At 43.8% G+C, this 576,716-nt stretch overlaps 5 protein-coding genes across 10 annotated transcripts; 3 read left to right on the top strand and 2 right to left on the bottom strand.

Annotated features, from left to right (window-relative positions):
- Positions 1-4,862: 4,862 nt before the first annotated feature.
- CFAP74 (cilia and flagella associated protein 74) lies at positions 4,863-139,490 on the bottom strand. Its single transcript, XM_043995435.1, has 40 exons — positions 139,462-139,490; positions 139,270-139,349; positions 125,836-125,961; positions 121,221-121,305; positions 119,421-119,564; positions 117,453-117,551; positions 116,378-116,482; positions 109,086-109,259; positions 102,620-102,730; positions 101,620-101,722; positions 100,120-100,277; positions 98,373-98,592; positions 96,386-96,538; positions 90,939-91,112; positions 89,047-89,165; positions 82,714-82,780; positions 81,607-81,696; positions 78,635-78,799; positions 66,896-67,040; positions 62,850-62,950; positions 60,568-60,690; positions 55,488-55,609; positions 46,051-46,179; positions 34,559-34,646; positions 32,073-32,246; positions 31,353-31,486; positions 29,922-30,198; positions 29,001-29,102; positions 22,945-23,078; positions 20,480-20,614; positions 19,235-19,344; positions 18,907-18,962; positions 17,771-17,890; positions 16,545-16,700; positions 12,827-12,956; positions 11,567-11,721; positions 9,931-10,066; positions 9,217-9,341; positions 7,383-7,517; positions 4,863-5,398 (listed from the first exon to the last, which is right to left on the bottom strand). Exons 3-40 carry the CDS (start codon positions 125,906-125,908, stop codon positions 5,276-5,278), a joined length of 4,950 nt encoding a protein of 1,649 aa, XP_043851370.1. The 5' UTR covers positions 125,909-125,961; positions 139,270-139,349; positions 139,462-139,490; the 3' UTR covers positions 4,863-5,275.
- Positions 139,491-150,941: 11,451 nt separating this feature from the next.
- GABRD (gamma-aminobutyric acid type A receptor subunit delta) lies at positions 150,942-191,901 on the top strand. Of its 3 annotated transcripts, XM_043997679.1 has the most exons (10): positions 150,942-151,543; positions 152,030-152,104; positions 169,813-169,925; positions 172,123-172,190; positions 173,232-173,452; positions 178,497-178,579; positions 181,384-181,521; positions 184,279-184,434; positions 185,355-185,566; positions 190,799-191,901. In XM_043997679.1, the coding sequence occupies exons 2-10, from the start codon at positions 152,037-152,039 to the stop codon at positions 191,096-191,098; spliced, it is 1,359 nt and encodes a 452-aa protein (XP_043853614.1). In that variant the 5' UTR covers positions 150,942-151,543; positions 152,030-152,036; the 3' UTR covers positions 191,099-191,901. The 3 variants fall into 3 exon arrangements, with proteins under 3 accessions (XP_043853614.1, XP_043853615.1, XP_043853613.1); XM_043997680.1 differs by lacking the exon at positions 152,030-152,104 and having other exon boundaries at positions 151,050-151,543; XM_043997678.1 differs by lacking the exon at positions 150,942-151,543 and having other exon boundaries at positions 151,813-152,104.
- Positions 191,902-251,983: 60,082 nt separating this feature from the next.
- Positions 251,984-501,653, top strand: PRKCZ (protein kinase C zeta). Of its 4 annotated transcripts, XM_043993093.1 has the most exons (18): positions 251,984-252,119; positions 277,761-277,882; positions 288,681-288,770; positions 294,338-294,388; positions 419,778-419,863; positions 447,904-448,035; positions 450,885-450,966; positions 451,683-451,735; positions 455,304-455,492; positions 458,937-459,034; positions 473,743-473,829; positions 475,327-475,462; positions 478,279-478,366; positions 479,313-479,432; positions 485,101-485,180; positions 486,417-486,506; positions 498,456-498,571; positions 499,411-501,653. In XM_043993093.1, the coding sequence occupies exons 1-18, from the start codon at positions 252,049-252,051 to the stop codon at positions 499,496-499,498; spliced, it is 1,779 nt and encodes a 592-aa protein (XP_043849028.1). In that variant the 5' UTR covers positions 251,984-252,048; the 3' UTR covers positions 499,499-501,653. The 4 variants fall into 4 exon arrangements, with proteins under 4 accessions (XP_043849028.1, XP_043849031.1, XP_043849030.1 ...); XM_043993096.1 differs by lacking the exons at positions 251,984-252,119; positions 277,761-277,882; positions 288,681-288,770; positions 294,338-294,388 and adding an exon at positions 307,917-308,219; XM_043993095.1 differs by lacking the exons at positions 251,984-252,119; positions 277,761-277,882; positions 288,681-288,770; positions 294,338-294,388 and adding an exon at positions 308,404-308,686.
- LOC122746958 (small EDRK-rich factor 2-like) lies at positions 344,813-345,133 on the top strand. Its single transcript, XM_043993097.1, has one exon. It carries the CDS (start codon positions 344,813-344,815, stop codon positions 344,990-344,992), a length of 180 nt encoding a protein of 59 aa, XP_043849032.1. The 3' UTR covers positions 344,993-345,133.
- Positions 501,654-502,499: 846 nt separating the features above from the next.
- FAAP20 (FA core complex associated protein 20) lies at positions 502,500-515,365 on the bottom strand. Its single transcript, XM_043996213.1, has 4 exons — positions 515,198-515,365; positions 512,271-512,415; positions 509,545-510,122; positions 502,500-503,438 (listed from the first exon to the last, which is right to left on the bottom strand). The coding sequence occupies exons 1-4, from the start codon at positions 515,320-515,322 to the stop codon at positions 503,366-503,368; spliced, it is 921 nt and encodes a 306-aa protein (XP_043852148.1). The 5' UTR covers positions 515,323-515,365; the 3' UTR covers positions 502,500-503,365.
- Between the last annotated feature and the right edge of the window lie 61,351 nt (positions 515,366-576,716).

The raw sequence follows: 576,716 nt of genomic DNA, 5'->3' as shown, positions 1-576,716 counted from the left end.
GTTCTTTCCCCGCCATGTGGGTGGTGGTGACCGGAAGACCTCTGCTTCCTCCCCAGACCCTAACATCCCTGCTTTACAGCTAACTAACGAGGGGGTGATAAAAGCCCAGTGAGGGAGGCCGGTCAAGGAGTGGCCCCATCTTTCAGATGAGAAGACTGAGGCTCACAGAGATGAAAAGAAGGTCAAAGGATTAAGAGCTGGAAGGGACCCTGCAGATTGGCTCGTCTGGCCCCATCATTTTAAAGGGGTTCTTTAAAATTGGCCGGCTCAACATCACACAGAGAGTAGCTGAGTAGAGATTTGAATTCAGGTCCTCTGATGCCAGATACAATTTCTATAAATGCTGATTTCCTCAAGGTCACTCAGCTGGTCATAGGGGATTTGGGGCAAGGGAGAGGACCCCGAGGCAGGGGAATGTCCCTGCTTACCTGGACTAAGGCTCAGTCTTAGTCACAGCTGACCCTGTGGCCCAAGCAGAAGTGGTGGGGAGATTCTCCGGGTTATTTTTTTGACCTTGATCTTGTCTCAGCAAAGCCCTGAGTAAGGGATTATAAAATCATCTCCTGCAGGATCAATATCAAGGTCAGAAGTCTCAGTTAATTAGGCAGAGTGGGTGGGGTTGGGGAAGGGGGAGTTTGGAGCAATATACAAAAGCCTTCATACCCCTGGGGGGGAGGGGGTGTCTGTTCTTTGAGACTGAAGATTGTTCATGCAATGTCATCTTTCTGTGGGGTCTTCCCCCAACTGGGAGAATTCTTTGACATTAGAGGCTTTTCTGTTGGTTTCTTCAGCATGGTATACAGTAAGCACTTAATAAATGTTATCCACTCTGAGGTACCACCTCACACCTATCAGAGTGGCTAATATAACAAAAAAAGAAAATGTTGGATGTTGGAGGGGATGTGGGGAAACTGGGACACTAATCCACTGTTGGTAGATTTGTGAACTGATCCAAACCATTCTGGTGAGCAATTTGGAACTATGCCCAAAGGGCTATAGAACTGTGCATATCCTTTGATCCAGCAATGCCACTGCTGGGTTTATGTCAAAGACATCCCCAAAAAGAAAAAAAAATCTACTTGTACAAAAATAGTTATATCAGCTGTTTTTGAGGTGGCTAAGAATTGAAAATCAAGCGGATGCCCATCAATTGGGAAATGGCTGAACAAGCTGTGGTATATGATGGTGATAGAATATTATTGTGCTATAAGAAATAACAAGCAGGATGATTTCAGAAAGGCCTGGAAAGACCTGTATGAACTGATATATAGTGAAGTGAGCAGAACCAAGAGAACATTGTGCACAGAGACAGCACTATTGTTTGATGAAGAATTGTGAATGACTTAACTACTCTCAGCAGTACAATGATCCAAGTCAATCCGAAAGGACTAAAGATGAAGCATTCTATCCACCTCCAAAGAAAGAATGGATATTGACTGAACACAGACTGAAGCAGGCTATTCCTCACTTTCTTTTTAAAAAATAATTAATTAATTAATTTTCTTTTTCTTTTTTCTCACTTTCTTTTCTTTTTTTATTCACATTTTCTTATACAAAATGTCTAATATGATAATGTTTTTCCATAATTGCACATATATAACCCATATCTGATTGCTTACTGCCTCGGGGCAGGGGGAAAGGGAGGGAAAGAGGGATAGAATTTGGAATTCAAAACTGTAAATAAAAATGCCCATTACAATCATGTTAAACATATTTCCACATTTAGTCATATTGTGAAAGAAAAATCAGAATAAAAAGGAAAAACCACGAGAAAGGAAGAACCCCCCCCCAAACAAAGGGAAAATACTATGCCCCTATCTACATTCAGATTCCATAGTTCTTTCATAGTTCTTTTTTTTTCTGTGTGTGTGTGAGGCAATTGGGGTTAAGTGACTTGCACAGTGTCAAACAGCTAGTAAGTGTCAAGTGTCTGAGGTCAGATTTGAACTCAGATCCTCGTGACTCTAGGACTGGTGCTCTGTCCACTGTGCCACCTAGCTGCCCCAGATTCCATAGTTCTTTCTCTGGATGTGGAGAGCATTTTTCATCATGAGTCTTATGGAATTGTCTTGAATCATTGCATTGCTGAGGTCTATCACAGTTGATCATTGCTTAATGTTGCTGTTACTGTGTACAATGTTCTCCTGGTTCTGCTCACTTCACTCAGCATCAGTTCATCTAAGTCTTTCCAGGTTTTTCTGAAATCTGCCTGCTCATCATTTCTTTTTTTTTGTGAGGCAAGTGGGGTTAAGTGACTTGCCTAGGGTCACACAGCTAGTAAGTGTTAAGTGTCTGAGGCTGGATTTGAACTCAGGTATTCCTGACTCCAGGGCTGGTGCTCTATCCACTGCGCCACCTAGCTGCCCCAGCTCATCATTTCTTATTGCACATTCATATACCACAACTCATTCGGCTATTCCCCAAATGATGGGCATTCCTTCCATTTCCAATTCTTTGCCACCACAAACAGAGCTGCTATAACTATTTTTGTACGTGTGTGTCCTTGCCCTTTTTTGCGATCTCTTTGGGATACAGACCTAGCAGTGGTATTGCTGGGTCAAAGGGTATGCACAGTTCTATAGCCCTTTGGGCATAGTTCCAAATTGTTCTCCATGCAGAACGCTTTTCACATTTTTTGTCCAAGGATGAGTGGAGAGCTAGCTCATCCCTTTCTGTATAAGGTGCCTCCCGATCTGAGTCTGCAGGCTGCAGAGTGGAACGACCTTCCATTGTATTGAACGAAGCCCCTTTTCCGTTTGTGGGTTTAAGTCTGAGGAGGTACAAGCAGCAGAGTGGAATGACCTTCCGTTGTATCGGACAAAGCCCCTCCCCTCGTTTGTGGGTTCACCACAACCCTAGTCCCCAGGACACTAGGGAGTGGCTGCTAGAGAGAAATGGGCTCAGGTCAGCACACTGGGGCTTCTGAAGGGGAGCCAGGACCAATTAGGGGTAAGTGATTCATTCCAATCTGATCCCATTCAACAATCATTTGTCAAGAGCCCCCAGTGGCAATCTGAAACTCTTAGGCATTGACGTTGTAGAGACAAAAATGAAGCAGCCCTGCCCTCAGGTAGCCAGATCCAATAATTGGGAGGAGATGGGGCTTCTTCACCCTAGAGGTTCTGGGGATCATTAAGGAAGACAGAGGAACGTCCCCAAGTCCCTGGGAACAGCTGCAGGCGCTGGGTGGATGACTGGGGGGAGGGGCAGGGGGAGCTGGGAGAGGCACACATTCCAAGCCAATCTAGCTGGGGGACTTTTCCTACCCAGTGGAAAATCAAACAGTTTCACAGCCAGGTATCTGTCCGGTGACGATGCTCTGGAACCTGGAGATAAGTGTTTGTGTGTTTTTCCTGGGTTGGGCCCTAGCTGTTGGCAATCTGATCTCCCTTTGCTCCCAGGTGGGGCTAGAACCTAGTCCAGGCAGCCCAGCCCAGTGTGGCTGCAGCCCTGGGGTGGAGCAAAGGAGGGGAGGGATGGGGTGGTGGTGGTGGTGGAGTGTTGCAAAGGAGGCTGCAGGGATGGCTGGTTAGGGCGGGGCTCAAGGTGCAGAGCCTGTCAGGGACTACACACAGGGCTCACACCAACATCACTGCATAGTTGAATCTGTCTTCCCGTATGCGCTAAGTGTTCTTTGCTTGTTGACTCCTTGAGGGCTGGGACCCTGTTGTTGCAGATTTGCGCATGCCCACGATAATAGCTAGCATTTAGATATCATTTTGTTATTGGCAAATAGCATTTTACAGGTAGGGGCTATTATTCCCATTCTATAGATGGAAAAACTGAGGCTCAGGGAAGTTAATAACTTTGGCATATAGTAGGCACTTAATGTTTACTGACAGACTTGCCGAGGCGCAGAGAGCTAAAAGCTGAGGCAGGACTCTCATTCAGGTTTTCCTGATCCCAATTCCAGCTCTCTCCACCTAGCTGCCTCTAGCGTTGTCAGTCAACTAGCATTTATTAAGCACCCTACTATCTCTCAGTTAGGTGGTGCAGTGGATAGAGTATCTGGCCTAGAGTCGGGCAAACCCGTGGTCAAATTTGACCTCAGACACTTATTATGGGACACCCCCGGCAAGTCACTTAATCCCATTTGCCTCAGTTTCCTCATCTGTAAAATGAACTGGAGAAGGAAATGGCAAACCACTCCACTATTTCTGCCAAGAAAACCCCAGTGGTTGTGAATGGCCTCCCAGAGGGAAGGCATGAAGATTAAGGAGGCAGGGATGAGGGAGAAAATTCCAGGCATGCTCTCCTGCTTGGAGTGGGGAGATGGACTTAGGAGTTTGAGGAACAATTGGCCAGGTTGTGAAGGGTTTTAAAAATCAGACCCTGGAGGTGAGAGAGAGCCATTGGAGCTTATAGAGTAGGGGGTGTGTGGTAGCCAGACTTGTGATTTAGATCAGTTTGACAGCTGAGTGGAGGTTGGATTTGAGGGCTTATTAAATGCTTATTGCTTGTCTGATAATGCCCGACACTCCATCTCTCGATATTCTCCCCTTGTTCAGTTACTTTTTAGTCATGTCTGACTCTTCGTGACCCCTCTTTTTTTGAGTTTTCTTGGCAAAGATAGTGGAGTGGTTTGCCATTTCCTTCTCCAGCTCATTTTACAGATGAGAAAACTGAGGCCAACAGGGTGAAGTGACTTGCCTGGGGTCACAAAGCTAGGAAGTATCTGAAGCCAGATTTGAATTTAGGTCTTCCTAACTCCAGGCCCAGAGTTCTATCCATTGAGTCACCTAGCTGCCTCATTTCTCCCCAAACCAAAACCACAACCAGACCTACTTCTCCACTCCCTGGGTCAGGCATGGCTGATTAGACAGAATGTTGAGGGAGAAATGAAGCCCAGTCAGAAAGTTGGATGCCACCTCAACGGCCAAGTCTGGGGAATGGGCACGCCTTCTCCTCAGCTGCCCAGAGCTCCAATACACATCAAGTCATCTGAGAATGTATGACTATTTTATTATATTGTTTTAATGGTGGTTCTGAGCTCCATAGCAAAGGCCCCTGAGGGAGGGTAATGGTGGGGCTGGGCTCAATTGCTTTTTCTGGATGGTGGCTCCTGATGTAGGTACCCCGATCTCTTGTTGGCGTCTGAAACCACATTTGTCCCAAGAACTTAGTGTGGGAGCAGCTCTCACAGGATGACTGTTTAAGTCTCCCAAGTGGCCGGTCCAGTGTTTCTTTGGGTACACTCCTGGCTGATGCGAGGTCCTCATCTCCCTTTGGATGCCGATGGCCTTGGGGGAATCATCAGGGCATCTCACCTACATTCTTATCTGAGTGAATCACCCAGAATCCACTCCGATACCACATGGGCAATGAAGACGAGCCTATAGGTCTCTTTCACATCTCCCCGAAGCACCAGGGAGGTGGTGACCACAAGCGGCTGATCGGGCTGCAATAAAGGCAGTAAGAAGTAGTAAGTTTGGACTTCTGCTCTGGGGACTGCAGCAGAGAGACCATAGGGCATTCTGTTAATAAGGGAACTCTTTTACAATTCTGAATTTAGATTAGGAGTGGTGGCAGAACAGAGGACAGGGAATGCTATGGAAAAACCTTCTTCAGCCCTACACATAAGCAGAGCCAAATTCTAGGTGGCTGTTTTTTTTTTTTTTTTTTTAGTGAGGCAATTGGGGTTAAGTGACTTGCCCAGAGCCACACAGCTAGTAAGTGTTAGGTGTCTGAGGCCAGATTTGAACTCAGGTCCTCCTGATTCCAGGGCCGGTGCTCCATCCACTATGCCACCTAGCTGCCACCCCCCCCTCCCCCGCGGCTGTTTTTTTAAACCTTTTTTAAGCCTAATCTTCCCCCTCTCCCTTTTCCTGCTCCCTCCCTCCCTCCCCTCCCTTCTCCTGCTCCCTCCCTCCCCCTCTTCCCCCAATGCTCTTCTCCAAAGGGACTTGGCTCCTGGCATGTTGGAATCAAAATCTGACCTCCACTTGTCCTGTGGGTTTCAGTTTAGGATATGAGAGCATTCCCAAACCAGGACAAATTACCCTGGATCTTTAATTAGGTCCTCATGGATTGGCTCAGGGTATGCCATCAGCTGGAATATGCTCAGGGAAGACAGATTTATTTGACTAGCACCTTCAAAGGCAGAATTAGGAAACTGGGTCTGATGCAAACACTGATCCTGTCCCTCCCACCCCCCCCCAACCCCCTCCCTCCCTGGACCCATACGTTGTTCAAAACTCATTTTAAATCACCTGGATTTATATGCTAATTCAGATACCTGGTTAGCTGTAAGCCTCTGTTCATCTGAGCCTCAGTTTCCTTATCTGAAAAAATGGGGTTTTAAATTCTTGAACAATCAACTTTTTGGGACAGCTGTGGAAAAAGTACTTTCTGAACCTTAAAGCTGTATAGGGGGGCACCTAGATGCTGCAGTGGATAGAGCACCGGCCCTGGAGTCAGGAGGACCTGAGTTCAATCCGGCCTCAGACACTTAACACTTACTAGCTGTGTGACCCTGGGCAAGTCACTTAACCCCAATTGCCTCACTAAAAACAAACAAACAAACAAAAAACAAAAAAACAAAAGCTGTATAGGAATGTGAATTGTTTGTTGTTGTTATCATTATTTAATCTCTCGGGTTCCCCACAGCACTGGCTCCCTTTCATTGCAGTGGATTCTAGTTCTAGAGCTAAAAAGAACCCCCAAGACCAGTGAGTCCTACCCTTTCATTTTACAGATTAGGAAATTGAGGCCCAGAGTCTGACAGGTGGCATGGGAAGGACTTGGCCTGTGGATTCCGACTCTTTCCTCACCACCTCACTCTCTAGGGGCTCTCCCTTTCAGTTGTCCAACCGGTGCTGTGTGGTTATGGGCTTCTTTTTCTTGGCTGGATCTGATCTAGTGAGTTCTTCTCCTGCCTGAGCCTGGATGCCAGGGCAGAGCAGTCTGGGCAGGGACCAGAGGCTCTCTAAACACTGCCTTTCATGATCAGCCCCTGGCATCAGCTCCCTGGACAATGACCACCCGATGCAGCCCGGCTCCCTGGGCCAGCTACTTGGGTCTTTTGTGTCTGAAAGGGGAGCTCTGCCTTACAGTCTGAATGAAGTTCAAATGGGGCAAAGGCACCTTTAGGTCTGGCCGGGTTCAGGCAAGGAACTCAGGTTCCCTCCAGCAGGCAGCAGGGAGAAGAAGGGGAAAGGAAAAAGGTCAGGGGGAGGAGAGGAGGAAGGGAAGAGAGGAATGGAGGGGAGGAGTGGAGAACAGAGGGAAAGGAAGGAGAGAAGAAAAGAGGAGGGACGGAAAGGGGAGAAGCCACCCTGACTGGCTCCTGGATAAATATAGAAAGGCCTTCTGGGCACAGCGTGTTTAGGAAGGAAAGCAGCCCAGCCCCAGTGGCAGGTTCAACAATGGCTCCAGCCGCATACATCAAAATCAGCGGTGGGCACCCAGGACACGTTGATGGTCTTGGTCTGGCCACGTTCCACAATTCCTCTGGAGGGCTCCACCGTGAAGCCTTTGTGCTGAAGAAGGTGAAGGTTGTCCAAGCTGAAGTCAATGCTCTGAGGAAGCAACAAGGACTCTTGTCCCCAGGGGAGCACTTTTGACTCCTCAGTGGTGCCCCCCCCCTCCCCCCCGTGGTGCTGGGATGCGGGCTCAGACCCCGGGCTTGGGCATTGGAGGGCAGATACGGTTTTCCTCACTTGGGTCCCACAGTCAGTGTAACCCCCTGGAGCCCCTGAGGACGAGTGTGCCCCCCTCCCTCCATCTGTCCTCTGCAGTCCCTTTCCCCTCCCAGGCCTTTATGTGCAGGGGTTTCTATGGGTGTGGCCCGCGTTGTTTGGTCAGTAATAATGAAGCACTGGCATCCCGCAAGGCCCAGGCTCTGGGGAGATTTGAAGGCCCAAAACCATGACACTTGCTGTCCTCTGACAGCTAATGCACAGGTCTATACAGTACAGAGTGAGGGCTCAACCAAGGGCTCTGGAAAAGTAGGTGGGGAGGGAGCACCAACATGGGGGAAGGAGTATTGACAGGGGAGGGAGCACTGCCATGGGGGAGAGAGTGGGGAGGGAGCACTGACACAGGGAGAGAGCATTGACACAGGAGGAGGGAGTACTAACAGGGGAGGGAGTGGGAAGGGATCATTGACACAGAGAGGAGGGAGCACTGCCACGGGGGAGGGAGTGGGGAGGGAACACTGACACAGAGGGGAAGGAGCACTGCCATGGGGGAGGGAGTGGGGAGGGAGTATTGACACAGGAGGAGGGAGCACTGAAAGGGGGAGGGAGCACTGACATGGAGGAAGGAGAGGGGAGGGAGCACTGACATGGGGGAGGGAGCACTAATATGGGGGAGGGAGTGGGGAGGAAGCATTGACATGGGGATAGAGCATTGACACAGGAGGAGGGAGCACTAACAGGAGAGGGAGTGGGAAGGGAACACTGACATAGGGGAAGGAGCACTGACATGGGGGAGGGAGTGGGGAGGGAGCATTGACACAGGAGGAGGGCGTGGGGAGGGAGCATTGACACAGGAGGAGGGAGCACTGACATGGAGGAGGGAGTACTGACATGGAGGAGGGAGTGGGGAGGGAGCACTAACGGGGGGGGGAAGAGCACTGCCATGGGGGAGGGAGCACTAATATGGGGGAGGGAGTAGAGAGGGAGCACTGACACGGTTGGGGGGGTAAGCACTGACATGGAAGGGAAGGAGTACTGACAGGGGGGAAGGAGCACTGCCATCTAAGAGGGTCATCTGGGAAGGTGTCCCAAAAGAGGTTGTACCTGAGCTGAGTGGAAGGAGAATGGGGTAATGAGGCCCAGGCCTGAGGACATAAGTCCTGCTCTGGGGGTACGGCCTATCTTCTTAGGGGATGAGGGACCAGAGCAAGGGCTGAGCAGCCTTCATGCTAAACTTTCCCATGGATGGGTGGGTGGGGTCTCCTTTGCCCAAAGCCTGTGGGCAGTTTGGGGGAACAATCTGCAGAACAGGGGCCCTTAGCTGGGTCTGTGAACCCTGATGGGGAAAAGGGGACATCTGCATTTTCACTCACCTAGAATGAGTATTTCCTCCAGTTATGAATGAAGGCAACACAACCTAAGGGACCTACAGGTGTCCATGGGGCAGGGGGGGGGGGCAGTCCGAGACACCCTAGAACTTACTTGGTGATGGCTCGTCCCTTCAGAAAATCTTCCTTCTGGAAAGGCCTGGTGGGGACAGGGGCCCTGGGAGCTGGCGGAGCTGGGCCACCCACATTACCTTTTTCAGAGTGGGCTGGGAGGTTCGGATGCACCCCACTTGCAGCTCCCGGGTGGCAGGGGTGGATGCTGAATCTAACTGGATGTACTCAAGTGTCAGGATGATTGACTTTATCTCTTCTGAGTCTAGATGGGGGTAGAAGGGCCTGGTCACCTGGTCTCTGCTTAAACCAGGTGGGTGTCTATTGGGAGGTAGCCTTGGGCAGGGAGGAAGGAGGATGGGTATAGTGGGGGGCAACTGAGCAAGATTCTGCCCCCGGCCCCTTTCTTTTCCCCTAGTCCAGGAAAGGGGCTGGGAAACCTTCCAACCTCTGGCAGGGGGAGGGGCACCAGGCACGGGCAGCTCTTTCAAAGAGAAGGAAACCTGAGGCCGGCTTGGTGGGTAGGAGTGTTTACCAGAGCACATTATTTCCTGCTACTGGCAGAGTGGGGGATGGGCCCTGGCTCCTATACTTCAGATGTGATCCTGAGCCCCAGGGCCTGGGGTAGGCTGGGCAGAAATGGGAGCAGAACAGGGAGGGAGGAGGAAGGTGGAGTCAAAGGAGTGAGATCTCTCTGGGTTCCCAGCTTCCCCCCTCCCCCTCCCCTGCTGCTGCTCTGAAAGAGATGGGAGGACCAGGCTCCAAAGGGCGCCAGCCTTCCCCTGGCCCGGGCCTGGGCTTGTCCATCCACTGTGCCCGGAGCTTCAGGCCTGGCCCGGGGCCCAGCCGCTCACCTTCCCATCGTTCATCCACGGTGGAAGACGCGATCACAGCCAGGGATTCCACAGTTACATCCAGAGGGTCCCCTCCTTCCACAAACATCATGTGCTCCCTTGCGGCCCCTTTCAAGAGGATCTGATGGGAGATTTTCTGGGACGAGACAGAGGGCAGTGGCCCCGTCACTGGGGTCCCCTCCCCAACCGTCCCACTTTCTCTACTCAAAGGGGTCATGGGTGTCAGTGAAAAGCAGTCACAGCTCACTTGGGCACCCCCTGGCGGGGCAGGGCTACTCCCCTGGGAAAGAGGCCTGAGCTTGGCCCAAGTTGGGGAGCAGATATTCATGGTCCTCACATTCTCCCGATGGGACCTATAGAAAAGCAATCTGGCCACTATGTGTGCCCCACAAAGAGAATCAGGCCTGGGGGATGGGGGTGTGGAAGGCAGGGTTGGGGGCAGTGCAGAGGATCAACAGGGAAACCCTCAGAAGCACCAGTGGGTGGTGGAGCAAAGCTCAACCAAGGGCGGTGGATCCAAGAGATAGGAAGAGGGGAGAGAGGAGGGGACCCAGGGAAATGATGCGTGTACAGAAAGGGCTGAATTCAGGGTGCTGCCAGCGGGTGATGAAGGCCCCTAAAGAAAAAGTTGTTCTCTTTTCATAAAGGCCCAGAAGGTGGCGCTGCTGCCCTGTGGTTTCTGGGGAGGTGGTGGGCCAGGGGAGGTTGGTTCCCTAGTGTGGCAAAGGGGGAGAGGAGGAGGGAGACTGGGATCTCACTCAAGGTCAAACAAGGGTGTCGGGGGCCCTCTGATCTGAGAGACCTCTTGGGAACTTGGGAAATCTCGTGCCTTTGCACCGCCCCAATCCCAATGCTTGGGCCCAAGCTCTTGGTGGATGGGACCCTTCAGAGCACAGGCAAGAAAAAAGTCCAAAGGCCTGCTCCCAAGAGTCCACACTGATGCCAGTTGAGCTCAACAAATAATAAGAGTACTTATTTAACACCTAGAGGTTTGCAAAGTGCATTGGGTCCTCATGGCCGCCCTGTAAAGTAGGGCCCCACTTTACAGCTAGGAAACTGAGGCTGAGAGAAATGACTTGTCTACAGCCACATAGCTCAAAGGCAGCTGAGATGGTATTTGGGGTCTTTCTGACCCCAGCTAAAGTGCCCTGTCCACGGCACTAATTAGTTGCAATTAGCCACATGATCTGACTGACCCAGGGACAATGCCCCTATGAAGGAACTTGCTTTACCACTTATCTGATCAAGCATGGAGCCCACGGACCCTGCTTTGGCCCGTGGTTTTCACATTCTTAGCTGCCCATGTGCCAGGCATGATGCTTGGCACTGCATCAGCCAAGGCCGAGCAGTTCCAGCTGGGTGCTAGCACCTTGGACACTCAACCTCAAGCAGGTCCTGGTGCCCTGGATAATTAAATCTGGTTCCCGGACCCTCTCCCAAACTCTTCCTTTAAAACCCAGAGAACCATCAGCCAAACCTTTGGCTCTCTATCTGTCTGTCTTTCCCCTTCCCTCCCTGGGTAAGTCAGGGTCTGCCCTGCCAGTGGGGGACACCTGCCCTTGCTGCAATTGGGAAATAGCAGAGCTGCCACTGAGGCTTCTGGGTGGGATGGATATTCTGGTAGAGGTCACTGTACTTTATTGAACAGCACCACTTTCATCATGTCGGAAAAGTACAGGCTCTCATGGTCCGGACTGAAGGTCAGGGTGAAGTCCTGAGTCTTCCCTGGCTCAATGACTCCATCTACCGGGGAGACGCTGAACACGCTGTGGCCATTGTAGTTCTGGGTGCCTGCAGGGACAGGGGCGGGGGGAATCACATCACGGTGCCCACACGCAAACCCAATCCAAGGGAATCCTTTCCCCTCCTTATTCTACCCCCAGATTATTATTATTTTCTTGCATCTGGGGATTTCTGCTCAGTTTATCAACCATGACGGATGGCTACCCATTTCCAGTTCAATGGAAGAAGATGACTGGAGAACTTTTTTTCCTCAGGGTTTACATCCGATTGATTCATTTTTCATAGCAGGGTGGAACAATTCCTGCCCAACTTCAAACTTCCCATCTCACAGGACCGTGACTTTAGAGCAAGAGGAGTCCTTAGAAGGTATCTAATCCAACCCCTTTCATTTTTCAGATGCAGCAACTGAGACCTGGAGAGATCACATGATTCACCCAAGGTCTTGCAACCAGATATCTACAGATCGAAAATCTAGCTGGGCCAGTTCCGTGCTGCAAGGTCATATTTATGCTAGAGAATAAAATACTGCAGCCTAAAACCCTGGGCTAGAGCTTTTCTTGGGAAGACCACTGCCAGCATCATTCATTCAAACACTTAGTGAACACCAAATGTTTGTGTAACTGCTTATAGGCTATATGCAAACAGGTCAAAAATTTTGTCCAACTACTCTATCTCCTCCTTCTTTGGTGATCTCATCTGCTCTTGTCATTTCTATGAAGAGGATTCCCAAAGTGTGTGTATGTAGGTATGTATGTACAAGAGCTTTCTAAAAGCTCTCAATCTGAACTGAGGTCCCCTAGATGCTAACGAAACAACTCCAGGATTCTTTCCACTAGATTAGACTAGCCTGCCTCAGAGCAGAGAGAGGAGTCCTAGAAATCAGACAGTCCAACTCTTCATTTTTCAGAAGAAGAAACAGTTGCCTAATGGGAAATGGCTTTGCTTAAGATTATATGGCCAGTTAGTGGCAGGGCCTGGACTGGGAGAGAAGTTTGCTGACTCCCTCTGATCTAAGGCTCACCACCACCACCCTCCTCCCTCCTGCCTCCCCAGTCAGGATTTCCAAATTGGTTTAAACTTTCCCTTTCTGGAAGGAACCAGCTCTTAAAGAGATAGGGAGCTCCTGGAGGATACTCCTTGAGTCAATATTTACCGATGATATTGGTCCTTCTTTCTGAGTTATTGACAAAACCTGGCAGCTGCAGCTGTTCCTTATTTCTCATCAGAGAGAGGCTCTCCAGAAAGATGGCATATTTGATGGGGAGCGTCGAGCTGTTCTGAAGCTTTAAGAAAGCAGAAATTAGACTCAATTCCTCCACATGCCTGGGGCACAGGGCAGGGCAGAAGCCCCCAGAAAACCCATTCATCATCTCTAAATGACTGTCAGGAACATTTGGGAGAATCCCTTTTCCTCCGGCTGGCCCAGTGGAGAAGCAGGAGGCTGGGGGGAGGGGGGCGGCCCACAGGGAGGATATCCAGGTGACACTTGTGAATGATTAAAACATTTTGAGGGTTTTATGACTTTATTTTTAGCAGAGTAAAGCTGCTGTGCTAGCCACATTCGATACCATGTATTCTAGGATAGATTATCGTCTAAAAATATTTCGGTGTTATTGCTTCTCCCACCATCCCTTCCCTATCAGCCACCAGTGTCTGAATTCTCCTTCCCTTCCATCAAAGCAACCAGATATCTACAGATCGAAAATCTAGCTGGGCTAATTCCGTGCTGCAAGGTCATATTTATGCTAGAGTTTAAAATACTGCAGCCTAAAAGGCTGGGCTAGAGCTTTTCTTGGGAAGACCACTGCCAGCATCATTCATTCAAACACTTAGTGAGCACCAAATGTTTGCGTAACATACTTACCCTTGAGGTGCTTATAGGCTATATGCAGAAACAGGTCAAAAATTTTGTCCAACTACTCTATCTCCTCCTTCTTTGGTGATCTCATCTGCTCTTGTCATTTCTATGAAGAGGATTCCCAAAGTGTGTGTATGTAGGTATGTATGTATATATGAATGTATGTATGAATGATGTCTCTAACTCTAACCTTTCTATCCATCTCTCTCTCTCTCTCTATCATCTATCTCCATCTCTTTCTGCTTCTCTGTTTGTCTATCTATGTATCTATCCCTATATTTACCTATATATCTCCCTATCTCTATCCATCTATCTGGGTATCTACCCTGAACTGCAGTCCTGAATCTCCAATGAGATTTAGCATTAAAAATGCTAGCATTGGGGCAGCTGGGTGGCAAGTGGATAAAGCACCGGCCCTGGATTCAGGAGGACCTGAGTTCAAATCCAGCCTCAGACACTTGACACTTACTGGCTGTGTGACCCTGGGCAAGTCACTTAACCCCAGTTGCCTCACCAAAAAAAAAAAAAAAAAAAAAGAATGTTAGCATTGCAAAGCCAACCCACCCGAAGTGGAATTCATCCTTTTCTCTATACTTGATTGACCTTACTCCAAGCCTCTCTTCTCCTGTTGCAGGCACTAAGTTTACAACAACAGAGTCAGCCTTGATGCTTCCTTTTTTCCCATATCTAGTTGCTGGTTGCTATATTCTATTGATGCTATCTCTACACCAAGTCTCAAACCCCTTCCCTTCTCCCCACTTACATGATTACCATCGTGGTCCAGAACCTTCTAAGTCCTTGCCTGGACTATTGGAATAGTCTCCTAACTGATTTCTGTTTCTAGTCAGTTCCCTTGACATTTCTTCCCCATGTTGTTTTTCTGTCATTTTTTCAGTTGTTTCTGATTCCTCGTGACCCCACATTTGGGATTTTCTTGGAAGAGATACTAGAGTGGTTTGTTGTTTCCTTCTCCAGCTCATTATACAGATAAGGAAACTGAGACAAATGGGGTCAAATGGCTTGCCCAGGGTCACACAGCTAGTAAGTGTCTGAGGCCAGATTTGAACTCGGGAAGATGAGTCTTCCTGACCTCAGGCCTGTTACTCTACCCATTGCATCATCTAGCTGCCCCATACATACAGTTGCCATGTCATTCCCATTCTCAAAAGTCATTTATGATTCCCTATTGCCTCTCGGATACAACGTAACCCTTCCCATGGTCCTGTTCACGTTCAATACTCCTATATTTCAGCCAAACTGCCTGACCTGCTGATTCCTGAATTTGGTTTTTTGCTTTGTTTTGTTTTGTTTTTGGTGGGACAATGGGGGTTAAGTGACTTGCCCAGGGTCACACAGCTAGTAAGTGTCAAGTGTCTGAGGCTGGCTTTGAACTCAGGCCCTTCTGAATCCAGGGCCGGTGCTTTATCCACTGCACCATCTAGCTGCCCCACTTCCTGAATTTGGAATTCCATCTCCTGTTTCTATGCATTCACCCAAACTTCCCTCCACCTTGGGAACACTTGCCCTCTCTCCTGTCCTCTGCCTGTGAGAATATTTAGCTTCCTTTCAATTTCAGCTTAGGGATGACCCTCAAAGGAAAGTCTTCCTGGATCTCCCAGTGGTCTTTCCTGCCTCAAATTACCTTGAGTTATATATATGTGTATGTGCATATGTGTGTACGTGTGTGTGTGTACGTGTGTACATGTGTGTGTGTGTGTGCCCTTGTGTGTGATTTTTCCCTCTTGAGGGCAAGAACTTTCCTTTTTGTCTTTGTATATTCAAATCTTTGGTGACTTGAGTTGTTTGTTGAATTGGATTGTTCATTTTAAGGATCACCAAGTACCCAAATTAAAGGGTACTAAAATAAATGATGCAGAGAAGGAAGAGATTCTTCTGGGGTTTCCTTTGCCTCCCCACTCCCCACCATGGAAAAAGCAAGATGGCGGAACCTGCCACTTAGAGGAAGTGAGAGTGACCAGCTACCTCCCTCTTCTGGAAAGCTAGAAGACTACCAGCTCTTAGCAATCATTCTGCCATGACCTTCTCCAGACCTACAAAGACTGTGATCTGACTTGATTATGCACTTTGAGGACCTCTGGGTCCAGCCAGCCACCCTGGTTCTGAACCCTTTGGCCTTCTATGCCTTGTCATGCTGCTTGGCCTGAAGGTTACCTCTCCTCTATGTGTTGTTTCCTCCAGTTAGAGTGGAAGCTCTTTGAGAGTAAGAACAATCTTTTTTTCTTCTTCTATTTGCATTGTATACATGAACAAATAGCAACATAAAAGAAAACTTAATAAATGATTTTTCATTTGTTTATCAGGGAAGGCTTCCTGGTAGAGGTAAGACAACTGGGTCTTGAAGGATGGAAAGGTAGAGAACAAGGAGTTGGCACTTCTAGGTGCCAATGAAAGATCTCAGATAGCAGAGGGCGGGTCTGTCTTCTTCCCCGAAGCTCCTCTCTCTAATACTTACACAGCACAAAACTCAGTGCTCCAGGACTGGCTTTTTACTATCTTGGCTACTCTCTGGTCATCTTAGATAGCTTTCTGTCTTTTTGCTCTAGAGCAGCGATTGGAGCACTGTTGGACATCTCATGTGAGGTCCATAACCTTTTTAAAAATATATATTCTGATCACTATAATACAATATGATTGGCCTCCTTTGAAATTCTATGTATTTTATGCATTTGAAAAGATTATTCCATGATGAGATCCATAAGTTTCACTAGACTGCCCAAGGGGTCCATGACCCTTTAAGAAACCATTAAAAACCCTGGGTTTAAAGTGTAAGTTCTTGGGACCACTAAAGACCTCTTTCTTTTTCTTTTTTGGATACAATAACCCCTACTACCTGGGCACAGGAATGGGTCCGAGTCCTGAGGATAGGCTCAGTAAACACTCGGATTTCTTGGCTGGCATCTTCTGAAGATTTTAGTAGATGAATTGGATTATGACTGGCCATAAGAGCCTTATGATTCAGAGGCAGTTCAAAGAAAGCCAACAGCTAACTTACTTTAAACGTTGATGTGGTGGTTTCTCCAACAATAACGTAACCCAGATTCAGGACGTTTCCTTCAATAGAACAGGTAATTGTGGATGCCACTCCTTTGCCCAGCATGCTCAAGGTGAGGGTCCCTTTCTTTGTGATGATTTCCAGGGTTTCTAAGAACTAAAAAAAGGGTGGAGGGGATATTAGTAGGCAGAGAAAGTATCTACACAGGGGCAGCTAGGTGGCGCAGTGGATAAAGCACCTGCCCTGGATTCAGGAGGACCTGAGTTCAAATTTGGCCTCAGACACTTGACACTTCCTAGCTGTATGACCCTGGCCAAGTCACTTAACCCCCACTGCCCTGCAAAGAAAAAAAAACAGCAGAAGGAAGGCATTGGCTTAGATAAGCACTAAGGTTACTCCCAATTTTAAATGTCTGAATCTTAGGTTTGAAATGAAAATAAATATTAAGAAACTTTTTTTTTTTTAAATAATGGCTTGTCTTGAATTCTTTTCAGTCATCGAATAATACAATGTCAGTGTTGGGAGCATGCTCTGGGCTCATTCTGTCCAACACTTTCATTGGACATGTAACAGGAATCTGGTAGATTGAGTCACAGTGCCCTGGCATAAAGGTCCATAGGGATGAGGTCAATTCAGTGATGAGCCAGCAAAATGAATTAATCCATCGCATATTGCTTAGGGGAAGGAAGAGGAGGAAAAGATGCCATACAGGTCAACAACGTTCCCACATCAGCCCCAACCCCACATCCTCGTCTCTAGGTACAGAAGTTTAGCAGAAATGACCTGTGGTCAGGATTATAAGAAGAGATTTTCCCATGAAAACCCAACCCAAGCTATGGACATGCCATGAAAGGAAACTCACGGCCTATTTCTTGTAGGCCCACAGATTTTTCCTGGTTCCTGGGATTTTGACAAAGCTTTACTTTCCTTGCTGGGCTGATCTATATGTCTCTCCTGGCAGCAGGAGCATGGGATTTTTATAGGCCAGGAGGGTACAAAATCAAAAGGGGGCTCATTAAGCATTTATTCTTTTCTCCCTGAAAAAGGCCCAGACTCCAATCTTCCAGCAAAATGGGGTTTCCCTCTTCCTCATACTCACCTTCCAAGAAAGGGGCATTATTGTCTGAGCTTTCTTTTTGCTTCTGAATGAGACAAGAGTACTGGAACTTGATCTGAATACAAACTAAAGGTCGGTGGGGATTTGTCCCTTGACCATAAGAGCTTACCATGTTACTCTCTCGGGGAGAGAATGATACAGCAATATCTTTGCTCTCTTTCGGTTGAAGGCCACGGCAAGGACATAGCAGGATGAAGGGGCCATAGGGATCTAGTATCGAGAACTCCAGCTGGGGAGAGACCAGTCAAGGAGATATCACGATGATGGTGGTGGTGGTGGTGATAGCAATGTGCATTCATATAGAGGTCTGAGGTTCATAAAGTACTTTATACATGTTATCTCATTTGATCCTCACCACAACCCTGGGAGGTAGGTGCTATTGTTACCCCTTTTTCAGATGAAGAAACTAAGGGGAAACATTTCTAAAGCACCTACTATGTGCCAGTCATTGTGCTAAGCCCTTTTGCAAGTATTCTCATTTGATCCTCACAACAACCCTGAAGGTAGGTGCTATTATTATCCTCATTTTACAGTTGAGAAAATTGAGGAAGATAGGGGCTAAGTGACTTGCCTAGGATCCCACAGTATCTGAGTAAGTATCTGAGCCTGGATTTGAATTTGGGTCTTCCTGGCTCCAGGTCCAGCTCTCTATCCACTGTACTGCCACCACCTAGTACTTTAGGGTCCTTAACCCAAGGATGAAACAGAGCAAATACCCGGACACATCCAATTTTTTTCTTTCTTTCTTTTTTTTGCAGGGCAATGAGGGTGAAGTGACTTGCCCAGGGTCACACAGCTAGTAAGTGTCAAGTGTCTGAGGCCAGATTTGAACTCAGGTTCTCCTGAATCCAGGTCTGGTGCTTTAACCACTGTGACACCTAGCTGCCCTTGACACCTCCAATTCAATTCTTAACAGGTCCACCCACTTCTTGTGGCTTAATGCCTTAGAAGGAAAAAAGGTCACAGCTAAGGAAAGGAAGATCACAGAAGAAGCCTAGATTCAGAGCAGGAAGCCAGTTGAGTGGTCAGCTCCTCCAACTGCCTTACTTGACAGAGAAGAAAACAGATACGGAGAAGCTAGGGGACTTCCCCAAAGTCTCACAGGTAGTTAAGTGGCAGAGGAAAGGTGTGAACCTAGTCCCCAAAAAGCCTGATATAAAATCCCTTTCTCAAACAGATAAATAAGGCAGTTCAGCTGCTGGACTGTGTTGGGAACACCCAAGCAAGAGTTCCGTAAAAGGATACATCCAGGTATTCTGGGCAGATGTTCTGTATTGTGATTCTTTTAATTCCTCTGTGCCCTGAAAAAAAACAACACCAAACAAACAAAAATCAAACTCTGTGGTCACGACCTGAGGTCTGGGGACTACAGGACCTTGGTGCCAAGTCAAGTCAACAAAAATGTATGAAGGCCCACTGTATGCCAGTCGGGAGTCATTAGCATAGCTTATCATGAAGAGGGAATATAAATCTATCAACGCAAAAGATCTGTTGGGAGGGCAGATTGGGGAGGGTGGGAAGAGGGAAAGGGGGGAGATCATAAGGAGGTGAGAGCGTCAGGGTCAGATCTTACCGACTGCAATGTCTCCAAAGTTGAACACTGTTTTTCCGTTGTCTGAAGCAACGATGATAGAGGGGGCCACCGTTGGACAGTATAATTCCAGGTACAGTGTGTTATAAGGACTAGGAAGTACAGAGAGAGAGACAGAGACAGACAGAGAGACAGGGTCAGAGACAGATATAGAAAGACATACAGAGACAGGGATAGAGACAGAGACAGAGAGAAACAGAGACAGACACACACAGAGACAAAGACAGAGACACACACAGACAGAGAGAGAAAGAGACAGAGAGGGGGAGAGAGAGAGAGAAAAGAATTTTACCCAGGAGGAGAAATAGCACACTTATGTTCAAGTTTTCTGTTAGGAATCAGGGTTAGACACTGGGAAATAGAGACAAGGCTTGGCAGTGTGTGCTTGGGATGGAAAGAAGATGATGATCAATGGGACAAAGTGTGGGTCATTGGGAGCAGAATTGGAGTCACTCATCCCTCACTTTTTTGGGGGGGGCAGGGCAATGAGGGTTAAGTGACTTGCCCAAGGTCACACAGCTAGTGAGTGTCAAGTGTCTGAGGCCGGATTTGAACTCGGGTCCTCCTGATTCCAGGGCTGGTGTTCTATCCACTGTGCCACCTAGCTGCCCTCCCCTCACTCCTATTACCAAGGCTAAATGCCATCCAAATCAAAGCTTCTTAAACTGTGGGTCACGATCCCATATCGTGTCACTGAATGTGAGGGTCACAAAACATTTGGCGATGGTAAAAGGTTATGTACACCTATTTTATATATCTGTATACCCGGGGTGGAGTAAAAATTTCTTGGGTGAAAAGGGGTCATGAATGGAAAAAGTTTAAGAAGCCTTCATCTAGATGGTCTCCTAGGTCCCCAGGGTGTTGGGCACCCTTAGATTTGACAGGCCCCTGAGGGAACACTGACTTGTCTCTAGAACCAATCTCTTTGAAGGTAGGATGCGAAAAGGAGGAGAAGCAGGATCCTAGCATTGAGAAGTAACAATCATATGGAGCCCAGAAGGACAGAATTTCTCATGCCCTATATGGATGGACAACTGGTCCTTCCCCCATTAGGTCTCTTGGCAATTAGCAGGGCAATGGTGACCACCTTTGGAGTAAGGGACCATACAAGAACAATTAGGAAGGATTTGGGGCAATTTCACATGATTTTTTCTAGCAGCCCCTCAGCCTTTCCTTGGCATCCCAGAACAACCAGGCACCCCATGCTGCCTGGGCAGGATCTCCTACCTGAAGTTCATCGGTTCCGTTTCTTTCTTGTCTTTAATGTCTCCACTGGCAATGACACATGGTATGACATATTTCTGAAACTGTTTTTGGAAATCCCTACACAAAGTGGCTTTTGCAATCAGGTATTCTTCGGAACTAGAACAAAACAATGCAGGCATTTAAGGTAGTCCACAGCAGTCCTGCAGAATATACCCTGTAATCGCTTGCATTCAGAAAGCCCCTGGCCCAGGGTGAGCAGCACTTGAGCTTGGGAAGGGATGGACACCTTTGTTTATCTTCAGTGCCTTGTGACAATAGAATGAATGTAGGCTGTGGTATCGCTTCGTTAATGCTCATTCCAGGAGTTCAGGGTTGTGTCAGAGGGGAAAAGGTAGGGAGAGGAGTGTGGGGGGGAAAGAGTCAGCCTAATACTTTCAGGGTGATATTCTAACCAACTCGACCACAAATTGTTTTGGGGAGGGGGGGACATCTACTAGTTTGTGATGACTATTTAGAAGATTGTCCAACTAGAGACAATAAATGGGGAGTCTTTAGAGACTTTTGGGCAGGTGGATGCCATGATTGGGCCTGAGGAAAATTTATTTTGGTAACTATGTAGAGCATGAATTGCATAGGGGAGAAACTGAAGACTGAAGACCAATTAGATTACTATGATAGTCCAGGTGGGAGATGGTGAGGGGATGAACCAGAGGGTTGGCTGAATCGAGAGAATGGGACCGACGAGAAAGATGTTGTGGAAGCAGAATTGAAAAGATTTGGGAACTGATTGGATATAGGAGGGTGAGGGAAAAGGGAAGAAAGAGTCAAGGATGACTTCAAGGTTACATGAAATGACCTCCTGGTATGATGAGATTACGCTTCAGTGACTATTCTTAAATTTGGATCCTCTTTGCTAAGTTGCCTTGGGATTGCTCCATCCTCCGTCTTTTCTTCTTGATCACTAACCAAGTGCTGACCAATCAATATGGAAGGGGTCAGAGAGGGAAAGAGAAGTAATGTGGCATCGAATTTTGGCTCCTGTGCTCCCTTTGGGCTCAAAGGCTCACATTGCCTTTTGGGGATCATATATGAAATATACGATCATTCATAAGAGGTTCATAAGCCAATAAACAGAATAATTTAATAATATAATAATAACAACAACAAAATAACAATCATCAGCTCAGTGCAGATGGTTCCTTGGTATATATATCCAGCTCTAGTGTTTCTCCTGAGCTTCAGGCTTCCATTACCAACTATTTCCTGGACATTTCAATATAATAGTTTTCAGCTATGGGAAGGGTACACCTTAACAACTGGGCAAGGGAAAAGTGAAAGTCATCAGTGACACATGAGTGTACGATGTCATTCATTCCTCAACTTTTTTTTTTCTTTTTTTGGTGAGGCAATTGGGGTTAAGTGACTTGCCCAAGGTCACACAGCTATTAAGTGTCAAGTGTCTGAGGCCAGATTTGAACTTGGGTCCTACTGACTCCAGGGCCGGTGCTCTACCAATGCACTACCTAGCTGCCCCGATGTCATTCATTCTTGGGGTGTGTGCCACTGATAAACTTCAGTAGATGTTGGGTATATGGAATCCAATCCTGGGTCAATATTACTGCTACGATATTCCTAGGTACATTTTTGTTGCCCTTTTCCCCCAAACATTCTTTCAGTTCCAGGGTCCCTCAGGTTCCTCAGCATTCTTTCTCCAGTGTAGAGTCCGCTTGGGCAGAAACCATGCTGATATTGGCTGGGGTGCTGGACGTGGAGTCAGGGATTTTTGGGTTCAAATCCTACCTCAGACACTTATTAGCTGGGTGACCCTGGGCAAGTCACTTAACATTTCCGACCTTCAGTTAAAATGAGGAGGCTGGACTCTATGATTTCCAAAATCTCTTCCATCTCTAAATCTTGTATCCTCTGAAGCTCTGAGGGCTCTTCTAACTAGAAATCCGGGGATACTATGAACTGAGAGCTTTCTTTTTTTTGTTTTTTGTTTTTTTGCTGGGCAATGGGGGTTAAGTGACTTGCCCAGGGTCACACAGCTAGTAAGTCAAGTGTCTGAGGCCGGATTTGAACTTGGGTACTCCGGCCACTGCGCCACCTAGCCGCCCCCGAACTGAGAGCTTTCTAAACAACCTTTGATAAAAGGCTATCTCTTTCAGAATGGGGAGATTGAAAAACTCTAGCATAATTAGTAGCATATTAATATAAAGGGTTCAATTTGCTTCCTCCACCGCTAAGTCTATGGGAACCGGTCTTTGGTATCCTAAATGACAAGGTTGCCCAGTACCCATGAGCCCTTGGATTGCTAACAGGCATCGATGCTCTTTTCTGGAGGGCCCAGCTGCAATGGGAGAGAAGGAACGGTTGGTTCATTTTTATATCTGTTGCCCTAGGACCTGGAGCAATGCCTTGCTCTAACATTTGTTGAATAAACATCTGTTGAATTAAATGGAAACGACGCCGTGGGGGGAACTTACTTTGTCTTTATTTTTTCCGATTTATGCCGTTCCTTCTTGTGGGGAGAGTGGGGTTTGAGCCACCTGACAGCTGCCTTGAGGGGAGCAGCCGACATAATAATTTTCCCTTTCTTCGGGGGTGCTTCCTTTTTAGGCTAGAGCAGATAAGACAATGAGAAAAAAGCCCATCTCTTCAGGCTGTATTCTGTTTACGGTCAGTCGGAAAGGGGCTGTGAGAGTGAAGGGGGAGGGACTAGGGGTTGGGGTGGGGAGGTTGGAAGCCATGTCAACCCTAAAGAGGAAGATAGAGCCAGTTAAACAGCATCTTGCCAGAGGGTCCCTCGAAAAATCTCTAAATCCAGCGCTGCTAAGTGGCACGGTGGACAGAGCATTGGCTCTTGAGTCAGGAGTTCAAATCCAGCCTCAGACCCTTGACACTTACTAGCTGTGTGACCCTGGGCACGTCACTGATTGCCTCAGAAAGAAAAAAAGTCCACCAAATCCAGATTCAAATGAGCAAATATTCTGACTCAGATGGGCCAGTCTCATTTCCAGGCTGACAAATTCAATGAACGATTAGTCTTTTTAATCACAAAGACATTAAATATTTATGCCTCAAAGTCTTATAGGTTGGGATCCTGTAGAATGCTTATTTGTTATGGTGCAGGTAGATGTCTAGGCTAGAAAAAAATGATAGGCAACAAGTCGTTGACTGTGACCCCATTTGGGAGTTTTCTTGGCAGAGATAAAGGGGTGGTTTGCCATTTCCTTTTCATTTTACAGATAAGGAAACTGAGGCCAACAGGATGAAGTGAATTGCCCAGCATCACACAGCCAGGTAACTGTCTGAGGCTGGATTTGAACTCAGGACTTCCGGACTCCAAGCGTGGCACTCTATCCACTAGGCTAAGTGGCTGCCTTCAATTAGCAATAAGAAAGAGCTCATAATCATTAGTGATGTATCCACAGTCTCACACTCCTGCCACTCCCTCCCCCCCCAAGTTGGTTTTTTGCTTGCTTACATTTCTAAGTCAATGGTTCTAAGGAACCACTCATTGCAATCACACATTAAAAAGTTGCCCAGGGGCAGCTAGGTGGCGCAGTGGATAGAGCACCGGCCCTGGATTCAGGGAGACATGAGTTCAAATCTGGCCTCAGACACTTAACACTTACTAGCTGTGTGACCCTGGGCAAGTCACTTAACCCCAATTGCCCTGAAAAAAAAAAAAAAGAACAAAACAACAACAACAAAAAAAGTTGCCCAGCACCAAGAAACACTTATATTGCTAATAAGCCCTGGAGCTCTTCTCTTTAAAATGACCCTTACCAGTAACCTAGATGCAATGGGAGAAAGTTGCCCAAGACAACCCTTGTTCATGAGAGTTACTCCTGCGATGCCTGTTATTTCTTGAACGAGGTACAAAGATGAATCACGCACAGCTGGCCTGGTTTCCAGCAGCTAAATCTGTGGCCCCTTTTTAGTATTGATTCCTCCAGGACATTCAAAATTAAGTGGGCTGAGGGCAGGCAGTGTGTGTAAAATACTTTCTAACCAGGGAAACTCTCGCTAAATTTACATTCCACTCACTTGAAATATGTGATTATTCACACAGGGTTTGCAAATGAATAAAGCAAACAGTAATGTGGATTCATCTCTAGACGATGATTTCCTGGATCCCTATGCTCAGCCCAAAGCTGTCTCTGAGCCACAGTCCCACGTCATCAATTGCCGATTGGACTTTTCTAATATTGGCTCCTCAAACTTGTGTCCAAAACAGAAATCATTATTTCCTCCTTCCTCTCCCCCTAATCTGTCTCTATTCTCTCATTTCCCCTTTCTACCAAGGGTACGACTGTTTTTCTTATTTTAGGCACCTAGGTTCCCAAATTTGGAGTGCTCCTTGATTCTTCTTCCCTCTCTCCAACCCCAAATTTCTTATTAATTCTGAAGTCTTGTCAATTTTGCCTCTTCCACATCTCTTGGATTTGTCCCCTTCCCTGCATTCACATGACCACCTCTCTAATTCAGTTTCTCATAATTTCTTGCCTGGACTATTACTTCTAAATTGCCTCCAAATTGGCCTCCCTGCCTCAAGTCCATCTCTGCACCAATCTGTTCTCCACAGTTGCCAAAATGATATTCTGTAATCATGGGTCTGACCATGTAACTTCCAGGCTCCCAAAGTTCTGGTGGCTCTCCATTGCCTCTAGGATCAAAAACTCTTCTGGAGGGTATTTTAAGCCCTTGAAAATTTGACTCAACTTTACCTTTCCAGGCTCATCATTGACTGCCTTTAGAAAGTGGAGCTTGGGGGCAGCTAGGTGGTGCAGTGGATAAAGCACCGGCCCTGGATTCAGGAGGACCTGAGTTCAAATCCAGCCTCAGACACTTGACACTTACTGGCTGTGTGACTCTGGTTAAGTCACTTAAGCCTCGTTGCTCCACAAAAAAATTTAAAAATAAAAATAAAGGTTAAACTAAAAAAATTCTTAGCCTGGTCTTCAGAGCTTTCCACAACCAACCAGGTACCTTTACAGCCTTATTATATTGAATACTATGTTGATGTCAACAAAACTGGACTACTGGTTATTCCGTGGCCTTGGCATGCAGTCTCCTTGCATTTCTGTGGGACATGCCTCATACCTGAAGTGCCTTCCCTCTATCCCTGGGCTTAAGAATCTCCCTCTTCCTTCAAGGCTCAGCTCAGATGTCCTCTTCTTCTGTGAAGCCTTCTGTCATTCCCTCAGATGAAAGTCATCTTCCCTTCCTCAAATTATCTTGGAGTACTTTGCATGGAGCTTTCCTTTGACCCCCTCACACCCCACCCTTCTCCCCTCCCCTCCCCTCTACTCCCCTCCCTCCCTCTCTCTCTCTCTCTCTCTCTCTCTCTCTCTCTCTCTCTCTCTCTCTCCTTCTCTCCCCCCCTCTCTCATATAGAAGGGGGTGTGTGTGTACAGATTCAGAGGGGGTCAGATAGCAGAGACTCTAAAAATCCTCCTAGAAATAGGGATGGAAAAAGAAGGGGAGACAGTGAGTGATGTTTGTTGTTGTTCAGTCATGTCTCACTTTTTGTGACCCTTTGGGTTTATCTATGGGGTTTTCTTGGCAAAGTGGTTCACCATTTCCTTCGGGGGGGGCTGAGGTTCCCAATTTTATAGATGAGCAACTGTGGCAAAGAGGGATTAAGGGACTTGCCTAGGGTCACACAGGAAGTGTCTGAGGCTGGATTAGAATTTGGGTATTCCCGATTCTAAACCCAGTGCTCTAGCCTCTGCACCACCACATTCAGGCAGTGGTCAGTTTTGCCTGTTTTATGTCACACACAATAAAACTACAAGGATCATCTACTGTACCTAAATCTATGGGTATCCAAGAAAGAAACCTGAGAGAGTGATTGAAGAAGACAAGGAATAGGGGCATATTAAAAATATCAGGGGGCAGCTAGGTGGCACAGTGGATAAAGCACCGGCTCTGGACTCAGGAAAACCTAAGTTCAAATCCAGCCTCAGACACTTGACACTTACTAGCTGTGTGACCCTGGGCAAGTCACTTAACCCCCATTGCGCCGAAAAAAGAAAAGAAAAGGAAAGAAAGAAAGAAAGAGAGAAAGAAAGAAAGAGAGAGAGAAAGAAAGAAAGAAAGAGAGAAAGAAAGAGAGAAAGAAAGAAAGAAAGAAAGAAAGAGAGAGAGAAAGAGAGAGAGAGAGAGAAAGAAAGAAAGAAAGAGAGAAAGAAAGAAAGAAAGAAAGAGAGAGAGAAAGAAAGAGAGAGAGAGAGAGAGAAAGAAAGAAAGAAAGAAAGAAAGAAAGAAAGAAAGAAAGAAAGAAAGGAAGAAAGAAAGAAAGAAAGAAAGGAAGAAAGGTGTGTTCAGCCTGTGAACCTTGCTGAGGATCTGGGTGCCCCTAGTGGGATATTGTAGTTGTTTTTTTTTTTTTTAACAGTGGTTACTCTAGACGGGCCCAGCAGCAGACTGGGAGAAACCGCTTTAGTGGAGTTCCCCCTGGTGGCTGATTGAGACATTACACTCCGAGTTCAAGTTTGCTTTGCTTTTCTTCCTTTTCTTTCCCTTCTTTCTTTCTCTTGAGCTTTTATTAAGCTCTTACTATGCGCTAGGCACCCTGCTAAGCACAGGGATACAAATATCAACAAAAAGAATAGTTCTTACCCTCAAGGAGCTAACAATTAGTCAGTCAATAAATATTCATTAAGCACCTACAAGAATAAGCAAAAGAGAATCTCTGCTCTGAAGGAACTCATAGATGTGCACAGACAAGTGATCACAGATGCAAGACCTGGACAAATATGGCATTGGAGAGAATTTCCTGTATGAAGATCCCACATTCAGAGAAATTGTCATGTATTATTCTGAACAACAACAGCAATAATGCTACATACTAGTATATATATAATATACTAGTATATTAGTGTGTATGCATATATATGTGTATGCATTGGCTCAATGTCACAATATGTAGAGTATTGGGTCTGGAGTCAGGAAGAATCATCTCCCTGAGATTAAATTTGGCCTCAGACACTAGTTGTATGATACTGGGCAAATCATTTAATCCTATTTGCTTCAGTCTCCTAACCTGTAAAATGAGCTGGAGAAGGAAATGGCAAACCACTCCAGTATCTCTGCCTAGAAAATGCCAAATGGGGTCATGAAGAGTTGGACACAACTGGAAAAAATGTGTGTATACATTTATATATATCTATATGTATATGTGTATATATATGTGTGTATGTATGTATATCTATATCTATATATCTCCTCACAACAATCCTGGGAGGTAGGTGCTATCATTAGATCCATTTTACAGATGAGAAAACACTCACCCAGGATCACATACCTAGTAATACCTGAGGTTGGATTTGAACTCAGGTCTTGTAGCCTACAAGCCTAGTTCACTCTCCACTGCTCCATGTACTGCCTCATTAAAGAAATTCCTTAAAGTAGGCCTAAATTATAGCCAGTGCTGGCTGCTAGATGGTTAGTTGTGAACAAAACCTTGTTCCTTTAAAAAAGATTTTTGGGGGGCAGCTAGGTGGTGCAGTGGATAGTGCACTGGCCCTGGAGTCAGGAGAATCTGAGTTCAAATCTGGCCTCAGACACTTAACACTTACTAGCTGTGTGACCCTGGGAAAGTCACTTAACCCTAATTGCCTCACCCAAAAACAAACAAACAAACAAAAAAGATTTTTGGAAACTATATTTTCCCACATTCCTCCCTTTCTCCCTTTTCTATATTGTTATTAACATATTGTTTGTTAGCATAGGGTATTATATTCTGTTATTTTTTACTGTTTCATCAAGGAAACACTCCGTGTTCCTCAAAGAAACAAAGGGGAAAACGTGGTAAAATAATGGAATTTGGCAGACTGATTGGAATGGGCCACACCTGACCTGTCCTGAGTGACGTATGCTGCTGATGTCAGCAGGAGAAACCACTCTCCGATTGAGTTTGAAGGACCTCCCCTTTTGGGGTAGGAAGGGTAAATGCTCACTGAGGGGAGCTCAGTCTCTTTCCAGTCAGTGAGCTGTGGGAGTGGGCGAGAGAGTGAGTTTTTCCTGGCAGTTTGTCCTGTGGGACCTGGCTGCATAGCTGTTTCCCATTGAAGCTACGGACCCCAGGTGGTGAATTAATAACCCCCAGGTGGTGAATTAATAAACGAGCCCTGCTCTTTGAATTAGCTGAGCGGGAAGTGAGTTTGGGGATTGTATAGGCTTTTGCTAGAGTTGGGGGGATTATCCATTTTTCTTTTTCCCTATTCCCTTGCTTTGACTTTATTAATTTCACCTTTCCCATTAATAAAACCTGACTCATTTGTGGAAAAGAGGCTGTTAAGCTCCTTTCTTATTGGCCTGGGAGAGATATCTAAAAAGGCAGTTCAGAAGGGAGGCAGCTTTGGACCTAGAGGTCCCTCATTATTTTCTGAACCCCAATATTACGGAGAGCCACCCAATTAACTCTCTGCATATTAAATTTGGCCCCCACATCAGCAATTGCAACTGGCCTCCCTCCCACTTTGTGCTATTTCATGTGGTTTCATGGTGTTTGTTTTTGGCGCTACCATACCGCTGTTTGTACTCCCAGCTTCCTGTTCCTCATTTTCACAACTTCTTTTTTGATTGTCGTCTCTGACAGCACTGGTTTGAAAATCACTTCAATCATGCATTTCTGGGAAAGAATACAGAAACAACAGGAGCCTGTGGTCAGAGGGCAGTCACAAGGAAGGTAAGGGTCTTTTTAAAAAAAAGCTTTTTTTTCTTCTTTAAAGTAAAAACATGAATGGAAATAAAAAAGAGCTCTGAGCCTCGAGAACATTTTAAATCCTTAACCCTTTTGAGAGATGGGATCATTCATCCAGCAAAATAGGATAAAAGTGGATAAAAATGCCTCTACTTCCCCCTCTGTCAGCATCTTGAGGATAATGATCACATTGATTCTGCATGATTATTATCAACCTAAGAAAACTGACTATAAAAAACAACAACAACCAAAAAACCCCTTTAAAACTAGGAAGTCTCAGAAGAATAGAAAACTAGGCATGGAGTCAGGAAGCCTGGGCTTGAGTCACTCTTCAGACATGAATAGTTATATGAGCTAGTTTAGTATTTCAGACTAAAGTTTAGCCTTTCAGAACGTCAATTTCCTCATCTGCAAAATGGGGAGATTAATGCTTTGTTGTCTACTCCCCAGGGTTGTAAGTAAAGGACTTTGCACATTGTAAAGCAAGACAGTTTGAGCTCTTTGAGGGCAGTGGTTTTGCTTGTCTTTGTATCTTTAGGACTTAACACAGCACCTGGCACACAGTAAGCATTTAATAAATGGTTGTCATTCTTTTTTCATTCATTCATTCATTCATTCATTCATTCATTCATTCCATTTATTCCTGTTCTCTTTTGAGATTTGGGGAGCAAATGGGTAAAAAACAAGTTGGTTCTTGTGCCCAAGCTAAAGAGCCTCCCTTTTTTCTTTTTTAGGGTTCACACTCACCTTTCCTGGCAGCACGGTTCCCACAGAGGGTATGATCATGATGGGGGCATTGTCTGGCAAAAGGAACTCAAAAGATGTGGGTCCCATGGGAGCAATTTCCCCAGAACCAAGGCGGGGGACTGCATGAGTCAGAGAATTCATGCTTGTGTGGGAATTGATCACATACAGGGTCACCGTTGACATGTCAAATAGAGCTGTGGCTGCAAACTTGACTCGGTAGTGAGAAAGCTCCAGAGGTGGGTAGACGCCAATTGCTTTGCACGACAGTGTGAATTCTCTGGAAGGCCAACAGTTAGAAATCAGGGTGCTTGAATGGCCCTTTCCAAGTCAGCTTTCCTCACTCAGGCCCCTAGGGTAGTCCCTCCCTCCTCACAGGACCCTGGAGAGCTCTCCTACTCTTCAGAGCTAGCTGTGGGCAAAGTGGCTAGAAAGAGAGAGCAGGAAGGTGTTCACACCTACAAATGGGAAGGGAGCCCAAAGAGCAAGGGAAGAAAGGAGGAGAAACATCACTTCATCTTGGTAGATGAAGACAGCAGTAATGAGGAACAAAGGTTATTGAATTTCTGAATTCTCACACTCGGTGCTCTCAGCCTGGCACACATGCCCCACATTGCTGGCACACCAGGGTCTCAGAACTTGAGCCCTAATGATTCTGGAGTAGAAGAGGCAAGTTGAGGCAAGAGCACCAAGTGACATCTGGGATACTCGTGAAGGAATAATAAGAGAGTGAGAAGGGCACCACCTCCTCTGCCCACTAGTTTCATTTTACCCACCCTTGTATTTGCTTTTTTAATTACTGTCTTTTCTATGGTTGTCTTGGCAGCTGGGATGGAGGGTTGACCACTTCTATGGTATCTCAACACAAGGGTTATTTAAAAGGTTCCCCCAGGTCAGAGGACATGATGGAAAGTCATTGACATTATGCTATTTCTCCTGTTGGAGGAGGGAAGATACCTTAGGGCAGCCCAATTTGACATGGCTGAATTGCTCATTCACTCCCACTGAGATTCAGCAAATCTGGGAAATTGTTTTTCCCTTATAAGCTTTACTGGACATCAGCACTCTGAAGGCCTACATGTTTTACCCACACATAAGATAGCTATCCCAATGGAACATGCTCATTTTATTGTTTGTTTGTTTGTTTTTTGTGGGGCAATGAGGGTTAAGTGACTTGCTCAGGGTCACACAGCTAGTAAGTGTCAAGTGTCCAAGGCAAGATTTGAACTCAGGTCCTCCTGAATCCAGGGCCGGTGCTTTATCCACTGTGCCACCTAGCTGCCCCCGTGCTCATTTTAAACAGTAGGGTGTGAGAACAGGGTGGCACCTCATGTACTGGCAATCAGACAGTCCCCCCCCTTTAGGGCTCCAGGGACATACTTGGGGGCCTTCCCACATTCTATGTTTCCACTAAGGGGATTCCCACCTTCTCACCTGTTAATTTCAGTAATGCAGAGCAGCTGGAAGTCATATTCTTTCGCTTTGCTGGGTTTAAAGATGACATGGAGGGGCAAAGTTTGCAAGGGCAGGATGACTCCAAATCCATCATTGGGCTGAATATCCACATACTTGAAAATGAGAAGGGATATTTAATAACTGAAAGGAATTGATCACATCAATATTATCCTTCCTCCTCCTTTCTCCCTTTTGCCTTTACCTCTTTCCATCCTCTTCCCAGGACCCACGTTGGACAGGGAATGGGGTAGGTGTGGTGGGAATATCTGTCATGCTGGGGGACCTTGGGGATGTAGTTAGTCAAACATCTTTATTTTCCAAAGGAGGAAATTGAGGGACAGAGAAATTAAGTGACTCTTCCAAGGTCACCTGGGCAGTTCAGTAGCAAACTGGGATTTGAACCAGATGGGATTCTGACTCCTTCTACTCCATCACATTCCCTTGGGGTTTTCCCTTAAAGTTGGCCCACCCTATACCAAGAAGTTGCAGCATCCTTGTTCTTGGCTGGTTATCGCACACTATTATTTTGCCACATGAACACATGTGAGAGGGCAGGGCTGGGTGTGGAGCACCTGCTTAACAAATATTGATTCAGCTTTTGGGAGTCACTGAGGGATGGTAGCTTTAGGTACAGAGAAACTCAGTACCCTGGGATATCTGAGCACTTAAGGTAGCAATGAGATTCCCACAGATAGGTACCTTTGGGATACTGATAAATCCAAACTCCTGAGGGAGGAGAGATTTATTAATGAGCGTAATTTTGGTATAAACAGCTTCGTAGATAGTGCAGTATCCAAAATCTACTTCTTTGGGTTCAATTTCCAAATCTGATGTTGTGACAACAGCATGAACGGTGAATATCACAGGCCTTTTCTGAAATGGAAGAAGGATACTTGGGAAAGGGAAAAACCAATTTGCTTCCATCAGGTGCTTTCTATCAATTTAACTCAAAGTCTTTTCATTGAGAACTATTTTGTTTTATGTATGTATATATATATATATGCATGTGTGTGTATATATGTACAAATGTGCATATGTATGTATGTATACAGATATAGATAGATAGATAAAAACAAGGACTGGCTAAGCCCCAGAACATAACCTCTGGTTGCACATTTGATGGAACTTGGGGCACATTCTTCTTCTTCCTTCCCAACTCTTGCTTGGTGGGAATGGAATAACATAGGGAATTATTAGAAGGGATCTGGGACTAGGGAGAGTTTGTTGTTTTTATTGAGTTGTTTCAGTTGTGTCCGACCCTTCTTGATTGCATTTTGGATTTTCTTGGCAAAGATAGTGGGATGGGGGCAGCTGGGTGGCTCAATGAATAGAGTGCCGGCCCTGGATTCAGGAGGACCTGAGTTCAAATCCGGCCTCAGACATGTAACACTTACTAGCTGTGTGACCCTGGGCAAGTCACTTAACTCCAATTGCCTCACCAAAAAAAAGATACTGGGATGATTTGCCATTTCCTTCTCCAGCTCATTTGACAGATGAGGAAACTGAGGCAAACAGGGTGAAGTGACTTGCTCAGGGTCACACAGCTAGGAAGTGTCTGAGGCTGGATTTTAACTCAGGTCTTCTTGACCCCAGGCCGGGCGCTCTATCCACTGCACCACCTGGCACTATGCACGCACACCATACCCAAGTCCAAAGGGAAGGTTCTGGGGACGAGGTCAAAGGCTTACACTGCAGCAGGGAGATTCAACTGAGAAGCTGTCTAGAGGAACCCATGAAGACATTCAAGAAAAATCCACTGGGAACTTGTCCCAAGGAAGATGAGGGGCGGTTTTATGTGAGTGCTGGAGGTGGGGAGTGCCAAGAAGTGTTAGGATGTCAGCTGGTCAAACCATATTTACATAGCCCCTACTATGCACTAAGCACTTTACAAAGATTATCTCATTTGATCCTCACAACAACCCTGGGAGATAGGGTGGGCTTTATCTCCATTTTACAAATAAGGAAACTGAGGCAGTCAGAGATGAAATGATTTGCCCAGGGTCACACAGCTAGTTAGGTATCTGAGGTCAGATTTGAACTTGGATCTTCCTGACTCCAGGCTCAGGGCTTTATCTACTGTGTTCCTAGATGCACTTATAGATGAGGAAACTGAGACCAAGAGAGTCACAAGAACTTGGTTCAAGCCATACTCCAAGCCCAAAGTAGAACTCAAGATCTCCTAACTCCTCAGGCCAACGTTCTCTCTATTGACATGCTGTTTCATGGTCTTAGGATTTGTTTTGTAAACACGTCCGCAGAAGTGCTTAATAAATATAGATAACTCTCTTCTTTGGTTACATGCCCTTGGAAATTAACCAGAGTTCTTTCTCTCTTTTTTTTTTTCAGTGGAAGACTTCAGTATTTATTGAAATGTTGTTTGTCCTTCATTTTGGAAAAGAACCAAGAACATCATGGGGTTACGACTCCCAGTTGAACCAGAAGTGAAGCAGAGATGTACAAAGTCATCAGTCTCACTCACTCTTCCAGAGTCATTCAAGCCCAGTGGCAAGATGAAAGTCAGGACGACTGGTGATGGCACAGAATGCAGTGGATAATTCTGGAGCCTTTGATGTCTGACCAAGCTCTAAGCGCTCCACAGGGCCTGCATTCATGATCATGGGAACAAATTGTTCTCATCCACCAGGGGAAGTCTTCACAAGCTCAGGGTAGACACCCCCTAACTCAACAGGTTTGAGGGCTGTTGGTTACCTTAAACCTGGTTTAGCCCGTCTGCCAAGGCTGTTTTTACCTGGGTGTGGCTGCTGCACGTGCTGCAGTTTCTCGGAACCACAGGTTAAGAGTTGAGTGTCAGGTGGACACCCAAGGTGGATGAGCAGTCCCAAAAGGGCTTGGCAGTCCTCATTCCAGAGGTGCTAGTCCTTCCTGAACACCCCATACACATCATTTACTGAAATAATAAATGGGAGAATGGCTACTCTTTTTTTTTGTTGTTGTTTTTGTTTGTTTTTTGCGGGGCAATGGGGATTAAGTGACTTGCCCAGGGTCACACAGCTAGTAAGTGTCAAGTGTCTGAGGCCAGATTTGAACTCAGGTCCTCCTGAATCCAGGGCTGGTGCTTTATCCACTGTGCCACCTAGCTGCCCTGAGAATGGCTACTCTTAACAGCTCTGATCAAAGAGCTACATAGAATTCAGCTAACATCATCGGTCGACTGTGTCACCAACCTGATCAGCGACTCTTATTGTCATGGGGGCCGCTAGGACTCTTGTATCTTTGTCAAAATATTCTCCTGCATCTTCTGGGAGGGAGTGTCTGAAAGGGGGAAAAAGAACTTGAATGAATCTTTTCTTTATGGTTATCAAAATGTTAGCAATATAGATATAGGGCTAGTGGTTATGAAATCACGGGTCATTAGAAACATGCCACAGTAGTTACATTATGAAAAAAAATCCTGCTTAGAACTATCCCACCCCCACCCCAGCCCATGATTCATTCATTGAGATCATTGCAGATCCAATTCTCATGAGATAAGACTATGGTTCAAGGAGGCTACCAGCCTAGAATCAGTTGTCCACAAAAGTTTTATTTAAATTGAATATTTCCAATCAATATCATAATTAAGGGGCAGCTAAGTAATGTAGTGGATAGATCACTGGGCCCAGAGTCTGGAAGACTGAATTCCAATTTGACTTCAGATGCTGTCATAAGAAATGACAAGCAGGATGATTTCAGAAAGGCCTGGAAAGACTTGTATGAACTGATATATAGTGAAGAGGGCAGAACCAAGAGGACATTGTGCACAGTGATAGCAAATATTATTTGATGAAGAACTGTGAATGACTTAACTATTCTCAAGAATACAATGATCCAAGACAATTCCAAAGGACTAATGATGAAACATACTATCCACCTCCAAAAAAAGAACTGATATTGATTGAACACAGACTGAAGCAGGCTACTTTTCACTTTCTTTTCTTTTTTTCTTCCGATTGCTTAATGCCTCAGGGAGGTGGGGAGGAGAGGGAGAGAAGGAGGGGTAAAATTTGGAACTCAAAACTTTAAATAGAGATATATATTATTTTAAAAAAATAAATATAATAAATTTTAAAATAATTTATTATTATTGTTTTTAAAATACAAAAGGAGGATTTTCTATTTCATCTTGGAGGTTATAGGGAGCCATGGGGTTTATTGAGCGGCAGAGGGGATCAGCATGGTCATGTCTGTGCTTCACTTTGACAGCTGATTGGAGAACGGATTGCAGTGGGCAGACCAATGAGAAGGCTCTTGGAATTGGTCCAGGAAACAGGAGATGAAGGCCTGCATCAGGGTAGTGGCTGAATGGATGGAGAGAAGGGGATGGATATGAGACCTGTTTGAGGGTAAAAATGACTGAATTTGACAACAGACGGGCTCGGGGGTGGGGGTGGGTGATTGACAGTGAAGGACTGAGGATGACACTGAGGGTGCAAGTTTGGGTGAGTGGGAGGATGGCTCTGCTCTCAACAGTAATGAGAAAATGGGGTTGAGGGGGAGGTTTGGGGAAAATAATGAGCTCTCTTATTGACATGTTGAGGTCGAGGCGCATCCAATGTCCCATAAGATGTTCAAGAGGCAATCCAATGAGAGTTCAGGAGAGATCTTAGGGATGGATATATAGATAGATGTGGGAGTCGTACACAGAAATGATTATTGAATATAGAGGAACTGATGAAATAATTAAGTGAGACAGTAGAGAGCAAGGATTCTTGAACTGGAGTCCACCCACAGATGCCCAAAGTGACTGCGGATCCATTTCAGGAAGTTTGTGAACTCAGATGGCAAGGGGAAGGAAGCATTTATAGAGTGCCTACTGTATGCCAGGCATTTGTTTTGCATGGGAAAAATGACATCTATATTTCCACTAATCTTTGGTCTCCTTGTAATCTTATATGCTTTATTTCATGCAATTTAAAAATATTATCCTGAAAGGAGGCTCCACAGGCTTCACCAGATTCTATGATACATGAAAAATTGAAGATTACTGGTATAAAGGAAGAGGATCCAAGATGGAGTTTTGGGGGACACTCACGGTTAGTGGGAGTAACATGGATGGATGAAGATGTAGCAAAAGAGACTGAGAAGGATTGGTCAGAGAGGTGGAAGGAGAACCAGGCAAGAATGGTGTCTGTGATAACCTGGAGAGGAGAAAGCACCCAGGAGGAAGTGGTGATCAGCCTTTGAAATGGCAGAGAGGTGAGGGACAAGGATTGAAAAAAGTCCATTAGATTTGGCGATTAGGAGATCACTGGGAATTTTGGAGAGAGAAGATTCAGTTGAATGATGAGGTCCGAAGCCAGATTGCTGAGGGATTAGAAGAGGAGGGACAGTGGAGGCACTGGTTGTAGGCAGCTTTCTTAAGGAGTTTAACCAAGAAGCAAAAGAGAGAAATTGGACAGTAGTTATTGGGGATCGTTTGGATCAAGAGAGCATTTTTTTAAGAATGGAAGAGATAAGGGTTTTTAATGATGGTGAACAAAAACACTTGTGGAATTTCACAGGATCAGGGATTTAGAACTGGAAAGGACATTGGAGGTCATGGAGTCCAAATGCCTCATTTTGCAGATAAAGAAACTGAGGCACAGAGAGGTCAAGTGACTTATCAAGGACCATGCAGCTAGTCAGTGTCTCAGGTGGGATTCAAACCTAGCTCTTCCTGCCCCCAAGTCCAGTGTCATATCCAGTATACCACACTGTCTCTTCTTTTCTTCTTCAACTGGGATCTCCCCAGTTCACTGACTGCAAATAAAATTAGTTGACATCTGTCAGAAGGAGCCAAGCCTGCAAAGCCAGAGGAAGGAACTGGTCCTCTCCATTCACACAATCTTTATATCAGCAAACACACATTCTTTTAAAATTTAAAAAAAATTTTGCAGGGCAATGAGGGTTAAGTGACTTGCCCAGGGTCACACAGCTAGTAAGTGTCAAGTGTCTGAGGCCGGATTTGAACTCAGGTCCTCCTGAATTCAGGGTCGGTGCTTTATCTTCTGCTCCCAACACACAATCTTATCATACTTTCATCCAATTCTCTTGTGATTCGTGACAAGTTAACCATATAAAGAAAAATAATATAGTGGTAAGTCACTTCAGAAAGGAAATGTAATCTTGAACAGCTGCTTGTAAATAAAATAATTAATTACATAATTCATATAATTTTCTTTTTTTTAAATAAAAGTATTGGATTACTCACAAGCCAGGCAGGCTGAGAAGAAGCCCAATCACCCCCTGGGCCAGGCTGTAGCATGAACAGTGTTTTCCTGGAAGCAGCGCTACACTTTAAGATGGAGTAAAAAGCCAAGAAATACTAAGCCAGGATGAGTAGGCAAAGAAAGCAGAAGACCATCTAAAACTTCTTTGGGGGAAAGGTAGACCACAATACAATCTCACAAAAAGAAGATAATAACAGGGTCAAAGCTCCAATATCCAAAGCTTCCAAGAAAAACATGAACTGGTCTCAGGCCATGGAAGCTCTCAAAAGGGACTTTGAAGAGAAAGTAGGAAAAATAGAACGAAGATGTAGAGAAAGAGAGGAAGGATTGGAAAGAGAAATGAGAGCGATGGAGGAGAGTCATGAGAAAAAAGTCAACAGTTTGAAAAGCCAAATGGAAAAGGAGATTAAAAAACTGTCTGATGAAAATAATTGCTTAAGAATTAGGATTGAACAAATGGAAGCTAATGACCTTATGAGAAACCAAGAAAAAGTAAAGCAAATCCAATTGAATGAAAAAATAGAGGGCAATGTGAAATAATATCTCCTTGGAAAAACAGCTGACCTGGAAAATAAATCTAGGAGAGATAATTTGAAAATCACTGGACTACCTGAAAACCATGACAAAAAACAAGAGCTTAGACACCATCCTCCAGGAGATTGTGAGGGAAAATTGCCCTGATATTCTAGAAGCAGAAACTAAAATAGAAATTGAAAGAATCTACTGATCACCTCCTGAAAGAGATCCCAAGAGGAAAACCTCCAGGAATATTATAGCCAAATTCCAGAACTCCCAGGTCAAGGAGAAAATATTGCAAGCAGCTAGAAAAATGGAATTAAAATACTGTGGAGCTCCAATAAGGATAAAGCAAGATCTAGCAGCTTCTATATTAAAGGACCAGAGGGCATGGAATATGATATTCCAGAGGGCAAAGGAACTGGGACTACAGCCAAAAATGACATACCCAGCAAAACTAAGTATCATCTTTCAGAGGAAAAAATGGAATTTCAATGAGAAAGAAGACTTTCAGGCATTTGCTATGAAAAGACCTGAACTGAATAGAAAATTTGACTTTCAAATACAAGACCCTGGAGAAGCATAAAAAGATAAACAGGAAAAAGACTACATGAGGGATATTAAAAGATCCAACTGTTTATTTTCCTACATGGGAAGATAATACTTCAAACTCATAAGAACTATCTCAGTAAGGAATTCACAGAGGACACAGGTCTGAACTGAATATGAAGGGATGATATCTGTAAAGCATTTATGTTTTGTTCTTTGTGGGGCAGACAGGGTGGGGTGTCTTATGTCTGGGGCAAGATTTGGGCTTGGGGCCTCCTGGGTCCAGGGCTGGTGCATTGTCCTCTGTGCCACCTAAATAACCTATGATGACATCTTTAAAATAGGGTTGAGGGGTAGGAGAAATAGACTGGGGGAGGGGGGAGGGGGGAGGGGAAAGGGGAGAGATGGTCTGGAGAGAGGTTGTTCACATGAAGGAAACAAGAAAAAAGCTTATGGGGGGCGGCTAGGTGGCGCAGTGGATAAAGCACCGGCCCTGGATCCAGGAGTTCCTGAGTTCAAATCTGGCCTCAGACACTTGACACTTACTAGCTGTGTGACCTTGGGCAAGTCACATAACCCCCACTGCCCTGCAAAAAAACCAAACCAAAACCAAAACAAAACAAAAAACCCCCAAAAAACAAACAAAAACCCAAAGAAAAAAGCTTATGGAGGGGAGGGGAAGAGGGGGAAGGAATTCGAGAGTGAGTGAACCTTAATATCATCAGAATTGGCTCAAAGAAGGACTAACATACATGCTCAAGTAGGTATAGTAATATATTTTTGCCCTGAGGGAGGAGAGGGAGATAAGGGGGGGGGGAGAGGGAAGGGGGGAAGGGCAGATTGGGGGAGAGAGCAGTAAAAAGCAAAACACTTTTGAGGAAGGTGAAGATGTTTGGTATAACTGCACAAGTATGACATATTGAATTACTTGATTTCATTGGGAGGGTTGAGGAGGGAGGGAGGAAGAAAATTTGGAACACAGAATTAGCTCAAAGACCTTTAACTCATAAGAGTGGGCTCATGGAGGGAATAACATTCACACCCAGTTGGGAGGAGTAATCTATTTAACCCTACAGGAAAGTATGAGGGGAAGAGGATAAGGAAGGAAGGGTGAAAAAAAGGGAGTGCAGAATAGGGGAGGGGACAGTCAGAAGTAAAACACTTTTGAGGAGGAATAGGTTAAAAGAAGATAGAAAATAGAGTAAATATCATGGGAAGGGAATAGGATGGAGGGAAATAGTTATGATCATCTTTGTCAAGTTTAAGGTACTTTATTCAGGTTATGATGAACAGGATACTATCAGAAAAACCTGGAAAGACCTACATGAACTGAAGCAGAGTGAAATGTATTGTATACAAAATAACAGCAATAGTGTAAGATGATCTGCTGGGAAGCATGTGGTTATTTTCAGCAAGGCAATGATCCAATATAACTCTGAAGGACTTATGAAAATGGCAACCCATCTACAGAGAAAAGTGATAGTATCTGAAAATAGATGGAAACACTTAAAAAAATTTTTTTTTCCTCTTTGACAATTCCTCAATCTGAAGTTTTGGATTTGTTTGTTTGTTTGTTTGTTTTTACTGTTTTCTCTCACAACCTAGCTAATGTGGGAATGTTTTCCATGACTACTCATGTATAACTTATTTTGAAATGCTTGAGTTCTAGTGGGTGGGGGGTGGAAATGGAGGAAGAAAAGAAGTTGGAACACAAATTTTTAAAAAACTGATGTTAAAATTTCTTTTTACATATATTTTGGAAAATAAAATTCTATTCAATAAAATAAAAGTATTTTTATTATTTTCCAGTTACATACAAGGCTGGTTTTCAACATTTGTTTTCATAGGATTTTTAGTTCCAAATTTTTTCTCCCACCCTCCCTTCCCTTCTTCTTCCCCAAGGCAGAAAGCAATCTGATATAGTTTATATATGTACAATCACATTAAACATATTTCTGCATTAGTCATATTGTGAAAGAAGAATCAGAGTACAAGGGAAAAATCTCAAAAAATAAGGAAAAAAAAACATCGGCCCCAAAGTAGAAACAGTAAATTCATATAATTTTCATTGTGTCTTAATTAAATCAAGTTTGCTGTTTGAAGGCATTCTACAAAGAATCCCTTCAGGGGCAGCTAGGTGGCGCAGTGGATAGAGCACCGGCCCTGGAGTCAGGAGTACCTGAGTTCAAATGCGGCCTCAGACACTTAACACTTACTAGCTGTGTGACCCTGGGCAAGTCACTTAACCCTAATTGCCTCACACACACACACACACACACACACAACAACAACAAAAGAAAACAAAAAAAACTAAAGAATCCCTTCATAAAAGGAAGATTCGCCTGACTTACCTATACATTTTCATAGGTTTTAAAGTGAGTCCCTTCTCCAAGTCTTTTGTCAGAGACTGCTCTTGCTGGGATGGGAAGCCTCAGCATCAAGTCAGGGAAACGGCCTTTGATTTGACAAGCCCCCAAAAGGGGGGCGGGATGTAGGAGTTGGGGAAAGACATTCAAAGACCAGAAATAAATAAACGTGTGTGCTGGCAACCAAGAATTTGTTCACTTGAGCCAGGGACTTGGGACTCTGTCCCCATGGTAGATTCCTCCAACTGTTATCTATCTCATATATGGACCATATATATGGCATGTGCTACATATATTTATATGTGTGTGCATATACATAAATGTGTTCATATATGCATATGCACACACATATATGTATATACTTGTATCCCAAGTAGAATGGAAACTCCCTGAGAGTAGGGACTGTTTTCTCTATCCTTAGTGTCTAGTACAATGTTTGGCACATTTTTTGTCATTCAATCATTTCAATTGCATACGACTTTTTTTTTTTTCTGCAGGGCAATGAAAGTTAAGAGACTTGCCCAGGGTCACACAGCTGGTGAGTGTCAAATATCTGAGGCTGGATTTGAACTCAGGTCCTCCTGAATCCAGGGCTATTACTTTATCCACTGTGCCACCTAGCTGCCCCTGCATATGACTCTTCATGACCCCATTTGGGGTTTTCTTGGCAGAGAAACTGTGGTGGTTTGCCATTTCCTTCTCCAGCTCATTTTACAGATGAAGAAACAGGTAAAAAATGTTAAGTGACTTGCCCAGGGTCACAGAGCTAGTAAGTATCTGAGGTCCCACTTGAACTCAGGTCTTTCTGACTTCCAGGCTTGGTTCTCTATCCACTGTGCCACCTAGCCTACTCTTGGCACACAGTTGAAATTTAGTAAATGGTTAGGGATTGATTTAATTAATCTAAAGACAATTGCCGACCCTGTTGTATAATCTGAGGTTTAAGGAGAGGTCGGCTTCCCTCAATGATTGTTCAGTGCTACAAAGGATCATGATGGAGGCGTTTGAAATCATCTGCTGGGCATTATTTTCCTCAAAGGCTGCTATCCACCGATCTAAATAGTTCTCCAAACCCCTCATGTCAGGTCCATGAATAAACCCTTCTCGGGGAGCCAGAAGATCCCAGCAAAGGATATTTATTAACCCAAATCCCAGACCACAACAAATGGGGGCTGGAAAAATGACTGATTTTTCTAAACTAACCATCTGGTTCAACTGAACCCGAGGAACCAGACAGAGACTTGTCACTCCAGCACTCTCAGAGAAAAGAGTAAATGAGGCTCTGGAGTTTAAAAAAAGGGGACAATTACAATTCTCAAATGAGAAATTTTGTTCCTCTAGGAGCCTAAGTTTGTTTTTCAGACACTTGAATACTTTTGATGATTTTTCTGGATTTAATGTCTGTAGAAATAGCAGTCCTGATCATTGAAGTTGCAGGTTTCCATCCACCAGTCCCCACTCCCACCTCTACCCCTTCCCTATCTGAGACCTAGGAATAAACCTATGACTGGCTTTCTCCTTTCAGATATGGAGATGAATATGGCTCGTGGTCAACTTTGACAAAGGCAGCTAGGTGGCACAGTGGATAGTTTTCTGGTCCTGGAATCAGGAACACCTGAATTCAAATTTGGCCTTAGATACTTACTAGCTATGTGACCCTGGGCAAGTCACTTAACCCTGTTTGCCTCAGTTTCCTCATCTGTAAAGTGAGCTGGAGAAGTACATGGCAAAAAAAATCCCAAACAGGGTCATGAGTCTGACACAACTGAAATAACTGAACAACAACAACTTTGTCAATGAGCAAACAAATGAAAAAGCATTTTTAAGTGTGTATTGTATATGCAAAACACTTTGTTAAATGCTGGAGAAACCAAAAGAAAAGTAAGTCCATCAACAGGATTGAGTGACCATAAGGGAACTCTGTTCTCTTTTCTTATTAAAAGGAAAAAAAAGTCATCATGATAAATGCTTAAACTTCCTGTGCCCATATAGGGTTGAAGTTAGAGTAAATGAGCAAAAAGACTGAATCATCTGTCCCTCCTTTTAGGTGTCTTTTGTTAACTATCAGCCCCTCTGAGTTAAAAACACACAAAGACAGCCCAACCAAGTAGGATCTATCCAAGTGGGTAGATCAATGGTGTCCTTTCTTACTGCAGACCAAATCAGTTCATTGTATGTAATGTAATGATATTTCAGAGAATTGTAGAGTGCTACCAGGGATCTCAGAGATAATTTGTTTTAGCCCCCTCATTTTGAAGTCTGGAAGAGGAAGTGAATCATTCAAGGTCAGTGGCCTTTCTTAGCACCATGCCTGGTACACAGTAGGCCTTTTAACAAATGCTTGTTGATCCACTGACTGACATGGATAGTGAATAGCTGAACTGGGGTGTGATCCTAGGTCCTCTGATTGCAAATCCAAGGATCTTTCTTCTAAGTGGGTGCCATTTTTCAAAGGCTTTTTGGCTCTGCTACCAGCAATCTCATTTATACATTTCCAGCTAATTCAACACAAGCGTTCACTTAAAATACTGATGTCCCTATTTATAACCCCCTAGAACTGAAAGCAACAGGAGTAAGTCTCCCCCACACCAATTTCCACAGTGATTTGACTCCCACTGCCTGATTTCTATGGAAGCTTGGAGCCAACTCTAGGGCCCTTTATAACTTACTGTATTCAGACAGTTCAGCTCCCTTTTCCCCTTGAATGAGATGTCTTTGAAAACCGGAACAGTTGCTATTCATTATTCCAGTGGAAATCATTCCCAAGAATAATGCTCAAAGTAAAATTCAGGATGGGGTTGTGACTTCAGTTAGGTGCCCCAGGTTTTCTATTGAAACTGAAATTCTGTCTGAGAGGCCTCTTTCATTTCCAAGAGCCCAGGGGCTCCCAACCTTTTCCTCTGACTTCCAGTGAACCTTCCCACAGCCCCTATTCAAGAAAGGATATAAAGTTTGGAGTTTACCATGGAGATGTATATAAGAAAGACAAAAGAGATTCATTAATTTCAACAGGGTAACATAGTGGTTTGCCAAATATTCCCTGTACCTCTTAACAAGCTTCTCCTACTCCATGGGAGTCAGTCAGTCAGTTAATAAGGATTTATTAAGTTGCTACTTTGTTCCAGGCACTCACTTTGCTAAGCACCGGGGATACAAAAAGAGGCAGAAGACCATTCCTGTCCTTGATGAGCTCATGATCTTATGGAGGTAGACGACATGCAAATGTTTATGTACAAACAGTATGTAGCAGGGATAAATAGGAAATAATCAATGGAGGGAAGGCACTTGAATTAAGAGGGACTTGGAGGGGCAGCTAGGTGGCTCAGTGGATAGAGCACTGGCCCTGGAGTCAGGAGGACCTCAGTTCAAATCTGGCCTCAGATACTTGACACTTACCAGCTGTGTGACCCTGGGCAAGTCACTTAACCCTCATTGCCTCTTTGGTTCTGCAGGAGAAATCCAGTCTAGCACTTAACTCGATACTTGTTGGATGTCTGTTGAGTGCAGAAGGACTCTGGGAATGGGGGTGGGGCAAGGCCAAAAAAACCAAACTACCACCCTTGCCTCTTTGGGGAATGGAGAGATGAAAAAAAGCGCATACACAGAGACTTATAGGCAAGCAGAAATTAAAAACACTGCAAGATAAATCAAGAGGTATTTCTCTTCTGAGGAAAGTGATCATTTATACTCTGCCAAGTACTTTTTCTTACATTAAAAAAGGTATTTCAGGGGGCAGTTAGGTGGTGCAGTGGATAGAGCACCGGCCCTGGAGTCAGGAGGACCTGAGTTCAAATCCGGTCTCAGACACTTAACACTTACTAGCTGTGTGATCCTGGGCAAGTCACTTAACCCCAACTATCTCACCAAAAAAAAAGAAAGAAAGAAAGAAAGAAAGAAAGAAAGAAAGAAAGAAAGAAAGAAAGAAAGAAAGAAAGAAAGAAAGAAAGAAAGAAAGGAAGAAAGAAAAAGAAAAGAAAGGGTACTTCATGACACCCAAAGGCTGGGAGTTGGTGACTGTCTGGGCAATGGTCCAGAGATAAGTAAGTGTTGGGAGAAGAGCTCAGCATCTCTCTGGTTGGTGTGTCTCCCTGAGCCAGTTGCAGAGTGCTCCCCCTTGAGGGTCTCATTGAAAGTCCCCGAGGGCAGAGGCTGTATCCCAAGCCCTAATACCCTGCCCATAAGATACTTAGCAGAAGGTTGTTGAATTGAGCTGGGCACAAGACTGCCCAGGATAATTCATTAACAATAATAATGACAGCTTACATTTACATAGCTTTTCTTTTTTTATTTTTTAGCTGCATTTCTTTCTTTTTTCCTTTCTGTGGGGCAATGAGGGTTAAGTGACTTGCCCAGGGTCACATGGCGAGTAAGTGTCAAGTATCTGAGACTGGATTTGAACTCAGGTCCTCCTGAATCCAGGGCTGGTGCTTTATCCACTACGCCATCAAGTTGCCCCAATTCACATAGCTTTTCTAGGCTTATAGAACTTTCTGTCATTTCAGTTGTGTCTGATTCTCTGAGACCCCATTTGGGGTTTTCTTGGCAGAGGTACTGAAGTGGTTTGCCATTTCCTTCTCCAGCTCATTTTACAGATGAGGAAACTGAGACAAATAGGGTTAAGTGACTTGCCCAGGGTCACACAGCCAGTAAGTGTGTGAGGCTGGATTTGAACACATGAAGATAAGACTTGTCTAAATGCAGTTGGAAAAGGCCTCCATGGCAGCAAGCAGAGCATATACAAAAGTGGCTCTCCCAGCTCACCTTTGTTTCAAAAGGAGGGGTTGGTAAGCTGCCCTACCAGTTTAGGACATTCACACAGAAGCTAGACCACTTAACCCCATGGGCCTTTCTGCACTGTGATTGGTGAGCCAAGAAGGAAAAAAGGGTCAAGAATGTCCTTGAAACATTCATTTAATAACAGCAAATATTGATTCTTGCAGCCCATTGACAAAAGTGGAATATTCCTGGTCTGAGAAACCACCACCGACAAGCCAGTGCCTCAGTCAAAAGAAGGACATTTGTATGAATGCTGCTTACCTGGGTAAGAACTTGAGCTGAACACTGTATGAAGACTGGGCCTGAATGTAACCAGTTTCTGGGAGAAGTTCGATGTGCTTTTGCAATTCTTTGCAGACTTCAAATTTCAGACGCAAGGCAGCTTTTGATCTGAAAAGAGATCCGCTGTGACTATTGACTCTTGGGTTTGGGACGTGAATTAGCAATTCCATCATTCTAAATCGTAATGAATGTTAGGGCATTTTCCTTCTTATGGGGGAGGGAAAAGTGTGTCTGACCTTAGAGATGTGATGGAGCAGGTTGTGTGTGTGTGTCTGTGTGTGTGTGTGTGTGTGTGTGTGTGTGTGTGTGTGTGTGAGAGACAGAGACAGAGACACACAGAGACAGAGAGAGAGAGAAAGAGAGACAGAGGGAAAGAGAGAGACAGAGAAAGAGAGACAGAGAGAAGAGAGACAGAGACAGACAGACAGACAGACAGAGATGGAGATCATTCTTCAATGATCTGGGAGAAGTAGACCAAGAAAGAAAGGGAGCTCTATGGGGTGGGACCCCTCCCCATAGGAACCCTTATACTCTGGGCTATAAATAACTTAAGGGATTTAAATACATCTTTGAGATTAGTAGTCAGTTATTTTTCAATGTACTTTTACTTTTCTCTTTTTCAATAAAACTTTTTTTTTCTGTAATGTATATTGAGTTTAATGGGGGGGGGTTGAGGCAATTGGGGTTAAATGACTTGCCCAGGGTCACACAGCTAGCAAGTGTAAAGTATCTGAATCTGGATTTGAATTCAGGTCCTCCTGAATCCAGGGCTGGTGCTCTATCCACTATGCCACCTAGCTGCCCCTTAATTTCTTTTTAAGTGGAGAGCTGGTCTCAGACTAAGTATACTGATGGGAGAGGGATTTCTCCAGCTTTTAGGGATGGGATTAGTACCTGAAGTAAGGGTAAAAATATTCTCTAGAAGTATACTTTGGTCATTTCTTTCATGAAACAATTGCTGTACTAAGTGTTCCCAAAAGCATTTCAATGTTTTAAGAAATAAATGTAGGGCACTAGCAACCAAACAGATGACAATTAACATGCCTGCTACATGCATAGCACCTATTATTTATCTATTATAAGGTCACCCTTCAAAATCTAGTTTCCTTAAGTTTTACCCTACTATAGTGCCCTTGAAATAAAATCATGAGACAAAAACAAAAATAGAGCAAAACAGTTCCAATCCATGTAATTTTCTGGGAAGAACAAAGCCCCTAGTTTGGCATTATCAGAACTCAAATTATATTATCAAGTAGTAATTATCACAATGATCTGGTATTGGATAAAAAAATAGAAAAGTTGTTTAGTAGAATAGATTGGACAAGCAAGACTCATAAGGAAATGCAGAGCAGCAGCCTAGGCTTTGATAACCTCTTAAGAACATAAAGTACTTGGGAAATAAACTTTTTATTCAACTACATCTGCTGCAAAAACCTGATAGGAGCCAGGAGGGAAAGAGACTTGGACCAGTAGCTTAAACTATATACATAATAAATTCCAAGTGGACAAAAGATAGTATCATAATATTAAAGATTGAGAGAATGGGGGTGGCTAGGTGGCACAGTGGATAAAGCAGTGGCCCTGGATTCAGGAGTACCTGAGTTCAAATCCGGCCTCAGACACTTGACACTTACTAGCTGTGTGACCCCAGGCAAGTCACTTAACCCCCATTGCCCCGCAAAAAACAAACAAAAAACAAACAAACAAAAAAAGATTGAGAGAATGAATTAGGGAAGAATTTTTAAAAGCTATTGTGATGTAGAAAATAGTATAAAAGACAAAAACCTGACAACTTTTATTTTGGAGAAATAAAAGGCATTTGTACAAATAAAAGAAATGTTGCTAGAATAAAAAGAAAAGAAATGGATGGGAAAAAATCTTTGGATTAAACTTCTTTGACAAAAGCTTGATGTCCAAAATCTTTTTTTTTTTTTTGGTTTTTGGTTTTGTTTTGTGGGGCAATGAGGGTTAAGTGACTTGCCCAGGGTCACACAGCTAGTAAGTGTCAACTGTCTGAGGTCAAATTTGAACTCAGGTCCTCCTGAATCCAGGGCTGGTGTTTTGTCCACTGTGCCACCTAGCCGCCCCCTTGATGTCCAAAATCTTAAGGAATTGATACAAATCTCTAAGAGCAATTTCCCAGTAGATAAATGGTCAAAGGATATGGAGAAATGTTTATAAGGGAAGAAGCATAAGCAATCAACAGCCATTTAAAACTCTTAAAATTGCCAAATATATCTGAAATATCAACTTTGGCATCAAAGTGGCAAAGATGGTAAAAGAAAAATGAAACTTTGGTGCATTGGTGCAATGTAGAAAACACACGACACTAATTCTTAACTGTTACAGCTGTGAATGGGTCCAACTGTTTTGGCAAATAATTTGGAATTATGCCAAAAAAAGATTACCAAAAATGTTTTTATCCTTGGATCCAGTGATCCTATTCTTAGGCTTATAATTTCTAAGGAGGTAACTGATAGCAAGAGAAAAACTTCTATCTATGAAAATATGCATAGCAGCAATGTTTATAATAGCAATAGAAAACATAACTAGCAGCTGGGGAATGGCTATACAAATCGTGGTATGCGAATATAATGAAATATGATGCTATCATAAGGAATAACAAAAGGAAAGAAATTCAAGAAAAATATGAAACCTGTGAAGTGATTTAAATAAAAGAAGAAAATGCAAAATTATTATAACTAAGAAAATGAAGACAATTCTAAATGACAACAGAGCTAAAATAAAGATGGAATGCACTGCCTTTTAAATCATACACGCTTTCTTTTCACAAATGGAAAACTGGTAGAGTGTTAGGTCATATGTTGTTGTTCAGTCATTTCAGTCATCTCTGACTCTCCCTGTTTTCTTGGCAGAGATACTAGACTGGTTCACCATTTCCTTGCTTATTTTACAGATTAGGAAATGGAGGCAAACAGGATTAAGTGACTTGCCCAGGGTCACACAGCTAGTAAATGTCCAAGGCTGGATTTGAACTCAGGATCATGAGTCTTCCTGACTCCAGGCCTGGCACTTTATGTACTACGGTGTCACCTAGATGGCCCTAGGTTATATGTTGTAATCACTCTTTTATATTATTTTATTTAAATCTTTTCAGGGATCATATAGTACAGGAGAGTCATTTGGAGGGACATTGGAAGCTTGTATGGAGGAAATGTGGCATAGTGGAAAGAGCTCTGGATCTGGATTTTTTGTTTTGTTTTGTTTTTGCAGGGCAATAAGGGTTAAGTGACTTGCCCAGGGTCACACAGCTAGTTAAGTGTCAAGTGTCTGAGGCTGGATTTGAACTCAGGTCCTCCTGAATCCAAGGCCAGTGCTTTATCCACTGCGCTATCTAGCTGCCCCTCTGGATCTGGATTTTAAGGCCACGGAATTCAAATCCCAACTGTGCCTCTTATTGTCTGGGTGACCTTTCCATGCCTTAGTTTCTTCCTTTGTAAAATCAGGGGGTAGGGTCTGACCCCACTTGAGATAACCTCTAAATTTCTTTCCAACCCTAACAAAATGTATTAACAAACTTGATTTTTAAAGGATGAATCCTCTTAGAAAGCCCATTGGGCATAAGACCACAAAAGAAAGATGTGATTAGGCCAGAGGTGGTTTACCTGTTGACCTCTACTTGGGTTGGGTGCTAAGCCTTGTGGCCAAGATGCTCAGTTACTCTCCAAGAGCAAAAATGCCCAGGTCTCCTTGGGGATTTCATATTCTCTCTGGGGGCTTTGCATGGATTACCAAGATAACCCCGTGCACTATCTTCCCAATAGTGATCTTGGACCGATTCGATAATCTAAAAACAGTTAACCTCCACCCCTCGGCAAACCTATAAAATTGATAATACACCCATGCTTAAGCCACATATGGGCTCATATAATATTTTGACTTGCTATTAGGATTTTGACCTCGTGTCATGATCTGGATTCTTTGATTGCAAATAATTCCTTTTGAAATCTACCATTCAAACATATCACCCAAGGCCCCTCTTCTTTTCTTTCTTTTGAACAGGTACTGAAATGAAAATATGGCTATGTGACAATATGGTATCTGAAGTCACTGTTTCCTGCAGTTATTAATTACAGCATGCTTTTAGGTTTATTTTTTTTTCTTTAAATCAGATTAAACTTGGCTTCCCAAAGAAAATGGAGTGGATTTAGCAATAATGTGAATTAATTAACTATCCAGTTTTGGAAAAAATGGTAAAAATGCCAATTTCTTAGTTTACTTCCTGGCTTATTCAGGAGAAACAGATTCCCCTGCCAGAGCAAAGACAGCCAGAATCACAGAAACTTAGCAGTTCAAAGGCATCGCAGAGGTCACTTGGCTTAACCTAGACCTGAATAGAATCAGCGGGTAAACTCCCTGAGGGCAGACACCTTCATTTTTGTCTTTGAATTTCCAGCCCAGTACCTGGCACTTTGGAAAGGCTTAATGTTTGTCCAATTTAATTTAATGGATTAGTAATTCTCTCCACAACATCCAGCCTTTGTTTGATCACTCACAGTCAGTCAATAAGGGTTTTTTTTTGAGGGGGGGGGCAATGAGGGTTAAGTGACTTGCCCAGGATAACAAAGCTAGTGTCAAGTGTCTGAGGCCAGATTTGAACTCAGGTCCTCCTGAATCCAGGGCCGGTACCTTATCCACTGTGCCACCTAGCTGCCCCCAATAAAGGTTTATGAAGTACAAGACACTGTGCTAAATGCTAGGAATTAAAAAAGCAAAAGATAGTCCCTTCCCTCAAGGAGTGACTGTGATGAGTGATCTGTTGCCTCTTGAGGGAACCCATTCTGTTTTGGATAGCTTCTAATTGTTATTAAGTTTTTCTTGACATCGAACTGAAATTCATTCTCTCTCCCATCCATTGTTCTTGGTCTCGCCCCCTGGGACCAAGGGTAAGAGGTATAATTCTTCTTCCAGGATGTGTCATAGCTGCTTCTGAACCTCCCCACCTCTCCATTCTTTGCGTCCTACTTCTAAACTTTCTCCAGGGTTAAAGCTCCTTAGTTGTGACAACTGATGCTCAGATAGCACAGTTTCAGCCCAGTGTCTTCCTCCTTGGGATTCAATGTGCTCATCAATGTCCTACCCCAGGCCACCATCTTGGAAGAGACAAATTCCTTCGCTGATTTTTGTGCATCCAATCACATTTCGCTGGTCCAAAGGAGTCAGATGTTTCTCTTAGGGATGAAACTTTACTCAACAGGCTGTTGAGTGGGCTTCTTTCTGGTCTTGGCTTTGCATGTTCACAGGTAAATGAGTGGAAAAAGGACCATGCCAACACCTTGGGTCCCCAAGGCCAGCTCCTGAGGCATTTTCCTCTCCTTGCATGGATATGCAGGCAGCACATCAGAATGGCCCATTCTTAACCAGAAACCATGGCACCCTGGGTGCTGGGATCTGGTTTCCTCTTTTAGACAAAGAGGATACACACTAAGGTATGTAGCATAAATGACAAAGAAGTTCTGTTCTGAGTAAAATGATTTTAAAGAATCCTACCTCTGGAACCAAAAGGGACCTCAGAAACCATCTAGTCCAGCTCCCTCATTGGTCAGATGAGAAAACTGAGGACGAGGCATATGAAGTGACTTGTCTAAAGTCATACAGGTAGGGGCAGCTAGGTGGCGCAGTGGATAAAGCACTGACCCTGGATTCAGGAGGATCTGAGTTCAAATCCAGACTCAGACACTTGACACTTACTAGCTGTGTGACCCTGGACAAGTCACTTAACCCTCATTGTCCTGCACAAAAACACAAAGTAAAGTCACATAGGTAGTGTCACTCATTTATGTCCGACTAAGAAATATAGCTGGGGCAGCTAGGTGATGCAGAGGATAGAGTGCCAGCCCTGGAGTCACGAGGACCTGAATTCGAATCCAGCCTCAGACACTTGACACTTACTAGCTGTGTGACCCTAGACAAGTCACTTAACCCTCATTGTCCTGCACAAAAACACAAAGTAAAGTCACATAGGTAGTGTCACTCATTTATGTCCGACTAAGAAATATAGCTAGGGCAGCTAGGTGATGCAGAGGATAGAGTGCCAGCCCTGGAATCATGAGGACCTGAATTCGAATCCAGCCTCAGACTCTTACTAGCTGTGTGACCTTGGGCAAGTGACATAACCTCGTTTGCCTAATTGCCTCAGTTTTCTCATCTGTAAAAATGAACTGCAGAAGGAAATGGCAAACCCCCCCCAGTATCTCTGCCCAAAAAAACCCCAAAACCCAAATGGGTCACAAAGAGTCAGACACAACTGAACAACAAGAAATACAAATGTGTGCTAGTCTCTAGTTTCTGAGTTTTTTGGGTCTGTGAGTAGCTTGGAACATTCCTATTCTAGAAAGAAAAGCATTCCATCACTGATCAAGAAATATTTATTAAGCACCTAGCCTATGAAGAGTAATATAGGAAAGAGAAAAATAGTTCCCCCCACCAAGTGAAGAATAGCTCCCCTTCCCCCCTTCTCAGTTCCCCTGCGCAGGAGGAAGGCTGCTGGAGGCTGTATCCAGAGAGATGGGAGCCTGTGTAATTATCGATATGAACTCATATTTTCCTCTGGAACAAAAATAAATACTGTGACTGCTAAAAACGCTCTGAGAATGCCAACTCCAATCCAATTTTAGCTCTTCAGCATTACCTTTCAGAGAAGACGGCATGGGGACATACTTTGGCTTGAAAAGAAACGCAACTTTTTCTTTTGGGCTTTTTTCAGATGATGCCCACCATGCCTTGTCTTTCTATAGAGCAGGCAGTAGCATTTTATAAGTACGCTTGCTAAGTTACTTATGTCACCCAATAGATCATAATGTACTTTATTTTTTTCCTCTATTATTTAAAAACCAGCTCCTTAATATGGGAAAAATGCACTCACCAATAGTGCAGCAATGGTGGCTTTGAAACTAGAAAAAAAATCTATTCATTTGAAATATAATATAACAAAATTTCCCATTCCAGTTGCATTGTCTGCTTCAAAGCAGTCATGTAAGGAGGCTCCAGATTTAAGAGAAATGGGGGAAGTAAGGTGACAGAGTGGATAAAGCACTGGCCCTGGATTCAGGAGGACCTAAGTTCTTCCTGATTCCAGGTCCAGCAGCTCTCTTGACATAGCTGGCTTATTAGAGTCATTAAGGAAGGAACATGCTTAGTAAATCTTAAAGCACTACATTCATTCAAGCTATTGTTGAAGTATTCGAGTATTGTTGAATTCTTTTTCTTTCTTTTTTTTTGGTGGGGCAATGAGGGTTAAGTGACTTGCCCAGGGTCACACAGCTAGGAAGTGTCAAGTGTCTGAGGCTGGATTTGAATTCAGGTCCTTCTGAATTCAGGGCCAGTGCTTTATCCACTGTGCCACCTAGCTGCCCCTGAATACTTTTTTTTCTAATGATTTGGCCACTATTTGAAAAAGTTTTGAATGGGAAATGTCTTCGGGGATAGTTTATGAGTCATCCAAAAAAAAAAAAAAAAAAGAAATCATGTTTCTTTCTAGTCAGTCACACCTCGGTTATTATACCAAAATAACAGTACTCAGGGGTGGCTAGGTGGCGCAGTGGATAGAGCACCGGCCCTGGAGTCAGGAGGACCTGAGTTCAAATCTGGCCTCAGACACTTAACACTTACTAGCTGTGTGACCCTGGGGAAGTCACTTAACCCCAATTGCCTCACTTAAAAAAAAATTAAAAAAAAATAACAGTACTCAACTCAATCAGCTACTTGGTCTGGAAAAATGTAGAGCTGTTGCCAAAGGTTAGATATGCCCTCAGAGGACCAAAGTATTCTACCTCTGAGGAGATGCAAAAGGAGGCGTGCCTGTGGACTCTGAAGCTAACAAGGAGACAAGAGACTCACAAATGGTTCTTGTGATATTAGTCTTGTAGGAAGAAGGATGCAATTGGATAAGGTGATAACATCCATTGCATGGAGAAATAGAATGTAAGCTCCCCCTTACATGGGGTAGCTAGGTAGTGCAGTGGAGTAAGGCAGACTCATCTTCCTGAGTTCAAATCTGGCCTCAGATACTTACTAGCTATGTGACCTTGGGCAAGTCACTTCACCCTGTTGGCCTCAGTTTTCTCATCTGTCAAATGAGCTGGAGAAGGAAAGGGCAAACCACTCTAGGATCTTTTCCAAAAACCCCAAATGGGGTTTTCAGCATCAGATATGACTGAACCAGTATCTTTGCTGAGAAACCTGCAAATGGAATCCTGGAGAGTCAGACATGACTGAAAAACAATTCAACAACAAAGCTACTTAGTAGGGGTGGCCTCCCTTTTGTATTTATGTTCCTAGTCCCTGGGACACAGTAGGCACTTAATAAATGTGTGTTGATTTGACTGTTGGATCGAAGAGCTCTGGTCTATCTCTTCTTCCTTCTCCTCCTCCTCTTCATTTTCCTAAAGTTGGGTGGCACATTTCCTTTTTTAAAAAATATAATAGTTACTTTTCCTTTAAAAAAAAATCTGATAGGTTTTGTTCACATATCATTTATATTTTCTGATGTTATCTCTCCTTCCTTCCTCTCCTACAGATCTATTCTTTTTTTTTTTTTTTTAGTGAGGTGACTGGGGTTAAGTGACTTGCCCAGGGTCACCCAGCTAGTAAGTGTTAAGTGTCTGAGGCCAGATTTGAACTCAGGTACTCCTGACTCCAGGGCCGGTGCTCCATCCACTGCGCCACCTAGCTGCCCCCCAGATCTATTCTTTATAACAAAGAATAAAAAAGGGGGAAAATAGTTCAGCAAATTAGTCATCATTGAGAAATTCTGACATTATATGCAGTGATCCACATCTCTCGCCCTCCCCCCCCTCCGCCCCCTGCAAAGAAACACCTTGTTTTTCTCATATTTCTTCTTTGGAGAGAACAATGATCATTGTTGTTTAGGCATTTTCAGTCATGTCCAACTTTTCTTGACCCCTTGTGGGGTTTTCTTGACAAAGATACTGAAGTGGCTTGCCTTTTCCTTCTCCAGCTCATTTTATAAATGAGGAAACTGAGATAAACAGGGTTAAGTGACTTACCCAGGGTCACACAGCTGGTAAGTGTCTGTGGCCAGATTTGAACTCCAGGAGATGAGTCTTCTTGATTACAAGCCCAGCATGCTATCCATTGTGCCACCTAGCTGCATTGAGTACATGCACACACACACACACACACACACACACACACACACACACACACACACACACACACTACTTGACAAATGTTTTTTGACTGCTGATTCCTGCTTCCTGAATCACAAGGCAGACAGCACAAAAACCTTACAATATAAACAATGGATTCGATGGATACAGAGCAAGTCTCATGTCCTCTGGCCTGGCTGCCTGGCTTCCTTCCAACCCTAGGCATGTGTTGGAAATGAATAACTAGGGAAGTGCATTCCACTCCATCCCTGGTGGCTGGCTCACCTGGTTTCAATGATGACAGAATCTTGATATAATCGATCGTACATACAGATCTTCAGGTCCACATTGGGTTTTGGAACCCAGACAGGCACAATAATAGCAAGTCCGACAGCTGTGAAATGTAACTAGGTTGGAAAGCACAAAATAGATATCATGAGTCAGTTCATCGATAACTTTATGAAGTCATCAGATAAGGGGAACCTCAGTGGAGCCTTCTCCCAAACCCCTCAGAGCTCCTCTTCAGTTCACCTTTTCCTTCAATAATCTTCTCAACATTGGGGTGAGCCTTGGAACAGAGATGGCCTGACTGATGATTGCAAGGTGAGTACCGCAAATGTACCTGATGTCTCTATAACCAGGCAGGCCCCAGGACTCCACCAAACCCTGAATTGACTATCAGGCTAATTACCTGACCTCTAGATGCCTCCAGCCCCACCTCTGACCCCCAATCTGCTTTCCACTTCTTGCTCAGGGATTGATAAGCAAATCCATGTTATTGCTATTTTTGAAGGGTGTAACCAATCTATTACCTTAAACTAAGTCACTGACTGCCTAGGCAAAAGTTCCCTTCCCTAGCCACCATTTCCCCTCCCTCAAACTAGTCAAATTTGGCCCATCTGTCCCAAAGTCCTATCTTACTGTACCTTACCTTTCCTTTGTGCCCTCTGGAATACTGGTTTTGTTATTAACAACTACCCTTCATATTAAACCTGTATCTTCCCACCAGAAATTACTTTCTAGCTATTTTGTATATAATTTTCTATATATACAATCAGGGCTTTTATCTTTGTATCCCCAATGCCTAGGGTGGGGTCTGGAGCATGGCAGATACTTAATGAATGTTCGTTGAACTGAATTGGTCAAAAATGTCTAAAGAATTTTTTTTTAAGCATCCACTATGTGCCAGGTCCTGTGTTAAGTTCTGGGGATACAAAAAGAGGCAAAAGACAGTCCCTGCGGGGGCAGCTAAGTGATACAATAGATGGAGCACCGGCCCTGGAGTCAGGAGGACCTGAGTTCAAATCCGGCCTCAGACACTTGACACTTACTAGCTGTGTGACCCTAGGCAAGTCACTTGGCCCCAACTGCCTCACCAAAAAACAAAAACAAAAAAACAAAAACAAAAACAAAAACAAGACAGTCCCTGCCCTCAAGGAGCTCACAGTCTAATGGGGGAGACAACATGCAAACAAATATATACAAAGCAAGCTAGATATAGGATAAATAGAAAATAATTAACAGAAGGAGAGCACTGGAATTAAGAAGGGTTAGGGAAGGCTTCCTGTAGAAGGTGGGGTTTTAATTTTTAAATATTTATTTATTTATTTATTGCGGGGCAATGAGGGTTAGGTTACTTGCCCAGGGTCACACAGCTAGTGTCAAGTGTCTGAGGCTGGATTTGAACTCAGGTCCTCCTGAATCCAAGGCCAGTGCTTTATCCACTGCACCACCTAGTTGCCCCCGAAGGTGGTTTTATTTTGTTTTCTGAGGCAATTGGGGTTAAATGACTTGCCCAGGGTCACACAGCTAGTAAATATTAAGTGTCTGAGGCCAGATTTGAACTCATGTCCTCCTGTATCCAGGGCTGGTGCTCTTTCCACTGCTCTACCTAGCTGCCCCGAAGGTGGGGTTTTAATTGGGACTTAAAGGAAACCAGAAAGGTCGGTAATTAGAGTGGAGGAAAGAGAACATTCAAGGCATGGGGAGATAGCTAGGGAAAATGCCTAAAGTTGAGAGATGGAGGGTCTTGCTCAAGGAACAGCCAGGAGGCTGGTGTCAGTGGATCGAAGAAGAGTATGTGATGAGGAGTAAAGTATAAAAAGAAAGTAAATGTGGGAGGAGGAGCTAGGTTATGAAAGGCTTTGAATATCAACTGGAGGATTTATTTATTTATTTATTTATAGTGAGGCAATTGGGGTTAAGTGACTTGCCCTGGGTCACACAGCTTGTAAGTGTTAACCAGATTTGAACTCAGGTACTCCTGACTCCAGGGCCGGTGCTCCATCCACTTCGCCATCTAGCTGCCCCAGGATTTTATTTTTAATTCTGCAGGTGATAGGGAGCTACTGGAGTTCATTGAGTAGGGGAGTGATATAGTCAGTACCATGTTTTAGGAAAATCACTTTAGTGTCTGAATGGAGGATAGACTGAAGGGGGGGGGGAGGGACTTGGGCCAGGCAGACACATGAGCAGTGTCAGAGGAAAGAAGAGGAAGGGAATTATTTAAGAATTGCTGCAAAGGTGAAACCAGACAGGTTTGGGCATCAGATTGGATATGGGAGAGTGAGAAAAAGGGAAGAAGAGAGGAAGACACTTAGGGGGACTGAGAGGATGGTGGTGTCCTCAGTAGTAAGAGCATTTACTAGGGAGAGTATTTATCAGCAAATAAAAACCTGAGACTTAAAAAATGTCCAAAGGAGGCAAACTTAGTCCTCCTTGGGAGCTTATCAGCTTTAAAGATCAGATCCAGCCATCGGACAAGAGCAAAGAAAAGTTCTGCCTTTGATCCACAATGGCTCCTATGGAAAGACCATGAAATGAGAGAGGATAGCACCACCATGTACTTTCCTGTAGCTGTTAGGCCACAGAATGAGGAAAGCTTTTGTTGTCATTGTGAACAAAACACACAATGGGGAGCTGAGTGCCTTCTGCATGTATGGAATGGTGCTATATTAAATAGCTGATCAGTCAACAAGCACTTATGGAGCACCTACATGTGCCAGGCATTATGCTAGTTGTTGGTGGAGGGTACAAAGATGAGCACCTACTGTGTGACAGATATTATACTAGTTGTTGGGGGTCCAAAGATGATCACCTACTATGTGCTGGAAATTATGCTAGTTGTTTGGGGGTACAAAGATGAGCACCTACTATGTGCCAGGCATTATGCTAGTTGTTGGGGGGGGTACAAAGATGAGCACCTACTATGTGCCAGGCATCATAGTAGTTGCTGAGGATACAAAGATATAGAATAGTCCTTAAGAGACAACTTGTACATATATACATTTGTGCAGAATAAATACAAAATAATTAAATACAAGATAGGTAGAGAAAGAGGGAGGGCACCAGTCATGTTTTTGAGGGGATATATGATGGTGGATCAGAAAGACTTTCTCTAAATGATGGTGTTTGAGCCATACCTTTAAGGAGAGGTGGGATTCTGTGAGGTTATGGGGGAGGGGGACAGAGCATTCTAGGAATGGGGAATGGCCAAGGCAAAGGCACACAGATGGGAGGTGGACTGTCATGTGTAAACAGTGTCAAGAAGGCCAGTTTGGCAACTGGACTGTAGAATACAGTAAGGGGGCTGATGTGTAATGAGCTGGAAAAGATAGGTTGGGACAAGGTTACAAATGGTTTTAAAGACTAAGCAGAGGGGGGCAGCTAGGTGACACAGTGGAAAAGCATCGGCTCTGGATTCAAGAGAACCTGAGTTCAAATCCAGCCTCAGACCCTTGACACTTACTAACTGTGTGACCCTGGGCAAGTCACTTAACCCCCATTGCCTCACCAAAAAAAAAGAAAGAAAGAAAAAAAAAGACTAAGCAGAAGACTTTGTAAGTTCATCTTTTGTTCTCAAGGAAATAGAGAGCCATTGGAGTTTATTGAGTATGGGAGTAAGTGGCATGGTCAGAGCTGCGCATAAGGAAAATCACTTTGTTTTTTGGTGAGGCAATTGGGGTTAAGTGACTTGCCCAGGGTCACACAGCTGGTGTCAAGTGTCTAAGGCCAGATTTGAATTCAGGTCCTCCTGAATCCAGGACCAGTGCTTTATCCACTGTGCCACATAGCTGCCCCAGGAAAATCACTTTGACAAGGGTGTGGAAGATGAAGGAGAAATTGGAGACTAATAAAGAGACTATTGCCAGAAAGAAAAAAAGAAAGAAGGAAAGAAGGAAAGAAAGAAAGAAAGAAAGAAAGAAAGAAAGAAAGAAAGAAAGAAAGAAAGAAAGAGAAAGAGACTATTGCAATGATCTAGCCAAGAGGTGATGAGGACTTGAACTGAGGTGGTAGCTTTAGGAGTAGAAAGAGTTGGTTGGGAGAAATATTGCAGAGATAGAAATTTGGCAACTGATTAGACACATGGGATGAGGGAGAATAAGGAATTTAGGAACATGATGAAGGAATGAACTTGGAAAACTAGAAGAATGGCAGGGCCCTCGGTGGAAATTGGGAAGTTTGGAAGAAGGGTGGATTTGCGGGGGAGAGATTCTCCAGTTTGAAATGTCCAGCAGGCATTTGATAATGTGAGACCAAAACCCAAGAAAGAAAGTGGGGAAAGATAGATTTGTGGGCTAGCCCTGCACAGAGATGATAATTAAGTCCATGGGAGCCCATGAGGGTGCCAAGAGAAAGTGTATAGAGAAAGAAGAGAAGACAGAAACACGGGCAGCACTAAATGACTAAATGGTGAAACCATCAGAAGAGACTGATAAGGAGCAGACACATAGGTACAGGGAAAACCAGGAGAATTATACCTGGGTATACAAAAATGAGCTTCGAAAACATTATTATATATATTTTTTGTTTGTTTTGTTTGGGCAATGAAGGTTAAGTGACTTGCCCAAGGTCACACAGCTAGTAAGTGTCAAGTGTCTTAAGCTGAATTTGAACTTAGGTCCTCCTGACTCCAGGGCCAGTATTTTATCCACTGCGCCACCTAGCTGCCCCCAGTGTTATGTATTTTAAAGAAAGCAACAACTTATAAATGGTTGGAAGAGCATTTGTTTTTCCATCTCCTACCATCTATGGATATTTGCTCCAAATAGAAACTTTGGAGAAGGGGGTAGTCATTACCTTGCTCTCTAAAAAGAAAAAAGATTCCTTTATTGCCTCCCCCCTTCTCCGGAGATGTACACTGGCAGGACACCATTGCCCATGTTTCCTCTGGCTACTCAGTCTTGTTGCCTTTGGTAACTATTTCATGAGGTTTCTGAGCACTCTGTGGCTCAGTTCCTTGACATTTATTTTTCTCACACACACCCCCCACTCCCTACCCCCACATCCTAGAGCTAGAATTGTCCATTCTGCAGGAAATAATTCCTTGTGTGTGAAGAACAAAAGAGGGAACTGGGGCACTTACAGGACTGCAATTAGAGTTCTTAAACGTGATTTGAAATTTGGCTTCTGAAGATCCCGGGATTATTGGAGTGAAGATTATGGGAATTTTGATGGAGCTGAAGGGTCCGATTTCATTGGTTGTTATCTAAGCAGAAAGAGAAGTCCAAGAGGAGTTGAGCAATTTTGGGAGAGGGGAGGGATTGTCTTTCTCTGGATCCCCAGTGGTTATTACATTGTCTGGAGAGCATGTTGTTGCTGCTCAGTTGGCTCTTTGGGGTTTTCTTGGCAGAGATACTGGAGTGATTTGCCATTTCCTCATTTTACAGATGAAGAAATAGAGTCAACAGGGTGAAGTGACTTGCCCAGGGTCATACAGCTAGTAAGTGTCTGAGGTCAAATTTGAACTCAGGTTCTCCTGATCCCAGGCTTGGCACTATTCAGTTGGCTATCTAGCTTCCTGCAGTGTAATAAGCACTTAATAAAGGCTTGTAGAATGACTGACTGAAAGTGAACTCCCAGTCTTCACACTGCACTGATAGCCATTTAAAAGCTGAGTGCTCTGAACATACAAGCAAAAAAGAATTCATTCCAGGGAAAATTTGTCCAGTGCCTTGGATCCAGTCCACTTTTTCTATGTGTCCTAGACCCTTGGGCTGTCTGACTAGTGAAGCTAAGGGGACCCTTCTTAGAATCATGTTTTAAAATGTTGTTTTGGTCATTTTTCACTCGGGTCAGAATCTCTGTGACCCCATTTGGGGTTTTCTTGGCAGAGACCCTGGAGTAGTTTACGTTTTCCAGTTCATTTTTTTGTAATACGCATTTTTATTTTAAAGTTTTGAGTTCCAACTTCTTTCTCCCTCTCCTCCCCCCTCTCTGAGGCAGTAAGTAGCCAGATATAGGTTATACATGTGCAATTATGTAAAGCATTAACATATTAGTCATTTTGTACAAGAAAACTCAAGTAAAAGAAAAAAAAGAAAGAAAGTGAGAAACAGCCTGCTTCAGTCTGTGTTCAATCAATATGAGTTCTTTCTTTGGAGGTAGTTAGTATGTTTCATCATTAGTCCTTTGGAATTGTCTTGGATCATTGTATTGCTAAGAATAGTTAAATCGTTCACAGTTCTTCATTGAACAATATTGCTATCCCTGTGCACAGTGTTCTCCTTCTATAGCTCATTTTACAGGTGAAGAGACTGAGGGAAACAGGGTGAAATGACTTGCCTAGGGTCACACAGCATCTGGGCCAGATTTGAACTCAGGAAGATGAGCTTTCTTGATTCCAGGTCTGGCACTCTATGCCCTATGGTGCCACCTAGTGGCCTGTATTTTTAATTACATAAAAGAAAATACAAAAGATTACAAAGGAAGGGGAAAGGAAAAGAATGCACATTTATTAAGGGCCTACTTTATGCCAGGCACTGTGCTAAGCACTTTGCAAACATTATCTCATTTGATGATCATGACAACCCTGGGAAGGAGGTGCTATTATTATTTACAGGAGGGGAATATTGAAGCTGACAGAGGTTAAGTGACTTGCCCAGGGGCACGCAGCTAATATGTGTCAGAGGCTGGATTCGAACTCAGGTTTTCCTGAAACCAATTTTATTTGTAATAAGGATCTGGACCTGTTGCAGATGAAAATACAATTATCAATATCAGGTTCAGATTCCTCTGATCCCTAGACTATGCAGACCATATAATTTCTTTGAAGTCTTCAAGGTCAAAGATGGCCAAGCCTGTACTATATGGATGCCTTTGGGCCACCGCAATAGAAAGAGCCCCCCAATATCCAGGAATCCAGGGCTATATCAGCACCAAAGGAGCTATGCTAGGATCAGGCTCACTGTAGGAATACTAGGAATCAAATGCTTTTTTTCTTGTTTAAAACTTGGCAAAAGTTGATGGAGCAGCTAGATGGCCCAGTGGATAGAGCACTGGACCTAGAGTCAGGGAGACCTGAGTTCAAATCCAGCCTTAGACACTTACTAGCTGTGTGATCCTGGGAAAGTCCCTTCACACTATTTGCCTCACTTTCCTCATCTGTAAAATGAGCCGGAGAAGGAAATGGCAAACAATTCATTCTAGTATCTTTGCCAAGAAAACACCAAATAGGGTCATGAAAAGACAGACGTGACTGAAATGACTAAACTATAATAACAAAGTTGTTAACAGTGAAGTGGTCTTGCATTAAAAGCTTGGGGGTGACAAAGGGCATATTGTCACTCCAGGTTCTCTGCTTTGGGTCTGACTGTTTGCAGGACAATATTAGACAGATGGGCTCCCAAAGTTTGGGGTTCTCTTTACCTCTCCCAGTTTGATTTCTGTTTGGTCTTCACCAGGATTAATTTCTACTCCTTCATAGGGGGGTTCTTCTATTGTAATGGTGGCATGTTCCGGGTATGGTTCTGTAAACAAAAGCAGAGGGACTGAGATCCTGGAAGGCAGAGACCCCAGCTTCTCCCCTTTCTTTTCAACAGCTTAATACAGTACGAGGCTGGACACCCAGTGGATAGGTATGCTTAAGGTAGACTCATTGTATTTGTTTTTGGGTTTTTTGCAGGACAATGAGGGTTAAGTGACTTGCCCAGGGTCACACAGCTAGTAAGTGTCAAATATTTGACGCTGGATTTGAACTCAGGTCCTCCTGAATCCAAGGCCGGTGCTTTATCCACCATACCATTTAACTGCCCCCTGACTCACTGTATTTGAAGGTAAATTTTAAAACATTCTCTTAAAATCCTAATGGATTAAAGGAGAAAGTCTGGTTCACTCTGTGGATGACTCCAGCTCCTGTCCTCAACAGAGAGGTCTCATCTACCTAGGCAGCAGTGGCTACATAACACAATTGTTGTCAAAGGAGAAAAGATTGAAGGCCCTCCCAAAGGGCCAGGAACATCCTGGCTGTTTCTCATAAAAATCTGAGGCAAAAATGATGAATGCTACTGAGTTTTGAGATGGAGCAGCAAATAAGCTAAAAACATCAGTTGTTACAGCAGAGAAGGCATAATGGGGAAATTTTGCACCAATTCCTATTTCATAACATTATGTTTTAATGTGACCAGGGCAGTGGTTCTCAGAGGATATGCTATAAGTCTCACTAGGTGTGTGTTTTTCATTCTATTTAAAGTCACACAATTGATTGAAAGGTATAGAGAATATAAGATCTCTCTGTGCTTGTCTCTCAATTATAAACAGTCATTAAATTCAGGGATGCAGACACTAGCTTGGAAATTCTTTTCCAACAAGGTGTCTTTGTCTCACATGCACATGTCAAAGTCAGATAGAATTCTGGGGTGCAGTCAAGATGGAGGAGTAGCAGGGAATAGTACAGTGAGCTCCCTTCCCCACTCTTCACCTGTCAAATTTCTCCAGATAGACCTAGAAAATGCACCAGAGCAAATCCAGAAGGGTAAATCCAAGAAAAAGTAATTTTTCCAGTCCAGGCTGGCATAGGGAGACACAGAGGTTTGTGAACACTGGGGAAGAGATGCAGGGCCCTGCACAGGGAAAGGTGGTCCCAGGCCCATCCTGGGACACCCCCAGATACATATTGTGGCAGGATGATGGGAACACATGCCAACTGGCAGCTTTGTTGCCCAATATCCAGTTTTAGGTCACAGATCCAGAGTGGACCAAGAAAGGAATATGTACCCAGGGGATAATAGGGCAGGGACTGGCAGAAAGTCCTGTGCAAAATACTAAGGAGTCAGTTCAGAAGAAAGGAGCAGAGATGTGGCTCAGAATCCCATAAGCAGAGCGGAGTCTTTGTTCTAGCCTCTAGCAGACTGAAGCCAGTAGAGGAATAACCAGGTTCAGGAATTATAGACCTGGGGAAGCCTGCAGTTCTGTCATTTTAAGTGAGCATAGCTTCCCTGCTACCTGATTGGGGCAGTCTAGTAACTAAACCCAGATCAGAACCTTGGAGAGCTGCAGAGGCTCAGAAATCAGATTTTGCCCTGCATTATCCCCCTTTGGGAACGATTGCAGGTCACCAGTCCGAGCTGTCTGTGAGGTCCTGAAATAGCACAGCTCTCAATAGCCCAAGAAATAAAAAGTAGGACAAGCCCAGACTTTTCCTCCAGAAGTGCATAGAGTCCAGCCCTAAGATCAGGTCCAAAGTCAGGAGGTAAGCTGGAAGGATGAAGAAAAAAAAAGAATCCATCTGAAAAAGTTATTATGATAAAAGGGATGCTTAAACCAGAAGAAGAGGATGGCTCTCAAACATCTATAAATAAAGCCTCAAAGAAAAACAAAGCTTAAGCACAAATTCAACTAGAATTTCTGGAAGAGATGAAATGAGTTAAAAATGTTTTAACAATGAAACAAGAGGACTTGAGAGAAAATTTGGAGAAGAAATGAGAGCTAAGAAAGAAAGAACTGGAAAGGAAATTAACAGCTTAGCACAAAAGGCACAAAACTCTGCCAAAGCAACAAACTCCCTGAAAATCAGAACAGACCAAATAGAAGCTATTGACTCTGTGAGATGATAGGAAATTTTTAAAAAGTCAAAATACTGGGAAAAATAGAAGAAAGTGTAAGATATCTCACAGCAAAAACAACTGGCATGGAAAAAAAAAGAATGGAGGAGAAAAAAAATCAGACTATCTAAACACAATAATCAAAATGAAAAGCCCAGACATCATATTTCAAGAAATTTTCAAAGAACTCCAATTAAGGAGGCACAAAAAATATTTACAGCTCTTTAGGAGGTAGCAAAGAGTGTGAATCAGAGGGGATTTTAAAAATGGAATGGGTGAACAAGTTATGGTATATGAATTTGATGGAGCATTATTGTCCTATAATAAATGATGAAGGAAGTCATTTCGATGGAAAGGCTTGTATGAACAGATGCAGAGTAAAGGCACAGAGCCAGTGGGGCATTTTATACAATGAAAATAATATGGCAAAGATAAAGAACTTGAAAAGACTTAGGGACACTGGTTATATTATGACCACCCATGATTCCAGAGGACTCAGGATGAAACATGCTACCCACCTCCTGATAGAAAAGGCAGAAGGAAACACATACTTTTTGGGACATAGTCAATATGGACTTTTTTTTTTGCTGGACTCTATATGTGTGTAAAGGAGCTTTGTTTTCTTTCATTCTCAGTTGGGGGTGGGTGGGAGGGAGAAAATATGGAATTTTGCAGATTGAAACAATACATAATTTAAAAAATAAAATCATATAGGGTTCCTTGAAATATTTAACAATGGCTACAGTTGGGTTGGATCCTTCTCTGCCTTCAATTTAACCAAATCCTGCTTCATCCAGGCTCTGTGGGAGGCTAAGTCAGGGTGAGATGAGAAATGAAGAGAGTGATCCAGGATGGGACTACCTGATAGAAAACTTGGTGGCTCTATAGATGGTGGCACTGACAGGAAATGACCTTTTTTTTTTTTTGGCCGGGCAATGAGGGTTAAGTGACTTGCCCAAGGTCACACAGCTAGTAAATGTCAAGTGTCTGAGGTTGGATTTGAACTCAGGTCCATTCTGAATCCAGGGCCAATTCTCTATCCACTGCGCCACCTAGCTGTCCCTGCCTATTAAATTAAATAATGCTACTTAAGCTATTAAAGCTTAAAAGGTGCCCCAAGACTTTTGGGACACCTAGCTGCCTCCAGGAAATGACTTCTTAAAATTCTTTGTGTCTTGGATCCCTTGGCAGTCTTAGGAAGCCTCTGAGCCTCCTTAGAATGTTTTTAAATGCATAAAATAATTACAAACGAAACCTTATATAGTGAGTCCTCAAAGTCTTAATGGAAGTTTGAGCTTTAATAGTATAAATAATATGCTGTTTTTGATTATTTATATGCTATTGGGTTTTTTTGGTTTTTTTTTTTTAGTGAGGCAATTGGGGTTAAGTGACTTGCCCAGGGTCACACAGCTAGTAAGTGTTAAGTGTCTCAGGCCGGATTTGAACTCAGGTACTCCTGACTCCAGGGCCAGTGCTCTATCCACTGCACCATCTAGCTGCCCCTATATGCTATTGTTTTAAAGATTATTTTATTTTTATTTTTTATTTTAGCAGGGCAATGGGGGTTAAGTGACTTGCCCAGGGTCACACAGCTAGTAAGTGTCTGAGGCCGGATTTGAACTCAGGTACTCCTGAATCCAGGGCCGGTGCTTTATCCACTGGGCCACCTAGCTGCCCCCCTAAAGATTATTTTTTAAACCATTAAAGCTTAGAATTCCACTAAGACTTTTGGGATACCCTCTATTGAAATACAATTATCAAAATATTTTTAAAAACAAGTTCATGGACCCTGGGTTAAGACTCTCTGGTCTGAGACCTCCTTAGCAGAGGACTTCACATCAATGCATACTCAATCCAAAACAGTGGTCTTACCTTCAGGGTGACCGGCTGAGGCTCTAGGGCTCATGACTGGAATGATGTCAAGGGAGGGAGGACAATAGACCTCACTCTGGGTATCCACGAGGTTGGGGGTGGTTTTCTCCTCTGTAACTTTATCATCCAGTGAATATAAAGTGCTCTAAAAGGCAGATTGATAAAAAAACAAAAACAACTTCACTTGATTTTCAAATATATAATTATATGCTGAACTGATCATAAATGCCCTCATTTGAATGTAAATGCCTGAGAATAGTCATTCTTTTCATTCTTTGTGTTTGTTATCAGCAGTATCTAACACTGCACAGGACACACAGTAGGCACTTAATGAATACCTGGGGACTAATTACTAGAACACTGTCCTTTTTAGGGGCTCAAGTTCAAGGTGCAGACTCATGACTGTGGAGCACCAAGCCAAGAAATAGGTATTGTTGGTCGGAAGTACTGCTTAGTCTGCGTACCTACTTATTTGCATGTTGTTTCTCCCATTAAAATGGGAGCTTCTTGAGGGAAAGAGATGATTTTGTCTTATATACTTAGTGCTTAGCACTGTGCCTTCTGCTAAGTGCCTAATAAATACTCGTTAACTGATTGACCAATAATGAAGTAATTACTGTTGGCTTGATGCCCTATAGAAGGCAGCATCAGGATGTCCACCAAGCAGACCCTTTCATCATCCATTATTTGGTGACCATTCTGTTCATATGGACTATTTGTTCTAGACCTGTGGTAGAATCTTCCAAGCTCATATTGGTCTGATCAGCCAGTCTCATACACTGTACTTCGACCCCAACATAGTGATGTCATTTTGGTCCTCTTTGAGAATGAAGGGCAACGACCAAATTTGTTGATTAGTCCCTTCATGAAGATTGATACTTGACTCCAGACATCCAAAGGGGTTTTCCAAACTCTTCAAGGCTATCTTTTCTAGTTTCTATCTTTTAAAAAAATATATACATTTTGGGGCAGCTAGGTGGCACAGTGGATAAAGCACCGGCCCTGGATTCAGGAATACCTGAGTTCAAATCTGGCCTCAGACACTTAACACTTACTAGCTGTGTGACCCTGGGCAAGTCACTTAACCCCAATTGCTCAGCCTATATCTATCTATCTATCTATCTATCTATCTATCTATCTATCTATCTATCCACACATACATATATACATTTTTATTTAAAGTTTTGAGTCTATCCCTCCTTTCCTTCCTTCCTTCCTTCCTTTATTCCTTCCTCCCTCCCCAAAGCTGTAAGCAATCAGATATAGGTTATATATGTACGATTATGGAAAACATTACCATATTAATCATTTTGTGCAAGAAAACTCAAATAAATGGAAAAAATGAAAGAAATCAAGTGGGAAAATAGCATGATTCAGTCTGTGTTCAATCAATATCAGTTCTTTTATGCTTCATCATAAGTCCTTTGGGATTGTCTTGAATCACTGTATTGCTGAGAATAGCTAGGTTATTCACAGTTCTTCATCAAATGATATTGCTGTCACTGTACACAATGTTCTTCTGGTTTTGCTCACTTCACTACACATTAGTTCATATTAGTCTTTCCAGGCCTTAGCACAATAATATTCCATTACAATCATATACCACAGCTTGTTCAGCCATCTATTCCTTTGATTTCCAATTCGTAGCCACCACAAAAAGAGCTGCTATAACTATTTTTGTACAAATAGGTCTTTTTCTCTTTTGGGGGGGATGTCTTTGAGATATGAACCTAGCAGTGGTATTGCTGGATCAAAGGGTATGCAGTTTTATAGCCCTTTGGGCATAGTTCCAAATTGCTCTCCAGAATGGTTGGATCAATTCACAACTCTACCAACAGTGCCTTAGTGTTCCAATTTCTCCATATCTTCTCCAAAATTTTTTATTTTCCTTTTTTGTCATCTTAGCCAATCTGATAGGTGTGAGGTGGTACCACAGAGTTGTTTTCATTTGCATTTCTCTAATCAATGGTGATTTAGAACTTTTCATATGGCAATAGATAGCTTTGATTTCTTCATCTGAAAACTGCCTGCTCATATCCTTTGACCATTTCTCAATTGGGGAATGATTTGTATTCTTATATATTTAATTCATTTCTCTATATATTTTAGAAATGAGGTGTTTTTTAAAATGAGGTCTTGATCAGAAACACTGGCTATAAAAATAGTTTCCCAGCTTTCTGCTTTCCTTCTAATCTTGGCTGCATTGCTTCTGTTTGTACAAATCCCTTTTAATTTAATGTAATCAAAATGATCCATTTTGCATTTCCTAATATTCTCTATCTCCTTTTTGGCCAAATTATTTTCTTCTCCATAGATCTGAGAGGTAAACTATGCCTTCTTCTCTTAATTTGCATATGGTATAACCCTTTATGTCTAAATCATGTACCCATTTTGATCTTATTTTGGTATACAGTGTAAGATGTTGGTCTATGCCTAGTTTCTACCATATTACCTCCCAGTTTTCCCAGCAGTTTTTGTCAAATGGGGAGTTCTTATCCCAGAAGTTGGAGTCTTTGGGTTTATCAAACAGTCAGTTGCTATAGTCATTTACACATAGTTTAGCACTATGATAGAATATCATATTCTATCATATCATACTCATATCATATTCTATCACCATCATATACCACAACTTGTTTAGCTATTCCCCACCAAAAAAGAGTTGCTAGAAATAGTTTTGTACAAACCGATCCTTTTCCTTTTCCCTTTTTATCTCTTTGGGATACAGACCTAGCCTAGGTATAGCTGGGTCAAAGGGCATACACATTGTTCTAGCTTCTTTGGCACAGGTCCAAGTTGCTCTCCAGAAGGTGATCCTGGAGGCTTCATCTCTCCACTGTGTGGGAATGTCATAGTTTCTTTCTTTCTTTTTTTCTTTTTTTTTTGGGGGGGGTGAGGCAACTGGGGTTAAGTGATTTGCCCAGGGTCACACAGCTAATAAGTGTTAAGTGTTTGAGGCCAGATTTGAACTCAGGTCCTCCTGAGTCCAGGGCCGGTGCTCTATCCACTGCACCACCTAGCTGCCCTGTATAGTAGTTTCTTACTACTCATGTCTGCTAAGCACCTATGTAGTACCAGGTATATAAGCAAGTACCCTGTACTGCCAAGAGCCTCAGTTAGCAGTGGGTGGTGGAGAGAGTTGTGTACTGTTCTGTCCAGCTCCCTTCCTCTGGAGGACATTGCTAGAGACCTGAACTTTTCTGGAAAGAGTGAACTTGGACCTTGCAGCACCAGTTAACTAGCAGCAAACTGAGGGTGAAGAGTGATTTGAGACCATGGAACTCAGCCAAACCAAGCAGCTTCTGCTGAAGACTGTGGAATCGGCTCAACGGTTTGACACCATCCTTGCCAGAGAGACAGGCCACCAAGAAGTTTTCCAGGCTGAGAGTAAGGCCTTCCCCACCCAAATCGAACAACTTACCATTCAACTGATTTTCCTGAGCCCAGGGAATCACAGCATGGAGGCAGAAGACCTGTTGTGGACAAAAGTCTATCTGGATGGGCGGGAAACCTGTCCCACTATCTGAGTGAGTTCCTCTGCAGAGAAGCCAACCAAAAGGTACCACTACAAAGCTCTGACCCTGAATCCTGAGATGGGCTTGCCCTTCATCCATCTGGCAAGCCTGCCTGGTGCCAAGTATTCCCATGTTGAGGCCACCTATTTTTATCAATACTGTATCTACTCCTAAGTACCCCATGTGGGAGTCTCCTTGGGTCTTGACAAATCCATGTCAAGATTGAGAAACTCTACTTGACAGGGACAGGGAAACCAAGTGCCGAGGAGGGGAAACGCCGTGAAGACACGAAAAGACTGCTGGTGAGCTTCCTGTATCTTCAGAGCCTCCGGAAGCCAAGTGGCAGGAAGCAGTCGAGGCTGGAGAGACTGTGCCAGGTGGTTCTGGAGGACGTTCAGCTTTGTCTCTCCTATCTGCCGATGGACACCCAAAGCTTCGACCGAGGACTGGGAGGGGAGCAGAAGCAGGGCTCCCTCTTGCCAAATCAAGTCATCTTTCAGATGATCGTCCTCTGCCTCTTGACCGTGCACAGCTTAAAGACGGCCAACCCGGGACTGCGCAAGACGGCCAGCAGCTTCACCCTGGTTTTCTTCTCCCACATCGTTCGCCCGGTGAGCCGGGGCATCCAGGCAGCACCGAAGAACAAGCCCAGCTCGCCGCCCCGCCTTTTGGCCCTGCCGCTTCTTGTGAGGAGAGCGACCCAAAGGAAGTAGCCTCTGACTCTTACAAAGACTTAGATGACAGTGACGACTGGGGGCGGGGGCGTGGGGGACAGCTTGGGCGAACTCTTCTCAGAAAGCAAAGAAAGAGGAGAGAAGACCCACTGAGGAAGAGGAGGCTTCCGGCAGCCGGACCCATCCCAAACTGCAAGAGAGGCTGGACACTGTCTCTGGAGAAGGGCTGCTCCCAACTCTCAGTCATCGTGCAGTGGCGCGGCACTGATCCGGCCCTCACACGCCTGAGCGTGCTCACCTGCCCAGGCCTCTGGTGCGACCAGCTAGTGTTGCAGAACCTGGTGCCCACGGAAGAGGAACTGATGCTTCCTGCCCTTGGCTTGGGGCCTCGACTCTGGGAACTGCTGCCACGCTTTGAGCGAGCAGACCCTCCCATCTCCATGTCTCTGCCCGGAGGATGCCATTCTGCACACCCTCGTACCCCTCCGGGCTGCCCACAGTCGCTTAGAATTGAACTTCTCCAGGGAAGAGGTCGCTCTTCGCGCCTGCCTCCTGCGCACGTTTGGCCACTTTGCCTCCCAGCTGCCTCATCCTGTTTTACTCCGCACTGGGCTTCTTCATCAAGAAAACCCAGCAGGGTGAGACTCCTTCCCAGCAGACTCAGGAACAAAGGGCACAAAGCTGCATCGTCAAGCAAGACGTAGGGCAGCAGCTGCTGCAGAAGGAATTGGAAGGAATGGAGAGAGACCTCCAGCTGCTCCGCGTTCGGGCAGCACTCTCCCCTTATCTTATCATCGACACTCTGGCCCTTTGCTAATACCTTTCTCTCATAAGGGAGATGGCCCAGAGTGGGAGGTTCATTGTCCTTGTCCCTAGGATGGTGATTGATGAGTTGGAGAGAAGGAAGGGGGAAGCCCCTGCCCGAAGTGCCCTGAACTTCTTAGAAGAGCAGTTGAAGAAGACGAACCGGCACTTCAGGTGCCAGGCAGAAGTGGGCCCAAGTTTATGAGACCAATGACAAGACAAGAAGATGCTCCTGCCGGGAACCTCTGTGGGATTGTCTTCAGTTATGAAGATGTGCTACACGTTGCTGGGAAGGAAGCTGAAGATGTCAGAGGAATGGTGACTGTCCTCACTGCCCTCACTGTGGGCGGATCCCAGAGCATTCTCATATCCCCTGAAATTGGCTTTTTTGGCTGCTCACAAAGCAGGGCTAGATATTAACCCTATTAGTCTTTACTTTCTGTAGTCAGTGGAAGGCACTTGGCTGAAATAGACATCCCTTTTTCCCCTTTAGATGTTAAGATTTCATTCAACTGAAATTCTAATACCGCCCCCCAAAGACCCAAGAAAAATAATTTTTTTTGTTTTGTTCTGTTTTGGGGAGGGGGCAATGAGAGTTAAGTGACTTGCCCAGGGTCACACAGCTAGCGTCAAGTGTCTGAGGCCTTCCTGAATCGAGGGCCGGTGCTTTATCCACTGTGCCACCTAGCTGCCCCCTAAATAATGTTTTTTTAAATGAGTATGCTTCATTCTACATTTAGATTTCCTCAGTCCTTTCTCTGGAGGGGGACAGCATCTTTTGTCATGAGTCCTTCAGGATTGTCTTAGATCACTGTCTTGCTGAGAATAGCCAAGTCATTCACAGGTGATTCTTGCATAATATTATTGCTGTTTACTGTGTATCATATTTTCCTAGTTCTGCTCATTTCACTCCGCCTCAGTTCACATAAGTCTTTCTGGATTTTTCTGAAATCATCCTTTTGTCATTTCTTATAGCATTATGGTATTCTTTTTTTAATCTAATAGTATTTTTGCCCATTACATGTAAAGAGAGTTTTCAACATTCACTTTTACAAGATTTTGATTTCTGAATTTTTCTCCCTCGTGCCTTTCCTTCCCCCCTCCCCAAGAAGGCAAGCAACCTGATATAGGCTATCTATGTACAATCACATTAAACATATTTCCACATTAGTCATGTTGTGACAGAAAACTCAGAACAAAAGGGGAAAACCTCAAAAATGAAAAAACCCAACAACAATGAAAAGTAAAAATAGTATGGTTCAATCCGCATTCAGATTCCACAGTTCTTTTTCTGCACGTGGAGAACATTTTCCATACTGAGTCTTTTGGAATTGTCTTGGGATCATTGTATTGCTGAGAAGAGCTAAGTCTATCTATCACAATTGCATCACACAACATTGCTCTTCCTGTGTACAGTGTTCTCCTAGTTCTGCTCACTGCACTCAGCATCAGTCCACTTAAGTCTTTCTGGGTTTTTCTGAGCCTGCTCATCATTTCTTATAGCACAATAATATTCCATTACATTCATATACCACAATTCGTTCATCCATTCCCCAACTGAGGGGCATCTCCTCAATTTCTAATTCTTTGCTACCACAAAGAGAGCTGCCATAAATATTTTTGTATGTGTGGGTTCTTTTCCCTTTTTTTATGATCTATTTGGGATATAGACCCAAACACAGTAGTACTGCAGGGTCAAAGGGTAGTACTCCTTTTTTTTGCCTATTTTACAAATAATTTATATAGTATTAGAATTAATTATTCTTTAAATGCTTGGTAGAATTCATGTGTGAATCTATCTGGGCCTGGGGATTTTTTTCTTAGGGAGCTCATTGATGCTTATTCAATTTCTTTTTCTAATTTAGGGTTATTTAAACATTTACTCTTCTATTAATCTGGGCAATTTATATTTTTGTAAACATTTATCCATTTCACTTAGGTTGTCAGATTTATTAGCAGATGATTGGGCAAAATAGCTCCTAATAATTGTTTTAATTTCATCTTCATTGGTGGTGCATTCACTCTTTTTATTTTTAATACTAAATTTGGTTTTCTCTCTTTTTTTTTTTTGGTGGGGCAATGGGGGTTAAGTGACTTGCCCAGGGTCACACAGCTAGCAAGTGTCAAGTGTCTGAAGCCAGATTTGAACTCAGGTACTCCTGAATCCAGGGCTGGTGCTTTATCCACTGCGCCATCTAGCTGCCCCTGGTTTTCTCTTTTTAATATCAAATTAACCAATGGTTATTCTTTTTTCCTCCATAAAACTAGCTTCTAATTTTATTAATTTATTTTTAAATTCAATTTTATTAATTTCACTTTTGATTTTCAGGATTTCCATTTTGGTGTTTAATTGGTGATTTTAAATTTGTTCTTTTTCTAGTCTGTTTATTTGCATGCCCAATTCATTGATCTGCTCTTTCACTGTTTTATTAATGTATTTAGAGATAACTTTCCCCCTAAGTATTGCTTTGTTTGCATCTCACAAATTTTATTATGTTGCCTCATTGTTGTCATTCTCTTTTGTGAAAGTATTTTCTTCTATCATTTGTTCTTTGCCTTATTCTTTTTTTTTTTGGTGAGGCAATTGGGGTTAAGCGACTTGCCCAGGGTCACACAGCTAGTAAGTGTTAAGTGTCTGAGGCCAGATTTGAACTCAGGTACTCCTGACTCCAGGGCTGGTGCTCTATCCACTGCACCACCTAGCTGCCCTCTGCCTTATTCATTTTTAGGAGTAGATTATTTAATTTCCAATTAATTTTTAACCTATGTTTCCATAACCCTTTATTGAATATAAATTTTTATTGCATTAAGTTCTAAAAAGGATGCATTTAATATTTCTGTTTTTCTGCATTTGTTTGTAGGGTTTTTTTTCCCCTAACACCTGGTCAATTTTTATGAAAGTGTCATGTACAGTTGAGAAAAAGTATATTCCTTTTTATTCTCATTTAATTTTTTCCAGAGGTCTATCATATCTTACTTTTCTAAGATTCTATTCGCCTCGACTTCTTTCTTATTTATTTTATGGTTAGACTTATCTACTTCTGGGGGCAGCTAGGTGGCATAGAGGATAAAATATTGGCCCTGGATTCAGGAGTACCCGAGTTCAAATCCGGCCTCAGACACTTGACACTAGCTGTGTGACCCCGGGTGAGTCACTTAATCCTCATTGCTCCACCAAAAAAAAAAAAGTAGATTTTCATAAAAAGGCAAATAACTAAAAGGGGATATATAATAGCTTCTACCCCTACCCAAACTCTGCCTGTAAACATTCTAAATGGAATATCCAAGTGGGTCTGAATTAAGCAGACTTTAAACTATCCTGGAGGATGAAATTTGTGAGAAATGACCCATATACCCAAACTCCAGTCAAGCCAATCAAAAAACATTTAAAAGTAGTGTCCAACCTGTGGTAGAGCCTTCCAAGCTCTAGTGGTCTGCTCAGCCACAGTCTGCTACACTGTACCTTGACCCCAGCGTAGTGTGGTCATTTTGGTCCTCTTGAGAATGAAGGACAAGAACCATTAAGTGCCAACTATGTGCCAGGGATTGTGATAAACTCTGGGGATACAAAAAAGGGCAAAAGACAGTCCTGCCCTCAAGGAGTTTACAATCTAATGAAGAAGACAAGATACAAACAACCATCAAAGAACCAAAAAAAAGTAAATTGCAGATAATTAACCTAGGGAAGTCATCAGATTTGGAAAGAATCAGGAAAGACTTTCTGTGGAAAGTGGGATTTTAGCTGAGACTGCAAGAAAGCCAGGCAATCCAGGAGGCAGAGATGAGCAGGGAGAGAATTCCAGGCACGGGGGCCAATCAGGGAAAACACTCACAGCTGGGAGATAGAGGATCCTGTGTGAGAACCCACTGTTGCTGAATTGAAGAATGTGTATATATAGGGGGTATAAAGTATAAGGAGACTGGAAAGTTAGAAGGGGCAGATTGAACGCCAAACAGAAGATTTTTATATTTGATTCTGGAGGTGATAGGGAGCCACTGGAGTTTCCTGAGTAGGGAGTGGGTAGGGTGACATGGTTATGCCTGCTCTTTAGGAGTATCACTTTGGTGGCTGAATTGAGGGTGGACCAAAGTGGGGAGACCCTCCAGCCCCCTGGCAGGTTATTGCAACAGTCCAAGTGTGAGGACCTACATCAGGGTGGTGGCAATGTCAAAGTAGAAAAGAGGGCATATATGAGAGATGTTATGAAGGTAAAATTAACAAGACTTGGCAACAGACTGGGGTGAGAGAGGGTGAAGAGTTGAGGATGACACCTAGATTGTAAGCTTGGATGAATGAGAAAAGAGAGGTGCCATTGACAGTTATAAGGAAGTTAGTAAAAGGAGAGGGATTGAAGGAAAAGGTAATGAGTTCAGTTTTGGACATGCTGACATTAAGAGGTGTGAGAGGGGCAGCTAGGTGGCACAGTGGATAGAGCACCGGCCCTGGAGTCAGGAGGACCTGAGTTCAAATACAGCCTCAGACACTTAACACTTACTAGCTGTGTGACCCTGGGCAAGTCACTTAACCTCAATTGCCTCACTAAAAAAAAAAAAAAGAGGTGTGAGAATTGGAGTGGTGTCCCCTGCTGGAGAGATACTGTAGGAAAGTTCCACGATGAGGTGGTGTCTGAGGACAAGCCAGGTGGCTTTAACATCAGGAACTTGTCAATCAAAGTTGCCAGCCAATTAGTTTGGGGTTGTGTGGGTGGGTGGCCCTGTTTCTGGTTTTGTGGGAGGCTTCAGGAGGAAGCCTGGGAGGAGAGGTCTCTTTTTCACCAGGACCTCATGTGGAGTAGAGCAGAGATGCTGGCTCCCTTAGATAGATGGATGAAGGCATCTTGGCCTCTTTCTCCTCACCAAATTCTTATGCTCCTTAATAAATACTTAAAAGTCTAAACTCTTGCTAAAGCTCATAATTTATGGCGACCAGTCATTAGATTTTTAGGCAGTCTAGCTAGAATTTTAGTCCATTACAGATAGAGATATTACAGCTGGCGACCCAGATGGGACATCCAGTTCAAGATGTCCAATAGGCAGTTGGAGATGGGAGACCAGAGGTTAGGAGAGAGGTTAAAGCTGGATAAGTAGATTTGAGAATCATCAGCATTGAAACAATAATTGAGTCGGTGGGAGCTCATTGAGATCACCAAGTGAAATAGTATAGAGGAAGAAGAGCAGAGAACTGAGGCCAGAGCCCTCTTGGGACCCCTACAGTTAGAAGGTATAATCTGGATGAAGATTTAGCAAAGGAGACTGAGAAAGAGTGGCTTCATAGGTAGGAGGAGAACCAGGAGAGAGTATGAAGGAGGAGGTGATCTACAATATCAAAGGCTTCAGACAATCCAAGGAGGATGAGGACTGAGAAAAGGTCTTTCAGGTTTGGAGATGAAGAGATGGAAGGTAGGCTTGGGGAGATCAGTTTGAGGTTGGAAATCAAATTGTAGAAAGTAAGAGTAGAGGCACTTACTGAAGACAGCATTTGAAGGTTAGCTACAAAAGGCAGGAGAGATCTAGGACAATAGTTAGTGGGGATAGTAAGATAAAATGATGGGGTTTTTTTTCAGGAGGAGAGAGACACGGGCATGTTTGTAGGCAAAAGGGAAGAGGCTAATAGAGATTGAAGTTAAGTGAGAGAATGGGGATAACGGAGGGGGGTAATCTGGAAAAGATGGGGTGGATGGAATGGGATCAATTGTGCTTATAGAGGGGTCTTGGCTACCTCTTTGTGTGAGACAGGGATAAAGGAGAATTTAATGGTAGAAGACATCTAAGAGATGTGAGATGAGGAGGAGGAGAGAAGAGGAAGCTCTCAGCAAATAGCCTCATTTTTTTTTTTTTACAGTGAAATATGAGGCCAAGTTTTCAGCTGAGAGGGTTGAGGGATGGGAGGCAGTTGAGAGGTTTGATAAGAGAAGAGAAAGCTTGGAACAGCTGCTGTGTTGAGTGGGATAGTGAATTTACTAGGGAGGTATAAAAGTATTGCTTTGCTCCAGTGAGGACCCAGTTGAGATTATTTAACATAAATTTGTTAGTGGCTTAAGGCAGTACTTCAAAGAGAAAGTCATCAAGAAATGAAATGGTGTTGGGGGGGGCAGCTAGGTGGCACAGTGGATAAAGCACTGGCCCTGGATTCAGGAAGATTTGAGTTCAAATCAGGCCTCAGATAGTTGACACGTACTAGCTGTGTGACCCTGGGCAAGTCACTTAACCCTCATTGCCTTGCCCCCCCCCCAAAAAAAAGAAAGAAAAAAGAAATGAAATGGTTGTAGGTCCCATAAGAAAAGTGAGGAGAAAGAGTTTTTGAGAGGCCTTTTCATGAGATATCTCCTTGATTCAGGAAGAATGAAAACTTTAGACTGGTGAAAAGGGCATTAGAATGGCCAGGGAGAAAAACCATCTAGTCTTTGGTTAAAGTCTCCACTGATATTTTCTAAGTATTTGTTATGAAAAGGAATTGGAACATTGGTTATATCCATGAAGTTCAGGTGAATCTCTTGGACAAAATCACAGGAGATAGTTGGGGACCAATACTTTCTTTGAGGGCACCAAATTCGATGGTTACAGGGATGAATAGGTGTTAAAATGATTATTACAACTGGCCCATGGTGGATTGTGCCTTCACCTACACCCTCAAGTTTAGGAGTAAAAGGACAGGTTATTTGTATAATTTCCTCCTTCTCAAATGAACCAACCCATTTGGAACATTTTCTAAGCCCATCAGAGGTAAAGAAGTCAGACATACTCACATCTGTTACATTGGGGGATTTCACTGCCATATCACATTTCTCGATGTTTGTGTGAACCTGAAATTTGGTACCCAGGGCTCCATGGTTTTCCAGGGTGATGGTCCGTGAAACAATCTCTCCTACCACATATGTGCCAAAGTCAATGAGCTCTTTATCCAGGGACAGCTGCAAGGAGATGAACTATAATTACCCCTATCCCAGATAATCAGTAACATCAATTAAATAAACACCTACCATTTCAAGCAGAAAAACTTACACACTTATTAACATGTCCAAGAAAATGTCTAAGGATGACACAAATTATTGCCTTTGGAGTTTAAAGCCAAATTCTTGGACAACAGTTTTGTCCCAGGTCGCAACTTGGATATTGGCCTTGTATCAACACTATATGAAAATGACGTTGGTAGAACCTTATTTGACTGACTCCTTCCTCCCCATTGGAGAGGTTCCATTTACAGGAATTTCAGCAGAAAGTCAATCAAGTCTTCCTTCCAGCCTAGCACCCACTCATTGCCTGCAAGACCCATTAAGAGGCTTTCTCATGCAGGCTAATCTTGAATGTCTCAGGAAGGGTGGTCCTTCTACTCCACAATATTCCTTTTTTTTCCCCTTACAGTTTCTCTCCAGCCTCCTTGCAGACAGTGTTGAATTCTTCAAGCTTCTTAGTCTGGATTTCTCATAGGTGTATTCCAGCCTATGCCTCTCCCTTTCATCCCCTCAGTTCCAACTGAAGTCATTGCTTTCTGTCCTGAGCATTTAGATCTTTCATGAACCTTTTAATAACTCAGTCTTACTTTCGTAGGAGACTTTCCTCAATATCCTTAACCCTTTCCTCCATTTATTGTATACATACACACATTGTATATACACCTGTTTTGGCCCTGCTTGGAACTCCTGTTTCTGCTCCAGTCCCTTTTGATTACCAGCAGTGAAGTGGAGGGGCCACATGCCTGAGAGGGTATCTTTGTTCTTTCCACTTTTTCTTCAGTTATGACCACAGGCAGGACCAATAAAAATGTGTAGGAAGCCTTATGGACAAGTCTTACTTTCTTTCTTCATCCTACATCCCCGCACCCAAACTCCCAGACTTTCAGGTGGCTATCCAGGCCTGATTTGGAGATCAAGATTTGTGCTATAGCACAAGAGAACTTGGGGAAATGGGACAGGGTGGATTTCTAGAAAAGAGGCAAATGGAAAATGCTTCTTTAGCAGAACCACAGTTCTTCCAATCATTCATGGAGATTGAAAGACAAAGGACACTTTTCTTTGAGAAGAACATGCTCTCCCCTTGATGGGCTTAGAAGATCTTCCAAATGGATTGGTCTATTTAGGGAAGAAATGATGCAAATAATATGTCCTTTTACTCCTAAACTTGAGACCATAAGTGAAAGCACAATGGGCCATTCTAATAGTCATTTTTTAAACTTCTGTTCATTCCTATAACAACCAGATTTGGTACCCCAAAGGAAATGTTGCTCCTTAGCCATTTTCTGTGACTTTGACCAAGAAATTCACCTCAACTCAATGGATGTAACAAATGTTCCAATTCTTCTACATAACAAATGCCTAGCTGGTGCATTTAAGAACTCTTCTAGATTACAAAGTATTCTGTGAAATGAAAAATGTGCCAGCAGCTCCAACGGGCTGGAAAACTACTGGACTTGGGAGAACAAAGAATTGAACATTCACTCTTCTTTATGGTCTGTTGGTATATGGCACTCAAAGGCTAAACTGGAGACAATACATTGATTTTACTGGAAATTTTCTCCAGATCCCAGTCATGAATTTCCAGATATATTTAAGTCTTTCTTTCCTCATATAGCTTGAATGCATATAAATGTGTGCATATATGTATGTATGTGCATATGTATGAATGCATACACACAAATATTCCCATTTAAAAATAGCAATATATCTTCAGTTGGGAGAAATTACATTGAGATCGAGGTCCTGCTAACATGTTATTGTGATAATAACACTCAGCAAAAAGGGATTGTTTGATCCTCCTGGGCCCCTGTGGACTGCTACAAGCACTGCAGTCTGGGCATCATTGGCCACTGGGGTGACATGTGCAAAAAGATGGGGCCTAAAGAGACTGATTAGGCCCTTCCTGTCCAGGGCTATTTGTTCAATGCAGAAAGAAAACTGGAGAACTCAGCTTTCCTTACAATATCTTTTTCTTTTTCTCCCAAATCTAGGAGGGGGGAGGAAGAGGGTAATCCAGAAAATAGCTTCATTTCTTCACTATTCTTTATCAACACAGAGGAAGGAATAGATTCCTTATAAATTGGCATGGAGTGGGGGCAGCTAGGTGGCGAAGTGGATAAAGCACTGACCCTGGATTCAGGAGTACCTGAGTTCAAATCCAGCCTCAGACACTTGACACTTACTAGCTGTGTGACCCTGGGCAAGTCACTTAACCCCAATTGCCTCACCAAAAACCAAAACAAAACCAAACAAATTTGGGCTGAATCTGTGATTTCAGAACTCCCTTCAGGAAGGGAGGTGGGCACCCACTCTTCAACTTAAATGTTTAGAGAGTTGTTCGAAAGCACCCTGAGGTTAAATGAGGCAGCTGAGATGTATCAGAAGTGGGGATTGAATGCAGGTGTTCCTGACTGGGGCCTGCTTCCTTCCACTACTCCCTGCTGCCTCTCAGTTTGATGGGTGGTCATCAATACCAATAAGGAATTTACACCAATATCTAATCCACAAATGCCCATCAAGGGGAGGCCTCCAACAGTTGTAAATCACAGGCAGAATGAGATTGTGGGGGAAAGGGGTCCTCTAGGGAATAAGCTCTGGGTTTAGAAGATGAGGAGGCTCTGTGGCCAGACAGCTTGGGGGATTTGGACAAGGCCCTTAGAGACTCTTCTCTCTTGGACCAGACATTTGTTTGTCTCAGCTCCATGAACATTTCTCAGCTGAGAAGACCTTAGGGAAAAATAGATTCCGTAAGTTCTTTTACTTACAACACATTTCTTTGTTGTACATTTCAGTGGGATCGAAAATGAACCTGTCTGAGCCAGAAATGTGATGTTGCCTTCCAGATCTTCATTTATCTTTAAAACAAAACAAATACAAACATTATGAACCTTCTTCCCTCTCTCCTTTCCTCCTTCCCTTTTCTTTCCTTTCTTCCTTCCTTTTTTCTTTCCTTCTTCCCTTTCCTCCCTCCTTCTTTCTCTTTATTGCCTTCCTCCCTCCCTTCCTTCCCTCCATCCTTCCTTTCCTTCCTCCTTCCTCCCCTCATCCCTCCCTCCCTCCCTTCCTTTTCCTCCTTTCTTCCCTCTTTCCTTTTTCCTTCCTTCCTTCTTCCATTCCTCCTTTCTTTCCTTCCTTCCTTCCCTCCCTTCCTTTTCCTCCTTCTTTCCCTCTTTCCTTTTTCCTTCCTTCCTTCTTCCATTCCTCCTTCCTTTCCTTCCTTCCTTCCCCCATTCCTTCCTTCTTTCTTTCCCTCCCTTCTTTCCTCTTTCCTTTCTTCCCCTCCTTCCTCTCTTCGGGCCTCAGTTTCCTCATCTGTAAAAGGAGGGGGTTGGATTAAAAAAACCTCTGAATCCCCTTTCAACTCTGGATTTATGACCTTGAGATTCCTATTCAGCAGCAAAGCACCCGCTGAGGGGGCCAACACTCAGCCCCGCTACATGAGCCTGAGACCGCCTTCCCCAGAAGGATGTCTCCCAGAATCACTCACTCACCACTAAGGGGCATGGGTCCATCACAACTGAACCTTTGCAAGCTTTTCAAGAACCTTAGTGGATTGTTCATTCCCACATTCTCCCACACCTGCTATTGTGACCCTCCAAGAAGATGGGGGAGTCTCTGATCATGGGGCGCTGACCCAGAAGGCCACGCAGAGCTAACTTAGATATCTTCCCTCTCCCTAAACCAGGTAGAACTCCTGGGGCTCATGTCCTTGCCTGGGTTTCCCTTCCTCTTCACCCATCACTGACAATGCCAATGAGTAGATATGGTTTCATTGTTTATGGCAGGAATCGGGAAACACTAGGAGGAGTGACTTCAGCAGGCTTAGTCTACCCCTGTTGCTTCCATGGGGTCCTTGGATCAAAAACACTTACCATTGGCTTAAAGGTGATGAGCACCTCACATGAAATTCCAGCTGACATTGGCCCCGGAGGATCAAAGCTGTAGGCACGATAGTAGGGAGCTTAATTAGACTGATAAGGAAACAGACTTACCCTTTTAGGGCTTTGGGTCAGAAGTAAGCCAGCGGCCAACGTTCATTGCTGGGACCAAAAGGGGCTTTGGGGAGGAAATAGATGAACCTGTCAGTGCTGAACACAATTTGTTGTTCAGTCGTTTTTCAGTTGGGTCCGACTCTGTGACCCCCTTTAGGGTTTTCTTGGCTAGAGTGGTTTGCCATTTCCTTCCCCAGCTCATTTGACAGATGAGGAAACTGAGGCAAATGGGGTAAAGTGACTCGCTTAGGGTCACACAGCTAGTAAGTATCTGAGGCCAGATTTGAACTCATGAAGAAGAATTTTCCTGACTCTAGGCACTATATCATCTCACTGCTCCAATGCTGACCACAATAGGGCCTTCTTAATAATAATAACATTTATAGCACCTACTGTGTGACAGGTTTTGTGCTAATTGCTTTATAAATATTATTTCATTTGATCTTCACAACAATCCTGGAAGGCAGGTGCTACTATTACCCTCATTTTACAAATGAGGAAACAGAGGCAAGTGATTTTTTTGGGGGTGAGGTAATTGGGGTTAAGTGACTTGCCCAGGGTCACACAGCTAGTAAGTGTCAATTGTCTGAGGCCGGATTTGAACTCAGGTACTCCTGACTCCAGAGCTGGTGCTCTATCCACTGCGCCACCTAGCTGTCCTGGCAAGTGATTTTAATTAAGTGATTTAAGTGATGTGCCCAGGATCACATAGACAGCAAATGTCTGAGGCCAGATTTGAACTCATTTCTTCCTAATTCCAGGCCAGATGTGCTCTGTCTACTTGGCTACATGAAGGGAAAGCCCCCCCCCCCAAGAAAGGGCACATGAACTAAATGGAGAAGCCCAAGGGAGGTAGGGAAAAGGGTAACTTGATGAGGGCCTCACCCTGGCACCAGGCCTGATACCATCGTCCTTATGAGGCAGGGTTGGGGGTAGGTGGGGGGAGTGGAGTCAGGACTGACACCTCCGAAGCAGGACTGGGCAGGGGCAGGGATGTTTCCAGGGTTAGGGAGTGGCATGAGGTGGCTAGATCTTGGGTCCCTGCTTCATGGCATTTCTACTCAGCTTGGAGCCACGGCAGCTCAGATTAGACTCTAACAGGGAGGGAGTCCTATTCAAGTAGTTTCACCTCAGAAATGAACTATTTCTAGCCTGCAATGTTCTGATGTGGAGTAAGAGGGGGTGTTTCAGGGCAGGACCAGGGTATAAAGCAGGTATCTGATAGAAGGAAAAAGCATAGCTATGAAGGATACAGTCTTTTGTTCAGAGAAAGGCTAGGTCAGAAAAAAACACCCATTTTTAAAAAAACAATAACACAGGGGGCAGCTAGGTGGCTCAGTGGATAAAGCACTGGCCCTGGATTCAGGAGGACTTGAGTTCAAGTCCAGCCTCAGACACTTGACACTTAATAGCTGTGTGACCTTGAGCAAGTCACTTAACCCTCATTGCCCTGGAAAAAACCCAACAACAACAACAACAAAAACAATAACATAGGTGAACTGGGCAAGAGGCCTTTTGCCCAGAGCCATTATATATCTAATACTTCCCGTTGTTCTACCCTTTCTCTAGGGAAACAGAAACAATCCAACAGAATACCCCCATAAGATGAGTTTTGGGGAGACCTTGAATAATTCCTTGGCTCACACTCCTTGGTGACTGTGGGGCTTGGTGAGGCAGGAGTTATGGGTGGGCATTTCTGATTCTTTCCCTCCTGGTTCCTAGTTGGCACCAGGAAAAGACAAGTCACCATGTTTAAAATAAAAATGATCGCAGAATTAGGCATAGAAATTAAGAACACAATGAATCATCTTCCTGGGTTCCCTGGTTTGCTGACACTATGGAGACACATTCAGAGTTTTGGCTTCTTGAGGCTCCCCTATCCATCATCATAGGCTCCTGTTTACAATTGTTCTTCAGTCTCAGGGCCAGCAGGGGATTGTTTTTTTGGAACAAAACCATCCCCAGCTCCAAGGTCCTTGCCAGCCTGCTTGCTGCTGCATACCCATTTAAGTTCAAGCCATTTTGTATGAAAACTCGGGCCCAACTAGCCAAAGACCTCTCCAGGAGAATGGGTAATGGGCATATTGACATGGCCAAAGCAACCTGTCATCTGGGCCACTGGGTCACTCAGGGTGTCCTATTTGGCCATCTATACACTACTACTTCTGCTGCTACTACTACTACTACTAGCTGACTTACATAGCACTCATAATAGTTAACATTTATTTATCATATACTAGGGACTTTACAATTATTATCTCATTGGATCCTCAAAATTATCTCTATTTTACAGATGAGAAAACTGAGGCATACAGAGGTTAAGAGACTTAACTAGGGTCACACAGTTGATATCTGAGCCCAGATTTGAACCCAGGTCTTCCTGACACTAGGCTCAGTGCTTAATCCACTGCACCTAGCCATTGGGATCTTGTAGATTCAGACAACTATCTAATTAATTAAAGGATATTCTGTTACAGTCAGAGGACTAGGGTTCAAATCCTACCCTTTCTACCTGTGTGATTTGGGGCAAGTCATGTGGCCTCTCTGGGGCCTCAGTTTCCTCATTTGTAAAATGAGGGGGGGTCTGACTGGGTAACCTTTCCAAGCTCTATATCTATGACTCTGTGACCAAGACAAAATCCATTCACATTCCCTAAGCAGCCGACCAAACGATGTATGACCTCACATCACTCATCTTGCATTTTAAGCAATTTTTAAACTTGCCAATTCACTATGGAAGGCTGAGGCCAGATGTATTTCATTTCTTCTTCTTCTTCTTCTTCTTCTTCTTCTTCTTCTTCTTCTTCTTCTTCTTCTTCTTCTTCTTCTTCGGGCAATGAGGGTTAAGTGACTTGCCCAAGGTCACACAGCTAGTAAGTGTCTGAGGTCAGATTTGAACTCAGGTCCTCCTGAATCCAAGGCCAGTGCTCTATCCACTGCGCCACCTAGCTGCCCCACAATGTATTCATTCTTAACTAGATTCCATTCCAACCAAACAAATCAATGGGTGTCTGTGAAGTTCACAGACTTCCTAAGAAATGGTTGGTAAAGTGTTGCTGATGGTGGCTGGTGGTTATTCTCCACCACCTTGACATATAGCTCTGCCCCAATATTCTCTTAGGTCCAACAAGCTTTGACTGGGTTCTCGAGAGACTTCCTCCCTTTGGTGAGTTTGGTAACCTGATTGGGGCAGAGGGGTGGGAATGGGGAATAAAACAGGTACATTGGGATCAGGACTTGAGGGTCCACAGCAATGATTTGGTCACATACTCCCTCCCTCCCTCAGAGGACTGCAGAGGAAGGACAGAGCCCACTGACCTTGTCCTAGCATTTCCAGGCTCATTTATATGCTTGGAGAATAACAGCAGCATTCTCAAGTACAAAGGACAGGGCTCTAAATAGGACTTGGAATGTGAAGGGAAATTCACTGGCACAGAAGCTGCCAAGGAGGGAGCTGTAGACAATGGGTAGAAGCTGGCTCCATGTGCAATTGTTTAGCTTCCAACAGGCTGTGGTTGGGGCTGGCAGAGGATCAGCGCCATTGCCTCCTAGTGGATGGAGCAGCCAATGTTTCAGAGCACATCTCGGCTTAGCAAAGTGGCAGATGGCATCAGGCTGGGAGACAGAATCTTTGAAGGATGGAATCAGAGAATGGAAGACATGGTTTATTGACTTCAGTGGACAGCCTAGAATGTTCACTCCCTGAGATCAAACTGGGGTCTTCTGACTAGCCCAGTGAAAGGCTTTCGATAAGCGCCTCTGTCTACTTGGGATGGACCGATCTGATCTCTAAAGTCTAAGTTGGATCTTAGGATCTTGTCACCAAAAATGGCCACTCTTACGGATTTGTCAATAATCTGTTGCCTTAATCAGCGATGACTTTAGGTAGAAATATGATACCAGCCTTCTTACCCTCAATTGGGAGCCTCTCTCTTCCTGTGGCCTTTCCCATCTCTGACACCCAAGCTCTTCATGATGCCCAGGCATGTCCTTGTACTGTCAGCTCCCCCATGGAAAACCCTCGCTGAGCAGTATGTTAGACATTTAGTAAAAGGGATATAGACATAGGTGAACCACCATGTGGGTGCACCCCCAAAGAGAACACAGTCATGTAGGAGCAGGAGGGAGCACAGAACATTTCCAGAAAGTTCAAAGACTCAAAGCACAAGGTGATAAGGATCCTAAAAGAAAGAACTATAGGAGTTCATCCCCTTCCAACATCTAAACTGACTTGAACTGTGTCCCCTCAGCATCTGGGGAGCTAATGTAGCACACTTGAAGGTGTGCTAAGGTATAAGGTAAGAGGAAGTGGTAATGGCTTCCTCCCAGATTATATTTTTTAATGGGGAGATTCAGTGGCTGAAGCCAGAGGAGGAACTGATGTTAGTATTTCAGACATTGTGGCAGATCATCCAGCCAACAGTGCCAGCTGAAGGTTGCATCATTGCCATCACCACCATGTCCCCACCATCACCACAGTCACAACCACTACCACCATCCCTCAACAACAACAACAATAACAACAATGCTACCATCATCATTTACATAGTGCTTTAAAGTTTGTAAAGTGATTTCCATATATTAACCCATTTGACCCGCACAACAATCCTGGGGGGTGAGTGCTAACATATATATTGTTTGTTTGTTTGTTTGTTTTTGGTGAGGCAATGGGGGTTAAGTGACTTGCCCAGGGTCACACAGCTAGTAAGTGTTAAGTGTCTGAGGCTGGATTTGAACTCAGGTACTCCTGACTCCAGGGCCAGTGCTCTATCCACTGCGCCATCTAGCTGCCCTATATTGGTTTTTGAAAAAAAAATTCCACTTAATAGTATTTTATTTTTTCTGATCACATGTAAAGATAGTTTTCAACATTCACTTTGATAAGATTTTGAGTTCCAAATTTTTCTCCTTTCCTCCCTTCCCTCCCATCTCCCCAAGACAGCAAGTAATCTGATATAGGTTATACATTGCAATCATATTAAATATGTTCCTATATTAGTCCTGTTGTGAAAAAAGAATCAGAAAAAACCGTGAGAAAGGAAAAAAAGTGAAAATAGTATGCCTCGCTTTGCGTTCCGACTCCTTAGTTCTTTCTCTGGATATGGAGAGCATTTTGCATCATGAGACTTTTGGAATTGTCTTGGATCATTATATTGCTGAGGAGAGCTAAATCTATCATACTTGATCATTGCACGATTTTGTTGTTGCTGTGTACATGAGTGCTAACCTATAACACCTCATGGTTTCTGTTGAAGGAGACTAGGGATTAATCTCTGCCAGCTAGGTGGTGCAGTGGAGCACTGTACATCAAATCAAGCAGATCTGAATTCAAATTCTGCTTCACATACTTACTAGCTGTGTGACTCGGCAAATCACTTAACCTCTCTTAGCCTCAATTTCCTGAGGGGGTTGGATTCAGTGGCCTTCCAGTTCTATCATTACTATTATTAGTCTTAATAGTCTTAATACCATTATTATTATTTCTATTACTATGTTACTCCTATGATTGCTAGGGATGAGGCAAAAGTAATGTTGGACAGACTGGGTTGCTCAGCAATGTAAGTATAATGTGAGACAGTATAGTGAGACAGTATAGACGGGTATGATGCAAGAAGCTTGTAAGGCACCATTAGAGACTAAAGTCAAGCAGTCTGGGGCAACAACATTCCCTGGAGATAAAAGGCCCTGGTCTCTTCCCATGCTCCCATGCTAGTATCCTCCTATGGGGAAACCTTTGCTGGGAAGAGTAGATGGGCATAAGAGAGAGTCACATTCCTTCAGGAGCTCAAGATTAACCAAGGACCCCAGACAGTTGTTATGAGAAACTATATATACTTTAGTTTAAAAAAATAAAATATTTAGGGGCAGCTAGGTGGTGCAGTGGATAGAGCAACGGCCCTGGATTCAGGAGGACCTGAGTTCAAGTATGGCCTCAGACACTTAACCCTGGGCAAGTCACTTAACCCCAATTGCCTCACCAAAATAAAATAAAATAAAATAAAATATTTCTGGGACACTGTGATTTCCTTTGGGCTTGATTCAAAGTTATTAAATGCCTAATGGTGGAGGTCAATGCATGTTAAGTTGACTTAGTGAATTTTAGTTGAATTAAAAAAACTGGGAGAACGCTGGATTTCCAGGTCTATGAGACACGTGGTTAAGTCCCCAAATTTAGGTTTTCAGAATCAATCCTTCTTAGCTCCAAGTACTTACTGGATAGTAATGAAATCCTTGAGATGATCCTCGACTCCCACCAGCTTGCAGTAGTTAATAGTGTAAGACGCGTTGATTAAGGTCATCTTTTTTTTATACGTTTTACCAACATGAAAGTTCTAGAAATATCAAAGAGTAAGACATGCTTCAAAAGAGAGTTGGCATCAGCTTCATAGATTCGTCATGGAAGAAATTAAGCAATCTATGTTTAAGAAGCTCAGATACATACAAAGTAACATCTTCCTTTCATTAGCCATGTTTGTTTGAGATTCATACGGTTAATACACTGGAGAGCTCTGTTCAGCTACACTAATAACAAGCCTCTCAACAATTTATGCTATAAAGAATCACCAAGGGGCAGCTAGGTGGCGCAGTGGATGGAGCACTGGCCCTGGAGTCAGGAGGACCTGAGTTCAAATCCAGCCTCAGACACTAAACACTTACTAGCTGTGTGACCCTGGGCAAGTCATTTAACCCCAATTGCCTCACTAAAAAAAAAAAATCACCAAACCAATTTCTTTTTAAAAATTCAATTTTATTTTATTATTTGCTCTGAATTCTATTCCTTCCACCTCCTTCCCTTCCCCCCTCCCCCAAACAATTTCAATTTAACAAGTATCAGTCAAGCAATGACTATATCCAAGGCATTATGCTAGGCACCAAGAACAGAAAGCTGAAACAAGATGATTCCCCCATCCTTTAAAGTGTTCATTTTCACTTATGTTATATAGGTTTATTTTTGTATATGTCTAATCTTATTATGAGATAAGTGATTTTACAAGGTCAAATAGGGAGGGGTGAGAGTTTGAAGGGAAGGGGTTCATTGGTAACTTGGCAGTAGGAGAGTGTTGGAGGTAGTGGCACCTAAAGTTAGTGTATTGGTTAAATTATTTCCAAGGGAATGTTGGGTTTTTTCCTACCTTGGAAGCAAAAAAATAAAAGGAAGAAGGAAGAAGAAAGAAAGAAAGAAACTAACAACTTAAGGTCAGAAACAAATGAAAAAAATTTGTTATGAAAAAAACAACAACAAAAAACCACATGTGAGCTTAGTTTGTGGACTGCTTGATCCAGAATTTCTAAGCAAAAACTCTCCTAACTAGCGGCTAATATCAGGTCCTCAGGTCAAATAATAACCCATCACAGGATGCAAGTATGTGTTTCCCCAATGGTATCAGAACCAATCCATCAAAAAGCATTAATTAAGCACCTTCTGCAAGTGTCAACCATCATTCTCTTAAGGACAGAGGATTTTTTAAAAAGGGCAAGATAATGTCTAATGTGCTATGCCCTTTATGGGGTATAGCATATACTGTCTTTCCTTTTATAATGTTAATTCCTAGTCATATGAACAGTTATCCTAGAAAAAAATCTATGCTTCTAGTCAGAGAAGCCAAATCAGTGAACTCCTCTTTCTCTCCTTCCCTTCTTGTTAAGATACAATGAGGGAGGCAGCTAGGTGGTGCAGTGGATAGAGCACCGGCCCTGGAGTCAGGAGGACCTGAGTTCAAATCCGGCCTCAGACACTTAACATTTACTAGCTGTGTGACCCTGGGCAAGTCACTTAACCCCAATTGCCACACACACACAAAAAAAAAGAGAGAGAGAGAATGAAAATTCAATTTTGGCTCTTATGAGAGATATAAAACTTTTTCTGGGGCACCATTTCTTTAATTGATCTTTATGGTTTATCTCTGACCCTTCTAAAATGATTTATTCCTTCAAAAAATCAGCACATTGCAAGATCTCATAAAGATGGGATCTAACTTGCTTTATTCATTTCTTCCTCTCATAGTCATCAGAGATCCAGACCAAAAGATAGAAGATGTTGGATGATCCAAGTAAGTAATTCTTAAAAAATGCTTTTATTTTTTAGGTCCCTTATGAAAACCCACCTTAAAATGAATGAGATCAGGCTTGCTATAGAAAGGGCAGCCCTTAAATTCACGCCCAGATACTACTTGTTTGTGGATGATCCCGCTCCGGAGTTTCTCCAGAGTATTTGCTAAGATGTCTTGTTCCATCTTCGTCCCACCCACAGGCTTGCGTTCCACCTCATCTTTTGGCACCTTGGAATTTAATAAAAAATTTAAAAGTATTAATAATAAATCTATGCCAGGATGTCTTCTCAAGAACAGGAAGCAGCTTTATAAAAGAATAAAGGGTCAGACAGACAATACGTTGACAAAGTACAAAGCAAAGCTTTGCCAGTTGCCAACGAATAGAGCAGACAAAGGACCTGGGCCTATAATATCTCTTTTTTTAGGGTTACGGAATTTCCGAATTGTCTAGTCAACCCAATATTTGAACCACAATTTCCTCATAACATACCTAACAACCTATCATTCCAAACTTTCCTTGATAGGAAGAGGTATCCAATTTGTTCCCAAGGCAGTTCAATTTTTTTTAATGATTATTGATTTATTTTCAACATTTCTTTTTTTAAAAAAATAGTTCCAGGGGGCAGCTAGGTGGCGCAGTGGATAGAGCACCAGCCCTGGATTCAGGAGTACCTGAGTTCAAATCCGGCCTCAGACACTTAACACTTACTAGCTGTGTGACCCTGGGCAAGTCACTTAACCCCAATTGCCTCACTAAAAAAAAAAAAAAATAATAATTCCAAATCCTTTCCCTCCTTCCCACTCTTCCCCTACTCTACCATTGAGAAGGTAGGCAATGTGATATTAATTATACACATGAAATCAATGCAAAACATTTCCCTATAAGGATGACTGCAATAGTTAGGATGCTTTTATGTCAAGTACATTTGCTTTGGGGTGTCTACCCTTTCATCCTTCCAGTCTCAGGGTCCAATGAGAACAAGTCTGATTCTCCCACATGATAGCCCTTCAAAAACTTGAGGATGGCTAACATATTTTGCCCCATCACTCCAGCCCCAAGTAACCTCATCTCTAGGCTAACCATTGACAGTTCCTTCACTCTATCCACATATGACATGAAGTGTATACAGGTTGCCCTCTGAATGATCTCCAGTTTATCACTGATTCATAGAATAAATGCAATAATCCCACTGTAGTCCTGCCATGACAGAATACAGTAGAGTTATTATGTCCTTGTTTATGGATGTTATCCCTGCCTTTCACAATACATCAGCATTTTGGCTGTTATATCATATAGATTAGGTAAGCAAGATTTAGAAGAAAAGCATATCATTGTCTAGACTTTGACGAACAGAAGCATTGGGTAAAGAATTCAACAAGAACTTTGGGGAAATTTTTTTCATGAGAAAAATGGGTTTAGACCAGCATCTTCTACTACAGGGCACAATAAATTCCAAACAGATAAAGGAACCGAAGATACTACATTGTTGAAAAATTAGAGGAGAATGGAGAGCCATAGCTCTTGCAACTGTGGATGTGAGATGAATTTATAACTAACATGACATAGAACATTATAAAACACAAAATAGATTACTTCAGATGCAAGGATAATAAACTTTTCTAAAATAATTACAGTTAGAATAAGAATAACAAATAATATGAAAAATTATCTGCATAAAACATCTCTGGTAAAAGTCTCACATCCAAAATCTATGGGAAATTGATACAAATCTGTGATTAAGAGCCATTCCATAATAGATGCATCATTAAAGGACATGAATAAAAGGTTCTGAAATGAAGAAAGGCAAGCTATCAAAAACCAGAAACTGAAATTGTTAATAATCAGAGAAATGCAAGTAACACCATAGGCTCACATCCATCAAACTGGTAAAGATGGTTAAAGATTGAAAAATTAAATGAGATGGCTTATTGCTGGTACGTTGTGAATTAGTCCAACCACTCTGGAAAACAATTTGGAATTTTGACATTCAATAAGCGTTAACTAAGTACCTGTTATGTACCAAGCACTGTACTAGGCATTAGGAACCATTAGGGAGCCAGGAGAAAAAAAAGTTTCTGACCTTAAAAAGCTTACATTCTTGGGTGGGGGGAGGGGGTAGGGGAGGGTGGGTCACATGTACACTGATTAGTAAATACAATCATTTTAATAACAACACAGCATTAAAACTTTTGGGATCTGCTGTATGCAAAGTAAACTGGGGAGGAGGTTGGTCAAAAAGGGACATGTGAAGGTTGAGGCATTGGAACTGAACCTTTAAGGGAAGTTAGGGACTCCAACAGGTGAAATTGAGTGATGGCAGACAAAGGAACAGAAGCAGTAGATGAAAGATTGTGTATGGAGAACAGCAAAAAAGACAATTTGTGATTTACTTGACATAAAGAGAACTTCCTAACAAATTGTAGCCATCCTAATATGGAAATATGTTTTGCATGATTTCACGTGTTTAATTAATATCACATTGCTTGATTGTGAAGGGTTCAAATGTCAGACAGCTAAGTCTGCATTTAACCTAGGGGCAAAAGAGAGCCACTGTGAGCTGGGGAGTGTCAGTGTTAACCTGTGCTTCAGGAATCTCACTTTGGTGACTGTTCAGATGATAGATTGGAAAGGCGAGAGGTTGGGGGGAAAAATAAGGCAAAAAGTGCATAGCCAAGAACAAAAGAAAACCTACAGCCAAGCAAAGAAAAGCTGGGCAACATTAAAAACAATGTGTAGTACTTGTCATGTGGGTTTTCTTGAAATGGAAATGTATTGTTTTCTATTAAATCCTCATATGTTCTGCTCTGTACATGGCAGTGGTTTTTTTTCTTTTCTCGTTTTGTATTATAGTTTAAAATAAATTTTTTCCCTCTTGAGCCATGATCCTTTATTTTTTGCAATTATGCAAAACATGACCATATTAGTCATTTTGTACAAGAAAACTCAAATAAAAGGAAAAAAATGAAAGAAAGTGAAAAATAGCTTGCTTAAGTCTGTGTTCCATCAATATCAGCTCTTTCTTTAGAGGTGGATAGTATGTTTCTGAATTTTTAAATTATTATTTAATTTTTTCCTTTTTTTGGATAGTATGTTTCATCAATAGTCCTTTGGGACTATCTTGGATCATTGTATTGTTGAGAATAGTCAAGTCATTCATCAAACAACATTGTTGTCTCTGTGCACAATATTCTCTTCGTTCTGCTTACTTTATTATACATCAGTTCATACAAGTCTTTCTAGGCCTTTCTGAAATAATCCTGCTTGTCATTTCTTATAGCACAATAATATTCCATTACAATCATACACCACAACTTGTTTATCCATTCCCCAGTTGGGAAATAAAGGCATTCCTTTGATTTCCAATTCTTAGCCACCACAAAAAAAGCTGCTAGAAATATTTTTGTACAAATAGGTCTTTTTCTCTTTTGGGGGATAAAATAAATTTTAAATTTTACCCAAAAAGGGTGGGGAGAGGGGCTAGATGCAGGGAGACAGATTAGAAGGCTTCTAGGTAAGAGGTGATGAGTACCTGAACTACAAATGGTGGTAAAGAGAAGAAATGTTATGTTGGTAGGAAGACTGGGCAATTGCTTCCCAATGAGGGATGAATGACAGGGAAAAACTGAGCCTAGCTCAAAGGTTGCAATTATATAGGTGAGTGGAAAGATAGTCCTGGTCTTGACAAAAATAGAGAAGTGAGGAAGAGGACTGGATTATAAGGGGAAGATAATGAGTACCATTTTGGCTAGACTGATTCTGGGATGCATACCAGATGTCCAGGCTGAGGTGTCTTGTAAATAGCTGGTGATGTAATGAAACTCAGTTGAGAAGAATGAGCATAAGGTATGTAGATTTCAGAGTCATTTACAAGAAATAGATTGGAGAGAAAGAAGGGACTAATGCCAAAAAATAAATCGAGTCAAGAAGCATTTATTAAGTGCCAGGCACTAAGTTAATTAAGTACTGGGGGTCCAAAGAAAGACAAAATACAGTGCCTGCTATCAAGCAGCTCACAGTCCAATGGAGGGTAGACAACATGTAAACGACTAAGTGCAAATAAAATATATACAGGATAAACTGGAATCAATCTTAGAGAAAAGGGAATGGGGATTAGGAAAGGCTTCTTGTAAGAGGTAGAATTTTAGATGGGATCTGAAAGAAGCTAGGGAAACCAGGAGATAGAGATGAGGAGGAAGAGAATTGCAGATATGGGGAAGAGCCTGTGAAAAATGCATAGAATTAGGGTCAAGATACCCTTTGACCCACTGATCCCACTGCTTGGTTTATATTCTTTTTCTTTTTTTTTTTATTTGGGGGGGCGGGCAATGAGAGTTAAGTGACTTGCTCAGGGTCACACAGCTAGTAAGTGTCAAGTGTCTGAGGCTGGATTTGAACTCAGGTCCTCCTGAATTCAGGACTGGTGCTTTATCCACTGCGCCACCTAGCTTCCTTGCTTGGTTTATATTCAAGGTGGCCACTAACAAGACTCCTCTGTATGACAATATTTGTAACCCAGGTTTCAAGCCTGGAGCATTTGCATAAGACTCTCCTCATTGGTGAAGAGAATGATGACTCAATGAAGCATGCCTGTGTGATGGGGAATGTTGTTCTGGGAGCTTTGGAGAGGAGACAGTCTTCTTTCCTCATTTGAGAAAGAACATATATGGTTCTAGGCTTTCTTTAGGGGATAGACATATAGAGTTAGAAAAGACTTTGGAAAAAGATGCAGAGGTCCCCCTTCAGAGGCTTTGGGGAATTTCCCTTTGGGTGAGATTAAAGTTTCTCTTTCTTGGGGCAGCTAGGTAGTGCAGTGGATAGAGCACCGGCCCTGGAGTCAGGAGTATCTGAGTTCAAATCTGGTCTCAGACACTTAACACTTACTAGCTGTGTGACCCTGGGCAAGTCACTTAACCCCAATTGCCTTACCAAAAAAAAAAAAAAAAAACCCCAAAAAAAACAAACATAGGAATTATATAACTACTTCCTTTGGAACTCTAAATAGAATCAATTAGAAATTGGAATCAATTAGAAATTTGGAACTCTAAATAGGATCAATCAAAAATCTAAATCTAAATAGAATCAATTAAAGGCCAGGCTACAGTTTGTAGAGTGTGGGAAGGGGGGGGGAGGGCACCCCCCTCAAAAATTGAAAATGCTAAAATCCACATGATGAGAGAGACCCAAGGCTGGTCACGTGGGGGAGAAGTTTAGGGGGCTGTCTCTCTCCAGCGGCTACACTGCATTCTGAATGGCTAGTTTTGGGCCCCAGTGTCTTGGTGAGCTGATTGCAACTGGGGAAGAAGGGAGGGGCCCGCCATGTTAAAGGATAAAAGGACTCAGGGGCCCACGTTTCACTGCCATTCCTCAAGGGAAAGGCCCATTCTCACAAGAATGTAAATAAAGACCTTTGATACTTCTCCAACACTGAGTCCCAGAAATTTTTAAATGGGGTTTCTCACATAGAGCTATGTAATTTAAACAAACAAGTTAAAGCTCTTACCTTGTAGGGCTTATACTTCTCAGTCCAGAGCCCCATAATTTCTGGCTCTGTTAGCGTTTCTTCTTCCTGGTTATTGATCAATTCAGCAAATTCAGCAGAGCCAACGCTCAAGGAACGATTGCGTTCAGGTTTGGGGGAATGTTTTTGACTGTCCTGTAATCAGAGATGGAGAACACCCAGCATAGCATGTGAAATGGGGGCTCAGAATTGTGAGAAAATAATTTCTAATAAAGGATTTATTGGAGGGACCCAAGAAGTGTGTGTGTGTGTGGGGGGGGGAAGAACCCCACTCCAGAAAGTTCAGATTTTGCCTGGGACAAATGCAAGGGAATAAAAGAAATGGAGATTGATTCTTTTGTCTAGCTCAGTGAACTGATGGGATCAAACCACACTCAGATAATGGAACTTGAGGGAGGGTCTTCTGCCTGATGTCATCTCATTTTCATTTAGACCACCCTCAAGTCATGTCAACCAATGGAATTGAATGATGCTAACCAATTAACCTTGATCAATAAAAATGACCTGCCTCTATCAAAAGAGGATAAAACCCTTGGCCACACCACGGTCACGGTCTTGGCTCTCTTGGCTGGTGCTTGGCTGGCATGCTCTTTGTCTGATGGCCTGAGACCATGAGAAGTTAGGGAGATACGTAGTTGATCCTTTACATATATATATATATATATATATATATATATATATATATATATATATATATATATATATTACTGCCAAAACTGGTGCAATAGCAATTAATTCATAAAACACAGTTTTAGCTCAATAATATTTTTTAAAAAAACAGAACTATTCAACTGCAATGTCTTCATTTGACACTGGAATGAGAAAATGTTTACTTTTTTAAAATGCACACGATTTTTTTTATTGATTTCTCACAATCCAATACTGCCAACCAGCATTCCTTCTATTTACACACCATTTTAAAAAAGGGATAAGAACTCATTGAGTATTTCAAAAATGGCATAATAACATTTTAATACAGCAAGCAGAAAGTTAAAATGTACGATGTACCAAGATTAATTACATAGAGAAGGGAATAAACATTTATATAGAGACTACTTTGCCAGGCACTGTGCTAAACATGAATATTATCTCATTTGATCTTCACGATAGCTTTGAGAGGTAGGTGCTGTTATTATCCCCATTTTGCAGTTAAAGAAACTGAGGCAGGCAGAGGTTGATTGGCCTAGGGTCACACATCTAGTAAGTGTCTGAGTCTGGATTTGAACGCAGGTCTTCCTGATTCTAGGTCCAGTCCTCTAACCACTGTACCTCCTAAATGCTTCATGAGTTTCCTTTTTTTTTTTTTTTTTGCTGTTACTTTCATGATTTCCTCTCCCTTACCACCTCTTAACCCTTTATAACCTTCTACTTCACTCTTCCTAAGTCCTTGAAGAATAATCTTGGGGAGCCCCTGAAGAGCAAGAAAGACACAAAGAACAAGGGAGGAAGGTTAGGGGTTGAAATGTTCTTAGCTTTCCCTGTGTTTGCTGCTGAGGGGATGGGGAAAGCTTCCTGCAGAAGGTGGGATTTTAGTTGGGACTTAAAGAGAACCAGGAGGCGGAGATGAGTAGGGAGAGCCTTCCAGGCATGGGGGACAGCCAGTGAAAATGCCCAATACCAGGAGATGGAGGGTCTTGTTCATGGAATAGCCACAAGGCCAAGGGATCAAAGAATACAGGGTATAAGAAGACTGGAAATGTAGGAGGGGCCTTAGGAAGCGTTTTGAATGTCAGACAGTGTGCTTTGTACTTGATCCTGGAGACAATGGGGAGTCAATGGAGTTGATTGAATAATTTTTTCTGATTTCATATTTCCAGCACCTAGCCCAGTGCTTGGTATAGCATGGACATTTAATAAATTCCAAGGGTTGATTTCTTGATACAGAGCAGAGACTTAGAGACTAGGGAGGAGTGTTTTTCCCCAGTCTTCATGGTATTTCCATTCCAATGACCAATGGCCCTCAGCTTACCACCACACTGGTGAGAACCGGAACTCGTCCTTCGCAGATGTCCACAAAATGGTCCCAAGTCCTTTCCTTCAGGCTTGGGAACTTCTTGGCTTTAATCATCCAGCGTTTTCCACTTTCTAGGTCCAACTGTCTTTGTTTCATTTTTTCATCATAAGCCTCTTCCTTCAGAAGTCGAGCCACAATTTCACATCTTCGAAATTTTTGCTCTTCTGCAAAGAGTCTATATTAAAAACAGTGAGACCAAAGCAAAAGCTTACGTAGCTCAGCGGTTCACAATCAACAAACAAGCATTTATTGAGCACCTACTACATACCAGTTTTTACCTTCCATAAAAACAGAAGATCTAGCTGTTGTCTCTTCTTTTACCCAGAGATTCCATAGGTGAAATATTTACTCTTCAGGAGGAAGAGGTTATATAAATTTAGGGCATTATTCTGCAGTCATGCACCATTAGGAGAGAAGCCAGGCTGTGAAAGGAGCCCACAGTGAAAACTTTCTGGGGGTTCCATGCCCGCATGAACCTGGGACACTCTCCCCCCTGCCCAAGACTGATGGATTCAGATACATTGTGGAACTACACAGGCTGATGTGAAGGTTTGTGTCCAAGAGACATCAGGGCCTCAGACTTTACTACACCGGGACAATAAACAAAATAGATCCCATCCCCATCTGTCCCCCATCCCCAAGTTATATTGGTTCTTCTGATGTCTCAACATAGGGCAGAAGTGGGCCTCTGATCTTGGAGGCTATGACAGCCAAGTCCCAACTCTTGCAGGTGCTACTCACCTGGAAAAATTAGGAGTGAGGCAGCTAACTGGTGTAGTGGCTAGAGCATCAGTTGTAGAGTCAGAAGGACCTGAGTTCAAATCCAACCTCAGACATTTATTAGCTGTGTGGCTCTGGACAAGTCACTTAATCTCAATTGCCCTCCCCAATAAAGAAGAAAGAAGGAAGGAAAGAAGGAAGGAAGGAAGGAAGGAAGGAAGGAAGGAAGGAAGGAAGGAAGGAAGGAAGGAAGGAAGGAAGGAAGGAAGGAAGGAAGAAGAAAAGGAAAGAAGGAAAGAAAGCAAGCAAGAAAGAAAGGATGAGTACTGGCCCTTCTGTCATTCAAGGACCTAGCCAGAAAGGTGGCCACTAGGTGGCAAATGACCTTTGGCCACAGCAACTCACAAAGTCCAAGTCCCGAGACAGAGAAGGGTTGTGATTTGCCCTGAGGTAGGGAATGCAGACTCATGGTGGCTACTGAAAGTAAGATGCAAATCTGAGGCTCCTCATTATGGAAGATTAGATGTCAAATTCCAGCCTCTGCCAAAGTAAACTCTAGCTGAGGGATAGGAAAGGAATTGTGTTCTTTTCTGTTCCTGAATGTAGCAGGTAGGAAGGACATGAGTGAGATGGAGGGTTAGGCAAACCATCCACCAACATTAAAAAGCCAAAGAGTCAGGGGCAGCTAGGTGGCACAGTGGATAGAGCACTGGCCCTGGAGTCAGGAGTACCTGAGTTCAAATCTGGCCTCAGGCCCTTGACACTTACTAGCTGTGTGACCCTGGGCAAGTCACTTAACCCCAATTGCCTCACTAAAAAAAATAATAAATTAAAAAATTTTTTAAAAGCCACAGAGTCCTGACTCATCTTATCAAGCCCAAATTCTCAACTAAAAGTGTTGAATTGTCATCCTTGGGAGCATTATGGTTGGCTCCACTATGTTACGCCATTATGTTCACTTTGTGGGAGGAAGGCTCCTTACTGTCTCCGGATGTCCAGTTCTATACTTCGCTTTTCCTGTAGAGTCTGCTTGACAGCGTCCCCTCCCTGGGCTGCTATGACCTCCTTCTCAGCTTCTTCCTTTTTCTTAATCAAACGAATCTTGGCTTGGTCCCAGGCTCTAAGTTTGTGGAGGGTTTCCTAAGAAACAGAGAAACACATATTGAACATGTACAAGTTTTGACAAAAAGGACACCCCGTACATCCTTGCTTGGGGCTGAACCTCCTGTTACTCAGACTCTTTGGTCTGGGTCTGTGAGTCCCTTCTTCACAGATCCTTTATATCCAGGCTCTGCTGGTCTTAAGTTTCCCCAGGCTCCTTGACCAGAATCTTAATGCCTTATGTCCTAGACTCTGAATCTGACATCTGTCTTCCTAGACTTAGTACAGCTGAACATTCCTCCCTGCTTCAGCAGATGTTTCAAGACTTGGTCTCTCCCTTCCCTGGACCCATGTGGTATCTATCTGCCTGCTCTTCCTTCCTTTAGCTGAGCTCTCTGAACTTGACCTTTGGGCCACTTGATTGTGTCTTTCAATAGTCTCTGTTATCAAGGTGATCTCCTGGTATTTCCTCATCAAACCTTCCTCATTTCCTGTTGCTACTCAAATCCAGCTGTGACACAGTGAAAAATTCAAGTATTTGCTTGATCTATAAGACTTTGCTTTTTTTTTTTTTAATCTGACTGATCAAATTTGCTGGTTTTATTGGTGTTATCTGGGGACAATAGGACGCTGTAAAGAATGGTGGTCTGGGGGGCAGCTAGGTGGCACAGTGGATAAAGCACTGGCCCTGGATTCAGGAGGACCTGAGTTCAAATTCGGCCTCAGACACTTGACACTTAATAGCTGTGTGACATTGGGCAAGTCACTTAACCCCCATTGCCCCACAAAAACAAAAAACAAACAAACAAACAAACAAACAAAAAGAATGGTGGTCTGACTTTCAGGATGTGACCTTGGTGTCTGGCATCCACAGTAAGAACTCAAGCTGAACTCAAGGCCATTAGGAACTTTTTCATATTTCCAAAGGATGCTGGTATTGGATCGTGACAAGCAAATTCTCAGTTATTAATCAGAACAATGGATTTCCAGACACAAGTCTAGAACAAAGTATTTCTAGACACAAACGTAGAACAAGGAATTTCTAGACATAGTGAAACAATTAAGTTGTATGATTTAGTGGACAGAAAGCCTGCCTAGAAGCTAGGAAGACTTGTGTGACCTTGGGTACTTCTCAGACGAATGATCGAAGAGAACCTGTGTTGGTAGAGGGGTTTTCCTCACTCGAGAATTCCCAATGGGATTACAGGTCCTATCATACCTAATGTCATCTAACTGATTGTTTTGACAATGTATCTTTGTGAGTCTAAGGCTATCTTGAGAAACCCTCATATCCTTGGTAGAGAACTCTTTTCCAGAAGAAAACCGTGTACTTTATAACTAGGAGAGGGAAGAACGCATATGCTGGTTGATGGCAGGGTACCCGATTTGTGGTGATGTGCTTCTTGAGGGTTATCACAGCATCCATTCTTTTCTTCATGTATTTTTGAGATTTCTTTTCCTCCTTGGCTTCTTTCTTGTGAACCCTATTAGAAATAAGCATTTTAAAGCAACCAGTGCAGTCATATAACATTAAGCATGGAAAAGGTCAAGGGGAGGAAGTGGGAAAGGGAAGGAGAGAGGAGACAATGATCAGTTTCATCAGGGCCATATTTTTTTTAAGGGTGCCAATGGGCGAAACACTTAGGGAAGCTTGAAAGTCTTCTTTCCTTCCTCACATTTTCCGAGAGCACTTTCTCTGGGTCCCTCTTTTGCCACTGTCACACCTGACCTTGTATTATATTTCTCTATTTCCGTGTTCCCCTCCCCCCTCCCAAGACTGTAAATTCCCTGGGAATAAGGATTGCGCCATTTCCTATCTTTGTATTAAAACTGATTACCATGGTACCTGGCACACAGTCAGCACTTAATGAATGTTTGTTATTTATGTCATCTTATATTGGGAAAAAATATTTGCTACATCTGTAGAGATTAGTTTAATTTATAATTCCATCTTCTGGTCATTAACTGAGAAAGTAGATCCAGGTCACAGAGAAGAATAATTAATAACTAACATTTTTGTAGCACCTCGAGGTTTGCAAAGTGCTCTCCAAAGATTACCTCACATGATCACATGAATCACAAAAATCCTGGGAGGTAGATGCTGTTATTACCCCCATTTTACAGTTGAGGAAACTGAGGTAGATAGAGGCAATGTGACTTGCCCAGTTAGTAAGCACCAGAGGCTGGATTTGAACTCTGGTCTCCTTGACTATGCACTGAGCCTCCCAGCTGTCTACTGCTGCTTGATAAGACTCAACACTTCCAATGCTGACAACAGAGTCTGCTCATTTCAACACGAAAGCTCGGGGACCTCATTTCTGGGTTTTCTAAGTAGAATCATGAGCGGAAAGGACCAAAGAAGGGAAAGACACAAGACATACTTTGCCAAGGTGGTTCTTAAGAACTTGATAGCTATCTTATGATTCTTCCTGGCCTCAGAGATCACTTTTTGATGGTGAAGTCTGTAGTTCTTTTCCCTTTCCATTGCTTTCCTGGTGAATAAGACCAAGACAAACACAGATCACTTGTAAAATTCCAGGTGACCAAATGTACAGGCATCTTCTCCCCCTCCCCACCTTTGTATCACTAGCTTCTAGCATTTGGTCTTCTTTACAGTGGTGCATAATAAATGTTTGCCAAATTGAATTTTAAGAAGCCTTCGCCAACCCCTTTTAATTCCAGTGCCTTCCCTCTGCTAATTATTTTCTACTTATCTTATGTATATTTTCTATTTATCCTGCCTTATATATATGTATATGTGTGTGTGTGTGTGTGTGTGTGCATACGCATAGTTCTTGTTGTTGTTTGACTTTCATTCTTAAAGAGACCATGATATCAGGGTGATGTCATGACTTGCAGTGAACTGGAATGAAGTGAGGGAGAGCTGTGCAAATTCACCAACCTCACTCCTCCAGAGCCATCAGTGTCCAGCGGTAAGATATATATCAGGATAACTGGAGATGACTCTGAATGTTTTAAGGCAATTGGGATTAAGTGACTTGCCCAGGGTCACATAGCTAATAAGTATCTGAGGTGAGATTTGAACTCAGGTCCTCCTGACTCCAAGGTCAATGCTTTATCCACTTTGCCACCTAGCCACCCATATAAATAAATGAATGTGTGTATGTATGTATATACATGTGTGTATGTGTATGTGTATGTGTATGTGTATGTGTATGTGTATGTGTATGTGTATATATATATATATATTGCTTGTCTCCCCTATTATATGTAAGCTCCTTGAGGGTAGGAACTATCTTTTGCCTCTTTTTATAACCCCAATGCTTAACACAATGCCTGTTTAATGAATGTTTGATCGATTGATTTGAAGGCCAATTGCTTTCTTATATTCTGTCTTCTATGGATTTTTAAGGACTAGAGCTGTGATTTATTTCATCATTATAGTGAACCCCCAAGTGTGGAAATGTCTTTCACCAATGTAGGTTGGTGAACTTTTCACGAGTTTTCATCTGAGAGAGTTGCCCCAGGGCACTGAGAAGAAGCAGCTAAGCTTCAAGGCAGGTCCTCTATGCATTATGCCAAGCCGGTTTTCAGGCATGGATGTAGAAAGCAAAAATCTCTGAGATGAGGCAGCCGTGCCTCTTTAACAGGTTCTATGTTCTATTTCCCACAGAAACGTATCATACCGTGAGAAGAGCTATAGACTTAGAAGAGACAACACACATACGTGATGTCATTACAAAGTTGGCCTTTCAAACGAGGATGTTCAAAATGTTTTCTGCTCATGTTATTTAAATAGTAAAATCTGCTTCAAGACAAATTTTGGCAGATTGTTTCTAAACAGTACATCTTCCTGCTTCCAGTATTACAAAAACTCATGCAATGTATCCACAAATACAAGGCTCCTTCCAAAAAAATCATTGTCCCAAGTAAAATAGCTGAGATTTTGGGGGGAGAAGAAATCAAACTTTGGCCATTTCTCCAACTTAGGTAGACCCGAATGACATATGAATAGAAAGGAGCTTGATTTAGCTGAGGGGCCAGAGGAATGACACCTCCTGACTTTCGCCCTTCCCCTTTCCCCCAAATGCTTATACTTCATTGTTCCAACCCTGGCTCCCACTTCTCAGCTTGCCCAAATAATGTCTGAAGCAGGAGAGAGGGAAGGGAACAACATTACCCTAAAGCTATTTTTCTCTTTCCTGCTCTTAATTCTCTGGGACCCTGGGCAATATTCTTGACTCCCATACCATCTCTCCTCCCTGACATTCTGGAAAATGTCCAAGCCTCTTGCCTCAAGTCTTTGGCTAATAGACACAAGGGTTTCTTTCTAAGGTCTAAGTAAAAAAACCAAAACAAAACCCAAAAACTACAGAGAGAATTTGTATTTGTTTTCAGTGCTTCCTATAGAAAAATTCCCTAGAAAACCACGAAAAAGAGATCAGTGGATAAATTACAAGAATGTATTCTGTGCCTTGGTAGACCAAGGATGGGAGCCACCACAGCCAGAAATGACAGGTAGTTCTAGTCACAAGGGAAACACACAGACTGATGATGCCTTCTTTGTTGAGTTCCCCATCTGTTAGCATTTATTTTATATTTACTTGTCAATGCATACATTGTTGCCTCTGCAGTGGAATGTAAACTCCATGAAGGCAGGGCCTCTCATAATGTTTATCCCGAATTACTAGAAGTGTGCTGGTGTTGTTTGCCCTTCATTCTCAAAAAGGACCATAACATCAGGATGATGTCGGGGCAGCTAGGTGGCACAGTGGATAAAACACCAGCCCTGGATTCAGGAGGACCTGAGTTCAAATCCCACCTCAGACAATTGCCATTTACTAGCTGTGTGACCCTGGGCAAGTCACTTAACCCTCATTGCTCTGCAAAAAAAAAAAAAAAAAACACAACAACAACCCAGCGGCTAGGTGGCGATAAAGCACTGGCCCTGGATTCAGGAGTACCTGAGTTCAAATTCAGCCTCAGACACTTACTAGCTGTGTGACCCTGAGCAAGTCACTTAACCCCGATTGCCACGCAAAAAACGAAAAACAACCCCCCCCGCCCAAAACCCCAAAAACATCAGGATGATGTCATGACTTGCAGTGGATTGGATTTAAGTAAGTGAGGAGTGTGCAAATTCCACAACCTCACTCCCTCTTCCAGAGTCATTTGGGTCCAGTTGCAAGATATAGATCAGGACAGCTGGAGATGGTCCCATATGTTTTAAGGCAATTGGGGTTAAGCGACTTGCCCAGGGTCACATAGCTAATAAGTAACATTTGAACTCGGGTCCTCTTGACTCCAGAGCCAGTGCTCTATCCACTGAGCCACCTAGCTGCCCTGATACATGTGTGAGGAATGAAATAAAAGAAAGGAGATGACAGGGAATTGGGTCATAATAAAAAATGTTGCTTCTGTGGGTTGAGGCTGGTAGGAAGCCTCAGTGCCCTGCCTCTCCAACTCCCGACCATGTTGAGCTCCAGTCTTTACCCTTTATTCCTCCCCCTACCCTCCGACTGCCCCTGCCAGAGCCCCCGCTTGAAGGGAGGGAGCCCAGGTTTCCTACTGTTTGGCAGAGGTTTCCAAGGGTGAAGAGGAAGGAGAGGATGGCAGGGGAAAGAAATGAGCTCCTGGCCTCCCATAGAATCAGTGTCACACGTTGTATTTAGGACCTAGAATAGTATCTGGACTGTATTTGGGAGCCCAGCTCTAGAACTGGAAGGCCCTTAAATCCAACCTTCTCCTTTCCAGAGAATGAAGCTGAGGCCAAAGAAGAACATGGGTGGAGAGCCGCGAGGGTCCAACTCCCTCATGATATAGATGAGGGAACTGAGGTTTAGTGGGATTAAGTGACTTGACTTGCCCAAAGCCACATAGGTTGTAAGTCACAGGGTCAGGATTTGAACCCAGGCCCTCTGACTTCCAAGCCCAAACTCTTTCCATTGTACCGTGCTTCCTTCCCATTCTTCCTAAATGACAAGGCTCAAAGAATAGCAATGGCTTATGTTTCGTTAGCTCTTGAAGGCTTACAAAGTATATTCCCAGGGGCGGCTAGGTGGGGCAGTGGATAGAGCACCAACCCTGGAGTCAGGAGGACCTGAGTTCAAATCTGGCCTCAGACACTTGACACTTACTAGCTGTGTGACCTTGGGCAAGTCACTTAACCCCAATTGCCTCACCAAAACAAACAAACAAACAAAGCATATTCCCTATAATCATTCAATTAAGTGACTTTCCATGTTCAAGCAGCTAATAACCCAAGACTCTCCTGACCTTAGTTTTTTCATTGTGTTTTAGGCTGTCTCTTGAATAAAGCATGAGGAAAAAGAAGTTCTAAGTGACAAATAACCTCCCTGACGTCCTTCATTGATGACACTGGCTTATTTTGGGGGGGGGGGCAATCAGGGTTAAGTGACTTGCCCAGGGTCACACAGCTAGTAAGTGTCATGTGTCTGAAGCTGGATTTGAACTCAGGTCCTCCTGAATCCAGGGCTGGTGCTTTATCCACTGCACCACCTAGCTGCCCCAACACTGGCTTCTGTTAAGTCCCAACTAAAATACTACCTTCTCTAGGAAGCTTTCCCTAACCCTTCTTAATTCCAGCGTCCTCCATTAGTTATTTCCTATTTACCCTATATATAGCTTGCTTTGCATATGTTTGTTTTCATATTGTCTCCCCCATTAGATTGTAAGCTCCTTGAGGGCAGGGACTTTTTGGTCTTTTTGTATCCCCAGTGCTTTGAGAGAAATTATTAGTAAATAACAAATTATTGGGGAACACTCTGACCTTGTCCAAAAATTTATGCCCCCTAGACCATCTAGGTAGTATTGTTGCCCCACCCAACCAGAGAATATATATATAAAAAAATTTTTTTGGTGGGGCAATTAGGGTTAAGTGACTTGCCCAGGGTCACACAGCTAGTAAGTGTCAAGTGTCTGAAGCTGGATTTGAACTCAGGTCCTCCTGACTCCAGGGCTGGTGCTCTAACCACTGCACCACCCAGCTGCCCCCACCAGAGAATCTTACAAAGAATTTAATTTCATGTGAAATCTGGACCACTGTGTTTAGTCAGCCAGGTCTGAGCAGAGGTGGATCCCCTTTTATCTAGGTTGCCCAACACATAAGTAGTCTGGATAAGAGATGTCTCTTTGTCCAAGACTGAGTGATCAAATTCATGTCTCCCACCCCTCATTAGAATAGGTCTACTTCTCATTATAATATTCATTCTTCTCATTAATTGTTAACCAGTCAGAGCTGATTGGCACCCTCAGGCATACCCACTCTTCCGAGGGCATATGGAGTCTTTGGTATTCTAGAATACCACTGACCCCTTTTATTAATTATCTGCTAGCATGATTAATTACCCAGAAACTGTCTCTCTGACTTTTTATATGCCACAGTGCCTTGCATATAGTAGGCACTTAATAAAAGTTTATTGAATGTTTGTTGAATGACTCAAAATAACCAGCTTCTCCATGCTGTCATAATAAATGAACATATTTTTTTTTTGGCAGGGAAATGGGGGGTTAAGTGACTTGCCCAGGGTCACACAGCTAGTAAGTGTCAAATGTCTGAAGCTGGATTTGAACTCAGGTCCTCCTGATTCCAGGGCCGGTGCTCTATCCACTGAACCACCCAGCTGCCCCCAAACCTATTATTTTTAACTGACTTTCAAAAACTGGGGAAAAAGTTATGGTTTAAAATGTTCACATACTATATTGTTGTACTGTGATAGACTTGACTCTTCTCAGCAATACAATGGTGCAAGAGAGTTCCAAAGGACTCATGATGGAAAATGCTCTTCAAATTCAGAAAAAAAGAACTGTGGAATCTAGATGCAGATTGAACCATACTATTTCTACTTTTTTTGTTTTTCTTTTTTGAGGTTTTTCCCTTTTGCTCTGATTCTTCTAGCACAGCATGACTAATGCAGAAATATGTTTGATGTGATTGTACATATATAACCCATATCAGATTGCTTGCTGTCTTGGGGAGGGGGGAGAGAAGGGAGGAAGGGAGAAAAATTTGAAACTAGAAATCTTATAAACACAAATGTTGCAAACTATCTCTACATGTAACTGGAAAATAATAAAATACTTTTATGGAAAAAAATAATAATATATTATTGTAAAAATAAAAAATGAGGAGCAGCTAGGTGGCGCAGTGGATAGAGCACTGGCCCTGGAGTCAGGAGTACCTGAGTTCAAATCCTGCCTCAGAGACTTAACACTTACTAGCTGTGTGACCCTGGGTAAGTCACTTAACCCCAATTGCCTCACTAAAAAATAAATAAATAAATAGATAGATAGATAGATAGATAAAAAATGAACAAAAGCCCAACTAACTAGTTGGTATCCATAAGGACAGTAAAACCTAGAGTTTTGAAATACAGAGAGTATTTCAAGCTCAAGGTTGCCACATATTGAGTAAACAGCATTTCTACTTGGTAGAGATTCTGCTTTATCAGGGTCCTTCATCTGTGCGTTTGCATGATTCTTTTGCTTGAAGGCAGGATCGCTGGCCCAGGCCTTCCCAGGTGGAATTTGCTATCCCTGTGCTTGATGTATGGGGGACAGCTTGTATGGGCCCTTCCTCCCTCCCCACATCCTCAGAGTGATGTGAGTTTGACCTGTAGCAGAGAAGGGAGTGACCTATGGTCACTCCCTAGTAATGACAAAGTTCTGTTACAAGTACAAAGTGCTTTCTTCATGTGCAAATCCTATAATTCCCTTTTGACAAATAGGGAAACTGAGGCTCAGAGGTGCCCAACATCACACAGCTGAGTCAGGACTCAAACCCAGGTCCCCTGAGGACGGGACTCTTTCTACCACACCACATTCCCTTCTCAGCAGAGGGAGAGAGCCATCCTTGGCTGCACTTACTGGAGTCGGAAGTTCTTATTTCGTTCAATCCTGACAGCCGCCATCTTTGCCTGAATAAGCCGCTCTTCCGCCTGCCCTTGGAGGAGTTGTGCTGATTTTGCTTCTTCTTCTTTAAGATTCTCCCGGAGAGTGCTGAATTTTCCCTCTTCGATTTCAATGTGCCACATGTTTTCCCTTTTAAATTAAAAAAGGAAAAAAGAAAAAGAAAGTGTATCATCTTCTGACTACAGGACCCGGCATCACCTTACCTGGCTACGTCTATTTCAAAATAATATTAACAATGGGAATAGATCATAGGTTCATTGATTTAGACCTGGAAGGGACTTGGGAGGTGATCAAGTGCAACTTCCCTACATTTTATTGATGTGGAAGCTGAGCTTCGAGTGAGGCAGAGTCGGGAATCCAAAGACTCCAGGATTCCCTGGGGGGGTCATTGGTCCAAAGTCCAGCTCCTCTACCACTTTATTTTTATTTATTTATTTTTTGTGGGACAATGAGGGTTAAGTGACTTGCCCAGGGTTACACAGCTAAGTGTCTGAGGCTGGATTTGAACTCAAGAAGATGAGTCCTCCTCACTCCAGGCCCAGCACTCCATACCCTGAACCACCTAGGTGCCCTAATTGACACACAGCAGGCACTTAATAAATGTTTATAAATTGAACTGAATTGATGGCAAAGTCTGAAGAGTCACAAACACAGACAGGAAGGATATGAATGAATTAATTATCCATGATTAATTAGGTCCTCAGTTTCATTTAACCAATTAATATCAATTAGCTTTTTTTTTTTTTTTTTGGTGGGGCAATGAGGGTTAAGTAACTTGCCCAGGAATTGGCTCAAAGACCTCAATCTCATTAGAATTGGCTCAAGGAGGGAATAACATACACACTCAATTGGGTGGAGTAATCCCTCTAACCCTGCGGGGAAAATAGGAGGGGAAGGGGATAAAGAGAGAGGGGCAAAAGAAGGGAGGGCAGATTGGGGGAGGGGACAGACAGAAGCAAATCCCTTTTGAAGAGGGATAGGGTGAAAGAAGATGGATAATAGAGTAAATATCATGGGGAAGGGAATAGAATGGAAGGGAAACCGTTAACAATAGTAATCATGAAAAAGAGAAAAGGGGGAAAATTTGTACAAAAAATATTTATAGCAACTCTTTGTGGTGGCTAAGAATTGGGAATCAAGGGAATGTCCATCAATTGAGGAATGACTGAAGAAGCTTTGGTGGTATATGATTGTGATGGAATGGTCTTGTGCTATAAGAAATGACAAACAGGATGATACCAGAAAAACCTGGAAAGACTCATATGAACTGATGTATAGTGAAGTGAGCAGAACTGAGAGGACATTGTGCATAGTGACAGCAGTATTGTTCAATGAGCAATTGTGAATGACTTAACTACTCTCAGCAATATAATGATCCAAGACAATCCCAAGGGACGAATGATGAAGCATACTATCCACCCCCATAGAAAAGTGGTTAAAAAAAGAGCACTTGTGGATTGTACATATATAACCTGGTTGATGTCTTGTGGAGGGGGGAGGAAAGAGAGGGAGGGAGAAAAATTCGGAACTCTAAATCTTATGAAAATGAATGTTGAAACCTACCCTTACATGTAACTGGAAAAATAAAATAAATGTTTGTTGCAAAGAAAAAAAAAGTGATTTGCCCAGGGTCACACAGCTAGTAAGTGTCAAGTGTCTGAGGTGGGATTTGAACTCAGGTCCTCCTGACTCCAGGGAGGGTGCTTTATCCACTGTGTCACCTAGCTGCCCCCTCCTCTACCACTTTAGAAGAGGGTCTCTAAGAGAGGAGAGGGCACAGACACCCATCTCCCTCTTTCAGTGAGGCTGGAGACAAGTAGCCACAAACTCAGTCTGGCAGGTCTCTGGGTGATGAGTAGACAGCCTGTCGCCAAACCTGCTCTTAAGATCTGTCAGGTTTGGTGACATCAGGCAGCACTTACACGTTATCATCACAGCCTGAGAAGGTCCCCTCAGGGAGGCAACAGGGTGGACAGAACTTTAGTGGGGATATAATAAGAACAATGAAAGTGGTATCTGCTACAATGGTTTGGTGCTTTAAAGGTTTCAAAAAAGCTTTGCATAAAATTCATGACTTGGGGAAAAATTAAAAAAAAAACAACACTAATGATTTGGCAAATGAAATCAGCTCAGACCCTTGAGAGTTAACTCTCTTGGGTTGGGTCTACTGACTCCTCTGGCCCCAGAGAAGAGTGAGGTTCCTAGGATAAGTGTGTGTGTGTGTGTGTGTGTGTGTGTGTGTGTGTGTGTGTAGAGGGGAAAGAGAAGTAATAAATCCCAAATAATAAACTAGAAAATGCCCTTCTCTGCACCACCCCTGCCCCAGTAAATACAATAATGGCCAGAAGAGGGAAATTGAAAGAATCCACTCCAAGATAATTCTTATTCTTATAGAACAAATTATTAAAGACCAGTCCAACATCCCCTTGGTTCTGGTGCTCCCCCCCCACCCCGCCCCCGCCATGCCCTGAACCCAACCACTGTGACCCTACAACCCCACACCCTGATTTTTTGTTTTGTTTTGTTTTTGCAGGGCAATGAGGGCTAAGTAACTTGCCCAGGGTCACACAGCTAGTAAGTGTCAAGTGTCTGAGGTCGGATTTGAACTCAGGTCCTCCTGAATCTAGGGCTGGTGCTTTAACCACTGCACCACCTAGCTGCCCCTCCCACATCCTGTTTTGCAGGAGGCACTGAATTTTGGCATAGACTCTTTGGCAGTAGGAGGGAGGGGACACTCTCAGGGTACATGGAAACCCTATGAACCAGATCAGCCTGGACATTTGAGAGGGATGAAAGAGGGAAGCAGCAGAGGAGTATGGAGCCCAGGGAGAAAGGGTTCAAAAAATACAGTGTTGGCTGCAATTATTAAATACTGTAGAAGAAGGAACAGTCAGCCAGAAGAAGGAATAAGGGCAAAGTAGAGAAGAGATCCAGTTGCAGAGGCTGCTTGGAGTCTCCCTTTCAGTAGTGTCTCCAGAGACCCTCTTCCAACCCTTTCATGATCAGGCTCCTGGGGATGGGGTCATATATCCATTGAGTGCCTAGTTATTCATTTTCCCATGGTCTTTGAAGCACATGAAATGAAATGCTTCTTACAGTAAGAGCTCTAGAAAACGGGGCTTGCTGGGAATACTGTGGCACTAATTATTTTTTTGCATTTGTGTCCCCGGAGTTTAGGATAGTACTTGTTATATAATAAGCACTAAATAGATCTTTTTTCATTCATTCATTTGTTCGTCCAGCCATGCATTTTTTAGCTCTACAATTTAGCTTCACTAACTCGGACTAAAGGTTTACAGACCAATTCCTGGCATTGCAAATAGCACCAGGCTCTGCAAGCAGCATGTTGCTGCAACTCCAATGTAAAGGGAAGTCTGGATGGACAGTTTGGAGGGAGACTTTTGTGTATGTGTATGTATGCATGTATAGATATGTATATGTGTGTGCATGTATGTGTCTGCATATGTGTAGGTATGCGTCTGTGTATGGGTTTTGTTTGGTTGGGTTTTTGGGGGGGGGGTTGTGAGGCAATCGGGGTTAAGTGACTTGCCCAGGGTCACACAGCCAGTAAGTGTTAAGTGTCTGAGGCCGGATTTGAACTCAGGTCCTCCTGACTCTAGGGCTGGTGCTCTATCCACTGCGCCATCTAGCTGCCCCTGTGTATGGGTTTTATGTGTACATGTGTGTTGTGTATGTGTGTGCATGTGTGTATGCATGTGCGTCCATGTGTATGTATGTGTGCTGTGTGCACACGCATGTGTGTGTATTAAGTGTTTGTGTCCATGTGTGTATTGTGTATTTATGTTTATTGTGCTGTGTCTGTGTATGAGTTGTGTGTATATACATATGTATTTTTGTGTATGTATATATGTATATGTGTGGTTGGTTTGTGTGTTGTTTGTCCTTCATTTTCAAAGAAGATCAATGATGTCATGAGATAATGTCTTGACTTGTGCATGACTCATTTAAGTGAGGCAGAGCAGCACACAGTCATCTACCTCAGTCTCCCTTCCAGAGCCATCCAGGTGCAGTGGCTCCAGGACAAAATTCAAGACACCTGGCGATGGTCCAGAATGCACTGCATGACCTTGGTGTCTTCCATGTCTGGCCGAGCTCCAAGCACTCCACAGGGCCTGCATCAGCCTCCTTCATGGCCAGTGGAACAAACTTCTCAGTCTTCACATACTTAGGGTGGATACCCTCCCAACTCACCAAGGGGACTGAAGCCCGTTAGTTATCCTCAAACTGGTTTAGCCTGTCTGCTGAGATGGTTTTACCAGGGTGTGGCAGACAGCATCTTGAAGCCATCAGTGAGAACTGGGCGACAAGTGGTCATCAGAGGTAGATGAGCAGCCTTGAAAAGGGCTTGGCAAACCAGAAGTGCTAGTCCTTCCTGAATACCCCATACACCCCGTGTGTGTATAGATGTATATGATATATACAGTCCAATATGGACCCATGATTTCACTGGCATGCGGAACTCCTGTATGAGGAAATTCCCTCCACTAATGCAGATTGGCACCCATTCTGCACTGACGGTCTCAGGGAGGTTAGGTGAGCAGGGGCCAGGATTACACAGCCAGTAAGTGTCAGGGGTAAGTGATGATCAGCTCTCTCTTCACCACCCCCCACACTTATGGCCTTTCACACACACACACACACACACACACACACACACACACACACATCTAGATAATATCTGTTCATGAACTGATTCTAGTCTAAAAATTTATTCATAAATTTGTTGTTTGGAATGTGAAGCACACTTTCCTGTTGGAATAATGTGATAAATGATGATTGGTTTTCCAGGTTAGTCCACAAAAGCCTATTTAACCAATAATGTAACTGAACCATGTTATCACAAATGTTAGCTTACATTATGGGTGGGAGCAATGGGGGTCGGGGAGCAGCTGGGTGGTGCAGTAGATAGAGCACTGGGTCTGATATTAGGAGACTCATCTTCCTGAGTTCAAATCTGGCCTCAGATACTTACTAGCTGTGTGACCCTGGGCAAGTCTTTTAACTCTGTTTGCCTCAGTTTCTCTATCTGTAAAATGAGTGGGAAAAGGAAATGACAAACCACTCCAGTATCTTTGCCAAGAAAACTCCAAATGGGGCCATGAAGAGTTGGACAGCACTAAAAAATGACTGAACAGCAATAGCAGTGGGGGTCGAGGACTGACAGAGTGTGTGTGTGTGTGTGTGTGTGCGCGCGCACGTGCGCGTGCGTGCAAATATGCTGGGATGGGGGTGTGTGATATAAAAGGAACTCTTCTCTACGGAAACTGTTGAAATAAATCTATTATATCTTTCCCATCTTCCCATCCTCCTTTATCTAAGCTGTCTTCCCCCCCCCCAAGAAGCTCATTAATCTAAAGCTGTAAGGGATCCTACAGACTGTGCCTGTTTTATTTGACAGAGAAGGAAACTGAGGCTCAGAATGGAAGCCCAAACTATCAGGGGTGGAATTTTGACTGCTCTCTATGGACCCTAGATCCAACACTTTTCTTAGCATTTCATTTACTTCTCCTACCAGTAGTCCCCTAGACACCCAATACCTTCCTTTCCTGTTGTTCAGTTGGTTTACAGTCATGTCCAACTCTTGGTGACTCCATTATAAGGTTTTCTTGGCAGAGAGACTATAGTGGTTTGCCATTTCCTTCTCCAGCTCATTTTATGGATGAAGAAACTGAGGCAAGCAGGGTGAAGTGACTTGCTCAGGGTCACACAGCAAGGATGTGTCTGAGGTCAGATTTGAACTCAGGAAAATGAGTCTTCCTGACTTCAGGCCCAGCGCTCTATCCACTATGGCGCCCCCCTAGTTGTCCATCCTCCCTGCTGTACTTCACCCAAGTCTGCCTTAAATGTTATACTGAAAAAAAAAAGGGCCATAAATGACTTTTCTTTTCTTTCTTTTTTTTTTTTTTTTTTTAGTGAGGCAATTGGGGCTAAGTGACTTGCCCAGGGTCTCACAGCTAGTAAGTGTTAAGTGTCTGAGGCCAGATTTGAACTCAGGTACTCCTGACTCCAGGGCCGGTGCTCTACCCACTGCGCCACCTAGCTGCCCCAAGACTTGACTTTTAAAACTCCTTATATTAGCCTGCTAGGGAGTTGGTTTGAGATAAAATAGACTTACAAAGAGTACACAATATTAGCAGAGGTCTTAAATAGCATTTTGTCTCCCACAAAGTATTCTCGGCACAATTTTTACAGTATTGGATTTTTAATCTGTCTTATCATTTGGGGGTAGGGGAGAAGATTGGAAGTTTTGTAAGCATCTCATTTGTTCTGCTATCATCTTCCTTCCATTTGTCTCCACTACCCCCTCCCCTGAGCCCAATATCTACTACTTCTTACTAAAACATCATTCAAGCACACACTGCTATTTGGCTGAGCCCACAAAGTAATATGATTTTATATCTTTTCCCTAAGTTCTCTTAAAGCAATGAACTCGAAACATTCCTGCTAGAAACGTGCTAAACATTTTATAGACCCATACACAGAAGAAAGCAAATCAATGTTAACACTTTGGAGGAAGAATAAGTAAAATGGGCAACATGAAAAACCCTTTTAATCTTTCCATTTGCTAGATACCTTGGAGTGTTCGGTTAGTTTTCTGTGAAGTTAGCTTTGTTGTCATTGTTCAGTTGTGTCTGGCCCCTAATTAGCATTTTCTTGGCCAAGACACTGGAGTGGTTTGCCATTCCCTTTTCCTGATCATTTTACAGATGAGGAAAACGGAAGCCAACAGGGTGAAGTGACTTGCCCAGGGTCACACAACTAGTAAGTGTCTGAGGCCAGATTTGAACACAGGAAGATGAATCTTCCTAACTCCAGGCCCAGTGCTCTGTGCACTATGGTGCTTCCTCACTGCCCTGTTAGTCAGTTAGCTAGCATTTCCATAGAGCCTTAAGGTTTGCAGAGCACTTTATGGATAGCATCTCATTTAATTCTCACAACAGTCCTTGGAATAAGTATATTATTGGCCTCACTTTACAGATGAAGAAACTGAAGCTCAGACAGGCTAAGGGACTTGATCAGGGCTTTACAAGTGTTTGGAGCAGGATTTGAACTTGGGTCTTCCTGACCCGAAGTCCAGTGCTCCTATTTACAAACTCTACATTTTTTTTTCACCTTCAAATGAATTAATAAGGGGCTTTAGCCCTTAGAGTATGCATCCCTGCTGACTAAGAGAAGGCTGCAATGAACCCCGAGCCTTTCTGCGTCCATCCCATTTCTGAACTTACTCGTTTTCTTTTAGAATCGAAGAAATCTTTGTCTCCAGGTCCTTTTCATGTTCCAGTTCGGTGCACAGACGTTGGTGCATTGCTTGCAGACAAAACACGGCTGCACTGAGATGGGCAAATCAAAGGAAGGAAGGAAGATGTTGGGAAGAGTGAATAGGAAAATCTCACAAGCTAAATGAAGAAACGATCCATGAGCCTTCGGGCTGAGAAGCATGTTTGAAACATTTCCCAATTTATGTGAAAGTAATGACTTTCTTTTTTTTCCTTTTTCTTTCTTTCTTTTTTTTTTTCTTTTTTGATGAGGCAATTGGGGTTAAGTGACTTGTTCAGGGTCACATAGCTAGTAAGTGTCAAGGGTCTGAGGCCGGATTTGAACTCAGGTCCTCCTGAATCCAGGGCCGGTGCTCTATCCACTGCACCACCTAGCTGCCCCGAAAGTAATGACTTTCAATGAGATCACCCAATTTCTAGGTCCCAGAAAATAGGCCGACTGGACTACGCCATCACTTATGCAAAGTCGTAGAACATCAGAAGTAGGAGGGGGTCTTTGTAAACATCTGATTCACCCCCTTCATTTGACAAAAGTGCCAATGGAGGCCCAGAGGGGGAAGTGACTTTCTCCCAATTGGATGGCATCAGTCCACTCTTTTCTCACCAAGATAAGTGGCCAAGTCAGAACCAGAAAACAGACCTCTTGGTCCTGGTTTGAGGCTTTTCCATGACTCTGAGCTGCCTTGCTAAATTCAAGTTCCCCATACATACAGCCACACTTGTTCTTTCTGTGGATAATTAGAAAAGTGGTATCCATTCCCATTACACCTCCTAGGAACTGTTATGTTCTCGCTATTTTGGGGGGTCCATGGTCTCATGGTAACTCCAAGGGTCCCCCAAAAGAACACACTGAGGGTTTTTTGTCCTAACAAAAATGACTAAGTCATTTGATGGATCAATACAGGTTTTATTTCTTCAGATGCTACTGTGCTTCTGCAGAAAGAGCAAGGCATCTGCTGCTTGGTGCACCCTCCTGGGAAAGTCATCCCTGGGAAAGGCAGGCAGATTGGGCAGCTCTACACACCTGTTGTGGGCCTCTTTCTCCATCTGTATTTCAGTTTCCACTTGGACTTTCTGTTTCTGAATCGACTCTATCCGCTGCTGGCACGCATCTAGATCCTGCCTGGAATGGAAGTTAAGGGTTAGCTCTATGTCTGATCTTCCTCTTCTTCTGCTGAAAGGAGACGCCCTTCGGGGAGTGGAGGAAGAGGCAGGGGACGGTGGCATTCCTACTTGCATCCAGGAAAGGAGGGGCAGGGCAGAAATGGTGGAGGATGGAGCTGCAATTGGGTGGTTTGGTTTGGTTTTGTTGTGTTTAACTTAGACCTGTGATTTTATTGGTGTCAGGAACTCTGATTGAGGAATCCCTTCCCCCTCCCCCTCCCCTTCCCCCTCCTCTTTTTTTGGGGGGGGCGGGGCAATGAGGGTTAAGTGACTTCCCCAGGGTCACACAGCTAGTCAAGTGTCTGAGGCCAGATTTGAACTCAGGTACTCCTGAATCCAGGGCTGGAGCTTTATCTACTGCACCACCTAGCTGCCCTCCTCTCCTTTCTGTATCATGGCTATTCCTAGCATTTAGCACAGTGGTAAATACATAATAGGTACTATGTAAATGCTCCTTCCTTCCTTCCTTTCTTCCTTCCTTCCTTTCTTCCTTCCTTCTTTCCTCCTTCCTTCTTTCTTTCTTCCCTCCTCTCTCTCTCCCTCCCTCCCTCCCTCCCTCCCTCCCTCCCTCCCTCCCTCCCTTCCTTCCTTCCTTCCTTCCTTCCTTCCTTCCTTCCTTCCTTCCTTCCTTCCTTCCTTCCTTCCTTCCTTCCTTCCTTCCTTCCATCCTTCCTTCCTTCCATCCTTCCTTCCCTTCATCACATGGCTATCCCTAAGCATTTAGCATAGTGGTAAACACATAATAGGAGCTAGATAAATGCTTCTTCCTTCCCTCCCTTCATCTCATGACTCCCCTGAGTGCTATGGACAAAGAGGATTCTGGGTCACACAGTTACAGGCAGAGAGAGAAAAGCTCTAACCAGTGAGAGCTGCCTGGCCCCAGCAGCTCTCTTTTCTGTGTCTTCTTGCTCCAGTGCATGCAGTGGTGTCCCTATGGGAAGCAGAGTGTGGGTACTGCCAAGCTAGAAAGAACAAGCTCGATTTTTCTAGTCGCTCCTTTTCACTTGCTGGTTTAGAAATAAAACTTTAATGCCTTCTTTGAGGTTTGTACGCTAGTATCACTTTCAAGTCATTTGCTTCATGATTCCCAGAAAAATATCAGAGAAGCAGCTCCACCAACATAGCCAATGGAAAGGCTGGTTTCTTCAGAGTCCTCCTAATCGCTGCTATACAAGGGATCTTTTTTTGTGTGTCTCCAGGCATGTATCCCTAGCAACGATCAGTATTCCGCATCCCTTTATACTACTCTTAATGGACTAATTAGGCCTTTTGAGTGTGACAAGGATGGAAAGGTTTAAATGAACTTAACTTTAGGCTATTGGGAAGGGGGCTGGAGGATAGCACTTACCTTCCTTCCCCCCATTTTTGAAGCTTCCTGATAACTGGGATTTCTTCCAGTTTGAGGAATGGATGAAGAAAAAGGTATATGGTGGGGGCGGGGAGGGGGGAGGAACGTGAGGGGAGAAGTAAGAAGGAACTATTTTATGGAACAAAAAAAGCAAGGTCTCTGAGAGAGAGAGAGAGAGAGAGAGAGAGAGAGATCAGATCTACTCTTCTATGAACTCCCATAATCACCCCTCAAAGACTTTCCTCACCTCTCAAAGGAACATGTCACAATAGAAGTTCATCATTCCCTGTGAGCTCATAATTGAGCCCCTGCTAGAGAGAACCTTGGCAGTACCCATAATCCCTTATCCCCCCATATTGGCTGTCCCCACTGGGACCCTGATGAACAATGACAAGTGGGGGGAAGCCCTCCGAAGCCCTCTTGGTGCTCAGACCAAATTCCAATCTCTTTCTGAAGTTTTCCTCCCTCAAAGATACTCACTTGGTTTTCATGACGAAAAATCTCTTTTCCTCCTGTATTCTATCCAGGTTGTTTATGTTTCTTCGCAGATGTAATGTGCGAACTCTGTCTTTGTAAGTGACTTTCTTCTTTCTGTTGGGTGGGATCCTCTTTTTCTTATATTTCCTTAAAATGAAAGAAAAATACCTTCAGTAATGGCTGATAGGTTGGACATGTTGATGATCCACATGACTGAGAAGGAAGTAAAATGATCCATCAGTTATTTGCTGCTTTATGTACCAGGAAGCAAATCGTCCCTGCTCTTGGCTTTCATTTCCTCAGTCATAAGAGGAGGAGGTGCCACTGGCTTCAATGGTACCTTCCAACTCTAAATACTATGAGCCAATGAATTCCATAGCCGGGTATGTTCTTTGGCTAAATCCCCATGGGTTAATTTATCATCAGGTACTTGAAGAAAGAGCAACACAGTATTTTTCAGTCCCCAACCACACTGTCTATGACCTTCTTCCATTATAACCCATTTCTACTTCTAGAATTCTAGGAAAAAGATCACATTGGAAAAGAACCTATGATATCAGATTTGATCACTAGAACAAATCACAAGTAAACTCTCCTCTTCCCCCAGGTTCATTTGTCACTTATGTGAGAAATGAGTATTTTTCTCTTGCGCTAAAAACTAATTATTGGGGGCAGCTAGGTGGCACAGTGGATAGAGCACCGGCCCTGAAGTCAGGAGTACCTGGGTTCAAATCCAGCCTCAGACACTTAACACTTATTAGCTGTGTGACCCTGGGCAAGTCACTTAACCCTAATTGCCTCACTAAAAACAAAACAAAACAAAAAAACAACTAATTATTGTATTGAGACCAAGGTGGTTTTTTCCCCCTTTTCTACCCAGCCAAGATGACTGAGATATAATCAAAGGCAGTAAAATAAATTATAAATTTGGGCTAATGGGTGGATTTCTGCTCATTGTGTTTACTCAGAAAGGTCTGGGGAAATGTGAATTGTCCCTTTTGTCAGACAGGTGATATGGAAATTGTTGTTTCTTTGACGAAGATGTGGGTGATCCAAGTCATGTACCCCAAAGACCCTCATTTCAATATAGTCCACCTCTGATAAAAATATTCATTCTCTCTTATTACTTGTTGAGCAGAGTTGATTTTCACCCTCAGGCACACCTCTTTTTCAAACGATTTTATAAATATTGAAGGTTCAACAGGTTCAGTCTCTCTGGAAACCATGAAGGGATAATGAGCCTATTTTGTTGATTTTTCTAGACATTGTCAATAAAACTGATTTTAATTTACCCAGAGATTCTCTCTTGGAACTTTTTAAAACAACATGCTTGTAATGTCAATTTTTAAAAAAACTGAACTCGGCTTCATAGATAATAATCAAACAGTAGTGGAAAAGGAATCGGGAAATGTGAGTGTTAGTCTTATGTCCCCCACAAATCTTGGCTAAGTCAATGAATCTTTCTAAATCTCAGTTTCTTCTTCTTCTTCTTCTTCTTCTTCTTCTTCTTCTTCTTCTTCTTCTTCTTCTTCTTCTTCTTCTTCTTCTTCTGGCAATGAGGGTTAAGTGAGTTGCCCAGGGCCACACAGCTAGTAAGTGTCTGAGGACAGATTCAAACTCAAGTCTTCTTGACTTGAGGCCCTGTGAGCCTATTCAATATGCCACCTCGCTGCCCAATGTATACATCCTCCCATTGAAAATTTAACAACTGGCTCCCAATGGACCAAGATGACTCCACCAAACATCTACTACCCTATAACAACATCGACAACGACAAGAGTAATTAAAAGCTAGGTCAATTACCATCCAAAGTCAAAGGGAGCATTCTCGTCAACCTTCTTGGAAATGACATCACCTCCCTTCTCGCCTTGTAATTCGCCAAATCCATCTGTTTTTAGAAATGAAAGTAACATTTTTACAGGGGACATTAAAATGTGAAACTCCAGTATCCAATTTTATTCAACAGACATATAGTAAGTGCCTACTATGTGCAGGGCTCTGGGCTAGAAGATGGGGACCCAAACAAAAAAAATCACATCATCCCTGCCTTCAAGGATCTTACAATCTACTGGTGGGGAGAGGATATGCCCACAAATAACTTTTTTTTTTTTTTGGTGAGGCAATTGGGGTTAGTGACTTGCCCAGGGTTACACAGCTAGTAAGTGTCAAGTGTCTGAGGCTGGATTTCAACTCAGGTCTTCCTGAATCCAGGGCCGGTACTCTATCCACTGTGCCACCTAGCTGCCCACACAAATAACTTTTTAAAAATTAGGACATGATTAAATACATAGGAGAGGCAAAAGAGAGTACCCTGCAAGATTAGAAGGAAGAGGGATCACTTCAGGTTGCACTGAAAAGGGGAGGCTCCATGGTGGAGGGGCCAATGAATTAATCCATCTCAGGAAGGAAAAGGTTTCAATAGATGGAGAAAGGAGGGGAGTCAGGTCCTGGCATAGGGGGAAGGGAGCATGTCAACATGGTGTGTTGGGGGAGGGGGGAGAGGGCTGACAGGTCAAAATGCTGAAAACCCATAGCAATGACATTTTAAAAGCCTCATTTCTGTATAAAATAAAAGTTCTTTGTCACTCAGCACAAACGAATGTCATTTTCTATTGGAATGGAAAGAGACAAATGCTCTCTACCATCATTATACAGCTGACATGGACTAATCAGATACAAGCACTGAGAATAAGTGGCTTATATGAGACAGGTCTGCCAATCCACTGATAATTTGGGCAGGTAGCACAAGAAAATCTTTTCCACTGCTGGCATTTATGGATAAATATTGTTTATCCACATAACTTGCAACATAAAAATACACCTGGATATTTTCACTAAATATTTCTGAGGAGAGGCAGCATAGTCTCTTCATGGATAGAGAGTGGATCAAAGGCTGGCCTTGGAGTCAGCCAGACCTGTGTTCAAATCCTCCCTCTCATGCATATTGGCAATGCACTAGGTAACTCTCTAAGGAAAAAGCAGAATTGTATTGATAGGCGTTGCCTTCTTCAGCTACCTTTTACTAGCATGACAGCAGCTAGGTGGCACCATAGTGCTTAGAGCACCAGGGCTGACGTCAGGAAGACTCATCTTTGTGAGTTCAAATCCAGCCTCAGATTTTTACTAGCTGTGTGACCTTGAGCAAATCACTTAACCTTGTTTGCCTCAGTTACTCATCTGTAAAATGAGCTGGAGAAGGAAATGGCAAATCACATCAGTATCTCTGCCCAAAACCGCCCCCCAAAACAAACAAACCCAAATGGGGTCATAGAGAGTTGGATATGATTGAAATTACTGAACAATAACAACAACCAACATGACAGAAAAAGGAAATAAATATGACTGTTTCCCATCTGGAATGCTGCTGCTGCTGCTCCTCCTCCTCCTCCTCCTCTTCTTCTTCTTCCCCTCCTGAGCTCCCTGGCTTCCTTTAAGTCCCAACTAAAATTCCATTTAAATTTATTTTTTTTTTTTACTGGAAGCCTTCCGCAACCTCTCTTAATTCCAGTGTCTCCCCTCCATTAATTATTTCCTCTTTATCCTGTATATTACTTGCTTTCTCTATATTTATTTGTATATTGTTTTCCCCATTTGATTATAAGCTCCTTGATGTCAGAGACTGTCTTTTGTCTCTTTTTGTATCCTCAGGCTTAGTACAGTGCCTGGTATATGGTCATTCCATGTTTCAGTCATATCTGACTCTTCTTGACCCCATTTGGGGTTTTCTTGGCAAAGATACTGGAATGGTTTGTCATTGCTTTCTCCAGCTCATTTTACAGATGGGGAAACTGAGGCAAACTTAGTTAAGTAACTTGCCCAGGATCACACAGCTAGAAAGTGTCTGAGGCTGGATTTGAACTCAGAAAGATGAGTCTTCTTCACTCCAGGCTCAGAGCTCTATCCACTGTAGAGGCATAATAACTGTTTATTGATTGATTGATTGATTACTGTGTCCTCCCTCCAAGTGATTCATTTGGTCACAGATTTAGAGCTTGAGGGGACTTTAGAAGTCTTCTGATCATATCCCCTTGAAGAAACAGAGGTATGGAGAGGTCGTGACTTATTTAGGGTCTTACAGGTAGTGAGTTATTTAGGTGGGATTTGAACCTAGGTCTTTGTGACTCCAAGTCCAGTATTCTATCCACTATAACACACTGTTTCTCTTTCTATGTCTCATCATGGTATAGAAATGAGCCTGAGTATTCTGAAAGTTATACCAGTGAATGCTTGTTCTGGGTCAAGTGACAAGATAGTGACGCCTGACATCTACATTCCAGCCTAGCTAAATCATTAACCAGGGAGGTCACAGGGGAATGAGTTTTCTAGTCACAGTGGTTCTTAAACACTATCCAATAAGTTGTAAAAGGGTTATAAATTATGCTAGTAGAGAGGGGGTGCCCATGTCAACATTATCTACATTCAAAATATTGAAGTGTGAATGAGGCATTGTAACCTTGTGAGAAAAAAAAAAATATATATATATATATATATATATATATATATATATATATATATACTGGATCCAAGGACTTGGGTCCAAATTGGAACTTTTCTCCTTATTAACCCTGTGACCTTGGGCAAGTCACTTCTTCCTGGGGCCCAGTTTCATCTGCTGCTAAATGATGGGGTTGGACTAAATTACCTACAAGGTCCCCTCAAGCTACAAGATTCCGTGGCTCTCATCTTTGAGTGAGGGATCCCCAAAGAAGAGTTCTATAGAGATGTGGCATCTTTCTATGTCTACAAACAGGGTGGGGGGTGGGGCAGATAGATGGACAGCCCCAGGGTTAAGGTGGGTTCTGGGCTCACCATTTTGGGCATTCATGCAAAAAACAAACAAACAAAAAACAAAAGCCAACATTGACTGAGTGTCTACTATGGGCAATGATAGTCAGAAGGAGAAATGACCAGCTGTTAGGGTTAGAATGGCCCACACCCCACTTCCCAAAGACATATTCTCAAAAAACCCCTGGTCAGTAGTTAATCTGATCAATACAATGATTCAAAACAATTCTGATGGACTCATGATGGAAAACACTCTCAATCTCCAGAGAGAGAGCTGATGAACTCTAAGTACAGATTGAAGTATAATTTTCTCTTTTTTTTTCATGCTTTTTTTTTTTTGGCTACATGGCCAATATGGAAACACATTTTGCATGATTTCACATGTATAATTGATATCATACTGCTTCTCTTCTCAGTGGGTAGGGGAGAGCCTGGAGGGAGAGAGGGGATTTGGAACTCAGAATGTTTTTTAAATGTAAAAAAAAATAAATTAATAAGTTTTTAAAAGAAAGTCAAGTCAAAATGTTGACTTCAAACTATTAATGACACCTGCCTCCCATCTCTTAGAAGAGATCACTGATGGGCTATGGACATACTGAGAAACTTATCTTAAAAAACCTCTATGCCTTAGTTTCCTCATTTGGAAAATGAGGGAATTGGTCTCAATGGTGTTTAAGGTCCCTTCCAGCACGACAGATCTGGCTGGCCAATGTGTTGATTTGTTTTGCTCAAATAAGAAAGTTCTATGGAGGTGGGTGAGATGAAGGAGAGTCAGTAGGAAGTGATGATAATGTTTAAAAAAAGAAGCATCAGTAAGGCCTTTAAAAAAAATAGGACTATAGAGCCATAATTGGTTGGCCTCTGAGATCCTTTTCAATTCCCAATCTATGAACCTATAAATTACCTACTCATTTGAGGACCAAACTTTTACCTTAACCTGAATTATTCAGGCAATTCTCTCTGTCCCTTAGATAGCCTGTCCCAATTCGTGTTTGTGATGATTTCTAGAAACCAAATGGACTGACCAAAGTGTTGTCCTAAAAATGGGAGACCAAAGAAAGGGAAATCCTCTCCCCATTGCTACATTACCCATGGCTGCTGACATCCGGATCCAAGGGTGAATCTTCAAAGAGCTTACCTGGTACCCGAGTTAAAATTATCTTCCTAATTGTTAGCTAGGTAGCAAAATAGAAGAGTGCTGGACTTGGAGCATCAGTTTTCTCATCTGAGAAATGGGGATAATACTACTTACAGTCTCACAGGGTTGCTATGTAGCTCAATTCCGGGGCCACATCCTAAGAGAAGCTTTTACTGATTTTCACAGGGGGCAGCTAGATGACACAGTGGATAGAGTGCTGGACTTGGAGTCAGGAAGACCCGAGTTCGACCCTGGGCAAATTACTTAACCTCTCTGTGCCTCAGTTTCCTCATTGCAAAATGAGCGGGTCAGATTCAATGGCATCTAAGATCTCTACGACCCTATAATTTACTTTGAAAAACTGGAAAGAGATAGAAATATGGGTACAGGGTCCAAGTATTATTGGCTACATCTTCTCCAACAGTACACATTACACACTTATCGATATGCATGTTCCGTTTCAATTTATAATTAGTAAATCATTTCAGACTCCACCTCTCTTGAATTCTTCCAGATTTGAAATGGTTTCTGTTAAATCATCTTTGTTCTGAAAACGGAAATCAGCCATCTGTTCCTCTGGGAATAATCCAGTACCTTCTGTGTTGGTAAGGCAGAAATAAACTAGGAAAAGAAAAAGATGAATATTTAGTACATCTTCCTCACACCACATTTTCAGGAGAACTAATCAAATTGATTAAGAAGACCACATGCATAGGAAGAAGAGAGCCACAGCTGGGTAATCATTATACACATTGTAGATTGGGATTTTTTGTGGCATCTTGGAAGGGAAGAACCCTTTTTCTTTCATCAAGAAACTGATTGGAACTGATTCACCTGCTGTCCTGGAATTGGTAGTGGGTTATCATGATTTTTACAAATGATTAGACTATGTTAAGAAATGAGAAGATTGGGTAACAGTTCTTTAGAAAGAGACCTCACACCTCTGTTTCATTTAAAACAATGTCAAAATGTAATAGAAGTTCATTCTAATAAAAGAAAACAGCATTTAAAAATTCACCAGATTAAAAAAAGTTCTATTCATTTATCACTTGGTCTTAGTAAAAAATCTATTAAGTAATGAGCTTCATAGTAACTATTTATATTAAAAGCTTACAGGGGGCAGCTAGGTGGCGCAGTGGATAAAGCACCAGTCCTGGATTCAGGAGGACCTGAGTTCAAATCCAGCCTCAGACAGTTGACACTTACTAGCTGTGTGACCCTGGGCAAGTCACTTCACCCTCACTGCCCCACAAAAAAAAAAAAAAACCAACTTCACAAAAAAAAGCTTACATATCATGGTGGGATGATAGTGAGGCAGAGTATGGGGTGGGAGAGGCTGATACTTAATGTTGTCAAAGATGGTGGAGGAAAGGCAGTGAGCTCCTGAACTCATGACACAATCGCTCCAAAAAACATCCAAATAACACCATAGGAAAATGCCTGGAGCAGCAAAACTCACAGAAGAATGTGTTGAAATCATCTAACCAAGAACGGCTTGGAAGGTCAGAAGGAGGGAGCTGCTGTGCTGAGACAGGAGTGGAGCCCAACCCCACAGTCATCCTGACACAGATCCAGTCCCAGGAAGGCCTCACTAGAGAAGGAGACCCCCAGAGCCTCTGAATCAGCTGAAGCACCAGTGTCATCTGGAACTAAGCTCACAGTCTAGTGAGTGGGCTGAGCCCTGGGCAGGGGGAGACTACAGGGGCCTATGCTGGTGCTAAGGCAGAACTTGGATTTTACACCCCTGCTGAGAACCAGGAGGTAGGCTCCAGTAGCAGTGGCCTATGTGGGGGAGGGGCACAGGCTCATCAGAGCTAACAACCACAACACACAAAGCTGGTTAATTAGCAAGTTGGTCTGGGGTCATCTAGGACTAGGAAACAGGCGAGGTGAGAGAAGAACCTAATTCTCCTTCAATCATACCACCTGGGACTTCTTAAGCTTGGGATACTGCAGCCTGGAAACAGTGCCCCACTGTAAGGAGCTAAAAGTCAAGTAAAAGAAAGGCAAGATGAGCTGACAGAGAAAGGCGAGGACCATAGAAAGTTTCTTCAGTAAAAAGGAAGACCAAGGGGCACCCTCAGAGGAAGATGTCAACATCAGGACCCCTATATCTAAAGCTTCCAAGAAAAATATGAATTGGTCTCAGGCCATAGAGGTGCTCAAAAAGAACTTTGAAGATAAAGTTAGAGAGGTAGAGGAAAAAATGGAAAGAGAAATGAGGGTGATGCAGGAAATTCATGAGAAAAAAAGTCAACAGCTTGAAAAGTCAAATTGGCCAAATGGAAAAGGAGGTACCAAAGCTCTCTGATGAAAATAATCGCCTAAGAATTAGGATTGAACAAATGGAAGCCAGTGACTTTATGAGAAACCAAGACACAATAAAGCAAATCCAAATGAATAAAAAAATAGAGGGCAATGTGAAATATCTTCTGGGAAAAACTGCTGACCTGGAAAATAGGTCCAGGAGAAATAATTTGAAAATTATTGGTCTACCTGAAAACCATGATCAAGGAAAGAGCTTAGACACATCTTCCAAGATATTCTCAGGGAAAATTGCCCTGAAACTCTAGAAGCAGCAGCTAAAATAGAAGTTGAAAGAATCCACTGATCACCTCCAGAAAGAGATCCCAAAAGGAAAACTCCTAGGAATATTATAGCCAAATTCCAGAGCTCTCAGGTCAAGGAGAAAATATTGCAAGCTGCCAAAAAGAAAGAATTCAAGTACTGTGGAGCCCCAGTCAGGATAGCACAAGATCTAGCAGCTTCTACATACATTAAAGGACCGGAGGGCATGGAATATGATATTCCAGAGGGCAAAGGAAATGGGATTACAACCAAGAATCACCTACCCAGCAAAACTCAGCATAATCTTTCAGCGGATACTTAATGTTGTCCTCTGAGTCATAGATGAAAGATGTCCAATTCATCTTTGAGATAATACAAATTCCTGTAGAGTTCCATCCAAATTGAGTTTCTTTTCCCATTCTATGATGGGGTGATTGAATATTAATCTCCCAAGTTTGGGTATTTTTCCAAGACTTAAAAATTTTTTTTAAATAATAAACATTTTTATTTATAGTTTTGGGTTCCAATTTTTTACCCTCTTTCCCTCCCTCCCTTTTCCCCTCCCTGAGGCAGCAAACAGTCATATATGTCCAAGACTTTTCATGATCAATCCACTTGGTCCTGGGTTGTTCAGTATACAGGCTAGGTATAAATCAGGGCAGTCATACATAATCTTCAAACACAAGACCCAAGGGGAACATGATTGACAAATAGCTTGGGAAAATTGACTCTAATGTAGCAAGTAAGATTCAAGATCTATTCTTTACATTAACGTCCCAGATACAATTTCATAGCATGTTCTCTACCTACTTCATAGGGTTGTTGCAAGGGAGAGCCCTTTGTGAACCCTGAAACATTCTACAAATGTGAGTTATGACTATTATTGCTTATACTTTCTTTTTATCCAGCGCACCTATTTCCATTTCTTTGCTATTCCTTTTTTTTTTTTTTTTTTTTGCGGGGCAATGGGGGTTAAGTGACTTGCCCAGGGCCACACAGCTAGTAAGTGTTAAGTGTCTGAGGCTGGATTTGAACTCAGGTCCTCCTGAATCCAGGGCCAGCGCTTTAACCACTGCGCCATCTAGCTGCCCCTTTGCTATTCCTTTTGACAGCTACTTTAGTCTAGCATTAGCAGGCCTTCCATTTTATCTTGGAAGTGTTCATTTCCCGATCAATTTCCCAAGATTTCTATTACAACGGTTGTATTGTTCTTTCTAGTTCTCATGTATTTTTTTGTGAATAGCATAAATCAAACATAGCAAGGTTGATCACAACCTTGCTGTGATTTGAGGTGCACCTTAAAAACTATCCCCAATATAAAATTGTCCCCCATGCTCGTTTCATTCTAAGGAGGCTAAATTTAAGCCACTTGGCAGTCTTTTTGTTGCCCTTGGAAAAAAAAAAATCCCCTCTTAAAATCGTAATAACAATGACAGTAATAGGCATTTGTATAAAACTTTAAATTTTGCAAACTGTTTTAAAAGTCTTCTCACAACCCCATGAGATACTGTACTTCTTATTATCTCCATCTATAGATGAGGAAACTGTGACCCAAAGAATTTAAGTGTCTTGACCATGGTCACACACTAGTTGGAAATGTTAAAGCAACAAGAATTTATTAAGCACTTTTTTGTAGGATCAAAGACAAACACCTGTGTCTGTCATTTAAAGCACTTCACAAACAGATCAAACCTACCTTTCCACACTTATTACACATTACTCCTTCTCATGAACTCTCTGTTGTAGTGAAACAGGCCGACTCATGTAGTACTGTAGCATATCTAGGCTCTTTTTCCCCCCAAACCCTAGTCACACTGCTAGGCTGGTGTCCCCAGAATCAAATGACTACTTCTTTTTTGTCTCAGAATCTAGCACTGAGATATAGAAAGAGAAATTCCAATTTGGAACTATGACAAAGGGCTACAAAACCAGGCATATCTTTTTTTTTTTTTTTTTGGGCTGGGCAATGAGGGTTAAGTGACTTGCCCAGGGTCACACAGCTAGTAAGTGTCAAGTGTCTGAGGCCAAATTTGAACTCAGGTCCTCCTGAATCCAGGGCTGGTGCTTTATCCACTGTGCCACCTAGCTGCCCCAGGCATACCTTTTGATCCAGCGATACCACTACTAGGTTTGTATCCCAGAGATTAAAAAAAAAAGTAGAGGAGGGAATCTATTTATACAAAAGTACATATAGCAGCTCTTTTTGTATTGGCTAAGAACTGGAAATTGGGGAATGGCTGAACAAGTTTTGGTATATGATTGTAATGGAATATTATTGTACTTTAATAAATGATGAGCATGGGGCAGCTAGGTGGTGCAGTGGATAGAGCACCAGCCCTGGAGTCAGGAAGACCTGAGTTCAAATCCGGCCTCAGACACTTAACACTTACTAGCTGTGTGACTCTGGGGAAGTCACTTAACCCCAATTGCCTCACTATAAAAAAGGGGGGGGCAGCTAGGTGGTGCAGTGGATAGAGCACCAGCCCTGGATTCAGGAGTACCTGAGTTCAAATCCGACCTCAGACACTTAACACTTACCAGCTGTGTGACTCTGGGCAAGTCACTTAAACCCAATTGCCTCACTAAAAAAAAAAAATTAAAAATTAAATTAAAAAAAGAAAGAAATTATGAGCAGGGTTATTTCAGAAAAACCTGGAAAGACTTACATGAATTGATACAGAATGTAATGAGCAGAACCAGGAGAACTGTGTACACAGTAACAGTAATACTGTATGATGAACACTGAGTGATTTAGCTATTCTTAGCAATACAATGATCCAAGATGGTCCCAAAGGACTCACGATGAAAAATGCTATCTGCCTCCAGAGAAAGAACTGGTAGCATCTGAATGCAGACTGAAGCAGACTATTTTTCACTTTTTTGTTGTTGTTCCAGGTTTTCTTCCACAAAATGACTAATATGGAAATATTTTATGATTGCACATGCATAACCTATATCAAATTGCTTAGTGTCTCAGGGAGAGGATGGGGAAGGGAAGAAGGGATAGAATTAGGAACTCCCAAAACCCACGAATGTTAAAAAATGTTTTACGTATAATTGGGGAAAAAAGAAAATATTAAAAAATGTTGGGGGCAGCTAGGTGGTGTGGTGGATAAAGCACCAGCCCTGGATTCAGGAGGACCTGAGTTCAAATGCAGCCTCAGACACTTGACACTTACTAGCTGTGTGACCCTGAGCAAGTCACTTAACCCTCATTGCCCCCCACATGAAAAAAAATTGAAAAAAGAATCTAACACTGAAGGGTTGAAGTATTCTTCCCCTAGAGCTATCACTCATGAGCCCCCACCAGTGTCTTTCCTCCGTGATTATGATTTTATATCAATTAGTCAGCCAGACTTTATTCACTTTTAGAAGGGGGCAATTGGTAAGATGGTATAATGAGAACAGTTGGTGCAAAACATCCCACCAAAAGTCTGTTGCCACACTCTCTCCTAAGAATATACAGAGTCCAGGAGAAAATAGTCTCAAACCCAGAGAGCATATGTGGCAAAGGGTTATTGGTTGCTAAAAGTCCTTTTCTCCCTCTTGTGGGGTATTCACTCACACCCCTTAGGTACAGTGTAACTTTTCTGTTGGACTCATTGTAGGGTCATGAAACTGCTTTTCCTCGGTCCATCTAGCTTGTCCTTTGATCCCAATGCAGCTACTGCTGGAAGTCATTGTTCCAGAGATGCCAAAGGGACCCATGTTCTATATTGCCAAAGAAAAAGACCAATATGCTATCAACTGGCACAGATACATTAACTTTGATCAAAAGGTTTTCAATTTTTGAAATCACGATCGTCTGTTTTATCTTTTATAATTGCTTCTATCCCTTGTTAGGTTAAGAATATATCTACTTGAGCAGGAGGAGTTCAGAGAAACCTGGAGGGTCTTGCGTGGGCTGATGATGAGTGAGATGAGCAGAACCAGAACATTGTACACAGTATCATCAGCATTGAGTGTTGATCTACTGTGATGGACTATATTCTTCTCACCAATGCAATGGTACAGAAGAGTTCCAGGGAACTCATGATAGAAGAGGATCTCCAAATCCAAGAAAAAAAAAAAGAACTGTGGAGTATAGATGCTGAATGAACCATACTATTTCTTTTGTTTTTGGTGCTGTTGTTTTTTTCTATTTTGAGGTTTCTCATCAGTGCTCTGATTTTTCTCTTATAACAGGACTAATGCAGAAATAGGATTAATGTTATTATGTGTGTGTGTATATATATATATATATATATATATATATATATATATATAAACCTATATCAGATTACCTGCTGTCTAGGGGAGGGGGAAGGGAGGGGAGGGAGGGAGAAAAATCTGAAATTGGAAAGCTTGTATAAACAAAAGTTGAGAACTATCTTTACATGTAACAGGAAAAAAAATACTTTATTAATTAAAAAAAAGAATATATCTACTGGGGCAGCTAGGTGGCACAGTGGATAAAGCACTGGCCCTGGATTCAGAAGGACCTGAGTTCAAATCCGGCCTCAGACACTTAACACTTACTAGCTATGTGACCCTGGGCAAGTCACTTAACCCCAATTGCCTCACCAAAAAAAACAAAAACACAAAAAACAAAACAAAAAAGATGATGGCCATGTGAGCCGGAGAGATGGGGAAGGATTTGAGACAAGTAGAGGGAAAACTGGCAAGGCATCACACCTAAATAGCTACAAGGAAAGCAGGAGGGAGGAACAATCCTGACATTGGAAGCCTGGAAGGATGGATGGTGATGGCCAGGACAGAAAAAGGGAAATTGGGAAGGGGAAGGGAGAGAAGAAGCATTTGTTAATTGCCTACTATATGCCAAGCTAGGCAGCCAGGTGGCACTGGCAATAGAGGGCTGGGTTTGGAGCCAGGAAGCCCTGAGTTAAAATCCAGCCTCAGAAACTTACTCACTCTGTGACCTTGGGTGAGTCACTTAACTTCTGTTTGCCACTAGATAAGAAAATGGCAAAACCATTCCAGTATCTTTGCCAAGGAAGCCCCATGGACCTCTGTCAAAGAGTCAGACATAACTGAAATAACTGAAAAACAAATATGCCTGGCAATGTACTGCACCCTTTACAAATATCTCATCTGATCCTCAGAACAAGCCTGGGAGGTCTCGGGTGTCATTATTATTCCCATTTTTCTATTGAGGAAATTGAGGCAAACAATTGTTAAGTGACTTACCCAGGGACACACAGCTAGCAAGTGTCTTGAGGCTGGATTAGAATTCAAGTCTTCTTGACTCCAGTTCCAGTATATTCTCTACTGTGTCACCTGGATGCCTCTCGGTGTGATGGGATAGAAGGAATGTTCAGGGGAAAGATCCAGAGTTCTGTTTTGGACATGTGGAATTAGAGTTGCCTACCAGATACCCAGGTGATAAGTTTTATGTAGGCAGGGATCCCATCATGTGTATCTTTGCATGTTTTATATTTACTTATACACACACACACACACACACACACACACATGGTTTCTTCCAGAAGAACACCAGTTCCTAGTAGGCAGGCACCATCTTCTTTTTGTCTCTATGTTCCTAGCACCTAGCAGGATGCTTGATGAGCAATAGGCACTTAATGCTTGGAGTTGAATAGGTTTCTCTGAGGTCTCCATTGGGCAGGTGAGATGGCCATCCTTCTGGGAGTCATACTATGTAAGTGTTGTATGGCTCATTCATGAACAGTCATGCAAACCTCTTATTACTTGATGGTGATAAGGGAATGGACTAAGATCACAGAATTATAGGATCACGGATTTAAACTGAAAAGGGATTTGTACAAAGTTCATTTTACCGATGAGGAAACTGAGGCTCGGAAAGGTTGGATTATTACCATGAGGCATACCCTCAGTCAGTCAATAAATTTATTAAGCACCTAGTATGTGCACTAAGCAATGCCTCAAGGACCCCACAGTTTAATGGGGGAGATAATAAGCAAAGGAATATGTACCAACATGCTCTATACAGCCCGGCTTCTTAAACTGTGGGTCACGACCCTATATGGGAGCATGTAACTCAATGTGGCGATCTCAAAAAATTTGGCAACAGTAAAAGGTTTTATATACCTATATACTCCAGGGCCACATAAAAATTTCTCAGGCAAAAAGGGGTATAGGGAGTGGGAAAAGTTTAAGAAGCCCTGTTATACAGGATAAATAGAAAATAATGAAAAGAAAGAGGGCACTAGAATTAAGAGGGGCTAGGGAAGGCTTTCTGTGGAAGGTGGGACTTTATCTGAGTTTTTAACAAAAGTCAGAGAGATCAGTAGTCAGAGCAGAGGAGAGAGAGCATTCCAGGCATGGGGGTTATCCAAAGAGAATACCTGGAGCCCAGAGAGGGAATTTTTGCCTTGTTCATGGAACAATCAGAAGATGTAGCTTTTTTTTTTTTTTTGCATTTCCCAGAACTTAGTCATTGTGTGGCACACACACGGAACTTTTGTTGTTGTTGTTGTTGTTGTTGTTGTTTTGTTTTTGCAGGGCAATGAGGGTTAAGTGACACAGCTAGTAAGTGTCAAGCGTCTGAGTCTGGATTTGAACTCAGGTCCTCCTGAATCCAGGGCTGGTGCTTTATCCACTGCGCCACCTAGCTGCCCTACTAGGTACTTTTTTAAAAAGCACTAAACATTTTTATTTATAGTTTTGAGTTCCAATTTTTATCCCTCCTTCCCTCCCTCCCCCCCCCCCTTCCTGAGGTGGTAAGCAATTAGGTATGGGTTATAAATGTAAAATATTACCATATACAATAGGTATTTAATAAATGCTTATCATTTTGACTGATGATCTATTAAATGTTAGGAGTGGGATTTCTAGCAGGTTTTCCTGACCAAGCCTGGCACTCAAGCCCTTCTGCTTCATCATCCCTACCAGCTCAATCCACTCACCCTCCAAAGTTCCCTGTTGTTTCTGCTGAGAACCCTCCACTGCCCTTCGAGTCACTCAGGCTCACAATTTGTTCCATCCTTAACATTTTCCTTACCCTCAGAAAACCAGCCCCACCACTCCATCAAAGCTGTCTCTGAGGGGCAGCTAGGTGGTGCAGTGGATAGAGCACCGGCCCTGGATTCAGGAGGACCTTAGTTCAAATCCGGCCTCAGACACTTGACACTTACTAGCTGTGTGACCCTGGGCAAGTCAATTAACCCCAATTACCTCACTTAAAAAAAAAAAGCTGTCTCTGAGCCTTGTTGATTCTGAATTCTCAGGGCATCATGAATCCATCTTCTCTCCTTCCCACTGAGATCACCCCTATTCAGATTCAGGGTGGCATCACCTCTTGCCTGGACTATGGCAACAGATTCCTAAATAGACTCTTCGCTTCCAAGGTCTCCTCTCTCTAACCCATACTCCATGTATCTATCTGTTCTGGGGTCTGGTCTATGTGACTTCATTACTCCAAGAGATGTGCTAACTACTTGTATGACATTTTTGTATGGAACTTCCATGAATTTCTGAGTGACATGTTTTGTCACAGAAATCCAGAAGCTGCAGAGATTTAGGCATCTTGGGGGGAAGGCATTCTGTCTACATGTTTTGATTTATAAGGGACTGAATGAAATTTCTCTCTTAAAGAAGCCATTACACAAAGTGAAAATTTTTTTAAAAGAACCCTTATGGGGCAGCTAGGTGGCTCAGTGGATAGAGTGCTGGCCCTGGATTCAGGAGGACCTCAGTTCAAATCTGACCTCAGACATTTGACACTTACTAGCTGTGTGACCCTGGACAAGTCACTTAACCCTCATTGCCCAGGAAGGAAGGAAGGAAGGAAGGAAGGAAGGAAGGAAGGAAGGAAGGAAGGAAGGAAGGAAGGAAGGAAGGAAAGAAGGAAGGAAGGAAGGAAGAAAGGAAAAAAGGAAGAAAGAAAGAAAGAAAGAAAGAAAGAAAGAAAGAAAGAAAGGAAGAAAGAAAGAAAGGAAGAAAGAAAGAAAGAAAGAAAGAAAGAAAGAAAGAAAGAAAGAAAGAAAGAAAGAAAGAAGCCCTTCTTCTACCTTTATTGTTGTTTAGTTATTTCAGTCATGTCCATCTCTTTGTGATCCCATCTGGGGCTTGCTTGGGGAAGATACTGCAGTGGTTTGCCATTTCCTTCTTCAACTCATTTTACAAATGAGGAAACTGAGATGAATAGGGTAAAATGACTTGGCTAGGATCACACAGCTAGTACACAACTGAGACTGGATTTGAACTCAGGTCTTCCTAACTCCCTGGCCTAGTACTCTATCCACTGTGCCACCTAGCTGTCCTCTTCAACTATTGGTGGCACTGTCAATTCCTGACTTGTGAAATTTTCCTTCCTTGCTTGCTTTTTTGCTTGCTTCCTTCCTTCCTTCCTTCCTTCCTTCCTTCCTTCCTTCCTTCCTTCCTTCCTTCCTTCCTTCCTTCCTTCCTTCCTTCCTTCCCTTCCTTCCTTCCTCCATCCCTCCCTCCTTCCTTTCCTTCTTTTCTCCCTCCTATCCTCCCTCCCTCCTTCCTTTCCTTCCTTCTTTCTTTTTCTAAACTTGTTTTTCCTATTTTCTTTTTCCTACTTTTCCCCTCTTTATACCTTAGATCTCTTGGTCTCCCTTCCTTCTCCCACTTAAGCCTGCTTAAGTCCCTGGTACCTCGGGCTTAAAAGAGGCTACAGTTCTCTGGCCCATACCATGCTCAGAAATTCACTGAATGCAGTACCTGCAAGTGACTGTGCTAGTGTGTATGTGTGTGGGGAGGGGGGCAGGCATAAAGACAGAAAGGACACACATACATCCCCAGCCCAGCTCTCAAGAAATTGACCCTCTCCAGTCTGTTGCTTACTGTCTATGTAACAAACCACTGGATTTCATTAGGGGTTGGTCTAAATGATTTTAAAGTCCCTTACAGCTGGAAATCCTATTATACCGATGGCAGAAGGAAAAATATGCCCATAACCAGGATAGAAGAAAGAGCTGGATATATGAAAGGGACAAGTCCAGAAAACTGTTAGGAAAAATGTCAGGGGTGGCTTCATGTTATCTAAACTTGGTCTTAAAGGATGGGAGGGAGTGGGGGGATGTGGAAATGCAAGAATATAGTTGATTCCTTGTATACAAAAAGGCATGAGCGGGGAAGCTAGGTGGCACAGTGGATAGAGCACCGGCCCTGGATTCAGAAGGACCTTAGTTCAAATCCAGACTCGGACCCTTGACAATTACTACCTGTGTGACCCTGGGCAAGTCACTGGACCCCAATTGCCTCACCAAAAAAAAAAAAAGGTAAAAAGGCATGAGCAAGAATGGATAGAGGGGATGGCAAAAGATAGGTTGAAGGGGGTAGAGAGAGGAAGCCAATTTCTTCATAAGGGTTAATATGGAAAGGAAAGAATAATAACAGTTAACATTTATATGCTACCTACTATATGCCAGACTCTGCGCTAAGAGCTTTACAAAAATTATCCCATTTGATCCTCACAACAACTTTAGGAGGTAGGTGCTATTATTATCCACACTTTATAGTTGAGGAAACTGAGGCAGACAGAGATTAAGTGATTTGTCCAGGGTCATACACGTGTGACTAAGTGTCTAGGGCAGGATTTGAGCTCAGGTCTTCCAGATTCCAAGACCAATGCTCTATCCATTGAGTCATGTAGTGACTGTGGCTAAAAAGACGGATTTTGGAAGACTTTTGATGCCAGTATTAAGAGTTTATATTTTCGGGGTTAGGTAGGTGGCGCAGTGGATAGAACACTGGCCCTGGAGTCAGGAGTACCTGAGTTCAAATACAGCCTCAGACACTTAACACTTACTAGCTGTGTGACCCTGGGCAAGTCACTTAACCCCAATTGCCTCACTAAAAAAAAAAAAAAAGAGTTTATATTTTCAAAACAACAACAACAACAACAACAAAGAGTTTATACTTTATTTGGAGGGTCACTGAAGTTCTCTTGGAAGTGCTCTGCATTAGACCAGTGTGGTAGGAAAATCCCTAAGGGCAGCGATGTGATTGGAGAAATCTGGAAGTAGGAAGAACAATTGGGGTGGTAGCATGACAGGGCAGGGAGTGGGTCTTAAGGACTCAAACCAGATAAACTAAACCTGTGGTAGCAGGAATGGACAGAAGGGATTCCACAGAATTAATGGGACTTAGCGATTACTTGGAAGGGGAGAGTGGGGTAAGGAGAGAAGAAGAGTTCTCTGTGACCCCATTTGGGGGTTTTCTTGGCAAAGATATTGGAGTGGTTTGCCATATTTCCTTCTGCAGCTCTTTTTATAGATGAAGAAGCTGAGGCAGATAGAGTTAAGTGACTTGCCCAGGGTCACACAGCTAGTAAATTTTGAGGTTGGATTTGAACTCAGGATGATGAGTCTTTGTGAATTCAAGCCCAGTGCTCTATCCACTATGGCGCCACCTAACTGCCAGAAGGTTACTGGGGTCCTTTCTAACTCTAAGTTTCTCAAATTATGAGGACACTTAGGTGAGGCAGTGGATAGAGTGATGGGCCTGAAGTTTCAAAGACCTTACTTCAAATCCAGTCTCATGCTGACTAGCTGTGTGACCCTGGGCAAGTCACTTAACCCTCTTGGCCTCAGTTTCCTCATCTGTAAAATGAGTTGCAAAAAGGAAATGGCAAAGCACCAAGAAAACCCCAAATGGGATCATGAAGAGTTGGACATGACTGAACAGCAACAAGAAGAGCCCAATGTAAGAACTTGGTCTATGTTTGTTGATTGACTGAGTACCCTTCTGGGCTGAAGGAATCCAGGTTGAGCAGCCTGGTGTAATGGGGAAAGCCTTGTATCAGGAGTCACAGAATCACAGAATCTGAGGACTAGTGGAACTAATTGGGTTTAAATATTGCCACTGCTCTTTACTTCCTGTGGGATTGTTGCCAAATCACTCAACTTCTCTGGGCCTCTGTAAAGTGGGCTTACATTCAAGAGCTGTTATGAGGCTCAACTAATATCATGGATGTAAAGTGCTTTAAAAAAAAAAAAAGAAGTATGAGGGGGCAGCTAGATGGGGCAGTGGATAAAGCACCAGCCTGGATTCAGGAGGACCCGAGTTCAAATCCAGCCTCGGACACTTAACACTCACTAGCTGTGTGACCCTGGGCAAGTCACTTAACCCTCATTGCCCTAAAACAAAACAAAACGAAAACGAAAACGAAAACAAACAAAAAAACAGCACGAATCCCTCGGTGCCTCAGTTTCTCCATTGTCCCAGGGTTGTTGTGAAGCTTACCTGGCATGGTAGAGGTAGCACTCTCGTTTAACCTCTTGCGAAATGCCTCAGTTTCCCCATCATTAAAATCGAGAGGCTTGGCCTCAATGACTCTCTTACTCCCTCCCGGGTCTAGATTCTAGGATTCCAAGAGCGGCCCTTCAATCGTGGATCCACTACCTACAAACCTACCTGGCCCAGAGAAGTCAGCACCTGGGGATCCTTCCGAGAGGAGCTAGGCTGGAGGTCACGCGTGACACCTGTTTCCGTGACTGCAACCAAAGAAAGGACAGTTACACAGAAGTCCCTCCCGCGTCCACGGGAATGCCCACGGGAACGCCCTGGAGCCAGCCGCAGAGTCCCGAGAGGGCGCGAGACACTTACCTGGCCCACGCTCACAAGTTGCCTGCGGGCCCCAGTTTGTTGTAGGCGGAGCCATGACAACGGAAAACTCCACTAGCTACGGCGGGGGCGGGGGTAGGCGGGGAGAGGGGGAGAGGAGAACAGCCTCCCCTTTTTATGCCAATGGTACATTCCATCCAGGGTCCTGGGTCCTGCTGGGCGAGACTCTATGCTGCTAGGGTTGGAGGGGTCGATGGGGGGTGGGGGGGAGGGTGGGGTGGCGCTGTCAGGGATTGAGGCAAGAGTCAGTGAGCTACAACTCCCATTCCCTCGTTGCTAACCTCATTCCTGGCCTCATCCTTCTCCAGGTGAAAGAGGCATCCTGGGCGCTAGTGACTTCAATGTAATGTGCCTTTGACGTCATGGTGTCCGGTGTGACATAAAGTAATGTAGTAACATCCTGATGTGATGTCCCTGTGTGGAATTCATACGCTCTTTGCTAGAAAGGGCTCTCAGGGGCCAGCTAGTCTGAACCTTTCTTTTTATAGAGGAGGAAACTAGGACTCAGTGAGAGGTTAAGCGAGAATATTAGCTTCTTGAGGAGAGATCAGTTCATGCTTTGTACTTGTACCTCCAGTTATGTTTGGTGCTTCATAAATGTTTGCTGGCTAGTTGAACAATAATATAACTAGCCTAGTTTCCTCATCTGTAGAAGGAGGATCATGATAGCATTTACACTGCAGGGCTGTGAGGATCAAAAGGGGGCAGCATGTAAAATCTGTGCAAATCTGAAATCACTTTATAAACACATATCTATCTCTATCTCTAATATGATAGCTATTATTGCTATTTCTATAGCACTTTATATATATTATCTCACTTGATCCTCACAACAACCCTGCAATGTACTTGTTCCTATTATCACCATTTTACAGATGAGGAAATAAAATGACATGTTACATGACTTGTCCAAGGTCACACAGCAAGTAAATGAAAGGGTTGGAATTTAAGCCAGGTATTGTGACTCTAAACCCCATTCATTACCTTGAGGTTGCTCCAGCATGTTTCCATGTCCTGGTGCTGTGAGGGAATAATAACTGAGCCTTATGTTGTTGAATTATAGATTTAGAACAGGAAGGAACCTCAGAAATCATCTAGTTTTACCATCCAGTGTTACAGATGAGGAAATGGAGACCCAAAGAGACAGTATTTTTTAAATGAGCTTTATATACAGTCTCTCTCTCTCTCTCTCTCTCTCTCTCTCTCTCTCTCTCTCTCTCTCTCTCTCTCTCCCTCCCTCCCTCCCTCCCTCCCTCTCTCTTTTTTGGGGCAGTGAGGGTTAAGTGACTTGCCCAGGGTCACACAGCTAGTAAGTGTCAAGTGTCTGAGGCTGAATTTGAACTCAGGTCCTCCTGAATCCAGGGCTGGTGCTTTATCCACTGTGCCACCTAGCTGCCCCTGGGCAACTTTTTAATGTGTGATTGCAATGAGAGTAGTTCTGTAATAGAAGAGGAATAAGTTGAACAACCACATGTGTTTCTAAGTATATTCCTTATGATGAGTTTACTCTAAGTTTGTGCCTATACTTCTCACTGATACATGGTATATTTGTGAGATAGTGCAACCAGGTTTATAAGTGGGGAATGGATATTTTGTAGCTGTTATTCTCACTGTATGCCATCTTAATAAATGTCTTTACCTTGAATTGATTGTGTCTACTGGCTGACTATTGATGTGGGGTGCATCAGTGGGGCCCCCATAAGCTATATAGTATTAGAAAACCCATAGGAGTACCTTAAATCCCAAGATAAGAGCCACCCTCTAGGCAACCCAATCTGCCTACACAAATACAAATTGGGGAGGTAGCCCAGAAAGGGTGCTAAAACATCTATTTACTTAGCCCTAATCACTCTCTCAAGCTCCACACCCATTATCAGTCAATTAGCCAGACAGCAAGCCTTTATTAAGCACCTACTATGTGTCAGGCATGGTGCCAACTGCCTGACACATTGGACCTTTGCAACTGGATATTCTGTTAACATCTCAAACAACATGTTGAAAATAGGTCTCACCCCCTATACTTATTCCTTTCCCAAACGTCAATTTGTTTTGATTCAATAAGCAGTTGTTGAGTACCAGGAGATATGAAGACAAAATAAAACAGTCTCTGTCCTCAAAAGAGCTTCTATTCTCCTGGGGCAAGACAGCACAGACATAGACAAGTGTATTCAAAATATGCCCAGAATAAATGCAAAGGAATTTGAAAGGGACCTGAGTGAGCTGTGAAAGCACCTGAACTGTGCTTTGGAGGCAAGGAGGAATGTAGTCTAGAGGAAACAATGTGCAAGGCCAGTGGGGCTGGAATGTAGAGTGTGTATAAAGTGAACTTGGCATGGAAAGATAGGTCAGAGCCAGAATGAAAGGGGTTTTCAAAGTCAGCAGTCAGCACAGCATGCTGGATTTGGAATTAAAGGAATTTGATTCAAATCTTGGCTTTGCCCCCTTGTTACCTGGGTGACCTTGGGTATATCTCTAACCTCTCCTGGCCTCAGTTTCCTCAACTATAAAATGAAAGAGTTGGTCTAGATGGACTCTAAAGTCCCTTCTGACTCTAAATCCATGAACCTCTGAGTTTACATTTTATCCTACAGGCTACAAGGAGCCATTGAATCTTCTTGAGCAGAGGGACGCTTTGGTCAGATACATGCTATAGGGATTTCAGTTTCTGTTGAGGACTAGACCCTCCTTTTAGTTACCCAGGTTTACAGCCTCAGTCATCATCAACTCTTTACTCTCTCTCACCACCCAAAGCTAATCAATGGAAGACTCAACTTCCACAACGTATCTCATAACCAGCCCCTGTCTGTCCACTCACAATGCCTCCATACTAGTTCATACTCTCATCCCTCCTCACATACACTATTGCAAAAACCTCTCAAAAAGCCCCTGTGTTTCCAGTCTCCTCCCTCCTCCTCCCAGTTTACCAGCTACTCCAATGTCCAGTTAATCATCCTGGAGCACAAATCTGACTGTGACAGTGACTATGCCACTCCCTTCCTCACCAGATGTCAATGGCTCCCTATTGCCTTCAGGATGAAATGTAAATTTCTTACCTCACATTCAAAGTCCTTCACAGTCTTGGCTCTGGCTCTGGTCTATTTTTTTCTGATTTATTTCACATCACTCCCCTTCGCATACTCTATGTGGCTTACTTGCTGATTTAGAATCTTGTCTTTATACCCCTCCTACACCAGAGGCTGTCCTCCATTCCTCAAATCCCTCCCTCCTCATCCCAACCTCTTATAATCTCTGGCTTCCTTCAAGGCTTATCTCAGGTGCCACCTCCAATGGGAAGCCTTTCCTGATTCCCTCCAATTGTGAGTGCATCCTTCATCTTCAATCATGTCAATATTTTTTTTTTCCAGTCCACAAATTGACTTTCCCCAGGAGAATATAAACTCCTTATAGGCAGAAATCATTTCCCTTTTTTGTATCCCCAGGGCCTACTACATAGTGTCTGGCACATAGTAGACACAATAAATGCTTGTTGGATTGTATTGGATTCCCAATATAATGTATATTATTTAGAACCTTTTGTAGAACTCAATAAAAAAACCCCAACTATCTATTATTCATTCATTCATCCATTTGTTTGTTTATTAAATACATTTCCCACCTGGTTGCCTTTGTTTGGATATCTCCAGTATGTCCCCAGGAACTTCATTATCCTGCAAGGTTCCATCAGCCATGGTACTTGTACCTCTTCAGTACCCTCTGCTCCTGGGAACCCTCTGATTGGAAGGCAGAGAGAGGGGAGGTCCCCAAGCTTCCATTTAAGGGAAGTGACCAGGCCAACCATCTCTTTACTGCTTCCCCTGCCTCAGCGAAGGATCTGTCTCTTTTTCTGTATCTATATCCCCACTGTTTAGCATAGTGCCTAGTACATAGTGGGTGTTTAAAATGTTCATCCGTTGGGGCAGCTAGGTGGCGCAGTGGATGGAGCACTGGCCCTGGAGTCAGGAGTACCTGAGTTCAAATCCAGCCTCAGACACTTAACACTTACTAGCTGTGTGACCTTGGGCAAGTCACTTAACCCCAATTGCCTCACTAAAAAGAAAAAGAAAAAAAGAAAAAAAAGAAAAGAAAGAAAAGAAAATGTTCATTCGCTGCTACCTACTATGTATAAGGCATGCATAGTCTAGTCTATCTATTTGGACTAGTTCTCCAGAACAATAAAAATATGAGTTACTTCTCTACCCTCCTTAATTAGACCTTTCATTTCCTTGCTGTGGGGTACCCCCCTGCAGTGAGACAGATCGCATTCCTGCTTTCCTTTGTATGATGAGTGACTTTCATCTGTGCTTTGCCCCAAATCTTTGCTACAGGAGCTTACCAGAGAAGTAAGCTCTTCATGAGAAATTCTTATAAAATTATTCAGATGTTACGAGAATAGATGCTGACATTTCTAAAGGCTTTCAGGTTTACAAGAGTGGGGAGTGGACACTGAGCTGGCTTTGCAGTCAGAAAGACCTGGGTTTGAGTCCCGCCTTTGACACAAACTGACTGTGTGGCCCTGGGAAAGTCACTTAACCTTTTAGTGTTGTAGAGCAGGGGCTGATCTGCACTGAGGAGTTTTCTCTTCTGGGAATTCTCTCCTGCAGTGAAACCATGGGTCCAGATCCCAAAAATAAGGTTTCCAAAGCCTTTTATAGGCACCATCTCATTTGGTTAACAAATCTACTGCTTGATACTTTCCGCCAACTTTGTCTCTCTAGGGAAAAACCAGCTCTAGAGAATCAAGCATCTTGGACTAGGAATTCAATTCAACTCAGGGCTTACTAGGCGCTAATTTAGCTGAGGATGGGAGGACTAAAATCAGAACAGCCCCTGTCCTCAAAGAGCTTACATGTGAATGGGGAGCCCCCCTTCCTCCCTGATCTCCCCTTCTCCCTGTCTCTGTCTCTCTGTCTCTGTCTCTGTCCCTCTGTCTCTCTGTCTTTGTCTCTGTCTCTCTGTCTCTCTGTCTCTGTCTCTGTGTCTCTCTCTCTCTCTGTGTCTCTCTCTCTCTCTGTCTGTCTGTCTGTCTCTCTCATAGAATATATGCTTGCATTCTTTCTTCAGAATCCCAGAATGAGCATAATCTGGGCCCCTGGATCCAAGTTATTAACTCGGCTCAGTCCAGACAAATGGCTGTCTCTTTAGGGATGTTCAAATCTTAGGCAGCCAGTTTTCTAGCTGGTTTTGATTTTTTTTAATCCTGTCAGTTTAAATGAATGCTTCTTTGAAGTGGAATGTTTTTCCTTCCTTGATGGACAGCCCCTTTGTTATGAATGTTAATTCGTGTTTAACATTTTCTGGTATATAAAAGAATTCAAATTGTCTCTCTAAAAACATGGGAAAACTGGGAGTAAAATTCAGACCTCCACCATGTTAAACGGGAGTGATTAAGCATAGAGTGGTTTATTTAACTGTGTAGGGAAAGAGCAAGCCATTTTCTAGAAGGTAAACCTGCTAGGTTAGTTCTCAGGGATCCTTAGAACCCCCCAACAGAACTAAGTATGTCACTATACCAGCAGAAATGAAAACAATGGTAAAAGGCAGCCGGGCTCAGATTAATTGCAATGACCAATCTCAAACACACTTACTCTCTCTTAGAGGAGGAGGAAGGGGAAGGGGAGGAGGAGGAGGAGGTGCTTCAGGTGATGAGAAGTGCTTATGTGGTCAGACACCCGTCATTGTGTTGGTTGGCTGTGTTAAAGCATTCTGGGTTGTTTTTTTTTTTTTTACAAGAGATATGTCTGTAGTGGGAAATCCATTCCCATAGGAATTTGTTAAATACCTACTATGTGCCCAGTACTGTGGGAATACAGACATGCAAAAAAAAAAATCTCCATCAACTTATATTCTATGGGGAAACAATACAGAAGCAGATGAGTAAAACCAAATGTATAAAAAGTGAAAGCAAAGTCTTTGGGGGACAGGGCTCATAACTGAGAGGATCATTCAAGGCTAGCTTTCAGGAAGTCACATTCCCTTTGAAGAGAAATAGGAGGTCTAAGAAGCAAGGGGGTAAGGGGGCAAGGGAGGAAAGTATCAAGCAGAGGGGACAGCTGGCTCTGGACAAGCCCTGGACAAGGGGGAGTTGGAGATTAATATGGTGGGGAATTGCATCCTGAACATTTTGCACGGGTTTTGTTGTTGTTGTTTTTTAGAAAAGCACTCTATTTAAATGGGCATTTAGCTAGTGGAAATGGCCCTCCCTCCACCCCCAGACAGGTTTCCCTAGCTCACCGGATGGATTTCATCTAATAGATAGTTGCAGAGGGTTAATAATTGCATTCTGCCTATATGCAAAGGGGTTTACTTCCCCTACAATGTCAATCCCTCCCTGATTGGCACATCTGCTTAGGAACCCAACAAGACAGCCCAGTACTTAGTGGAGTCACATTTAGCTAAATACAATTTCCTTTCTGTGACCCAGCCAAGGGCTCACCCGGTGGTACTGGCCTCATGACTCACCACCACCTCTCCCCGTGGGGAGCAGGTTCTTGGAGGCTGATGCTGTGAATCCAGGCCAGATTGTCTCTCCAGGGTGGGCAGGTTTTTGTCTCTTTTTTCTCCCCTTCCCACAGAGCATACAACAGAGTGATTGTTCTGTAGAAATAATATCTAAATAATATCTAAATTTTTCTCCTTTTCAGATTTGAATATCTAGTAGTTATAGGAAGTCTTTCTACGTTCCCAAACGTCACTCCTAATTTGGCTGCCCCAGAGAGTGTGGAACCAGGGAGTTCCAGGGGCTAGGCAGGCAGTGCAGTACCTCTCTACCTTCCGTGGCCAAATATCTGTGTAGCCTGCCTAGCTCCATATGGTGAGAGCAATACCTCATTGCACTCAGCAGAGGAGGAAAGTGGTTGTTAGTTACAGTCAGGGTGTGAGCTCTATGGCTGTGCATTCTGAAAGGAGCGCCTGGGAGAAACTTGGGGAAATATCCTAACAACTTGAAAGAGAAGGGTCATGGGGAGAGGAATGATTTCTGATGTCTAGACAAGAACCTTCTCTGAATTGCACAATAGTGCCTGGATGGAGCACTGGATGGGGGGCTGGAGAGGGGAACACTGCTTTGGGTAAAGGCATTGGCATCCAAAAGCCATTTCCCCTCAGAATCTGAACATCTCATGTTCTCTGAGAGCCTTCTGGACTTGCTCTCCATTTTGATCAGGTTTTCATCAAGGCTGGGCAGAGAGAGTAGGGGTCTTCTGGCAAGTCTATGGCTATCCCTGGGTCTCAAGTAAATCAGAGACTAAGCAGAATTGTTTACACTTTGACTAAGGGGAAGGGGAGAAGGGGAGGGAAGGGAAGAGCATTTGTTAAGAACCTGCCCAGCAAAGAAAAAAAGGGGGGCAGTTAGATGGCACAGTGGATAGAGCACTGGCCCCGGAGTCAGGAGTGCCTGAGTTCGAATCCGGACTCAGACACTTGACACTTACTAGCTGTGTGACCCTGGGCAAGTCACTTAATCCCCATTGCCCCGCAAAAAATAAATAAATGAATGAATGAATGAATAAGAAAGCTCTCTAGAGCAGGGTTTCTTAAACTCTTTCCACTCGAGACCCCTTTTCGATGGAGAAATCTTTATGCGATCCTGGGTATATAGGTATATAAAATAGGTATTCATAACCTTTTACTGTTGCCAAATTTTTCATGACCTCCACATTCAGTTATGTGACTCCAGTATGTGTTATAGATATAGAGATATAGAGATTATAGATATAGAGATATAGAGATTGACTCCAGATTTTCCTCATTCTGAGGCCAGCTCTCTCCCTTTCTCTCCGGGACACCATTACTAATTACCAATAATAGCAGTTTGTTATTACAGGAAATCCTTGAATTAAGAACTTTTCAGATCTTTGAAGTTCAGAATGTCAAAGGTCATCTGATCTAGTCCCCTCCTTTTATGGATGAAGAAACTGATGCTTGTGACGTCTGACCTCCCCCAAGTCATATAGCTAGCTTGTATCAGAGCCCCTGGACTCTTGATTCCCAGTTCATGCCTTTCCTAAGATTACCAAAGGATTCCTAAGGATTCCCTAAGTTTCCCCTAAGATTCCTAAGTCCAGCACTCCAGCATTCCCAGAGGAAATAGCCCAAAACTTTGTGATTATGACCATCCTCAAGAAGTGATAACTTGAGGCTTGGTAACTCATTCATCACCAATGCCAGAACTAGGTTAAGGTACAGGCATCTTGACTTTCAGTCTGGGTCTCTTCCTGAAAGGTGCCCAAGCTTTTAGAGAGGTGGTTGGTTCAAAATAGAGACTAGGTAGTAAGGGAAGGGAGTTCTTCATGATTCCATTTCAAGCGAAGTGGCTACATCTTTGTTTCTCTCTGGGCTACCACGTTACCCACAGCATCCTTCTCACTCAAGAAATTAACTCTGTCCCCCATAGTCCCTTACTCTGATTGGTCAGTTCCTCCCAGAACCTCCATTTTTATAAAAAAGTGCCCAGGTCAACCATGTCTTCATTCCTCTCCAGACTCCATTCATAAGTATCAGACTTTCTTCATGGTCCCACCTGGGTCCCTTCCTTTCCCCCATTCCTAGGGGAATTTCAGTTTTCTTTTATGTCTTGCCTTCCCACATTAGAATGAAGATTCCTTGAGATCAAAGACTATCTTTGTTTCTCCTCTTATTTGTATTTTCAGCTCTTAGCACAGTACCTTGCACATGGCAAGTGCTTACTAAGACTAATTCAAGTATCTTTGGCATACTGAAGATTTTCACAGCCTCACTTTATTCAGAGGTGTGTAATTCTGTGTTTACATGCTAGACTTGGTGCCTGGGCCAACACAATGCCCAAATGAACCATGCTCTTACTCTCAACATGACTTGCAGAAAGCAAGGGATGTGGATCACAGAATCCTATTTGGAAGGGAACCTCAGTGTTCATTCAGTTTAAGCTGTGCCTGAACAAGAACCACATCATCTGCAACAAGTGGTCATCCGATCTCTTTGAGAGGACCTCCAATGAGAGAGGAGCCACTTCCCCAGGAGGCAGCCCTTCCATTCCATTTCCAGACAGCTTGGATTGTAAAGCAGTTTTTCCTGATTGGGAACTTAAAGCTGCCACTTTGCAACTAACATCTATGTCTCCTGAGTCATTAAAGGAAGCTTTGGCTCTGAATTTGTTTTGGATAACAGCTCATAAAATGTCAGAGAGGGAAGATCTCTAATCAGTAGCATTTATAATGTATCAGTTCTGGACCAGGCACTGTCAGATTCTGGGGGTGCAAAGACAAAAGGGAAGCAATTCTTGCTTCAAAGAGCTTTGGGGAAACAATATGTGTGTATGTGTATAGGATGTGTATGTCTGTACATGCAAACGTGTGTATATGTCTGCATGTAAGTACATTGTACATTGTATACTTGTGTGTATATATGTTTTGCATGTGTCTATATGTAAGTGTGTGTGTACATACACACATATACAGGCAGCTAAGTGGTGCAGTAGGTAGAGCACTGGATTTGGAATCAGGAATACCTGAGTTCAAATCCAGCCTTAGAAACTTCCTCGCCCTGTGACCTTGGACAAGTCACTTAACCTCTATTTGCCCCTGGAGAAGAAAATGACAAACTACTCCAGTATCTTTGCCAAGAAACCCTATGGGGGTCAGGTAGAGGCAGCCATAATTGAAATGACTGAACAACATATATATGTATATGTATACACACACACACACACACACACACACAGAAAATAAATACAAAATATTTTGTTAGGGGAGCATGGGAATGTGGAGGAAACAGGAAAGGTTCCCTGTAGAAAGATGGAGGCAAGGCACAGCTAGGTAGTGCAGTGGTTAAAGCACCAACCCTGGATTCAGAAGGACCTGAGTTCAAATACAGCCTCAGATACTTGACACTTGTTAGCTGTGTGATCCTGGGCAAGTCACTTAACTCTCATTGCCTCCTCCCCCCCCCAAAAAAAAAAAGAAAGAAAGAAAGAAAAGGGAAAAAAGAAAAGAAAGATGGAGGCGAGCTGAGTCTTGATGGAAAATAGAGCTACCAAGAGGTGGATGTCAGAAGGTAGGGCAATCCAAACATGAGGGACAGCCAGTGCAAAGGCATGGAGATGGGAGATGAGGTGCTGTGTGTGAAAAGGGCATATTTGACAGGACTGTGATAGAGTGTATGAAGGGGAATAAAGTATAACAAGGCTGGAGAGGTAGGTTGGAGGCAGATTATGAAGGATTTTAAATGAAAAGAATTTATGTTTAATAAAGTTGTTCACAGACTCACCTAGAGGTAGCAGGAAGACAGTGAAGTGGACTGATTGGTGGGAGTGGGGAAGATATAATGGGGTGCAATTTTTGCTTTAGGAAAATTACTTTGGCAGCTGTAGATGAATTGGAGATCAATTAGGAAGTCGTTGATAATCCAGGTAAGAGATATTGAGGGCCTGAAATAAGGTGGTGGCCATGTGAGTGGAGAGAAGGGGATGAATGTGAGAGAAGCTGGCAAAGTGGGTAGGGCAGGAGTTGGAAAATGTTCTGATGTGGTGAGTGGGTGATATTAGTGAGGGGGAGTCAAAGATGAGACCAAGCTTTTGAATCTGGATCACTAGCAGATACTTGACAGTAGTAAACAAGTTTGGGAAAGAGAAAGGTTTGGGAAGTGCCTTGTTTAGGACATAGAGATGCCTACAGGACATCCGCTTTGAAATGTCTAAAAGGAAGTGGGAGATGTTGGAGAGACTAGGGCTGGAAGTCACAGGCATGGAGATACTAATTAACCTGCCAGATTAATTTAATCTGCATAGAAAAGATAATCGACTGACTAAATTAATTTGCCCCCATCTTACGTCTTCCCTCAGGTTGTTTTTTTTTTTTAAACATCCTCTCAGGAAAACTCCCTTTCCTTGGTATGGATGAGCCCAGAAGGGTCTCCTTGGATTCCTGGAGACCCTGGCAGAAGAATTTAGGGAGAAGGTTTGTTGGACTATGGAAAGTATTGCATTTGGAGTCAGAGAACCTGAGCTGGAATCCTGGCTCTGTCATTTTCTACCGGAGAGATCTTGGGCAAATCACTTAACCTCTCTGGGTCTGTTTCCTTATGTGTAAAATGGGGGTTAGGATTAGATGACCTGTATAGTGGAAGGCCTACTGGCCTTTGGAGAAAATGACCCAAGTGGCTGTCCTTTCCAAGGGAATTAAAGAGTTGAAATGGAGGCACTTTATTTTCCGGGCTTCATCGGGGCTGGGGGGGTGTTAGTTGCTGTTTTCATCAAACCTCATTTTTAAACCTTTTCCCCTGTGATTGATTAGATAAAGAAGTGCGGATCGGCGATGCGAGCAGGGTCTCTGAGACTGTTGTTTCTTGGTTTCCAAGAGACTCATCCACCACCGCAGCCCGAGGGTGTAAAGACACTGCGTTAGGGCTACAGACGCTTTCCTTCCCTTTCGGACCCCTTGTCTGCAGGCAAGCCTCTCGTGGCAAATAACGAAAATCGGCTTTTTAAAAGATAAATGAACATTCGATGACATCAATGCCTAGTTCTAGCTAAACAAAACAATCTAGGATTGCGGGTGGAGCTGCGGATCTTTGTGTCTCTTCTCGGGAACACTAACGTCGGAAACGCTCTGAGCCTCTAAGTTTAAAGCAGGAAAGCTTCTATCTATGCTGCTTAGTCTGGGCACCTGCCTAGTGCTCAGCTCCCAGTCAGCTAGAAGCTAACGCATCTGCCCGGGGCCAGTGTCTCGGGAAGGTTCCGCTGCTTTCCCGCTTCTTGCCCACCTCCAGCCGCTAGCACAGAGAATGAAGGGGTCCAGTTGCTGGGGAACACCTCACCCCTCACTGGTTTCCCCCCTTCCACTCCTTTCCCCCTGAAGCCTAAGCTTGAAAGAGGCATTTTCCAATCTCCTACCCCCCTTCTCCAACACGCACACAACCCTTTCCGCGTCCAGGTGAGCTCAGTACCAGGCAAGCCCCACTGCCCAGGGTTCCCGAGGCTGCATTGGGGGCGTCGTCCCCACGTGCCAGCTCCGGCACAGAGGCGGGGCATGCCAGGCGAAGGGAGGACGTGAAAAGGGGAAGGAGAGAAAGGAGTTGGATCCGAAACCAGGTGAGTCTTAACCTACTGGGGGAGGCAGCCCCGGGGTCATTGATAGGGGTGAAGGGGACCTGGAAGCAGCTTGGGCCCGAGTCCTCGCGGGGGCGGGAAAGGGGTGAGGAGCTGAGCCTTTTCACACTTGTGTTCTGCTGGCTTGGACGAGATTCCCAGCGCGCCGGGTAAAATGAGAGTCTCAGGACTGCCAGAGCAGGGGACGAAAAACTGAGAAAAGCGTCGGGGGCGGGACGGGGCAGGGAGGGGCGGAGGAATGGGCAGGGCTGGTTGCGCCCTTGCCCTTGGAGCCAAGGAGACAGGCAAGTGGGGCAGCGCGGGGCGGGCATGGGGGCGGGCCCGCGAGCCCCAGCTCCCCTCCCTCCTTTCCTTCCCTCCTTGCCGCTGCTTTCCGCCTCCGGAGAGCTCACTTTCCTCGCAGCCATGGGCTCGGCTCACCTGCCGCCCCCGTGCCTCCCGCCCCTGCTCACAGCCGCCTAATTCCAGGAGCGAGATGGAGGCGCTCGCCTGGCTCCTGCCCCCGCTCGTCCTGCTGTGCGCCCAGCAGCACAGATGCACCAGGTAAGCGCGCCAGGCGCGGACTCCCTGTCGTCCCTCTCCCTCTCTGGGTACGGGGTGGGGGAGACTGATGCCTCCAAAAAAGTACCCGGAATTTCGAAAACCCAGAATGAAGATAGGAGCCGGGGAACGGACGGGGAGCTGGACAGCGGCTCTTCAACGAGTCCCACTTTGTTTCCTCACCTTGGGGTTAAGTAGCAAGGCGCCTCCGAAGGACCCGACCCCAACCTCCCAAGGCAGCCCCCAGGTACCGGCCCAGAGGTCCTCCCGAGGTGACTCAGAGCGTCGTCCCTCCCTACTTTCTCCAACCCTTCCTATCCCCGACGGCAATTTAGAATGCTTAGCAGGCTAGGTCCGTGTCTTGGCCCTGACAGGTCATCTAGGTGCGGTGACCTGGAGCTCCAGGCCAGAGGTGCACTTAGTGAGAGACAGCAGCTCCGTCTAGGGATGGGGAAGTCCAGTATCAGGAAAAGAAGAGACTACTTACACCCTCCCTTAAGGGTGCTGTCCACGACTCTCGGTTCTGAACCAGGGAGAGCTGAGGCAGCCTGGGCGACAGCTGGGAAGAGATATAGGGGGGCGGCCTTGTTTCTCTATAACAAGCGCATACTTCCAAAGGCCCACGTCTCTTCCCTAGCTTCTGGGTTGGTCCAACCGTGGGGGGCTGGGGCTGGGAACTTTCAAGCGTTCTCATCCCTTAGAAACTTACGGGCTCCTTGACCCCATCCCCATCTCTCTGCCTCCAGCAGGAGAAAATAGAGACATAAAGAAGATTCCCTGTCCACCAAGGACAGAACTAAAATAAATGAGCTTCCTTGCGGCAAAGAGGATTTGGGTTAGAGGCAAGGAAAAATTTTCTATCCTCTGTAAGGTTGTGATAGACTGAAGTGATGGAGAGACCAAGTGGACTTCCCCTTTCCAGAATTCTTTAAAAAGAGGACAATCTCTGGACTGCTCAAGGGAAGAGGAAATCATGGATGAGTGACTTCTTAGATGCCCCCCTTAGCAAGAAAAGGCATTTATCATGGAATTTGGATAAACTACTTCTCTACTGTGGTTTTCTCTGGGTTGGGTTAGAGAAGCACCTGTAAGTGTTAGAGAGCCCCCTTGTCTAGCTTTAGGACTGATTTGTGGGAGGCACAGGGGTAGAGAGAACAGCAGGCACCTCCAAAGTGGCAGCTTCCTGCCTCCACACTATTTGGGATGTCCATGGCTGGTCAACTGGGCATCCTGCTTTCCAAGCAGATTTTTTTTGGAAGAGTGGAGTACCCTGACCTCTACTCTGGAATCCTGAGCTACACCACTGAGTTACCCTGCCTCACATCTAAGCCACTGGACATAATGACTCTAAAACTGTGTCTTTTAAAGTTCAAATTCAAGAAACATTTATTAAAAACTATTATGTGAATAAGATATTGGTGAGAGTATTAGAGAAGGACAGTAGTACAGGGTTGGGGGAATGAGGAAACAGATGAAAAATGCCAGATCAAAAATGGGTCATCCTGCATTGGGGTTATTTTGATGGTCAATTCCTTTCTCTTCAAAGTGGATCTGATAGGCTGACATTTTATATAGTTTTAAAAAATTCCAAGTGACTAAAAAAGATAATTCTCTGCCTGTGTGTGGTCACAGCCAGTGTGAGAGAGACAGAGACTGAAGAGAGAGGAGAACACAGAGCTCCAGAGGCACAGAGGGCAAGCAAGGGGAGGTAGACACAGCCAGATGGAAAGACAGCATGGGGCAGTAGAAAGAGCATAGGACCGGGGGTCAGGGGTCCTGCAGATCTAGCTGTGTGACCTTGGGTAAGTCACTTCTCTCTGGACCGCAGTTCCACATCTATAAAATGAGGAAGTAGACTAGATAAGCTCTTAAGGTGCCATCTAAAATGAATAAATGATGTCACTGGTAACTACTGAAACCTATTGCTTAGAGCAGGGAAGAGGTTCTGAACTCTGGAGAGGCAGTGAGGCATGGTGCATAGAGCACCAAATGGAGCAGCAGGAAGACCTGTGCTTAAATTCGACATCAAATGTTTATTCATTGTGTAAACCCTGCCCCAGCCCACCTCACCCTGTCCCTTAATCTCCTGGAGTCACAGTTTCCTTGGGAATCCAATAACACAATGGTCCTAGGGTAGTTGTGAGGATCAAATGAAACAATATTTGTAAAGCACTTTAAAAACCTTAAAGTTCCATATAGGTAAGAGCTATTAATATTATTGTCATTCTGCTGCAGACCCTAATCCTGTTTGCTGAGTACAATATTTCTGTGCAGTCACTTCCTCCCCGTGCATCCAGAATCTTTCATCAGAAGATCTTGCTGCACTTTTACCCACACCAATTAACCTTTCCCTCCTCCTTCCTTCCCTCCTATTCCCATCATCTCAACTGAATTGAAAGATGCAGAGAACAGGGGCTTAGCCATAATTGTATGTACTGAGAGCCTAGGAAACTGCTGCCAGGGTGTCTGAGAAAGAAAAGTGAAGGGCCCCGCCCTAGGCATGTGGGAGAAGGTTCTAGCATCCCTTACTTCTAGTCCTATTAATAGGAGTCATGCTGGTCTCATCCCTGAGCTCAGGGGTGGGGGTGGGGGTCCTGACTGTACAACCCTCTGCTGAATTAGCACTTCATTCTCTGATTAAAAATCAGAGTATTCTTTCTACGTTTGCAAATCCACAGTTTTAAAGACAATTCTAGTCAGTGCATATGCAATTAGCTCCCAGGGACAGTATAGACAGGGCTCAGTCTTCCTCTCCGAGTTCTAGAATTCATGTCAATTCAACTCAATTTGCATTTAGTGAGCATTTTCTATGTCCTGGGCATGTGCTGGCCTCTCTACATGGTTTAATGCTTCATGGGCTTGCTAAGTGGATAGGATAGGAGGGGAAAGGGCGCCACTGCTCAGAGGTATTCATTTATTCAACAAGAAAGGAAGGAAATGAGTATTTATTAAGCACCTAAGGAGTAGCAAGTACTGTGCTTTACAAATGTGGTCTCATTTGATCCTCACGACATTCCTGGGAAATAATTGCTATTATTATCCCACTTCACAGTTGAGGAAGCTGAGGCACAGAGAGGTTAAGTGAATTGCCCAGGGTCATGTCTAGTAAGTGTCTGAGGCTGGATTTGAACTCAGGTCTTCCTGACTCCAGAACAGTGCTCTATTCACTGTACTATCAAGCTGCCTCTAGTTGTTAATAAATATGAGTTAAAGGGGGCAGCTAGGTGGCACAGTGGATAGAGCATCAGCCCTGGATTCAGGAGGAACTGAGTTCAAATCCGGCCTCAGACACTTAACACTAGCTGTGTGACCCTGGGCAAGTCACTTAACCCCAATTGCTTCACCAAAAAAGAAAAAGGATAAATATGAGTTAATAAATGAGCATTAAGTACCTAATGTATCCCAGGCACTGGAGATTTAGAAAGAAAATGTAGCAGTCTCCATTCTCAAGGAGTTTACATTCTGGTGGAATGGAGTGGTATAGAAGAATAGTTTATATACAGATAAGGACATACACCATCTTGTTGTTGCTGTTGTCCAGTCATGCCTGACTGTTCATGACCCCATTTGGAGTTTTCTTGGCAAAGATACCAGAGTGGTTTGCCATTTCCTTCTCCAGTTCATTTTTACAGATGGAGCAACTGAAGCCAAAAAAGGTTAAGTGACTTGCCCAGGATCACACAGCTAGTAAGTATCTGAGACCAGATTTGAACTCAGGAAAAGGAGTCTTCCTGATTCTAGATCTAGCATTTTATCCATTGTGCCACCTAGATGCCCTCCAAATACAAAATACACACAGCAAATGCGAGGGGCCTCAACAACCAGGGGCATTGCACACAGTAGCACCTGCCCTTGAAAATAACCTCTCCTGTTTTTTGCCTTGGTTAAAGACTAATTTGTGACCCTCCTCTCAGCTCTGCCCCTCTCAGTCTTCGCTCTGTGGAGGGATCCCTACTAAATGAGATTACCCCAGTGGTTTCACTTGTCCCCAATCCTTGGACTTATAGTCATTCAACAAGCATTATTTGTTAAGTACCCAGATGAAAGGCAGTGTGGCATAATGGATGGACGGCTTTAGAGGCAAGGAGATGTGAGTTCAAGTCTTATCTTTGACACATACCAGCTGTGAGAACAGGGGCCAATCATTTCATCTCTCAGGATGCTGAGCAATTTTCTAAGACTACAAGTTACAAAGAAGTTGTTGATCTGGATTAATGAAGAGAAGGAGTTTCCATGCAGTCAGTTTCATATGCTGATTAAGTCAAAAAAGCAAAAAGAAAACATACCAGAAACTAAACAAGGTAAACAATGAGCAAGGTCCTCAAGGGAAATCACGGCTCCATAGATAAGTAGAGCAGGGTTCACCCACCACACGTCATCCTTATTTAAACCATCTAGCATCCATGTGTGCATAGAATACGAGTACCAGGCCCAGAGTCAGGAAGAATCATCTCCTGCCTCACACTAGGTTCTGTTGGGTCTTTCCATCTTTCCAGATTCCACAGTTTCCCCAGTCTCTGCTGGCAAGACTACTATCAGACACAAAGCAGTCCTCAGTCACTAATGTATTTTATATAACAGTAGAATGAACAGTGGCAAAATTGACACAAGGGAAAAGGGGAACTACCATGTGTGCCTGTGTGTTGACTAGGGGCAACCAGACACTGAAGGAATGGGGACTTTCCTTTGTTAATTCCTTTTGATCACAGAGAAGGGAAATCCAGACTCTTGAGGAATGGGGCTATCATGGACAGCTGCCTTCTCCCTGGCTCAGAGCTCTGGGAGAAGCAATTTCTTTCTAATGACAACAAGGGTCATATCAGCCAACATGGTCCTTGAAGCTCAGCACTCATAGTGTCATCTTTTCTCAACTGCATCATTAGCCTCTTCTGTCAGAGTCTTTGAAGAGAGCTGAGCAGAGAAGCAGAAATTGGGTGCTAAGTGCTTGCCTCTGCAAAAGTCCATGTAGCCTCAAGATGGAGGTAATCCATCCTTCCACTGTTAGCTCACGGCTTCTTTTCTTCTATCAAGAATTCTTTGTGAAGTATCCTGGGTACTAACATACTTCACGATTCCATTAAAGCAGCTCCATCTCTGTGGTTATGTGGATGCTGGGCCAGATTCTGACACAGGATTACATAAATAAATATAAAATATATACAAAATCCACATCAAGTAATTTCTTTTTTTTTTGTGAGGCAATTGGGGTTAAGTGACTTGCCCGGGGTCACACAGATAGTAAGTGTTAAGTGTCTGAGGCCGGATTTGAACTGAGGTACTCCTGAATCCAGGGCCGGTGCTCTATCCACTGTGCCACCTAGCTGCCCCTCACATCAAGTAATTTCAAAGGAGAATATTTGCTGGAGGAAGAGAGAGAGGATCAGGGAAAATCTTGAGTAGGAGGCAGCATTTGAACCTTGAAGGAAGCTTGGAATTCCAAGAGGTGGAGGCAAGTATTCTAAGCATGTAGAACAATCTATGCATAGACAGGAAGAGAGGAGGAATGATATCTGACATTCACACAGCACTTTGCATATATAAAGTTATTTATTTATAACATATAACATATATAACAATGTATTTTTAAAATCTAATTTGAGCCTCACAACAATCCTGTGAAGTACGTATTATAGGTATTATTACCTTCATTTTACAGAAAAGAAAACTAAGGCTCAGACAGAGAGTTTGGATGACTTGCTCATGGTTACAGAGCTATTGTCAGAGACAGGAATTAACCCAGGTCTCCCTGACCCAAAGTCCAACAACAATATTCTCTATATCCATACATTTGTACCATACCACCTATCACATATGTCCCATTGGAGAACAATGACAATGAGAAACGTTATCGCTAACCAATGGTAATGAACCTACAGAAGAAGACACCAGTTTATGATGAATTTTCAATTATCTAAATTCCATTATTTCCAAAGGAAGATGTGATAAAGAAATGGATTATGTGTATGTTTACACACACACACACACACACACACACACACACACACACACACACATATATATATATTCCCATTTCTATGACTTGTTTGTCTGGACATTGGCAATATCCTTCCTTTTTATGTGTGAGGCAATTGGGGTTAAGTGACTTGCCCAGGGTCACACAGCTAGTAAGTGTTAAGTGTCTGAGGCCAGATTTGAATTCAGGTCCTCCTGACTCCAGGGTTGGTGCTCTAGCCACTGTGCCACCTAGCTGCCCTGCAATATCCTCCTAATAGGTCTTCCTGTTGGTCCCATTTCTCTTTTCTCCAATCTATGGACCACATAGTTGCTAACCAATCAAATCGATCAATCAATCAATAAGCTTTTATTAAGCTTACTACTAGGGCAGCTAGGTGGTACAGTGGATAAAACACTGGTCCTGGATTCAGGAGGATGTGAGGTCAAATCCAGCCTCAGACACTTGACACTTACTAGCTGTGTGACCTCATTGCCCTGCAAAAAAAAAATAATTAAAAAAAAAGCTTACTACTAAGGTTACAGGTAGTGAGGTAGGTGGCACAGTGGGTAGAGTCTCTGGCCTAAAGTTAGGAAGATTCATCTTCCTGTATCTGGCCTCAAACATTTACTAGCTGTGTGACCCTGGGCAAGTGACTTCACCTTGCTTGCCTCAGTTTCCCCATCTGTAAAATGAGCTGGAGAAGGAAATGGCAAACCACTCCAATATCCTTGCCAAGAAAATCCCAAATGGGATCACAAAAAGTCAGACAGGACTGAAATGATTCTACAACAAAAACAGCAGCAACAACAAATTGACCAGGAATTAGGGACACAAAGACAAAAAAGAAATAGTCCCTGCTCTCAAAGAGCTTCTATTCTGTTGGAAGGGACAAGTATATACACACAAATGTAGAAATAGATATAGACACAGATACAGATATAGATATAGATATATAGAAATATATCCCAGATTATCTTCCTAAGGCACAGGTTAGAGCATCTCATTCCCTTGCTCAAAAAACATTAGTGACATTCCATTGCCTATAAGACCAAACGCCAATTCCCCAGCCTGACATTTCAAGGCCTCCATGATCTGGCTCCCACTTCCCTTCCCAACCTTGTTTTACAGATTCTCCATACTCACCAGTCTCTTCAGTTCCTTGCACAGAATGCTTGCTGCCCAGCTCCCCTAGGCTTCCAACTTCCTAGAGAAGCTTTGCTCTCTGATTGTTTCTTTGTTAGCCTAATTTCTGATTGTCCAAAGAACTCTTGGTTTTCTTTACTTTGACAACTGGAACTTTAGGGCTGCTGACTTTGTGATAAAAAAACATACAAATATTCCTGGCAGTGTTTCTGTCAGCTTAGGTGTGTTATATGAAGGACCAGGAAGGGACCTCAGAGACATTTTGTCACCAAAGCAATAAATGTTAGTGTTGGAATTTGAACTCAAATATTTTGACTCCAGATCCAGGTCACATATTGTCCTCACAGACTGAGAGCTAGAAGGAACCTTGGAGGCCATATAGTGCAAATCCCTCACTGCACAGATAAGGAAACTGGGGCCCAGGAAGCAAAGTGACCCACTTAATGTCATGAAGCTAGCAAATGACCAAGACAGGATTTGAACCAAGGTCCCCTGACTCTGGAACCAAAGGACATTAGTTTTATTATTCAGATCATTCAGTTCCACCTGCTGCCTGCAGCTGGTTCAGTTCTTTGCACATAGTAGGTGCTTAATAAATGTTTGTTTCATTGAATTGAAGTAACTGGACAAGAGAGCTGTGTCCCATTGTGGTTTAGGGAATAGAGAGAAAACCTATTGTGTTCTTTCATGTACCAGGAAAACCCCTGGGAATTTCAAAGACTCAATTAAGCAAACATTTTTAGGCACCTATCACATGATAGGCACTGTGCTAGACCCTGGGAGTACAATATATAAAATGTGAAATCATGACCTTATTCTTCCGTGCACAAGACAGTCCACCTCCCAACTGTGGGAGGTTTTTTCTGGCTCTTATTCATCTCTGCTTCCCAGATTCCTGGACTTCCTTCAAGGTTCAGTTCAAATCTCAGCTTCTGTAGGAAGTCTTTTCTGATCTCCCCCTCCCTCTCCCATGCTAGGACCTTCTCTCTGCTGATTATCTCCAGTTAAGCCTATCTGTACATTGTTCATACATAGTTATTTGCATGTTGTTCCCCACCCCCACTAGATGGTAAGCTCCTTAAGTGTAGAGACTATTTTTGCCTTTCTTTGTTTCCCCAGTTCTTAGCATGGTGCCTGTCACATAGTAGGCATTTAATAAATTCTAGGTGACTTGACTTTCAAGGTGCTAACTTTATCCAGGGAGGATGAAGAGGGAGTGAACTCTACAGGCAGGGATAAGGGCTGGTGCAAATAAACAAAAGTGGAAAATGGCTAAGTCCAGTTTGGATTCCTTAGGGCAGGGGCTGCTACAGTTTTGTCCTTGCATCCTGAGCACCTAACACAGCACCTGGAACATGGTAGGAGATGCACTATGTGCTACTTGGATTGGATGGAATTTGTGAAAAGGACAATATGAAATAAGGCTGAAAGAGTCGGTGGGAGCCAAGCTGTGGCAGGCTAAGAATAATAGCTGATTTGGGGTAGGTGGATGGATGGATGGAGGGATGGATGAATGGATAAATGGGATGAATAGATTGGATGAATGGATGGTTGGATAGAGCTATCTCTCTATGGATGGAGGAATGGAAAGGATAGAGATAAGATGGATAGATAGATAGGATGAATAGATAAATAGGATGGATGGATAGATAGATAGATAATTAGAATAGATAGGTTGGAGGTATGATAGATATGGATAGATAGGTAGGATGGATGGATAGATAGATAGATCGATAGATGATAGATAGGGTAATTAGATGGATAGGAGAGAGAGGAAAAAGGAGAGAGAGAGGAGAAAGGAAGAGAGAAAAGGAGAGGAGAGAGGGAGAGACAGAGACAGAGAGACAGAGCCAGAGCTGTGGACTTGTGATTTCTAATTCAGGTTGATGTGTGCTTTATACTTTAGAGTTTTAGAGAGTGGTCTAGAGGACAAATGTAAGTGACTTGCCCAGGGTCACACAGCCAGTATGTATCACAGGTAGAACCTGAACTCAGGTCCTCCTGTCTTGCAGGTCAGCGTCCCCCCCCCCCTCTCTCCTTCCTTCTCTCCCTCTCTCTCTCCATTCAGACAGTCCTTTATATCTATTATCTTACCTAAGCCTCATAACAGTCCTGAAAGGTTAAGGGATTTGCCCAGGGTCAAAGGCTCAGTGAGCTAGAAGGGACCTCAGAGGCCATCAAGTCTAACTCCCTCACTTTAAATATCAGAAACCGAGATTCAGAAAAGTTAAGGGTTGCTCAAGGTCATACTACTAGTAAGTATCTGCGAGAGGATTCAAACTCAGGTCTTCTTAACTCCAAGTCCAGGACTTGACCCACTATGCCCCCTACTCTGTTTATATTTTATCTTAGAGGCACTAGGGAGCCATTGAAGGTTTCTGAGCAGGGGAGTGAGCCGGTCAGACCTGTGCTTTAGGAAGATGACTTGGCAGCTGTGTGGAGCATATATTGGATAGGGAGGAGACTGGCTATTGTAATAGCCTCAAGTGAGAGGGAATGAGAGACTCAATTGGGGTTGGTGCTGTCTTGTGTTCTGTAGTGGTCATAAAGGATGTCAGTGCAAGCTGCAGTAAAAATCCAGCACAGCCTACCAAGCTCCCAGGTTGGACCTTTCCCAGGGCAGTGGTGAGATAGCTTAGGTACCACATTGAACACTGGACTCTGGAGACAGAAAGAACTGAGTTCAAATCCTGCTTCACACACTTAGTTGTCTCATCTATAAAATGGGAATAACAATCGCCCCTCGATCACCTAGTTATCATAAGGATAAAATGAGGGGGGAAAGCGTCTATAGGGGGCAGCTAGGTGGTGCGGTGGATAAAGCACTAGCCCTGGATTCAGGAGGACCTGAGTTCTAATCCAGCTTCAGACACTTGACACTTACTAGCTGTGTGACCCTGGGCAAGTCACTTAGCCCTCATTGCTCTGAAAAAAAAAAAGCATCTATCAAGAGAGTCCTTTGTAAATGTATGTATGTAATGCCGGCTATTATTAGCTTTTCCTCACCCTCCCTACTTAGTGATGGAAATCTGATCAATTCAGACTTTCCTCAGCTCCTCCCTCCCTTTTTATTATTGCCTGGGAGTGGGGAATCATCCTCCTTTGACTGCCTCAGGTCCGTTACTAGAGATATCTCAGGGTAAAAATAAATTTTTGCTGAATGGAAAGGTTGAGGTTGTTGAAAGAGAATTAAGACAAAAAGAAAATATTTAAAAACCCACCAATGTCACAGCTTTATAACCAATCAATAAGCATTTATTGAGCTCCCAGGAACTTGGAACAAAAATACAATCCCTGACCTCAAGGAACTTAAGTTGCCCTGGAGGATAGGAAATATGCAAAGATAAATTAATGCAAGCTATATATTTTTTTAATTAAAAAAAAAATTTTTTTTAGTGAGGCAATGGGGGTTAAGTGACTTGCCCAGGGTCACACAGCTAGTAAGTGTCTGAGGCCGGATTTGAACTCAGATACTCCTGACTCCTGGGCCGGTGCTCTATCCACTGCAGCACCACCTACCTGCCCTCAAGCTATATTAAAAAAATTAGATACAAAGTGATGGAGAGAGGGAGGGGACAGGGAACAGCTGTGACATCCAAGGCTATCAGTGAGGGTCTCTTAAAGGAGATGGTGCTTGAGCTAGCCCTGAAGGAAACCATGGATTTGAATATTCTAGGCTTGGAGCAGAAGCCTGAGAAAAGACATAGTGAGACACTGAGGAGAATTGTTTGGACAGGATAAGAAAAAAGGATGGCTTGGCTGGAATGTGGAGAATCTGAGGATATTGACACAGGGTGTCCCAAAAGTCTTAGTGGGGCAGCTAAGTGGCGCAGTGGATAAAGCACTGGCCTTGGATTCAGGAGGACCTGAGTTCAAATCCAGCCTCAGACACTTGACACTTAACTAGCTGTGTGACCTTGGGCAAGTCGCTTAACCCTCATTGCCCTGCAAAAACAAAAACAAAAACAAAAAAACTCTTAGTGCAGTTTAGAGCTAATAGTTCAAAATAAACCGAATTATTATCTCAACTCTTATTTAAGCCAATAGCCCCAAAGTGCACTAAGACTTTTGGGACACCCTGTGTGTATTCAACTTGCAAAAGCTGGGCTGGAGTCGGACCAGGACAGATTTTAAATGATAAACAGAGGCTTTGGGGGTTTATCTTAGAGACCCTGGAGAAGCTCTTGAATGGTGGAGGGTTATGTAATTTAGACCTGTAATTTAGAGATATTATTTTGGTAGCTGGTACCAATGTGTTAGCAATTAGAAGGCTATTGCAATAGTCCAGGTGAGAGGCAGTGAGGGACTGAATTTGGGTGGTTGTGGTGGGAATTAGATGCCAAGGAGTGGGAGATAGGAAGGATGCCAAGGAGTTGGGATCAATAAGGCTTGGAAACTGATAGGACATGAGTGAGAGTGAAAAGCCCAAGATGATTCCTTTATTGGGAATTCAGGTGACCGGAAAGATGGTGATGCCCTTGACAGGAACAGGGAAGTTAGGAAAGAAATGATGAGTTTTATTTTGGACAAGTCAAATTTGAGATGTTTAAGGGAGAGCCTGGTGGAGATGTCTGATAGGGATCTGGAAATGTGCAACTAGTGTTCAGGGAAGAGATGAGAGTTTGGGGTGTCATTGATATAGAAATGATCCTTGAATCTATGGGAGTTGTTGAGAGGGAAAGAGAGGGAGGAAAACAGAGACAGAGGGAGAGCCCACAACATAGCCTTGGGGTACACTCAGGCAAAGGGAACAGGACCCAGATGGTAATGTTGTAAAGGACAGTGAAAAGGACTGGCCCTATGGGGTAGAAAAAGGCCCAACTGATATTCGATAAAATGCAATTACAATGCATTAGTCTGGTTGTATAATTTCTCTCATTGGCATTTACCAGCATGCGAGCAGGAGGAGAGAAGGAAGATGGTGGGTGGGATCCAGGACTGGGGGTTGACATACAGCAATATTTCATCCTAGTCAACACTCCCCTCCACCCTTTCCTAAGCCTTTTAAACCTGGATTTTTTCTCTGTTTCTTCCCCTACCCTGTTTCCTCACCATTGTTTCCAGTCTGGGAGCTGACATGATGACTTCATTCCATTTTCTGATTTCTTTTAGAAAGGAAACATAGTGTAATGGGTGGCAGCTGGATGGCTCAATAGGTAGAGCACCGAGCCTGGAGTCAGGAAGACCTGAGTTCAAATCCAGTCTCAGACACTTACCAGCTGTGTGTCCCTGGCAGGTCACTTCATTTCACTTAGCCTCCCTTTATTCATCCATGAAATAGGAATAGGAATACCACCCTGAAAAGGTTGTTGTGAGGGTCAGGTGAGAGAATGCATGTAATACATGTCATATATATTCTCTTTTTAAATTTTTATTATTTTTTTACTCTTTAAAATATTAAATATTTGTATTTAAAGTTTTGATTTCCAAATTCTATCCCTCCCTCCCCTCCCAGAGGCAGTAAGCAATCTGATATAGGTTACGTATTTTCTTTTTTGCACTCAGATCCTGATTCTCATATATCTCTACTCTATATCTCTAAGGGGTCCCCTGGGACAGGCCAATCCCACCAGGGTGAATCTAGAGTCTAGTCCCGTATCCAGGTCAAAAGAAACCAAAATCTTGAAAATCACATTCCTTCTGGAATTCATCTTTCACCATCAAGCCTCATTTCAGATCTTTCTGAGCTCTCTTGAAACCTCTGCCTTATCCTTAGAAAACCTGAGTTAAAGCAGATACCTTGAGGTGTGTGACATGCTATATGCATGCCGCTTGAGACTGTGGGTAGAACTGTCAGGAAGAGCTGAGTTCGAATCTCACCTCAGCTGCTTACTACCTTTGTAACCCGGAGCAAACTGCTCAGCTTTCCGGAGTCTATAAAATAAGGGGGATAATAATAGCACCTTCCTCACGGGGTGGTTGTGAAGATCAGATGAATACTTTGCAGACCTTAAAGGGATGTAGAAGTAGCCGCTTTTATTACAATTTAGTCCCTGTGGAGATTGATAAAACCCATCACTGAAAGGAATTTTCAAGGATAAAAGAGAATTTTTACCTATACGTTGAAACTAAGCCTCAAGGCACTTCTGTGTGCAGAGTTGCTCAAAGTATGCAGGATTTGGGGGGGATTTTAACAGAAAAAGAAAGAATTCTCCCCAAACTCTTTGATCTCCAGAGTTGTGTCATTCCTAGTATTTATTTTCTGCTCCATGGGGTTCATGGGGTTTGGCATCACATCCCATTAGCCTTCACCTGAGCTAGCCTTGTGTGTACATGGGGAAAATGACCTAGGGAGAGGGTGAGCATGAACCCACTTAGGCAAGGGAAAGGGGGCATGAGAGATGTGACTCTGAGCTAACCCCCTGCTTCTGGGCCGATCCACTTGTCTCTCTGGCTTCCTCTTCATCTCCTCTAATTAGCATACAGGCTCTCTACATGCCGCCTTGTCTGCTTGATCTGTCCCCCCCTCCACAGCTGTGCACAGCTGGAGTGGAAGGTTCAGGGTCCTTCCACTATCTTACATAAAAAGTGACGTCTGTGGGTGGAACACAAGCATTTTCCTCAGGCAGCATTTGTGGCCCCATGGGTTAACAAATGCTAGAGAGTCTGCCGTTTTAGAAATTATTTTCAATCCTTTCATTTCTGTGCTTACCAAGCTCCTGGTCTTGCCTTTGTTATTCTCAGTGTGCCTGGGGAAAATGATCCTGCACCACCGCAAAGGGATAGAGGTGGGCTTTGTGGGTACTCACTATTGAATACAGTTAGTAAGGACATGGAGAAAGGACTTCTCATTGCAGTGAGGAAAGCCATTTGATAAGTAATTGTGCATTCAGTTGGAAAAATACGTTAGGAGCAGATCATGGAGGACCTTAAATCCTCATCTGGTGTTTTGTAGGCATTGTGAGCTACTGAAGCTTCTTGAGTGAGGAAGTGACATAATCAAAGAAATGTTTTTCGAAGGCTAATCTGGCAGAGACAGGCAGGAGGGATTGGAGGGAATCACCATGCAGATTTTCCTATCTCCAATCTCTTCCATCCCTACTAACTTTCCTCATTTTATAGGTGAGGAAACTGAGGTCTAGGGAAGTTGTTACTTTTCCCTGGTCACATGGGTAGTAAGCATCAAGAGTGGGATTGGAACCCAGATCCTTTGGTACTTTGTACCACCTTCACATTGCTTTCCACCCCAAGGAAGATGAGAGAATTTCTAAATTCTAATTTCAACTCACCACAAATGGGCTGTCACTGCTTCCTAGATTTCCCATAAAATGAAAGGGCAGCAGACAGGAAGCTAAGAACCTGGATTCTAATCCTGCCTCAGTTACCACTGACTGATTGTGACTGACCTTGGGCTCCCAGGTGTTTCTCTGATTTTAAATAAGTTAATTGGTTTATCAATCTGGTGGTTTATGTATCCTGTAAGTGTGGTCAGTGAGGGTGGGGGGCAGCACAGCTTAAAGAAAGAATATGGGGGGCAGCTACATAGCACAGTGAATAAAGCACTGGCCCTGGACTCAGAAGGACCTGAGTTCAAATCCGGCCTCAGACACTTGACACTTACTATAGCTGTGTGACCCTGGGCAAGTCGCTTAACCCTCATTGCCCTGCAAAAAAAAAAGAAAGAAAGAAAGAAAGAATATGGAACTTAGGGGTCATGGGATCTGGGTTAGAATCCAATTTCTTCGCCTTACTTGTTGTGTGACCAGGGATGAGTCACTTAACCTCTATAAGTCTCAGTTTCCTCATCTGTAAAATGAAGGGGTTGGTCTAGGAGACCTTGTTGAGCACCCTGGGTATAAGTAAAATTTCTGATTCTGCAAAGGCAAGGACAAGCCTTTGGACCCATGGTGACCCTACCACAGAGCAGACACATAGCAATTCTAAGGTTAAGATGTCTAGGTAGCCCTGCTCTCTTTCTTTTGTTTGGTCATTTTTCAGTCACGTCGAACTCTTCATGACCCCACTTGGGGTTTTCTTGGCAAAGATACTGGAGTGCTTTGCCATCTCCTTCTCCAGCTCATTTTACAGATGAGGAAACTGAGGCAACCAGAGTTAAGTGACTTGCCCAGGGTCACATATCCAGTAAGTGTCTGAGGCTGGGTTTGAAGTCAGGTCTTCTTGACTCTAGGCTTGGTGCTTTCTCCACTGTGACCTTTAGTTGCCTCCCAAAGGTAGAAATGACAAAATTCTATGTTTATGCTCCTTTCTATGATCTGGGCTCAAATCTCTTCTCTGGTGCTTAACTGCTTGTGTGACCTTGGGCAAGTCATGTGACCTGTCTTCCTCAGTTTCCCCATCTGTCAAATAAGAGTAGTTGAATTACATGGCCCCTTTCAGCTTGCCCACTATGAATCACTGACCTTATGGTGCCACAGAGGCACAGGGTTGTGAGAAGAAGACTGGGAAGCAGAGCCTGATTTCCAGGATGTACTTTCAAGGTCATGGGCATGGCATGAGTCATTTGTGTGGTTGCTATTCTCCTTCAGAGGCCCATATGGGGTACTTCCTGTGGCCCTGTCAGGGAAGAGCCATGTCGTGCCTCGGATGGAGGAGTGGCCATGCAGTAAATGGGCATCCAGGGAGCTCTCCACCAAGGCTCTGCCCACAGGTGGTCTAGGGGCCAAGGACCAGATACTAGAGCTATATCACAGTGTCAGGGAGAAGTAGGGGACTGTAGGGGGAGCTCAGTGCCCAGGCAGAGGAAAGGCTAAAGGACCCTAGTCTACAGTGAGAGGTGGGGCAGGAGCCTCCTGCAGCCTCTGTTAGGCTAGCTGAGCATTTGGACCCACACCATCTGCCAACTCTTTTCCACCACAGTGCAGCGGGGTGGTTTCTCTAAGGTGGATCTCTAAGCCCTTATTCTAGTTTATCACAAATGATCATAGGATCTGGGTGTTTCCTGACTTCATGAAGCCTGTATTCTTCACAAGGCACTGGGTTCAGTGTCAGAAAGGCACTGGGCTTGAATCTTGCCACAGACACACTTTTTTTTTTCTTTTTCAGGGCAATGAGGGTTAAGTGACTTGCCCAGGGTCACACAGCTAGTAAGTGTCAAGCGTCTGAGGCCAGTTTGAACTCAGGTCCTCTTGACTCCAGGGCCAGTGCTTTATCCACTGCGCCACCTAGCTGTCCCCAACTGCACCACCTAGCTGCCCCCACGTAGACGCAGTTACAAAATGAGTAATTCTGAGCCTCAGTTTCCCTAATTGTAAAATAGAGATAATAATAGCACCTACTCCAGGGCTATTGTAAGGATCAAACAAGATAATAATTATAAGAGGATTAACACAGTACCAGGCACATAGTAAGTGCTATATAAATATTAGCTAAAAAACAAAATGAAGGGATGGCACTCTATAGCCCCTGAGCTGTCCTTGGTTGATGGAGGTAATTGGGCTTGATGATTTTGGAAAATCTTTCCTGCTTTGTCCCGGCGAGTCCTTGAATCTATGAAAAGAACCGGAATTTTTATTTTTATTTTTTTTTTTTTGCCTTGTACCTTCCAGCTGAGGAGACTGTGTTTCATTTGAGGACTATTTGGGGGAAAGGCAGCTGTAAAGATGCTGTCTCAGTCCCTCTGGCTTATTTGCCAATTTCCCAGTGCTTTCCTGACTGGGGGCGGGGATGGGGGAGACAACTGGGTATGTTTAGCTTGGGGAGGAAAAGACTCAGGGGGCATGTGATGGCATTGCTGCCCTGCAAGGTTTTGAAGAGCTGTCACATGGAAAGGGGATTAGGTTTGTTCAGCTCAACCCCAGGGGGAAGAACAAGTAACAATGAATGGAAGCTTCAGAGAGACAATTTTAGGCTTGTATTCGGGAAAGATTTCCTGAATTAGAATTTTGCTCAAGTAGAATGGGTTTACCTCCCCCACTCCCCACCCCTGAAGGTTTTTAAGACAAGTCTGGGTGACCTCTAGTCAAGAAAGCAATAGAGTGAATTTTTTTGATGGGGGGAAGCGGTGGTGGTTATGGTTGGATTGACTGACTGCTGGGATTTCAACTCTGAGATTTTGTGATTCTTTAAATGTTGTCAAGAGTGAATAATGAGGAAGGTAGACAATTGGGAACCACTACAAGTTCTTGAGTAAGTGAATACTTTGATAGAAGTGAGTTCTTTTATTAGAAATATTAATCTGGGGGCAGCTAGGTGACACAGTGAATAAAGCACTGGCCTTGAATTCAGGAGGACCTGAGTTCAAATCCAGCCTCAGACACTTGACACTAGCTGTGTGACCCTGGGAAAGTCACTTAACCCTCATTGCCCTGCAAAAAAAAAAAAAAAGAAAGAAAGAAATGTTAATCTTAGGGGCATCTAGGTGGCACAATGGATAGGGTACTGGCCCTGGAGTCAGGAGGACCTGAGTTCAAATCCAGTCTCAGACACTTGACACTTCCTAGCTGTGTGACCCTGGACAAGTCACTTTATCCTGATTACCTTGCCTAAAAAAAAAAAAAAGAAAAAGAAATATTAATCTTCCTATGTTGTGAAAGTATTCTCACCCTTTTCTAAGAAAGCAAACCCTACTCTGCCACCAACACCCCCCAATAGTATCTTCTGCAGTAACTTCCACCAATGAAGCATACTTTAACTTCTTTTTCTCTTTGTCCAGAGCAATGAATGACATTGGAGATTACATAGGTTCTAATGTTGAAATATCCTGGCTCCCCAATCTGGATGATTTGATGGAAGGCTATGCCCGGAATTTCAGACCTGGTATTGGAGGTAATACAGGGACATTTGGGGATGGGGCGGGGAAAGGGAAGGAAGGATTCTCTGTCCTGAGTCCAAGTAAATTCACACTGATTCCCTGTGGTTGACAATATGTGTCCCACAGCTTCCTGAGCTGGGCAGTGTCTAGTGTATTCCTCAGGGATTGAGGTCAGCTCTGAGTTCGGCCTATTCCCCAATTAATTATCCCCAGAAAGAGGATATCCCTGTGCTTCAGAACTCTGGGAAATGGACAGTTCCTTATATAGGTGGCTGGGGTACGCAGTCCCCCAGATTTCTTATTGGTTCCCCGTCTATCAGCTTTAGTTTGCCTCGCCTGTGCCACCCAGAGCCAAGAACTACAAATCACCAATGTAAGAAAAAATCAGTACAATGTGATGAAAAGAAATAAGGTCCTACCCTGCTAGGACCGTTCTATCACTAAACCAGCATACAACCCTGGGCAAGCCATTGCCCCTCTGTGGGCTTCATTTTTCTTCTCTATAAAATGACCAAATGTCCTCTAAGTCCCTCACAGTTCTAACATTACAGGATTCTTATCATGATCGTGCCTATCCTTATCTTACTGGAAAGATAAAGTGTGTAATGGATTGAAGTCTAGCCTAGGAGTCAAAAAGACCCAAGTTTCAATCCTGCCTTTGACAGTCTGGCTGTCTGCCCCCAGGCAAGTCACATCATTGCTCAATACCCCCCGGGGGCAACAGTCTAAGACTCTGAGTTATATGCCAATGGATGGTGGTGTAGAGAGTTTCCATACTAGGGAGATACCTACCTAGATGAAGTCAAAAGGTTTGGCCCACCCCCACCCCCAAAAAAATTGTTACTTGGGAATTGAGTGGAAGATTCCTAATTATGGTATGCCTCATCAAGGTGTTGGGAGGGATGGGGTATAGATAGAGCTGGAGTTAGGAAGACTTGAGTTCAGACCCAGCCTCAGACACTTAGCAGTTGTAAGATGCAGGGCAAGTCATTTAACCTCAGTTCATGTCAGTTTCCTCATCTGTAAAATGGGATTAATAATGGCACCTACCTCCCAGGCTTGTGGTGTGGATCAAATGAGATATTTGTAAAAGTGCTTTGCAAACTTTAAGGTGCTATATAAATGCTAGTTATTATTATTACTCTTGTTGTTGTTGTTGTACCAATATATCCAAAGAGAATTTATTAAATACCTATTGTGTGTAAAATACTCCGATGGGGACTAGACATACTAGGACAAAAATGGAATGACCCCTGATTTCAAGAAGCTTAAACTCTACCTGAGGCAAATAATATATACATATACAGGTACATACAAAATGGATACCAGATGGTGGGGAGGGGGGGGGGGAGTCACTAGCAGCTGGAGGAATCAACACATCATAAGATCACAGATTGAAAGTTGGGAGAGACCTGAGCAGTCATTGGCTCCAGCCCCCTCATTTCACCGATGAAGAAATGTTCTGAAATATAGGGATCTCCTTTCACAGGATGTTCTCTTATCGGGGACTAGCCCAAACCCAGAGCTGATCTCAGTCCCTGAGGAATGGATTAGACACTGCCCAGCTCAGGAAACAATGGGACAAGAAGGCTGAGGGTCTTTCTCAAGGTTATACGGAGTCAGGATTCAAATACAAGTCATCTGATCCCCGAGCCAGCACTCTTTCTAATGTGCTGACGTTAGCAATTACTGCTCTGCCTCTCCCCCTCCTGCCATGATATATGCAAGCTGCAGCAGGGCCTTCCAAGCTGGAGGGACTTCAAGTGCAGGTCCCGTAATGGACTGTGTGTCTTTGTACAAAGAACAGTCTGGCTAAGAGCAAAAGATTTATCAGCAGGTTGGCCAAAGGTGACAAGTTGTTGTTGTTTTGGGTCACATTAACTCATGAAAATGGGTTACAAAGGCAGAGAGATTTTGGGGATCTGTATTCATGAGAGGTGGGAGGGACTCTACATCACAACAAAATCCCAGATCCTTGAATATTGAAATACAAGTAATTACATGATTTCTATTGAATCCAAGGACTCTCTGTTGGCCAGAGACCAATGCTGGCTCCTGTCTCTGGTGCAGGATTCTTTGGAAACCTGTGTCCGCTTATCTAAACTCCCTGGTGAAGGGAACAGATGGGCTGGCTTTCCTGTCTCTGATGCAGTGGGGGATGGGGACTGCCCAGCACAAAGAACTTCTCCATTGCTTCTTCCCTTCTTTCAGGTCCTCCTGTGAATGTGGCACTAGCCCTCGAGGTCGCCAGCATTGACCACATATCAGAAGTTAACATGGTAACTCTACTCTGCTGCTGCTCCCTCTCAGTAGCCATCCCTAGACAGGCTATCCCTTTCCCCCTTGAATACCCTCATCATGCAGCAGACATTCAGGTGGCAAGGTGGGAGAAGCATAACTAACTAGAAATTCACCTGAAAAATATCTGGGGGTCTGAGTGGACTCCAAGTCCAACATGAGTCATGAGGGTAATAAAGCAACAGAGAAAAATTAATGTGTCTTAAACTGCATTGAGAGGAGTAGCATCTAGGACCAGAACTGATGATAGGATCATTAAACGTTGCCCCTGTCAGAGTATGCATGAAATATTATGCTCAGTTCTGGGTACTCCATTTGAAAGATATTGATGGGGACAGCTAGGTGGCGCAGTGAATAAAGCACCAGCTCTGGATTCAGGAGCACCTGAGTTCAAATCCGGCCTCAAACACTTGACACTAGCTGTGTGACCCTGGGCAAGTCACTTAACCCTCATTGTCCTGAAAACAAAACAAAACAAAACAAAAAAAGATATTGATGGGCTGTAGAATGTAACAGACTGGTGAAGGGTTTAGGGATCATGTCTTATGAGGATCAGAGGAAATGGGTATTTTTGGCCTGGTGAAGAAAAGCCATAAGGAAGATAGACATGAGAGCTGTCTTCAAGCATTTGAAGGGCTTGCATGTGAAGGGGATTAGCCTTACTCTGCTTGGCCTCTGAGGACAGAACCAGTATCAGTGGGTGGAAGGTAGAAAGAAACAAATTTGAACTCGATGTCAGGAAAATTTTTTCTGAGTTAGAGGCAGACAATAGTGGAATGAACTGCCTTGGTAAATAGTGGGTTCTCCATCACTCAAAGTCTTCAAGCAAAAGCTGGACGCATAATTGTCAGGGATGTTGGGAAGGGCATCCCTGTCCAGATGCTGGTTGGACTTAGTGGTCTCTGGGTTCTCTTCCAAATCTGAGATTCTGGGATTCTGGCCACAAAGCAAGTGAGGCTGTGTGTGTGTGTGGGGGGGATGATCCACTGCATCCGGTTTCTCTGTCCCTTCCCTCACTCCAGGAGTACACCATGACTGTGTTCTTGCATCAGAGCTGGCGAGATGGCCGATTGTCTTACAACCACACCAATGAAACCCTGGGTTTGGACAGCCGCTTTGTGGACAAGCTCTGGCTCCCAGATACCTTCATTGTCAATGCCAAGTCAGCCTGGTTCCATGATGTGACAGTGGAGAACAAACTCATTCGGCTGCAGCCCAATGGGGTGATTCTATACAGTATCCGGTAAGGACCCTGTCCCCACATTCTTGGCTCACATGGAGAACCGTGCTTCAGAATTCTAGCATCCAGGACAACTGGGGAAAACTTCCCTCTAATTAATTGGGTAATGATCCAATATGTCAAAATAATACAAGAAGAAATGAAGACAAAACCAATACAGTTCAATTAAGTTTAATTTTACAAGCACTTATTAAGCACCTGCTATATCCCAGGTGTTGAGGATATGAGACAAAAACAAAACAGTCTCTGCTCTCAAAGTGCTTACATGTGAATAGAAATTTTTTTTAAATACAAATTATTTCTGAAGGAGATCACCTGTCTAATACTAAGGGTGGTTTGTTTATGATAGAACAGGAATTTCAGAGGACACAATGGAATCGTTTGCTCAAGAAGGTCAGGGACACAGAAGGGGTGGGACTAACAAGGAGCAGGAAGCAGTGACCAGGGAATAGAGTGTTGGCCCAGATAGCCTCAGATTCTCAATCATGATGATTCTAAGTAGAGCCATCATGAAGTAAATGGTCATACCCTTCACAGAAGTAATAGTATCGTTGATTTGATTATCAATGTCTCAGCAAGAGGCTAAAAGCAAGAGTAAGGAAAGGAGGAAGAGGAATGTATGCATATGATAGGTCTGCCTGATGATCAAAACAGGAATTGGTAGAGCCTTGGGGTCTGGCTGGTTATGGAGGCGTTGGAGGGTCTTTGAGGTACTCACCCTCAAATTACCAGTCAGGTCAGATCTGCCATAGGACCATCTCCATTGTCAAGTAGATTATCCCCTTTGGTGTTGGATCTTCAGTTGATGGCATATTAAAGGACCCCCGGGCAGTAGTGCCAAACTCAAATAGAAATGAAATCACTAAACTATACATAAGGATCCCGTGGGGGCAGCATATTGGCAGCATATTAGAAAACCACATATTACTATTATAGATGTTCTGTCATATGTTTATTTATTTTTTAAAATGTTTCCCAATTACATTTTAATCTGGTTCTGGTCACACTGCAGAAGACTGCTGGCCTCATTGTAGCCTATGGGCATGTGTTTGCTGCCTCTGCCCTAGGATACCCTGAAGTCTTTATTGGAGAAGCAGCCAGCTGTGAAGGGTGTTTACCTGGGATGCAGCTTATGGGGAAAGGAAGTATAACATCTGCTTGTCTTTTATTTTAACTAATTATCCTTGCTAACTAAGTACTTAGCTCAGCTGTTTCTGTGCAGCTGAAGGGTCATGGGTGCTATCAAAATATAAATATAACAAAATTTAAAATTGGGAAATCTTTAAAAATCACTAAGGTTTTGTAGCCTCTGAATTTTAACACCCTGGAGAAGAGCCCCAGTGGCCCTGGTCTAGTTAGATTTGTACCTTTTACTGGTAGTGCTCTATGGCAGCATTCCTTTTCCTTCCTAATCTATGTTTGATCATTGAACCAGAATTTTCTTCCCAAAAGGGTCTTTTTCCTCCTCCTGGGAGAAAATTTTACTAGCACCAGGGGAAAATCCTAACACTGTATTCCTCTGCTACAACCCAGAGCTTGACTTTATCATCTCTGACCCACAATGATCTTCTGAAGCCAGGGAGATGAGCCAAGCCTTTAGCCCTATAAAGAAGCTGAGACTTCAGCTTTGTCTACTCAGCAATACATATGTGGATGAAAAAAAACCCTAGTCATTTGGTCTATTTAGAAAAAAAATCTAGAAATATGCTTGTTGTTATTTAGAGAATCAAAAGTGGTTTGAATTTTTTAAAGTTCAATTCAACATGTGATTATTGGGTGCCTACCATAGCCTAGACATTGTGGTTGGCACTGTAAATAAAAAGACAAAAATGAATATGGTCCCTACCTTTAAAGAGCTTACAATGGGGGATTGGAGTGGGGACACAATATGTACACAGATAAATAAAAACAAAATATACACTGAGTACAAAGTGATTCTAGGTAAACCATTCTTGTTACTAGTTTCCTAGATTTTTATATAGGGATAAAAAATTAAGTTTCACATTAAGTTATTGAGAATTCTACAGTATGAATTCACAATCTAAGAATTCTATTTTGTTTGCAAGTGAAATTTTTATCGCCAGCCCTCAGAGAGGTAGCCCTTGATCTGTGCTTTGAAGAAAGCTAGGAATTAGTTTTAAACATGTTAAAATTTATTTTATTAAATATTTCCCAATTATATTGAAAAATTTTGACATTCATTTTTTAAAATGTGAGTTCCAAAATCTCTCCCCCTCTCCCATCCCACCTCCACCCCTTGAGAAGACAAGCAATATGATATTGATTATACATGTGAAGTCATGCAAACATTTCCATAATAGGAGCTAAGAATTCTTCATTTTTTTTCTTTTTTTTTCTTTTTGGTGAGACAATTGGGGTTAAGTGACTTGCCCAAGGTCACACAGCTAGTAAGTGTCAAGTGTCTGAGGCTGGATTTGAACTCAGGTCCTCCTGACTCCAGGGCTAGTGCTCTATCCACTGCGCCACCTAGCTGCCCCTAGGAATTCTTGAAAAAGAACATATTTTGCTTTTCTATCACCTTTATTTCTTTCCCCCCATTTAATAATATTTTCTTTTTTCCCAATTACATGTAAAGATGGTTTTCAACATTAATTTGGGGGGGGGGCGGGATGAGGGTTAAGTAACTTGTCCAGGATCACACAGCTAGTAGGCGTCAAGTGTCTGAGTCCGGATTTGAACTCAGGTACTCCTGAATCCAGGGCCGGTGCTTTATCCACCGCACTATCTAGCTGCCCCCTCAACATTCATTTTTGTAAGTTTTTAAATTCCAAATTTTTCTCCCTTCCTCCCTTGCGCTCCCCCAGACAAGCAATCTGATATAGGTTATATATGTACAATCATATTAAACATATTTCCATATTAGTCATGTTGTATCACCTTTATTTCTGAATATATTCTCCCCCTTTCCTTCTCCTCCCCAGAGAACTCATCAAGTTATCACTTATAACAAAGAATGAAAAGGAAAAGGGAAAATCATTAGATCATAAGCTCTCTGAGGGCAGGGACTGTCTTTTGCTTCTTCTTGAATCCCCAGCACATAGCACAGTACCTGGCACATGGCAGGTGCTTCATAAATATTTATTGGATTGAATGATTATTGAAAAAGGAAAGCTCATCCAACCCCTCAACTGAGCCTGCCATTATATAGATCATTCCAAGCCCATTTCTCCCTACCTCTGCAAAGAAGGAAAAGGGGTTCATTTTTTTTTTTGCCTCCTCTCCAGGATTTTATGTAATTTTTTTTGTTCTTTCTTTTAATATTGTTGTAGTCATTGTATGTGTTGTTTTCTTGGTTCTATTTATTTCAATCAATCAACAAATAAACATTAAGCCCCTACTATGTGCCAGGCACTATGCTAGTCAATGGGGATGGACATATCTTTTAAATTTATTTTATTTTATTTTGTGGGGCAATAAGGGTTAAGTGACTTGCTCAAGTCCACACAGCTAATAAGTGTCAAATGTCTGAGGCTGGATCTGAACTCAGGTCCTCCTGAATCCAGGGCTGGTGCTCTATCCACTGCAGCGCCACCTAGCTGCCCCAGGATGGACATATAAAGAAAGAAACAATCCCTGCTCATAATGGGTTTACATTCTGATGGGGAAGACAAGTTAATAATGATGAAGATGTTGATGTTAGCATTTATATGGTACCTACTATGTGTTGGGCACTATGCTAAGCCCTTTATAATTATTATCTCATTTGAGCCTCACAATTGTGGGAAGTGGGTGCTATTATTATCTTCAAAACTGAGGCAAACAGAGGTCAAATGATTTTCCCAGGGTCACATAGCTAATAAATGTCTCAGTGTCAGATTTGCACTCTGATCTTAACCCCAGAACCAGCATTCTATCCATTGTATCAAGTAGTTGCATGAATGTTTTATGCATACAAACATTCATACATATATATGTGTGTGTGTATGTATGCAAACATACACATGTGTATATGTAAATATAGGGCAGATACATGGTGAAGTGTATATAGTGTTGGGCCTGGAGTCAGGAAGATGCATCTTCCTAAGTTTAAATCTGGCCTCAGACACTTACTAGCTCTGTGATCCTGGGCGAGTCATTTAACCCTGCTTGCCTCAGTTTCCTCATCTGTAAAATGAGCTGGAGGAGGAAATGGCAAATCACTCCAGTATCTTTGCCGAGAAACCCCCAAATGGGGCCATGAAGAGTCAGACACAACTGAAAAATGACACAACAACAAAATACAAACATAAATAAAGATGCTAAATATAAAATAGTTTGGGACAGAGGTATCCTTTAGCGGTTGAGGTAGGTGAGGAATGGCTTCACTCTTGTACCAGTTGATATGTCTTCTCATCCTTCTCTGGATTCTTCATATTCATCAGCATTCCTGTGTCGAGATAATGTTCTTGCATTCATGTACCACTATTTGATTGGCCATTCCTAATTTTATTTGTTTGGTTTTTTTTTTTTTTTTTGGTGAGGCAATTGGGGTTAAGTGACTTGCCCAGGGTCACACAGCTAGTAAGTGTTAAGTGTCTGAGGCCAGATTTGAACTCAGGTACTCCTGAATCCAGGATCAATGCTCTATCCACTGTGCCACCTAGCTGCCCCTGGCCATTCCTAATTAACGGACATTTGCTTTGTTTCACCTTTGTCCTTCCCACAATCCTTGGGGTACCATACTGAATAGCAGCCCTTCCCTCACTTGCTGATTTATGTTTAAAAGTTGAATCAGATGTTCTCTTCCTGAAAGGACCCATTTCCCCTTTCCCTCCTTGTTAATTGGTTGGCGGGATTTTTGGTTTTCATCCACATCTTTCTCATCCCCACAATTGCAGTCACCAGAGGGTCAGGTGAAGTACCCAGTCATTCAGCAAATCAATGACAGTCTGGTGATTAGCAACAAAGCCACTTAATGGGTTCTTCCTACCTCCTGAGCATGGTCTGCCTGATCTCTTCTGAGGAGGGTTGGAGGGTGAATGAAGGGATGTCTCATTCTCTATCTGTAACCCTCTTGTTCCTCTTGTGTTTCTTCTTCTGGGGGCAGAATCACCTCCACTGTGGCCTGTGACATGGACCTGTCCAAGTACCCCATGGATGAGCAGGAGTGTATGCTAGACCTCGAAAGCTGTAAGTCCCAGCTGAACAGCTTGGACCTCTTCTTCGGAGGGCAGGAAACTTCAGCCTATAACCTGTTTTTCCTTCCACACCTTCCTACAAATACAGACAGAACCATAACTAGCACTTTTGATTTGAGGGGATAAATTTCACCAAAAAGGGTTTGGAAATTAAATCATCATTCTCTTCCCCACAGGATCTTTTCCCTCCTCCTGGGAGAAAATTTTATTAACAGGGGCTTGATGACAGATTCTCCCTGCTCAGGCATGGACATGCCAGGGATGGAGTGGCTGATCTTTCAAAGAGCCCAGCCCATGCCTCTGCAAAGTCTCTGATAATCCCCAATCCTCCACCTCTTGGAAGATGACAGGGAAGAGTGGGAGGCGGGAGTAGGAGGATTAGGAGAGCATCTAATAGCAATGAGACTTTGGTGATTATGTCCCAGTTCTGGGTGAAGGAATAAGGTCATGGGACAGGTAACCATGGTGTAGTTGACTAATAGGTCAGAAGCCAACAATGGGAAGGAAATGTACTTCCTGAGATATAGGCATCCTGGTTTAAAGCCCCAGTCACGCTGTCCTAGTTATGGTTCTGAACTCCCATCCTGACCCTTCTTGCCCAGATGCCTGTGACAGATACAGGCCAAACTCAGGATGAAGAATTAAGGGCTATGATAATTTTTGGCTTTCCATAAGCTAGAGAGTACCTCTCAAAGGAGGATTTTTTATTCTGGGCAGGAAACACGGTCAGGGGAGCCCCCTTCTTTCTAGCTATAAGATCATAGATTTAGAACTGGAAGAACTGGATTTAACCTTCTCATTTTGCAGATGAGGACACTGAGGCACAGAGAGGTTAACACGCTTTGCCTAGGGTCACACAGCTAGTAAATGCCTTAGGTGGGATATTGAATCCAGATATTTCTACCTCCGAGTCCAGCATTCTCTCCACTATTTCATGCCGCCTCTCCACAGTCCTAATGATTGCGTCCTGGGGAAAGCAAAAAAAGCTATTCTAGGGGGCATGTGGGGACCCCATCTGTTGTTTGGGCTTTAGTTTTTGCCGGGACTGCTCCACTTAGCAGCTCGTTTGGGACAAATATAGTCAGAAGAATTCTGATACATTCCAGTTCAAATTTAACTGGCATTCATTAAGTAACTACTATGTGCTAGGTCCAGTGCTAGGTACTAGAGGTACAAAGATAAGACAAAAAAACCAGCTCTTACTTTCAAGGAGTTTCCTTCCTGCTTGTTGGGGGAGGGGTGGAACGGGGCAACAAAACAAGGGTTGAGACAAGCAAGTGCAAAGAACACGCAAAAAATGCAAAGTAATTTCAAGAGGGAGGGAACATTAACAACTGAAGAAATATGGAAAGGTCTTGTCTAGACCTTTGTGGCTCACAAGCTGTGTCTGAAGGGAGTCAGAGACTCTCCAAGGCATCTAATGCATTCCTAGTACAAGAACCGCTCTGGCCTGAGTGAGCCAGGATGCACAATGTATGTAGAATTGGCCTCAGAGTCAGGAGGACCTGGGTTCAAATTCTGACTCTCTCCCACATTGATTGTGGGACCCTAGGGCAAGTCAATTAATCTCTAAGACTATCAATTGAAGAGTAGGTGTTCAGGTGCTTTGGTAGAGTGACTTTCCTCACCAGGAATTCCCTAAACCAATGAGATCATGGTTGGACAACAATAATAACAACATATAAGAAGAAGAATGAGGAGGAGGACAAGGGGAGGAGGAGGAGGACAGGAGGAGAAGGAGAAGGAGAGCTTTAGAAAAACTAGAACTAAACCTCTCTAGATCCCAGTTTGCTCGTCTGTAAAACGTCAGCATCACAGGATGTTTGTAAGGATCCACTGAAATAATATGGGTAAGATACATCGTAACCCTTAAAGCCATATAGAAATGTGAATTCTTGACAAGATTGGATGAATCTTGAGTAGTCAGAGATCTGGAACTGAAAGGGATCTAAGAGGCCTTCAGATCCAACCCCCTTGTTTTCTAGATGAGGAAACTGAGCCATAGGAGTAGCTAATGACATGGCCAGGGTCACCCAGCTAAGTGTCTGAGGAGGGATTCGGAACCCGTTCTGACTCCAAGGCCAATGCCCTATCCATTCCAGTAATTAGACTCTCAAAGTGCTGACCTACATTCCCTAGAAGCCCAGTTCTTATCTTCTTCATAGCTTCTCCATTACTGGACAGTTCCCGGAACTTAATCTCACAGATTGACTCAGAGAGAACCATCCCCACTCCACCTTAGTGATGGAACTCCGTTGGAAATATTTACAGTTGAACCCAAGTTTGAAGGGAAGCTCTGGTGTCCTCCACCCTCATATACAAGGGCTCTTGTATCTGCTCTTGATTCTCTTGAATCTGCTCTGGGACTGGGGACTCCTTCCCAAGTTCCTAAAGAGTCTGCCTATCTTGGGAAACTTCCTTTGTTGTGCTTTTAGACCCTCAACATCAATCTAAGATGTTACCATAGGTCAAGAGCTAGTCGTAGGAACCTTGAAGTCTTCTGGTCCAACTCCCTTCTCATTGTACAGAGGTCTAGAGAAAGGAAATGATTTGCCCAAAGCCCAATAGGTTTTAAATGGGAAAAGTCAGAATTTGAACCCATGCCCTCTGGTAGCAAATCTAGAATTCTTTTCAGTGGTCCTTGCTTTCTCCTACCTTGTGAAGCATCTGTGATCTCAAACACCCAGAGAAAACCACCATCTGTAATGGGTCCTGGGCAGGAGAGACTGGGAGTGGCTGGGGAGCTGCCTTTAGAGCCTGACCTTCACTGTTCTATTGGTCTGGTTTCCTTTGCAGATGGTTACTCCTCAGAGGATATCGTGTACTACTGGTCAGAAAACCAGGAGCAAATTCATGGCTTAGACAAACTACAGCTGGCACAGTTCACCATCACCAACTACCAGTTCACCACTGAGCTAATGAACTTCAAATCTGGTAACAAGTCTTCCCTGGCTCAGACAACATTGGACATGGCCAATTTTATTTAAAAAAAAAACAACACACCACTAAAGCACTGGCCCTGGATTCAGGAGGACTTGAGTTCAAATCCGGCCTCTGACACTTAACACTCACTAGCTGTGTGACCTTGGGCAAGTCACTTAACCCTCATTGCCACACCAAAAAAAAAAAAAAACCCCAAAACAACAACACAAAAACACCAAGCTCATAGGAGTTGATAATAAAATCATAGTTGGGCTCCAGAAGGATGAAAATTAGTTATTTCTCTTGTATTTAGTATTTTTTGCTTCATCCAAGGGTCACCCTGGGTTTCATTGGAGCTAGAAGTACAGATGGGTCTTCCCAAGGCAAGTGTGTCCAATCACTCTGTCCTGGATGGACCCACTTTGCGGTGTTGTGTTCAGTTCTGGGCATCCAATTTTAGAAAGGATATTGATAAGTTGGGAGAGCATTCAGAGGCGGGTGACCAGGATGGTGAAAGGATTATAACAATCTAGATCTGGAACTCAAAGGGATCTCAGAGAGGCCAGCTAGTCCTACTCTGTCCTTTGACAGATAAGGAAACTGAGGCTTTGAAAGATGAAGTGAACCTCAATATCAGAAGAGAGAGTTGAACCTAGATCTTTTTTGGGGGGTGGGGCTGGGCAATGAGGGTTAAGTGACTTATCCAGGGTCACACAGCTAGTAAGTGTCAAGTGTCTGAAGTCATATTTGAACTCAGGTCCACTGTGCCACCTAGTTGTGCCAAACCTAGATCTTCTTGACTTCTGGGCCAGCATTTCTTGAGGTGATGCAGTAGAAGGATCAGTTGAGGAGCTGGAGAAGTTGAGCCTAGGGAGGAGGAAATTTAGGAGGGAACACAATATCCATCTGCCAGAATATGGAGGGCTGTCACTTGGAAAAATAGATGGACTTGTTCTGCTTGGTCCAGAACTTGGGGACAGAACTAAGGGGGATGGGGAAAAGATACAGAGAAATGGATTTAGGCTTGAATAAAGGAGAAACTTTCTAATAATTAGTGCTAGTCCATAATGCCATTAGGGCCCGTTCGATGGCATGGTGTATAGAGAACCTTAGTCCCAGAGTCAGGAAGACCAGAGTTCTATGGGCTCAGGCCATTTGACCCTGGGCAGGTCTCTTGACCTGTCTGCCTTAGTTTCTTCATCTGCAAAATGGGGGTAATAACAGCATCTACTTCCCCAAGGTTGTTGTGAGGATAAAATGAATTAATATTTTTAAAGCTGCAAATCTTAAAGCACATATTTAAGGTTAGGGTTATATAAATGATAGCTATCATTATTATTATCAGGAATGGACTTCCAAATGCTGTGTTTCCTCCCTCCTGGAGGCTAGAAGGATGCTCACTTGGTCAGGTGTGGCTGGATCCAGATGGCCATTGAGGCCCCATCCAATGATGGGATTCTCTGATTCTAAGAGTGGCTCTGCTTGTTCAGTCTCTGAGACCTAAGCAGTCAGAGCCAAGAAAGCCAACAGTTAGGGTTGAGAATTCCCAAAGAAAGATGGGACAGGGGGCAGCTTGGTGGTACAGTGGATAAAGCACTGGCCCTGGATTCAAGAGGACCTGAGTTCAAATCCAGCCTCAGATACTTTACACTTACTAGCTGTGTGACCCTGGGCAAGTCACTTAACCCTCATTGCCCCACCAAAAAAAAAAGAAAAAAGAAAAAGAAAGGAAGGAAGGAAGGAAGGAAGGAAGGAAGAAAGAAAGAAAGAAAGAGAGAAAGAAAGAAAGAAAGAAAGAAAGAAAGAAAGAAAGAAAGAGAGAGAGAAAGAAAGAAAGAAAGAAAGAAAGAAAGAAAGAAAGAAAGAAAGAAAGAAAGAAAGAAAGAAAGAAAGAAAGAAAGAAAGAAAGAAAGAAAGAAAGAAAAAGAAAGATGGGACTATACAAGGTTATAGATCCAAAGTAGGAAGGCTCTCTAGAGGTCCCAGGAACAAAAATTTAGAGGGGAAAGGGACCTTAGAGATAGCTGATACATGGTTTCATTTTCAAAGGAGGAAGCTGAAGCCAAGAGAATGGAAATGACTTGCCCACAGTCACACAGGCAGTTAAGTTCCATAGGCAAGATTTGAACCCAGGTTTTTGGAGTGCTCACCTCTCATCCCCTGACTCTTTCCATTGTCCCTCACTATTTCCTAGAACATGAGAGCTGCTGTTTTCCTGAGTCCTTTGAGAGCAATGAGACTTTCCTAGGCTTGGGTTGGAGATGTGGCGTGAAGGCTCAGAGTTATGGTGCTTTCTCTTTTCCAGCTATACAGTTTGAAAGAGGCACTATCTTGCAAACCAGAATGGGCTGAGGTTTGGCAGGGAGGAGAGAGGGCCAGAATCTGGGCTTTGTTCCTTTCTATGGCTGTCAGGAGCCCCTTCCTTGTGCGAGGTGCTTAGCTAGGTTTCCCTGAGCGCCATCCTCCTGTGAATGGGATACTGGGCAGAGATAAACAGCACTTACACTTTTTTTCTCCTTTTCCTTCTCCCTCTCCTTCTCCTTCTCCTCCTCCTCCTCCTCCTTCTTCTTTTTTGGCAATGAGGGTTAAGTGACTTGCCCAGGGTCACACAACTAGTGTCAAGTAGCTGAGGCTGGATTTGAACTCAGGTCCTCCTGAATCCAGGGCCGGTGCTTTATCCACCATGCCACCTAGCTGCTCCCAGCACTTACACAGCCCATCTACACTGAGAACCATAAGACAACAGGGGTTTATGTGTGTGTCTTACAGCAGGGCAGTTTCCCAGACTCAGTCTACACTTCAACCTGCGGAGGAACCGAGGTGTCTACATCATCCAGTCCTATATGCCTTCCATCCTTCTGGTTGCCATGTCCTGGGTCTCCTTCTGGATCAGTCAGTCTGCTGTGCCTGCCCGAGTGTCACTAGGTAAAGAGGGTGTGGGCTCAGGGAAGAGGCCAGGAATACAATGGCATGAGAAATGGAGGAGATAGAGGATCACAGACATTGAACTGGAATGGACCTTAAAGGCATCTGTTCCAATGCCCTCATTTTACCAATGAGGAAACTGAAGCAGATGGGTAATGTGACTGCCCAGGGTCACACAGCTGGTAAGTATCTGAGGAAAGATAGAAATCCCAGACTTCCTAACTCCAAGTCCAATGCTCTATCCATCATGCCATGTTGCCCCTAGGGAGGGAGGAAAGGAGGGATGGGTTCTCACAATGGCCATTCACAAGACTGAATTTCCAAGGGTGGCTGGGAAAGGTTTGGACCACTCCCTCTTTGTTATAGAAAAATGTGCAAGTCAACCCATAATTCACTGAGCAAACATCTGAGTACCCTGGGAGGGGGAGGAACAACAAGATGGGAAAGGATACTCATCTCAAAATGTTGGCATCAATGAATGGAGGTGATAGGGGCAGCTAGGTGGCGCAGTGGATAGAGCACCGGCCCTGAATTCAGGAGTTCCTGAGTTCAAATCCGGCCTCAGACACTTGACACTTACTAGTTGTGTGACCCTGGGCAAGTCACTTAACCCCCATTGCCCCGCAAAAAAAAAAAAAAAATGGAGGTGATAATAGCATGAGATATTTGTTAAGTATTTAGCACAGTACTTGGCACACAGTGGGTGTTAAATAAATGCTTGTTCCCTCCCTCCCTTCTTTCCTTTCTCCTTTCCTTCCTTATCTCCCTTCTTTCCTCCTTCCTTGAGGGGAGAGACTTTTTATTTTTTGTCTTTGTGTTTCCCAGTGATGACTGTGGTGCCTTGCACACAGAAGGCACTTAATAAATGCCTGTTGGATTTGATGATTGCCTGACTGGTTCCCTTGACTCTCCTCCCCTAGGTATCACCACAGTGTTGACAATGACCACGCTGATGGTCAGCGCCCGCTCTTCCCTCCCAAGGGCATCAGCCATCAAAGCACTAGATGTATACTTCTGGATCTGCTATGTGTTTGTGTTTGCTGCATTGGTGGAGTATGCCTTTGCCCACTTCAATGCAGATTATATGAAGAAACAAAAGGCCAAGCTGAAGGTCACCAAGCAGAGCAGTGAGGTGAGCATCCCAGGGAGCAGGATTCAGCAGCCCTCCCAGCAGGTGGTTCCCTTTTCTTGGCATCCAGGATCAGAGACAGACCCCTTCCTTCCTAGAGAACTGTCAGAGATGCTGCTCCATACCTTCCCTCCCACTGAGTGCAGCCTGACTCTCAGCTTAGTGCCAATTCTCAGCATAAGTGGCTGGGAGCTGGTTGTCTCTGTGCCAATGTGGGAGGAGAATGGCCATCCAGGATGCTTGTGATATAAGCTGTTGGTGGGCAGAAACTGAGCTTTTCCTTTTTATTGCTCACAGAAGAGCTTATCATTGGGACCCTTCCCGTAGTAGACAATGTACTAAATGCTTACTGAATTAAACCAAAAAAGGTAATAGGGAGGCACTGGGTGGGGAGGGGCAGTGAACAAGTTGACCTTTGAGTCAGGAAGATACAGGTTCAAGACCTGCCTCTGACACACACTGTTTGACTCTGGAGAAGTCATAGAGATAGAAAAAGAGATAGATGACGTATAAGATGGATAGACAGATGGATAAATGACACATAAGATGAATGGAAGGAAAAATGGATAGATGGACAGATAAATAGGTGATATGTAAAATGGATGGATGGGGGCAGCTAGGTGGTGCAGTGGATAGAGCACTGGTCCTGGATTCAGGAGGACCTGAGTTCAAATACAGCCTCAGACACCTAACACTTACTAGCTGTGTGACCCTGGGCAAGTCACTTAACCCCAATTGCCTCACCAAAAAACAAACAAACAAACAAACAAAATAAAATGGATGGATGGACAGAGACAGATAAATAGGTGGTATATAAGATGAATGGAAGGGTGGACAAACAGATATATAAATACATACATAGAAAAAATGTAAAAAAATAAACACATACATAGAGACTGAGATGATAGATAGAGATGATAAATATAGATAAATGGAGGGATGGATAAATTGATGGTATATAAGATGAATGGAAGGAAGGATGTATGAATGGATAGATGATATTTCAGATGTACAGAAGGATTAATGGATAGATAGATAGATGATATATAAGATGGATGGATAGATAGATAAGATAGATGGAAGGATGGACAGATGGATGGATATACAGACAGATACATAAATACACACATAGGGATAGAGATGATAGAAAGAGATGAGATGAGATAGATAGATAGATAGATAGATAGATAGACAGACAGACAGACAGACAGACAGACAGACAGATAGATAGATAGATAGATAGATAGATAGATAGATAGATAGATAGATAGATAGATGATAGATTGTGTTAGTAAGCACTTACTATGTTCCAGGTACTAGCCTAAGTACTGAGGATACAAATACAAGTAAACAAGACAGTCCCTCCCTCAAGGAGCTTAGATTCTTTTTTAAAAAATTGGGGGGGGCGGGGCAATGAGGGTTAAGTGACTTGCCCAGGGTCACACAGCTAGTGTCAAGTGTCTGAGGCTGGATTTGAACTCAGGTCCTCCTGAATCCAGGGCCAGTGCTTTATCCACTGTGCCACCTAGCTGCCCCAGGAGCTTAGATTCTAATGGGGGAAGACAACACAGAAAGGGGTTTGGAGGAGGTTTCTTAGGTGAACAATTAGGCAGAGGGGCTGGAAATGGTCCAAGTGATGGTAATTTACCCTCTCAGTGCCCCCAGACACTGCTCTAAGTGGTAGAGCAGGTGCTTATTATCTGCATTGATAAAAGGAGTTTGCTCACTAAGAAGCTGGTACAGAAATGAAGTCACAGGTCCAAACAAAAAATAAATAAATAAATAAACCTGGTCCTGTGGGCTTATCTCTAGCTTTATTGTGGCTGAATCCTTCCCTTCTTCTTGCAGATTCCTTATTTTAAAGAACTGGGCTTATTCTGCCTGCAAAAGACTCGGGGCTGGGGGGTGGTGGGAGGCAGAGAACATGGCAACTGCCTTAGAGTGTTTGAAGGGATGTCATGGGGAATGCAGATACAACTTGCTCTGTTTCCAGAGGACAAAACCAAGAATGATAGGTGGAAATCAAAGAGAGGCAGATTTATATTTGATGTCAGGAAAATTTCCTGTCACACAACAATTGAAAAGCACTTATTAAGCACCTGCTGTTTGCCAAACACTATGCTAAGTGTTGGGAAACAAAAAATGCAAACAACAGTCAGCAAGCCTTTATTAGGCACCTAATATATGCCAGGCACTGTGCCAGGCACTAGGATACAAAGAAAGGTAAAAGACGGTCCCTGCCCTCAAGGAGCTAACAATCGAATGGGGAAGACAACGTGTAAAGAGCTATACACAAGGGGCAGCTAGGTGGCTCAGTGGATAGAGCACTGGCCCTGGAGTCAGGAGTACCTGAGTTCAAATCTGGCCTCAGACACTTAACACTTACTAGCTGTGTGACCCTAGGCAAGTCACTTAACCCCAATTGCCTCACTAAAAAAAAAAAAAAAAGATTAAAAAGAGCCATACACATGAGCTATAGACAGGAGAAATTAGAAAGAATCCATAGAGGGAGAGCAGCTAGGTGGTGCAATGGATACAGTACTGGCCCTGGATTCAGGAGTTCAAATCCCATCTCAGACACTTGACACTTACTAGCTGTGTGGCCCTGGGCAAGTCACTTAACTCCAATTGCCTCACCCAAAAAAAAAAAAAAAAGATTCCATAGAGGGAAGGCACTAAGAGTCAGAAGGAAAAGGAAAGGCTTCTTATGGTAGGTGGGACATTGGCTGGGATTTGAAGGTAGCCAGGGAAGACTGGAGACAGAGTTAAGGAGTGAGAGCATTCCAGACTTTGGGGACAAACAGAGAAAATGCCCAGCACCAGGAGATGGAGGGTCTTCTTTGAGGAACAGTCAGGAGGCCAGAGTCACTGAATCACAGAGTACATGGAGGGCAGTAAGCTATAAAAAGACTGGAAGGTAGGAGGGGGCCAGTCTAAAAGGGGAATTAGAGAGTGTAGGATCATAAGACCACAATTTTAGAGCCAGGAAGCACCTTAGGGTTCATCTAATCATGACATCCTCAGAATTCAGATTCCAGATTCACCCCCACCTTTTATTTTATTTTGCCAATGATTAACCATTCTATCTCTGAGAAACCATGAAACAGAAAGCGAGACAAACTCTTCAAAAACATCGATCGGGAAACGAGCTCATGAAATAACATTTGTAAAGTGCTTGACATAGTGCCTGGCACTGAATAATTAATTAAATAATGGTTAATAATTAATTAGTTAGTTAATTTGTAATTAAGTGCTTAATAAATGCTTGTTCCCTTCCCTTCTTTTCTCCCTTAGTGAGAGAAATAAAAATGTCAAAACTTTAATTTTAAGAATTGGAAAACTGAGTCACAGAGACTGGGGCCCCAGGGACTTGACTTGCTCAAGGCCACACAGGTAGTAAGTGGCAGACCTGGGATTTAAACTCAGGTGCTCAGATCCAAATTCAATACTTGCTTTTCTTTGTTTGTTTGTTTGTTTGTGGAGCAATGAAAGTTAAGTGACTTGCCCAGGGTCACACAGCTAGTAAGTGTCAAGTGTCTGAGGCTGGATTTGAATTCAGGTCCTCCTGAATCCAGGGCTGGTGCTTTATCCACTGCAGCGCCACCTAGATGCCCCAAGTACTTGTTTTTCTACTAAGCCATACCCATTTTACTGAAGGGTTGTCTTCCATTAGTAAACTATAAGCTCCTTAAGGACAGGGACTGTCTATCTTTTTTTCAGCTTGTATTTCCATCCCCATCATTTTTTTTTAGCACAGTGACCAGGACACAGTAGGTGCTTTTTTCAGCTTGTATCAGCATTCCCATCATTTAACACAGTGACTGACACACAGTAGGCGCTTTCCCCAGCCATCATTTAGCATAGTGACTGGCACATAGGAGGTGCTTGATAAATGCTTCTTGACTTGATTAGGTGACACAGGGAGTGAGTAGCGGCAGGTTTCCCTTCACTGGAGGGAGGCTGAGGCTGGTGGACCCCTTGTCAGGAATATTGTCGAGTACTCTTTAGAACTAGATGAGACTCAATGGCCTTTGCAGTCCCTCCTAGCTTGGGGATTCTCTGACTTGAAGAGATGTTGAAGCCCTGTGTTCATCTACTGTCCTTCCAAAATCCAGCTTCACTGCTTAGTGCTTTCTTTATTCCAAGGCTTCGCACAGGGCCTGCCCCACAGTGGGCACTTGTGTACATCAGGGGCTAATTGTCTGAGTGATTAGGAAAAATCTCTTCGGGTCCTTAGTAACTGAGGGCTAAGTCTGCTATCTCTGCATTGAGGACAGAGAGGGTGGGGAGGAGGTGGCCCGTGCAGAGACCCTGTGAGGCCAGCATAGGTTCTCTTACCCACCCTCCCCAAGCTCTAGTTGACATTGTCCAGGAAGAGACAGTATAGGATAATGGCAAAGGCTGCTGGGATTTTAAGTCAAGAAGACTTGGGTTGGGGCAGCTTGGTGGTGCAGTGGATAGAGCACCGGCCCTGGAGTCAGGAGGACCTGAGTTCAAATCCAGCCTCAGACACTTAACACACACTTACTAGCTGTGTGACCCTGGGCAAGTCACTTAACCCCAATTGCCTCACTAAAAAAAAAAAAAGAAGACGACTTGGGTTCATACTGTTTCTACTTTTTTGCTGTTTTTTTTTCTTCTTTTTTAAGGTTTTCCCCTTGTATTCTGATTCTTCTTTCACAATATGAGTAATGCAGAAATATGTTCGATGTGATTGTACATACATAACCGATATCAGATTGCTTTCTGGCTTGGGGAAGGAGGAGGGAAGAGAGGGAGGGAGAAAAATTTGGAACTCAAAATCCTATGAAAACAAATGTTGAAAACTATCTTTACATGTAACTGGAAAATAACAAAATACTTTTATGATTTGAAAAAAAAGAAGGGGCAGCTAGGTGACGCAGTGGATAAAGCACTGGCCCTGGATTCAGGAGGACCTGAGTTCAAATCTGGCCTCAGACACTTGACACTTACTAGCTGTGTGACTCTGGGCAAATCACTTAACCCTTATTGCTGTACAAAAAAAAAAAAATGAATAAAAAAAAAACAAGACCTGGGTTCAAATCCTGATGGAGAAGGACCCAAAGAAAGACACTTAACCATGCCTCAGTTTCCCCCTCTGTAAAATAAGGGGCTTGTGAAAATAAAATTTTATTAAAAAATTTAATGAGGGGGTTAGACTCAGTGGCGGATGCCCTTCCAGCTCTCAGTGTGTGACCCTCTGATCCCTTGCAGATCAATGTGAAGAATGCCATTGTGCTGTTCTCCCTCTCTGCTGCGGGTATCAATCAGGAGCTGGCCATTTCCCATCGACAACACAAAATCGCCGGCAACCTCATGGGCTCCTATCGTTCAGTTGAAGTGGAGACAGGAGAGATGAAGAAGCAGGAGGGATCCACAGCTGCAAAAAAGGGAGGCTTGAGGTCATTTTTCAAGCCCATCGATGCTGACACCATAGATGTCTATGCCAGAGCTGTGTTCCCAGCAGCCTTTGCCGCTGTCAATGTTATCTACTGGGTGGCGTACACCATGTAAAAGCAGACACACACACACATACAATATATACATACAGACCCACATACAATATACACACACGCACACTTATGCACGCAAACACACACACACACACACACACACACACAACACAAATTCAAATCTTCTGGAGCTAGTGGGTGCAGCTTTTGTACACTCCAGCCCAGTTTGCACCTCACTGCTACGGAAGAGACACTAGACCTCTGGTCTGGTTTATACTTCTGACCTTTTAGTTTTTTAAGTGGAAGGGGAAGAAATCCCCAAAGTGGGAGGAGAAAACTTTTGAAACTTCTGGCTCAGCTCACTATTGACCAGGCAGATGAACATCTTTCTATTTCTGGAATCCTCAGTTTACTCCTCACACTGGTCCTGCAGAGCGAACTCCAAATGCTAAGCCACCCAGGATGATCAAATGGGATCATAGCAGCAGGAAATGTTTCTGGAAACCTGGAGGGTACTGTAAAGAGCATTAAACCCCCATTTTACAGAGGAAGAAACTGAGGCACAGAAAAGAGAAATCATTCCTCCCAACCACCTAGATGATTTTGCCAGTGCCACTCATTCCTTTCTGACTTTGGGTCTGACCTCCTGACTTCTGGGTGACTGAGCACCCTGTGGGAGGTTTGGGTTTTTAGATCCACAGGATGATTCTTTGGGGTTGTGCCTGGTAAGGGAGGGGGCCTGGGGGTTCTCACTGTGGTTATTGTGTATCTTGGATTAAATGTTTAAAAGAAAAAAAAACATACCCAACAATCTTTGCTGATCTCTGGCCCTTGGATGTAATAAAGGGTTTCTCCCAAAAGGGAGCTGCATTCTTCCATGATCGCTTACCTAGTCCCTGTGCCTGCAGGAGACTCCCGCACCCCTGAGGAGGAGGGCCTGGCATGTGATGCTTTTGAACATGACAAGGAATGAGGGGCGTTTGAATGGAATGAAAACTTGCCCCTTCCTGCCTCTTCCTGTTCTGTGACTCAGGCTTGACTTTATAAGGTCAGAGTAAAAAAAGATGAAATATTGGAGGGTTTCTTTTTTTCTATCCTTGGTCCTATTTATAACTTAAATAAAATCACTGATATCAGCAGGGAAGAGAATGCTGTGAGGCAAAATACATGATTCTCAACTCAACCCTCAGAGAAAACACAACCCAATTGTTGGTCATGTTCAAATGGTTGATTCCAGACTTTTTGTGGCCTACAACTTCAGAAAGGCATGGGCTGACACCAGCCCCAATATGTCCCCCCAAGGCAGGTAGTTCTACATATGAGCAGAGCTGAGGAGCTTTCTGATAGCTGATATTCATAATAAGACCTAATATTTATAGAGCACTTTATAAATATTATCTCATCACAACAATCCTTTCATTCGGTCAGTCAATAAACATTTATTAAGTACCTACTATATGTCAGGCTGTGGCTAGAGGTTGTGCTAAGCACTGGGGATACAAAAAGAGGCAAAAAGACAGTTCCTGCCCTCAAGGAGTTTCCAATTTAATGGGGGAGACAACATGCAAACAAAAATATACAATTATCAAGTTCTTTCAGTGGTGTTTAACTCTTCGTGAGCCCATTTGGGGTTTTCTTGGCAAGGTTACTGAAGCGGTTTGCCATTTTCTTCTCCAGCTCATTTTACAGATGAGGAACTGAGGCAGACAGAGTTAAGTGACTTGCTCAGGGTCACACAGCTAGTATATGTCTGAGGCCAGATTTGAACTCAAGAAAATGAATCTTTCTGACTTCAGACCCAGCTATATATAGGCTGAAGAGATCATTGAAAGAGCAAAAGCACTCGAATTAGGAGGGGGTGGGGAAGGCTTCCTGTAGAAGGTGGGATTTTAGTTGGGATTTAAAAGAAACCAGAGAAGTGAGTAATTGGAACAGAGGAGGAAGAGCATGATAGGTGCTATTAACCCCCTTTTTACATGTGAGGAAACTGAAGCAAACAAAGGTTAAGTGACTCGCCCAGGGTCACACAGCTGGTGTGAAGCTGAACTTGAACTCAGGTCTTCCTGACTCCAACCTAGTCCTCTCTCCACTATACCACTTAGCTGATCATAGGTCTGGAGTTATAAGAGACCTGACAGACTGATCATCTAATCCATCTGCCTCATTTTGCAGAGGAAACTGAAGCACGAAGAGACAAAGGAATCTTGTCCAAGGTCACAAAGGTGGAAGTGGCAAAATCAAGATTTAAACCCAGCTTCTCTGACATGTTACAGTGTTTCTGATCATAGTAACTGACATTTTTATTGAACCATAATGTATGTTAAGCTCACTCCCTTCAATTGTCTCATTTGCCTCTCTCAAGAACCCTGTGAGTAGATAAGTCCTTTTTTTTTTCTTTCTTTCTTTTTTTTGTAAGGCAATTGGGGTTAAGTGACTTGCCCAGGGTCACACAGCTAATAAGTGTGTAAAGTGTCTGAAGCCGGATTTGAACTCAGGTCCTCCTGAATCCAGGGCCGGTGCTCTATCCACTGCACCACCTAGCTGCCCAAGAGAAGTCCTAACAGATATCATGGTCCCCATTTCACAGATGAAGAAGAATCAGAGATGGGATTTGAGGATTAATTTTCCTGTCTCCAAGTCCACTGGTAAATTCCTCCTTGAGAGCTCCCATTTTACACATGAGGAAAGTGAATTTTAAATGGCTTGCCCAGGTCAGAGGGCTAGGAAGTGACAGAAGAGAGGAGGATGGTGTTGAAACTAGGGCTTCCTAACTCCCAGGTCAGCCTGGCCTTCAGAGCCTTCCTTTGCCTCTGCACAGTCCTGTTTCTCACTTAAAGGCAATTGGCTGTAGTCAATAGAATGCTGGGTTGGGAATGAGAAAGACCTGGGAACCAATCCTGCACGTTCTCTACATCCACAGGCAAATCATTAACCGTCTGGGAGCCTCACTTTCCTCATCTAGTAAATGGAGTTAATAATAGCTATTATTCCTGCCTCCCGGGGTTGCAGCAAGGCTCAAGTGAGAGAAGAGATTTAAACTGATCTATAAACGTTAAAGGGTTATATAAATGCCAGTGGATATTATTATTATTACGAGCTGTGTTATCTCTGAAGGTAAAAGCAGCAGATTCTCAGCAGGAAGGAAGAAGCTAAATTTGGGTCATCAAGACAGGAGAAGACCTGATTTTCTTTTTTTCTTGTTTTTTTTTAAATTTCTAAATTTTATTTTTTAATCATAAAGGTATTTTATTATTTTCCAGTTACATGTAAAGATCATTTTCAACATTTGTTTTGATAAGATTTTGAGTTCCAAATTTTTCTCCTTCCCTCCCTTCTTCCCCTCCCCAAGAGAGAAAGCAATCTGATATAGGTTATATATGTACAATGACTTTAAACATATTTCTGCATTAGTTGTGCTGTGAAAAAAGAATTAGAACAAAAGGAAAAAATCTCAAAAAATAAAAAAACAAAAAAAAATAGTTAATTTATATCTATACCCTCTATGCATGCTCCTTCTATCTGCTGAAATAGAGATACAGTTCTTCCCATATAGGGATGTAAACAGTTTAAACTTACTGAATAACTTTTTTCTTCCTGTTTACCCCTTTTTTTTTTTTTGGTGAGGCAATTGGGGTTAAGTGACTTACCCAGGGTCACACAGCTAGTAAGTGTTAAGTGTCTGAGGCTGGATTTGAATGTAGGTCCTCCTGAATCCAGGGCTGGTGCTCTATCCACTGTGCCACCTAGCTACCCCATCTTTACCTTTTCATAGTTTTTTTGAGTCCTGTATTTGAAGATCAAATTTTCTGTTCAGTTCTGGTATTTTCATCAGGAAACCTTGAAAGTCTACTATTTTATTGAATGTTCATCTTTTCCCCTGAAAGATAATGCTCAATTTTGTTGGGTAGTTGATTCTTGGATGCAATCCAAGCTCCTTTGCCTTCTAGAATATCATATTCCTAGCCTTCCAATCCTTTAATGTTAAAGCTGTCAGGTCCTGTGTAATTCTGACTGTGGCTCCATGATATTTAAATATTTTCTTTGGGCAGTTAGGTATCTCAGTGGATAGAGGACTGGTCCTGGAGTGAGGAAGACCAGAGTTCAGGTCCTGCCTCAGACACTTGACACTTACTAGCTGTGTGGCCCTGGGCAAGTCACTTAACCCCAATTGCCTCACACACACACACATACACACACACACACACACACACACACACACACACATACACAAATTGTTTCTTTCTAACTCCTTGCATTATTTTCTTCTTCAGTTTCAGAATTCTGGAATTTGGTTCCCCATTTGGCCAATTGTATTTTTTAATGAATTGTTTTCAGCCAATTTTTGTGCTTCCTTTTCCAAGCTATTGGGGCAGCTATATGGCGTAGTAAATAAAGCACCAGCCCTGGATTCAGGAGGACCTGAGTTCAAATCCAGCCTCAGACACTTGACACTTACTAGCTGTGTGACCCTGAGCAAGTCACTTAATCCTCATTGCCTCAAAAAAGAAATCAAATTCCTTTTCCAAGCTATTAACTCTTTTCATAATTTTCTTGTGTAATTCTTATTTCTCTCATTTTTCCTATTTTTCTTCTACCTCTCATTTGATTTTTTAAATCCTATTTGAGCTCTTCCAAGAAGACTTTTTGATCTTGAGACCAATTTTTCTTCCTCCTTGAGGCTTCACATGTAGGCATTTTGATAGTATTGTCCTCATTTGAATTTGCCTTTTGGTCTTCCCTATCACCATAGAAGCTCTCAATGGTAAGGGTCCTTTTCTGTTTCTTACTCATATTGTAGCCTATATTTTGACTTTTAAAGTTAAGGTCTGCTCCAGGGGCACAGGGGCCACTGTTGCAAGCTTCTTGTGCTGAGGGATAGGGGCCTATGCACTGACTTTCTGCCCTGAAGCCTCTGTGACTTGTGGATTCCTCACTGCCCTGGGCTTTCTCCCTATGCTAGGATGGCTTGGCCTAGTTTCAACTGTCCAGTGAGTGGTTCTCTAGTTGGAAGTTTGCCCTCTCAGCTGGGGCTGGCAGGTCTCACAACTGGCCTGCTGTGCCACCAGCCTGCTGAGCCAGGACCAAGGGGCCTCAGATGCTGCTCTGTGCTGTGCCCAGGAGCCTCCTGCTGACTTGCCCAGACACCCTCTGCCCTGCACTGAGCTGTGCTTTCCTTTTGCCCAAGTGAGACAGACCTTTCCTGAAGTCTTCTAAATTATCTCAAGTTGGAAGATTGTGTCTCTCTATCTTTTTGTAGGTTCTGTAGTTCCAGAATCCATTTAGAGGCTTGATTTAATGTTGTTTCTGAGGGAAACTCAGGAGAGTTCAGGCAACTTCCTGGCTAGCTAGGCACCACCTAGCTGCCCCCAAGTCACTTAATCTTGTTTTTGTTTTTGCTTTTTTTTTTTTTAGTGAGGCAATTGGGGTTAAGTGACTTGCCCAGGGTCACACAGCTAGTAAGTGTCAAGTGTCTGAGGCTGGATTTGAACTCAGGTACTCCTGACTCCAGGGCTGGTGCTCTATCCACCCAAGTCACTTAATCTTTTGGCTTCAGTTTCCTCACCTGTAAAATGAGCTGGAGAGGGGGCAGCTAGATGGCACGGTGGTTAAAGCACCCACCCTGGATTCAGGAGGACCTGAGTTCAAATCCAGCCTCAGACACTTGACACTTACTAGCTGTGTGACCCTGGGCAAGTCACTTAACCCCCATTGCCTGCAAAAAAAAAAAAAAAAGAGCTGGAGAAGGAAATGGCAAACCACTCCAGTATCTTCGCCAAGAAAACCTCAAACAGGGTCATGGAGAGTCAGATATGACTGAAAAATGACTGAACAAAAGAAAGAGAGCACAGCTGGCTACATGTCTACTAGATGACAACTGAAATATGATTGAACAACAACAACAAGCAAAGGGTGAGCCAAGGAGAGTGTCAGTGGTCACAGAACAGTGACTTAGGCCAGGGGAGGATTCTCCAGGAGAAGAATCTGGGAAGCAGGTTACTGGGAGGGCAGTGGAAATCGGAAGGGATAGGATGAATGATGATGTTCTCAAAGGGAACAAGCCATGCAAGGAATTGTGCAAAATGTCACTCCCTAGTACTGACAAATATCCCAAAGACCCTTGTGAGTTAGGAACAGGATAAAGTGGAAAATAGAGGGGCCCTGATAACTTCTCAGGGGTAGAGTATTGGCTCTGGAGCCAGGAAGACCTAGGTTTCAGTCCTGCCTTACAAGTCACACGCTGTTCAGTCATTTTTCCATCCTGTCAGACTCTTCATGACTCCATTTGGGGATTTCTTGGCAAAGAAACTGGAATGGTTTGCCATTTCCTTTTCCAGCTCATTTTACAGATGGGGAAACTGAGGCAAACAGGGTTAAATGACTTGCCCAGAGTCACATAGCTTGTGTACGTCTGAGGTCAGATTTGAACTCATGAAGATGAGTCTTCCTGACTCCAGGCCCAGTGCTGTATGTACTATGGAGCCACCTAGCTGCCTGTCACATACGCATGTTATATATTATAAACATACACACACATATAGCATATATGTGTATATGCATATGTATATTATAAGACCACAGGACCAGTCTCTATCTCTCTATCCATCCATTCCTATGTGTGTGTATGTGTGTATAATATACATTCAGTATACATGTGTACTGTCTGTCATATACACATATGTGTAAAATCATAGATCCAATCTCTATCTATATTTTACATATGTATACATGTAATACTTATACTTCTATCTATCTACCTACCTACCTACCTATCATCTGTCTACCTACCTACCTATCTATCCATCCATCCATCCATCCATCCATCCATCCATCCATCTATCTATCTATCTATCTATCTATCTATCTATCTATCTATCTATCTATCTATCTATCTATCTATCTATCTATCTACCTGTTATGGACCCAGAGCACCCCAGAAGTTCTCTGGGGTACATCAAAGAACCTTCTCCTTGAGAAACTAAACCAAAGGACAGACACACCTAAAGAGATAAGTGGAACCAGATCGTGACAGAGCTAGCTTCGGGACCACCACCCTTCATTCCAGTCTCCCTCACCCCTGGGGAGATAAGATTAGGTGTGGTTGCTGCCTTTGTGGCCTGAGGAGCAGAGAGATGGCTTGAGAGATGCACAGCCACCCCTCACCCAACTCCTCCAGTCACCACCAGTTGGGGATGGTCCTCCCTCAATAGGGGAACTTTCCACAGTCAGACAATCACCTTATTGGACCACCATTGGACCTCTATAAAAGTATCTGCCTCTCTCCTGCTTGAGGAGATTGGTATCTCAGAACCATGCTCTGTGCCATGCCTTCTCCCCATGAGAAGTCCAAGGATTTCTCTCTTGGTTTCTCTTCCCCAGCCTCTAAACAAACTACTATCTTATTTGTGTGTAAGAGGATATAATTCTTTAGAGAGGAATTCCTGAGGACCCCAAACCCCTACCCCTATCCCAAACCCCCTACCCCATTTCCCCCACAACTTCCTATCTATCTATCTATCTATCTATCTATCTATCTATCTATCTATCTATCTATCTATCTATCTATCTATCCATCCATCCATCCATCCATCCATCCATCTACCCAGCTAGCTAGCTAGCTACCTACCTACCTACCTATCTATCTTCCTATCTATTTATCTATCTGCTTATCTGTCACCCTATCTACCTACCTACCTATCATCTGTCTACCTATCTATCCATCTATCTACCTACCTATCTGCCTATTTGCCTATCTATCTACTTACCTACCTATCTATCTATCTGCCTATTTGCCTATCTGCCTATCTATTTATATATCTATCTATCTGTGAGGGAAAAATCCATCCTCTTCTCAATAATTCTCAGGAACTCAGCAACGAAGTGACAAAGGCTCTTTATTTTCTTCTCATGAGAAGGAGGTACCCTAGTGTGAAGCTAGTGGGTGCCCAGAAAGGCGGCTCACAGGCCCAGTTTTATACCCTAGTCCCTAATGTGAATGGACCCTCCCCTTTTTCATCACTGGTCCGATTACTCAAGGGTTACAATCTACACGCAAAAACTAGCTAATCAGAACATAGTATTCCCACCCCTCTTCCTTGTATGGGCATAACTCAGGAGTGGACCTTATACTTCCTTATATGGACACAACTCTGGAATGGACCTTATTGAGACCAGGGTTCCTTGAACCATGTGACCTTGCTAACCTGGGGAGGAGGGGATCTGAGACCTTTGTCCTACAAACTGGTCAGGAGGAGTATGACTGACTGTTATATCCACATTGAGAGGAGACAACTACCCATTTTCTCACACTATCATCTATCTATCTGCCTATCTATCTATCTATCTATCTATCTACCTACCTACCTATGTATCTATATTTCCTGCACATCCTCGGAGCTACTTCTCTCCCAGCTTGCACTACCAGGCTGACTCTCCCAGGGGAGGGCTTCCATTCTGTTTCTGTGCCATAAACCAGACACTGAGGCTGAGCAATGGGGAGAACTTAGATCTTTCCAATTGAGTGGCCTATTTCCATGGGCTCTTTTGGCAGCTGCTCATGGAAATGGTGAAGAATCGCCGACCAGAGATTCAGGGGCCATTAGCTAAAGAGGAAAGTGCTGTTCTTTTGAGGTTTACAGGGGCTTCCCCCAATTTCCGGCTGCCCACCAGGTCTCTGCGTTCAATGTTACTCCCTTTTATTATTGTGTTTTTTTCTAGATACATTTATTTGTGTATATACATTGTGTCCTCCCCTTCCCCAAAGAGAATGTAGGCTCCCCCAGGGTAAAAGCTGTGTCATTTGTGACTTAGTATCTGTCCTCAGTGGCGGGCTCATTGAATCAATGTTTGTTGCTGGATTGATCTCTAGAATCTGTTTTTAAAGGGGGAAACAAGATCCACCCAGGCTTGAATGAAAGCTCCCTCTGAAGCCTTTACTGTGCTAATAAACCTCAGAGTGGAAGCCAATTTTAAGTCAATGAGCCTTCCCTCAGGCAGAAAAACTTCCAGTCACCTCTTAATATGCTTGCTCAGTTTCCCAAAGCTGTAATCATTAGACTTAGAAGTGAAAGCTCTCTGATTAAAGAGGCTGTTGGGCTCCGATCGCCCAGCTCGGGGGAGTGCTTGGGCCAAGATGAATCAGAGATGAATTACGCTGAGGGACAGCAGCAAGGGAGCACCAGGGGCTATGGGGAAGGGATTTCATGATCACTGTACTTATATGAGGGACACTGTTGGTCCTAGCACATAGAAGCAGAGAGGGGGAAGGTGCCTTGGAGCTAATCAGAATGGGAAGCTGGCTCACAAAGCTCATATGATGGGGAATTTAAGTGAATTTTCAATAAAAAAACCCAAACCTTAATGAGTATCTAATAACAGGACCATCTAGCTGATGGGATTTCATGCTTGAATGAGCACAGTGATGTTCTCACTTTTGAAACAAGTATTTTATAAAATCTCCTCTGCCTGAAATGGTCTCCCTCCTCACCTCTGTCTCTTAAAATTTGAAGATGGAAGGGTCCTTAGAGGCCATCTCATCGAACCCTCTCATTTGACAGATCAAGAAACTGAGGCTTAGATAGCTTAAGATCTTGGTCCAAAGTCACACAGGTGGGCCAGCTAGGTGGCCCAGGGGCAGCTAGGTGGTGCATTGGATAGAGCACCAGCCCTGGAGTCAGGAGGACCCGAGTTCAAATCCAGCCTCAGACACTCAATATTTACTAGCTGTGTGACCCTGGACAAGTCACTTAACCCCCAATTCCCTCACCCCCCCCAAAAAAAAAAGAAAAGAAAAGAAAGGCAACATGGGTAGATCAAAGTCACACAGGTAGTAAGTGACAGTGGTAGGATTTGAATCCAGGTCTTCTTAGATCCCAGAGCCATAACATTCTCCACTGTGCCCCCTGTCTCTCAACCTTATTTTCTTTAGGGTTCTTAGTTTCTACAGCTCAAGGGTCCCCTATATTATAGGGGCAACAAGGTGGTGCAGTGGATAGAGCAATGACCCTGGAATCAGGATAACTTGAGTTCAAATCCAGCCTCAGGCATTAACTAGCTGTGTGACCCTGGGCAAGTCACTTAGCCTTATTGCCTCAAAAAACAAACAATAAAAAAAACCCCACAAGACCTTTCCTGTTCTCCCTCCCTTCCTATTTAGGCTCTTCCTTAACAAATTACTTTTCATTTTCTTTGTATACATCTGTTATGTACTCACCTATGTACATGTTGTTTGTCTCCAATAGAATGGAAACTTTTAGAGGGCAGAATCTGTCTTTATATCCCCTATACCTAACACAGTACCTGGAATATAGTAGCCACTTAATAGGCGTGGGTAGAATTGGATTGGACTGGATTGAATATGACAACCAAGGGCTTGGGTGAGCTCATCACTTTCCCCCAGGATCACAGAAAATCTAGGGTCTAGTAGGGTCTTTGGTATTCCTTCCCAAAGCACGTCCCAGCAATGTCTATCTGGGACTTCCATCCAGTGCCAGTCAGGGACATCCTCCCTGGGGTTTCCATTTCAAAAGGAGAGAAGAAATTTCTTGATTCACTTACTCTATCCACTGCACCACCTAGCTGCCTCAAGAAGACTGAAAGGGACTCAGTGCATGTTTACAACCCAGGGTGACATACTATGCATATGGTGACATGTGTACAGACACATACAGCTGACATACTGTAAACATTTGGCTGTTGTAAGGATCTCTTTCTAAAGTTATGCCCAGGCATTTTTGCACACAGGACAAGCACTAAAAACTGTCCCTGTGGCAAGAGACTATGAGTCTTTCGTGGGAGTGGGGGGTGGCAAGGTAAATGAGATGCTTCCTCTATGGAAAGAGGAAGTGTGTTACAGTGGGAAGAGCACTCTTGAGTCAAAAGACATGAGTTTAATCCCAACTGTGACACTGACTGCTTGACCTTGGGCAAATCACCTAACATTGTTGGTCTTGGGAGACTAATCGTTTTTTCGGTTTTTTTTGCTTTTGTTGTTGTCGTTGTTGTTTTGGGTGGGGGGCAATGCGGGTTAAGTGACTTGCCCAGGGTCTCACATCTAGTAAGTGTCAAGTGTCTGAGGTCAAATTTGAACTCAGGTCCTCCTGAATCCAGGGCCAATGCTTTATCCACTGCGCCACCTAGTTGCCCCCTGGGAGACTAATCATTAAGGAGGTTATTGCAATAGACATGGAGAGAGGTAAGAAGGGCTAATGATGAGAGGGTGGGGACCGTTTTGAGTGGAAAGAAATATGATGGAAATTGAAACAGCAGGGAAAGGGAAGGGGGAGAGAGAGAGAGAGAGAGAGAGAGAGAGAGAGAGAGAGAGAGAGAGAGAGAGAGAGAGAGAGAGAGAGAGGGAGGGAGGGAGGGAGAAGCAGGAGAAGAAAGAGAAGGAGAAGAAAAGAAGGAGGAGGGAGAAAGGAGGAGGAAAAGGAGGAGAGAAGAAAGAGAAACTGATAATAGTTGAGAGGTTGAGGGGATGGTGAATCTGATGAGGGAGAGGAGGGTATCGAGGATGTGAACCTGGGGGAATGGAAGGATGGAGATACCAACCACAGAAATAGAGGGATGGGTCTCTGGAGAAAGAGAATGAGCTGTTTTGGTCACACTGAGATTGAGTTGCCCGTGGGTCAGAAGAAAAAGCCTTGTATGTGCCAGAGAATTCATAGCTGTAGATTTTGTGGTAGAAAAAATCCCTGAAAACAAAGGGAGGAATAGGGCACACAGAGTGGGTGGAGGTTGGGGTGTCTGAGGTGAGATGCTGAACCCTGGGCTCCTGACTCCCACAGAAAGCATTCTTCTATTCACTGGAGCATACTGCCTCGCTAGGGAGCCAGCCCAGGCTCCTCTTCCTACTCAATCTGTAGCCCAGCTCCCCCACAGAACCGTGTATATTTAGGCTGGAGAAGAGAAGAGGAGACAAAGGAAGAACATGACAGCCGTCTTCAAATATTTAGAGGGCCCTATGTGCTCCCTAGTCTGAGGAATTCTCTGAGACTCTAAGTTGCAGAAGAGGTGAGACCCTACACTGACAAAGGGTTTCTGCACCTGAGAGTTCCCTGTATCAATGAAATAGTCTAATAGATTTAAAGCTGGAAGGCCATGGAATCCTACACCCTCATATCCAAATGGGGAAACTGAGGCTGAGAGAAATTGCACGGCTCTCCCATTGTCACAGATATTATAAACATGTGAGGCAGAGTTTGAACTCAGATCTTCCTGATTCCAAGCCCAGTAATATATCCACTGCACCATAGTAGTCAAGCAGGACATGCCCTGTAATAAGAACAACCAAAAGAAAAATCCCTATTGCACCACAGTAGCCAAGCAAGTCCAGTCCCCATCCCTATTCCTGTCCCTTCCCTAGCCCTAGCCCTACCCTTGTCTGTTTCCCTAGCCCTGCCCCTGTCTCTAGCCCTAGCCCTATTGTTATCCATACCCCTATCCCTATCCCTGTGCCTGTGAAACAGATCAGCATGGTTCTCCTTGGCCCCAGGGGGAAGAACCAGGGAACCAGTGGAGGGAGGTTACACAGAGGCCAGATCAAACAGGATATCAGGAGAAACTTTCTAGCCACCAGAGCTAGCTGGAAGAGGAAGGAGCTGCCTTGAGAGGGTGGTGAGCTCTGTCTGAGGTCTTCAAATAGAGGCTGGATAACCATGTGTTATGGATGTTACGAGGGGGCGGGGGTTTCTTATTCAGTCACAGGTGGTATGAGGTCATTTCTGGGCTTCTTTCCAGCTCTGAAATTCTGGGAGTCTGTAGCTGTCCATTAATTGGCAAATGGTTGAATAAATCGTGATGTAGAAATGTAATGTAACACCAGCCATGGCCCTAAAAGAAGCAACAAATCTGAGGAATTCAGAGACACATGGGCACACTCATATGAACTGATTTACAGCAAGGTAAACAGAACAAAAAGAAAAGTATACACAATGCCTACAACAGTACCAATTAAAAGGTAGTGGAATTCCAATGACCAGCCTTCATCTCAAGAGAAGAGACAATTAAACACACATCCTTTCCTTCAGTAGAAAGGTGGTGGACTTTGGGTGTGGAATACTTCAAGTTCTATCAGACACGGTTACTTGGTGCTGTCAGTTTTCTTTCTGATAATCTTGGTAAAGCATTTAGCACAACACCTGGCACATAGCAAGTACAATATGCATGCTAGTTATTATATTATTACTATTATTATGATTACTTTCTAGGATTGGTTCAATGGGGAAAATCAGGGAAAGGACAATGTTGTTAAAAACCAAAAGGCATTGGGGGCAGCTAGGTGGCACAGTGGATAAAGCACCGGCCCTGGATTCAGGAGGACCTGAGTTCAAATCCGACCTCAGACACTTGACACTTACTAGCTGTGTGACCTTGGGCAAGTCACTTAATCCTCATTGCCCTGCAAAAACAAACAAAAAACGAAACAAAACAAAACGGCATTAATAAAAATTTAAAAGGAAGCCTCTCAGATTGCCTGTCTGCCGTCAGACACTCCCCGCCATTGGCTTGTTCCTAAGCATCTCTCTAAGTCTCCCGGGGGCATATTGTCTGGCCAACCAGTGGCAGCCTTCCATCCTCCCACTCGCTCTCCCCTTTGTTTTTCCCCGATTGTTATTATCTGTTTTCTTAAAGTTTTGCTCCCTCCCGACTGCTGCCATGTCCCAGTGAGGGGTCTATTTAGAGAAGAGGTATGTCACCCACACAGCTTAGGATGAATGCTCTACCCCTAACCACAAGAACATGAGATTTTAAAAAATGTTCCTCTATCTGCAACCGGCAATCACTCAATCCAGCCCATGCAGTATGCTTATTTTCGCCTACATGTTTACATGGCTGGGGAAAACTAGTAATGTGTCTGTTCTTTAAACACTCAGATCTATTCCTGTAATTATGATGTGAGTGGAGTAAAGGTTGAACACTGATCAAAGTCTGCAGCTTGGGAGGAAACTGGTTTGGGGATTCATATCAGGGCTTCCTGTAACAAAAGTCATTGGAATTGGGCTATTTGGTCTGACCCTTATAAACTGGGCAGGAACCATAACCAAGGTGGAGGCCATTGGACCTTTGCCCCAGGGTGCTGAATTTAGAAGGCATTGACAGCATTCAGCAGAACTTTACAGCAAAGAAATAATGAATTATAACAACTAGTTGGCAATCAACAAGCATTCATTTAGCTGTCTCTCTCTCTCTCTTTTTTTTTTTGGCTGAGCAATGAAGGTTAAGTGACTTGCCCAGGGTCACACAGCTAGTAAGTGTCGTGTCTGAGGCTGGATTTGAACTCAGGTCCTCCTGAATCCAAGGCCAGTGCTTTCTCCACTACACCACCTAGCTGCCCCGTAAGCATTCATTTAGCAATGATACCAGGCACTATGCTAAGTGCTGGCAAGAATTATTCCTTAAAAAAGGAAGCTACCACATGACCCTCCTCTTCTACCTTGCCTTGTCTCACCCCCACTACCTTGCTATAACAGATGCCCAAGCAGCAACCTCATTAATGATCCCTCTCACTTAACCTCTGTCTGCCTCAGTGTCCTTAACTGTAAAGTAGGGATAATGATTGTACTTACCTCCTAAGGGTGGTTGTGAGGATTGCGTGAAATGATAGCTGTAGGTAGTAGGTGCTTAATGAATGTTGATTCCTTCCTTCCTCACTCCCTCTCAACTTGAGAGCATATTTTGTTCCCCTTTCCCTAGTCATAATTTGTGGCACTTATCCCAAGTGGAATGATTGCTGGTTATGGTTCCAGTCTGGGGTCCATCTATAGGGAATTGGAATTCTCTTCAGAGCAGTGGACAACAATACGTCTGGCACTTTTGCTAAGGACCCTCATTGACTTTAGAGCAGAGGGAATGGGGGATTGTCTGTAGCTCGCTTGGTATTAGGCACCCACTAAGCCCTTGGGGAAATACACTGTGGTCCTAATAAGGTCAGCACTAAACAAGTAGATCATTTATTCCAGATTCCCTTGTAAATAATCAAACAGCAAACAATTATTAAGCACCTCCAATGTGCCAGGCATCGTGTTAGGAGCTGAAGATTTAAAGACAACAAGAAAAGTAAGAAAAGAAAACAACAAACATTTCTGACCTCAAAGAGCTTATATTTTATTGGTTGCTTATGTCCCTCTCAAAAATGGGTCCCTAAAGTTACAGTAGAATCAAGATTTGTTCTGGATCAGAGCCCCCAACCAATGTTTTCCCATTAAGAGGCCATTTAACTTTCATTTAAGGAGTTTAATGTAACAAAGCAGTAAATAATGAGGCAAGGGTCTTTCCAGCAAATAAATGGGGGACACACTTTCCCACAGGCTCCCCTCCACTATTGGTGGGAGGAGAAAAGGGAGCTCAAGCAACTCTGGTAGGTGAAGCATGCTACTCCCCCACTGAGCTGCTGACGTAAGTTCTGATCCACTGATTTCATCTTCTGGGCTGCTTCCCATGCTGTACTGCCATCTGCTGGTTCTCCGCTGAGATGCTATTGCCATTGTTGGTTCTTTATTAAATTGTTCATTTTTCAGTAGTGTCCAACACTTCTTGACCCCATTTGGGGTTTTCTTGGCAAAGAGACTGGAGTAGTTTATGTTTCCTTCTCCAGCTCATTTTACAGATGAGGGAACTGAAGCAGACAGGGTAAAGTGACTTGCCCAGGGTCACACAACTAGTAGGTATCTGGGACCAGATTTGAATTCAGGAAGATGAGTCTTCCTCCAGGTCCTTACAATCCTCTCTTTGTAGATGGGGCCCAATGCCCCAGGCTAACTTAGTTCTTTTGTGATTCAGTTTTGAAGCACCCAGCCAGCAAAGTCTCTTAGAGGGGAAAGCTGTGTTTTGCTTTCCAGCTCAGTTAGGTATTTGAGTTGGGGTGAGTTAAGACCTTGTAACTTCCCTCATGCCCCATATGCTATATTGTGGTCAGGCAAAATTACCCTGAAGCTTCACTTTAGTAAGACTGAAGGAAGCAGAGTGGAGCCGCTATCCTTTGTCCTAGATTCCCCATATTCCTGCGGGCACATACGAACCACTCTCAAATCTAGCATTCTAGCAATATGGGTTAAGAAATACTTCACTTGGGAATCTCTCTGCATGTCTTTTGCAAATCATTTCACATATTATACAGTTTTCCAAATGGCCCCAACTTTGCTAGGAGACTAAATTCAGTTCAACACACGCTAAAACACCATGTGCTAGTATAATTGATATCCTCTTGCTTGCCTTCTCAGAACCGGGTTCTTGGATTCCAAATTCAGGTCTCTTCCACTCTACCATACTGTCTCCTGTGGCAGTGGCTGCTTTTACTGCTTGTCCCTGCACTCTTCTGATCTGGCTTTGCTGCTTGCCTACAGTCCCATCTGCTCCTTTGCCGGCACTGGGACACATTCTAAGAATAGCAGTTCTTTCTCATTGGACTCAAATTCCCTTTCACAGGTCCTGTGAAGCTTGAATGGCTGACCCCAGGATTTCCTTGATGTAAAGTCTTCTCTGAGGCTGAGGGTCAGGGTAGATCAACAAGTCCATGGGGGGGGGGTGTCTTAGGTACCTCTGCTTTCAAGAGACACCCATTTTCCTCTCTCCTTCCCTTTGAACCTTATCTTTCTCCCCCTCTTTCCTGTCTCCAGAGCCTCTGCCTGTCAGGTAGTTGGAAAGTGATAGGATCATAGATCTCTGAGCTTCAATTTTCTCAATCTGGGGGCAGCTAGGTGGTGCAGGGGATAGAGCACCGGCCCTGGAGTCAGGAGGACCTGAGTTCAAATCCGGCCTCAGACACTTAACACTTACTAGCTGACCCTGGGCAAGTCACTTAACCCCAATTGCCTCACTAAAAAAACAACAACAACAATTTTCTCAATCTGTAAAATTGAGATAATACTTGCCCTACGATAAGATCTAGTAGATAAGGTACTTGACCCAGAATCTGGAAGAACTGGGTTCAAACCCTGCCTCTGATTCTTTGTGATGAGACCTCAGTCAAGTCAATTAACCCTATAGTTATCATGGTGGGTATTTGCAAAACAAGGTGGTTGGACTAGATGACCTCTGTGGGACCTTTCAGCTGTGGATCTATGAACCTATAATCTCCTAGAGTCTTAGGTAACCCTCTAGAACTTATCTACTGAATCATGGAAGGGAAGGGAAGAAGCATTTATATAATACTGTGTGCCAGATACTGTAACTGTGCTAAGAACTAGAGATACAAATAAATGGAAAAACCAGTCCCTGTCCTCAAGGGCAATAGAGGAGACAAAACACAAATGGCTACATGTAAACAAGGTATAGACAAGGTAAATTGTAAATAATCAAGGAAAGGCACTGGAATAATTGGGGGGGGGGTTCTAAGAAAGGCTTCTTGTGGAAAGTGAAATTTTAGCTGGTACTTGAAGGAATCCAGGAAAGATAGGAGGTGGAGATGAAGAGGGAGGACATTTCAGGCATGGGACACAGCCAGAGAAAATGCATGGAGGCGGGAGATGAAGAGTCTTGTTTGTTCGTGATACAACAAGGAGGCTGGTATTACTGGGAGTACATGGAGGGAGGTGGGGGTGGAGGGCAAGAAGTAAGAAGATTTGGGGGCAGCTAGCTGGTTCAGTGGATAAAGCACTGGCCTTGAATTCAGGAGGACCTGAGTTCAAATCCTACTTCAGACACTTGACATTCACTAGCTGTGTGACCGTAGGCAAGTTACTTAACTCTCATTGCCCCCCTCCCGAATAAAAGAAGTAAGAAGATTAGAAAGGTTGGGGGGGCAGGTTACAAAGAGCTTTAAAAGCCCAACATTTATCTTTGATCCAAGAGGCTATAGGTAGCCATTAGAGTTTATTGATTAGGAAGGAAAGAAATATTTATTAAGCACCTACTATATACTGGACACTGTTCTAAGCACTCTATAAATATTTTTTCATCTGATCCTCGTAACAGCCTTGGGAGGTAAGTACAATTAGCTACCTAACCAGGCTCTGACCTACATGATCAAATCTGTGCTTCAGGAAGATCACTGCGCAAACCAGTGGAACATGGTCTGGATCGGGAAGAGATTTGTGGCAGGAAGTTTTGTTAAACCGATCTAGTAAGAACAATAGGTACAAAATATCCCTCTCAATAAAACAACTTAGGGCTTACACTGTCCCACTAGTACAGAGGAAAGTAGGGCTCCGGCTTAGAGAGCACATGTGACAAAGGGTTAACTGGATATCCTTTCCTCCTTTTGTGAAATCCTGGTGTTATTTCCTGTGGTTTAGCAAAGTTTTTAGGGGGTGAAGTGGATAGAGCCTTGGACTTGAAGCAAGGAAGACCTGAGTTCAAATATGAACTCAGACACACTTATGAGCTGAGTGAGTGGCAATAATAGCACCTGTCTCACAGGATTGTTGTGAAGATCAAACGAGAACATTAGAGCACTATACAAATGCTAGCTGTTGTTGTTGTTGTTGTTATTATTATTATTATTATTATTATTATTAAACTGACTTTTCTTAGGGCAGGCAATTTTTCTTCTTGTCCCAATGCAGATATTTTGAAGACACTGCTAGGAAATCCATGGGAAGTCCAAAGTTCTGAACTTTCTTTCTTCCTTCCTTCCTTTCTTTCTTTCTTTCGTTCTTTCTTTCTTTCTTTCTTTTTCAATTGGGTGACTTTATTTTTAGAACAGATAAAAAATAATCACAACCAAGACAATGATGAGATATATACATTATTAACTCGATTTTCATCCTTCAAAAACAGCTGCTTCTGAAATTTCAAAGTTTGTAAGGTCATCCTCAATGATTACCCCTTAAGGACTTGGTGTGAACAACCTCCAACACAGAGCTAGCTAAGCATAGGAATTCCAGGTCACACTGGCTGACTCACCCCAAACCCACAAGGCATGACTGAGTCTCTCCAGGCAACCTCCATACACTTCCTGTCATGTATCATTTCACTTCCTCCAATGGCTGGACATGTTTCAGACCTTCCCAGTTTCATTAGCTAGGTAGAACACTTGGTTTGATGCCCTTGCTGACTAATTCAATGGAAGTCTTCTCACCTGACAAAAGCGTTAAAGTTAGGATGCCAGTACAAGCAAAGAGGAAGACAGCCCATACCCTCAAGAAGCTTGCATTCTAATCAGGGAAGACACCACAAAAAAGGGGAGCTGAAAAGTTGGGGTGGGGAAAAGAAGGGGGCACCAGTATCAGCACATAGTTTTGAGAAGCCCAGAGCTGGAAAGGACTGGCCAGCCTAGGCTCCTCCCCAAAAAGGAGGCCATGTGAGGAACTCACCCATGGGAGAAAAGGCGTGACATGTTAGTTACTTTAAGTAGGATGGAAATAATTGATTGATTTATTGATTGATTCAGTTGACCCCCACCTTTACATATTAGAAACTTAACATTGGACATCAATACAAACACTACAGCTAGGTGGCACCATGGTGCAGAGAGTACTGGGCTGGGAATAGGGAAGACTCATCATCTTTTTGAATTCAAATGTGGCCTCGGAAACTTAGTAGCTGTGTTACCCTGGGCAAGTCACTTCACCCTGTTTGCCTCAGTTTCCTCATCTGTAAAATGAACTGGAGAAGCAAATGGCAAACCACTCCAGGATCTTTTTCCAAGAAAACCCCAAGTGAGGTCACAAATTGGACATGACTGGACAAGAGATCAACAATAACAGTATCATAAAGGACTGAGCTTTCCAACTACATGTATTCCTTTCGATGTCTAAAGCATCCTTATACTCTTTCAAACCTCCCCCGCCCCCAAGTCCTCACTAAGATCCTTTGTCCATTCATTCTCATCAACTTTTCCTTTAGTGATGATAATTCATATGTACTCATTTGTTTCATGTACACACATACACTTTTTATTTTCAAAAAGTCTCCCAAGATTTCATTACATTCCTCATACTCAGTGCAACGTATTCTACATTCATCACCCCGTTTGGCACCTGGCAACATCTCTGGGCACCATCGTTTCAGCTCCAAGCCTGGGAGCTTCTGGTAACGGTGCCTCCCTCATGTTAGGTTCCCCCCAGGGTGGCCTCACAGAGGAGGAAGGGGCAGCAAGGGGACGGGAGGGAGATGGCTGCTTCTCTGATCCGTCAGTGTTAACGTCAGCGGGAGGACGTGCCTGTGTGTGCTGGGGCACTCACAGAGTGGTCCAGATGGGTATGCTGGCGACCAGATCTTCCCTGGGTGACTGAAGGGGCTTTGTTAGCCAGGCAGGCAGTAGAGCTGAGAAGGGCCCATTGTTGGCAAAGTCTCTGGAAGCCAGCCTATTCTTCCCATTCCATGGTGGTAGTGAGTGGGTGGTGGTGGGTGGTGGTGAGGGCGAAGATTTAGAATAATAACAGCCATCATTTAGATAGTGCTTTGAGGTTTGTGAAGCTCTTTACAAACAGCATCTCATTGGATCCTCACAACAACCCCAGAGGTTGGTGCTCACACCCACATTTTACAGATGAGGGATCTGACTGAGGCCCAGAGAGACTTAGTGACTTACCCAGGGGGATCACAGCCAGTATCTGAGGCAGGATTCAAACTCAGGTCTTCCTGCCTCCATCTTAAACACTCTATCTGATGCCCACTTGATATTCACCACAGCCCTGTGAGATGGGTACTATTATTTTCCCCATTTCACAGGTGAAGAAACTGAGTGTTTGAGAAGTTAAGACACTTGCTTAGGGGCTGAAGACACTTGGTAAGTGGCTGAAGTAGGAGCTGAACTCAGACCTTCCTGACTCCAGGCTCAGGGCTCCATCCTTTATGTCAACCTGCCTTTTTAGGTTTTACTTTGTGCTTTTTATAAATTATCTAATTTGACCCACCCCTTAGCACAGTGCCTGGCACATAATACCTCCCTTAACAAATGCCTCTTTTCTTTTCTTTTTTTTTTTTTTTTTGTGGGGCAATGAGGGTTAAGTGACTTGCCCAGGGTTACACAGCTAGTCAAGTGCCTGAGGCCAGATTTGAACTCAGGTACTCCTGAATCCAGGGCCAGTGCTCTATCCACTGCACCACCTAGCTGCCCCAACAAATGCCTCTTGATTGATTGACTTTCACAACAACTCTGTGAAACGAGTGTTATGATTCCCATTTTACAAATGAGGAAATGAGAGTCAGAAAGGTTAAGTGACTCATCCAGGGTCACACAGCTAGCAGGTGCCTAAGATGGCATTTGAACCCACATGTTCCAGTTGCTGAGTCCAACTCACATCCTCTTTAACTAGTTCTCTCTCCTTGTAAAAACCTGCTAAACCTCTCAGGCCTGTCATGCTTTGGAGTCTAGGATCTCAGCCACTGGAGTATAAAAGAGGAACAGGAAAAGAAAAAAGAAAAAGAAAGAAATTGGAAGGAGATTGGCACCATTCACAGTTAAATCTGGTTTTGTCTATTTTAATAAGAGTAAAAAGAACATTAGTATTCAGCTCAACAGGCCGAACTGCAAGGATTGCCATGGTGATCTGTATTTAATACTCAGTATCATGGGGCTAATTCTTCCAAATTCTTGGCCATCACTATATGGTGGTGGTGTTCAAAAGACACAAAGGGCCCTAGGGAAGCCTGGCCCAGGGTAGGATTTCAATGATTGAGCCTTTCAGAGCCTCCTTCTACCATCAAGGCAGCACTATGCACATAGTAGGCTCTTCTAGACTCAGCACTAAGCACTAGATGTCTGTGCAATAAACTCCCAGAGTCCAGTAAGTTGCCTGGCTTGGGGCTTTGTGTTTATGGCACCCCCCCCGCCCCGCCTCCAACACTGGATGTTTAAGAAACCTGAGGATCAGCTGCCCCAAGATTCCCAGATACTGGGAATATAACAGAGGGATTCTGGCCCCAAGCCCTGGCCCCAAAGTGGTGGGAACTAGTGGTGTGAACTCTAGTTTAGAATCTCTTCCATTCCCACTCTTTGATTTCTTCTAAATCAGGTCCAGTATCCTTCCTCTCTTTGTGCTAGGAAGCAACAAAGAAGAGTTGAAAGTGTGCTTAGTTCCAAGGGAATTATAAGCAGAGAAAAGTCACTTTCCTACTTCCCTGTTTCATGTTGGTGTTGGGATTACTGATTTCTTTCCAGCAAGACCACTGTCCTATAAAGTAAGGCCCTGTGATGGTGGAAACTCACCAGTAAGGAAACCCAGAAGTCACTTGACCACAAAATGAGAAGGGAAATGTCTTGGGCACTGGATTGCACTAAGGCAGAGGTTTTCTTTCTTTTTTTTTTTTCTGGAGGCAATTGGGGTTAAGTGACTTGCCCAGGGTAACACAGCTAGGATGTGTCTGAGGTTGGATTTGAACTCAGGTCACAGGATCCACAGACCCCCTCCCAGGAGAGTCAGGAGGTCTATGAATTTGGATAAAACATTTTTTCCAACAAAATGTCAGGGGGCAGCTAGATGGTGCAATGGATAGAGCACCGGCCCTGAATTCAGGAGGATCTGAATTCAAATCCAGTCTCAGACACTTGACTTACTAGCTGTGTGACCCTGGGCAAGTCACTTAACCCTCATTGCCCCGCAAAAAAAAAAGAAAAAGAAAAGAAAAAATGAACAAAATGTCAATTTCCTTTATAATCCTGTGTATTTAATTTTATGCATTTAGAAACATGATTCTGAGAAGGGATCCTAGGCTTCACCAGATGACCAAAGGGCTCAGTTCAGAATATAAAAAAGGTGAAGAATCCCTGTGCTAAAAAAAGGAAAGGAAGAATGGGAGGGAAGGGCAGGGGAAAAAATGAAAAAGGGAGGAGAAACAGAGAAGATTGACAGGAAGAGAGAGAAGGAAGAAGGGGGAAGAGGGAGAGAGAGAGAATGAAGGAGGGCAGAAGGAGATGTGGTTCACACCCCGCAGCTCAGCAAATATAATCACAGAACATATTCATACATGATGAAGTTTTACATGGGTAAACAAGATGAATTTTTGACCAGTGATCCTTCTATGAGGTGGGAACCTCTTTGATTGAATAAAAAGTAGACCAGTATAGTTGGCTAACTAAATAAGAAATTTCAGTAGTTTATCAGAACAGTTGTTCATCAGTTTGAGATTTGGAGGTAGAAGTGGAGAAAAATTGTGTCCCTGGGAGGGAAGGCCATTGCTTTAGGAAGGGATAAGGGGACTTTTTTTTAGATTTTTTCTCCTTCCCACCCCCAATTGATTATGTAATAAGAGGCATTGGATTAGTAGGATCCAGATTACCTTGAGATAGATGGCTATGGAGTGACAGATACTCAAGTGAAAAGAAAGCTTTAGGGAGTGTGATCCCTTGTGGCAAAGGACCAAGGACACAAGAAAAGACTACTAGGATGAGGAGTTTTTATTTGCTTCTTTGCCACATGGGTTTCCTATTCATCTGTCTCAATTCTGTGGCCATTCTTCCCGTGGATTCTATGTGTAGTTGTGGGAGAGTACACCTTGGGCTTTTCATAGCAATGTTCTTAATTATTCTTACTATACTACCTCAAAAAATATCTTTGATAAAAGCTAATTAAATCTACTGACTGATTATTAATAGGAAGTACTCTGGTGGGGACTCTTGAGCTAAAGTGTTAGGAAACATGCAAAGGGTTTCCCTTAGAATCCCAAGAGTAGTCAGTTGCCTCTCTGGGTACCCAACTGGATGGCAGAAATGAAAGATCAAGGGAGTAGAGCAGAAGGAGTGTTACACTGGGATGTGCTGCCATCCCACTTCTGTCTCATTGAATTCTTAGCTTCCTTTGACATTAAACTGCTTGAAGTCCTACCTGCTACGCCTAGTTGTAGGTACACTTTTCCTCAAATCAGGTACTATTTTTTACCTTTTTGATCTCTGGTGCCTAGATCACAGTATGGAGTCAGTAAATGTCTGTTGAATCCAGTTTAAATCGATTCAATTCCAACTGATCTTCCCCAAACCAATGCAAAGTCATCTGGTTTTGCTATCTTTGCAGAATGTACCTGAAATATTTTCTAATGGTTCAGTCCTGATACCTTCTATTTCCCTCCCAGCAACCCATGCAATTAGTTTTTTGGAGAGAGGGAAAGGCAGAGAAAGAGACAGAGACAAAGACAAAGAGAGTGAGAGACAGAGACAGAGACAGACAGAAGAGAGACAATGAGAGAGAAAGAAAAAGAGAGGGGGAGAGAGACAGAGAGAGAAGAAGAAGAAGAAGAAGAAGAAGAAGAAGAAGAAGAAGAAGAAGAAGAAGAAGAAGAAGAAGAAGAAGGAGGAGAAGGAGAAGGAGAAGGAGGAGGAGGAGGAGGAGAAGGAGGAGGAGAAGAAGGAGGAGAAGGAGGAGAAGAAGGAGAAGAAGGAGAAGAAGAAGAAGAAGAAGAAGAAGAAGAAGAAGAAGAAGAAGAAGAAGAAGAAGAAGAAGAAGAAGAAGGGGAAAAGGGAGAGAGCTATGTATTTATTAAATGTCTGTTATGTTCTAGGCTCTGTGCTATGGAAAAAGGCAAAAATGAAAGGGAGTCTGTCATCAATGAGCTTATAGTCTACTGGATGGGGGTAAAAGGAGGGGACACATGTACATGGATAAGATGAAATGTACACAAACTAGTAAAAAGTAATTTATATTCCTTTTTCTTAAAGAGATATGAGCTGCAGCTTAGGTGTCTCACTGTAATGTTCAATAGAACTAAAGGGACCCACACACCCGTGCCAATGACCTGGGACCAAGCTAAGGAAACATCTGCTATCATTTGCTCATTTTTTCCTATTCCACACCCAGAGGTCCAAAGAACTCCTAGAAAATATTACAGGAGCTTCCGGAGGTGAGAGGAGGGCAAATGAGCATTCCCTACTGGAGCTATAGACTCTAAGGAAGCAGGAAGTCAATTCATGGGTTCCCTGATCAGGTGGAAGTTTGAAGGAATTTGACCTTTTACTGAATCCTGTTCCAGATGTGAGCAGATGCTTAGGGAATAGAGTTAGTTGTTTTATGTAACTTGGATGAGGTGACAGGGGCTTTGTGCCAAGGCAGCAGCAGAATTCAAAAGGTAGTAAAAACACTACAGATCCTCAGGAAGTAGAAACAACTGAGCTGAACAATTAGTTGTAATTTTTTGTTTGATAGTTTTCATATGACTACAGGTAGCTTTGATTTCTTCTTCTGAAACTGCCTGTTCATATCCTTTGACAATTTATCAATTAAGGAATGATTCATATTCTTATAAATTTGACTCAGTTTTCTATATATTTGGGAAATGAAGCCTTTGTCAGAGAAACTTGCTATAAAAATATTTCTCCCAGTTTCCCATTTCGTTTGTGCAAATCCTTTTAATTTAATATAATTAAAATTAACCATTTCTATCCAATAATGTTCTCTACCTCTTGTTTATTCATAAATGCTTCCCTCTTCCATAGATCTGACAGGGAAAGTACATCTAATTTGCTTATGGTATTATCCTTTATGTCTAAATCATGTACCCATTTTGACCTGATATTGGTATATGTTGTGAGATGTTGGTCTATACCTATTTTCTGCCAAACTGATTTCCAGTTTTCCCAGCAATTTTTGTCAAATAGTGAGTTCTTGTCGATATGGATCTTTGTGGAATAGATTAGGTACACAATACACAGTAGTAAATGACCACAGCAATCTAGTGTTTGATAAACATGAAGATACCCCAGGGAGTCTAAGGCACACAGGGAAGAAGAAATAGGGTTCATAGTTGAATTTGGATCTTTTAACTTCAAATCCAATAGTCTTTTCATTGCACCATACCTTATGGAAATGTCTTGATAAACTTGAAGTGCTATACAGACATTTTTTAAAACAAGTAATTATTAAGTACCACTGTGTGCCAGGCACTGAGCTAAGCGCTTTACAAATTTTTACTTCATTTTGTTCTGACAACAACCCTGAAAGGTAGGTACTATTATTGTCCTCATTTTGCAGATTAGGAAACCAAGGCACAGCTTAAGTGACTTGACCAGGGTCACACAGCTAGTAATTATCTGAGGTGGAATTTGATCTTGGGTCTTCTTGATTCCAAGGCTACTATGCAACCTAGCTGTATGCATGTGTGTGTTTATATATATATACACATGTGCATATATAGTTTAGTCACATAGCCAATATGTGTCAGAGATAGGACTTGAACCCAGGTCTCTCTGACCTTGAAGTCAGCCCTCTCTCTGTTCTGCTATGCTGCCTCTGCTCTTAGGAATTTGAAGTAAGCATCATCTTTATTGTCAGCTACCAATCTGGAATAATAATAACAACAACAATAACAATAGCTAACATTTATATAGAGCCTATGTGCCAGGCACTGTATTAAGTTCTTTACAATTATTATCTCATTTGATCCTTACAACAATCCTGGGAGGTAGATGCTATTATGATTCCAGTTTACAAATGAAGAAACTGAGGAAGATAATAGTAACTTGTCTGGGGTTACAAAACTAGTGAGTAACTGAGGACAGATTTGAACTCAAGTCTTTTTCACTTCAGATCTGGTGCTTTTTGTGGTCTGGCACCACCAATTGCCCCAAGGTCAAGGCTAATCTATGAATGCCAACCAGACATTATGAATTTATTAATCTGGAAATAAATTCAAGCATCTCATTACGAATGTCTTTTGGAAAGAGGCTAAAATGGTACTCATTATTTTCGAACTGTTTCCAACCATTCCACACAAGAGCTACATGAAGTCTCTGAAGTGGGACACTCCAGACAAATTCAGTCACCCCAGGAAGATCAGACTACATTAGGTACCTTCTACCAATGCTGAAGCCCAAGGGTCACCAGGCTCCACTGGGTGATTCCTCATTAGCCTGCTTCCGAGGTTGGCCAAATCGTTGGTCAAAAGCTAGCAGTAGCTCTTTGGTAAGCTCCAGAATAAGAAGCACACTTTGTGCTGTTGTTGTGGTTCTAAGTCAACCTGCAGCAAATGCAGGTATCCTGACAAATGCAAGAGAAAGTATAATTGGAGTGCAAAGGCTAAGCGACGCAACACCACTGGTACTGGTTGAATGAGGCACCTAAAAATTGTCTATCTTCGATTCAGGAATGGATTCCATGAAGGAACAACACCTAAACCCAAGAGAGCAGCTGTTTGCATCATCTAGTTCATCTTGAGGAGTCAACTGTTTGTTAAAATTAATGTCCTGCATCAAAAAAACAAAAGCAAAAAACTAGCAGTAGGGGCAGCTAGGTGACGCAGTAGATAATGCACCGGCCCTGGAATCAGGAGGACCTGAGTTCAAATCCAGCCTCAGACACTTAACACTTACTAGCTGTGTGACCCTGGGCAAGTCACTTAACCCCCATTGCCCTGCAAACAAAAACAAAAACAAAAACAAACTAGCAGTAAATGGGATCTTGCTCTTCCCAAGACTGAGTCTTGACTTGGCAAGAGAAAGTGTTATGCTTGCATGAGGATTTATCTGTCTCCATAAGTACTGATAAGGGAGTAGAGGTGATCTGGTGCCCAGAAAACAGTTGGTGCTCAATGCATGCTTATCGTCATTAAGAAACAACATGGGGCAAAAGAGAGAGTGTTGGATTTGGGGCTATACTAGGAGCCTCCCATTGTAGATTTAGAGGTGGGAGGGCCCTGAGAAGTGATTGTTATACCAGGTAAACTTTTTTTGGGGAGAGAGGTATTTTTTTTTGGCGAGGCAATTGGGGTTAAGTGACTTGCCCGGGGTCACACAGCTAGTAAGTGTTAAGTGTCTTGAGGCTGGATTTGAACTCAGGTCCTCCTGACTCCAGGGCCCGTGCTCTATCCGCTGTGCCACCTAGCTGCCCCAGAAGTGATTGTTAAAGCTGGTGACAGAGGGGTTTGGGAGGTGAGAAATTTTAGGACTAGCCCTGGGAGGGACTGTACACCACTGACTGTCAGGGCCTTGGAGCAGTGAATGAACATTATAGCCAGAAGAAACCTTAGTCACATAATATAAAATGTCACCATTGAAAGGGAGAGTGGAAGTCATCCAGTCCAACTCCTTCAGCTTGTTGACGAGGAAACAGGCCAAAAGAAATTAGTTGACTTTGTCCAAGTTCACATATATAAGTAGAGTCTAAGGCAAGATTTGAATCCAGGTCCTTTGACTTCTGAGCAGGGCTCATTCTCCTGTACACACTGCCTTCCTGAGTCTGAAACAGTGTGAATGACCCTGTGCCAGGCATGTTATAAAGGATTTCCGTGCACTGGAAAAAATAAAAAGGGAGATGTCTTCTCAAGATCCTCCCAATTCTGAGATTCTGGCTCATTTCTGACTTCTTCTCTTCCAAAGTCAAAGCACATAGGTTCAAATCTCAACTTAGTCACGTACTAACTTTGGGACCTTGGGCAAGTCATTTCCTCAGTTTCCTTATCTAGGGAAGAAAGAGGGAATATGAATTTATTAAGCACCTGCTATGTGCCAGGCATTGTGCTAAGCGCTTTACAAATATCTCATCGGGTTCTCACAACAACCCTGGAAGGTAGCTACTATCACAATCCTTATTTTACAGTTGAGGAAACTGAGGCAAAGGTTGATTTGCCCAGAGTTACACAGCCAATTAAGAGTCTGAGGCCAATTTAAAACTCGCATCTTCCTTGCTACAGGACCAGAGATCTCTCCACTGAGCAACCTTGCTGGGCTGGATATAAAACTATCTCTAAGGTTTCTTGCAGTTATAAATCGATGATTGTAGGACAATGATTCTTATCCCCCAAAACAGCTGTCGCTAGTGATGTCTTTGAAATGATAATATTATCAATGTCCTCATCTACCCCCGGAAGTCCTAGCCTAGTTCTGCGAAATCGCATCCAAAATTCAGGGATCGCTTCTATTACGGGTTCCCTCTGTATGCTCGGTGTGAACATTGTTCAGGCAGTGGATCCCAAATAGTTCTCTGTGACCATCTTGCCATCTACTGGACACAAGTGCGTAGAGCTCTACCAAGCTTGCCCTGCTCACCCTCGGCCCAACAGTCAGCCTTTGAAATCAGCTGTTGGGGGGCAGCTAGGTGGCGCAGCGGATAGAGCGCCGGCCCTGGAGTCAGGAGTGCCTGAGTTCAAATCCGACTTCAGACACTTAACACTTACTAGCTGTGTGACCCTGGGCAAGTCACTTAACCCCAATGGCCTCACTAAAAAAAAAAAAAAGAAAGAAAGAAAGAAAAGAAAGAAATCAGCTGTTGGGAGAGGAGAGGGGCACCAACAGCAGGACTCCAGGTGAAAAACAAGCTGAAAATCAATTATTTGTGGAAACAGTCTGACTTTCACCTTACCTGTCTAACTAATGTCAAAAATCTTTCCTCCCCCTTTCTCTTTTTCTTCCTTCCTTTTCCCCCTCCTTCCTTCCTCTTTCCCTCTCTCCCTTTCCTCTTTCCCCACTCTCTTCCTCCCTCCCTTCTTCCCTTCCTTTCTCTCTACCTCCCTTTCTTCCTTCCCTACTCTCCTCCTCCTTCTCTTCCTTCCTCCTTCTTTCCTCCCTTCCCTGCCTCCCTTCCTTTCCTCTTTCCCCACTCTCCTCCTCCCTTCTTTCTTTCCTCTCTCCCTTCATCCCTTCCCTCCCTTCCTTTCCTCCTTCTCCATTCTCTTCCTCCCTTCTTTCCTCCCTTCCTCTCTCCCTTCCCTTCTTTCTCCTTTCCTCTCTTCTTCCTTCCCTCCATCCCTTCTCTCCTTCCTTGCTCTCTTCCTCCTTTCCCTTCTTCCTCCTTCTGTCCTCCCCCCCCCTTTCCTCCTCCCTCCCTCTTCCTCCAACTTCCCTCCAGTCCTGCCAGCAGCTCCCTGGAATACATAATTCAGACCAGACTGTCCCTACTCTCATGGAGCTGATGGTCTTGTGGGTGGCTAAGATGCACACGCACGCGCACGCACGCACGCACGCACGCACGCATGCACACACACACACACAATCTCAGAGTTGGAAAGGACCTCAGAGTCCATCTAGTTCTAGTTCTCAGAGTCCACCTGCTCTTGGCTAAGTCTATGGCAGAATTATGGAAGTTCCTTGCCCTATCACCATGACTGTATCTCAACATTTTACAGTCTCAGCATTAATAGTTCCTGCAGAGCTCCCCTGTACTGACACAAACTGGAGCAGGAATCCTCTCACTGTCCTGCCAAAGAGCAGCAATGAGGGCAGGACCTCTAGGAATTTACCCAACATTGATAAATCTAGAGGTCATGTGTTGTCCTTAGGCAGTGAAGAGCCAGCTGAGCTGTCTTTTTAATCCCTGGCACATAGTAGGGACTTTAAAATGCTTATTGACTGATGGATTGAAAATGAGAAGAATGAGGGGCAGCTAGGTGGTACAGTGGATAGAGAACTGGCCCTGGAGTCAGGAGGACCTGAGTTCAAATCTGGCCTCAGACACTTAACACTTACTGGCTGTGTGACCCTAGGCAAGTCACTTAACCCCAATTGCCTCACACACACACACAAATGAGAAGAATGAGAGCCAATCTTATCTACCATATAGAGAGACAGCCTTTGAATCAGGGAAATCTGGGTTCAAGTCCCACCACAGACACCTACAGGCCTATGACCCTGGGACCCTTGACCTCTTATTGCATCAGGCACCTCTCAAAGATGGGGGTTCTTATCTCAACCTTCTCCCCCCACTCCCCCTCATCCTGGACCACTACAACAGTCTGGTGAAATCTAGGCATTCCTTCTCAGAATCATGTTGTCCATTTTTTTGTTATTGTTGCTTGTTTTTGTTTTTGGTTTTTTGGTTTTTGTGAGGCAATTGGGGTTAAGTGACTTGTCCAGGATCACACAGCTAGTAAGTGTTAAGTGTCTGAGGCCAGATTTGAACTCAGGTCCTCCTGACTCCAGGGCCAGTTCTCTATCCACTGCACCACCTAGCTGTTCCCCATTTTTTAAAAAAAATCATGTTTTTAAATACATAAAATAAAATATATAGGATTACAAAAGAAACCTATTCTGCTGAAATATAGTCTGTATAAAGGAAGAATGAGATCATGTGCTATCTCACAAGTCCAACAACCACCATCATTCTGCATAGTGATGAACATAAAAGATGATTTAGGGCAACAGCTACAATATGATATGAAAAGATCTGTGATTTCTGTTGGTGACAGTCACAGGGACTGTTGACCTTACTGTGGTCTGTAGCCTCTAAACTCCTAGTTGAAGGACATGCTAAATTTCTACTAGAGCTTAAGTGAAAGTGAAGATATCATTATATATTTTCCTCCATCAGAGTTCACAGACCCCCTAGAAATTGTCCAAAGGTCTCAGGTTCAGAACTGCTACCAGAAGGCTGCTGGTCAGAGAAGCCATGAAGACTTTCATTAGGAGAACGAAGGCTGGAGAGGTCTTTATTTACCTGGGCAATTACAGGCATGAGTCAAAAAAAAAGATAAAAGAAGCATTATTGTTTCTGACTCTCCATGACCCCATTTGGGGTTTGCTTGGTGGAAATACTGGAGTGGTTTGCCATTTCCTTCTCCAGTTCATTTTGCAGATGAGAAAACTGAGGCAAACAGAGTGAAGTGACTTGCCCAGGGTCACACAGCTAGTGTCAAGTGTCTGAGGCCAGATTTGAACTCAGATCCTCCTGATTCCAGGGCCAGTGCACTATCTACTTCCCCTGAGGCTGTATTTAAACTCAGGTCTTTCTGACTCCAGGTATTATGCTGTATCACCTCTACCACCTAGCTATCCCATAAAAGAAGCTACCAGAAAACAAGTTTCTTTCTCCTTCGGTGGTCAAACTCAGATGGATTTCTCCCCATCCAGGTGCCACTATGTTCCTGCCCCCGTCTCAGAACCTCCTCTGTGGCCCCTTAGAGGCATCCCAGGGTCTCTTTCCACAGGGTCTGTGTCCCAGGATGACTGTCTTTCCAACCTGGAGCTGGGTCCTGGAGGTCTCTCCTCTCATTCAGGGATCACCTGACCAGGTGAGTTACAAAAGTCCTTTGTTGAGAGGCAGGAGGATGGAAGTCTGAGGAGAAAGGAAGTCAGGAAAAGCAATTAGCGGGGCAGCTAGGTGGTGCAGTGGATAGAGCACTGGCCCTGGAGTCAGGAGGACCTGAGTTCAAATCCAGCCTCAGACACTTAACACTTACTAGCTGTGTGACCCTAAGCAAGTCACTTAACCCCAATTGCCTCACCAAAAAACAAAACAAAACAAAACAAAAAAACCCAAAAAACCAAATATTATCTGATTTGAGCTTCACAACAATGCTGGGAGGTAGTTGCTATTATTATCCTCATTTTTTTACAGATAAGGAAACTGAGGTTAAGTAACTTGCCCAGATTACACAGCTAATATCTAAGGACAGATTTGAACTCACGTCTTCCTGACTCCAACCACTGTTTCACCTAGCTGCTAAAAAAAAAAACCTTGGAGGGACAGCTAGGTGGCGCAGTAGATAAAGCACCAGCCCTAGATTCAGGGGGGACCTGAATTCAAATCCTGTCTCAGACACTAGACACTTACTAGCTGTGTGACCCTGGACAACTCACTTAACCCTCATTGTCCCACCAAAAAAGAAAAGAAAAGAAAAAGAAAAAACTTTGGAGATGATTTCCCTTTGGAGGCTGCAGGCACAGAAAACCGCTTGAATGGGAACATTGAGATAGACCAGCCTAGACATGGCCTATTGAGGGGGAAGAAAGTACCCCAATAGGATGTGGACCCTGGCAAATAACAGCACCAAACACTGAAAAGAAAGAGAAGGGGAGGCAGCTAGGTGGCGCAGTGGATGGAGCACCGGCCCTGGATTCAGGAGTACCTGAGTTCAAATCCGGCCTCAGACACTTGACACTTGCTAGCTGTGTGACCCTGGGCAAGTCACTTAACCCCCATTGCCCTGCAAAAAATAAATAAATATATAAATATATAAAAACCATTGAGTCCAGTCAATTAACAAGCATCTAGTATATGCTATGTGCTAGGCTCTGTGCTAAATGCTAGAAATATAGATGAAAGTGAAATAGTCCCTGCACTCATGGAGCTTACGTTCTAATGGGTGAGACGGCATGCACATATATGCTTTGCATATATATTATATTTGATATAATATTTATTACATATATAGTGTGCAAGGTAGTTTGGGAGGGAGGGCACAAGTAATGGGGGATTAGGAAAGGTTTCATGTAGAAGATTCTTGAGCTAAGTTTTGAAGGAATTCAGAGATTCTAAGAGGCAAAGGGATATGAGGAGACAGAGACAGAGACAAAGAGGCAGAGAGGAGACAGAGAGAAAGAAAGAGGAGAGAGACAGAGAGACACACATACATACAGAGAAAGAGAGGGAGAGGGAAAGGGAAAGAGAGAGAGAGAGAGAGAGAGAGAGAGAGAGAGAGAGAGAGAGAGAGAGAGAGAGAGAAGGACAGAGACAAAGATGGCATTCCAGACATGGAGTGATGGAGACATGGGGCAGCCAACTCAAAGGCATAGAGATGGGAAGATTGGGGGTGGGGGGACGGCCAGTGAAACCGGTTCCCAGGTGGAGGACAGTAATTGGTTAGATGACTGTAAAGATAGGAAGAAGCCGGGTTTGTTAGCTTTAAATGGCAAATAGAGGAGTTTATATGTGATTCTATTTATTGAGTAGGGTTTATATGTGACATAGTTAGACCTGTGCTTTAGGAAAATCCTTCTGGATGCTTTGTGGAGGATGAATTAGAACAAGGAGAGGTTTAACCAGAGGCTTGACAATGTGAGAAGTAATAAGGACCTCCACTAGGGTGGTAGCTATGTGTGAGTGGAGAGGATGTATCTATTAGAGAGATGCTAAAGAGACAAAAACAGTAATACTTGTCAACTGTATATGTTGGAGGAGTGCAATCGAAGAAGATATGCAGATTTGGAAGAGGAGACAATTTGGGGGCAGGGAGAGAGAATGAGTTCTGTTTTAGACGTGTTGAATTGGAGATGTTTGTGAGATATCCGATTCAAAATGTCCAGTAGTCAATTGGTGATGTGGGACTGGAGCTCAGGAGAGAGGCATGGGCTGGATATATAGATCTGAGAGTCACCTGTATAGAAGTAATAATTAAATCCACAGGAAATGATGAGGTCCTCAAGAAAGTGAGAGAATATAGAGAGGAAGGAGAAGAGGCCCAAGACGAAGCCTTGGGGGGGGGGGGAACACCCACATTTAGTGGGTATGACATAAGTGACAAATGACCAAAGGAGACCAAAGGAGCGGTGTGACAAGTAGGAGAATCAGGAGAAGTATTATGGGGGGCAGCTAAGTGGCACAGTGGATAAAGCACCGGCCCTGGATTCAGGAGGACCTGAGTTCAAATCCAGCCTCAGACACATGACACTTACTAGCTGTGTGACCTTGGGCAAGTCACTTAACCCTCATTGTTCTATCAAAAAAAAAAAAGTAGTATTATGAAAACACAGAGAAGAGAGAGTTCCTATTTTATAGATCAAGAACTGGAGGCCCAGGGAGCATAAGCCCAATGTCATGAGGTAGTAATTATCAGAGCTATTTACCTTTGTAAGATATGTGTGTGTGTCAGAATGTGGGGCTTGCCTAATATATGTAGACATGGTTTGTGGGTGGCACAACTACTCATGGCTATCTGAAGGTAGGTTCACCTTTTTGGAAAGTAGAATTACTATGCTTACATCTCTAGCAGATTATTTGGGAAGGGCAGGAGGGATCTAGGACTGAAAAGGTTGGGTGATGCTTCCTCCAGTCTCTAAAACGGTATCTTATTGTTGAGTTGTTTTTTAGTCATGTCTGACTCTCCGTGATTTGGGGTTTTCTTAGCAAAGATCCTGGAGTGGTTTGCCATTTCCTTCTCCAGTTCATTTTACAGATGGGAAAACTGAGGCAAACAGGGTGAAGTGACTTGCCCAGGGTCACACATCTAGTGTCCGAAGCCAGATTTAATCTCAGGAAGATGAGTCTTCCTGATGCCAGGTCCAGCACTCTATCCACTACACCACCTGGCTACCCATCTACCCACAATCCCTTAAATATCTCTAAGGGTCCAAGAGGTTCAGAATAAAAGTTAATCTTTCTAAAGGGGGAGGGAATCCCTTATTCTACACCTACCAGCTTAGCCCCTTCCCACCAAATGCTGGTTACACAAAAGACCATCATAGTAACTAGTAAGTCCCTTTATCCAAGCAAAACATTGAACAAAACCGGAAAAAATTCTGTATGTCAGAATATGCCAGAAAACATAATCTTAGCTCAAACCAAGAGAGAAAACCATCTCACCCATTTAGAAGACACTACATTGAGTATGTTAAAGGAAAAGCAACACTTCACTAGGGGCTCAGAACCTCTGCTTTTAAACTTAAATTAACTTTCTAAAGCATTTGTATTTAGGCTATAGTGGGCAGCATTGCTTCTCTGGGTGTGACAAGCTCCATTAGTCACTCCCTAACCTATTAATTACTTAGGAGAGTCTCTCAGTCTCGCCAGATATTATCTTGAAATGAGCTCCTGGTTCCCAGCCTCCCCCAGCCCAATGAAGGCTGTTTTAATCACCCTCTAATCCCCTCAGACAGGAAGTCAGTGCTTGAAGGTATCTTTCCTCTAAAGGAGAGGAGAAAGACAGAAAGAGAGAGGGAGAAAGGGAGAGACTCACTGAGAGAATCCCATTCTTAGAGCTGTCAGTTGCAGAGGTCAGGCTGGTGGCAGATAATAATAATAGCTAGCATTAATAAAGCACTTTAAAGTTTGAAAAGCCCTTTGCATATTTCATCCCCTCTGACCCTCACAAGCCTGGGAAATTGATGCTATCATTATCTCCCTTTTGGGGATGGGGATTCTGAGGAAGACGACTTTCTAAACTCTCAGAGAAGTGTCACCCTGTACCAGAAGGGTCTAGGAGAATGAAGCAATGGGCAATTACAATTGATCGTGCACCTACTATGTGCCAAGCACTGAGCTAGGCACTGGGGGTGCAACAAAAAGGAAACAAATACTCCTTCCCCTCAATGAGGTTATATTCTAATTAAATAGACAAGTATACACAAGATTTAAAGTACCCTTGGAAGGGAAAACACTGAGGTGACCAGGAAGAGTCTCCTGCAAAAGATGGCCAATAGAACTGTTTTTTCCAAAGGCGTTAAGGGACTAGAGGCTTCATAGTGTAAAGGACAGGATCTAGACTTTAGGAAGACCTTGGTTCAGGACCTGCCTTAGAGGCTTATTGTGGTTTGGCTATCATGAAATCACTTAATTTATCTAGGATTCAGTTTCTTCATTGAAATAAAGATAACTACCACCTACCTCATAGAGCTTTTGTGAGAACTGAAGGGGAACAATCAACTATTGGATGTTCAGGGAGGACCAGCACCTCTGGTTATGGTTTGCCAAGCCCTTTTGAGGGCTCTTCATCCACTTTTAGTATCCACCCTTCACCCAACTCCCACCTGTGGCTCTAAGAAGCTGTAGCATGTGCAGTGGACCCTGGTAAAAACCAATATGGCAGATGAGCTTAAACTAGGTGGAGGATAACTGACAGGCTTCAAACACATCCATGAGTTAGGGTGTGTCTACCCCGAGCTGTGGCAGAATGGTGTGATGGAGGAGGCTATAAAGGAGTTAACAGACAAACCTAAGATCTGAGCTCTAAAAGGGTTTAATAGATAATCTATGGGGGGGGGGCAGCTAGGTGGTGCAGTGGATAAAGCACTGGCCTTGGATTCAGGAGGACCTGAGTTCAAATCCAGCCTCAGACACTTGACACTTACTAGCTGTGTGACCCTGGGCAAGTCACTTAACCCTCATTGCCCTGCCCCCCCCCAAAAAAAAAGACCAACAAAAAAAATAGATAATCTATCAACTGTAGCAAAAAGGGGTTAACAGATAGACTAAGGCTTGACTCCTTATCAATAGTATCTAAAAGGGTTAAGAGAGAAACTATACAGTAAGCAAGAGGGTTTGTCCCTATCAGCTCTCACCATCAACAGAGACTGTAACTAGGGACCATTAACCATTAATAGCTATTAATATTCCTAGATGACAGGACACCTAGAAACCAGATCTTAAGTAAAGGGATATTATAAACACAGAGACCCTCTGGGTCTGACAAGTTTAAGCATATCTTTAGGAACATGCACAGAAAGGGCCAAATGTGTCCCTAGGTTCACCTTAGGATGGGTAAACCCCAAAAACACATCTCCAAGGAAAAAGGTATCTGCCTCAGGTTATTTTAGGACCCCAGGAAATCCAAATTAGGATAAGACCTTCCACGTACCTCCTTAAGGAGGAGATTAAGATAATGAGGAGATAACCTACTTTTTTCTCACCATAAATATAACCATTCTTCTTTTCCCTATTCAAGACGCTTATCTCCTAGGTGTCTCCCTGTGCCCTCACAGTATTTTAATAAAACTTGGGGAACTGAGTCACTGAGTTTTGTAATTCTTTGGGATACTTCACAATCAAGTTGTTCCAATGGCCACGAAAGCAGCTGAAGTAGGCACTGTGGAGAGCTTAGAGCTTGGTCAAACATGCAAGATGATGTGGTCATCTGCTGCATCCCTGCTCATCTCTGGTCATCATTGATTTTTTTTGTCTTGGACTAGACTTTGATGACTCTGGAAGAGAGATTGAGGCTGACGATTTTGTGCAGCTCTGTCTCACTTCAATTCAAATCAAGAATGAGTCAAGGGGCAGCTAGGTGGCACAGTAGATAAAGCACCGGCCCTGGATTCAGGAGGACCTGATTTCAAATCTGGCCTCAGACACTTGACACTTACTAGCTGCGTGACCCTGGGCAAGTCACTTAACCCTCATTGCCCAGCCAAAAAAAAAAGAATGAGTCAAGACAGAACCCCATGATTTCATTAGTTCTCCTGCAAAACAAAAGACAAATGACAATATTAAGCACCTGTGTGTGTTGGACACTGTGCTAGGTCTTGAGGAGAGAAAGATAAAAGTGAAACAGCCCTCAAGGTGATTACATTCTATGAAAAAAATATATCCCTAAAAATGTATATTCAAGGTACTTTGTGTGTGGTGGGGGGAGGAGGCTTGCCTTTTGGGGGGCTTGTTTTTCCTTTCTTTGTATCTTCAGTGTTGAACATAGTGCCTGGCACATAGTAAATGCTTAAACATTTGGCATCTAGGTGGCGCTGTGTATAGAGCAACTGTGTTTGGAGTCTGGAACACTCATCTTCATGAATTCAAATCTGGCCTCAGACACTTACCAGCTGTGTGACCCTGGGCAAGTCACTTGACCTTGTTTGTCTCAGTTTCCTCTTCTGTAAAATGAAAAAAACAACCAACAAAAATAAAGGCTTATTGACTGATTTGTTGATAATTAATCAACAAGGTGGGAGTGGGGTGGAGAGGCACTAGCAGATGAGTGGATCAAGAAAAGCCTCTTATAGGAGGTGATGTTTTCTAGAAGGATTCTAAGAAGCTGAGCTGAGGAGATAAAAGAGATGGAGTGTTATGTGCAAGGACCAGTAAGAAGACCAGTTTGACTGGACCTGTAGAGTGTCTGAAGGGGAGTAATTGATGTATGAAGTGGAAATGAACTCCCTCTGCCTAGTTTCTACTCCTCACATTAAAATGCCTCTCCCAAATGAAGCTCATCACCTCTAATCTCATCAGCATGCTGCTAACTCAAGCCTTTACTGATCCCATCTCCCTCATCCTCCTTTCCCCTCTGATTGGAGGGTGGAATACCAACCTCCCTCTGATGCCTGGACTTTGGGGCTCCCTCCACTCTGCAATTGCTGTTCTGCCTGGGTTCAACTCCTTGGAACAAGATACCCCCTATTCCCCACCCACTTGGGCTTTCCTGCCTCCTTTGTGTGTTATCTTTCCCCCATTAGATTGTAAGCTCATTGAGGGCAGGGCTTGTTTTTCTTTTTATTAATTATATCCCTAGCACTTAGCAAAGTGCCAGGCACAAAGTAGGTATTTAATAAACATCGGATTGAACATAAGGTATGCAAATGGCTTTTGTTTTTAAGAACAAGCCTCCCTGTCTTCTTCTGTCTGGAAGTGAAAAGGGCTACCCCTGATCCAGTCCCATTTTGATTAGTATGGGAATTATGACATGCTCCATTTCCAGTCTGGGTAGGTTCATCTCTTCTTAAGCAACTCAGTAGCCCCTCGTCCCCGGAGGGGTTCACCATGTTAATGCCAAAGTTGATAGGGACACCCAACGGGTTTAGCCCACCAAAGACACCCACCAAACTCAGCTTCTTTGGTGGCAGGAGTTACAGGCATGCCATGCCACCCCTGTTGGGGAAATATTTCAAATTTGTTCCTGCTATAACTCTGAAGTATGGGCAGCTAGGTGGGACAATGGATCGAGTCCTGAGACTGGAGTCAAGAAGACTCATCTTCCTGAGTTGAAATCATACCTCAGACACTTAGCAGCTTTGTGAACCCTGTTGGCCTCAGTTTCCTTATCTGTAAAATGAGCTGGAGAAGAAAATGGCAAGTCACTCTAGCATCTTTGGCAAGAAAACCCTAAATAGAGTCATAGAGAGTGGGACACAACTGTAACTTTGAAGTAAATATCCCTTTGTTAATTGATGTTAAATTCATGGTTGGGCAGCTAGGTGGCATAGTCCATAGAGCACTGAGCTTTGAATCAGGAAGGTACAGTCATGAGTTCAAATTTGGTCTTAGAAACTTACTAGCTGTGTGATCCTGGACAAGTCATTTAACCTAGTTCACCTCAGTTTCTTCATCTGTAAAATGAGCTGGAGAAGGAAATGGGAAACCACTCCAGTGTCTTTGCCAAGAAAACCCCAAATGGGGTCACAAAGAATCAGACACGACTGAAATGACTGAACAACAACAAATTCATGGTTAAATAGATCTGGAGTGCTAATCATTGGAGCCCAACATGGGGACAGTGGGGACACAGTGGTGGGGGCTTGAGCTGATGGCCGTAGAGAAGAGACAACCCCAATTTGTATACCCTAGGACCCTGAGGGACAGTTGTACAAGCCTGACCCAGGATAGGGCTATTTGCTACATATACATCATCTCATTTGATACACAGAACAATCCTATAAGGTGAGCATTAAAGCGATTAGTTCCATTTTAGAGATCAAGGAGCCGAAGCTCATAGAGGTTAAGGGACTTTCTCAGAGTCATATGACTAGTAAATCTCAGAGGTAAGAAGTGAAATCAGATCTCTCTTGAGTCTCTTCTTTCCCGCTGTACCATGCTGCCTCAAGAAGTGTTTCTACAATAAGCTATCACACCAAATTATCTCATGATAGATCACACAGAATCCCGGATATATTCACTCATCCTCCAAAACCAGTCTGCTTCTATCTCCTGACCTGATCCCATAGTAGACCCAGCTGCTAACTTAAATGGGAACAATTATTTTCTGGGCTGCAGAGAGCCTGACGGATTAGGAATCCAGATGTTACGGTTACAATAAACAGGCAGTGATTAGTGTCTGATGCATCCTGTTTGAGTTCAGGGCTTTTACTTTTACTTTTGAAAGAAAGTGTAAGGGGCAGCTAGGTGTCGAAGTGGATAAAGCACTGGCCCTGGATTCAGGAGGACCTGAGTTCAAATCTGGCTTCAGACACTTGACACTTGCTAGCTGTGTGACCCTGGACAAGTCACCTATTTAACAAGTCATTGACCTGCAAAAACCAAAAAAAGTGTAGGAGAAAGAACATTGGACCTTGAGTCAAAAGGTCTGGGTTTGAGTCTTGGTTTTGCTTTCTGACTATAAGGGTGCCTTTTGGCACTCACATTCTGTGATTCTGGGAATGATAGACTGAAATCAGCCAACCTGATGGCTTCATTTGAATGCCCTATATTGGGGCAGAGGCCCTCACAATATTCTTCAGGTGGTCCCTCACAGAATGTGAGAACTCAGATGGGCCTTTGAAATGATCTGATAGCTAAGAATAATCATAGTTGGCATTTAGATCAAGCATTAAGTTTTTTTTTTTTTAAGTGAGGCAATTGGAGTTAAGTGACTTGCTCAGGGTCACACAGCTAGTAAGTATTAAGTGTCTGAGGTCAGATTTGAACTCAGGTCCTCCTGACTCCAGGCTGGTGCTGTATCCACTGCACCACCTAGCTGCCCAAGCATTAAGTTTTGCGCAGTCCTTTACAAACATCATTCTTCCAACAACTCTGTAAAGCAGGTGCTGTTATTATCCTCAATTTAAGGATGATGAAATTGAGTTTGAGAAAGGTCAAATGACTTGCCCAAGGTCACACAGCTTGTAAGTACACAAGGCAGGATTGGATTCAAGTGCTTCTGACTCCAAGCTCTAACACATCTAGTCCAATCCAATTTAATTCAATTCAGTAAACATTTATTAAGTGTGAGGCAGTGTGCTAAATAGTGGGGATTAAAAAAAAAAGGCAAAAGACAGTCTCTGCCCTCATGGAGTTTACAATCTAATAAAGGAGACAACATGCAAAGAAATATATATATACACACACATATATGCATGTATGTATGTATATGTGTGTACATATGTATATGTGTGTATGTGTATATATATATATATAGAGAGAGAGAGAGAGAGAGAGAGAGAGAGAGAGAGAGGGAGAGCATAAATAGGAAATAATTAACAGAGAGAAGGGATGAAAAGGGGTTAAAGAAAGCTTCCTGTAGGAGGTGTTATTTTAGTTGGGAATTAGAGGAAGCTGCAGAAGTCAGTAGTCCCATTAGAGGAAAGAGAGTATTCCAGTCATGGGGGACAGCCAGAGAAAATGCCTAGGGCCCAGAGATGGAGGGTCTTGTTTGTAGAACAGCCAGGAGACCAGTTTCATTGGATTAAAGAGTATGTGGCCAGAAGCAAGGTGTAAGAAGACTAGAAAGGTTGGAGGAGGCTAGATTATGATAGATTTTAATGCCAAATAGAGTATTTTGTATTTGCTCTTAGAGGAAACAGGAAGCCATTAGAGTTTATTGGGTAGCGTGGGATACTATTTTATGGGAGGGAAACCTGAGTCTGAGAGAGAGGAAATGATTTTCTTCAAGATCACATTCTTATCAGCAAAGCCAGGACCTGAGCCCAGAATGAAGGTTCTTTCTGCACAGTGTCCCAGGAGGCTTACCTTCATTCAGTTCAGGCTGGAGAGGAATCACAGAGCCATCTCAACCTAAATCCCCTCCCAACAGCCTCAAGGAAGGTTCATCCAGCCTCTGCTTCAAGAGCTCAAGGCAGGAAAAACCCAGGGGATCCATTTCACTCTTAGACTGTCTTCAGTGACAGGAAGTTTTTTTTCCTGACAACCAGGAATCTACCTGTTTGCAATTCCCCCTTGCTCCTCTTCCTGTCCTCTGAGGCCAATCAAAACAAATCTAATCCCTCCTGTTGTTAGCTCCAGCCAGCAATTTGATGTCATCATCTAGAGCTCAGTCCCTAACTCTGTGACCCTGGCTGCAGAAAGGTCGATTCTTTTTCTTCTCCAGGACAATGCTTTTTACCCAACGGTGACTCAGCCCAAAAGGAATAGAGAAAGAGAGCATCACTTGACAGTTCTCCGAGGAGAAGACGAGTCACAGATGGGTAAAAAAAAAGACAAGGATTCTTTTCCCAAGATGTTCACAATCATAAGATTGAGAGCCAGAAGGGCCCTTAGAGGCCAGTGAGGCCAACAATTTCATTTTAAAGATGTACAAACTGAGGCCCAGAGAAGAGAAATGACTTGTCCAAGATGACACAGCTAGTAAGGGTCTGGTAAGGGATCCTAGTGCTCTTGGCTCCCAGTATGGCGCCCTATCCATTAGACCATGCTGCTTCTTAATCTTGTTTCTTCCCATGAGATAAGCCCAGCCCAAGCTGTTAAAAGAGCAATAACTAGCTTAGGATAGCATGAACTTTGTCCTAGGGTGCTGGAGTTTAAACCGGGCACTGATAATACTTGTAACCCTTCATTATCAAAGAATCAAGTGGGCTTAGCACTGTTAGCAAAAACAATTGGTTAAAATAGGGAGTTGCCAAATAAAGGGGGGGGCGGGCATTGCCACTCGTGTTCCAGGAGCCTTTCCCTGCCTCACCCTAGCTCCCGTCCAACAGTGAACTTGAAGTATCTGGGGGACTCATATTTTATTCACCCTACGAACAAAAATTTCTATTTATGGGTCTGGCAGTTATATATGCTTATCAAAGTGTATACCAGACAAGAGTGTTTAGATCCTGACCTCTGACCTCCTTAGCCCTGTGATCACAGCAAGAGAATTCTCCTGCCCCTTTACCCTAGTCATGGGGGTCATTGCCAGACATCTCCATTCAGAATACTTGCAGAGTGCTTTCCCCAGTGTTATTTTCTTTTAGGGACAACATGAGATGATAGGACACAGCTGGATGCTTGACTCTCACAGCATTTCTGCTGGCCAAATGCCCCAGCTAGGATTGCCTCTTGAAGGGTATGAGATCTCAATTTTACAGGTCCATCATGGCTAGGATAGGCCCAGCAGGTAACTTGGCTACTGAGCTGACTCCCAACTCATAACTCATTTGACCCTCACAGCAACCCTAGGAAGGAGGTGCTATTATAATCTCTATTTTATAGATTAAAGACACTGAGGCAGGCAGAGGTTGAGTGACTTGGCCAGGGTCTCCCAGTTAGTAAGTGTCTGAGGCTGGATTTGTGCTCAGGTTTTCCTGACTCCAGCTCAGCGCTCTGTCTACCTCACCACTGAGTTGCATCCTTCTCTGGGTGTCCCCTAGTTCCCACCTGGGAAGGGGAGGGCAGATAGAAGTTGTTAGCCTCCTGAATCATGACTCACAATGTTGCTCTGGAGTGACTGGGACCTTCAAAGTGTTCCTTCAATTCATAGGAATGGATTGAAAGCCAAGAAGACACCTTGGGGGGCAGCTAGGTAGCACAGTGGATAAAGCATCGGCCCTGGATTCGGGAGTACCTGAGTTCAAATCCGGCCTCAGACACTTGACACTTACTAGCTGTGTGACCCTGGGCAAGTCACTTAACCTAAATTGCCTTACCAAAAAAAAAAAATTAAAAAAAAAAGAAGACACCGTGGGCATCGTCTTGTTCAACCCTTCATTCTACATTTGGGGAAACTGAAGGCTAGAGAGGGGGAATGACTTAGGAAACTAGAGATATCATGGATTGAGAGCTGGGAAGAACTTTAAAGGTCACTCAGTCAAACCCCTCTCTCTCTCTCTTTTTTTTTTTTGTGCGGGGCAATGAGGGTAAAGTGACTTGCCCAGGGTCACACAGCTAGTAAGTGTCAAGTGTCTGAGGTCATATTTGAACTCAGGTCCTCCTGAATCCAGGGCCGGTACTTTATCCACTGCACCACCTAGCTGCCCTCAAACCCCTCTCATTTTATAGATTAGGAAAGTAAAGGGCAGAAAAGGGCAGTGACATGCTCCAGGTGAGGAAGATTGGAGTGGAGCTGGGATTTAAATCCGGGTCCTCCAATTTCCAACCTAGCATTCTACCTTTAGCAGCACACTGCCTCCTGCTGGTGCTTGAGGAAAACCAAAAGAGAACTGGGCTCCCACTGGCCTTCAGGCCACTTAGGAGTTAAAACAAGGCTTCCAAGGACTGTTCAGGAAACCTGCCCACCACAGGTAATATTGTTTCCCTGGGAGAAACCTTTGCATCACCAAAGGACTCAAGCAAACTGTCAGAAGGCTACTGGCTTCTCTTGTCCACGGCATGGGTGCTTCCTCCTTTCTCATAGATGCTTAGGGCTAGAAGGCACCCCTAAGGTTTAGCCATCTGGTTTTCAGACAGGAGAAAACTTGACAACTTCGGGAGGGAATTTATTCAAGGTAAAGAAACTAGTTAGTGGCTAGAACACAAGTCTCCTGATGTCCTGTTGAGGAAGAAAGACTCTTTCCAAGGTCCTACCTTTTCTTTCTTTTTCTTCTCCTCTCTCTTGCCCCTGGCAATATATTGTGGCTCAGGTTAGGGATGGGAAGAGAAGATAAGGTACCTAATTTAAAGGGCCTTGGTTCAATAGTCACCTTAGAAACTCCATAATTAAGCATTTATTAAGCATTTACTGTATGCAACAGAGCATTGCACCTGGACACTGGGAGAGACGATAATAATAGTATTTATCCAGCACTTTTGGAGAAGGAAATAGCAAATCCCCTGCAGTGTCTTTGTCAAGAGAACCCCAAATGGGGTCATGGAGAGCTGGACATGACTGAAATGACTCAACAACAACCTATGGCACTTTAAGGTTTGTAAAGCACTTCACATACATTATTTCACTGAGGGCAGGGGCTGTCTTTTGCCTCTTTTTGTATCACCAGCACTTGGCACAATGTCTGGCATATAGTTGGCATTTAATAAATGTTTATTGATTAATTTTTTTTGTTTGGTTTGGTTTTGCAGAGCAATGAGGGTTAAGTGACTTGCCCAGGGTCATACAGCTAGTAAGTGTCACGTGTCTGAGGTTGGATTTGAACTCATGTCCTCCTGACTCCAGGGCCAGTGCTTTATTCACTGTGCCACCTAGCTGCCCTGTGTTTATCAATTAATTAATTCATTGTATGATCGGATCCTCACAAGATCCAGGGATGTGCTGGTAAATATTTAACAACTGATTCTTTGGGGGCAGACAAAAAATCACACATACTCCTGACACACTTTAAAATTTAATCTTCAGGGCGGCTAGGTGGCACTGTGGATAGAGCACTGGCCCTGGAGTCAGGAGTACCTGAGTTCAAATCCGACCTCAGACACTTAACACTTACTAGCTGTGTGACCCTGGGCAAGTCACTTAACCCCAATTGCCTCACTAAAAAAAAAAGAAAAAAAATTTAATCTTCACTAGTAATATTTTCTCTATCACTTTCTTCAGTCTAGGCAAGCTACAACAATAATAAAAAATAAATAAAGGGTTTGCTGATTTCTGAGATGTAAATAATCACACTGAAAATTTAATGATTGTCCCCCTTGGCTGGCTCCAGCATACCCCTGACTATGAAGTATGTGCAATTATTATCCCCATTTAACAGAAGAAGAAACTGAAGTTCAGAGAAGGTGAAATAATTTCTTACACAGTGAGGAAGTTCCAGAGACAGGATCCAAACTGAGGTCCTATAGACTCCAAATCCCCAGGGTATACAATTCAGAGAAGTCACAGTTATTGCCCTCAGGGAGTTCAGAGTTTAGCTGGGGAAAGGAGCCACATAAAGTATCAGGGAATGTCATGGGAGTTTTGAAATAAAAACAAGAGAAATGTAAAAAGAACTGGTCTCTATGGGTTGGGGTATTCCTGAAAGGTTTCATGGAGGGAGAGGGTCTTTTGCTAAATCTTGAAGATAGAGATTATATGGGCAAAGAAGGGTGGGCATTGGAGACCAGGCATCTAGAAATTCATTAAACATCATCTTTAAGCCTTTTCCAAGATGCAGGAGGCCCTGGGAGAGGCACAAAGGTCAGTTAGCTAAAGCACAGTGTTTGTCCTTAGGATAATATCTGACATTTCTGTACAATTTAAAGGCTTGCCAAGGGCTTTATAATAATCTCACTTGATCCTCACAACAGTTTTAGGGGGGTAGCAACTACTGTTTCCCCTGTTTTACAAATGAGGAAACTGGGGGTAGTGTGGTTAAGAAGAGAGGACATAACTTTGTAGTCAGAGGGCTTGGGTTCAAATCCTGATTTCTGGGTCTCCTTGGAAAAGTTACTTCACTGCCATGGGCCTCAGTTTCTTCAACTACAAAATGAGGGGGTTGGACTAGCTAGCCTATGAGGTCCCTTCTAGATATAGGATCTTGTTTGTATTGCCTACCCTTTTGGAGTGTAAGCTCCTTGAGGGCAGGGACCATCTTAATTTTTGGTTTAGTAAATGCTTTTTCCTTTGTTCAGTGTATGAGTCTGAGAGAGAGGTATATTCCTCAAAGTCCAGGTCATATTTCTAGTAGGTGTCTGAGGGAGGATTTGAACCTAGGTCTACCCAACTCAGGCAGCTAGGTAGCTTAGTGGATAGAGCACTGGGCTTAAAGTCAGGAAGACCTGAATTCAAATTTGAACTCAAATACTTACTGTGTGATCCTGAGTGAGATCCCTGTTTGCCTCAGTTTACTCATCTGTAAAATGACCCAGAGAAGGAAATGGCAGCCCACTCCAGTGTCTCTGCCAAGAAAATCCCAAATGGAGTCACAAAGAGTTGGATACAACAGAAAAACAACTCAACAACAACAACTTTCTGACTCCAAGTTCACCATTATATCCTCATAACACAACACCTCATAAAGTTCATGTTCTAGTAGAAGGCTCAGACCCAAACAAAGCACATAATTTGGCAGAGCAACTGTAGTAGAGAAGTAGCTTCCTCTTTTAAAATCGGGGGGATTGCTCTACTCTAGATGACCCCCTGAGGTCCCTTCCAGGTGTGCTTCTAGGGCTTATGATCCTACTCTAAATTCAGAGAAAATTGCTCTGGGAGGTTGAGGGGTTCCTTGCTGCAGGCATTAGGAAAATCGAGCACCGTGCCCTCTGAGCTGGCGGCTCTGCTTACCATGTGTCTGTACCTCAGGGGTAGACACAACTGTTGTCCGGTGGTGTGACGGATTGGGATACTTCCTTTCTGTTAGATTTGCAGCTTGTACTGTTTGACTTTAATTTCAATTTAATTCATTCTGAACTTGATAAATTCCAACAGATACGAACATTTCCATATACAAAGAACAGAATAAGGAGATTGTAAATTTAACTGAAAATCTCTATCGAGTACGGCTTGGTATTTTTTAAAGTATATAATAAATTCAAGACGTTCGGCTCCAAAGCTGTACTAATAGTCTCTCTCTCTCTGAGTCTCTCTCTCAGCTTCCTTCTGTTCATTTAAAAATATTTCAGGCAGATAAGTGGCGCAGTGGATAGAGCACCGGCACTGGAGTCAGGAGGACCTGAGTTCAAATCCAGCCTCAGACACTTAACACTTACTAGCTGTGTGACCCTGGGCAAGTCACTTAACCCCAATTGCCTCACTAAAAAAACAAAACAACAAAAAAAATATTTCATTGATGGGGGCACACACACAAAACACCCTCCTTTGTAACAAATAAGCAGAGTTAAGCAAAACAAACCTATGAGGGGCAGCTAGGTGGCGCAGTGGATAGACCACCGACCCTGGAGTCAGGAGTACCTGAGTTCAAATCCGGCCTCAGACACTTAACACTTACTAGCTGTGTGACCCTGGGCAAGTCACTTAACCCCAATTGCCTCACTAAAAAAAACAAAAAAACAAACTATGTATTGGCCATATCTAAAATATATATCTCACTTTGCATCTCTAGTCTGTCACCCTTCTGTCATTGGTTGGGAAGCAGCTTTATTACCCATCTTCTGGAGTTGTGATTGGTCATTCCATTGATTATCTTAAAGTCTTTAAAATTGTGGGGGTTTTTTGTTTTGTTACAGTGTTGTAGTCATTGTACAAATTGTTTTCCAGGTTCTGCTCACTTCACTCTGCATCAGTTCATACAAGTGTTCCCAGGTTTCTCTGAATCTATACCTTTTGTCATGTTTTACAGTTGTAATCCATCTGATATTGGCATTGTCAGGTTGGGCCCTCAAAGGGGCTCTGCTACTACTCTTAGGGTTCTTGGGGGGTAGCCCTGAGTGTGACCATCCTCCTAACATTGTAGCTCATGAGCCCCTACCAGTGTGCTTCTCGTTACCAATCAGCTAACAGATTCAGTTATTTCTTAGCAAAGGTACTTACTCAAATAGCAAAAACAGTGGTTTTAAGCATCCCCCGCCCCAAATAAACTCTGGGACTTATCCTTTCACAAATACACATAGAGAAAGGGAGAGGTGGACACAAACCTAAAGTAAAATTGTAGTGAGGAACATTTGTGAAGAATACATATTTCCAGTGCAACATACAACTGTAGAACACGAGGACCTTGATTTCCTTTCTTTCCCTAGAAAGCACTCATGAAATTCATTCTGGGGTCTGGGGTATCAGTGGTAGACGAGTCAATCTACGATTTCACTGAGGGGCTCCTTGAAGGGCACAGCACTTCAGCTGGAGGCTTACTCCTTGAAGGTCTAGAATCTCTGCTGGACAAGTGGATCCACAGCTGGCTACCAAGACAGGACAGGTCACTCAGCCACTGGGCAGTTTGGTCTGCTGGACTCCCAGGGCTCACAGAGGATGGGAAGCTATAGTCTTTATTGCTTCCAGCCTCTGGTTCAGCTGAGTGCTTCAGTTCTCTTTTCATCTAGAGTATTATAATTACATATCTTTAGCCTACAGAATCTTCTTTTTTACCCTCTCAGAGTGTTTGTTCTGAGGTTTGTCACCTCCAGGCAATGTGGGAAAAAACTAGCCTCTCCTATTTCACAGTTCTTGCTGGTTCACAGTAAATTGCCTCAATGAGGGACTCTACTCTTATTTATGGAGATGAGACCTTGAAACTTTCCTTGTTCATCCCTTGCAGATGAGTCTGGGGGAAAAGCAATGGGACCAATCAGGGCTTTGGAGCAAGCCCATTGTCCTGGTTGGCTTTTCTGTATGCAATTGAGCTATTTCCATCTCAGACCTTTATATGTGAAAGGGCTTCAACTTTATGTTTCAGTGTCTGTTTTCCCCCCTTCTGACCTTTAGCTTAGGCCTTAAGTCTAAAGGGCCACATCTTTACACATTCACGGGCTATAATTCCTCAATTGATTTCCAATTCTCTGCTACAACAAAAAAAGGGCTTCTTTGAATCTTTTTGTACTTCTGTGTCCTTTTATCTCTTTGGGGGCCTACTAGAGGTTAGGCATAGCTGGGTCAAAGGGCATATATCATTTAGTGACCTTTTGGGGCATAGTTCCAAAATACTTTCAGAGTGCATGGACCAGTTCAGAACTCCACTAACAGTATTATATGCCTGTTTTCCCCCAGAACCTCCATCATTTGTCATCTCTCTCAAGAGGATAGGTATGAAGTAGGACCTCAGAGTTGTTTTAATTTGCATTTCTCTTATTGTTTGTGATTTGGAGCATTTTTCTATGGCTGTCGACAGCTTGATTCTTTTTTTTCTTTTGAGAATTGCCAGCTCATATCCTTTGACTATTGATCTACTGGAGAATGATTCTTGCTCTTACATATTTAAATAAGTTGCCTAAATATCTTGGATTTTGGACTTTTATAGGAGAAACTTACTGCCAAGATTTCCTCTCCGCCTCAGTTAATGATTTCCCTTCTAACTTTCAGGCCCCACCATCCTAACTGGGGGTTGCCTTAGTCAACCACTCCATCTAAGATCCGGTTCTACCACAATTCATTTTCCTCTCCATCTATCTTCTAGCTAGCTACCACTTCAATACCTTCTTCCCCTCCTCCCACCCTGCCTTTTACAGTCCTATAATTATAATCAAATCAACACTCTCACTGAGTGAAATAGTGTGTTGATTGATTCTTCTATAACTCTGATCTTCATCCCTGTAACTTTCCAAAGCAAAATGTCATTCCCTCATCACCACTCCCCTATATGCATTATCTCTGCCTCTTAGCATAAAGCTCTTTGAGAGCAGGGAATATTTTTAATTTTAATTTTTTTTATCCCTAACACTAAGCACAGTGATTACCACATAGTAAGCATTTAATAATTTTTTCATTCATTCATAAGTTTTTCAATTTTATATAATCAAAATCATCTTATCTGATCCTCTTTATCACTCCCTTATTTGGTATAGAATTCTTTTTTCATCCATAGTTATGGAAAGCATCTGTTCTTTTTTATTTTTTGAGTCAATCAGGGTTAAGTGACTTACCCAGGGTCACACAGCTAGCAAGTATCTGAGGCTGGATTTAAACTCAGACCCTTCTGATTCCAGGGCCTGTGTTCTATCCACTGAACCATCTAGCTGCCCCATCTCTTTCTCTTCTCATTTATTTATGTAATAGCAACATGGTCAATGGAAGTCCCATCCTCAGAGTATATAAAGCATACTCTGCCTGCTTCTAGCCCATATGGAAGAGGCTGGAGAGTCTACTTCCAGAAAAGTGATATACGTAATGGAAGGGTCCAGCTCTCTGATACAAAGCATGCCCATCTATTCTCACTGTCCCTTCACCATGTGAAAAAGAGGAGGAACCTTTGGATGGGCTGCTGAGCCAGAACTAAGAATGCATCCAAAAGTTATTAACTGGCCACAGTGTTATCTCTTATCTACCTGGCCATGTCTGAGTGAGGAGTAAGCCTCCAGGGGAGGGACAGAGAGGAGAGAGAGAGACAAGAGACAGAGAGAGAAACATTTTAGGTCTTTATCCTTCTCTCTGGCCTTCTGCTGTGTCCATTGGCACAGGGCCTTGCTTTTGCTTCCTTCTCTGTTATGTTTATTTTTTCCTGTTCCTAAAAGTATGAGTATTAGCCTAGTCTGTGACCTTGTGAGCTTTGAAAGGTCAAGAGATTGAGATACCAGAGATCTGGGAGTTGGAGCCCAGGGCAGAACTTGCAGTCCTCTAAGACCAGTCTATCAGCACAGTCCTCACAAGTGACCAAGATCTAGCTGGCAGTGAACTGACACCACAACCAAGATGTGTGAATCTGGACTTCACAACTCCAATTGCTTTAAACATTGGGGGCCATCTCCAGCTGACCTGATGTATATTTTACCACTGGACACAGATGACTCTGGAGGAGTGAGAGGCTGGTGACCTTGCACAACCCTCTCTCGCTTTAATTCAATTCACTGCAAGTCATGACATTACCCCATGTCAGGGTCCTCTTTGAAAATGCTGTTGTTGTTCTTGTTACATGTTAGTAAAAGTTAATTGATTAGATGAAATTGGGATGGTAATCACTGGCAGGTAACATTGGGGAGAACATACCAGAATCAGGGTTTATACTGATATTAGCATACTCCCAATCCCTTGGAGGTATTCTTAGGATCTGGGGGTGGGGTGACATGTAGCTGAGATCTTTGCTCTGGGGACCAGACTCATCATGGTGAATTTGAGTTGGGATAAGGATCCACTTAGCTGTGAAGGTCTACATTTATGATACGATCTTTTATATTTTGGTCATGTGTCCACTTGGAGTCTATTGTGATATTTGGTGTGAGATGTTTGTCTAAACCTCATTTTTTCCCAGCAGTTTTTTGTCAAATAGTGGATGCTTGCCTGAGAATTTGGATTCTCTGGGTTTATTGAACATTATGCTACCATTTTCCTTTGTTTCTGTATCTTGATTAGATAATCTGTGCCACTAATTACTTTTTCTATTTCAATACAAAATTGCTTTGATAATTAATGCTTTGTGGTATAGGATGAGATCCGGTACTACCAGGCCCCCTTTTCTTCTTTATTTCTTTTGCTACTTTTGACCTTTTGTTTCCCTAGATAAATGTTGTTATTATTATTTTTTTAGCTCTATAGAGAAATGCTTTGGTAGTTTGATTGGCATGAGACTGAATTAGTAAATTGATTTAGGTAGTATTGCCAATTTAATTATATTGATAGGGTTTCAGCTAGGAGCAATTATTTGGCATTTCTGTAGAGTGTTTTGTAGTTGAATTTTTATAACTCCCGTTTATATCTTGATTAGAGAACCCACAAGCATTTTAGATTTCCTTTAGTTATTTTGAATGAAATTTTCCTTTTTATCTCTTTCAGCTGGGTTCTATTAGTAATAAACAAAAATGTTGATGGTTTGCATAGATTTACTTTATATCTTGCTACTTTGCTAAATCTATTCTAATTAATTTTAGTTGAATCTCCTGGGTACTCTAAGTAGACCATCATATTATTTTCAAAAAGGCAATCATTTCGTCTTTTATTTGCCTATGCTTAGTCCTTAAATTTCTTTTTCTTCTGTTCTATTGCTGCAGCAAGCATTTCTGCAATTACATCAAATAAAACTGGCTATAATGGATATCTTTTCTTTACCTCTGATCTTATTAGAAAGTTCTCTAGGGTTCCTCCATTATATATAATTCTGACTCTTGGTTTTAGATCAACATTACTTATTATAATAAATAAGGAAAAGTACATTTCCTCCTATATTTTTTTTTTTTGAGGGGGTGAGGCAATTGGGGTTAAGTGACTTTCCCAGGGTCACACAGCTAGTAAGTGTCAAGTGCCTGAGGCTGGATTTGAATTCAGGTCTTCCTGACTCCAGGGTTGGTGCTCTATCCACTGCACCACCTAGCTGCCCCTCCTCCTATTTTTTAAAAACAGAAATGGCTGTTTTGTCAAAAGCTTTTTCTAGATCTACTGACACAATCAAGTGATTTTAAAAGGTTTTGTTATTAATATGGTCTATTATGTTTATAGTTTTCCTTATATTGAACCAACCCTGCATTCCTGGTATAAAGTCAGCCTGATCACAATGTATAATCTTTTTAATATGTTGTATAGCCTCTTGCTAATATTTTTTCATCAGGGATTTTCGTATATAGTTTTCTTTCTCTGCATTGTCTCTCCTTGGTTTTGATAGCAAGGCCATATTTATATCAAAGGATAGAATTTTCCCCTATCCTTCGACTTTTTTTTTCTGTTAATCTGAATATTTTCACATGCTCATAAATATTAATCTATTTATGTTTTGCTGGCATATAATTGGGAAAAATAATTTTACATAATGTCTTTTACCCGGAGCCTGGACTTTTATAATAGCCAATGGATTAGTACCTCAAGTCTCTTTCCCATTCCACTGTCAAATTAATCTTCCCAAGGCATAGATCTGATATGTCATCTTCCTATTCAATAAACTCTAGTAATTACCTGTCACCTTAGAGATCAGATGTAAAACCCTCTGTTTGGCATTCAAAGCTCTTTATTACCTGCCCCTCCCCACCCTTTCCAGTCTTCTTTAACATTATGCCCCACCCCCATATGCCCTATGATCCAGTGACACTGGGTCCCTGGCCTCACAGAAGACATTCCATATCTGATTCTAAAGTATTTTAACAGGCTGTCCCCTGTGCCTGAAATGTTCTCCTTATTTACCTGTACCTTCTGGCTTCCTTTGAGTCTCAGCTAAAACCCCATCTTCTATGATAAGCCTTTTTCCAATCACCCTTAATGTGATTGCCTTCCCTCTATTGATTATTTACAATTTATCCTATCTCTAGCTTGTATATCATTATTTACATGTTGCCTCTCACATTAGATTGTGAGCTCCTTGAGGGCAGGGACTGTCTTTTGTCTTTGTATCTCTGGTGCTTAGCATGTAGTAGGCACTTAATAAATGCTTATTATTGATTTCCTCTTCATTTGTTGAAAATGATTCTTTTTTCTTTTTGATATTGTCAATTTCACTTTTCCCTCTGTTTTAAAAAATAAGTTCAATGGGTTATTTATTAGGGTTTTTTTTTCCTCCTCTCCAGAAAACAACCCCTGGTTTTATTTGCCAATTTAATGAGCTTTTTATTTTGATTTCATTGATCTCCTTTGATTTTGTGTTCAGTTGGGATATTTTTTAAATTTGTTGCAGGTTTGTAGCTTTTAAAAATTCCCTTTGCTTTCTTTTTCCTCTTGGCTACTTTCCAGTTCCAGTGGCCTTATTTTGAAGCCAGGGTCAGTTGGATGGTTTGCTGTGTTTTGATGTTATCAGGGTTTAACACACACACACACACAAAATGAAATGGCCTTTTAAAATGACATAATTTCCAGAGGAAGTTGAAATGACATTCACATTAAATCTGGTATATCATCCCCCCCAACCCCACCCCCAAGCCCATTGCTTTGTTTTTGTACTAGGCTGTTAACCCCAGGAAGAGAGGTCTGCCTGTGGTTCTGGCTGGAGCCAAGGCCCTCTCTCCTGGGAGTCTTCTTCTCACTGAGGTATTTGCTAGGGTCTCTCCATCTGGTTGCCCTGCCCAGGTTACCTCTCTAGTAGTGGGTTAATAATAGGCAATGGGTATTACTTCTCCTATTTTGGGGGAGGAAGCATTGACCCCCAAAGTCTACTATAGGTCCACCATCCAGTTGGGTTCTTTGCTTCATATGAATGTCAGGGCTGGGAGGAAACTTAACAGAAATTGTTAGTTACAGTAAGAAGGACTTTAGACCAGATGATGCCAGAGCTGGTAGGACCTTAGAACACTGAATGTCAGAACTGGGAGAGGCCTTAGCTACTGAACATACATATAGGGCAGAAAGAAGGGGTGTGCTGGTAAATGTTTAACAATTAGCTCTCTGATTGGGGAGGAGGAAGATGTACTCAGGACATACTTGAAAGTTTAATCAGCTTTATTAAAATTTTCTTCATCACTTTCTTTTTGTTTGTTTGTTTTTTTTAATCAGGCAATTGGGGTTAAGTGACTTGCCCAGGATCACACAGCTAGTAAGTGTTAAGTGTCTGAGGCCGGATTTGAACTCAGGTCCTTCTGACTCCAGGGCCGGTGCTCTATCCACTGCGCCACCTAGCTGCCCCTCATCACTTTCTTTAATGCAGAGAATCAACAGAATCAAGCCCTGCTGGCCTTTGTCTAGAGCAAGACTTTTTTTTTTTTTTTGCAGGGCAATGGGGGTTAAGTGACTTGCCCAGGGTCACAGAGCTAGTAAGTGTCAAGTGTCTGAGGCCGGATTTGAATTGAGGTACTCCTGAATCCAGGGCTGGTGCTTTATCCACTGTGCCACCTAGCCGCCTGTAGAGCAGGACTTCTTAAACTGTGGGTCATGACCCCATATGGGGTCAGGTAATTAAATGTGGGGGTCACGAAAAATCTGGCAACAGTAAAAGGTGATATATACCTATTTTATATACCTATATACCCAGGGATGCATAAAAATTTGTTGGGCAAAAAGGGGTCACAAGTGGAAAAAGTTTAAGAAACTCTGGTCTAGAGGTAGCTAGGTGGCTCTGTGGATACAGGGCTGGACTTGGAGTCAGGAAGACCTGAGTTCAAATTTCTCCTCATACTTATTAGCTGTATGACCCTGGGCAAGTCACTTAACCTCTTTTCCTCAGTTTTCTCATCTGTAAAATGAATTGGAGAAGAAAATAGCAAATTACTCTAGTATCTTGGCCACAAAAATCCCATACAGGGTCACAAAGAGTCAGTCACACTTGAAATGGAGCTTGTTTTGGAGGTTCAAGACAGGGTTCAAATCCTGTCTCTGGTACCCACTAGTAGCAAGATAGCCTTTGAATTCCCTAGACCAGGAAGTCTTAAACTTTTTCCACTCCTTTTTTGTTTGTTTGTTTTGTTTTGTTTGTTTGCAGAGCAATGAGGGTTAAGTAACTTGCCCAGGGTCACACAGCTAGTAAGTGTCAATTGTCTGAGGCTAGCTTTGAACTCAGGTTCTCCTGAATCCAGGGTCGCTGCTTTATCCACTTTGCCACATAGCTGCCCCCCATAACTTTTTCTACTTGTGACCCCTTTTCACCCAAGACATTTTTACACGACCCTGGATATATAGGTATATAAAATAGGTATACAAATCATGCATTACTTCCAAATTTTTTTGCAACACCCACATTTAGTTCTTGGATCATCTTGACCCACAGTTTGCCCTAGACAACTTCCTGAGGTTTATCTACCGAGTCATAAGTGTGTGGTGATCTGTGTTGATGGAAGGGTTCACCTTGTGGCCTGATGAAAACACAGATCCTTCTGGTCTGAGAATGGAAACTCCTTGAGGGTTAGGGCTGTTAAGACACAAAAACAGACACACCTAATGTGGGATGTACACCCAGTAGGTGTTTAATCAATATTTACTGAACTGACTCAGTTGGATAAGTGCTTCTCATCTGAGAGGAAGGTCTTGTGAGTGGGAGGAAGATAATGAGACTTTCTCCAGGAAGGCGGGCCAGATATGAGAGTTCACAGGTTTTGAGAGTCTGGACAGATCACTATTAACCATTAGGATAGGAGTTAACTCAGTGCCTAGGAGTAGAGGAGGTAGAGGGGACATCATGGTGACCCCAGATTGGAACTGACATTTCCTGGGCAGCCAGGTGGCGAAATGGATAAAGCACTGGCCCTGGATTCAGGAAGACTTGAGTTCAAATTCGGCCTCAGTTGACACTTACTAACTGTGTGACTATGAGCAAGTCACTTAATCCGGATTGCCCTGCCAAAAAAAAGAAAAAATATAGAATTGACATTTCCTGCTGCAGTTTCAACCTTTTCAAAGTGCCATCCTTACATTGGTCCACCAGGCTCTCCCAGACACACCTGGTCAGATGTAGGCTAGAAACATCTGTGCCATTTTACAGAGAGGGAAACAACTTGTCCAAGGTCCTACAGCTAGGAAGGGTCAGAGCCTACTTTGAACCTAGGTCTTTTCTAACTCCACCTTCAGCACTTCTTTAGTGACAGTTCTTGCCTTTGAAGTTCAGAGGTACCCCAGATGCCAGTGTACAGTGGCTGGTAAAGAGGCAATGGGGCATATAAGTTAAAGAGCCAGTGTCAGGGTTAGGAAGATTTGGGGCCCACTTCCACCCCTGGCACCTGCTGACCGTGTAACCTTGGCCAAGTCAAGTCTCCTCAGTGCCCCCAGGCAATTCTCAAAGATTAAATGTGGCTGTGCCAGTCAGTCTGCTTCCTCATCAAAAACTTCCTACACTGATGAAATTACAGGTCTGGTCCCTTTCCCCCATCAACCACTTCCGTTGTTATTGTTACAGTTGTGTCCGACCCTTTGTCATCCCATTTTGGGTTTATTTGGCAAAGATACTGGAGTGGTTTGCCATTTCCTTCTCCAGATCATTTTTACAGATGAGGAAACTGAGGCAAATGGAGTTAAGTGAATTGCCCAAGGTCACACAGCTAGTGCCTGAGGCTGGATTTGAACTCATGTCCTCCTGACTCCACAGTCCATGGATCTATCCACTGGGCCCTCCCCCTAAAAAAACTCACAAAAAGCTGAGGCAGATGTATAGGTTTATTAAGTGCCTACTATGTGCCTGGGACTGTACTAAGATAATATAGGGCAATGGAGAGATCAAAGGATTAAGATCATAGCTCTCCTACAGATAAAAGCACTTTACTTATGTTATCTCCTTTGAGCCTCACTACAATCCTGGGCAGTGGGAGCTATCACTTTCATCTGCATTTTCCTGATGGGGAAATGGAGGCACAGAGAGGTTGAGCAGATTGCCCAAGATCACACAGCTAGTAAACCTCAAAGGTGAGATTTGAACTCAGATCCATTTAGAATTTAAATCCAGCCTTCTACTCTCCTAGCTGCCTTCAGAGTTGTACACTTCTTGAGGGAAGGGACTGTCTTTTGCTCCTTTTTGCAGGAGCAGGATACAAAATACTCTGGTATTCAAAGCCCTTCATCCTAGCCCCCTCCTACCTTTCCAGTCTGCTTACACCTTATCCCCTACCTGGTATTCTTCAGTCCAATGTCAGACTTCCTGGCCGTTCCTCCAAGGAGACACTCCATCTCTGGGCTTACGATTTCCTCAGGCTCTCGTCCATGCCTGGAACACTTTCCCTTCTCTGCTGGGACTAGTGACTTTTGTGGCTTCCTCTAAATCCCAACTAAAATCTCACCTCCAGGAAGCTTTCCCTATCCTTTTTTTTTCTTTTCCTTTTTTTCTTTTCAGGGAAATGAGGGTTAAGTGACTTGCCCAGGGTCACATAGCTAGTAAGTGTCAAGTGTCTGAGGCTGGATTTAAACTCAGGTCCTCCTGAATCTAGGGCCAGTGCTTTATCCACTGCGCTACCTAGCTGCCCCCCATAGTAGGTCCTTAATAAATGTTTATTGATTGACTGAAGGATCTTTGGAGTTTGCCTAGCAAAAGTGACCAGCTCAAGGTCATGCAGTTTGTGGAGTGGCAGAGCTGGTATTTGACCTTAGGTCCTCAAACTGCAAATTCAGCATTCTTGACATTCTCTGATATGACCCAGAACCACTCATGGGGCCAGAGACATTCCAGGCCGGAAGGGTCCTTCAACATCAGATGGAACCCCCTCATTTTATAGATGAGGAAACAGGCTCAGGAATGCCAAGTGGGCACCTAGGCAGTGGCAAGCTGAGATTCGAACCCAGCCCATTCCAGTTCCATCTCGAAGAGTCAGCACGAATTGTCCAGCATCGTATATCCAGGGAGCCAGGAGAATTTAGTCCCTTCCGCTGCCTCCCCTGGCCCTCCCAGTCCCACAGCAGACTCTCCCCTCACGCCCCTTCTACTCTTGGGTTCTTAGGTAGATTCCAGCCCTCCGGGCTCCCGCCAGCCCATTGGCTGCAGGTGTTCAACTTTTGCGCTGGGAGGAGGCAGAAGACCAGCCGCACTCAGGTAGCCAGTCCGACTTTCCGATTGGCTCCGAGCCTGCGGCATCGCCTTGAGGATTGGCTCCAGGTGGCCGCCCGGATGGGCTTCCTTATTGGTCGCCAGGTACTTTGCTCCCTCTCCGACTACGGCTCACGCCGCGCGTCTATTGGTCAGCCGTCCCGAACCCGGCCAATCCGGCATACTCGGACAATTCTAGAGAGGAGAGGGAGGGGTTCAGGCCCCTCCGAGCGAACTTCTCAGCCCCTCTGCTTTGGCCCCTCCTACATGGCGTGGGGCGAGCGCGCTCGCCCCCTACTCCTCCACTACCCCGTGCTTGCGGTCGCGCGCGCAGACCAGCCCCAGGCCAAGTTCTCAGCTCTTCCAGGGAGTAAAGTGGGGGCAAGGGGAGCAAAGTTCTCGGACAGGGCCGGAGGGGATGCCTAGGTTCTCGCTTCTACGGCGCCCGCCGTGGGTGAGAGGAGCCAGGGAGAAGGGGCGACAGTTTCAGTAAATGTGTGTCCTCCACTCCCCGCTAAGCCCACCCACACCCCAATGGCTTCCCCTCCTCCCTAATCCTGTACTCACTCGAGATGGCCCCACCCCATGCCCAGCCCTCTAGTTTCATCCTCCCGGAAGGTTTCCCATTTATCTAATGGATTACAAATCCCCTCCCCTCCTGGTCCTCCCCCACATGCCTGCCCCTCTACCCCAGTTTCGTACTCCCCCTGGATACTCCTTGTCCCAGGTCTTCCTCTTATCTAATGGATTCCAAACACCTCCCCCGATTTATTTTCCCCCACATACCTGCCTTCCACCCCCCCCCCCCCGGCCCCCTCCTCCCTGACCCAGGATCCTGCCCTGGGCCTCGGGAAATAGTACTAGATGTCTTTTGAGCACCTTTTAAACTTTAAATCCAAACCCATGACCCTTATTACCAGGCAAGTTCCACTCTGTTATTCAGCACCCCCCCCCCCCAATCCCCACGCAGTTTCCAGTTCTTTTAAAGATGCTTCTATCCTCACCCCAATCCCTAGCTACGACCTGCACCAGTTTCTGACCTTTAATCCATTCTTCTCTGTCCTAGCTCCCTTTTATTGTGGGGGGTTACCCCCTGGTCCCCAGCTGTTTTTACCACTGGAATCCCCCATTTCACATCCCTCTCTCTTTCAGGACCCCTCCCCCCCTTTCATTCGTCCTTTCTTGCATTTCCCCTAAGACGCATTTCTCCCTAATTCAAGGCCGCTAGTTCACTTGTACTTTTCAGCGAGAACTTTAGAGAGGAGAGCTCTTCCTCTGTGTCATTAAACTTTAGGATCACCATGGATGTCACACTATCCAGTCCCCCCCCCCCCACTTCCGCCCCTCCTCCCCCGCATTTCCCTCCAAAGCCGGGTGGGTAATCAATCCCGGTTCAGCTCCCTTCTTCCCCACTTAGATACTGATAGCCTGGAGAGTCTGGGGGCCTTCGCCAGAGGAAGCCGGGAGGTTGAGCCCCCGACCTGCCCCTCCCTCCTCCTGCTCCGGCCCCTCCCGCTCCCGCTCCTCCTCCAGTTTCTGCTCCTCCTCCTCCGGGAGACCAGCCTGCAGGTAGGATTCTGCTTCCTTCTTAGCTCCCGGGTTAGAAATGTGACCTGGGGGAGACTTTCTCACTGGCGACCCTGCACGTCCCTAGGCTCTCCGTGGCTCTGTCCCTGAGGCAGAAAGTTCCTAGTTTGGATATTAGGGAAGGGAGTCGGGGAAACTTTCGGGGGGGCGCCGTTTCCCCGCCCTCCTTACCCTCCCCCCTTCCCCCAGGTAGCTCCGGGCGCCCGGAGTCCTCGCACAGACAGCGCCCACTCCCGGGGGTTGCCCTCTCGGGGGCTGTGCCTCCGCCCGGGTGCTTCTGCTTCGTCGAGCGGGCCAGGCGGTGAAATGGAAAGAGCCCCGCGGATGCGTAGCCGGGTTCCGAGCCCCGATCGGAAGCGCTGAGTCCTGAAGCCTCTGGCGACGGCGGCTCGGGAGCCAGCCCCGCCGCTCCGCGCGCGCTCAGGACGCAGACTCCGCTGCTTGGGATTAATGCCATGCCGAGCAGGATGGGGTCCAAGACGAACGTGGGCCGGGAGATCATCCGCATCAAGGCACACTACAACGGGTAAGCCAGCGGCGGCCACTGCCCTCACCCCCTAGCCAGCATCCCTCCCCTCCCCTCCTGGCAAAGTTGGCGTCTGTTTACTAGGCAGCCATGGAAAGTTTGTCCCCTCTCCCAGGTCGGTGCTTTGGCAACAAACCGGGACAGGGGCGGGGGTGGCGGGGAGGGCGGAGAAGGGGGAGGTGGAACCGTCCGTGGGAGGGAAGCTGTCTTTTCTAAGTCTTCCTCTTGCGAGAATGACTGGGTCGACTTAGTGAACAGTAAACTGTAGCCATTACCGGAGTTAAACTTTTTCTTCTGCGTCTTAGAGTTACAAAATGCAACTCACGGCGGTGACTCATTAACAAAGCATTCGGGGGCCTGGGCTCGGTGGAAGAGCTCTAGTAGGCGAGGCAGAGCAAAGAGGGTCCGGACTTACCTGTGAAATGGGCCGATGATTTGGTAAGGACGATGGTCCTTACCAAACAGGTTGAACACCTGTTTCTCCCCCTTCAAAGACCGAGTAAAGAGCTAATCAAACCTTAAAGCTTGACCTGGGTGGGCCATTTAATCCGTGAGAAGCGGAGAAGAGTGTTGGAGACAGGAAGGTCCGAGTTCAAATCCCACCTCCGACACAGATTGGCTTCTTCGCCTTGATCCCAAGTCACGTGACCTCTCTCAACTCCAGGTAGCTATTAAATTGCCGAGAAGGGGCGATCTGGCACTGGTAATGAGGGAGGTTTTCTCACCTCGTTCTGATGAAGACACAAGTACGTTCGCTTATGCCGTATTTAATAACTGCACCATTGAGAGCAGGAGAAGAAAGGGCCCCATTCTCTAGCTTGATTTTGTTATTTTCCTTTTTCGGTTTGTCGAGACCTATAATCTCTCCCTCCTTCCCTCCTTCCCTCCCCCTCCCCCCTCTCCCCTTTCTCCCTTTCCCTCCCCTCCCCCTCTTCCTCCCTTTCTCCCACTTCCTACCCACCCTCGTGTGTGTATATGTGTGTACGATACACATCATCGACAACTCAAGTCTCTCCTGGAGGATCCGAGACGTTCTTAGACTTGCCCAAAGATCACACAGCTCGTATGTATCTGAGTCTGAATTTGAACCCAGGTCTGCCTGACTCGAGGCCATACACTCCACCAGAGCTTGCTTCTAGCAGCTAGCTTAGTATATAGCATTGTTGTATTGTTACCCAGCTTGTACCATTTTTGGAGCACCTTTAGGTCACTGAGGTTCGGGGTGATGGATCAGGAGTCAGAGGAACTAGGTTCAAGTTCTGACTTGGGCACTACATTTCTTGTATGATCTTGGGCAAGTCATTTCCTTGGGCCTGGGTTCCTGAAATTCTATTTCCTTCCTTTGTAAAATGATGGCGGTAGTTGAAATGATCTCTCCAGCTCCAAGTCCGGAGTCTACGATCCTGTGTAAGTTCCCAAGCTGGGTCTGTCACATGACCTAGTACATGACCTAGGACATGGTGGGCATTCAGACATTGCCAGGCCCCTTTCCTTTTCTGTGTCCTGCACCCCTTGGGACAGTATGGTGAATGAAGTCCACAGTCTCCTTTTCAGAAACATTTTTAAGATGCATAAAATAAAATCCAGAGGATTCCAAAGAAAACCAATTCTATTGAGATAGTTATCAAAATAAAAAACACTACCAGGTAAGTTCATGGCCCCCGAGTTAACAGCACCTACTTTTTTCCTTTGTATTCTCCGCTTCTTTAGTCCTTGTGACTTTGGCTAGCTAGTGCTTTAACAGAGCAGGGTTATAGGAAAGATTTTTTTTTTTAAAACACTTTAATCTATGAAGAGGAGAAAGATAAGAAATGCAATCCTTTCATTGCATGGAAATTGTGTGCAGGCCTGTAGCCTTCCTCTGGGTTAGAGTTCTCCCTCAAGCCTGACCAGGATTCCTTGTCATATTTTAGCCAGCAAATTTAGCCCTTCAATTGAATCCATCCTCTAGAAGCAGGACCCTTGGTTCAGTGGAAGAAGATTTTTTTTAAAAAAGCCTTTTATTTTCAGTCACTCTCTCTTTTTTTAAAAGTTGATCAAGAGCCCTCAGTTCCTCCCTGAAGTCTAGGAAACCAGCCCAGCCCAAGTAGCAATCTCCTGGAGACAACCTCTGGGCTGGCTGAGGAGGTTAAGAACTTGGAAATAGTATTCATATTTTGTGTTTGTTAAAATCTCAGCTTGGTATTTGGCCTGGGAAAAGACAGGAAAGCTTATTATCCTCTTAAGAAAAGGACACAGATCCTGAAGGCTCACATTTTGATAATTTCATTCTCCTTAAGAAATTTAACTAGGGGCAGCTAGATGGGGCAGTGGGTAGAGCACTGGCCCAGGATTCAGGAGGACCTGAGTTCAAATCCAGCCTCAGACACTTGACACTTTACGAGCTGTGTGACCCTGGGCAAGTCACTTAACCTCTTAGTGATCAAACTACTTCTATGATTTTGTTTCAGGGGAGGTGCTGATCTATTGTTGGGAGAGGGGCTCCCTAAATTAAGGAAATTGCAGAGCTGGGAAAAATAAAGCAAGTATGTGTACATGTTGACTGTCCCCTTAGGATGTCAGCTTCATGAGCCGACAACTGGTGTGTTTTTGACTTTGGAATCTCAGCACCTAGCACCTAGCACCTAGTAGGGCCTTCATCATTGGTGTGCTGGAGGCAGCTTGAACCTGTGAGCATTTGTATGTAGGAAATCAGCAAAGCTGATTGTTTTCTTGATCGCCCTGGCTAAAAGAAAGTGATGGAGAAAATGTTTATAATGACAAAGACACTAATAGCTAGCATTTATACATACGGCACTTGCTAAGTGCTGTACAATTATTACCTCATTTGATCCTCACAACAACCTTGGCAGGTACATGCTATTATTATCCCCATTTTACAGATGAGGAAACTGAGGCAAACAGGTTTAAGTGGCCTGCCTGTCTATATATCGATCCTGTATATGTCTTGTTTGTGTTTTTTGCCTGTTGTCCCCCTTGTTAGGACAATTTTTTGCCCTTTTTTTTTTATATACTCGGTGTCTGACACATAGCAGAGGTTTGATAATTGCCATTTGATTGATTTCACTAACTCCTTGGGAGCTGTGTTGTTGTTGTTGTTCCTCCTTCTCTTTTGAAGAGGACCAGTGACGTCACTGGCGATGTCTTGACTTCCGCAGGGGAATTGGACTTAAGTGAGGCAGAGTTGCTCTTCCTTTACTGCCTCATTTTCCGAGTCACCCAAGTCTGTACCACCTGGTTGATGCCTGGGCTGGAGGGCTGACCTTAAAGCCTGGGACACAGGTATTTCTCCAGCCCTTCCTCTCCCCACCTATTGTATGCCTTACCCTGGGGCGAGTTACTTAACTTCTTATCTCCCTAGGCAGCTCTTTTTTAAGATTATAAATTGAAGAGATGGTGCTGATCTTGCTTTGATAGAGAGAATTCCTTTCAACACTTGGGAGTTCCCGGACTCTACTGTTACATACACCTTTGTGAACTCTAATCCAATCCCTGTTCTGACACAAAATTGTGAAGTAAGCCCTCTGTTTTTTAAATAATAATAAACATTTTTTTTTTTGCAGGGCAATGGGGGTTAAGTGACTTGCCCAGGGTCACACAGCCAGTAAGTGTCAAGTGTCTGAGGCCGGATTTGAACTCAGGAACTCCTGAATCCAGGGCAGGTGCTTTATCCACTGTGCCACCTAGCCGCCCCAATAATAAACGTTTTTATGTAAAGTTTTGAGTTCCAAATTCTATCCCTCCTTCCCCTCTTCCCCTTTCCCTGAAGTGGTCAGCAATCAGATATAGGTTATACATGTGCAATTATGTAGAATATTGCCAATATTATTTTGTATAAGAAAACTTGAGTAAAAGGAAAAAAAAGAAAGTGAAAAATAGCCTGCTTCAGTCTGTTCCATCAACATCAGTTCTTTCTTTGGAGGTGGATAGTAGGCTTCATCAGTAGTCCTTTGGGATTGTCTTGGATCATTGTATTGCTGAGAAAGTCATTCACAGTTCTTCATCCAACAGTATTGCTGTCACCGTGCACAATGTTCTCCTGAGTCTGCTCACTTCACTATACATACAATCAGTTCATATAAGTTGAATCAAGCCTTCTGAACTTTGAGGCAGAAGGGACCTGAAATGGATCCAGCCTCATATCCCCAGTGAGTGAGCTAACTTCACTTAGGGCAGCAAAGTAGTTCATTGGATATAATTTGGGGCCCGGAGTCAGGAAGACCTGAGTTCAAATGTAGCCTCAGATACTTAGTAGCTGCGTGAGCTTGGGCAAGTAACTTAACCCTGTAACATCAGTATGTGTGTCCAGAAAATCCCAAAGGGGGTCATAAAGAGTTGGGGGCACGACTGAACAAAAAATGCCTGGCACCTGTACAAAGAAAAGCAAAAGAGTGTCTCTGCCCAGAAGAAGCTTCCAATCTAATGGGGGGAGACTGTGCAAACAACAGTGAACAAAGTATCTACAAGATAAAATGGAGGGTGATTAATGGAGAGAATAACAGATAATTCAGTGGTTTGCCATTTCCTTCTCTGGGTCATTTTACATATGAGGAACCAGGCTTACACAGCTAGGAAGTATTATGGGAAAATTGATGGGGATTTGGGGTAGGGGTTCTTAGGAATTCCTCTTTAAAGAATTCCTCTTTAAAGAATTACACCCTTAGGGGCGGCTAGGTGGCACAGTGGATAAAGCACTGGCCCTGGATTCAGGAGTTCCTGAGTTCAAATCCGGCCTCAGACACTTGACACTTACTAGCCGTGTGACCCTGGGCAAGTCACTTAACCCCATTGCCCCGTAAAAAAAAAAAAAAGAATTACACCCTGAGGCTAGATTTGCTTGTTTGTTTTTTTGCAGGGCAGTGGGGGTTAAGTGACTTGCCCAGGGTCACCTAGCTAGTAAGTGTCAAGTGTCAGATCCTCCTGACTCCTGGGCTGGTGCTTTATCCACTGTGCTACCTAGCTGCCCCCCTGAGGCTGGATTTGAACCTGGGTCTTACTGACTCCAGGCATGCCACCTAGCTGCACTAGTTACTTCCTATTTCCTGGTAAATGACATTCCACTTCCTGTCCCACATGCCAGGAATGCTCTCTCACTAGCTCATTTGACAGCTGAGGGAACTGAGGCAAACAGGGTGACTTGCCCAGCGTCACATAGCTAATAAGTGTCAAGTGTCTGAGTCCGGATTTGAACTACATCGTTTTTAATGATTAAAAAAGCAACAGTCCAACAACCAAGACTTCCTTTATGGAGAGTAAAAGAGGGGGCGGTTTTCTGGGTCCCTGCATACATTGCAGTGAAGATAAATGTCTCTCCCATCTGAGATAAAGCAGTTAGAGTCTGTGTGGAGACAATTCTGCCTGCCTGTTAATTATTCAGGTAGCTCCTAAATAATTTGTGTGCCTGCTGCAATTAGAGCTTGTTTTAAAAGTCATGTGATTCAATTCACCAGCCCCTTATATCTAATACCTACTTGGAGGTACTGGGCTAGGTGCTAAAAGTATGTCTGTTGTATTGGCCTTGAGCACAGAGGATGATGGGGCTCTCCATGTGGATGTGAGGGATTTCTCAATGCACAGATAAGCTCACCCCATGTTGGCATTTCCCTTCTCTTCCCTCCCTCCTATAGTCAGCCACACACACACACACACACCCAGTTTAGGGTATAATTAAATACTAGTTCATAGTGTTCTCTCTTTGAAATATGCTAGGCTTGTTTTTTGAGGGTAGGGAAGCTCTTGGACATCTAAATAAGAGCTCATTCAGTTTAGGAGCACAGATCTAGAGAGTTGGAAGGAACCCCCTAAACCATCTAGTCCAACCCTCACATTTTACAGATGAGGAAACTGAAGCTGTGGGAAGGAAAGTGACTTGCCCAAAGTCATACAATGTAGGTATAAGTGTGAGAGGTGAGATGGGCTTCGAATCTATATGCTCTGACTCACAATTCACTACTTCTTTCCATTGATATAGTTTCTTCCTTTTTGGGGCACATAGTAGGTGCTTATTGATCATTTGCCTATTCTGTTTATATTTCAATCCAACAAGCATTTATTAAGCACCTATCATGTATAAGGTAGAGAAGCACGTTGGTACAGAGTATTTGACCTGAGAGGACCTGGGTTCAGATCCTATCTCTGACACTATCTGTGTGGCCCCTCATTTGGCAGAAGAGAAAACCTCACTCAATTATCAGTGATCTTTTAAAAAAAAATTTTATTTATTTATTTATTTTAGTTTTCAACATTTGTTTAGATAAGATTTTCAATTTCCAATTTTTCTCCCTCCCTCCTCCCCTAGACAGCAGGTAATTTGATACAGGTTTTATATATATATATATGTATATATATGTATATATATATGTATATATATGTGTATATATAACATTAAACATATTTCTGCATTAGTCATGTGATAAGAGAAGAATCAGAGTAAGAAGGAAAAACCTCAAAAAAGAAAAGCAACAGCACCCAAAACAAAAGAAATAGTATGGTCTACTTAGCATCCATATTCCACAATTCCTTTTTTTTCCCTGGATTTGGAGAGCCTTTTCCATCATGAATCCTTTGGAACTTTCTTGTACCGTTGGATTGGTGAGAAGAATCTAGTCTATTACAGTTGATCAACACATAATATTGATGCTACTATGTATAATGTTCTTCTGATTCTGCTCATCTCACTCATCATCAGTTCATGCAAGTCCTTCCAGGTTTCTCTGAACTCTTCCTGCTCATCATTTCTTACAGCACAATAGAATTCCATTACATTCATATACCATAACTTGTTTAGCCATTCCCCAATTGATGGGCATCCCCTCAATTTCCAATTCCTTGCCACCACAAAGAGAGCTGCTATAAATATTTTTGTACACATGGGTCCTTTCCCCTTTTCTATGATGTCTTTGGATACATATCTAGTAGTGGTATTACTGTTTCAAAGGGTACGTGCAGTCCCATAGCCCTTTGAGCATAGTTCCAAATTGCTCTCCAGAATGGTTGGATCAGTTCACAGCTCCACCAACAATGCATTAATGTTTCAATTTTTCCACAGCTTCTCCAACATTTATTATTTTCCTTTTTTGTCATATTAGCCAATCTGATAGGTGTCAGGTGGTACCTCAAAGTTATTTTAATTTGCATCAGTGATCTTTTTTTTTTTTTTGTAAGGCAATTGGGGTTAAGTACACACATCTGAGGCCGGATTTGAACTTGGGTCCTCCTGAATCCAGGGCTGGTGCTCTATCCACTGTGCTACCTAGTTGCCCCCACATCAGTGATCTTTTAATGGCCAAATCCAGTGGTTTTTTCTGATGCTCATCCTTCTTAACTTCTCTGAAGCCTTTGACACTGTGGATCTCTCTTTTCTCCTTAATGTCTTCTAAGGTTTTTGGAGATGTCTTTCTTTCTTCCCTTCCTTTTCCCTTTTGTGGCTTTCCTTCTTCCTCTCTGACTGCTCCTTCTCAGTTTCCTTTGCTAGATCTTCATCCAGGTAGTGCTAACCTTTGGGGCAGAGGTTCTCTTCTCTTCCCTGTCTCTACTCCTTCATCTAATAATAGTCTACAAGGTCCTTTGCCCCTATGTATGATTTTCTGCTACTAGAGGTTCTGACACTTTTCACTGAGTTTCCAGATCTGTCTTTTGGTTGGGGGGGGGGTGGCTTAAATTTTGAGCCCCCCTCTCAGGGACAAAGGATCCCCATGTTACAATGCTGACCCCTAGAGCTTTAGCTAGCCCCACTTGTACTCCTTTTCTTCCTCCTTTCTCCTCTGCATATTAAGCTTGGATGTTCTCAGAGCAGGGGGATGGGGGAGGGACAGACTGACTGACTGATTGACTGACTGACTGACTGACTCCTGGGGTGAGATGAGATGCTGATATCAATTGACTTTGTCAAGAGGCTCAAAATATCATAGACCTGGCATTTGAAGCCCTTCCCCAAGCCTCCTGCTTTCCTTTGCATAGCCTGTCCCTGAAGATTAAAGAGATTTCCTCATCACCTCTCCCTTTAGCTTTCTTGAGGGCCATTCAGTGATGCCGGCCTCCTGGTTGCTCCTGGGACATGATACTCCCATCTCCTGACTCCAGACACGTCCTTCTTGCCTGGAATGCTCTCGATCTTGATCTCTGCCTCCTGGCTTCTCTGGCTTTCATCAAGTTCCCACCTTCTGCGGGACCTTGACTTGACTCAAGGGTGTCGCCTTCTACAGCAAAGCTTCACGGATTTCCAATCACATTCTTCCAAGATTAGTGATCGCAATGATTTTATACATATTTAGAATCATAAAATCATAGGTCTAGACCTAGAAGGGACTTGGGGTGGGGGGAGAGGGGGCCATCTCATCCAACCTCATTTTACATTTTATAGTCTAGAAAGATCCAGGGATTTGTCTCCAAGTGGTAAGTGGCCAACTATGTTCTCTGACTTCAAATTCAACAATCTTTCAAGTTGGCTTGAATGTTTATTGATACAATTTGATTGATACCTTTTTTTTTTCATGTCTGGAAATTCTTTCAGTATCCCTCATTCCTCTCCCACCTAAATAACATACTATTTTTTTCAAAAGAGGAAAAGAGACCAAAAAATAAGCAAAACCAATAAATATATGAAAAAAGTCTGATATGTGCAACGTACATACTCGTGGTACAGTCAATTTATTCTGCATTTGGTTTGTATATACATAGTTGTTTGCATGTTTTGTCTCCTACTGGATTGTGAACCCCTTGAGCAGGGACAATTTTTTTAAGCCTTTTTTTGGATCCTTAGTGCTTAGCACAGTGCCTACCTCATCATAGTAGTCACTTAATGAATGTTGATTGACTGACCTGACCCATGGACGACCTCCAACCCTGGCAAAGGAGTGAGGTGGAAATGTCTTTTCATATTTCTTTTTTGAGGCCAACATGCTTGTTCTTTGTAATTTTGCAACATCTACTTTGATTTTTTTTTTTCCTTTTTGGTGGGGCAGTGGGGGTTAAGTGACTTGCCCAAGGTCACAGAGCTAGTAAGTGTCAAGTGTCTGAGGCTGGATTTGAACTCAGGTACTCCTGACTCCAGGGCTGGTGCTCTATCCACTGCGCCACCTAGCTGCCCCAATTCCACTTATTCTAATAGAATTTTATTCAGTTGAATAATTTTTACAATTCTAACTTCATAAATCTTAAGTGTAGGAACCTTAGGCAAATTATCTCTTCTCTTTGTAACTTAGTCTCTCCATGTGTAAAATAAAGAGTTTGGCTTAGATGAGAGCTGTGGTTCCCTTCAGCTCTACCATTTCATGAAGCAGTTGGGAGGGTTCAGGGTGACAAATATATATTGAATGGGATCTAACTTTATTAATTTATCCTAAGATACATGTGCCTAATCTTAAAGCCCAACCCTTTGGCCCCTGAGCTGAGTTCAGATTTTAAGATATTTCTGCAAAGTTGGCTCTTCTCTCCAGGTCATTTCTTGGGAATTTCAAATGAGGGCGTTTCAAGGGCATTCCCAGACACTACATTCCACCCTCTAGGTTAAAAAGAGGTTGGCTGTTGTGAAATTAGATTCTCCTAATTACTAGTTTCAGTAACCACCCCCTTTCTCCACCCTGGGGAAGATTAGGGATCATAATTGTCAAGGGAATACAAAATAATATTTTTCCTTTAATCAATCAATCAGCAAGTCTATTAAGTCTATTTTATGTTTGGGGATTATTGCATGGATGAGTAAAATGACTGGTTTGTAATTGAACAGTGGGATGTAAGCTTGTCTTCTGTATACTTAATGAAAACATTCTTGGGAAAACTCCATTAGAAGACAATGAGAATAAGATATTACTAGTTACATACTTTAGCTTTTCTTCTTTCAGTCTATTGACTTTGTTTTACCATTTCTTGTTGCCTTCTAGAGTCATTGGCTTCTATTTGGTCTATTCTCATTTTATGTCTCGAGTATCAATACCTTTTTATGGTGAGGTTCTTTTTCTGTTTGTCCATTCTTCCAGCCTCCTTCCTAATTTCAGACTTGATTTTTTTTTTTTTTTTGCAGGGCAATGAGGGTTAAGTGACTTGCCCAGGGTAACACAGCTAGTAAGTGTCCAGTGTCTGAGGCTGGATTTGAACTCAGGTCCTCCTGAATCCAGGGCAGATGCTTTATCCACTAGACTTGATTTTAAGTCTGAGTTCTGTCATACTTCTGGAGGGAAAGCTGGTCCTGTTGCTGCTTTCTTGGTATTTAGTGTTGGTACTGTTCTATGATGTCAGGGGAAACTCAGGCTGGGGCTGTGAAAGTCTTAGGTGCTCCCAGAGTGGTCTGATTCAGGACAAAGTCTGATTGCTGCCTTCTTGGTCTGAGCTCTGCAAGTTCTTGACTGGAGTTTGGGTCTGAGCAGCAGGCCTGTGGACTTTGACTCATTTAGGGTTTCATTTAGATTGTTGCTAAACTCAGCTCCTATCAGCTGGCTAGAAAGCTCTGCTAGTTTACAGGCAAAGAAAGAACTTCAGTTTCTGGTCTGTGATTCCTACGTTTTGATAGTTTAAACCTTACTAGATGATTTGGGGTTCATGGACTTGATTTCTTAAGGGATCATGCCTTAACCCCAAATTACTCTGACTCTCCTAGATTGTCCAACAATAGATCCCAGCCCAAGCCATTCATTGTTTGGCCTCTTAATGGCTCTGAGTGAGTGTAAATAGTAACTGCTTCTGTTTTGGCCAGAGACTCTGAGGGCCTTCCCCTCCCAGACTCTTCCCTACTTCTCCCCTTTCCCTTCCCCCCTTTCCCCCTTCCATCCAAGACCTTAGCTTAAAAAGGTCAAGGTCCCCCATGCCTGGAATGCTCCTTCCTCCCTCCATTGCTGAAACTGCCTAGTTTCCTTCCCATCTAAGGTCCACTGTCTAGGAGTACCTGCCTCTCCTGATCTACCCTTCCTCTCCACCACTTGTGAAGAGTCTTCCTCCTCTCACCAAGGTAATTTTGTATATGTTGCAGGTGTATCACATCCCCCCAGAAGAATGAAAACTCCTTACCAAGAGGGCAGAGACTGTTTTTTGTCTTTGTAAATCTCACAGGAGGCATTTAGTACAAATATCTATCCTTCTCTTCAAGAGAACCCAGAAATGCTCTCTTCTGTATTTATTCTATGCACTTTATAAAACATTTCCCCTGCTAGAATGGAAGTTACTTGAGGGATAGGCTAGTTTCCTTTTTGTCTTTGCCAGTGTTTAACTCCTAGTAGATGATTAGTGAATGCTTTTGCCTGTTACATGAGGTGCTTCATAAATGCATATTGAGTCAGTCCACTGGAGAAAGGTCTCATGGTGAAAGCATTCTATTCTCTCCTTGCCACAATGAAGCAAATACCTACCTGTCCTTCAGCTTAGGACCTGGAATCAGGAAGGCCTGAGTTCAAATCCAGCCTCAGACACTTTACTAGCTGTGTGATCTTGGCCAAGTCACTTCACCTTGTTTGCCTCAGTTTCCTCATCTGTAAAATGAGCTGCAAAAGGAAATGGCAAACCACTCCAGTATCTGCCAAAAAAACAACCCAGATTCAGTTAGGCAGCACAGTGGATAAAGCACCAGCCCTGGATTCAGGAGGACCTGAGTTCAAATGTGGCCTCAGACACTTGACACTTACTGTGTGACCCTGAGCAAATCACTTAACCCTCATTGCCCCACAAAACAAAAACAACAACCCCCCCCCCCCCAAAACCAAATGGGGTCATGGAGAGTCAGATTGAAATGACTGAACAGCAACAGCAATGATGTGCCAGTTTCTGTGTTAGGCCCCTGGGGTTAATTTCTTTCCTGAGCACTGGCAATTTTTTTTCCTGTCGAGGGCACTGGCATTCTTCCAGTCAGTCAAGTTTAAAGCTTCAGTCACTCCCAACTCTTCTTTCTGTCATTCCTACATAGAATCAGTTGCCAAATCTTGTCTCTACAACATTTCTCTAATACACCTGAAAGTTTTCCCTTTGCTCTGCCTCGAACAGCTGCCACCCTCACTCACTTCTCATTCTGGACTCTTTGAATGGTTTCCTACCTGGTCTTCCTGCCTTCAGCCTCTCCTCTCTCCACATACCTGCCCAAAATAATCCTTTTCCGTTATACTTCTAATTTTGATGGATGTCTTTTGTTTGGAATATCTCCCTCTTGTTTCTGAAGCCTCTGCAACTCTGTTGCCCTTGGGATGAAACCCCATTGCTGGGCATTTAAAGCCCTGCCACAGTTTGGCTCCAGCCTTTTATCTGTCTGTCTGTCTCTGTCTGTCTGTCTGTCTATCTATTTTAGCTTCATTTCCCTTCAAGCATTTGATTTTCCAGGCAAAATTTCCCCATCCTAAGCATTCTATCTCTAGGCTCCATACCTTTGCCAAGGCTTTCCTGCTCCATGCCTGGAATTCTCTATTTCTTAGAATCCAAACCTACTATCTTCTGTTCAAGATGAGTTTCTTGATTTCCATCTGCCACCATTGGTTTGTATTTACTTCAGTTGACTTTACTTATCTGTTTACAGGATGGATCCACCCAATAAATCCAGATATTGTCAGCTCCTAGGCCACCACCCTGTTGACTTCCCCAGTGTCTAGCACTGGGCCCAGCTTACTTAATAAATGCATATTCCTTCCATTCCTGTGTCTGGCAGCCTTGACCTAAGGCTTCAAACAGGAAGTGGATGAGGAAAGGACTGGGGTGATGGCCAGTGAACTTTGGGGTTTGGTTGGGCTGTTTTTTTTCCCCCTGTCCCCACCAAGTTTATTCTTACTCATTCTTTCTCCCCTCCCCAAGACCAGCCTTGTATATCAGTGAGTTATAATTCATGGGGTACTTGTAAGTTCCTCTGTCTCAATTTGCCTGAAATTCCACTAGTTAGACACTAATTGGGGTTAACAACAAACACTGGGTGGTGGATTGGTGGCAGGGAGGATAGAGCTTTCAGTTGAGCTGGGTAGCCTGTGTGGAGTGGAGAGGCTTACAGGAGAGGCCTAGGTCAACACTGCCTTTATTTGCCTCACTTTCCTCATCTGTAAAATGGGGTTAATAACAGCAGTTACCTTGGACAGGGCTGGGCTGGGCTGTGAGGATCAAATGAGACCATGTGTACAGATTCTAAAGGATGATATAACTCTAGCTATGATTGCTTTGCCCAAATAGCCTTGACATAGTAGGGAAAGGGCTGGCCTCAAAAGTCTGACCTTGGGCAACTCAGTCATCTCAGGGTTTTCTGGGGAAAGCATTCCCCCCTACACTGCCAAACAAAAAGACAGTCTTTGCCCATAAGTCACTTAGATTCTAATTGGGGAAAAGACAACAACAAAAAGGTGGTGTGAGCAGCTAAGTGGTGAAGAGGGTGGGGCTTGGAAATTAAGAAGATTCCTGTTTGTGAGTTCTAATCCAGTATCAAACATTTACTAGCTGTGTGACCCTGGGCAAGTCACTTTACCCTGTTGGCCTCAATTTCCTCATCTGTCAAATGGTACAGAAGGAAATGGTAAACCACTCTAGGATCTTTGCCAAGAAAATCCCAAATGGGGCCATGAAGAATTGGACACGACTAAGACAACTGAACAACAACACACCTGAAAAATTATTTTTTTCTTTTTTCTCCCCCCCCCCCCTTTGTAGGGCAACGAGGGTTAAGTGACTTGCCCAGGATCACACAGCTAGTAAGTGTCAAGTGTCTGAGGCTGGATTTGAACTCGGGTCCTCCTGGATCCAGGGCCGGTGCTCTTTCCACTGCGCCACCTCGCTGCCCCCTAGGACCATCATAAAAAAAAATCCCCCTTGACCCTCAGGCATATTACAAGCACCCAAGCTTTCCCCACCCCATCCCACCCCAAAAGGGAACTTTCTAGTTTTCAGGTGTGCCCTTCTCCCCATCCCTCTTCTATAAAAAGCCTTGAGTTTCCCTCCCCTCCCCCCTTTTGAGGAAGTCCTTTTGAACTCCTCTTCCCTGGGAGGTTGGGTCTCTGATCTTCCTCTAGGTCACTTTATCACCAAATAAAAGACTATTTTAACTCTTAATTGCACTGTGTGCTGTGTTCGAGAGTGTAATTATTAAGAAATACCTGGGGGCAGCTAGGTGGCACAGTGGATAAAGCACTGGCCCTGGATTCAGGAGGACCTGACTTCAAATGTGGCCTCAGACACTTGACGCTTACTAGCTGTGTGACCTTGGGCAAGTCATTTAACCTCTGTCTACCTCAGTTTCCTCAACTATAAAATGGTCATATTAACAGAACCTTCTTCCTGGGGTTGTTGTGAAGATCAAATGAGATAAGGTTTGTGAAGTGCTAAAGCACAGTTGCCTGGGACACAGTTGGTGCTACATAATTGCTAGCTATTATCATTAAACAAGATACATACTTGATAAATGAAAGGCAATCTCATTGGGAAAGCATAGCTTTGAGGGAGATCAGGAAAGCTTCCTGAAGAAGGTGGAATTTTAGCCTGGGAAACCAAGTGGCAGAGATGAGGGGGGAGAACCTTTCAGGTATGGGGGTGGGGGGGGACAACCAATGCAGATTGCCTGGAGTCAGGAGATAGGAGGGTCCTGTCTGAGGACCAGCAAAGAGGCCAGTGTCACTGTATGGGAGAGTACCTGGTACTCTGAGGTCTAAGAAGACTGGAAAGAGAGAGGTGCCCGTCCAGGTTATGAAGGAAGGGCTTTTGACGTGGGATGGAATTTAGGGTCAAATTGCTAGTGAGTCGTCCCAAAAGAATTACAAGACTCAGTGACTCAGTTTCCCAAGTTTTATTGCAATACTGTGAGTGAACACAGGGAGAGAACCAGAAAAGTAGAAAGGTATCTCTCGAATTAGGAAAGAAAATATAGTTGTATTTATAGTATGGATAAATTGATTATCAGTCTCATTATAATAATCTCTACCTTAGGGAGGTACAGGGGTGGGTTTATCCTAATTTGGAGTTTCTGGGGTCCTAAGCCAACCCCCCCTCCCCCCAGGCATGTACTTTTTTCCGTGGAGGTGTGTTTTGGGGGTTTACAGGTCATAAGGTGAATCTGGGGACAAATTTAGCCTTTTCTGTGCATGTCACTTTTTTTTTTTTGGTTGGGCGATGAGGGTTAAGTGACTTGCCCAAGGTCACACAGCTAGTATTGTCAAGTATCTGAGGTCAGATTTGAACTCAGGTCCTCCTGACTCCAGGGCTGGTGCTCTATCCACTGCGCCACCTAGCTGCCCTCTGTGCATGTCACTTTTTGATTCCCATGGTTAGTTTCCAAATATCTTCATTTATCAGTTTGAATTTCTATATCCTGTCTTGTGTCTTTTTGACCAGCCTCTTTATGTTGTTATGAATGGTGATTAATGTGGGTAAGAGAACCTAGGCCCCGATTTGTTTCCCAAATCTTGTTATCCATTAACTGGGGTCTGAATCCCTCTTAGAGCTCAGATCTCAATTAGAGCTTGGGTCTTAGGTTTTTCTGTTAACCCCTTTTTTGCCTCCTACATCACTTTGAATGCCAAAGCAAGGACTTTATATTTGATGATGGAGGTAATAGGGAGCCACTGGAGTTAGTTGAAAGGGAAGAAGGGCGAGATAGGGTCAGACTTGGGTGGAGGATGGATGCTGTGGGGAGAGACCTGAGCCAGGTGGACCAAGCTGAAGGATGGGTGCTGGGCCTGTGATATCATTAGTATCGGCTGGGAGCGATGCCAACTTTTGTACTGCCTTTGAGGCTGAGTTGAGAATGTTTTTCACATTTTAAAATCTAGTTAAATAAAAGTGTTATTGTACTGCTCCTGGGCAGTACTAAGTCTGGCAGGCCTTAGATTTGGCCCTTAGGCCTTAGTTTCTGGTTTTGGGAAGGAAGGATACGGAAGCTTCCTCTTCCCCTGGTAGGTTGGTGCTTTCTCTGTAATTTATATAGTTTCAGAGAATTGCCTGGGGCCCTGAGAGTTTAGGTGATTTTCCCCAGGGTCTTAAACTATTATTGTCTCAGAAATTGGATTTGAATCCAGATCTTTCTGGCTCTAAGGCTGACTCTAACCCCCTTACTTAACACCTGTTCTTTGTAGGTAGTAGGTGCTTAATGGTTATGGAATTGAAAGGCTTTGGGGCCCATCATCCTGGGGTCCTTTCTCTTGGGAGCTCCATTTTCTGGCAGGGGTTCCCTTCTGGGGAAGGTGGCGGTGGGGAGAGAACTGCAGAATGCCCAACGGTAAACTTTCCTCTCTTTTTACAAGAGAGGGACAGGACGGCGCTTGGGCTGCAGGGAAGAAATGGGTGTGCCCCAAATGCCTACTGGCCCACTCTTTGAAGAAGCCCCTGGACAGTCTTTCAGTGGCCTTAGCACAGCTCTTTTCCAGTGCTAGGCACTGCCTGGGGAGTGTGTAATATCTCTCCCTAGCTCTAATTATCCCTTCCACATCTTGGGGGCTGGAGGCATGGTGCACTCACAGTCTGGAACATCCATGTAAAACTTTTTGACCTTCCTTTCGTACCAGAGAAGGCCTGAATTTTTTCTTTTTCTTTTATGGGGTGTTTAAAGTACCTTATTGTAAAATTTGGGTTAAGCATTGGGTCATAGGTTCTCATCTGCTTGCCTTTGCATGTCATCTGCAGCTTCTGTAAAACTCTCAAAATTCCCCTTTACTTTCTTATGTCGACCCTCGATATATTGAAACTATGATGGGGAAAGTAATATGTGGAAGGCATAACTGTATATATGTATGTGTATATACATATATACACACACACACACATATATATACACATATATACATATGTGTATATGTATATATATAAATACACACACACACACACACATATATATATATTTGACTTGAATAACAGCACCTTTATCAGAATTACAGATGACAGACCTGGTGCAGATGTGTCAACAGACTGATAATAACAGCTCATGTTTATAGAAAACTGACTCAGTGCTAGGCACTGTGCTGAAGTCTTCTCTATGGATTGATCCTCTACTAGGAGGTGATATTTTGTCTGTTACTGGATGAGGGCATCACTCAGTGCTTCATTTCTTTTTTTAAGGATTCTGGACTGGGTTTCAAATGTTCTGTCACTGCTAGAGGCATGAAGGTGTGTGTGTGTGTGTGTGTGTGTGTGTGTGGTGTTGTTAGGGGGATACATGAACAGGCAAGCTTTCTGTATCATAGCAACCAAAGTAGACCTCTGACCTTTGCCCAAAGATCTCTGGACAATTTATACCCTCAGGAGGCAGCTAATTTTCCTTTTGTACTGCGCTCTCTGTCAGGAGGGCCTCAGCCACTTACTAACTCTGTGACCCTGGACAAGTCACTTCACCCTGTCGGCCTCAGTTAAGTGGCAAACCACTCCAGCCAATTCCAAATGGGGTCACAGAAAGTTGGACACGACTGAACACTATTACTGTTAGGAGAGGCAACATGACAAGTTATAGGCTTGATCCCCTGAGTCAGGAGATTTTGGGTTCAGATTCTGGCTCTCACATATGTTGGTTGGGTGCCTGGAATGTTCTGCCCATTGAGTTCTCCTGCTTCCTTTAAGTCCCAACTAAAATACTACCCTCTACTGGAAACCTTCCCCAAACCCTCTTCATTACATTGCCTTCCTTTTAATTATTGCCTATTTGGCGCAGCTAGGAGATGCAGTGGATAGAGCACTGGCCTTGGAGTTAAGAGGACCTGAGTTCAAATCTCAGGCACTTGCGCTGGTTTACACAGCTTAATTCCAATTGCCTTAAAAAAATAATCCGGGGCCATCTCCAGTCATCCTGATGTATAGCTTGCCCCTGGACCCAGATGGCTCTGGAGGAGAGAGTGAAGTTGGTGACCTTGCACAGCCCTCCCTCTCACTTCAATCCAATTCACTGCAAGTCACCCCACTTGGTGGTCCTCTGGAGAATGAAGGACAAACAAGAACAAAAACAATGTCTCCTATTTATCCTGTAGGTAACCTGCTTTGAGTATATTTGTTTGCACTCTTGTCTTCCTCTATTAGGTTGTTCCCTCCTTGAGGGCAGGGCCTGCCCACTGCCTCTTTTTGTAGCCCTAGAACTTAGATGGTGCTTAATAAACACTGATTGAATGAATTTGTGATCCTTGGTGAGTTACTCCACCTGGAAGTGCCCCCAGCCACTCTCTAAGACTGTTAAAGGTGGGGGTTTCCCACCTACCTGGCTCCTTACCTTGAAGGAATTCCAGGTCTAAACAAAGAAACAAAACCTCTTTATCTGCTTACGTGATTTCATGCCTATTCTCCCCAAATTTAGCTCCAGCATTTCCATCTGTATTGACTGTCTAGGGCTGATAGGTGGGTGGAACAGTGAGTGGATAGGGTGCTGCACTTCAGACCCTTACTAGCTGTGTGATCCTGGGTGAGTCACTTACTCCTGTTTGCCTTAGTTTCCTCATTTGTAAAATGAGTTGGAGAAAGATGGCAAAGCACTCTAGTATACTTGCCCAGGCATGGGGGGAGGGAAGGACCAGTTCAAAGGCATGGAGGTGGGAAATGAATGTTATATGTGAACAATAGAGTAAAAGACTTGTTTGGCTAGAACAGTTCTAGAGGGTAGTAGTGTCTAGGGAACTGGAAAGAAGGTTGGGGCCAGATTGTGAGGGACTTTGAAAGTTAGACACTTAGAGAGCCCCTGGAATTTGCCAAGTGATGTAGTCAGATCATGGTTTTTAGGAAAATCACTTTAGCTTCTGTCCTAGAAATTGCCTTGCTTTCCCTCCCCTCCAAATCTCCTGGTGGCAGACTCGAAGTGCAAACACCCAGCACAGTGCCTTGCTTCATGAATGTTTCTGAAAGTTTTCTTGAACAAATGAATTCGAACCCAAAGCATGGCCCCCCACACGTAGCTCGTGACTCCTCTCCATCCCGCTCCACCTGGCTAGATCCTCTTCTCGCACCCCTGCCGTTCTGTGTCTTTTTTTATAGAAGCATTCCCACGCCTCTTCATCTTGTTACCACTAGATGGGTTCTTGAAAACTTTCCTCTTTCATACTTACCCACACAATCGAAAATTTAAGTAAAAGTTTTTATTATTTGGCACACAGAGGCCACTGCCAGGGAGGTACAGCTTTAGGGCATGTTCATTCGTCAGATAGCGCATACAGGTATGGCTGGGAGAAGAAGCCTAACTTCAATTCTTCAAACAAAGGAGAGTGAGAAGGGGGTGGGGGCAGAGACCTGAGACTGAAAAGTGACAGCAGTTTGAAAATGATGGTGTTGGCTATTTGGGTATATGAATAATAAAAATTCCACATTTCTAAACTGAGATTATTGTCACTGCCTGGTCCTAATCACATAGCAAACACGACTGGCTCCCAGCTAAACTCATGTTGTAAATTCAGAGCCCAGTTTTCTGGGTGGCTGCTTTATGATCTGTTTGACTAACCACTGCCTGGTTAATCAGCTACTTGGCTTCTCCAAGGAAAGAGTCATCTCGAACTGTGACCCCAACAAGCTGATCAACCGGTCATAGTGTCCCCTTCAGCGCCAGAGCATCCCTAACTGGACCCAGGCCCACCAGGCTGCTACTACAACCTCAACCCCTGCCAATCTCAAGTTTTCCTTCAAAGCACTACTTACTTACCACCTCCTCTTTTTTTTTTTTTTTAAATGAGGCAATTGGGGTTAAGTGACCTGCCCAGGGTCACACAGCTGGTAAGTGTTAAGTGTCTGAGTACTCAGATACTCCTGACTCCAGGGCCAGTGCTCTACCACTGCGCCACCTAGCTGCCCCATACCACCTCCTCTTAAAAGTCTTTCCTGACCTCACCCCTCTCTTTTTGGAAATCACTTGGTGTATAGTTTGTCTTTTCTTATCAACATACTTGTTATCACTTCCCCAAGAGGAAGGAGACTGTTTCCTCTTTGGTTTGGGGTCCCCAAGGCCTGGTAAGACTGCAGGGAGAAGACCAGGCTTCACACTTTAGCTGTGCTCTTTTGTTACCTTGGGCAAATCATTTCCTATCTCTGGGACTCAGTTTCACTGTTGGTGCAGCGAGGAGGGGTTGGTCTCCCTGACATCTCAAGGCTTCCTTCCAGCTAGAAGTCGCTGATATTATGATTCTCCTCCCAGACATTTAAGCAGATGCACTGACTCAGACTTAATCCCTTCTTGCTTCTATCCCTTTGCCCTTGATGTTCCTTTCTTTCTGGTTCATGGCCCATTAACCACCGGGTGGGGATTAGCTGACTTCTCGCCTTGGGTTTCCATTGACAGCTGGCTTCTCAATAAAGAAGACTGCTTATGTCTCTGAAATTCATTTGTGGAGCTGAGATGAAGGAGGATGCCTGATCACCTACACACCAATGACTTTACTCATCCTGTTTCCCCATGAACCCCTTTGGATCCTGAGCATGACTCATTGGTGCACACTGTGTTCCTTGATGCTGAGGAGTGAGTGCAGTGGGATGCTTAGACACTAGGGGGCCTGCCCAAGATGCTGTTTAATTTCTAATTGACACTTATTAGCTGTGTGACCCTGGGCAAGTCACTTAACCCTCATTGCCCTGCAAAATAAACAAACAAACAAATACATAAATAAATAAAAAAGCAGTTCTATAGTTTAAAAACAAACCAAAAAACATTCTACTTGGAATAAATGGATTGGGAGGATTTTGTCAGTACAGCTTCATTTAATAGGTTGAATACTGAACAGATAAGGAGGGGTCTGGATCCTGTTTTTGATTGGCTGCTTGTTAGACAAGTCATCATGAAAGCTTGGATTTAAAGCTAGAAGGGACCCAGTTCCTCACATCCTCTAGCTGCCCTCATTTTCATTATTTAGTTGTGTCCAACTCTTTGTAACATATTTGGAGTTTTCTTGGCAGAGATACTGAAATGGTTTGCTGTTTCCTTCTCTAGCTCATTTTATAGATGAAGACAGCAGGGTTAAGTGACTTGCCCAGGGTCATACAGCTAGTAAGTGTCTGAGGTCAGATTTGAACTCAGACCTTCCTGACTCCAGGCCTGGCGATGTGTCCACTGTGCCATCTAGCTGCTCCTTTTATTTTCATAGGATCATAGAATATGAAATTTGGAAGGAACCTTGGGGCCTAGCTAGTCCGTGATTCCTTCACCTTTTCGCGTCCCGGACCTTTGGGATGATTTTGTAAAAGGTTAGGCCCTTTTAAAAAAAAAAATCATGTTTGTAAATGCATAAAACAATGCATATGATTCCAATGGAAACCAATTAGATTGAAATACAGTTCTCAAGCCTGACTGTAGCCCAACCCATTCATTGACCAAAGAAATCTCCACTATAACCTACCCAGCAAGTGACTCCTCTTGAAGACCTTAAGTGGGGCATAAAACACTAGCTCATTGGGGCTGCCCTGTCTGCTTTAGGGCAGCTCTCCCCGTTAGGAGTTTTTTACAGATTCTCTGGCCAAATTTGCCTTTTTGCAGTTTTTGCTCCTGGCTCTGTCCTCTGGGGCCAAACAACTTTTATCTCTTTTTCACTGGACAGCCCTTCAAACCCTTTTTTTTTGCAAAAAGAAATAGAATCTTAGTTTTCTCCTCTATAAAATGGGATTAATGAGAGGCAGGATTGGGTGTGGGTTGTGGATAAAGAGCTAGACTAGGAACGAGACATTGATTAAACTCCTGCTATGCACAAAAAACTGGAGAAAAGTGAGACAATTCTCTAGGCACTCACATTCTTTTTTTTTTTTTTTTTTGGTGGGGCAATTGGGGTTAAGTGACTTGCCCAGGGTCACACAGCTAGTAAGTATCAAGTGTCTGAGGTCAGATTTGAACTCAGGTCCTCCTGAATCCAGGGCCAGTGCTCTTTCCACTGCGCTACCTAGCTGCCCCCAGGGAGCCATTTTTTGAGGATGGATTTGAACCGGATTTGAGTCTTTCTAATTCTGGGTTCAGCACTCTAGATAGGTCCCATGATCCTTAAGGTGAAGCAGCAAAACAGATTACACTGCCTCTTCTTCAGTGTCTTTTCCAGGAATGGAATCAGGTCAATTTCTGATATTGAAGCATTTGACAGTAGCAAGGACTTTGGTGGCCAGAATTTTGTAGATTCCAGCCCAGTTTATGACCCTTTCTGGCTAGGTGGCTCCAGTGCCAGTCCCTTCTCCCAGTGCCCTGGGGCAGGTGTCTGGGAACCTGTGGGAAGGGAGTTTCCTTCCTGGGACTAGGGAAGTGTAACAGATCCTAAACAAAACCAAGCCCTTTTCTCCCAGGGTTAACTTCTGGCTCCAGCACTATCCATCTTGTATAGGGCTGGTACTCTGTTATCTGGGACTTTAGAGTCCCCCAGATCTGTAGACTCCAAAAGTAGGGATGAAGAAGACTGGAATTGGCCTATGCCCCAAGGCTACAAATGAGTTCTTTATCTGTATCTGATAGTTTTTCAAAATTCAACTTTATTATTATTTTTCAATTATAAAAGAGAAAAAAAACCACAAACCTTTCCTCTCTCCTACCTCTCCCACCCACTTAAAAAAAAGAAATCATTGCCATGTGGTAAAAATGATCAAATTTTGGCCCTCACAGCCATCATTTCATGGTTGAGGGGAAAAAAAAACACATTTGAGCCTTGACCATATCCAAAAATATAGATCTCAGTCTGTTCCCTGTGTCCAACTGAGTGGCAGTTAGGTGGCTCACTGGATAGAGCACCAGTCTTGGAGTCAGGAAGTTCTGAAGTCAAATCAGACAACTTAATAGCCGGGTGATCCTAGGGAAGTCACTTAGCCTCTGTTTGCCTGTAAAACAAGCATAATAGTAGCACATGCCTCACAGGGTTATTGGAAGGATGAAATGAGACAATTCTTTGGTAAAATGCTTGATATAGTGTCTGGCATGTTGTTGTTTTTTAGACATGTCTAACCCTTTTTTTGTTTGTTTCTTTGTTTTCTTGGCAAAGATACTGGAAGTGGTTTGCCATTTTCTTCTTCAGCTTTTTTAACAGATGAGACAAACACGCTTAGGTGACTTGTCCAAGGTCACAACCAGAAAGTGGCTAATTTGAACTCAGGTCTTCCTGAGACCTTCTAGGCCTGGGTTTTTTGTTTTGTTTTGTTTTTTGGGTGAAGCAATGAGGGTTAAGTGACTTGCCCAGGGTCACACAGCTAGTAAGTGTCAAGTGTCTGAGGCTGGATTTGAACTCATGTCCTCCTGAATCCAAAGCTGGTACTTTATCCACTGTGTCATCTAACTGTTCCTGGGCCTGGCTTTCTTTCTCCTTTCTTTCTTTCTTTCTTTCTTTCTTTCTTTCTTTCTTTCTTTCTTTCTTTCTTTCTTTCTTTCTTTCTTTCTTTCTCTCTCTCTCTCTCTCTCTCTCTCTCTTTCTTCTCTCTTTCTCTCTCTCTCTTTCTCTCTGTCTGTCTGTCTCTCTCTTTCTTTCTTTCGTGAGGCTAAGCCTGGATTTCTATCTACTGTGCCACCTACCTTTCCTGGAACATAGCAGATGCTTAATAAATATTTCTTCCCTTCACTCTGTCAGAAGGTGGTGGCATATTTCATGATGAGATTCCTAGAATCATGGTTAGTCATTGAGATCTCTTGGTTGTCTGCTTTGTTGTCTTAAACAATGTTGTTATTGTATAAATCATTCTAAATTGTATAAATTTGTACATAAATTTATTGTAGAAATTGTGTATATATATATATATATATATATATTTGGGCCAGGCAATGAGGGTTAAGTGACTTGCCCAGGGTCACACAGCTAGTAAGTGTCACGTGTCTGAGGCTGGATTTGAATTCAGATCCTTCTGAATCCAGGGCCAGTGCTTTATCTACTGCGCCACCTAGCTGTCCTCTGAAATTGTATACATTTTATTGTAGAAATACTTTAAATAAATTTATACATTGTATAAATCATTGCATCAATACTGAGGCCACTGGGTGGTGCAGTGGATAGAGCATTGGTCCTGCAAGTCAGGAAGGCCTGAGTTCAAAACCAGCTTCACACTTTTATTGGCCACGTGACTCTGGGCAAGTAATTTACCCTGTGTTTGTCTCAGTTTCTTCAGCTAGAAGATGTAGATAGTAATAACAGAACCCACCTTTCAGATATGAGATAGTAATTGTAAAGCTCTGAGCACAGTGCCTGGCCCACAGTAAGCTCTATATAACTTACCTATTATTACTGTCTGTGAACAATTGTGTCCTGAACAGTTGTGTCCTGCTGGAGTGGGACCTTAGCTGGTGAGATAAGATTTGCAAAGTACGCAGTGCCTGGCATCTAGTAGGCACTATATCATTAATATTATCATTAGTTCACCTGATATTTCATTAGTTCATTTACATGTCTTTCCTGGTTTCTCTGAAACTGTCCCTGTTTTTTCATCACATTTCATTCATCATTTCTCATATCAGGATAGGATTCTGTCACATGTACGTAAGTATAATTTGTTTAGCCGTTCCTTCAATTGATGGGTATGCCTTTAGCTTCTACTACTTTGCCAGGTGGGTGTTTTCTTTCTTGGAGTTCCCCACCAGTCCCCTCCAATGGGTGCCCTTATGTGGTCTTGTTATTAATTTTTATTGCTGTCTTGGGTTTTTCTGTCCCCTTCATTTCCAATTTCCCTCTTGCTTTTCCTTAAAAGTGAGCCATGGGCAGCTAGGTGGCGCAGTACATAAAGCACCAGCCCTGGATTCCGGAGGACCCGAGTTCAAATCTGGCCTCAGACATTGGACGCTTAATTAGCTGTGTGACCCTGGGCAAGTCACTTAACCCTCATTGCCTTGCCAAAATAAAATAAAAGTGAGCCACACCTTGTGACAAAGAGTTATCCTTTGTGTCTGACAGTGAATGCAATACTCCCTACCTCATCTGTAAAATGAGGGGGTGGACCAGATGGTCTGAGATTCCTTCTAGCCCATGATTGGATCATCCAGTCATGATCCTATGAGGACTGAGAGGAAGGAGGCTTATTTTCTTCTCTTTTCCTAGGGCCAACCTTGGTCATCATAATTTACCTAATAAATTATTATTTCCATCCATGTCATTGTAGCTATTGGGTTTACTGTTTCCCTCTTACTTTCGCTATCTTGTTTGAACCTCACAACAATGCTACGAGGTGGCCTTCCTGCAAGCAATATGCCTGTTTTACAGATGAGGAAAGTGAGGCTCACCGAGTGAACTACGTGCCAGTGGTAACAGAGCTCAGAAGCATCTGATCTGTTGAATTTTTTTGGTAATCCTTTTTCATCCAACTTTAGGAAGCAAAGAGTTCAAGTCACCCAGTTAACAAGTACAGGAGATCCTAAGAAAGACTAAATTAGGCTTCCTGTCCTCTGGGAACTCCCAGTTTAGTGGCAAAAATTAGAACCCTGCAGCCCTCAAAGCCAGGTCTTTCCTGAGTCTAAGTCCAGCACTTGTTCCAATATACCTTAGCCTCTCTGAGCCTCAGTTTCCCCATCTGTAAAAATGAGTCTGATAAGAAATAGCACTACTACCCAGGGGTGTGGAGGGACAGGATCTCCTTAAATTTAAAAAATGTTTTGTTTCTTCTGGTAGCATTTATATGAGACATTAAATCTCTCCATAAAGGTGAGTGCCTAAACAACTGTTGTTATAATAAATACTTGTGCTGGGGGTTTATGCTTCACATCTTTAGATAGGTGGTATGCCTGGAAGGTATCCGTGATGCTCCATTTCAGGAGTAGGCTCAAGTGAAAAATAGTCTTTGGTTTAGAATCTCTCCTTTCCCTCTCTCTCCCAGGGACATGCTAATAACCAACCTGGATGCATCGACCACTTATGACGAACTTTGTGATGAAGTGAGAGAAATGTGTAGTCTACACCTGCAGCAGCCGATCACTCTCAAATGGATCGATGATGAAGGTTTGTTCTCCTCAGCTCTGCACTGATGCCTTGTTTCCTTAAGTGTCAAGTCTGTGGGACATAAAGCATTTTCAAAACCAACTGTTTCCTAGGATAGATAGGTAAAGAATTGTAGTTTGATAAATAGTAGCATTGCATGGCTTCAAATCCCAGTTCCTCTGCTGACTAGCTGTGTGACCTTGGACAAGTCACCTGTCTGGGTCTGATGAGAGCATTGGACTAAATGATTTCTTGAGGTCCTTTTCCTTTCAAGGAGCTTTTGACTTAATCAGCTCATAATTATGTAGTGCTTTAAGGTGTGTGAAGCTTGTAGTGGAGATGATACTACCACCATCACCATTACCACTACCATGAGTACAATCACTGTTACTATCACTCCCAGTACTATCACTGTTACCACTACTATCACCACCATCACCACCACCATTATCGCTACTACTATTGCCACCACCACCACCACCACCACCTCCACTTCCACCAGCATCTGGAGCTGTTCTATGGCTTTTAAGTTTGCAAAGCACTTAAACAAGATCCCATTTGATCCTCTCAATAGCCCTGGAAGAAGGTACTATTATAAGCCCCATGATGAGGAAACTGAGACCCAGGGAGGTCAGATGACTTGCCAAGGGTCAATATTAGAAACTGACAGGATTTTCTTAGTGGAACCAACGTTGAAGAAGTATTAATGTCTGCCTTGCTCCTTGCACCCTAAGGACCATGGGATTTTTTCATATGATTTATAGCTGAAACCTTCTATATGTATTATCTCCCATTAGAATGTGAGCTTCTCCAGGGCAGGGATTGTAACACTATTTGTATCTGCAGGATTTAGCACAGAGCTTTGCACATAGTGATTAATAAACCTTTCCTTCCTTCCTTCCTTCCTTCCTTCCTTCCTTCCTTCCTTCCTTCCTTCCTTCCTTCCTTCCTTCCTTCCTTCCTTCCTTCCTTCCATCCATCCATCCATCCAAGATCTTGGCTTAAAAAGGCCAAGGTCTCCCACTGCATCCTGGGCCATCTCCGTTGTCCCGACCTCTGTCTTGCCACTGGACTTTAAGGAGTCATTCACACAACTACTATGCTTTGAGGTAGAAATCTGAACTCAGGTTTTCGTGATTGAAAGTCCAGCACTCAGGAGCTGCTAGGTGGTGCAGTGGATAAAGCACTGACCTTGGATTCAGGAGGACCTGAGTTCAAATCCAGCCTCAGACACGTGACACTTAACTAGCTGTGTGACCCTGGGCAAGTCATTTAACCCTCATTGCCCTGCAAAAACAAAAACAGAAAGTCCAGCACTCTTATCTGCTTGGGCCAGCCAAGTGGCACAATGAATAAAGCACCAGACCCAAGTTCAATTCCTGTCCCAGTCATGAACTGTGTGACCCTGGCCAAGTCTCTTGCCTAGTAATCTTTAGCTGTCTTCAGAGAAGCATGGGGGTCTAGGACAGAATCTGGAGAAACAATCCTGCTTAGAGTTTAAAGCATGGACGCAAAAAAGAACGTGGACTTGCTTCTCTTGGCTCTCAGCTGGACTTAAGAGTCAGGAAGATCTGAATTCAAATCCAGCCTCACATACTGCCTAACGATATGACCGTGGGCAAATCTCTTAAGCTGTATATTGGCCTCAGTTTCCTCATTTGTAAAATGGGGATAATAACTAGCCCTGTCTTTCCAGGTTGTTGTGAGGATCAAATAAGATAATATATGCAAAGCGTTTTGCTATGTAAATGCTAGCAGGGGCAGGAGTCCTGGAGTCAGGAGGACCTGAGTTCAAATCCGGCCTCAGACACTTGACACTTACTAGCTGTGTTACCTTGGGTAAGTCACTTAACCCTAATTGCCTCACCAAAAAAAAAAATTATATAAATGCTAGCTATTGTTAGTTAGGATGATATAACGCTATTTCACTGAGGCATGGTATGCCCCGGGGTGGGGCTGCTGGGGGGGAGTCGGAGTGTCACAGTCACAATGGTCCTGGCTGATCACTTGTTAGTCATGTTGTAGAGGAGATTTTTGTTCTGGGAGGTGTTGGGGTCTGTGGCCCTTGGGGTTCCCCTCAGTTGTAGGATTTCGTGATGGTTAAATTACAATGTGGATTTGTTGAATTTACACGTAGAAATTTAGACACAGAGTCGGTCACAAAGATGGGAGCTCTTCAGCACAGCCTCTGTCCCACCAGAATCTTCTTGTAAAAGCCGAATTAATAAAAGAAGGTTGCCTGGTAACCCGGATCTGTGACATCCGTACAGGGGTGTGCAGCTTTTCGAGAAGCTGTGCTAGTGGGTGGTACTGCTCAGGGAGGCGTCAGGGTCTTCCCTTTGGCTGCTTGGGGCAGTGGCTCCTCCAGTCAGGACTGGGGATAATACCAAGTTCTTACTGTCTGGCCCTTTTCTTCCCAAGTCTGTATAGACCGCCCTCATTCTCCCATGCCCACCTACTCATCTGGCCGGTCACTTGTCTATCAGTCACGGAATCTCTGAATTCTGAGGGGTGTCTGCCATTCTACCCCTGCAGCATCCTCCCCTGGATGTCCTCCAGTGATGGGGAGTTCCCCATCAACTGGACCAGCCTATTCTACCTTGGACAGGCTTCCAAATCTCCAAATCTCTGAGCTGGAAGGGACTTCAGAAACAGTCTATGCCAATACGTACCTGAGCAAGAATCAGCTTACCTGACAGGTGGTGACCTCCAGGGAGAGAGCTCACCGCCTCCCAGAGTGGCCCCTTGCATTTAGAGGAAGTTTATCTACTTAGGAAGTTTTTCCTTACATGGAACCTCAAGCTCTCTCTCTCTCTCTCTCTCTCCTCCCCTCCCCTCCCTCCCTCCCTCCCTCCCTCCTTCCTCTCCACTCCTCTCCCCTCTTCCGCCTCCCCCTCTCCCTTCCTCCATGTCTTTCTCTTTTCTCTCTCTGTGTCTTTTCTGTCTCCATCTTTGTCTCTATCTCTCTCTCCCCCTCTCCCCTCTCTTCTTTCTCCTATCTCTTTTCTTTTCTCATAAATTTCATTTTTTCCCCCAATTACATGTAAAGATAGTTTTCAACATTCTTTTTTTTTTTTGGTGGGGCAATGAGGGTTAAGTGACTTGTTCAGGATTACACAGCTAGTAAGTGTCAAGTGTCTAAGGCTGGATTTGAACCTGAGTCCTCCTGAATCCAGGGCTGGTGCTTTCATCCACTGCAAGCCACCCCCCCCCCCCATCCCAAATTCCTTTTTTTAAAAAATTTAACTTTTTTTGGGGGGTGGGTTGAGGCAATTGGGGTTAAGCGACTTGCCCAGGATCACACAGCTAGTAAGTGTTAAGTGTCTGAGGCCGAATTTGAACTCAGGTACTCCTGAATCTAGGGCCGGTGCTCTAACCACTGTGCCACCTAACTGCCCCAACATTCATTTTAAATTTTATTTATTTATTTTTGGTGAGGCAATTGGGGTTAAGTGACTTGCCCAGGGTCACACAGCTAGTAAGTGTTAAGTGTCTGAGGCCGGATTTGAACTCAGCTACTCCTGACTCCAGGGCCAGTGCTCTATCCACTGCGCCACCTAGCTGCCCCGTGCCTTACACATGTGATCTGACTGGATCCTCATAACAATCCTGGAAAGGTAGATGCTATTATAAGGAAACTGAGGCAGGTAGTGGTTAAGTGACTTGCCCAGGGCCACACAGTTAGTGCTACTGTCTGGATTTGAATTTAGGTCTTCCTGAGTCCAGGGCCCAGCACTCTGCCAGCTAGGTAGCTGAAGAGACTTTAAATACTTGAAGGAACTCCAGACAATATGCTGTCCGGCTATATAACATTTCCATGGGTGTCTGCTTCTGTTATCTGACTCATAGCTCAGTGTAGCCTGGCCCTAAGGGCTTAGGGTAGAGTGATTGCTTTCAAACAGCCTCATCAGCACCCCTGCTCTGAGGCTGGGCTGCCTACCTGCGCTGCTAACCACAGTCATTTGTTTTGTATTGGTTTTTCTAAAGAACATCAATGGAGTTTTCTGACCTTGTTGCCAGATCCTGGTGTTGTCATCCCTTAGGGGCCTCGAACCCCCAAGGAAAGAGGGAATAATAATTATCATAACATGAGAGGGTGTGGTCTAATGGATAGAGAGCTGGTCCTGAAAGCTAGGAAGACCTGGGTTCAATCCCTGTGGCTGACACTGGCTGGGTGACCCTGGGCAAGTCATTTCACTTTTCTTGGGTTGCTGGATGTTAGTGTTGGTACAGGAAGTTATTGGGTACCCAAGATGAAGGAAGGGGGAAAAGGGAATAAGTATTTCTGTAGGACCTACTATGTGCCAGGTATTGTGCTTTACAGTGAGCTCATTTAATCCTCACAGCAAGCCTTCAAGGTAGGTAGGTACTGTTGTTATCTTCATTTTATAGTTGGGGAAACTGAGGCAGGCAAAGGGTAAGTTTCTTGCTCAGGGTCCCATAGATAGTGTGTTGAGGCCAGATTTATACTCTGGGACAGCTAGGTAGCACAGAGGGTCCTAAAGTCCTGGTCCTAAAGTCAAATCTGACCTCCGAAGTTTACTAGGTGTGTGACCTTGGGCAAGTCACTTAAGTCTGCCTCAGTTTCCTCATCTGTAAAATTAACTGGGGAAGGAACTGGAAAACTACTCCAGTATTCCTGCCAAGAAAACCCCAAAATGGGGTCACAGACAGTTGGGCATGACTAGAAAAAAGAGACTGAGCTTCCTTATTTCAGGCCCGGCTCTCTATCCACTACCATCTGCTGCTTCTGTGAGGGGCTGAGCTCTGGGGGCTTGAGGCTTTCTAGCTAACCCTCACCCCCTTCCAGAATAACAGCTTCCCTCTGTTCATGGCTCACTGATTGACACCAAGTGCTTTTCTCATGACAGCCTTGTCCCTTCCCTGCCCCCAGGGAGCGATCGCAGGTCGTATCAGACCTGTTATTGAGATGGAAGAAACTGAGGCGCAGAAAGTTGGTGCTAAGTGATCCCCTGGGCTCTGGTATTCATTACGCTTATGATGTGGAACAGGTCATTTCTCTCCTCTGGGCCTCTATCTCCTGGGAGGACTGTTTCAGCTCTAGAACTTCGATCTCAATGGGGTCTCTCCCCTTCTCATTTTGCAGATGAGGAAGGTAAATGTCCAGCGACTGAGCTGGATTTGAACCCAGGTCTCTTGTCAACCAGAATCTAATGCTTTTTCTAATATAATATACCACATTACCTGCCCATTGCTATTATTTACTATTTATAAGACAGTATAAGACCATGCCCATAGCTCCTCACCTCTACAAAGAAAGAAAAGAAAGGAGGTGTGGACCCAAAGAAGGGAAGGAATATTCTTAGGGAATTGGTTGGTTTTACCTAACTGTCATTTTCCTCTCCTTTCCCCCTTCCTCTCCCTCTCCCTCCCCCTCCCCCTCCCCCTTCTCCCTCCCCCTTCTCCCTCTCCCTCCCTCTCCTCCCTCTCACTTTCCCCCCTCCCCTTCCCCCTCCCTCTCCCTCCCTTTCCTCCCTCCCCAAGGTCATAGATTCAGCAATGGAGAAGGCCTTGGGTGTCACTGAGTTGACCTCTCTTTATAGAGGAGAAAATTGAGACTGGGAGAGGTTTAAGAAACTTGCCCAGTGTCACACAACTGGTAACTCTGCAAGGTGGAATTTGAACCCCTGTCTTCTTAATTTCCAGTCTAGCAATTTATGCTGGTAATCTGCCTCTAAAGGTGTTGGTAAAAATTTAAAATGCAGACTGTCGGTTAAGTACCTAACTTCTATCTGTTAGTCACTGCCAGCTATGTGGATGTAATCTTCTTGCCCTTCACATTCTGGAGAGCTTGCCTTCCATAGACCTCTGGGTGACACGCCCACCGTGTCCACAGTGACATTGCAGTGAGATGTTGGCTTGATAAGGAGAGGCAGCTTAGGTGCAAAGGAATGAACTGCTAGATTCATGCATTATCTTTATTTTATTTTATTTTTTGGTGACGCAGTTGGGGCTAAGTGACTTGCCCAGGGTCACACAGCTAGTGTCAAGTGTCTGAGGCTGGATTTGAACTCAGGTCCTCCTGATTTCAGGGCCAGTGCTCTATCTACTGCACCACCCAGCCACCCCCTTGTCGTGCATTATCTGTGTGACTTTGGATGAGTAACTTCCCCCTTCCCCCTACCCAGGCCTCAGTTTCTCTATCTGTAAAGTGAGTGATGTGGACTTGATGACCTCTCAGGACCCTTCTTGCTGCAGATCCCCTGGTGGATGGTCACTTTGGTCCAAGGCCAAGCAGTGACAGTTCTCAGGGGGTGTGTATATCCTGCCTTCTGTATTCCTCATGATAGGCGGGCCACATTTTCATTAAAGTGATGATGTTTTCCTTCCTGTCACAGTTGTGAGCGCTTGTCAGTTCTTGGCAGGAAGGCCTGGCTTGTTTTAACCCACCTCTTCCAGTATCAATTACAATGCCATTCACCCAGACCCAAAGAGAAATAACACGTATACAGAGCTTCCTAGGATCTCATTTTCAAACAAACCACTGGGGGAGGTTTTTCCTCCTGTTTGGATTGTTTCCGTTTTACAAATGAAATGACCAAGGCTCAGAAGGGATGTGATTTGGCCTATGGACACACAGCTCACAATTTTCAGAGGTGGCATTTGAAGCCTGCCTCTCCTGACCACCTTTGCCCTATCCCACACCAACCTGGGGCAAGGTCAGTGTGTCAAATGATGGTAGATGTTTTGGATACTAACAGAGTCAGGGAGGTGTGGGAGAACAGAGGGTGGAGAGCCCAGGTGTTCCACCTCAAAGCTGCCTCTTCCTTGTCAATTTTTTGGCCAGGAGAACTTGGCCTTCACCTGGTCTCTTTGACCTTCTAGGTATTAAGTGACTCTTAGAGGAGTGGCAAAGGAATGCACTTCGATGCTACTGAACCAGGTGAAAATGTAATTGGGAAATATGTTAAACCAATTTAACAAAATAAATAAAAATACAACAGAACATAGATGTTGTCAATATGTGGTTTTCTAAGTCAACTTGCAGCCTGCTGGGACTCTCATGTAGGGTTGAGTGTCCTTGTTTCTATTTTTTTTGGGGGGGGGGGCAGGGCAATGGGGGTTAAGTGACTTGCCCAGGGTCACACAGCTAGTAAGTGTCAAGTGAGGCCAGATTTGAACTCAGGTCCTCCTGAATCCAGGGCTGGTGCTTTATCCACTGCGCCACCTAGCCGCCCCCTATTGTTTCCATTTGATTTTGACCCCACTGGCCCAGAGCATCGGGCGGCAGTGACTTTCTTAGGGTCTCCCAGCCAATATGTGATAGAAGAGGGGCTAGAACCTACCATGCCAGGCTGCTCTTCACCTTGTCTTCATTTCGTATATATTTTTATATTGATTTAGGTCATCATAGGAGCTAGATTTAGAGCTAGAAGCTGGCCCGCTTATTTTGCAGAAGAGGAAACTGAGGCCCAGAGAGGGTAAGCAGGTTGCCCAAAGTCACACAGCATGATTTGGTACCCAGGTCTTCATCCACGGGAATGTAAGCTTCTCCAGGGCAGGGATCATTTTCTTTTGTTTTTCATTTGTATTCCCAGCACAGGGCTGGCTTTATAGTAGATGCTATAGTAGAATGCTTGTTGAAGAATGGATGGAGACTGGAAGATCCCTCATCAGGAGTGTTGTTGAAGGATTTTTGTTTGGGTCTTAGTTGACCCGGATGGCCTTTCAGGTCTCTTCTAGCTCCTAGAGTCTGCATTTCCATGACTGAGTTGATGACTGTGTGACCTTTGTCAAGTCATTTCTTGGGACTTTATTTTTTTTTAATCTCTAAGGTATGGGGCTTAGAGCTCGATACCTTCTAAACTCCCTTCTAGCCATAAAGTCAATGATTTCATGAACAGAGACTACCAACTTTTTTTTTTTTTTTTGATGAGGCAGTTGGGGTTAAGTGACTTGCCCAGGGTCACACAGCTAGTAAGTGTCAAGTGAGGCCAGATTTGAACTCAGGTCCTCCTGAATCCAGGGCCGGTGCTCTGTCCACTGCGCCACCTAGCTGCCCCTACCAGCTTTTTTTAATGTGTAAGGACTGCTGGGCATATCAGAGGTAGAAATGGGAAGAAAAGAGGAAGGGCATGTAAGATGGTGGTTGGGGTGGGGGGGGATTCGAGTTAAAGCTTGTTTAGAATTAAATTGAATTAAAAGGTTGTTTGAATGAAAGGTTTTGGTTGTTACCCTGCTTCCCTCTACCTCCTTCCCCTTTTTTTTTCTTTCCCTTTCTCTTCCTCCTCCCTTCCCCACTCTTTTTCCTTCTCTCCTCCCTTCATCCCTTCCTTCCCTCCCTCCCCTTCCTTCCTTCCTTTCTTCCTTCCTTCCCCCCTCCCTCCCCTCTTCTCCTCTCCCTCCCTTCCCCCCTCTTCTCCCCTCTCCTCTCCTCCCCCTTTCCTCCTTTTCCTTCCCCCTTCCTTCTCCTTCAGCTCCTTCTATCAACTGAGGTTGGCACTTTAGAGTTGTCTGGGGGCCCATCGCCAGCATGCCTTAGAGGAGGCAGCCCTTGAACTCAGGTCTTCTGGACTCCAGGGCCAGTTCTCTCCCCTGTTCCATTCTGTGACTCTCTAGATTGTTTCTTTTTTTTTTTTTTTAATATTTTTATTTATAGTTCTAGGTTCTAATTTTTTTTTCGTGAGGCGGTTGGAGTTAAGTGACTTGCCCAGGGTCACACAGCTAGTAAGTGTTAAGTGTCTGAGGCCAGATTTGAACTCAGGTAGGTCCTCCTGACTCCAGGGCCGGTGTTCTATCCACTGCACCACCTAGCTGCCTCTCTAGATTGTTTCTTGATCTCTGCCACAGTCTCACTGGGCTTGTAGACACTTCCTTTCCCTGGCTCTTGTCTGTCAATATTTGGTGTTCCTTCAGCTTATCAATATCCGCATTCTTACACTGTCTTCATCATGCATCTGCTGATCGCTCCAGTTCCATTCATTTGCAGCCAGGTGTGCTCTCTGGAGAGCATGCCTCTTTGGGGCTCCCTCTGCTGGTCTTAGCCAGAGTGGATCTGATTCAGATTTAAGACCAAAATAGTCTATTTTTCCAAGTTAATCTTCCCGTTCCTCAGCTAATCCCTGGAGGTAGAAGACACATTTTTGGTGTCCTTTTCACAGCTGTACCTGGAAAGTAAAGGATGTCAGTTCTATAAACAGTAGACCTAGCTATTTTAGCTCTGCCATTGGGCTTCATGGGATTGAGTGAGCTGGCTCAAGCTGCTTTCTGTTTTGGCCTATTTATTGCTGAGAGCAGTGTGGCTTAGTGGGTGGAGCACTGGTCTTGAGACAGGAGGGCCTGGTTTTGAAACAAGACTGAGATCTGGCTGTCTGAAACTAGACACAAAAATTTAAGCCCTTAGAGCCCCAGGCAACCCTGTGTGAGTGAGTTAGTTATAAATGACTCAGCCAGTCAATCTTGGGTAAGCTGGAGTCTCCTACCAGGACCAACATTGATCTAGAATCTATGAACCCTGACTACTACTCTCACCCAACTTTAAAAATGAATTCTTAGACCCCCCTCCCAAAAAACCCCGCCCCTATTTCTTAAACATCATTTTCATTTTCTCAAGGTTGGGTTGTTATAGGCTCATTGGATTGTGGAATTTAGAATGAGAAGACACCATGGCAGGGCAGGAACACTGAATTTTCAGTCATAGGACTCAGCTTCAATCCTTGCTCTTCCATTTCTCAGCTGTGTTGACCTTGGGCAGATGATTTCTCCTCTTTAGGCTTGTACCCTCAAGTGGAAAGTGGGCACCTGAGGTCCCTCCCAGCTCTGAAGCCTGGGCAACCCTTGAGGCTCCACTGACTCTTAAAATGAATTGAATATGGCTTTTCATTGTATCAGATGATGACTATGATGTGTCTAGAACTCAAGCCACCATTGTGCCTTTCCCTTGAAAATACCCTACCCATATGGAGTGGAGTGTTCAGTCCTGGGCTCTGTGTTTTAGGAAGGATATTGGTGAGCTGGGTGGCAGTCAGGAGAGTGGAGTGCCCCAGGATTGTAGGACCGTAGCTTTAGAGCTGAAAGGAACTTTAAAGGACATTGATTCCAACCCCATCATTTTATAGGCCAGGAAACTGAAGCCCAGAGAGGTTGGGTGACTTGGCCAAGATCATACAGTAAGTTTCTGATCCCCATTCTTCTGGCTGTCTATCTACTTCCTCACTCTGCCTTTTGTTTTACATAAGGGTCTACTGAAGGAAGTAGCGCTCTTCATCCCAAAGACTTAGGGGAGATATGAATATTTGAAGGATTGTCCTGTGAAATAGGGATTTGACTTGTTTTCTTTGATCCCCAGTAGGCAGAGCTAGGAACATTGGGTAGAAATCACCAAGAGACAGATAGAGGCTTGATGCCACTAACTTGGCAACTGCAAGAGCTGTCCATAAGTAGAATAGATTACTCCAAGAGGTGGGGAGTTTCCTCTTCTTGGAGGTCTTCAAGCAGAACCCGGAAGACCAAAGGTGGGTATGAGGTATCACTCACATAGGGGTTGGACTAGGTGGCTTCTGAAGTTCCATCCACCTCCGAGATTCTTGTATTGTGATCATCTCAAACAAGTTGGTGGTATGGTTGAACTGCCATAAAGAACTGCATCAGCTCAGTGAATAAAGCACCGGCCCTGGATTCAGGAGGACCTGAGTTCAAATCTGGCTTCAGACACTTGACACTTACTAGCTGTGTGACCCTGGGCAAGTCACTTAACCCCCATTGCACTGCAACCCCCCCCCCCCAAAAAAAAAAACCTGCATCAAATATACCACCAAATTTACGTGGTGTCTCTTGCTTTGTTTTTCCATCTCATTAGGTGACCCATGTACCATATCTTCTCAGATGGAACTGGAAGAAGCTTTTCGCTTGTACTGTCAACACAGAGATGAAGGACTCATCATTCATGGCAAGTAGTTGGGAATTAAGCTTCTAGACCTCTTTCACAGAGCGTTCTTTGGAGAGTGGTTTAACTGGGGCTCATCTCTTTGACTCAGAGCCAGTCCTTGGCTGCTGGAAATAGTTGTGTTGGTTCTAAATGCTGGGGAAGGTGGATGGTTTGTCCTTGACTCAGCTATCTTATCCCACCATTTACCCTTTCTAGTTATGCTTTCCAGCATGTCGAAACTAATGACCACTCTTGCCCTCAGTTGGCCCTTTTCACAATTTTTAGAGGATGGGAATATCTACAGATGCTTATCACAACATCATTTTGTAACTTCTTCTCAAAGTTGACAAATCTAAATTCAATCCAATCTAATTGTATTCTAGGTACTATGCAAGGTATGGGGTATACAGAGACAGAAATGAGATAGACCCTGCCCTCAAGGACCTTACATTGTCCAATGTTTAGATTTAGAAATCTAAACTACTATTAACTTTATCATTAACTATTAGAGACCTTTAGTATAAAGATATATTTTTTCCTTGGGGAAAGTTAAATTTTTTTCCCTTGACTTCATTGTTCTCATTTCCGCCCTTTTCAACCTCTCTAAATTTTTCACTTAATGATGAACACATTCTCACCTGGTCATACTCTCCACATCGCAGTGATTCAGAACCCCTGTAGTTCATCATCCAAACCCATTCCCCATCTTATTCAGTTGTTTCAGTCATGCTTGACTCTTCATGATCCCATCTGGAGTTTTCTTGGCAGAGATGCTGGGGTGCTTTGCCAGCTGGTTTCTCCAGCTTATTTTACAGATGAGGAACCTGAGGCAAATGGGGTTCACTTATTTTCTCAGGGTCATACAGCTAGTAAGTTCTGAATCCAGATTTAAATTCAAGTCTTCCTGACTTTAGGCCTGCTGCTCCATCCACTGTACCACCTAGCTGCCTCATCGACAACCACCAGATTGCTTATTCCCAACCTCCTTAATCCTCCCCCCCCCCCCCCAAAGTCCCAGTCAAATGCTACTCACCCCTCGACAGTTCTGCTCTGGAATGCTTGCTCCATAGGCAAAAAAACTTGCTTTCATGTTAAATCTTTTCCTTTCCAATTCCTTCCATTTTGTGATTCTCACTAAGACATGATGCCAGAGCCTCCTTGGCCACCTTCCTTGGCCAGCACTGGCTGCCCTTTCATTCCATTGAATTGGCTGGTCTTGGAGTACTCCTTGAACCACTTCCAGGTTCTCCTTCCACTACTGTCACTTGGTTACTTCTCCTTTGAGGTTCATGCAGTCCACTCTTATCACTCAGTCCAAATTCTGGTAGCTTTTGTCTACAGACCTCTGGCATGTTCCACTTCCTTCCTCAATGAGTTCAATACCTGGCTCAGTTTTTCTTCTTCCCTAACTCCTCCTCTCATACTAGCTCATTTCAACCTACATAGTGACACTCCCTTGAATACCCTTAAACTCTCAGTTCCTCAACCTACTCACTTTCCATGACCTTACTCCTCCACCCCCATCAGCCACACACCAAGAGGGTCATACACTTAATCTTACCATCAGCTAAAAATATACCACCTCTATATTCATGAACTTATCTGACTGTAATCTCTTGGCTTTCCACTTTTCCTTCTGCCTTTCCTTACCTAACCCTGCTCTTTGTCCACACTGTGACCCTTATTTCTTTCCAAATTCTTTTTTTTTTTTTTTTGGCGGGGCAGTGGGGGTTAAGTGACTTGCCCAGGGTCACACAGCTAGTAAGTGTCAAGTGTCTGAGGCCGGATTTGAACTCAGGTACTCCTGAATCCAGGGCTGGTGCTTTATCTACTGCGCCACCTAGCCGCCCCCTATTCATTCTTTTTTTTCCCCACCTTGACCCCTTGATGAACCAATTCAGCTCACCATCTTCCTCTTTTCTTGAGTCCCTAGCCCCTTTATCATATTGCCCATTGTGCCCTGCCATGCCTCAGCCTTGGATTACTCCCACCATCCACTGCCTTCGTTCCTATACACATGCTGCTAAATAAATGTAGAAAAAAATCATGCAGCCATTCTTTTTTTTTTTTTTTAAGTGAGGCAATTGGGGTTAAGTGACTTGCCTAGAGTCACACAGCTAGTAAGTGTTAAGTGTCTGAGGCCGGATTTGAACTCAGGTACTTCTGACTCCAGGGCCGGTGCTCTTTTCACTGCGCCACCTAGCTGCCCCCATCATGCAGCCATTTTTGCTGGATACATTACAGATTTATGTTCTATAACCCCTACTGGGCCCTCTCTGCAGCTAGGCAATCCTACTGTACCTCTCTTATCACTCATTATCCCACTCTTGAGTGGCTCTTCCAAACCTTTTCATCCCTTCTCAAATCTCCCAGCTAGGTGGCTCACTGGATAGAAGGCCAGGCGTGGAGTCAGGAAGGACTGAGTTCAAATCTGAATCCAGATACTACTTATAGCTTTGTGACCTTGCAAGTCATTTTACCCTGTTTGCCTCAGTTCCCTCATTTGTAAAATGAGCTGGAGAAGGAAATGGCAAGCCTTTGGCATCTTTGCCAAGAAAACCCCAAATGGGGCCATAAAAATACAAAAACAACTGAAATGAATGAACAAACAAACCTCCCAAGGCTTCCCCTCTCCCTACCCTCTCAGCTGAGAACCTTGCCTCATATTTTACTTAAAAAACGTAGCCATGAGCTCCCTTTTCTTCCCTTCTCATCCAAAATCACTCACATGCCTTCTTCCACTATTTCTTCCTTCATTCCTGTCTCCTTACCATGGCTAACCCCTCTACCTCCATTCCATCCTGTGTTCTCTAGGGGATTGCTCCTCTGTCGTCCCCACTTATTTTCAGTCTCTTCCTGTATATTCCATGCTCATCTGTTGCCTATCAACATGGCCAAGTCTTCCAAGTCCTGAAAAAACCTTACTTGATATGTCTATCACCACTATCATGCTATATCTGTCTTGCCTTTTTCGGCTAAACTCTTTGAGAAGACCCTCTACAATAGGTGCCTCCACTTCCTCTCTTTTTACTCTCTTCCTAGCTCTCGACAATCTGACTTCTGACCTCATTATTACATCCATGCTACTCTCTACAAAGTTACCAATGGTCTCTCTCTCTCTTTTTTGTTTTGTTTCATTTTTGGCAGGGCAATGGGGGTTAAGTGACTTGCCCAGGGTCACACAGCTAGTAAGTGTCAAGTGTCTGAGGTCGGATTTGAACTCAGATACTCCTGAATCCCGGGCCAGTGCTTTATCCACTGCGCCATCTAGCTGCCCCCCAATTGCCACATCTAATGACCTTTCCTCAATCCTCATTCCCCCTTGAACTTTGCAGCCATTGACACTGTTGATCACCATCTTCTTGCTACTCTTCTCTCTACATTTTCAGGTCATTCTTTTCTCCTGGTTTTCCTACCTATCAGACAGCTCCTTCTCAGTCTACTTTCATGGACCTTCATCCAAGTCACACCTGCTGACTGTGGGTATTCCACCAAAGTTCTGTCCTGGGTCCCTCTCTCTTTTTATACTGTTTCACTTGGCGATCTCATGAGTTCCCATGGATTCAATTATCTCTATGCTAGTGATTTACAAATATAATTTATCTAGCTCCTAACCCTCTGCTGACCTCTATTCTTATGTCTTCAACTGCTTTTGATGTCCAGTAGACATCCATCTTAACCCAACAAGTCCAAGACTGAACTCTCTCTTTCCTTCTACATCCTATTACCACCACCTCCCTTACTACTGTAGAGGGCAATGCCATTTTCCCAGTCCCTGAGGTTCACAGTCTGGGAGTCATTCTGGATTCTTCATTCCCCCCACCCATCTAAATCCAATCTATTGCTGAGGTCTGTTGATTTCACCTGCAGCATCTCTCGAATATGCCCCCCTTCTTTCCTCTGATACTGTCACCTCACTCTTGAACTGCTACGATAGGCTGCTGGTGGGTCTGGCTGCCGCAAATTTCTACCCTCTCTTAATTCATCCACAATCCAGCGCTGAAGTGAATGTTTTCCTAAAGCACAGACCTGAACACATCCCCCCACTGGGGCTTCCTGTCATCTCCTGTTTAGTGTTTTAAACCCCTTTGCTTTCAGCCTTTTTATGGCCCCTCCCACCTCCCCAGTGTATTCTGTGATACAGTGATACTGGCCTTCTGCCTGTTCCTCAGACAATACCCTCCATCTCTTGGTTTTTGGTTATTTTCTCTGGCTGCCTCCAAAGCCTGGGATGTTCTCCCTCCTTATTGTCCACCTCCCCACTTCCTCCCAAGTCCCAGCTAAAGTCCCATCTTCTATCGGAAGCAATTCACAATCCTGTTTCGTTCTCGTGCCTTCCTATTTTATCCCATATATAGCGTGTTTGTCCATATCTGTTTGTTTATTGTCTCCTCCCTATTAGATGGTGAGCTTTTCAAGGGCAGGAACTGTCTTTTGCTTTTCTTTGTACCCCCAGCACCTAGTATGACAGCCTGGCCCACAGTAGGCACTTAATAAATGCTTCTTAACTGACTGGCTGAATCATAGAGATGCCTAGACCTCTTTAGTCTACACCTCTCTCAGCTTTTCAGGTTCAGAGATGGGCTGTGGATTCTAGTGATGCAAATCACAGGGTTGTGGTGGTGGTGTTCAGGCTTATTCTTTCTATCAGTGGTTCTCAGCCTGTGTTCTGGAATTCTTTGGGCCTCACAAGCCATCTCTTTGGGTTTTTTTGTTTTTTAGTGAGGCAGTGGGGGTTAAGTGACTTGCCCAGGGTCACACAGCTAGTAAGTGTTAAGTGTCTGAGGCCGGATTTGAACTCAGGTCCTCCTGACTCCTGGGCCGGTGCTCTATCCACTGCGCCACCTAGCTGCCCCATGTGTGGCCTCTTTGAAGGGAAAGCATGGCATTGGCCAAGACATTGTGTATTTCGAACCTCTTGATCTTGCCATTCTCCTTTGGACTTCCGAAGTGGGAAAGAGAAGGCACAAGGATTTTTAACATCTCAAAAGTCCTGAATCTCCTACTTTTAAAAATTCTTTTTTTTCTATTGAGTGAGTAATCCATCCAATTTATGGGAAGATATGACAGAAGCTCCGGAGATGGGCAGGCATGGGTGGGTTGGAAGAGATCACAGATTCCTTGGGGAGGGGGGGTGTTATTTGAATAATCCATTTTAATAGTCTTATGTAAGCAAATGGCAGATTTACTCCAGATGATTGAGATGATTTCGAAAAAAGAACTTTTATCAAATGCTTTTTTAAGAAATGATTTTACCAACATTTTAAGGATTAATTCCAGAATCTCTGGATAGATTTTCAGATATTATATCCTGATCTTTTATAACCCAGTTGCTTGTTACTTCTCCCCTCCCTTAAATCTTGTCTCATTGGGTTGAGACCTTTAACCATGGAATTTAGGACACGTGTGTGCCTGCGTAAGATATACGCAGGTTATCCAGAATTTGACTTTAAAAGCATTTCTAGACTGACTGTCTCTCATCAGAATATTCTTTAGAAATACTTGAGCATTCAAATTGTATGCAGATTATTCCGAGGGAGGGCTCATCTCCTCAAGGCACTAACTCCTTTTTCTTTGTCTGTGTTCAGTTTTTCCCAGCATCCCGGAGAAGCCAGGAATGCCCTGCCCAGGAGAAGACAGTGAGTACTAGAAACTTGTTAGCATTTTGGTGGGGGACATGGAACTTTTCAAAGAGTTGAACTGAACAGCTTTAGAGGGATATGCTTTGTACCAAAGTTGTTGTAGCTGTCTCTGGGTAAACCTGGTCTAGTTAGAAAAATGTCAGGTGGCATGATGTTGTGGAAATAGAATTGGTTTGCACGGATGGTGTTCAAATTGCAACCCTGATGCTTTCTAGCTGTGTGGTGCTGGCCACTTACGTTCTCTGAGCCTCAGTTTCCTCCTCTAAAACACCAGGGTTAATACTCCCAACATTATCTCCCTCTGAGGAGTGTCATGAGGCTCAAATGAGATAATGTTTGTCAAATGCTTTGCCATCCTTAAAGCTCTATAGAAATGTCACCTCTTAATGTTCAGAAGGACTCTGTGACCTCTTAAAAAATGGAAAATTGAAGTCTCCAGACAGAGAGCGAATACAGATTGCATTTTCAGTACAGTTGCTTTTCTCCCTGGCACGCTTATTTTGGGTTTTGGGTCTTAGATTGGGATCCTCTGTTTCTTAGGATTGAATACCCATTTGGTTAGTCAGTGGCATGATGAACAGTCTCTGCCCTGTGTGGTCAGAAGGGCTGGCCAGCCATGGCTGGCATGACCTCCGCCTTCCTGGCTTCCTTTGCTCAACCCACCCCAGTTCAACGAGCTCTTCCACTTGGTTTGGTGTCACAATCACGTGTGGCCTCATGATTAGAAGAAAAAACAAAAACAAAGACTGAATGTTTTGTTAAAACCATAAGTTTCAACATTAGTACAACCAACCTAAACTTGCTTAGGACCTATGTCTGTTCATTTAAATCAATTTAATTTCATTAAGGTATCATCACTTCTTACTCTTTCCTACACATTCCCCATCAGAATTCTTTGCTTATCTATTCATTCTCATTTGCTTTTAGCCTTATAATATGGGTTAGGATGTGCTCTCTACATCGAAGTCGCTAGATGATGCAACGGTAGGAGAGCTATACCAGGAGTCAGGGGGGGTCTGAGTTCAAATTCAGCCTCAAACACTTAGCAACTTTGGATGAATATCTTTCTGCTTGGTTTTGTTTCCCCAGTGCTTAGCACAGAGCCTGGTACATAGTAAGGGCTTAATCTGTGCTTGTTGACTGACTGACTCAGGGCAAGTTACCTCTTTCTGCTTCAGTTTCTTCATCTGTAAAATGGAGATAATCATAGCATCCCCCTCCTGGGATTGGTGGGAGGATCCAGAGAGATAGTGTGAGTAAAGGGTTTCACAAATCTAAAATCATGATGACAATGGTGATGACGGTTCGGTCACTTTTGCTTGGCATTATTTCATAAAGATATTTCTAGGCATTACGGTGATCTATTATGTGAATTCCCCATGATCTATTCTACTATTTCCCTATGGGACATGTTAGTTTGCATTTTCCTTAACACTCCTGTGGACAGTTTTTTACAGATCACTCTTTATTTTCATTTAAAGTTTTGAGTTCCAAATTTTATCCCTCCCGCTGCCGAGGCTGTAAGCAGATATAGGTTATACATGTGCAGTTATGTAAAACATTACCGTATTAGTCATTTTGTATAAGAAAACTTGAACAAAAGAAAAAACAAAAGTGAAAAATAGCATGCTTCAGTCTGTGTTCAGTCAATATCAGTAATAGAAAAAGAACACACCCCTTTCTAGGTGTTTCTGGATGGCATTGCCCTGGTTTTATAGAGCCCTAGAAGGTTGGAAGCAGAATGTCCCCCCAAGTTAAAATGGGGAATGTCTTTGAGACTTTGCCATAGGATTGGTTCAAAGAACCAACAAAGAGAAGGCTCAGGTGTGTTGTTAGGTCTCCTTTATGAGATCTGTGGTCCCTCAAAAAGATATTGGTATAATACTCCACACTTAGAAAAACAAGTGAATGAAAAATGGTGTGTTGCTCAGATTCTGACATGCAGTTGAATGGGAAATCTGTTTGAGTTAGTTCAGCACTTTATAGCTGAATGAATGAATGAAAAAGCACTTCTTAAATGCTAACTGTGGGCCAGGCTCTGAGCCAACAAGCAAGAGGCAATCCCTAGCCTCAAGGAGCTTAGAATTCTTTTTTTTTTGGGGGGGGGGGTGAGGCAAATGGGGTTAAGTGACTTGCCCAAGGTCACACAGCTAGTAAGTGTTAAGTGTCTAAGGCCGGATTTGAACTCAGGTACTCCTGACTCCAGGGCTAGTGCTCTATCCACTGTGCCACCTAGCCGCCCCAAGCTTAGAATTCTAATGTTATTGGGTTTTTTTTGTTTTTTTTTTACGGGGCAGTGGGGTTAAGTGACTTGCCCAGGGTCACACAGCTAGTAAGTGTCAAGTGTCTGAGGCCGGATTTGAACTCAGGAACTCCTGAATCCAGGGCCGGTGCTTGATCCACTGCGCCACCTAGCCGCCCTCTAATGTTATTGTTGATTAGTTGTTTAGTCATGTCTAACTAAACCCCATTTAGGGTTGTACTGGCAAAGAAACTGGAATGTTTTGCCGATTCCTTCTGAGCTCATTTTCTAGATGAGGAAACTGAGGCAAACAAGGTTAAGGGATTTGGCCAGGGTCACAGAGCTAGTAAATGTCAGAGCCTGGATTTGAATTCAGGAAGAGTTCCTTCTATCCAGCACTCTGTCTACTGTACCACCAAGCTGACCTAGTAATTGGTAGTGGTGGTGTTCAGTTGTTTCTGATTCTTTGGGGTTTTCTTGGCAAAGATACATTCTAATGGGGAAATCAATGACACAAATCGGGGAGTGGTGGCCAGGAAGAAGTGCATTGCACAGGGAATGATGAAGGAATGAACGGTCATTTGAGTCAGGGCAGTTAACTTGACTTAGCCTTTGCCGGAGTTGATGTCCTTGATCTCATTGCTATTTCCTGGGCTAACTCTCTTCTTGTAAACCTGAACCAGGGGTCTTGTGGAGGGGGCTGTAGAGTTGTTCTATTCAGCCCCAGAGGCCACAACTTTGGAACAGTGGGTAAAAGTTATAGAGATTTAGCTTGATGTCAGGGAAGACTTAGTTATCTAAAAGTGGAAAGGGGCAGGTTAGCTGGTGCATAATTTGTAGAGTTCTGGGCCTAGAGTCAGGAAGACTCCTCTTCCTGAGTTCAAATCTGGCCTCTGACACTTACTGGCTGTGTAACCCTGGGCAAGTCACTTAACCCTGTTTGCCTCAGTTTCCTCTTCCAATTCAAATGAGTTGGAAAAGGAAATGGCAAACCTCCCTTAGTCTCTGCCAAGAAAACCCCAAATGGGGGTCACAAAGAATGGAACATGACTGAAAAATGACTGAACATGAAAAGTATAATAAGCTTCCTTTGGAGGTAGTGGGTCTTCCCTTCTTTGGAGGATTTCAAGCCAAGTCTAGATGACCATTTGTTTGGGTGTGTTGTGCTAGGGACTCTTTTTGGCTATAGGCTGGACTAGACCTGTACCCAATGAGTACCCAGTGAGCCTTCATTAGAACCAGGGTCACAGAAAAGACACTGGCCTACCTAACATTCCACACGAGAAAAACCAGATAGACAAAGAATATGTGTTCCCAGATTTGGATGTGAAGTTGAATGGAAATTCTGTTGTATTAGTTCATCAGTCTTTTGCATAGGCTCTATTGATGGACAAAACACTGGAACCATTATTGACTCAAGAGAAGCATGACAGGCTGGATCTTCTGCGGGAAATCAGGCAGTTCTTGAATGATCCCTTGCCATTTGATGTCACAAAAACTTATCTATTTATAAGTCCTGCATTCTCTTGGTGATGCTAAATTGCTGTGATTCATGGAACCTGATGATCTGAGAAGAAACAAAATTACAGGTGACTCAAAGGATAATGGTGGGTGTCATTGAATGCTTTGTGTTACCCACAGGGATATGCAAGAGAAGGGATCCAGGAGGCATTGTGAAGATAATGGGCAAATGGAGTTGAGTAGGAAAAAAATGTAGAGCTGTGAAAAACCATCAAGATCTAGAGATGTCCAGAGTGTTCAGGGTTGGGCTGGGTGGTTGGTCAACAGGCCCCCCCACCAGATGGGCAGTGCTGTTAGCTACCTGTATTGTCAGTGGCACCCCTGCTGCCCTGCTGCCATATTTCCATGGAAAAGCAGTGCAATGCTCTGGTTGATGGTCAGTTTGACTTTTCTCATCCAGTTTTAATGGGTGCCTCTGGGCTCTGATATCACTAATATTTTAATCTGTCCTACCCTCAAGCCCATGAAGCATTGAGTAGATGATATCACATTCCAGCTTTCAAGGCTATTTAGGGTCATAGGTCATGGGATCATAGCTTTAGAGCGCAGACTCAGAGACCTCCTCATTTTACAAATAAGGAAACTGAGGCTGAGGATGGGGAAATGTCCATAGGATAATCATGAGATCATAGATTTAAAGCTGGAAAGGACTCAAAGACCCTTTGATTCAACCTCCTCATTCCTTCACACAAAATAGAGGACCAGGGAAGTTCTCTGTCTTGCCCAGGGTCACACCGGTCATAATTTAGAACTAGAGGGGACCTCGTTTTACAGATGAGAAGATGGAGGCCCAGAGGGGTCATTCTAATAGAAAGTGTGAGATCCCAGATCTTCAGGATTCCGAGTCCAATACTCTCTTTACTATATAAGTCTATAAACACACAAAGTGTGTGTAGGTGTGTTAGAGGAAGGTGGAAAGGGTGAAGGATGCTTTAGGAAAACGTTCAAAAGGAATGGCTGCCAAAGGGCATTAGTACTGTATAATTTAAGATTCTAAATGTGGATTCTAATCTGTTCCCCCAGTTTTTTGGGGAAACTGACTAAAATCACTGATAAAACGAGTTTAGGTTTTTAAGGGTTTATTGGAAAATAGAAAGAAAAAGATTGAGAAACAGAATTCCAACAGCCTGGCATTCCTATCTTTCCTCAAATTTCCTGTGAAGTCCTCTGCCGCCACCACCACCACCACCACCAAGTCAGGAACCCAAAATTGCAAGAGCTCTCCGCGCAGGCTCCTCCCTCTCCTCCTTCCTGTCTCCTCCCAGAAAATAGGAGGCTCCTCAAGTTGATTGGCTGGTAGCCTTGATAGACAGCACCCATGAGCAAACGTCATTTCCTGACGCCAAGGAAAAGCCACAATGCCTCTGAGGCATTTCCTCATGGTGGAGCTTTCCCACAGCAAGTCTCCAGTAGGTGGCATCATTCCAATCATTACAGTACCATAATGGTGGGAGACGTTTCCATGTCAAGCAATGTTCAGTCCAGGTGTTGGGTTTGTGACCAATGAAAAATTCAAGACACATAATCTGTGGGTGATTAATTAGGGCTAGTGAATAATTAATAAAAAGATGGTCATTTGGCTTTCTCTTGTAAACCAAAGAAGAATCCTGGAGGTCTTTCAATGCCCATATGCCCTTGGAAGAGTGGGCGTTCCCACCAGGTAGCAGTCAACTATGATTGGTTAACAATTAATGAATGAGTATTATAATATTAGGTGGGCCTATTTCTAATTAAATGTCTTTAATTATATCTCTCGTACTCCCAGACCACCTCCAGCCTTCTGCAATCCAGATTAGGGCTTTTTAAACTTTTTCTGCTTGTGACCCCTTTTTGTCTGATACATTTTTATGCAAACCCAGGTATAGAGGTATATAAAATAGGTACACAAATCAAACATTTCCTGCCAGATTTTTCACCAAGGATACATTCCATTATACAGCCCCATTCAAGAAACCTTGATCTAGGCAGAGGTATATACGCCCGACCCAAGCCTGTCTGAGTAGAACACTGTGGGCTGGAATTTACCTAGATTAAATTCTCTTTGTAAGGTTTTTTAGTTGGGTAGGATGGCAGTTCCACCTAGATAAGATAGTTTAAATTTAAGTTTGGTAAATTTGGGTGCATGGTCAGTAATGTCCTTCAGTGACTGACTGTATAACCTACAGGGGTTTATCTCTGAATGAGAAAATAGAAAATAAAATCTTCCTCTCAATAATTGGTCATTAATATGAGAGAAATAATCATTTCTCTCAGACTGGGGGAAATGGTTCAGTGGAAAGAATAGTGTCCCGGAGTCAGTTCCTGGGTTCAAAACCCACCATGGATGCTTACTTTACCACTCATGAAGTGCTTCTGGGAGAGTCCATAATGTTCCATTTCCTTATCTGTAAGACAAGAGCTTGATTGGTTTGTTCTTTGCATCTCTAGCTTGGTGATAAATAGATAAATAGCTCACTAGGTCTGGGATCTGCATCCATGGAACTGTGGAAAGACCTGGACAAAAATTCCATAGGATGAGAAGGGTTAGGTGGGCTGTCAACTGCTCCAGGGGCAGGAAGACTCAGATGAATGATCCTCCCACCCCCAAGCTCTTAGCTGATTGTCAGAGAAAAGATCAAGGTGATAATTTTACTGCTCAACAATGACAAAGTGTAACTTGATGGTGGGGCATCCAGGTATCCAGGCATGGAAGTTGGGGGTTCAGCTACTGGAGAAGTAGGATTGGGTTTATCTCATTTGATCCTCACAACAACCCAGGGAGTTGGGTGCTATTATTATCCCTTTTTTTACAAATGAGGAAACTGAGGCAGACAGAGGTCAAATGACTTGCCCCAGAGTCACTCAGCTAGTAAGTGTCTGAAGCTGGATACTCAGATCTTCCTGAGTCCCGGCTAAGAGATCTATCCACTATACCACCTAACTACTTCATATTATTACTATATAATAATATGTATTAACTATGTAATTTTCTTTTTACCTTGTAAATACTTAGGCATTACTTTTAACTCATTGTTTGCAAATAACTCACAGGGAAAGGCATAATAGAAGTAAGCTCAATATTATATTTTTCTTATTATTGGCATATGAGCTTCTTGTGGTTAGGGGCTATTTGATTTTTGTCTACATCTCCATTGCCTAACACAGAGGTAGTATTCATTAGGTGCCTAATAATTACTTTCTGAAGATTTGATTGTCGGTGTATAGATGTGATTCCAGTATCTCCTTGAGGGGAGTGACTGTTTGATTTTGGTCTTATATCTCAGTGCTTGGCACATTGTTGGCATGTAGTACGTACTGTTTGCTGTGTTTATATTATATCATTCTAGTAGCTCCTTGAAGACAAGGGCTGTTTCATTTTTGTCATTGCATCTCTAGCACAGTGCTTTGCATGTGTGTTGTAGGAGATTAATAAATGCTTCTCGTGTGTGTGTGTTTTTTTTAATGCCCAGTGTGCCATTATGTAAACAATGGGAAAAAGAGCAGGTGTTTGGCTTTCCACCCGGGATTCGAACTCAGGTCCTCCTGACTCCAAGACTAGGGTTCTCTCCAGTGAGCCACTCAAATGCGAGTGATGGGCCTTAAGCCCATGTCTTTCTGAGTCAGAGCCCAGCACACTGTTTACTTTGAATTTCTTCCAGTCCTAAAATTCTATCACTTACGAGCCTGTAGTGTTAACCCCAAGTAGAGCTTCGTGGGAGGCTTCTCCTGCCCCTGTTCAGTTCTGTAAACACAAACTTTCTGCCATGAACAAGGACCAGTGATAGACTGGGAATCTGAGTATAGCACTTGGTACCACTGGTCTAGGGTTCTAGGAATAGGAAATGTGCCTTGAGCTAGGGAGAAAGGATGCAGCCAAAGATCTAGGAGAAAATACACAGGGAAGAGCCAAACTCTTATTTGAAAAAACTGTGGGTGAGGGGCAGCTAGGTGGCTCAGTGGATAGAGCACTGGCCCTGGAGTCAGGAGGACCCGAGTTCAAATCCGGCCTCAGACACTTGACACTTACTAGCTGTGTGACCCTGGGCAAGTCACTTAACCCCAATTGCCTCACTAAAAAAAACCAAAAAACAAAAAACTGTGGGTGAGAACAGAGAAGACTTCAAAAGAGAGAGGACCCCAGAGCTGGGCCGTGATGGGGATAGAAGGACCAACTCATTTCCCCCATGTTTTCTGTCCACACCCCACCTTCTCCACCTGCCTCGTTCACTAATTCATTTTCTTTTCTTTTCTTTTTTTTTGGTGAGGCGATTGGGGTTAAGTGACTTGCCCAGGGTCACACAGCTAGTGTCAAGTGTCTGAGGCAGAATTTGAACTCAGGTCTTCCTGAATCCAGGGCCAGTGCTTTATCCACTGTGCCACCTAGCTGCCCCAACTAATTCATTTTCAAAAGGAAGTTTAGGATGGGAGAGATAGGACATTGGTGGTAGCATGTGAAGACAGTATGGGAATGGCTTGGGGGGGCGGGTCTTTGGGATCCAGGTTCAAATACCACAATCTGTCACTTGATACTGGGTCTCAGTTCCCTCATCTGTAAGATGAGGGGGTTGAATTAGATTGCCTCTGAAGTCTTCTAGCTCTTAATCTGTGGTCTTGAGATTGGGGAAAGTGGGTCTCCTGCCTTCAAACCCAGCTGCCTTTCTCCTATTGAGTGAAATTCTCGGTCTCTGCGACCAAGCTTTCCCCTCTGTGCTCCTCCAACATAGACCCCTTCCCTCCAAACCCGATGGTCAGAGTCCGTTCTGAGCTCTCTGTCTACCAAAGGGCTAACTTGAGTTTGGGTACCATTGATGTTTTCTGTTTTGTGAGGGGGCCTGTCTTTGTATCTCGTAGCTGCATTTGGCCTCCCCAGACTCCATCCCCACCTCTCCCACCTCCCATTTTCTCATAGACCAACTTAGTTTACAGCCAAAATGTTGGGGCTAGCTAGTGTTCTTCTCCATGTGTCAAAGCAAGACCCTGGTTCAACATGGCTGGGCGTCCTAAATGAGACTTCAGTGAGATGGTGTTCAGAGAAGTGACGGAACCCAGTGTCATACTTTTGTTGTTGTTGTTGTCGTTTTGTCTGTGTTTTGTTGTTGGGTTTTTTTTACAGGGCAGTGGGTTTAAGTGACTTGCCCAAGGTCACACAACTAGTAAGTGCCAAGTGTCTGAGGCCAGATTTGAACTCAGGTCCTCCTGAATCCAGGCCTGGTGCTTTATCCACTGTGCCACCTAGATGCCCCCCCCCCCCCCCCCCCCCCCCCCGTCCAGTGTCATACTTAAATAAAGCTGGCAAATGGGAGGTATGGGGAGAGAGACAGAATGGGAAGAGAGACTGAGGTAGAGAAAGGGGAGACAGACAGAGAGAGGGGGGAGAGAGATGAAAAAAAAAAGAAGCCCTATGAATATTTTCATAACAATGGGGTTCTTTGGAATTCGAAAACGAACAATATACTTATTAGGATAAAATTGCTCCATTTTCAAATAAATATTTTCCTCTCTATTCCACAGTTAGTCACATCCATGATGTGATGTTCCATCTCCCTCCAAAGCCTTCTCCCCCTCTACCCCATCCCTTTTCTTGTGTTCTTACCCTATTAATTCTCAATCTGTGTTAACTTCCTCCTCTTTGATTCCTCTGTTCCTGGGTTATGTTTAATGACCAGAAGAAAATAAACATGGTGCTGCTATAAATTCATGTGTCCTTCCCTCTGCTGGACCACCACCTATTCTGCAATCCTTTGAGTCAAATCTTAGACTCCTGGGAGTTCCATCTTGTTCCCTATGGTGGCTATTGGCTGTTATCTCTTACTCCCCAAGCCTCTGATCACTCTTCACCAACCCACACATACCCTCCGTATTCCTCCTTTCTACAATGACTTTGACTTTTTACTTGACTTGAGAAAATCGAGGCTTCTCAACAGAAACATCCTTCCCAGCCCCCCTCCACACCCCAGAATTTCTGTGTCTTCATCCATTTCTCTTACCTTAGAACCAGCAGCAGCCCTCATTGTATTTCTTAGGGCGTACTCTCTCTTGACTGTGATCTCAGTTTTTAAAATATAAAATATCACACCATTCTCATCACCTCCTTCCCTTCCATTTCGAAGAAAGACATCTATCTCTTCTTTTCCTCAAGTTAACTTCTTGACGTTTTCTCTATCTCTTCTCTTTCCCTCTCATTGGTCATAGGCATTTTTGGCTTGTCTTGGTCCGGTCATCCTTGGTGGTTTCACTGTCTCATCTCTCTGGATTTCTCTTCCTGTTCATCTTTCATCTTTAATCTCTTCTTCAATGGATATTTTCCCTAATACTAGACTCATAGTCATTCCCTTCTTCAAACAATTCCCTCTTCTATTCCCTCCCCACCACAATTTCCCCCTCCCTTCCCTATATCTTGGAATTTGCTTAAACTACTGTGATAGGATTATAGGTTTAGAAGTGGGGTGGATTTTTGAGGCCATCCATACAGTACAACCCCTTTACTTTACACATGAGAAAACTGGGGCCAGGAGGGATTAAGCAATCTCAGGTTACACAGGTAAATGGTGGGGATTTGAACCCAGGTCCTCGGACTCCAGATTTCCTTCCAGTATTTCCTGTTGCACCACCCTGGCTTCATTCCTTGAATTCTATAGCATTTGACTCTCTTGATCACCCCTTCCTTCTCTCCTCATTTATATTCCATGACACTGCTCTTTTCCTTTTGTATGACATATTAGAGTCAGTCCTTGGTACCACAGTTTGGAAAGCATGTTGAAAATGTGGAGGATGTCCAGAGAAGCGTGACAAGGATGATAAAGGACAGTGTGAGTTATGTCAGTTGCAGGAACTGGGCATATTTGGGTTGAAGTGGAAAGGGATGGGCTACCAGGAGATATGGTGGCTTCTCCCTCCTTGGAGGGCTTCCAGCAGGGCCTGGAGGCCCATTCCTCAGTTGTGTTATCTTGAGCAGGTCAGGGTTGGACTAGATGCCCTCTGAGGTCCCTTGGAAGTTGGAGATTCTGGGGGTTTCCCAGTTGCCAATGGGTCATTTTCTTTAGGGACTTCTCTAAGTGATAAAAGCCACGTATTTGTGAAATATAAACCTTAGTTCATGGAATCACTGATAAAGCAGCCGTTCATTTATGGTATTTTTTTGCTAAACATTCTTGAAACACGGCTGTATTATCATGTGAATTACTTTCAGATTAGGGTAGCATATGTTATTCTTTGGTGTTTAGATGTACATACCATATTGTTTTGTGAAAAGTTTAAGTGTAGCATTCAGCTGGGTCTCAAATTATTTCCAAAGAGCAAAGTGAAAAACTTGTTTTCTCCTTAAAATAGGCTTCCAATAAAATTAGCAAGCTGCCATTGCAGCCGGAGTTTCCTCCAGTTTTGCAAAATCATGGCTATTTTGGAATGGACTGTGTTTGGCGCGGAGTTGGTTAAATTGATGTAAATTTGTTTAAAAAAAAATCGGATCCAACAGCAATTCATGTAACTAAGTTAAGATCCAATGTGGATCTGGTTGATCACATTTCTTTAGTTTTAGAAGGCGGTGAAACACATACATTTATTGGCCTCATACCCAAAATAGTAATCATAAGGTTTTTATTAATAGATGAATAAAAAGTAGGGGAAATAAAGATATGGCCTGGAGACAGGGGCTTGGAATAAATGAATTCTTAGTATCTTTCTCCCCCCTCCCCCCCAATTTTCTTTTTTCTTTCTTTTTTTTTGTGGGGCAATGGGGGTTAAGTGACTTGCCCAGGGTCACACAGCTAGTAAGTGTCAAGTGTCTGAGGCCGGATTTGAACTCAGGTACTCCTGAATCCAGGGCCGGTGCTTTATCCACTGCGCCACCTAGCCGCTCCCCCAATTTTCTTTTATTTTTAATTTTGCTTCAGTTTTGTCTTCTTTGTCAAATGAATTTAAATGAAATTCTCTCTTTTGAAACTAGTTGATAGAGAATCTTCTTTAGAACCAGGAAGACCTGTGTTCAAGTCCCACCAAACTGTATGCCCCATGGCAAGTCCCTTACAGTCCCAGTGTTCTAAGCAACACTCATAAGGTTATAAATTGCAGAGAAGGTGCCAACCCACATGGATAGAAGGAATTTCCTTAGTTTCTTACACTAAGTCCAGTCCTTAGCTAATAAAAGGGGAAAAAAAGTCTTAAAGTGGTGTCTTGGGCTTTCTCTTCATTGTGCCCCCTTCTTTCCCTCCTCCTTTTTTCTCCCAACTCTGGCTCATAATTGCAGAATTTGAAGAAAGTCCCTGAATGCTAGATGCATAAAGGAGTGTGTTTGTATCTGGAAGTTAATGTTTCTGTCTGGAGCTTATTGGTAAAATTTGAGAATAAGGGGCATGTATGTGTCTAATAGTAGAAACCTCAATAGATTGGGTCTCAGGTTTGTGAACTTAGAATGACCTTTCTCATCTTCTTTCTAGACTCCCCATGGGGCTCACCTTCTCTCTGGGCTTTTTGCTTTTCTCCATCATTTCTTTTTTTTTATTTTGTTTTTTCTTTTTTCCTTTTTGCAGGGCAGTGAGGGTAAAGTGACTTGCCCAGGGTCACACAGCTAGTAAGTGTCAAGTGTCTGAGGCCAGATTTGAACTCAGGTTCTCCTGAATCCAGGGCTAATGCTTCATCCACTATGCCACCTAGCTGCCCCCTCCATCATTTCTAAGAGGTAATATTGGTATAATGGAAAGAAAGCTTAGAATTCAAAGGCTGGGTTGGCTCCCTCTTCTGATACTTACTGGCTGAACTTCAGGAAGACCCTTGGATTTGCTTAACTCAATGTTTTTGTCTTTAAAATGGGTATAATTCTTCCATGCCCTCACCTCAGAAGGCCATCATGATTGTGTATGAAAGAGTGCTTGGTTCAGATCACAGATGGAGAGCTGACCAAAACCTTAGGGGGCCACCTAGTTCCACCCTCTCATTTTACTCATGAGGAAACAGGTCAAGAGGAGTGAATTGATTTGCCAGGGTCATCTGGAAATGTCTTTCTAAGTCCAAGTCCAGTGTTTCTTACCATACTGCCTCTAGACCAGAAGAGGGGTGTGTGTGTGTGTGTGTGTGTGTGTGTGTGTGTGTGTGTGTGTGTAGTGTTCTAGACTTCTTTTCAGCTCTAGTACTCTTACCTGTTGCTTGGCAGCATTTCTAGTTTAGCCCACTAGTTACTTGGCATTTTTTTGGGTTCTCATAGCCTTGATGAGTGGGTAGGATTGCAGGAGTATCTGTCCCCTAACGACATCCACTGTGTCCCACCTTGGAACCCTTCCTTCCCTTCTTGTGTTTGCTTCTTTTACACCCCCCCCCCCCACTGGCCCACACCCCATCCAGGACATGAACATGTCATAATAAGCCAAAGTTGTATTTTTTATGGTGCTCATTTATGCATCATTGCTATTTGGAGGGATGCTCCTTGACTTCAAGTATCCTTCCCCTTCCTTTCTTATCTTGCATAATGTGATGGCAGAGTAATATCATGTTGTGGCATCCTTGTGGCCCCTTCCCAAGGTTTGTTTTGGTGGCTACCTGGTCTCAGTTTCCTTCCCATCAGTCCGTGGTTTTCACCTTGTTTTTTATTTTCAAAATGTGTCCAAGATCCTGGGGTATCTCCTTTCCTTTTTGCCCTTTTTCAAAAAACAAACAAACAAAAAAACCCCAGCTCTTTCTGCCTCCTTCCCCCAAGTCAGGGCGACTGCAGAAATATTTGTTTTTCTGTGACATCAGCTCCTCGCCATCCATGCCGTGTTTTAGTTTGTGCCTCAGCCGCTTGCTACAGCCTCCCCAGGGAGTCAGTACCACCCGTGCCTGGATACATGAGGCAGAGATGTGAACGGGAGAGAGAGAGAGAGAGAGAGAGAGAGAGAGAACAGGATAACCAGTCTTCCATTAGCTATCTGCCTTTAACGTTCAAGCTGTTTCTGCCCATTAGCCTTGGTGTCTAGTGATTCCCCAATAACAACTGGGAAATACGGGAGAGGGGGGAAAATGTGCCCTTTTTTACCTACTGCACGGTAAAGTCAAAAGAGAGAGAGAAAGCCAGAGCGAAAATCTCATGCTGAGGAAGCCACCAAATAAAGGCCAGTGAGTAATGCATGTGTCTTCTGGGTATTCCATGCCTTCTGTGAGATTGCTGCTCACAGTTGTCTCCGCCAGTGGGGTGTGTGTGTGTGTGTGTGTGTGTGTGTGTTGTCGTCTGTATGCGGTGCAGGAGATCACCAAAATGCTGACTTCTATTATCATGTAGTTGCCTTGGGCCGCCGGTCCTCCTTTGCAAGCATAGATTGTTACAAATGCAGATAGCGGGGTTGTCTCCTGCCTGCCTGTATGTGGGGACGTGGCTGGAGCCCCTCAGAGTAATGTCGCCTGGAATGCAGTGAAGGAGCTGCCGGTTTGTTTATTTTTTTTTCCGGCAGGAAAGGGGGCCAGCATTTTTTCTTTCTTTTTTTTTTTTTTAAAAGACAAGCAAGGCACAGGAGGGACCATGCCCAGTGAGTGATGCTTCTGATAAGGGAGATTAATGAAGGAAATGTATCCAAAAAGGACTGACGGTATGTGATCTATAATTGAGGCCTGCTAAGTACAGTAAGCTTGCTTGCTTGAATTTTTGCATTTTTGTTTTTTGGTGTTTTTTTTTTTTTAAAACCTCTTAAGTGACCAAACCTCTCCTTCCCTTCCTCCCCAAATAAAACAAAACAAAACAAAACCAAACCCCAGGGATAATCTTGAGTCATTTGGTTGACCTAGTCACCGAATGGATGCTGCCAATTAGGTATTTCGTTGTGACAGGTGTGTTGTATAATTGTGATGGATCTCTAATATAGCGTGGAAAAGATCACACACGCGCATGCACACACACACATACCTCTCCTCTTAATCTGCATTGCTGTAGGCAGGCCAATCAATATCCTGCTTTAATGATAAAGGTTTGAGATGTTTGGTAGCTAGGACTCATAAATCCCAATGATGATGTTCAATATTGGGATGTTGCCACTATCAGCTGATTCCCTGGGAAGGGAGAGGACCCAGAAATCCAGGGGAGCTGGCCTTACCGGGAAGGGATTCGGAATTTGCAGAATGTTTTCCCTTTTGCAGAGGCTTCCCTGGATCCCTGACAGGGCTTTTCTGTCAAGGCTGTTTGTGGGCACTTTGCAGCCCCTACTGAACTGCGTTGGTCAAAGTTGTTTTAAGATAATGGGCTATTCCCCTTGTCCCCTTGGGTATTTCCCTCTTCGTTCTGGATTTCAGAAGCTGCTGTCTTGTCCCTATCTTTGGCTTGCAAGATGTTCCTAGTCTTAGTAGCTGTTTTTGACAAGGATGGTGTGTGTGTGTGTGTGTGTGTGTGTGTGAGAGAGAGAGAGAGGGGAAGAGGAGATGGGGGGAAATGCAGAGATGTTTGTGAATTTCATCTTCGGTCTCTTTTTTTTGGCGTGTGTGGGGGGGTGGGTCATCTATCACGCACAGTAATAAAATAACAATAACCACCCACCAGTAACTCTTGTTGGTGGGCTTGGTGTATATCATGTGGCCTGTAAATGCCGTGCTCACTTGTGAGGGCAGGATTTTCCCTTCATTTGTACTATATTGGCAACAGTGATTAGGTTATTCCGAGCACGTGAACGTGTCCCCTCCCCCAGCGGAGGCAGGAGCGAGCGAGCGAGATCACAGAGGCGGCTTGGAAGAGAGAGCTTGGATTGTGTTGGGGAATTGGTTTGCTGGGGAACCCTCAGAGGAGAAGGAAAGAAGGTTGGGGTTTATTGGTCGGCTGGACTGAATTGCAAGGGTGGGGGTGGCGGGGTGCAGAGAGACTGGGCTCTCCGAGGAGAGGAGGAGGAGGAAGGAAGTAGCTGTGTCATGGTTTCTCAAGAATGTCTGTCAAGTCTTTGCCTCTGTCTTTTCATGCCCCCCACGTGTTTGGAGTTCGTGTTTATGGGAATCCTGGACATATAGGTACCGATGGACAAGAAGGGTTTGGGCCTCCCGGGCAGGAATTCTGTGTTAGGTCTTTCCTTCATGAACCTGCTGCTGTCCCCTTCCCAAGACCGAGTGATGAGAAAATGAGAAATTGACGTGTGTTTGTATTCCGTGTGTTTGTATGTATGTATGAGATTATTAAATTATTTTTAAATTAAATTTTTTTCTTACTTTACCACATTTTTTTTTATCCCTCCCACCTCTTCCACTGGGGGAAAAAAGAGAAGGAATAAGAAAAACGTGTGTCTGTTTTCAAAACAACCAGGGGGCAGAGTGGCCCAGTCCTCCACTCATTTTCCCTTTCTCTGAAGGAGCCTGCAGTATTTGGTACTGGGCTCTTGGGATGGGAGCGTTCCAAGCGGATTTTTGTTTCCTGCCCAGTCCTGAATCTGCCTTCTTTGTAGAGTCCTAGCATGTGGGGCTTTAGTCAGCGATTTTCTTGGCATGTGCCCTTCCTTTGGTTCACTAATTTAGGACATGAGGTCAGCTACGTCAGGCAGCTGCCAGACAAGCTCCTGAATTCTCTCCTGGCTGAGGTCTACCTGGGCTCCATCATGCTCCCCCAGACCAGGGCTCCATCACCCGAGGCTGGCTCCTAATTCCAGGTGGGAGATTGGATGGTGAAGTTCATCTATATAATATAGCCATTCCATTAAAGAAATCATTCCATCCTCTCTGCAGCTCTGTCTCTTCATCTGGAAAATGGGAATAGTAATAATACGATACTACCGAGCATTGCTGTATGAATCAAGAGAGAATGTACACAAAATGTTTTCTAAATTTTAAAGCATTTTGTTTGTAACTGCATACATCTGCCATCATCCTCATCCTCATGCTCATGGAGAATTTGGAATGTCCTATAAGGTTATTCATCAATCTACATAAAGTTCCTTAAACAGTTAGCATCCTAAGGGAAAGGCCAGTAGATTAGCACTCATTTAATTTTATGTATTTAATTGTTTTCTATCTCCCACATCAAGCAGACTCTTTTCGGTGTTAGAATGTAAAGTGCTTGAGTATAGGAATTGAAGTGTTTTTGTTTCTCTCAGTCCTTGGCATATAAAAGGTAATTAGGTAGCACAGTAGGTAGAACATTTTGGTCCTGGAGTCAGGAAGACCTGAGTTCAAATCCAGCCTCATACACTTGTGACCCTGGGTGAGACCCTTTATCTCTACCTCAGTGTCCTCAACTGTGACTTGGGAATAATAATAATAGTTCTATAAATGCCAGCTATTAGGAATATCAGGTATTAGAAAGGGCTACATCTCTATCATTCCTCAGCTCTGTTGTTAAGTAGAACAAACTGCTTTGGGGGAGCACATTGGGCCTATGAGATCGGCCTATGCCCTTTGGAGAGTTGCTGTGAGGATCAAGTGAGATAATAATTGCTAAGTGCTTAGCACTGTGTCTAGCAGAGTAGGTGCTATAGAAATGTTAGCTGTTGGGGCAGCTAGGTGGCTCAGTGGATAGAGCACCGGCCCTGGATTCAGGAGTACCTGAGTTCAAATCCAGCCTCAGACACTTAACACTTACTAGCTGTGTGACCATGGGCAAGTCACTTAACCCCAATTGCCTCACTTAAAAAAAAAAAAGAAAAAGAAAAAAAAGAAATGTTAGCTGTTATTATTATAACAGGAGCAAGAGCTTAATAAATGATCAGTTGAACTGAATATCACTTACTTGGATTACAGTATTACTTGGATAAATACTGACTGATAGTAGGCTTCTGGAGAGCAGGACCTGTCTCATTTTTGTATTTGTTGTCCTCAGTACCTAGGACAGTGTCTAGCACATAGTAGGTAGTGGTGAATACATTGGAGGCTTCCAACTCTCCCAGTAGGGGCTTGGAGGTCAAAAAGTTTTTTCCTCCTTTTCCTGTTTGTTGAGTTTGAACTAATTTAAGGCAGTTGGCTCATTCCATTTGTTTTCTTGGAAATGAAGCTCAGATTCAGTAGCTTTTTACAGATCTGTGAGACCCAGAAATGAAGTGACAGATGCTTTATGGCCAGGATGGGAATGCTTGGATCCCAATCATTGTCTATTTCTTGAGTGTCAATTATGTGCCCAGACCTATGCTGGGATCCTGGGGAACAAAGGGGACAGACTTTTTCCTCCTCCTGGGCCTTCGGGTTCTTTATATTATTGAAACAATTGTTGAGCAGTAGAAGCCAGCAGAATGTAAGCTTCTACAGGGCAGGGGCTGTGTGGGTTGGTTTTCCTCCTTTAGTCCACAGTCTGGCAAGTAAGCCCGTCATAAATACTTGATGCTTTGATTGGTTGATTGTTGGTACAGGCCAAATAGTTTAAATATTTAGGTGACTTGGACTGCTAGGGCTTACGTGGTATTTTCTTCAGATCCTATTGTAGAGAAACTCCCATTCATGTATTCTAGACAGTTGTGAGTACATTTGAGGAAGTGACTAAGTTTATTGGTGATGATTCTCCCCAAATCATCTGAATATAATAAACCCAATGGCTAGTATTGGATTTCACTTGCTCCCAGAGTTAAGGAGATATTTCATAGAGGAATAAAACCACTTTCTATAATAGACTAATAGGATCACAGGGTTGGTGGGGATCTCAAAGAGTGAGTCCCAGTCCCTTTTCTTCCACAAGCATTTATGAAAAGCCTCAAGGCATGGCGCAGTGGAGAGAACCGGTTATGGATGAGTACTAGTGGAGAGAGAACCCATGGACTTTGCTGGCCACTGGAAGACCTAGCTCACACTACAGTTTGCAAAGAAAGCTCTTCCCTTTTAATACCTTGGTTTGATAGTAAATAAATGTTGAGGGATTGGGCTGGGCTTGATGCTAATCCCCATTCATCTGCCTGGTAAATATGCATGAGTTTAGGAAGCCAGGTCAGCAGTTTGGGGGTCTGGGCACCATCACTTAGAGAGATGAGCTCAAACTAGGTGGCTTAAACACGGCCATCCTCTCATCCAGGATTTATGAAACACTCAACGTGTGCTTAGCCCATGGAAAGTTTCAAAATCATTGACTAGAACCCAGCAGGAAGGGTAAAGATAGCTTGCAGGGGTTAATTTGCATTTCAGTGTCAACAATGACTTTTCAATGAGTGAAACTCAGACTAGGTCTTTTTAAAAGAAATATACAGATTTTGTCCTTACTTCCGTCAGCAAGTATAGGTATAAATGAACTAGAACATAGGGACAGAAAAGAAAAATGAGCAGGCAAGCTGAGAACAACCAGCCGGCCAAGAACCAGACTGTAAATGGCTGTGTTTGTGTCTGTCTGTACACATTTTACATAATGGGCAAAGAAGGGCAGCCGGGCAGGGACCATGCAGTCAAGACAATCTAGGTTCAAGTTCTACTTTGGATAAACTTGGCTAGCAGTAGGGCTTGTGGTAGGCTTCTTGAGAGCAGGACCTGTCTCATTTTTGTTTGTTATTCTCAGTACCTAGGACAGTGCCTAGTACATGATAGGTACTCCTAGTACATGATAGGTATTGTTGTTTATGTTAAACACTGAACGTTTCCTTAAATGACCAGGCTGTATATTCATGGATTTGATGCTACTAATGATCTGTGATCAGCTTAACCTATTGTATCTCAGAACTCCTGAGCTCAAGAGGTCCCTGTAGCTGGGATGACAGGCATGGACCACCATGCTCACCAGGAAGTGACTATTAAACTGAAATATTTAATAGATTTTGTGACCAGGAATGAATCACTTAATCTCTCAGTGCCACAGGCAATTGTCCATGAATCTTTAAGTTCCCCATTGGTGGAAAGCATTTCCATACTGGGAATTCCCCATCTTAGAGATAAAATCAGGGGATCATCACTCTTGAGGTGAAGACAGCCTACTGGTCATTTAGTTCAACCCCCTCATTTATAGATGAGATCCAAGAGAAGTATAGCTACTTGTTCCAATGCCACGCTTGAGGATTTGAACCCAAGGTCATTTGACTTCAAATCCAGCACTTTACCTACTAAACCATGTTGCCTCATCAACATCCCCCCACCCCTCCCCTAAAAACCCAGCCCCAAAGAACATTGGATTATGGAATGGGAAGGGATCCTAGGGGCTGCCATTCAAATTGGCTCCCAGAGACCATACCCTGGAGAAACTGAGCTGTTCAGCACTGAGCTCTGCTAGCTGCAGCCTCCTCCTCCCAGCCCTGCAGCTCTGCCCTCAGGATCCTCTTCTACCTGAGAACTCTAATTAGACCAACACTATCCTTGCCTCAGTGGATTGCCTGGTTGGCTCACATCTGTCCTTATGATTTCCCAGAGATTTGGTCTTATATTTATTGTATTATAATTGTATTCTCTCCTCCAGGGCAATTATTACCTTGTTTTGTATTTTTATTACCTGTGTTGAACACTGCTAAACAAATCTTTTTTCTTTAATTCATCCCCCCCCCCCTTTTTTTTCATTTACCCATCTAATCCAGTGGCTCCCAAGTACAGGAAATTTTGGGGGAAAAAATTTCTTTTCTTTTTTTTTGCAGGGCAATGAGGGTTAAGTGACTTGCCCAGGGTCACACAGCTAGTGTCAAGTGTCTGAGACTGGATTTGAACTCAGGTACTCCTGAGTCCAAGGCCAGTGCTTTATCCACTGTGCCACCTAGCTGCTCCCGAAAAAAATTTCTTTTGATAACTTCATAATTTGTTCCCTTTGTATGTAATCTGATGTATTTTATGCATTAAATGCATTACCTTGAGAAGGGGTTCACAGGCTTCCCCAGGTGGCCAAAGGAATCCATGACACATGAACCCCAGATCTAGCCCAACCTTTTGTTTTTGTTTTTTTGTTGTTTTTGTTTGTTTGTTCTTTGTTGGGGTTTTTTTTGTGTGTGGGGGGGGCAGTTGGGGTGAAGTGACTTGCCCAGGGTCACACAGCTAGTAAGTGTCAAGTGTCTAAGGCTGGATTTGAACTCAGGTCCTCCTGAATCCAGGGCCGGTGCTCTAGCCAACCTTTTCTTTCTTTTCTTTTTTTAGTGAGGCAATTGGGGTTAAGTAACTTGCCCAGGGTCACACAGCTAGTCAGTATTAAGTGTCTGAGGCCGGATTTGAACTCAGGTAGTCCTGAATCCAGGGCTGGTGCTCTATCCACTGCGCCACCTAGCCGCCCCTCAACGTTTTCTTTTTAAAGAGGAGGAAACTGAGATCCAGAGAGGTCAAGTGAATTATCACAATCATAGTGGTAGAAAATAACAGGTCTGGGATTAGAATCTTGTTCCTTCTTTCACAGAATCCAAGTTGGAAGGGATCACGCAGTCCAACCTGATCTTTGCTTGTCTGTCACAATGCCCATATCCTCATGCTTTGCCAGGAGCTTTTCTTGTGTACTGGGCTACTTGGTCATTTTAAGGAGGCTCATTTTTGTCGGAAGGCTGTGTGTTTGCCTATGTCATCATATTCCTACCATTGATGCTTTTTCTTTTCCAATGCTTTAATTGTTCTTTCCTTCTTTCCCTTGTTCCCTCCCACTTACTCCCTCTTTGGAACAATTTCCTCACTTTGGAACAACAAAAGATTATAGTTAAGCCAAACAGATTAAGCTATGATGTGCCTCATTCCACTTTAGGAGTCCACCTCTCTGCCAAGAGAGAGCGCTTGGTACTTAATAGACACTCTGTAAACGCTTATTCCTTTCCCCTTCTCTTCCCCCGATCTTCTGGAGTCATGGCTTATCATTATGCTGACTGAAGTTCTGATGTCTTTTGGTTTTTTTGCCTTGCATTGTGGCACTCATTCATTGTAAAGGCTGCTCTCCTTCACCTTGCATCAGTTCATAGAAGTCTTCCTGTGCTTCTCAAATCTTCACATCCATTATTTTTTACTGTTTTTGTCAGCACCCAGTACAGTGAGTGCATCCCACATAGCAGGGCCTTCATCCATGCTTGTTGACAGATCTAGAAATGTAAGTTAACATATTAATTTGTGCATCCCAAGGGCCTATCAAAGCCAGGGTAGGAGGAATATCAGAGCTTGCTCTTGCTCCCCTAAGGCCGTGTTAGCTCACCCTGCACTTGAGGGTCTTGACATTCCCCCAGGTCAGGTGAATGTTAGACCCTGGGAATCTGGAGTGGAGCCTTCTGGCAGTCCCATGCACACAGCAGCTTCTTGTCTGGCATTCATGGAGGGCATGTGCAAATGGCCACTTGGTTCTCCTGATATGAAGAATGATTTGGATGCTCTAAAAAATCTGTTAGCTTTGGTTACTTATTAAGCTTTTAAAGAAAGATTGTGTGTGCCCATGACTTGTTTCTGAGGCAGAGGAGAGCGGTGGGTTTGTTTGTTTGCTTTTCTTACATGTTCTGATAATTCTGGTTTGGGAAAGCATGCACTCACTCAATTTTGAGTTTTTTCCCCCCTAATCTTTTCTCCCAATCTTTTTTTTTGGGGGGGGAGCAATGAGGGTTAAGTGACTTGCCCAGGGTCACACAGCTAGTAAGTGTCAAGTGTCTGAGGTCGGATTTGAACTCAGGTCCTCCTGAATCCAGGGCCGGTGCTCTATCCACTGCGCTACCTAGCTGTATTCCCCTACCCCCCACCCCCAATCTTTTTAAAGCCCTCTTCAGGGCTTAAGATATGTTTCACAGAATATCAGAGTTGGAAGGAACTTCATTGCAACCAAAACCTGGGTTCAAATCCTGCTTTAGATATATATCTACTGGCACTGTGACCGGACAAGTTACTTTCCCAAACTGAGCCTTAATTTCCCCTTCTTTGCACTGCGTGTGTATTGTGATGTGTTTGGTGTAAGAGGTGGTGGTTTATTCCTTTCAGTCTTGTCTGACTGTAACCCCGTCTGGGGTTCTCTTGGCAAATATACTAGAATGGTTTGCCTTTTCCTTCTCCAGTTCATTTTACAGATGAAAAAAGTGAGGCAAACAGGATTTGTGACTTGTCCAGGGTCACACAGTAAAAGGATCTGGGTTCCAATTCTACCTCTGATACCGTGAAGTGGCAAAACCCTTTCCCTGCTTAACTCTATGATTTTATCCAGTTCTAGAGTTACTATCCTTGGTCCTACCTCAGAGCGGTTGGGGGGGGGGGCGGGGCAGGGAAGGCCATATGCAATATTCTGCAAATATGAAGGCATCATGTAGACATGAGCAGCTTCTAGGTGGTGTAGTGTATAGGATGCTGGACCCAGAGACAGGAAGACCTAAGTTTCAATTCAGCCCATGTCTACCTCAGTTTTCTCCACTCTAAAATGGGAATCATAAATAGCACCTACTTCCCAGGGTTGTTGTGAAGACTTTTATCAATTAGAACTGTCCAAAAGTAGAATGGGATATTCCAAATGGTAGTGGATTCCTCAGCACTTGAATGAATGCCTTCGAGCAGATTATAGATGGCCAGTTATTGATATGATCTAGTGCCAGAATTCTTGTCCTAGGATTTATGAATTAGAAAAAAAAACCAGGAAAATTGTGTTGCTTCATTATTGACTTTCTTTATACCTATTTTATTTTATGTATTTTTGAGACATTATTCTGAGAAGGGGTCCAGAGGCTTCAACAGATAAGGACCTCTGATTCTAGAGGGTATTTTTTTTTTATTTTAATTTTTTAAATTTTTTGGTGAGACAATTGGGGTTAAGTGACTTGCCCAGGGTCACACAGCTAGTGTCAAGTGTCTGAGGTCAGATTTGAACTCAGGTCCTCCTAACTCCAGGGCTGGTGCTCTATCCACTGAGCCACCTAGCTGCCCCCTAGAGGGTATTTTTGTTCTTGTATTGGTTGGACTAAATCACCTTTTAAGGCCTCTTTTAGTAGGCAATTCTGTGGTTGCTGTCCAGGGTCCTGCCTAAAATGCCCAAGTCCAGAACTGAATAGTATACTGGAGATGGAATCTGAGAAAGGCCAAGGATGGTGGAATTGTTGAATCCCCGGTCCTAGGATCTTCCTGGAACAAAGTCCACATCAGTTTTTTAGCTGCTATAACACTCTTTGAACTCATTTCGAACATGAAGCTCACAAAAACCTCTAGATCTTTTTCAGACCAACTACTGTTTGGCCATGCCTCCCCCATCTTTTATTTGTGAAGTGGATTTTTTTTAACTCAAGGGTAAGACATTTACCCCTCTTGAGTTTTTCTTTATTAAACTGAGCCCAGCATTTTATTTTTAATTTTTTATTATTATTATCATTTTTTGTCACAGGACAATGAGGGTTAAGTGACTTGCCCAGGGTCACACAGCTACTAAGTGTCAAGTGTCTGAGGCCAGATTTGCACTCAGGTCCTCCTGAATCCAGGGCCAGTGCTTTATCAACTGCACTGCCTAGCTGCCCCTGAGCCCAGCATTTTAGCCAGTTGAGATCTTTGTGGATCCTGTCATGCAGTCTTTTAACTAGCCTTACTAGCTTTGTGTCATCTTCAAATTTGGTCAACTTGTCATTTGTGCCTTTATTTAAATACTGGATACAAATGTTAAAATTATCCCAGGGCCTAATGTGATTCCTGGTGCTGCTGAAGACCACTAGTGAGAAAGGACCCATAACTTCCTACAGCAAGCCCTTTTGACTTTTGGTAGAACTCATTTTAGGGAATTTTCCCATTGATATCCAGCCTTAATGTCTCTCTCTGCAAGTTCTACCCATTACTCTTAGCTCTACTCATGGGGGCCAAGGAGAACAAGATTAATCTCTCTGCCATGTGATAGTCCTTGAAATACTTGAAGATAGCTCTCATGTCCCCCTAAGTATTGCCTTCCCTAGACTTAACAGGCCAAACACTCCTAGTTCATTTAGTGGATACTCATATGCCATATCTTGCTGTTTCTGCCTCTTCCATCTCTCTCTTCTGATTCCTAATTGGTATCCTTGCCTCAAATTCTTCTCCCCCCTAGGGGTGTGATAAGAGTGATTTTCTTAAACTCACCTGAGGAAGTGCCTACAGTATTAAGCTATAGGTTGTTTTTTCACAAACTATTTTGCCAGCAATTATCTTTTTTTGGTGAAGCAGTTGGGGTTAAGTGACTTGCCCAGGGTCACACAGCTAGTAAGTATTGAGTGTCTGAGGCTGGATTTGAACTCAGGTCCTCCTGAATCCAGGGCCAGTACTCTATCTACTGCGCCACCTAGCTGTCCCACCAGCAATCATATATTACTCCCCTTCCTTAAACATAATGGTTCAGCCTAACTAGCCTTCTCTCTGTCACATTTGGTACTCTATCTCCCACCTTCACACCTTTGTACTGGTTGTGCCCAATGCCAGGAACATACTCCCTCCTCAATTACATGTTGTTCAATCCCTCTCTTTTTACAAGACACAGTGCAAGTGTAGAATGGGGCCTTTCTTGATATCCTTAGCTGCTAGTGCCCTCCTCTGCCTCTCTTGTTCTCTTTGCACAGTGTCCCAAAAGTCTCAGTGCCATTTTAAGCTTGAAACACTTTAGACTCCCCTAAGACTTTTGGGACACACCCTTTATTTCTATGTCCTTATATATGTGCACATTATTTCCCTAGTAGACCATAACCTCCCTTGAGGGTAGGAACTGGTATCCCCAGAGCCTAGTACAGTTCACTTAGTAGGCATTTAATGAGTGCTAATTGATTGACATGGCAGGCTCTCAAGGCCCCTCACCATCTCAGTTCATTTCCTTTGTAGTGTTTTCCCACTTATTGGTGTCTAGAATTTAACCCAGGACTCTGGATATGGTCTAGCCAGGGCGAGGGACAGCAGGACTTTCACCTGGAAGAGCTGTCTATGCCTCTCTCAATAAAACCAAAAGATTACATTAGCTCTCTTGACTGCTATATCATACTGTTGATTCCTTTTCAACTTGCAGTCTACTAAGACCCCCAGACCTTCAGAGTTGATTAGATACCACAGACAATTAGTATTGGCATGTAGGAAAAGAGATGATGGTTGGTAAATTCAGAAGACTCAAGTCCCTGTTCAGATTAACTGTCTTAACTAGGTGAGTCACTTTCCTCCCCATTTGTTTCTTGGTTCCCTCATCTGTAAAAAGTACTTTCACCACCAATAGTGGGAAGAGTATTTACTTTGTAAGCCTTCAAGTGCAATCTAATTGGGAGCTATTTGTATGTTTTGTCATTTTGGTAAATAATAACTAGTTCCTACAGAGGGGAAAGTGGTTTATCAGCTACTAAAGCAGAATCATTTTCCAGAATCAAGTGTGTGATTTAGTTTAGCTTTTTATTTTTGAAGATTAAATTAGCTTGGTTACAATTTATGACCTTAACACCTTTTAAATGAATCTATCATTTAAAAAACCACCTATTAGACTGAGAAAGTAATCGACTTTCGAGCTGCTCTAAGCCAATACTCTGCTTAGTTCACTTTTTTTCATTCCCAAATCTAATATCAATTTGTCAATCCATGCATTTGAAACAGTTTTTGCCTCCTGTGGTCCGGGTTGAAAAGAATACACTGGAACATCCTGGTCTAGGATTTCAATACCAAGCAATAAGAGCCAGAAACTTCTGAGGACCTGAATCCAGGGATATTTGAGGTCAGTACAGAAGAAAGATGGGAGCAGGTCCTGAGGAGAGCTACTGAGATGCTGAGCAGTCTGGTGGGCATGCCCTTTGAAGACCATGCCTGGCATAAAATGGGCACTTGATAAATGCCTGATTGTCTGCTGAATTGAGGGATCTAGGCCTAGATGTTTAGACTGGAGGAGAGACTTAGGAAGGCCCCAAGGTAACTGTCTTCAAGGATTTAAAGGGTTCTTCTCCATCTGAAAGAGGGAATGTTCTTCATCCTCCGAGGGTAAATATGGGGCACAGGTTACAGAATTGGGGGAGGAGGGCTCTACTAATTGGCTTATTTATCAAGACATTTATTATGTGCCAGCTGTCTGCCAGGAACCTGTCCTGTTTTAGGCACTGACAATATAAAAACAAAACAACTACATAAAAGGATGTTGCATTTAAGGTAATTACTTTTTTCTGGTGTGGGGAATAGGGAAACACACAAACACACAGAGTTAAGTAAATAGAAAGTAATGGCAGTGAATATAGCACTGGCCCTGGAATCAGGAGGACTTGAGTTCAAATCCAGCCCCAGACATGTACTAACTGTGTGACCCTGGGCAAGTCACTTAACCCTGATTGCCTTTTAAAAAAAAGTAGTTGGGGATGGGTGAAGGTGGGTTAAAAACTTGGAGACATCTGGAAAGGCCTTGGGTATGCAGTGAGTTTGAAATGAGCTTCAAAGGGAGTTAGAGATTTTTTTTTTTAATTGAGGCAATTGGGGTTAAGTGACTTGCCCAGGGTCACACAGCTAGTAAGTGTTAAGTGTCTGGGGCTGGATTTGAACTCAGGTACTCCTGACTCCAGGGCCGGTGCTCTATCCCCTGCAACACCTAGCAGCCCCAGGGAGTTAGAGATTTTAAGAAAGGAAGGTGAGCGAGGAATGTATTCCTGGATTGGGAAACAGTCTCTGTAAAAGTGTGGCAGTAGGAGATAGAATGTAGTGTGTGAAAAAAGAGCAAGCAGGCCAGTTGGCTGAAATAATATACAAAATGGGGAGTGCAGTGAGCCTTGAATAGACATAGGCTAGAAGCAGTGTGAATCAGTCAGTCAACTGACAAGCATTTATTAAGCACCTACTATGTGCCAGATTTTCTACTTACTAGGAACTGCAAAGGACTGTCAATGTCAACCAGAGGCGGTCGTTTTATCCTAGAGGCAATAGGACAAAATTACAACTTCTTGAAGAGGGGAGTGATGGGTGGATGGATCAGAAAGTGGGAGAGATGGCCATCCCTGGAGGTTCTTTAGTTAGAGCTGCGTGACCATTTGTGAAGGGTCTTATAGACATGATGGCATTTACTTTTTGTTATTATTATTATTTTTGCTATATATAAAAATCCCCCCCCCCCCAATATTTTGTCTTGTATCACTTTTTTTTTTTTTTGGTGAGGCAATTGGGGTTAAGTGACTTGCCCAGGGTCACACAGCTAGTGTCAAGTGTCTGAGGTCAGATTTGAACTCAGGTCCTCCCTAATCCAGGGCCGGTGCTCCATCCACTGTGCCACCTAGCTGCCCCTGACCATGTTTTTTTTTTTTTTAATCTGTGGATAAACCATGGTGAAACCAAAGATCCCTTTGTTTTAGTCTAGCTTGTACTTCTTTCAGACTGTACTGTTCTGATAGAGGGGATGCCTCAGTAGCACCAAGCCTTTAATAGAGAATTCCCCAGACAGGAGAAATAGGCATGTGACTATGTGACTCTGCTCTCTGTGAAAGCTCCTGTGTCCCCATGGACTTGCTCTTGAGACTGGGAACCAGACCTTCCTTCTTTCATCAAAGAAAGTGTCTTTTCCTTTTCCTTTGGAACTGCTTCTGATTCTTTACCTTGACCAATGAGAGAAGAGAAGCAAGCAGATTCTTAGGGACCTCAATGTTATTGTTGAGAGTGGGTCTGGACTTAGGGGCAGATACCTGGGTCCTAATCTGCCTTGACCATATACTGGTTCTGTGACAGTTGATAAGTCACTTGTCCCTTCAGTATCCCTGGACAACTCTAAAATAATTGTAGAAGTTGGCGGTCAACACCGGTGGAGGGACTTTGCACACTGGGAATTTTTTGTGTGACTGAAGCCACAGATCTAGCCTCTGTTTCCCCCCACTCCTTTAATCTCCTACCGAATGTCCATCCTTAGTAATTTTACTCTTTGTGGGTCATCATAGTCCTTTCAGACTGAACAAGCAGACTCGATCATCCTACCAAATTGGACACCCTTATATCTGTAATAATAACAGGCACTAGGATTGCGACACCAAAGGTTTTATTTTTTTCTTCTTGTTTTTAAATTCTCTTTCCTACACTGCTGTCAGAGTGGTGTGCCCTATTATAGACTCACTTGGAATAATAAGGTTGGTTATGTAAGGCACATTCTTTGCAAACTTTGAAGGACAAACTTGAGTCTCTTCTTGCTTGCGGTCACATGCTATAGTTCTTTTCTTTTCTCTGTACTTCTGTCCTTAAGAGTTCTTGTCTCTGTCAACTAATTTTTAAAAAAAGTTTCATTGATAGCTTTTGTTTTTATATCATTTGTTTCCCAATATACACCTCCTCCTCTCCTAACCAGTGAGCCTTCCTTTCTTTTGCGGGTCAACGAGGGTTAAGTGACTTGCCCAGGGTCACACAGCTAGTGAGCCTTCTCTTATAACAAAAATATTGATAAATAACAAGTTGAGTGAAATCAGCAAGACAGACCACATCTGGCAGCATATGTACCATTCCACATCTGTAAGGTTCCTTTTCCTCCCCAACAAAAGGAGGTACGTTTTCTTTTTAAATTTCTATCATTATATTCTACTTATGTTCAATTTCAAACGATGTCTTTTGGTTTTATATTGCTGTTATCTGGAAACATCCCTCCCCTACAAATGACTCCTTCTAATAAAGAATTTTAACAAGAAGGGGGGAAAAGCAGATCAGCAATACTAAACAACAAGCCAACCATACTCCATGTGGGGGCCCCCCCCCCCATACTCTTCTGCAAAAAAGGGAGACAGCAGTGCCATTTTTCATCTCTTCTCTGGGACCAAACATGGGCATTCCATTGTAAGGGCCCGGGGTCAGTTTCCTTTCTGTTGTGGTGGTTTGCTTTCTTTTCTACTTCCTTCTCTCTGCAGCCATTCACTTGGTAGCTCACAGATAGTTAGGAGCAGAGGGGTGGCCTCTTCAGAGGGTCTCCTAAGAGAAGACTCCTTGTTTTATGGATGGGAAAATTGAGCTCCAGAGAGGCAGAGGGGTCACACAGACTCAGGCCTGCCAATGCATCAATTTTAGCTCTCCAGGTTCTTTCTTTCCTTCCTTCTCTCTCTCTCTCTCTCTGCAATGAGGGTTAAGTGACTTGCCCAGGGTCACACAGCTAGTAAGTGTTAAGTGTCTGAGACCGGATTTGAACTCAGGTACTCCTGACTCGAGGGCCGGTGCTCTATCCACTACGCCACCTAGCTGCCCCTCTCCAGCTCATTTTTTTTTTTTTGGTTTTTTTTTTTTTTAGTGAGGCAGTTGGGGTTAAGTGACTTGCCCAGGGTCACACAGCTAGTAAGTGTCAAGTGTCTGAGGCCGGATTTGAACTCAGGTCCTCCTGACTCCAGGGCCGGTGCTCTATCCAATGTGCCACCTAGCTGCCCCTGACATTTCTATAGTACAATATGGTTTGTAAAGAACTTTGTATCCATGATCTCATTTGAAACCCACCAAGGTGCTGTTAATAACATAGAAGTTTTATGTGTGTGTATGTGTGTGTGTATATATGTATGTATATATGTATGTGTATGTATATATATACATACACACATTGTAGATATATAAGAGATACATATGTAGATACAAGGTATAGATATATAAGTATATGTATATATGGCCATATATGTATGTCTGTATTTTATATATTTAATTTTTCTGGTGTGTTCCTATAAACCCAAACAGCTTGAATTAAATGCCTTTTTGGTTTGTGAGAGCCTTGATTGATCCTCATTGGAACTATGGCTGTCAGTCTTAAAGCGATCCGTGATTTAGGCTCAAGAGTCCATAGATTTCAAGCTGGAAGGGACCATAGAGGTTTTCTAGCTCGACTTCCTTTACAGATGAGGAAACAGGCCTTTGTGTGATTTGCCTAAGGGTCACAGCTACTGTTGTCCGAAGTGGGTTTTGAACCAGGTCTTCCCGCCTCCAAGTCTAGCATTGTGCTCAATGTTGCCAGTTCTGGGGAATTCCTTGTTCTTCCTCCATGAAAAGGGGAGAAAATTTCATAAAAATGTTTCCCCTTGCCAAAATGTCTCTGTTACGATTTGGTTTTAGGAGGAGGAAAAACCGGCTTTCGCGTCATCCGTGGTTTTCTCTGTGGGATGACTTCTTTTATTTCTTTTTTATTGATAACCTATTTTGAGTATCATTCCCTTGGGTCTTGTTATTCCCTTGGGCGACAGGACACTTCCAGGGTTTTAGCCTAAATGGGATGAGACCAATAATAATGAATGTACTTGTGAAGGCCCAGTTAAGTGGTCCTTCAAATGAATGTCAGGGAATGACATGACCTGGCCCTTGAAGGAGCTGACCCTGTTTGCATTCAGTTCTGGACACTGTATTTTAACAAAGCCATTGATAAATCAGAGACAGTCCAAGCTGGGCAGCCAGGATTGTGAAGGGTTCCAAAGGCCATTCCATATGAGGAACATTGAAAAAACTGGATATTCAGCCTAGCGAAGAGAAGGCCGAGGTGGGATAAGATGGGGGAGACATTGAAAGGATGCTGTGGACGCAGAGGGGAGAGCTAAAAGCAGTGGGTGGAAGCTGCAAAGAGACTGATTCATAAGGAACAGCGTCATCTTTCTTTTTTCATATTTGTGCTCCCAGCACTTAGCGCAGTGCTTGGCATATTTGTTGTTCAGTCGTGTCTGACTCTTGGTGACCCCATGGACCATAGTACAGCAATACTGTTTATGGGCTTTTTTGGGTAAAGATACTGGAGTAATTTGCCATCTCCTTCACTTAGTGGATTAAGGCAAACAGAGGTTGTGACTTGCCCATGGTCACATAGCTGGTAAGTGTCTGAGGTCCGATTTGAACTCAGGTCTTCCTGACTCCAGGCCCAGTGCTCCAGCCACTGAAACAGCTAGCTAGCTGCCCAGGTGTTTGGCACATAGTAAGCCTTTCCTGAATGTTTATATCATTGTCCTCATCATAGATAACCTTTATATAGCCCTTTAAAGTTTATAGAGTGCTTTAAATATGTAATCCAATTTTGTCCTCAGCAACCTTGGAAGTAAATGCTTTTTTTGGGCGGGGCAATGAGGTTTAAGTGACTTGCCCAGGGTCAGACAGCTAGTAAGTGTCAAGTGTCTGAGGCTGGATTTGAATTCAGGTCCTCTTGAATCCAGGACTGGTGTTTTATCCACTGTACCCCCAGCTGTCTCATGAACGCTTCTTTAAATCTTTATTTTATGTATGAGGAAACTGTGGCAGGTAGAGCTTTAGTGACTTGCCCGGGGTCGCACAGTTGGTAAATGTGTGAGCCTGAATTTGAACACAGGTCTTCCTGACTCCAGGTCCAGTGCTCTATGTACTTTCTCCATCCTGTCCCCACCCAGGTCCCTTAGAGCTTATAAAAGTCCCATAAGAACTGTCTAAAATCAGGATATGTCCTTTTGGGAGGGTCCCTCTCCCTGGAGATCATGAAGTGTGTAGGTAGGAATGGGTTAGCCTACATGGTTGGGAGTTCTCTTCCAATTTAGAACACTATAGGATCCATTTGTATGAGCTACCAAGTGAGGAAAAGATCCAGTCCAAGGCAGTGGGGCTGCCCCAGTGCTTTCTTCTTCTTGTTAAGTAAAGATTGACTCTGCCAGCTGACTTCGATCCCTAAATGGGGACAGAAGTTTGATGGCAGGCTAGCCTTCCTTGCTCTCAGGGGCATCCTAGAGTGGAATGGGCTGCAAGTTCCCTTTCTTGCAGGTCTGCAAGCAGAGATTGGATTATGGTGGGGATTATTTAGAGGGGGGATGGTCTGGACTCGGTGGTCAATGAAGTCCTCTTAACATTCAACATTCTGTGCTCATCTGGTTCAAGGCTTCCTTGGAAGACAGTGATTTTCATCCTACCTTGGGTTTATAAGCCTGCTCTGAGTATCTACTTGTTGGTGATAGAGTTAGGGTGTTAATGACAGCCAGCATTTATAGTGTTTTAAGGTTTGCAAAGCATTTTACATCCATAATTCATTTATTTCCCGCACTAATCCTGTGAGGCAGGTGCCGTGATCTGTTTTAGAGATAAGGAAATTGGGCCTTGGCAGAGGTCACAGAGCTGAGAAATGACCGAGGCAAGATTTAAACTCAGTTTTCCTGACTCCCAAGTTCAGCCAGCTATTCAGAGAACATTGAGTTGGACCCATTTATTTGACAGGTAAAGAAATGGAGCTAAACAGAGGTTAGTTGACTCTTCCAGGATCACATAGATTGCAAATGGTAGAGCTTGGATTTGAACCTATGTCTTCTTACTCCAACTCAAGCACCTTGGAAGGAAGGAAACAAGAATTTGTTAGGCGCCTACTATGTGCCAGGCACTGTTAAGTACTTTACAAATGCTATTATCATCTTATTTGATCCAGGAGGTAGGAACTGTGAACTTGGAAAATGGAATTTTAATTTTCAGTGATTTTTAATATCTTAAGTGAGAGGCAAATGTGATGTTATATAAAGAGCCATAAAGGTGGGCACGGTGGTATGTGTATACCGGTAATCCCGGCTTCTAGGCGATGTTGAAGCTGGTGGATTGCTTGAGCGACTTAGGAGTTCTAAGTTCCAGGAGGACTAAAGCCCATTGGGTATCATGCACCAAATCTAACACCAGTATGGCGATTTTACTTGTAAATATTGCCTGGATACCAGTAGAGTCTGTGGACTGTCTTACAATCATAGCCTTCTAGAGATGGAAGGACCTTAGAAGTCACTGAGTCTAATCCCCATTATATTAGTTATTGTCCTTCATCCTTGAAGAGGACCCAAAGTGACATCAGTACCTGGGGTCAAGGGACATTGTGTCTAGCTGTGCCTGCTCAGACCAATAAGACTCTACCACAGGTTAGGCACAACTGAGGCCCAGAAATTTGCTCCAAAGACTTAGGGAGTGGCCATGTCAGGTTCTCTGACCCAGTGTTCTTTCTCCTTTACTGTCTTTTACTTATCTATGCCTTGCTCTTCCTGCCCTAGGACTAGAAGAAGGTCTTGCTTCTTTACCAGGCTGACATCATCTCTTGTTGGTAATGTGTGGCAGCCTGCTCACACCTACCTGGGGTCTCTCCATTATCATTCTATTGACTTGAAACTTAATTTACTTGAAGATGATTTGGCTTCCATGACTCACAGCTAGACGGCATTCTAATACAAATTATTTTTTAAAATATTATTTATTTTATTTTTTCCAATTACATGTAAAGATAGTTTTCAACATTTCTTTCTTTCTTTTTTTTTTTGAGCTGGGCAGTGAGGGTTAAGTGACTTGCCCAGGGTCACACAGCTAGTGTCAAGTGTCTGAGGCCAGATTTGAACTCAGGTCCTCCTGAATCCAAGGCCAGTATTTTACAACTTTTTGTAAGGTTTTGAGTTCCGAATGTTCCTCCTTCCCTCACTCCTCTCGAAGCCAGCAAGCAATCTGCTATAGGTTATACATCACAGTCATGTCTAACAGAAATTATTAATTACCATAACATTGTAGAATCATTGAAGACACCTCAGAAGCCATCTAACCCATCATCCTCAGTTTACAGGTGAGGAAACTGAGGCTCAGAGAGTTGCCCATGGTCCCTCAGGTAGTAAGCATCAGAGGCAAGATTTGAACTCAGGTCCTGACTCCAAAGCTATTGTGTTAGATTCCTCTCTGTGCTCCCATGTGCCTTCTACCAGTGAGAGCACTGGAAAATAGGGAGTTTCTTTTCACTAGGAGTATTCAGGGAAGGGCTGGATTCTCAGCTGTCAGAGACATTATGGGGAAGGCGGGGTCTGAGTTGGACCAGATGGCCTGTGAGCTTCTGTGAGTCTGCCCTCCCGGGTTTGATTAATATCCATTTGTGTGAAATTGACAAGGAGCAGGCACTGGAGAGAGTGATCTAGCCACAGGAAAGGAGCATGCTGCGCCCCCTTGTGAGCTCCTGTGGCACTGTCTCCTACAGCTCTTGATAATGATGATGGTAATAATAATACAGATAATATAGTCGAGACATAACAACTTATATTTATACAGGGCTTTACATTTTAAGTGGCATTCTGATGTAGGAGAGAGGAGATACGGCTTCCGCAGATCTAAGCCCCACATTTATTGACTACTAGAGGAGTGACCGTGAATAAGTCACTTAGTCTCTTAGGGCTCTTGGTAGCTCTCCTAGCCTTCTTGTATTGATCAAAGAAGCTTCCTGCTAGCTTGAAAAGAAGTTTTTAAAAATCCCCATATCCTAAGGGATGTTAAAGGGATGAGATTTTATGTGTCTTTTGGTAAGGTGAGCTGTGCATATGTAAATAACCATTTTGCTTCATTCCCTAACCTTTTTGCTGTTGTCATAATAATAACAACAACAATAACAATAACAGAGCCAGTCCATAAAATTGTTTCCCAGTTTCCTCAACCCCCTAATCCTTTACCATCACTCACATGAAAAGCCTTTTTAAAGGAGTTGAAGGGTAACTGGGCACCCCTCGAAGTGGTAGGCATATGTTTGGGGAGAGGGCATGGAGAAAGTAGTTTACACCTGGGGAAAAGAGCATCCAGACAGAGCTGTTTATCTCTTCCTGCCTGCATGGCTTAAGTAATTCTCTGTTGCCGGCAGACATTTTTTCCCTCTTTTGCCTGATCGTGGTGGGCCAACCTTTCTCCCAGCTAGATCATTAGCTGCTGTGTCAGCACCTGAGCCCCCTGGGTGCAGCTCAGGTTACTTGAAGAGCGTATGTGCGCACGCATGTGTGTCCGTGCCCATGTGTGCATTAGAGTTACTGGTAGGGTCCATCGAGCAGACAGCCTCATTTTCTGGGGATTGATGCCAGCTTCCCAGGGAGACCTGTGCAATTCTAGGAGTCATCACTGGACTGGGGTTTGATTTAAAATAACCTCAGAAAGCACTGCCAAAGAGGGATTTAAGTTTGGGTGGTGGGGGGGTTTGGCACCGGACGAATCTGAGGTGCTATGATGTTTGTGGACTGCTTTTCTACCTTTGAGGTCACTGGAATCCAGTCCAGTAGGGTGGAGTTCATTGGATCCACCCCCATCTTTTAATAATGACTAGTGCTGGGGCAGCTAGGTGGCACAGTGGAAAGAGCACCGGTCCTGGAGTCAGGAGTACCTGAGTTCAAATCCGGCCTCAGACACTTAACACTTACTAGCTGTGTGACCCTGGGCAAGTCACTTAACCCCAATTGCCTCACTAAAAAAAAAAAAAATGACTAGTGCTTTAACGTCATGACTGTCCTTCCAGCGAGGAGTCCAAGTAGAATAATTGATTTATAGCTGACAGGGACCTTTTAGAGGTCATCCAGTGCAGATCAGGAAGCTGAGGCCCAGAGAGATTTGTCCACTGATGGTACAGGTGGTAAGTCACAGAGGCAAAGTTTGAATCCAGTTCTCTGACACCAGATCCACATTGTTGTTGTTTAGTTGTTTTTCAGTTGTCAGACTCTTCACGACCCACTTTGGGGTTTCTTGGCAAAGATACTGGAGCAGTTTGCCATTTCCTTCTTCAGTTCATTTTACAGATGAGGAAACTGAGGCAAATAGAGTAAAGTGACTTGCCCAGGGTCACACAGCTAGTAAGCGTCTGAGACTTGGATTTGAATTCACAAAGGTGGGTCTTCTCGACTCCAGGATCAGCACTCTATCCGCTTCGACACCTAGCTGCCAAATTCACATTTTCAGTTCAGTTAACATTTATAAATTTGTTATCATTGTGTGCATAGAGCTGGGAATAGGCTATGGACAGAATGTGGAGGTCCTGGAATCAGGAGGACTTGAGTTCAAATCCAATATCAGACATTTATTAACTGTGAGATGCTGGCAGGGTTGTTGTGAGGCTCAAATGGGATAATATTCGTAAAGCACTGAGCTCAGTGCTTGGTACATATTGGTGCTTAATAACTGCCCATCCCCTTTTCCACCTTCCCTCAACAGTAATAGGATAGTTCAACAAAGGGGAGGGTTTTGTGGGAAACTGTCAATGATAGTGAATAAACTTTTATTAGGTACCTACTATGTGTCAGGCACTGTGCTAAGCACATATATATATGAATATAAGATAGTAAGCTCCTTGAGGGCAGGGACTCTATCTATCTATCTATCTATCTATCTATCTATCTATCTGTCTGTCTGTCTGTCTGTCTGTCTGTCTGTCTGTCTGTCTGTCTGTCTGTCTATCTGTCTATCTATCTATCTATCCATCTATCTTCGGTGGGGCAATGAGGGCTAAGTGACTTGTCCAGGGTCACACAGCTAGTAAGTGTCAAGTGTCTGAAGCTAGATTTGAACTCAGGTCCTCCTAAATCCAGGACCTGTGTTTTATCCACTGTGCCACCTAGCTGTTCCTGAGCTTACAATCTAATGGGAAAGACAACATACAGAAGAAAACCAGAAAGGAGAGAGGGGAGAGGCATAATGGAGAAATCAAAGAAATTCAAAACAAATGCAGGGAAAGGTAATGACTTCTGTCTTGGACTTGTTGAGTCTGCGATATCTTTGGGAAATTCATTTTAAAATATTCAAAGGGGCTGGAGGCCAGGAGATAGTGTAGGGCCAGATATATAGTTGTAGGAATCATCTGCCTACACCTCATAAGTGTAGGGTGAGAAGATTGCCCAGGATCTAATCTTGAGTAGCAGACACACTTAGGGAGCATGATGCGGCTGAAGGTCAGGGAAAGGAGACAGCATGTGTAAGGACAGGTAGGTGGACCAAGAATGATCGCCTGTGCTGGACAGACCTCAAGAACAATGAGGATTGAGAAGAGCTCATTGTTCATCATTAAGACAACCCTTAGGAACTCTAAAGAGTAGTTTCTGTTGAATAATGAGTCAGAAGCCAAATTGCAGAGGGTTTAGAATAAAATTATATGGAAGAAAGTGGAGTTACTAAGTGTAGTTAGCTTTTTCAAATTTAACTATTGATTACCTTTGTGATCTTGGGCAAATCCCTTCTTTCTCCTCTCTGCGGCTTGATCTCTTATAGATTAGACTAAATCACCAGATCATAGGATCATTTATTTAGAGCTGGAAGGAAGCTTAGAAAGTGATTTTCTCCTTTTACAGATGAAGAAATTGAGGTTTGAATAGGTTAAATGACTAATCCAGGGTTACACAGTTAACATCTGAGGCAGCATTTGAACCCATGTCTTTCCATTTCGAAATCCAGTATCTGTCTAGGTTTCACCCAATGATGGTTCCCTACCTGTCTCACATGTGTGTGCTTTGTTCAGAAGGGCTCATTGGACCATCAGCCCCTTAAAGGTCAGGATCCATGTTTTCTCCTCTAGAGAAAGTTAACCAAATAGACACCAGATAAGTGATTGTTGCACTGAATTGCTTGGCTCTCTAGACAACAGCCTTGAGATTGATTAAGAAATAGATTGCTAGGGACAGCTAGGTGGCGCAGTGGATAGAGCACCGGCCCTGGAGTCAGAAGTACCTGAGTTCAAATCTGGTCTCAGACACTTAACACTTACTAGCTGTGTGACCCTGGGCAAGTCACTTAACCCCAATTGCCTCACTAAAAAAAAAAAAAAGAAAGAAATAGATTGCTGTTGTCAGTTGAACACCCACTCAAACTTGCCTCCTGAAGCCTCAGCAAGCGAATCAGAGGAGTTAGAAATACTTACATCCTGCCTCAGGTGGATGCTGGTAGTTGTAAATGACTGTTTTCTTATATGGTGTGAGATGCCAGTCTTAACGTAATTGCTGCCAGCCAGTTTCTCGGTTTTCCCAGCAGTCTTTGTCAAACAGTTTAGAGATTTTAGATGTAGAGAAGGGGCCTTAGAGGTCATTTCACAGATGAATAAACTTGAGGAACAGGGAGGTTAAGCCACTTGTCACACAGCTAGTAATGTGTCTGAAGTAGGTTGTGAATCCTTGACTTACAGCAACTCATCAATTGGCACTAGCTCCCAAATATCGAGCCCTCACTCTAGTCTTTTGGGTTTAATGAACAGTAAGGTTCAATTACTTACTTCTGGGTCTGGCGTCCCTAAACAATTCCTCTAATCATCTGTTGGTGTCCTTGGCATTGTACCCTGCTGCCTTCCTAACGCTTCCTAGCTTCGCCGACCCTCAGTTTCCTCATCTGTAAAAGAGGGGCAGTGATATCCCCTTCACTTCTCAGGATTGTTGTGAGGAAAGCAAACTTTAAAATGGTTACATAAATGTGGTGAGTCGTTCTCGCCACAGGCGGCATCTCCATTTAATAGACAAGGAAATTCATCTCAGACACTTAAAGGGTAGGATTTGAACTCCTGACCCCCAAGTCTTGTATTCTTTATGCTCTTCCACATTGCCAGAAATCAGAAAGTCAGTGAAAGTAATGTCTTCTCTCTTGTAAAACTTTTTATGATAGCCCTTATTTCTGAACATGTTTCTCCCGTTCAAGCCATCCCTTGTAACAAAGATTAGGAAAGCTGAATGGGGGTAGGTCTCACAGTATATGCAGCATGACACCCCCCTAGTCCCCTACCTTTGTGAGGAAAGGAAGGTGGTGCATAGTCTCATTCCTCCAGACCATTAAGTATTTTTTGTTCTTCTCTCCTGTCATCCTGCCATATCTTCTTTTAGCATTGGATTTGCCGGAGAGAGAAGCCATCCTTGGATTACATACTTAGACCAGGCACTTAATGTGGCTCATGTCTCTGGATTTCATGAACCCCTGGGTGTGTGTTAATAGCTGTTCTGCTCCAGGGGGAATGAAGAGAAAGCTGAGTGGAAGGAGGCTGACTGAATTGCCGGTAATTGATGGAGCCGGGGATTGGATCTGATGCCTCTCCTCCAATGTTTTCATCCCGGAGGCAGTAATTTGGGAGACTGTGCCCTGAAACTCAGTCTGTAGCATGGGGGAACGTAAATATTTGTGGGTGATTAAAGATGGGTTTTATTTCTGGTCGTTGCCCGAATTACTGACTGTATTTCCTTCCCCGTGTGGAGCATAATATTTACTCTCGATAAAGAGCCGTGTGCAGAGTTGACAGATTATGACAATGGTACAGTGTTCTGCGTGGAAAGCCGAGTGACCTCGTTAGCTAAATTTAGCTGATTGCCTCGGACTCCGAGTTTCCGTGGTTTCCCTTGCAGAAGGTGCTCACTGTCTCTTCTGTGAAGATGGGATGTGCAACCTTCAAGATGTCCTCTGACATAACGCCATTCGATTTAATAAACATTTATTAAGTGCCTTCTGTGTGCCAGGCACTGCATATAATCATAAATATGACAACCAGTTACCACTCGGGTCTTCCAGAGGAGGGAAGCATTTATTAAGCACCTACTATATGCCAAGTACTGTGTACAGTGCCGGGGAGACAAAAAGACAAAAGTCTGTCCCTGTCCCCGTCTAGAGTGGGAGACTGACATATAAATCACTATGTACAAATGAGATACATAAATGATAGATTAGGGATAATGAAGAGAGGGTGGCATTAGGATCAAGGGGAATGGGGATGCATTTGCTGAAGAAGGTGGATTTTGGCTGGGAGCTCTGACATCAGAGCACAGGTGTGGATCTGGTGTCTGAGAACCTTAGGATGGGTAGGCAGATGGGTGACCTCTGTGACCTCAGCCAGTCTCTCCCTCTCTCTGGGACTCCATTTCCTCATCTCTAGAAGATGGGGTTTGAAGGCCTACAAGGCCCATCCCTTCCAACTTGAAAGCCTGTAGGTTTTGCTGAGCCTGAAGTAAGAATAAGGAATCTGATGGTTGACTATTGGTCCATCCAGGGCACCCTTTTTAAGGTTGGAAAGATGTGTCACCAGATGGCGGACCCACACAGATTATTGTTTAAGCCACAGCATTTCATAAATCTGCCTGTGGAGGCCTGAAGGGACCGTAGAGTCAAATCATTGACTTAGAGCCAGGAAGGAGATCCAGGGCCAGCTCCTTTTACTGATGAGAAAGGGAAGGACTGGAGAGGGGAATGATTTTTCCAAGGTCATGCAGGCATTTGGAGTTCAAAAGGACCTTAGTCTAATCGTTTTTTTTTAGGGGCAGTGAGGGTTAAGTGACTTGCCCAGGATCACACAGCTAGTCAGTGTCAAGTGTCTGAGGCTAGATTTGAACTCAGGTCCTCCTGAATCCAAGGCCAGTGCTTTATCCACTGCGCCACCTAGCTGCCCCAGTCCAGTCTAATCTAATCCTTGTCTAATCTAGTTCAATCCTCACCCCCCAATCCCATTTTACACATGAGGAAATTGAGGCCCACAGTCACGCGATCCTGCAAGTAGTTAGAAGCAGAGTTATGGGGGGAAAAAAAAAGGTAGAAGCAGAGTTATGATTTGAAAACTGTCTTTTTCAGAGGGCACCTTATAATCACTGAGCCCAAATCCCTCATTGTACTGATAAGGAAACTGAGGTTGAGAGGTTGAGCCATTCTCCCACAGGGCTTCTTTCCCCTAGCCCACATTGCCTAATACGACTCTTAGCAGAGAGCTCTCACCATGAAATGAAGCAGCTGCTAATCCAACCTTAGCAGAATTTCCAATTGAAAGAGTTTTATGCCTTGGTGTTTGTTTGTTTTTTGCTTTTTGACCTTCCTGATTGTATTCTACTCTGGCTGATGTTAAATAGAGCTTGTCTCTGCACCCTTGAACCAGGAAGGGGTGTAATGATCCATAAACTGGTGTGGGGAAATGAAGGGGGTGGTGGTAATATTTATATCAGAGAAGACACCAAGCTGGTCTCCTGCGGAATGGTGATGGTGCCACAGCATCCGGGTGCTGAAGAAAGTTGAGGGGGCCTTAGAACAGAACATATTGGAGCACGCGGGATGGGGAGCTTCAAAATATAGCCAGTCAGCTCAGAATGTGGGCTCCTGGATGGGGCCTGGTATCACCTTGTATTACTTGGTTTTGACACAGTAGGCATTCAGAGGAGAGTTGTCAGGTGAATTAATGAAGAACAAAAGAGATTATTCAGAAGAGCTTGTCTTAATAGCATTTGTATCTGAGAAATGAGGTTCAGTATGTCTGTTTGACTATGACTCTTCTGGGAGAAAAACACTCACCAGAATAACGTTTGCTTGTGTTATGCCCTGACCCTGACAGTGGGTGCCCCACTGCTCGACCCCTGCTCAGAACTGTGGCCCCTGTGCCTGGTTGATGGTGAGGGGCCAGTCTTGGAGCCCTGGCTCTCCTGGGTCATTGTGCTGCCTTGAGGGAATCACTCTGTTTCACAGACCTGGTGGGATCTTTGCTGTTTCACTCACCCTCCTTGGGAGAACTGAGTCCTGCTTCCTAGGCGCAGCCAAGAGCAGAGCCAGTAGACTAATTTAATGAAATGATCTATAGTGGCAGGAATCTCTGATTCTTCCTTCCAGGTGAGCAGGCCCACTCTGGAAGTTCCATTAGAGACTAGGAGGTTGCAGGATGAATACTGAATCAGAACCTACACAATTTTATCTGGTAAAGGGGGATTTTAACCAGCTTCTGATGGCCTACGAGGAAATCCCATGTCCGTCTCCAGGGAGGTTTCTGCTAAGAACTAATGATGGTGGCCTAGAATTGGAACCTATTTTCCTGTAGGAGAGGGGCTGGGTGGAGTCAGAGTTCAAAATCTGCCTCTGATACTAAATAAGTTACCTTAAACTACTTCTATTCCTTCTCCCTGAAAAGGAGATAACAACAGTAGCTACCTCACAGGATTATTGGGAGGCGCAAATGAGATTATCTGTGCTTTCATCATTATCTATATGGCCATATTGCCTCATATAGTCATAATATATGTGTGTATACACAAATGTAAACAAACACACATATACATAAACACGTATGTGTATGTCCATATATGTAGTACTGTTCAGTCATTTCAGTTGTGTTCGACTATTCCATGACCCCATTTGGGGTTTTCTAGCCAAAGATACTGGAATAGTTTGTCATTTCCTTTTTCAGTTCATTTCACAGATGAGGAAATTGAAGCCCACTGGGTGAAGTGACTTGCTCAGGGTCACACAGCTAGGAAGTATCTGGGACTGGATTTGAACTCAGGTGTTTCTGACTCCAGGTCCAGAGTTCTATGCATTATGGCGCCACCCAGCTGCCGTGTGTGTGTGTGTGTGTGTGTGTGTGTGTGTGTGTGTGTGTGTGTGTGTGTAGATATAAATACAGATATGGATATAGATATAGTAGATAGAGTTATGTATATAGTTATATATCTTGATGATGATGACGACGAGGACGACAGGGTTAGAACCGGTCTTCCCCTGAACTCTCTTGGCCATAGCTTCACCTGGACTTGATTCTTCTTTTGCCCATGAGCTTGCTTATCTTCCTCTTTCTTTTTTATCAGTCTTTCTTTTCTCATATCATCTGCTTTCTCAATATATCCTTCTTCCCTGTTCCTCTCAGAAAGCCATCCTTTATAAGAAATAATAAAAAGAGAGGGAAAAGACCAGTTGGGCAATGTTAACTGATTATGTTATGCGGTATGCCACACCTATATGCTCCCTCCTTTGCAAAGGAGGGAGCCAACCAGTTGCATTTTCACTTTTTCTAGATCCAGGCTTGTTTGTGATAATTCAATTCTGGACAGGAACAACCACTTAAAAACCAGCTTTCCAGCAATTAAGGGAATGGACAAAATGCCACAAACTTCACCTTATTTAAAAGGGTTTGTTAAGTTTGGAACATAATGATAACAGAAGTATTCTGTCTGTGGCCATGTCTCCTTCGTAGCCCATGAGACAGAGTTTAAAAAAAAAGCATCAGATTTTGGACCAGAAGACCTCAGCCACAAGTCCCAACCTGACTACCTAATTAGCATATTTGATCTGGCGCCTGTCAATTATTATTAAGGGGGGGGGGCTCTGGATCCAAGATTTCATTTGTGTAGGAAGCTCCATGGTGAGGCACCTCCCCGGTACAGATGAGCATGGGCTCTGAATAGCATCTTCTAGCAGACTGAGAAATTAAGAGGCAGCTAGGTGGTGGTGCAGTGGCTGAGTTCAAATCTGTTGCCTGGCCTTTTCTGCTTGCCTTGGTTTTCTCATCTGTACAAATGGGGATGATAATAATAGCACTTTCTGGAGTTTTCATTAGGTTAATGAAATCATATTTGCAAATTATTTGCTTTACAAATATAGCCGAAAAGTGCTATGTAAGTTATTGTCACCCACATCCGATGAGGATGTGACTTGCTCCAGGGTCACACAGCCAGTAAGTATTATCGTTTGTGTTCAGACTGACTCTGAGGCTAGTTCTTTATATCCCACACCACGCTGTTGCTCATGTCAAATCCTCACTGTTATTTTCATCATAATGACCCATAAAAAACTTAAGAAAACCTTTCTTTTGAGGGGGGAGGCAATTGGAGTTAAGTGACTTGTGATACAGCTAGTCTGAGTCTGGATTTGAATTCAGGTCCTCCTGACTCCAGGGCCTGTACTCTATCCACTATCTGTCCCAAGAAAACCATTTTCAATAGATGTCAGCATTCTAAATACTCATCATCTCCAAGCTGCTTTTGAATCCAGTCTCCAAAGTAGAAGAAACTAAAAACATGTGGGAGTCTATGCTGTGCTCATTTCCTGTCTCCTAATAGGTAATAATTAAAGCTAGCACTTCAGTAGGTCTTTACAGTTTGCAAAGCCTTTTCTTTTTTTTTTTTGGCGGGGCAATGGGGGTTAAGTGACTTGCCCAGGGTCACACAGCTAGTAAGTGTCAAGTGTCTGAGGCCGGATTTGAACTCAGGTACTCCTGAATCCAGGGCCGGTGCTTTATCTACTGCACCACATTAGCTGCCCCCGCAAAGCCTTTTCTTTACAACCATTATTATCATATTTTACAATCTATTGCCCCCTTTTACAAATGGGGAAACTAAGGCTGAGTTGAAGTGACCAGCCCAGGATCACCCAGCTAAGTAAGTTTTGAGGCTGGCTTCTCTATTGACAGGTAAATGCGTTATATACCAATATAATATTAGCAGTAGCAGGTAGCATAGCACTTTATGATATAGTATAATAGAACCCTTGAGCAGTCGCAGAATGGCTTTTATTTTGTCTTTCCTTTTATCCGCACTAGAACCTTGAGATACAGGTGTGATTATTAGCAGCTCCCATTTTACAGATGAGGAGCCTGAGGTGAAATGACTTTGGCAAAATTTGAACTCGGGTCTTCCTGACTCCATCCCAGCCCTCTCTCTGCTGGGACATATAGCTGCCTATTTAGGTTCATGTTGTTTTCCCTGATAGAATATAAGGTTTGGGGAAGTTTCATTCTTTGTATTAGAATGCCTAATTTGTAGGTCTATTCCTCTCTGAGTTCCACTGATGAAGATGAAGGAAATGGTGTGAGGGCGTGCATAGACATTGGTGTTTTAAGGTTTGCAAAGTGCTTAGAGACTTTATCTCACTTGATTCTCCCTGTAGGTGGCATTTTTTTATCCCCATTTTCCAGGTGAGGAAACTGAGGCACAAGAGGTGAAGTGACTTGCCCAGGGCCATTTAGAGTTTGGTTTCAACATCGGTCCACTCTTGCAGGCCTCCTCTGATAAGTGTTTCTTCATGGATGGGAACCCAGGTCTTCTAGCCTCTAAAGTCATTACCCTGTCACCTTCCATCACTGCTCCCTAGCTGATAAAGTGCATGCTGAAATTGGTTCAAAACCTGCACCTCATGCTTTTTACCTGCATGGCCTTGGCAAATCATTAACCTTCCTGGCCCTCAGTTTCCTCCTTTGTATGGAGGGGGAAAGGAAGGAAGGGAATAAGCATCTATTAAATACCTACTATGTGCCAGTCACTGTGCTAAGCTTTTTACACATAGCACCTCATTTGTGCTGCACAGCAACTTAGGAGGTAGGTGTTGCTATTAGCCTCGTTTTAAGGACAGAGAGGAAATGATTTGCCCAGGGTCACCTAGCTAGTCTGTAGCTGAGTCTGGATTCGAACCCAGACCTTCTTTTTTTTTTTTTTAAATTTAATTTTTTTTTTTAGTGAGGCAATTGGGGTTAAGTGACTTGCCCAGGGTCACACAGCTAGTAAGTGTTAAGTGTCTGAGGCCGGATTTGAACTCAGGTACTCCTGAATCCAGGGCCAGTGCTCTATCCACTGCGCCACCTAGCTGCCCCGAACCCAGACCTTCTTGACTTGCTCTATCCACCCAGCTGCCTGCTCGGCAAAATAAGGGGGGTTGTATTTGATGACCTCTCCCCCCACAAGTTCTTTCCCAGCTCAAAAATCTCTGACCCTCTCTGCTTTAGTGATTCTCCTAGAATGTAGTATTGATGTCTTGCTTTGAGCTTGTTTAGTGCTGAAGTGTTGGAATAGTCTAGGCTTCCCATTGGTAGAGTAGGAGGGGAACGGAGTTTGTCTTTTAGTGGAGTCTCATGTGATCTTACATTAGCAGGCTTGATTTACTGGGGCCTGGGGACTACTGTTATTCACCTTTTGGGGAATGCATTAACTTTTCCAATTCTCTAGGGTGTCATTTACTCAGTCATCAAGCTAAGTAGGACCGGAACACATGCTTCTGTCTTTGAAGAGAGGCCTTTCTTCCCTTCCATTCCCTCCCTATCTGCCACACTTCTGTTGTGTTGGAAGGCAAATAGAAATAATTGGCCAGAATGGAATAATAAAAATATTTCTCCTTAATCGCTTTTTCTCTTCTGGGTTCTGGCCTTTAGAAAGCTGCCGTCCAACCCCCACTGCCCTCTGGCATGAATTTCCTCTTGGAATTCATTTAGGCCTTTTAAATAAACCCCTTCCCACCCTTTTCCTAGGGCCCCCCACCCAACCTCCCCACTTCTTAATGTGAGATTAATCTCTGATGTGAATACCAATTAAGTTGTTGGAGTGGGGCCTCTTCCTCCATATACAAGGATGGCTTTGGGTTCACATTGTGCCTGGGGACTCAGAACAAAGAGAAAATTCAGTCCAGTTTGAAGAAGGGGGAAAGTCAAACTCTGGGCTGACATGCTGCTCTGCCTTTGGTGGGGGGATGGCAAATACGATGTTGTGTCTTTCACACTAATGGAAAAACTGACATCCCCAGCATGGCTCCCTCCCTTACTCTGTGTGCTTCCCTGTGAGGGGTGGCAGGGACAGGCATCATAAAGTGACTTATTTACATAGCCTCTTGGACTTTGAAAAATGCAGACAATTAGTCAGTAGCCATCCTCCTCCTCCTGGCTCAATGAGACAATATTATTCTTGGAGGAAGCAAGTGTCATTCTCTGATGTTTTGTCCGTCCACATTTGGGAAAAATGCCTTTTAAATTTGTTTTTAATAATCTTCGAATTAAGGGATGCTTTTTGATTTGGAAGCTTTTGTGACCTCTGTACGGTTCACTTGTTTGGATCCCTAAAGGGGAAGAAAGAGAATTAAGATCATCATTTTTGTAGTTGAACTCTAGCGTAGGAGCCGTCTCAGGGAGAAGAGAGGAATCGGTCAAAACATTGATGACAAAGTTGACCAAAATTTTTCATGAAAGTTTATGGTGTGATATGGAAATCTCAGCATTGTGCATTTTTTGTTTTGTTTAAATTTTGCTTCTACATGGGTTTATTTAGTCAGTCAGTAAACATTAAGTACCGACTGTGTGCACTGGGAATATAAATACAAATAAAATGATGGTCCTTGCCCTCAAGGAGCTTAGAATCTAATGACTTTTATTTGGACATTCTAGTTATTCCCAGATATATAATGTATCCCATCTCAGCCAACATATACAGCATTGAGTGCCTATAGTCAGTCCCCCACCTTTTTCCTGAAAGTAGGGAGGAGCTTTTTATTTTTCTTCTCTGGTCAGAGAATGGTAGTGACCTTGTGGAGGGTTTAGCTAGCTTCCTTTCAGAATTCTCATTCTGAAAAATGGTGCAGTTGTAGGCTTTTGTTTTACATGGTATTCATTTCTCAGAATGACCTTCCTGCTCAGACAACCCACCTGGTAACAAAAACTAAAAAAACCAAACCAACAAACACATGGTCAGCCTGTATGACAAAGAACGCGCCATCCCAGTAGCCGGCCGCCTCTGCAAGGAGAGGAGGAGGGAGGGCTGTTGTTTCATCTCTTCTCAGGGCCAGGCTTGGTCATTACGATTACACTCCATTGAGTTTTATTTTATTGTTATTGCAGATCTTTTTCTATCTACAGTACTCTGTCTTAGATCATATTACCCTTTCCATGTTTCTCTGAATCTCTCATTTATTATTTCATACAATGGAGTAGTAGAAGTAATTAATAGTAGTAATAATAGCTAACATATAGCACCTACTATGTGCCAGGCCCTATAAAATATGATTTCATTTGATCCTCATGACAACCCTGGGGACTAGGTGCTACTATTATTCCCATTTTACAGATAAGGAAACTGAGGCAAAAACCGGGTAAGTGACTTGCCCAGGGATACACAGGTAGTGAGTGTCTGAGACTGGATTTGAACTCAGATATTTCTGACTCTTGGCCCAGCACTCTGTGCCTCCATCTAGCTGTTCTTGGATGTACCACAATTTGTTTACCTATTTCCTAGCTGTTGAGCTCACTTTATTTCCAGGTTTTTATTAACAACAACAGCAACAAAAGCTACTATGAATATTTTGTTTTATGTAGGACCTTTCTGTCTTTGAGATCAAAGGTATGAGGAGTTTAGTCACTTTTTTTTTTACACAAGAGTCCCAGCTTTTAAAATAAATGTTTTAGATAATGACCAGGGATAGGGATAGGTCCTTACCGGTGAGGAAACTCCATCCACTAATGCAAGTTAGCATCTTTTTTGCACCTCAGAACCCTAGAGAATTCTCAGAGGTGTGAGAGAGTAGTGTATGAGCCGGCTGGAGTCTGGTGTGTTCATAAGATAATAATTGATCTGGTGCTTGAAGGGACCCCAGAAGGCACCTTGGTCAACCTCTTCATTCTGATTGGAGAAACCAAGGCTCTGTTTGATAAAGGACTTGCCCAGGGTCACACATTAGGTGTCAGAGGCAGAATTTGGAACTCTCTGTCTGCCTGACCCCCCACTTGGGGTACTTTAACTGCCTTGCCCAATCCCCTTGGCATTGGGGGCCTCACCTGGGCAGTCTTCCGCTCACTGACCCTAGGAGGTTCCAAGGCTGGCAGCCTGTTCATTTCCCTTGGAATGTGGGAGATGTGGAGAATGCATTGGAGAAGTTGAGCTAATAATGAGGTCACCGCCCGCCTCCCTGGGACTGAGATAGCGGCTCCAGCAGGGCTGGGAAGGCTCACACCGCATAGTTTTGCACCAGGCTTGTAGATTAGAAAGGTTGGGTTTTGAATGTTTAAAATTCCCAGTGTTGGCAAAGGGTTCCCTGCCTTTTCCCTTCTTGTTATCTCTGATGCCAGCCTGAGCTTTCATCTTGGGTTGGGAAAGGCAACATGATATAGAGTATAGAGTAAGGAACCCTGGCCCCGTCATCCGGGAAAAGCCCTGAATTTGAATCCAGCACTGTGGGACCCAGGCAAGTTTCCTCACTTATAAAATAGTGGCATCTGCCTCACACTGTTGTTTTGAGGATCAGATGAAATCATGTACTTGTTCTCTGTTCTCCAGAGGTAGATAATTTATCCTGGGAGGCAACAGGAACAATATTATCCCAAGAGAAAGGAGATGAAAAATAGCAGATGCCGAGTACTGAGTTGAGCGTTACCGTCAGAGTAGGTGCAGCTTGGGCAGTGCCCCGACTGACTTCATCACTGTGGAACGTCTTACTCCTTATAGCCCAGCTGTCCAGATAACTGAAGTTAGTCACCATTTAAAGAAATGCCAGGAGTGTTAGAAAAGGAGGAAAAAAATCTTTGCCAAGGATGTTAAGCTAGAAAATGCCCAGAAGAGGGCAACCAGGGATGATGAAGGAAGGGCCTTGGTTTCACATCATACAGGATTGGTTAAAGGAATTAGACATGAGTTCAAATCTGTCCTCAGACACTTCCTAGCTGTGTGACCCTGGACAAGTCACTTCACCCTGTTTGCCTCAGTTTCTGCGTTTATAAAACGAGCTGGAGAAGGAAATGGCAAAGTGCTCCAGTATCTCTGCCAAGAAAACCCCAAATGGGGTCACAGAGAGTCAGACATGACTGAAATGACCGAATAACAACAAAGTTGAATGCCTGCGTTTGACAGATAAGGAAACTGATGCCAGAAAGTCTTGGTTACTTGCTCAGAATTACCCAGGGAGTAAGTGACAGAGCTGGGATTTGAACCCAGGTCTTTTGATTCTAGATTTTTCGCTTGGACCCAGAGGGTGGAAGAACTAGGAGGCCTCTGGGCAGAAGTGGTAACCCACTGGGCCCAAATTTGAATCCTGTGTGATTCAGGTTATTTTTTCAGCCTCAGTCTCCTCACTTGTAAAACAACAGGGTCCATTTCCAGGTTTCTGATTTTCTGCAAGCAGTAGAACCCAATTTAAGGCCTGTGCAAAGGGGGGTAAGGCCTCCTCTCTGCTGGTGGTGGACTCCCCTTCACTGGGAGTCTGCTTGAGCAGGGGCTGGATGACCCCTTGTCTCGTGTGTGTGTGTGTGTGTGTGTGTGTGTGTGTGTGTGTGTGTGAGTGTGAGTGTGTGTGTGAGGGGGGGGCAGGGCGGCACTCGAGAGTGAGCGATGAAGAGGCATTCTAGGCAGGCATCCAAAAATATTCAGGGCAAAGTAATCCAGTTGGTAGGAGGGAGACCTTAGATCTTAGACCATGAGGCTGGGGGGGGGGTGAGTTATGGAGGGGTTCCTGGCACCTGCTAGGAGGTTAATATTTATTGAATTGAGGGGGCAGATAAGGGAGGAGCCCACCTGCGGGCCACTCCCCCCTCCCCCAGCTGATGGCGTCTTCATTTCCCTACTTATTCTTTCTAACCAGAAAGCCAGGCACATCTATAAATATCTACTTGAAGAAATTTTTTTATCTTAAAGGAACTGGACATAATAGGAGTTTATATTTTCTCATGGAAACTCTTCATTAAAATGCTTTTGCTTTTTGATGATTATTAAGTTCATGTTTTAAAAAAAGAAATTTACTTAAAAGTCCATGGTAGGACGCCACCAAGTCAGGCCGGAGCTGCTGCCGTCTCCATGACCCACGGTAATCAGCGTGAGCTTGCCCACCAGAAGAACATGAAAAAGCAAAGCAACTCAGGCAAGGGAAAACGCCGGGATGACGGGCTCTCTGCCGCTGCCCGAAAGCAGAGGGACTCGGAGATCATGCAACAGAAGCAGAAAAAGGCCAATGAGAAGAAGGAAGAGCCCAAGTAACTCTATGGCTCATGCCCATCTCTCTTGCCGGTCGACCGTGTGCCTGGAGCCAGTCCCGTCACGCTCTCGCCTCCTCCTGTAGCGCTCACAGGTCCCAGAACTGATGGCATTCCCTTCGCCCTGTGTCTGCAGTGGGTTCCCTCTGTGCATCCTTTGCCCCAGGCAGCCTTGCTCTCCTCCAGGGCATTCCTGGGGGTGAGGGGGGCTACCCTCTCCCAGTGTTTTTTATTCCTATGGGGCTTACCCCAGAGTATTAAAAGTAGCTTTGTAATTCCAAAAAAAAAAAAAAAAAAGTCCATGGTATAGGCAAAATAAATCCAAGGTGATTTTCCAAGGGGGTGGTGCTGGGGGAGGCATTAGCAGTTTGGGGGATCGGGAAAGTTCAGGAAGAACTGACTCTTGGCTCTAAACTATATACTACCTCTATTCTTATCTGATAATGTCTTTATTCTTGTTTTTTTTTTTGTTTTTTTTAGTGAGGCAATTGGGGTTAAGTGACTTGCCCAGAGTCACACAGCTAGTAAGTGTTAAGTGTCTGAGGCTGGACTTGAACTCAGGTACTCCTGACTCCAGGGCCGGTGCTCTATCCACTGCGCCACCTAGCTGCCCCTGCCTTTATTCTTTTACAACATTGATTCTCTTTTTATAAACCTTTGTAACTTGTTCTTTTTTTTTTTTTTTTCCTCTTGGCGGGGCAGTGAGGGTTAAGTGACTTGTCCAGGGTCACACAGCTAGTGTCAAGTGTCTGAGGCCAGATTTGAACTCAGGTCCTTCTGAATCCAAGGCTGGTGCTTTATCCACTGTGCCACCTAGCTGCCCCCTCTGAACTGACTCTTGAAGGAAATCAGGGATTTGATGGGGTTGGAGGTAAGGGCAGGTAGTACATTCCAGGCATGGGACAGGAGACTTGAGAGATGGAGTGTGAAGAACATGCAGCAAAGTCAGTTTTGTTTGGATCATAGAGTGTGTGTGCTTGTTGAACTGAATGGAATTGATAGGTAGTCTGGGGCAGATAAGGAAGGGCTTTAAAGGAGGTATTTGTGTTTTACCCTGGAGGCAATCGGAAGCTATTGAAGCTTCCTGATCTGGGGAATGATGGTCAGTATTGGGCTTTAGGAATATCACTTTGGATGGGGGGGGGGGGGCGGCAATGGGGGTAAGTGACTTGCCCAAAGTCACAGAGCTAGGAAGTGTCAAGTGGCTGAGGCCAAATTTGAACTCAGATCCTCCTGATTCAAGAGCTGGTGCTCTATCCATTGTGCCATCTAGCTGTCCCCAGGAATATCACTTTGGACTGGAGAGATGAGAGGTTGGAAAAAGAGACACTAATTAGGAGGCTTTTTCTTTTTGTGTTTGGTTTTTTTTGTTTGTTTGTTTTGTTTTTTGTGTGGGGCAATGGGGGTTAAGTGACTTGCCCAGGGTCACACAGCTAGTAAGTGTCAAGTGTCTGAGGCTGGATTTGAACTCGGGTCCTCCTGACTCCAGGGCTGGTGCTTTATCCACTGCGCCACCTAGCTGCCCCTGGAGGCTTTTTCAATCACACTATTGATGAGGATGATAACTAGCATTTCTAGAACACTTAACTTGTTGCCACGGACCGTACCTCTTTCAGAGGGTCTAGAACCAGAAGGGATCTTCATCTAATTCAGCCCCTTCTTGTTAAACTTTGGAGGAAGCTGAGAGAAAGGAGAGAACAATTTCAGTTGAATGATGAAATATGCAGGCTGATAAACTGTGAGGGAAATTCTCCCCGTCCTTTCCATCCCAGGGATTATCATACTCATTTTTCTGATGAAGAAAGAGAGATCTAATGCCACTGGTTGCAGTTACACAGTAGCAAGTGCTGGGTATGAGAACTTTCTAAACCAGACTGCCCTTAACCTTCCCCTTTGAATGCCTTTGGTCGTCGCCAAGAGCATCAGTTATTGCATTCTGCTGCTCCCTTTTGGGTTATTGAGGCTTTGCTGATTTTGTTGTCTTTCCTGTCACCTTGCTTGCTCTCCCTTCAAGCTGTCATCTCTCAGAAGAGCTTGCTTTAGCTTCTCCTCTCTAATGCTTCTTATTTGCTCTCCAAAGTTTATTTAAATAGCCTGGCTTAATTTTACCCACAATTCTCCTTGGCCCTCTTTTGCTCTGGCTATCTCCTTCAGATGAGTACATCACTTAGGAGCACACTCTTGGCTAGTCTTGGGACTGCAGGTGCAGAGCTGGAAGGGACCCTGGTGGTCTTCTAGCTTGGTCCCCTTCTTTTGCAGAAAAGGAAACTGAGGTCCAGGTACTTGCCCAAGATCACATAGGGAGAACATAATGGGACTGGAATTCAAACTCCCAAATCCAAATTCCACCCTCCTCTTACCACTGTGACATCCTGCCTGTCTCTGATTCAACAGCTCCAAGTTGTTTAACCAGATCCTCTGGTATCCAGTCGCCTCATTATCTTGATCACCCTTGGGATACAGGTTGTCCAAGCCCCTCTAAAAGGTGGAGCTTCAGATTCAGCTTTGTTTTGAGGTCACACAGCTAGTAAATGTCACGTGTCTGAGGTTAAATTTGAACTCAGGTCCTTCTGACTCTAGGGCTGGTACTCTATTCACTGAGCCACCTAGTGGGCCCCCAGATTCAGCTTTAAGAAAAATCAGGGGTGCAGCTAGGTGGCACAGTGGATAAAACACTGGCCCTGGATTCAGGAGGACCTGAGTTCAAATCCAGACTCAGACACTTAACACTTATTAGCCGTGTGACCCTGGGCAAGTCACAACCCTCATTGCCCCACAAAAAATAATTTTAAAAATCAGTCCTGAGATTTCTATCAAATAATCAATAAGCACTTTTTTTTTTTTTGCGGGGCAATGGGGGTTAAGTGACTTGCCCAGGGTCACACAGCTAGTAAGTGTTAAGTGTCTGAGGCTGGATTTGAACTCAGATACTCCTGAATCCAGGGCCAGCGCTTTAACCACTGCGCCATCTAGCTGCCCCCCAATAAGCACTTTTTAAGGACCTACTGTGTGCAAGGCACCGTGCTGAGGGCTGAATTTCATTGTTCTAAGGAATTTCCAGTGAGAAACTCCATTTACCCACCAGAGATTTATACCCACTTTGCACTGGAGTGACCTGTGGGGCCACCGCGCTCAAGTGACTTGCCCAGGGTCACACAGCAAGTGCGTATCAGAGGCAGGGCACAAGCCCAGGTCTTCTTGCATCCAAAGTCATTTCTCCTGCCACGCTTTGATTGATGTTGCTTGGAAATAGTGCTGCAGATAGGGTCAGGTCCAGTGGGACCCTCGCCTCCTTCATTTCAGTCGGCTGCTGCACTTGGATTAATGCAGGCTCAGAACAAAGTAGCTTCGTTCACCTGCTGACTCATTTAGCTGGCCATCCACGAGGATACCCACATGGATTTTTTTTTCTTTACATGAATTGCTTTCTAGCTCCCCCAAATCCCATATTTGTGCAGGTGTTGTTTGCCCCTAAGGTAAGCAATGTCTACCCGATTCACTGTTCCAAAGCCAAATTAGGAAATAGCTGAGGAGAGCAGGGTCCCTGCAATATTCTAGCTTAGTGTGTCCTATGCAGGAGGTGCTGGGGCATGGGAGACATCTGGGTCACTTTCTGTAAGTCTGCCTTTTGTTGCTGTTCAGTTGCTCCTGACTTTTCATGATGACCCCATTTGGGGTTTTCTTGGCAGAGATACTGATGTGGTTTGCCATTTTCCCCTTTTCCAGCTCATTTTACAGATGAGGAAACTGAGGCAACAAGGTTCCAGTGACTTGGCCAGGGTCACACGGTGTCTGAGACTGGATTTTAATTTGGGTCTTCTGACTCCAGGCCTGGAGCCCTATCCTCTATCTCATTGCGTTTGGAGTTATTACAGTATTGAATCTCCCTGAATTCTCTCCAGTTCTCATTCCTCTGAAGAAGAGCAGCCAATGGCGGTGTAATGGATAGAGCTTTGGACACAAGTTCAAATGTGACCTCAGATAACTTACTAGCCGTGTCACCTCTGCTGTCTCAGTTTCCTTAATTATGAAAGGGAGAATAATAAGAGCACCTACTTCTCAGTGTTATTGTGGGGATCAAATAGATAATATTTGTAAAATAAACGCATAGCCCAGTGGTTGTCATGTAGGAATATTTATATAGCACCTACTATCTTCTTCTTCTTCTCCTTTTTTTTTTTTTTTTGGTGGGGTAATGAAGGTTAAGTGACTTGCCTAGGGTCACATTGCCAGTAAGTGTCAAGTGTCTGAGGCCGGATTTGAACTCAGGTCCTCCTGAATCAAGGGCCAGTGCTTTATCCACTGTGCCACCTAGCTGTCTTCTAAGAGGATCATGATACCACCTGCAGGAGGCAACCCTCTGAAACAAGTGTAGCTTCTTAACACGTAGAATACAATAATTTAAAGGAACCTCAGCTATCAGCTAATCTTGCCCCCTTCTTATCCAAATGGACTAGTCTAAGAAAGGCAAATGGTGTTTCTAAAGAACATCAAGGTTTGCAGAGCTCTTTACAAACATAAATTGGTTCATTTGACCTTCGCACAATACTTTGTTTAAGATGCAATTTCCCCCATTTTCCAGATGAGAATACTAATGTTTAGATACTTTCAGTGACTTGCCCAGGGTCACACATAGGTTCATACCTCAGCTTTCCTGACTATCAGTTATTCCACAGCCCTTGCTAAACTGCACTGTACACTAGGAGGTTGGCATACAAAGACAAAAATGGAACTGGTCTGAGGAACTTCCTCTCTCTCAAACCAGAAACCACATTTTTATCAGGTTTAAATTTTTAAAAGTACTTTTCTCATGAGCCACCCTCTGATAATAAGCAGTACAAAGATTTGAAGAAGAGGGAAACTGAGGCTCACGGGAGTCAGTATAAAAAACTGTTAGCAAGTAACAGAAGTGGGATTCCAGACCCAGTTCTCCTGGTTTCAAAACCTTCCAGGGACTGTAAGGAACCTTTGACGTCATCTCTTCTAAAGGCCAGCCTTCATTTCACAGAAGAAGAGACCGAACCCCTGGTGGTGACTATTTCATGGAGAGCTTGGGATTTGAATCCAAGTTTCCAGCTGTCGGTCCCATGCCCTGTCCCCTTTGCCGTGCTGTATGTACCAAAGAACCCCAGCAGCCACCCACTATTGGATCCATGTACCCCAGGGAAGGGGTGGAGGTTGATCTTGGGTATGTAACATTAGGAGAAAAGAAATTGCTCAAAAGTGCTGTTAAATTTCATTCTGTTTTCTTTTGCCTTTCCTTGTTTCTGCCCACACCTACATTAAAAAGCAGAATTAATCTGGGGGCAAGATTGTTGTTTGTCAGCCTCGCTAGGTAGATTTAAAAAAAAAAGCTGCGTGGGTTGAACTGTTCTCAGCCTTCACCAAACCAGGCCTTATTGTTTTCTTTGGCATCATAGGATGTCACAGGAGTAAGCTTGTCATCAGAGGCACAATTCCTCTGCACTGATCCCCATGGAAACCTCAGAAAAAGAGTCAAAATGAGGGGCAGCACTTACCCAGATTGCTTTAGCCCACAGGCTCTCGGACACAGGCTTCCTGTAGTACATGGCTCTTGATGACTGGGAGGGTGTGTGTGTGTGTGTGTGTGTGTGTGTTTTATTTCCCCTTTGGCATTCGCTTGGCCGATGCCAAGTGGATACCCCACCAAGACAAGAACATGGCTTTTTCTTTTATGTATGGCATTGGTACTGAGTATCTTAGCAAATTTGAGTCTTTTCAGACATGTTCATGTCCTTTGTGTCAGAACCTGAAGGGAATACCAGAATTTCAGAGGTAGAAGGGACTTCAGCAGTACCTTGAGTTGGACCCTTGCCCTAAAATGAAACCCCCTTATGGCATCCCTTATAAATGCTCAGCCTTTGCTTGAAGACTGCTAGTAGGGGTGGGTGGATAGTGGGGGAACCGACCCTGCTTTGGGAAAGTTCTCATGGTTAGGAAACTCTTCCTGTTTTTTTCATTTGGGTTTGGCTCTCCTGGGGTCATTGTTGTTCTTTGTCCTTCCATCTCAAAGAGGACCATGACATCAGGGTGACGTCATGACTTGCACTAAATTGTGAGAGAGGACTGTGTGAGGTCACCAACCTCATTCTCTCTTCTCTCTCTCTGCCCCCTCCAGAGCCATTTGGGTCTAGTGGCAAGACATATATATCAGAATGACTGGAGATGGCCCTGGGTGTTTAAGGCAATTCGGGTTGTGACTTTCCCAGGGTCACACAGGTAGTAGGTGTCTGAGGTCAGATTGGAACTCAGGTCCTCCCAACTTCAGGGCCTGTGCTCTATTGCACCACATCACTGCCCCCCCCTTTCTTTTCTTTCTTTCTTTTTATTTTGGGGGGCAGGGCAGTGAGGGTTAAGTGACTTGCCCAGGGTCACACCGCTAGTAAGTGTCAAGTGTCTGAGGCCGGATTTGAACTCAGGTCCTCCTGAAATGAGGGCCAGTGCTTTATCTACTGTGCCACCTAGCTGCCCCAACTGCCTCTTTTTTCTCTGGGATCAAGCACAGTGAATGTGCTAGACGGTCAGATATCAGAAGCTAAGCTATCTCCTTTGAGCCTTCTCTTCTTCATGGTAAGCATCTCCCCATTCCTTCAGCTTATCCTCATCTGAGGTTATTATTCAGTGACTCCCAGGGCCCCCTGGGCACTGTTCACTTTATCAATGTCATTCTTAAACCATAGGCTCAGAATTAGAGACAGACTCTCAGAGTTCTAAGGGAATTCATCAGCCCCCACTGAGGGGCAATGACGCATGGGGGAAAGCTCACTGGATTTGAAGACAGACTTCATTGTTTCAAATTCCAGCTCTCCTAACCCTGAGTAGGCTGTCACTTGTCCTAAGTCACACAGGTCTTTACCCCAGGTCTCACCATCTACCGTACCCACCATGTCCCTTGGAAATAGTACTCCAGGTATGTGTTCTCTAGGGCATAACTCCAAGGCTGGCTCTCTCCTGACCCTGCCGTTTTGCCTCCAGAGTAGGATCCAGTTAGCAAGATCAGCAAGCAACCAAATGGTTGACAGGAGCAGACAGTGAGTGAGTGAGTTAGTCAGTGAACAAGCATTTATGAAGCCCTTACTTAAATTCCAAGCACAGAGCCTAGGAAGTGAGGCCCCACCCTCAGAGAGCTCAGTCTGATGCGGGAGACAGACTCTCCAGCGTGTTCCCATCAATAACCTTATGCAGGTGTCTCAGAGCCCCTATTTTTCCACATCATCCAGGAAGGTGCTGCCCTCTCCCTCCCTCCCCACCCCATTTGCCCTTTATTGAGGGCATCTTTCATGCTTCACACACCAGGTGAAACTACTCCTAGTTACAATCCTTGTTGTCCCATGTGCTTTAATTTGGCAATGCTCCTCTTCATTTGGGGCAACCAGAAGCTTGCTTATTCTGTCAGAAACTGGGCTTTGCTTTAGCAGTTTTCATTTGTTACAACCTGGGGCTGGGGGTGGTGAACATCGGGCTGTGACTATGGCACCAAAACCAAAAGGATTCTATAAGGAAATAGGATCCTGGCCCTTTGAACAGCATCATTCCCAGATGTTGTGGGACAGAACAGGGATATTGATGACCTGCGGCCCTTCTGTTGAAGGCGGCTCAACCCAGATCCTTAAGCTATAACCTTCTGAGGAGGTAGGAGGTTGTATTAGCAAAGGGCCCTCCCTCCCATTCTGCTGTTGGAACTCCCAGCTGCTGCCCACCCTTCTCCATGTCTCTGCTTCATCGATTTGACTTGACCTAGTATCTTTCTTCCTGAAATGAATTTTTACACACCCCTCTCTCCTTATCTCCCGTCTTCCCTTTCTCCCCCCACTTCCCCCCAGCATTTTTCCAGAGGGAAGCTGTCTCTCTCTTAGGCACATGGGGGAGAAATAACACAAAAATCCAAATCTGATCCAGGGTCAAGGGCTACAGGAGGTAGCCTGTGGGATCAGGTACAGAATGTGTCAGTTCCTGAAGACAATTGTCCAAGGTAGAATTTTTACTTTTAAAGTTAGGACACTGATTTTGATCTCCCCAAGCCCTAAGATTAGATGGGGGTCAGAATTAAGGACTGGGCTTTACCAGAGTTATTTAAACAAAGCAACAGCAACCAAACCAAACTTGAGTGGCATATGAATGCTAGTGGACTGCAGGTATTGACCCCAGAGAGACCTAGTTGGCTCCTGACATAAACTGGATGGGTAACCTCAGGCAAATGACTTAATTTCAACGTGCCCCAAGTAACTGGGTTTTTTTGTGTCATAGAGGGAGCAGGGGAAAGGAATACACATTTATTTACCGCTTACTGTATGCCAGGAACTATGCGCTGTGCAGAGCATTTTTTTTTCCAGGTGAGGCAATTGGGGTTAAGTGACTTGCCCAGGGTCACACAGCTAATAAGTGTCAAGTATCTGAGGCTGAATTTGAATTCAGGTCTTCCTGAATCCAGGGTCTGTGCTTTATCCACTGCGCCACCTAGCTGCCCCCTGTGCAGAGCATTTTACAATATTTTCTCATGTGATCCTCACAACAGTCCTGGGGGGCAGGGGGGGTGGGGGGGAAGCTATGGTTATTCCCATTTTCCAGTTTGAGGAAATAGAGGCAAGAATAGTTAACATTTTGTATAGTTCTTTGTATGTGCTGGGCACTGGGCAATATCTCATTTGATCCTCTCAACAACCCTGTAAGATAGGTACTGTTATTCCCAGTCCTATCTTACAAATGAGGAACCTGAGGGCAAATAAAAAATAATATTGAAATATTTCTGTAACTCTTCCTGCGTGCCAGGCACTGTGTTATGTGCTTTACAATTATTATTTCATTTGATCCTCATGACAACCCTAAGTGGTAGGTCTATTATTATCCCTATTTGACAGATGAGGAAACTGAGGCAGACAGCAGTGAAGTGACTTGCCCAAGGCCACACAGCTATCAAAGGTGGGTCTTCCTAACTCTTTGCACTGCCTTGATGCACCTCTTTTGCAGACTGGTGAAGCCTCTAGATGGACCCTTTCTCAGAACCATCTTTTTAAATGTAGGAGAGAAAGCAATAAGATAACAATGGAAATCGATTATATTGAAATAGTGATGAAACTCTTTTTAGAAATTTAGTTCACAGAACCGAGGTTAAGTTAGAACCCAGGTTAGGAAGGCTTGTGGGTCCCCACTGGCAGAGGGAGGTTTCCACTTTGGGAATGAAAGCACAGATCCGGCTTTCCTGTCTCCACCCGTCCAAAATGCTTTCAATTACTGGTATTCATTTTATAATCCCCACTAATGTGAATATAATCCTCCCTGAGGGCAGGGACCATTTTGTTTTTCTCTGTGTATTTTCTATAGTTAAAGGGGCTTAGGGTGCCCAGTAGGAAGCAGTTGCTGAATTCTCACTCCTCTCAGTTAAATGGCAACAGCTGGATACCTTGATTTTTTTTTTTTAATTTTTTAATTTTTTTAGTGAGGCAATTGGGGTTAAGTGACTTGCCTAGGGTCACACAGCTAGTAAGTAAGTATCAAGTGTCTGAGTCCGGATTTGAGGTATATATGGTCTTAGTCCACTGATTACAGGGTATTGTTAGTTTATTTTTTATTTTTATTTTTTTGGTGAGGCAATTGGGGTTAAGTGACTTGCCCAGGGTCACACAGCTGGTAAGTGTTAAATGTTTGAGGCTGGATTTGAACTCAGGTACTCCTGACTCCAGGGCCGGTGCTCTTTCCACTGCGCCATCTAGCTGCCCCATGAATACCTTGATTTTTGATGGGTCCATTAGTTAGGAAGGTCCTTTTATCTATTGAGATCTGGAGCTGTTTATGACATTTGAAATAAAATACAGACCCAACTTTGGAATACTGACATGCCCAGGAGTGCTTTACCCTGCGTTTTATTCCCTTTAGTGAACTGGTGGGCAGAACGTTAACGAGGGCACAGTGGTGGCATGTTGTTGCTGCTGCTCAGTTGTTGTTGACTCTTCATGCCTCCATTTGTGGTTTTCTTGGTAAAGATACTGACTGGAATGATTTGCTGTTTTACAGAAGAGGAAACTGAGGCAAACGGGGTGAAGCGACTTGCCCAGAGTTACACAACCAGTACATGAACTGAGGAGGTTGGACTTGATGGCTCCCCAGATCCCTCATCTCTCTCTCTGAATCAATCATCTCAACACAGTTTATTTTTGAGCATTAGATTGAATTTCTAAGGGAAGGAAGAAATTCAAATGAGTAATTTTTTCGGGTGGTAACCCCAAATCTGCATCTGGATATTAGTCCTAGTGTAATAAAGTTGGGTTCATGTTTTTAAAAATATATATATTCCCAGCCTTGTAAAATCTGTGGGGGGGGGGGTAGGAGTGATTGAGTCTTAACTTTTCTTTCCATTCCAGTCTTGACCTTTTCACCTCCAGAGCTCAGTCTTTTGGATTAACTTTCCTGGAGGGGATTCAGATTGGATCATGAGAGCGCAGAGTTGGAACTAGAAAGGGGGCACCTAGACATCATCTAGGCATCCAGCTGTGCTTATTTTAGAGATAAAGAAATGGCAGCCTGAACAGTTGAAACTACCTGCCTGAGATCATGTAGCTAGCAGGTGACCTGAGTCAAGATTTGAACCCTGGTCCTCATCCCATATACTTTACACAGCAAAGTCTCTTAATTTAGTAATTTTTTTTTAATGCTGAACTTAACTATTCAACATCTAAAGATTAATGGAACAAGTAGATTGTCTATAAAATTGTGAAATTTCTTTGTGACACATGAGGCAACATGTTATGAGTCAGGATGTCCTGATTTCAAATTCTGCCTGAGATACTTGATCGCTGAGTAACTTCAGTCAAGTCATCCCTCTTTTCTCGGCCTCAATTTCCTCATCTGTAAAATGAAGGGGCTGAACCTCATCACTTCTAAGGTGACTTTGAGCTCTGAATCCCTGATCCTTGGGAGATTTACATATAAGTGTTCTGGGCTTTCTTCTTTCAAATGATTCATAGATACACTTGTCAACTTCTTCTTCCTCTTCCACTCATCACCTCTTCAAAAAGCCCTTTAATATCATCAAACAAAACAAATTTCCACATTAGCTATGTTTGAAAATGTAATGCTCATCTTGCCTTTAACCTCTCTTCCAAGGGGTAAGAGGATTGCTTTATTCTTGGACTCAGACTTCTGGAGCCATTGCAATAACCATATTTCTTACTTTTCCCCCCGTTTGGTTTCCTTGCCAATGATGCAGTTCTTGCATAAAATGTTCTCCTGGTTCTGATCACCTCACTCTGCATCAGTTCATACAGGTCTTCTGAAGCTTTCCCCATCATCATTTCTCATAGCATAATAATAGTATTCCAATATATTCACATATTGTGATTTGTTTAGCCATTTTCCATTTGTTGGGCACCCAGTTTGTTTTAGAATCTACTATAAATGAAAGTGCTGCAATAAATATTTTTCTATGGGTAGGGTTTTTTTTTTGTGTGTTTTTAGCTCTGTCTTCTTTGTCAACTAATGTTATCTCTAGGTCAAAGGGTTTAGTGGCTTTTGGTTGGGGTATTGTTTCAAATTGGATTTCAGATGAAAGCAATCCATAGTTCCACCAACATGACATTAGAACCTATCCTTCCATATCCCCGCCAGCAATTGTCATTACTCTTTTTAATCCATCAGTTATTTGCTTAACTGACATATGTGTCAGGCACTATGCTAGGTACTGAATATAGAAATATAGTGGAACGATCCTGATTTTCAAAGGGTTTATATTCCAGAGGGGAGATAACGTGGGTGTACACAGGATGTCCATAATGTTGTACTGTAGATTTAAGCTTTAATAGATTAATATTTAAGTTAAACTTTTATAGAGATGCCCTATATAAATATATGGAGAATGATTTTTGTTGTTCATCTTTGCTAATCCATTGGGTGTGTTTATAGCCCCTCAGGGTGGTTTTAATCTTCAGTTCTCTTGCTAGAGAGTTGGAGCATTTTCCATCATGATTATCGATTGCTTGCATTTCTCTTCGACACCTGTCTATTCATATCTGTTGACCATTTATCATTTAGAGAAGGGCACTTGTCATGCCATCATTCCCCATGTATCTTGGCTTCCAGACCATCAGCAGAGACAGCTGCTACAGAGATCCCCCCTCCAACTTCTCCATTTTCCTTCCTAACCACCTTATAAAGTCTTATGAATTATTCCTCTTGCAACTTAAGTGTGAGTTCATAAAAGGAGATCAACCAAGGTTTGTTCAATTGAATTGAGCTGAGTTGAATATCACAGCTGAAGAACAAGTGAAAATTCAAATTCTGTATTTAAAAAAACCCACTCAGCCATCCTTTTCCCTGGGAGCCACATTTCCCACTGTAGGAGAAGGGGGAAAGATGAACTTAAGTACATAGAGAACCGTGGTATGCAGACATAGTTCAGTCGAAGGCCTTCAAGCCAGTGCCGGATGACCACATTTTGGGGGGGGGCAATGAGGGTTAAGTGACTTGCCCAGGGTCACACAGCTAGTAAGTGTCTGAGGCTGGATTTGAACTCAGGTCCTCCTGAATCCAGGGCCTGTGTTTTATCCACTGCGCCACCTAGCTTCCCCTTTGCCCTCCAATTTAAAAATAATATGCTGGGGCAGCTAGATGGCGCAGTGGATAGAGCACCGGCCCTGGAGTCAGGAGGACCTGAGTTCAAATCCAGTCTCAGTCACTTAACACTTACTAGCTGTGTGACCCTGGGCAAGTCACTTAGCCCCAGTTGCCTCACTTTAAAAAAAAAAATATGCTGAGGGAAACCCCTCCCTACCAAACAAACCAATTAGAAGTGTGCTGCTCTGTTCTGTCTCTTGGATTCCTCAAGAATAAGGACGTGTAGGGCTTTAAGTCTAGGTTCAGTCGATAAGCCTATATTTCAAAGGTTTCATTGTGTGACACAAAAGTAGGTGAGGGAGGATGGTGGTCATGTAGTCAAAAGAAATTTGTTAAGCACCTACTATGTGTCAGGCATTGTATTAACATGGTTCAGAACCCTGGGTTGTGATTTTCCTAGCGTGCTGCTCATATACCCAATGTTTCTGGGAGGGTTGGGAGATCTGATACAACTAACCTTTATTATGCACTGACTGTATGACAGGCTCTGTGCTAGGGGTTGACAATGTCAGAGGGGGGGAAAAAAGAAATGGATTATGCCCTTTAAGGGGCAGCTAGTTTGAGTAGTGGATATTGGAGTCTGGAAGACTCATCTTCATGAGTTCAAATTCAGTCTCAGACCCTGGGCTAGTCACTTTGCCCTGTTTGTCTCAGCTTCCTCATTTGTAAAATGAGCTGGAGAAGGAAGTGGAAAGCCACTCCATTATCTCTGGCAAAGGGAGTCACACAACTAAATAATCACCGACAACATCATTATTAGCTTTTAATATGGATTGGGCTTCAGTGAGGAGGTCCATGGAAAGTACTGCATGTAAAGGGACCCTAAAGTCTTCTGGGCAGCTAAGTGGTGCAGTGGATAGAGCCCTGATCCTGAAGTTGGGAGGACCTGAGTTCAATCTCACCTCAGATACTTATTAGCTGTGTGACCCTGGGCAAGTCACTTAACCCCAAATGCCTTAAATATCCAGGGCCATCTCCAGTCCTCCTGATACATATCTTGCCTCTGCACCCATATGGCTTTGATGGGGAGAGTGAGGTTGGTGACCTTGCACAGCCCCATTTCACTTAAATTCAATTCATTGCAAGTCATGACATTGCCCCAGTGGGATGGTCCTCTTAGAGAATGGTCAACAAACAATCTTCTAGTTCAACCCATATTTTATGGAATTGGATTCTGGATTCTGGAGTTGTAATGTGACACTTGAACCCAGACCTTCTGAGTTTAAATCCAGCACTCTGGGTACCTCCTTGTAGCAAGGACATTCCTAAGCTGGAGAGCTTCCAGAGAAGGGTAGCTGGGATGGTCAAAGGCTCCAACCAACATCATGCCCTAGAAAGGAGAAGAGAAGATTGAGGGGAGGCCATGACCGGGGTCCTTAAGGACTGAAGGCTTTTAGGGAGAAGAAGGATCATCTTCCCCAGCAGGCAGAATCAGGAGCACTGGGGGAGGAGGGTACGAGCTAGAGAGAAGCAGATTGATTGAGGCATGTCAGGAAAAACTTCCTGCGGGTCAGAGCTGTCCAAGGTAGGAGAGGCCTGCTTCCCAAGGTGTGGGTTTCCTCACTTCTCAGTATTGGTCTTTAAGGCAAAATTGGATGACCCTATCTCATGTGTGTCCTAGAGGAAGGATTCCTGTTCAGGGCACTGGATGGGAGATTCTGTGAAATACAGAGTATAACGTGTGGTAGGGCAATAGCAAATGGAATTGGTAGCTTTTAGCTGCTGATTAAGCTATAGGCCTAAAATTTCCATTTTCCTTTCTTGTATTTACTGTTCGAAGCCCATTATTTATGTTGACCTACTTCTAGAAATGGAAAGCGTTTAGACTTTGGGCAATCTTTCTTCCCCTCCTCCCTCCGCCAAGCCCTGATAGATCTGGGCCTCTTACAATGCATTAGTCTGGGAGCCAGAATCTAGGCAGAGTGTGTGGAGTGTGCACTGGTGGGGAGGGGTGTAGGAGAAAAGAACCCAGCCCCTGAGCCATAGCAGCTCTGATTCTGACCCTCAACCCTGGGCAAGTTATTGAACCTGTTTTACCTCTAACCTGGAAAGAGTGGGCTGAATGGATCCCATTCAACCCCACCCCATGTTAAAGGGGCCATTTTGTACAGCATGTGACTTGAAGTTGAAACCTTAGTTTGAGTCTCATCTTGGAAACTTCCTAGCTGTATGACTCTCCAGGCCTGGGTTTTCTCTTCTCTAAAATATGGGGATTAAATCAGTCTGGATTTGTGATCTTAAAGTTTTACCATCTTCAGCTATTCTTGTTCATCTTATTCACTAAAGACTTCCTAGAAGATCTGCCAAAGGAATCCTCCCAGTTTACCACAGTCCTTATTATTTTGGTGAGGCAATTGGGGTTAAGTGGGGTTAAGGTCCTCTTGAATCCAGGACCAGTGCTTTTTCCACTGCGCCACCTAGCTGCCCCTTATTTTATTTTTTAATTGTAATTTTCTTATTCTCCAGTTACATATAAATATAGTTTTCAACATTTAGGGGTTTTTTTGTTTGTTTTTGTTTGTTTTTTTGCAGAGCAATGAGGGTTAAGTGACTTGCCCAGGGTCACACAGCTAGTAAGTGTCAAGTGTCTGAGGCCGAATTTGAACTCAGGTACTCCTGAATCCAGGGCTGGTGCTTTACCACTGCGCCATCTAGCTGCCCCCTTCAACATTTGTTTTTTATAAGATTTCTAGTTCCAAATTTTTCTCCCTCCCTTCCCTCTTCCCCTCTGATATATGTTATACATGTATAATCACATTAAACATATTTCTACATTAGTTTTGTTATGAAAGAAAAATCAGAACAAAAGGGGAAAACCTCAAAAAAGAAAGAAAAACACAACAAAAAAGTGGAAACACTATGATTCCATCTGCACCCAGATTCCACAGTTCTTTTTTCTGGATGTGGAGAGCATTTTCCATCATGAGTCCTTTGGAATTATCTTGGACCATTGTATTGCTGAGAAGAGTTAAGTCTGTCACAGTTGATCATCACACAATCTTGTTGATAGTATGTACAATGTATTCCTGGTTTTGCTCATTTCACTCAGCATCAGTCCACTTAAGTCTTTCCAGGTTTTTCTGAAGTCAGCCTGCTTATTTTTCTTTTAGTGACTTGCCCAGGGTCACACAGCTAGTAAGTGTCAGGTGTCTGAAGCCGGATTTGAACTCATGTCCTCCTGAATCCAGAGCTGGTGCTTTATCCACTGAGCCACCTATCTGCCCTGCTGTGAACTTTTTTTTTTCCCTAGTGAGGCAATTGGGGTTAAGTGACTTGCCCAGGGTCACACAGCTAGTAAATGTTAAGTGTCTGAGACCAGATTTGAACTCAGGTACTCCTGACTCCAGGGCTGGTGCTCTATCCCCTGCGCCACCTAGCTGCCCGCTGTGAACTTTTAAAAAAACATTTTGTTAGCTATTTCCATATGATTAATTTTTTTTGCAATCCTGTGCATTCTACACCATTCCCCTGGGCAGGAGTTGGTTCCTTCTTGTTGTTCTTCATATCCCCAGTGTTTAGCATATAGCAAGCACTTAATAACTTAATAAACACTTGTTTGACTGGGATCCCCAGCACCTCTGTTATAGAATGCCTGGGTCATAGCTTATTGAATTGAATTTGAAATTGAGTGAATTTGGTTGGAGTGGATACAAAAGTAGATCCATTGCAACCCCAGCAGTGAGTAGTAAGTGCTGTCTGTAAGGAAGCATTTTGGTGCTGGGAATACAAAACCCAGAGTTACTGCCCGTGACCTTGTATATACATACTATTTAAGGAGAACAGAGAGAATGAATAACCAGGGAAATTCAGGGGGAAAATCTAAGTGATTGCTTATCATTTTCTTCACAGGAAATTTAGTAAATAACATCTGCTCCCGTAATACTCCCAGACTCTGTGTTCCTTAAGAGCAGGACAATGGCTTCGTCACATTCTGTCTTTCCTCCCGATTCCTCCCTGTTTGTAGCGGCTCCTCAGTGTTGGCTACATGAGATCACCAAGTCTATTTATCATGTAACATTGAAACAAACCTGAGACCCAAATTTGATCCTTCTTACCCAAGTGGATGCTGCTTCCTTTAATCATGGCACCCCAGTATTTACACCTGGAAGGGACCTTATTGAGCAAGCATTTATTAGGCACTTCCTGTGTAATGAGTCCTGGGAATACAAATAGAAGCAGAAAGACAGTTACTGCTTTCAGGAAGCTTAAATTAGAATACCTAAGTAAGTTAGAATACCTAAAGTGAAGCTGAAAGGGACTGGAGAGAGAGAGAGAGAGAGAGAGAGAGAGAGAGAGAGAGAGAGAGAGAGAGAGAGAGAGAGAGAGAGAGAGAGAGAGAGAGAGAGAGAGAGAGGAAAGTACCTGCTAGTAATCATGGTAGAGAAAGAATAGAGAGTCAGGGTACAGCCTGAAGAGGAATAAAGACATGGCTCTCCTGGGCTTCTTCTTTAAAATGAAGTCAGCCAGGGCAGCTAGGTGGCACAGTGGATAAAGCACCAGCCCTGGATTCAGGAGGACCTGAGTTCAAATCTGGCCTCAGACACTTGACACTTACTAGCTGTGTGACCCTGGGCAAGTCACTTAACCCTCATCTTCTCTCCACCTCCTCTCTCTCCCCCCCAATGAAGTCAGCTAATCAGAGGGAGAGGCAGTAGGGTACTTTTAGTGTGAGAAGGAGTCCAGGGGAGGGATGAGGCAAAAAGATTTCTGGGGGTATGGCAGAGAAAACTTGGGCATAGTAGGCAGTGTCAGCAGGACTGAGGAAGGTGATAAGCCTAATATCCAAAGGGTCAGGATTTAAACCCAGACCCTTTGCTTGCAAATGCGCAGTATTCTTTCTCCTTTCATGGTACACTAGCATGCTGTGCTGGATTAACAACCATCCTAATAATTGACATTTATAAAGTGTTAGAATGGAGAGAGGGCTGACCTCAAAACCAGAAGGCTAGAGTTCAAGAACAGCTTCTGCTACATACTGGTTGTGTTCAACTAAGTTTAAAAGAAAGTACCAGCCTGCAGGGGGAGAGGAAGTTCTCACCAGGTGTTCCCTGTACTAATGAAACCACAGCTCCGCTCCTCCTCCCTTTTTTAAATTCAGTAATATGTTTTGTATACTTTATTTTACAATTGCTGTGATGTGGATCATACAGGTATCTGTGTCCTCATTTTGCAGATGAGAAAATCGACAATCAGATGAAGTCACTAAATGTAGGATTTTAGCCTGAGAGCTAGAAGTGACCCGAGAATTCATCTAATCCAGCCCCTTTCCTTGATAGGGAAACTGAGACACAGAGGAGATGAAATGACTTGCCCAAAGTCACACCAGGTAGTAAGGTGGAATTTGAATTGTAAATGCAGCAGCACTGTATGTACCACACCGTACTGACATTTATATTGGTTTCTAAGTTTTTAAACACTGGCAAGAAAAACAAAAACAAAACCAAACACTTGGCCTGCATCCTATTTCCTATCTAAAATAATTCTGAAGCATAAGCCTTGGAGAGATACTTATCAATTGCCCAGTCCATCTCAGCAGAAGGTTTTTCTATAATCAAGTTCTTCTTGCAAGGTTGGAGCTCTCTGGAGTGGCGTGCACATGTTTGTAGTTTAAGTAATGCTGGGTATAATTAATAGTAATATTAGTAATAATAGTTATGTGACCCTGAATCTCAACTTCCTCATCTGTGAAATGGGTATCATGATAGTTAACCTACTTCACAGGATTGTTGTGAGAAGCAAATATAAAACTAGCTATTGTTTATATATTGCACTATAGGATTCCCAATGTGTTTCACATATATTATCTCGTTTGACATGTCATAAGACGCAAGAGCACTCTGTAGGGAAGCCATCTAAATAGGTCAAGTTATTGGTGAAGTTTGCAGTGCCACTAGAAGTTACACCAAAAGAAATTTCAGACCATCATCACTATCAATGATGTTTACATAGGGCACTAAGGTTTGAAGCACTTTACATTTATTTTCTCATTTGAGCCATTCCATATCACACTTATTCAACATTTTATTGTTGCTGAAATTGGGCCTGCCTATTGTTAGTTACATAGCCCTCAGAAGTGGGATTTGAACCCAGGTCTTTCTGATCTTGGAGTCAGTCCTCTATCCACTGTGCCATTCTACTAGGAAAGGTACTTTGTGTTTGGAAGAAGCCATCCTTGCCCACTTCATCATAAACGAAGGACCTGATCTTAGTTCTGTCTCATCCTATATCCCTCCATGGGGAAAAAAGCAAGATTTGCTTTGAGGGAACCTGGTTCAAATCCTGTCTCTGCTTCTTACTCTACCTGTGTAACTTGAGACTAATAAGCTCACCTCTCTTGGCCTTGGGTTCTTCATCTATAAAATGAATGGGTTGAAGGAGATGGCATTAAACCCCCTTCTAAATCCATGATCCTTTTAGGTATGTCTCCCCTCGTCACCTTTGAGCTGCCATTGACCCCATCCTGAATATTAGCTTCATGCAGATGAAGGCTAATGACCATCCTTTTCTTACTCTTTTTTTTTTTTTTTCCTCTCTCCTGGTTCCTCCCTCCCCTTCTGCGAATCTTAGAATCATTGCCATAGCTTTGACAAGTGGCTATCCCACTGCTCTTGGCACGTGTGATGTGCCAGTCATCTCTCTCATCTTCCATGTACCCTTCATTTCCCCAGTGTAGGAAATTGGTCCCTGTCATGCATCTGTAATGGATGGCTCTTCTCTGTTGCTCCCTGCCCCTAAAGGCAGCAAGGAAATTGCCTCAACTGCTGGAATCTAAGGGAGGTGCATACCCAGGGAACCAAGACATTGTTTTCCCCTTCTAGGATGAGGTCTTCCCTAAGGTCTCTCCCCTTTTATGAGCCATGTAGATCCTGGTATAACATCTACTCTTTCAAGGACATAACCCAACCTGCCTGGTTCCAGGGTAAGTTCACAGAATCTTAAAATGGCAAAGGAGCTTTGAAGTCATCTAGTCCAACCTACTCATTTTACATATGGGGAAACTGAGGCATAGCGACTTGCCAAAGTTCACATCATGAGCCGAGGTCCACTTAGATGTCATTTGAAGGGTTTGCAGACACTGGAATTTGTGGGTTTTAGCATGGAGAAGGGAAGCCTCAGTGTGGAGAGTCATAACTTTCCCCCCCAGTTTTTGAGGAGCAGCCTTTTGGGAGACAGATTGGACTTAGTGGGTCTGGCCTCAGAGAGCAGAACCAGCAGCGATGGAGGGGATATTGGAAAGAAGCTGTATTCTGGCCTGAATGCTGGAGAATCTTCCTGCCACTAAAGGCTGTCCAAGAGTAGATTAGAATCTATAGTAACTCCTGGCAGTGGCTGCAGGTGTTAACAAAAGGGACTCTTGCTCAGGTACAGGTTGGACCCAATGGACTTATGGCCTCTGGGGTCCTTCCAGTGGAAAGATTCTGGTGACCAATTCATGTATTTTATGATTTAGTCTTTTTTTTTTTTTAAGTGAGGCAATTGGGGTTAAGTGACTTGCCCAGGGTCACACAGCTAGTAAGTGTCAAGTGTCTGAGGCCGGATTTGAACTCAGGTACTCCTGACTCCAGGGCCGGTGCTCTATCCACTGCGCCACCTAGCTGCCCCTGATTTATTCTTAAGGATAAAATATTACAAATAGGCAGAGTCACTTAAATTCAGCAAACCTTTATTAAGTTCCAGGCATTGTGCTTGATAATGGGCATCAAAGAGACAGGAAGGAATCCTGGCATCCAGGTGCCTCCTGGGGGGGGGGGGGAGAACGGAACAGGCATACCAATGAGCATTCACAAAGTGTATCTTTGTATATAATAATAAACAGATACAAATAGCAATACTTAACAATAAACAGTAATCAGAGTAATACAAAGTTATCTCAGGAGTGAGGAAGAAGTGGGGGGACAGAGAGGGAAACAGACGAGGCAAGGTAAAGGAAGAGAGGTAGAGGGGGAGGAGGGGGAATGGAGGAGGAGGAGGAAGAAGGGCGAAACAGAGAGGGGGAAAGTTATTAAATGGAGGACATCAGGAAAGATGCTCATGTAGAATGTGATATGCGAGCTGTTCTTTGAATGACATGAGGAAAGCTAAGGTGACAGTGGAGACTATTCTAGGGTCGGGACACCACTTAGTCTAAGCTAGGGGCTGCTGGGATGTCATACGTGGGGAACGACATAAGTGAGCCAGTTCGGATGGAAGGGGGGGGGTGCCCTTTCTAATCATGGGTTCATAGAGAGTTTCCTCTGAGGCTGCCTGGCCCAACTCCCTCATTTTACAGATGAGTAAACTGAGGCTCAGGAGCTTGTCCAAGGTCACACAGGCAGCCCGTAGTAGTTAGGATTTCAGTTGGAGTGAGTGTTATGAACCAAGAATGGAAAGGTAGTGGGGGGTGGTGGTGATGACCAGTAGCCACTGAGTTCTAAAGGGTCATTTAACCATGATGGCTGATTTCTTTACCTCATTCCCTAACACTTTAACCCCCGGGTCTGATGCATCATTGAAGCCCCCATGTCCTTGAGGGAAGGAACAACACCCTTTCTGATTGGTCTCCAGGCCCCAGTCCTGGGATTCTGCATCTTTCAGGCAGCCCCCTCACACCCTGCTCTGGTTCCCATGGCTACCAGTCTTCCTCCGATCTCTCATCTTGGCCTCCAGCCAAGGTAATTGCCTTATAACCAACTTGCTTCTCCCTCACTTTTTGGCCCCAGCCTTTCAGTCTTTTCCCTTTGTTGACATCTGTTTTGCCTCCATTTCCTCTTTGTTCACCCCCCCCCCCCCCAAGCATTCACTTAGCTGCACTGCTGTTGCTTACCCCTCCCCCCATCAACAAGGAACCTTTGTAAGTACCCTTGTCTCTATATAAATACACAGAAACTCAGGTGTGCATCAGTAAAAGAGGGTGTATGTAATTAAGAGAAAACTATTAATTGCCAAACATCCAGGGTTACAAAAGCAAAGAATGTAAAAGTTGCAACCAAAAAAAAAAAAGTATGATCCTAGACATGACCTTTCTGTGCCTCAGTTTGTCTCAGGTGAGATGAGGGAGGCAGTGGAGAGAGGGCTAGGTTTTTAAATCAGGAGCAGCTGAGATCAAATCCAGGTTATGTCAGTCAAATAAATTAATATCTGGAAGTAATCTAATTCTGAGTGAGTGAATGAATGAATGAAGAAAGCATTTATGAAGTGTCTACTATGTATTTGTATTTGGCAGGTCCAGTGCCCTATGCCTATGGGCTCATCTTGACTCTTAATGTGTGAAATGGTCTCTGGGTCCCAGAAGTCTTTTTGTAAAGATTTAGTGTGTTTATCAGAGAATATTTGGAATCTCTGAAGCATTTTCTTTCTTTCTTTCTATCTGTCTGTCTGTCTGTCTATCTACATACCTACCCACATATCCATCTATCCATTTATTTACAGCAGGGGAATAAGCTGTTAGGAATATCAATCTGTCAACTTTGGGCAGAATATAACAGGAAAAAGACTGGAAGCAGAGAGACCGATTAGGCCAGGAGCTAGTAACCTGGTTTTTTTGTTTTTGTTTTTGTTTTGTTTTTTTAGTGAGGCAATTGGGGTTAAGTGACTTGCCCAAGGTCACACAGCTAGTAAGTGTTAAGTTTCTGAGGCCGGATTTGAACTCAGGTACTCCTGACTCCAGGGCCTGTGCTCTATCTACTGCGCCGCCTACCTGCCCCTCTTTATTAATATTTTGATAACTATTTCAATGTAGTTGGTTTCCTCTTTAATTCTATGCATTTGATTTTAGGCATTCAAAAAAGTGATTCAAAAAGGAACCCCAGGATTTAGCAGGCTTCCAACTTGGTTTATGCCTAAAAAACAGGTTAAGCCTCCCTGAGTTAGATGGTTTTCCATTATTTTGACCACACACATCCAATTTGGATTTTGTGACCGATTCAATATCTATTCCACCTCTTTCAAAGAATTGAAAAATAGTTGAAAGTTAAAATAATTTCTTTGAATTGTGGAAGATTGGCGTAATGGATAGAATGCTGATCTTAGAACCTGGGAGACTCGGGTTCAAGGCCTACTTCTGAGAAATAGTGGCTGTGTGTCCTTGAACAAGTAACTTAACCTCCCTGAGCTGTAGGTGGCTTTCAAGGAATAAGTGGCAAGGAAGATATCCTGTATTTGTAGAGGGATTTTCCTAAATTGTGCCTTCCCTTTACCAATGAAATTACAGGTGCATTTAGCTCAGTAATTCTAGCCTCAGTAGGACTTTGGGTTGATTATACATTTAGATTGCTCATGGGAGCTGTTTGTATTTATATTCCTGAGAGTCTAGTGAAAAGAGCAGTAATCTCAGCTGGAAGACCAGATATCCTATCTTGAATACTTACTACCTGGTCATTTTTCTATTGTGTTTGACTCTTTGTAACCCCATGTGGGGTTTTCCTGGAAAATGGTTCGTGGAGTGGCAAATATGGTTACATGACTTGTCCAGCATCACACAACTAGGAAGTGTATGAAGCCAGACTTGAATTCAGGATTCCTGGCACAACGCTCTATCCACTTTGCCACCCTCCTACCCTGGTCCTCCGTTTGCTCATTTGTAAAATGAGAAGGTGAGCTTTGAAGATCTCTTCCAGCTTTTGATTCTGTGACTAGAAATCACCTAATTTCTTTGAACCTCAGTTTCTTTATCTGTGAAGCCGGTAATACTCCTCACTCCTCCAGTTTGTTCTAAGGCCCCTGGTCCGTGTATGCCTTACTGGGAGGGCCACAGGATTGTGTACATGCCATAGGCATGTGTACAAGCCGCCAGTTGTTTGTCACATTTTTATTGTCTTGGCCACACTCTCCCCTTAGGCCTATTAGATTTCATTCCCAGCCCTCTGTCCATGTTAAAGTTTCTTGTTTTGCTGTTAAAGACCCAAGGGGACTCAGGGAGAAACCTGAATAATGCCTTTGAACAGGAAGACGTCGAGATGTCCTCCACAGCTGATGGATTGACTTGGCAGCCCGTGTGCGCCGGCATTTTCCTGGTGCCATTTATGGAAATACATGGTTTGATTACCTTCGTCTTGTAGCCCACGGTGTTAGCAGAGGGTATGAGTCAGAGGCAGGAAAGACAAAAAGCATGACTCAAATCCTATAACATGTGCAGCAATGCCAGGAGTGAAAATGATTTTTCTTTTTCGTAGGTTTTAGAATTTAAATAGGCCTTCAAGCTGGGCCGCACAGTTTTGATGGGCTTTCAGAGGGGGAGAAGGGCCAAACTTAATGCATGTTCATTTCAGTCAGGTGGGAAAATGGTTGTCAGGAGTTTAATTTGCTGCGACGATGCGTATGGGTGATCGTTTTCTCATCAGGATGGAGAAAAGTCCTTAGTCCTAATAAAAGCTTGCATTGTACTTTATGCTTTACAAAGATCATCTTGTTGGATCCTCTCAGTAATCCTGGGTGGGAGGTGCTATGTGTACTTACCCTGTATTACAAATGAAGAAACTGAGCAATAAAGAGTTTAAATGTCTTTGCCCAGCAGAACCATAGCTAGAATCTTTTGGGCCCAGGGCAGGGTTTCACAAAAAGCCACACTGTATCCTGAAATGAACTTTAAAATATATATATATATATTTTTTTTTTCCACAATTCTCTGTAAAGACAATTTTTAACATTCATGTTAACATATTTTTGCGTTCCAAATTCTCTCTCTCCCCATCCTGCTCCTTGAGAGCTAAGCAATTTGATATAGGTTATACATGTGCAATCATGCAAAACATATTTCCATATTAGTCATGTTGTAAAAGAAGAAACAGCCAAAAAAAAAAATCTACCCCAAACCCCAATGAGAGTGAAAAATAGTATGCTTTGATCTGCATCAAATGAACTTTTAAAAACTCGTTAAATTTGGAGGTGGTTGGGAGGAAAGAGGCATAAGGACAGTGGTTCTATCAATAAAATTTCTAGTGAGGCCACCGTGTTGTCGCTGTGGGAAACGGGAGCTCAGCTGCATTCCAAAAACCAGGAGTGGAAGGAGGAAGCTACCATCTGGTACATTTAAAATATTTTTGAAAAAAATCAATTAAAGTTGTATCGATGTCTTTTATTTTTATATCATCTATTTCCCCCAATGTATCTTCCTCTCCCTGAAAGCTCTCTTTTATAAGAACGAATTTAAAAGAAAAAAAGTTCAGCAATAAAATGAAGGCTTTTTTTTTTTTCCTATGTTGGAAATAGTCATAAATATCTTACTCTCCAATCTGGAAGAGGCATCAGAAGTCGTCTCATCCATTTCACATTTAAACATGGGACAATATCCCTGACAAGGGAGAATCTCAGCTCCCTCTAGAACGCCTCTGGCCAGCTAGGCAGCTCATTTAGAAGTCTTTGTTTCCATATCCTTCCCTTAAGTGGTATCCACTGCTCCCAGTTCTGCCTACTAGGGCCAGTAGGGCAAGTCCATTCTCTCTTGACTTGATTAAGTCTTCCTCTCCGGCCCTCTTTTCTCTCAGTCCTCTCTTATACAAGCTAAGCCTTCTTGGACTCTTCAGCTGATTCTCGTAAGACATATTTCCTAGACCCTTCACCCATTCTGGTTTCCCCTCCTCTGAAGCTCCTGAGGAGCATCCCTAAACTGTAACACCCAGGATTAAGCACAGTACTCTGGATGCGGTCTGAGCAGGACAGAGTACTCTGGGGCGAGTCTCCTCCTCGTTCTTTTTTAAATAATTTAAATATAAATTTAAATTTTATTTTTTATATTTTATGTTTTTATTTTTAATTTAAAAAATATTTTACTTTTTGATTGTATTTCTCTCTTTCTTTAATTTTAGTGAGGCAGTTGGGGTTAAGTGACTTGCTCAGGGTCACACAGCTAGTAAGAGTCAGGTGTCTGAGGCTGCATTTGAACTCAGGTCCTCCTGACTCCAGGGCCAGTGCTCTATCTACCTAGATGCCCCTGTACCTCTCTCTCTCTTTTTTTTTTTTTTAAAGTGAGGTAGTTGGGGGGCAGCTAGGTGGCACAGTGGATAGAGCACTGGCCCTGGAATCAGGAGGACCTGAGTTCAAATCTGGACTCAGACACTTAACACTTACCAGCTGTGTGACCCTGATTGTACCTCTCTTAATGAAGCCTATATCTCTATTAGGTTTTTTAATGAACATGTAGCACTCACTATTCATCTAGTCACACAATCTCAAGAGCTGGAAGGACTCTTTGGAAGAGGTCATTTTGTCTAACCTGTACCTAACCAAGAATCTGGTGGATACCGCACTAAGAGATTTTGAAGTCAGGAAGACCTGACTGTGAATTCCAACTCAACATGGAATTGTGAACCTAGGGAAGTCATTTAACTTTACAAACCATAATTTTTCTCATCTACAAAATTGGGATAATGAGACTAGGACTTAACTCTCTGGATAGCTATGAAGACCAAATGAGATGATGTTTGAAGCTGTCATCATCTTTACCTGGCCTTTTTTTGGGGGGTGGGGGGGAGAAGAACTTCAGTTGACCACTATTGAGCTTGTAGTTCATTCAGACCCTCCAGATCTTTTTCAGTGGATCACTCTCCAGTCGAACCTTTTCTGTCTTGAATGCAAGAAGTTGATGTTTTGATCCCATGCATAAAGACTTTAATAAGATGAAATTAAATAGGGAAAGATGCTGATTGGCTGAATATTATGGTCCAAAGAGCATCTTTTGGTTCTGTCATCTTGCATGTTAACTATCCCTCCCAACTTTGTGTTGTATTGTTAAGTAACCTTTGTTTTATGTTTTATTCTGCGGTTAAACAAATGCCCTAGTGTCTTATATTTTCTCATTTTTGTCATGTGAGATACTTATAATCCTTGTCAGCTGGGTGGTGCAGTAGATAGAGTCCTGGACCTGGACTTAAGAAGACCTAAGTTCAAATCTAACTCTAGACACTTACTAGCAGTGTGACCCTGGACAAGTCAACTAAACCTTCTCTGCCTTAGTTTTCTCATCTGTAAAATTAAGATATCAACAGGATCAAACGAAAGATGGAATTTATAAAATGCTTAGAAACCTTAAAATGCTATGGAAATGTTGGACTTTTGAAAGCGGATACTACTTTTCTTCACCTTTTAAAGAATGAAACTTTATTGATATCTCTCATTTTTGCTGCATTGATTTTTATCATGGTTTTAATGTCCTCAGTGCCATGCCTATAGTAGTGTTTGGATTTAAGTGAACATTTGTTCATCCATTCATAAAACACTGGTGGGGGGGAGGGTTGTGACTTCTTTGTCCAAGGCACTAGGGTTACACAAATCTTGTGTTCAAGGTTATAATCCAATGGGAAAAGAACACATGGGTCCACCAATTACTTTGTTGGATATGGAATGAAACATGTACCGGTAAGGTCCACCCACGTGGTTAGAAGACATTTGGAAGGTGTGAGATATGGTCAGGGCAGCCTTCCAGTAGGAGATGGAATGAATTTTTTTCTTGATGGAGAGCAGGAACTTTGTGGAGAGTGGGGGGAAGTGTGAGCCACGGCAGTGAGATGAGAGAACAGTTCTCAGCATTTACATTATGTCCTGAGATAAACAAGAGGTGAGTAGTCCAGATGAACCTTTCTGTCTTAAGCCCAGAAGCAGGGGCCCATAAGTCTCAAAGGCCAGACTAGATTCTTTTTCAGTTCTTATCTCCCCTTTAAGATCATTCTTCATTTAGCTGTAGGGACATTCAAACTGGATTTGTCTTAGCTTTGACTCCCACTTCTCTGGAAAGATCTCGTTAATGTCCTCTTCTGCCCTTTTATTTTTTTTGCAGGGCAATGAGGATTACGTGATTTGCTCAGGTTCACACAGCTAGTAGGTGTCAAGTGTTGGAGGCAGGATTTGAACTCAGGTCCTCCTGAATCCAGGGCCCATGCTTCATCCACTGCGCAACCTAGCTGCCCCTCTGCCCTTTATTCTTATGTTACTTGTCATTATGGCTTGCATTGGCTCCCCCAATTACAGGGTGAGTTCCTTCTAGAGCAAGCACTGTCTAGCCTTTTCTACTTGTATCTAAAGCAATTACTATTGTGCTTGAAATAGAGCGAGGGTTTAATAAATTCTTTTAATTAATTCATTATGATCAATTTCCCTGATGTTTGGTTATCTTTCCACTGTATCACATTTCTTATGACAGCAGATTTCTGAGTCAGCAAATCCTGTCTCTGCCACTCATGACTTCCTTGACCATGGTCAAATCACATCTCATTTCTGGGCTTCATTTCCTCCTCTGTACAATGATGGGGTTGGTTTAGATACTTCCTGATTTCCCATTCATGATCCTATGCTCAACTCTCAGATCCCTTCTTTCTCCCAATAATGTCCTTGGTTAGTATATTTGTTTTTCTTTCTTGAATGTTTGTAGTCTGGAGTATTTGAAAAACAATTTTTTTCAGGACTGTTTTCTTTATAGGAATGCTTCAAATACCTCTTTTAAAAATTAAACATCACCCCCCCCCAATTAAACATCCATCTTTTTTCATCTGTATTTAGTCTCGTGTTTCTGGGGTAGGTCACGTTGGGTTGCATCATGATCTCCTTTGGTTTTGGGGACATATTCAGTTGCCTCCTCTTGTTCCTGGTGATTGCAGAATAGTCTTGTGTTAGTAGAATTTCCTTTCCTTTTTCTTTGAAAGTCTTTCTCCTAGGGGCCGCTAGATGGCGCAGTGGATAGAGCACCGGCCTTGGAGTCAGGAGGACCTGAGTTCAAATCCGGTCTCAGACACTTAACACTTACTAGCTGTGTGACCCTGGGCAAGTCACTTAACCCCAATTGCCTCACTAAAAAAAAAAAAAGAAAGAAAGAAAGAAAGAAAGTCTTTCTCCTAGCCACTTGCAGAATTTGTGTTTGTCATTGAAACTGTTCAGTTTTAACTATTATACATGTTGGAGTGTTCAGCACAGGGTTTTCTTTTTTTCTTTTTTTTTCTTTTTTTTTCTTTTTTTTTCTTTTTTTTTCTTTTCCATGGAGATGATCTTTGCCTTCCCTCAATTGGCTTTTCAAAGATGTTTGGATTCATTTAACTGATCTGGAGGCCACAGTCCCTTCTGTTATCAATCTCTTGTTGATTTGTCTGCTTATGCTTGAAGTCTTGGAGTTTTTGCCCTCCTGAGAGCTTCATTCACTTTGTACTTATTTCCTTAACGACCCCTAATGCTCACCTTCTAAATGCTCAGCACTTTCCGTTTTCTCTCTTCTCATATTGAGGACTAGAAGGCATTACAATGAACTACTCCCAAAGACTCCTTTTCTAGAGGGCCCACACTTTTCTAGCTTACTTTCCACTTCTTGTTTTTTCCATGAACCTGGGTGGTAGTGGTAGTGATGGTCATGGCGATGGCAATGGTGAACTTCCCACCCCCTTTCAGTTTCCTCTTGTGTATTGTCTTCTTCTATTAGATTGTAAGCTCCTTGAGAAGAGGAACTGTTTTTCTTATTGCAAGATGCCTGACACATAGTGGGCCCTTGATAAATGTTTATTGATGGACTGAACTTGATGGGTACCTACCAGGGTAGTTACCCTGGGGGCTAGAACTCAAAGCTGTCTGCAGCCCCCTCCCACCATGAGTAATTCACATTTCACTGTCCCAGCTGGGTGCTGGGGCCTTTGGTTCACGTGAGGTGATCCAGACTCACTTTAGCATCCTGCCCCAATTCCCTCCCTTGCTGTTGCTATCACAAGTGCATTCCCACCTGGAGCAAGTGTCTGCCTTTTAGTTTTCTGTGGTAATGGGAGGAGAAGGGGCTCAAAGCTGAGTACTGTGGCAAGCCCTCAGTTTGCCTGTGTAGCCCCTTCCCCAGTGTTGTGGGTGGCGGGGAGGAGGTGCCTGCTGAAGGAGCACATTAGACATTAGGGATTATAATTAGCCTTTTTCGTTATAAGTTCATTTGGTGTTTTTATCCTCACTAGGGCTCTTGGTGCCTTAGACCATGACATCAGCTGAAATTGCTTTCTCTCTTTCACATAATTCCTATTTTGGAGAGGTTTAAGAGGTCCCGGGCAGGGATTGGAGAAAATCTTTCTCTTCTTTCTTGCTGGTCTTGTGATCCCAAAGCCTATGAGTTGCTAGACATGCTACCTTCCTGCTGCCATTTTCTAAATGAAGGAGGAAAGCTAGCCAAGACCTAGTGATGGATGCAAATCTTCGGCTGAGACTACTGAACATTGGTGTTTGAGCTGGGTGGGATAATGGTGCTATGATGGTGATAACTGACATTTTGGTAGGGACTTAGAGGTTGTAAAACAATTCAGATCAACTACCATTCTGTGAGGTAGGTGCATTCATCCTGTTTTACATATGAGGAAACTGAGGCTCAAGGAGTGATAGAACTACAGAGTAATGATAATATTAATAATATTTATGTAACACAATCATCACAATATGTAATTGTTAATATTACTAAAATCAATTTATTATAAATTTTAATATAAATTATTATGAATTAAATAATAATATAAGTAAAATGAGTGAAAAAACATCGAGCATTTATTTACTATTTGTAAAGCCTTTTGCTGAGGCACTAAATAGAAGAGGACCCTTAAGGAGCTTATTACTCTGAGAATCCACACTTGTAGGAGAATTTCAGCTGCAGGGGTGAATGAGAAGTTCTGGGGGGTATCCTCAGGGTAATAGCAGTGGGCCAGTCGAAGAGCCAAGGGCCCCTTCAGGCGCATCAGCCAGAGCCGGGGCATGGCCTGGGGTCTGGAGTGGAGGATGGCAAGCATCAAATGATTTCCCTCCTACTAGAATGATTGTGGTTGCTGACTGACTGTGTTCATCCCAATGTTGGGAGCAGGGCAACTAGGTGGCGCAGTGGATAAAGCACTGGCCTTGGATTCAGGGGGACCTGAGTTCAAATCCAGCCTCAGCCACTTGACACTTAACTAGCTGTGTGACCCTAGGCAAGTCACTTAACCCTCATTGCCCTGCAAAAACAAACAAAAAACCAAATATTGGGAGTAGGCAAATTCCCTGAATAAGAAAGGGCACGGACCTCCTTTGGGAAGAATCAGAGAATTAAGAGAACTGGAAGGGGTCTCAGCAATCTTCTAGTCCAGCCGGTCCTGGAATTCTCTCCTGTTCTGAGTTTTCAGAGATGACTGACTGGTGGCCCAGCCATCACACCCCCTATGTAGGCTCCTTGAATTCATTTAGGGCATTTGGCTCCTGACTTACTCTCCCTGATGTTTGGGGCTAGCCATACCTATTAGCCATTTTTTTTTTTCTAAATTTTTTTAAAGTGAGGCAATGGGGGTTAAATGACTTGCCCAGGGTCACACAGCTAGTAAGTGTTAAGTGTCTGAGGCCAGATTTGAACTCAGGTACTCCTGACTCCAGGGCCGGTGCTCTATCCACTGCGCCACCTAGCTGCCCCGAGCTATTAGCCATTTTTGGGCTGATCTCTCCAGGCCAGCAGTCATCCTCCATGAGAGCAAACACAGAAACAAAAAGTTGGGGCCTCGCTCTGCTATCAGCTTTCAATCCCATGGAACACCAGTGTATCCTTTCTTTTCTTGAATCTCTTCTTCTGCTCATTATTACCCTACTGGGTTCACTTATTACAACCCAAATGGCCTTACTGCTTTTTCTCACAGGTGATACTCTGTCACGCATCTCTACCACTTTGTACACTGGAGTGGATTCCTTTCTCCCTTCAGACTTTTCTTCAAAATTCATCTCTTATGGCATCTTCTCCACAAGGCCTTTCCCAGTCTATTCTCTTCTTTGCTACTGGGGCCACTTCCATAAATAAGCATGAGTTTCTAGGGGCATTAGATAGAGCGCAGAACCTGGAGTCAGGAAAACTTGAATTCAAATCCAGCCTCCAACACTTACTAGCTGTGTGACCCTGGGCAAGTCACTTAACCAAGTTTGCTTCAGTTTCCTCATCTGTAAAATGAGCTGGAGAAGAGAAAATGTTAAAGCACTTCAGTGTATTTGCCAAGAAAACTCCAAACGGGGTCACAGGGAGTCACATACAACTGAACAACAGCTGATGTGTTTGGTTTTTCTTGAAAATTCTTTGAAGGCAGCTACAGTTTCATCTGTATATTCTTAGCATGAAGCACAGTGAATTTTATATAGTAGGTGTTTAATAATTGCTTGTTGAGTGGGTGGATTATCTGTGTCCCTAGTATGTCATTCAAGTAGAATATAGGCTCTTTAAGGCCAAATGCTTTATATTTGTATTTCTAGTACCTAGGACAGTTCTTTATTAAAATAAATGCTTATCGATTAATGAATGTTCATGGCATTGATTGAATAAGTTAAACAAACAAACAAACAAACATTTTGTTGGGGATTCTAAAAGTGGAAGAAAGCTTCTCTCCTTCCTGGACCAGATGGCTTGGGATGATCAAGTGCCTCTAATTTTTCCTTCCCAAATATTGGCTCTCTGCTGTCTCCATTACACAGGCTTTATGTCTCTGTTTGGCAGTCGTTGCTCATTGGGCAGTCACTGAATGGCTATCCTTGCTAATTAATCTCTTCCCCTATCTCCAGCCATAGAGAAAAATGGAAAAGGGGATAGTCAGTTCCCTTTTTGGCCTTTTTTCTTATTTTTTTCTTGGGTTGGCTTTGAAATACCTTATCCCAGTTATCTAGCAGTTTTCTCAACATTATTATGGGCAAAAATCCTACAAACATTTATTAAGCACCAGGAATTGTACTGGGTTTGGGGACAAAAAAAGGGTGAAATAGCGCCTCCTCTGAGGTAACTTAGTAAGAAGAAGTAATAGGTTCCCACATAATTTAAAAAAACAAACATGAAAGGAAGGGGAGGGTATTTAGGACAGGAGAATTGGGGAGGGGTGGGCATCAGGAAATACTTGTGGGAGGGGGGTGTCTGGCATCCAAGATGACTTCTAATAATAACAATCATAATAGCTAACATTTATATAACACTTTGCAAGTCTTATCTCATTTGATCATCCCAATAACCCTAAGAGGTAGGTCCTATTATCCCCATTTTATAGATGAGGAAGGTAAGTGAATTGCCCAGGCTCACAAAGCTAGAGGATAGAGTCCTCACAGTCTGAGGATAGAGTTAAACTCTAAATTATTATAGGTATGGTGCTCTAGAGATCTTGAAAAGCAGAGATGAGGTACCTGTGGTGGTCTTGTACAAATGTCCTGAAGTATGGCGGATGACCGGAAAGTAGAGCTCTTGAAGGGAGAAAATAGCTTGTATATTTAGGGAGCTTTTATTTAGCACCTGCTGTGTCCTAAGCATTGTATTGAGCACTGGGAATACAATGATTTTTTTTCTTTGGTGGGGGGGTGAGGCAGTTGGGGTTAAGTGACTTGCCCAGGGTCACACAGCTAGTAAGTGTTAAGTGTCTGAGGCCAGATTTGAACTCAGGTCCTCCTGAATCCAGGGCCGGTGTTCTATCCACTGTGCCACCTAGCTGCCCCTGAATACAATGATTTTTTTTTAAAGCCTTTTACTTTTTATTTGAGTGGGAAATGAATATGTATGCAGAATGAGTACAAAGAATAGACAATTTTGGTGGGGAGAGGGGAGAGCTCTAGTTCTTGGTTCCTACCCAGAAAGACCCCTGGTAAGTGGTGCCACTTGAAATGAGCCTCCAGGCAGTTGAGGATTCTAAAGGGAAGAGGTGAGGAGGGATTATGAGATTAGCCTTGGCTTTAAATAGCCCTGCTTTACAAATCTAAATAGATTATTTCCTTCTGAAGCTCTCTGGGATGCTGCATTTCATTTTAGGAGTCTTGACACCCTAAAATAAATCTTTGCTGTGTTTACAATTCACCTTTGTTCAACCCTGGATATTCTAGAATTGTAATTAATTGTAGATTTCTTTCTCTCCCCTGGGGAATGAAGATGGGGGAGAAGAGGAGGGCTGTTCTGTTAAATACCCAACCACCCACTAATGAACTTTGGCTGCTTCTAGTTGTTTGCTTTATGATAGGTTCAATTCTAGAAGTCACAATCAACTACCAGAAACTAAGACCTTGTTTTAATCTGTCATCCGGGCCCTTAATATTTCTCTTGTTTGTGATCTGCCACTGTGACATATATCGATGTATTAATGTGAGCTACTTCCATATGGTGCCATTTAATGAATCCATTAGCTGCTCCAGAAAATGATTTGTTTCAGTCTTCCTCCTGGTTAAAAGCCAACTTGTGACCTAGACCGTCCTTCACAGATGCCCTCAGGTAATTCATTTGAGGAGGACAACTGGTGACATGGTTGACTTCATCTAGAAGGGAATGCTTGTTAAGAGACCCTGCTTTTTAGTTCCTGTCTCTGAGGAATACTATCTGGGTGACAGTGCAGCTAAGCTAGGTGGCACAGTGGGTAGAGGGCCAAGCCTGGAGTCAGACCTCAGTTCAAATTTGGCCTCACTAATTGGCTGTGTGACCCTGGGCAACTCACTTAACCGTGTTTGCCTCAGTTTCCTCATCTGTAAAATGAGCTGGAGGATGAAATGGCAAACCACTCCAGTATCTCTGCCAAGAACACCCCAAATTGGATCACAGAGAGTTGGACACGACTGAACAACCACAACAATCTGTGTGATCTTGGGCAAATTGTCTCTTTGGGCCTTAGTTTTTTCATCAATAAGTTGAGTTGGTTAGACCAGATGTCTTCCAAGGTCCCTCCCAAGACTAGATCTATGATCATATGATCTCTTTGTGACCCTGTACAAGTCATTCACTTCTCTCGGTCCTGTTTCCTGATCTGAACAGCTTCCTGACTCCACTGGTCTATGTAAATGCCTCCAACAACTAACCTCCTTAGGCTTTAATTTCCTCATCTGTAAAATAAAGGGGTTGATGAAACCCCAGAGATTCCTTCCAGCTCGAATTCCATATTTCTCTTGTCTTGTGGTCCTCCCCTCTAATGCTTTAGTCCCCTGGGTCTGTGTCCTCTTCCCAGAATGTGCTGTGCCATTCTTTCTCCTGCCACCTTACTCTCCCCTCCTTACCTACCTCTGCCTCTGGGAAGGTCTAGGTTCCTGTAAGACCAAGGTCTGCTGCTACCTTCTTTCAGAACCTTTCCTAGTTCTCCCCGTTCTTGGCTCCTTCAAACCTAACAATGCCTTGCACATGACAAATGTCCATTGAATTAAATTGAAATGAGATTTTTTTAATTAGTTGATGTCAGGGATTAAATTTCTATCCAAGTATAATGAGAAATTATATCCTGTCCGGCTTTTCTAAATATTGATGTTGGTTCCCTACGATGAGTTAGTTCTTCTGTTCTTTTAGTTTCACTCAGTTACAGTATTATGATCATGTCAATTCTTCCAGGCGCCGTGGCGTTGTGGAAAGATGTCAGATTTTGAGCTATAGCATCTGGATTCAGGTTTTGGCTGTAACACATATAGTTGAACGTCCTCGCCACCTCTTCAGACTCCCTTGCCTAGAAAATTGGAATGATTTGAGTACCTCCTGCCTGGAGTTCTGAGAAAGATGATTTGCAAACTTCATAGTAGTGGAAAAATTATGTGTGTTTATTCTATGATGTGGCTTTCTCATTCATCTGTCTGGCAGTGGTCTTAGGGGAGGGCATGATGCTTGGCCTCAGAGAGATAAGTTAATAGCAGTGGGTAGGATGTCACAATGGGGGCCAATACCAGGCTTTGGAGAAGTGACCTTTCCTTCACTTGCTTCAGGTAAAGGTTGGATGTCCATCTGTCAGGGACGTTATAAAGGCTAGTTTTGTTCGGGGTGGGTTGGAGTGGATGCTTCCTGTGGGTCCTTGCCTTTGTGAGATGCTGGGATCAGGAAAGATGTACAGAATATTCAGTATACCTTGCTTTAGCTCTGGCCTTGGGTCTGAATGTGTAGACAAATCTGAGAAGTGGTTCTTGTCTACCAGAAGTCAACTTGTCTAGCTTGGGAGGTGGGATAAGTATATAAATGAATACACTGAATACCAAGTCATGAATCCTGAAACCCAAATAGAATGTTCAGACCCTGTGTATAGACACAGTGTATACAGGCAATGAAAGTGGCCAAGGAAGGAATGGGCAGTCAGAATTATGTGGGGTTTTGGGGCTAGGAATAGAAGGATGGGAAGGATATAGACGAGTCCAAGGGGTCATTTTTTAGTCCAGAAGAAGTGTAGGAAAGGAGAGAATAAGGCATCCACAGGGAGGTGGGAGGGGGTAGGCGATGGTCAAGCATCCAAAATACTGGAGAGGCAGAGAGAGGAGTGCCTGACCTATAGGAGCCCACAGAGACCTTCTAAACCGTAGGATCAGAGATTTTGAGCTAAGGAAACTGGAGGTCACTTAGTTCAACACTGCCATTTTACAGGAGGGGAAACTGATTCCAACATAGGCAGTGACTTTCCCAGGGTCATATAGGTAGTATCAGAGGTGGGATCCCTCACTATTATGGTAGGGTCCGATTTTGGTGGGAAGGCAATGAAATAGGAACAAAGGATGGAATTGAAGTTCAAGGGATGATGATGGTGGTGGTGTCTTAGAAGAACAGGTTCTGTTGGTTTAAGAGGGTGGAGAAAATAGAAGATGAGGGCTTTGTGACAGACAGAGGGAGGGCTGAGTTGAATGCCTTAGAAGCAGGGTACTTGGGAATAATGATGAGATTGTTCACAGGGATGTCCCCACAGTGGTAGAGAAGGTCCAGGGAATCATAGGGTTGTATTGTGAGGTGGGGCATCACTAGCAGTGTCGAAATCAGCAAGGGAATCAGTTAGGAAATAGGAAAACTATGGGAAGAAGGTGGGCTGTGGCGAGCCATGCCATAGATGAGGGGTAGCCATGAATGGAAGGAGGCAACATCAGGAAGTGGTATGGAATTCAAGAGGGTTTTTTTGTTTTGTTTTGTTTTAATGGTAGAGAAATAATGGTCTGGGAGTGGCATTAGAGAAGAAATAGTAGGCAGACTTTGTCTTCCTCACTTGACTGTGTAATGACAGACAAAATGGTTGATTTGGAGTTTATCCTGGGTTCCAATCCAACCCAGGTTGGTCTCAGGACCACTCTATAGTCTTTTTAAAAAATTTGTTGGGCGCTTTTTTTTTAATCATAAAAGTATATTATTAAAGATAGTTTTCAACATTTGTTTCCATAAGATTTTTAGTTCTAAATTTTTTCTCCCTCCCTTCCCTCCTTCCTCCCCCAGACAGAAAGCAATCTAATATAGGTTATATATACACACACACAATCTCGTTAAACATATTTCTTCGCTAGTCGTGTTGTGAAAGAATCAGAAAACAAAACCTCAATATAGGAAACAAAAACCACCAAAAAGTAGAAACAGTATTGTTCAATCTACATTCAGAATCCACAGTTCTTTTTCCTGGATGTGGAGAACGTTTTCCATCATGGGTTCTTTGGAATTGTCTTGGATCATTGCACCGCTGAAAAGAGCAAAGTCTATTACAGTTGATCATCATACAATGTTGCTATTACTGTGTACAATGTTCTCCTGGTTCTACTCACTTCACTCAGTCCACTTAAGTCTTTCCAGGTTTTTCTGAAATCTGCCTGCTCAATTTTTCTTACAGCACAATAATATACCATTATATTCATATACCACAACTTGTTCAGCCATTCCCCCAATTGATGGGCATTCCCTCAATTTCCAATTCTTTGCCACCACAAAGAGAGCTGCTATAAATATTTTTGTATATATGGGTACAAAAAAATTATGATAGACCCCCAAAGAGCTTTGTTTAGGTGGGTTTTATTTATTGATTTTACTGCATTTGACCTGCCAAATTCCTTCTCTACCACAAATGAAGTCTTTTTTTTTTCTTTTTTGGGTGGGTCAATGAGGGTTAAGCGACTTACCCCCAGGGTCACACAGCTAGTAAGCGTCAAGTGTCTGAGGTCAGATTTGAACTCAAGTCCTCCTGAATCCAGGGCTGGTGCTTTATCCACTGCACCACCTAACTGCCCCTGATTTTACTGCATTTGAAATTAAAATGCCCAATGTCATAATGAAAATTGTTTTGACTTCATGGACTCCCCCAAAGGGTCTCTGACCCCCTTCTTCCTTAGGGAGAATCCCCTCTTTTGGTTAAGAATGTTTCATTTAGTAATAACTATCAAAGTTATCTGATCTTATTTTTAAATTGTTAAAAATGGTTTAGCCTTTTATATTCACATTGCATATTCATGTTTTAAAAACCACCTAAACAATATTGTGGTATGTGGCATAATGTGTTGATGTAACCCTTATTTTGCTCACATGATTTCTGGTTTTCTCAGTAGATTTTGCTCAGTAAGGAGTCCTTCTTGCAAGATATTAAAATTTTACAGGTCTTGTAAACACTGAGTTATTGAATGGTTTTTGTGGCTGGTGCTTCCTTCTTTAGTTTCTTCTACTGATAGGATTACATTTTTTTAAACCACTACCAAATAGTTTTATTCCTTTATAATACAATTTGAGGTCTGCAAGTGATATTCTTCTCCTTTTATTCCTTTTTTTATATATTTCCCACGAGTTTTTGGTTCTTTCAAATAAATTTTGTTATTTCATTTAGATCTTTAAAGTACTCCAATACTCTGGTACTTGATTCTCTAACACTGTGTATATAAATTAATTAAAATAATCAGTTTTATGATATTAATCCAGCCAAATAATAAACAACCGCCAAATTCTCTCCAAATTTCAAGTCATTATTTCTTTAAAGTGTTTTGTAATTGTTTTTCTCAAAGTCTTGAGCATGTCTTGGTAGATTGCCTTTATATTTTATATGTATTTGAAGTTTTTAAAATGGGATTTAGGTTTCTCAAGTCCTCCTGTATTTTGAAATTGCTACAAAGGAATTATTTTTTTAAAAAATACATTTATTGTATATCCTCCTCATCTTCCTCCATCTACTGTGCCAGACACTGTGCTAAGCATTTTACAAATATTATTTCATTTGATGCTCCCAATGATCCTCGGAGGTAGATGCTATCATCTCCATTTTACATTTGAGGAAAGTGAGCCAAGGAAGTTAAATGCCTTGGTTAGGCTTATGAAACAATATTAAGTCTTGGAGTTGAGATTTGAACTCACGACTTACTGATTTCAGTGCCAGCAATCTATCCCTTGGGCCACCTAGCTATTATTGATTGATGCTAGTAATTAAGTTATGAATTGTCTTAATTAGTTTTCTTTGTGCTGATTCTCTGGAGCTTTCTAAGTAAATCATCTTACTGTCAGCAGATACAGACAACTTTTTTCTACCCAAAGTTAGAATTATATGCAACGGGGGGTGGGGGAGCAGCTAGGTGGTGCAATGGATAAAGCACCGGTCCTGGATTCAGGAGGACCTGAGTTCAAACCTGGCCTCAGATACTTGACACTTACTAGCTGTGTGACCCTGGGCAAGTCACTTAACCCCCATTGCCCCGGTCCCCCCCCAAAAAACTATTAGGAATTATATGCAACAGGAAGAAACTGAACCCCTTTCCAATAATTTCATTGATGAAGGAAAAAGATGTCCCACTTTCTACTATATTTAACACAGTCCTTGACATGTTAGCAAGAATAGTAAGACTAAAAAAAAAATAACATTATCTTTCAATACACTTTTTGCTAGATATAACCTATTTAGTTTTTTGAGGTTGTAGGTTTTAGAGTTCAAAGGAACCTTGAAAGCCACATGTTCAGGTCCCTTCTTTTTACAGATAAAGAAACCAAAGATTTAAGTAATTGCCCAGTGTCACATAGTAGGTGTTGACCTTACTGATGCCCGATCCAATATTCTCAATGTTGTTATTTCACTGAGGTTGATTAACTGATTTATTCTTTTACCATCACCTGCCTGTTCTGTTCGGAAGGCACAAATTCTTAGAAATATGATACACTGGGGCAGCTAGGTGGCGCAGTGGATAGAGCACTGGCCCTGGAGTCAGGAGGACCTGAGTTCAAATCCCACCTCAGACACTTGACATTTCGTAGCTGTGTGACCCTGGGCAAATCACTTAACCCCAATTGCCTCACCAAAAAAAAAAAAAAAAAAAGAAAAGAAAAGAAAGAAATATGATACAGTGAAAAGAGTACTTGACCTGGAGTCAGAAATATATAGTTTCTAATGCGTTCACTCCAGTGCTACAGTTATGATTCTCCAATATTTTCTCAGTGACAGGAAGATGAAGGGAAGAGACTGTCAGGCCAGGTTTATGATTCTAGGTTTGGACTTTGCCGTAGACCTTCGTCAGCTTGTAAAACAGGCACCACACAATAATCTCTCTGAGTAAGGGTGTTGGGAGACTTAATTACTGTTTGCAGAGGTGCTTTGAGATCTCCAGATAACAGAGGTGGTATTCATGTCAGGCATTTGTATCATTGTGGAATTACATTCTTATGAACTCCCAACGCTTTCTGGGAAGGGCTTTTTTAAGGAGGCGCTGTGTTGTGTATGTGTTTAAAAACGGTCATTTTTCTGGACCCCCTCACCAGGATCGATTTTCAAAGGTATGTTTGAACTATAGCATTATATAGCATAGAAAGAGATTTGGAGGTTGTCCTAAGCAGAACAGCCCATGGAGTAATGACCGACTCAGCTTGGGGAGTCCAGGAATGACATGGGGTGGAGGTGGTATTTGGGGGAGGGGAAAACCATTTTAATATGAAACAATGGAGCAGATAAATGAGAGATAGTTTTTCCTGTTTTTTTCTCATGTGGTTTTGAGTGGTGTCATGGGCTTAACAGAGTTTGCTTAGAGGAGAACCTGCTACATTATGGGGCATCCCATGTCACAGCTTCCCCCCATGACTATTCTCTCTTGTTTCTACTGGGTTAAGTAGCCTGTGCTCATTCAGTGTACAGGAACAAAAGCTCAGAATCTCAGAGCTGTAGGGAACGTCCTAGAGCTCTTCTAGCTTAACCTCTAACTGGTCCAGTAATGATTTATGGGTTAGATTGGATGGACTGCTACTAGAGGACTCTCCTGGTCCGGTCCTCTCATTGTACAGATGGGGAAACTAGCTCCAGAGCAGGCAAGTCATTGGCCAATGTAGTAACTGGCAGAATTTAGTTTCAGATCCAAATTCTCTGATTACAAATCTCTTTCCATTGGCCAGCTATGAATCATAGCTTGCATACTGTGTTTTGGGCACATAAAAATGAATCCTGGGTTACCAGAGTGGATAAATAGTTGAGAATCTTTGGACCATAGAGTTTTACATGAATACCCTTTGAATTTTGTCTTTGGGTTTTGCTCGCCTTTATCTGCCCCCCCCCTTAATTTAATTGATACCTCCGTATCTGTGGGTGTCATCTTTCAGCCACTTTTAAGCTAAAGTTTTATAGTGATGATAGACATTTGAGTGTTCCTGAGAGACCATTACAGACTTAAAAGTCTAGGATGGGAATAAGAGAGTCACAGGAAAATGTTGTTGTTCTGGGCACCACAGTTAAGCAGGGCCACTCTGGAGAGTGTCAAGAGGAACGTCCTTGAGTTCATACTTTAGACACCACTGTGTTGGAGCTGCCTCAAACCAAAGAAGCAATGGTTAAAATCTCCGTTTATGATTCCGTTGCTTGTTTAGACTCCAGAGTGATGGAGAAAATGTTTAAATTTAAAGGTGTACTGTGTCTACATTTTCCACCCTGGAAAGCTGATTGTTAAACATTTTAAGGTAGACTTCTATCTTGGGATGATGTGTTGTAGGGATTTGGAATGTTGTTCTGGAGAAGGGGGCATCTGGGAGGCACATGATAAGTATTCCAAATCCTGACACATAACACAAGTATGGTAAAATCCAGAACCATGAATGGAAATTGCAGAGGCCAGGTTCCTGTCTTATACCTCAAACTTCCTAACAAGTAGATTCAGACCAAAGTGGAAGAGGCTGCCTTTGGAGCAGTAGTTTCTCCTCTCTGCTGGTCTTCTACATAAATAGAAGGCTCATGCCACTGTACTGTGACAAATTTTTTCAGGGAGAAAGATGACAGTAGACACGGCAAGAATTAAACATCACCCCAAAACAAACGAAAATATAAAGATCAGTGAATTATTAAGTAGATAAGTAAATAAATTTACTGTATGTTAGAAATATATAGCTAATGAGTGAGCTAGAGAATGAGGGGAAGAGAAAGGGAAAGATTTAGTAAGCACCTATTCTATGCAGGGCACTATGGTAAGAGAGAAGGGAGTGGTAGAAGATAGAGAATATGGACATCAATCAAGAATCCTGTGTGCAGAGTGTGCATGGTCTCTGGTAAGGGGGAGCCAACCACTTCTCAGTAGCCCCATTCCATTGTAGGGTGTCTTGGGGAAATGGAGGAGCCAACCTTGGGAGGTCTTGGTTCAAGGCTCCTTCCAAGATGGGTTGGACTTCTTGATCTCTTCTCTACTTTATAATCATATCATACTGTAATTCTGGGAAGCAAGCACTGGGAGCCACTGCAACAGGGATATCCATGGAACCAGCTCAGGGGCTGGCAAAGGAGACCCCCCCCAAGGCCAGAAATACCCATCTGGGCTTCAGGTTGTCTCACCCAGAAATCTGATTCTGACACATCCTCCCTTTGTGACCCCCAGGCAAATCAGTGCCAATCTCTAAGGCTGGAAATTAATGATAAGTTGCTTGTTTACATTGGAGCAAGGAAATTGTTGGAGTAATGAAATCACCTGTATGGACTTTTAAAAGGCATTGGGGAGTTTTCTTCTGCTTTTAATATTACATTGAACTCTTTTGGCATCTTCACCCCCTATTGTTCCTTCTTCTGTGCTGAACAGGTCCATTCTTTCCTCTGCGGGATACTTGTTCAAATATTTAAAGATAGCTCTGATTCCTTCCCTAGTTAATTTCTAGGCTGAGCATCCCGGGTCTATCAGTCAACCCTTCTTTACATGATTTTAAAGCCTTTCTTCCTCTTGTCTGCTCGTCTCTGGACTTCTTAATGACCCTTCTAAAATGTTGTTCGGTCATTTTCTGTTGTTTTTTTTTTTAATTTTCTTTTATTTTTTAAAATTAGAAGTATTTTATTATTTTCCAGTTACATGTAATGATAGTTTTCAACATTTGTTTTCATAGGATTTTGAGTTCCAAATTTTTCTTCCCACCTCCCTTTCCTCCCTCCTCTCCCAGAAGTAAAGCAATCCAATATGGGTTATATATGTACAATCACATATTTCTGCATTAGTTATGTTTGGTCATTTTCAGTTGTGTCTGACTCTTCATGACCCCATTTTGAGTTTTCTTGGCAAAGATTCTGGAGTAGTTTGCCATTTCCTTCTCAAGATCATCCTATAGATGAGGAAACTGAGGCAAACAGGGTGAAGTGAATTGCCCTGGGGTCAGATTTGAACTCATAAAAATGTCTTCCTGACTCCAGGCATTTAGCTGGTCTTTCTAAAATGAGATTCCTTGAAAGGGTTACCATAGCCCAGCTAGACAGTTCTCCTCTTCTCTTCCTCCTTCTCTAGGCATTGTGGATTATATGTGTCCATTTGTAGGTCAGTCGTTTGAAACTCCAAATAGTTTTTCCCCATAGGAATTGATGCTTTAAATAATGTTTCTGCCATTGCCCTATAATATGCCCTCCCCCCACCCCTTGTATTCCCCAGAAGCCTATTTTACTTAGCATGTAGTTTAAAAAAAAAAAAAGTTGGCAAAGAAAAATCCCAGAAAAGTACTTTTTTGATTGCACTTAATATTTAACAAGAAGTAGTGTTTTAAAAATATTTTATTAAGGATTTTTGCAATTCTGCTCAATTCCACAAGGATTTATTAAATGCCAGACATTGCGGTAGACACTTGGGATACAAAGACAAATGACACCCACCATCTCTTCCTTAAGGAGTTTCCATTCTACTAAGGTGGTAGGAGCAACTTGTTCTCAGAAAGGGGGGTGGGAGGCCACATAACCCAACCCTCTCATTTTACAGAGGAGGAAACCAAAGCCCAGAGAGGTAAAATATCTTGCCCAAGATCACACCACTAGCATCAAAGAGAACAATTATACCAAGTTTGATGTCTCCAGAGTCAGTGCTCTTTCCAGTGTTCGTTCTGTTTCCCAATATGCATATATCACGAAGTACCTAAAATTATAATCAAAGTCCTATGGTGTCCTTTGTTCATTTTTTCTAGTCAAAGATTTTTTTTTTTTGTGAACTCTTTTTATATTTATACCAAAGGCATTTCCCAGTATACTTAAAGAAAAAACCTGACCAAAGTACACGTCCATTGTGCCTACAATTTTCTACAACTGTAGCCTCTTGTCTCTGGAAAGAATGGAAATGTCTTACGTCATACGTTCAACAGGACCATAAATGCTCATTGCAATTAATGTGAATCCCACTTCCATCTAATGGTGTTTTCGTTTACATGTATGGTAGTTACTGTTCTTTTTGCTTCTGCCTTCTGTGCTCTTCATCAGTTCATATAAACTTGTCCATGTTTCTCTGAATTTCTCCTCTTTGTTTCTTAAGAGGCAATGACATTGACACCTGTCATGGTGTCAATCAGCCATTGATTAGAGGAGCTGTCACAGTACCTGGTTGCTAAATGATTTACTCTGTTGCTAGGGCTTCAACAGTTCTGTTAAATAGTAGAGAATCTCGTGAATCCTTGTTCAAGCCTGTAATCATTGGATGCATCCCCATTCACGCATCCTTGTTCACTGCTCCTGTTGAGATACTTGTGCTCCATTAGCGCCTTTTGTAAAAGTAAATTGCAAAACATATACACCTACGTGAGCAGATTTCTTGAAAGAAGACATCCAAGTTCCTGATAATGGAGCGTCAACAACAGAGAGATCGGTATGTTGCAACATATGAGGGTTATGTAAAACTATGTACTGGGGGAGATATTGCCGGAGTGTCAAGAACAGAGGATTGAGGAGGAAGGAGGCGGCTGAATTGTGTGTGCTCAGGAGCAGAGAGAACATAGCCCTTGCCTGGGAAGTTTAGATATTATTATCCATTCATCCACCAGAGGGCCTAAAGACCTATCCTCGAGCTATGGTCCCTTAATATGTTGGTAAAGAAAGGAGGGCAGAATCTTATACCTTGAAGGGACCTCAAGAGGTTGGCTGGAAGAAACTGTGCTGAACTAATTGGCAAACCACTTTACAGTGTCTCTCACCAGTGATCCTACTGGCTTCCTTACAGTTGATGGGGAACTTACTACCTCCTGAGGCAGTTCATCTTGCTTTGGAATTCTCTCATTATCCACTCATTTTTTTCTTTACGTTAAGCTAACCATAAATCAACCTCTTTGTATCTTCTGCCCATTGCTCTGATTGATACACAGTAGGGCTCAGGAGAATCAGTCTGCTTTTCTCTTCTGTGTGGTAGTCTATTTTAGAGTAGTTGAGGCAGCATTGCGGAGCAGATAGGGAACCTGGTTTGGAGTCCAGGAAGATGTGGGTTCAAATCCTACCTCAGACCTTAGCTGTGTGACTCTGGACAGAACTCCTTTGTGCCTCAGTTTCCTCATCTGTAAAACAAGGGGTTTGGATTCAAAAGTCACTTGCAGTTCTAAATCTATGGGTTCAATGATACTTAATGATAACTGTTGTTGTATTTTCCATTTTTTTTTTTTTTGGTTGAACCTCATAACAACACAGTGAAGTGTAGGCATTAAGGGTATTATTTTGATTTCCCCATTTTACATATAAGTAAGCGTAGAAGCCCAGAGGTACTAATCAATAAACAATTACTAAGCACCTACTGTGTGCCATGCACTGTAATAGGCTAGGGACACAGAAACAAAAAATGAAATAGTAGTAGTAGTAGTAGTAGCAGCTTTTTGTTTTTGTTTTTCTGGTGAGGCAATTGGGGTTAAGTGACTTGTCCTAGGGTCACACAGCTAGGAAGCGTCAAGTGTCTGAGGCCAGATTTGAACTCAGGTCCTCCCGAATCCAGGGCCGGTGCTCTATCCACTGTGCCACCTAGTTGCCCCAATGAGCTTACTTTCTAGGACAGTTTAATATTTAAACTGAGGCCTCCTTGACTCCCAAGTCCAGTATTCTTCCCTTCACCTCTCTGTTATAGACCCTATCTCCTCGCCTCTACCTTTTGTCATTCCTGACACCTTTGGGTACAGAGCTGGTGCCATGTATTTTGTGGGATGCCTGAAATCGTTGCTGTTCCCCACCTATCAGTGTCTGGTTTACATTTTCTGTGTTATATTTAAACGAGCCTTTCAGATAATCATGAAAATGATAGCAATGATAGTGAGCACTTAGTACTCTTTGAGGTTTACAGAATTTTATATATATATGTAAATACACACATACATACACACACATATACACATACATATATAATATGTATGTATACTTCATATGCATGTTAATGCTTATCTATTTGTGTGTCTAGTACCTATCTTATAGGTAGTTTGATATCATACATGTATAACACACCATGTTATATACCGTCTATTAAAGGTAATATAACATGCACCACAGTGTAAGTTATATGATAAATAGTTGTTGTTTTTGTTTTGTTTTTGTTTTGTTTTTTGTTTGTTTGTTTTTTGGTGAGGCAGCCAGGGCCAAGTGAATTGCCCAGGGTCACACAGCTAGTAAGTGTCAAGGGTCTGAGGCCGGACTTGAACTCAGGTCCTCCTGAATCCAGAGCCAGTGCTCTATCCACTGTGCCACCCAGCTGCCCCGATATCTAGTATCATCATGTGATAACATAAATGTTATATATACTGTTCTGTAATATATCACATAAATGTTGTGAATTATATTATACATTATTATAGATGATATATTCAATATAATATAGTAAGTATATATAATCTCAAACTCTCTATGAAATAGGTGATATCATTGTTCCCATTTTGCAGGTGAAAAAACTGAGGCTGAGAGCACTTAAATGACTTGCCCAGGGTCACAAATTAATAATCAACACATTACCACTACTACTACTTCAAAAAAACCAAAACCAAAACCAAAAAGGGGCAGCTAGGTGGCGCAGTGGATAGAGCACCACCCCTGGAGTCAGGAGGACCTGAGTTCAAATCCAGCCTCAGACACTTGACACTTCCTAGTTGTGTGACCCTGGGCAAGTCACTTAACCCCAAGTGCCTCACCAAAAACAAAAAACTACTACTACTACTACTACTACTGCTACTGCTACTGCTACTACCACCAGTAATATAATATAATATAACATAATATGATATAATATAACATAATATAATACAATATAATACAAGGTTGGAACTGGAGCCAGTTCTTCCTGAGATTGGGTACATTCCTATATTGATGATGCTGAGCCACTTCTCTCAAAGGCAGAGAGAGTTTTCTTTGTACATTTCCATCCCTAGTATTTTTCCAGGCACTTACTGGGCCCTCAAAATATGTTTGTTCAGAAATGTTTCTCTTTTTTTCATTCTGGTAAATTAAGTGACCTTGTCCCCCAGCCTATGGCTGATTGCATGGGCTTCATGGGTACAGCTTAGTCATCCAGTCTTTGTCTTCTATTCCTCCTGCCCTTGCCCTGTGGAGGCCACCATTGTACCCCTTTATTCTTCGGAGGACCAGGGTCAAGTGTCTCTTTCTCAGCCTGATACTGCTCTCTTTGGCCAATCCATTCCTTCTGCTCTCTTTCCCCTTGTGTTGTCACCAGAGGAGAATCATCGACAAGTACAGGGAATCTAACAACTGTTGGAAATCTGCAAATTTCTCCTGCATGTGTAACGGTTTACATTTTGATTACTCACCCTATTAGACCTGCATGGATTATTACAGCAAGTGATTCTATTGAAAGCCTTCTGCTGCCTGGAAATCATATTGCAAACGAGATGTGTCCTATTAGGCGGCCCCTTGGAGCGGAGCTTCGTGATGAGATTTCAATTCACTCACAGAAAAATACTGAAATGTTTGTTTATTTGGGTGGATTGGAATGAGGTGGCCATTAGGAGAGCCAATCAAGATTTTTTATTTGTTATTAAAATTTCCTTCTCATTTCTGAAAAATACCCCTGTGATGGTGAATCATGAGATTTCCAAGATTGTTTTGAGGGGTTTTTGTTTGCTTGCTTTTTGGTCTGGAACTTGGATTTGATCGTGTTAAGCACAGTCCATCCAAACAAATGGACACCAGTTCAACAATCTGTGGTCCAGGGAAGCTGTCTGGGGCACTGAGAAGTTACATGACTTTCCTCTGGTTGCACAGTATCTCCATTGTCCAAAAAATGATCTATCCCTTTTCTTTTATGCTACTTACAAGTCCTGTTGTATTCCTCTCTTCCTCCATAGAGCTATCCCTTTTGTTCTTCATTCATTCGGTCAGGTCCTACCCTTTGTGAGCCCATGGACCATAGCACACCAGGCCCCTCTATCCTCCCCTATCTTCCAAAGTCTGTCCAGGCTCCTTCATTGCTTCCATGCCGCTCCCCATTCATTTCATCCTCTGCCGTCCCCTTCTCCTTTTGCTTTCAATCTTTCCCAACACCAGGGTCCTGTATTCTCATTCAGCTTCAGTTTTTGACATTCCAGTAAATAGGCCAAACTGATTTGATCTGGACTCTCAGAAGTCTTCTCCAACATCCCAATTTGAAATCATCAGCTTTCCTTATTAATCCAACTCTCACAGCCATGCATCACTACTGGAAAACCATAGCTTTGACTATACAGAGATGTCCAACAGTACAAAAAGGGGGGGGGAAACAGTCCAACAGAACTCACCAACATGGCAAGGAAATCTTAAACTATATTCAAACTTTCGTACCCATAGTCCCCCATCCCTGCAAAGAGGGCTAAGGATGCGCTTTCTTATAGCTCTTCTTTGGAAGCATACATCATTTTAGGGCAATTCAATGTTGCAATAGATATATAATATATAATAATGTTGCAATAGATATATAATAGATAATAGAGTGCTGGGTCTAGAGTCAAGAAGAATCATCAACTATGGTCTCAGACACTTACCAGCTTTATGACATTGGACAAGTCACTTCACTCTGCCTCACTTTCCTTATCTCTCTCTCTTTTTTGGTGAGGCAATTGGGGTTAAGTGACTTACCCAGGGTCACACAGCTAGTGTTAAGTGTCTGAGGCTGGATTTGAACTCAGGTCCTCCTGAATCCAGGGCCGGTGCTCTATCCACTGCGCCACCTAGCTACCCCGTTTCCTTATCTCTTTTTATTTTGGTGAGGCGATTTGGGTTAAGTGACTTGCCCAGGGTCACACAGCTAGTAAGTGTCAAGTGTCTGAGGCTGGATTTGAACTCAGGTACTCCTGAATCCAGGGCCAGTGCTTTGCCACTGTGCCATCTAGCTGCCCCTGTTTCCTTATCTCTTAATGAGCTAGAGAAGGAAATGGTGAACCACTCCAGTACCTCTGCTAAGAAAACCTTAAATAGGGTCTGGAAGAATGAGACACAACTGGAAAATGACTGAAGAGCAGTAACAAAATAATAATTTTAAAGAGTTTGATTGCTTTTTTTCCCCTTTTCATTTATGTTGTTTTGGTTTATGTATGGTAAGTATATGTGTATATAGTTTTCTGGGTTCTGCTGACTTTATTGCCATTTTTAAGCTGTCTGGTCTGTTTGTGATCTTTGTGTTCTTTGTCATGGGGTATTTATGTAGACTTAAGGAAGATTATTGTAGTAGATTTGTGGATGATGGCTTAGGGAGAAGAGAGATTAGAATCCCAGGTCCAATTAGGAGCCTGTTGCAATAGTCCAAGCAAAATAATGATTAGCTATTGAACTTGAGTGGTAATTATATGATTAGAGACAAGAGGACAGATTGTAGGTTGTGCAGGTAGACTCAACAGAACTTGGTAACTGACTTGATAATGGGGAGATGGGGTGGACTCAGGAAACATTTGAGGATGAAGTTGAGGGGGTGTGTGCCTGTTGTGCAAAATTGATGGTGCTGTCCTTGACAGAAATATGAAACTTTGGAGGGTGGATGGGTTTTTTGGGTGAAGGTGATGAGTTGCATTTTGAATGAGTTTTCAATGTAGAAAAGTAGGAAAATCCAGCAGGCAAAATGGTGAATTGAGACTGGGATGCTGTGAGGCAGCTAGGTGGCACGGGGCAGCTAGATGGCACAGTGGATAAAGCACTGGCCCTGGATTCAGGAGGACCTGAGTTCAAATCTGGCCTCAGACACTTAACACTTACTAGCTGTGTGACCCTGGGCAAGTCACTTAACCCTCATTGCCCCACCAAAAACCAGAAACAACAACAAAAATTATTTACCATCTTTAAAATGAAAACTCCTTAATATTATTAAGAAAATATTTTTGATCTTGCAGACTCCTTGATAGGTTCTTTGGGTGCCTCCCTGCAGGGATCCCCACCACCATTCTAGAACTGCTGGTCTTTAGAGGCATAAGTGGGGGGTATTTCCAGCTGGAACAGGTGGACAAGAGGGTTATGTACCCAGCTCTCGTCTCTCTCCTGCACCTCAGTCTGAAATCAACATTTTTGTCTGTTGGATTTTTCTCCTCGGATGTCTTGTAGTCATCTCAACTTGTTCGAAGCAGCAGAGAGACCTAGAAAAATGAGGATTGAGAAAAGATCATCAGATTTAGCAGTTGGGCCACTGGTAACTTGCCAAAGAACATTTTCATTTGAATGATGAGGTAGGAAGCTGCATTGCAAAGGGTTGACAGTGAATGGTAATTAGTGTAGAGGGGCTGAGCTTGGCTGAGAAAAGGAGAGATATAGGATGATGGCTTCCTATGTCAAATCCTTCTTGCTGCTAACTAGGTGCTTGTTCAGGATTCTGGAATTGAGTCGTAGTAGTGATGTTGATCTGATGCCCTTCTTCATCCATCAGCTTCTTTCCAGTCCCTAATCTGTTAGTGTCCAGAGACTGGGAGGTAGATGAAGCCCAGCCCCACAAGTGGAATGGTTATGGGTTAGAACCCTATATCAAGATGATTGGATCAAAGTATGAGAAGTGGGAGTTTGTGTGAAGGCCAGACCCAAGCCCAGGAGGTGTGTTCCTGGGTGGGCTCATTATATTCGCCTGGTAAGAGCATCCCATAATCACTGGAATATGCTTCCTCTCCCTTGGGTCTGTTGCCTGCCCTCCCCCAGGCACCTGTCTTCTCCACCCATATTTTGACTATGCCCTGTCACTTCATGTTTAGATGGCTGGGTTATAGGCTTTATGATGAATGTTTTAGAAGAGACATTAATTAGCACCTAGGAGTCCTTAAGTTCTGGCCCCTTCCCACTTCCCATTTCTCTGCTACTGCCGATGGGCTGTAGCCTTGTTGAGCCTGAAGGTGGAGTGACCCTGAGTCCCATCCTGATGCCCAGACACCCAGTTAGTTCACTGAGCTTGCTCGAAGCTTGGGGGCCACTGATACTGCTCACTCCCATTGTCACCTTCTAGCCTTGGCTTGGAGTGGGGGAAGCATGGAGGATCTTGGTATTTCTGGGAGCTAGGAAAGGAGATGCCAAGCCCTAATTGCCCCCAGGACCTCCTGAACCCTCTATGAGCGATCGATAAATCATGTTCACTAGACAAATGCATAGAAACTTCCTCCACACCCCTGGCACCAATTTGGTGTCCTCTAATTTCCTCATGCTTAGACAAATCCCCACTTAGTGCACCCTGGTTGTGGTTCTGTGTCCTGCATTTCATAAATCCTAGTGCAAGACACAGGCTGTCTGTGTCTCCCTACTGCCTCATTCTTCCAACCCCTCCTCTTTCCTGACAATAACTCTCTCTGACGATGTCTTCTCCCATTCTTGTGCATCATTGGTATAGGTTGCTACCCACTTATTTCATAAACCCTTTGAATCATCTGCAATCCACAAAGTCCTCTCTGTGAGTAAGGACGATAAACTTTTTGCCTGTGAAAAACATTTTTGTAATTAGCCCTACTGGTGAACCATAGAACATTGAAGGCTTTAACTTCCAGGCTTCGTGGGGGATGCTTGGAGCTTTGGGGGGGGGGGGTGTTTTTTCCCCATAGTCTGGAATTATCAGTTTAAAATGATATCTTTAGAATTGATAGAAACTCAAGATGAGCTGTATAAGCTTATGCAGAGAGAAGCAAAAAGAAGCAAGAGGGGAGCAGCTAGGTGGTGCAATGGATAAAGTACTGCCCTGGATTCAGGAGTACCGGAGTTCAAATCTGGCCTCAGACACTTGGTACTTACTAGCTGTGTGACCCTGGGCAGGTCACTTAACCCCAATTGCCTCACCAAAAACAAAACAAAACAAAAAGATAGAAAAGCATTTCAGCAAACCTAACCAACATATCCACTGGGGGCATTCAATCTTCTGTACCCATAATGCCCCACTTCTGCAAAGGAGGGGAAGGGCATTTTCTCACCTTTTTTCCAGGGCACAGAATGGTCATTAAAATTAGATACTGTTTGGTTTTGGGGTCCGTCCCCCCCCCCCGTTCTTCTATTTATGTTGTTGTGGTCATCATGTAATAGCTTAGCTTTTAGAAACCTAATGCAGTTAAGATGATCCTATTTTTGTGACAAGGGACAGAGATTTTTTTTTAATCTTTTAGAAAAATGATATTAACCTTAAGGAAAACAAGGGGATTTGATTAATCGGCCTGAGGCCCTCTAGATCTATTATCCTCTGAATTGAGGTATGAGGAAAAGAGTGGACTGGATTGCACATGGGCATGTGCACCATTCTTTCTGTCATCCCAACCTCCTCCCTGACACCTTGGCAGTAGACTAGCCTTTAGAAGGTTGCCTGCTATACTCCAGGTTCATTGCTTAGTTCTGGGGATAAAAGAAGGATAAAAGATAAACCCTGACTTGAAGCAGCTTATGTTCTAGACGAGGAAACATTGTGCATATGAAAAGATGTATTCAGAATACATGGAAAACACTTGCCATTCTAGGGACTAAGACCAACTTTTTAGAGTCCTTGGTGTCTTTTGGGCTGTCTTTTTTTTGTTTGTGTGTGAGGCAATTGGGGTTAAATGACTTGCCCAGGGTCACACAGCTAGTAAGTGTCAAGTGTCTGAGTTCAGATTTGAACTCAGGTACTCCTGACTCCAGGGCCAGTGTTCTATCCACTGTGCCACCTAGCTGCCCCTGAGTTGAGTCTTAAAGGAAGCCAGGGATTCTAAGAGGTGAAAGTTAGAGGGCTGCACCCCAGGCATGAGGGATTGCCAGGATAAAGGCACTGAGGTTGGAGAGGAAGGGTTATGTGCTAGGGATAGCAAGCAGTATAGTTGACACCTGTGCATCATAGAGTGGGTGGAGGGGAATAATTATAGGAGAATGGAAAGGCAGGAAAGTGCCTTTTTTAAATGCCAAAACAAAGGCAAGTGGAGCAAGTCACTGGGCCTCAGTTTCCTCATTCATACAATCTTTTTTTTTTTTTTTTAAGTGGGTCAGTGAGATTTAAGTGAATTGCCCAGGGTCACAACAGCTAGTACATGTCAACTCTCTGAGGCCAGATTTGAACTCAGGTCTTCTTGAATCCAGGGCTGGTGCTTTATCCACTGTACCACCTAGCTGCCCCTCATTCATGCAATCTAGATCTCTGACCCGTATCTATCTGCTTTGTGACCAGCCTGTAAGTCCCAGGGGAGGTGCTGGCCAGCATTGGTGGAAGCACTTTGCTCATTTCCTTCCATACCAATGACCAGGGTTGGGCCTCCAGGACTGGCCCAAATCAAAAGGCCTTTTCTTCTATGTATTTAGTGAGTTACTTGGAATGGTTTGGGAGGCCGAAGTGGCCAAGGGCATCAACAACTTTTTCCATTATTGTTGTTGCCATACACAAGTATATGTTAAGAAAACCAAAGGAGACAGAGAGAGACAGACAGACAGAGACAGAGAGAGAGACAAAGGGCACTTGAGGTGGGGGGTGGGTGTGTTTGGCAAGGTTATATTCTGTGGAGTGTATGTGTATAGATGAGATGCTTAGTGACTTGTCCTTGGTCCCACTGGTAAGTGATTAAATTAAAATACAAAAAACCCCCAAAGAAACCCAAACCAACATTTTTTAGGTGAACCTGCTCTATTCTAGCTGCTGAGGAAAGAGAAGACATGCTTATCCTGCCTTCAAGTGACTTACGTTCCATTAGTGGCTAGGATCATATATACAAACAAGTCAGTGCACAGTAGATAGAAAGTGAATTTGAACATTATTTTCTTTTTAAACTTCCAGATTCTCTCCCTCCCAGCCCTCCTCCACCCACTGAGTAGGCAAACAATATGCTATCAATTATATATGTGAAGCCATGGAAAAGTAAGAAAATCATACTTCAGCCTGGATTCTGCGTTCATCAGTTTTCTCTCTGGAGGTGGAGGGCATTTTTTCCTCATGCGTCCAATGTATTGATCTGAGAAGGCAGGTCTTTCACAGTTGATCATCATTACAATATTGCTGTTACAGTGCACGATGATCTCCCATGTCTTCTCACTTGGCTTTTCTAAAAACATCATTCATTCATTTTTAATGTTCTTTTTAATTTTGAATACAGAGTGAATTCACATTCATTTGGATTGGCCTGTGTAAAGCGAGCCATGTTTACAGTTGGCTCCCCAACCCCACGGGGATCTTCTATAGATAAGGAGTAGCTAGGACTCTGGGCTTTCTCAGAGCTGAAAAGAAGGGTTTTTCATTTCTCCAAGCCATATGTAGTAACGGGGCAGCTCTCAGTCTGAGTGGTGGTTAGTGATAAGCTGTGTCTCACTAACAAGACCTTCCGGGCAAATCGATGGTTCTAAGTAATCCCCTTTGAATGGTGAACTCAAGCAGACACGTTTGCCAGAGGTTCGGGATGAAAACAGACTTTGACACAAATCTCTGCCTTTTTGATGTTGAGCAAGGCTAATTTTATTTCAGTTCTCTGAAGTCTAGAGCTTTAGTTGACTTCTCTCTGGAAAAGATAGTGCATAATGGCTAGACTTGCCCCAGATCCCTCTCTGTTGGAGTTCAGTGGGTGATTTGTTTTCTTTTCCATTTGCTTTTCAAATGGTTTTCTGTTTGTCGTTGCCTACATTCATACCTCATGTCGTACCTCATGCCGCTAACTCAGCCTTGGATACTCAACACCTTCTCACCTTCCCTTTCATTGAGGGGTTAGAAGGAGGAACACTTAAACCTTCACAAAGGTTTCCTTTATAGAGGGCAGGAATTGGATTCCCAGCACACTCCCCTCTCCATAGGCACCTCTGTTTGAGTTCAACAAGATCCCCTGTGCCCCAATGTCTGAAACACCCTCCTCCAGTAGTAGCTTCTTTTTGTATGTTGTCTTGTATTAGATTATAAAATTCTTGAGACCAGGGCCTGTCTTTTCATATTTGTATTCTGAGAACTTAGCCCAGTACCTGGCACATAGTAGGCACTTAATAAATGTTTATTGAATTGAATTGAAAAATGTCCTACTGTAATCTGGAGATGATGCCGCAGTGATGCATCATGGTAACTTTCTGGTTGTATTAACTGTGTTTACTTCCTCCAAATGTCTTTGGTCCCAGACCCATTAGGAAACATTTGTCAGCACACAACCATATTGTGTCTGTTGATTTTTGTATAAATGACTGCTGTATTAATCATTGTGTATGTCATAAACTTAAAAGGAGAAAATAACAAAGGATGAGATAAAGATGAAATAACATTTTGTACGAGACAATAGGGAGGGACTGGAGCTTATTGACTGGGGTGTGACGCGGTCTAAGCCATGCCTTTGGCAGCTGAGTGGAGGAAGGATTGGGCAGGGTAGAGGTTTGAGGCAGGTGGAGCAATTGGAAGGAATTTCCAATAGTCCAGGCAAATGATGATGACGCCTGAGTTGGGGTGATGGCTGTGAGGGGAGAGAGGAGAGCATGGATGCCTGGCTTGGTGGCGGGCACCTGCTTGCATATGAGGGATGAGGGAAAGTGAGATGGCCTAGGTGATGGGAAGGCTGGTAAGGCTAGCACTCTCCATAGTGATTGGGATGTTCAGAAAAGGAAGGGTTTGGAGACCAAGGGAATGTAAGGAGATCTTCATGCACCCATGCTGTCCTACCCCAATGAAAAGGGGGAACTCTACTCTCTTATTTCATTGGTCATTGTGACTGTCACCTGGAGGCTTGGGGGAGGGTTTGCTACGCAGGGTAAAGGAGAGGGGTGTTCCCCAGTCCCCACTGCTGCTGATTACAGCTGCCCTTAGGGCCCAAGGCTAGGCTGAGAATAAGGGGAAGTTGGTACGTTGGACAGGGAGGGAAGGGGGCTGAGTGAGCAGGTAGTGGAGGATGGAGTTGGGTGTGTTTATTTTGGAGTCAAGACCCATGATTGGCTGTAGGGGAGAGTGTGTTCCCAATGAGTTGTTCCCTCATTCTTTTAGGTCAGGTCCCAATGTTCCAGCTGGAGAGATTGTATTGTGATTTATTTTTTAATGCTTTATGTAGGAGGTTATCACCCAAATTGGGAGATCTTTCATACTGAAGTGGGATTAGTTATGTTCTGCTTGGGCCTCAGAGGACAGAGCCAGCAGCAGTCAGGGGAGTTGTGGGAATGCCATCGGGGGCCACATAGAGGTTCAGAAATGGACTGAGCCATTTGGGAAAGTTGTGTCTTTGCCCTCATTGGCTGGAGAACCCCACTCACCATCCTGAGACGCCTCAGACCAAAGCATTCTTTCCTGGCTACCTCTTCCCAGATGTTGTCTCACACTGTTTGAATGTGAGGTTCTTCAGCACCTGGCCCTTCTGTTTTGTATCTGTATTCCCAGTGTTTAGCATACATAGCAAGCATTGAATACATGCTCCTCTTTCCCTTTCACTTCCCTCCTTCCTTCTCTCCAGCTCTCTGTCCCTCCCTCCTTCCCTCCTTAGATGTTACTGTTTTTATGGTGTTACCATTATCGTTGTATTGTCATTGTTGACGTTATTGTTAGCCCCCCCATTCTCCCTTGCCCATGTTCTCCCATCCCTCATGCTCTAAGTTGCAGCAGACCATTGGCAGAATCTCACCAAGTTCTTCCCACTTCTCGTGTTCCCATCCCTTCCACCATAGCTTAGAGGCTAAGACTGCGTTACATTGGAAGTGCCTTAGTGCCTTCTCTATTCTGTTGGGCAGGAGGCAGACTCCTAGGGCTTTGGGGCAGCCTGCTCAGTATCCACATTGCCCCAGTCTGGGGGCTAGTGTTTTTTGTTTTTTTGTTTTTAGGCAATTGGGGTTAAATGACTCGCCCAGGGTCACACAGCTAGTAAGCCTCAAGTGTCTGAGGCTGGATTTGAACTCAGGTCCTCCTGAATCCAAGGCTGGTGCACTGCGCCACCTAGCTGCCCCAGGCAAGTCTTTTTTAACCGTCATAGTTAAAATAACATCTGTGCCATTACTTATGACAGCACTGGGTTATATTTTTTCCTGTGTAGGCTATTAGTGTTTGGCTCCTTCCCCTACAGGTGTCTTTTCTTATGTCTGTTCTGAAAAGGACATAACATTTTGGAAGCCTAGTTTGGGATTTATGCATGAGTGTTCATTTTTAGACAAAACTGAATGTTCATTTTCAGGCAAAATAAGACCTTTTAAAGAAGTTGCTGTATTTATCTCAAAGCTCCCTGTTTGCCGGCATGAGGCTATTGAAATTCCCACCTTGTATTTGAGTCCGTTCTTGAATATTTGGAGTCCAAAGACCTGGTCCATTATCTAAGACCTGTGAGCTCAGACTAGCTATGGTGACCCTGGGCAAGTCACTTAGCTTCTGTCAGCTTCAATTTCCTCATCTGTAAAATTGGGGTAACAACAACATGTCCAGGTTCAAATGAAGTCCTATTTGCAAAGTGCTTCAGAAATATTAAAGTGCCGTGTGAAAGCTAGTTATTATCCTGATTATTATTCTTATTCACGGAGGCCTTTGGACAGGCTCACCTCTGAGGTCCTTTCCAGCTCTTCTTAGTCTAAGGTATTTCAAATGTGGAGAGATACAAAGGGAATGAATGGAGAGTATCGGTGTCCTCCACGCCAGCTGAGTTCTGCCTTAGGATTTTCCCAGGGGCCGAGGTTTCTTTGCTGCTAAAATCAGTCAACACACTCACAATTATCGAGTACCTAGCATGGTGCTAAGCCCTGGTAGAGGAATGAAGATTCTTCATCCAGCCTTGACTCCAGGGACTTGTGCTACCTTGGACAAGTCAGACGCCTTTTCTGAGTCCTAGACTCTCAAGTTTGTGGAGGGAATTTTCATACCAGGCGTTCACCCACTGATGAAATCCTAGGGGCTTTAAAATTCTCATCTGTAATTCCATCTGTCTTAAAAGTTAGTTGTTTCCTTTCCCCTCCCTCCTGGCACTGCCAGAAATATTGTCCCTTTTGTTAGGTCATTAAAATGAGCTACTATTGTCTCTGTGGCTGTCTTCCTGTGTCTCTCTCTGTCCCTCTTCAATTTAGCCCCTTTCAGGAACTGCACTGAAGCCTTGAATGAATGGACTTGATTGCATCTGGAGGGGCAGGGCTAGTTCTGGCTGCCTCATTAGTAAACTAGTGGGTAACTGGACCTGCTGAGGTCCCTGGGTTTGTGCCATACAAAGATGGGATCAAAGAACTGGCACCGGTTAGTCAGGAGATGATAACTCCCACCTTCTAAATCTTACAGGGATATTTAAATGGCAGGTATCAGAAGAGATGCTTTCAGGGCATATGATAGCTTCCAGGCATTTGAAAGGAGTGTTAGATGGAACATGGATTCTGGAGGTTGTGCTTGGCCTAGAGGGCAGGACTAGAAGCAGTATGTAGAAGTTATAGAGAATCAGATTTATCCAGGAAGGAAGGAAGGGAGGAAAAAAAGGAGGGAAGAAGGAAGAAAGGGAGGAAGGAAGGAAGGAAGAATACTGACATTTATCATGTGCCATTTACTTTACAAATATTATCTCATCCAATCCTCACAACCACCCTAGGAGGGATTTGTAAACAATTGAGGAAACTGAGGCAGACAGGTTGAATTGCCCAGTGTCACACAGCCAGTAAGTATCTGAGCCTGAATTTAAACTCCGGTCTAACCGACTATGGGCTCTGAGTTCTATGTACTGAACAATCTAGCAGCCTCTGGAGGTCATAGTATGCTCTTTGTTAGCTGCCTTTATTTATATATATATATCCATTCATTCATTCATTCTTTTTTTTTTTTTTTTTTTTGCGGGGCAGTGAGGGTCAAGCGACCTGCCCACGGTCACACAGCCAGCAAGTGGCAGGTGGCAAGTGTCTGAGGCCGGACCTGAACTCAGGTCCTCCTGAATCCAGGGCCAATGCTCCATCCACTGCACCACCTAGCTGCCCCCATTCATACTTTAAATATTTATTTATTCATTTCTTTATTTATTTTTGCTGGCAGCCTTTAAGCAAAAACATCCATTGTTCATTCATATTTATATTGTGTATATTTTATATTTAGGCTGTAAGCCACTTGAAGGAATTATTTCTTTATTTTCTTTTTCTTTTTAGCATCTGTCACAGTGTCTGACATATAGTAGGTGCTTATGGTTGATTGTTCAAAGGACCAGGATTTAGAAGGCGTCAGATCTAACCTTTTCATTTTACAATCTAGGAAACTGAGATAGACAGAGGTAAAGTGACTCGTTCGCAGTCACACAGGCAGTAAGTGTCTGAGGAGGAATTTGAACTCAGTTCTTTCTGACTCCAGGTCTAGTGTTCTATCCTCTGCACCTACCACTTAGTTGCTTGCTGAATGACCATTTGTAAGGGGATGTGGTAGAGGAAGTACAGATTGGACTCAATGGCATTTAAAGTCTCTTCCAGTTCTGAGGTTGCTTATGCTAACCTTTATTTTCACCAATTAAATAAAGTCTTTCTAAAACGGATGTGATTTTTTTCTTTTCTTGAGGCACTGATTTATTTGAGAAAATGCCTAAATGCCTATTTTTAAATTTTCGCTTTTCTTGAGCCAACAATCTGCTTAATCCTCCCCCCAATATGTTTATGCTGTTTTTGAAGTGGTGCTTTTTCATAATTATATTTTCATTCAAGTTATTTCCTCCTCTCCTGGGTCCTTTGCTACTCTCATCTTTTGGGGCTCCCTTTCTGTTTTAGGGTCTTAGAAAATAATAATGATAATTAATCAATATTTAGTCAGGAATGATAATGTAGCAACGCATTGTGCTCATTCCTAGCAATGCAGAACCAGAAATTAAACAGTCCTGCCCTCAAGCAGCTCCCCCTCTTATATACATGAGTTGATTCTAAATATGTGTCTCCCATGAAGCAGAAGAAATGCTACTTGAATTCAGCTTTGAAACATGCTAGAAATTCTTCTCAGGCAAGAGGTGAAATGGGAGTTTCTTTCAGGCATGAGGAAGTCTGTGCAAAGGCATGTTGAAGAGAGCCTGTGCTAAGGACCATAAAAAGGCTGATTTTTAGCTGGACTGAAGAATGCGTGAAGTGGGATGATATGTAATAAGCCTGGAAAAATAGGTTGGAACTAGGTTTTGATGACCCTTCCATGCCAAATAAGAAAATTTGCCTTTTACCTTGGAGGTGGTAGGGAGTCAAACTCTCCCTTCTTAAGGAGGAAGACAGCATGGCCAGAGGTATATTTTTGGAATATCTCTTTGACAGATAAGTGGAGGATGAGCTAGAAAAGGAGAGACTTTGAAAGGTTACTTGCTCTAATTTCAGAGGAGCTAGATTAATTTCCATCCCATGTCTGATACTTATGTTCTGTGTTACCCTGAACAAGTCACTGGACCTCAGTTTTCTGTTTTTGTTTTTTTAGTGAGGCGATTGGGGTTAAGTGACTTGCCCAGGGTCACACAGCTAGTAAGTGTTAAGTGTCTGAGGCTGGATTTGAACTCAGGTCCTCCTGACTCCAGGGTCGGTGCTCCATCCACTGCGCCACCTAGCTGCCCCTGGACCTCAGTTTTCTGACTTGTAAAATGATGGTATTGGATGAGATGTAATCTGAGGGCACTTCTAGATCTTAGATCAAGGACACTATCAACTTTAAGGGTACCTATTATCAGCTCTCCTAATAATGCTACCTCTTTATACGACCATTGAAAATATGCTTTACTATAGAAAAGGATCTGTAAAACCTGATTCTTTCATTCTCACGTTTTCATCAAGGATATCCTTAATGTGTATACAGACCATTCTCATAAAGCCCCTTTATTTTTATTTTGTTTTGTTTTATTTTATTTTTTGTGGAGCAATGAGTATTAAGTGACTTCACAAGTGTCAAGTCTCTGAGGCTCTAATTGAACTCAGGTCCTCCTGAATTCAGGGCGGGTGCTTTATTCATTGATTGTACCACCTAGATGCCCTAGCCCCTTTATTTTTAATGCTAGAAGGACCAAGTGTGTCAAATAATGCTAATTTTTTGTTTTTACTTTGACATAAAACTTTCCACTGTTATTTCCAAGTAAAATATCCACTGTATTAATTGGTAGCCCTTGGTTCTTTGAAGTAGTCTTAAATTCCAGGCCTGCTATATTAAAGCCATAATGTGTTCTGTAGTCTTCTCTCTCTGAGAGCTGGTTAGCTATTTATCTTTGTATTATGGTCTGCCTTGAGTTCATACCGTATTTAAAGAATGCTAATATTCTTTTTTTCTTCCTGCAATGCTTTTTCACTATAAGGACTAACTAGAGAGATTGGTTAGCAAAACAGTCTTTGTGTTGAAAGATCAGTAATGCCTGATCCACCTGATATTGCATTGTGTTAATTCTGTTCCAATTAGCTCAAATTGGGAACAGTGCCTGCCGTCATTAAATTGGAGGCATCTTGTCCATTTGTTTTGTAACTTCTTTGCTCTAGACTCAGTTTTTTTTGAAAATGTATTTTCCTGAAACTTGTCATTGCTGTTATGATACCAGGTTACCATGGAAACAGTTAAAATTCATTGTGACCATCCTAATAATAGATTTTCGGATAGAAGCCAATCATTTCCTTTAAGGTTGGGGGAGTTAAGTGACATGTTTCCATGGTTGGGGGAAAAAAAACCCAAACTGTGTGTGTGTGTGTGTGTGTGTGTGTGTGTGTGTGTGTGTGTGTGTGTGTGTGTGTGTGTGTGTGTGTGTGTGTGTGAGAGAGAGAGAGAGAGAGAGAGAGAGAGAGAGAAAATGAATGAGAATTTCAAAGGGGAAGGGGGGAGAATATGAAATATGGAAACATGAATTCTTGTAGGTCTGTAGGAACCTCTGGATGGGTCTTTCCCCCTGCTGAGTGGCTGATGAAGGATTAACTTAAAAATAAAGACCATTAGCTATTTAAAAAATAACAGGTAGCAGTTATGTGGCAGATTTACGAAGTGCATTTTACATAGTTTACCTCAGTTTAATCCCATAATTCCCCTTCTCTAGGTCTCATTAGAGCAGAGTTTTGAATCTTCAGACCTCAATCAAAAACTTTTGTCTTTTTGTTTTGAAGGGGTGGAGTTGAGGCAGGCTAATTATTCGCGATTAATTTAGAAAGTCAGTAGCTTTTTTACCAAGGCCACACACTGTGCTTTGAACTGGTTTGAAGTACTCTGCTGATCCCACAATTCTCTTGTCCTCTACTTAGACAAAATCGAGACCTAGAATGCCCTCCCTCCCTGTCTTTGCTCAGTGAATTTCTACCCATCCTTTAAAGCCCCCTTCTGAAGCAACAGACTCTGTGAAGACATCCTTGATGTGCTATTGGTACCTCCCTTCCCTACCTCTCCTGCTCTTTGATGGCACCCTTCCAAGGCCCTTACGTAATCTTGTGTGTGATGATTCTCTGTGTGGAGAGACACAATAGAAGGAAAGACCTTGGGATTTAGAGTCAGGGTGACCTGGATTCAAATCTATCCTCGGTTGCTAGCTGTATGAGTTCAGATCAATCCCTTCATCTTTCTGAGGTATTTCTTCATCTGTAAAATGGGGATAATGATGCCTATGTTATAGTGGTTTTTAATATTTTTTGTGATCTGTTCCCTTTTGGCAGCCTTTTAATGCACACTAAATATATAGAACTATTAAGGAAACCTGTTAAGTTTACAGACCCTTAGGTATAGAATCCCTTTTGGAGAACCTCTCAGAGTGCTAGTTTGAAGCTACAATGAAAAAATGTATATGAAGTGCTCTTTGTCAACTGGAAATCACTATATCAATTGGCGGGGGGAGGCAGAGCAATGAGGGTTAAGTGACTTGCCCAGGGTCCCACAGCTAGTATAAGCATCAAGTGTTTGAGGTCAGATTTGAACTCAGGTCCTCCTGAATCCATGGCCGGTGCTTTATCCACTGTACCACCTAGCTGCCCCCTCATTGTATCCATATTAACAATAATTATTGTTTTCTAGAATAAAATAACATTTATACTTGTATTTACTATTTAAAAATATGTATTTTGTTTCTCCCCCATTGCTGTTAAAACAGTTTTTTAAACATTTTTTTAAAAGTTTCGAGTTCTAAATTCTATCCCTCCTCTCCCATCCCCCCTCCCTGAGATGCTAAGCAATCTGCTATAGGTTATTCATGTGCAATTATGTAAAACATTTCCATATTAGTCATTTTGTACAACTTGTATTTTCTTTTGATCTACTTACATGGTTCTGTTTTTTCCTCTCAATAGACAGGTACTGTTTCAGTTTTGGCTTCATACCCCCAACACCTAGTAATCAATCAATAAGCATTATTAAAATGCCAGTTAATTGCCAGGTACCATGCTAAGTACTAGGCATACAAAGGAAGACTCAAACAATTTCTCCTTATGGAGCTTATATTCTGATTGAGGAGAAAACATGCAGAAATTATTTGCACCAGATACATCGTTAGACTACCAAAAAATAATACTGAAATTCTTCTAGAGGCACGAAAATTCAAGAATATCAAGAGAAATAATGACCAAAAAATGGAAACGAAGTGCACCTTACAGATCCCAAACTAAATACTACAAAGCAATGACTCAAAAAGGTTTTCTAGTAGCTAAGAAATAATGGTCAGTGGAATTGATTAGGTACCTAACATATAGAAGCAAATGAATATAATATCCTAGTGTCTGTTAAGCCTGCAGACCTCAGATATATGGGGAAGCACTTTGTCATTTGCAAACAAACAAACAAAAAAGTTTTGGAAAAGCTAGAAATTCATTTGGCATGAATTTGGCATTTTACACCAAATACCAAGGTAAACTTCAGGTGTATGATACATGGCTTTGCTGTAAAGGATGATATCATCATAGTACTAGAGGAGCAAGGAAGAAAATGCCTTTCAGATTTATGGATAGGAAAGGAGGATAGAGAGGATTATAGAAGGTAAAATGGACAATTTTGATGACATAGAATTAGTTTTTGCAAAACAAAATCAATGCAGCTAAATTTAGAAGAGAAGCAGGTAAGTGGGAAAATCTTTGCAGAAAGTTTCCCTGATTAAGTCTCATTAATAAGACGTAAAGGGAATTGATTCAAATTTAGAAGAGCAAGACTCATTTCCCAATTGATCAAAAGGAATGAAAATGAATTTTTAGAGGAAGAAAGACAAGTTATCAAAAGCCATGGGAAAAATGTCCTAAGTCACAAATTCTCTAATTGAGAAATGCAAATGACACAACTCTGGCATTCTACCTCATACCCATCAGACTGGCAAAGTTGACACAAAAAGGGAAATGATAAACGTTACAAAGGGCTGTAAGACAAGTGCACTTTGATGAAATGGTAAATTGATTCAGCCATTATGGAAAGCAATTTGCAACTCTGCCCATAAAATTATTAAATGGTGCATATTTTTTTGTCCAATGATCACACTATAAAGTCCATAAACCAAAGAGATCAAAGAAAAAGTAAAAGGACCCATTCATGTACAAAGATAAAGTTTTTATATTTGTGGTGTCCTCGGGAGTGCCCATCAATTTGAGAAGGGCTGACGAATGGAATACTATTGTTGTAAGGGACATTTTTAGAGAAATCTGGGTTGACTTGTATGAACTGATTCAGAGGGAAATGAGCAGAACCAGGAGAACAATTTATTCAATAAGAACATTATAAAAATTTTCAACATTTAAAGGCTTAAGAACTATGAGTAGAATAATGGCTAGTCATGATTTCATAGGTCCAATGATGAAGAATATCAAGTGCCTCCTAGTGGAGAGATGAGGCTGTGTTTTCAGCCTCTTGAGTAAAAATGGTAATTTTATTGCACATAACCAATGTGGGAATTGTTTCAGGGTTTTGTTTTGATGACCCCCCTTCCCCCCACCCCCACCCCCAAGGAAGATGAGAGGAAGGGAGCGTTTTTTGTTAATTGGAAAAAACAAAATTAATTCATAATAAATAAATTGATGAATTAGACTATTTATGTCCTCCCAACCTCCCCTAACGGACTAAATGAAAGGTAATCTCAGAGGCAGGATTGGAGGGAGATCATCATTGGGCTCCTGCAAGAGTGTGGGATTTGAGCTGAGTCTTAAAGGAAGTGAGTGGTAAAGGGAGCAGAGCAATTCAGGCATGGGGAAGGTCTACATTTGAATTCTGAGAGCGTTTAATTGACTTCAAATTTCAGGCAAATATGTGCAGATGAAGGGAGATCATAATCTCCCTTCATAATCATTTATGCATAGCAGCATAGTAATGGAGCTAAAAGGATACCACCTTAATTTCACAGAAGAGGAAAGTGAACCCCACAGTGGGGTGTGTCCATGGCCCTGAGTGGGAATTTTTTATGCTTGGGTGTAGTGTCCTTCAGCTGAAAGGGAAGTAGGATCCAGACACCCCTCTGGTAGTGAGGCAGAAATCTGAGGCCCCCATGAGAGGTGGGGGGAAGCATCATGGGATGGAGAGAAGAGCTCACCCCATCTGCCATCTGGTAGCTTCCTATTTTAGCTAATTATTCTTTTAACTAGGTGTTAAGTTTTGTTTTCCTGTGCTGTCGAAGGACCGAGAGTGCTGTCTGCTGCCTCTAAATTTGGCACTCTCTAAATTCAGCCCCTTGGGACAAAGCCCCTATCACCCTGCTCTCGTTGGGACTTGGCCCAAGGTTGCAGATGCTAAGTGGTAGAGTTGGGATTTCTTCCTCTTCTGAGTCCTATCTTCTTTCTGCCCTTTCTATCTCCTTTGGTCTAGATGATCTCTGAGGTCCCTTATAGCACCAGATCAGTGATTCTAATGGATCCATGTCCCTCCAGTGCAGTGATCCCGTCTTTCCAATCAGCCCTCCCCGCATTGTGCCAAAGCTCCATCTCCTCATCATGTTGTGGGTACCCTTTGTAGAATGCAAAGCTATCCTTGAGAACACAGGTATCATTATTTAGCTCCGAGGTCCAGGCTGGAGTCAGTGTATAAAGTGAACTGTGAATGATCGACTGTGAACGTGGAGACCTTGTGTTGGTGTAAATGAAGAAAGAGGGGAAAGTTCTCCTGCAGAGCAAGGCCTCACAGGAAATCTGGCAGCATTTACAGTTTTCCTTTTGAAAGAGCCCAGTTTGTAGGTGGAACATGATAAACCCATTCCTGGAAGTGTGGGGGGGGGGGACTAATTTAGCCTAGTGTGACTGAGAGGTTGTTGTAGGACTTATATATGCGAGATCAGCGACCACCTTTCTGTTCCTTCAGATTGCTTTCACTCCTGTCTAGTATTCAAATGAAACCTTATTAAGGTGCCTATTATGTATTTAGTAGGGTAGCTAGGTGGTACAGTGGGTAGAAAGAGTACTCCTCTTGGAGTCAGGAAGACCTGAGTTCAAATGCGACCTCTGACACGTACTGGCTGTGTAACCCTGGACAGGTCACTTCACCCTGTTTGCCTCAGTTTCCTCATCTATAAAATGAACTGAAGAAAAAAATGGCAAACCACTCACGTATCCTTTCCAAGAAAACCCCAAAACGGGATCACAAAGAGTCAGACACAACTGAATAATAACGTGTAAAGTGATACCATATCAGGCATTAGAAATTTTTTAAAAACCACCCTATTGGTTTTTAAGAACCACCAGTGTAAGGCAGCAAGAAATGATTGTTACAATTATCATGCTCTTCTCCCTATCACAGTTTTACAAGGCCCTCTTCCATCTCATTTTAGGAAGCTGTGCGGCTTTCAGTGTGGTTTACTATAATGTATCAATACCTCACCCCACCAAACTTCCGTGTGGGAAATTTCTTGATTCTCTGCAGGGCTAACAATACTCCAGTCTTGGCCTATAGACAGCTTTTTCTAAGGTTTCATGCACTGTGTCTGTCTCTGTCTCCCTCTCTCCTCTTAATCCTCATTTTCCCTCCTCATCCCCCACGAGGTGCTACCAGGAAGAGGCATTTCCAGAGGTGACGGGCCCAATTAGTCATAGACTAGAGACAGGAGGACCTCGGGCAAGAGCCCAAAACTATAAATAGAAGCTCTAGGTAGAGCATCTGGGATGGGTGGGGGCTGGGTATCTTCAGCAGAATCTTATGTCTCCTTCAGAAGGGTCGCCACAGCAGATGGGTACCTCTGCAAGCTTCCCCCTGCTACTGGACTTCAGTCCGGTACTGCTGCTCATAACGGCAGCCCATCTCCCGAGGCTGCTCATTCCAGCCAGAATTCTAAGGCATCTTTTTTTCTGACATTGAACCCAAGTCATCCGCTTCTACCTACTTCTTGAGAACCAAACAGAAGAGGCACCCAAGAACTCCATTCTCCCCCCCTCCCCTTTTATTTTTTGGCGGGCAGTGAGGGTTAAGTGACTTGCCCAGGGTCACATAGCTAGTAAGTGTCAGGTGTCTGAAGGCCGGATTTGAACTCAGGTCCTTCTGAATCCAGGGTGGTGCTTTTATCCACTGTACTCCCTAGCTACCCCCATTCCCTTCATTTTATAGCGGTGGCCCTAAGAAGTTGAGAGTTCCCCAGAGTCCCATTGGTGGAGCTGGAATTCAGAACCACCCTAGGCTATCAGACTTTCTCTTCTGCAGCTTCCATAGCCTCAGGCCCTTCAATGGTCAGCCTCAGTGAGATTCTCATCTGGATGCCCTCCAGTTTGTGAGTATCTATTAACACATGCGGCATCAAGAACAGGACAGAATATCCCAGCTGTGTTTTGACCAGCATGACCTCCCCTTCTCTGGATGCTCTGCTTTTATTAATTCAACCCAAAGATTGTAATGGCTTTTTTGGCTACCATCTTGCAGGGACCCATTTAAAACTTGACATCATTTAATTTTTTTTTTTTTCAGTCTGCAGCCCACCTGCACCTCCCTCGACCTCCTCTCCACCTGTAAATCTTGGAGCTCATTTTTTGAACCCCAGCACAGAATTTTACATTTATCCCCAGTAGTGAAGAGGGAGCTGCCTTACAGAGTCAGAGGGACCTGGGTTCAAGTCCTGATTCTGAGTTATGCTGGCTGTGTGGTTCTGGACAATCTCTCTCTGTGTCCATGAGGCAGTTCTATAAAAGATGCAGAGAAGGGGCCAGTCTGCATTGGTGGGAGGGAGTTTTCTTACTTGGAGCTCCCTGTAGCAGTGGAATTGCAATGCATTGTAACCTACCCCTTGTTCTTTATCCACTGCCCCACCTAGCTGCCCCCCAACATTCCCTTTTGATTTTTTTTGGTGTTTTCTTTCACTTACATTGTTGGAATGGTATATATTTTGACAAACAGTTATTAAAAAGCAGCCCACAGTTATAATAATAACTGATATTGATATTTTAATAATGCTATAAAGTTATAATTGTGAATGCTTATTGATTGCTTATATATAAAATATGCAAAAATATAATCCATAGAATAAAATCAGCACATATTAAACACCTAGTATGTACCAGGCCCTGTGTTGGGTGCTGATATCAAAATGATGAATGAAACAATCTGTACTCTCAAAGGGCTAACATTATCGATGGGCCAGTGCTCATTAAGAGGGGTGTGGGAGGATTCTGGACACAGCACTTCCGTTGAACCTCCAAGGAAGAGGGTACGTTGCCAGGGATGAGGGCAAAGTCTTGGAGGCTGGAGATGGATGCTGAATTGATAAAACAATTTGGAGGCTCAGTAGGGTTGAAAGAGGGATGAGGTCTGGAAATATGACTCCTCCAGCTAAGTCTAGTGAGTACCTCCTATTCAATGAATGATAGTCATGGGGATTTTGACTTGCTAAGTATGAATAATAAAGGTGGCCTCTGTTCTCAAATTTCTCCCACCGTGGCCTCCCTGGCATATTATAAACTGTGGGCAAGGGATGTTTTGGTTTTTGTTCTTATCCTGGGCACACAGTAGGTACTTAATAAATTTAAATGGAATTGTTCTTGTGCCTCTTTGTGTTTTAATCCTATCTCAGATATTCACTAAGCTATGTGTACATTGTGCCTCCGTGAAATGGGCATTGAAAGTACCTTCTGTATCTATCTGCCTCATGGAGAGGACTATTGCCTGAGTTACTTAGATGTTAGCTATTGTTTTGACCGTGGCCTGCTTCTGGAGATAGTTTGTTCCTTTACCATGGGTGTTTTCAGAAAACACTCTTAGATCTCTTGTCTTGATTCCCCCACAGTGAAAGGTTGGATTAGATCCCAATAATTTTGAAGGGGGAAAGGGGAGGGTATGTTTCTATAATAACTTTGGTGTGCCAAATACTGAGCTAAGTACTTGACAAATATTAACTTTTATTCCTCACAATAGGCCAATGAAGTATGTGCTATTATCACCCCCATTTTAGAGTTATGGAAACTGAGGACGATAGATTAAGTGACTTTGTCAGAATCACACAGTAAGTGTCTATGCTGGATTTGAACACAGGTCTTGACTCCAAGCCCAGTGCTCTATCCACTATGCCAACCAGCTGCTTATAAGGGTGTCAGATGATAAGACCCTCAGAATGGGGACCCTGTCTCACCTAGACTTTTTGGTTCTTCCTATGACCCACACTGTATTGCATACAAAGTAGGCACTTAATAAATGTATGTTGTCTAGTGACACAGCAATGTTGTGTAGAACCATTCAAGCCTTAGTGTTTCTCTTGTCTTCTAATTGAATAGGCTAAGCAGCGTTGAGACAGTACTTAGTACCTGGGTGGGAGACCACCCCCTGTGAATCCCAGTAGCTTTTGAAATAGGGTGCAGAACTTCCAGTCGAGAAAACATGGGTTCGGGGCAGTTAGGTGACGCAGTGGATAAAGCACTGGCCCTGGAGTCAGGAGGACCTGAGTTCAAATCCGGCCTCAGACACTTAACACTTACTAGCTGGGTGACCCTGGGCAAGTCACTTAACCCCAGTTGCCTCGCTAAAAAAAAAAAAAAAGAAAAGAAAACACGGGTTCAAGGCAGCTAGGTGGTGCAGTGGATAGAGCACTTGCCCTAGATTCAGGAGGACCTGAGTTCAAATTTGACCTCAGACACTTAACACTTACTAGCTTTGTGACCCTGGGCAAGTCACTTAACCCCAATTGTCTCACCCAAAAAACAAACAAACAAAAAACAGGGGTTCAAATCCCTGTCTCAGACACCATTAGACCAGGTGCGGGTCACTTAACAACTTTATACCTCAATTTCCCCATATGTAAATGAGTGGTTTGGCCTTGATGGCTGTGGTTCCCTTCCAGTTCTAAATAATACATGTATGAACTCACATTTCTATAGGGTTGCAGAGTTTGCAAATGAGCCACTCTGGAAAATGCTGTGTGTGTCTGCTACTGCTGCCCACGCAGAGCCTGTGGTTTGGTTAATGTGGGTCTCGGCTGTTTGGGCTGCCCACATCCATGTGACTTTTCCAGTGCTAGGCAAAGTTGGCAGGCCAGTGAGAAGGCAGTTAGACATCTACTGTTCCTGGCTCAGTCAGTGGGAGCAAATGCCCCTCACATCAGCTTTGTACAGACTCTCAGAGCCTTTTGGGATCTCAGGTGCCATTCAGTCCAACCCTCATCTCAGAAGTAATCCCCTCTACAATCTGGCTGGAGTGAACAGCTGGACTCTGTTTGAAGACCTTCATTGCCCACCTATACCATGGCTGTGTTTTGCCCTTGTGGATAACTCTGGATGTTAAAAAGAAGTTCCTAATCAATCAAGCCTCCATTGTTCCTAGTTCTGCCCTCCAGGGCCAAGCGAACAAGGCTAGTCCCTTTCTTAGTCTAAGCAAGGGGACAGGATTCAAATCAATGAAGAAAGGAGGAGAAACGACTTGTCCAAAGCCTCTCAGGTAATAAGTGTTAGACACCAGGGTCTTTAGTATGCCTTTGATTCATTGAGAAGAGCCTTGGTAATGATAAATATGTTCTTTCTATAGGGTCACGATAAGTCACTGATGTGTTTCACTGTTCGTGATGGGAATTCAGTGCCTTCTTATCCAGCATAGATCTTATCCATGCCCTCCTGGGAGGGTTCACTCATTGTGCTAATCTTCTAATCTCTTGATTTTGTATGTAGAATATAAGCTCCAATAGATGCCCAATGGCTTCATGGGGAGTTGGCCTTAAAACGCTTCATTAGACTCAGAGCCAGTCATATGGCCCTGGCCAAGTCACAGCATTTTTGCAGCACCCCAAGTAACTCTTTTGGGAGAGAGGGTAGGGGAACCTTTACAGCAGAGGGGACAGGCATGCTACTTAAGGCCTCTTAGGTATGACCAGAACCAAATTAAAATGTAATTGGGAAATATTTAACAACGTAAAGTGAAATACAATCCAACAGATGATATTATGTTTTAGAACTAAGTCACTATGCAGCTGTAGAGATCCTTAGTGTCCTGGTTTCTGTTGGACATCACCAGTGAATTGTGTAGATTCATTGAATACAGTAATTGTATTCTTCTGTGGAATGAGACAAAAGATGATACTGCTATGTCATCCTTTTTTTTTTAATTTAAATTTTTAACCTGTTGCTATCTTTTGATTTTTAAAATCACCTTCTCATTTTGAAATAAATCTTACTCTTTTACTAGACAGAGAGCCATACCTTGTAACAAAGATGAAACAGAAAGGGGAAAAAGCTGCTCAGAAACAGAGAAACAACAGCCAAGTCTAATTGTATAGCTACTGTTTTGTTTCCATCACTTTCTCCCTCTGGCAGGAAGTACACCCCTAGTGACCTCTCCATACAGCCTATCTCCTTCCATACATGTTGTCTTTCCCATTAGAATGGGAACTCCTTGAGGCCATGAATTGACCATTCTCTCTGTATCCCTAATGCTTTGTACACAGCAGGCACTTAATAAATGCATTATTATTTATGGGATGAAGGTGAATTATCTCCCTTCTTCAGGGTGGAGCTTATTCGTTACAATTTGTCTATACTTCTCTCCCCTCCTCTGTTCTGCCCATGAAAAGATTTGGGGAGAGGAGGGATCATTTGTCACTTGCTACCTTTGTGACCTTAAACAAATCCCTTTTCCTCTCTAGAGCTCAGTTCCCGGGCAATGGGGGTTAAGTGACTTGCCCAGGGTCACATAGCCAGCAAGTGTCAAGTGTCTGAGGCTGGATTTGAACTCAGGTACTCCTGAATCCAGGGCCGGTGCTTTATCCACTGCACCACCTAGTCGCCCCCTCAGTTCCCTTGTCTTTAAGGTGAAGTGGTTGGACTTCCAGTTCTCTACCTATGATCATATAATTGGAAATAATTTCTAGAATCGAGTTAAAGCGCAAGGTTGGGCAGGGGCAATGCTAGTCATAATTCTGTGACTGGTTTTGGCTCAGTAATATCCAGACAAGCCCATGTGTCTGCATGTTAAAGGCGAGTCATGCTGGTGATGTTATTTCCTGTGCCAACATTGACAGAGACCTGGCATGTGCTCTTCCCTTCTCTCTCTCTCTCTCTCCCCCCCCTTCCAGATAACTGGGTACACACAGCCTTGGGAGGAAAATTAGGGAGAAGTATGGAGAAAATAAGGAAGAGGCAGGACAGTGAGCTGGAAGGCTGGGAGGAGCGTGGGGCTGTTTGCCTTTGGCAAGTCAGAGGGATGCTGACCAAAACCTTTCGACAAGAAGAAACCTGCTTTTCTGCTCTCTAAATTCCTTATAGATTTAGGGATTTGTACAATGAGCTTGTCCAGACAACCAAACTACCCAACGTCCTTTCCCTTTGGCTCCTCAGGAAATGTCAGTACAAAAAACTGTTTGGGATTAATTTCTGTCCTCAGCTTCTGGTTCAATTAAACCAGTGTTTATTAAGTGTGTGATAGGTACCAGGTTTGGTACAAGAATTTACAGGCAAAACTGAAAAACAACACCCTCCCCCCCCTCAAGGACCTTATATTTTCCTGTTCTCTCTTCTAGTAAAGGGTGGAGTCAAGGATATGGTTTGGATTAGACAGTCAACCCCCTTCTCTAATTCTAGCCCATGGCCATGGACCATTTCATTTGCCAAAGACTGTTTGATACTGTTAGGGATGTTGTAGGGGAAACAATCTTGAGTAGAGTGCTTGGCACCTAGTTGGCACTTGATAAATGTTTGAATATAGGTGCACATTGGTCCAGATGGTCTGTAAGATCACAGATTTCAAGCTGGAAGGGACCGCTGAGTCCACATCTCTCATTTGATTGTGAAGGAAACTGAGGCTTAAGTGACTTGACCGGGATCACACAGCCAGTAAGGATCTGAAGCAGGATTTGAACTCAGGTCTTTTTCAATTAAAGCCTTTATGGCTTCCTGGGACCCTAAAACTCAGTAATTGTGTGATTCAGCTCAACAGCCCAAGGAATGGTGATTGAGAAACATTTTAATAGTCCAAGAGCAGTCTCCAGAAGCCACTATTAACTCAAGGGCATTTTTTGAGTTTACAGCAGGAATTGATTTGTGATGAGATAGAATCTAAAGGTTCTCCCATCTCGGATTCCCTGGGTTGGTTTCTGGGTAGATGGTGCTCCCAGGGATAGCATAGCTGAAGGGAACAGACCTTGGAAATAGCTCCTGGAACATTGGTCACTCCCTGCTCTGCACTGAGGTTTCTTAGAGACTTTGGAAGAGAGTCTCACTGTTCACCACCAACTCCAGAAGCTCCAGTTCTCCACCAATCTCCTATTTAAAGAGCAAGAAGTGGGTTTTGCAATTGCAGTGACCTAATTTTAGGCAGGTTACGGCCAAGGCTGGCCATTTGCTTATTTAAAAAACATACTGTTAAAATTTCCACATTAGCAAATCCATAGTACTCTCATTGCATGTATGAAAGTCACTTTTAGGATAGGATTTTGTTTTGTTTTGTTTTGTTTTTATCCATAAAAAAATAGCAGTTTCTTTTTTTGTGCGTTGTGTTTTTCGGAACCCTTTCCCCCCTAGATGTATTTATTTTATGGTGTTTTGAGATAGCAGTTAGAAACACTTTCCCCTCCCATGGGAGTGGAAACCTGTGACAACTCTGTGTGTGTGTGTGTGTGTGTGTGTGTGTGTGTGTGTGTGTGTGTGTGTGTACACACAACCATGTCTCTGGCCATCCTTTCTTTCCTTCTCACAGAAGGGTTTTCTTTAGAAAGGATGTGAAGTTTGAGTCGCTTATAATTCAGGTTTAATTTATCTCCAGTCTTCAGCACTGCCCCCCCTCCCCTGTCTCTCCTTGTGTGTGTGTGTGTGTATTTTTAAGAGATCACCATTCAGGATAAAGGTTTGGTCAGTTTCAGTTAGGAAGATCCTTGAGGGAGTTATTGATGAACACTCAAGTTTCTGTTTTTAATTTAATTTAACTCTTGTGTGTATAGATGGATGGATTTTTGTATGTGTGTGTGTGTGTGTGTGTGTGTGTGTGTGTGTGTGTGTGTGTGTGTGTGTGTTTAACTAGCTATGGAATCTAAAATGGTGAAGTTTTTGTCATTTTAGAAGAGCAGTGCAAATTATCGCTTAAGCTCACTGTACCATTAAATTTATGCTCCATTGCGGTGGGGGGTGGGGGGTGTTGGAGAAATATCCTTTTTCTCCTTCTTTTAGACTAGACCAAAGGTAAGGAGGAAGGAAAGCCCAACCAATTATAGAGCCCATCAGATATGTAATTGGTCCTAACTCGGGGATTTCCCCCCCAACCCCCCGCCTTGTCATGAGCTAACATCTCTCCTTTGTGTTGGAATACAGAAGCGCCTCAGCTGGGAGAAATGTTGTATGTTTCCTCCCTCCAGCCCCTCCCCAATTGGCTTCAAGGGTAGGGTAGCTGGGCTTTTGACCGAGTCTTTCTCACCTGAGCTCCAGACAGCAAGCAGCCCTGGGAACTGTAACAAGATGATTATCATGTGAGAAAGAGAGCTAGAGAGAGAGGAGAGGGAGAGCGAGAGCGAGAGCGAGCAAGAGAGGGGCAGACAGAAGGGAGAGGCTGGAGGGAGCAGCAGCTGTCATTTCAAGCTTTTCCTTGGCGATTCTCGAGAATGATTTGGCATCCAGGATTTCGGCTCCTCTGATGCAAAGAAAAGCAGGGCTGTTCTAAGCCCGGGCTCGTGCATCCTGGGTTGTGTCCGCTATGTACTATGTTGCTGCTTTATACCTTTTTAATATCCTTTCTAGAATCAATCTACCGCCGAGGGGCTAGAAGATGGAGGAAGCTCTACCGAGTGAATGGGCATCTGTTTCAAGCCAAACGTTTTAACAGAGTGAGTACTGCAGCCGGGGCTGGCCCGGGGACATGCTTTAGGGGTTGGGGGTTGGGGGGGGGGGCTGTGGGGTTAGGGAGGAGGAGGGAGAAAGCTGGGAGGGATTGATTGTGCTATTCTTCCGGGCTGAAAAGCAACAAGAGAGAGGAATGGGGGGCGGGGGGGATGGTTGCATGTGAAGCCAGGCTGTGTTGTATTCGGTGCATAATGATGAGAAAAGTCAGAAGTCCTTGCATTATTTACTGTCTTGGGTGGATGATAGAAGAGCTTTATTTTCTAGCTCATTTCAAGTTGTTTTCTTGGTGTGTGTGTGGGGGGGGGAGGGTTGTTTTTAAATCTAGTAACATTTCAAGTCAGGGTTTCCCTCACCCCAGATCATGATTGCTTCTAAAGACAGTTGAAGGGATTTAAAGGAAAAAAAAAATTGTCTACCATTTGTTGTTTCTTGTGGTCCATTTATTGGGGCTCATGTAACCCTGATTACTTAAAATTCTTGCAGCTAGGGAACCATGCTGCTGCTAATGTGATAAATAATAGTTCCCTTGTATTTTTGTTAAGCTTGAAACTGGGCTATTCAGGACTGTTAAGGGTCTCCCCAGAACCCCACAAGAGCGGTAGACCTCATGGGCAATCCTGAAATCCCAGCTGTGACCTAGTCTATTCTGCCACAGCTCCCATTTCTAGTACTGTGGGGAGTCTAGGCAGGGATCTTCACCCTCCCAGTCTATAGGGGCGTTCACTGAGGCTTTGAGAGGGGCTGTGATTGGCTGAACATAGCACAGGCAGCTCAAGCTGGGATTTGAACCTGGGTGTTTCTGCTGCCACAGGCTGCATCCTTTCCTACCGTGGTAAAGTATAAGCCATGGAGCTTCCCACATTCTCAGGCATATTGGGGTGGGTTACATTCTGCTCTGGGGGTATCATTTCTGTCGTGTATTTCCTGGTTTTTATTGCTTTTCTTTTTGAAATCTTCCATGTATACAACAGCTATTATAAAGCAGTTTAAAAATGATGCCAATGTAAGGGGCAGAATTCTTTAATGGCAAGAAGAGGGGCTAGGGCACATACCTGTGATTTCATCCTTAGTGAACCTTCTGATGAGGACAGTCCCTTGGCCACCACAGGTTGGCACCTTCCATCCAACTAATAGTCTGAGAGTTTCATGTAGTGCTAAGAGGCCAGGCCACTCTCCTAGGGTCCAACAGCCAATATATGTGTTTGGTTTTTTTTTGGTGGGGCAATGAGGATTAAGTGACTTGCCCAGGGTCACACAGCTAGTAAGTGTCAAGTGTCTGAGGCTATCCAGGGCCGGTACTCTATCCACTGTGCTACCTAGCTGCCCCCTAACAGCCAATATATGTCAAAGATAGCTTTTGATACCAGGGCTTTCGCCCTCCATGGCCAGCGCTTTCTTCACTATATCAGATAGCATGCTCCCAATCCCATAATGAGGAAAGCCTCTATTCACATCCTTCCTCTGACACTTTAATAACTCTGGGAACCCTTACCTTGTGAGCCTCAATTTCCTCATCTGTAAAACAGAGATAATGATAGCTTCACCACCTGTCACAGGATGCTTTGAAGGCCCATGATCATGGAGCTAACATAATTTGGAAAGTCTGTAAATGAACAGAAATGGCTGTGGTTGTTTTTATGGAATCCATATTTATTTATTTATTTTCTTGCCGGGTTCTGTGCTAGGTATTGAGGGTATAGAGACTATAACGGTTCTTGAGTTCAGGGTGCTTACATTTTTCTGGTGGGGGAGTGGATCGGGATTCAACATGTAAACAGGCAGGCAAATATAAATCTATTTGATGAGAGAAAACAATGATGAGTAGGGGAATGCTGAAAATCTTTCCAGAGGAAGTGATACCTGGAATGAGCCATTTTCAAATAAGTGGGAAGATGCCATTGACTCCTACTCTGGAGCCAGGGATTCTTGGGGCTTTTGAATATTGAGAGGTTGAAATCCTGTTGAATGCTCCTTGAGGTTCCAAGTATCCAGTGTGGAATGTGACTGGCTCTGATGTCTCTGAGTCAGGAATTGACAATGTTACTTTTTCTCTCTTGATTTGACTGAGGTTACTGTTAATATGCTTCTGAGGACAGTTAGGATTGGCTCCCAGCATTGTATTAGCAGCCCTTTCCACTTGCTGCTGTGGGATCGAGCATCCTGAAATGTATCTTGAAAGGCAGCTGTAGTGGCTAGAATGTTGGTTTTGGAGTTAAGCAGATCTGTGTTTGAATCCTGCCTCATTCTGTGGAGCTCTGGACAAGGACCCCATTACTGCTTATAGTTTGAAGGGAAGGGAATAGGGAAGGGGAAGGAAGGAAGGAAAGAAAGATAGAAAGATGAGAGGGAGGGAGAAGAGGAAGAAAGGAAAGACAGGAGGGAGGGAAGGAAGGAAGGAAGGAATATAAGAACTGTGTGCACTATACCATTACAGAACTCTAGAAGTTTTTAGATATTATTCTGCTTTTAACCCTAATCTATGAGTCAGACCCAGTGGGCCTCATTCATTCTAGACTTAGCTGATTTTAAAGGTGTTTTTGTTTTGTTTTGTTATTTTTTTAAAGCCTCCATGACACAGAAAACCAAATTACTGCTCTCAGTTGTTTGTAGCACCGGGTGTGCAAATGAAGCTTTTTTTTTTTTTAAGATTTGCTATAAAAATAAGCCTGTTTATCCTTCTCTGAACCTGGGCTGCCTGTCTTATTCCTGTATCTGTGGCCAGCCTGTAAATTCCTGTAGTCCACCCTTTCCAAATATCAGGAAGCAGACAACGTAATCCTTGTTCATCTTCTCTTACTTTGTCTTTCGGTGAAACTTGTCTCCCTTGTTACTGCTTCCTTGCTGATTGGCTGGTAAAATAAAGAGGACCAGGAGGGAGTGACACGGTGGTCACCTCGCCTCTCACTGCCTCAGTTTCCCCATCCATTCAATCAGGAAGTCAATAGCATTTGTCTGACAATTCCAAGTCCGTTGTGGGGAAGGCTCTCTTCAGACCTTACAGCACCATAGAAAGGGACCTTTAGATTTAGAACCAGAAGGACCCTTAGCAGCAATGATGAGTTGCAGGAACAAGGAATGTCGTGCTTGGCGAAAAGAAAATTTAGGTGTCTCACAGTATCTGCAGGACTGTCATGGGAAAGGAAGATGAGCCTGTTGAAGTTAGTTAAGGAAGTATCCATTAAGCGCCTACTGTCTGTCAGGCACTAGGCACTGGAAATACAAAGAAAGGCAAAAGACAGTCCCTGCCGGGGAGGAGATGACAAGAAAAACATTATGTACAATCAGGATACAGCCTGGATAAATTGGAGATGATAATCTCAGGAGGAAGGAATAGAGCAGAAAGAGGGGCAGCAGGGGAAGTGGAAAAGAGGGTGATTTCAGCCTGACACTAGGAAGCATTTCCCAACAATCAGAGCTCTCCCAGTGTGGAACAGCTGCAGGGAGGGTATGGGGGGGGGGGGGGGCCCGCGGCACCCAGCTTCCTCCTTATTGAAAATCGTGAGCAAAGACTTCATTCAGTGGTCACTGGGCAATGGGCTTAGCTAGATGAGGTGTCACAACCTTGTGATTGGGTGAGCTTCCAACCCCCTTATTTTGAATTTAAGGAAACTGAGGCACAGAGAAAGAAGTGACTGTCCCAAGGTCCTATAGGGAGCAGGTGGCAGAGCATGGTTTCTAACCTCCATCATGGAGCTAGTCCCGTCCATCAGCAAGCATTGATTCATTATTACATCTGTATCCGGAATCGTGGTGTGTACTGGAGAGACAAAGACAAATGCCTGCTCTCTCGATGCTTCCACTCTCCTGGGGAGATGTAGCTATATAAGTATGCACAAAATAAATACAATAAAACAGAGACACCAGTAGCTGGGGATCGGGAAAGGTATCCAGGAGAGGTGGCATCAGCTGAAATTTGAGTGGAAAAATTGAATGGAAGTGTGTTGCAGGTGGGAGTGGTCTCTGCAATGTGCGTTGGGGGGATGGAAGAGGAGAAAAAAGGAAGGAGAAAGAGAGGAGAGGGGAGGGTTGGTGAGGGAACATTGTGTGGGAGAGACAGCAAGAAGTCCAATTTGACTGGGCTTAAAGTGGGTAGAGACTTTTCTATAGCAAGGCTGGCAAATCGATGGGAGATCAATTAATTGTGAAGGGCTTTCAAGGTCTAACAGAAGGCAACGGCTTTAATGCTATCTGTGTATTTGGGACAAGTCACCATAAGCTTTCTGAGCCTCAGTTTTCCTCATCTGAAAAATGAGGGAAGGGAGAATGATTGACTGAGAATCAGAGTTAGAAGCTCAGATTTACAGAGGAGGAAACTGAGTCAGGTCAGAGAGTCCAGTAATGCATTTCCTTCCCCACCCCCTGCCTCCAGTAATGTATTTCAGTAGCCTTTGAATAACTGTTCATGTACTAGCAATAGAACCTGATGTTCCAAGTAATTGTACTGACCTGCTATACCTCTGGATGTACAATAATGAAGGCCCATTAAGCTTATTACAGTATTCCAGACTTTTATATTTGGCTCCCATGGTGGGTAGCTAAAGAATAAAACATTGGCTTTCCAAATGGTATGAGCAAAAGTTTTCTCTTTTTCATCAATGGGCGTGGTATTGGAAAGGGGCTAGAAGGAGAAGACCTGGATTCATATCTTGGTTCTGCTCCTTGCCCAACTGTGTGACTGAAAACATTCTTAAACTCTCTGGGGTCTCAGTCTACACCTTTGTAACATGAGATGGCTTGGATCTGCAGGACCCTTCCACCTCTTGATCTTGACTTAGCTCCCAGAATGCACCATCCACATAGGATTTATTTCTTTTTTTTTCTTTCATTAAAATTTTCTACTAAAGCTTACTAGCTATGTGACCTTCGGCAAGTCACTTTAACCCTCATTGCCCTGTGTGGTTCTCTCTGTCTCTTCCCCGCCCCGAAAGAAATAGTTTTTTGGTTTTTTTTAACTATGGAATGAAAGAAGACACAGCAGATTACTCCATGAAAGCTCTGACTCCTTCTAAACGGTTTAATAATTCTTCTTTTAAAAAAGCAATTATTACACAGTTTTACATATACAGTTATCCCCTCCAAATTGTAGGGGTTAGGGGAATGGCATCCATACAATCTAGAAAGTCCACACAAAATTTTTTTACCTTTCCTTCCTACCAGAGAAGAAGAAATTATATATATTTATGGTATTAAAAGATAAAATATGTTGATATTATATGAGACCACACATATTTTATGCAATTCTAAGTTTCTAAACTTCTATGCTGTCTGCTGCCTTTCATGCGTGTGGCTTCCACAAAACTCCCCCAAAATTTAATTTGCCACACTGACCCTTCATGTCTCAAAACTGTAATGGGGAAAGTCATGACATGGAAGGGATAACCGTATGTTTATCACTCACCTTTCTCTCTATATCCCCTCGCCTGTCCCTGGAGACATTTCTTCTACCAAAGAATATAAAAAAGAGATGAAAAGTGGTTCAGCAACATTAGAAAGAAGTCTGATCTTATTTACTGTATTCCATGGCTAGCACCACATTCTCCCCCCCCCCCTTCTAGAAATAAGACAGGAAAGCTTTTTGAGGGGCAAATGTAATCATTATAATTACACAACATTCAATTTCTACCGTTATATTGTTTACATTTATAATAGTAATCGCCTTTTTGCTGATTTACTGATCCCACACTTTCCTGAATTCTTTGCATTCATCATTTCAAGATAAATCAATGGGACAGACTAGAAAAAGAATGAAGAAATAATTGAATTCAGTGTTCACCAAACCCTAAAATATAAATTATTAGGAAAGAACTCCATATTTAAAAAGAATTGCTAGGAAAATAAGAAAGCGTCCTGGCAGATATTAGGTTAATACCATCATCTCTCACCATACAGCACAGGAGACTCTAAATGGATATGGGACTTGAAGACAAGGGGACAAAATCAAGGTAACCCTTGACCTGGCATTCTTTTGTAGGAAATAAATGATATGCATAAAAGGACATATAAAGGAGTGTGGAAGGCAGTAGCAAATGGAGGATTAGGAAGGGACCTTCAGAATGACTTGGCGCTTGAGTTGGTTTTAAAGGCAGCAAGGGATTCTTTGAGGCAGAGGTTAGGATGAATGCTTTCTGGGCATGGGTCACAGCCTCTGAGAAGGAATGAAGCTCACTATGGGAATGCAGGAAACAAAACAGTAGGCCAGCCTTCCTGGCATATAAAGTACCTGAAAGGGGAGTAATATGATCCAAGAAATGTATGCGCCTAATCATTTCTTTTTTTTCCCTTTGTTTCTTGCTTAATGAGCATCTAACTCAAAAAGCTCATTTTATTTTTCCCGTGTTGATTGCTGGATTTTTTTTTTCCTTACCTGATATTTTGGGGTTCTTGTTGGTACCAATTCTTTTCCTATGTTAATTGTGGGAGCTTCTAATAAGATGTCCCCTTTCCTCTGTGCAGGAAGCCCCAGCTGCTCCATGTTTGGGGGTTTATAGAAATTCTGTTGTTAGAACTGGCCAGTGCAGGGGATTTTCTTTTGTTGTTGTTGTTGTTTTGTTTTGGTGAGGCAATTGGGGTTAAGTGACTTGCCCAGGGTCACACAGCTAGTAAGTGTCAAATGTCTGAGGCTGGATTTGAACTCAGGTCCTCCTGACTCCAGGGCCAGTGCTCTATCCACTGCACCACCTAGCTGCCCCAGGGGATTTTCTTAAAACCCTGAGGAAAGGCCATTTCAACCTGGTGGAGCTCAACCCAAAATACCATGTTTTGGCAGCTGGTGGTAAAAGTCCTCTCTGTCAGCCTTGCCAACTCGGCATGACCAAAGCTAAATTAAAAACAACAACAATCAACAAAACAAGAAAAGAAAACTTTTAAAAGAGATTGAGCTACAAAGAATCAATTCTGAATACCAAGGAGGGGGGGGACTCAGGAAATGCCAAGTTCACTAAACACCTGCCTCGTTTTGCCTCAGTAAAAACCCAACTCTTGGAATTCTGGGGACTCACTCTTTGATCACAAGAGATGCTGTTGTAACTTCTGTGGATGTCAAGTGAATCCCAGAATGTGATTTCATTCAAATGAACATACACACAACATACATACATAGGCACACAAGTCAGTGGGAGGTTCCAGTTTTGCTGCCTTGGCCTGGCTTTCCTTGAGCACAGTAGAATAGAGCGGTTCAGTCTGAGCAACAACAGTCAGAGAGACGCCGGCGACCCACCCACAGACCAAGAACATTTTCACTGGGGTCTGCTCTGAATGAAGCATTCATTCCACTCTTGGCCTCAGCCTCCATATTTCCTTTCTGGATTATTTGGAAGGTTATAATAACCTTAAAGTCCAAGGTAGCCTGGTCAGCGGGCATCAGATCTGCAGTTGCCTGAGCAGTAATTAAGCAATGTTGTTCTGTGTTAGGTGTAGAGGTAGGGGAAAAAAAACAAAACAAGGAGGGTCCAATTTTTAAATGGAGGATCATGGAAATGTAGATTGAGAGTGATATTGGTACCCTGGAGATCTTCTCGACCAAACCTATCATTTTATAAATGAATAAAATGAAGATCAGAGAATTACAAATTTAGTTACTTGAGGACCCCAGAAACTTTCATTCTGGGTTTTGTTTTTTTGTTTTTTGTTTTTTGTTTTGTTTTGTTTTTACAAGGCAACGAGGGTTAAGTGACTTGCCCAGGGTCACACAGCTAGTAAGTGTCAAGTGTCTGAGGCCAGATTTGAACTCATGTCCTCCTGAATCCAGGGCTGCTGCTTTATCCATTGTGCCACCTACCTGCCCCCCCCCGCCCCCCCCCCGACTTTCTAATCCAATCCCCTCGTTTTACAGATGGCACAACAGATAGAACACTGGTCCTAGAGTCTGGAGGACTTGAATTCAAATCTGGCCTTAAAGGGGGCAGCTAGGTGGTGCAGTGGATAACACTTGACACTTAACTAGCTGTGTGACCCTGGGCAAGTCACTTAAACCCCATTGCCCTCCCCCCCCCCAAAAGAAAAATTTGGCCTTAGACACTTGCTAGCTATGTGATGCCAGGGCAAGTCATTTCACCCTTTTTTGCCTCGGTTTCCCTTGTCTGTCAAAAGGGCTGGAGAAGGAATGGCAAACCATTCTAGGATTTTTGCCAAGAAAAACCCCATATGGGGTCATAGATCAGACATAACTGAAATGACTAAACAACAACTTCGGTGTGCTGTGTGCTGTAATTTAATGTCCTATGAGGCTTGTTCACAGGGAACTGAGGGCTGAAGAAGCTAAGGTATCCATGATCATAGAGTTACTAATTGGTGTAAGGAAAGGAAGGGAGGGGAGAAAACAGACAAGATATTAATTGACTTGTCCAGGGTCACATAGCTAAGACCTGTCTGAGGTGGATTCCTCTATCCACTGTGCTACCTAACATCTTTGTTGTGACATCACTTCCATTTTCCCAGTGTATTACTCTTCTTCTCCTCCTCATCATCCCTAAAACAAAGGTGTCAGATTTCCCCATTCACGATGGTAGGTTTCGGTGTCATTTCCATAGTCACTAATGTAAAGAACTGGAGCTTGACTAGGTAGGACAAGCCTCCTTTCTCTATCATCATAGAGAAGTGGTCCTCATCCTTAGATCCACAGAATCATGTGTCTATTGATGGATTTCAGGGGGTCCATGAACTTAACTGAGGGGGGAAAAATATATTTTTAAATTTTCATTTCCTACCTTTAACATAGCACTCCCTTCCTTTATGAATGTAGACAAAAATCCTTCTGAGAAGTGCCGGCAGGCCTCCCCTGATTGTCACCAGATCCTGGGCACAGGGAAAGGTTAAGAAATCTGCACTGGGGGGAAGTGGGCGTGGTTTTCTTGGGTCCCTGTGGCCCTGCTGATATTTGTTGTCTTTGCCTAACTGCTGAAGCTGTTTCGTGACCTTTTCCCAGAGCAAAGTTAGCTCCTTCTGTCAGACATGGTGGCTTCTGGCCTCCGACACATCCACCACCTGGCACAGCCCCTGTCTAGTCCACATGGTTCAGTGAGAGTCTGCCCTCTGAATTATTGATAGTTCCCGACTTTCCTAATTTCTCCCCAGTGCACAGAAACTCTCCTTTCCATGATCACCCAAGAAGCCCTCACAGCTTTTACGGGGCCTGATACGCATGCCCAATCGTTCAGTTAAAAAATCCTTTATTAAGCTCTTACTGTGTGCCTAAAGATGTGTTAAATGCACATCTTTGCTGATTGCATCCATCCCCAGCCTTGCTCTGCCGCCATGATTTCTTACTTAGGCCCGCTAAGGATCTATCCATTGCCCTTTTGGTCCCAAAGTCTGTGGCATTCTGTGATTCACGATTTATAACCATCTAGCATGGTGTCGACCATGAATATCAAGATTAGAAAGATAAACTTTATCCACAAAGAGGAGCTTGAGATCACGGGAAATGCTACATTACTTGACTCAACGAATGGGGTCCAGTTCTCCATCCAATCACACTCTGGGTCCAGGTCATCATCCATCGATCTGCATGATCCCTGATGACTCAACAAGCTGCCCATCTAACTGGTTGTCCTGGTCTGAGAAGTAGCTTATTTTTTTTAGAAGCATTTGGTTTTTCCTGCATGGGTGTTGGGCCAGCCGCTTGAAGAACAACGGGCCTCTTTAAAGAAGAGATCCCGTACCAGTAAGGATCTGAAAAGGCTTCCTGGAGAAGGCAGCATCCAGGTCAGAGGCTTGAGTTAAGGGAGGGGAGTGTCTTCCAGGCACAGGGTACAGCTTGTCTGAATAAATGCACAGAGGTTGGAGATTAAAATGTCCCCATCAAGGAAAGATATATTTGGGAAATAAGGCCAGAAATTGCCACTAGATTCTAGAAGTCTTTAAATACTCTACTGAGGTGTTTGTATCTTCCAAAACAGAGGTACTAGGGAGCTCTTGAGGCCGCTCGAGCAGGGGAGTGGCATGATTAGAAATATCACCTAGGGGGCAGCTAGGTGGTACAGCCCTGGATTCGGGAGGACCTGAGTTCAAATCCTGCCTCAGACACTTGACACTGTGTGACCCTGGGCAAATCACTTAACCCTCATTGCCCTGGGGTGGGGGGGGAAGAAACATCACCTTTTCAACTCTTTGAACGATGGATGTTGAGGAAAGAGTCTGGGCTTCATGGGAACAGTCAAGTGTATATATTGTTCTAGCCCAAGCTTGAGGTGGGCTCTTTTGAGAGGACATGAGACCAGGAATTTACCCTTCCTCCCCACATCCCCCTCCCTCACCTCTCAGCTAAAAGCCTCATTTTAATAAAAAATGTCTTCTGGCAGAAGCTGCTTTCTGGTTTTTCTCTGCTGTTTATGCTGGTGTTGTTTATGTTCATGGTTTTTTTTCCTGGAGCCTCTCTGCTCTGGGTTCATTAACCAAGTTTGACTGGGTTTTGGAGTCCAGAGGTTTCTTGAAATGTAAATGCCCTCTTAATTTTTCTGTGAATAGGCAGGGCAGGGTAGATCTCACAATTTCCCATTTTAAAATCATAGCCTTTGGGAAGTCAGATGATGCCCTGGAAAAATCTTTTTTTTTTTTTTAAATTCCTCACAGTTTTGAGCCTCCCGCCTGTAGCCCTCATTTCCCATCTTTCCTCCCCCAGCTTGGAGGCAGCTTTCCTGCTCCGGTATGGTCTCAAGCACAAGCTTTATTCTCGGCAGCTTGGACATTTATTAAATGCCTGCTATGTTTAAGGAACTGGAAGGAATTCAAGTTGATGCAGAAAGCATTTTTTTCAGGTCCTGCTATGAAACCAGGCCAAGGGGTACCCCTGTGTGTCAAGGACTGACCTTGGACTTAGGAAGACCTGCAGGGATGATGCCTGCAGTAGTGGAGGGAATTTCTTCAGTGGGGGTTTCCTGCATAGTGAAGTTATAGGTCCTTCCAAAAAAACAAAAAACCAACAACAACACAAAAACTTTATCAGTAACAAGGCATGGTAGAGTGGCATGGTGGATAGGGAACTGGCCTCAAAGCCAAGAAGGCCTGGGTTCAAATCCTACCCCTGACTTGTACTAGCTGTGCGAGTCTAGATGAAATGATGTCCCAGACAGCTCTCTAAGATGATCAGTTTTCAGAGCTGTGTTTCCTCTCACCAATGAATCTCTCACCCCCATGTGCCACAGTCTTCCGTAACAGGGACTTCCATGTTGGGGGGTGGGGTGGGGAGATAGGAGACAACATGGACCTGCATAATCCATCAATAAACATTGATTGAGTGCCTGCTCTGTGTCAGGCACTTTGCTAACCTCTCAGGATGCAAAGAGAGACAAAAGATGCCCCCTGCCCTCAAGGAGTGCCAAGTCTAATGAAAAAGTCCATACAAAGTAATTTCTGACTAGGGAGGGCCGCTACAGAGAACTATGGAGGAGAGCCTTGAGGAACACTAGGGATTCCAAGTTGAGGATATACTGAGGGAGAACATGTCGGAGAGGGGATATGGAATACCATTATTGGGAAATAGGGAGTAATTAGGACAACTAGGTGGCGCCATAGTGCATGGAGTGTTGGGTTGGAGTCAGGAAGACCTTTATTCTTATCTATCTGTCTGTCTGTCTGTCTGTCTAATTTTTTGTGGTGACTTAATTTTACCATCTTGCCTTATACACTTACTAGCTGTCTGACCCTGGGCAAGTCACTTCACTTTGTTGGCTCAATTTCTTCATCTATGAAATGAGCTGGAGAAGGAAATGGCAAAACCACTCCAGTATCTTTGCCAAGAAAACCCCAGAAAAGTAACTGAAAGGATAGAACAACAAGGAAGTAACTAAGGCTGCCTTGAGGGGAAATATATTCTGATAACATGGTGAGGGACTTCTTTCTGAAGGAGCTTTAAAAGGAGAAGGAAGATGAGTCTGTGTATTATTCAGAGGCAAGAGGGAGTCACTGAATCTTCTTGAGCTGGAGAATAGCATGTTCAGATCAGTCCTTTAAGGAGTATCATTTTGGCCTCTTTTCTGACCATGGGATGTAGATACTCTCAGTATTCCAGGTAACTAGGCTCTGCCCATTGGAGTGGCTGGTGTTGCATCCGTCTCTCCACCAGAATGAGTTTGAAATCAGAAATCCAGCGCTCCTCCCCTTGACCATAATTAAATAAAATTAGCCTGGAATTTCAGGCCAGGATGTTGTGTCCCACAATTTTCTGACCAACGTCAGCCCAGGTTGACTCTGCATTAATGTGGGACCACAAGACAGCCTGAAGGAAGGTGCCTGGTGTCTGCCAAGAGGCAACAGTTGGCTAAGGTGGGACAAAATCTGAAATTTACAGTCTCATTTTCCAATTTGAAGCCTTGTCGGCAGCTGCCCTACTTTAGGAAAGCTTTCCAGGCTGTATGGAAATCAGAAGTGAAGCTTAGTCATTCCTCACCCACGTCCATCCTCAGCTCTTCCTCCACTGCTCAAAGCCTCCCTCGGTGCCTGCGTGTCATTTCTGAATCCCAGTGGGGCAGGATGGAATCCAGTCTACAAATCCTCAGCCTCAGTTTCCCCCTCTGAGATGGGATGATGAATGATTTCTAAGGTCATTCCCAGTCCTAAGTAATAAGGGCCTGGGTAATGTTTTAATTTTTTTTCTGAGGCAATTGGGGTTAAGTGACTTGCCCAGGGTCACACAGCTAGTAAGTGTTAAGTGTCTGAGGCCAGATTTGAACTCGGGTCCTCCTAAATCCAGGGCCGGTGCTCTATCCACTTCGCCACCTAGCTGCCCCTAGCTTTATGTTATATTAAAGGTGAATTGGTTTGCAAGGTCTGATAGGAGGCCATTTTTCTGTCAATTCTCAAAGTTCAGAGAAAACTCCCCCCCCCCTTCTTTATGTCTGCTAAATGGTCTTATAAATCATATAAGAGCAAAGACTCTCAGAGCCGAGTTGAAAGGTTCCTCCACGACAACTAGTCCAGCCAGTATGGGAATTTTCCCTATAAGAATCACTGACTTGGAGGGTTATTTAGCCCTCTCTTGAATCTTCCAGTGACAGGCACCTCATTACCTCATGAGGCAGATCACTCAGTATTAGGACACCGATGAATGACAAGTTCTAGATGTACCTTGTCGGATGGCACTTAGCCATGAGTCATTGAGAGCAGACAGACTACATAATTTTTTGTTTTGTTTTGTGGGGAAGCTACTTGGAGTCTATTTGATTCTTGACTATGTCCCTGAGAGCCAAATTTACTGAATAAGTGGCATCATTCCTTTGTTCGTTTAACTGGGGCCCAATTTGTACATTAGGAGGTCCTGTACTTGTTCAAAGACAAAAAGGGGAAAAAAATTCCTGCCCTCAGAGAACTTGCAATTCAATTGGGTTAGGAGCCACAAATAAGTAAATTTAGGCTGTATTTAAAATAAAAACTTGCTTCGTTCAGAGGAACACCAGGAAGGAAAGGAGGGAGGGAGGGAGGGGTTAGAGAAAGAAATAGAGACACAAAGAGAGGAGAGAGAGACAGGTTTGAACTCCCATCTTCTCAACCCTAGTGGTGACCTAAGAGGTGAGGAGTAAGTGCATTCCAGGCAACAGGGGAAGAAATGGGAGCCCATCTGTGCAAAGGCATAGCCACAGCTAATAAAATAAATAATTAAAAAAAAGAGAGACCGTGGAGGGCTTAAAAGGCCACAGAGAAGCTCTGGAAGGGACCATTGAAGGGTCTTGAGTTCGGGATTGGCTCAGGGAGGCTGGTGCTTGTCAGGTATGGCGAAGATTGCTCCTGGGATCCCTCATTTCCAGCTGGGTGAGCCAGTAGAGATGATCCAGTTGGACCTGATTTCATTACCAGTGATAGCTCAGCTGATGGACTACTTACTCTTTCACTTCTTGTTCTACCATCATGTTGCTAGTTTGCCCTGGCTAGATTGGCAACATCCTAAAGGCACGATCCTGTTTTATGTGGAATCACAGAATCTATCCTTTTCCATCTTAGCCCATCATAGCTCACCAAGAACCCCCTTCTATAACATCAATCAATCAGCAAGCATTTATTTAGCATTTACTGTGTGCCAGCCACAGTGCTGGGGTTGTCATACAAGGAGAAAAGTGAGATAGCGCCTACTTCTAATTGGCAAGAAAAAAAATAAGACCTCCAGCTTCTGCCTGAATCCCTTGGAACCCAGGGTCTTCCTGTAAGGCTTTTCCTCCTCTGGACTCTTTCTAGATATGCCCCACCCTTCCTAGAACATGGTGCCCACCACTCTCCCCCATCTTCTCTCTCTTTTCCATAGAATCCTGCACAGTAAACACTTTCTCATGCCATTATTTGCTCCTCTTTTGCCTGCTGGTTTCTTTCTTTTTTTGGGGGGGGGTGAGGCAATTGGGGTTAAGTGACTTGCCCAGAGTCACACAGCTAGTAAGTGTTGTGTCTGAGACCAGATTTGAACTCAGGTCCTCCTGAATCCAGGGCTGGTGCTCTATCCACTGTGCCACCTAGCTGCCCCATCCTGCTGGTTTCTTTCAAGACCCATCTAGAATTCCTCCTTCCCTTAGAAGGCTTCTCCAATCTCCCCCTCATGCGTGTGCCTTCTCCCTGAGTCTTTCCCCAGTTCACATCTCGGTTGGCCATAGCCGTTAGCACACTTCATTGAGGGGTGAGACTCTCCCCCTTTTCTGAATCTCTAGTGCTTAGATCTGTGCCTGTCACATCGTAGACACTGAGCAAATATTCGTTGACTGACTAATACCTCAATCACTTCAGGAGGTGAGTCATTCCGCATGATGGTATATGTCTAGCTGCCTTCCTCGATGGAATCTTCATTCCAGCCACACTGAATGACTTTGATCCTGCCTTCTCCCAGGCCCAGAATACATTCTGGTCTCTCCCCCCGCATTGGCTCATTTTCTTACTTGAGGCGAGCTCTGGAGCTGCTCATCCATCAAGTCTGCCCTGAACCTCTCCAGATGGGGAGTGGAGTGAGCTCTTTCCCAAATTCTCATAGCCTCCGAGTTAGTCCTTCAGTAGTTCTTTTTTTTTGGGAGGGGGGTGAGGCATATGGGGTTAAGTGACTTGCCCAGGGTCACACAGCTAGTAAGTGTTAAGTGTCTGAGGCTGGATTTGAACTCATGTCCTCCTGAATCCAGGGCCAGTCCTCTCTCCACTGCACCACCTAGGCTGCCCCTAGCCTTCAGCCAGTTCTAATGAAACAGACCAATGTGTTCTTAGTTGGTATATATGGAATAGATGTAGCTTTGGAGGGGGTGGCACTAGCAGCCAAGTGCACCCGGAAAGGTCTCTCAGGGAAGGTAGGAACCAGCCTGTGTGTGGGAAGAGAGAGCAGCTCTATTGTTTGTGTGATGCTAGGAGGCTTTCTGAAGTCTTCCTTAGCCAGCTGTTCATTTGGTCCTCCAGGGAAGGTCTCCTTGGTCCTCTGGGCCTGGCTTCGGACCTCACCCTTGTCCAGAGGATATTCCCTTCCTCTCTCTTTCTGCCCTGTACCTGTCTGTCTCTGGGAAATAGAGAAGGAAAATTTGCTGTTTGGCTGGGTCAGACGTGTGGGCCGGTGGAACAGGAGGCAGACCACGTTTGAAATTTTCTAAGACTGCCCCTGGGATGAAGTGGCCCAGGTGGAATGGGTCTTCGACAAGCCTTTAGTAATCACCTATGGTGTGCAAGGTACTGAGGTTACTGAGATAAAAATAAAGGAATTTCTGCCCTTAATAAGCTTGCATTCTATCAGGAGAGACACAGGTAAATGTATATGAAATAATGAGGCACCAGCAGCTGAAGGATGAGGGAGAAGTTATCTGAGCTTTGGACGGATAACAAGAGGGGTAGCAATGAAGAGTTGGCACTTGATGGCCTTTGACCATATGTGGGGAGAAGCAAGAAGGTGAGATTGTCTGGTTCCAAGAATGTGGGATGGGTAGAAATGTGTTACAAAACTGGAAAAGCAGCATTTGTTGTTCTTCAGTTGTTTTTAGTCATGTCTGACCCTTTGTGACCTCATTTGGTGTTTTCTTGGCAAAGATACCAGATTAGTTTGCCATTCCCTTCTCCAGCTCCTTTTACAGATGAGGAAATTGAGGCAAACAGGGTGAAATGACTTGCCCAGGGTCACACAGCTAGTGTCTAAGGTCAGATTTGAACTCAAGTCTTCCTGACTCTGAGACTGGCAATCTATCTCCACACAGTTAACACCCACTGTGTGCCAGGCATTGTGCTTCCTGTTGGAAATAACACAAAGCCTGAAATGAGGTAGGCCCTTCAGTGAAGTAAGTAGCTGGCTGTGTTCTGGTGAAAGAGATTCAAAGAAAGATTATTCATGACTCGCCTATGGTCACACAGCCAGTTAGTGTCAGAGTTGGAGATTGGAGCCCCCTTTCTTTCATCTTGAATCCAGAAAGGTCAGCTTTGTTAATTTTCTGGCCTTTCTGCTTCTAAAAGTGCCTAGGATTGGGATGGAAATATGTTTGAAATAGAAGGCCCTTCCTGTTTCAGTAATTTGGAAGGTTCTTAGAGAGAGCAGAAAAATGGCATAGGGTTTGTTTTCAAGTAACAGCTAGTTTTTGGTGTCCTTGGGGAAGGAAGAAGCAGCTCAGAAATCTTTCTTAGAGGAGATGTGATCCCTTTTTTCTTACTCTTTAAATGCTAATTCTGACAAATTGTAAACGGCTTGCCTTTTTTTTTTTTCTTCCCCAAATTTGTTGATCTAAAGAGACACAAAAAGCCCTTCTAATCTGTGCAAAGGTAGCCTGGATGTTTTTTGTTTTTAAAGGAAAGTTCTTGTAAAAAATGTTTTTTACACTGGGGAAAAATTATCCCATGAATCTTGTAAATTCAAATTATACACTGAGGAAGCTTTGTAAAATGAAACCTTCATTGACTTTTAAATTAGTTAACAGGCGTTTAATTTATTCTTGCTTTGTGCTAGGGATGCCAAGTCGAAAGAGGAAGGCACTGCCCTCCAGGTGCTTACATTTTAATGGGAGAGCTAAGGAATGGTCAGATTGTGTGTGTGTGTGTGTGTGTGTGTGTGTGTGTATTTACAAAACATACCGCTCCCACCAGGCCTGTAAGACTGTAGCATGAGGAACCTGTCCTATGGGATGAATTCAGGGAATAGAAGATTCTCCTCAGTACAGAAAATCCCTTCTTTCATCCTTATCAAGGAAGCTTTGGGCTACGGTGTTGGTAGCAAATATAATAAATGATAATGCAATTTCCTTGGGTACAAAACCTGTTTGATATTTGTCTAGGTATCCTCAGTGCCTAGCAGATAGCAGGCACTCAATGTTTATTAAAAATAACAATAATGGATACCTCTATAGTACTTAATGTTTTTCAAAAATAGACAGAATGGTTTAGTCTGTCAGGGCACTGGACTTGGAGTCAGGAAGAGCTGGTTTCTTTTTTCTTTGTTTTTCTTTTTTGTTTGTTTTTTTGTTGGTTTTGGTTTTGGTTTTTTTGTTTGTTTGTTTTTGGTGGGGCAGTGAGGGTTAAGTGACTTGCTCGGGGTCACACAGCTAGTAAGTGTCAAATGTCTGAGGGCAGAGATAACCCTCAGAGATCATCTCTTACCATGAAAGTCAAAGTTCCTTCCATACTATCATCCTGCTATTAAGAGAGCTAGGAGAGGGGCAGCTAGGTGGTACAGTGGATAAAGCACTGGCCCTGGATTCGGGAGGACCTGAGTTCAAATCGAGCCTCAGACACTTGACACTTACTAGCTGTGTGACCCTGGGCAAGTCACTTAACCCTCATTGCCCTGTGGGGGGTGGAGGGCAATTTACAAGAGCTGGCTTCTAATTCTGCCTCAGAAACATTTGCAGGGAGGCCCTGAGCAAGTTACTTGACTCATCTTTGCCTCAGTTTCCTCATGTCTAAAAATGAGGGTGTGTGGGACTCTTAAGGTGCTTTCCACCTCTAAATCTGTGATTTTATGATCCTGTTGGATCTGTACCAGAACCTTTCAATAGAGGAATCCCCAGTATTCTCCCCTATTTTAGAAGCTTAGGCAGCCGAGTCCTGGAGAAGGACAGTGATGTGTCCATGGTCACATAGGGAAGTGTCAAGGGTAAAACTTGAATTCCGGTCTCTTCTGATTATTATTAAGGGTAGAGTTCTTTCCATCACACTGCAGGACAGTATTTTTACTTGAGTCTAAGGTTTCCTGTCAAGTCTTAATATCCCGAATAAGCTAAGGGAGGTATTCATTCAAAGCTACTTAGCATTACTGGTGGACCTGTTCCCACAGCCCCTCCAACATGTGTCATTATCCTTTTCCAGACATCTTTGCCATTCTGTGTGTGGGGGGGGGGGGGAAGGCATTTGGAAGTGACTTGCCCAGGGTCACACAGTTAGTAAGTGTTAAGTGTCTGAGGCTGAATTTGAACTCAGGGCCTCCTGACTCCAGGGCCCGTGCTTTATCCACTGTGCCACCTAGCTGTCCCCCTAGGGAGTGGTTTTTAATAAAAATTTAAATCAGTTCCTTATGGAAAGGAGACCTTTATCAGAGGAACTTGCTGTAAATATTTCCCCCCAAGTTAACTATTTCCCTTTCTAAATCGTTTAACTGCTCTGCCTCAGTTTCCCCAACTGTAAAATCGGGCTATTAACAGCACCTACCTCCTAGGGCTGTTATGAGGTTCCAATGAAATAATATATGTTTTTTTAAATTTTAAATTTTTTTTTTTGGCGGGGCAATGGGGGTTAAGTGACTTGCCCAGGGTCACACAGCTAGTAAGTGTCAAGTGTCTGAGGCCGGATTTGAACTCAGGTCCTCCTGACTCCAGGGCCGGTGCTTTATCCACTGTGCTATCTAGCCGCCCCCTTGAAATAATATTTCTAATGAACTGAGCATATTACTTGGCACACAGTAGGAGTTTTATGAGGAAATCTCTTCCTTGTTCTTCTAATTTAATGAAGTCCTTTTTCCATTTGTTGTTTATCTTAGTAGATATTGATATAACCTCAATTTCTGCCAGAGCTTACTTTCCAATTTTCCCAGCTTCTTTTCATTCCTCACATCTTCCCAGCAGTTTTGCCAGTTCTCAAGGGAGTCTTCAACCCTCATCTCTAGGGTCTTTTGGTTTATTGGACTGGAGAGAAGAGAAGTGTAGTTCTCAGTTTCTTCATCTCTAAAATGAAGGGCATCAGGCTTGATGACTCATGTCCCTGTTTTCTTCTTTCTCCTTTTTTTGATTTTATGGTATGTCTTTAATTACCTACTGAGTTGGAGAACAGGGCAACCTGGTTGGTCCCCATTCTACAGTAGCTATGGTGTCCAGTGGGCCACGCTCCCTAAGTGCTTCCTGGCAGAACAGATCTTTTTTGGCCTGCTGGTATTTGGTGGAGCATTGTTCTTCCAGAACACTAATTATCTTTCTCCATCAGTCCATCAGAAAAATATTTTTTTGGACTGGATCTCTGGTCCAGAGGACTGCTTTCTGCCAATGGAAGCTCTTTGCATCTTCTTGTCTTCGAGAATTCTTTAGAGCACTGAGTTCTTGCCCAGGGTCCCACAGCCACTTTGTGTTTGGGGTGTGACTTGAACCCAGATCTTCTTAACTTCAAGGCCAGCTTCCCACCCACTGCACCACACTGAATCATGATAACAAGTTACATTCATTTAGGATTCTTGAGCTATAAGTACCTCTAAGACCATCCTGCCCCAGAGCATGGAAGGGATTTACCCATCGTGACCCAGTGAGCAAGAGGTAGATGTGGGTCATAGATGGAAAAAGAGATTGAACCTCAGGCCACCCCACCCCTTCCTGTTCCCTTTTCCCACTTTTACAGAGAAGGAAACTTCTGACCAGGCTGAGGCATACTCTGAACCACTGTGTCCCACCTCTCTGTTCTCTCTGCTCTAGCTCCTTCCATATGTTTGGACCATAGTAGGACCCTTAAGCTTTTCTTTGTTGTGTTTGTTCAATCATTTGTCATGTCTGACTCTTTTGTGATCCAATTTGGAGTTTTTTTGGCAAAATATTGGAGTGTTTTCCCATTTTCTTCTCCAGCTCATTTTACAGATGAAGAAACTGAGGCAAACGAGGTTAAGTGTCTTGCTCAAGGTCATACTCTTAGTAAACGTCTTGAGATCTTCCTGATTCCAGGCCTGATGCTTTACCCACTGTGTCACCTAGCTACCCTGACTTTGGTGCATGTTGATCTCAATCTAATTTCTGCCAGAATTACTTTCCGGTTTCCCTGCTGTTTTTATTAAATGAGTGAGTAATTCAAGTGAGTCCATTCCTAGTCTTTGGAGTTTTTAGGTCTCTGAAAACTCCACATCTGGGATGATACCCTCATGCTCCCCCTCAATCTTTGTACTGCACATTTGCAGTGCATTTATGGTGTTATATAATATAATAATCTCTGTTTGAGGGTAGAATTCATCTATTAGACTGGGATACTGGCAACCCAATGGATTGAGTGCTGGACTTCAATGTTAGGAAGATCTGAAATATAGCTTCCTAGCTGTGTGATCCTGGGCAAGTCGTCACGTCACCTTGGTCTGCCTCAGTTTCATCTGTAAAGCAGGGATTGCCATGAGGATCAAATAAGATAATATTTGTAAAATCTCCTTCACTCCCTGCCTGGTACCTAGTATTAACATAAACATTAGTCATTATTAGCTATGAGGATGATGGCAGGGAGCTGTGTTATAGTCACATTCATTTTCCCTCTCTCTAGGCTGCCCTTGGATGGATGAACGAATGAATGATTTTGAATAAATTACTTTTTACCTGGAGTTCAATACTCAACACTGCCTATAGATAAAGTAGGGCTGGAAAAGCGTGGGGAGGGAGTAGTAAGAGAGAGAGAATGTGTTATAACAGAAAGAGAACTGGTTATAGAGTCAGAGGACCGTGGTTCAAATCCTGACCGTTACTTACCTTTAGTGTGGCCTTGAGCTAGTCATTTCATTTCTCTGCCTCAGTTTCTTCATCTGCACAATGAGTATAATAATAATCCCTACCTCCCATGGATGTTCTGAGGATCAAATGAGATAATATTTGTAACGTGCTTAGCACAGTGCCAGATACATAGTAGACTCTAAATAAATGTTAGTTATCATCATTTCTTATTGTTATTGTTATTCTCTTTTTTTTTTTTTTTTTTGGTGAGGCATTTGGGGTTAAGTGACTTGCCCGGAGTCACACAGCTAGTAAGTGTCAAGTCTCTGAGGCTGGATTTGAACTCAGGTCCACCTGAATCCAGGGCCGGTGCTTTATCCACTGCGCCACCTAGCCGCCCCTGTTATTGTTATTCTCAAAGGTTAGTTTGTAAAGAGGTTGTTGAAGACTCATATTCATTAGAATCTCTGGCATTTGAAGTTGTGGGAGAGGTTCCAAGGCTAGCCCACAAAAGCTACTTGGAACTTAAAACTACTTTACAATGAGGTTTGTGGGCTCCTTTCACTGAAACAGTTACATCCCTTCTGCACCCTGGTAGACATTATTTATAAGTTTCAAGAGCTGAAAAAGATTGCTATCGAACCTTCTGGTGATAAGACTTCAATCATTCATACCATGAGTGCTCTGGGCTTGGATTCAGGAGAGCAAAGTCCTCCTTGCTGTGATTGACCAAGGCATTTAGCCTTTCTGGACTCAGTTGCCTCATCTGTAAAATGAGGGTAATATCTGTATGCTAGCCCTTGCTGTGATGACCACCTGAAATCATTCTGCACTGTGTTCTGGAAGCTTTAAATCCCTGTTAGTTCAGGGTATATGTGACCTCATTTGTGAGCACCTCTACCTCAGGACACATCGAAGTCCATCTGTGCCTCTTCATGCTGGGTGAATCCCATGTCCATTTGTAAGTTCCATGTCCATTTGTAAGTTCCATGTCCACGTCTTGACACAATTCCTCCCAACCAGCTGTAGGCCATCCTGTGGTTCTGAGTGCAGCTCTCTCTTGAGACACCCTTCTGTTTGTTATTAGTCCAGTCAGCCAATATTTAGGAAGCACCTACTATGTGCCAAAAAACCCAGTCCCTGTTCCCAGTGCATCTTCTCTTCTGTAATTCAGAGGGATCAAGAATTCAGAACTGGAACCTCAAGACAACAAGCTTTTATTAAGCACTTTTTTCTTTTTTTTTTTTTTTTTTTAAGTGAGGCAATTGGGGTTAAGTGACTTGCCCACGGTCACACAGCTAGTAAGTGTTAAGTATCTGAGGCCAGATTTGAACTCAGGTACTCCTGACTCCAAGGCCGGTGCTCTACCTACTGTGCCACCTAGTTGCCCCTAGCTTACTTTTTTTTTTTTTTTTTTTTTTTTTTTTTTAGTGAGGCTATTGGGGTTAAGTGACTTGCCTAGGGTCACACAGCTGGTAAGTGTTAAGTATCTGAGGCCAGATTTGAACTCAGGTACTCCTGACTCCAAGACCGGTGCTCCATCCACTGCACCACCTAGCTGCCCCTAGCTTACTTTCTAATGGGAAAATAGCACACTAAAGGAAGCTGAAAAGAGAGTTGGGGGTTATCCCAGTCAAGATCTGCTATGGAAGACTGGAGAGTGGGAGGGGCAAGAAAGATGTCTGGCCTGGAACGCTCTCCCTCCTCATCACAGTCCCTTCCTTCAAGTCCCAGCCCCAATTCCTTCTTCTCCACAAAGCTTTTCCCAGTTCCTCTTAATTCTAGTGCCTTCCATATGTCTATTAACTCCAATTTGTATGTTATCTGTCTTGTCTGTATCTAGTTGTTTGCCTTTCTTCTCTTTCATTAGACTGTGAGCTCCTTCTTCATGTCTCCATTGTTTAGCACAGTGCCTGGCACATAGCATGCTTAACAAATGTTTCTTAACTGACTAATAGATTGAACTTCTTATTGTTGTGTTGGGTCCAACTAACTCTTCCTGACCTCATTTGGCAGAAATAGTGGAGTATAGTGATAGAGATAGTGACTCTTCGTGACACCATTTGAGGTTTTCTTGAGAAAGATACTGGAGTATTTTGTAATTTCCCTCTCTGGCTCATTTGACAGATGAAGAAACTGAGGCAAACAGTGTCAAGTGCTAGCTCACACAGCTAGTAAGTGTCTGAGGCCGATCTGAAGTCAGGAAGATGAGTCTTCTTCTCTCCAGACATGGCGCTGTCCACTGTGCCACCTAGCTGCCTCAGAGTAAACTTGACAATGGAAAAAGGGACACGCCGTGATGTAGGGAACCTCTGAATCATGGAGGTTATGTCATGAGAGTCAGAAAGCAAGGCCAGGCAGATTCTGTACCCAGAATGGAGGTTCAGGGACCAATTCAACAATGAGAGAAGTTGTCAATGTGGTGGAGACATATTCCATAATGAGGAAGCCTGAAAGCTTCAGAACCAGAGTTCTGGAATGGAGTTCAATCTGCTCATTTTACAGATGAATAAACCGAGGCCCAGGAAAAAGGAGCTGCCTAACATTGATTTGTTTTTTTTTTTTAAGTGAGGCAATTGGGGTTAAGTGACTTGCCCAGGGTCACACAGCTAGTGTTAAGTGTCTGAGGCCGGATTTGAACTCAGGTACTCCTGACTCCAGGGCTGGTGCTCTATCCACTGCACCACCTAGCTGCCCCCAAACATTGATTTTTAAGAAGTGTCAGAAGCAGGATTTGAACCCGGGTCCTCTGCATCCAGCTTGCTTGTTTTCCTAACTCTGTCCTCTCCCCACACATCCTTCCTACTGTCTTTTATAACATTACTCTCTGCAGGTCACGATGGTAACAAGCCCCGGCCTATTTATACCCACTCTGGATCTCCTCCATTGTCCTTTGGGTCACTGGCAATTATCATGTCCCATGATTCACAGCCATGTGGGACCTGCTCACAGGGGAAGAATATTGGTGTTAAAAAGATGGGCTTTTGCTTTTTGAGAGCTGCTCGGAGTTACCAAAAGCATCATGCACTTTCCCAAATGGGATCTGACCTCCCCCTCCCACCCTTCACTTCTGGGCCCTTCTCTTCATCATGGACTTAGATCTGCAAAGAGACTTTAGATGAATGCCCTCATTTCACAGAGAAGTAAACTTGAGGTCCAGAGGATGTACATGATTTGCTTAAAATCACACAGAAAGGAAGTGGGGGATTTGAACCCAGATCCTCTGTTTCTAAATGTAGTACTCTTTCTACTATGCCCTGCTACCTCCCTTCTCTGTCTTTTAGTCCCTGCCCAAGCTAGGTTTTTTGAAGGGTATAAATCATGGAGATATTTTCAGAACCAGTCTGATGGGGGCAGCTAGGTGGCATAGTGGATAAAGGCACCGGTCCTGGATTCAGGAGTACCTGAGTTCAAATCCAGTCTCAGACACTTGACACTTAACTAGCTGTGTGACCTTGGGCAAGTCACTTAACCCTCGTTGCCCTGCAAGAACAAAAAACAACAACAACAAAACAGAACCAGTGTGATGTCAGATGTCACTTGGTCATGTAACCATCTGAGCAATAATCATTTTTTCATCTGTTTTATAATAAAAATCCTAAGGCACATTTATGATGCGGTTCAAAATTTGCCAAATTTTATTACTTATTTCTCCCCCCCCCAAATAAATAGATTTAAACCATAATGTAGCCAAAATAATATGCCATTGCAATGAAAATTAATTTGTGTTGGCTACACACCTGTAATCTAATTACTATAGGGACCTTCTTGTGTTGTGCATGTGGATGGGCCCCTGCTCAACAAATTTTGAGTCTGAGTGTTCTCTGGAGAATTGTCCTAAAAAATTACTGCTTATTAACAGAGAACATCTCTTTCCTCCATGGTGACATTTATCAGGCAGGTTTTCTCTTCTCTGTCCTTCTGGGATCTGCTTTGTGACCCACATCTTGTAACTAATCAAACACAGCTCAAGCAGTTCCTCTCCTGTTTTCTAGCATGGCCCTCATAGGCATTCTTTTTTTCCTACTGGCTTGAGGCTCCCTTCAGAAGCCTGAAAGTGGTTGCTGGGCGTGCCTGTTCTCCATGACATTTATTAAGTGCCTACTATATGCCAGGCACTGTATATACAAAGAAGGCAAAAAACATTGTCCCTGTCTCTCAAGGAACTCATATTCTAATGGTGGAAAATGGACGTCTATGTACATAGACAGGTATATAATCCCAGAGAGAAGTCAAAAGATCAGGAATGGCTTCTTATTGATCGTGAGACTTTAATTATGACTTGAATTCTGGAAAACTATGAAGCTGAGGCTTTGGAATACTTGCCTATCGCTGCCCTGGGACAGAGCCCTATTTATCATGGGCCGGTTACAGTTTTGTTCGCTGTTAACTGAATGTCACTCCAAGATGGAAAACAGCTAATCTTCAGATTTTAAGGATTTTGTCACTCTGATGAAGGAATTGAGGGTGTTTTCCTCAGAGAAGAGTAGCCTTGAATGGGTGTGGGTGTGGGTGTGGGGAGAGACCACAAGAATAGTCCTAAAGAATGTGAAGGATGAAAGAGGAGGGGGGGGTCAGCTTGTTCTCTTTGGCCGCAGAGGTCAGGAATAGGATCAAAGACACGGAAGTTGAATGAATGAGATTCAGTCATATTAGGACATTCAGAAGAGGGATGAGCAGTCTCAGCAGGTGGTGGTTTCTTCTTTGCTATAGGTCTTCAAGAACCGCCTTCTTCCTTGGCTACAGGTTGGAGTAAATTTCTTTTAAGGACTCTGCCCACTCTTGACATTCTGTGATTATGAACAGGGCTCTGAGTCCCAGCAGCTCCTCTCTCCTCCTCCCCACCCCCCGCAACTGATAAACTGAGAATGAATCAGCAAAGAGCTTTGAGGCAAAATCCAACTTGAAAGGCATTTGGATGATGGACATAAAGGGTACATCCTGTCTTTGGGCTGGTGTCCATTTGGTCCTCACTGCTGGCCTCCTGGACTACAAGGTGAATGGGTGTCCAGTCAGACAGTCCCATGGTGTGGTGCCTGCTAGCTGGACTAGCTATGGTAGAAAGCCCTACCCTACTTCTCTCTCTCTCTCTCTCTCTCTCTCTCTCTCTCTCTAGTGAGGCAATTGGGGTTAAGTGACTTCCCCAGGGTCACACAGCTAGTAAGTGTTAAGTGTCTGAGGCCGGATTTGAACTCAGGTCCTCCAGACTCCAGGGCTGGTGCTCTATCCACTGCACCACTTAGCTGCCCCTCTACCCTCTCCTAAAAGTACAGGTTTTGGGGGCAGCTAGGTGGCACAGTGGATAAAGCACCAGCCCTGGATTCAGGAGGACCTGAGTTCAAATCCAGTCTGAGACACTTGACACTAGCTGTGTGATGTGGGCAAGTTACTTAACACTCATTCATTGCCCTGCCACCCTCCCCCCCCCAAAAAAAAAAAGTACAGGTTTTGCTAGCCAAGTAAATGCTGACCTACCGAGACTAGGCTTGTGGGTCCTTACAGAGAGACTGTGTTATAGTAGAGTCATGGGAATTGGTCTTAACTTTTTTTTTGGGGGGGGGGTGTTGTGCAATGAGGGTTAAATGACTTTCCCAGGGTCACACAGCTAGTAAGGGTCAAGTGTCTGACGTCAAATTTGAACTCAGGTCCTCCTGAATCCAGGGCCACTGATTTATCCACTGTGCCACCTAGTTGCCCCCTTAGTCTTAACTTTAAATACAAGCCTTTGTTGGTTTGGGATGCCAAGCAAGTAATTTACTTATCTACAAAATGAGAAGCATGGACTCATTGAACTCTAAGGTCCTTGCCAGCTGTAAATCTATTGTTTCCATCATTAAATGCTTGGTTGTTTTTTTTCAAATTAGACTTTTGCTTTTGTTTTGCTTTTCTTCTATAATACTTTCCTCTCACTATGTCCCTTCCCCTTCAGCCATCTTTTAATAACAAAGAACTTGTTTTTTAATTTTAAAAAAGGACGAGAAGAAAAATTCAACAGAACCTAACATTATATGCAGTGTTCTGCACCCCCACCTCAAAGTATATAGGCATAACTGGGTGTGGGGGTCTTCTTATATCTTTAATTTCGGGAAGGAAGCATGGATAGCCCAGTTGGTAGAGCATCATACTTGTAATCTGAGGGTCCAGGGTTCAAGTTCCTGTTTAGGCTGCACTGTGGACATTTTCAATCCTTCCTCATATAAATACAATTCATCACAAGTCATAACATCACCCTGATGTAATGGTCCAATTTGGGGAAAAGGTTGTTCTGTATAAATGGACTGGAAACATTTGTATTATAACTGTGATCATTGTTTTCTTGGCTGCATCACTTCATTTGAGTCTTCCCATATTTCTCTGAATTCTTCATTTTCATTGATTCTTAATGTGTTATGTAGCATTCCATGACATTCATGATTGTTTCAACTTTTTTTCCCATCAGTTAACATCTATTTTTTTTTCCAGTTCTTTGCTACTTAAAAAAAAATACTCTTTTAATATTTTGGTGTTACGGGGACTTAAATTTTTTTGTGTTCTTTGTTGTTGTTGAAGACACCCATGGGATACATGTATGCACACACATGGCAAGCTAGCTAGATGGAATAAGTATAGATAGATAGATCTATATCTATTTCCATGGTCATTCTTTCCTTTTCTCCTTTGCACCTTGAAGGCAGAGACTACTTACTGCATTTTGTTACTGTGTCCTCTCTTATCTACAAATCCATTGCATAAACTTAATAGATTTTTAAAAATGGAATTGAATTGTTGTGCTCTGTGACAACATAGGTATTGGTGTGGTGGTGATACAAAGTAGTGATTCTGATATAAGTAGATGAGGCATCAACTTTTAAATTAATATCATTCTTGAATTTAATCCCAAACCTAACCCCACATGTGGGTATGTCAGCAGATTTGTTGTATGGATAAAAATGAATTTAACGATATAAAATTACAAGCATCCTCACATTGACCTCAGTTAAACAAAAGATTTCGGCCGGTGTGTTGGGATTATGCCGTAGACTTACGTTCTTTGAGGCTTGGGTTCTCTCTCTTGACCCCAGTTCTCTATACATGGGTCATAAGACAGAGAGAACTCCCAGACCTCCAGTGTCTCATTTTGTGTTTGTGTCCCCCATATCTAGTGTGACACCCTAGAAAGGAGCAAGGTCTCGACCTGTGATGGCTGCCTAGGAACCGACCATCTTCTTTGCTTTGTGTTACAGAGAGCATACTGTGGCCAGTGCAGCGAAAGGATATGGGGTCTCGGAAGGCAAGGCTACAAGTGTATCAACTGCAAATTACTGGTCCATAAACGTTGTCATATACTTGTACCACTGACCTGCAAAAGGCATATGGTAAGTAAGCACGGGATCCAAGGGAGAATGGGCATGCCAGTGACTCATGTTGGCAGAGGGCTTTCAGGGTCAGTCTCTTTGAAACTGGGTAATCTGTGAAATGCTGGTGTCAGAGCCATAAGGATCTGGGTTTGAATCCTGCCTCAGACAGTTACTTCAGCATGTGACTTACTTCTCTTGAGTCTTATATTCACACACCTCTCTCTCTCTCTCTCTCTGTATATGTACACACACACACACACACACACACACACACACACACACACAGAGGATATATGGATCATATATCCTTCATCTTATTTCCTAATGGCACCTACCACATGAGTAATTGAATATGTTAATTATAATATTCTTTACAATTAAATACTTTTTGACCTTTTGGATCAAAGTCAAGTCCCTAGGGTTTCACAAAGAATTAAATGGGAATTGTCCTACTACATCCTGCCTCTCATGATGATGGCAGGCTTTTTTATAAGCCTTCATAGTTTACAGCCCTCTCTCATGTCCTCCTCACCATTACTAGCTGAAAGGTTCTTGTCACTGTTTTATAGAATGAGGAAACTGAGTCTCAGAGTGGCTAAGTGATTTGCTTCTACTATATGTCTGAAGCAGGATTTGAACCAGGGTCTTCCTAGTACTCACTGCTTTTTTATTCAGATGCCAATGGGCATTTCTATAACACTTCACGGTTGTTCACACAGATAATCTCATTGGAGCTTTACCTCTTGGGTAGGAACTACAGGAATTGTGATGTCCAGTTTCGAGATGAGGAGACTCGGGTTGTCACCCAGATAAGTTAGCCTCAGACTTGGGATCAGAGCTCAGGTGTTCCTGACTCTGCTACCCTGTGTTCTACCCATTACCCTGCTTTGACTTCTGTGAATATGTGGCTTCTTTTGGAGGGAAATTAGAGCTAATTCTTCAACTTTTCCATCATGCAGCAACTCTAGGCATGAAGTATACGGGGACCTGCTATGGTGGTAGGTTATTGGGCCATTGTTGCTCCTTCTGCCATCTTAGTCCCTTTTTGTAGATGAGGCAAGTGAAGCTCTAGGCGATGACATATCTTGTTGGATTTAAAAAGTTCAAATTCCACTTCTGGCAGTGACTTATCTAGGTAATCATGATGGTAGAAAAGTCCCTCCTCTCCATCTCTCATCCAGACATCATGATCCTGTAGGATCTGACTCCTCCAGCATGCCGATCCGCATGTAGCAAGCACTTCATTGCCCCTGCTCCTTGCTCCAGGGAAGACCCACAGTCTGGAATTTGGGAATCTGGCTGCTTTGATTAAAAGTCGACCAAGAGTAGTCTGTTCTTCACAGTGGCTGACAGGACTTTGACCTTCCTTGGACAAGTGTCACTGTCACAAGAGCCAAGAATTAAGAGTCGGATGGGAGACCATCTAGTCCTACCTCCTCATTTTACCAAGGGGGAAACTGAGGGCCCCCCCCCCCCCCCCCCCCCCCCCCCCCCCCCCCGCCCCACACCGACAGAAAATGGCGAATGACCCACCCAGAATTCCAACCCATTCCATTCAGCTGTAGGTCTAGACACAAGCGTGTCGGTGTCTTGGATTCCTGGCATCGCTGCACATTCCAGTAGGCTTTGGAGACATCGTGTTGCCTACTGGCCCTATTCAAACGGTGTCATAGGAATGAATAAGCAAGATCTTTAATTGAATCTGAATTTTTATCCTCTCCATATAATTAATGATCAGGAGGGGAGTGAGGCTTTGGTTTGTTTTTAATTTGTTTTTGATGTCGCACCACGAAGACACCAGAAGGCGCTAAGGAGGGAATGAAAGGGTGTGGAAAAAGTGATACGTCTCCACTTCTTTTTTTCCTTTCTAGAGGCAATCAGGGTTAAATGACTTGCCCAGGGTCACACGGTTAATAAGTACCTGTAGCTTGATTTGAGCTCAGTTCCTCCCCACTCCAGGGCTGGTGCACCACCTCACTGCCTCTGTAACCTTGGGCAAGTCAGCTAATTTCCTTTGGCTTCAGTTTCTTCTTGTGTGAAATGGGTGAGTTAAACTTGATGGTTCCTGAGATCTCTTCCCACTCTATATCTGTGATCTAGTGATAACTTTATGTTAAATCACTTAATCTCCTTTGGCCTCAGTTTCCTTGTTTGTGAAATGAAGTTAACTGTTCTGGTTCTTTCCAGGTCTAGATCTTTGAGGCCACTGAATTTCACTTCATTTGATCCAGCTAAATGTTCTAGGCTGTCTTTTGGGTGGGTGGTTTCATGGGCCTGGAGGAACGAAAAGGGGTTGTCCAAGGCATGTAAGAGCATAGACTTTGGAGGTGTAACAGGCTTTGGCCCCACGCTTGTCATGAGGAAGACAAGAAACTTTGTCTCTTGTTTGTGGAATACGTTTTTGAGATTCTTACTCCATGTCCAGGTTTTGGGGCCCTGAGACAGAGCATACAAGTGGCATTTTGGGGAGGACCCCAGTATCCCCCATGGTGGAAATCTCTTTAGATAAGGTGTGCAGTCAGACCCTTATAGACCATAACTTGAAAGTTGGCAGGGACAGGACCAGGACCTTAGAGAGATCTGATTGAACCCTTCCATTTAGCAGATGAAGAAATTGAGTCCCAGGGACTCCTCCAGTAGGTTTTTGCCCTTCTTACCTTGGCGGGGGGGGGGGGGGGGGAGGGGGGGCGGCGCATGAGGAGTGCGGACCAGTTGGCCCTTCATCTTCCTGGGGACAGGGGAGGAATAATGGAGAGAAGGTCACTGAGCTGGCAGAGGGAGGAAAGGTCTCCTGGCCACCAGGCAGAGCCAGCTCGCATTAGTTGATGACAATAATGAATCATTTTGATGTCATTTGTTTTGGCCAGGATTCGGTGATGCCTTCCCAAGAACCTCAAATAGATGATAAAAATGATGAAGTTGACCTTCCCTCCGAAGAAACTGATGGACGTAGGTATCTTTCCAGTCCCTTCCTTGAAGCAGGCCCATATTCTGTTGTGCCTTGAAATATTATGATGCTGTAGTTACATTCTTTCTCCTTGGTCCTGTCTACCCACCTGGACCCAGGAAAGAGGCAAATTTGTTCTTATTGCAGAGAAGAATGACTTATTTGGGTTGGTGACTTGGAGACCAGACGTTAGTTATAATTCGCTTGTCTGGAATTTCCAAAAAAAACCACACACACACAGTGAAAGGAATTGGGTATTGGACTAGTGTCCCATCACCCTTTCTCTGGGCAGGAAGCCAGAGTGGGCATTATCCAACACCCAGAGGTGATTCTGATAGCTAGGAGAGAGCCACTACCTTGGAGCAGGCATCCACGAGTTCTAGCCCCATCGTCTGCTGTCTCCTCATCTCAGTTTTCAGTCCAACCCGGGAGGATTGCCCAGAAGCCAACCCTGTGCCGTTTTAATGGAGTGCTTTACGTTACCTTATCTTAGGTTCATCCACTGGGTAGTCAATCAGGGGACTTCACTTTGAATTTTAAGGATTTTCCTCCCAGATCCGCCATTTCCTACTTGACTGGAGGTCCCAAGCCAAGAGCCAGCTTAATGCAAGACTTAAGAGGGCTGTTAGGACATTAATTGTAAGGTCCACATTCTTTAATGAATTTCATCTAATGTTAAAAAAAATCTGTACTTCTTTCTTCATTTTGTTTTTATTAGTCGCTTATATTCCCTCAACCCGGAAACATGACAGCCTTAAAGATGATTCTGAGGTAAGTTTGTTTTTTAAAATCTCTCTCTCTTTTTCTCTTTTTGGGTGGGGCAGTGAGGTTTAAGTGACTTGCTCAGGGTCACAGAGCTAGTAAGTTTCAAGTGTCTGAGGCCGGATCTGAATTCAGGACCGGTGCTTTATTCACTGTGCCACCTAGCTGCCCCCAATATTTCTTTCTTTTTTTTTTTTTTAATTGGCAAACACTAGTTCATGAATAACTTTAATTCTTTGTACTTCTCTCCTGGCCTAGGTGATCATGTGAGCCACTTGTATATATGATATATGTACCTGTCTTCTATCTCACTGTGTTTTCGAATAATTTTATTAATGTTTTAAATTGTAAAATTATAAATTTGCCTAGATTTCCCCCTGTCCCTCTCCCTCGACCTAGCTTTCCCACATATGTATATGTCACTATATCTTAAACATTTGTGAATTGAGGTTTTGTTTTCCCTTTTGCCTGTTTCTATTCCTGAATTTCCTTTTACTGTTCAGTCCTTCATTGAATGCCACCCTCCACCCACCTTTCTGGATGCGGGCATACTTGACCTGCTACATCGGAGCCAGCACAGCTCAGTCTGTGGATGAGATAGATCTCTTTCTTGACAAAGAAACAGCCTGTATGGGTTGGATCTCCTGTTTGTCAAGGACAGACCTTTGGGCTTAGATGGAGAGGGGAGGACAACCTAACAGCTGGTGCTTGGCATGGCTGCCATGTGATCCATTTCCCCAAAAGGACCAGATGTGTCCTACCCATCCTCTGCTGAGTCTGTGTTTTACAGTTCCTTCTACTGATAGACACCACAAAATGCTTTGAATCTACAGGCCAGTCTGACCCACATGTATAGTTCCTAACTACAGCTGGAAGGGGCCTTTAGAGGTCTCTTATTTTTTTGTTTGTTTGTTTGTTTGTTTTTGTTTTTTTGAGGCAATGGGGGTTAAGTGACTTGCCCAGGGTCACACAGCTAGTAAGTGTCAAGTATCTAAAGCCAGATTTGAACTCAGGTCCTCCACACTCCAGGGCTGGTGCTTTATCCACTGTGCCACCTAGCTGCCCCTTAGAGGTCTCTTATTTTACTGATGAGGAAACTGAGGTTCAAATTGCAAGTGATTTACCCAGGGTCCTACTTAGAATTATACCTCTAGAGTTAGAAGGAACTTCATTGTTATTCCTTCATTTCAGTCATGTCCAGTAAACTCTCCAGTGACCCCATTTTGGGTTTTTTTCTTCTCAAAGATACTAGAGTGGTTTGCCATTTACTCCTCCAGCTCATTTTACTGATGAGGAAACTGAGGTTCCAAGAGAGAACCTGATCTCCTCAGGGTCTCACATAGGATCCTAGAGTGAGAAGGTGCCTCAGAAGTCGGTGGCAACCCCTCCATCAATAGATGAGGAAAAGGAGGGCCCAGAGGCCCCAGGACATTAAGTGACCCGTCCAAGATCACACAGGTAATCAGTGTCGGATGCAGGACCTCTGACAACACATGTAGGGTCCTTTTCAGTGCCGTGCACTGCCTCGTGGTGACTGTTGCCACCCTTTTTGTAAACATTCCCATTAGAAATGGGGAGGGGGTACCTCATCTCTTGAGCGCTTCTCCTCAGCACTTTGTTTATTCTGGTCTCTTTTTAAAATGTTGATGCCCATAAAACATTCATTTATGAACTCGGCCTTCCCATCCTCCCTTCCTTTGCATCTGTGGGGCTGCCCCGGGGCCATCTCCCCACTCACTGGAGAGCCAATGCTCAGCCACAGAGCGTGAGTGAGTCACCCACTGTCTATCTTGCCTGCCCTGGAATTTGACACAATGTCCTCTCAGTTCTTTTGAACCCTTGAGAAAAGCAAAAGCTAATGGCCAAAGTGAGCATTTGGGGTCTTCCTTCTCTGTTGGCCTTTGGTAAAGGAGCTTGGCAAACGAGCTCACTACACACTAACCCATCTGAAGAAATGCCTGAACAATCTCATTCTTTCAAGAGTTTAGGATCTTAGATTTTGAGCTGTGTGTGGGATCTTCAAGGTCATCGAGTCTGACCCCTTGGCTTTATTGACAAAGTAAGAAATTGAGGCCCGGAGAGGTCAAGCGATTCTCATGCCTCCTAGTTTTGTATAATACCCTGCTGGAAATACCTGCATTATTAATACTGGAGGGGCATGCTGGCTTTTTATTAGATTACTTATAGTGCTGTCCTCATAACACTTAGCTGGAGCTTTACAGACACAAATTAGTTAATCCTCTCAGAGAAAACTAAGCAAAGCAGAGCAGATATCTGCCCAGTTTACTGGTGGCACAGCTAGAAAAGAAGGACCAAGCTCCTGGGTCCCTGTCCCTTGGTCTGCCTGGCACACACATCATTCTGGGAGGAAATGAGTCAGCCACCAGAACCATTGCCTCTGCCCACAAAGGTCAAGGTCTGACCAGTCCTCTCCCTGTTATATACAAAGAAGGAAGGTTCTTCCTTTGGTTGCTGGGTGTGCTCATCAGTTGGGCATCTTTCATCAAGAGTTATGCAAGTCTTAAAAACTTCCTTCTGCTTTCTAGCTAAGAGAGGGTAGATGTGATGGAAGTGGATTGGAAATTGAGAGTGGAAATAGAATGGAAGGAAGGTCCGCTTCTTGAGGGCAGGACTTATTTCATTTTTGTCCTTGTATCTCCATGCACCATTCCTGCCTCCTAATAAGCACTTAATAATGCTTGTCGATGAACAAGTTCACAGGTATATCTCTGATCTCTCCCTCCTTCTCATGTAGAATGTGACCTTCTTCAGAGCAGAGACGGTTTCATTTTTGTCCTAGAATCCAAAGCAACCTTGTCCAGTGCCTAGCACATAGTAGGTGCTTTGTGGATCTTTATTGATGGAGAATGGAATCTAATCAGGAGACACTATAGTATTGAGGGCCAATGTTTCTTCAAGAATTTTCATGGAATTGAATGATCTGTTTTCATAGCTAATTAAGGAAGAATCAGGATGAAATTTGAGCTCAGATAGTATGTCCATAATGGAATGAAGAAGAACTGGGTTCAGATCCCATCTTTAGACACTTAATAGCTATGTGACCTTCAGCCTCAGTTTCCTCTCATCTGTAAAATGAGCAGATTGTACGTGAATGCTTCTTAAGTTCTCAGCCTTCTTGGCAATTAACCTATGATCCTGCCTGGGGTGGTGGTTGCCAATACTGCCTCCCTCATTCACCAGCTGTGTGACCCTGGTCCAGTCCTTTCCAATCATCAGGTAGGTGGCTTCTCAGGGCTTATGTGCTAAATCATATTCAGATTGGTGGATGGAGTGCTTACCACATGCTGACCATGGCACAGAGCATTTCTGTCTTTTCCTGAAGAATTTCTAGCTCTTTGATTTTCCTTTTTGTCTTCCTTCAGGGAGGGAGGGAAATGAGCACGGAAATGAGGATGAGGGATACTTCTTTATTCCTTCCAGAGCATGGATGGAGTTGTATACTCTGATGGGTGTTGAGAAGCAAAGCATCTTGTTGTGCTAAATGTTCTCTGGTAAAATTACTATCACTTTGTTCTCAGAAGGTGCCGAATCTTCCCTGTTTTTGTTTTGTTTTTAGGACATTAAGCCAGTTATTGATGGAATGGATGGAATTAAAATATCTCAGGGGCTCGGGCTGCAGGACTTCGATTTAATCAGAGTTATTGGACGGGGAAGTTATGCCAAAGTTCTCTTAGTGCGGTTGAAAAAGAATGACCAGATTTATGCCATGAAGGTAGTCAAAAAGGAGTTGGTCCACGACGATGAAGTGAGTGACTTTACTGTTTTGTCTTGTATTGATTGCTTTGCCTTGTTTTGTAAGTGAAATGGGGTCTGGGAAGGGGAAGAGGTTGTTGCATGGTTTAGCCACTAGAGGGCATGTGTTCTAAACCTGGTGCGTTGTGGGTGAGAGAAACTTTTGAGAGATAGGCAGCCTAGAGTGGTGTTTAAAGCACTGGACTTGGAGCCAGGTTGAGTGGGAGAGTTCAGATTCAGCCTCTAATATTTGCTTATCCAGTGCCAGCTGCTAAAAGTTCGTGTGCTTAGCTGTCTGTCTGGTACGTGTAGTTGTCACAATATGTGTGTCTTTGTGCTTTTGTGTCTGTGTGTCTGTGTCCCATGATGCTGGGAACAGGAATTGTTTCTTTTTTTAGTTTTCTTGCCCCAGGGCTTAGAGAGGGATTGCTCTATAGTGGGTAGAGAGCCAGTCTGCAAACTAAGAAGGCTTGGCTTTCAAATCCCAGCTCTGATACATCCTGGCTCTGTGACTTTGGACAAGTCTCTTGAGCTCTTAGCATTCTAGTCGATGTTCTTAGCCTGTTATAAGTTGGAGAGAAAGTGCCAGCTTGCATTGATGGAGGGTCTTATCTGGGAGCTCAGTATAGCAGTCAATTCACACATCCGTTCTCTATCCCTAGTCCATGGCACATAATAGGTGCTTAATAAATGTTTGGCACTTGGGTGATCTCAGATTAAAGCTGGTCACTCCTGACATTGTCAGGACGATAGCAGTACAAACAAAAGTTGAGAACTATCTTTACATGTAACAGGGAAAAAAAATATTTTATTAATTAAAAAAAAAAAAAAGATGACAGGAGTGCTTAGAATGCCAGCTTCTTGGGGGGGCAGGGAGTGGAAATGGGAATAGCTTAGTATAGGACATTATTCCTATTTGCCCAAGATTTCGACAGTGTGCATGTTCCATCAACTCCTGCAGATCAGAATCCATGCTGTGTGATACTTGTCCTTGTCCCTATAGAGATCCCAAAAGAGGAGCCAAGCAATGCACTGGAGACCTTCCTCACTGTTTTCTGAACCCCTGAGGGTATCAGGGACGCACTGCCTCTTCTTCCATAGTCCCTGCTTTCTCTTTGTATGACCAATCTGGCAGTTACTAGCTGCCTGATCAGTGTTGGTTAAATTAAACTGAATTGACTTGAATTCAGTGCCACAGGGTCATAGGAACTTAGTCAAGTCAGTCAACAAGCATTTACTAGGCACCTGTTATATGTACACTCTGTGTTAAGTGCTGGGCATCCAAAGAAAGGAGCTCCCAGTCTAATGGGAGGTGGGGGAGATATGCAAATAATAATCTGGAAAGGAGCGATAAATGGGGAGATAACCCTCAGAGATTGTCTCTTACCATGAAAGCCAAAGTTCCTTCCATATCATCATCCTGCTATTAAGAGAGCTAGGAGGGCAGCTAGGTGGCACAGTGGATAGAGCACTGGCCCTGGAGTCAGGAGTACCTGAGTTCAAATCTGGCCTCAGACACTTGACACTTACTAGCTGTGTGACCCTGGGCAAGTCACTTAACCCCAACTGCCTCACTAAAAAAAAAAAACAATTAAATTTAAAAAAAGAGAGAGAGAGAGCGAGCTAGTAGAGGGGCAGCTAGGTGGCGCAGTGGATAAAGCACTGGCCCTGGACTGGATAGTTTCTGAGATCCCTTCCAGCTTGACATCTGTGGGTCTAGAATCTTGTTTTCTCTCTCCTTGTACGGGAATTGTTTTTGTTTCTCTCCATCTATGAGGGGAGTGACTTTTTCCCATCACTCTGATGATGGTGGTGGTGGTGATAATAGCTAGTACTTTTAGGTTTGCCTTACAATATTATCAATATTATATCACTAATAAATGATCAATTATTTAAAAATCAATCACCAATCAATAATCATGTGTCAGTGATATGACAGTATTTTCTCATTTGATCCTCGAAACAATCCTGGGAGTTAGGTGCTATTGTTATGCTATTTTACATATGAGAAAAGTGAGGTGTGCACAAATGAAGTGATTTGTCCAGAGTCATACAGCTACTCGGGGTCTGAGCCTTGGATTTCAGCTTGGGTCTTCCTGATTCTAGAGTCAGTGCTCTAATCACTGCGCCCCCTAGTGGCCTTGTGGTGACCTAAACTTGTGTTTCTCATTTGACCTTCTCTGCTTCTGTGCTGCCCACGGGGCTGTTTTGCACAACCTCAACAAGGGGCCTTCCAGCCACTGCCCAAAGCCCTCCAGGGAGGAGGAGTCCACCATGTACTGGGGCCGCCTGCTCCACTGCAGGACAGATCCCATCATTATAAAGTTCTAAAGAGGCTTCTTTGTAACTTTGGCCCAGCACTTCCGGATGTGTCCTCTGGAGCCACGCATAATAAGTCTACTCTCCCAAGCACCCTTCAGATCATTGTTGTCATGTGCCCCTGAGTCTTCTCTTAGCCTAAGTATCCCTGGTTCCTTCACCTGAGCCTTATGTAACATAGACTTCAGGCCCCCCACCATCCTGCTTGCCTATTTTTTTTTGTTGCCCTCTAGCCTGTTGACATCCTTACCCCATATATGGTGCCCAGGGTTTAAACACCGTTCTCCAGCTGTGGACTAACTATTGTGGAATATAGTGGGACTGGATTGCCTTCTTAGCCCTGGATACCGTTCCTCCCCTAATGTAGCCTCTGCTTGCATTACCTATGTTGGCTGCTGCATCTCTTTCAGTGACTCCCAAGAGCTGGCAGTCTACTAAAACCCTCAGATCTTTTTCTGCCAATAATCAGATTTATCATTGATTGATTTTTCTGGTGCTTTCAACATTTTAGTCCAATGTGCCCTATGCAACAGCCAAATCCAACTTCCTCTCTGTCTACCTCTGTTTGTCTCACATGAAATGGTGGATTTGGGATGGGATGCCCTTGGGGCACTTGCCTCGCTGGAGGACTTTGTTTCTAGCTGGATCCTTGGTTTATGCAGATCTGTGAAATTAGGGGCACCATCTGTCCTTTGGCATTGTTCAACCCTGACTCTTACTTGTGAGCTTTGTTTTGACTTATTTGTCATAATTAATTCTCTACAGCTGAGTTCATCTCATGAACTGTTTGAGGAAATGAATGTTTCACAAATGAGCAGAAGCCTGCTAGTCACTGGGGGTGCAAAGAGTAAAACCAAAGCCATCCGTGCCCTCTGGGATCATCTTCGACTTGGAGAAAGGGGAGGCATGGAAGGGAGGGGCAGAACTCCTGAGAATCACTGGTTTGCCTCCCCTCATCACCTGCTTCCCCGTTAGATTGTAATCTCCTCAGGGGCTGGCACTGTCTTTTGCCCTTCTTTGTATCCCTGGTGCTTCCCACAGGCCCTGGCACATAGTAAGCACTTAAGAAATGTCTACTGACTTGACTGACCCCAGGGTCTGTTGGGTTATAACTAACGTGCCATTCGTTCTCTTGCAGGACATCGACTGGGTACAGACAGAGAAGCATGTATTTGAACAGGCCTCCAGTAACCCATTCCTTGTCGGCCTGCACTCCTGCTTCCAGACGACGAGTCGGTAAGCAAGCAGAGAGAGGGTACCGCTCCTTTTCCTCCCTGACCCCAGGAACTTTTTCGATGGTCCTGGGTCACTGCTGTGCTGATTGCCCTCTACAAAGGCTGTCAGAAAAGAAAAATGATAACAGAAACAATAATTGTGCTAATAATTGATTTGTTGCTTTTGTTATTACTATTATGATAGCTAAAATTTATACAGCACTTACTATGTGCCAGGCAGTGCCCTACAAACTTTACAATTACTATCTCATGTGATCCTCACAACAACCTGGGGAGTTAGGTGCTATCATTATTCCCATTTTGCAGAAGAGGAAATGGAGGCAAACAGAGGTGAAGTGACTTGCCCAGGATGAAACAGCTATTAAGCATTTGAAGCTGAATTTGAACTCTGGTCTTTCTGATTCCAAGCCTGGTGCTGAGTGCACTATGGCGACACCTACCTGCCCAAGAGTTGGATTGGACTTCCTGTGGGCTCCCTTTATGATTAATTAACATCGGAGGTAGTAAGCATTTATTAACCATCTGCCAGGTGCCAGACCCCTGTGCACCAGCGTTCCAGAGGACTAAATGTTCTTGCCCTCAGAGAGCTTTCTATCTAGTTAAGGATAAGACGTAAACACAGGTAATATCGTTGTTCAGTTATTTTTCAGTTGTGTCCAACTCTTTGTGACCCCATTTGGGGTTTTCTTGGCAAAGGTACTGGAGTGGTCTGCCATTTTCTTCTCTGGCTCATTTTACAGAAGAGGAAACTGAGGCAGACAGGTTGAAGTAACCTGCCCGTGGTCTCCTCATGGTCATGGTATTGAGTGTCTTATCAGAGAAGAATAAAAGTAACCTGGGATTGTCAGCTCTCTCATTTTGCTAATGGAAACACATGAAACATGTATCTCTGTGGAGCTGGAAAGACCTTGGAGGTAGTCTAATCTAACCATTCTCATTTTGAAGATAACAAAAAGGAGGCCCTTGGAAGGCGAAGTCACGCAGCTAACAGGTAGCAGGGCCAAGAATCAGACCCAGGCCCAGTGACTCTTAAGGTCTGCGCTCTTTGCATTGTACCCTGTTGGGTGAAAGTCTTCTGTTGACTGATGGTCCTTCACTGACAACCATCTGATTGTTTTAAAGAATCATTACAGGGGCAGCTAGTTGGCGCAGTAGATAGAGCACCAGCCCTGGAGTCAGGAGGACCCGAGTTCAAATCTGGCCTCAGACACTTACTAGCTGTGTGACCCTGGGCAAGTCACTTAACCACCCAAAAGAAAAAAAAGAAAAAAGAATCATTACACATGTGTTTAGTTCTGGATTTCAAAATAGCTTTTTGCATGCTCCTTCCAAGGTTTCCCTCAGCTGTAGGTGCTCATGGAGTTTATGATGAGCTATTTGGCTTAGGAGGGTTATTGATAGATGGATGCAATCAATTCCTAGTCAATGTTCTCAACTCTCTTGTTCCTACAACATCATTGTGTGTGTGTGTGTGTGTGTGTGTGTGTGTGCGTGCGCGCGCGCATGTACCATGTAGTAACTCTTGCCTCATGTCTTCAATTCAGCACAGTGGAATGGTCACTCATGGGGTCTGATCCTGGGGTGGGAACTCACAACATGCCTATTAATTCCACTTGTTGGGCCAACTCCTAATAATATACGACTTTGGGGCAGCTAGGTGGCGCAGTGGATAGAGCACCGGCCCTGGAGTCAGGAGGACCTGAGTTCAAATCCGGCCTCAGACACTTAACACTTACTAGCTGTGTGACCCTGGGCAAGTCACTTAACCCCAATTGCCTCACTTAAAAAAAAAAAATAATAATATATGACTTCTCCTCCTGTAGGGGTCTAGTAGACATGAAGTCATCTCTCTTCATTGGAAATATCGATATCGGGTTGTTTTTTTTAAGTGAGGCATTTGGGGTTAAGTGACTTGCCCAAGGTCACACAGCTAGTAAGTGTTAAGTGTCTGAGGCCGGATTTGAACTCAGGTACTCCTGACTCCAGGGCCGGTGCTCTATCCACTGCGCCACCTAGCCGCCCCCTGATATTGTTTTAGAGGCGAAGCTTTTATAAAAGGTTACTTCATTGTCAGGAGCCCTGGGTTTGAATCCTGACTTTGCCGAATCCTGACTTTGCCATGTACTCCCTGTGAGACCTGGGGCAAGTCACTGCTCCATTCCTTGGTGTTTCTTTCCCAGCTGAATTACTTGACCTAAGGATCGATTGAGATGCCATGTGGAAAGTGCTTTGCAAGCCTTGGTAATGGCATTTTTGATGCCTGATTCATGTTCATAGTAATGATTATTCTTGTTCACCTTCTGACTCAAAATCCCGTGAGATTCTAAGTCACTCAGTGAATTGGGAAAATGGAGCATGAAGAACATTATCTCTGTGGCTTCACTGACAGCTCAGAATGGCCAAGCTCACGCTTCCAGCTCAGACCCTTCAGTCTCCTGAGTGGTTATTGGATACAAACACCCTGAGAGGAAGGGGGAGACATGAAATAGGAGATAAGGGCCCTGCTCCACAGAAGTTGACATTTATTAGGGGCTGACTATGTGCCAGACTATTTACTAACAGCTGAAGCTGCAAAGAAAATGGTAGAAGTGACCCCTGACCTCCAGGAGCTTACATTTCCCCGAAGGAGATCACATATACACACTTTGGTGAGTAAAAGATGTCCAAGGTATCCCCAAAGTCTTTGTACATTTTTGGGGGGGTGCGGGGCAATGAGGGTTAAGTGACTTGCCCAGGGTCACACAGCTGGTAAGTGTCAAGTGTCTGAGGTCGGATTTGAACTCAGGTCCTTCTGAATCCAGGGCCAGTGCTTTATCCACTGCACCACATAGCTGCCTCTGTCTTTGTACATTTTTAAGCTATTAAAGAGCAACTAGATGGTTCAGTGAATAGAGCGCCCAACCTGGATTCAGGAAGACCTGAGTTCAAATTCAGCCTCAGACACTAGCTGTGTGACCCTGGACAAGTCACTTAACCCTCTTTGTCTCAGTTTCTTCATCTGGAAAATAAGCCAAAGAAGGAAATGGCAAACTGCTTCAGTACCTACAAGAAAACCCCAGATGGAGTCATGGAGAGTCGGACCCAATTGAACAATAGGAACAAAGACCTATTAAAGCTTGGGATGCCCTGTATAGAAAGTAGGTGGGAGTTAACCTTAGAGGGTAAAGCTTCAGCACTTGCTGGGTTGGGAGCAGCCAGGCGCTGGGGACTGGCATAGTTCTGTTACAGAAAGTAGCATCTGAGCTGAGTCTTAGAGGTCAAAAAGTCAGAATTTACTTCTCACGAATCAACAACATGAGACAAAGTAGAATTAGGTGCTAAATTATGTGTTATAAAGGGTGCAGTGGCAGCTTGTCATGGTGGAGAGGGCATTGAATGTGGAGTAAAGAAAACCGGAGTTTGAATCCCACCTTAGCACTTAGTAGCTGTTCTGTGGCCCTGGACAAGTCACATACCTCAGTTTACTCATCTCTGAAGTGGGAATAATGAAAGCACCGCCCCCACACTGTTGTTGACTTCTCAAGCTCCAGCTGAAATCCCATTTTCTTCAGGACCTCTTTCCTTAATGCTAATGCTTTCCAGTCTCTCTTGATTACTTCCCGTTTGTGCTTTGTAGAGCCTGCTTATGCAAAGGTACATTTTTGGTTTTGGGGGGGTTTTTTTGTTGTTTTTAGTGAGGCAATCGGGGTTAAGTGACTTGCCCAGGGTCACACAGCTAGTAAGTGTCAAGTGTCTGAGGCCAGATTTGAACTCAGGTCCTCCTGACTCCAGGGCCAGTGCTCTATCCACTGCGCCACCTAGCTGCCCGCAAAGGTACTTTTGACTGGGCAGCATAAACTCTGCAGTGAGAGTTTATTCCACAGTGAGCTGGGTTGCCTCGGAAGGTAGTGAGTCTTCAAGCAATTGCTGGAGGATCATCGATCTACGGTACTTTCGATTGGATCCTTTTCCAGTTAGGCATGAATGCAGAGGATTTCTTAAGTGCTTACTGTGTGTGAGGACAGGAATTATCTTGACCTGGATGCCCATTGAGATAATTTCCAGCTCTGAAATTCTATGATACAAAGACAAAATACGGACAGTTCCTGCCCTCAGAGAACTTACTTTCTAACATGGGTGGATTCATGGAGTATCCTGGCAAGACGTGTTGTGGTTGGATGGTTGGAGTTTGCTAGCGATAATTAATGTGTGAGGTGGTGTGCCAAGTTCCAGGGAGACTCAGTCGCCTGAGTTGACTACAAAGTCGAGTGCATGAATTAAAGAGTAATGAAAAATAGGTGGGCCTTAGATTATGATTGGGCCATGCCAAGGATTTCTTACTTTATCTGAGCATCTATTGGGAGCCACTGGAATTTATTGAGCTTGGGGAGTGATGTATCCCTTTGGGGAATGAAAATCACTGGTAACACTTAGAACTAGTAGGAAAGAGGAATGGGATTAGACCTGGGGAGAACCATTAGGTGACCATTTCACTAGGTGATAAGGTCCTGAATTCTTTCTTTCTTTTTTTTTCTTTTCTTTTTTTTTTTTTTTTTTTTTGCGGGGCAATGGGGGTTAAGTGACTTGCCCAGGGTCACACAGCTAGTAAGTGTCAAGTGTCTGCGGTCGGATTTGAACTCAGGTCCTCCTGAATCCAGGGACGGTACTTTATCCACTGTGCCACCTAGCCGCCCCGAGGTCCTGAATTCTGGTTGTATACATGTGGATGGAGGCAAAGGGCCAAATGGGAGAAATGATATGCTTGTGGACAGCCATGAGGCCTGCCTCCTGCAGATGAGGCAGGATCCTTGAAAGGCCAGGGCTTCCCATCAGGGTTTAGCCTGAGGTCCACACTGAGCAGTCCTGCCTCTTCCTTTTGAACTTCTAACTTCCCCTACATCCAGAGCAGGTAACTATGTTCCGAGGAGCACAACGAGGACTATGGTCAGTTATGTTCCGGAGTCCCTAATGGTGGCAGCAGCTACCTGCCAAATAAATTAGTGAGTAAAATACTTGGTGGTGAATCACCCAGCACCTCAAAGTCGGAGCAGACCTCTGCCATCCTGTTTAGCTCTCTGTCCCCCTGTCCTTTGCTAGGCCCTGTAATATCAGAACCATGCAGGAGTGGAATCAATCCATTGGTCAACAAGCATTTATTAAACACCTACTATGTGCCAGGCATTGTGCTAAGTATTGGAGATACAAGGAAAGGCACAAACATGGGCTTACAATCTAATTGGGGAAATAATGTGCAGGCACCAGTGTGATATAAGGTACACAGTGTAAATGGGAGGTGATCTCAGAGGGACGGCCCTAGCCATAGGAAAGGCCTCTCTTGGAAGGTGAGATTTGAGCTGAGTCTTAAAGGAAGGTCGGGATGCCAGGAAATAAAGCAGAGCAGTTATAGAGACTGGTGCAGAAGTGGCATTTCAGGTATAGGTCATAGCCAATGCAAAGGTATGGAGGTGTGGAGTGTTATGTCCTAGAAATGGTGGAATCATTCAATGAGTGAAGGGCATCACATTGTTTGTTAGTTCTTCCTGAAATGCTTGTGCATTTCATGTCCTCTGACCCCGGAGCCCCAGTGCCTTTTCTGCTGTACCAAGATGGCTTCAGAGGTCTCTTCTCACCCTGAGATTCTCTGATTCTGGGATTCCAGATGGGACACGAGGAAAGCTAACAAATGGGGCTGTGACCCAGGGGAAGGTTTCTCAGAAACATTCAGCCTTACGGTTTGGGCATTCTTTGCCGTTGTTTTCATTGGTCCTCAGGGATGGCTGAGCATCCCTGTTCGTTCTCTCCAGCTCTTCCTTGACATTTATTTCTGCTTGGTCCTGGGCTGAACCTGGCACACCCATGTATATGACATGAGCCTGTTGCCATGGCAATGATTAATACCAGAAATAAGGCATTATGACCTCACTGCAGGCTCTGGCCAAAGCAGGAAATAGCCGGAGGGATAGATTTCTAGAGCCTTATTCACCGTGATCTTCCAATCCCTGTACTGTTGATGTACTTACCTTTCAGTGGGGGAGACCAGAACCTATATAAGCATAATCAGCATAAATATAAAGGACTAGAATACAGATCAATACAAACTACTTGGAGATGAGGTAGTTAGGGAGGGAGGGAGGGAGACACCTGGGAAGGCAGAAGGCAGAGCCTGAGCATCATCTTAGCTAGAGATTGTACTTGCAAGCCTCTGAGATCCCTTCCAACTGTTTTCCTCCAATGAGGGTTAAGTGACTTGCCCAAGGTCACACAGCTAGTGTCAAGTGTCTGAGGTTGCATTTGAACTCAGGTCCTTCTGAATCCAGGGCCAGTGCTTTAGCCACTGCTCCATCTAGCTGCCCCCTCCATTATTCTTTGACCTCTTGGAGGGGATAGGGTGTGAGCTAGGCCTAGACACATAGTGATGCAATATGGCCTGCTTATCAGGCAATTAATGAGATGATGATAGTAAATAAAAATGATAAAACTAGATACTATTAGTATGTAATAGACATTATGTTATAAATGCTTATTCTCTTCCTCCCTCTTGCCCAATAAGGAGACCCTCCTTTCCTTTTGTTGTTGTTGTTGTTGTTGTTGTTGTTTTGTTTTTGCACTGGGCAATGAGGGTTAAGTGACTTGCCCAGGGTCACACAGCTAGTAAGCGTCAAGTGTCTGAAGTTGGATTTGAACTCAGGTTCTCCTCAATCCAGGGCCAGTGCTTTATCCACTGCACCACCTAGCTGCCCCCCTTTCCTTTTACTAAATCAGAGAGTGGTATATTTGAGGGAATAAGAGGAAGCATAGTTCTGAGAGGAGCCAGATAATGTTACTAAGTGGTTTTCTAAGTCAGTATTTCAATCACCATTTATTAAATGTCTGCTAGGTGTCAGGTACTATGCTAAGTGCTGGAAATAGAAAAAGAGGCAAAAGATCACCCCTGCCTTCAAGGAGCTTACAATCTAATTTATTATTATTATTATTATTGTTTAAGCTGTATTTCTTCTTTCTTCTTTTTTTAGGCTGTATTTCTATTTGAGTTTGATACCACTGCTCTAATCTAACATTCATCTATTGGACAAACATTCATTAAATGCCTGCTCTATACCAGACACTGTGCTAGGTGCTGAAGATAGAAAAGCAATGCAATGATGCAATAGCACCTGCCTTCAAGGAGCTTCCATTCAATTGAGATGAAACAACATGTATACAGAGAAATAAACAAAACATATAGACAAAGTAATGGGGGAGGGGGCATGGAGCACTGACTGCTTCTTGTAGCAGAACACTCTTAAGTCTTAAAGGATCTAAGGTGTGAAAGGAGGGCACTCTGGGTGTGCGGTACAGATCATGGGAAGGCATAGAGGCGGGAGATTGAAGAGCATATCCAGGGAATGGGAGAGGTATGAAAGAGATGAGTGGGAGATAAATCTTTCCTTTCTCTTTTCTCTTTTTTCTTTTTTTTTTTTGGCCAGGCAGTGGGGGTTAAGTGACTTGGCTAGGGTCACACAGCTAGTAAGTGTCAGGTGAGGCCGGACTTGAACTCAGGTCCTCCTGAATCCAGGGCCAGTGCTTTATTCACTAAGCCATTTAGCTGCCCCGAGATAAGTCTTGAAAGATAATTGGGAGCCAGACTGTGAAGAGCTTTAAATGCTACAGGAGTCTGCATGCTCTGTTACATTTAGTAGGAAGTTACTGAGGTTTCTAGAGCCAAAGGATGCCATGGTCATGCATGTCCTTTAGGTGTGTCACCTTGGAAATTAGATGGAGGTTGGATCAGAAAGGAATAGTCTGGAAGCAGAGTTTGGGGGACATGGTGCTAGTCCTTCACCAAGGCCCTGTCAGCGAAGGGAATGACCAGTGCGAGATGTTGTGAAGGTTGACTTGAGAAGATGGTAACTGATTAGATATGTGGGATGGACCAGAGTGAGACATTGAGGTTGTAAGCATAGGATAGTAGGGCCCTTGGTAGGGAATTGGGGAGCTCAGAAGAGAGGAAAGTTTTCAGAAGGAAAAGCGTAAGTTTTATTTTGGACAATTTGAATTTGAGGTGTCTACAGGATATCCAGGGGAATGTGATCAACAGGCATTTGGTGCTGGAAGGGCAGGAGAAAGACTAGGTCTAGGCATGAATCTGGAGGTCATCTGCAAACTGATGGATGGGAAGGGATGTGAGCGCTTAGATCAACCAGTCAATCAATAAACATTTGTTAAGCACCCACTGTGTGTCAGGCATTGTGCTAAGCTTTGGTGTTGAAAGAGCAAAGCAAAGGGCCCAAGACAGAGCCTTCTGTCCCTATAGTTATGGGGACAGAATGTCCAATAAAGGAGACAGACAGAATGGTCAGAGAAGTGGGAGGAGAACAGAAAGAGCCCAGAAAGTATCCTGGAAAAGAGGGTGATCAACATTGTCTGATGCACTGGTGACGTCAAGAAGGATGAGGATTGAGAACAAGGCCACTGGATTTAGCAATAAAGAGATCATCGTGGGGCAGCTAGGTGGCACAATGGGTAAAGCACCAGCCCTGGATTCAGGAGGACCTGAGTTCAAATTCGGCCTCAGATACTTGACACTTACTAGCTGTGTGACCCTGGGCAAGTCACTTAACCGTCGTTGCCCTGCAAAAACCAAAAAGGAACAATTAATGTGTCTTAGTCATGCCAAGAGGCATTTATTAATCGCCTACTATGTGCAAGGAGAGGAGCAGCAGTGTGTTGTCCCTCCTCCAACACACCTGATTTCAATGCCAGCTTTGTGTCACTACTGGTCAGCTCTCTGAGACTCTGTGACATGAGCAAACACTAATTTCCACTGGTAGAGGAAGTTTGCTCATTGAGATTTACCTTACATCAGTGAAATCCCTCGTCCATTCCAGGAGTGGCATATGTGCGCAGCACTGTTGTATGTACAATAGAATACTGAGATCAGAGAAAGAATGTCACATGATGAAAAGCCCGATGTCCAGTTTGGTTCAACCATAGAGTGAGTAAGGGGGATTAATGGAATATGGTTGAATGTCAGTGACAAGCAATTCTTCCCCTTAGTAAGGTTACATTCTGCTGGGAGGACAGATGCCTGACTGGATGTGGGGTCCAGAGGAGAAGAGCACTGGGTGCCTGGGAGAAAAGCAGGGAATTCCGTTAATATCTCTGGGTCTCAGTTTCCTTTACTATATAAAATGAAGGGTTTGGACTAGATAGCCATTAACTCCCTTCCAGCTCTGTTTACTCTGGAGAGAGGTCGTGGACTGTAGGTGTAGAATGGCGCATACATGACTGTGCTTCTTCCTTACAAGGGAACGGTCTGTGAAGAAGGGAGTCTTCTTCATCTATGGATTGGCCCGGGGGGGGGGGGGGGGGGGAAGCATTAATAAAACTCAAAAAAATTTAAAAGGGTAATTTTCAATTTGTAAGTAAGTTTCATTTTTAATTCCAGCGTAGAACAATGAATTTTAAATGACAATTAGCTGCATGGAGTCATTTCATTCTTCACTCACCTGCCAGATGGTGACATCTCAAATGGCCTCTTCTCGCCCACCTTCCATTTACATTGCCTAAAATGATGAAAACTCAGTTCAAAAGCATCGGGGCGGGAGCTGGGGGGGGGCAGCTAGACGGTGCAGTGGATAGAGCACCGGCCCTGGATTCAGGAGGACCTGAGTTCAAATCCAGCCTCAGACACTTAACACTTTGCTAGCTGTGTGACCCTGGGCAAGTCACTTAACCCCAATTACCTCACCAAAAAAAAAAAAATCATCAGGGAAAGACATTTAGTTAGACCATCCCTAATGAGCTAAGGGCAGCTAGGTGGCACAGTGGATAGAGCCCCAGGCCTGGAGTCAGGACGACCTTAGTTCAAAATCAGGCCTCAGACATTAGCTATGTGATCCTGGGCAAGTCACTTAACTTCCCAGTGGCAACTCTCCAAGATTATAAGTTTCTGGATAGGTGCTGATCTGCATTGATAGAAGGAATCCCCCCAATGGAAACTCCTTACAATGATGAAACCCCAAGTGTGGACCCCCCAAAATCCTGAATTTTACCATTTGAGTCTTTTTGTTATATATTCTTCTATTTCTCATACTAGTGTGATCATGGGTTTCAAAGCCTGTACCAATGGATGGAGAACTCTCAGGACTGTCCATACTGGAATGGCTTTGAATCACCAAGGGCCCACCTATGTCTTCCTGGCGTGGACAGACTCCTGAGACCAAGCTGACCAGAGCAGAATAGGCCATGGAAGAGGGCTGCTTCTGTGGAGGGCATACTCATGTAGAAGAAATCATGCCTCCATGAAGTATTAGGGGTGTCTGGATGAGCATGTGAATATCCATGCAGTCAAATCATCTCCCAAGCTAAATACTAGACATGATAGCCTCCCGAGATAGAGGAGAGGCTATCTCTATTCCCAGGGTGGGTGAGTGCCCCCACCCCAAAGATACCCCTCTCAGTCATGGAATTATTTTGTATTTGTTCATAGAGTAGAAGGCAGGGTTGTGTTTTAACGGGTGCTTTTGAATCTCCAGCACCAAGGACAGTTCTTGACACATTTTAGGTACCACATAGGTGTTTCTTGGTATTGAATTTTTTTTAACATGTGCTTACATAGCCTCTTACAGTGGAAATTCATGTACCTCACTGCTATGCGGGTGTTGTAATAAGGATGGTCCCAAAAGCACTTGGACCACAGCTCCTCTGGGATGGGAAAACAGCTCTCAATCCCTCTCTCACCTCACTCTTCTGCTGAAGGAAAAGCTCATGTTCTCCCAGTTGAGAGGTAGAATTGATGATGTATTAAACTTCCATTCCCTGGCATGGGAGTCTGCCAGGTTTCCCACCTACCAGGCAAAAGTGAGTCATCTTCCCTTTTTTTTTCTTTTTTGAGGCAATTGGGGTTAAGTGACTTGCCCAGGATCACACAGCTAGTAAGTGTTAAGTGTTTGAGGTCGGATTTGAACTAAGGTCCTCATGAATCCAGGGCCAGTGCTCTATCCACTGCACCATCTAGCTGCTCCCCATCCTCCTTTTTGATGGGGAAAAGGGAGACTGTTGTACCCATCAGCCTTGTTTTTCCCCCCTCCCGGACTCTTTCCTTCCTCACCTTGGTGAGGCTGAATTAGCCTTGTCAGTAACTTGATGATTCTCTTTGGTTGGGTCATGTTTCATTTCTAATTCTCAGGAATGTTGTTTTTCATCTCAATCGCCATCAGCTGAGAGCTCTCAGGTTGTGACATTTCTTAAGCTTTTTTGAGTGTTTCCCTTGACCACCACCCTCTGAATCCTCTTTCGCATGGGGAGGGCTGTTTTCTGTCAGATTCAGAAAGCACTTGGGAAGTAATTGGCTTGTTAGTGTTGTCTCCTTGTTCAGTTTGTCTTGTTTTTATTCATCTGTGTGTTCTTCAATAGAATGTAAGGTTGTTGAGAAAGGGGACTGTTTTTATTTGTCTTGTATTGCCAACTTGGCATCAGGTGCTTTGCATACAGTAGGCACCAAATTAATACTTGTCTTGAATAGACTGGTAGTTGGTCTTAGGCAACTGTCCAGTTAACACGTCCCTGGGAGAAGTGGGGCTCTTCCAAGTGTGAAATGTCCACTTTTCATAGGTCTCAAATGCCTTTCCCTTGAAAGAAGAACCTCACCCCAACCCTAGGGTATTAGGGAGGAGTTGGAAGGACTTCCTACCATTACTCTTTAGTCAGTAAGCATTTTTCTATATGCCAGACACTGTGCTATGTATAAAGTAATAGGGAAAAAAAAGGCAAAAGTCAGTCACTGCCTTCAAGAAGCTTACTAAGGGTCTAGTAGAATGAGTATAATCCTTCTGTTACTAGCCCTTTTAAATGCTGTTGGGACATGGGGGTGTGACACTATAGGATGCTGTACTGCATTCATTTATGTTGATATATTAGAGCTAGGTAGTGCAGTGGATAGAGCGCTGAGCTGGGAACCAGGAAGACCTGAGTTCAAATCTGGCCTCAGATACTTATTAGCTGTGTGAACCTGGGTAAGTCACTGAACTCTTTGCCTCAGCTTCCTCGTCTATAAAATAGGATAAAAACAGCACCTACCTCTCAGGCTTATGGTCAGGATCAAAATGGGATAATATTTGTAAAACACCTGGCACATAGTAAGCTCTATATAAATGTTAATGAGCAGGTTGTATCCCCTCTACTAGAATGAAAACTCTCTGCGGGCAGTGCTATGAAGTCAGAGACCATACTGTCTTTAAACTAGAGGCACCTAAGGGGAGCATTGGACAATGTGCTGCACCTGCCTCAGACACTTAATAGCTGTGTGACCCTGGGGAAGTCATTTCACTTTCTGTGAAAGTGACTAATGAATGAATGAATGAATGAATGAATGAATAGCTCATCCCATCCCCACTGTGGCTTCTCTTGTTGACATTCTTGTCCCTTTCTGCTTTTCCTCCTTACCTTCTCTGTATCATCTCCCTTCTCCCTTTCAGTTTCATATAAATATGCTGGTTTAGCCAGAGTTCTTTCTTTCCACGAGGCATAGAAGGTATCATCCCTGGGCCTTTGCTCACTGGGGTTGACTGCTTGGGGCCTTCTTCTTCATCACGAAATGGGGCCTTAGGGTAAGAACAGAAGCTAATAGCTGTATTGGCGTTACCCCCAACAGAGGGGACTGAGCTGTGGGGCACCCATGTGCAGCCAGTAGTGCAGACAGGGTCTCAATCTCTGTCCTGGCCAGAGCTGCCTTTCTTCTGCCAGCACTGATGCCCAGGAACAGTTTCCACTGCTGGAGTGTGTTTCACGGTGAGTAGTCCCCGAGAGTGCTTGGATAAGGAAGAGAGATCATGTTGTGCGATGAGACAGCATTTCTGAAAGGTTCCAGTGTTGTCTTTTCTGTTTGTGTCTGTTGGATAGTTCTCCAAATGTGATTAGACACAACAAAAAATGGGGTGCGCTTTCCAAGTTCTCTGATACGACTGTGATATCATTTATTATCCTAAGAATAGCTGACATTTATAGCACTTCCTATGTGCCAGGCACTGTGTTAGGGCCTTGGGGCACAAACAGTCAATTCATAAACATTAATTAAGTGCCGATTAAGAGAAGGCAGCCCTGCCAACCAACAGCTTATATCCTATTAGAGGGGATACAGCATGCCCAAAGATGTGGAAGATAGGACATAAACCAAATAAATCTGAAGGGATTTGAAGGGAGAGACCATTGATAACTGAGGGGGAAGGATCAAGAGAGGCCACTTGGACACACTTGAGCTGAGCCTTAAAGGGAGTTTGAGGAGGGAGGATGTTCTGGGCATGGACCCAATGCAAAGGCCAGGACGCTGGAGATGGAACATCATAGTCCTGTGATACTGCTGAGGCTCAAAGTCTCCTGGGGCTCAGCATTGGGAATCCCATTCAGCATGAGTGGGTGAGCTCCTCTTGAACCCTGCATCCATCCACAAGGTGAGATGACCTGCTTTGTTCACCAGCCCTGACATCCAGTGGCTTCAGCCAATCAAATGCACATTCAAGGGACAGAGATTTGGGTCTTCTTATTTCTATGGGACCCCATTTAGCACCACAGATTTCTCTATGGAGAATATTTGAATGAAGACCTAGTCTGATTGGCCCATGGAGAGCCCAAAGCCTCTTGGACTAAAGGCTCACGCTCTTTGTGACTGAGAGTCCTCATCACTTGACCTCTGGTGCCCAGAAGGAAAGCTTGCTTCTAATCTATGTTCCTCCTCTGTCAGCTGCTGATCATGTAGCTTGCGGCCCCTCCCCCTTCCTACAGAATACATGTGATGAATGAACTTCAGCCAAACACAAGACCCCAAGATCATGGGCTTGAATCACAGGCTTCCTTGGAATGGGATCATTCTACTTCGTTCAATTGGGTTATTTCTTTACCTTCATGCCCAGGCTACAACAACAAAACATCAAGGGCAAGTAACAAGTACAAAGAGAAAAAAATGCAAGGTGCTTTGAAGAAGGTGAAGCCATCAGCCCTCAAGAGGATTGAAAAAGGCCTTGAAGGATGCTGGAGATTAGGAGAGACAGATGTGAGGTGGGAAGGCATTGTAGGCACTGGGGGGGAGCTTGTACAAAGAAATGAAAAATGGAACGCCGGGTTCAGAACATGTTCAAAAGAATGAATGGATCCTTTAAAAACAAAGAAAAACCCCATGTTTACAAAATATTTGGAGCAAAAAGGTGAAGGGATAACCAGTGAGCCATCCCAGATGACTGCTGCAGACAAAATGAAGTTCATTCGAATATATATGTTTTGGTTTGGTTTAAGATTACTTTGTCATATATATTATTTATATAAATTGATATGTATATGTTATTTATAAAACAGTTATTTACCTGTATTTCAAAAAAAGAAAACTGCCTGTTTATTTTTAAAAAAAAAAAAAAAAAGGAAGAGGAAGGATTTAAAATACTAAGTTATTTGTACTAGAATATATCTCAGTATATCTAAATGTAATAACATAGAAAATATTCATCATATATGTCATTTAAAAAAAAAAGATTAAAAACCAAAGCCTTGTTCTGTCATGGTTCATGTCCCCTTGTCTTTACTGGGTGGCTTATAAAACTTTCTGCTAAATTATTTTTCTTTGTGGTTTTCTTCCCCTCCCCTACAAGATGGTTTCCCCATCAGATCTAAGCTGCTGCAGATTGGATTCTGCCGGAAACCTCCGAGTTCCTTCTTCCCCGGGGGAGCTGCCTGTCTCTGATGAGCTCCTCTCTCTTTCAGGTTATTCCTTGTCATCGAGTATGTGAATGGAGGGGATCTCATGTTTCATATGCAAAGGCAAAGAAAGCTTCCGGAAGAGCATGCCAGGTATGTGGCAGGCAGCGCCCACTCCACGGCGTTGTTGTGTACGACAATTAGAAAACCAGATGCTCTTTGGCCAGGCTACTGATGACGCATTGCCTTTAATAAAGGCCCTGTCTCCATTAACCTCTCTCTCTGTGTTACTCTGTAAAGTTGGTTCTCTAAGCATTTTACAAATATTATGTCGTGGCAGCTAGGTGGCGCAGTGCACCAGCCCTGGAGTCAGGAGTACCTGAGTTCAAATCCGGCCTCAGACACTTAACACTTACTAGCTGTGTGACCCTAGGCAAGTCACTTAACCCCAATTACCTCACTAAAAAAAAAAAAAAAAACCCCAAATATTATGTCATTGAAATCTCACAATAGCCATGGGATCTTGGGACCATTTGGCCCCATTTTTATGAATGAAGAAACTGAGGCTCAAAGAGGTTAAGGTGCCTGGGTAACCTGTACTTAAACCTTCCTGACTTTAGCCCCAGAGTTCTATCAAATATACCATACTGACTGTGTGAGGGTGGGGACCCTCTAGGGACAGAGAATATTAGGATTTCAGAACTAGGAGGGACATGATGGAGTACCTTTATTTTAGCCTTTCTGTTTAAAAAAAACAAAAAACAAAAAATTATTAAGTTTCCTGAGACCCAGAAGCCAAGTGATCTGTCCAGATTCACAGCTTGTAAGTTTCAGAGGCAGGATTTTAATCTGGGTCTTGCTAAAATTGAGATCTTCCCTCTACCATCCCACCCTGCCTCTCTAAAAAGTAAGTTGTAGCTAAGTGAGGGTGGGAAGAATCCCACTGGAGTTACATTCTGAGGAGCTGGGTTTAAATCCCCACATTGTTCTATGCTATCTGTATCACCTCGAACAAGTCCTTTCCTCTCTCTTGACCTCAGTTTCTTTCTCTGTAAAATGACAATGTTATATGTCCGATTGTCCCGACCATTCTTTCCAGCTCTGTCACTCCCTGTAAGCCACTGGTTTAGTTTCACAAATATTCTTGGAGTGTATTTTGTGTCCAGAGCCTAGCACCATTTCCTGAGCGGTGATAGTTGTCTGCTGGATGGAGCTCAGGGGCCATTTCCTCGGCTGCTGAGCTCCCTAGAGGGGTCTGAGTGATGTCTCTAGTGCCTCATTCATCTTGACTTAACTTTGCCACTGAGAGGAACCGATGGCAAGTTCAAACTGTAATTGGGGTTGGTGACCTGAATCTGACAGGTCAGCTTTGAATTTTGCACTCTCAGGAGAATGGATTAGCAAGGGCTGGACTCGGTACAGGGGGAAAGACATCCATCTCACCTGGTTATTTTGAGAAAACTTTTAAGAAATCACCTTCATTGTAAGAGAAATGGCATCAGACCCTCCTCTCCTGCCCCCAGCTCGATTTTAGTTGGCTCTCTATTTTTAGAAGTTGTGAATCTCTTCCTTTCAATTGAATTGCATCTTGTCACCTCAAGGAGCAATGAGACTTTGATAGTTTTGGGGTTTGTTTTTTCCCCCTCCAAGGTTTTATGCTGCTGAAATATGTATTGCTTTAAACTTCCTCCACGAACGAGGAATTATCTACAGGGACTTAAAACTAGATAATGTCCTCTTAGATGCTGAAGGTCACATCAAATTGACAGATTACGGCATGTGCAAGGTAAGTACCCTTGTCTGTGTGGGTTTCTGCCTGGCTGGGTCTACTGTGTACTATGGGGCACAGTCTGATTGTGGGCTGCCTTCATGTGCCCCCTTGTGCCTGCTTCTGCATCTCCCTGTGTGCGTTTCCATCTGTGTCTCTGTTTACCTAGGCAGTCTTCTGCCTTTTATGTACCTGCCTATGTGTCTGTTTGCTGTGCCTGTGTCTATCTGCCTGTGTGGGAGTAGATCTGTGTGTATCAGCTCATTTGTCTACCAGTTATGTGCAGAGATGAGGAGAGAGAGTATTCCAGGCACAAGGTGTACAGGCAGTGAAAATGCCCAGAATCAGGAGATGGTCTTGAGTAAGGAACCAGCCACAAGGCCAGTGTCACTGGACAGTAGAAAACGTGGGGGCAAGTAAGCTATAAGAAGACTTGGAGGGGGTGGCTAGGTGGCACAGTGGATAAAGCACCGGCCCTGAATTTAGGAGTACCTGAGTTCAAATCTGGCCTCAGACACTTGACACTTAACCAGCTGTGTGACCCTGGGCAAATCACTTAACCCCCATTGCCCCACCCCCCAAAAAAAATGGGGGGGGGGAGAAGAAGAAGACTTGGAAACACCTGACGGCTAAGCATTCTTCCACCATATTGTTCTTGTGAAGTCAATTTCTTGAACCCAAGTGCACGACTTGACTTTTTGCCTTTTAGAGTTCATCTTTCTGCGTTCTAATCCATCATGACCTTTTTAGATCCTGACTGTTGGGCAGCTAGGTGGTTCAGTGGATAGAGCACTGGCCCTGGATTCAGGAGGACCTGAGTTCAAATCTGGCCTCAGGCACTTGACACTTACTACCTATGTGACCTTGGGCAAGTCACTTAACCCCAATTGCCCTGCAAAAATAAAAAAATTAAATTAAAAAAAAAATAGATCCTGTCATTTAGTGTGTTAGCTGTTCCTCTCAGTTTTGTGTCACTTGACATAATTTGATGATGCACACCATCTTTGCCTTCATTATCCAAGTCTTTGATAAGAATATGAAACGGCACCAGGTGACACACAGATCCCTGGGGTGCTCCACTGGAGACCTCTTGCCATGCTGACCTCAATACTTTTAATGCCGTACAAATATCTATTAGTATGATTGTCTAGCCTATGTCATTCCATCTTTTCTGAAAGAATAGCAGAAGCAAATTTATCAAAAGCTTTGCCATATCCACAGTGTTCCACTGTGTACTGGCTTAATAATCCTGCCCAACAACAAAAGTGTGGTTAGACTGGAACAACCCATTCCTGAAGAAGACATGCTAGCTTTTCTTTTCTTTCTTTTTTTTTTTTTAAGTGAGGCAACTGGGGCCAGGGATGGTGCTCTATCCACTGCGCCATCTAGCTGCCCCTCGTGCTAGCTTTTCATAATCCCTCCTCCTTTCTAAGGTGTTCACCAACCATCTTTTTAATGATCTATGCTAGAATTGCCCCAGGAATTGATGACAGGCTCTCTGCACTGATTACAGACTCTGTTGGCTTTCTTTTCTTTTTTTTAAATCAGGACGTTCACCCTTCTCCCATATTGTGCTCTCTCTCTCATTTTTTCCATGTTCTTTGACATAATCACCCACAGTGGCTTAACCATCACAGCTGTCTGCTCTTTCAGCAGCAGCAGAGCTAGGCTGGGTGATCAAATTTACCAAGGACAGTAAGGAACTCTCTGATGATCTCTTTACCTTTCCTGGGTATCGGTTCTCTGTTAGTCACTTTTGTTCTGACATTTCCAGTGTAAAGGTCATTGTCAGAGAACGAAAGAGCAAAATAAGGCTTGAACAGCTTAGCCACCTGCCTCTCTGTTGTCACTTATCCCTGTCCCAACCACCTGCAGCAGCAGCAGACCTAGCACTCCTTTGACCCTCCCCTTTTTCCACCAGTTGAGCTTTTCAGAAAATCCTAAAAGCTTTTTCATTAGTACGCATTTCCCTCTCCAGCCTCAGCTCATTCTTTTTCTCTTAAATCCTTTGTAACTTTCTTCACCAAATTGAGGCTCCAGATCAGAATAAACCTTCTTCCTTCTTCCACAGACTCTAGAAGAGAGGTGGCAATGTTGTGCTTCTCGGTGCTTCTTCCAACCACCAATTCTTCTCTGTTGGTGACCATGAATGAGATCCAAAGAATCCCCTCCATGGTTCCTCTACTTTTTGAAGAATGAAAATAGCCCTAACACAAGTCTCTTAAGCAGAGACAGAGAGAGCGCTCCAGCCCTTGATTAATGAATGAAGTCCCCCATCATTATTATGTGGAGCTTCTTTGCCAGACTGTTGATCTGTTTCCTGAACACCTCCTAGCTTTTTTCTGTCTAGGTGGTCCATAGTATATTTGTGACTAAATCACTTCTCTTTTTTCTTCTATTGGTCTCTACCCAAATGCCCTTTCTCCATTGTGTTTCCTTCCTCTAGTTCCTACATTTTGTCACAACTTAAGCGAGGAAATACACTTTCTGAATGTTTCCCCCCTCAAGTCTCTTGTCATATTGCCTACTTGTAGTGGGACCCTAAGTTTACCCTTTACCATTTGCATTTACCTTCTAGTCTTTGGGCAGAATAGCTAGTGCTAGTTTAAGTGACTGTTTTAGGAATCCAGCATTAGTGAACCATGTTATAATCAGCTGGCAGTTTAATTGGTGCTAGACACATGCTATGGGTGAACTGTGAATTTCACAATCCTCAGATCCCAAGGTGGGGGGGGGGGGGCGGGGAGAGAAAGATTGAGTGTTATGGGGAGGGGAGGACAACTTATTCCCTCTAGGTTTTGCTCATTAACACCCACAATGATCTGTCCCCACAGGAAGGATTGGGCCCAGGTGACACAACAAGCACTTTCTGTGGGACGCCAAATTACATTGCACCAGAAATCCTAAGGGGAGAAGAATACGGTAGGTTAATGCTCTGCTGTCCCCAGATTTTCCTTTGATTCTTACTGAATCCTGCTCGATGAGGTATCAGAATTATGGGATGTCAGGGCTAGAAGGGACCTCAGAGGCCATCCTGTGTAACTCATCCCTAATTGAGAGTTCCCCTCTACATCCTTCTCAACAAGTGAGCATCTAGGCTGACGTGTATGGCTCTGGAGCTTTGGGGGGCTGTGTGTGGTTAAGTTAGGGTACTTGGAAGGGGCAGGATACTGCTAGAAAGTATTACTCCACAACCCTATGGTGCTTCTTGGGCTCTTCCTTCTCAGTAACCAGAATATGGAAGATCCAGCCCATCGCTCTCATAGGCACCTGTTTTCTGCACATAAATAACCTGAGAAAATGAATTCTGGGAAAAAGTGCTCTTTGAACAGAACATCTGAACCAAGAGAACCAGACAGTCTTGGAAGCTGTCTGGTCTAGACATTGAGGAGCCAACCCTGTGGGCTGTGGTTCTCTCCTGGCCAGAAATCTCTTCTCTGGGACAGGTCATCCCTCATCTATGCTCCCTGGCCTTTTCACCTCTGAAGCCCAGCTTTCTCTGCAAGGCACAAGTCATTTCAGCAAATACTTCTCAAGCACCTACTATGTGTCGGGCATTGAGCATAATAATGTGTGTCACAGAAATTTCCCAGGAATGGTAGAATGTCTGTTCGTTAAAGGCAAAGGACTTTCATTTGAGCAGAGGCTCAATGCATGCATTCCATGCATCTAGCACGGCACTTGGCACATAGTAGGTGCTTAGTAAATTCTTATAGCTTGGTTGCATGCTGGATGCCCCCTCACCCGAGAGAACATAAACTTTATTTCATTTGTTGCCTCTATCTCACTATCACGCAGTTCAGTGGCCCCCACCTGGGAGTCACTTCATACATGCTTATTGATTGATTAGTTCTCGCACCGTCCCCAGGGTTCAGTGTGGATTGGTGGGCCCTCGGTGTCCTGATGTTTGAGATGATGGCGGGAAGATCGCCATTCGATATAATCACAGACAATCCGGACATGAACACTGAAGATTACCTCTTCCAAGGTATGTGTGCATGTGTGTGTCAGGCACTAAGGGGTCGGTCAGGCTCAAGAGCAGAGCTTGCTCCTGAGCTCCCAGAGTCTCAGGTGCTGTTTTTTCTCATCCTCCATATTCAATCTATTGCTGATTCCCATCCGTTTTATTTTCATAACATCTCTTGCATATGCCCCCTTCCTTCCTCTAACATTGTCTCCACCCTGGTCCAGGCTCATCACCTCATGCCTGGACTATTACAATAGCTGCTGATGAGTCAGCCCTGCCTCAGGTCTCTTCCCCACTCCTATCCAAAGTCTGACCATGTCACACCCCAGCTCAATAAACTCCTGTGGCTCCCTATTACTTCTAGGATCAAATAGAAAAATCTTCTAATTGGCATTCAAAGTCCTTTCTGCTCTCCTGCACTTCCTGACTTGAATGGTATAAGTTAAGAATCTCCAGTTGAACTTGTACCAATGTGTGTCAGCAGCTGCTCAGCATCTTATACTCTTGGTTGGGGTACAGAGGGGAAATGACTTGTCTAGGGTCATGCAGCCAGTAGGGGTCAGAGGCCAGCTCTCTATATAATAAACCATACTTTCTCTTATCAATTATAACATTAATTATTATCACTGTTCAGTGATACCACAGCTAAGGTACTCCAGCAAACTGATAACCAGGTGAATTTTCTATTCTAGTTTTTGGAGAACGGCTTACAGTACAGAAAACTTCATGGGTTTCAATATATAGTGTCAAGTAGAAGACAGGCCACTCTCCCAACTCACGACTCCAGCCATCCAGTGACATTGACCTCACTGTTCTTCAAACAAGACCCTCCATCTCCCAACTCCAGGCGTTTCCCTTGGCTGTGCCCCAGGCTTGGAATGTTCTTGCCCTTTAACTCTCCTTCCTGGCTTCCTTGAGCTAAAATCTCTCCTTCTTCAGGAAGCCTTCTCTTACCCCTCTCCATTCCAGTGCCCTCTCTCCGGTGATCATTTCCTGTTTATCCTGTCTGTACCTTGTTCACACATACCTGCTTGCATGTTGTCTCCTCCATTAGACCAGGAGCTCTTTGAGGACAGGGACTGTCTTTTGTGTTTCTTGGTATCCCTAGTGCCTGGCGCATAGTAGGCATTTTAAAAACTGACTAACTGACTGCTATTCCAGAGGCTCGAATACTAAAAACTGCCAACATTTATACTTTACTGAAAGGTTTGTAAAGCGCTTTACTAAGATCATTTAATTTTATCCTCACAACATCTGGGAGTTAGGTGCTGTTATCATCCTCCTTTTTCAGATGAGGAAACCTAGGTAGAAATTTTTTTTTTTTTTTGGCAAGGCAATGAGGGTTAAGTGACTTGCCCAGGGTCACACAGCTAGTTAAGTGTCAAGTGGCTGAGGCTGGATTTGAACTCAGGTCCTCTTGAATCCAAGGCCAGTGCTTTATCCACTGCGCCACCTAGCTGCCCCCTAGGCAAAAATTAAGTAAGTGTCTGAGGCAGGATTCTTACATGGGTCTGTTTTCCTGAATCCAAGGTTGGTGCTTTATCCAGTACACCACTCATCCACTAGACCAAAGAAGGCCTTGAAGACACGGCGATCTCCATGTAGTCCCATAGTGCTGGGAAATGTGTGTGTGCAAGGTGGCCTGCCTTCTATTTGACACTATATATTGAAACCCATGAAGTTTTCTGTACTGTAAGCCGTTCTCCAAAAACTAGAATAGAAAATTCACCTGGTTATCAGTTTGCTGGAGTACCTTAGCTGTGGTATCACTGAACAGTGATAATAATTAATGTTATAATTGATAAGAGAAAGTATGGTTTATTATATAGAGAGCTGGCCTCTGACCCCTACTGGCTGCATGACCCTAGACAAGTCATTTCCCCTCTGTACCCCAACCAAGAGTATAAGATGCTGAGCAGCTGCTGACTCACATTGGTACAAATTCAACTGGTGTTTCTTAAGCTTCTTCTGCGGCTCAGCCACTGCCCCAGGGAAGCACTGAGGTTACCGAGAGGCAGTCTGATGTCGCGGGAAATCTGAGTTCGAATCCTACTAAAGAAATAACTCACTGTGTGACCAAGGAAACATCATAGTCTATGCCTTGCCTTCCTTGTCTATAAAATGGAAGTAATATTAGCGACTGCCTCCTGGGGGAGTTATGGGGTTCAGATGAATCAACTTAGGTAATGTGTTCTGCAAACCTTAGAGCACTCTATCAGTGTTAGCTTTTGTAATTATTATTATTATTGATGACTACAATGATATGATAATGGTAATAATAATAATAAAACAGCCCTTGCCCTCCAAAAGCTAATCATAAAGAAATGAATGATAATAACTATTGTCCTCAAGATGATGATAATAAATGAATGAATGAATGATGATAAAAATAGTCCCTCTCCTTAAGAAGCCAATAATGAATGACCGAGTGACGATGATGGTGCCCACAATAAGGTCTTGCCCTCAAGGAGCATATCCAAAGGCATAGAAGATGGCTTAGTAGATAAGGGCCCAGACTTGTTGTCAGGAGGACCTGGTTTCAAATCCTGCCTTAGACAACCTTCCTACTAGCCGTGTGACCCTGGACAAGAAAGGTCACCAGTCTCTGTCCCAGGTGGCTCTGCAAGTCTCCCTTTTGCAGAGCCAGGGGTGATAGACATTGGTAGAGGGAGTTCACTCCCTGCTCTGTTGAAAGCACAGGTCTTGACACTTACTAGCTGTGTGACTCTGGGCAAGTCACTTAACCCCAGTTGCCTCACCAAAAAAAAAAAAAAAAGCACAGGTCTAATTATAGACAGCTGCCTTCTCTATGGTGCTTTAAAGAGCCCTTTGAAGTCTCATAACCTCCCTATCAGGCAGCTTCTCTGGGTGTTCTTCCCATTTTGCAGATGAGAAAACCGAGGCTCAGAATGTGCTGTGGCTTCTTCGCGGTCACGCACATAGTCACTGTGAAAGCTGGATCTGAACCCTACCTCCCTTACTCTCAGCCCTGTGTTCTCTCCTCATTTCTTCTGTTAGTGATACTTGAACTAGTCCAGGCCCAGTGATGGCATTGTAACCAGGGGCCTGAGCTCAGAATATTCAACCCATTTTGTAACCAGCTTAACAAACTGCTTCTCGTTTCCAAACAAATTTCTTGCACACAGTGTGGGGGACAAGCGTTGGATTCAGGGTCCAAGGACCCCAGGTCAAAGGTTCCCTCTGCTCTTTGCCATCTGGGCGGCCTTGGGCAGGACGTGTCTCCATCTCTTCCTCTGTAAAAGGAGGGAGTCGTTCGAGATGGCCTCTAAACCGGAATCTTGGACCGGTGACCCAGTGACCTCGGAGTCCAGCCCCATTTGCTTTGTAGGTTTTCCTGGTGTGGTACTGGAAAACATGCCTTCAGACAACATGCATGGAATATTAACTTCCATTGGGAGCATCTCAGGCTCATATACATGGGATTGGAAGGGACCCTGAAGCCCTCCCCTTACAGAGGAAAAAGACAAGGCCCAGAGAGGGAAATGGATTTGTTCAGGGTCACATAGGCTATAGACAGAAATTATTACAAAATTAGAGCATTTTTAAGAATTAAAACGATCCTTCTCTAAACTTCCACATGATGTTTATAAAGGCAGATGAATGGTTCAAGGGATAGAGCATTGGACTCGGAGCTGAGTTTGAATCCTGCCTTAGACACTTACTGGCTGTGTGACCTTGGACAAGTCATTAATGCCTTCTCTGCCTCTTTTCTCACTTGTAAAATGGATGTTGATAATAATAGCACCTCCCTTCCAGGATTGTTGGGAGGATCAAATGAAAAACTTTTGGCGGGGAGCGGGGCAATGAGGGTTAAGTGATTTGCCCAGGGTCACACAGCTAGTAAGTATCAAGTGTCTGAGGCTGGATTTGAACTCAGGTCCTCCTGAATCCAGGGCTGGTGCTTTATCCACTGCGCCACCTAGCTGCCCCAACTCTCCTGCTTATTTTTTATAGATGAGGAAACTGAGGCAAACAGGGTTATATGACTTTCCCAGAATCACACAGTTAGTGTCTAAGGCTGGATTTGAACTCACAAAGATGAGGCTCAGTGCTCTATCCGCTGCACTGCCTAATTGTCCTTTGGAATATGTACAAAATGAATGAATGCAAGGTTGGTTTCATTGAGAAGCCAGGAGCAGCTGCCCTCCTGTGAGGAAAATGCTTTTTTCCATATTAGTTCTTTCACTGACTCATCATTCTAGCCAAACTGTCCTGTTTAGTTCTTCTCTGTAGAAAGTATTTCCTATTTCATCACTATTCTTTTCCCCCAGCTGACTCCCATACCTGGAATTGCCTCTCTCCTTGCCTCCAACTCACAGGACCCCAGTTTCCTTTAAAAGACTGCTCGGTTGCCATCCCCAATCCAAGACCTTCCCTGATCTAGTTCCACACCCCTAGATGTTATTTCCTATATGTTTATGTGTATGCATGTTGTGCCCCTTCTTCCCCAGTAGTATGGCTTCCTAGCTCTTGGGCTGGAGGGAATATTAGTGAACATCTAGCCCAATCTCATCAATTTACAGATGGGGAAACTGAGGTTCTGGGGGTTTAGTGATTTTTCCAGAGCTACAATTATCAGAGTCCTTTGACTGTAGAATCAGTGTTCATTCTACTGTACCAGAAGGTAAATTTCTTGTGTACTTGTCCTGGTTTGTTTAAATGTTTGTATTCCCGGTACTTAGAGCACAGCTTGATACGTAGTAGGCACCTTAAAAAATGTTTGTTTTTTAGGAAAGAGGACAGAAATCAGTTATACTCAATTGGAAGCTTCTTAAAGGCAGACGTGTTTATCTTTTTGTTTCTAGTCCTTAGAATGCTTGTTCCCTTACACTCAATAGATGCTCTTTGTTTTTGTTTTTTCAACATCACCTTCATTTCCAAAAATAGCTCTTCTCCCTCCGCAGAGTCAATCCTTAAAATAATTTTAAAATGAAAGAATAAAAGCAATTCCACAAAACTAACCTAAAACATCAGCAATTTTTGACCTTTGGTATTTGACAGCCAAAGGCATCCAGGCAAAGGAAGGGTGGTGAATATTTGTTTTCTCATGTCTTCCTCCAGGGACAAGCCTGGGCTTTAACATTAACATTGTTTCACATTTTGTCATTGGATTTTCTCTTTCTCCCCCTCCCCAACCCCCATTTATACAGTTTTAGTCACTGTCTATAAAATATTTTCCTGGTTCTGCTTACTTCTCTCTGCATCAGACCATACAAGTCTTCCTGTGCTTCTCTAAATTTTCCCTATTCTTTCTTGTTTCTTAGAGTGTGCCTTCCTATTCCTTTCCATTCATAGACCTCAGTTTGTTTAGCCAGTCCCCAGTCCCTGGGCATCTCTTTGGCTTTCCTGGTCCTTTGCTCTCACAAAAAGTCCTGCTTTGGAATATACTGAGGATGTAGGGATGGTCTTTCTGTCTTTGACCTCTTGTGATAGCTGCTGAGCCATGGCATCTGTGGCCATGGATGCTCTGGCCAACACAGATTCTTGGATGTTTGTTGAATTCCGTTAAAGCAGCCTTTTTTTCATATCTCCACGTCCGATTGAATCACGACAAAGAGGTCAGACGATCATTCTAGAATTATATTTTTTTGACTCGTTTGTGAATATTCTGGTAAAACAGAAAAGTGGGCCAACATTTCTCAAGTCCTTTTTTTCCAATCTCCTCTAGTTATCCTTGAGAAGCCTATTCGAATCCCCAGATTTCTCTCTGTCAAAGCCTCCCACGTCTTAAAAGGATTTTTAAATAAGGTAAGTGTTCCAAGTTCTTTTGCCACATGAGGGGCATGGGGGAGGGGGCGGGGGCGGGGGCAGGAGTTAACCTGATATTTTCCTCTTGGTGATTTAGCAGTAGGAAAAAACTATAATGTAGAAAACATGAGGGTCCCCAGGCATACCCATCTCCCCCATCTGCTCAACCCCTGGAATACTAGAGAAAAGGAATATGTTCTTTTTTAGAATGATATTTTAATGAATTACCTTTATTGGCTCTAGGCCAAAATCAAAACTTTTCATCCTTGTATTCTAGGCCCTCCAAACCCCAGCTCCAACCTACCTTTCCAGGCTTATTCAACTTTCTTTCCATGTGGGCATTCCGTGTGCCATGCAACCTGGTAAATCAGCCATTCCCTGAAATTGGCATTCCATCCACCCCCATTTCTTAGAAACCCTTCAATGTTCTACTCATGGGCTACTTCCTGTAGGAAGCCTGTCCTTAGCTACATTTTCCCTTCCCCTAGTACTGCCTCCAGTTGTCAGTGCTGCCATTCTCCCATAAATGATGCCGTATTTGTGTACAATTTGTATTGTCCCCATCTCTTCCCCCAGATTTAAGCTTCTGGAAGATAAGGGCTGCTTTGAGTTTTTTCCATCTTCCCAATCCTATCCCCAGTGCCTCCTGAATAATATTCAATTACTATGTTGGCTGGATTGTTCCAGACCCCTGGAAATCATTTTGTATGGACTCGTCAGTATATGTGTTTTGCCAGTAATCAATTAATTACTGTGGTGGCTGGATTGAATCGGATGATGACTTAACACCCGTGTCCCTCTCCAAATGAAAACTGTTCCCCTGGTAAAATCAAGATCCAATTTAAAATATGGAGAGGAGACAAATTTTCTCATAGCTGGGAAGGCTGATGCTGACTTGAGGAAAGGAGACATTTTTAGTGCTGATGTTTTTTCAAAATTCCTTCTCTGCCCTTGAGTATAGAAAAAATAGGATGGGGGTGGGTGAGGTGGGAGAGAAGAAAGAAGGGAATAAGCATTTATATAGCACCTACTATATACCATGCTAAGTGCCTTCCTATATTGTCTCATTTGAGTGTGGAAGTTTAGGGGTAGAGATTGGGTTTTCGTTGAGTTCCTCTGTTACACTGGGGACCATCAGCTCATTTGATTCAGGGAAGGGAGGGCTCATCAGTAAATTACAAGAACAAATGTTGACTTGACTTCCCCTCCCCTGCATTTTTCCATTCTAACTTCTAGGATCCCAAAGAGAGGCTTGGTTGCCAACCACAAACGGGATTTTCAGACATCAAGTCTCACACGTTCTTCCGCAGCATAGACTGGGATCTGGTAAACAACCCAAGCAAGCCCCATGAATTCCCTGGTGTGATGAATGGAAGAGTGGTTTCTTACTGTCCAGCAATGGATTTATGTAGGCCAAAGCTAGCTGTGTGTGTGTGTGTGTGTGTGTGTGTGAGAGAGAGAGAGAGAGAGAGAGCGCGAGAGCGAGAGTGAGAGTGCGTGCCTTCTGTGGGTCTTGACAGACCTCTTTTCTTCTGCTAATTGTTCTCTGATACGCCCAGAAAACATAGTGAAAGCCGGAGCTGACCCATTAGAGGAGGATCATTCACTTTGTGCTACACTAAAGAAACACAACTAGAAATTATGTTGTCTGAGGCAAGCAGCATTAAATACATCCATCAACTTTGTAACATAAATTCAGAGACTCTGGGACACCAGCTGTGGACAGAGGTCCAGGGACCCTTAGGGGCTACTGCTAGAGAGGTCGAAAGGAAGCATACCATGCAGTTGCTTCCCCTTTTCACTAATTCTCCTTGCTATTTGGCTGCTGAGCTTAATTGTTTTTAGCTGTTAAGAGAGCCTGAATGACATTGGTTTCTCTTTGATTTCAGTGCCTGGTGTCAAAGCCCTGATTGCCCCATGTTGGTTCTGTGATGCTTTTTTTATTTTTGGTGAGGCAATGGGGGTTAAGTGACTTGCCCAGGGTCACACAGCTAGTAAGTGTTCAGTGTCTGAGGTCACATTTGAACTCAGGTCCTCCTGAATCCAGGGCCAGTGTTCTCTCCACTGCGCCACCTAGCTGCCCCTGTGATACTTTCTGAAAACAATGCTTATTTGGAACACTTGGGTGTGGAAGAAGCAGCTGACGTTCACAGCTGGCATATGCTGGGGCATCTACTGACGCCTGATGGGCATCTTGCTGGGGGTGATGTACAGAGCCTCCTGTGGGGCTGCAGAAATGACCACTGAGCCAATATTCTTGAGAAGGAATCCAGAGCTGTTTTCTGGCTTATGTCACCTTGTCACTCATTTAGGAGTTTTCCTGAAGAAAAGGATAGAAGCAACCCCTGCCTGAAATAATTATGACTTAGCCCGCCCATAAACCCCGATGCCTCTTGTAAATACAGGAGAAGCAAGAAAATGAAACTGAATGGGGCACAGTCATTGTCTGTGCCCAGTGAAATGTGCACAGTTTGCCAAGTTACTGACGTTTTGCCTCTAAATGACACTTTAATTTTAAGGGGGAAGCAAAAGGCAATGCTAAGATCCGGAGGGAAGTCACTTCTTGAAAAATCCAGTCTTTAGCTTCCCACACCCCCTCCCCCCTGCCATGTCTACACCAGCAGTAAGAAAGGAACTGTTGAGGAAACCGATAGAGATTGGGACCAGAGAAAACTCAGATCAGGAGGAAATTGGGCATTTTCTTAATGGACTTGTAGCTAGACTGTCTGTCTGCCTTAATAGAATTCACTGGGTCACCCCAGGAGGGGTCTCGTGGAAACAGGCTCAGTCTGTTTCTGAAGACACTGAAAGAGCAGGGATAATGGATCCCAATTTGTAGCTACTGGAAACCAGATTATATCCATGTACCTATTAAAATAATTCTCTTTGATGGACAATTTCTGTAATGGTAACCGACATGCTATTTGCAAGGATCATGGAATATGTAGAATTTTCGGTGACATCTGAGACGTTCACAAGGTGACCTTGCTTAGTTTTGAGGTGCCGGTTCTCCTCCTTAGATGGGGGATGGGGCATGACAGGAAGTTCACTTAGTAAATTATTAGGTCTCTAAATCTGGATTCTTAAAGTCCTGGCAGTCTAAAACTGTGTTTGAATAGATGACTTATTCTTACTCCTTCAGGCTTGGCCCCCTCTCTCTTTGGTTATGCTACATGATGTAATTTCATGTACTAGAACACCTGGCTGTATACAGTTGTTTTGCTTCTTATTCCTTTTTTTTTTTTTTAATGGGGCAGTGAGGGTTAAGTGACTTGCCCATGGTCACACAGCCAGGAAGTGTCAAGTGTTTGAGGCCGGATTTGAACTCAGGTCCTCCTGAACCCAGGGCCGGTGCTTTGTCCACTGCACCACCTAGCTGTCCCCAGTTGTTTTGTTCTGATAGGGTAGTGTGGTGAATAGAGAACTGGGACAGGGGTCAGGAAGTGGTGGTGGTGTTCAGTCATTTTTCAGTTGTGTCTAACTTCATGACTCCATTTGGGTTTTTCTTGGCAGAGATACTGGAGTGGTTTGCCATTTTCTTCTCCAGCTCATTTTACAGATGAGGAAATTGAGGCAGACAGGGTAAAATGACCTGAGTTCAAATCTAGCCTCAGACACTAACTGGGCAAGTCACTTCTGCCTGTCTCAGTTTCCTATAAATTTAGCATAATAATAATACCTGCTTCCCAGGATTGTTGTGAGAAGTAAATAAGGTAATATTTGTAAAGTACTGAGCTCAGCGCCTGGCACATAGTAGATGAGTAATAAATGCTTGTTTCCTTGTGACTTCAAGTAATAATTATCCTTCATCCACAGTACTGTGTTCTTTAAAAAAAAAAAAAGCTCTGATTCAGTTGTCAGAGGATCTGGGTTTGAGTCCTGCCTTTGATCATTACTGTCTATTTCTTCCGATGGTTACTTCATACCATTCCTTCTCATAATCCCTCACATTTGTGTAGTGATTTAAGCTTTGCCCACCCTTTCTTCACAATAGCACAACAAGGAAGATACAGCGAGCCTGACCATTCCCATTTCATAAGTGAGGAAACTGAGTGATATGTATAAGGTCACAGAGCTAGGATCTGAACCCGGGGCTCTCCAGGCCCATGGGGATGACTTGCTGTTCATGCTGCTAAGCAGCCCCAGGTCTGGGGGCACTTCACAGGGAGATCTCAAGGCATACTCATTCTCGGGCTGGGCTCATGAACCCCAAACCCCAGCAGCCTTCCATCTCTGCAGCTTTCTCTATAAAAGACCCTTTGTCACACAGGGCAGAGGGAGCCGTTTCTGCTCCAAATTGTGGAAAGAAATATTCCATCGTCTTAGAAAAACAGAGAAGGCGCCAGTTTGAGCCCAGGTAACCAGGGCAAAGGCACTGGCTCTCCAAAAATGCTCTGCTCACTCGCAGCCTTGTCGAGTCAGCGGAAGCAGCACCTTGCATCCTGAATGAACCAGCAGTGAGGGGCTGGGGGAGGTGGGGCTGGAGAGTGAGGAGGGGCCAGGACCAGACGAGGCGCTGAGCCGGAGAGCCGGGCTGGTTTCTGGGAACCAGGATGAAAGGAAAGTGGCCAGTTCTGCAGAAAACAGGGTGGGGTTTCTTGTTCATTCGATTTGGTGTTTTTGTTTTTATTGGGATTTTCCAGGCTGGCAGGGAGCCTGTGGTTGAAACAGGTTAAAAGAAAGTCTCCCTCATGGCCAAAGATTCCCATGCACTCGTTTGGCCAGGGCAAGCCTCCAGCCTGTAGGCACCAAAGGGTCTCGAAAACTAGGCTTTTTCATTGCTAGGGGTACCGTGGCAGAGGAGAAAGAGGCAGGAGGTGGCTGGGTTGGAATCCTGCTTCCGGGCCCAGTGTAGTAGAGGGGAAAGGAATTTGGAATCGAAGGTCCTGGATTCCAGTCCTGGCTAAGCTGTGTGACCTTGGGCAAGTCTTTACCTTTCCCGGCCTTATCTGTAAAAAATAAGGAGTTTGCTCTAAGGCCTCCCTGTGATCCTACTACTTCTTTCCCTTGAGGGTAGGAACTCTTTGATTTGTGCCTCTGTGTCTACAGGACTTGGCACATAGTAGGTGCTTACTGAATGCTCATTGATTGATTGGGTGGTTGATGAGCCTCTCAAGTGAAGGAAAGGGAGAGCTTTTATTAAGCACCTATTATTGTGGCAGGCACTCTGTTATCTCACTCGATTTTTCTAAAGATCTCTGTGAGGTAGGTACAGTAATTATCCCATTTTACAGTTGAAGTAACTGAGGCAAACCAATAAAGTGCCTTGCCTAGGGTCACTCAGCTAGCAAGTTTCCGAGGCTATATTCGAACTCTGGTCTTCCTGACAACCAGGCTCAGCACTCTATACCTGCACCCTCTGGTGGGGGAAGGAGCACCAACCTTGGGATCAGAGGACATGGGTTCATGTTTTGGTTCCTTCATCTTGGTGTTAAAGGCTAAAATTCTAGCTAGTCTGTCTTAAATATCTAATGAGTGGTCGCCAATAAATCATAAGCTTTAGCAAAAGTTAGGCTTTTAAGCATTTATTAAGGAGAATAAGAATTTGGTAAAGAGAGAGAGAAAGGCCTACATTCATCTATCTATTAAAGGAAGAGCACATTTCTAGCTCCGCTCTCCGCCAGAGTCCACAGGAAAGAGAGCCCGAGTCAGAGCGCCAGGCTTCCCCTTCTTCCTCCCACTCGCAAATGTCACTTCCTGTCGCCAAAGAAAAGACATGGTCTTGCCCTCAAAGATGATCACCTCATGGGTGGAGCTCTTCTACAGTGTCTCCAGCAGGGGGCATCATGCCAATCGTTACATTGGCATCTTTTCTCTGCCACATCCTGTCTGTGTGACTTCGGGGTCCCTGGGGTCCTTTTCCATTCTAAATCTGTGATCCTGTAATAAGGTGATTTGTAAACCCAGAAGCACCATATACAAAGTGTCTGTTGTTGTTTCGGGTTTAGAATGTTCATTTTGTCATCATAGAAGTCCCCTTTGCCCATGCCATCAATGTCTCTGCACAGGCTTAAGTGACTTGTCCAGGATCCCCCAGCCAGCTTATGTCATGGGTGGAACTTGAACTCCTAGCTTTGAGGCCAGCTTTCCATCTATTACAAAGCAATCTTGATCTCTGGAGCTGGGCTTAAAGTCATATAAGCTGGAAATCAGAGAAGGGGGATTTGAACCCACATCTTTTGCACGGTGGCACCATCCTTCCAGTTTGCGGGCTCCCTCTCTCTCCTTAAGCCTGTTGGCTTCTGGGTCCTGACTCTGCCAAGGGTCTTACTGCCCCTTCTTGGACACAGTCTCTAAATCCCATTTATCCCATTGCACTGGTAGAGGGCCTATCCTGTTGATTAACGAGGCTTTGCTGGAGATGGGAAGGCCAGTATTATCAACGGTAGGAAATGTGTGCCTCATTATTCTGTGCTTCCCAGCAAAAATCTAGAAAGGCAGTGGTGGCCTCCTCCTCCCAGCCATGCTTGGGGCTGCACCTGTTTTAGTTCTCTGGGGAAAGAGTTCTTAGCAAATAGGTCAAAAGATGGGAAATGCTGTAGATTAAATATTCTTTCTCTCCCACCCCTCACCCCCCTTTCCCAATGGAAAGGAGAGGCTCTTAGTTAGGAGCACAAGCAAAGTACCAGTCCAACTTAAAAAAGAAATCTACAAGGGAGTCTTTCCCCTTGTGATCATTTGCAGCTTACCAAAGGAGGCTGCCCCCCCCCCCCCCGGCCCCCCATCCCCAATCTTCTCCTTCTTGTTTCTACTTTTGTTGGTAGCATCTTTTCCATTCCAGACCCTGTCCCTTCTCCCTGGTGTCCTTGGGGTCTACCCATTTTGAAACCATGTTCCTTTGCTAAAACTCCATCTTTTGAGGCAGCAGTAAGTTTGATGTAAGCCCTCAAAATACTGCCCCACAATGGGATGTGCTGCCTCAGTTTCCCTGAGTGGGTTCCTCCTTGCTTACATGAACACTTGTTGGAGTTTTAGAAAGGAATTCTTGTTCCTCCACTAGCAAGGTTCACCATATTAGTGCTACCAGATCTCAGTGTTAGCCTGACTGCTGCTCACAGCTCCTGAATTTGCCCTGCCCAGGAGCTTGGTATTTTTTAAGTGTTTGCTATGGACTAGGCATTGTACCTAAGGGCTGGAAATAAGAGAGAAAAGGAAAACCTGGTCCCTGCCCTCAGGGTGCTTACATTCTTTTTTCTTTTTCTTTTCTTTTTTTTTTTTTTTGGTTGGGCAATGAGGGTTAAGTGACTTGCCCAGGGTCACACAGCTAGTAAGTGTTAAGTGTCTGAGGTCAGATTTGAACTCAGGTCCTCCTGAATCCAAGGCCGGTGCTTTATCCACTGTGCCACCTAGCTGCCTAGTGCTTACATTCTAATCTGGAAGAGCCACTTATTGAAATTGATACATACAATAGTAAGTGAAAAGTAGCCTTAGAGGGGAAGAAACTGCTGGGACAGGGAAACAGGATATGCCTTCTACAGTAAGACATAAAGGGCTTAAAGAAAGCCCAGTGTACCTTCCAACTCTGAAATTCGATGAGAAAGTGATTTAGCCGTAATCACAGCTAGTTAACAGAGGTGGTATTTGAACTTGGACCCTCCTGACTTAGCACTCTAGCCATTATAAGACATTGCCACAATGTTGCTTGTGTGCTTCTTGTGAGTAGAGATTGTTTCGTTCTTTGTATGTTTACTGCCTACCTGGCATGGTGGAACATGATGCTTATTGATAGGCTGGTTTTTGGTTTCATGGATCTATCAGAGCTTGTACTGTGCAGACAGAGCCTTCCAGGGTATGGGGGGCACCTGCACATCAAGAATTAGACAGCCTAGGGGGCAGCTAGGTGGCGCAGTGGATAGAGCACCGGCCCTGGAGTCAGGAGTACCTGAGTTTAAATCCGGCCTCAGACACTTGACACTTACTAGCTGTGTGACTCTGGGCAAGTCACTTAACCCCAATTGCCCTGCCCCCCAAAAAAGACAGCTTTAATACCTGGTGTAGTAGGAAGAGCTTTGGATTTAGGACCTGGGTTCAGATCCCACCTCTGCTGCTTATTTACCTGTGTGACCTTGGATATGTAGGCCTCAGTTTCCTCCTATGTAAAAGGATCAGTTTGGACTTACTGAACCCCAGGATGTCCTGGTTCTAAATCTACCTGGAGGGGGGCAGCTAGGTGGCGCAGTGGATAGAGCACCAGCCCTGGAGTCAGGAGGACCTAAGTTCAAATGCCGCCTTGGACACTTATCACTTACTAGGTGTGTGACCATGGGCAAGTCAATTAACTCCAATTGCCTCACCAAAAAAACCAAAACAAAACCAGTTACTAGCTGTGTGACCTTGGGCAAGTCATTAAACCCCAATTGCCTCACCCAAAAAAGAATCAATCAATCAATCTGCCTGGAGGAACTCAACTGTAATGTGAAGAAGATGGCCTCTGGGGTCCCTTCCAGTTCTAGAACTGAGCCTATGATTGATTCACTCCCCTCACCTTAATCCTCATGTGCCATACCTTAACAAAGGAATGTTAAGCTACAGAAAGACAGATGGCTGATGCCTTACTAACAGTCACTACCAAATAATGTATTTTATAGAAATGGGTGTAATTGCAAATAGACTGTGATTAATTTCATCCAGATGTGTATGCCCCAAGAAAGACATTTATATAGTGCTTAGAATGTGAGGAGAGAATGTAGGAGAAAGGATTGCAAATAATACATTTCATTTTTCTCTCTTGTGTACCCCATCCCCTGCCCCTTCCTTCTGTGTTAGTCTCAATACTAAAGGGCAGCATTTTGTAGCAGAAAGGGCTGAAGGCTTCGAGAAGTCATAAAAACCTGAGTTCAGATCTTTCTGTGGATACTTACTAACTGTGCAAACCCCCACCCCACCACCAAAAAAAAAAAAAATTGGCTACCTCAGTTTCCTCATCTGTAAAATGGGATGACAATACTCAGGCTCCCCTCTGGTTGATTTTGGCGAAAGCATTGTGCAAGCCTTGGTATATGACATGGTCCCTCTATCCTTAGGCTGGGGTGGTCATGGATGGTATATAGCCTGTCTGGGTGTGAAGCAGGGCCCAGCTGCTGTCCACTCTACTCTTTCTGGCCAAAAGTGGTCCCCTTGGGCACAGGAGGCAGGAGGTTCTCTTCCTTCTTTCTGCTGAGGTCCTCACCTGTGGCCATCTAGGGCAGCCTGATCCTTCTAGCCGTACCTGACTTTTTTCCTGCTCCTGTGCCTGTGTCTGTGCTGCTTGTCAGACCCTTTCTGGTTAGCTGGATTCCAAGTCTTACTTAGCTGAGCCTTTCCCACCAATGTGTAAGAGATACACTAGCCTGTCTTCCAGGCTATGGGGGCACGCCTAGGTTTCTGTATTCTTTTCTAAGAAGCCAGTTCAGTTGATTCACCTAAAGGAGGCTGACTTGGGAGGGAGGGAAGGGAGAGGGGAAGTCTGTGGTGACCTGGTCATAGATGCTCCCCAACAGAGAAAGACACAGCTGCCTAAGGTGTGCATCCCTGTGCTTGGAGGACTTGGGCGGGGGGAGCTGGAAATGGCATCTTGTGCTGTCTCTTCTTTCTCTCAGATCCTGGGCATTCTGGGATACCTCCAGGCAAAAGATGCTCATTGCATTCCCCCAAGTGAACTGCTTATTATTACCTTGGTGGCTTATTAATCATAAATAAATGTCAGGTTAACTGCTGTAAACTGAATTTTATTTCAGCACTAAATGGCTTATACCTCCATACTCAGTCTTCTATTCATATAACAAGTGGGTAGAGCAAATTCAAATCCAGCCTCAGACCACTTAAAAGCTGTGTGACCCTGGGCAAGTCACTCACTTGTTGTCTGCCTCAGCCTCCCTGTATGCAAAATGGGGGTGGGGCTTGATAATGATAACAGCACCTACTTTCCAGGACTGCAAGGATAAAATGGATGAGGTGATGTTTGTAAAGTACTTTGCAAGCATTATATACACAGTAGCTATTATTCCCTTTTATGTGGCTACCATTTCTGATGTGAAAAGCACCTGGAGGGCTCCCTGATCTTGGGGAGAACGCCTATAAAACGTACATGTGCCTTCCAGATCATCATATCATAGGAACTACGTCAGGTCAGTTTCTGCCCCAAAATCTCCTCCAGTTCACGTAAAGGACAAGAAAGGCCAGGCTATGCATTGCAATCTGATCCCCTTAGACTCTCGCTGACCCTGAAGAGTCCGTGCCAGAATCAAAACGCTTGGGTGATGTTATGATGAAGTGGGTGTGCCCCAGAGAAAACCCTAGAGGCCGGTTCAGCTTCTAACTTAGGGAGAACTGAAACTGAAGAGGGTGGGAGGTAGCGCTCCAGGATTAGAAGAGGTGGGGGGGGGATCCCCAACACTTTGGCAAGATCAAATTTCCTAATCTTACAGCATTAACCTCCCACTGGTGGTGTCTGCCCCTAAGGGTGCATCTCTAGCATGAGTTCCTCTTATCTTGGGGCTTTGTTTAGGAAATATGCCAGGGCCCCACAGAGGGATAGGGAAATCCAGTTACAGGGAGAGGATTTAGAGTTCAATTATCCTGGCTCTTCCCCTTAATCCCTGACCACCACTCCCCTATAAGTCCTGGCTTCCTTTGTTAGAATGTGAGCTTCTTGAGGGCCAGGACTGACTTGCTGGCATGATTTAATTTTTTAATTTTAATTTTAATTTTTTTTTTTTTTTTGCGGGGCAGTGGGGGTTAAGTGACTTGCCCAGGGTCACACAGCTAGTAAGTGTCAAGTGTCTGAGGCCGGATTTGAACTCAGGTACTCCTGACTCCAGGGCCAGTGCTTTATCCACTGCGCCACCTAGCTGCCCCCCTCTGGCATGTTTTTATCATTCACTTTTGGTTTACATGATCCCTAAGATCCCTCCCACACCTAGATCTGGGAATTGATAAGCCTGTGGCTCTTGGTGGAGAACCTAGTTCTTAGATTGGGTGCCAGAAGGGACCCTGGAGTCAGTACAGGTGTGGCCTATATCTAATCATCTCAAGTAGGTTTCTCAAACAATACTAGGCCAATCAGGGGAGACCCCTGGGTGTCAGTCGAATTCCATTATTTTATCACACCATTTAGGATGTAAACTTCCTGAGGGCAGAGGCTTCTTTCTGTATCTCCAGCTCTCCACACTGAGCCCAGCACTGAGGAAATGGCTCATAAATGCTTTGATGGAGGGAAGGGGAAAGTGAAGCCCAGGCAAGTTAACTGACTTCCTCCAGGTCACACAGGTAATGTGTAGGGCAGCACAAAAGATTGGCACCCATGTTCTCCCAATCCAGTGCTCTTTCTCCCAAGCAGCACTTCTCCCAAAGAGAAGGAATGCTTAGTGTTTTTCCCTAGCAACAGGGCTGAAAATAGTGTTTCCTCCAGAGCTGGAGGGATCTTGGGAGAGATGTGAAAGTGGGCAGGAAAGAAAGCTATTTACAACTCCCGGCTTCTCCCTTCTGTGCTTTCACCAGGGCAACTTACAGAGAAGAGATGGCCTTTTATCATGATGCTAAAGGCGCTTACGACCAGATTTTCCTGACTTGTTCTTGAGAGTCAAGGGAGCAGGCCCTTGCTTTTTTTGAGGAGGGATACTTCTCTCTCTTCTCTCTCTCTCTCTCTCTCTCTCTCTCTCTCTCTCTCCAAAGATGTTAACACCTGGTTGCCATCCAGACTAAACTGTCATTGATGTCACTGACACACTGCTGATACTTATATAAGAAAACCTGGGTGGCCAGTCAGAAGGACTATTAGAGATTATTCTCCCCAATGAGGCTGAGAGGAAGGAACAGGCCTGAGAAGTACCAGGATGTCAGAGATATGGCTTGAACCCAGACCCCTTGAGTCCAGGACAGGACTCTCTACTCTAAATTACAGACCATTTACATTTCCCAGTCGAGTTCCATTCTCTTGTGTGAAGGAGCGTCCACATCATAGCTGACTGTGAGTCACAGAACTGATGTCAGTCAACATTGGCAGGGGCAGCTCTCATCTGGGGCTGAAATCACAAGTCTGGCCCCACCCCACCAAAACCTACAATCACATGGTTGGTGCAGTCTGTTGCTGTGTATTCTTTTTTTTTTTTTTTTTTTGGTGAGGCAATTGGGGTTAAGTGACTTGCCCAGGGTCACACAGCTAGTAAGTGTTAAGTGTCTGAGGCCGCATTTGAACTCAGTTCCTCCTGAATCCAGGGCCGGTGCTTTATCTACTGTGCCACCTAGCTGCCCTGTTGCTGTGTATTCTAAAGCTGGTGGACAAAAGGTGCCGAGACACAGCGTGGTGTGTATACATGTAGGCTGTGCTCATAGGGCCATTGTAGACTTTTGTAAATAAAGGGCAGGCATAAGCAGGAGAGTGGAGAGGGCATCAAGGATGAGGAAGAGTATCAAGGAATGCCCCTGGAGTCTTGGCTAAAAGGACCGGAATATTTAGCCAGCAGGGGAAAAGAGCTCTAGGGAGGGCATGGATGCATTCATTTCTCTATGGTTTTACCTGGGTCTACAAGTTAGAACAAGGGTCGGTGGACGGCAGAAACTGGACCATCTGATCCAACTCATTGTATAGCTGTGGAAACAGAGGCTCAAAGGTCACATACATAGTAAGAGGCTGAGCTGTGTTTGAACCTGAAGCCCCAGACTTGAAATCTAGCACCCTTAGGACACTCGGTTCATCAGAGCTGGCCACAAGGATGGGCAGTGGTCTCCGTCCCGCCTTCAGCCCTTGCCCCATGGGATGTCTTCATCCCAGGGTCTCTCTTGTCCAACACTGCCGAGGTTCTGTAATCTGGCAGGAACACTGAGGACACAGAACAAGGTGTCCCATCCTGTCTCTGTGGCTGCCTGAAGCCCAAGGACCTGGATTCAAATTGTCCTGAATAACAAAAGCTTGTCCATGGAATGATGTGGCTCCTACCTCCTTACACCACGCCTGTCCTCTCTGACCCTGTCTTCCTCTACATAACAAGGCAGCTGGATAAGATCAGCAGTTCTTAACCAGGAGACCCCTCCCCCCCCCCATGTTTTCCTAACTTTGTTTTCATATACTTGGTTTCCTTGGCAATCATATGCATTTTATGCCTTTAAAACCCTAATTCTGAGAAAGGGTTTCCCCACTGCCCAGGGGTCCGTGAGACCCTCTGGACTAGGGGATCTCTTGGGTCCCTCTCTGGCCCCCTTCCCCTCTGAGCCATGAGTGGTGTGTGGAAGATGCATCTTGTGTGCTACTGTTACAAATACAGCAACATCCGATCTTTGTTTTGTTCTTTTTCACAGCTGGAAAAGAAGCAAGCCCTCCCTCCTTTTCAGCCTCAGATAACCGATGATTATGGTCTGGATAACTTCGATACACAGTTCACCAGCGAACCTGTGCAGCTAACCCCAGATGATGAGTAAGTGCCTTGGAACTCGGACACTGGCTTCAAAGGGCAGGTGCTTTCCTAAAAGGCATCACCAGGCGGCTAAAGAATGGCCACAGAAGAATTTATTTGTTTATTTCATTTATGTATTTATTTATTTGTAGGGCAGTGAGAGTTAAATGACTTGCCCAGGGTCACACAGCTAGTGAGGCCAGATTTGAACTCAGGTCCTGCTGAATCCAGGGCCCATGCTTTATCCACCCAGCTGCCCCCACAGAATAATTTATTAAGTGCTTACTGTGTGGCACATTCAATTGTACCACCCAAGCAGGCCTTGAATCCCTACCGCCCTGGACCAGCCCACCCACCACCCCGCTCTGCTGCCCTGAGTGGCCACCACCTGATCTCTAACACGGCAGCCTCCAGCTGTAAGGGGGCAGGTCCCTCATGGGGTAGAGCTTCCTTCTTCCTCCTCAGCATGGTCCAGGTCACTAAGAGCTTTCTCAGGCAGCCTCTGGCTCTTGAAGGCTTCAGGCTCGAGCCTGGAGAGGTCAGGGTCCTCATCTATTTTGACTGAGGGAGAGCAAAACTAGAGGGGCAGGGGGAAGGGGCCTGGGCCCTTAGCAAAGCCCTTTCCTGTCTGGGCCACCGATTCCTCCTTCCTCTGTAAAAAAGAAAGGGCTAGAATTAGGTGGTCTCAAGTCCCTTCCTGTTCTAGGACCATGCCGACGTGGCCTAGTTTGGTACAATGAATGTTTTGTATTCTTGGCCTTCTGAAATTAAACACATCCAGTAATGTCCGTGAACGAGTCATTACCAATAGGGAATACAACACAAGGCAATAATTGTGTCTCTCTTGCTTTTTCTTAAAGGGATGTAATAAAAAGAATAGACCAGTCAGAGTTTGAAGGATTTGAATACATCAATCCCTTATTGCTTTCTACAGAAGAGTCAGTATGAAGAAACGGCATCTCCATTGTGGACAAATAATGTGAATGAACTTTTAAATTTATCCCTAACTACAGTATATGCATGCGAGGCTGGGGAACTGTAAGGTTTTGAGTGGAGACCAATGATTTTTTTAAAAAATTGCTGCTGAAAATCAAAGAAGAGAATAGATTTTGGTGGGTGTCTTCCTCTAAGTAATACTGGTTTTTAAGAGCTGGGGGCACCGATACTACTGGCTTCTTTTCTGAGGGCATGTGCACATGGTGCCGCTTCACGGAAGAATCATATTCGTTTCATCCTCTGGAAAGGAATGTTCAAACGACTTTGAAGGTGCACACTTTCTACAAAACAAAACTTGATGCGATGGCCGACAAATTCAAGAAAATTAAAGTGTAATATCCTGAAGAATAAAATGTTACAGTGGTGTTGAACCTCATTTCCGATGCCTTTTTTCCCACAAGTGGCACCTGTCTAAGCATCTCAGATACACTATCTAAATAAAAGAGGAGTTGTGTTTTATTAGTAATCAAAACATAAGTTTGGGTACGGAAGTTTAAGTGCCTAAATGGATAAACCGCAACGAAGAATTTTGACAAATTCGGAGCCTTTTCTAAATCCTGGTAAGTTCATGTTGTTAATATTTAACAGGTATTTTCATACAAAGCATGTGACTAACAGCTGGAGCATCTATGGCTGAAAACACACCGTTCCTTTTGAAATGTCCTTTGAGCTATGAGGGAGCAATGCTAATCTCAATTAGTAAATTACTCTATCGATGGATAAAATTGGATAATGTAGACTTTTTAAATGATGCTTACGAAAGCATCATTAGACCAAAAAAATATATATATATATATTAAAAAAAAGAAGACTAAATTTGCACAAAATAGATTTCTGAAAAATCCTTAAGCAGTGCCTACGTGTCTTGTGTTATGTATTAGATTTTTGGAAAATATTTTTATCAGTAATATGATATTCTGAATTAGAAAATAGGGGAAAAAAGTATAATGGAGCTAGCCTTAAAAGTTTAAATAATAAATCGAGAGTATCCATAAACATAACCCATTTTCCTGATAAAGCACACCTCCTACTTCTAATAATCTCTTTGCTTTGAGAATATGTATATTACTAAATAACCATTCTGCTTACAAGAAGGGATTCTTGATGAAGCTCAGCTGTATGTCAAGATGGCCCCGGGGGAGTGGGAACCGCTTGAGAAATCAGGCAATTCGAAAGCTGTCCATTAAATCCCCTTTTTTGGAAATCATAAGAACGAAAGGTGGGGGGGGGGGGGGCGATGTTAGTTTCACAGTGGTTAACGTGATGCTTTCTTGTCCAGCTGTGGAAAAGTCAGGTCACTTCATTTAAGGACTACTAAGTGTCCACTGCCATAGAAATGTCCCAAAGGCTTGTCGAGACCCACCTGCCTCCACTGCAGGTTACTGGAGCCCGGGCAGCAGAGGTCTCTGTACAAGCTCTTTGTTCCATAATCGTGTGGCTTGGATCTGGGAGCGGGGAGGAGGAACGGTGCGGGAAGCACAGACAGGCTTACCTAAGCAGGTGCAAGCTGCAGCCTCCACCCAAATCCTCCTCCACTCTCTTTGCATTAACATATATAGGTTTCTCAGGGTACAGCATCGCTCTCGGTGCTGAACATGACATCTCTCGGATTCATATCCAAGTCATGAGGTGCTAGGACGAGACTGCCAAAACATTCTCTCAGATTCCCAACTGACCATTGGCTAACAAGGCCTGTTGTAGTCCCCACAACCCTTCAGGGCGACGACCCCGCCTGTCTGAGCTTGGGGGTCTCTATGGTGGCCCGGAAGCTGTGCCCCAGTCAGCACTAATCACTTCCCAGTGAAATGTGCTTGCCTCAAAAGCCTAGAAATGAAGGGAATGCAGGACCCAGCCCAGAGGCCATTCCCAATGGGCTCGTTCCCCAGGCCCCTACTTGGTTGTGACTTCCACCAGATCCCTCCATTCTCCAGCTGCACGCGTTTTAGTCATGCCAGGGTGTGAGTGAGAGCACAGGGTTGGGGGGGGGGACCCCGATCAGGAGGGAGCCTCCCTTTGGTGTGTCTCCAGACAAGGGACTTGTTTGTGTGTGTTTGCTCTACTCATAAACTTCTAGTGGCATCCGCTTCATTTTGCTGCTGTGGGTGGACAAAGAAAGCCCTGCTGGCTCCAGCTGCAGCACCGGTGCCCTTGGGTTATTGCAGTTGAAGGCATTTACAATACTGCTGTGTTGCCAAATAGTTTGCTGGTTATGAGTTTGGTTGCTCGTGCAAGTGTACGAATAACATTCTTGTTTATGATGAAGGGGAAATTTTTATATAAAGTACTTGTTTTATATATTAAAGAAACTGAAGGATGTAATTAAATGTGTGGTTTGAGAAAAAAAAAAGTCCTACTATATTACAAATGGATCCGGTAATAAGATGGTCTATAGTTGTCATATCTGAAATAGTACATGAAAACTCTAGCTGATTTAATGATTGTAAAGCGGTACATATGTTCTTGTAGTTTTGTATGATTACTTAGTTCAGATCTTTGCTGGCCCGTTTTCCTTGTGCAGAAGATGGCACACTAACCCATAACAGCTGAGATCATTTCTATTCTTGCACACCTATTAAAGACTTTAATGAAAAAGCTTAATAGATTGTTATTATTTTCCCTAAAACCAGTCATTTTTCAAAAGGGCACGTTTTTTAAAAGAAAAAAAGGTTAAAATGAAAGATACCGTATAAATAACCTACATTTTCCGTAGTTTACCATGACCTTTCCTTTTTTCTCTTCCTGCTTCATAGCTAACATTTCTTGGGGTTAGGACTTGGTACACTGTGATAAAGCACAGTCAGGAGAAAAGGAAGAGGAAAAGACAATAAATAATACTCAACTCTGCTAAAAATGGAAAATACACGTTTTGGAGGGGAAAGATCAGGTGAGGTAGAAAATGAAGGCTCTTTGGGATCTCTTCCCCACCCTTGGACTGGAAAAATAATTTAAAAATATATATAAATCAACACTGGCAAATGATTTTACCAGTTCTTTGGGTGTTCCCACCTATGTCCTTAAATTCTCCCTTCTTCCCAAAGGACCTGTCTGCATTTCACTCTGGGCAGGCAATCAAGCCCTATGCAGGTTTCATAAAAAAGTGTTAAAGGTTTTTATTATCTGTGGTATCCCCTGGGACATCAAGACAAACCTTGCGTCCCTAGGAAAAATAAATCCTAGTTGAAGAAGGAGACTATAATTGCAAGTGGTCATCACATTCCGGGCGAGCTCTGCCTCCTAAAAAGAGCCGAGATTTGCTTACAAAATCCCAGTTCGATGGAAGATTCCTCAAGTTTCGAAGGTTCTTTGGGACAGCCCAGCCCTGCCCAAGCCCCTTATGAAGTGAGCTCAGGAGTCCATGGGACGTGGCCAGTCCTATCCACAGTTGGGGAGTGTGGAAGCCTGAATTTTCTGAGTACAACCAGAGCCCCCACAGCCACACCCTGCTGCAGGTCATTTACTTGTCTGGACCTGAATACCAGACCACATCCTTCAGTGGCTGTTACTATGACTAGGGCAGACTCTTGCTTTACCTATAAATCTGTTAGGAAAGAAAACTCTGCACAGCACCTCGTTTAAAGAGGTGTGCAGCAGGATGGAAATTAAGATGGCCATTCCATATTCAAAAGACAATTTTTATTGTCTACTTTAAAAAGGCAGAGTCGGAAAGTCCTCTCAGCCAGGATCCCTGGGAGATGCAGGCCTTGGGAAGGGGCTGCCTGGGCCATCTCTTCTCATCTCAGATTCAGCTGTAGGTGAGGTCATGTTTTACAGTCACTCCTACTTCATAAATTCATTTCTGGTGGGCTCTTCCTCCCATGTTTACCATAGCACATCTTCAATGCTCTCCGACAAGCATTTAGCGAGATGACTATCGATATCCAGCTGTGAGAGCCTGCGGACAAGGAGAAAATGAGTTGTTAGTGAACAGCCGAGAGCAAACACTGGCTCTGTAGGTGACACTTAGCCCACACTAAAACCATCTAGCCTATAGGCAGCCTCTGGCACAGTCTTCCTGGTAGCTTGTTAGTCCTTGGACAAGTGTGGTGAGTCAGCTCAGAGTCCTGTTAAACAGACCTGCACCGCCGCAAGACAACACTAGGGCACTGTCCTGTCTTTGTAGGAAGGTCCAAGGCTCCACATTCTCTCGCCCTTCAGTCTGAAAGCATCAATGAAGTGTTTCATGAAGCCCACATGACACATCATCTTTTCCAAATTGGGTCTCACTGCATAAGAATGTTGCTAAATACACCGAGTTTTATGTGTCTCCCTCCCAAAGCATGAAAAGGCCGTCTGTATTCCTGCACGAATGTTTCTGTAGTCCAGCCAGAAGAGGTTTGGAAACCTGGCCACGTTCTAGGTTACGTCCTGAAGGTTAACACGCTCACAGGCTTTTAAGTAGAGCGCGTGGTGAGCACATTTAGCCGTGTGCCCCTGTTCACAAAGGTTCAGGTGTGTGCGCGCACCCCATCAGAGTGGAGAAGTAAGAGGCAAGAAGAAGAAGTAAGCTGGGAGTGGGCAGGCTCCTTGGACCTCACTGGGCACCACTTGCAGGGGCTCCCAGCTAACTGCAAAGAGGCAGGTCCCCGCATTTGGCTCATAACAGAAGCATGACTAACAGCACAATTAAGTGTCTCCCACCAGCTTTAGAGGGGAAAAAACTGCCCCTGCCGATCCCTTCCCTTAAGTTCCTCCAGCAGTCCAGACTACCACCCAACAGGACTTACCTCCTTGCTGCTGCTGCTGTCTGAAGTGCTGACAAGCATTTGCCATCATTACCCACCACTGTGTCTATAAATAAAGGCAAATCTGACCTTTCAGACCCTTCCTTGGTACCTCAACTGCACCTGTGAAATGCTGCTTTAATGATTCCGAAAAGCTAGTAGTGTTAAGGGCTAAAATTCTAGCTAAACTGTCTAAAATAGCTAATGAGTGGTTGCCAATAAATTATAAGCTTTAGCAAGAGTTAGACTTTTAAGCATTTATTAAGGAGAATAAGAATTTGGTAAAGAGAGAGAAAGGCCTAGATTCCTATCTATTGAAGGGAGAGCGCATTTCTAGCTCCACTCCACCAGAGTCCAGAGGCAAAAAAGCGTGAGACCGAGCGCCAGTCTCTCCCTTCCTCCTCCCACTAGCCCGCGTCAGGAAGTGACGCCAAAGAAAAGACTCCTGGTCTTGCCCTCAAACACCTTCGCTTCATGGGCGGAACTCTTCTACGGTAAGTCTCCAGCAGGTGGCATCATTCCAATCGTTACAGTAGCAATGCAAACAACACTGACTTGCTCTAATATATACTCTGCCACACTTCTGTACTAAAAGCCCTTACTCCTTAAAACCCAAGAACCCGACCATCTGACATCCCCAGCTCCACCATCATCCTGCCCACCTTAGTCTGCCCAGAAGCCAGTGAGGAAACATTTCAGGAGCAAGGGTTATACAACAGGGTTCTGGTAAATGACTCTCCATACAGAAGTAAGCAAGAGCACCTTAAAGAGATATAAGTGGCTTACTAAAAATACTTTCTATACAAACCAATCTTTAATTTTTGGAAATGTTACTGATAATATCACCATTTGTTTCCAGTAGGGAGCTGGTCCATTCTCTCGAGAATGTATAAATAAAGACCTTAGATACTTCTCCAACACTGACTCCCAGAAATTTTTAAATGGGGTTTCTCACAATTTGTTTCTCACAATAAAGATCTTTTATCCAACAACAAATTATTCTTTTGTAGAAATTGGTTCTGGCTACAATGTTACTGATAATAGCTTCCTGAGCTATTCAAAAAAGGAGGGGGAAGTTGTCCCCTAATGTCAATCCAGAAAATTTCAATGCTCTGGAAAAAAATGGTGCCATCTCCCTACTTCACTATGTATTTTTCAAATCCCCCATTTGCCCTTAAAGAACAAATTACTACATGATGCTATTTACAAGCTTCTATTTTTAAAAAAAGTAAGATCTTGCTCTTTTCTTGGAAAAGTCATTCGCCTACAAAAGCACTATTGAACTAAAAGGAAAGCTCAGGTATTTCTACCCTGAATTCACTCTTCCCCCTAATGACTGATAAAATCTAACAGTCCTGGCAGCTTTGCCTTCCAGTATTAGGGAAGCAAATCTCTGAGGATCCTATAAAGGTTAGCAATTACTGACGTGAACCCAACCTCAACGTACACTTTGTAAATTTTACATATAGCCGAATTCTTGTGCAATCTCCTGCCTCCATTCATTTCGCAGAATGGACTGAACGGGCCGAGTAGATCAGCCAAGCAATAGTGTGGGGGTCATTTGGGGGCTGTCGGCTAAGAGAATGACTGCTATTTAATAAGACCTGAGGAAGATGGTAGGTTCACAATTTTTTCTACGAATGGAACATGCTAATTATATAAAATACTTTTCTAGCAATAGTTAAAGAGACAAGACAGTCATTGTGTACATCTGTTAAAATTAGTGCTCGTGGCAGGCATATCTGGGTTTGCCAAAATATACAAGCCAAGCTTAGCAATCCCTCCTTGGCCTCCTAGGCTGTCTCATCACTCAGGATGCACAATAGGCTTCTGTCTGAGCCACAGAGAACCAAAGAGCTAACGGGGTTGGACTCGGGTGCACTTTCTTTCCACAGAGAAAAAAAACTGACGTGGATTTTTTCAAATCTGAATCCCTCGTCTGTCTGACCTGGGCATTTAGTTACGTGTACCATGAGTTTATACACATACCCCATCATTTATAAGGACACAGTCATGAGCACAGAATACACATAGCACTATGGCGAAACAGAACTAAGTTGATCAACACCTACTTTCTCCCCCAAATCGAGGTCCTTTAGCAAGTCATTTCAGCAACTACTTTATTTGATTTTTAAAATTTTTTTTGGTGAGGCAATTGGGGTTAAGTGACTTGCTCAGGGTCACACAGCTAGTAAGTGTCAAGTGTCTGAGGTCGGATTTGAACTCAGGTCCTCCTGACTCCAGGGCTGGTGCTTTATCCACTGTGCCACCTAGCTGCCCTTTGGCAACTACTTTAAAACCAGAAAGCTGAATGCTTGTCTCTATCTTTTCCAAGGGTCTATTTTTTTTTTTTTTTTTTAGTGAGGCAATTGGGGTTAAGTGACTTGTCCAGGGTCACACAGCTAGTAAGTGTCAATGGTTTGAGGCCGGATTTGAACTCAGGTCCTCCTGAAATCCAGGGCCGGTGCTCTATCCACTGTGCCACCTAGCTGCCCCCAAGGGTCTATTTTTAATGCTTTTAAAATGAATTTCAAATGCTACTTTAGAAACTTAGTAGTTGTGTGACCCTGGTAAAGTCACTCAATGGCTATCTGACTCACTTTCCTCATCTGTTAAAAGAAGATAATAATAGCACCCTTCCCAAAGTTAGGAGGATAAAATGAGATGATATATGTAAAGCCCTTTGCAAACCTTAAAGAATAATATAAATGTTATTTTGAGAGGCTGCACCATGTAAAGCAGAGGTGTCAAACTTGTGGCTGGTCAGGAAAACTGTTGGGCAATCTAGCCCCAAACAGATTAAAATGTAATTGGAAAATGTTTTAACAACAACAACAAAAACACAACATAACCCAGATAATGTTAATTTGTGGTGTTCTATGCCAATACATGGTAGGTGTGAGTGATTACACTGCAGCAAGGGCAGGCCTCGAATGGTTTAAGTCTGGCCTCTGACCTATACTGGCTATAGGCCCCAAACAAGTCGCTTAACTTCTCAGGTCCACACAACTCTGAAATTCTTACACTTCAGAGCAGGGGCTAACCTGCATTGGTGAAGGATGTCTGCTCGCCTAGGAGTCCCCTCATTATTGAAATCACAGGTGCAGTCCCTAGCTTCCTAAGAAATAAGACAGCTAGAATAGTTTGCTGACCTCCACGCTTTCACTAGGCTTCAACTTTGCCCCTATCCACTAATGGCAGCTCACTACCCCTCCTGGATGCTTCAGCAGGCAAGGTGATGAACTGCTATGGCCAAAAAGACACCATCACCTCTGATCTGGCAACAAACCCCTCTCCAAGCTCAGCCAGACTGGTCCCCTAACCCCGAAATAAACATATCTGATGGCTATTTCCCCCACAATCCCTTGCCAACCTCATAAAGGAATCGGAAAGAATAAACTGGACTAATCGGACATCTGACCCAAGGGCCTTTCTCCTTCAAGAAGGTGAGTCTTGTGAAGGAATTCCAAGAGCCTTTTTCTAGTCCCTCAATTTCTTGAGAATTTTCCTGACATTTGTGAATCAAGACCTCCACAAGTCAAACCTTATGCTGTCATCACAGCCGCCCTAGCCAGGCTGGACTCCATGGTAAGCCAAGTAAATGCTGTTCTCCAGGCTCTCCTAGAATGCTTCCTGCCCCACTGAGCCTCAGCCGTGGCCACATCTGGGACCTGACTTCTCCCCTTCCTCCTGGGATGCTGAGCATGGCCAGAAAGGTCATGCTCCATGGCTTCAGATACAGTGGGACCATACACCCGTGACCCCAAACATGACTCCAGTCGTCTACAAGGTAAATGTTGGCCCTGTCCTCTGCTGTATGAATGGGGCTCGTTGTATCCAAACAAGTGGAACACTCCATTCCAGGGGCAGACTATCTGAAGACCACAGAGAGCAGGCAACCTTCTATCCCTGTTTAATGCAAGCAAAAGCTTCCAATCAAAGAGCTGTGAAAGACACATCATATATACCTGATCTATCTTTAGTCGCTTTGTGTCTAACTCCAGAGGCCCACAATTCTCCAATAAGAATGCCAGCTACCATATGTGTGGCACCTACTGTATGCCAGGCACCATGCACTCAACACCTTACAACGACCTTACTTGATCCTCACAACAACTCTGGTGGTGGGTGCTGTTATCATAGAGGAGGAAACAGGCAGAGGTAAAGTGGCCTGCCAAGGTAACCCGGCTACTAAGTATCCAAGAGCAGCTTGAAGCTGCGGTCCGGCTGACTCCACTGCACCAGCAGCTGCCCACGTCCTGCTACCCCCTTGTCCCTCCTTACTGTGGGCCCTGCCCGCGGGCTGCTCTAGCCATGCTGGTCGGGAGAATGCTCCCTGGGCTCTTCACCCTCTAGATGTGACTATAAGCAAAAAGCAGACGCTTGGACCCAGGAACTGTTCTGGGAGCTGGCATGGCGGGCACCTCAGACTGGCCAGGGCTCTTAGGGAGGTGGCAGGCGGTTCCAGGAGAACGGCAGCCCAAGTGGGCTCAATCCCACATAGAAAGAAAAGCCACCAAATGGGAAATTTGACAAAAAACCAGAGTTTCAGCTCCAGCAAGAATGACAGAGGATTTTCCATTTTTCCAACCTCCCAAACAACACCCGGAACATATTAGGGCAAATATTTACGGGGTTATTTAAACAAGGAAATGCTCATTTAAAACCCAATCCTCACTCGGAGCTAGATGCTCATCTTTATGGTTGGGGATTTCTGTACTTAACCCAACTCCCATTAAATCAACCGTGGGAGCCAAGTGAAATTCCCAATGTTACAGAATGAGAAGATATTTCCTGTCCGGACGAATGCTGTAGTGTTTCTGTGTGGTCATAAAGCTGCAGCTGTGCTCCCGCCCAGGGGTGCCCGGCCAGCAGCAGCGGGCGACCGGCCCCTACGTGCTGATCCCGGCCCGGGCAGTTGCTGCCGGCCGGCAGCTCTGTGTGCACTCTGAAGCCGGGAATAGCCATGAAAGAGATGTTAACCTTCCCAGCTGGGTGGAAGGCAGCATCAACAATTAATTTTGCAGGAACTCCCTATATAAAATTACTTTACAAGGCCAAGGCTAAGCTGTGGCGGCGCCACGTTGAGAGGATTTCTACACACACAGTAAAAATGGCTGCAGGCCCTGTCCTCTCTGGGTTTTTTAAACTGCTGTCCCAGTAACAGCCCCTGCCCGGGGGTCTGTGGGAGATGCCCTCCTCCTCCCCGCCAATCTGGCTCTGCAGGGCACTTCACTAAGGGACTCTCCCAGGAGAGGAAAAGGATCAAGGACTTACGTTCCAGTGAACGGGACCTGGCACATTGGACAGCCGTCAAGTGCCACCATCCCCTGGCCGGCAGTGGCCGAGGCAGTATCTTTTTCCTCTCTCGCTCCTGGGCCGAGGTTGTGGTCGGGCGCTCTCAGAGAGGAGCGCCCTGCAGGGGTCACGCCCGTGGGAGCCAGAGTCTGTGGAGCAGCTGGGGAGGAGGCGCCCCCCTCTTCCCTGAGTCTCTGTTTCTTCCTGAGCTGGGAGAGCTGTGCAGGTTGTGGAAGCTGGCTTTTCACAGCCTTGGTGCTGCCATCTCTCCGCTCCGAGGGCCTCTTCACGCCGGCTCCGCTGCCAGGCCGCGGGTCCTGGCTCTCACAGCTCCCCGCTGCCCAGGAGGAAGGCCCGCTGCTCTGTGGGCCCACTCCTTGCTCCTGCTCCTGGGGTGCCCGAGGAGGAGGCGTCTCCTCAGTGATGGGAGAAGAGTCTAGATCTTTAAACTGACCACCAACAAATGGGAAGGCAGGTGGGAAAGGTATCCACCGGAACTCCTCTGTCCCCACTTTAAAGACGACAGGCTGCTGTGAGTTCTCATCGTTCCTGGTGCTCTGTAAAAACAGGGTTTTCATTCACCGTTCTAGAACTGCAAAGAAACTCAAAGGCTGTCTAGCTCAACCCTCACATTCTGTAGATACAAAAACTAAGGCCCAGAGAGGGTGAGTGATTCATCCCAGGGTCACAGAAGGGGCAGAGGCAGGATTTGAACCCAGATCATCGGCTACCAAGCCAGCACTCTTTCTTCTGTTTCAGATCAAACTAGAATGGCTAAACTTTTTTTCTCCCCCTTAAAAAGCATCATGGAAAAAGCAATACTCCTAGAATCCTAGAGTTCAGGGTTAAAGAAAAGTCTGGGGGGCAGCTAGGTGGCACAGTGGATAGAGCACCAGCCCTGGAGTCAGGAGGACCTGAGTTCAAATCCGACCTCAAACACTTAACACTTACTAGCTGCGTGACCCTGCAAGTCATTGAACCCCAATTGCCTCACCAAAAAAAAAGAAATGGAAAAAAAAAGTCAGGGATGTGGAACTGGAGGCCCAGTGAGGAGCAGTGATTCACCCAGGATTCACACCCAAGTCCTCAGCCTCTGGGTACAAGGCTCTTTCCCTCACAATATGCCCCAGTTTCTAGGAAGTTTTAAGCACAGGCTGAGCCAAATGCCTTAAGCTCCCTTTGCAGAGAGTGGGTCTGAAGTACCAGGGATTTCAAGTGAAAACTCCTAGGGCGTACGTGCCTTGTCTGGGTCACTGCCAACAGAAAGCTGCTCTGCCAGCTCCAGGTTTGCTGGGTCCTGATCACGAGGAAAAGTCAGTGTCCCAGAAAACCTCAGGACCTTCTCTGTGTCCTGAGCCTCCTGAAAAGGACTTTGGTCCCTATAATAATTAACCCGAAGCACACAATCCCCTGCCCAAAGGAGGCAAAGACTCCTTCTGGTCTACCCTCTTTTGGGCAACTCACTGAAAGGACAAGTTCTTGAAGAAACAGGAATTATTGCCTACTGATTCCTGGAAGGGGTCCCTTGTTAAGAGTGGCCCAAGGTGGTCAAGCCTGTCTGTTCTCTGCCCTCCTCCCACTGCAGCTGGAGCACTGGGACCAGTTCTAGAGGTCATCGTTTAAGAACATAACAAATGAGGAGGGCTACCAGGATGGTGAAGGGCCCTGAAGCCATGCCATGTAGGAGCTGGGACTTCCTTAAGTACCCACCAAGCTGCCCTATGGAGGAAGGATGAGACCTGTTCTCCTTGGCCCCAGAGGCCAAATGTAGGAAGGAAGGAATGGGAAGGGGTTGCAAGGAGGCAAATTTAGACTGGACATCAGGAGAAATTTCTTGCGTATCCCTAAGGGGGATGGGCTGCCTAGAAAAGCCGGGGCTCCCCCTGGTGGAGGGCGTCAAGCTGAATGACGGCTCTCCCATTAGGCTATGGTGGGGATTCCTTCAGTGGGGCCCTGGGGGTACTGAGCCTGGAGAAAAGTAGCAGAAAGGCCCTCCCTCCCAGAGGGAGACCCAGGGGTCACCAATGGGTGACTTGCTGAGGCAAGCCTCTTCAGAGGGACACAGAAAAAGCTCCTCCAAATAAGTGAAAGGGGTAGTGAGGTTCCCGTCACTGGAAGCTCTAGGTGGGCTGGGGATGCTGACACTCCTTGAACACAGAGAGAGTATCGTGCCTTGTCTCCACTACCCGGCATTTGGTGTTCGGTGGCTGAGTGACTGTCCAGTCTCTGAGGTTCTTTCCAACTCTCAGAATTCAGATACCATAAAATCAAAATGCAAATAACAGGAAAAAACCCCACAGTGCCCCTTATTCTCCTAGAAACTCTAGTATCTCCATACCTGAGGCTTCTACATGTGTGTGGCTTGGGGTGGGGGTGGGGGGCAGTATGAATATATTTTTGAAATGGCCTAAGATTCTGGTGAAGGCAGAGGAGCCTAGCAGCCTTTTTGCTGGTGGTGGCTAAGGATTCATCCATTCCAAATTCATCACGTTACCATCCCTCCAACAGAGTGCTAGGTGCACAGCCCTGTTCCATACACAACACAATTTCAATGAAATGGATTTGTTAGGAGTTTAGCCACTTTTTTTTAAAGGTCATGTTTCCCTACTTTAAAAAGTCTAATTTTAAAAGGCAACTGGTGCCACGTTAATAGACTGTCATAAAAATCTACATCCTGACCATTAATATCGTGAGGTAGAGGCTACCTTGTCAAAGAATGCTGGTAAATCTGGCATTTCCTGGCTGGCCCGATTCAGACTGGAGCTCACACTTCTCCACACCAGCAGTCTCCACAATTCATCGGACTCATTTAACCCTTCTTGGTCCAGCCAAGAGCAGCTGTTTGAAGCTCTGTGAATACAAAACAAGGAAGAGACATTGTACTTGCCATTAAGATTAATTCCACAAATTGGCTGGCTGAATCAGCTGATCACAAAAGGACCATGGGCAGGGACACAGGCATGCCAAGGGTCGAATGCCCCTGAGAAATGGTGGTCAGTGTTCCACATCAAGTCCAGGGACTGATCTCTAAGGGCCCTTCCAGCTCTGAATCCATGACCTCATGGAAAGGGTAAACTGGACTAGGAAAAGCACTGCATTTCCCAGAGGCCTCATCTCAGCAATGAGCTCTCTAAGCTGCAGAAGTCTGACCATCAAATACCAGAAACAGGGCTAGAAACAAATGACTCCCACCCTGCTCAGGCTGGGACAGGAGAAGATTCTGGGGGTGGGGAAAACTGAGGAGGGGGCATTCAAGCATCAAGCATCTTCCAACAGAACTCATCAGGAAGTGCTAGAGGTGATCTGGATTCCTATGGCCTCAAATCCAAATGTCTCTTCTCCTTATTGACCTCCTTCCTTCTAGCAGGGCTTCGAAGGAACCCAAAGCCCTTTCTACAGCCAGCCCCTAAACCCCCTCCCTGCTTCTGGAGGCTTGTCTCCTTGACAAGCCACAACCTGATGGCTAAGCAAGGTGGAGCAGAGAGTAATAAAGTCTATTAACTGAAGATCAGAATTACTCCAATTTCTATTGTCCCCTGAGGTTTCAGAGTGCCTTGCCTTCCTCACAGCAGCCCTGAGAGGTGGGGGATTATTATGCCCATTTTACAAATGAGGCAACTGAAGCCCAGAGAAGGAAAGCACTTGCCCAAGGCCACACAGCTAGTCCAGTTGTTAGAGACCAGAACCAACCCATGGTCTCGACTCTGGGCCCAAGGCTTCTCCCCCTTGATCATGGAGGTATCAAGATCTGAGCTTGCCTGGTTTCTCTGCCATGCTGTGAGGCATTTCTCTGTCCACTGTTGCCACCTTATTGCTCACCCTGGCATCACCAAGCTCATGATTCACATGCCTAAACAGCCTTCTGTGGTAGAAAGTAAAAGGCATTAGAATCCCCATTTTTAAAGGGGAGACCGATGATTTCTACAGGTTACACTAAGTCATTGTTGTTTGGTTGTTTTCAGTTGTGTCTGATTCTTCGTGACCCCATCTGGGGTTTTCTTGGCAAAGGTACTGGAGTGGTTTACCATTTCCTTCTCTAGCTCATTTTACAGATGAGGAAACTGAGGCAAACAGGGTGAAGTGACACAGCTAGTAAGTCTCTGAGACCAAATTTGAACTCAAGTCTTACTGAATTCAGGCCTGCTATGCCAGCTAGCCACCCCAATAAGTCATGGGACCACAGAGTTAGAGCAGGAGGGGACCTCAAAACCAAGGGAGTTCATTTTACAGATGAAGTAACCTTGATCAAGGGAGGTAAATATACTTGCCCAAGGTCACAACAAAAAGACATAACCTAGATTTTCTATCTTCAAATTCACTGAAAGGAGGGAACAGGGAGGTGAGGGAGGGAAAGAGGAGTTAAAATTGGAACCCAAAAGTATAAATAAAACTGTTTATTTTATTTTTTAAAAAATTACTGAAGGGGCAGGAGCAGTTTCCTGCCTAACAAACGTGAGCAGTCTGGTTTCTAATTCTAGGCTGAAGTCTTAACTGCCGCTACTGAGGACATGAGTGGATAGGATTGAGCCCAAACCTGGGATTCAAATCCAGCCTCAAACACTAGTTGTGACTCTGGACAAGTCACTTCACCTGTCTACCTCAGTTTCCTCAAATGTAAAATGGGCATAATAGCAGCTTGTACTTCATAGGCTGGTTGAGAATCAAACAAGATACTATTTGTAAAGTTCTTACTTAGCACAGTGCCTGGCACATAGTAGGCTCTATAGGAATGCTTATTCCCTCCCCCTATTTTGCCCATTTGGGGGAAGTCTAGACCAGTCTAGTTTAGTCTTCGAATACAGGAGAGGCAGCTCAGAAGATAGGGGTGTGCATATGTGTATGTGTATGTATTTAAGGTTTAAAAAACAATTTAAGGGGCAGCTAGGTGGCACAGTGGATAAAGCACCGACTCTGGATTCAGGAAGACCTGAGTTCAAATCTGGCCTCAGACACCTGACACTTACTAGCTGTGTGACCCGGGGCAGGTAACTTAACACTCGTTGCCCCGCAAAAAATGAAAATAAATAAATAAATGCACGAGCCCTTTGAAGACTTGAAGGGGTGTGTGTGAGATTTAAAATGCACCGACTCATTTGAAGCTCAGAGGCCTGAGAAGCCTTTGAAGGGGCCACAGGTGACCCTCGATCTCTCTGTAAAACCTGGGGGTGGAGGCCCCTCCCATCTCTGAACCCACAACGTAAGAGGCCGGGGGGGGGTCACGGGCTCTTGAGGGGCCGAGCCTAGGACCCGAGTCCCCGGCTCCCCTCCTAACAAATGCTCCAACAATCCGTGGCTGGTCACTGGCCGCCAAGGGTCCAGTGAATGGGAAGGACGAGGAATGCAGAAGGCGGGGCCGATGCTGGGAGGGGGAGGGGGCGGAAGTGAAGGGAGCCCGGTTAATTGGGGGGGGGGGCCGTGGGCGTGGAAGCGAAGGGCGGGTTAATGAGGGCGGGAGGAGGGAAGATGGGCCGGTTAACGGAGGGAAGGAGTAATGATGAAGGCCCGGATAATGGGGGGGCTGACCAAGGCTTGGTTAATGGGGGGAGAGATGGAAGAGCCGGTTCATCGATTGAGGAAATGACGAAGGCCCGGTAAACAGGGCTTCCGCCTGCCTCCTAGGGCGGGGCCTCACCTGCCCTTCTGCCCCCCGCCACCAAGCCCGGAGGAAGAGGAGGAGGGGGGCGCGGGCGGCTTTTTCCGTGTCAGTCTCAGCCTAGACCCGCGCCCGGCCGCCGCCGCCGCTCCAGGTAAAGCCATGGCCGCCTGAGACGCCAAGCCTCCCGCCCTGCGGAGTATTCGAGGACTGCGCTTGCGCCTACGTACGCAGGCGCATGCGCCTGGAGGAGGATGGGCGGGGGAAACCTACTGCAAGTGTGTGCGTGTTTGCGTGCGTGCTTTCGCCTGAAAGCTGCGTGCGTGTGTGCCTACGTATATACTCAGGAGGCGCTGGGCCTGCCCCGGGGGCGGGGCCTGAGGAAGGGCGGTGCCTCGCCCTTCCCGTCGAGTGGCCCCCATCCATCCATCCATCCATCCATCCATCCATCCTTCTCTCTCACCTGGAGCTGTTATCTGCCCTTCCTGACCTACAGCCGTTATTTCCATCCTTTCCTCTCGGGGGGAGCTGTTATTGCTACTCACCCCTCTCACCTAAAGGTGTCATCCATCCCCTGCCCCTCACCTGAGGATAAGGATCCCTCCCTCCCCTGGAGACGTCATTTCCCCTCTCACCTCCTCTCACCTGCCTCTCACCTGGAGTTCTCACACTCACACACACACACACACACACACACACACTCACACACACACTCACACACACACACACTCACACACACACACACACACACACACACACACACACACACACACACACACCCCTTTAGTGTGGAACTCGTTTCCTTACTTGGAGATAACGTTCCCTTCTCCTCACCTGCAGCTGTTATTTCCCCCTGACCCTTCACCTAGGGTTGTTCCTCCTCCTCCTCTCACCTGGGGTGATAATGGCTCCCCTCTCAATCCCCTCCAACTCCTGTGCTGGGAGGGTGGGGAGCTCCTTATAGGAGTCCAGACTGACCGGGCAGTGCCGGTCCACAAACCTTCCCATCAGTCCAGGCTCTTGGGGGGCTCTCCCATCAGGCAGGGACCGGCTCATGCTTTCCAATCCAGGTACATTTTCTTACTTTTTCTTTTTTTTCTTCCTTCCTTTCTTTCTTTTTTTTTTTTTTGGCGGGGCAATGGGGGTTAAGTGACTTGCCCAGGGTCACACAGCTAGTAAGTGTCAAGTGTCTGAGGCCGGACTTCAACTCAGGTCCTCCTGACTCCAGGGCCGGTGCTCTATCCACTTCTTCCTTTCTTTTTAAGCTTTGGACTTTGTGGCTTTTCAAACTTTTCTACAGTGAGGTCAGCAAGAGGAAGGAGTCAATGGGTTATGGATCACTCTAGGAGATGAGAAAGGGAGCCATTTCAGTGCCCTTTGGTGAACAAGGACCAGGCTGCCCCTAGGAGAGAGAATGATTGGCTAAAGCCTAGGAGCTCTCTGCCACAATTCAAGACAAGAGTGGTTGGATGGGTAGGGAAACTTCCTAAGGCAAAACAAAGCCAGCAGATGAGGGATGGGAGAGCTAGGGGTCTCTCCTTGACCTTCTCCTTGGCTTCTGGAAATTTCCCATTGATAGGACCCCAGTTGAGGGAGAATTTAGGGTAAGGATGAACCTGAAGGGACCTAGGTGTACCCCTTCCTCCTCTCACCAGCTGCTTCGTTGTCATTCATGAGACCAAGGACTCCTGTTCCAAAGGACTCTTCCCCTAAGAGAGGCCAAATTTTGACAACGTGGATGACACCATGTTGAACTCCAACTCAGAAGCCCTTTGTTACAGTCCTTTCTCTGATGCTAACTCTGGGCCTCTGTTTCATTCCCTGTAAATGAGAGGGTAGTAGCAGGTGGGCAGCCTCCCCAGCAGCAGATGCCAGGATCTCTTACCCTTCCCCACAGAGTAGTTTCTGCCAACTGCCAGTGGCCCCTCTTCCCAGTCCGTACTGAAGGCATCTTTTGTGCCCTTGTCCCAAGCAAGTTTTATGGACAAAAAGTACTAGTTATATCTCTGGTACTGGAGAAGTCAGGGCCAGGGAGAAAGAGGGGTCCCGTGCTCTTGGGCCAGGGTCCTTCCAGGTTGTCTGATAATTTTCCCTGGTCCTGGGCCTTCCTGACCCCATTGCTGGAGATCCAGGTACAGTTAAACAATATTAGAGGGGCCAAAGGTCATATTACAGATGAGGAAACTGAGAGCCAAGAAGATTAAGAGGCATGTCTGAGGTCACACAGGTAGTGTCATTGGTGGGGGTGGGGGACAAGTATTCAGTCTGATCTGAGGGCGACACGCAGGCCCAGATCTGGGTGAGTTTTTGCTTCTTTGTCAAATCTAGTCACAGGATATGAGGAGGGCCCCCCAGCCCGAGCCTTAGCCCAGGCCTCCCAACATCCTTGATAAAATCATATTCATAGGTCAGCTAGGTGGTGCAGTGGATAATGCACCAGCCCTGGATTCAGGAGGTCCTGAGTTCTGATTTGAGCTCAGACACGTGACACTTACTAGTTGTGTGACCCTGGGCAAGTCACTTAACCCTCACTGCCCTGCAAACAACAACAACAACAACAACAACAACAAAAGGACCTCTTAGGCCACCTATTCCAATCTTGACCTGTAGGGTAATCCCTTCTTCAAAATCTCCAACTAGTAGTCATTCAGTCTTCTCTTGATGTGAAGGAGAGCTTCAATCCAGTGATGGGGAGCTCACTACTTTCCAAAACAGACCATTCCACTTCCAGACAACTTAATTCCTTATGAAGATTTTTCCCTGCCATCTATCTAGCCTAAATTAGTCTTTCCTGACCACTCCAACCCTCATTAGCTTTTATAGCACTGATAAATCTATAGCACACAATCTAGCTATATTCTGCCTTGCATCATTTCCCCTTGTTTCTGGTGTCTTAGGGGAGAGCAGGTTCCTGGAAGGTGGAAATCGTGGATCATATTTCTCCTGGGTTTCTACACTGCCTGGCATGGGGCTGAGCCCATAGTTGGCACTCAAGAAAAACATAAATTCTTGAAACCCCATTATTGTGGTCCAGGTGAACTCATCCTGGGATTCTCAATCTGGTCATTAAAGCATCCATAAAGCTCCACGTGTCAGATTTGGTCAGGTGATTTTTAAAGCTTCATTGAATCTGGGCTACATTTCCAGCAATCACAAAAGCTCAAAATATAAAATGAGCAATTAACTAATTTAAAGTTAATAGGGCCAAAGAGCTGGAACTGGAAAGGGCCTTCGAGGTCCACCTTCCTCATTTTGCAGACCAAGAAATGGAAGTCTTTGTTATATTAATCACTGGCTCTAGAGTCTATGAAAAACATTTTACTTTTTTTGTATGATAGAAATAAAGATCTCATCTTTATAAAAAATATTGCACATGTAGATGCTATTCTCCTAGCCCTCATTCACACAGGTAGGTCAAGGCCCCAGAGGGTTACAGCTGCATTGCCCCTTGGAAGTCTGGGGTCCCTTCTGGTGACCCCACAGGACATTTTACCTTTATACAAAGCAGTTTAGGGGGAACATCATGAACAGGTGGGAGAATCAGGAAGCAGTTCATGAAACAGGTGGTGTTGCAGATGAATCATGAAAGAAACCAGGGATTCCAAAAGGTGAAGAGGGATGGCATTTCAGGCATAGGGAACAGGGCAAAAGCATGGAGGTGGGAGACAGAGTATTGTTTTTGCAGCAGGGCAATATGTATGGACTGTTGGGCTGATGAAGGGGAATAATGTGTAAGAAGCCTTGGGAAGGTAGAAGAAAAGGACAAAGTTATAAAGGGCTTTTCGTGACAAATAGAGTAGTTTATATTTGATCATAAGTAGGGAACCATTGGAGTTACTGAGGAGGGGCTGATACAGTCAGACCTATGCATTGAGAAAATTGCTTTAGTGTGCAGGATGGGTCAGAGTAGGGAAAGGAGACAAGGAGACCAAATAGAATGTTATTACAATAACCTTGGCAAGATGTAAGGAGGGCCTGAACTAGGCAGGTGTTTCTATGAGTGGCGATTAGGGGATACATGGGAGATATGTGGAAACAGAAACAATAGGATTTAACAACCAATTGGGTAAATGGTGGGGGAGAGAGAGACAGAGAGAGAGAGAGAACTAAAGTGATCCTGGGTCACTGGAAAAATGGTGGTACCATTATTAATACTAATAGGGAAGTTCAGATGGGGAGTGGGTTTGGGGGAAGAAGATGATGAGTTCAGTTTTGGACATGTTGAGTTTGAAATGCCTACAGGACATCTACTGGAAAATGTCCAGTAGGTAGTTGGTGATATAGGATTGCATTTTGGGAGGGAGAGACTAGGGCTGGATATGTAGATTTGGGTATGTAAATCGGCATAGAGATGGTAATTGAATCTATGGGTCTTGATAAGGTCACCAAAGAGAGAGTACAGTGAGGATGGAGAAGATATCCCAAGGAAGGACTTTGGAGTATACTCACCATTAGTAGGCTTGGCATGAATAATGGTCTAGCAAAAGATACTGAAAAGGGAATGGGGGCAGCTAGGTGGCTCAGTGGATAGAACACCAGCCCTGGATTTGAGTTCAAATCCGGCCTCAGACACTTGACACTATCTGTGTGACCCTGGGCAAGTCACTTAACCCCAATTGCCTCACCAAAAAAAAAAAAAAAGAAAGAAAGAAGGAAAGAAAGAAAAAGAAAAGGGAATGGTCAGATGGGAGGAGGAGCACCAGAGAGAGCAACAACAACAACAAAACATTTAATTTAATGAGGAGACAGTATGCATATGGGATGGTCACCAGTGGCAAATGCTGCAGAGGGTTCATGGAGGATGAGGACAGAAGAGGTCATCAGATTTGTCAGTTAAGAGAGCACCAGAGGGGCAGTTAGGTGGTGCAATGGATAGAGTACCAGCCCTAGAGTCAGGAGGACCTGAGTTCAAATTCAGCCTCAGATGCCTGACACTTACTAGCTGTGTGACTCTGGGCAAGTCACTTAATCCCAATTACTTTACCAAAAAAAAAAAAAAGAAAGAAAGAAAAGAGAGAGAGAGCACGTGTGAGCACTGGGCAGTTTTGTAGAGTTTCAGAAGCCAGATTGCAAAAGATTTAGAAGAGTGAGAGGAAAGGATCAATCAATGAACATCTATAAAGAGCCTACTATGTGCCAGGCACTATGCTAAATTTTTGGGATACAAAAAGAGGCATCCTCTGCCCTCAAGGAGCTTACAATCTAATGGGGGAGACAATCTGCAAATAAATATATGCAAAGCAATGTATATATAGGATAAATAGATAACAGAGGTAAGGCACTGAAATGAAGGGGTTGAGGAAGCCTTCCTGTAGAAGGTGGGATTTAAGTTAGAACTCAAAAGAAGTCAGGAAGATCAGTAGTCAGAGCAGAAGAGGGAGTAGTCAGGCATGGGAGAGAGTATTTTGGATTTGATCTGGGAAGGAATAGGGAGTCACTGGAGTTTATTGAATAGGGAATGACAGACCTGTTCTTCAAGAAAATCATTTTGGTTTGAATGGAGGAGGGATTGGAGTGGGGAGAGGCCTGAGGCAGGCAGACCTCATGTCAGCTATTGCAGTAGTCCAGGAATGAGGTGATGGGGGCCCATACCAGTGTGTGGGGGAGCTGTCAGAGAAGAGAAGGGGGGTGTTTAAGAGATGCTGTAAAGGTGAAATCAGCAGGCCTTGGCAGCAGCTTGGATATGGGGGATGAGAGAGAGTAAGGAAACCTGGATGACTCCAAAATTGTGAGCCTGAAGGACTACATGGAGGGTGAGAAAAAGCAACTAAGAGATCATTGGCCACTTTGGAGAGAGCAATGTTGGTTGGTGGAAGGATAAGATCAGAAACCAGGTTATAAGGAGTTAAGAAGACAGTGAGAGAAGAGAGTAGAGGTACCCAAGGGGGCTTTTCAAGGAATTTAGTTACAAAAGACAGATGAGTTTTAAGATGATAATAGGGACAGAAGGATCAAGTGAGGGTTTTTTTTCAGGATAAGTATGTTTATAGACTGCAGAGAATGAGCCAGTAGAGAGGGAAGAGATTGAAAATAAGTGAAAGAGAAGGGAATGACAGGGGGCGGGGGGCAATCTGTTGGAGGAGACAGGATGGAAGGGATTCTATGTGATACAGAGTAAGGCCACTTCATCATGTGAGATAAGTGTAAAGGAAGAGAGAGTGGCTGAAGGCATTCGTGATAGGAGATGAAGAAGGGGGAAGAAGAGGGAGCTCTATGTGAATGGCCTCAATTTTTTCTATGAAATATGAGGTGAGGTTCTCAGTTAGAGGGCGGAGAGAGTCACAGGAGGTTTAAGATGGGATAATAAGGTTTGGAACTGATGGAGAGGGAGGGAGTTGATAAGGGAAGTTTAGTAGAATTGCCTGGCAGCAGTGAGGGCCCAGTTGAGGTTATGTAACATAAATTTACTGTAGACTCAGTGTGAATGGTTGCATGATTTTCCCCACCTTTATTCATCAGCATAGTGTGTAGGTGGGAAGGTGACAAATGGTGGTAGTGATCCAAGGCTAAAGCTTGGCTGGGCTTAATCAGTAATACGATAAGACAGTGAGGGATTCGAGAGGATGACAGTATAGAGTTGAATTCATCAGTGGGAAGAAGAGGAAAGAGTGACTAGTACAGAGGAGACAGTCTGGGAGAGAGTTGTGGGGTCAAGGGATGGGAGTGAGGATAATTTTGTAAGGGAAGGCAGAGGGGGAGGTAAAAAGCCAAAAGATTAAGGTCAAATACGGTAATTTCTAAATTCTTGAATTGAATCAATTAGAAATACTGAGAGCAAAAGGCTTTTTCAATAAGTTTGATTCAGAAGGGGAAAGAATACAGACTAGCAGGGATGGCGGGGTCAAGTGAAGGTATTTTTTAAGGATGGTGAAATTATAGGAAGCAGGAAGGAACCAATCATTGGAGATCAGCAGAAAGGAGGTCAGAGCCAGGACTCAAACTCAAGCCCCACGTACCCAAATTCTACATGTTATGCTGTGTCACATTACAGCATGCTTTGGAACCAGTGGGAAAAGAGACATAGAGGTGGGGGAACCATGGGGCATGTTTGGGGAATGGGTAGCAGTTCAACTTGACCAGAGTTTAGGGTGCTAAAGGGGGAGAAAAGGTAGTTGGAATCAAGTGACAGAAAATTCTGAAATGCTATTTGAAGGAGCTGTGACTTCATTCTAGAAGAAATGGGGAGTCATTGGGGGCTTTTGAGCAGAGGAAGGACTGGTGTGAACTTGTTGAGAAGGAAAGGGACTCAAAGTTAGCCAGGGAAAATGTATAAAATAAATATAATTCATGAACATAATAAATTAATCTTAAAACATTGCTTTTATTATGTTACTTCCCTCTTCAGAATCTTTCTTAGTTTCTCATTTTCTGCAGGATAATGTACAAAAGCTTTAGCCTGGCATTCAAAGCCCTCTGCCATCTGATCCTTACCCACATCTCTCTACTCACTTCAACACTACTTCCTACATAAATTCTTCACTAAACCCAACAGGTCTTCCTTGTTGTGTGAATATACCTCATGTTTTCCTATCCCTGTGTCTTTGCTCATGTTGTTCCACCCACAGTGTCATTCTCTGTCCCTTGATAAATTCTACTCATCAGGCAGGTAGGTGATAGAGCAGCCCTGGAATCAGGAATACCTGAGTTCAAATCCAGCCTCAGACACTTAACATTTACTAGCTGTGTGACCTTGGGCAAGTCACTTAACCCCAATTGCCTCACTAAAAAAAAAAAAGAATGAATAAATGAATAAATAAATAAATGAATTCTACTCATCCTTCAAAGCCCACCACTGACTAGTCCCCTTCTCATCCCTGAAGCCTTTTTTGATCACTCCAGCTAGTTTCCTCATGGGTAAAATAAGGTTGATAATAATTGCCCTGCCTACCTGACAGTGTTATTACGGTAAGAACAACAACAATCAGCTAGAATTCACATAGTACCTTTGTTGCTATTTAGTCATGTCCCCCACTTCCTGACTCCATTGGCCATAGTTGTCCATGGTGTTTTCTTGGTAAAGATACTGGAGTGGTTTGTCATTTCCTCCTCCATCTATAGTGCCTACTATGTATATAACTCTGCTCCTCACAACAACCCTGAGAGGTAGGTGTAATTGTTATCTCTGTTTTACAGTTGAGAAAACGGAGGTTAAGTGACTTACCTAAGGTCACACAGCTAGTAAAATATCTGAGGTGGGACTGAACTCAGGTCTTTCTGACCCCAGGCCCAATTCTCTATCCACTGTGCTACCTAACTGCCTGCTATAGGTGTCAGCTCTTCCATGAAGACTATCGCCTCAAAAAAAAAAAAAAAAGATGGATCACGCTTATTTCCAGCACAACCACACTTACCCTTACCCCCAAACCCACCTATTCTTCCTCCTCCCTCTACTGTGCAAGCTCCCATCTCCCACTTCTGAGCCCAGTGTCAGCCCCTCGAGGTGATTACTATCTAACCACTGCCCAGGCACACGCAGCACTCCCTCCCCCCTTCTCAGAAGATCACCTGATGGTTGCCCAGGTTCCCCTCGAAGGGTGGTCTCCAGATGAGGCCACTTCCACAACAGAATACTCCATGTTTAGGAAACACGGACAGAGCCCCATTCCCTTTTCATTTGAAGCAAGTCACTATGGATCTCGTAGGATGAGTGGGTGTGGAGAGGAATTGTACACTACATCACAGATCTTATTACATTGTCTTTCTCCCCAAATCTACCTCACTCCCCAACATTCCTATTACTATGACAGGCACCGCCATCTGTCCAGGCACCTGGGTTCCCAACCTTGCCTTCTTTCTCACTCTCACTTTGTATATCCAGCCACCTCCACTACCTCTCTCAGACATGCCCCATTCTCCCCACTCATGCTGTCACCTACAATGCACAGGTCTTCATCACCCCTGGACCATTCCAATACCGTGTGTGTGTGTGTGTGTGTGTGTGTGTGTGTGTGTGTGTGTGTGTGTGTGTGTGTGTGTGTGTGTGTGTGGCAGTTGGGGTTAAGTGACTTGCCCAGCTAGTAAGTGTTAAGTGTCTGAGGCCGGATTTGAACTCAGGTCCTCCTGAATCCAGGGCCGGTGCTCTATCCACTGCACCACCTAGCTGCCCCCCAATACCCTTCTGATTGGTCTCCCTGCCTCACCACTCCATCCTTCACCCAGCTGTAGATTGAAGGTCTGAGCGAGCCACTCTGCTGGCTCTGGGATCACATATTATTATCATCTTGATCTTGTCCTTGCTTAACTTCTATGTTTTGTATTTTATAACCTACATGATTATGAGTATAATTATACATGCATAAAACTTACAAAGAAGTAAATATATACATAGTGAAGATGTTCTCACAGCTTTGTATGATCAAAAAAAATGGAGGGGGGCAGCTAGGTGGCACAGTGGATAAAGCACCAGCCCTGGATTCAGGAGGACATGAGTTCAAATCCAGCCTCAGACACTTGACACTTACTAGCTGTGTGACCCTGGGCAAGTTACTTAACCCTCATTGCCCCACAAAAAAATGGAGGACCCCTGGATTAAACAATCCTTCTTAATATTAATGCCTTCCCTCTATTAGTTCTCTCCAGTTTGTCCCATCTATGACTTCTTTGTACAGTTTGCATGTCATCTCCCCCATTGGACTGTGAGCTCCTTGAGGGCAGGGGCTGTCTTTTGCCTCTTTTTGTATCCCAAGTGCTTGGCATAGTGCCTAGAACACAGTAGGTGCTTCATAAATCTTTACTGACTGACTGCCCGCTAAGATCCTTTCCTGTCTGACTGGACACAATTACTGTTGATACCCTCATTATATGGTCCTGCCACTTGGTGGCAGCAAAACACACCAAAAATTCCCCCTTCCCCCACTTCTCTCTTAAGCTCTCAGTGGGAGGCAAGCCCCAAGCCCTTCTCTGCTTGGGGATGGGGATGGGAGGGGCTGTTTGCCCACATGTTTATTTCTCTGTCTGCCCGTGTTTGTTTGCCTACCTGTCTGCTGTCTTTCTGTCGGCGTGCTCGTGTGTGTGTGTGTGTGTGTGTGTGTGTGTGTGTGTGTGTGTGTGTGTGTGTGTGTGAGAGAGAGAGAGAGAGAGAGAGAGCGCTCTTTTCTTGGCCCCTCTCAAGGGGAAAGTCAAGCAAATCTGTCATGTTGGGTCCCAAAGGGAATGAATGGCCCGGATTCTTTCCTGTGCTCATGTCCACCGCAAGCCAAGCTGATTTCATTAAAGAGTCTGCCAGAGCCCCTTGACATCCGGGCACACACTCCAGAAACATACCAATCCTTTGCATGCAAACCAGAAGATGGCTCTCCCTGCTCTTGCCTCACCAGGGAAGGCCCCGCTCCGCCTGCAGCCTCTTTTACCCTCTCCAGGAAGATGTATGTGTCCACTGACCCTTTATGTTTCCATTTCTCTCTCTCTTGCCCCTCTAATCTGCCTGGTGTGATGGAAAGAGCACAGACCCTGGATTCAGAGAACAGGGGTTCAAGTCCTGCCACGGATAGCTATGACCTATGTGACGTTGGTCGTCATTCACCTCCCTAGCCTTAGTTCCTTCATCTGTAAAAATAGGGGAAAGGGTATTGGACTAAGCTGAGCTCTGAGCTCCTTCCCAGCTCTTGGGTTCATGGGCCTTCCCAATCCCCTGTTAAAGCTACTGCCTTCCCTCTGAGTTGATCCAGTTTCTCCTATCTATATCTTGTTTAAATATAGCTTTTCACCTCTGTGACTCACACCTCCTCAGTGCTCCCAGCCCCTGGGGCCCCTCCTTCCCTCTGAAGAGATGGAGGCTGGACATTGGAGAGTTCCTCCTCCCTGATCCTCCATTGTTGGAGGAGGGACTAACTGATTTTCTCATCATTCCTCCAGATGAAATCTACTCTGTAACAAACACCTTCTAGGATCACTTCCTATCTGGCTGCCCACACGCTGCCTGTCCTCACCTTTTCAACTTTCAGTGCTGTCTTCCTTCAGTAGATAGTGAGCTCCTTGAGGGTACGGCCTGTCTTTTACCTTTCTTTGTATCCTCGGCACTTAGCCTGTGCTCGGTACATAGTAGGACCATAATCAATGTTTATTGACTATTGACTTTGACTGTTTTGTCATCTCTCCTCCTTACACTGTGAGCTCCTCCAGGACAGAAACTGTCTTTTTGCCTTTCTTTGTATCCGTAGCACTTAACCCAATGCCTGGCGCATAGTAGGTACTTAATGAAGGCTTGTTGCCTGACATTCTTTAGAGAAAACCAATGAGTATACGATAAATCAGTACAAAACAGATACAAAGTCATTTCAGAGAGAGAAGGGACTCAGAGACCTTAAGGGACTCATCCTATGTTCCAAAGATGTGTGTGTGTGTGTGTGTGTGTGTGTGTGTGTGTTGGGGGAGGGGGAGTTGTATGTACAGAAACTGGAGGGAAAGCAGAAAATACCCCTTCTAGGAAAGTAGTATTTGAACTGAACTTTAAAAGAGACTGAAGGATTCTAAGAGTTAAAGGCATGGAGTTTGAGCAGGAGGGCCTGAGGGTCGATTTTGCAAAAGTATGGAGGCAAGAGATGTGCATGGGGAACAGCAAGTCAGCCAGTTTGTCCACAAGCTGTGTTTATGAAGGGGAGAAATGTGTGATAAGTCTAGAAGAAGCAGTGTGGGCTTGTTTCCTGAAGGACCTCTCCTATAGGCTTACTGGAATGCTGTATCCAGCCATGGAGGTGAGCCTGGGATCTGGGAGGCTATGCCCACAGAATGTCAGCTCTGGAAGGTTCTAGCAGCTAGAATGAGCTGCGAGGATTAGATAGATGTCTTATCCGAAGACTAATCGGGCTGAGTTCACAAGGGCTCATCACCAGGTTGGCCTCAGGGGGACAGAATGTTCTTATACAGCAATTCTCAAAGACTTATCTACCAACCCCAAGAGGGACTGGCAAATGCGTCAGTGGAGGGCACTGCCCACAATGATGAAATCAGAGATCCTTCATGGATCTTTCAACCAGACTCCCAGTCTGATATTCAAGGCCCTAGCCAGTATTTTTTTTTTTTTTGTGAGGTAATTGGGATTAAGTGACTTGCCCAGGGTCACACAGCTAGTAAGTGTCAAGTGTCTGAGGCCAGATTTGAACTCAGGTCCTCCTGAATCCAGGGTCGGTGCTCTATCCACTGCGCCACCTAGCTGCCCCGGCCCTAGCCAGTCTTGATCCCAACTAGAATCACAGAAGCTAGCCCAGACTATGGTGAACTGAGAATTCCGTCTAAAACATCACCACCAAGTGGGCATCCATGCAGCTGCTACTTGAAGACCTCCAGAAAGAATGAACCCAATACCCCCCAGAGCATTCCATTCCACTTTGGGGCAGCTGTAATTTTTAGAAAGGTTTTCCTGATCTCAAGTCTAAACTTGCTTTTTTTTTTTTTTTAAACAATTTCCAACCATTGCTGCTGGTTCTATTCTCTGGGGCCAAACAGAAAGTGTAGCCATCCCTCTTCCACCTGGCAGTCATTCAAATTGTTGAAGGCACCTATTTCTTCCCTGTTCCTCTTTTCACCTTTCCCTAACCTCCCCCAGGCGCCTCTTTTGCAGTGCAAACATCTTGATTTCCCTATAAATAAGAGCCCCCCATTAGATAGCAGTTTGTAAGCCAATTTCTGTATGTCCACCTATTTGATACAAATTTTCTGTGAGGGAAGTATGAGGTTATTGCCCCCATTTTACAGATGAGGAAACAGGTTCAGAGAAGCTAAGTGATTTGCCTAGTGTCACACAGCCAAACAGTATCCTACTAGACCATTCTAAGAGTTACAAAAATTGTATTTAATCACCTGCCTCTTGGCACTTCTATGTTCCGGGAGACACCTTAGAAGGGAGCACTGGAGAGCTGGAGTCAGTAGGTCATGAGTTCAAATCCCACCCCAGATGCTTACTAACTGTATGACTTTAGGCAACTCCGACCTGGGACTCAATTTTGTCATCTGTACAATAATTTAATTGTCTTATATGGCCCCTTAGTTCTAGATTTGTGATCTCTCAGCAATCGACAAGTATTTAATTAGGCACCTCCTATTATATACCAGGCCCAGTGCTAAGTGCTGGGGTTACAAAGACAGGACTGAAAGTTTCTGTCATTTTTTTGGGGGGGGGGTGAAGCAATTGGGGTTAAGTGACTTGCCCAGGGTCACACAGATAGTAAGTGTTAAGTGTCTGAGGCCAGATTTGAACTCAGGTCCTCCTGACTCCAGGGCTGGTGCTCTATCCACTGCACCACCTAGCTGCCCCCTGGAGTGTCTTATTAACAAGTAATCCCTTTTCCTAGAAAAAACAATTAAGAATTTATTCCCTACTAAGGGTGGTTCATGAATGTCATCTTTCAATCTAATCCAGTCTAAGAAGCATTTCTTTCCTCTGTGCTGAGCTCCATGTTAAGCCCTACAAGACAATATGAAAAAAATGTCCGGGCTCTCAAGAAGCGTCCATTTGGTGTTAAAGCCCTTCCCAATCTGGCTCCAGACTTGCTGTGACAAGGGAGTTGCTAATGAGGACCCAGCCCTGGGAGCATGTGGATGTTTTGTGAGCTTATTCCTGAGCATGGATAGTGGAAGACTCTTTTCTCCATTTTCAAGCATGCCCCGGTATTCTATGACTTTGGGTTGACTGCTGAGCTAGAATTGAGGATACATTCAAGACTCCTGAAAGAGAAACACAGTCTTTTTCTTCAGCTGGTAGTGACTGAGGAAGATGAACTGCTGTAAGCCTCTGGGTGGGGAAAGGGCTTAAGACAACCTCTCACTGGAAGTTGGCATGAAGCCATAAACACAAGGGCCTGTTATTGCCAAGAGATTAATTGGTGGCCTCCTGCTACCAATTACTTCTCTCCCTCGCCAAGCTGATACATAACCATGAACATTGTATCTCTGATTCTTTGCCTCTTTGCATTTATTCATTCTTGCTCTTAAATAAATTAGTGTTAGACATGGAACAGACTAGGCACGACCTTATGAAGTCTCAAGTCCAGAGACAGAAGACTACACCAGAATTTGCTGCCACATAGCCTGAGGTCCCAGCCTAGCAGTGATCAGACTCAACAGTCAAGACTCCATTTTCTGGAGCTACTACAACCATTGGCTATGCAACATTGGGAAGCAAACCTACTGGGTCACAAAATGTTTTGTGGCAAATTGCTCTGAGTTTGAGCCCACTCTCCCCAGGAACTGGGGTGGTGTAAAGGGAAAGTGTTTCCCCAGACATTTGAGGGAAATGCTTTGTAACTTTTTTTTTAAAACTTCTGATCTTGCTATATCTTCTCATTAAATATCCCTTTGTAAAAAGCAAATCGAAGTTGGCTAAATGACAGTGGGGTGCTGGTTTCCAAGTTAACCAATGATATAATAGAAGTACTAAGTACTAACTGTTAACTGATGATTGACATTGGGGGAAAATGCACCAGAACAGGGGCTTGAGCCAATGCATTAGAGATAACCTCACAGCCCCTCGAGGTTACCCAAGAACCTTGAAGGGGAGTATATAGCTCTCCAGCCTTGCTTTGGGGATCTGACTCATCTGAGTGTGGGAGTTATGATAAAGACCCACTGAGTCTATAAGGGGCTACATATCTTTCCAGATATGTCTCACATCTCTCCCCCTCATACACTTGCTGTATATATGGCATTCTGTTTTCATTCTCCCATACGTCTGCAGCCCCCCACCTCAATCCACACCCATCCCCATGCCTGGAATGTTCTCCCTCCTCTCACTTTTGCTTCTCTTGGAATCCCTGGCTCCCCAAGGGTCATTTACTATAGGAGGCTTTTTCTGATCCTCTCCCCGACTTTTAGTACTTCCCCAATTACCACGGATTGACTTTGTCTCTGTTCCATATTTATTGTCTACAAGTACACACGTCACCACCCTCCATCCCCGCCAAACACATAAGCCCCTTGAGGGCAGGGACTTTTTCCATTTTGTCTTAGCATCTCAAACCCAGTACTGAGCTCACAGGAGCTACATGATAAATGCTTATGGAATTAACTTTGATTCTTGTTGCATAGTGGCAGGATTCCTGAATGCCAATCAATGCCTGCCTGCCATCTGAATGACTCTACCCAAACCCATCTACACACCTGACAGAAAACAACTCAGTAATGCAAGCCTTTAGTGGATAAAGCACCGGCCCTGGATTCAGGAGGACCTGAGTTCAAATCTGACCTCAGACCCTTGACACTTACTAGCTGTGTGACCCTGGGCAAGTCACTTAACCCTCATTGCCCTGCAAAAATGATGGTGGTGGTGGTGGTGGTGGTGATGACAACGACGATGCTGATGATACAAGCCTTATTGACAGGGTCAACCCAATCTAAGCATCATTTATTAAGTGCCTACTAGGTGCCAGGGCAGGGTTGGATTTTACAAAGACAATGACAGTTCCTTCCCTCAAGGGTCTCGGATTCACCTCAGAATGTACACACACAGATTAGAATGGCCATGGAAATTGTCATAGAGTGTCTTCTCATTACATATGTCATACTATTGCTCCAATTATCTCAGGTCATGAATGTGATCTCAAAAACATAAGGAAGTCTACCTGGTTAATTCCGAGGTCCTTGCCTATTTGGAATTGGTCCTGCCTGGGTGAAGGACACTCCCAGTCTTACTAGAAACTTCTGCTTTCCCTGAGTCACCCAATCTGTCTATCTCAGCCCGTGATTGCTGACATTTTATACAACAGGCAGCTTTCTATTTCAACATTGCCTATTACAAGGCACCCATCGGAATTACCTGCTTGGAATCTCCTCTATTCTTTCAGGGAGTGACTCACAGAATCCATTCTGGGTTTCTCTGAGGACAGGATCTGAGTCTTCTCTGGGGCCCTCCCCTAGTCCAATGCTCTATCAAATAAAGGGGATTCAAATAAAGGAATTGGATTCTGTGGTCCCCTTTAGCTCTAGATTCTGAGACTATGGTTACTTGTCCCCCCCCCACCCCCCACCCTTGCCTTTCCAAGTAGTTAACTCCTCATTTATGGGACAGCATTATGGTGACAGGCCAACCTTGGATTTAGGAAGACTTAACTATAGTCCTCCCTCTGATACATACTAGCCATGTGTCTTTGATTGAATCCCTCCATACCCCAAGGAAGAAGGTAAAATTACAAGTTGCGGATGAGTTACCTATCCACGTTGGCAGAGGGACTTCTCATGACAGGAGTTCCCCATACAGGTGAAATCACAGTTTTGACCTGAAAACTTGGTGGGACTGAAGACATTAAAAAAATGCTTTCACTTGAGTCATTTGGCAGGATCTGGTCCTGGCCACCGTGAGCCTTTCAGTTCCGGTATTTCCAGTTGAGTATAGATCTCAAAAGGGACTCACCCAGGCTCGAGGGTGGTGTGAAAAGAAAGTGAATCTGTGACTAAGGCTACATCAGCTAAAAGAATGACTGGTCACTGCCTCCAGAGCTTCACTGAGTATGTTCTTACTGCCTGGATGGTCTCATCCAAGTTACTTCCATTAGATTGTAATCTCCTTGAGGGCAGGAACTATCTTCCACCTCTTTTGATATCTCCAGCCTTAGCCCAGTGCCTGGAACATAATAGATGCTTAATAAATGTTTAGGAGGCAGCTATGTGGCTCAGTGGATAAAGCACAGTCTGGAGTCAGGAAGACTTCAGTTCAAATCTGGCCTCAGACACCTACCAGTTGTGTGACCCTGGGCAAGTCACTTAACCTGTTTACCTTAATCTACTGAAAAGTCCCATGGACAGTATGGTCCATGAGGTCATGAAGAGTCAGACATGACCAAACAACAGCAACAACAAAAATAAATATCTATTGCTTTTTTTTCTTTTCTTTATATCCCCCATGATTAAGGTAGTGCCTGACACAGTCGGTACTTAATAAATGCTTGTTGGGGTTTTTTTGCAGGGCAGTGAGGTTTAAGTGACTTTCCCAGGGTCACACAGCTAGTAATTGTCAAGTGTCTGAGGCCGAATTTGAACTCAGGTTCTCCTGAATCCGGGGCTGGTGCTTTTACCCACTGCTGCCCCTTAATAAATGCTTATTGGCTGATTTCACCTTTCAGTCTCTCTAATCCCCCCCCCAATATGTAAAATAAAGAAACTGGCCTAGATGTTCTCAAAGGTCCCTTTCTGCTCCAGACTATGAGGAATGGTGTCCGATCTGGCCTTGTACACTTCCTGGTTGTGTAACTGCACCTTTCTGAGACTTAGTCTCTGCAACTTTAAAAAAAGAAGGTTGTATCTGATGGCCTCTGACTTCCCTTTCATCTCTCCATCTATGCTCCTAAGATTCTGTCATTTCCCCTCTCTGGGACTCAGTTTCCTCCTCTGTAAAATGAGGGGGTTAGGCCAGATGACCTTTAAGCTCCCTTAGAACTCTAAAACTCTGGCTCTAAGATCCCAAGTCATTTCCCTTCCCTGGGCTTCAGTTTCTGCATCTGCGAACGAGGGGGTTAAACTAGATGACCTCGGAGGCCCCTCCCAGCTTTAAATCTATGATTCTATAATCCTATGCTCCTAGAAAGGGGAGGAGAGTGGAGGGGAGGGTGGGCAAGAGGAAGGGGATGGGATGGAAAGAATTTTAAAGCTCTAACCAATTTCCCCAAATCCATAAGCCCATAAATTGCGAGCCAAGCAGCCCTAGTGACCTTTCCATAATGTGGGATCGGAGCAGAGTGTGAAGCAGGTGTCAGCATTTGCTAGGGTGGGGTGGGAGAGAGGGAGGGAGAGAACTGGAATATTATCAGCTAATCCACCTTCTGCTGCTCCTTCCACTTCCTCCCCAACAGCTGCAGCGTTAAAGGAGAGCTTCAGCATTTGGGAGGAATTAGAAACCCTGAAGGGCTGGAGGGACTTGCTCTGGGAGACAGAGAAAGCCTCTCACAAAAGGGCACGTTCTCTGCCAGCAGAGAGAACCTGGGACGCCGAGTTCTCACAACCTTGAAAAGTCATCGTCTGGCCAGCTGTTCTGGGGGTACGATTGTTGTCAGGGGAAGAGGGCGCAGTTGGCAAAAATTTGGCAAATGGAATCTGATCAGAAAGGGCAGATTTATTCTGTGGCTGTCTGTCCTTCATACTGACCAGGTTGCAGAGAGGTTAGTATTGTTGAGAAATTGTTGTTCACTAGGACCGATCCGACACTACTGCCTTAAAAAAAAAAAGCCCGAATTATTATTATTATTTTGCAGGGCAATGAGGGTTAAGTGACTTGCCCAGGGTCACACAGTAAGTGTCAAGTGTCTGAGGCCAGATTTGAACTCAGGTCCTCCTGAATCCAGGACCGGTGCTTTATCCACTGCACCACCTAGCTGCCCCACCCCTAAATTAGTTTTTACAAAGAATAAGGACAATAATAGTAACAATTGTAGTGATACCTCTTCTGGGGTAGTCCCCCACCCTACAACTGAACTTGCAGACTGGGTCTCAGAGAGGAATTCTACCTACACTTATGGGTTCTTGGGGTTACCCTCTGGGTTTGCTCAGCTAACATGATGGCTCATGGGCCCCCACCAGTGAGCTTCCCCAAACAAATGCCCAGTAGACACGATTAGCTCCCAGTACAGACATTTACTAAGATGGTTGTTCTAGTGAGAACAATAACTACAATGCATTCTCTTTCTCATAAATACACACATATCTGTGGGAAAGAGTAGGTATAAAGATACAAAATACATTCAAAATAAAAGCAAATTACTTAGCTTGGCTTGTTTAGAGTATAATGGTAGTGAGGGACACATTCAGAGAATACATGACCAAGGTAACACAGCTCTAGGAACTGTAGGATTTCAGTGTCCCTTTTCTTTTCATAGACTCCTCATGAAGCCCCCTAGTGAATGTAGAATCTGTACTGGGTCTGTCATTTATTCCTCACTAGGGCATGGTCCTCAATTTGTCAGGTTGGCTGTCTCATGGATCCATAGATGCTAGAAGTTCTATTCAATGAAGCAATCTTCTCTCAAGTGACTGCTTTTCTCTATATCCATAGAGTGTGTCTCTGTTTTCTCAATTATGCCTCAGACTTTTAAATTAATGAACTCTTGAGATAGAATATCTCCTTCCCTATTAGGTGGCACAGTAGATAAGTAGTAGACTTGGAGTCAGGAATAACTGAGTTAAAATCTGGCCTTAGACACTTACTAACTGTGTGACTCTGGACAAGTCACTTTCTCTACCTCAGTTTTATCATCTGTGAAATGAGAATAATATTGCCAAAGCTCATCACAGTTCCTGGCACATAGTAGGTACTTAATTATCATATCCAGTTGGGGGTGGGACAGAAGGAGAAGTCTTGTCCCTTCAAGGAGAATTTCCACAAAGTTCTCTATGAACTGGTACAGTCCATTAGTTTGAATAATGAATTCTTCGAAGTGGTTGCATTATTCAAATTTTCATTGAATAGTTTCATTGGTATGGAACCAATATCCTTATTTTACATATAATTATAACTTCAAATAATGCAACCATTCCACCAGATTCATTATTTACACGTATTAAGACCTAGCTTGCTACCTGAACTTCTTAGGACTTAGTTATTTAAAAAACCAGGGGTATGGCTAATTTGTTTCTCAGACAATTATATTGTTCCTCTCTGATTCACTCAAAGGAGTTGTTTTTTTCAATCTCATTAAGTCATGACCAAAATCTTACAGTTAAGTTAATGTTTTCTATTACATTAACACCTTGTCTTTAACTAAATTGGGTGATTATATCAATTGAGTTGTAGAGGAATCACACTTAAACAATAACTAATAACTCATTTTTTAAAAGTCTTATCGCTGTTTTTTGTATTAACAGTCTAGTCATTTCTGGATGTGCTGCACCCACCGCCCCCACTCTCTGAATTGAACTTTCTTGTTGCAAAGAAAAATAATTAAATAAATCACTGCCTATTTGACTTTTAAAAATTCACCTCAATTTCCTCATCTCTAAAATGAACTTGAACTAGAGTCGACTTCTGAAGTACCTTCCAGTACCAGATTAATTTTACAATCTATGAGCTGAACCTTTGTCAGAAAGTGTATACAGCATTCTACCCCAGCAGTCCTCAGTCCTCTGCTTCTCTTCTGGGAAGATGGAAATGTGTTTCGTTTTCTGTTCTCTAGGACCATTATTCATTTTTCTTTTCTTTTCTTTTCCTTTTTTTTTTTTTTTTTGCGGGGCAATGGGGGTTAAGTGACTTGCCCAGAGTCACACAGCTAGTCAAGTGTCTGAGGCCAGATTTGAACTCAGGTACTCCTGAATCCAGGCTCCAAATCTGGCCCTCTAACCATTATACTATAGTCTTTATTTTTTATTTTTTTAAACATTACCATATTAGTCATTTTATATAAAAAGACTCAAGTAAAAAAAAGAAAGTGAAAAATAGCATGCTGCAGTCTGTTTGATCAATATCAGTTCTTTCTCTGGAGGTGGATAGTATGCTTCATCATTAGTCCTTTGGGATTGTCTCGGATCATTGTATTGCTGAGAGTAGTTAAGTCATTCACAATTGCTCGTAGAACAATAATGCTGTCACTGTGCACAATGTTCTCCTGGTTCTGCTCACTTCACTATACATCAGTCCATATAAGTCTTTCCATGTTTTTCTGAAATCATCCTGCTTGTCATTTCTTATAGCACTATAATATTCCATTACAATCATATACCACAGCTTGTTTAGTCATTCATCAATTGATGGGCATTCCTTCAATTTCCAATTCTTAGCCACCACAAAGAGTTGCTATGGGGGGCAGCTAGGTGGCGCAGTGGATAGAGCACTGGCCCTGAATTCAGGAGGACCTGAGTTCAAATCCAACCTCAGACACTTGAAACTTACTAGCTGTGTGACCCTGGGCAAGTCACTTAACCCCAATTGCCTCGCCCCCCCCCCAAGAAAAAAAAGAGTTGCTATAAATATTTTTGTACATTTTTTCCTTTTCTCTTTTTCATGATTACTATTGTTAACTCTTTCCCTTCCATCCTATTCCCTTCCCCATGATATTTACTCTATTATCTATCTTCTTTCACCCTATTCCTCCTCAAAAGGGATTTGCTTCTGACTGCCCCTTCCCCCAATCTGCCCTCCCTTCTTTCACCCCTCCCTTCTCATCCCCTTCCCCTCCTACTTTCCTACAGAGTTAGATAGACTTATGCCACCGTTTTAAGATTACAAATTGAATTCTAGAAGAGACTTTAGAGGTTATCTCATCCAAGTCCATGCTACTCCAAATTCAGCATGCTTTCGAAGAAGCCTTGTGATCGACCACTTGAATGGGCATAGAAAAGAGAAATAGGTTTTCACCAGATTTGGCACAACAGAATTTAGGAGCTAAATTAAATGCCCCAAATTAGCCATATGTTCGTTAGCCCTTTGCTAAAGAGCAGAAATTCTGCAATTTTCTCCTTGAAGACATCATGGTTTCTTTCCAGCATACACCTCTCCTTCCAATTCTACTGCCCCATCTGAGAAAAACCTCCTAATCTAATTAATTCTAATCTCTATTTGCTCGTCCCCCATTTTATGTTAGCCTGCACAATTCCTCCCTCACTACTGGCCCTTTAAAATTTGCCGTTTTCCTCTATTCCATTCAGAAGGCACCTACCGTTTGCCACATGCTGTGCTAGATGCTGAGTTCAAACAAAAGGAGTGACTTAGTGATTTCTTCCCGGTTGGTGAGTGAGGCAAGGACGGCTGTTAGCCACCAGGTGATGGAGTAGCAGCTGGTCATATTCCCCCACCCAAAATGCCATGTGTTCACAAACACATGGCACCTCTGCTTCTTTTTGGTTTATTCTTTCCTTATCTTAGGCGAATGACAAATAAAATAAGCCCTTCCCTCAAGGAGTTTACACTCTACTGAGGGAAACCCACAAGTCAATGCTATGGAAGATCAAGTCATAGTAATTACAATTGACAAATGTAATCATTTAAGGCATTGTGTTTGAGGGGGAGGTACTTCAGGTATTATCATAACCATTTCATAGATGAGAAAACTGAGTCTCAAAGAAGTTAAATGACTTGCCCGTGTCACAAAGCTAGCAAGTGCCAGAGGCTGAATTCAAATCCAACCCCCTCATTTTATGGGGGGGGGCGGTAAACTGAAGGGCAGAAAGGCTAAGCTGTTTGCCTGGGATCACATCTTTGCCTTAACCTTTGTGGGGAGAGAAGAGGCCACTTCTCTTCCCACCCTCCCCATCAGCTAGTGCATCTCTGAAGGGAGATTCAAACTCAGGTCTTCCTGAGTCCCAGTCTAGCCCTCAACCTGGTAAACTATACTACCTCTCAAAAAATTGCCATTACAATGCCTGGGAACTGATCCCAGGAATACCAATTGTCCAGAGAGAAGTCCACTATTGAATCACCCCAGCAAGTCACTGTCCAGCCTCCTTGATTTTACAGATGAAGAATTTGAGATTCAGGGGCATTAAGTGATTGGCCCAAAGTCACATGGGCAGTAAGCATTAAAGATGGGATTTGAACATACGCCCCAGAGGCACCTTGGGTGCCCTGTAATACACATCCTTCTGTTTCTCTTGCTTCTCCTTTGTCTCTCTTATCATGAACCCTGGGAGTGGGCAGAGAGAGGGGACACCAGGGAGAATCGTTGGCAGGGTCAGAGTGGAAAGAGAACAAAACCTCCAGAGGGTTTCTGCCTCTCCTAATGGAGCTTAAGGAATGGCTACGTTTTCAGGGATGGGATGACGGTTGGCTGCCTGTATCCTCAGCCATGTGGCAAAATGCAGTGTCCCCACTCACTAATGGGGTATGCCAACTTCACCGGGGCTGGGCAGAAAGAGCGAGCCTGCAGGAGCTAGCCAGTGGCCACCTCTTCTGCCGGAAGACAGACTAGAGAAAGGGATGCCACATGCTTCTTTGTATAGGACTGCACCTGTTGACGGTTAGTCGCCAAGCTCGCAAGCCCCAATAGAGGAGTGAGGGGATGGCATTTGTGGGCATGCGATGGTGCCAGCGAGACATATTGTATTGAAACAGTTGCCTGGGAAACATTTAAGACTACAGTGGGTGACGAGGCATATGTACTATGCCCACAGGCGTTCTGTGTGAATGAAATGCCACTGGCACCAGGGGCGGAGTGGGGGTGGGGAGGCCGCTGTTATGGGTAAAAATACTTTTTTCCCCAAGCTGTTGCTTCTTGGGAGGTCTTGCCCATCAGAGAGCTTGTGGTTTCTTTTTTTTTTTTTTACCTGAACATGAGCGATCGATTGTGCCTGGGGATCTCTGGGTGGGCTGGGAGCCTTTGGTTTTATGAGCCTCCCCCCAAAGCTTCAAGCTATCCAGCCTCCTGTACCTCATAGCATCAGATTGGAAGCCATGGAAGAACAGAATGAACTGCGTGTGGAGTGAAAACAGATGATTAGGAGGACCCCGCCCCTCCCCCCAAATTCCCCTAGCACCAGGGATAGTGAAGGGTTGGACCAATCCTCAGAAAAGCAGTGACTAAGAATGTGAAAATGGAAACTCTGATAACAATAGCCAGCATTTCTATAGCACTTTAAGGTTTGCAAAGAGATTTATGGACATCATCTCATTCAATCCTCATAATAACCCGGAGAAGTAGGCGTTATTATGTCCTTTTTATACATGGGGAAACAGAGATTAAGTAATTTGTCTAGGGTCATGGAGTGAGAATCGACACCAGTAGCTAACATTTATATAGAACTTTACCGTTTGTAAAATGCTTTACAAACATTAATTCATTTTTATCCTCACGGGAGAAGCTAGGTGGCACAGTGGATAAAGCACCGGCCCTGAATTCAGGAGGACCTGAGTTCAAACCTGGCCTCAGACACTTAACACTTACTAGCTGTGTGACCCTGGGCAAGTCACTTAACCCTCATTGCCCTGCAAAAAAAAAAAAACAAAAACACCCACAAAAACAAAAAACATTTTTATCCTCACAACAACTCTGGATGGTAGGTGCTATTTTTTATTCTCATTTTACAAATGAGGAAACTAAGGTCAACAGCAATTAAATGATTTGCCCAGGATCACACAGGTAGTTCTGGATTTGAACTCAGCTCTTCCTGACTTCAGGTCTAGTGCTCTACCCACAGAAACAGCTGGCTGCCAGCTAAGAAGCCCTCTAAGCATTTGAGAAGACTGAAGGCAGTCCCCGTCCTTGTTTTGGAGAAACAACTAAAGCTGGGACTCGAAGGGGAGACTGCTTCTGACTCTAAATTATTGGTGGTGTTTTTATACCATTACCCCATCCCCTTAAATTACTTAGTGATTATTTAATCTAAAGTTTGTATTTACTTCTTTGTTTATTGCTGATACCTCTCATTCTTTTCTTTTTCTTTTTTTTGGTGAGGCAATTGGGGTTAAGTGACTTGCCCAGGGTCACATAGATAGTAAGTGTCAAGTGAATTTAGGTTAAGTGTCAATTTGAACTCAGGTCCTCCTGATTCCAGGGCCGGTGCTCTATCCACTGCGCCACCTAGCTGCCCCTACTGCTGATACCTCTAAATGACAAGTAATCTCCCTGAGGCAGGGACTGTTTAATTTGTGTGTTTGGATCTTCAGCATTTGGCTTGTGGTAGGAATTAGGTACTGGGTCTGTGATTCCATTGGCAGAGGGAACTCCTAAATGAGGAAGCCCCCTCTAACAATTTAGGTAGCACCTCCGGGGCAACTCAGAGTTCTAGAGAATTACTTAGAGCACAGGGGGATTAAGTGATTTGACAGGGGTCACATAACCACTGTGTGTCAAAGGCTAGACTTGAACCCTTGTCTTCTTGGCTTCAGACCAATTCTCTAAGAGGCCATTCTGTCTCTCAAATAGTAAGCAGTTGATAACTTCTTTAAAAAAAAAAATAAAGGCCTTATTTCCTAAAGGTAGCAAGGTAGCACAATAGATAGAGCACTGGGTTTGGCATCAGGAAGACTTGAGTTAAAATCCAGCCTCAGACACTTACTGGCTATGTGACCCTGGCCACGTCACTTAACTTCTGTCCCTCTCAGTTTCATCAACTGTAAAATGCAGATAATAATAGCATCTACCTCACAAACTTGTCCTGAGGATTAAATAAGAGAATATGTGTAAATGCTTACCGTAATGCCTGGCCTATAAGTAGCCTTTTAATAAATGCTTGTTTCCTCCCTCCCTTCCTTCCTCTCTCCTTTTCTTCCTTCCTCCCTCCCTGCCTTCCTTCCTCCCTCTCTCCCTTTTTTCCTTCCTTTTTTTCTTCTTTCCTTCCTTCCTTCATTGATTGATTGATTAAAGGGAGGGACTTTTGTCTCTTTCAGTACAAGGGAGGCTATTGTTCTCTCTAATAAGTTAGAAGACACCCAGAAGAGGAAAGTAAAATGACAAAGGACCCTCATGCCCCCACCACATGAAGCCCAGTTGAAGGACCTGAGGATGATCAGCTTGGAGAAGAGACTACTTGGGGAAGAGGAGCAATATGACAATTGTCTTCTAGTTCTTAAAAGTCCATCAAATGGAAGAAGAGATAGAATTATTTTGCTTGACTCCAGTGGGCAGAAGCAGGAGAGAGAAGTAGCTGTGTCTAAGAGACAGATTTAGGTTGGGTGTTATGAAGAACTTCCTGGGGCAGCTAGGTTGCTCAGTGGATAGAGCACCAGCCCTGGATTCAGGAGGACCCGAGTTCAAATCAGGCCTCAGACACTTGGCACTTACTAGCTGTGTGACCCTGGGCAAGTCACTTAACCCCAATTGCCTCACCAACAAGAAAAAAACAGGGGGCAGCTAGGTGGTGCAGTGGATAAAGCACCAGCCCTGGATTCAGGAGTACCTGAGTTCAAATCCGGCCTCAGACACTTGACACTTACTAGCTGTGTGACCCTAGGCAAGTCACTTAACTCTCATTGCCCAGCCAAAAAAATTTAAAAAAAAAAAAAAGAAAGAAAAAAACACACAAAAAAAGAACTTCCTAAGAATTTGAGCCATCCCAAGCTAGATGAGTTGCCTCAAAAGGTAATGAGCCTAGGGGCAACTAGATGTCGGAGTGGATAAAGCACCGGCCCTGGATTCAGGAGGACCAGAGTTCAAATTGGGCCTCAGACACTTGACACTTATTAGTTGTGTGACCCTGGGCAAGTCACTTAACCCTCCTTGCCCTGTAAAAACAAAAACAAACCCAACAAAGGTAATGAACCTGGGACAGCTAGGTGGTACAGTGGATAAACCACCAGCCCTGGATTCAGGAGGACCTGAGTTCAACTCTGGCCTCAGACACTTGACACTTACTAGCTGTGTGACCTTGGGAAAGTCGCTTAACCCTCATTGCCCCCCCTCCCCCGCAAAAAAAAGGTAATGAGCCTTCACAACCACATGAAAAAAAAAGATCCAAATCACTGATAATAAAAGATATCAGAATCAAAACAACCCAGAGGCCCTCACTCCCTGAAAATTGGCAAAGATCACCAAAATAATGTCAACACTTAATGATGAAAGGTTGTGGAAGGATTGGTACATTAATACATTGTTGGTGGAGCTGTGAAATGATGCAACTATTTTGGAAAGCAATTTGGAATCATGCAAATAAAGTGACTAAAATGCCCATACCCTTTGAACCAGAGATTCCATTACTGGGTTTATAACCCAAAGAAGCCATTGAGAAGAAAAGTCACCATATACTAAAAAATATGTATAACAGCACTTTTTTGTGGTAACTAAAAATTGGAAGGAAAGTGAAGAGCAAAGCCCATCCATTGGGGAATAGTTGAACAAATTAGGGTATATGAATGTAATGGGATATTATCATGCTGTAAGAAATTATGTGTGTAGGGGCAGGGCAGCTAGGTGGCACAGTAGATAAAGCACCAGCCCTGGATTCAGGAGAACCTGAGTTCAAATCTGGCCTCAGACACTTGACACTTACTAGCTGTGTGACCCTGGGCAAGTCACTTAACCCTCATTGCCCCACAAAAAAAAAGAAACAAAGAAAAGAAAGAGAAATTATGTGTGACTACAGAGAAACATTGAAAGATCTATATGAACTGATGTAGAGTAAATAAGCAGAGCTAAGAAAATAATATACACAGTAACTGCAACAATTTAAATGGAAAGAACAGACCTCCCCCCCCCCAAATTAAAATTAATTGTAACAAAATTATAAAGATCGAGTGGGACTCAAATGAAGAGATATGAGAAGATGTCCCCAACCTACCTCTTCATAGAAATGGGAGGTCCACAGGTGTTATACATTGCACACATTTTCATACTTTTTCAGTGTATAATCGGTTTCAATGTATAGATAGATTATCTATGTTCTATTGTATTTTAATTTATTTTGTTAATATTTGCCAGTTACATTTTTTTTTTTTTAGTGAGGCAATTGGGGTTAAGTGACTTGCCCAGGGTCACACAGCTAGTAAGTGTTAAGTGTCTGAGGCCGGATTTGAACTCAGGTCCTCCTGACTCCAGGGCCAGTGCTGTATACACTGCGCCACCTAGCTGCCCCTGCCAGTTACATTTTAATATGGTTTTAGTAGGGAGTGTTACAGCCTCATTAACCAACTGACACCTCTAAGACACTGAATTATTCATCAATAATCTTTAGGTAAGGTCGTTCAACTAGTTACAAATCCATCCAACAAATTATCATTTCGTATAATAAGTAATGTACGTGGTTGGTAAATTGAAATTTTTTTCAGAGTTTGTTTGCTTTAAACAAGATTACCATGAAACCATCCTTAAACAGGTATTGTCAGGGTTAAGGCAGGAAAGGAAAGCAATGGAGGAAGACCTGCTTCTAATTAAATATGTGCCTTTACTTTCTTTTCTTTTCTTTTTTTTAGTGAGGCAATCAGGGTTAAGTGACTTGCCCAGGGTCACACAGCTAGTAAGTGTTAAGTGTCTGAGGTCGGATTTGAACTCAGGTACTCCTGAATCCAGGGCCAATACTCTATCCACTGCACCACCTAGCTGCCCCATGTGCCTTCACTTTCTAACAATTAACTATCTAATAGTGGAAGATACTTCTTGTCAGGTAATCAGCCAGGTGCTGACTTTTTCCTCTCCCAAAATACCATTCTTTTGGGATGGCTCTCTGGAAGGGGGAGGAAAAGAATATGTGGGATACTATGGTGAGGTAAGAAACAGAAAATATCAATTAAAAACTTATTTTAAAATGCAAAAAAAAAATAAAAGGGTAATGAGCCCCTATCACTGGGAGTCTTCACATAGTGGCTGAATGAACACTTTTCAGAGATTTTGTAAGGGGCCTTTTGGTTAGATATGGTTTGGAGTAGGTGGGGTCCCTTATAACCTTGAGATCCAGTGATCACAGTAATCCAGTAAAGCTTCCAACATCCTCAGCAAAGCATTATAGAGATGATTATTAAAATCATTATGAAAGAAAAAGCTCAGCTTAAAAATGGCAACCAGCCCTATGTTTTCCTCCAAGGGCAATGAATGTGCTGTAGGGAGTTTTTATTGCTATCTGAGCACCTTTTAAATTCTTTTTTTTTTTTTTGAGAGCAATGAGGGTTAAGTGACTTGCCCAGGGTCACACAGCCAGTAAGTGTCAAGTATCTGAAGCTGAACCTGAACTCAGGTCCTCCTGAATCCAGGGCCAGTGCTTTATCCACTGAGCCACCTAGCTGCTCCCCCCCCCACATGTTGGAGACAGGAGGAGCCTAATCTAATCCTCTGGGGTCTTCTAATAAAATCTAGGCAGTGAAACCCAGTGTGGGCTCTTGATAGCAAGGATTCTCCTCTCTCTTGAGCAGACAGACAGGATACTGCAGAAACTCAGGATTTAGACTTCTCAACGGAAGTGAAGAAGTGATACCTGAAGGAAATCGATGTTTGCTATAAAACTCCCTGTCGTTTGGGGGAAGATGGGTGTTTTCTTGGTCCTTTCTAGTTGTGTTTTAGGGGATAAAGTGTTGGACTTTGAGTCACAAAGACTTCATCTCACTATACCATGGCCAGCTTCCTAGAGTTTATCAGTTAAGTTATAGACTATCTACATTTTGTCTGGATGGAGGAGGTTTTCTTCACTGTGGAAATCAAAGATATTTCCCTTCTGGAGAATTCTTGGGCCATGTTATAACTAACCAAGGCACAGGTTTTCTGATGGCTTATCTCATGAGAAGCAAGAGGGTATGGTGGATAGAGCCCAGTATCTTGGAGTGTGGGTGCCCGATTTGCATCCTCCCTAAGTTACTCGTTAGAGGTATGATCAAAGCCAAGTTACTTCCCATTATCACAGAATTTGATAGTAGAACAATACCTCAGCACCCATACAGTCCATGCCCAAAGGAATCCCCACTCTTCCATCCCTGACCAGTCCATACAGCATCTGCCCAATGACCCAGAGGGAGGAAGGCTCCACCTCTTGGTGCAGTCCTTTCCACTTTTGGACAACTCAAATTTTTAGGAAGTTTTTATTCCTAAAACCAAGCCTAAATTGGTGGTTTTGGTTTTGTTTTTGTTTTTTTGCGGGGCAGTGGGGGTTAAGTGACTTGCCCAGGGTCACACAGCTAGTATGTGTCAAGTGTCTGAGGCCAGATTTGAACTCAGGTACTCCTGAATCCAGGGCCGATGCTCTATCCACTGTGCCACCTAGCCGCCCCCCTAAATTGGGTTTATTGAAGATTCCACTCATTGCTCAACATTCTACCCTCTGGGGCTAACCAGAAAGAAAGAAAAATCTACTCCTTCATCCAAGTGACAGTCCTTAAAATATTTGAATGTGACTCTCATGTTCCGCCCAAGTCTTCTCTTCTCCAAAATAAATATTCATAGTTCGTGCAGCCACTCCCCGAAGGCCACAGACTTAAGGTCCTTTGCCATCTTGGTTCCCCACCTCTGAATGTCCCCAGTTTAGCAATTTCCTTCCTAAATCTTAAGAGTTGGGAATCCTTTGTATTTCCTTTTATTGGCCCAACATGAAGTACAGTGCCTAGCACATAGTAGGACCTTAATGAATGTTTGTTGTCTGATTGATTGAATAAATTGTGTCCAGAGCTGAGCACAATACCCCATAGGTGGTCTAACCGGAGCAGAAGATAAAGAGGGACTATCACCTCCTCATTTCTGGAAATTGCCTTTCTTAACGAAGCCCAAGGCATTACATATATATTTTTTTAATCTGCCTCATTTCACTACTGACTCATATCAAGTTCGCAGTCTACTAAAATTCCCAGATCTTTTCTCAGAAGAACTTCTGTCTAAAAATGCCTGCTTCTTGAAATGGAGTAAGGAGGAGGGGGAGAAAGTATGTGCTAGATATGGTGGGGGGTGGGGTAACCACCTGTGTAACGCCATGGAGGTGGGAGATAGAATTTCATCCAGGGGAACAGTGAACACAGCCCAGTTTGACTGGAGCAAAGAGTTCATGCAAGTAAAGAAATTCACTGAAAGATGGTCAGGGGGAAAATATCCAACATTTGCATCCCGCCATAGACATTTATCTGCTGTGTGAGCCTGGAGAAGGCATTCAATCCTCAAAGCCTCAGATTCTTCATTTGTATGTAAAGAACTTTGAAAACCTTAGAGATCTAAATAATTGCTAGCTGTGATTATTGTTTTGGTCAGTTAAGTGGAGCCATAGCGTAGAGCGCCCGGCCTGGAGTCAGGAAGATCTGAGTTCAAATCCAGCCTCAGACACTTACTAGCTGTGTGATCCTGGGTAAGTCACTTCATCCTCATTGCCCTGCAAAAAAAAAAAAAAAAAAAAAAAAAAAAAGACAATTCAAGCACAACTTCTTCAGGAGCCCCTGGTCCTCTCTCTACCTCCTCCTCCCCATTGGCTAGTGCCTTCACTTCTAAGGTTACCCTTGGTCCACTCTCTATATATTTTGTACATCTCTATCATGTGTCTTCTTGGATTCATCTGCTTCTATATTGACTCATCCATTAGATGTAAGCTCCTTAAGAGTAGGAAACATATATTGTACATATATAACCTATATCAGATTACTTGCTGTCTTGGGGAGCGTGGGAGGGAGGGAAGGGAGGGAGAAAAATTTGAAACTAGAAATCTTATAAAAACAAATGTTGAAAACTATCTCTACATGTAACTGGAAAATAATAAAATACTTTTATAATTAAAAAAATAAATTAAATTAGAGTGATAGTCCAAAAAAAAAAAAGAATAGGAAACATAGGGGGCAGCTAGGTGGTGCAGTGGATAAAGCACCAGCCCTGGATTCAGGAGGATCTGAGTTCAAATGTGACCTCAGACACTTGACACTTACTAGTTGTGTGACCCTGGGCAAATCACTTAACCCTCATTGCCCTGTGAAAACAAAAACTAAAAACCAAAAACCAAAAAAAAACAAAAGAAAGAAAGAAGGAAAAAAAAAGAACAGGAAACATATAGTTCCTTTTCTTTGTATTCTTAGATCTTAACAGTGCCTGGCACATAGTAAGTGCTTAATTTTTGTTGATTAATTGAGCCAAGCTTGTGGTCCTCCAGCATCCTGGAGGGGAAAAAGGATGCATAGGATATATACATAGGTCTGCAGAGAGGGTTGGTGAACTGGAGGCTTTATATCATTCCAAGAGATCCTAGGAGTGGGGATGGGGGTCATCTCATAGCAAGGGTTATGGGCAGAGAGATAGATCATCTACCTAACTTACAGACAGGGTCCCATGGGGCTGCAAAGAACCACCCAAGAGGATGAAACCTGTGTAGGATGAGTCTCTGTCCCATTTATTGGGACAAAAATAGAAAGAGGGATCAGGAGATGGCTAATCATGTCATTTTTGGCATTAGCAGTCTCACAGAATTGAACTGCTAGGGAATCTAACAAATTGGATGTATGGCAACTGACTCGAGAAAGATAAACCAAAAAAAAATTTTAAATTAGAGGTAAGTTGTTGCAACAACAGATTTTTTTTGTTAAGGACATATTTGATCATTTAATTTTCCCAAATGATGTTTTGTCCCCACTAACAAGTTCTGACTATTTTATGCCTTTATTTTGTTTTGTTTTTCACTCTATTCTTTATTCAGAACTTAACAAGCACCAAATAAAATGAACATTTCCACCTACATTTTAGAAAAGGAGAAGATTGTACATGAAACTGTGAATCTCTATTCTGTAGAAATTGTTTTTCTTTAAAAGCATATAATAGGGGCAGCTAGATGGCGCAGTGGTTAAAGCACTGGCCTTGGATTCAGGAGTACCTGAGTTCAAATCCGGCCTCAGACACTTAACACTTACTAGCTGTGTGACCCTGGGCAAGTCACTTAACCCCCATTGCCCCGCAAAAAAAAAAAAAAGCATATAATATATTCAACATATAACTTTCCAACTGTCCTGGATAATCTGAGATTCTGTTTGGCATCTTTGCTTCTTTTGCCACCAAGCTTTTAGAACAAGTGATCTGTCTATTCCCTCACTACTTCCATTTACTCATCACTCCTTAGGCCCCTGGCTTTCTACCCTCATTAGTTCCTTCCACTCATCTACCTGTCCATCCATCTGTCTGTCTGTTCATCCATCCATCTAGCTCATAAACATTTTACTGAAACTGCTCTCAAAGTAGTCATCAGATACCTCTTAGTTTCCAAATCTAGTGATTTTTCTCAGTCCCCATCCTTCTCTTTGCAGCATTTGATATTATTGGCCTTCTTGGCAAAAAAAGATTCAGAACCCCTTGGAGATGCCTGTCAGGTTCAGGTAGGAGATGACATTATTGGGGAGAAGGGCTGACACACCCATTTTCTGGAGGTGATCAATTTTCAGACTTCAAAAATTGCCTTCTAGTATCTTTCACTGTGACTAATTTCCTTCTACAAATATAGTCATGGAAGGAAAGTCTTTCCAATTCCCTTCTGGGATCCCTGCTGCCTTTCCCAGTATGATGGCCAAGGATGTGTGAGGCTCTGCTGTTCTATACTTAAGCCACAGCCTTGGTCCAGGAGAACTTGTGACTTCCTTGTAAGAAGGAACGCTCCCCAGCACCCTCCCTAGGGACCCCACTCCCCACCAAAGTGCTTGAGTTTGGAGAGCTGCCTGGAGGTACTGAAAAAGGCGAAGCAGCTTGCCTAGTGTCACATGGCAAGGATTTGTCAGAGTCAGGATTTGAACCCAGATCTGCCTGACTCCATGGTAGGCTCTCTGTCCACTATACCCTGACTGTCTCTTATCCCATGTAGGGAGGACAAAGTGCACCTGGCGTCTTTGTGCTTGGGTGCCAATAGCATGAAGTGCCTGGCTTGCCTTCAGAGGTATCTTTTTGTTTATTGACTTAAAGTCCCTCCCCTGAATCCTGGGAAAATCTCCAGTTGGACAACCAGGAAGGCTGAGAGAAAGACATAATGCAATCAGGATGGAGAATATAAACTCCCAGAGGGTTAGTTTTGATTTTTGTCATGTTGTAGTCCTAGCACCTAGAACAATGCCTGGCCCATAATAACCCTTTAATTAATTCTTGTTCAATTGAATTGAATTAGATGGAGTACTGGACTTGGAACTAGGGAAATCTGAGTTCCAACCTTGCCTGGGACATTTACTAAGCATGGTATATGAACATGGACAAGTTGATTAACTGTTAGGAGTCTCAGCAGAATGAGTAAAGCACTTTGCAAACCTTGGAATACCATATAAATGTTTGTTATTGTTATTGTTGTTGTTATGGTGATAATAATGCCTGTACTTTCTACCCCACGGTAGGTTCAAGGAAATACTGTATGGGAAGGGTTCTGTAAACTTTAAATCACTATTGAAATGTCAGCTTATATTATTATCACCAACTCCATCCTGTCTGTGCAAGCACTCTAGCTGAATTGCATCAGAGACTGGAGTGATCCAACTCTAGGATTCTGGGCTTCTGGGAATTCAACAAGCAAAAACAAGAAGCTTTTCCTTATTTTGTGATAAGATTTGGCTCCCTTGCCATTTCCATCCAATTGTACCTTCCTATACTTAGGCAGGTGATTAAAAAAACAAAACACCGAGCATAGGACTTTTCATTTACCCCTATTAGATTTCCTCTTATTAGCTTCTCTCTCACTGTAACTCCCACCTATTGGTCCTACTTCTGCCCTCTGGGGCCAAGTAGAACAAGTGAGAAGATACTGGATTGTCTAGAAAATAGGTCATTCTCCACTCCTGTGTCCATCCCATCCCCCTCATTTATTTTTGGACTCTTTCATAGTATTTCCCAGCATGTGTTGCTTAAATGGTGCGCAGAGCTGCTGGCATCCCTGACCCTGCCTTCAAGGAGGGGACTCACAACAATACCCAGATTCTCGTCAGATGCTTCCTCCGGCTCCAAATAGCTGCTGTTTCCCTTTGTAGGCCGTAAAGATCACTAGATGAAGCCTTGTCTTTTGATCCATGCTGTGAATAGCACCTAAACTTTATCCTTCCCTTGCCAGTGGCATACATTGGAGGAGGAAAGGAGCAGCCCTCATCTGAAAGAACACTAACAGGTCTCAGAGGATCTGGGTTCAAATTCCACCATCCGTGTGACCTTGGGCAAAATCACTTAACCTCCTTGGGCCTCAGTTTTCACATCTGTGAAGCTAGGACAATGGACTCCCTCAGAGGCCGTGAAGGTCATTGTATGTTCTTATAGCACAATTCCCTTTCCCTGGTGGCTGCATTTTCAGGTACAATGCTCTTTGGGCTAAGGTTACTTTGGATTCCTGTGGAACTCTGGCCCTGGGCCTTTTAGGATTGTGGCCAGGTCCCCACTAGGGACATGCAGCCTCTCATATTGGAGTCAGCCCATGCTCATTACAGTTGTCAAGTTAATTCAACAAACATTTATTAAGCCCCTACTAAGTATCTAGTATTCTGCTAAGGGCTAGAGATGAAAAGCAAAATAAATAAATAAAGTCTCTGCCCTTAAGATGCTTACATTTTCTAGGGGAAAAGCAACGATGCAGATAAGTAAGTATGGAATAGGTACAATGTATATACAAGGTAATTGGGGGGAGATATGGGGAAGGTATTCATAACTGGGGGATATGGGGAAAGCATGAATAACTGGGGGGGTATCAGGAAAAGCTTCATAGAAGAGGTGGTGTTTGAGCCTGGCTTGGAAAGGAGTGAGGGCTTCCTAGAGGAAGAGGTGAGGAGAGAATGTTCCTAGCATGGGGGACAACTTGTGCACAAACACAAAGGTGGGAGTTGGACACTACAGAAGCAGGATTTAAAGCTAGAAGACCAGCCCCCTCACTTTGAAGATGAGGAAAATGAGGAATAGAAGGGTTGTGACTTAAGTAACAACATACGGGTAGTAAGGGGCAGAGCCAAAATATGAACCAAGATCCTCTGACTCCAAAGTCAACATTCTCTCCATTTGATTGTTCTGCTTCAATAAGAGGAACAATATGGCGGCTAGTTTGATTGGCACATAAGAGTGTGGGAGGGTGAGTGATGTGAGGACTGGAAGGGAAAATTAGTGCCAGAAGGTGAAACGTTTGAAACATCAAACAAAGGGGATTGAGTTTATTCCTGGAGACAGTGGAGAGTTGTTGAAACTTCCTGAGCAAAGGAGTGACACGGTCCTATCTATGCTCTAAGCTGCATGCATGGGAGGATGAATTGAAAAGGGGAGACAGGGAAACCAATTCAATAAACATTTATTGAGCATCTACTAGGTATAAGTCAGTCAACAGTCAATAAGCACTTATGAAGCACCCGTGGGCCAGGCACTGTGCTAAGGCACTGAAGATTTGTTTTAAAGGGCAAAAACCAATCCCCTGCCATAAAGAGCTCACAATCTAATGGGGAGACAACAAGCAAACAAATGTGTATGAACAAGATAGAGACAGGATTAAGTTGGGGAGGATCAACAGAGAGGCAGGTACTAGCATTAAGGAAGATTTGGAAAGGCTTCTGGGGGAATGGTAGGGCTTTAGCTAGGTGTTGAAAGAAGCCAGGAAGCAGAGATGAGGAGGGAGAGAATTCCAGACATGCGGAACAGCCAGAGAAAATGCCTGGAGCTTGGAGATGGAGTGTTTTGTGCTAGGAACAGCTGGGAGGCCAATGTCACTGAATCCTGGAGTTCTTGGCAGGGCCTAAGGTATAAGAAGACTGGAAAGGTAGGAGGGGACTAGGTTATGAAGTGCTTTGAATGCCAAGGAGAGGAGATTTTATATATGTATATATACATATATGTGCACACATGTATCTACATGTATATGTGTATACATATGTGTATATATGCATACATATACACACACGTGTGTGTGTGTGTGTGTGTGTATATATATGGGGGGTGGGGCAATGAGGGTTAAGTGACTTGCCCAGGGTCACACAGCTAGTAAGTGTTAAGTGTCTGAGACCAGATTTGAACTCAGGTCCTCCTGAATCCAGGGCCAATACTCTATCCACTGCACCACCTAGCTGCCCCAAGGATTTTATATTTGATCCTGGAAGTGATAGAGAGCCTCTAGTATTTATGAAATAGGGAGCTGGCATGATCAGACCTGTTCAGGGAGATCAACTTGATAGCTGAATGGAAGATGTACTGGAGTGGGGAGAGACTTGAGGCAGGGAGACCAAACAACATCCTATTGCCATAGTCCAGGTGTGAGGTGGTGAAGGCCTGCACCTGGTGGGTGGCTGGGGCATATATGATATCATGAAGGTAGACTCTTCTTCCTACCTGTATGATATTGGGTAAGTCACAACTCTTTTGTGCCTCAGTTGCCTCATCTTCCTAACTTCCCTATTACTGGTGTGGGTACCACCATGCTCCTAGTTATCCAAGCTCTAAACCTCTGTCATCCTCAACTCTCTCTCTCATCTCTTAGGGTTAGTAACAGGGAATAGTAATAGTAATACTTGGATCTAGGAATTCTGGCTTCTCAATCCTTTCCTTCTGGATTGGCTGCAATATCCAGCCTGTAATTCTGGGATTCAAAATCCCCACGGTTTGAGATCCTGGGTGGGAGACTCCATTCTTTGCATCTTGAACTGAAAAGAACAAACAAAACAGACCAAAAAAAATTCAAGCCTGTTTTTCAGGGCCAAATGGACTATGGGGAAAGGAAGGTGACCCTCTGGGTCTTTCTCAGCTTATTGCAGGGTGTTACCTGTACATCTTTTTTGGGGGAGGTGGGACAATGAGGATTAAGTGACTTGCCCAGGGTCACACAGCTAGTAAGTGTCAAGTGTCTGAGGCCAGATTTGAACTCAGGTACCCCTGAATCCAGGATTGGTACTTTATCCGCTGTGCCACCTAGCTGCCCCCTACCTGCACATCTTAATGGAAAGAAAGAGATAGACCATGCCAATCAGGTAGTTTTAAAGATGAAGCCAGTTCTAGCTACATGATTGATGGATTATTTGGCTCTTAGCCAGTCCAGAAGCAAAGTCCTGAGAAACCAGAGTTCCTGGATCCAAGCTCAGGGGGAAGCTTTGGACTTGAACTTGGTGGAACTAGTATTATGGAGAAACAAAATAGAACTGTGAATCTAATTTGTTTCCTCTCCCCAGAGACTGAGGTGATATAGAGGGGATTATGCCTTCGGGGTGTTGGAGAAAATGTTGATATGTTTGTTATTACTGTATCTTTGAAAAAATATTCTTTCATAAAAGTGAATCTGGGAGCAGCTAGGTGGCACAGTGGATAGAGCACCGGCCCTGGATTCAGGAAGACCTGAGTTCAAATCCAGCCTCAGACACTTTACACTTACTAGCTGTGTGACCCTAGGCAAGTCACTTAACCCCAATTGCCTCACACAAAAAAAGTGAATCTGACTGTACAGTGGTTAAAAGAGGTACTTGGACCCCTAAATTTAGGGGAACATAAATGCTGAGGGCTCTGTCCACTAGCAGAAAATAATGGCCTCTCCCCAAACCCTAAATATACTGGAAAACTGGGATGAGGAATGAAATGTAACACACTTGGCCTTCAGGCAGTGATGGCCAGGAAATCACTGTTAAATATATTTTCATTAAACTTGAGCTACAGATGATGAAACCTTTTGTTTTGTCTCATGAACCTGATTGGTGATCTAGTGAAGCCCATAAATCTCTTCTAAGAATCACGTTTTAAAGTACATAAAATAAAATGCACATGATTCCAAAGGAAACCACGAATATTGGAATAGTTGCCAATTTGTAGTGCCTATTTTGGGGGGTGGGGTGGGGCAATGAGGGTTAAGTGACTTGCCCAGGGTCACACAGCTAGTAAGTGTCAAATGTCTGAGGTCGGATTTGAACTCAGGCCCTTTGGAATCCAGGGCCGGTTCTTTATCCACTGCAGCGCCACCTAGCTGTCCCCTGTAGTTCCTATCTTTTAAAAAAAATTACATTCATTTTTTAAAAATTTTGAGTTCCAAATTCTCTGTCTCTCTAGCTCCTGCTCTAGCCATTGTTCTCAAGGCAAGACATATGATACCCACTGTACATGTAAAGTCATGCAAAACATATTTCTATATTAGCCATGTTGTTATCAATATTTTAAAAGCAAGTTCACAGAGTCCCTCCCCGTCCTCAGCCTCTCCCTTAAGATCCCCCGCTCTAAATGAAAGTTAGTATTTCCTTCAACTATGAGTTGTTGGGTTTTTTTAATATGCTGAGGAATCCATAAACTTCATCAGTTTACCCAAAGGGTACATGACTCACAAAGAAGCCCTGATTGAAGACTGTAAATTTCCATGTGATCTGCAATGCCAGTGAAGTCACTGTCTACTCCCCATCTATATCCCTATTCAGGTTGCTCAGTACTTGTTCTAGGGGGCTGATAGACCAAGACAAAACATGGAAAACAGTCCCTTTCCTCAAGGGGTTTATATTCTACTGGTGGAATATCAGTATCATTTGAAGCATCATTTGAAGAAGAAAAAGAACACTATCTTTCAGGAAGGATCAGGAAAGGTTTCACTGAGAAGGAATGCTGGGAAATTATGTCATTTATTCTTGCCTTTTTTCTTCAGGCATCCACTAAAGCAATAGGGACAGCTAGGTGGTGAAGTGGATAGATCCTGGAGTCAAGAGGACCTGAGTTCAAATCTCCCCTTAGATACTGACTAGCTGTGTGACCCTGGGCAAGTCATTTAACCTCAATTGCCTTAAATATATAGGGATCTCAGGGCCATCCCTAGTCATCCTTCTCCATTCCCCCTCCCCCTCTCATCTCTTGCCACTGGATGCAGATGGCTCTGGAGGAGAGAGTCAGGTTGGTGACCTTGCACAGCCCTCCCTCACTTAAATCCAATTCACTGCAAGTAATGATATCACCCTGATGTAATGGTCCTCTTCCAGAATGAAAGAAAAACAACAACTAAACCCAAATTTAAGGACCAATGATGAGGAGTACACTGCACTAAGTACTGGGGAGATATGAGGAAAATGAGGGACAGTCCCCACCCTTAAAGAGTTTATAGTACAATCTATAGTCAATAATCGATAAACGTTCATGAAGACTATACACTGTGCCAAATGCTGGAGATTTAAAAAAAAAAAAAAAAACAACCCAAAACTCAAAGACAGCTCCTGCCCTCAAATAGCTAACAATCCAATGACAATTATATACCAAAAAGGTATAATATAGGATGAACCTATAACTACTCTGAGACCCATAGTCAACCATTCCAATTATAATCAATGCACAATGCTTGGCACATAGTAGGTGCTTCTCTCTCAAGGTCATTAAGATCCCCGGGGGATGTTGGTAAATGTTTAACAACCAGCACTCTGAAAATGCATGACTCACTTTTAAGTTTAATCTGTATCGTTAGCATTTTCTTCATCACTTTCCTTTTTTTTTTCCTTCATCACTTTCTTAAGTATGGACAATCAACAAAACAATAAATCAGGCCCCAATTTGTAGCCTTTGTTCATTTCCAAGGTGCAAATGCTCACACTGAAATTTTAGTAATCAGATTTGAGCTGGCTCCAACAACTCTCCCTCCCCCCCCCATTACATAGCAAGGACAGTTTTTTTTTGGGGGGGTTGTCTTTTGTTTTGTTTTTGCTTTTTTTGTATACCAACCACTTAGCACAATGCCTGGCAGATAGTAAGTAGGTGCTTAATAAATTGCATGTTTATTGACTTGTTGACCAATTTCTTGTTACATAACATTTTGGAAAATGGGGGGGGGGACTTAGTAACTGGCTAGTGGGAAGGCAGAGTGGGGCAGGGTCCTGGGGATGGGGAGGAGGAAGCGATTCCAATGAATGATTCCAATTACGGGGAGGTTTTGTGCCCAAGGCACCGGGCTAATAGTGCTGCTGCTGACAAAAGTGAAAACCTCAAGAGGATGAACTACCCTGGAGCAAGAGAGTGGGTGGAGCATGGAAGTATAGATTATGGTCCCAAGTAGCTATTAAGTTTATGCATGATACTTTGTTTCCTTTGCCAACATCTGAATCTCCTCGGTCCAGTGTTTGAATCCAGTGAGATAGCTGTGTGTATGTACTAATTAGAACTCTCATTCGTCCAGCCTTTTACAGCTTAGGAAGCATTTTTTTTGTCCTCACAGCACCCTTGTATGGCCGGTCATACAAGTATTATTATCTCCATTTTACAGATAAGGAAGGTGAGATTCACGGGGATCAAATGACTTGCCCATGGTCACACAGCTATTAAATGTCAGAGACCATTTGCCTGGCCCCACACCACCCCGTGCTAAACAAATGTCAGCCGCTCTTATTGTGATTAAAATCATTGTTATGGCCAAGGTACAATCCCAATGTGCTTTCCTCCATCACCACCTCGTTACCCTAAAGAGTGACATCTTAACTGTTTCCTCCTCTTTGTTGTACTTTCTTAAAAGTAGCTGATTAAAAGTATATAAATTATTACAATCCAACCTACCAATGCTTCTTTGTTTTTGTTTTTTGTTTTTCTGTGGGGCAATGAGGGTTAAGTGACTTGCCCAGGGTCACACAGCTAGTAAGTGTCAAATGTCTGAGGCCGGCTTTGAACTCAGGTCCTCCTGAATCCAAGGCCAGTGCTTTATCCCCTGCACCACCTAGCTGCCCCCCAACCTACCAACGTTTGACAAAAAGAGGGGAAAGTACCAGCTTCTATTGAAACTGATGAGAAAGAGAGAAGAGTTCATTGTTTTAAATAATCCTGAGCCTGGGGTAGGGACTGAGAAGTTAATTTAGTGCTTAACCCAGCATCCTTGGGTCTGACTTTCTATCTCAGGGTTTAGGGGACCATTTTAAGAATTCATTCATTTTCTTCTTTCACAGCATGACTAATGCAGAAATATGTTTAATGTGAATGTACATATATAACCTATATCAGATTGCTTGCTGTCTTGGGAAGGGGGGAGGGAGGGGAGGGAGAAAGATTTGAAACTAGAAATCTTATAGAAGCAAATGTTGAAAACTATCTCTACATGTAACTAGAAAATAGTAACATACTATATAAATGCTAAAAAATTTTTTAAAAAGAATTCATTCATTTTGCAAGATCGTTCATTCATTCAACAAATCAAGCATTTCTTCATAACTCAAATGGGATCATATAACCAAAGATTTAAAGCTGGAAGAAATTTGAAATGCCATCAAGTCAATCCCTCTTAGGGGGCAGCTAGGTGGCGCAGTGGATAAAGCACTGGCCTTGGATTCAGGAGGACCTGAGTTCAAATCCAGTCTCAAACACTTGACACTTACTAGCTGTGTGACTCTGGGCAAGTCACTTAACCCTCATTGCCCTGCCCAAAAAAAAAAAAATGTTCAATCCCTCTTATTTTACAGATGATGAAACTGAGGCCCAACAGTAAAGTGACTTGCCCTGGGTCCCATAGCCAGTAAGTTCCTGAGGCATGTTTTGAACTTGGGTCTTCCTAACTCCAAATCTTGCCTTCTATCCTCTATTCTACCTAGCTGCTATAAACCTTCCAGGGATATACAGGTTCCACAGGGGTTGTTAATGTTTATACAATAAAGGCTTTTAATTGTGGAGTCGGAAATGCCCGAGTTCAAATTCTGTCTCAAATATTTATTAGCTGTGTGATCATGGGCAGGTCACCTCACCTTGTTGTGCCTCAGTTTCCTCATCTGTAAAACAAGTCTAATAATAGTGCCTAGCTCAGAAGGTTGCTGTGAGGATCAAATGGGATAATATATGTTAAAGTGCTTTTCAAATGTGAAAGCCCTGTATCAGGGGGTTATTGAAACCTGGGGCTCTGTGTGTAGATTTCAAGGGATCCGTGAAACTAGACGAAAATAATTCTATGTTCATTTTCACCAAACCCCTGACTGGAGTTTGGCATTTCCTCCACTGTTTAAAAATACAACTCTGGGTCCATAGGCTTCTCCAGATCACCAGAGGGGTCTTAGCCTCAGTGCCCAGCAAATGGTAAGCACTACATAAATGCTTATTCCCTTCCCTTCTCCATGACACACATAAAGCAGAGAACCCCTGCCCTCTCTAAATGTGTGCTCTTATTATTGCCCAAACCAGGTTCTCTTAGCCTTGTCCAGAGAAGCTTGACTGAAGTAGGAAGCAGCCTACTGCCAGATTCAATCAGCACTTCCCCTGCCTTCATCCTTGGTATTCTGCTGGCTAGCCAGCCTGAGCCGGCATCCTGTGCCCAGGAGCCCAGCAGGGCTTGCAGCCCAAAGTCCTATCAGCACCGGAAGCCAGGGAAGGAGGGTGGAAGGGATGGATATCCGGCTTTGGCCGCTCGCAGTGCCTGGACCAGGCTCCCCCTCCCCCTTCCTGCTATTTTCCAGGCTGCCTCTTTCCCTCTTCCCTTGGCACAGGCTGTAGCTTTCCTGTTTCCCTGCAAGGTGTACCAAGGGGACGATTATGATAGTAATCGTAGCTAACATTTCTCTAAAAGTGCATTCTCTACATTATCTCATTTGGGCCTCACAAGAATTAGGGAGACATCAATACACCTTTCCAGGTTATACCAACAACAACAATAGCAACGATAAATAATAAATAGCTAGCGATTTGATAGGTTTGCAAAGTGTTCTAAAAATATTATCTCATTTGATCCTTACGACAATCCTAGGAGGGAAGTGTTATTATTATCTTCATTTGACAGCTGAGGAAACTGAGGCAGACAAGTTAAAAGATTTGCCCAGGGTCCCACAGCTAGCAAGTGTCTGAGGCTGGACTTGAACTCAGGACTTACTGACTCCAGGCTCTATTCACTGAGCTGTCTAGCTGTATCAATAAAGGTGCTTAATACATATTAATTGAATCAAAACTCAGGCCATTCGTGGCTAGTTGCCTCTGCTCTGGACATAGGCCATGTTTCCTTCTTTCTACTAAAACTCCAGCTTCCTGTCATTTTTAGAATGTTCTAGATGCTCAGGCTCATACAACCAATTCTCCCAGTCCTCTCACATTAATGAGCCCCTCCCTGTTTGTGACATCAGAGAAGAGAAATCAACCAGATTTGCTTGGACAACCTCTCCCCCCTCTTCCTAAAAGATGGGTTCAATCCAGCTCCCACCAGCTGACAAGAGCTGGTTGTTAAATCTTCAGTGGGATGATTTACACCACAGAAAAATAGCAATTACCATAAACCAAGGCTTGGTTTGTCATTTTGTTGACTGTTTAAACTTAAGAAAGGGATGGAGAAAATGTTAATAAAACAAATTCAACTTTAATGTGTGTCCTTGCACACAGGATTTTTGTAAAATAAAAATTTTTACTTCAAGTTTTGAGTTCCAAATTCTATCCCTCCTTCCCTCTCTCCCCTCCCTTAAGGAGGTGAGTAATCAGATATAGGTTATACATGTGCAATTATGTAAAACATTACCATATTAGTCATTCTGTCTAAGAAAACTCAAAAGAAAAGAAAAGAAAGGAAGAAAGAAAGAAAAAGAAAGAAAGAAAGAAAGAAAGAAAGAAAGAAAGAAAGAAAGAAAGAAAGAAAGAAAGAAAGAAAGAAAGAAAGAAAGAAAGAAAGAAAGAAAGAAAGATAGCCTGCTTCAGTCCGTTCCATCAATATCAGTTCTTTCTTTGGAGATGCATAGTAAGCTTCATCATTAGTCCTTTGGGATTGTCTTGGATCATTGTATTGCTGACAGTAGTTAAATCATTCACAGTTCCTCATCGAACAATATTCAGGGTTTTAAAAAGCCACATGTTAATCACTACCTGGCACTCTCCTGCCCCTTGCCCCACTCTGGTGTCTTAAGGAGCTGCCCTGGCATGAAGGGGATTTGGCTGCAGGGATCCTGCAGGCTGACTAGACAAAGACCTTGACAGAGCTGAGTGTGCTGGAGTTCAAGGTTGGCCTCTCAGAAGGACCTGAGGAGGCAGCCAGATGTAGGGGGAAGAGGTTGGATTTGGTGTGCAAAGATTTGGGTTTGAATCCTGACTCTGCCATTGAAGCCCAGTGTGACAGGGTACAAAACACTTTATCTCCATGGGCCTCCATTTCCATAGCCTATAAAGAGAAAAAAAGGTAGAGGCTGAAGAAAACTAATTAGAAAGGTAGAGGTAGAGGAAGTAGAGAAAATGAGATGAGGTGGGGTGTGCTTACCTCCCTGCCAACTCTGTATCTCCCCTAGTAAAATGCAAACTTCTAGAGTACAGGGGCTTCTCTCTGTCTGTCTCTTTGTTTCTTTCTTACTTCTCTCAATCTCTCTCCCTCTCCTGGTCTCTGTCCTCTGTCTCCTCTCTCTCTCTCTCTCTCTCTCTCTCTCTCTCTCTCTCTCTCTCTCTCTCTCTCTCTCTCTCTCTCTCTCTCTCTCCCCCTGTCTCTCCTCTTTCTTTTTCTGTGTCTCTGTCTCTCTCTCCTCTCCCTCTCCCTCTGTCTCTGTCTCTCTTTTCTTTCTCTTTCTGTGTCTATATCCTATGTCTCTGTCTCTGTCTCTCCCCCATCTCATCTTTCTCCCTAACACCTGGAGACAAGCAGTAGCTGACCATGGAACCCTTGGGCTCACATCCTGTGTGGGCTAGAGTAGGTTTCACGGCCTCTCAGGAAACTTTCTAAGAGGCTCACCAAGTACAGATCAGAAAGCAGGTGGTGATTTACATTGACACAGGGGGGGTTTTCTCACTGGAAGTCCCCCATGACAATGAAATTGTGGGCCCAGTCCTATCTCAGCACCTGGCATATAGTAAGTGTTCACATACTTTGGCTGCATGATGAGAAGATGGGACTCATTGGAAGTGACCCGGATATTGAGAAGGATTGAAGGCAAAAGGAGAAGGGGCTGGCAGAGGCTGAGCTGGACGGATCAGGTCATGGAAGCAACGAGCATGAGCTCGGACAGACTTCAAGAAGGACCTGGAACACTGTGTTCTATGGGCACAACTGAATGAATGACAACTAAAGACATTCAGAAGTTCATTGGAAGAATGCCTTCCCGGGGGGAGAAGATGTGGGTTCTTTTCTGGACTGAATTCTCTCTCAGGAAAATTTGGTCTGGCTGTCTTGGTCCGAGGGACTGAACCAGCCCACGTTAGTGACCCCCATGAAATGAGTCACTGACATCTGAGACAAAAGACCTGAGAGATGCTCCTGCCCCCTCTCCTTGCCCAGAGCTGTTAGCAGTGATGAGGCCCCTTACTTCATTTTTAAGAGGGAGAGGGCTCCCACGCCTCCTTTGGAGAAACCAAAAAGCTTCCAGACACACCTCTCTGGTTTCATAACCCCAGGTGTCAACCTCACTTCTTCTTCTCCTCCTCCTCCTCCTCTTGCTGGTGCCCAGGACTGTGTCACTGGCTGGATTCTTGCCAGGTCTTCATCTTCTGAAGTCAGAGAAAGGGAGAAGGGCAAGCAGAGATGGCCACTGGCTGGGCTCCCTCTTCCCACCCTCATTACCTTCTCTGCTAATAAACCCAAGGCTTTAAAGAGAGATCTGAAGGATCTGAAGAAAGACCCAATGCCTTTCAGTTACCTCAGGAACTGCCCATAGTACTTACAGTTGTCCAGATGGGGAGGGAACCAGATGGGGAGCCTGGTTGTCTGGCCTCCTGAAAATGGTACCCAAAAGTATAGACTTTTTTTTTTTGGTGAGGCAATTGGGGTTAAGTGACTTGCCCAGGGTCACACAGCTAGTAAGTGTCAAGTGTCTGAGGCCAGATTTGAACTCAGGTCCTCCTGAATCCAGGGCCGGTGATCTATCCACTGCGCCACCTAGCTTCTCCCAACAGTATAGATTTTAGTAGAAGTATGTATAGAATAATTTTACATTATCTATAATCTATCTATCTATCTCTATTATCTATCTATCTATCTATCTATCTATCTATCTATCTATCTATCTATCTATCTATCTATCTATCTACCTATCATCTCTCATCTATTATCTATCTGTCTGTCTATGTATCTATCTATCCCTATTTGTGTCTAGGGAGGGCACCTACGTGGTGCAGTGGAATAGAGCACTGACCCTGAAGTGGGGAGGATCTGAGTTCAAATCTCACCTCAGACAACTTACTAGCTGTGTGACCCTGGGCAAGTCACTTCATCCCAATTGCTTTAAACATCCAGGGCCATCTTCAGTCATCCTGATTTAGATGTCTTGCCACTGGACCCAGATGGCTCTGGAGGAGAGAGTGAGGCTGGTGACTTTGCACAGTCCTCCCTCACTTAAATCCAATTCAATATAAGTCATCATATCACTTCCCCACATCATGGTTCTCTTCAGGAATGAATGACAAACAATTTGTGTCTATGGTAGCCATCTCTAGAGTGGGGGAGGGAAGGAAAAAAAGAAATTGACGTGATAACTTGTGTATTTGGAGGAAATAGCAAGTTGTACATGGTAGAGTTCCAGTTTCATTTGCAATCATCTTTTTTATTGTGCTGTGTTATGGAAATGCTTGTTTTGTTCCATGAATTGAAAATAAAATAATTTTTTAAGTAAAAAAGAGAAACAAGAAAGAAACAAACAAGCAAAAGCAACTGGGTAGTATAGCGGAAGGAGCATTGAATTTGGAGTCAGAGGCATCCAAGGATGTTAACCTCCCTCCTTACTCTGCTACTCACTGCCTGTGTGACCTTGGCCAAGTTGTTTCCCTTCTCTGGGCCTCAGTGTCTTTATCTGTCAAAGGAGAGGGTTGGACCCATTGACCTCTCAGGCCCCTACCAGCCCTAGAGCTGTAGTCCTCCCTGAACCAAAGATCCCTCCTCCTCCGATCCTCCCACATCACCAAAGTGTTCAGCTGCTCCTGGGGCCTAGCAATAATCACAGCTCTACACAGGAAGGGGCCTTGAAAGTCATCTGATCCAACCTTGTCCTTCTGCAGATGAGGGAACTGAGGGCCCCAGACGGGCAGTGACTGGCCCTAGGTCACTCCAGTACCGGCAGGCCTATTCCACAGTCCCATGATGCAGTGCCTTTTCCTGATCCCTCCCTGATGTCTCCTGGGGAAGATGCACTTGTGTGAGCCCCCCAGGACATACAGGCTCAGGAGAATCCCATCAGAGAGGTAATAGAAGGGCAGCTTGGGACTTGGTGGGCCCGCTGCCCAATTTCCTTTAGGCCTGCTGCCTGATTTTCCCCAGGCCCTGAATGCTCTGGGGCACGCTGTTGAGCAATGTGTTGGTTCTCTCAGCCTTTGCCAGGGCATAGTTCGATAGTGTCTGTCTTTGGCATTGAGTCCAGAGGCCCTGGCAGGCTTTGAATGGAATTGTATAAAAAAGGCCGCCCTTGCATTTTGGAGGCCTTCTTTGAGGAATCTGTCCCCTGCTGGGACTTGCCCTGGGGACTGTCAGTTCCCCCAAATAGCAGCTCCTCCACTCCAGATAAAGAGAGAGTGTGCTGGCTGTCAGGAGTGGGAGGGAGACCCGAAAAAAGACTCCGGGGAAGTTGGCAAGGGCTGAGGAAGATGCAGCCCAGAATGCAAGGCAGCTCACCGCTTAGCTACAGAGTGGGTTCCATGAGCCTCAGGGGACTGAAACAAATACCGCGTGGTTTGCCGGCAAGATGGGAGGCCCTGGACGTCGATCAGAAGGAAGCAGGAGGGGCCTTCTCCCGCTGGGGAGCTTGGGGGGAGGAGGGGTAGAATGAGTGGTACAAATGCAATTATAAGCAATGAGCCTATATTGAGGGACCTTCTGCAGGCAAAGAGTTAACTTTCCTTTGGGGAGCGAGGAGTACATGCAATTAACCAACAAGCATTTATTATTGCCCACTATTTGGGCGAGGTGGTGCAGTGGATAGATCACTGGCCCTCCAGTTGGGAGGATCTGAGTTCAAATCTCACCTCAGATACTTCCTGGCTGTGTGACTCTGGGCAAGTCACTTAACCCCAATTGCCTGAAACATCCGGAGTCATCTCTAGCTGTCCTGATAATATATCTTGCCACTGGACCCAGATGTCTCTGGAGGAGAAAGTGAGGCTGGTGAATTTGCAAAGGCCTCCCTCCCTTAAATCCAATTCATTGCAAGCCATGTCATCTGTCATGGTCCTCTCCGAGAAGGAAGGCCAAAAAACAACAAAGTCTTAAAGAATTGTCTAGTTAATTCCAAAGGACTCACGATGAAAAATGCCATCCACCTCCAGAGAAAGAACTGACAGTCTGAAAGCAGATCAAAGCAGAAGTTTTTTCACTTTATTTTTCTTGGGTTTTTGTTTTGTTTTTAATTTTTTTTTTTTGGTGAGGCAATTGGGGTTAAGTGACTTGCCCAGGGTCACACAGCTAGTGTCAAGTGACTGAGGTCAGATTTGAACTCATGTCCTTCTGACTCCAGGGCCACTGCTCTATCCACTGCACCACCTAGCTGCCCCTGTTTATTTTTTTGATCTGTGTTTTCTTGTGCAACATGGCTAATGTGGAAATATGTTCTTGTGGTACTTCACATGTATAATCGATATCAAAATGCTTTCCTTCTCAAGCTGGGGAGAGGGGCAGGAGAGAGAGAATTTAGAAACTCACAATTTTAAAAAAATGGTTTAAAATTTTTTATATATAATTACGGTTTTTTGGGGGCAGGAAATGGGGGGTTAAGTGACTTGCCCAGAGTCACGCAGCTAGTAAGTGTCAAGTGTCTGAGGCTGGATTTGAACTCAGGTACTCCTGAATCCAGGACCGGTGCTTTAACCACTGCACCATCTAGCTGCCCCTATATACAATTAGTAAAAGTAGAATTGTTTAGAGCGCTAGGAGAGAAGGGGACATACCCAGGGTCAGAATTTGGAGGAAGAATTAAGCAATAGGAGAATCAGGAAAAACTCAAAGGTGATACGGAAACTGAGGCTTGAAGGGAGCCTGGGTTGCCAAGGGGTAGAGGTGAGAAGGGAGAGCCCCTCATGTGTGGGGGACATACTGTGCAACAGAAGACAGTAGGGAGATGGAATGTTGTACACAGATGACAGCAAGTGTGTGAGTATGAAAGGGTGTGTCAAATCAACCTATCTTTACTAAGAAAAAGTCATGTTAGACTCATGCCATTGTCTTTGAAATCAGAATACCATCCACATAGGTAGAAGGAGGAGGAGGAAGAGAAGAAGAAGGAGGAGGAGGAGGAGGAGAAGGAGGAGGAGAAGGAGAAGGAGAAGGAGGAGGAGAAGGAGAAGGAGAAGGAGAAGGAGGAGGAGGAGGAGAAGGAGAAGGAGAAGGAGAAGGAGAAGGAGAAGGAGAAGGAGAAGGAGAAGGAGAAGGAGAAGGAGAAGGAGAAGGAGAAGGAGAAGGAGAAGGAGAAGGAGAAGGAGAAGGAGAAGGAGAAGGAGAAGGAGAAGGAGAAGGAGAAGGAGAAGGAGAAGGAGAAGGAGAAGGAGAAGGAGAAGGAGAAGGAGAAGAAGAGCAACAACCCAGCCAGGTGGTGCCATGAATAGAGTGCTAACCTGGAATCAGGAAGACCTGAGGTTTTTTTTGGGGGGGGGCGGGGTGGATTTGTAATTATTTAGAATTTTATTTTACCCCAATTACATGTAAAAACAATTTTACCATCCACTTTTAAAACTTTAAGTTCCAAATTCTCAGGAAGACCTGAGTTTTAATCCAGCCCCGGATACTTACTAGCTATGTGACCCTAGCAAGTCACTTAACTTCTCTCTGCCTCAGTTTCCTCAACTGTAAAAATGGGAATAATAACAGCATCCACCTGCCAGGGTTGTTGTGAGATTCAAATGAGATAATAATTGTAAAAAGTGCTTAGACCAGTGCTTGGCACATTTGTTGTTCAGTCATTTTCAGTCATGTCCGACTCTTCGTGATACCATTTGGGGTTTTCTTGGCAGAGATACTGGAGTGGTTTACTATTTCCTTCTCCAGTTCATTTTACAGAAAAGGAAACTGAAACAAATAGGGCTAAGTGACTTGTCCAGGGTCATACAGCTAGTAAGTATCTGAGGCCAGATTTGAACTCAGGAAGATGAGTCTTCCTGACTCATCCTGACTTCCTGGTGCTGTACTATGCCAGCTAGCTGCTGTAGCTTGGCACTTAGTAGGCATTTAATAAATGTGTGTTTCCTTCCTGTCTTTCTATGGCATTTGAACCTCACAACAGCTCTGGGAGGTAAGATCTTTCTCTATGGACCCAGACTGGTGACTCTCTGGATTGTCTGCTCTTAGACAAGGCCCTGAGCTGAAGAGAAGTTAACTGTCTGGCCCAAGCTGTGTAATGGAACCAGGACCTAAACCCAAAGCCATCTCTTTATCTGCAACACCATGCAGCCTCTGGGGAGGTAGGTACTCTCTGTGTTTATTATTATTTTGTTTGCCAGGCAATGAGGGTTGTGACTTGCCTATGGTCACACAGCTAGTAGGTGTCAAGTGTCTGAGGCTGGATTTGAACTCAGATCCTTCTAAATCCAGGGCTGGCCAGTGCTTTATCCACTGTGCCACCTAGCCATCCCCTCCCTATGCCTTTTTTTTTTTTTTACAGATGAGGAAATATAGGTAATGAAACAAAATGACTTCTCCAGAGTCACACAGGTATTTGAACCCCATCTCTCCTGACATATCATACTGTATCTCAAGTAAAAGAGACTGCAGTAATTATTAATAATAGTAACAATAATCAGCTCGCATTTATATAAAGCTTCAAGGTTGGCAAAGTGCTTTTCAATTATTATCTCATTTGATCCCTACAAGAACAGTTGGAGGTGGGTGCTATTATTCTCCCCATTTTTACAGTTGAAACTGAGGCAGGGAGAGGTTAAGTGACTTGCCTGAGGTCATAGAGCTAGTCAGTGTCTGAGGCAGGATTTGAATTCAGGTCTCCCTAACTTCAGGTCCATTGCTTGATTCACTGAGCCTCCTAGCTGCTTCGAAACCCCATCACACATATGGGTTCTTTTCCATATGTGATGATCATAAAACAACTATCAAACATCAGATTGATTGTGGTACAGGACAATGAGCCCTGGATTTGGATTTAATGGGTCTGAGTTCAAATCTTGACTCTGATACTTACAACTTGCATTCATTTGGGCAAATCACTCTTCCTCCCCAAACATCTTCTATAAAATATAAGGGTTTGAGGGAAATGACCTCTAAGGTCAATGCTCCTATATTAAATCAGTAAAAACCATAAAATGCTCTGAGAGGTGGGTGAGATTTTTTTCACGTTTGACAAACATAATAGAACATATATTGGATATTAGGTCCAACCATGTCACCCCTCAGCTCAAGAAACTTCAATGGCTCTCTATGGCCACTAGGATAAAATTTGGTATTGAAAACCGGTCTTAATGTGGCTCACACCTATCTTCCCGGACCTATTACTTCTTCTCATATACTCTATGTTCCAGCCAAACTGGCATACTTGCTGTTCCCTGTAAATGAATTCCATCTCCAGCCTCCACACCTTTGCATATTTTGTCCCTCAGACCTGGAATATTCTCTCATCTCATTTTTTTTTTTGGTAGGGCAATTGGGGTTAAGTGACTTGCCCAAGGTCACACAGCTAGTGTCAAGTGTCTGAGGCCGAATTTGAACTCAGGTCCTCCTGACTTCAGGGCCAGTGCTCTATCCACTGCACCACCTAGCTGCCCCTCTCGTCTCATTTTAACACCTGAAATCCATAACTACCTCAGCTCAAATACCACCTTCTCCAAGAAGTCTTACTTGATTTCCCCTGCTCCCACCTCAAGTTAGCTCCAGAGCCGGAAGAGACCTCAGCAGCCACACAATCTAACCCTCCCATTTTCCAGAGAAAGACATTGAAGCCCAGGGAAGTGACTTGCCTGAAGTCACAAGTAGTCAAGTGTCAAAGGGAGTATTTGAATCCAGATCTTTTGACTCCAGGGTCAGAATTCTTTCCTCTGTACCATAAGGTACATGTTGTTTCCTGTCATTAGCATGTAAGCTTCTGGAGGGAAGGAGCTATTTTGTCTTTGTAGTTCCAGTACCCAACAGAGTGCCTAGCATACAGCAGGCAATTAATAAATGCTGATTGGAGTAAACTTCATGCCTGAAGGATTTTATGTGAGCTGGGGGAAGGGTGCCCTTTGGTATAGGTTGCTTTTACCCCAGACAGTAAAATGATAAATCCTGACTGGTCTAAAAGAGGGGAGATGCCATGGACACTCATGAGCATTTTGTGAGCAGTTTTGAACTGAAGGCTGGTTAGAAATCCAGGATCGCCCCTGGGGCAAAGAGACAGATGAGTCACAAGTTTTCTTCAGACTGGAAAACAAAGGGTCTCCTTTCATCATTGGTCCAAAGGCAGTCAGAAAATTCATCACTTAATCATTTACACTGAAGTGCCCATGAGAAGTCTAAGCAAAAAACCACAAAAAACCAAAACAAACAAAAAAACACCATCAAGACCATAGGTCTAGAGTTGGACAGGTATAAGCATTTATATAGTGCCTATTGTTTGCCAGGTGCTGGGATGAGTGCTTTTTATAAATATTATCTCACTTGATCCTTAAAACAACCTTGTGATCAATCGATAGATCAGTTAATAAACATTCATTAAACACCTATATGTGCCAGGCACTGAGCTAAGTGCTGGGGATACAAAAAGAGGCAAATCATAGTCCCTGCCCTCAAGGAGATTACAGTCTATTGAGAGAACCAACATGCAAATAGCAATATACAAAGCAAGCAACATACAGGATAAATAAGTAACTGAGGGAAGGCACCAGAATTAAGAGGGGTTGGGGAAAGTCCTTTTGTAAAAGATGGGATTGTAGTTGGCACTTAAGGAAGAAGTAGGTTTTATTCTTTTGTTTGTTTGTTTGTTTGTTTTGCAGGGCAAAGAGGGTTAAGTGACTTGCCCAGGGTCACACAGCTAGTAAATGTAAAGTGTCTGAGGCTGGATTTGAACTGAGGTCCTCCTGAATCTGGGGCTGGTACTTTATCTACTGCACCACCTAGTTGCCCCAGTAGGTGTTATTCTTATCCCCATTTTACAGTTAAGAAAAATGAGGCAGACAGAGGTTAAATGACTTGCCTAGGATCACACACTTGCTGGATTTGAACTCAGGTCTTCCTGACTCCAGGCCTGCACCACCAACTGCCACTGAAAAGGGAGCTTGGAGGTCATCAAGTCCAACCCCTTTATTTTACAGATAAGGAAACTGAGGTATAGAGATGTGAAGTCACACAGCTCATAAGTCTGAGGTAGAATTTGAACCCAGGCCTTCCTGAATCTAAGACCAGCATCCTATCCACACTACATTTTACAGCCTCTGATAATTGCAGCCTAATTATTAACATCTGCCTCAGAGGAGGAAGAGGAGGGAAATTCTTTGAGGAACATGACAGGACTCTCCAAATCAAATAAACATATTCTTTAAGACGCAATGGCTTTGATTCAGAGGTAAACAAAAGGGAGAACATTGAAAAATATGTTTGCTATTACATCTTATAATCAATAAATGATGGGGACCGGTCAGTCAGTAAGCATTTATTAAGCTTGTACCAAAACTTCGTGCCCATGTGTCATGAATACTATTTTCAAGATGAGAATTAGAAGGTGCTGAGAATGACAAATATTTGATTCCATCACAAAAAAATAAATGAAATGGACTACATCTCAACAGACAGGAAATGAGTGGTTAGTTACTGATGTGAAAGTCATTCCTGAGTCTGTTGTCTGGTTACAGTCAGACCTTCAACTTGTCAGAGCAAAGAAGGTACGGCATACAATTAAATCAGCCCTGGCCTAACCTGTTCAAACAAATTATTACTGGGGAAAAAACAGATAAAGGAAAAGATAGCAATATAGACTATTGCCATTTCCTGTGGGATTTTTTTTTTTGGACTCTACCTGTTTCATTGGCATTAGGAACTCCTAGTCAGGAAACTCCCTCTACCAAGGCAGACAGGCACATGCTCTTGGATTACAGCCTTTGAGAGTTGTCTAGGGCACTGAGATATTAAATGATTCACCCAGGGTCACTCAGCCCAGAGGCAGTACTTGAACTCAAGTTTCAGACTTGGAGGCTGGCTTTCCATTCATTATATCATGCTACTTCTTGTGGAAATTTAATCCATGTAAATGAATTGCTGTAATAAGGAAGCCTAAAGAGGCTAGAAAGTGCCTTAGCCAGCAAACCCTTCATCTCCTTGCCAAATGGAGAGATTTGGTAGCCAAAGACAACATTGCTTTAGAATATAATCTCGCTTACAAAATCTCATTTCCAGGAGGATGGTAGATGATGAGAAGTATCACCCCATTAAAATAAGGTAAGGAGGTAAAGGGGGAAAAAACAAATTTATGGAAAGTTTGGTGTAAGACCTAATTAAAACAGATCATTCAAAGAGCATTAAAACTCAGGTGGTTGTTCCCTGAGATAAGGATAACTCAGGCTCATGGTATTATATGGGTCCACATTGACTCAAAACCAGAGTTTTTGAACCCCTACTAATCAGCCAGAGGACACAAAGAGTTCAAAACAAGGACGATTATTGAAATAACATAGTGGGCAGTGGATAGAGCACCAGCCCTGGATTCAGGAGGACCTCAGTTCAAATCCAGCCTCAGACACTTGACACTTACTAGCTGTGTGACCCTGGGCAAGTCACTTAACCCTCATTGCCCCACAGAAATTTAAAAGAAAGAAAGAACATAGTGGGAAAAGTAGGAGGACAACAAACATAAAAATATGGGGAAAATCTGTCAAGATTTCTATAAAAATAATTTCTCCATCAATAACAATGGATCTTCCATATTTGGATTCTAATGTCACATTACCAGAAGTATTGCATAACAAAGTAGAAATGGCACTTAATTAAAAAAAAGAAGATAGAAAGGACAGCTGGGCCCTAACCAAGTGTCTGCAGAGGAGGTCTGTGCTAAGAGGTGACATAATTTTGGGAATACTGAGGGACTGATTCTCAAAATATTTGAAAAAGGAGAAATAGCAGTAGGATGGGGCTAAGGAAGTCATGGGTGTTAGCATTACTAAAAAAAAAAGTGTTCAAGAAGAAGGTATCAATGTATATGACCCATAAACCTACTTTTCCATCTCTAAAATATCTGTATGAGATAATTTAAACTCATAATGTGGAAATGCTTGATGACAATATGAGAATAAAATGGAGAGATTTTCATAAACAATAGGTTACAGCATACCACATCTTTACAATCAAGTCTTGAAAGGTTCACAGGACATAAGATACCACTGTGTTTATTTTTTGTTTGTTAGTTATAGAAAAGCATTTAATTTGGTATGGTGTAGGATTCCCCAACTTACACAGTGGATCCCTCAGAAAAGATTAATCCACGCTCGAAGTACTATCTGGGTCCATATCCACTCAAAAGTGGAGCTCATGGGCCCACACCACTGTATTTACCTTACTAGTCAGCCAGAAGCCACAATTAGTCCAAAACAAAGACATTTAATGAAATGACAAGGCAAAAAAAGCAGCAATAAAACATTTCCTCCATAAATCTGGGGTTATACTCTCCCATAAATACATATATCATATATAGGAAGTGTGGACACACATAATGTTCATGTATATAAAGGCATACACACATGGAACATGTGTGAGCAAAGGAATTCCTTTTCAATGCTTCAGGGATGCCAATATCTTCTTGTCATTGTGCTGATTTCATTGGCCCTGCTCCCTGATAATCTTGGGTAGTATTCATATTCTGCCAGAAGTTCAGCGTCTGCTTGGCAGGTGGGCATTGATTCCTGCTTGTCTTTTTTTTCTCTTTTTGCAGGGCAATGAGGGTTTTTTTGGGGCAGGAAATGGGGGGTTAAGTGACTTGCCCAGGGTCACACAGCTAGTAAGTGTCAAGTGTCTGAGGCCAGATTTGAACTCAGGTCCTCCTGAATCCAGGGCCAGTGCTTTATCCACTGTGCCACCCAGCTGCCCCCAGAGTATATTGGACTTTGCTTTGATAGCCCTGTGGTCACTGCAGGTTGCTTTCAGGTGAGGCTACACTAGGCACAAATCTATATAAGTCCTCTTTGCTCTAAGCTTCGGGCTTTAGCTGGAGTCCTCAGCTGAGAGGCTTTCTTCCTTTCAGGAGGAATAGAAGACCCTACCATTGCTCTAAAAAGTATAGTGATAGGGGCGGCTAGGTGGCGCAGTGGATAAAGCACCGGCCCTGGATTCAGGAGGACCTGAGTTCAAATTCGGCCTCAAACACTTGACACTTACTAGTTTGTGACCTTGGGCAAGTCACTTAACCCCCATTTCCCCCACACACACAAAAGTATAGCGACTTCTCTTCCATAGCTCTTTTAGAAAGGAAAAAACCTCTAACACATCCAGTTATCAGATTAGAAAGAAAAACAACCTAACAACCTTAGTTGGCTGTTCCTCTCATAAGAGAATGTTTCCCTGTGTCTTTTTTTTTCCCTTGGGGCTGGGCAATGAGGGTTAAGTGACTTGCCCAGGGTCACACAGCTAGGAAGTGTCAAGTGTCTGAGGCCGGATTTGAACTCAGGTCCTCCTGAATCCAGTGCCAGTGCTTTATCCACTGCTCCACCTGTTTCCCTGTGTCTTAGAAAGAATAGGCATTTCCTCTCAAGAAGGAGATTTTTCATTCCAGGACAAATTCTTTGGAACACAGAGCCGGAGCTGCTCTAACTAATTGGTACCAGTGGACTTAAATCTATTGTTTGAACTGGATTTCCTGGTCACAAAAAGTAGGGTCTCATTCAGAGGCTTCCCTCTGACTTAGAGTAAGAAAATTCTTGTACCTCCCCAATGCCAAATTGGTAAACACCCCCTGGCCAGCATCTATTCTATAAGCTTCCCTCCCACTCAACTCCAAGGACTCATATGGTTTGAATTCCTCCATGTCCCCATTCCAAATTTCTCAGCTCAGAAAACTCTTTTGCTAGCCCATGAAAATGAGTGGGAGAGGAAAAACACACAGAAACAAAACAAAAGCCCAAGGGTCAAGGTCACTGTTTTACTCCTGACTAACTACAATTTTAGCCTTTTGTGAGTCTATGTAGCCAGCAAATCTTTCTAGGCTTGGATCCTGCCCTCTGTCTTAAAGGTCCCCACTCCTTAAAATCATAAAAGAATCTGTGTATTTAACAAAGTGGATTAACAAACAATAGATTTAACAGTCATTGATAAACATCTATCACCTGTTCTGAGAACGTGGTTTAAAAACACATACCCCAAACCTCAAAGCAATGAGCTAAGACTATGCAGAGTAAATAAATGTTTGTTGACTGACTGAGGTTCTATTTCTCAATCTGAATCAGCAAGAGACATGCTCATCCACCAGCACTAGTGAGACAGGAGGTAGGAACGCCATGTCACTGGGTACAACTTTTACCAGTGCTTGGAATACTAATAAAAAGACAAAAATAAAACAAAGTCCCTGCCTCCAAGTAGTAGACTTTCTACTACAGATTCAAATTGTGCCCTAATAAGTAGATAAGCTGCTTGAGAGTGTCTACAGAGTACAGTGCACAGTGTGGAACTTGGAGCTGGGAAAACTTGAGTTTGAATTCTGCCTTAGGTACTTATTAACTGTGTGACCCTAGGCAAGTCACTTAACCCTCATTGCCCAGCCCAAGGAAAAAAAAAAGACACAGGGAAACAGATTCTTTTATGAGAGGAACAGCCAACTAAGGTTGTTAGGTTGTTTTTCTTTCTAATCTGATAACTGGATATGTTAGAGGTTTTTCCTTTCTAAAAAAGCTGTGGAAGAGAAGTCACTATACTTTTTGGAGCAATGACAGGGTCTTCTATTCCTCAGTTTCTTCATCTGTAAGTGGGGATACTAACAGCACCTACTTCCCAGGGTTGTTGTGAGGATCCTAGGAGATAAAATATGTAGTGTTTTGCAGTCCTTCAAGTGCTACATAAATGCTAGCTATTTTCATTTGTTAATTTGAGAAAGGAGAGAAACTTAACAATTAGGGATATGAGGATTAGAGAAGACTTCGAGGAGGAGGCAGACCCTGTTCAGTTGTTTCAGTCATGTCTTACTCTACGTGATCCTTTTTGGGGTTTTCTTAGAAAAGATCCTGGAGTGCATTGCCATTTCCTTCTCCAGCTCATTTGACAGATGAAGAAACTGAGGCAAGCAGGGTGAAGTGACTTGCCCAGGTTTCACAAAGCTAGTGTCTGGAGCTGGATTTAAATTCTAGACCTTCTGACTCCAGGCCTGGCGCTCAATCTATTGCACCACCCAGCTGCTCCAATCTGAGTCCTCAAGGGGACCAAGGATTTAGAAAGTCCAAGATGAAAGGGCAGTACATTCCAAGCAGGGATGGGTGTCTAGATATTCACATTGTCGTCCCCTGATAAATTTCTACTAAATGAAAGAAATGCCTTTTACTCCTATCTTGACTTGGTGCAGGTGAAGGAACTTTGACCACTCCCCGCCTCCTCCAACAAATAGGGCAACTTTGTCACTACCTTGCCAAATACATTAAAAAAAAATAAGCTGTTTGTCATAGAAACCCACAGTTTAATATTCAATCCTCTTTTTTGCGTGTGTGTTCTCTGTATATGAAGCTGTTTGTGGATAACTTAAGAATCCATAATAAAAATGAAAAAAAAATGAAAAGATACAGTGCCCCACATAGTCTGAGCTCACTGCTTTGATTTTTTACCAAGTTCTTAGAGCAGGCAACAGACGTTGATTAATCATTTTGCTAAATCTAAATTGGAAGTGTTCTCCAGAACACTTGCAAGGATGGGCCCTTGCTATGCATTTTAATTATACTATTAGTAATAAATTAGTTCATTTCTTACCAGTATGTGCCACTTTTACACAGCACACAAGAAGGCTGTCTACAGAATCACCTCATTTTGGCTGAACCAAAGAATTGAAGAGTAAAATACCATTATATGGAAAGGAAAACAAGCCTTGATCACACCGATACCTTGTTGGTAGTGCTTTGAATCAGTCCAACAGTTCTAGAAAACAAGATGGAATTATGAGAGGAAAACTCATGGAGTTGTTCATATCTACCACTGAACAGAAATTTCAAAGGTTAAAGACAGAAAGAAAGGCACAGTACCTGGCACATGGTAGACACTTGGTAAATGCTTCTTGATCAATTGATCAATACCAGAATATTCACAGTAGTGCCTTTTGTAGTGGCAAATACTGGAACCAAAGCCATTCCCCATTTATTGAGGAATGGCTGAGCCAATTATGGCACGTGAACAAATGATGTTGTAAGAAACACTAAACATGAAGAATCTGGAGAAACCTAGGAAGACGTGTATGAATTGATGCAGAGTAGAGTAGGTAGGACCAAGAGAATAAGCAAAACAATCAGTGAAGGCAACACTGAAAGGCAGCTGGCTTTAGCTTAACTTCAATGATAAATCGTGGTCCTGGAAGACAGAAAATGAAAACTATTCCTCTAACTCTCAATAGAGAGGTAAGGGATTATGGGTCTGGAATATTGCATATGCTGTCAAATGTGACTACGTTGACTCAACCTGTTGCTTTTTCTTTGTGGTGATGGAGGAGGGTTTATGATAGGCAGGTTTTCAGAAATGATTGTAATGGGGGAAAATAAAAGGCAAAATCATTTTTTTAGATCTCAAGGAAAGATGATGCATTTCTGGAATATGAAGCACAATGATTCCCTGATTAGTTTAAAAGATATAAAGCTGCCATGATTTTTGATTTATGGAATTTGGAGCTTAGGAGGGACCGTAGAGATCATCTGATCCAACCCCATCATTTTACAGATAAAAAAAACTGAGGCTCTGAGGGGTTGATGTCATATGTTGAGGCAAAAAGCTTCTTATTGGCAAGAGTACTCATGACCTCCACTAGGACAGACTGCATGCAGCCTTTTTATGCATTCTCATCCTGGCCATTTTGGTCCAATTCTTTCTTAAGGAACCCTTCTGATGTCTCACTGGCCATGCCCTTTGCATTTTAAGATCCTTGGGTACCAGTTTTCCACCAGGATCATCCATCTGTTGTCCCTGGCTCTGACTGGCTCATCTTCTTTTCTGACCATATGTGTCTATGAGGATATCATGCATTCCCTTCAGTGACCCATGCAACAGTTTTGTAGTTATGTTCCTGGGTTCAGGGCTTTAGTAGATTTTATTTTATTTATTTATTTATTTATTTATTTTTAGTGATGCATTTGGGGTTAAGTGACTTGCCCAGGGTCACACAGCTAGTAAGTGTTAAGTGTCTGATGCCGGATTTGAACTCAGGTACTCCTGATTCCAGGGCTGGTGCTCTACCCACTGTTCCACCTAGCTGCCCCCTTTTTTTTTAACTTTTTTTTTCTTTGCTGGGCAATGGGGGTTAAGTGACTTGCCCAGGGTCACACAGCTAGTGTCAAGTGTCTGAGATCGGATTTGAACTCAGGTCCTCCTGAATCCAGGGCTGGCGCTTTATCCACTGCGCCACCTAGCTGCCCCCCCCCAGTAGATTTTATTTTGACTGAGTATGCAGAGAAGCAACATGGCTTCATGAGCAGAGAGTAACCTTTAAGTATAGGAGACCTGGGTTCAAGTCCTATTTGTGATATAGATGGTCTATGTGATCCTGGGCAAGTCACTTAAGTTCTAAATGCTCTAGGAAATTATTTAATAATAATAGCTACAAGGGGCAGCTAGGTGGCACTGAAGTGGATAAAGCACCGGCCCTGGATTCAGGAAGACCTGAGTTCAAATCCGACCTCAGAAACTTGACACTTACTAGCCATGTGACCCTGGGCAAGTCACTTAACCCTAATTGCCCTGCAAAAAAAAAAAAAGGCAAAAACAAAAAACAAAATCAAAACCAATAATAATAGGTAACTTTTTGATGACGCTTCAAGATGTGCAAAGCACTTTACAAATGTTATCTCCTCTGGTTCTCACAACCACCCTGTTATTGTTCCCATTTTATGGTTGAGGAAACTAAGGCTGAGAGAGGTAAAAAGATCTGCCCAGGATCACACAACTAGATAGGTCGTGTCTGAGGCAAGATTTGAACTCAGGTCTTTCTGACTACAAACCCAACTCTCTATCTACTTTACTACCAAGAGTATAAGTTGGAGAGATGGTACCTTCATTGGTAGAGGAAGTATCCTTCCCTGGAAGTTCAAGGAATGAAATCATGGGTCCAGTCCCTCTCCTTTAAGTATTCTCCACTTCAACATCTGTTGATCCCAGTTATCTTCACCTTTCCCCAGTAGTCTAAGTCAGCCTTTCCTATTAGCTCTGTCCTATTTCACTAGGCCAGGTGCAACTCAAAAAGCATATATTAAGAGACTTCTCTGCTAGATGCTGGGGAAACAGACATAAATCATTCTGACAGGGGGTGACAGAGTGCAATGGAAAGAACATTGGGTTTGGAATCAGAGAGTCTGGGGTTCAAATCCAACCCTGTTACCCAGTGAGATAGAGTACAGGTTATAATAGACCAGATGTGGCCTTCAGCAAACAAGTCGCT

Source organism: Dromiciops gliroides, chromosome 3 (genome assembly GCF_019393635.1).
Source record: "Dromiciops gliroides isolate mDroGli1 chromosome 3, mDroGli1.pri, whole genome shotgun sequence".
Taxonomy (NCBI): domain Eukaryota; kingdom Metazoa; phylum Chordata; class Mammalia; order Microbiotheria; family Microbiotheriidae; genus Dromiciops; species Dromiciops gliroides.
Note: the sequence above shows the minus strand (reverse complement) of the source record. Positions and strands in the feature narration are given on the sequence as shown.

Bases quoted from the DNA above. Each gene is read 5' to 3' on its own strand.
- CFAP74 (XM_043995435.1), bottom strand. From the start codon at position 125,908: ATGGCTGATTTCCGTTTTCAGAACAAAGATGATTTAACAGAAACCATT. The intron at 102,731-109,085 runs GTAAGTGCAGCC...CTTATTCACCAG, and splicing joins AATAAGAACTTCCGACTCCA to GAAAGCAATGGAAAGGGAAA. The intron at 20,615-22,944 runs GTAAGTTCCCCC...GTTTTGTTCTAG, and splicing joins TCGGAAAAAATAAAGACAAA to TTCCGAAGAATACCTGATTG.
- GABRD (XM_043997679.1), top strand. From the start codon at position 152,037: ATGGAGGCGCTCGCCTGGCTCCTGCCCCCGCTCGTCCTGCTGTGCGCC. The intron at 172,191-173,231 runs GTAACTCTACTC...CCCTCACTCCAG, and splicing joins ACATATCAGAAGTTAACATG to GAGTACACCATGACTGTGTT. The intron at 184,435-185,354 runs GTAAAGAGGGTG...CTCCTCCCCTAG, and splicing joins GCCTGCCCGAGTGTCACTAG to GTATCACCACAGTGTTGACA.
- PRKCZ (XM_043993093.1), top strand. From the start codon at position 252,049: ATGCCGAGCAGGATGGGGTCCAAGACGAACGTGGGCCGGGAGATCATC. The intron at 252,120-277,760 runs GTAAGCCAGCGG...TCTCTCTCCCAG, and splicing joins ATCAAGGCACACTACAACGG to GGACATGCTAATAACCAACC. The intron at 455,493-458,936 runs GTGAGTGACTTT...GTTCTCTTGCAG, and splicing joins AGTTGGTCCACGACGATGAA to GACATCGACTGGGTACAGAC.
- LOC122746958 (XM_043993097.1), top strand. From the start codon at position 344,813: ATGACCCACGGTAATCAGCGTGAGCTTGCCCACCAGAAGAACATGAAA.
- FAAP20 (XM_043996213.1), bottom strand. From the start codon at position 515,322: ATGGCTTTACCTGGAGCGGCGGCGGCGGCCGGGCGCGGGTCTAGGCTG. The intron at 512,416-515,197 runs GTGAGGCCCCGC...TTGTATTCACAG, and splicing joins GGCGGGGGGCAGAAGGGCAG to AGCTTCAAACAGCTGCTCTT. The intron at 510,123-512,270 runs GTAGCCTCTACC...CTGTTTTTACAG, and splicing joins TACCAGCATTCTTTGACAAG to AGCACCAGGAACGATGAGAA.